The sequence below is a fragment of the Tenrec ecaudatus genome, chromosome 15 (assembly GCF_050624435.1).
Source record: "Tenrec ecaudatus isolate mTenEca1 chromosome 15, mTenEca1.hap1, whole genome shotgun sequence".
Taxonomy (NCBI): domain Eukaryota; kingdom Metazoa; phylum Chordata; class Mammalia; order Afrosoricida; family Tenrecidae; genus Tenrec; species Tenrec ecaudatus.
Genome location: NC_134544.1, coordinates 19,471,172 through 20,047,887, shown reverse-complemented (window position 1 = coordinate 20,047,887; position 576,716 = coordinate 19,471,172). Strand labels below are relative to the sequence as shown.

General features: G+C 44.8%; 2 protein-coding genes, 2 non-coding genes and 1 pseudogene across 5 annotated transcripts; 2 read left to right on the top strand and 3 right to left on the bottom strand.

Annotated features, from left to right (window-relative positions):
- Positions 1-109,739: 109,739 nt before the first annotated feature.
- Positions 109,740-139,134, bottom strand: TXNL1 (thioredoxin like 1). Its single transcript, XM_075532931.1, has 8 exons — positions 138,844-139,134; positions 128,286-128,382; positions 125,058-125,231; positions 122,072-122,194; positions 120,341-120,410; positions 118,182-118,354; positions 116,279-116,383; positions 109,740-109,895 (listed from the first exon to the last, which is right to left on the bottom strand). The coding sequence occupies exons 1-8, from the start codon at positions 138,939-138,941 to the stop codon at positions 109,866-109,868; spliced, it is 870 nt and encodes a 289-aa protein (XP_075389046.1). The 5' UTR covers positions 138,942-139,134; the 3' UTR covers positions 109,740-109,865.
- On the bottom strand, positions 127,099-127,224 carry LOC142428408 (small nucleolar RNA SNORA28). The gene has a single exon (XR_012780313.1). It is a non-coding gene; the product is annotated as a small nucleolar RNA SNORA28 (small nucleolar RNA).
- LOC142428028 (UPF0711 protein C18orf21 homolog pseudogene) lies at positions 129,120-132,383 on the top strand (annotated as a pseudogene).
- Positions 139,135-150,429: 11,295 nt separating the features above from the next.
- Positions 150,430-514,417, top strand: WDR7 (WD repeat domain 7). Of its 2 annotated transcripts, XM_075532929.1 has the most exons (27): positions 150,430-150,651; positions 171,807-171,978; positions 180,504-180,610; positions 182,382-182,460; positions 184,562-184,736; positions 191,654-191,730; positions 192,599-192,718; positions 194,429-194,574; positions 195,313-195,415; positions 200,748-200,886; positions 201,075-201,323; positions 202,029-202,249; positions 219,711-219,906; positions 227,340-227,554; positions 247,959-248,728; positions 250,691-250,779; positions 265,525-265,643; positions 267,620-267,743; positions 302,693-302,806; positions 361,490-361,711; positions 407,476-407,662; positions 417,800-417,917; positions 421,641-421,790; positions 422,327-422,409; positions 438,962-439,061; positions 501,449-501,553; positions 511,817-514,417. In XM_075532929.1, exons 2-27 carry the CDS (start codon positions 171,820-171,822, stop codon positions 512,018-512,020), a joined length of 4,371 nt encoding a protein of 1,456 aa, XP_075389044.1. In that variant the 5' UTR covers positions 150,430-150,651; positions 171,807-171,819; the 3' UTR covers positions 512,021-514,417. The 2 variants fall into 2 exon arrangements, with proteins under 2 accessions (XP_075389044.1, XP_075389045.1); XM_075532930.1 differs by lacking the exon at positions 150,430-150,651 and having other exon boundaries at positions 171,805-171,978.
- Positions 514,418-533,708: 19,291 nt separating this feature from the next.
- On the bottom strand, positions 533,709-533,845 carry LOC142428414 (small nucleolar RNA SNORA42/SNORA80 family). Its single transcript, XR_012780319.1, has one exon. It is a non-coding gene; the product is annotated as a small nucleolar RNA SNORA42/SNORA80 family (small nucleolar RNA).
- Positions 533,846-576,716: the final 42,871 nt, after the last annotated feature.

Sequence of the window (576,716 nt, the reverse complement as noted above, 5' to 3'; positions counted from 1 at the left end):
TGAATGTATAAAGCTGAGTGCCTTTGGGTGGGGGCTGGCTGGCAGAGTGAGGTGCCCTTTGGGCAGTTATCAGGACTAAAGAAGCTTTTTAACATGTCCCTAACAGAACAGAGGCCAAGGGGCCACGTGACAGAGGGGCTAAGGACCAGAGAAAGTCGTGCCTTCTAGTGGAGCTGAGAAGAGGTGCTCTTGCCTGAAAAACTGGTGTTTGGGGTCCTGAAATGTAACTGTTAACTTTCCCTAATAAATCCTCACACTTATGCGGGTTGTCTAAGTGTTGTATGGCCTCTTTGAAACAGATGGGCAAACCGAGCAGAGAGGTTGAGTGCTTCAGGAAGTTGGTGTCGGAATAGGACAAGGAAGGCGGGAGGCTGCAGACATGCCTGCCCTCTGCCTCATGGGAACAGACCTTGGGCTGATGAGTTTGATCTTTATGAAGTCAGAGGAGATTGGAGACTACCTCCACACTCTTTTGAGCTAAAAGAATTTTGTTAACACTTGTCTGAACAGGGCAAGAAGCCAAGGGGCACATGGATGAGAGGTGAGCCAGCAGCTTGGTTGAGAAGAGACTGTCCGGCCTAAGGAACTTTATCCTGAGCATTTCTGATCCTGAATTGAATCAAGTACTACCCTTCTAAGCCCCATCATCATGAGTATTGTGTGCAAGTTCTGCATAGCTGTTGTAACAGATTCTTCAACCTAGCAGAGAAGTAGAGGGTGCTGTGCTTGGTGTCTGAACGAAAGAAGATTGGACGGGAGGGGCATGCCTGACCTCCCCCTCCCAGGAATCAGCCTCTTGCTGCTGTTGAGTCTGGTTCCCTTTCCCCCTTGGTAGTGTCAGCGGAGGTCAGGTGTCACCCCCTCCACCCCCCACCCCCGCACCATTGTTGCAAAACTCCTGACCATGTTTTGTTCACAAGCCAAAAATGTCTGCAATCAAGAAACATCCGGTTGATTAGTCAGGAACTTGGGGGGATTCCAGGGAAAATGCTTTCCTCAGCTGACATTAGAGAGAGACTCAGGGTAGGAGAGGGGGAGCACTCTCAGGAACCCACGGAGGAGGGTGGGGTTCCCAAAAGATCGTATCGCTGTGTCCTGGACTTGCCTTGACTCTCAATAGAGAGCCTTCTCTGCTTCTTCCATCATGCGTTCTCGCCTTCTTAAATTATGAACACGCACATGAGCCCTGATCACTTTCCTCCTCCTGACAACCCCAAAGTACAGGTCAAAGTCTAGCCCCCTCTCCTAGACCTTCCCAAATGCTCAGAGGAAAAAACTAGGAGACCCACCCCAGGGAAGATCTGGGTGTGCATCTCCATCCTTGCAGCGTTAATGGGGCTTGACTGAGACCACTGTGATTTTAATACGTCGTATTGTTGTATCCTTACTGTATCTTTCCATAGAACATCTCAGAACAATTAGATTAATTAAATATCCACAGGGATTCAGGAAATGTTTTCTTTGCACACTTGGGGACTTGACCAGCTCCGTTCCTTAGCTTTTTGCAGCCTCTCTTAATGGCGGGAATCTCACTCCAAAGATGCCTTGAGAACTATTTCGGTCGGTCGTTAAGGAGGACACTTGTGTACCTTCAGACTTCTTGAGACTTAAAGTTGGCACGCGTAGCGGCTTCGGTGCCCAGGAAGCCTCGCGCGGCCTGAGTGGCAGTCTTTCAAGCTCCCTGGCTTATTGTCTGAGCATGCAAAGTAGAGCGTGGTCTTGGGGAGTAAAATACAGGTTAGAAAGGTTAGAAAAAGTCACTGAGCAATTTTTATTGTCTATGTTTCGTCAAGATACTGAAAGTTGGAAATTTCACCCCATGCTAATAATACAGTATTAGTTACACTTGACTGCTTTGCTGGAGCCAACCCAATCTCACTGCTGTTCGCTCCAGCCTACATCCCGCGATCGGCCAGCATTTTCCAGAAAACAAAAGGGGCCATAAGCTCCAGCATAGGCTGGTGTCAAGCCACAGGAGTTCCCGCAAAGACCACATATTATCGTGAGTGCCAAACATTCAAGAATTCTGCAGCATGACAAGCTCTAGGAGAGGAACTGTTAAATGCGACTCATTCCTCATTCTCTCTCTCTGTCTCTCTCTCCACGCTGTCAGCTGCAATAATAAACCAGCGCTGAACCAGAGGTCGGGAGCTGCAAATGGAGAGCCCGGGCCGTCCTTGGTTTCATTGCTCAGTCACTTGATGACCTTGGGTGAGGCACTTAATTCACTGAGGTGGCTCTGACCCCGGACACATGCTGTTCATCCCCTCTGGGAGTGTCGGCTTTGCGTGGCTCCCTGGAGGAGTCTTTGCAAGTTTGGAGAATTACAGGGCTCTGTTGGCAGCCTTGAGAGGCTAACTCTACTTGTCTGAGGACTTACAACATGTCTGCTAAGAGTATGGAGTCCGTACCAGACCGCAATCCCCCAAAAACCAGTTCCTACTCACAGCGACCTCGCGTGGCCAAGTAGAACAGCTCCCAGGGTTTTCGAAGGGGTGATCTTGATGGAAGGGGACTGCCATCACGCTCTCTCCTGGGGCAACACTGCGTTCTAGGCACCACCATCTGGGCCGACCGCTCAGTGCTTAACCCTGCACCCCAAGGGCTCCAGACCCCATGAGACCAACCCTTATTTTGCTCCCTAACAACTCTGTGACCATAGGCAAGTTATTCAAACGTCCTGTTTCACAATTTCTCCCAAGGTGGCATGATAATGGTAACACTGGTCTAGGGCCTAACCCCTAGAGCCATGAGTATTACCTGAGGGTAAGTCCAAAAGGATTGCTATTCAGACTCTGGTTGCTACACACGGGTGGATTCCCAACAAAGCCTGTTCAAACATGTCTCTGAAATTGGCAGGTGACTAAACCTGCCTCAGTCTTGTTAGGGGGTCTTGAAAAGAAGCTCCATTCAAAACAGACGAACGAGGGGATCTGCTGAGATGGTTGCCTACGAGGCAGAAAGGTCAGAGGTTATGGTGACTGTTTCTTGGAATTCTGAAGGGGTTAGTCTTCGTCTACCAGGGACACGGGACAAGCATGGAGGATTATTATAAAGATGTTTTCAGAACACGGAACACTGCATTGATGCAGAAAAGCCCAAGAACATTACACCAAGGAGTTTTCTTTATTCCCCCTCACCACAATGCCCAGGGCATCGAGAACATCACTGAGAAACCTTGCCCCATCTACCCGACAGTCTTGCCCTTGCCCTTCAGATTTCTCTTTGTTCCCAAATTTCAAAGCCTATTTAAATGGAACCTGGTATAGTCACGTGGGGTGGTAAAACTGCCCTGTTGATGTGGTCTTAATCAAAGGACTCGGGACTATTTGGGGAAAGTTTGCTGGTGGTGTTAGGTGCTGTCTGACAAAGAAGCTCAGAAACAGAGGTCTCATTTTAATATTCCAGAAATCTTGCTTAAGAATTAGTGGGTCTGGTTTTATTTCAAATGTTATAAAGTAGTGTAGTATTGCTTCGATTAGCTTGAAGTGTGCTTTAATCTCTTTTTAGGAAATAGCCTTTCATGAGCTGTATATGCGCCACGCACAAAACCATCATCTATACTTTAATACCAAGTTTTTGTTAAATAGGGTTGCTGACCACAAGGTCAGTGGTTAAAATCCACCAGCATGGGACCGAAACAAGTTGGGGGGATTTCTTCACCAACACGCTCTTTTCCAAGAACACGAGTCTCAACCAATGTTCAATATTGTCCCATCTTTAATGACCATCTGAAGATTGCACCTGAGCTCTAGATGTTGCCGATTGCTCAGACTCTTAAATGACTTTCTTGAAAAGACATTCTAAGATTGTGTAGTTCAGATGGACTGCTCCATAATTCCCCTTAACCTGACTGCTGGAGAGGTCCAAGATGGGGTCACTTATGCTAAACCCTAAATCGGGAAAACAAAGCCTATCTAGACTCTGTCTCCTGTAAATTCCTAACCTTCCCAGAAGCTAAAACCCAAGTGAATCAATAGACTCCCAGAAACCGAAACCTGAGTTCACCACCTAGAACTTACCTGTCCAGTTTCATTTCATTCAAAATGTCCCTTTCATCCCACATAAGGAAAGAAAATATTTATCAACCAATGTGAAATTTTCCCAGGATAATTTATGTTAAAAAATACAGATCCTATAGTGCCAATAATAAAAATTGATTGAAGTTTATTTAATATATAATTTACAAATTGGGGTGGCATTTCAACTAAGGACTCAAAAATATTCCGAAAAGGAGAAACCCTTCCAAAATGCTTACATTCCACCTCATCAATGTTGTCATGGTAACAAGGGTCAGAGCAGTGTTTTATCATAACAATTTACCCTACAACACAGCTTCAGTCAGACCCTAGCGTGTTTGCTTCCTCACACGGACTGACTTCTTCAAAAGAACACAATGCCCACGGCAAGATGATCTTACTAATTCGCAAGACTATTGTTTGACTTCAAAATGATATTTAGAAAAACAGTTGTTTTGAGGCTCAAGATTCAAAAGAATATCTCAGGACAAACAGTCTGGGTGACTCACCCCAATGACCCGGACCCCAGAAATCTAGATTCCAGAATAATTCAAATGGTTTTCCTATGCCGGGGTGTCTAGCCCACATGCCCCTTCCACTGGGTCCCCGCTTTGGAGCTTTCATCTGGCTGCCAGACTAGTCATCTCCCAAGTAATGAAAAGCAAATAAAGCTTATGAGTTAGTACACAAATTAAATGTGTAGAAATTAAAATTTTAATACTAGTTTCATTATCTTTCTTCTGGTAATTACATCTTTTTTTATTTTCTGGCTACATCCATCCTGCATTTTGTATCTGAACTGTTCAAAGATCTTTTGTAACTGTTCCAAATCACTGCTGAAAAAGTGGTGTTAGCCATTAGATAGAGCACACTCCTCTGAGACCATAACCAGGTTCCTTTTCCCTCCATGACCTCAACTTAATAAGCTTGTCAATAAATATTATGTTCTGGTGGCTAGTGATAACAAGTTGGGCTGAGACCCACAAGGTCAGGAGTTCAAAACCACTGAGCTTTCTACTCCCATAAACAGTTACAGTCAAAAATTCAAATGGGCAGTTCTACCTTGTCCTGCAGGGTGGTTCTCAGTCAGCATTGACTCCATGACAGAGAGCTTTTGAGTTTATATAACACAGAATTAGAATCGGGAATAGAAAGCAAGAGAAACTGAATTTATGAAATTGACTTGAGTTTTGGACACGGTAGTTAGTTCAATATTCGTGTCTAAGAATATCTTTTGTTAGCTCATTGGAGCATTTCCAATTCAGTGGTCTTAAATATAGCAAATCAAAATGCTACTTGGCCCTACACCATCCTCACAATCGTTGCTATGCCGACTTCCATGGCTGTAGCCCCAATATCAATCCATCCCACTGAGGGTCTTCCTCCTTTTTACTCATCTTCTGCTTTTCCATCTCTTCTCCAAGAATGGGTCCCTTCTAATAACATATCCAAAGCACATGAAACAAAGTCTTGTCAAATCCACTTCTAAAGAACATTCGGGCCTTCTCCTTCCCAGAAAAATGTGTTCATCCTTCTGATAGTCCGTAGTACCGTCATGATTGCTCGCCAACATCATGATTCAGCTACATCAATTCTTCAGTCTTCTTTATTCATTGTCCAGCTTTTGCATGTCTATGAGGAGATGAAAATGCTGTGGTTTGTATTGGATCAGGTATACCTCTGTCTCCAAAATGACATCTTTGATTTTTAATGCTTTAAATAAGTCTTTTGTAGCAAATTGACCCAATTTGGTTTCTTGACTACTGTTCCCATGGACAGACAACTTTAGTATTTTTTCCATGTCTAACGATGCGTATCACTGTAATTTTCCAGGGGTATGACTTGATGTGTTTTTTTTTTAAGGAAAAATTGGAAAGACTTGAAAGTTGAGTGGGTTTTTTGTTGTTTTTTTTAATCAGTTCATCCATTTGGATCATCTTTACTTTTCATGGTCATTGAGTAAATGTTGACTCACTGTGACCCTATAGGACAGGATAGGGGCCTGTGGGTTTCTGAGACTGTAACTCTTTACTTAAGTAGTAAACCTCATCTCTCTCCCCATGTGGTCTTGAACTGCTAACCTCATGATTAGCAGCTCAATGCATAACCCACTACATAAATTGGTGGAATAGTGATTCCCACAATGCTTTCAATTGGGCAGATCAACCTGACACATCAGTTCCTACAATGCAGGGATTCCTTCTAAGTCACCCAGCCCTAGCCTGAGCACACCTAGTAAAAGGAGTTCCCAATCTTCTGAAGAAAACCATTTCATTGATTTTTAAAAAAGCTTCTGTCCTTTGAAAGTTGTCCTTGTAATTAATCAAAATCTCCTTCTTTGAGACATCAATCTATTTGGTGCTCGTTGAAATTTCTATAGAGACACATAAGGCCTGTCATTTATCTTCTTCCTTGTCTAAAGGCAAATGGGGGTGCCTTTGGAGACAAAGCAGGTCAAGGATTGCCATAAACTAGATTTCCTCCAGCCCCTCAAATGAAGTCAAGTGTTACCAATTACATACCCGGACACCTTGGTGGGTGCCACAAACTCTCCAAATCAAGCCCTGATCCACGCAGAGTCTAAGCCACATAGAGTCTGGGATGTTAGCTCTGTGTTTCCAATTATATTTTTAGGTGCTCCTTTGATTAACAACAACGATAAAAAAGAGGGCCTCGTAGCCAGAATATCTGATTATTTCAAAACCATGAACACTAACGATAAAATGAGCCAGTGTCACGTGAGCCTTAGGTACCCTCTCTCCTGAGGATGCTCCAGAGTCTCCTTCTGTTCGGCATTGGAATGGTGCCACAGCTTGTCAGAGAAGTACTGGTTCGTACTACACGATGGCACCAAAATTATCCAGAGAATTCTTTTATGCCAGCACCCTTCGTCGGCTATCGAGGCATTTCAGAAAAAACCGCTGAAACATTAACACATCTTCCAGTGTCCTGCCTGTCATCCCCCTTCCTGAAGAAGAAAGAATCAATAGATGGACACTATGACCCGAAATAGATTCCCAAGCAGAGGGGACCAGCTGGGACCAGGATCTCCGTCTCTCTTTGTGGGGAGGGCAAAAGAGAAAGAAGTCCCCATGGCTTTTCCGGGTTCCTTTGCTGGGGAATAAAGAAAATCTTGCCACTTTCGTGATGTCAGATGTAAAAATAAAAAGCATAGAGGGGAAGAATGGGGCCATAAACTTGATACAACGCACTGCAGTAGAGTTTCAGCAGATAAACTATGGAGACAGTTTTGATGATGCTCTTGTCAGAAAACACATGGTACGATACACTGTATATGTGCCAGATAGCTTCTGCACTTTCAGAAATGTCATTTCTAAAAATGTCTATCCATTTGGAAAATAAGTATGCAATAAATCTGTAAATATTTATTATAAAAGCAATAAGAAAACAGTAAAGAATGAATGCAGCTTTCTGACAACACTGCATAAACTGTTAACAACAGGCCTTCGGAGATGGCAAAGCTGCTTCCAGATCAGAGGCCAGGGCCCAAATGTTGCAGTCCCGGGTCCATTATCGAAGCATCTTCAGTCCACCCTGCCACCACAGGAGGTCCCTCTTAGTAGAGATGCCACATGATAAGATGCGAAGGCATGTAAAACATACACATCTCGTATTTCAGAACCCATATGTCTTACTTGATCAATGAACCAAAATAACTATTCCTTGGAATCGACAAACTGGGAGAACTTACTGCTGTTCTTTTTTTGCTCTCAGACCCAGAGATGGCTAGATAGAGGAGGAGGAGGAAACCATCCTAGAAGAGAGACTGTTAACTTCTGCAGGGTTTGGGTCAGCCTGAGTCTGTTCTTGGAAAGCCTGTGCTTTGATTTGACTTTGCCTCCCTGGTTAATTTGACAACCCAATTCTCTTCAGATAGCTGTGGAAAGATGGTGGTAGGCAGGGGAATAGAGAGATGGACGACCAATGATCTTCTTTTTTCAGTTGGAAAGCCAATTTTCATGTTGGCTCACTTTTTCCAAATAACAGCCTTCTAGACAATTTAGTGTAACCCTTCTTAATCCACAGAATCAGAACATCTGCTCTAAATCGGAGATTTACAGAGAGAATTATACCTACTTCGTTGAGAGAGAGTTTGCCTCTGATGTCATTCTTGATTAGATGATTTTGGAATTTTGATTGCTTCATATTAGATCATTATGATTTCAAAATGCAGCTTGTAAATGTATGCAGTTCATCAAGGACTATAAATATAAATCTTCAACCACAGACTTCTCCTTTGCGTAGGCCCTCCTTGATCCACCCAGGTTACAGAGAAGCCAACAGAAACATCTTTCAAAGAAGGTGACAAACTTTTACATTTGAGACGCGCTTCAAACATCTGGTTGCAAATTCAGTGATTTGATCATCATGAGCTTTTAAAAATATTTTTATTATAAATTTAAATTAATAGCTACAGGGCAATAAAGCTAGATTCTTCAGAAACACAAACTGTTTACAACTACTCCATTTAGCAAACAATTACTGGGTAGCTTAATAAAATCCTTCTAAATTTTTCTACCTGGTTTTCGGGTTCTGTCTCTGTTTTTTATTATCTTCCAAAGGAAACTATCAATTTCTATTTAGAATTCCTTGTACCTCGGCAGGATTATGATCAAATATGATAAGCTAGGAGCAGAACATTACATTTATATTTTAATGTCTCTTTATAAGGAATTTCAAAGTTTCTAAATTAAGATTAGTTTTAATATCCTTGAAAAAGAAAGTTCCCTGGAATTTGACTTATTCCCTTCTTTATTTGAATCAACTTTAGTGGGCTTTTGCAATTGAGATTAGATATCCAATTAGGTCAACCCCCAGTATACAAACTTAAGACTCTATGATTCTACGTGTGTTATGTGAATTCTACTTGAAATCACCTCGCTGTAACCGTTTTTGCTGAAGACTTGGGATAAGAAAAATAAATAACAAGATGTGTATCAGAGAGCTGGTGGGTCAATTTGCAGAGGAAGGAGAAAGAAGCATCATTTATTTCGAAAAGGCTGCAGTTCAGCATGAAAACTAGCCTATCTGACACATAATTACGTGTCATGAGTTACAGTAGTAATTAAGTCTCTAGAACAGCAAGCTACCTTGAGAACCCCCCCAGGACTTCAGGTGGCTGGCTCCCAACTCCGCATCATCCAGTGCTTCACGGCGGATCATCCATCTCCATCATTTCTTTATTTATCACCATTCTAAGCCGGGGGACAACACTTGGCTCTAAATCACTCCCCCCACCCCCTTGCATGCCTACTAGCTTATCTTTCCATTTTCTAAATACTTTCTTCAGAAAGGAGGCTCTTACACCAGATGGTTTAAAACCAAGTATATTCATTTCCGCTGGCTGCCGTAACAAAGTATCACAAGGTAGGTGGCTTTAAACAACAGAAATTTATGGTGTTACGGCTCCCACGACTAATAGACCGAATTCTCCGTGTCAGCCATGTTCTCTGCAAAGGCTCCAAAGGGAAATACTTTCTGTCTCTCCAAGCTCCTGGTAGTCCCAGGAGTTCCTTAGCTTGCAACTACCGCGGAACCCTGTGGTCGCATAGCTGTCCTCCCTCTGCGCCTCTGGGTATCTCCTTTCTATTAGGACGCTCACCCTTTGCCATTGAGATGATTCCAACTCATAGGGACCATAAAGGACAGGATAAGACTGACTCGAGGGGTTCCCAAGTCTATAAATCTTTTTGGAAGCAGGCAGCCCCATCTTTCTCCTAAGGAGCAGCTAGAGTGTTAGAACTTCTGACCTTAGGATTGGCAACTGGATTAGGCCAGGTTGAGTAGAGAAACAAACTCATTGACACTCATATGTGTGTAAGAGAGAGCTTTATATAAAGCAGTCATCGTATATTGAGAAAACATCCCAGTCCAGTCCAGATCAAGTCCATAAGTCTGATAGTAGCCCTTGAGTCTGACTAGCCCATAAACTCCCCTTCAGACGTACACAGCACATGAAATGATGCCAAATGTAGGAAGATTGCAGACTGGTGGGTGAAAACTCTTGTGGATCCAGTGGCGGTGGAAGCATCACAGCATGAGTTCGGGTCGCCATGTGGCTCCTCTGACTCTCTGAGCGTGGCTCCTTAAGAGAAAGGTATAGCAGAGAGCGGGTGTATTCATCTGGGTTGACTAGAGAAAAAAATCCAGAGACACTCATATGTGTGTAAATAGAATTTTATATCAAAGAGTAACTGTATATTAAGAAAACATCCCAGTCCAGTCCAGATCAAGTCCATAAGTCCAATATTAGCCTAAATGTCTGATACCAGTCTATAAATTCCTCTTCAGACTCATGCAACACATGCAATGACACCAAATGAAGGAAGACCACAGGCCAGTAGGTGGAAACTCTTGTGGGTCCAGTGGTGGTGGAAGCATCTCAGCACTAACTTGGGTCTTCACATGGCTCCTCCGGATCTCTGGCTCTATCAGTGTTGCTCCATGTGACTTGTCTACCGAAAGTGAAGCAGAGAGAGAGCATGTGTCCTGCCTCTAGGGAGGAAGACAGGAGTTCCCAGAATCCTCAGGAGAAGGCCATACCCACACAGAGGCCTCATTGGCTATGATCTAATTGGCAGGCTAGACTCCACCCTTTCACTCAAGTTGACAGGAGATTATGTAACTGCCACCGAGTGTGTCCTTCCACCAGGGAGAAAGAGAGGAAACTCCCAGAATGCTCATGAAAAGGTCATGCCCACCAGGAGGCATCAAGGGGCTATAGCCTGAATAAGAGGCTAAATAAACTCCACCCCTTCACTCTCTTTATAAGGTGACATGAAATTGTGTCACTACCACAGCAACCCAAAGTTTAAACTACATGCCACCTTGATTCAGAGAGACCTGATGGTGACAGACTATTTCCAAACAAGATCACATTCACAGGTGCAGAGATCAGAACCTCGGCATCTCTTTTGAGGGGACACGATTCGATCCAGAACACTAAGCATCTTCATCATTGTCTTTTCTTTCTCTCCCCCCACCCCACCCCTACTTTCCAGGGCTCCCATTGGTTTCCCCATGGGAGGGGATCAGGTCCATCTGCTTTATATCACCATGTCGGTCAGTGCCAGCTATCCCCACTGCCTCCCATCCTCACCCGTGCATCTCCCATGGGCTGAGACACGCTGGCAATGATACCTCTTGCTCACTCATTCAGCAATGTTGATTGATGCTCCAACAGCTGAGGCATGTAGACAAATTTTCTGAGAAGGGTGAAAAGGGGAGAGAAAGAAGGAAGCCAAAGACTAAAATGAGAGCCATAACCCCAAAGGGAGATGCACTTTCTCAGGAACACCCATAAAGCCAGGCTGTTTGCTAGCTAGCTTCTTAGCCTCAGCATGGCCTTCTTTGAAGTCAGTAGCACTCCCCTCTCCCCTCAGTGGAATCCTATGGAAGCATCAAAGAGATGCCATGTTATGGAACTAGGAACTTCTTACGCACTTGCACAGTGGGAATATAAAAGGAAATCGGGGGAGGGAATTCTCACACCACATCCCTAGAGCCGTGTCTCTGTGCACCATGGGAAGGAGCCAATCAGTCCAGGTTGTGGCTGATGTGCCAGTTATTTGTACTCTAGGCCCCATTAACTTATACTAGCAATTTTGGAGAAGTAATTTCTGCTGCCAGATGGCAGCCCAGAAGTAACTTTCTTGATGAGCGAGGGGAGTTGCTCCTCACTTCTTTCCTTGACATCCACAGTGCAGCCCCCTCAACCTCGTCCCCACAGACAGGGATGGGGTGCTGAGACCCATTGTAGATCGTGATTTAATGACTCACCCCTCCGCATGACTTGTTTGTAAAGGTTACTCACAACAACTGAAGCAGCAGGGCCCCTAATTCTGGAGGGGTTATTTGTCCAAAAACGAGTCAAGATAATAAACCATCATTGGAGGAACACCTCCAGTTAGGTAGAAGGGCAGCAGACTGTGCGACCCGAAGGTGAGATTCAATCGAACGTTTCCAAATGGCCTTTGGAGTAATCTGACCCTCACAACACAATCAATTCGTGCTTTCTGCTAGTTAGTCAGGGGAGACCACAGGCCTATCTATCCACAACATTGCTGATCAGAATGATGCCCACACCTTCAGCCAAATCAATCATGAGCCCAACTCAGGATGTCTAGGGCCCCTTGGTGCTGTCAAGGATGGCAGGCAGTGAGACGGAAACTGCCCCAAACCCCTAATCCACACGAATCATCATTCATTCCCAACTTCAGAGTAAAATGGTAAAACATGCACACATCGTGGTCTTTAAAGGAGGCATGTCTTAACAAGGGTGTCACACTCTCTCTGTGGCAAAAAGTCTTGCCGTCATTGAAAGAAGCCTAGAAAGGCCTCATTGAGAAACAGGACTTGAGATGACTTTTTAAGCTGATATGAATAGGTGAGTAGAAGAGACCAGAGGATCAACGGGGAATCATATTCCCAGTAAAACATTCAGAAAACGATTGTAGGACAGGGACCGAATATTTACTCATATTTTATCTTTACCACATCTTTTTGGTAAATATTGTTCATCTCAGCTCATAGATAAGATTGGTACTCAGAACATACAGAGTTCATGTCATGAGCATTTTCACTTTGGGGTTCCCTACCTTAATTATTTGAGGGGCCCTCCCCAGGTGATTCTTGGTGCACCCCTTAAAGCAGTCTGACACTCACTTTTAAAGTCAAAGGGATAGACAGTCATTCCGTGAGACCTTCATTTCCTTTCAAATGACGGCGTCAAGTTCCTACTAAGGGTTCCACTAGCTTTAACAGCCTACGATGGAGGGCTTCCTGGTTTATAGAGGTTATTTAACATGCCTCCTCCAGATGCTAAAGGCCTATCACGAATGACATGATTCCAATTAAATAGATGTTACTGGCAGAATTCATATGTTGATCGATAAGTTAACTATTGGCCAACCTAAAGTAGAATTTCCAGCCTTAATGTCCAAGTGCTCTCTCTTTCCTACTACAAGTCAGGGCACACCTTCCCCAATGCCTTTCCTGATCATCAAGGCCAGAGGGTTCCCTCGAGCCCTCTCCTCAGCTCTGCTCCATCTCTGTCACTGAGCTCATTTTCCCAGGCCTTTCGCTTGGGGTCGAACCACAAACTTCTTGAACATAAGAATGATCCTTATTCATGTCTGTAGGTCCATAGATGGCAATGCTAGGTGCTCACGAAATGCAAGCTGAATGAAAACACAAATGAACGGACGGTGGCAAAAGACTAAGAACAAACAGAGAGGTCCTACCTATAACCTTATCTGAAAAAAAATTCCACTCTTGTGCTAAAAAGGGTGAAATCGTATCAGACGAAGACAAACGTCTAGGTCAGCAACCCTCAGAGATGCACATTACCCTCCCCCACCCACAAGAATGCACATGCAAAATGAAAACTATATGAAGTCAACGAACCAGAGACTCTAAAACTCTGAGTTGAAACCAAAGCAAGATCTGCCGATGCCAAGCAAGGAGTCCACTCGGGTCAAGTTTGGGCGTGGGGTCTATGTCTTAGAAGCTACATTGGTGTTCCACTATTCCACTTAGGAAAAACTGCAACTTTTTTTTCAATCTCAGTTTTTTCCTCTAGGGGTGTGAACAGATCACAAGAATCAGCTTCTATTTTTTCCCAACACATCTCTGACCCATGTATGTGCGTTTGTGAGTTAAATAAAATCAGAGAGAAAAAATAGCTACAACTCTAACAAAACTTATTTTGAAACAAAAATTATTCCATAGTTATCCCGACTACCACTCCTTTTCATTTGGGCAGATAATGAAAAACTATCTGGATTTTTAAAAGATAATAAAGGCAAAGTATTGAGCATTGCTGTTGCTACTGCCTACTACTGGGCAAAAAGCTAAAAGAAGCTTCCAGACTTCTACTCTTCCTCTCTCCCCCCCCCCCTTTCTCCTTTCTTCCATCCTAAGGAGCCATACTAACTAAACACAATTCATGGTTCTGAACCGGATCCTCTTGCTCCAGAGAATATTGGTGGAGCAACTGGTGGATCCTGATGAAGTGTAAGGATCCGATGCAAGTATTGAACCAGTGAACATTTCCTGATATTGGTGACTGGATTGTGGTTTGCTGGAGACCATAGTCTGGCAGAGGGCACTTTCCTGTGACAGGTGGGGGCCACTCTAGGGAGGTCAGCGCCAAGGGACCAGGAGTGCTGCACCCCCAAGTGTGGGAAGCCTCAGAGAATCTCTAGGGTCACCTGCTGCTGTTGCTCCTTTGTATATGGTGAACATCATTATTTTCAGATTTTAAAGAGCTGTGTTCATCATATGACGAACTTTTAATATTCGAATTATCTGAGAGAAAGCTGCCAAAGTGCTGCCCCATCACCTCCAAACCCTTGGGTATGTGCTAAGAGCCTGATTATGTTCTCTTTAAAAACAGGCTGAAGGCTTTGCCATCGACACCAGTCAACATGACCTTACTTGAAAACAGGGCGGCCTTTGTCGAGGTCATTTATTAACACAAGGTCATATCCAAGTAGGGTGTGTCTAATCCAGTATGAGCAGGGTCTCTGCCAACAGAGAAGAGATAGGCACAGAGGGAAGGTGGGCAGGTGAAGATGAGGCACAGATTCGGGTGAGGTTCCTGTAAGCCAAGGAATGCCAGAAATTGCCAAGAGTCACCACAAACTAGAAAGGGAGAGGAAGAACCCCCTCCCCAGACCTTCCGAAGAAGTGCGGTCCATCTGGCTCCTTGGTGTCAGACTTCTCGCCTCCAGAAACGCAAGGCACTTTGTTTCTGCTGTTTTAAGCCAGGACAGCCTTTGACATAATCATTCCTTCCCTGCCTCTTGGAATTAGAGGAAAGGTGTGCATCAGGTTGTATCCTCTTCCCATATTTATTCAATCTGTATCCTGAGCAAAAACATTAGAGAAGCTAGATTATATGAAGAAGAATTAAGCATCAGGATTGGAGGAAGGCTTATTAACAAGTTTCGATCTGCAGATGACACAACCTGACTTGCTGAAAGTGAGGGAGACTTGTTCCCTTCAATATGGATTACAACTCATTGTAACATTATGATGCATGGAAAAGAAGTTGTCGAGGATTTTATCTTGCTTGGATCCATAATCAATGCTCATGGAAGCAGCAGTCAAGAGGTCAAAAGATGTGTTACATTGGGTAAATCTGCTGCCCGAGGCCTCTTTAGAGTGTTGGAAAGCAAGGATGTTAATTTGAGGACTAAGGTGCTCCCAACCAAAGCCAGTGAATTTTCTATCACTTCATATGCTTATGAAAGTTGGACATTGGAAAAGAAAATCAACAAAGAATCAATGCAATTGAATAGTGATGCTTGACAGTCAGGGTGCAGTATAGCACCAATGAAACATACAACTTTCATCTAGTTCTTTAATGCTTCCTCCCCCCACTATCACGATCCCAATTCTACCTTACAAATCCAGCTAGAACAGAGGTTGTCCACTGGTACAGATAGAAGCTCAAAACACAGGAAATCCAGGTCAGATAAACCCCTCAGGACCAATACTGAGAGTAGCCATACCAGGAGGAGGAGGGAAAGGTGGTGGGGGAAAGGGGGAACCAATCACATATAACCCCCTCCCTGGGGATGGACAACAGAAAAGTGGTGAAGGGAGACATCGGTCAGTGTAAGACATGAAAAAATAATAATAATTTATAAATTATCAAGGGTTCATGAGAGAGGAGATGGGAGAGGGAGGAGAAACAATGAGGAGCTGATACCAAGGGCTCAAGTAGAAAGAAAATGCTTGGGAAATGATGCTGGCAACAAATGTACAAATGTGTCTGACACAAGGATGGATGGATGGAATGCGATACGAGTTGTACGTGCCCCCAATAAAATGATTAAAAATAATATTAATAAAATAATGAATAGTGGTGCTTGAGAAGAATATTGAGAATACCTTCTACTGCTTAGAGGATAAACTGATCTGTCTTGGAAGAAGTAAGACCAGAGTGATCCCTAGAGGCAAGGATGGCAAGGCTACAGCTTACATTTTTGGACAGGTTGTCAAGAGGGAACAGTCCCTGGAGAGAGGCATCATGCCTAGGAAAGTGGAGGGGCAGAGAAAAAGAGGAAGGCTCTCAATGAGATGGATTGACACCAGGCTTCAACAATCGGCTCAGGCATCGAAACAATTGTGAGTGGGTGCAGGCCCGTGAAGTGCTTCATTCTGTTGTGCATGGGGTTGCTTTGGGTCGGAATTGACTCGATGGTATCTAACAACAATAACACTGGGGTCTTTATTTGAATCCCAGAATCCATGAGAAACCAACTAATCTTCTCCAGTGACCACTGGACACTTCCTCATTCTCATGACCACTGTCGTACTTACACATAGTCATGCCTCTACCTCCAACTCCCCATGGTACTATCCTGTCACATTCCTAGATCTCTTCTGGCTTCTCCATTCTTCTCAGAAAACCCAGGGTGTCTGCCAAAATGACCCGATTGTGCCCTCCAGATACTTCTGAGTACCTCTAACACTCCCCACTTGGGAGATTCTCCCCCTAATTTCTGCCACTCCAACCCCTCCCCATCCTTCAAGACACATCTCCAGGGTCATGTCTTCTGTGACGCCTCCACTAACCTGCCCACCCTCCTCTGACTTCCATCGTTCTGATGCTATCTCATTTGGCTCTAAACACACAATTATGGCAACGTTCTCTAAACATCTTTCTCTCTTAACATCTGTGTCCCTCATTAGATAAACGGGTTTTAGAAAGCAAGGATCATTTCTCACATCGCTTTATTGCTTCCACCAAGCCTAGTACCAGCTCACTAAGAATGGGCTGATTCAGAGTCTCTCGCTCCCTCTCTGCACCTCTCCCTCAGATCGCAAACAGAAGTGGTCATCACTTACTGTGGGACACACACACATTCCAGCCAAACTGGAAATCAATACACACAATATTCTCCCTCCTATAGCTTCACACTGTGCCAAGTTGATCCAGCAAATCAGTTTCCCTCCTGTACTTATTAAATGAAGCAAAGGGTTGAAAAATTCTTCCCTAAAGAGCTCTGGTAGTTCCGTGGGCTACACTGTAAGGCCAGTGGTTCAAATCCAGCAGTTTCTCCATGGGAGAAAGAGAAAGTTGTCTATTTCTGTAAAGATGCAAAATCTTGGAAACCCAAAGGAGAAGTTTACTGTGCCCCCACAGGGTCACTCTGAGTGAGAACACACTCCCTGGCAGTGAGTTTCGTTTGGTTCTTTTTAGTATATGTGCTGTCAAAGCAAGCACTAATTTAGGTTTTATGATTCAGTGTGAACCCTGAGACAGCAAGTCGGAAGACGGATGGGGAAGATACAGAGAAATGGTCCTACAATAGTCACCGTCCCATATGTCCCTCTTCCAATGTGAGGTTGACAGTCTTCCTCTTGAGAAGTGTGTCTGGTCTTTTCTTCCTAGTGGAATTTGACTCCAGGGAAGGCTGCTTTGTGACCACAGGTGAGGTCACAGAAAACAATTCGACTTACACCTGGTTTTCATGTGACATTTACCCTTAGGGTCTTGAACAGTTGAGTAGCTATCCAATGGCCTTAGGTGACTAGCCTATGAGAAGAAAGCCCATGGAGCAGCCCTGAGACATGAAGAAGGAACTCCGCCTATCAACCCCACTGCCTCGGCTCCCACCACGCCTAACTGCGGCAAGATGTAAGGCCCCAAGCCAAACCACTCAGCCAAGTACCTCCCAGATTCTGGACCCACCGGATCCAGGAGCATCATAAAATGATTGTTGTTTGAAACCACAATGTCTGGGGGTAAATTGTTATGCAGCAATCAATTACCAGAACAAAACTATTCTGATTAAGTCTTTATGATGGCAATTCAACTTTGCGTCTTCCAAAAGCTAGTCCAAACAAGTTAAAGATAATTTCCTTTGGCGTGTCTATTGATTTTCTGCTCAGAGCCTTCTACATCTGAAAATGGCAGAATGCCTGGCTCAGACCCTGTGGATGCTGGATATGAACAGAGGGCAGCCCCTGCTCGCATGAGCTCTGCAAGCCATCTATCCACCTCACCCTCACTCTCGGAGACTTCCTAGCTCATCCACGTTTGCCTCAGTCTCTTCAATCAGAGACACAGAGAAGTTAAAAGATTAGAAACAGATTTTGATCTAAAGTGGTCTTTGGAACCTAAATCCTCTTTTTTTTTTAAGCAGCTCTGTAGACATATAATCTACATATTTGCAATGCACTTGATTTAAGTATACTCTCTCTGATATTTTAAAAAGTTTACAGAGTTGTGAAACTATCCCCATATTCCAATTTAAGAACCTTTGCAATTGCCCCCAAAAGAGTCCCCACTTAAGGTCTACTGCGTGACTAAAGGATGTGAATTAATCACTTCCTGTACAATGGCATGGGGGCCACATCTGACCTCCTCCAGCTTCCCTATCCCAGCAAGGCAGAATCAGGCATGGCTCCCTCCCCTCTCAGTCCTTCTTTCCCTATTCAGACACCAACCGTGTCTTCCAGGGCACTCAATAGACTGATTGAATGCTAGATTCAAGAATTCATTGCAATGGTCACCCCAAAGTCATAAGCAATAGTCACAATTATGGAGGTTGTTAAGGAAGCTCAGAGCCCTGTTGGCATAGTGGTTTAGCCTTGGACTGCTAACCTCAAGGTCAGTAGTTCAAAACCACCATCTGCTCCTATGGAGACCCATAAGGCTTTCTTTTTGTTTGCTTGTTTCCCCAGGTGGCTCCTCCAGTTCCAGGACTCTGGCTGTATCAGTGAAGCTCCACGTGGTTTCTCAGCAGGAAGATGAAGCACAGAGTGTCTCTTGCCTCCAGGGAGGAATCGACCTATAAGACTTTCTGCTCCCGTAAGCAATTGAAGAACAATTCAATCAACCCACAGGGGCAGAGTCAGAATTGACTTGATGGCAGTGAGTTTGGAAGTTCTGGAGGATTAGGAAGGCTAACAGGTTACCACAAATCAGGATCCAGGATCCATAAACAATAAAGCTACGGCCATTGGGCTACACTACCACCTCTTCTCAGTCTCTCCCTGGTCCTCAGCCTCTCAGACATGTAGTCCCGTGGCATCTGTCTGCCTCTCAGAACTGGGAAGCCAGCCTGCCTGTCTCTCTGTCTCAGTTACATAGTCTGGGCCAGATGAGAATGCACCCCATAGTCTCGGCACTGTTCTTCTGAGCGTCCCTGTCACAGTCTCTGGTGCAGCAGGTCTCAGTGCCTCTGCCACTTCACACAGAGATCTTGGATGTATGCTTCCTAGACTTTCTGTGCCCCAGATGACTCTTATACACCGAGGAATGGCTTTGACAGAGGTGTAGATTCTGTCTTTTAGTCAACCATACCCTTAAGGAAAATGAAGGAATGTCCCTGAAGTCCCTCACTGCCATTGAGTCAATGCTGACTCCTCATGAGCTCCTGTGGGTTTCTGAGGCTGTAACTGCTCATGGCGTTAGAAAGCTCAGTCTTTCACCTGTGGAGCTGCTGGTGGTTTCTAACTGCCAACCATGTGGATCACAGCCCTTCATGTAATCCCTTCACCACCAGGGCTGGTCACACCCTCTTGTAAAGTAGTCTTAAAGATGCTGCCAAGGGGTGGTGGTAGAGGGTGTGTGTGACTTGGTTCACACCCTCTTCTAAGGATAGGACTGAACCCTACCTTAATCCTGTACAGAAAGCCCCCTCCAAAGTGGGATCAGGATCATAGCCACAGGCACAGAGCCCAGGATTATAATACATCATCTAAGGAATTGTGGCTAGAGGGGCCATCTTCACTGGTGACGTCTTATCACTAAATCACACTGCCTTCTACACCAGGGCGGGAGACAGGGCATGTGGAGCCCTCACTGGCATAAAAAGCAGCTGGGAATGCTCAGAGTCTGTTGACAAGGTGTGGAGAGTAATAGGGAGTAGAAAGTGCTCAGACCCAGTAGCCAAATCGCTCCTCTTCTCAATACGGAAGTCCTAGAGAAACCGTCATCATCCCCCCGGGAATCACAAGCAGAAACATTCACCATTGCATCCATTGTAAAGAGGAACTCTGGAAACAACCCAAACATCTATCAATATATGTGGATAAGCAAGTCGTAGTACATTCATGTAACACAGCATAGGAAACAACCATTAAAGTGAATAAGCTATAATTAAAAGAATCAATATGAGTAAATCACAAAAACATAATGCCAAGTGAAGAAAGGAAGTTGTCAAATAATCTGTATAATAAAACACTCCTTATATCAAATTTTAAAGCCATGAGCAGCATAACACTAAAAAACAGTATTTTAAAAAATTATTTAAATAGCATGTTGTAGATAGGACCCATATTTAAATTTTATTTCTTTTGAATAATGTGAAGGAGATGTGATTTAGGAGGAAATTGGATAAAACCCACAGTTTCTAAGTCTGTAGTTGTCTCTGTTTGCGAGGAGTGGTGGTGGCGCCGTGGGTCGGGTAATCATGGGGCTGCTACCCAAAAGGCAAATTATTCAAACCAGCTGCTGCACATCAGGAAGAAAAGGCAGTCGGCATCCCCAAAAATGTGCAGCCTTGAAACTATGAAACAGTTCTACTCTGTCCTGTACGATCCCAGTGAGCTGGGGGGACCTACTCGACAGCCCTGGGTAGAGGTCTATGTTTTTGAGATATTGCATGATAATATTTTAAGATACGTGAGAAGAATGCTTCTTAAAATTAAAGGGAAAATCACCATCATGACCCCTCACTGAGTTCATTAGCTCTGAATTCAGTCTGTAAGCCTGTTTAACATGTTTATTCTATACTAGGCTAGGGCCATAGGGCACTGGGTGCTTTCTCCTGCCCTATTTCATGACATTCCCAGGTCAGCTCCCCAGGCTTCTCTGTGTAGGGGACATTTTCCTGCACACTGCACACCTCCACCCCTGCCTGCTGCTGCTCAGACTCATCCCCTCCGAGTCAGCTGCTTTCATTTGCAGAAAACAGACGATGTCTTTGTGTTTGAGCAACAGACAACTAGGACTGTTGGGCTCACAGAGACCATGAAGTTTGAGTCCTAATTGAAGGTGGCAGGAGCAAAACAGACAGCATTGACCCGGCCTTCTCAGATACCCTTGCATCTTGGAACGTAAGCATGCTAGAAAATAGGTCCTTGGTTGGAAGATGTTGCCAATTAAGGTAATGAAGTCACTGTAGCGTAGGGTGGGCCCTCATCCATTCTGAGGGACATCTTATAATAGAAAGGGACACAGAGACAGAGTCATACATGGGGAGGAGACACCAAGTGAAGAGACATCTACAAACCAACAAACACCAAGAGATACCTGGAACTACCAGAAGCTGGAAAGGACAGGAAGAAACTTCCCATTGCCCTAACAGAGATCAAGACCCCTGAATTTGCACTCCTCTTGCTGATGCAACAACGTGGTTGATTTGAGCAGCCTGCTCTAAGCGAGTCAGGGCGTGAGACAGGGGAAGAAGGAAAAGTGAGAGTATGGATTGAATACTGGTCTCCAAGGGGCAGAATGGATCTTGTCCGACAAAAATGCGCCTCCCTGAGCAGCAGGTCAGGGGTGTTTTATAGGCACCGTTTCAGGGGAGGACCTCTTGTGGAGCAATCTGGTTTGAGATAGGCCATCCGGGGCTCAGGTTGCTCTGTTTGGAGGGGCGTGTCCCCATTCACCTGCAGGCATCGTTATGGGGTTCTGTCCTTCAAATGGAGGTGGGTTGATTTCTAACTTCTTAAAAGAAGCAAGGATACCTGGTGCTGTTGTGGGGTCCTCACAGAGCTGCTAACCTCAAGGTGAGCAGTTTGAATCCACCAATTACTCCCATGATGATTCTGGTACTGTTCTGTTCTGTGCTGATGGGTCATGATGAGTCAGAATTGACCCGGTAGCAGTGAGGCCGGCTTTTCGGAAAGGGAAACAGAAAAGGTTTGTCAACTAATCATGAATTCTAACCGAATTGCAAACTGAAACAAAGGACAAAGTGCATGAAGCCTCAGCAAAACACCGGGGCCCCATGTGACATCATTCTATTCCAGCGTGGTGAAACAGCAGCTGTCTAGCTCTTCCCTTGGTGAAAAGCAAGGCGATACACAATAGGAGGGTGTCCAGCACCACACCGCATCACCAAAGAAAAGGAAGACACAGAATAGTGCTCAAACGTTACAGACAACATAGATTTGGGTTCATGAGGGAGGAGAGGCAGGGAGGGAGGGGAAAAATGAGGAGCAGATACCAAAGGCTCAAGTAGAAAGAAGACGTTTTGAGAATGATGATGGCAACAAATGTACAAATGTGCTTGACACAATGGATGGATGGGTGGATTATGATAAGAGTTGTACGAGCCCCCAATAAAATTACTTTTTACAAGGAAAAATAATAAATAAATAAGTACATACATACATAAAAGAAACCTTAATCTTATATTAGAGCCTAAATTCTGAGCCACTGGTTTGCAAAAGGGAATGAATGGCAGTGACAGCCCAAAATCCATTTGTAGAGTCCCCACCGAAATTAAACCTCCATTGCATGCTTTCTGAGAGTGGATGGCCTCCAGCCCTCTCTGGCCAGCCCAGGGAGAGACAGTCTCTCTCTTAGGGGCTGGTCTATGTGTATCCTTGATGGAGGTCACTATAATGGGGACAGTAGAGAGGGTCACATAGTCATGAGTTGTGCCCAGTCAGTTTGGCCCTGCCACTCAGACTGCCTTGGTTGGAAGACCCTGGACCAATCTAATGTCTATGTCTCTCATTCATATCCCAATGTATCCCACTTGTGTATTCCACCTGTAATTGTGGTGTATTGATCCACCACCAATTATGCTTTTGTCGCGATTTCCTTTGCCCTCCTATGCCCGTTTTTAAAGTTTTGTATCTCGAAAATCCCCTGGATGCTATTCCAACCTCATGTGTTCGTATCTTTGTCTTGTTGTCGCAGTTACATAATCTCCTGTCAACTTGAGTGAAGGGGTGGAGTCTAGCCTGTCAATCAGTGCACAGTTTGATGACCTCATTTGTAGGTGTGATGGAGATAAACAGCTCACTAGAGGCCAGACCCAGTCTCTCTGACTTCCCTTTCCTGATTTTGAGACACTCCGAGAGCTTGAGGAGACACGTGGAGATCCACTGCCACTGGATCCACAAGACCTTCTACCCACTGGCCTGTGATCTTCCTGCATTCAGCATCATTGCATGTGCTGCATGAGTCAAAAGAGGACTTTGTGGACCAGTATCAGACATAAGTAAGGTGACCAGACATCCCGCTTTTGGCGGGACAGTCCTGATTTTAACAATTTTTCCCGCATCCCCCGGCATTTTTTAAAAGTCCCGATTCTTTTGAAAGAATGCATGACAAGCTAGGGTATACAGTTTCCGGCTGCCAGGTGGCTATTTCGTCAAGATATGAGTTTTATCAATGGTTTCCCGCTAGTGCTCCAATGTTACCAATGTTAAAATCTGGTCACCTTAGACATAGCGGCTAATATTGGACTGATGGACTTGATCTGGTCTGGACTGGGTTGTCTTCTCAATATACAATTGCTCTTTTATAGAAAGGTCTTTCTTTCCTTTTGTCCACCATATTCTTTTTTATTCTGTGTTTGAAACCATTCATGAGAAACCATTAATACTTAAAATGCCTGACAATGGGAAGAAGCTGCTAGGGGAAATGGTGCTCTGTATATAATTTAGAGGCTGAGGACAGCGCAGGGCTGGCAGCGCTTCCTTCCGTTGTGCATAGGGTCGCTATGAGTCGAAGTCCACTTGATGATGGTATCAACAACCACAACAATATTAGACTCCTGGTGCCATAGAGTGTTACACATTGAGCTACGAACGACAAGGTGTGCAGTTTGAAGCCACCAGCTGCTCCACAGCAGGTCTTTCTTATACATATACGAGTGTCTATGAATTTGGTTCTCTAATCAAACATGACTAACACGGTTGTCTTCGTCTCTTTTAAGACTTAATAAATGTTCTCTTTAAATTCTATTCGGTATGGGGTCTCTTTTGTCCCCTAAAACCATCTACGAGTAGATACATAGAGCAACAAGCCAGATGAGCAGGTACCGGTAGATGAAAGCAAGAGCATGAATAGGTTAGGAGATGACTTTTCTATAAATGCATTGCTATGCACTCTAAACATATCCATGTTTATAATAGAGCAAACAAGCGGGGAGGGAGGTATATAAACATCTGCTGGGTTCATGGTTGTGCACTGGACTATAAAGAATAACACCCTCTGCAACCCACAAGAGCAGTTTTACCCTGTCCTATAGGGTCTCTATGAGTTGGAATGGACTCGATGGCAGTGACTATAGAGGATAGTCATAACCAAACACCTGGAGGTAATGAGTCATTGGACCTGGAGGCTTGGAACCATAGACTCGGGGACATCGAGACCAATTGGTGCAGCACAGTTCACAGAAACAAAAGGCTGTATCTTACTTTGGTCGGTAACAACCGGGGTCTTAAAAGTTTTCAAGTGGCCATCTAAGTCACAGCTATTGGCCTCTCCCTGTCCATCGCAAGTAAGAGTGAAGAAAATCAAAGAAGACAAATAGTCCTACCGACTAGTGGACCGCATGAACCCAGCTTGTATGACTCTGAAACCAGAAGAATTAGATGATGCCCCAGCTACCCCTGCAGTTGGATCTGTAAGCTTCGTGGGCAGAGTGGGAGAGAAAAAAATTTGCAACAAAACCAAAATCATCAAAAAGATCAAGCTTACTGGTCTCACAGAGACTAGTTGAACTTCCTATTGTATGGTTTTTAGTCACCCTTTAGTCCTGGAAGTGAACTTTCCCCCATAGGGTGGTTACGAACCCCAGGGAAGCATGCACTGCTTAATCTAGACCGCCTAGCTGTGGGAGACTAACTAAAACACCAGTTGTTCTTTACCACTTGGTTCCTACCCAGTTAAACACCCTTCCCGCATCTCTCCTCCCAAACTTCTACCGCACCTCACGATGGGCAACATTTCCTTGCAATCAAGAGCAGCTCGAATTCCCCTTGCGCTGCAAAGCCTTCCCAACCACCCCAACCCCAAGTCATACTAAACTCTGCTTTTGTTCGGTTTCTCGGGTTGGCAATACCTCGGTCCTTGGCATCGCAGGAGAAAGAAGTCATGCCGAAGCCTGGTTTGTGATCCAAGCGGGTTTTTATAAAGGACAGAAGCCGTTTCAGGCATTACAGTAAACTGAACACAAGTCAGAGAGAGAGAGACCACGGCCAGGCCACGCAGAGCTGAGGAGGAGCAGCTGGGAGAACAAGGTGCAGCTGGAAGAGAGCCAGGTGGGCTCCGGATTCTGGCTTTTCAGGGACATCCGCTGGGAGGCATGGTCCATGGTGCTGGTTGACTTTTGACCCTATTGGATGAATTAAGCCCACCTGGCCTATATGGGGCTAATTCAGGTGTACCGCCCACCTATGTATACCTCCCCTTTCTGACTCAGCACCTGAATTCGGAGCATGCCCAGTAGACAACCTGGTCCCTGTTCTGACTACCTAAAACTTTCATTTTGCCTGAACCTCTCTTGTGAGTCGAAATCATTTTTGCCTTCTATTAATGTTATTCCTTGCACATTAATCATCCTTCCCATTACACTGCACAAGGGCAAGAGGCAAACTCTTATTCATTTTTGAACCATTGGTACTTCCGAAGCATATAATAGATAATAACTGTTGGTTAAATGGATAAATATCTGCATCTTGACCTGGTGACTTCTCAGTCTGCTTCACTTGCACTTTAGGGGTGGTGAATGTTGACAGATTCCTCATGTAGGAATCAAGATAGCCCTTCGTTGGGTCTGCATGGAGAAATCCGGAGACGCAGGTGGCTTACAGATTGGTGAAAATATTCTGTTGACCAGTTGTGCGCAGAGCTGGCAGCACATTATAATCTCTTAAGGAACTTTGGGGGTCAAAACAACAGTATCCAGACCTCCTTCTCCTCCAAGGCATTCTGATACAGTTGGTCTGGGGAGGGGTTGGGTCTCAGAGATTCCAAAAGCTCTCAGAGAATTCTAATGTGCAGGGAGGACCGTGGCCCCGGCCCTGACACTGCACGTGCACGTCCTTTGAACATGCTGGACTGAGGTTTGGGCACACAGCTCTGAAAGGAAGCCCGAACAATGAGAGCACAGAGAATGTCAACCCTATTTGCATCAAAGACCACAAACTGCTTAAGCACCACCTTCCCAGAGGCTTTTATTCAAACGATGAACGAGCTCATTCCAAGCACATCTTATCTATTTGGTAAAGCGCTTACAGGAGTCTCTTAAATGCATAGGCTACTTCCACGTTTCCACTTCCCCTTGTCCTGTCAGCAGTTACTGCTTGAATTTGAAAGTCTTAAAACTCCTTTCCTTCAAAAATAGAAAGTCCCATAAACTATGTATCTACTTAAAGAATATGCATGCCGGACCATGTCCCCAGAGGTACCTGTGGACACAAAATATGTCCGGTGAAAAGAGTCGAATATAAAGTAGTACTAAATGCAACTCTGTGCAAAGTCATGCAAATATGAGGTGCTTTCATTTTGATGGGTCCCCCCGCCCCTTCAGTAAGATCCAACACACAGTGAAGATTCAAAATGGTCTTTAAAATGCTTTATCATTCAGATTTTTTCTGTCAGATTAATTTGCCAACTAATTGGGGCTCTTCAATCATATTTTTAAAAATCATGTTAGGCCAACAATCGAAAAGGATTGGATTTCATTTCATATGTAATTTTGTCAACTGGAACAGCATTGTAACTCCCTCATTGGCATCAAGCCCGTTTCGATTCTGACCCCTAACAACCATCGAGAACAGAGTAGAACTGTCCCTGTAGGCTTCCGAGCCTACAAGTAAGTCTTCACAGGATTAGAAAGCCTTGCCTTTCCACATTGGAGAGGCTGGTGATTTCGAACTGCTGACCTTGCAGCCCAAAGTGCAATTCACTATGCCACCTCACTGCCATCAAGTTGATGCCAACTCATAAGGATCCTAGAGGCAGTGGTTCTCGATCTTCCTCATGTTGCGGTGACACACACCCCCTCCCCAACCAACCATAAAATTATTTTCGTGGATACTTCCTAACTGTCATGTTGCTACTGTTATGAATCAGGCAACCCCTGTGAAAGGGTCATTTGACCTCCAAAGGGGTCGGGACCCACAAGTTGAGAACCGCTGCTATAGAGCAAGGTGAAACTGCCCCATTATCATTTCTGAGATGGTGACTCTGTGGGAGTATAAAGTCAGATCTTTCTCCCTGGGAGCAACTGGTGGTTTGGAACTGCTGACCTTGCAGTGAACAGCCCAACGCATCACCAGTATGCCACCAGGGCCCCTTACTCTGCCCAAATATAAGAAAACCTGCCAAGATCCTTAGTCCTGCCTCAACAGTATTGCCATGGAAATGAGACCAGAGCAGTGGGGAGGGGGGGGGGGTGTTTGTTTGTTTGTTTTTTAATCTTTTTATTAGGGGCTCATATAACTCTTATCACAATCTATATATACATCAATTATGTAAAGCACATGTGTACATTCATTGCCCTCATCATTCTCAAAACATCTGCTCTCCACTTAACTCCCAGGCATCAGCTCCTCATTTTTCCCCTCCCTCCCTGCTCCCTACTCCCTCATGAACCCTTGATAATTTATAAATTATTATTTTGTCATGTCTTACACTGCCCGACATCTCCCTTCACCCACTTTTCTGTTGTCCGTCCCCTGAGGAGAAGGTTATATGTAGATCCTTGTAATCGGTTCCAGAGCAGGGTGTTTATAACAATTTGTCCCCAAACACAAGTAGGTCTGCATTTGACTCTAATGTTTCCGGATATTGCAGCACCAATGTAATTCTTCTTGAGTCCACTGTCCATTTGGTATTCAAAAGATACCAAAGAGCTAAGGACCTCGTTGGGTTACTCCAACTGCATGGACCCCAAAAATCTGTATTCCAGGAGAATTCATGGGTGTTCAGGGACCGTTGTCATCAGCACTTTGAGGGGCTATCCAGCAACAACCAGCCTGTATTTGCATCGTAAATGAGTTTCTTTCTCAATTGATCTATTTTGGTGGTCTGCCAACTGTGGGCTCATTAAAGGTGTTCACTCGCTCACTGCCAGCTCCTCAATGCTGACTCATAGTGACAACCTCCTATGGGGTTTTGAGACTACCTGGTTGTGGGAGTAGAAAGCCCAGTCTTTCTCCCTCGGTGCAGCCGGTGATTTCGAACTGCTGACTGAGCAGCTCTTACCCACTACACCACCAGGACTCCAGTGACAAGATGCTCCTGTAGTTGCTTGCCCGCCCCTTCAGAACACAGGCTCTTCTTTCAGTGCCGTCTAGGTGACTCTGAGACCAGCTTCTGGCTGACTCATCCACTCTGGGAGTTAATTCCTTGAGAACTGAGCATTTGGTGTGAGGCCTGGTGATGCTGTGGGATACCCGTTGGACTGCTTCTCCGAGGGAAGAAGATGAGGGCTTTTGTTGTTGTTGTTTGTTTGATCAATCATTTTATTGGGGGGGGGGGGTTACAAAGCTTATGACAATCCATCATTTAGTTGTATTAAGCACACCTGTACATTTGTTACCATCGACGTTTCCAAAACATTGGCTTTCCACTTGAGCCTTTGGTATCAGCTCCTCTTTTGTTCTCCTCCCTCCTACCTTCGTGAATCCTTGAACAATGACATACAATTGTTATGTTGTGTCTTATACTGTCTGCTGTCCCCCTTCACCCACATTTCTGTTATTCGTCCCCTGTGGGGTGGGCTATAGATCCAACCTTGTGATGGGTTCCCCTTGCCCCCCTCTGCTCCCCCACCATCCCTGTACCTTCATGAGATCACTACTCCCACTACTGTTCCTGAGGGTTTTATCTGTCCTGAATTCCATGTGTCAAGAGCTCTTATCTGTACTGATGTGTGCTCTCCAGTCTAGCTGGGTTTGTAAGGTAGAGCTGGCTCATGGTAGTGGGGGGAGGAAGCATTCAGTATCCAGAGGAATGATGTGTGTTTCCTCCATGCTATGCTGAGCGCTGGCTGAATCACCCCTCCCTTGTAACTGCTCTGTGAGGGAATGACCAATTGTCTACAGATGGGCTTTGGGTCTCTACTCCAACCCTCCTCATTCACATCGATATAATTGTTTGGGATGTTATGATGCCTGATATCTAATACCTAATACAAAATGAGGGTTTTTGCACCAAGAAAGATGACTGTTTCAGAGACCTGGGGAAGCTGTTCCAGCTGCCTTAGAGATTGCTATGTGTCTCAGAATTGACTTAAAAGTGGTGGGTCAGCCCTAGTGGAGGGACATGAACTTTGTTGTGATGATCTGTTAAGTTTGAGAGCAATTTTCTTCGGCACACTATGTATCTTTTTTGCACCACTTTTATTTTATATCTATATGGGTAATCCCTGATTTACATCAAGGTCCCATTTGGATGTCACCATTATAAGTTAGTATTGGAAGAAATCAAAAACTAATTTTTTTAGTTTACACTAGTATTGTCTTTAGTAACATCTTTATTAGTTATATCTTTGTCTATTGGAGATGGAAAAATTACATGTAAGATATATTTTAATACAATCAGATCCCCCCAAAAAGTACGCATGCCCATAAAAAAAACCCACAATGTTGACGTTGTGTCCATTGGGGTCATGGCAATATGTTCTGGGTCACCTGCATGATCCCTGGCCTAAAGGTCAGGGACAGAGAGAGAGATGTCTGCAGGCTTGGCTGAGAAGAGATTGTGTTAGTCTGGGGACCTTAGAGAAACAAATCCACAGGAACTCATATGTATATAGAGAGGTTTATATAAAGGGTAAGTGCACATCAAGAAAACATCCCAACCCAGTGCTGCCCAAGCCCACAAGTCCAACATTAACCCATATGTCCAACACCAATCCACAAAGTCCTCCTCCATCTCACAAAACACACACAATGATGTCTACTGCAGGAGGAAAGCCAAATCAGTGAACCTGTAAGCATCTCAGTGCTGGCAGGGGTCTCCACACGGCTACTCCAGCACCCAGGGCTGCACTGAGATAGATCCATGGGGTTTCTCCTTGGGGATGTCTTGCAGGAAGTGAGCCTAGCCAGCCAAAGCAGGGAACTGACTAAGACAGCTGCACCCTGGTCCGACCATCAGAAAGTAAAGACACTTGAGAACTAGAAAAGCGAGGTTCATGGAGTCATTTATCTCTCTGCCCTTTAATTAACCCCACATGTGTTTATCGGCCTGGTTGGCACAATAAACTTTAACTCAGGCAGGGAGCTGCTAACAATTTGAGACAAATTCAAAAGAGGACATGGAGGAATATCTTTGCTGATCTTGGTGTTGGCGGAAAAGTATTTACCCATGTTTTATTGACTATACAGAGGCATTTGACTGTGTGGATTGTAACAGATTACAGATATCCTGATGAAGAATAGGATACCCAGAGCACTTCATTATGCTCAGGCGGAAGCTGTAAGCGGATCCAGAGGCAGGTGTGCTAACAGAACAAGGGAATACTACAAGTTTAAAATCAGGAACGATGTGTGTCACGGTTGTATCATCTCACCATACTGATTCAACCTGTATGCTGAGCAAACCATCCAAGAAGCTGGCTTCTATGAAGAAAAATCTGGCATCAGGATTGGAGGAAGGCTTATGAACAGCCTGCGGTGTGCAGAGAACACAACCCTGCTTGCTGAAAGTGAGGAGGGCTGGAAGCCCTTGCTGATGAAGATCAAAGATCACAGCCTTCAGTATGGACTGCAACTCAACTCAAGAAAACCATAGTCCTCCCCGCTGCACCAATAGGCAACATCATGATAAATGGGGAAAGACTGACGTTGCTCGGACCCACAATCAATGCTCAGGGAAAGGGTGGTCAAGAGAACATAAGAAGTATTGCATTGGGTAAATCTGCTGCACAAGACCTCGTTAAGGTACAGAAGAGCATGGATGTTACTTTGAGGACTAAGACACGCCTGACCCAAGGCATGGTATTTCTCCATTGCATCATATGCATGTGAAAATTGGACATTGAATAAGAGAGACTGGAGAAAAATTGATGCATTTGAAATATGGAAGTAGCAAAGAATATGGAAAGCTCCATGGACTGCCACAAGAAGAAACAAATCTATCGTAGAAAAATACAGTCAGAATGCTCCTTAGCAGTGAAGATAGCAAGACTTCATCCCTTCACGTACTTTAAGACATGCCGTCAATCCCTGAAGAAGGACATCACGCTTAGTAAGCTAGAAGGTCCGTGATAAAAACGGAAAACCCTCAGCCAGACAGATGGACACAGTGTCTGTGATGATGGGCTTAAAAACAGAAGCGCTTGCTAAGATGGCACAGGACCCCGCAATGTTTTGTGCTGGTGTACAAAATCAAAACTGACCGGACAGAGCCTAATAACAATGATAGACAGACACATAGCATGGCAGCAGTCTGCAAACTAATGACATCCACCTCATGGACAGTTTTTACATGCTCGTTCCTGGGATGTCAATTTGCCAGCACTTTGAAACAATTGAGCCAACCACTGTTTGCTATAAATTCTTTATTACAATCACCTTCCCTTGCTATTTGTGCAGTTTTTATAGTGTTGAAAAGGTCTTGAATCTGTTCTTGCACTAATGTGAGGCTAAATCAACACCATATGTACCTGTTCCAACTCATCTACAAAGTTTGTCTAAATTTTAAAGACAGGAAAATTTATCTTTTGCAACCCGAGGACTACCTGTATATGTATGTGTGTGTGTGTATATATATATATAAAACATGTTTATAGAAACATACACTCATGTGCATGCAAGGGGGTACCAAAGCAGAAAAAAGCTCCACTTGGTGGAACTTTCATCGTGCACAATTTTCCCTGCTAGGTGAGCATCCAGCAACTCGCTCTGAGTTAGTGCACCCAGTGGCATCGCCTGGGAAGGTTCTCTCTAGTCACAGTTAATTTTTTTGTAAAAGTAGTTTCATACGTGAACCTCGTTTTCGGTCATGGCTGATTTAAAAGAACAATGTGCAGCTGTGAAATTTCCTTTCCCGCTCAGGAAAAATGTCACAGAAACTGTTGTGATGCTGAATACAGCTTACATGGACAACACTATGGGAAAACTCAAGTGTCCGAGGGGCTCTATTGTTTCAAAAAAGGTGAAATGTAGATTGATGACACACCTCCTTCTGGACGTCCATCACCTACCTGAATGGGTGAAAATGTTGACTCATCGTGCATTTGGAGTTCATTCCACCAGGTCAGACTGTTAATCAAGTTTTCTATTTAGAGGATGTGAAAAGATTGTGAAACAGTGTGCTACAAAAAATATCTGATTTGGGGCAAATGGGCACCTGATTTTGCCAGCACGACGATGCACCTGCTCATTTAGCCTTCTCAGTACACCAGTTCTTAGCCCAAAAAACCCAGCAGGTCTCTCTTGCCCCGGGCACCTTACTTCCCTGACCTCACTCTGGGGACTTCTTTTGGTTTCCATGAATGAAGAGGGGCATGAAAGGACAGCCATTTGACCATGTAGAAGAGGTGAACCAAAAAAACCCGGGAGGTGCGTATATATAGGAGGTAACAGTGGTAGTCAACAAGGTCCTTGTTGAAGAGCTAGGCACTGAAAATCCTAGACAGAAAAATAAAAAATGGAAATAGATCTTACATGTGTGAGGGGAGTTACACACAGAAGCCCCTCAAACTCACTGCCAATCGAGTCTGTTCTGGCTCAGAGCAACCCTGTAGGACAGGGTAGCACTACCCCGTGTGGGTTTCCAAGACTGTCGCTTGTTACGGTAGTGGAGAGCCTCACCTATCTCCCTCAGAGCTGTTGCTTTCAAACGGCTGACCTTGCAGTTAGCAGCTGGACTCATCACCCTCTGCACCAACAAGGCTCCTTGTTTGTGGGTAGTGAGGAGAAAAACCTGACTTAGAACTAACTATAAGAGAACGATTAGAAAACAGCATTGTCAGAGAGAACTGGAGAGGGGATGAGGGGCCAGATGACAGAGTACTATAATGCACAGACAGAGAGCTTGAGAGTTGATGGGCTAGGGTGCAGCGAGTCATTGAGGTACCTGAACTGAGGCATGAGGTTGGTGGTCGGGCAGTGTGGGGATGTCCCTGACAGATGAGTCCAGGGTCCCAGGGTTTGAGGGGACGGTGACCAGCAATGGAGAAGGACAGCCCCTCTTTCTCCACGACCCTGGCAGTCAGTAGGCCCAGATGGCAACTCAGACTTCTTGATTCTTCATAGAAATAAATTGTAGCCGTTCAGAAGCCCAGAAAGTGTTACACTCCGCCCCGCCCCCCCCCCCCCCCCCCGCACATACACACACACTTTTCCTATAGACAGATGGTTCAGTGTCACGTGAGACAGAGGGAGCCTCAGAAAGAAATTTAAAATGGCCAATATTGAAATAGAACTTGGTTAGCTGATTAGTGGGTCCTCTTTGGGGTTAGCTGTTTTCTCCACAGAGGAAATAACCTGGCAATCCATCCGGTCTCTAAAGATGGCAGCCTGGGAAACTGAGGCTGCCCTGGGGCAGAGTCAACTAGACCATCCCTGACAAGGGCAGATGTGTGAACAATACTGGTCTACTCAGATCTTTGTAGGTTCAAGTCCCAGTTCTGCCACGTACTAGTAGGTGTGATTGGGAATGTTACTTAACCTCTGTGAGTCCCAATGGACTCAACCTATCATCTGGTGGGGAGAGTGACTCTCATATCATCCATAAGAAGTTGCATGAGAAAATGTGAGCCAAGAACCCCCCTTTCTCATGGAGTCCCAGATGCCACTTTCTAGTACACAATGCCATGATTTGGCCATGGCTCGGTCTACTCTAAGGGCACATGCCTCAGTGGATCACACGCCATGGCCTGCTCTGGGACAGCCCTGTGGTCAGCCCATCCCATTCTTCTGGGCACAGTGATTGGCTCAGGGATAAGCAGGTGGCCCAATTTGGAGCTAGGATCATAAGGCCCCAGATTTTGAGGCAACATGTTAGAAGAAAATCCATTTTCTCCCCCAGCAGAGCAAAATCTGGAGTGATGGTGGCCCTGAAGCCCGCCCGCTGAGTTCAAGAAAGAGGTGACCCTAGAGGAGGGCAGAAGGCGGAGACAGAAAGATACAGGCCTGTGGGATAAGCACAAAAGAACAAGCGCTCCGGGGGGATGGAGAGGGGGCTGAGGGCAGCTGCTATCACGGAAACCCAGAAGAAAGAACATGTTTTAAAACTGATTATGGTCACAATGATACAGCACTGCTTGGTGTGGTCGAACTATGGAATGTTATAGCTGTAAGATCGCACAATAAAATGATCTTTAAAAAGCCAAAATAAAACCAAAACTGTGTCTATTACTGAGGTTCTAAATAAGCCAGGACTGCAGCTAGACCACACGAGCCCTGGTGGCGAAGTGGTTGTATGTGAGGCTCCTAAGCGTAAGTCAGTTTGAAATGACTAGCCACTCCCAGGGCAGAAGTCAGGTCTCTCTACTGCCGCAAAGAGCAGAAACCCCCAGGGCGTTCTACCCTGTCCGATAGGCTCAGGATGCCTCAGCATCGACTCCACGTCAGCGAGTGCGTTGAGTGAGTAGCTAGAACTGTCTCTGGACTTTTCAGTCACTAATGTCCCATTTTTAGGCCAGTTTGGGTTGGGTGCTTGGACACTTGTAACTTGAGGACCCCCAAACAGATTCTTCTTTCCTATCTCCTGCCTCTCAATAAGTTTTCAAAATTAGGTTCTTCTGCTGGGAAAGAGAAGGAGCTTTTCGTTCTGTTGGGGGGGTTTTGGTTTTTTTTTAAGCTCCCCTCTCCCCAGCAACAAAACAACATACAGAACAGCTTCCCAAATCGCTCCAACGTCCCTTCCCAAACAAACACCTCCAGAGTCCACGGCTGAAACAAGTCCACCCAGAGTCCACCACCAGTCCCTGAGCCCTTGCTTCTTCTCCTCCTGGTCCTGGAACGGGCGACCACATTTCCCAGCGCTTTTCTCCTCACGTTTCTTCATGACATGTCCCCCGCTCAACCCACACACACCCCACCCCCTGCCCAGCCAGGGAAGGCCCCATGTGGACCTGGCTTCTAAGCACCAGCCTCCTCTTGGCAGCCTTTTCCAACTGTAGTCTATGGCCTCCGTTGCTTCCGCCATACGCTCCCTCTCCTCCTCCATATTTCAGGGCCGGAAGATGCTTGTGAAACATTTGCTCCCAACACCTACCAGTGAGTCTACTTTCATGACGGAAGGAGCTCTGTCTTGTGGTGAGATGGTTTCAGTCAACCTTGAATTTATAAATAGCTAACACTCCAATTGGTTATGAGCCTGGCAGAATGGGTAACATATGCATGCCCCCCCCACTTGAGTGGGCCCGGCTTATGCTATGTTGAGCAATTTTTTTCTTCCTGCAAAGGAATAAAAATTAAATTACAACAAAACTTCTTAATTCCCTAGTAGTCATCTCAGATGCTAGCTTTTAATCATGCACTCTATAAGTTTAATCAACATCCCTCTCTTATGAGGACAAATAGCAGCCTTCCCAAAGGAGCTGTAAAATACACACGCGTGTCCTCTGGTCGGCGACAGCCGACTGAGACTGCAGTCAGGGTGTGCGCTGCCCCTGGGCCTGAGATAAAAAGGAAAGGCCAAGTCAGGGAGAAAACTGTTGCTGAAAGAACTGACAGACATGTTCCCAATATTCTTTTCCTTTGACCTTCCTTAAAGAGAGCATGCGCCCTCTTGACAGTCCAGCAACCACGATGAAGCTGACCAAGCAAGTGCGCCCATCCACCTGCCTCGGTGACCTTCCAACAGACACGCGTGACATCTCCAAGAAGCAGCCCGGCTGCTGGGATCTCGTCCTTCCTCGCAGCCCCTCCCCACCAGGAAAAGACGACTTCGGAGAAAGAACTTGTGGATGATGGGCTGGATGATAGCAACTGGAAACACAGGGAATCCAGGACAGAGGACTCCTTCAGGACCAGTGGTGAGAGTAGCGATGCCTGGACTGTGGAGGGAACGTGGGGGTGAAAAGGGGAAGTCGATTACAAGAATCTACTTATGGCCTCCTCTCTGGGGGATGGACAGCAGAGAAGAGGGTGTGGGGGAGACGTCGGACAGTGTAACATATGACAAAATAATTTATGAATTATGAAGGGTTCATGAGGGAGGGGTCATGGGGAGGGAGGGGGGAAATGAGCAGCCGATATTAAGGGCTCAAGTAGAAGGCAAATGTTTTGAGAATGATGATGGCAACAGATGTACACATGTGTTTGACACAATGGATGGATGCATGGATTGTGATAAGAATTGTACAAGCCCCCAATAAAATGATTTTTTTAAGTGACTCCTGCAAAGACAGAATTGTTAAGCCCAAAGAAGGACCGAGAAGTTACTGGAAACCAACAGAGTGTTCACAGGGGCCTGGAGATATGCTACCTGCGGCCATCAAACCTTCAATGTCAAAAGTGGGGGAAGGTCAGCCCCAAGGGCCAAATCTTCCTTTTGACATGTTTTTTAAATTGCTTGACCTCATGTGCAGGCCATCTACCTGGTGTGAAGAGTTAAGCACTCAGCCTGAAGGGTAATAGGTGGAGTCTACCTAGTTGTAACTCAGAACAAGAGGCTAGCATCCATTTTCGAAGGGGGAAAAAAGTGAGTAAAAACCCAAATATCTACTCGGACACCCACGGAGGTGTTGTGAGCTGAAAGCAACTCCAGGGCACCTGGTTTAGCTTTTGTGGTGCTGGTGATGGTGGGGGTTTGTTACCTCATCCTCACAGAGAGCTTTCCACTCGCCCCAGCACTTTCCTAACTACCTGAAAGCTAATTACCTGAGTAAACGAAATGTGAAATGTCTGCCACCACCAGCTAGTTCACCACCGATTTAAGACCAGAGTCTAGTGTCCTGAGCTCTTTGGTCCATAAGCCTGCTGTCCCTAGAAGGTATTTGCAATGTCTCCAGAGATTGTCTTCAGTGAGGAGCGCTGAACCTCCGAGTATCTCTCTTTCACGGGGTCCTCAAGTTTGATTAGAACATGACAGGGAGAGAAATTGATCTCCTGGGAAGGCCACTGGCTCAGGAGTCAGAAGACCCAGTTCAATCATGGTTCTGTCGGGATGGTCAAGCATTGGCTCCTCTTTGCTCTGCTATGCTCGGTCTCCACATTGGGATTTTCCTTTCTCTTCTGTATCTCACGGGACTGGCCTCAGGACAACAGGCATAACCTTCGGAAGCAGCTGGAGAGTCAGAGCAAAGGGCAACCTTTGTATGTTAGAGCATAAAAATAAGATTCAAATATAATTACGTAGTAATAACTACTTGTGACGATAGTAACCATCTGTCCTTCGAGCGACATTTGTGGTTCCTATCTTTTTAATGCCAGCACCGACTTAAGAAGATGATCCAGCTTTTCCTAATTATTCTTAACTGGCCTTCTGGTTACTTCTGCTATCATTAGGATCACCTGCTTCGTTAATGGTTCCAACTTCAGAGGTATCACATGATTGCAAAATTTGGAAAACTGAAATATTTTCAGCAGCTTTACTCACTTTTCAATGTACGGACGCCCAAGTAACAAAATTACTGTTCAAACAATTCGCTTCTACAATAACCATATGTACTGAGACCCACTCACTGTGCAAGTGTGCCGGGCACTAACAATCATTGACTATCAATCTTTGGCCATATTTTTTAAAAGAAATAAATATAGGGAGTCTAAATTACACAGACCCCATCTGTGTTAGTCTGGATGGACTAGAGAAACAAATCCAGGGAGACTCATGTGTGTAAGAAAGAGCTTTATATACAAGAGCAATTGTCCATTAAGAAAACATCCCAGCCCAGTCCAGATCAAGTCGGTAAGTCTGATATTAGCCCGTATGCCAGAGACCAATGTATAAAGTCCTCTTCAGATTCATGAGACGCATGCAATGACTCCAATTGCAGGAAAATCACAGGCCATTGGGTGCAAAGTCGTGTGGATTCAGTGGTGGTAGAAGCATCTCAGTGCTGACAGGGGTCTCCACATGGCTCCCCCACCTCTGAGACTCTGGCTGCCATCAGCCTATCTCCATGTGGCTTATCACGGGACTGAGCTGAGAGAGAGTGTGTCTCCCACCTCCAAGGAGGAATACTGAAGTTCCCCAAATCCTCAGGAGAAGGCCATGCCCACACAGAAGCCTCAGAGGCTATGACCTGATTGACAGGCTAGACTCGACCCCTTCACTCTTAATTCTCTCACATTGGCAAACGAGTACATAATTATATTGTCTAAGAAAATAATCAGATGATATATAAGTGATATATAAGAAATGACCCAAAAGAACAAAACAGATTTCATTCTAGACTTCCCAACTTCTGTCATTTCTTTTTCCCCAGTTTGCACTTTGCTCTCCTTTCCCCATGCAGAGCCCTGGTTGACGTCCTGTGTTACTCTGCTCAGGAGGGTGTACCATGGTAGCACATGTTGGAGAGTCAAGTTGCATGAAAGCATCTTCCAGCTCTGCCTCTTGCTGTGGAAACTCCATCAAGTCGTACAACCTTTCCACCTCCTTCTCTTTGCCTACTTTTATTGTGGATTGAATCATGTCCCTTCAAAATGCGTGTTGTAATCCTAAATCTCTATGCCCCTGGGTACAGCCTTGTTTAGGGATAGGGCTTTCCTGATCACGTAAGGAGTCCAAATCAGTGTAGAGTATGTTTTCAGTCAATCACTTTTGAGATATAAATGATCTGATAAAACATTTTAGCTATATGTATGGATTGTGATGGGAGTTGTGTGAGCCCCTGACAGAATGTTTAAAAAATAAATAAATAAATATGTGTACAAAAAAAACCATTTTAGCTAATTCACAATAAAAATTTATATATGTATGTATATATATATATGCCATTTGAGGTAGTTAGTTTATTGTGCCAACCTGGCCAATAAATGCATGTGGGGTAAATTGAAGGGTGGAGGGATAAATGACTCAGTAAACCTTGCCTTTCTAGTTCTCAGGTATCTTGCTTTCTGATGATCGGACCAGGGTGCAGCCACCTTAGCCAGTTCTCTGCTTCAGCAGGCAAGGCTCACTTCCTACAAGACATCCCTGAGGAGAAGCCACACAAACCTACCACGATGCAGCCCTGGGTGCTGGAGCACCCGTGTGGAGACCCCTGCCAGCGCTGAGATGCTTACACATTCACTGACTTGGTTTTGCTCCTGCAGTAGGCATCATTGCATCTGTTTTGTGAGATGAAGGAAAACTTTGTGGATTGGTGTTGGACATATGGTTAATGGATTAATGTTGGACTTGTGGGCTTGGAAAGCACTGGGTTGGGATATTTCCTTGATGAACACTTAACCTTTATATAAAACTCTCTCTTATACAAGAGTTTCTGTGGATTGGTTTCTCCAAAGTACCCAGACTAATATACCATTAAACACCAAAATAGTTGGCAGTTGGACTCCATCTTTTGGAGGCCTGGAAGAAAGGCCGGGCAGATCTCAAGTGCATCACCCCGGGTTTGAATGAACTCCACAGGAGTAGATATTGTAGTTTTCAATGATCTTTTTTCCCGGGGTTTCAGGAGCCCATGTTGATAATTTTCTTCTTTCAGTTACCTCCCCCTGTATCCCTGTAATGTCACTACACTTTCTTTTTAATTTAACTCAAGGTTTGTATTTTTTTGTCCTATATGAAGTTCTTTGTGATCTAAACACCCACCTCAGTCCATCTTGGCAGAAATAGATACTCTCTTATGAGCAAACACTGGATTCCGTGACCCTCCTCTGCTCGGACACCTAGGTCACAACACATTGCACTTGCTAATGTCTGTCTTCATCATTAGCTTGTGATTTCTTTCAAGAGTGAAGTCTGTGTTCTCACAATCTTTGTGTGCACTCTGCCTTGGATGGTGACTGGCACATAACAGCTGCCCAAGAAGAAAAGAAAATTCGGTTGGTTGGTTGGTTTTCAAGCATATTCAGCACAGAGAAGCAAGCAGAGCAGACAGAGGGAAAGAAACACGCCTGTGAAGATCACCAAGAACTGACGAACAGGCACAGGATTATCCAAGTAGAAGCTGTGGGTTTGGAGGATGTTTTTGTTGTGCATAATTTTCCCACAGTTAGAAAAAAACAACTACAGGACTAATGAATACAAGGAAGAAGAAAGGGTTCTAGAATTTAACATGGTGACAATTGTACAACTCTTTTTGAAATAACTGAATCATTGAATTGTATGACATGTGGATGAAATGCTAATAAAACTGTTTTTGAAAAAAAACAAGTGAGGAACAGAAGCTGAAACGACCCAAGGACCATTCCCCAGAGCTGTCAGAGATGATCAATCTTCCCCTAAAAACTGAGCCCTAAATCTCACTTCGAGCCTGCTCACCTCTGAGAAAATCAACTTGTTGGCTACGATCATCCACACGTGTTCTTCCTGTTACCGCAGAATGAAGATGCTTAGGCAACCTCAAAGGATTGCTGTACATAAAACACGAAGTGCGGGTCACACTCCTGGCACAGAGCAAGGATCCGATCCCTTGTCATCGTTGTTGTGGGGCTGGTGGTAGTTTGTGCTTAGAGACTCCTCCCCAGTATCTGCTACTTCAGTCCCTCTCAGCTCCAGTGCCTGTGGTGCCTTGTTGCTTGTCTCTTTGCCTTATGAAATCCATGTTTCTTAGACCATTGGAAAGGTGGCTGAAGGGACATGGGGTGGCTCTTACGTCTGGAGACACAGGAAACAGGCAACGAAACTTTCTGTCGGAGACACAGGGAACGGATCATAGAGAAACCACATCTGCCAGGAGACTGAGGCAAACAGGCATGGCCCTGACCCCAGGCAGGATGGTCCAAAAGGTTCACGTACTACACTGCTGAGAAAGGTTGGGGATTCCAGGCTCCCAGAGACACCTTGCAGGAAAGGGAGGCCTGGCAGCCTGCTTGAAAAGTGCAGCCAGTGACCTCCTTGTGGAGCCCTGCTCTGCTCCCACAGACAGGCAGCGCCATCCCTCGGAGTCAGGTTGATGGATACTTGTAACTGGTAGCAGTCAGTCCGGAGTTGAATGGCAGCAGCAGCTGACCCTACCACCCCCCCCCCAACTTCTCAACTCCCACTTCACCCCACCGTGTGCTTCCCAGGCCCATTCTCACTTCTGAGGACCAGGACTGGACCCCACCTATCGCGCTACCTCATTGGCTTACCCTTCCTTGAGAAGAGCTTCTAATGCAGTGGTTCTCAACCTCCTAATGCCATGACCCTTTCAGTTCCTCATGTGGGTGTGACCCCCAGCCATGAAATTATTTCTGTTGCTGCTTCATAACTGATTTTGCTACTGTTATGAATTGTCATGTAAATATTGGATAGGCAGGATGTGTTTTCATTGTTACAAATTGAACATCATTAAAGTATAGCGATGAATCATGAAAACAATATGTAATTCTATATTGTGAAATATTTATTTCTTTTATTTTAATTGTTTTATTAGGGGCTCATACAACTCTTATCACAATCCATGCATACATCAATTGTGTAAAGCACATTTGTACATTCATTGCCCTCAGCATTCTCAAAACATTTGCTCTCCACTTAAACCTCTGGCATCGGATCCTCATTTTTTCTCCTCCTTCCCCGCTCCCCCCTCCCTCATGAACCCTTGATAATTTATAAATTATTATTTTGTCATATCTTGCCCTGTCCGACATCTTCCTTCACCCACTTTTCTGTTGTCCATCCCCCAGGGAGGAGGTCACATGTAGATCCTTGTTATCGGTTCCCCCTTTCCAACCCACCCTCCCTTTGCCCTCTCAGTATCGCCACTTACACACCGGTCCTGAAAGGATCATCAGCCTGGGATTCCCTGTGTTTCCAGTTCCTGTCTGTACCAGTGTACATCCTCTGGTCTAGCTGGACTTGCAAGGGAGAATTTGGATCATGATAGTGATGGTGGGAGGAAGCATTTAGGAACTAGAGGAAAGTTGTATTTTTCATCGCTGCTAATGACAAATAAGTAAAATTTTGTCTTGAAGCATGGTATAGCATGGGTAACAGTTTTCACGCCAAATACTCATCTCTGGGCATATCTGCATGTGGGCAGACCCGCCTGGAGACAGATAGAGGAGCGCTGTTTCGGTTCCCAAGACCATCGGAAATATGTGTTCTCCGATGGTCTTAGGCAGCCCCTGAGATGAGGCTCTCTAATCATAAGTCTGAACCCTGCATATATTATAACCTCTCTGTGAGTGAAGTTGCTTCTTACCCTGATATATGCTTCTAAAATCCACCACTTTATGGTGCACCCTCTTGGAAGACAGTTGGGCAGTTCCCCAGACATGACAGAGAATTACCAGATGACCCAACAATTCCGCAACTAGGTATAGAGTCAAAGGAATTGAATATAGGTATTGATCAACCAGTGTTCATAGCACCATTATTTGCAGTGGTCAAAAGACAGAAACACCAAGTGTGTATCATTAAAGGAATGGATTTTTTTCCTCCAAACCTTTTTATTGGGAAATAATACAGATGGCATATCATTCCATAGTTCAGCCACATCAAGCAATATTGTACAATTGCTACCACACTCGTTTCCAACATTCTCTTTCTTCTGGAACTCTTTCATGTCATCTCTGCTTTACCCCCCTCCCTCCCCCTAAGTGGATTTTTTTTAATGTGGTATGCACATACTATGGAATATTATAATGCTTCAAAAAGGAATAGAGTTCTGGTACCTGCTACTTTATGCCGATAAAGGACCAAGTGAACATTAGTCTTTATGACTCCAAGACCAGAAGAAATAGATGGTACCTGGCTATCATTACTAACTGCTCTCAAAAGATCTATTAGAAGGTCTTGGACCGACTGGGAGAAATTAAGTAAGCCTGACTAACGTGCGGAAACTATACGGTTCTCCCCTCCTGCATGAACTGAATTGTGGTTGACTCTTCTCTGAGACTGCAATGAAGAAAAAGCTATTTGCAAGACCAGTCACTGCGTATCAGTCTCCTTGACGCTGCTGCCAATGTTTTGCGTTGTCGATACCATGACTGGAACAACTGAAGCCTCGGGTCGCACAAATTTATTAAGGCTTGGACAATCTATTGTCGATCACCGAGAGCCGCCTGTTGTTTTCACAGGCCATACAGGACTGCGACACAGAGAATTTGTTGACACTAGCACTCCAGTCTTTAGTAGGTCTTTAATCAGGGCAGTAGTCTCCTCTTGTCCACCAGGTATGTATCCTACACTGTTTCAGATGAACAAACTGGGTGGGTTCGGGCCATCCTAACTGTTCCCATTTCGCATGTCCAATCAGTAAGAGCCTAAGGGTAGACTTACATGCCTCCCGGCTTACCTGGCTCCTGGCTCACCCTGGCCCAGCCTTCAGAGTTGGACTGAAGAGCATCCGCCACCACAGGAGACATGCGTTTGTAGGATGTTGCAGCGATTCACAGAACCCAGAAACGTGAGGAAATATATTGAAGGGAGGAGTTGGGGGAAATGGAGCTGAATAGCATGGGGAAGAGTTGGACATCATCCATCCCCAATTCCTTGGTACTAGGCTGATATTCATTCGTCTACAAGAGATTATTACCACACTACTCCACTGCTTATCTAACTGAATGCTTTCACTTTCAGTTTTCAATAAAGATAGAAAGAACATTCTTAAAGCACATTTGGTAGCACTTCCCTTTTTATATTTCTATTCTTAAACTATTCACAAATAGTCCTTTTTTAATTTATTCACTCAACAGCTATTTAAGGATCAAATATATTCCTTGCACTCTTCTACGAGCTAGGGACAGAGGAATGAGCCCATAAGTAAAATCCCCTGCCCTAATTCGAGATCGATACAGTCCATTTGGTGTCCTAGAGGTGCTGCTGGGTGCTAACCACAAGGCCAGTGGTTCAAATCCACCAATCTCTTTAAGGGAGATTTTTGAGGCTGGTTGCTCCCGTAAAGATTTACACCCTAGGAAAAATACTACAAGAAATAGGATCCGTATGAATCAGAATTGACTGATGCCAGTGGGTTTGTGGATTTACTTAAGTCCATTGGGATTTTTTTGTTTATTTGATTAAGTACCCAATTAAATTTTGTATTTTAACTTCCTGTTGTTTGGGGTGAAAGTTTACAGAGTAGACCTTTGATTTGCATTCAACCATTCATCTACATTTTGCTTCATCTCATTCATAGCAAGTCTATCAATGTGCCAGCACTTGCCCCACTTCCTCCTTGTGTTTCCCGTTTTCATTCCTCCTTCGTAATCCTTCTGAACTTGTCCTGAGGTAAATGCTGCCCTTTTGCCCTCAAGTGGTTGATTATTCTAACATCTGGTGACCCCCTCGTGTTCCTGTTCCCCTGTAGAACTTTCCACGATGTGGCTGAAGTTTGAGCTGTGGGACCAAATTCTATTTTCTGATCAAGGGTCCTCGTCTTATTCCACCACTCTGTTCCCTTCTTAAAGTCAAGCTGGATGCGTGAATTTTGTCCACTGCACAGATCAACAAAACAAACTTGATTCCAACTCATAGCGACCTGAGAGGACGGGAGAACTGGCCCCGTAAGCTTCTGAGACTGTAACTCTTTAGACTGTAACATCTTTCTCCCCTGGGAGCATCAGGTGGTTTCGAACTGCTGGCCTTGAAGCAAAGAGCCCAACACGTACCCCATGATGCCGCCAGGGCTCCTCTACTGCCCAGATGTCACTGGAAGCCCAGTGAAGTTGGAGTTTTACAAGAAAACCCTGCCACTGAGAGGACACTTTCTTTCAAAGTCCTTTCAAATGAAACTTGGTCCTGTATTTGTCTGCTTTCATTACTTCATGACTTCTGCCTGGAGGCTGCTACCTACAATGCCTTTTTCCTAAGAAGAAAGAGATTGGCTGACTGTAATTGGTGGTGATGGCTCACTCACCCTGCGCAGTCAGACTGCCCCTCCCCTCTGCTACTGCACTGCCCGGCAGAACTCGGCACTCTCCTCCAGCCTTTTCTTCAAAACTCCAGCCACAGGTCAAGCATAGCTTGCTTGACTACCAACCGCCTTTAAATGAAAGCCCCTGAAGACAAGATCGGGGAACTGGGGTTGAGGCACTTTGCATCCTCCGGGCAAGCACACCATCATGAGGCCCTGGTACAGACTCGGGATCCTCTTGCTAAATGAAAGAACAGGTGAATGGCCCATTCCAGCAGATCTGTCTACTCCTCAAAGCAAACCTAGTTATCAAGTGACATCGATGCAGAACTGGTCCTAAAGCTACCATCATACAGACTTACAATCACCCTTCAAAGATCTCCCAGGGCCTCCCATAAAGTTTTATGTTTATGTTTTGGTGTAAAAAACAAAAACAAAAATAACCCAGCTTGATAATATGAGGCTATACATTTATCATACATTAATAGCAGCTAGCACAGGACAGAATACGTGTGAAAATGGAGTTGTCCCATATATTAAAGAGATGGACAACCGATCCCAGATGGTTTGATTTGTGAAAAGTAAATATGATTCCACGGTGCCCTTGCAGTACTTTTTTTGAAAACGGAATTAAACATTGAGCTGCTGGTCAGAAGTTCAAACCCACCAGGTGCTCCTTGGGAGAAAGATGAGGCTCTCAACTCCCATATGGATTGTCAGCCTTGGAAACCTGAAGGGGCAGTTCTGCACTGCCCTTGGGCCACTGGAAGGATGGACATGATGGCCATGAGCTTGAGGTGGTCATCGATGATGTGACTTCAGAATGTTGGTAGAAAAATCCCACTATCTTTTCATTCCCTTTTCTCACAGACTCTGTTGGAGCCCCTTCATACATAGAAGAAGGCATGTTAACTCCTTTAAAGTGTACAATTCCGTGACCTTAACTACATTCACGTGTTGTGTGCATCCCCCCATCCCCATCCCCACCCCGCCACCTTGTGGCATCTTGACCTTACTTGGACAACACTTACCCACAGTGTTTTGTCAACATCAGCCTACATGTCTGTCAGCCCCCATTGACTTGGGAAAGGACCACATGTTCCCTTGGCCCTCAAGAACTTAGCACTATGCCTACATGAGCTCAGAAATGATCGTCAAAAACACCCTGAGTCCTCGCCGGGTGTCAGGCACTGTGCGGAGTGCTGGGGGACCAGAGTCCTTATTCGACAGGCAGCTCCATGGACTTACATCTGGCGACCCATGGAGTCTGTGACAAAGCCTGAATGCACGCATAGCTGCCCCTGCCGCCAAGCCCCGGGCTCCTGACCATTCTTCAAGTCTGCCTTTGTTAGCGTAAGAATTGGATTTCATGACCACTTAATGAGCATTTACTAATTCAAAATGATTTCACAGAGAGGCTGGGAGTGGGGACATGGCTCAGTAAATTGATAAGAAAGGCAATGGATTTGACGAATGGGGGAAACAGCCATTATTAAAGACCAAACAGACGTGAGACTAACAGCAACGAATATAATTCCTCATGAAGAATCAACAAACCCCATTGCCCACTCTCTTTTGGTACCCAGCTATGAGTTGCAGCAGAGGTATTGTGGGTAAAGGAACAAGCTCTGATAAAGCATCCATCCAAATGGATACAATACAGTATATCTGGAGTGGGCGGGTCTGTGCATTTCGAGTATGTCCCACCATACTAGAAAACAGACAGTAGTTAAAATCAACCCAAACAGAGAGACAAGCATCCAGATAGCTTGTGAAAGGAAGTGGAGGACCAGCCAGGGACTGAAGTCAGAACCCTGGGACCCACTCTGCCTCTAACATCCCCACCTCCATGACCTTGACCACATCCCTGAAGCTCAGGTTACCCATCTGTAAGCGTGGGATAAATTAAAAGATGCAGCATGGTTTGTCGACAGCCGGATGCTTTCTTTCTCATGTGCATCTCAAATGGTCCTATCAGGAGGCCATGGTCCCGGCGGCACACAGTGGAAGGCAGCCCAGCCCGCCTGCGTGAAATGTACGCAGGGGTAATTGAGTTTCCTCGGGATGAGACGTTGGCCAGGCGGCAGGCACAATTGCTAAGAGGGTGAAATGCAAGGCCTACTGCATTGTGTGAGCAAGCGAAAGCGAGGGTCCTTTGAAACCAGCCTTCATATCTGGCATGTGCATTTTCCCCATTAATTAAATAGATGTGCTATATAAAATATATATGGGATATTTTTCTCTGTGTGTGTATGTGTGTGTGCATGTGTGTCTATATATCATACCTCTTGGGTGTTCTGGTATAAGCAAAGTTTATAGCTTCTTGTATTTCATACTTTGTGCTTGGATGAATTGGCTGAACATAGAGAATGTTCAAAAAATGACTTCTCGGTCCACTTGAGAGGTGCCAGAGGCTCACACTTAGCCAGAGTGATGACGAGAATGCAGAAACTTGCTAAGAGCACTGGGTTGAAGAGCAGCTGGGGGAGAGAAGGGATACCTTAATCCCTGGGTCCAACTAAGGCTGTGTGAGTCCTTTGGGGGGGGGTGTCTATTTGTGTCTGCCCCTCCCCCACCTGCAGCCTCTGCCTGTGGCTTCCAGACTCCTTCTCAGAGTGACAGAAAATCAGAAAAGAGTCACTGGAAACCACATTGCTCAGTGTTGCTTCGAGTTAGTCGAGTTAGTCGTTGTGTCAACATTGAAGTGCAAACAAGAAGGTGAAAGTTCTAAACATCTGAGGATTGGGAGACTCAGAGAATGGGCTCCCTGTGCTGCGCTGGGTGCCATTAGCCCAGATCTGCTTTGCAAACATGGTAACAGGTGCACCAGGGCCTCACGCATCAGCAGAATGTGCTAGATGTTCATTGGCTCAACACTACCTCTTTCAGACAGCCTATAATCAGTTCCTCAAACTGGCAGGTATTTGAAAATGCATTGGCAGTCATGAATGTTTGTGACCCCAAAGCTTGGCTGAGTGGATTGATTGAATGTAAAAACTCTGTAGATAGCTCCTGATTGGTATCTGCACTCAGCCTCCGCCCCGTGATCCTATTGATCATTCATCCAGGTCCACCACTGCTTACTGAGCAAGCATGCTGTACTGTGCTCTGGGCCACCCCCAGCCAGCGTGGTCCATGCCCACCTCGTCGGAGAAATAGTCCACCAGCTAAACAAGTGCAGAAAAGCATAAGAAACAACAGGTCTTCTTTGGACAAACTGATGGGCATGCTACTTTCTACACCCAAACTGGACAACACCATGAAACGGATGCCAGCAGCGGGGCCTCCCAGAAAGTTCTCCATGGGGATACATTCCTATTCCACCACAGATCCACTATAGCTTTAAGTAAAATCACCTTTTCCACCTTCATTCTTTACCTGTATGAACCAGAGGCTCCATGTTGCCTATTTCATGTTCACTGACAAGTTACCCAGAGCAAAGTTCCCGGTGAGGAGGGGGCAGATCGTCTAGAAAACACAAATGAAAGACCTCTGCGAGGTAGATGAAGGCATCCTTATCTTTGTTAAAGGGTCAGAGATTCCAGAACATTCCATGCACTGTGAAAATGTAAAGGCTAGACTGCTGAGAAGAAAGGGCTTGCTATCAGAACAGAGAGTTTGTGGGAAAGCCTGGGCAAGGTTTCCAGAAGGAAGTGATCGCTAAGGTGAGGTTGACCAAAAATATGGACTTCCTGTCCATCTGTTTCGGGCTTCATGCTTCCTCTCACCACCACCACCACCAGCCTTTTATGTTTTAGGGGCCAGAAAAGAGCTGGCAGGGGTCAGAGACACCAAGAGGCAGATTGTGCTGGGACAGGGGGTCCCCCAGAGATATCCATCGACTCTAGGATCATCCTAGTCTCTCCTGTCCTAAGAGTGGAGTCACTGAAGTTCATAGTCTTTCTTCTAACCCAGGACCGCCAGCTACACGTGGGTTGGGAGAAGCCATTTTCCTTGACAAGAGTCCCTGTGACCTCACTGGGAATGTAGACCAATAAGGTTCAGTTCCCTTTATGGCCACCATGTGGTTACCTACACCTGGTTCACCCAACGGGCCCCCTTGTGGCTCCTCACCCTACAGTCCCACATCCCTCATGTGAGGCTACAGATGTGCGGTTCTATTTTAGATGGTACCCTGAGGAAGCAAGGGGCACCCACAGGCTTCACACCAAGTGGGTCAGTACCAGGACTTCAGTTGCTTCTGTCCACTGTTCTCAGAATTTGGATCAGAGTCTTGTGTCTACATAAGAATTCATTTTCATAAGAGTCATGTCTATGTAAGGATGGCCTGGGATCTTCTTAACATGTTGATACTGATTCAAGATATCTGGGGTAGAGATGCACATCCTCAGCAGGGAGTGAAAAACAAAGACCCACTGCCATTAAGTCCATTCTGACCCCATGGGACAATGTAGGACTGCCCCTTTGGGTTCTTGAGGCTGTAGATCTTTACAGGAGCAGACAACACAGCCTTGTCTTTCACCCGTGGAGCAGATTGGCAGAGCCAAACTGCTGATCTTGTGGCTAGCAGCTGAACGGATAACCCACTATAACTCTAGGAATCCAGGCGTATGGAGTGGGGGTGGGGAGGAACTCTCTTACTAACGAAAAGGGGAGTAGAAGGAGGACTTGAGGCCATCAAATGAACTGTTGAAGATCACATACCCAGCAAGAGGCAACCAAACTGGACCCCACATGTCTCTTACTTTGGTCTCAGAATTCCTGATCGTTAGCCAAACTAGAAAGTACTTGCATTAGGGAGGTGTTTGAAATGTGTACCTTCATAAGTTCTCAAACAAAATCATCTAAAGGTGTGTATTATGTGTACACGTATCCAGTGATTTGTTTATTCTTGTTGTTGTCAGGTGCCATGGAGTTGGCTCTGACTCATAGCAACCCTGTGCTCAACAGAACCAAACTGCCCGGTCCTGTATCATCCTCACAATGGTTATGATTTAGCGCATTGTTGTAGCCACTGTGTCAATCCATCTTCTCAAGGGACTTCTTTTTCTCTGTCCCTCTATTGACCAAGCATGATGTCTTCCTTCAGGGACTGGTCCCTCCTGTCAACGTATCCAAAGTACGTGAGACAAGGTCTCACCATCCTTGCCTCTAAGGAGCATTCTAGCGATACTTTTTCCAAGACTTCTTTTGGCAATCCACATACAGTTTCCACATGAGCACAATGAAGTGTCCTGGAATTCTCATTCGACTCCAGGCTATCTATAATTTGTTATGATCCACACACTCAAACGCCTTGGCATAGTCGGTGAAACCCAAGTAACCATCTCTCTGGTATTCTCTGCTTTGAATCAAGATCCATCTGATATCAGGAATGATACCCCTTGTTCCAAGCCCTCTTCCAAATCCAGACTGAACCTCTGGCAGCTCCTAGCAGTTGATACTGCTGCATCTGTTGTTGGATGATCTTCAGCAAATTTTACTTGCATGTAATATTAACTTGTTGATGTATCATTTAAGCATTCTATTGGGTCACTTTTCTTTGGGATAGTTACAAATATAGAGCTCTTCCAATCAGTTGGCCAAGGAGCTGTCTTCTAAATTTCCTGGCATAGATGAGTGAGTGCTTCCAGTGCTCCACCAGTTTATTGAAACATTTGAATTTCTATTCCATCTATTCCTGGGGCTGTGTTTTGGCTAATGCTTTCAATGCAGCTTGAACTTCTTCCTTCAATACCATTGGCTCTTATTCATGTGCTACATCTTAAAGTGGTTGAATATCCACTGGTTCTTTTTAATACAGTGATTCTGTGTGTTCTTTCCATCTCTTTTTAAATAATTTTATTTGGGGATGTTATAGCTCTTATAACAATCCATACATCAATTGTATCAAGCATATTTGAACTTATGCTGCCATCATCATTTTATTTTCTTTTTTAGCATTTAACCAATTTATTTCCATATTATTTGGCAATCAAGCTTTTAAACATTAAATGTGCTCTTTTACTTTTGTTTTTTTGTTTTTGTTTTTTTCAATCATTTTATTGGGGACTCTTACAGCTCTGATAGCAATCCATATTTTATTGGGGACTCTTACAGCTCCTGTAACAATCCATACACACATCCATTGTGTTAAGCACTTTTGTACATATTTTGCCATCATCATTTTCTAAACATTTACTTTTCTATTTGAGCTCTCGGTATCAGCTCCTCTTGTTTCCCTCCCTGTCCCCCTTCCCACCCTCATGACCCCTTAATAAATTATAAATTATTAATGCTTTCATATCTTACACCGACCGCTGTCTCCTTGCACCAATGTTTCTGTAGTTCATCCCATGGGGAGGGGGGAGGAAGCAGGGGGGGTATTATACATTGATCATTACAATATGGTCCCCCTTCCTCCCCTCCTTGCCCCACCTTCCCACTACTCTCCTGGTACTGCTACTCCCATATCTGTTCCTGAGAGGTTTATCTGCCCTGGATTCCATGTGTCGTGAGCTCTCATCTGTACCAGTGTACATGCTCCAGTCTAGGCAGAACTGAAAGACAGGACTGGGGTCATGATAATGGAGGGCAAGGAAGCATCAAGGAACCAGAATATTGTGTGTTTCATCGGAGCTACACTGCACCCTGGTTGACTCATCCCTTCCTTGTGATGCTTTGGTGAGATGTCCTATTGTCTACAGATGGGGCTTGGGTCTCTGCTCCAATTTCCCTCATTCTCAACAATATGTTTTCTTTGTTTATTTTGGGTCTTCTGGTGCCTGTTACCTGATTCCGTCGACACCTCATGATCTCACAGGATGCTGTGCTTCCTCCATGTGGGCTTGCTGCTTCTCTCCTAGAGGTCTGCTTGTTTAACTTCAAGCCTTTAAGACCCCAGATGCTATATATTTTGATAGCTGGGCACCATCAGCTTGCTTTACCACATTTGCTTATGCGCCCTTTTGTCTTCAGTGATCATGTCTGGAGGGTGAGCATCACAGAATGCCAGGTTGTTAGAACAGAGTGTTCTTGCATTGAGGGAGGGCTTAAGCAGAGACCCAAAGTCTGCCCACTTACTCAATGTATTGCCATATAAATATATGCATGTAGGCCAATACCTCCATTTTTATGAATTAATACATTTACATAACTGTGCACCTATGTTTATACCTCTATCCATAGCTTTGCTTCCTAGATGTTTTCCTCTGTTTCCTTTTACCTTCCTCCTGCCCCCACCAACATGCTTGCCCTTCTTCTGCCTCTTAGTACTTCCTCTACTCTAGATTGCAGTTGCTCTAACACCACCGGGATCTGTATGTCCTCCTCGTTGTTGCTTTTAATTCCCTAGTTGTTCCCCTATCTATGGCACTGTTTTCTCCCTGCTCCTTTCCCCGCATCCTCCCCTCACCCCCAGGTCCCTCTAGAACCATCAGTCCTATTGCTTTCTCCTTGGGCTTGCTTCCCATGCCTCTTTTATTATTATGAGACATTTTATTAGGAGCCATGTCTATTTTATATTGCTAGACAAAACAAAAGATTGATTAAAAAAGAAAAAACTAGCAAAAAAAAACCAGAAAATGAAAAAGCATACATAATTCCAGATCTACCTGCTGACCTTTATAACTATCTCCCCACCGATCCTGGGGGGTTCTGGGAACTGCCTCTCCTAGCCTGAAGTCTATTTTTGTGCACCTTCTTTTGATGCTTCTTGTATCTTTCAATATTTTGCTCATGAAATTCTTCCATATTGCAACTGGAAGGTTGAATTATATTTTTAGTTTTTTCCATTTAAGATATGCTGAAATGTGTTCTTGCTTTTTGGTTTTCTAACTGTAAGTCTTTGCATATTTCATTATGATATTTGACTTTGTCTTCTCAACCTGCCCTCTGAAATTTTTGGTTCTCTCTAAATAATAATAATTTATTAATAATTTAAAAATAAGCGCAATTTAATATTTTTCCAAATATTTGGAGGTGGAATGTGAGCTTTTTCACCCTCCTTCCAAAATATAGAAAGAAATAGAAGTTTAATACTTGCTTAATGTTCACTGAGAGTTCCACCCCTCATGCTTGGCATATCACGGACACTCAATCCATGTGTGCTGAATGAATACCGCATATTCTCGCGTATAAGCCGAGTTTCGTTCTGCCTTGTTTTTTATTACTATCATTTTATTGGGGACTCTTACAGCTCTTGTTACAATCTATACATTGATTGCATCTAGCATGTTTGTACATATGTTGCCTTCATTCATTTGCAGACATTTACTTTCTTTTGAGCCCATGGTATCAGCTCCTCAGTTTTCCCCCTTCCCTCCTCACCCACCTCCCGTACCCCATTGGTAGATTACAAATTGTTATTATTTTCATATCTTACACCATCTGCTGCCTCCCTTCCCCCCTGTGGTCTGTTGTTCTTTCCTGCTGGAGAGGGGTGTATGTTTACGTGTCGATTATTGTGATCGATTCCCCCTTTATCCCTACCTCTATGGTATTGCTATTCCCACTCCTGTTCCTGGATTGTGTGTGTCATCAGCACCCATCTCTTTTCTATACCTGTGTACATGTTTCTGTCGAGTCGGAATTGAGAAGCATTACTGGGGTCCTGATAGTGGGGGGTTGAGGAAGCCTCAAGGAACCAGAGGAACATAATGGGTTTCATTGATGTTTTACTGTATCGTGGTTGACTCATCCCTTCCCTGTGACCCCTCTGTGGTAGAATTGTTCTGTTGTCTACAGATGGGCTTTGGGTTACTGCTCTGCCCCCACCCCACCCCTCTCATTCTCCACAATATCTTTTTGTTTGTTTGTGTGTTTTGTGTCTTCTGATGCCTATTACCTGGTCCCAAGGACACCTCGTGATTCCACCAACGGTGTGCTTCTTCCATGGGGGCTGTTGCTTCTCTGCTGAATGACCATTTATTTAACTTCAAGGCTTTAAGACCCCAGATGCTATATCCTTTAATAGCCGGGCACCATCCACATTCTTCACCATATTTGTTTATGCACCAGTTTTGTCTTCAGCAATTGTGTCGGGAGAGCATCTCAGAATGCCTATTAGTTAGAGCAAGTGTTCTTGTATTGAGGGAGGGTGTGAGCAGAGGCTCAAAGTTCATCCACTATCTCAGTGTATTGCCAAATAAATATATGTACATAAGCCAATACCTCTATTTTTGTGGATTAATGTATTTATATATGTACACACCTATGCGTATACCTGTATCCATTGCTCTGCTTCCTAGGTCCTTCCTCTGTTTCCCTTTACCTTCCTTCTGCCCCACTGTCACTTTCTCCCCATTTCCTCCTCTTAGCTAGTTTGCTGTTGCTCTGACACCCACAGGATCTCTATCTCCTCCTTGTTGTTGACTCTAATACCCTAGTTACTCCCCTGTCTATGGCACTGCCTGCTCCCTGCACCCTCTGCCCTTACCCCCAAAGTTCACCCTGACTGTTGGTCCTGCTGTGTTCTCCTCAGGCTTGCTTCCCATGCCAATGACATACACCAAACAAAAAGAAAAAAAAGACTTAAAGAAGAAGGGGAGAGAAGAAAGAAAGAAAAGATTAAATAATAATTTTTAAAGGAGAAAACTATACATAATTCCAGGTCTGTTCACTGACCTTCAGGACTATATCCACTGGTTATGGAGGATCTTCTCCTTCCAGCTTGAAGTCCATTTTGTGGGCTCTATGGGGTCATCATAGCTTTGCTTTGCTTCAGTTTAAGCCAAGTTTTTCAGCACATTTTAAAAATTTTTTCCACTTATTTGACTCTTTCTTTATTACATTTTATTAGGGGCTCATACAACTCTTATCACAATCCATAGCTATACATACATCAATTGTATAAAGTATATCCGTACATTCTTTGCCCTAATCATCCTCAAAGCATTTGCTCGCCACTTAAGGCCTTTGCATAAGGTCCTCTTTTTTTCCCCCTCCCTCCCCACTCCCCACTCCCTCATGAGCCCTTGATAATTTATAGATTGTTATTTTGTCATATCTTGCCCTATCCGGAGTCTCTGCTCCCCCTCTTCTCTGCCATCCATCTCCCAGGGAGGAGGACACATGTGGATCCTTGTAATCAGTTCCCCCTTTCCAACCCACTCACCCTCTAATTTCCCAGTATCACCCCTCACACCCCTGGTCCTGAAGGTATCATCCACCCTGGATTCCCTGTGCCTCCAGCTCCCACATGCACCAGTGTACAACCTCTGCCCCATCCAGTCCTGCAAGGTAGAATTCGGATCATGGTAGTTGGGGGGAGGAAGCATCCAGGATCTGGGGGAAAGCTGTGTTCTTCATCGGTACTACCTCGCACCCTGACTGGACCCATTTCCTCTCCTAAACCCCTCTGTGAGGGGATCCCCAGTGGCCGACAAATGGGCTTTGGGTCTCCACTCTGCACTTCCCCGCTTCATTCAATATGGTATATATATATATATATATATATATATATATATATATATTGCATGATGCCTTATACCTGGTCCCTTTGGCACCTCGTGATCGCACAGGCTGGTGTGCTTCTTCCATGTGGGCTTTGTTGCTTCTGAGCTAGATGGCCGCTTGTTCACCTTCAATCCTTTAAGACCCCAGACACTATCTCTTTTGATAGCCGGGCACCATCAGCTTTCTTCGCCACATTTGCTTAGGCACCCGTTTGTCTTCGGTGATCGTATCATGAAGGTGTGCAGCCAATGATATGACTTTTTGTTCTTTGATGCCTGATATCTGATCCCTTTGGGACCACGTGATCACACAGGCTTTCAGCACATTTTTAATGCAGTTTTTGTGGTAAAAATATGTGCCTCAGCTGATAGTTGGGTTGGTTTATACTCGAGTATATACAGTATATCCACTAAACATGGCCCCTTCGTAACAAGACTAATATAGCTATTTTTGTCTGAAGTTTGGAGTGTTAGTTCCGGTAGACTAGAGAAACAATTCAAAGACATTCATATGTGTATAAGAGAGAGTTTTATATAAAGGGTAATTGTACATTAAGAAAACATCCCAACGCAGTTCAGCCCAAGCCCATAAATCTGATATTAGCCCATATGTCAAACAGCAATCTATAAAGTCCTCTTCAGACTCACGAAACACATGCAATGATGCTGAATACAGGACAATCACAGATCAGAGGATAGAAAGTCTTTGGATCCAGTGGCATTGTAAACATCTCTGCAGTCAATACAGAACATGCTAAATAAATAAAAAGTTATCTTGATTACTGGAAATTTAAACATAGGCTAAAGAATAAATTGATTTTTTACCTGTGAGCAATATTTGGTCTTTATGAACTAAACCAGTTTCTATCACACCAACTCATAGAGGCCTCCTGTGTGTGAGGAAAGCACTGTGCTCTGTGGGGTCTCTTGTTTCTTCGTTTGTTTGTCAGCATTAGCAAACAAGCACCGACTGTCTCACAGTCCAGGAGGCCAGAACGTAGGGTGCCAGCCCCGGCAGAAGATTTTTCTCTCTGTTGGCTCTCGGAAAAGGTCCTTTCAGCCTCTGTGGACCCAGGCTTCCTTGGAAATTTCTAGGGGTTTTGGGCATCAATCTTTTCTTAGGTCTAAAAGGTTCTCGGTGCAGGTGTCCCAGGTCCAAAAGATTTACTCTGTGCCCACCTCTTCTTTCTTGGTGGGAATGAGGTCCCTTTGACCACTGCTGGTTTGACTAATCTTTGACTAATCTTTTATATCTCTAAAGAGACTGACTCAAGAGACAAGCGAATCCTCTAGATTGTGTCCTGCTTCATTAGCATCACTACCACTAACCCCACCTCATTAGCATTGCAGAGGCTACAGTGTATATAACACATAGGATAATTACACTTGATCACCAAAGGGAGGGTAATTACATCATGATGAGGATCCTGGTCTAGCCAAGTTGACACCTAAATGGGGAAGAAGTAATTCAAGCTATAGCACCCATAGGGCTTTTCGGGGCTAAATTGTTAAAAGTACATCCCCATGTTTTCCTTCTAACATGACTCTGTGGGTACTCAAACCTAAAACCTTTGGTTAGCGGTATATTTGCCATTTGTCCCACCCAGGGACCCCGATTTATTTTTAGCTCCAGTCTGCAAGTTAAAACTTAGTGCACACATGGTGTGCTTGCTTGTGTGTGTGTGTGTGTGTGTGTAAACATGCATAGCTCTTACATTCATAACAGAGACATGCAAATGCAGAGTATTCTTTTTCATTCCCATGATCACTGAAGTACTACATCCTTGTGCAGCTACTATGATGAAATACACACACCCTAAAATGTGTGCTGCTTCTCAATAAAGCTCTAGAAACAGCGTGAAAAGTCACACAAGCTGATGAAGAGTGAGATAGTCCCGGTGTACTAGAGAAAAAATTTCATAGACACTCATATGGGTATAAGAAAGAGAATCTACATATAGCCTCCTCCCTGGGGGATGGACAGCAGAGAAGAGAGCAGTGGGAGATGTTGGACAGTGTAACATATGACAAAATAATAATTTATGAATTATGAAGGGTTCATGAGGTAGGGGGAAGTGGGGAGGGAGGGAGGAAATGAGCAGCTGATATTAAGGGCTCAAGTAGAAGGCAAATGTTTTGAGAATGATGATGGCAACAAATGTACAAATGTGCTTGACACAATGGATGGATGTATGGATGGTGATAAGAATTGGATGAGCCCCCAATAAAATGATTTTTTTAAAGGAATAAAGAGCTTTATATACAAGAGCAGTTGAATATTGAGAAAACATCCCAGCTCAGTCCAGATCAAGTTCATAAGTCTGATATTTCAGACTCACAGAACACATGCAATGACACCAAATGCAGGATGATCACAGGCCAGTGGGTGCAAAGTCTTGTGGACCCAGTGGTGGTAGAAGCATCTCAGTGATGGCAGGGGTCTCCACGTGGCTTCTTCAGTTCCCAGGGCACAGAGTTTATCAATGTAGTGCCATGTGTCTTGTCAGTAGAGACTCTCTCAGGGAGTGAGTAGAGAGTGTGTCTCCTGCCTCCAAGGAGGAAATACAGGAGTTCCCAGAATCCTCAAGAGAAGGCCATGCCCAAGTGTCAGCCAATGGAGATCCCCTCATAGAGGGGCTTAGGAGAGGAGATGGGTTAATTAGGGTGTGAGGTAGTATCGATGAAGAACACAGCTTTCCCCCAGATCCTGGATGCTTCCTCCCCCCAACTACCATGATCCGAATTCTACCTTGCAGGGCTGGATAGGACAGAGGCTGTACACTGGTACATAGGAGGGTTGGAGATACAGGGAATCCAGGGTGGATGATACCTCCAGGACCAAGGGAGTGAGGGACGATGCTGGGAGAGTGGAGGGTGAGTGGGTTGGAAAGGGGGAACTGATTACAAGGAGCCACATGTGACCTCTTCCCTGGGAGAGGGACAGCAGAGAAGGGGGGAAGGGAGACCCCGAATAGGGCAAGATATGACAAAATAACGAGGTATAAATTACCAAGGGCATATGAGGGAGGGGGGAAAAGGGAGGGAGGGGGGGAAAAAAAGGAGGACCTGATGCAAGGGGCTTAGGTGAAGAGCAAATGCCTTGAGAGTGATTGGGACAGGGAGTGTATGGGTGTGCTTTGTACAATTGATGTATGTATATGTATGGATTGTGGTAAGAGTTGTTGGAGTCCCTAATAAAATGTAAAAGAAGAAAAAAAAAAAAAGAAAATGATTAGGGCAAAATATGTACAGATGTGCTTTATACAATTGATGTATGTCTATGTATGGATTGTGATAAGTGTTGTATGAGCCCCTAATAAAATGTTTAAAAAAAAAAAAAAAAAAAAAAGAGAAGGCCATGCCCACACAGAGAACTCATTGGCTGTGGCTGGATTGACAGACTAGACTCCACCCCTTCACTCTTAATCCCAAATTGACACCAGATGATGTAACTACCACAAAGAGGAAGCTCCCTGCGCCTTGGAAAACCTGCCGCAACTGGGCTAGTAACTGCAAGCATGAGGTCATTCATAAAACTATCGTCCTGGGCTGATGCGTCCAACCCTCAGACAAGGAGACTGTGCTGGGTGTCTGCCCCTTCGCAGTTGAATGATCGACATCTCCCAGGTCTTCTGGCATTTGGGATGGAAAGCACAGAAGAAAAGGCTGCTCCTCAGGCCGGGGCTCCCTTGCCCCCAAACGTGAATCAGACCAAGTTTGTGTATGTGAGGTTTGCTTTTCTTCCATTGGCAGCTAAACCCCTGTCTTGGATTTGGGAGCCTGATGAAATGCGTCTCTGTAATGTTTTCCATTAGAAGCGTTCTTGCATGTGCCGCAACCAGGGAGAAACCCACCCTTAGAGTTAGAGCTCAGGTACTCCAGGGACGAGCGTGCTGAATGGGATAAGCTTGGAGGTTCCCAGAGTGAGCGGCAGTCCCTGCCACGCCCTGCTCTCCGAGGGCTGTGCTACTCTCACCAGTGCAAACAGCCTCCCCGTCTGCAAGCCCACTATTATCCCGTGCAAGGCCAGGTTCAGCAAGTTAACATTCCTAGAAGATCCGCATTCAGCGATTTCCTATTGAGCAACTTCAGTCTTCAAAGTTCGGTGTGATTACTTGCTGGAGTTTATAAAGAGAATTGATTTTCTCGAGCCCCATTAAAGGCGGCTGTGTGAGAGAGAAGACAAAGAGACCCCAATAAGCTAAAGAGCTTTTATGTGCATGTTGAAAACCTAAAGGGCAGTCCTGTCACCTGCCAGCCGATCCCTCTGAGGGGCAGGTGAATGCTTTTATTCCTGGCTGACAGGGAAGAAGCAGGCACAGAGAAGTTAAGAGCCTTGCCCAGGGCTGAACTGATGGTGGAGGTGGGTTTAAGAATGCCAGTCTCTGCGTCCCGTATTCCGTCCACCAGGCAGGTTACGTCCTCCTGAGACCATCATTGAGCTCCACAAAGGGTCAATGAGGAAACTGTATGTGCCTCTAGGTCTCCCTAGTCCATGCAAGCTCGAGCTCCCTTGGCAGAAGTTTCCGTGTAATCTTTTTTTGTTTTCTTTTTCTTTTTGGTATCACCTTTTTCTTTTCACAGAACCTAGGAAGAATCCTTATTAAACTTCCTGATGACTAGCAGCCCCCCAGGAGATCTGCCTCACTCTCCTTCCTGTACTCGGGAGCCCTGGTGGGGCATGGGCCAGACAGCTAACTGCAAGGTCAGCCCTTCCAACCCACCAATTGATCCTCAGGAATAACAAGACACTGTCTACTCTTGTCGAGATTTCCCGCCCCAGAAACCCTGCACAGGAGCTGGGATGGAGGCAATAACAATGGAGGGATTTGGTTTGGTTTGGTTCAGAGAAGCGGAACTCCCACAAGGCCGTTCATCTTTGTCCTTTCGGGGCACTGTGCCTCAAATGGAATTCAGGGCACACACCCTCAGCACCATTTCCCATGTTCCTTTCCCCCTTCATTTGGGGGACATGATAGCTGAAGAGACCAGTCCCTGGAGAAGGACATCATGCTTGGTGATGTAGAGGGGCAGCAAAAAAGAGGAAGATGGGTCGGCACTGTGGCTGCAACAAGAAACGCAGACATAATGATTATGAGGACAGCTCAGGACCGGGCGGTGTTTCTTTCTGTGTGCACAGGGTCTCTGCGAGCCAGAATCCGACAAGATCGCCCCTAACAGCAGCAACCATGTGTGCTTTTTCCAAAACTCCTCCCCCGTGTTAAGTTGGTCCTTCCATGTTTTCCTGATCCGCTCTGGACATCCTGGCCCCTGACATTCCTCGGCCCACTGTCCTCTCTCACACCACCTGCTTCAGACGGACGAGGCAGAGGGCCTACTCTGGGCACAGTTGTCAACCACGGCAAGTCCTGGCTTTCCTGGAGAGGTGACTCCCCACTTACAGGCTCTTTTTTACTAACCAACCCCCAAAGCTTGCACACTATTCCTGCTAAGATCTAAATAATAGACCACAGGAGAAAAGGTGCTCATACAAATTTCCATCTTGCAAGATCCAGAACTTTACACTCTAGAGAAGACATTATGCTAATTACATGCGAGATGTATGGTGGGAGAGGAAAATTTGGATGGGGTGCAGTGAAGGGTGGGGTGAAGGAGTTGTCAGAAGCCCTGACATCATCGTGGATGAGCAGTGCTAAACGTTCAGGGGGCTCACTGGTTAAAACACAGCGTGCTGGCCGGAGATTCTGATCCCATTGTCTGATGGTGGGGCCCAGTAATTAGCATATTTAGCAAGCTGCCAGGTGAGGGACCCTACTGGTTGGTGGGCCCTTCTTTGAGTAAAACTAGCATGAACCCTGCCTGTTCCGTCAACACGAGAGAGCTCCAGTAGGATCTGTCCGCACCCAGCACCACCTATCTTTCTACCCAAAGCCGTAGTGCTTCCAAAGGAGTCCTGGTGAGGTAGTGGGTGGCGAATTGGACTGCTAACAGCAAGACCAGCAGTTCAAAACCACCAGTCACTCTTTGGGAGAAATAGGACTTTCTGCCCCAGGAAAGATTTACAGCCTCAGAAATGCATCGAGGCAGTTCTAGTCTGCCCTAGAGGGCACTGTGAGTCCGAATGGATCTGACGGCAGGGAGTTTCCGGACCTCCAAGGAGGTGCCAGGCCCTGAGAGGAGCTGGGTGGTTGGAATTGGCATTGGCCATGTGGCCTTGTTTCGTGAGTCTTTCCAACCCACCTGCCCCCTTTCTATCCCCCAGCCTAAATGACAACGGCTGAGCTCGGGCACTTGATCAAGGACACCTTTATCAGGGTGTTGAGAGTTGAGAATTGTTAGCCAGCGCTCTAACGAACCTCAGCTGTCACAACGGAACACAAAGAGATGTCGCTGGGTACCCAGGGGCCAATCACCAGGGGTTTATAGATCAATAGCCACACCTTGAACTGCACTTGAAAGCAAACTGAAAGCCAGTGCGGGCCACACTGTGGAAAACCCAAGGTGTAAGCCATGATTTGCAAAATTTTTTTAATTCGAGTCAATAGGCAATGCCTCTTGCTTCCCCCAGCCCCCTCCTCCCCACCTCGCAGACCAGTGATTTTTCTTTCTTTCAGAAACTGCAGCTGTTGTTGAGGGGATTGGTACAGTAGTGGTCATCTGAAAACCTCTGCATTCACAAATACACACGAATCAGGACCAACGAACACTTTTATTGTTGGTCGCCATGGAGCCAGACCCTGGTGGCAGAGTGGTTATGTGTTGGGCTGCTAACCATAAGGTCAGTGGTTTGAAGCCACCAGCTGCTCCTCAGGAGAAAGAATGGGCTTTCTACTCCAGTAAAGAGTTATAGTCTTAGAAACCACAGGGTCAATGTGAGTCAATATTGATTTGATGGTAGTGTCAGTGAGTGAGTGAGTGAGTGAGTGAGTGAGTGAGTGAGTGAGTGAGTGAGTGAGTGAATGAGTGAATCACATTAAAACAAAATGCTACCAGGTCCTTCCCCACCCAGACAATTCAGAGCAGACCCATGAGCATCACGGATGCTGGCCTCCTCCACAGTCCAAAATCCAAGCTGACTTACAATCAGTCCTTGAACATCACAGGTTTGAACATCAAGGTTTGCCCAGTACTCAGATTGTTTTCCTGCTGCTATTGCAGTGAGCTCAAGCATCGCCAGTGAGCATCTGCTCAAAGCATCGTGTGACTCGCATGGCCTCTGTGTCACCAGTGCGTCTCTCCAGAAGCTTCAAGCCCCTAACCTCTCCCCCACAACCGCCCCCCCCACCCCAAGCCGGAGAGACACACTGCTCGCACGAAGACCATGAGCATCACTCAGGGGTTTGAGCAAATTCTCAAAACACGGGCACTAACCCCAACAGCAAAAGGTGGGGGAGGAGATCCCCACATAAGAGGCCAGTGTTATTATTCACATCCCTGTTATTCAAGGGTCAACTCAATGAAATGAATTCCTATGGGATCTATGACCACGTAGAAAATAGGTGAGTCAACTTTTATATCCCAAAACCTACATGGAGAAAACAGGTACCAAAATCTAACTATTTGTCAAAGTGGCAGTTAAGAATATTATTCAATGTATTATGAGCTCCCCTGACTTAACTCTAACCTGTCTAAGAACATTTAGTTCTTATGACATGGCCCTGCTCAATGCTCAACCTCGTGAGGAGATCACTGAAGCTATGTGTGCTATATCACTTTGCTATATGCTATATGCACATGCTATAGCAAAGGGTGGTGAAGAAACTAGATGATGCCCAGTTATCAGAAAGAACTGTGTCTTCAATCACTGAAGACAAAATTGGTGCATAAGCAAATGTGGTGAAGAAAGCTGATGGTGCCAGGCTATCAAAAGATATAGTGTCTGGGGTCTTAAAGTCTTGAAGATAAACAAGCAGCCACCTAGCTGAGAAGCAAAAAAGCCCACATGGAAGAAGCACACCAGCCTGTGTGATCATTAGGTGTCAATGGGATCAGGTGTCATGCTTTAAAGACCCAGAACAAAACAAAAAATATCAATGGGAATGAGGGGGAGGGCAGAGTGGAAACCCAAAGCTCATTAGTAAATTGGACACTCCCTGTCAGAAGGGCCACAAGGAAGAGACGAGCCAGTCAGGATAGTAAAGCATGATGCAGTAAAGCACCAACGAAAAACACAACCTTCCTCTCGTTCTTTAGTGCTTCCTCCCCGCCCCCACTATCATGACCCCAATTCTGTCTTACAAATCTGGCTAGACCAGAACATCTACTGGTACAGATAAGAGCTCACTACACAGGGAATCCAGAACAGGTAAACCCCTCAGGACCAATAAGGGGAGCAGCGATATTAGAAGGGTAAGGAAAGGGGGGGAGTAAGAGAGAACTGATCAAAATAATCTATGTATGACCCACTCCCAGGAAGATGGACAGCAGAAAAGTGGGTGAAGGGAGACACCAGTTGGTATAAGACATGAAAAAAAAGAATAATTTATAAATCATCAAGGGGACATGGGTGAGGGAGGGAAAAAAATTAGGAGCGGATACCAAAGGCTCAATAGGAAGAAAAATTTTTGAAAAAGATGATGACAACATACGTACAGATGTGTTTCACACAATGGATATGTGTAATGATTATGATAAGAACTGTAAGCGCACCCAATAAAATAAAATAATAATCGTGTCTCGGGTCTTGAAGGCAGCCATCTTGTAAGGCATCGCTCAGTCCACACTGTACACCAGCCTGTGTGCTCCAAGGATTCTAAATAATAAAATCCAAATCTGAAGGAGGCGGTGGTATTGGAGTTTCCATTGTGAACACCTGGTTTGCAGAAGTCTGTGGATGATCGTGGAAGCCCAACGTCCAATGGCAGGGTCGCTACATGGATGAAGCTTCCAGTGAACCCCTTCTGACCACAGTCCAGGTGGGGGATAACCTCGCTGTCAGAGCCCCGTCGTGTCAATTACGGCAGATGATGTTAGGTTAAGATGCGAGGCCTTAGCAGTTGGTCCTCTTCTGTTCCATTTTAAAGCTGTTTCCGTTTTTAATATTTTCAGCTTTCCTTTTGAGTGTTTCCTGTTTTTTCTAGTCATTGTCAGATGCTTGCTTTCGTGCTGCCTGTTTGTGCTTTGTATGATTTTATATATATGAAATCCAGGGTACAGAGCTCTAGGCAAAGTAACTAGATGGCTAATTGCCTAGAAACATGGCAGGGATGGGTGGGAGAAATGGGGAGCCAACAACAATGAGCAGGAGAAGAAAATGTTCTGAAATTGATTGTGGTGATGCTTGTACATATCTTCTTAATATGACTCAGTGATCAATTTGTATGCTATGTGAAGCATATGCCAGTAAAACTATTTTTTTAAATAGTTTTAAAACTTTTATAGAATATATCATGCCGCTTCCATTTAATAAGAGTATCTTCTTCATGAGAGAAAAGAAGAGAGATACAGGAATAACAGAGAGGAGCGAAAGGGAGACTACACAGGCTTCCCCTCCATCTCCACCTACAGAAAAATAAAGACCATATTGTGTACATTGTGCACAGTGACAAGGTGGAGATAAAGAGACTTATGTTAACCGTCTATAGTATATTCTAATGAGTCCAGGGGACACTGCGGGTTATAACACCGGGCTCCTAAAACACAAGGTCAGTGGTTCATATCCCCCAGCCGTTCTGTGTAATAAAGATGAGGCTGCCTGCACCTGTAAAGATTCAGTCTCAGAAATCCGAATGGAGATCGCTCTGAGTGAGAAACTGAGGCCATATCCACGGGAATAAAACATATCTAAATTAGTGGCCTGTCTCTCGAAAAGCCGGGGTGAGTATAGCAGGGTTTTTCCGATTCAGAAGAATATGGCTTCTCCCGGGTCCTCTCCTTCCAGCAGAAAACTTCCTCGGAAACTTGAAAGTCAAGGTGGACTCAAATTTCTATTTGAGGAACACATGCAGGCATGTGAATGCATTTAAACACCTTTATTACACTTCATTTTCCTCTTTTATTCAAACTGTGTCTGCTGTGGTTTCTACCTTCTCCATGTCAACTCGAGGGCAATCCTTTTCCAAGGCAGTGAAGAGCGCTTTAGATTAAGCAGGAGAGACTGCAGCCGTCATGGTGGTTTCCCAGCGGGGTCCTGACCACGGCAAGAAAGAGAAACGTGGCAGGCTGGCTTCTCTTCTTCAGCGCTGAAACGCAGTTTCTCACTGCCTCCGGGTTGATTCCGACTCCTAGCATCCCTATAGGACAGAGTAGAACGGTCCCTCCGAGTTTCTGAGGCTGGGTAGGTGCTTCAAAAGATGCCTACCCCAGAGCTGTATGACGCTCACCTTCCAAAACATGGGTGCTAGGTGCCAAAGGAACTGATGTAATTTTCTAAGGGTCGAAAATGACACCAATTTCTTTTAAATAAAATTTTCATATTTTGGGAAAATGAATATATTTTCCCCTTTTCCAAGACTTAATGTGTCTAAGGTAACAACAGTTAATAGAAGAATGTTCTAAAATTGATTGTGGTGATGATTGCACAAATCTTATTCATAGGATTGAACAGTTACGTTGAATTATATGTAAAGCATATCTCAATAAAACAATTCTTTATGTGTCCAAAAGAAACTGTCCTGGGCTACCACATTGAAACCTTTGGTGTAAGTCTGGGTAGATGAGAGAAGCTAATCCATGGACACACATATGTGTATAAGAAACAGATTTATATACAAGAGGAATTGAACATTGAGAAAACATCCCAACCCAGTCCAGTCCAAGGCCATAAATCCGATACTAGCGATACTAGACCATATTTCCAAAAATCAATCTATAAAGCCCTCTTCAGGCGCACAAAACACATGCAATGATTGAATGCAGAAGATCAGTCTTTGGATCCAGTGTCACTGGAAACCTCTCAGTGCTGGCAGTAGTCTCTGTGTGGCTTCTCCAGCTTCAGAGATCTTGTCTTCGGCAATATCTCCCAGGGAGTAGCAGAGAGAGAGAGGTGTCTTCTGCCTCCAAGAGGAAGTCCCAGATTTCCCAGAATTCTCAGGATATAGCCATGCCCACAGAGGTCTCATTGGCTATTTCCAGATTGACAGCCTAGACTCCACCCCTACACTCTTATTCCTTAAAGTGCCACCAGATTAGGTAACTACCACACCTCTCCAGAGTCTATTTCAATGAACAAATCAGGATCCAGCACACAAAGATCCCCCAGTGAAAGTTTCGTCTTCTTCTTCTTCATGACCGTCTCACTTAACAGTTATTCCTTTTGGGCAATGGGAAGTGGTTGTAGTTGTTACTGTTGTTATTGTTGTCATCCAGTTCGTTCTGACTTGTAGCATGGACCTACTACGGACGGCAGACCAAAACACCATCCTCACAATTGTTCTGATATTTGAGCCCATTGTTGCAGCCACAATGTCGATCCATCTTGTTGAGGGTCTTCCTCATTCTCGCTGCCCCTCCACTTTACCAAGCAGGATGTCCTTCTCCAGTGACTGGTCTCTCCTGAGAACATGTCCAAAGTACCTGAGATAAAGTCCTGCCATCCTTGCCTCTAAGGAACATTCTCACTTGCCTTTCCCAGAAACAGTCTTGCTGTGGTTTACTAACATTCAAGAAACAGAACCCTTGTAACTAAACAACTCTCTGAAGGCCCACTGTGCCCCTGGAAGAGCTATGCTAGGCACATTGGGAAGTTCTGACCCATTTAGAGAGGCAAGGCTAGCAGGCATGCAAAGGTGGAGAACTGTGGAAGATGGCGGAGCAAGGAGAATGAGTTGACTTTAACAACTGCTCCTTTGAGTGTCGACTCAAGTGGCATGGGCAGTAGTGGAAGCAGGGAGGTGGGGAGGAGGACATTGCAGTAAGATGGCTGATGAGCCTGCGTGGCCCCCATTCCCCACCTGACACCTGGGTCCCGATGAACCTCTGCTCAGAGAGTGGTGCTAACCAAGTCAAGGGCAAAGAATCTCATATCCTTCGGGCCCCTGGGCACCAGCCTGAGCTCCCAGCCCTACAAGGGTCCTCAGCTGGTTACTACATTTCAAACCCACTAGAGAAGCTCATCTGGAGGCCAGCCTAGATTGCCACACCAAGTGTCTTGGCTGTGGGCTGGGCTGGCATCGACTCAAAGCTGATCAGATTTGGGTTGATGCTACTACGCGGGTATCTTGATGATTTTCATGGAAGAAATAAATGGATAAGTCGAAACCAGTTTTGTAGGCCTAATCAAAGTGTGTGGACATGCAGGAGGGGCCATGGTGAATTGAATGAATCACAGGAACTCCCACAGGACATTCGGAGCCCTGGTGGCACAATGGGTCGGGGATTGGACTATTGACAACAAGGTCACCCGCTGCTCCACTGGGAGATGAGGAGGCTTTCTATTGCCATGGAAAAACTCACCGTCTTGAAAACCCACGGGCTCAGTTCTACTCTGTCCTCCAGGATTCTCAGAAGCCGGAATCAACTCGGTGGCAGTGAGTATCTAGAGTATTGCGGTACATGACGGCGGGGGTGAGGTCCTGTTTCACCTCAACTCGGACCCTTAGTTCTGAGTTCCTGGGAGGCAGACAAAGGCATACCCATGGGCCAGCACCAGCGGTGGGATTCAGCCAGCTCCCGCCATCGGCAGAACTGATACTTTCTTTAATCATTTTATTGGGGGCTCTTACAGCTCTTATAACATTCCATACATCAGTTACTTTTTTTTTCTTGAGTTCAGAGAGCCGGTCGTTAACATGTCACTTATAATCAGGGTTCTCTCTAAGGTGTGGAAATCACAAATTTATATTCCTTACTCTTTTTTAATGTTCATCTGCACAAAGCATATTCTAAGTGCCCGTAGTCATGTTCATTCTGCCCACAGGTATAGATTTAAAAGGAAAAACAAAACTAGACAGAATTGTGCTTGTAATAAAAACAAAGAATATTGCAAGTTCAGGATGCCAATCAAGAAGCAATAAGTAATCTAAATAATAGTTTTCTTGGTTTTTGTCAGGTGTTATTTCCTGTGTTTCCATTAATAGTCTAAAACTCTTTCACATAACATAATCTAGGTTTGTGTACCTCTTTTGTTTTTCCTACTTAAAGTACTGACTGTAGGAAATGACAAACTACTCTCCGGTAGATTTTTTTTTATATACATAAAATGGTCATTAGCACTGGGCCTCTACTCAAGTACTCCCTCAATGCAAGAATACTTTCTCCTATTAAATTGGCATTCTATGATGCTCACCCTCCCGACACAACTGCTGAAGACAAAGCGGGTGAATAAGCAAATGTGATGAAGAAAGCTGATGGTGCCCAGCTATCAAAAGAGATAGCGTCTGGGGTCTTAAAGGCTTGAAGATAAATAAACGGCCATTTAGCTCAGAAGCAGCAAAGTCCACATGGAAAAAGCACACCAGTCTGTGCAATCAGGAGGTGTCGAAGGGATCAGGTATAAGACATCATCAGAGCAAAAAAAATCTTACCACAGTGAATGAAGGAGGAAGTGCAGAGTGGAGATCCAAAGCCCATTTATCGGCCACTGGAGATCCCCTTGCAGAAGGGTCTAGGGGAGGAGATGAGTCGGTCAGGGTGTGGTGTAGCACCAAGAATACAGCTTTCCTCTAGTTCCTAAATGCTTCCCTCCCCCCCCACACACCCCAACTATCATGATCTGAATTCTACCTTGCAAGTCTGGCTAGATCAGAGGATGTACACTGGTGCAGATAGGAGCTAGAGGCACAGGGAATCCAGGGAGGATGATCCCTTCAGGACCAGGGGTACGAGGGGCGATACTGGGAGGATAGGGGGGAGAGGGGGTTGGAAAGAGGGAACTGATTACAAGGATCTACATGCAACCTCCTCCCTGGGGGATGGACAACAGAAAAGAGGGTGAAGGGAGACATCAGACAGGGAAAGATATGACAAAATAATAATCTATATATTACCAAGGGTTCATGACGGAGGGGGCAGTGAGGAGGGAGGGGAGGGGAAGAGGACCTGATGCCAAGGGCTTAAGTAGAGAGCAAATGCCTTGAAAATGATAAGGGCAGTGAATGTACAAATGTGCTTTACATAATCGATGTATGTATGGCTTGTGATAAGAGTTGTATGAACCCCTAATAAAATGTTTTTTAAAAAATAAAATAAAATGATCATTAGGGCAGTGAACTGGATTTTACATGACTTGACTCCACCCCTGGTCTGCCCAGACATCTCTCTGGGAGTCCCCCACGTTCCCCTGGGAAGGACTGGTCAGGGGAAGGAGCAGTGAGCTGCTGGTCAGAACCAGGCACTGTGGGCCTCGATTTCCACATCTGTAAAATGGAGCGATTGGATACCACTCCAACTCCAGGCCTCTCTGCGACTCTGGGTGGTCCGTATCCATGGGAAGTAGAGGAGAAAAAGGCTTTCATTTAAAAACGGGTCAAGAGTTCAGGGAAGCAGGCCAGCAATGCCCCCTTTCTGTCCACCCAGAATAGGTAAGGATGTGGAAACCCTTTCCACCCTTGGCAATGGGGGGGGGGAAGCTTAAGGCTACCTCACAGGCTCCCCCCAAAGGTGTTCCACCAAGCCTTGAGTCTGGAGAGCTGCTAGAGACGCGGGTCTTTCACGGCCTCTATTGGGGCTCTGTTGCTGTTGAGTCTATTGGGGTGCTATTGCTGTTGAGTGGGCTCTAGCCCAGGGCACCACGTGTGGCAGAGCCAAATGCTGCCCAGGCCCGCCCCACGCCTTGGCTTCAGGACTGTGTGCCTGTGGGAGCCATGGACGTCTTCCATCCTCAGGGGCTCCTCTCCTCCCGCCACAGCAGGCAATTACTTTCCACAGTGGCCCACAGGGGTTTCTTGGTTAATCTTCACAAGTCAACTGCCAGGCCTTTCTCCCTCGGCTGTCTTAATCTGGAAGCTGCCCACCTGAAACCTGTCCAGCATGGGTAACCCTACCATATTTGAAACACAGCTTCCAGTGTGAGTGCAACACGCAAGCCATCGATGCCCAGCAAAAGAACAGGAAGTGGTGGTGCATTTGAACAGACTTGAGCAAGTCCTGCCCCCAGCAACATTACAGGGTCATACAGGATACCTGAAATGTCTTGGGTGAACTCAAGTTAGATCTCAGCTATATTGGCCTCCAAGCAATGAGAATGAGGTAATAGTTTGCTTTTGTTTTGTTTTCTAGCTGCCGTCTGGAGCTTACATGATGTTCTTCAAGGCCAGCCATACTCTGGGGCTTATCATCTTGGCAGGGAAATAGACTGTGAAGAGGTCGCACAAGGACCTATTTCCTCCTGTGCAGGTCAGCTGAGGCCTTCCCAGCCCAGACTTGCTTTAGCTGGAGAATTGGTTCTCGAGCAAAATGCAACGCATTGGGGAGGTTGTGGCATTCCTCCCAAACTTAATTTTTAAGGGCTGAGTTGGAATCAGCCTTTGATGAGAAGAGCGGGGTGAATGTTGGGTGTGAGGAGAGGGACCCCTGAACTGGAGAGGATCTGGGGCCCTAGGGCTGGAAGCGCCAAAGTGGAATGGTCCCTTCTCTCACTTGTCTGGGGAGGAGCCCCACAAGCCAGCACGGCAGCCTCACTTCCCCAGGGTGACTTCCTTAGAAAGCCAGCATCTCTGGGTGCCTAGAACTCGGGTCTTTGGTCTGCAGTTTCCGAAGCACTCCTTCCTGAGCCGCTCTTGCTGTCTTCTCCGTTGAGGACCTCCACTGAGTGTCAATGCTTCAGATCCAGGTCACTTTTTGCAATAGTCCACAGTTGTGGAGAAAGGTGTCTGCCCCTTACCTGTGCTGGGAAATCCAGTATCCGTGTTTTTATGTCCTCCAGCACCCATTGAATTACAACTCATGGCTTATGAAGTGGGTGAATAATCTTTCAATATAAGCTCAGCTGCAAGTTATTTGACTGTGTTTAAGGCCTCCCACCCATCAATGTATGTGCTGGAATCTTTTTTTTATCATTTTATTAGATGTTCATACAACTCTTATCACAATCCATCCACACATCAATTGTATGATGCTCTGGACTCTTAAACCCTCTCTCCATCCTGGGGTGTGATCTCACTATGGAGTTGGGTTTTCTGTGTGTGCTGATGACCCCTGGGCACATCTCTACTCCACTGCCATAGAGTCACTGCGGACTCACAGCGACCCCATGAGACAGAGTAGAACCGCCGCTGAGCAATTCCAAGACTCGACTTCTTTCCTGGAGTGAAAAACTTGCCTGGCTTCTGCAGAGGGGCTGGTGGTTTCAAACTGCTGACCTGTCAAGCCAACCCACACACGTTTCAGATCAGAAGAGAGCAGATTAAGACAAAGAGGCAGAGAAGGAAGCAAAATCAGAGGAGCGATAAATGCCACGTCAGAAAAATCAAGTATCTAAAGAAACCGAAAGAGATTGTCCCCCCAGAGCTAACCCCCCACAATCCACACTCCGACCTTCAGACTGCTGAGATAATTACAGGGGTTCACTTTGAACCGCCCTACTTACCTAAGTCTGTTGCAGCACAAAGCCGCTCAGACCTCTCCCCCAACGCCCAGAGCCCTCCGGTGGTGTGTGAGGGTCTCCATCGCTGAATGGGGAGACCACCACTTGCTAAGGATCGCTCGAAGTGATGGGCACTTGTCTGTTCAGGGACGTTCTTCCTCCCTGTGGTTTAGACCATCTCTCTCTGACCGCCAGCCTGTGCGTTGGCATCTTCCAGAAACGCCTTAATGCGTGTGTCTCAACGTTCTCACCTGCTTATCAAGTTGGCTCTCCTCTTCTAAACACTTGATGAGGGCCTCTCAATGTCAACCACCAAACGTTCTCACCTGCTTCTCATGTCCTCCGTTTGTTTGTTTGTTTGTTTGTTTCTTCCACTGCCCTGTTGTGTGGGAATGCCTCTAACATCTTGAAGGGTGTGTGTTTGACAAGCCCGTGGCTAATTCAAAAGGAAGAGAAGACTGGGTACCCCCTCTGAGGACTTGGTAGCAGACTTGACCCCCACCCCCACCCCTGCTCTGACCATCCACCTGCAAGGTCACCATCCCAACACTCAGTACAGTTTCCCCAGCATTGGATAACTGGTCACATGTCCCGATAGTTTCCAATACCTTGCTTAAAATCAAGCCACAGTGAATATCGTCACAAAAATTAACTACAACATTCAGGAACACTTTGAAAGGTCCTGTGGCCAATTGCACTCGGGGAAGCTGACTACGGCATTTAGCTGGGCTCCTCCTGCCATCTAGTGGTACAATCTAGGAGCGCATCAGCTGGTCACTGCTCCCTGGCCCTTTAAAGTTTTGTCAATTCGCTCTCACTTTGAAACAATTGAACCAACCCCAGACTTGACAAATTCTTCATCACAATCACATTCACTTACTACACGTGCAGCTTGTAAATCAAGGGGGAAAGGCTTTGAGCCTTTTCCTGCGCTGATGTAAGGCTAAGTAGGAACCGTAGGCACCTGTACAGACTCACCTACAAATTTCACCTATAATGACTTATGACAGAGTTAAGAAACTATCTCGTTCAAAACCCCAGCCTCTAACAGCCACCGAGAAGGGGGTGAAAATCATCTTATTGAATGTTTTCTCTGGGAATATATTACATTGCAAAATTGTAGATTAAACGCTTGCTTTGGATCCATTATATTTATAGACGCATCTTTATTTTAAGCACCTTTGTACATTTTCTAACTGAGCTCACTTTGCAACCAATCAAGTCCATTTTCTCACAAAGGTCAGGGAGAAATGCCATCCCCACCCACCCCCTTTTAACAAAGGGGGACGATATGGGGGATGGAGGTCAATGACCATATTGTGACAAGAATGCATACTACAAAATCGTCTGCAGATCTATATTCCTCTTGGAAAGTGGATTTAAGAACTGGATGCCTGCGCCAGCTGAGTCATTTATAGCTAACCTTGACTGTATTGTTATTCACAATTAGAAGTAGATAGATTTCACAGGCGGAGAAACTGACAAGTGTTTAAGACTTCACACTTAGTTTTACAGGAAGAGACGAAGTTAATTAGAAGTGATTATACATATATTTTCTACCAGCGTCTGTCAGTTTGTCGTACTGTGGTGGCTTGTGTGTGGCAGGGAAGCAGGAAGCTCTGCCAACGGTGTTTCACATATCAGCAGGGTCATGCACGGTGGCCAGGCTTCAGCAGAGCTCCCAGACTCAGACAGACTGGGAGGAAGGACCTGCTGATCTACCTCTGAAAGCACTAACCAGTGCAAATGCACGCAAAAGGACAGAGTATTTCCCACAACCGTGCCAGGAGTGGAGGCACGCAGGACACTCACCACACGGCCGAGGAGGACCTGCCTCCTCAAGCCAGAGTCCACGGGGATGGTATCGATAGAGTGGAGCTTTGGAGACCTGCCGCTGCCGGGGTGGCACCACTCAGGGTGAGAAGAGACAGCTGCCACATCCATTAATCATCGAGATACGAACGTCCGGAGTACAAACCAAGGACAATGGAACGTCACTGGAAATGGACTACCTAGCAGTTGATAAACTCAACATCAGAGGGCTAAACTGGTAACACTAGGACAAACATTGCAGGTGGAAGAGAAGGACACGGCACTCATTGTCACAAAGGACACTTTAAGCTCTGTCTTGAAGTTAAAGGCTGTATGTGATAAGTCAATGCCCGTAGGTCTACATGGAAGACCAGGTAATATGACTGTTAATCAAATTTATCAACCATTGATGCTAAAGATACAAAAGCATAGATTTGTACCAGCTTCTGCAGTCTGAAAATGATCAAACATGCAATCAGAGTATCGATCATGACTGATAATTGTAATGCAAAATTTGGAAACAACGGAGGAAGATCAGTAGCTGGAAATATGACCCTGGCAACAGAAATTATGCTGAAGGGAGAATTGTGTCAGACCAGCGACTTGTTCACTTGAAACACCTTCTTTCAACAACAGAATTGAAGACTACACAGATGGAAGACACGAGAATCAAATGGATGACCTCTGTGGAAAGAGATGATGGAGAAGCTCAACATCGTCAGTCAAAACATGACCAGAGCCCGACTGCAGAACAATTGGCCTGCAGAACACAGGGAAATTATTCACATACACATTCAAGTAGAAGCTCAAGATATGAAAACAGGGCCAAAGTACAACTTCAAGTAGAACCCACCTGGATTTAGAGGCCATCTCACAAATGTATTTGATGCATCGGACACATATGCCCCCAAACCAGGTGAGTTGTGGGATGACATCACGGACATCATACATGAAAGAAATAAAAAGATAAAAAAGACAGAAAACACAAAAATAAGACCAAAATGGATGTCAGAAGAGACTCTGAAACTTGCTGTTGAGTGTAATAACTAAAATCCATAAAAAGAATTAATGACGTAAAAGAGATAAATAGCGAGGAGTCAACTAAGTCGACATGGAAGAAGCACACCAGCTTGTGTGAATCAAGGGTGACTGCACTACAGAGAACAGCACTGAAGATACAGCCTGGGGAGGGGTGTGTCTTCCCAGATCACATGGGAGCAAACTAAGAGGGAAAGAGAGAGAGTGGACCACTTCCTGGCCCACCAAGCCCCAAGGACAACACTACTGCTCAGAGCAGCCAAGCCACAGAGAGGACTGTAGGGCCGACCCCACCATGAGACACAACTTTCCCTCACTGACCCACAGCGCTGCAGGGGACAGCACTGGAGACAGTGTGGTAATTGTGCCCTGTCTGAAGACACACACACACACACACACACGGGAACAAAGCAAAGAACTCCCCAAGGAATCTGAAAAATATACTTCACACTCAGGAGACAGGACTTGGCACCTCATCAGACTAGATTTAAAAACACATAAGGATAAGAGACAGACCTAGAACTATTTATAGGCCCTTTTTTTCTGGTTTTCGTGTCTATCTATATAAGATGGACAAGATAAACAATCCCCAGGAAAAAGCAACAAAGCCAACAATTCTGGGGGAACAGGGGAGGGGGGGTGGTGGGGAAGGGAGGGGAAAGGCAACAAACCCAGGAACAAGGAAACAGCAAGAGCGCTAAAATGATGGCTAGCAGGGCATAGAATGCCAGGTGGGGTTTGATCAAGGGCAATGCAGCCGAGAGGAATTACTGAGAACCAAATGAAGGTCGAACATGATAGTAGGACAGGAAGAAAGTAAAAGGAAATAGAGGAAAGAACTAGGAGGCAAAGGCTTTTATAAAGGTCTAAATACAGGCATGTACATATGTAAATATATTTATGTATAATGATAGGGACATAGAACTATGTACATATATTTATATGTTAAGTATTAAGGTAGCAGATGGACATTGGACCTCTCTCTACTCAAGTGCTCCCTCAACACAGAACACTGTGTTCTAATAACCTGACATTCTGTGATGCTCACCTTCCCGACAGTATCTCTGAAGTCAAAAGGGGTACATAAGCAAGTGTGGTGAATAAAGCCAATGGTGCTCAGCTATTGGAAGATATGGTCTCTGGGGTCTTAAAGGCTTGAAGCTAAACAAGTGCTCATCTACCAGGGAAGCAACAAAGTCAACATGAAAGAAGCACAGCAGCCTGTGTGATCACCAGGTATCAACAGGATCAGGTATAGCACCTATGAAACATATAGCATTCCTCTAGTTCCTTAATGCTTCCTCACTCCCACCCGACCCCACTATCATGACCCCAGTTCTATCTTACAAACCCGGCTAGACCAAACCATGTACACTGGTACAGAGAAGAACTCAAAACACAGGAAACACAAGACATATAAACCCCTCAGGACCAATAATGAGAGTAGCGATACCAGGAGGGGAAGGGGAAGGTGGGGAGAGGTAGGGTGAATGGATTACAATGATCTAATATAACCCCCTCATAGGGGATGGACAACAGAAAAGTGGGTATAGGGAGACAGTGGTCAGTGTAAACATGAAAAAAATAATTTGCAACTTATCAAGGGTTTATGAGGAAGGGAAGATGGGGGAGCTGGGTGAAATGAACTGATACCAAGGGCTCAAGTAGACAGAAAAAAATTTGAAAATGATGATAGCAACATATGCACAAATGTGCTTGACACAATGGATGGATGTATGAATTGTGATAAGAGCTGTAAGAGCCCCCAATAAAATGATTTTTTTAAAGAGCTCTCAATACATAGAAGCCAGGACAGATAAACCCCTTAGGAACAGTAATAGGATTAATGATACCATAAGGGTAAGGGGACAGTGGGAATAGAAGGGAGAGAAAAACGGGGCCAACTGATCACGATGATCAAGGTGTAACCATGACCACTACCACCAACCCGAAGGGGATGAAGAACAGAAATGTGGGTGGGGGGATAAGCTATGAAAATAACAATGTATAACTTATCAGTGCGTCCCAAGGAAGGGCGGGTGGGGAAGGAGAGAAATAAAAAAGGAGCTGATACCAAGGGCTCACATAGAAAGAAAATGTTTTGAAAATGATGGCAACATATGTACTAATGTGCTTGATACAATTGATATATGGATTGTTATATGAGCTGTAAAAGGCCCCATAAAATGATTTATAATAAAGAAAAATTCAAATATGATGAGCTAAAATTATGAACACCCAATTGCTAGACGGCTATGGAGGACAGTGAGAGCCCCAAACCCATCTGCTGAGTAACGCATCTGAGGAGTAAGCCACTGTCAGACCTCCACTAGCCACAGGCAAGGGTCTTGAACAACCTTACAATCAGACAGAGATCATTTTCATCGTGCTTATACTAGATCGAACTTGATACTTGGTCAGCCGACCTCCCTATTGACCCATCCTGATTTCGTCCCAGGTGCAAGTATCTCTTGTGTGTTCCATGACAAAAATCTCATCCTTGGCTTTTTAAATGTTGAGAGTGGTCTTTTCTTTCTTGCTCATTATTTGTATGTTTATCTTTATGTTATTATTAATCCTTACCACTGTATTTGGATTGTGTTTTATTGTTTCTATTGGTTTTCCCAGTTTGTGAAGCACAGATGGAGTGGATGCGTAGAGGTAATAGCTGCTGCAAGGGTTTATAAGGGATGGGGTGTGGATACGGAGGGTAAGGGGATTTCAGGAGTAAACAGTGAAGGCAGGGGCAGGGAGGGGGCACAAGAACTGATTGTGATTACACACTCATTTTAAAGGCAGTTTAACCATGGGAGGGGGGAAGTGTTCTGAAATTGATTTGGGTCTTGATTGTACAATTCTTGATATGATTGAATGACTGAACTATTGAATTGTATGAATTGTGGGTTCGGTGCCAATAAGATATAATAAAAAAGAGAGGTAAACACAAGTTTTCAAAGGATGTCTAGAGAAGAAAAAAACATGTTTTTATAATGAAATGTACAGAGATATGGAGTTAGAACAACAAACGAGAGAAACATGCTAGGCATTTCTCATGCTGAAAAACTAAAGGAAACATCCAGCATCTGAGTTGAAATATTGAAGGATTCTATGGGCAAAACCGCTGTATAGCATCTTTGAAGGGTTAAAAAAGCAAATATGTCAAATTGAGGCCTAATGTGCATCTGGCAAAATCCATGGTATTTTCAATTGCATCATATGCATGTGAAGGCTTGACAATCAATATGGAAGTCTGAAAAGAAATTATGCACTTCAATTACATGCTAGTGAAGTATATTGAATATACCATGGACTGCCAGAAGAACAAATAAATCTGTCTTGGAAGAAGTACAACTGGACTGCTCCTGAGAAGCTAGGATGGCGAGATGTCATCTCGTGTATTTTGGACCAGAAAGGACCAGTCCCTGGAAAAGCCCCCAATGAGATGGGCTGACACCGCGGCTGCAACAGACTCAAGCTCAGCAAGGGTAGTCAGGTTGGCACAGGACCAGCAGCATTTTGTTCAGTATAACATTTCCAACGTTCCTTATAGCACGGCCCTACTCGATGCCCACCCCTCTGAAGAGATCCCTGAAGAAAGAGGTGCTATCGCAAAGCATAGTGGAGAACCAGACAGGGCCTGACTATTAGGAAGAAGCATGCCTAGGTTTTAAAGGCTTGTCTTCAAACAAGCAGCCATGTCCGTGAGACGACAACTCATGAAAGAAGTGCACCAGCCTCTGTGATCTAAGGGTTCTGAAGAATAAAACCCAAATCCTAGATATGTATGGATTATGATAAGGGCTGTAAGACGCCTCAATAAAATGATTTTTAAAACATCCAAATCCGCAGCAGAGAATGGTCACAGAGCTGGTTTGGAAGCCCGGCATCGATTTTCAGGGACCACGCCTAGATGAAGCTCTCGTGAGTGCCCTGTGACCACAGCGCAGGGCTGTGAAGAGCCATGCTGTCAGACAGAGAGCACTGCAAAGGCGGTTACGGCAGATGCAGTTAGGTTACCATGTAATACCTTATCTTTTGACTCGTATTTTCAAATAAGTCATTTTATTGGGGGCTTTTATAGTTCTTATAACAATCCATAAATCAAATCAAACACATTTGTGTATATGTTGTTATCATCATTTTCAAAACATTTTTTCTACTTGAGCCCATGATATCAGCTCCTCTTTTATCCCTCCCTCCCCAATACTCATGAACCCCTGATAAATTATAAATTATTACTATTCCATATCTTACACCATCTTCTGTTCCCATCACCCACATTTCTGCTGTTTGTCCCCTGGGGTGGGGTGGATGTTATATGTCGATCATTGCAATCAGTTCCCCTTTTCTCCTCCCACCCTCCCCATACACTGCTCCCATTATTGTTCCGGAGGGGTTTATCTGTCCTAGAGTCTCTGTGTTGAGAGCTCTTATCTTTACCAGTATACATGCTCTGGTCTAGCTGGAATTGTAAGATAGACCTGGGGTCGTGATAGTGGGGGTAGGGGGAAAGCATTAAAGAAATAGAAGAGTGTTGTATGTTTCCTGAGTGCAATACTGCACCCTTGCTGGCTCATCCTTCCTGTGACCCTTCTGTGAGTAGATGTCCAATTGTCTACAGACGGATTTTTGGTCTCCACTCTGGTCCCCCAATGTTTGCATTGATTGTTTGTTTTGGGTCTTCTGATGGTGATACCTGATCACACAGGCTGATGTGCTTCTTCCATGTGAGCTTCTTTGCTTCCCTGTTAGATGACCGCTTGTTTATCTTCAAGTCTTTAAGATCACAGATGCTATATCTTTTAATAGCCAAGCACCATCAGCTTACTTCACCACATTTGCTTATGCACCCATTTTGTCTTAAGCAATCATGTTGGGAAGGTGAGCATCATGGAATGTCAGGTTATTAGAACAAAGTGTTCTTGCATTGAGGGAGGACTTGAGTAGAGGCCCAATGTCTGTCTGCTACCTTGATATTTGGCATATAAATATATGTACATAGATCTATATCCCTATCATTCTATATAAATATATTTACATACGTATGTGCCTATATTTAAACGTCTATAAAAATCTTTTGCCTCCTAGTTCTTTCCTCTATTTCCTTTTACTTTCCTCCCACTATCATGTTTGACCTTCATTTGGTTCTCAGTAATTTCTCTTGGCTACATTGTACTTAATCAAATCCCACCAGGCCTCCTACACCCTTTTCATCATCAATTTTAGATCACTTGTTGTTCCTTGTCCCTGGGTTTGTTGCCCACCCGACCTCCCATGTCTCCCTGGAACTGTCAGTTCCATTGTTTTCTCCTGGGGATTGTTTATTCTGCCTATCTTATATAGACAGACATGAAAAATTTTTAAAGCCTACAAATAGTTCCAGGTCTGTCTGCTGATTCTTATTAATGTTTTCTGATAAAGTCTGATGAGGTACCAAACCCTGTTTCCCGAAGACTATTGGGATTCCTCAGGGACTTCATTGCTTTGCTCCCCTTGCTGCTCTGTTGCATTCCCTTTGTGTTTCACCCCGGTGTGTGTGTGTGTGTGTGTGTGTGTGTGTGTGTGTGTGTGTGTGTGTTTGGGTGGGGTGTTTGGAGGGGGGTATTTGGGGGGGGTGTTTGACCCATTTTAAGTTGTTCCAGTCTTTAATCTTTTCTGCTTTCTTTTTGTTTGAGGTTTTTAAAAAATATTTTTGTCTAGTCATTGTTGCTGGTATGTTTTCTTTCTTCTTGTTTGTGTTATTTGCATGGTTTCCTATATATGAAATGCAGGATAGATCTATAAACAGCATAACTAGATTGATCACTTCCTAGGGCACTGTAGGGGAGAATGAGGGGTAATAAGGAGCTAACAATAGGTAGGAGATGAAAATGCTCTGAAGTTGATTGTGGTGATCTTCTTGATATTATTGATTACATTGTATGATATCCAATAAAGCTGTTTAAGATGGTTATAGACTGACTGTAACAAAAAGGATTGGTTGATGTTCAACCACTTCAGTAAGGAGCAGATGATCAAAAATCAATGATGCTGGAGGAAGAAGTATGAGCTGCATTAAAGGTGTTGGTGAGGAAGTCCTGCCCCAGATGTTTGCAGAATACCAATTGAGATGTTTCAACAAACAGATGCAGTGCTGGGAGTGCAAGGTCGATTAGTGTGCATAATCCCCAAAGACAATGTTCTACACACCACTTTGGTGAGTAGAGAACAGGGTCTTAAAAACTTGTGTCCTAGAGAAAACTATTGGTCTCTCTTTCTCTAGAGCAAAGAAGAGTGAAGAACCAATTAGTCCAAAGGACAAATGGACCGCGCAAACCCCATTCTCTACGAAGACATTACATGGCTTCTCGAGGGTCGGGGCGGGAAAGAAAAGAAGGAAGCATGGATGAAATGACAGGAAAGGGAGGAAGTGGGAATGAGGTGGTTCCACTGTGGTGACTACAATCAACGAACTGCTGAATGCAAAACCAATTTGCTCTGCAGGCTTTTCATCCAAATCACACTTTTGAACGTCCACAAAGAAATTTGAAAGATAATTACCAGGCCAACAACTGGAAGAGATCCATATTTGTGCCCATTCCAAAGAAAAGTGATCTACCAAGATGCCAATATTAATGAGCAATATCATTAAAATCGCGTGGAAGTAAACTCATGATAAAGCTAGCTCAAAAACATTGGCCGCAGTATTTTGACAGGAAGCTGCCAGAAATTCAAGCTAGATTCAGAAGAGCACATGGAATAGACAGGGCAAACCACTGCTGATGTCAGACGGATCTTGGCTAAAAGTAGAGAGTGCCAGAATGATGTTTCATTCGCCGTGAAAAGGCATTTGATTGTGTGGATCCCAACAGATTATGCACAGGATTCCAAAGCACGGGAATTCTAGACCGTTTCACTGTGCTCGTGTGGAATGTGTACATGAATCAAGAGACACTTGTGCAAGCAGAACAAGGGCATCCTGCATGCTTTAAAATCAGGAAACGTGCATGTCCGGGTTGTCCTCTCAACAGACTTGTTCCATCTCTAGGCTGCGCACATCATCAGAGAAGCTGGATTACATGAAGAAGAATGCGGCATCCGGATTGGTGGAACCCTTATTGTCAGCCTTCGATATGCACATGACATGACTTTGCTTACAGAAAGTGAAGAGTGCTCAGAGCACATCCTCAGGAAGACTCACAACCAGAGTCCTCAGTGTGAATCACACCACAAAGAAAACAAAGCCCTCACAGCACTGTGATCTACGAGGGCAAGATGGACCTTTTCAAGAACTTCACTCCACGCGGATCCACAATGAACATCCTTGGCAGTAACAAACAAGAAATCAAACAAGAAATCAAACAATGTACTGCACTGGGGAGGTTTGCTGCAAAAGACCTCTTTAAGGGTTATTTTTTTAAGAAGAAAAGATAAACAATGTGACCCTGATGGCTGAAGTGTGCCAAAGTGGTTCAGAGCCGACCAATGGCTATTGAGTCGATTCTGGTGCCTAGAGACCCTGCAGGGCAGAGGAGATTTCCCTCCACAGCTTTTCCAAGGCTGCAAGCCTTTCCAGAAGCAGGCTGCCGCATCATGGTGGCTGGTGGGTTTGAACTGCAGCGTAGGGTAAACCATGGTACTTTCCCTTGCCCCCTACAACAAAGAAAGCTGGACAAGGAAGAAGTCAGACCGGAAAGAGTCGATGCCTTTGAATTACGTCATTGGCACAGAACACGCTATCCCACAGGCTGCCAGACGAACAAGCAAGTCTGTCTTGGAAGAAGTGCAGCCAGCATGCTCCTTAGAACTGAGGAAGGTGAGTCTTCAATTCCTGTGCTTTGGGCCTGTTATCAAGAAAGGCCAGCTGGCCGAGGACACCAAGCTTGGAAAAGTAAAAGTTCAGAGAAGAACAAAAAAGAGGGCTCTCAAGGAAATGAGTTGACCCAGCGGCTGCAATGAGGGGCTTAACCATGGCAGTGATTTCCAGGACGGCACGAGACCAGGCGGTGTCTGTGCTACTGGACATAGGGCCCCTGTGAATTAGAGCCAGCCCAAGTGTGTCTAACAACACACATCCACTGCACAGGCGTCTGTGTTCGTGCTGTTGCCTGCAGACACCACACTGGCCTTGGGAGGGTTGTTTGGGGGGGGGGGGGGGGAGTTGTTTTAAAAATAAACATAATCTCTTTTCCAGTGTGGCTGTAAGCCCAGTCAATCTAGAAAGCCCAACAGGGTTGAACAAGGTCATTTCTTGGCAGGGCTCCCACGCGGAGCAGGCAGTCATCTGGGGCCTCGGATGCTGGCCTTCTAATCCCTGCTCAGCACGACTCCGCTAGCAGGTGGGCCAGGTCGTGCCAGCGCCGATGCCCTGGAAGATTTGGGCTGTGAGGCAAGCCACACGCTATCATGGGCTGTGGCTCTCTACTTACAATGCTCCTCATCAAACGGAAGGCCAGCCTTTCCCTGTAACAAAGGCAAAGTGCCAAGCGCTGGCCCACTTTGGGGTTCTGGTGAACCGAAAGGTAATTGTGCAAAGATCTCTGTTCATGAACCTCAAAGTCAGGGAGAGGCTTTCCAGTTTGTGTGTTTGGTTGGTGTGGTTTATCTGGGGCGGGGGGGGGGGGGGAGGTTTTTTTTTAAGACCATACCCTAGGGAGGAGCCCTGGTGGTAGAGTGGTTATGTTTTGGGCTGCTGCCCTCAGTTTAAAGCTACCAGCCGCTTTGCAGGAGAAGATCAGGCTTTCCAATCTAGCAAATGGTTACAGTCTGGCAGACTTACAGGGGCAGGTCTACCCTTGACCTATAAGGTTTCTACCAGTGGGCATCTACTCGATGGCAATGAGTTTGGTTTGGGGTTCGGATTATGTCCCTGGGAGGGTCAAAAACCTCAGTTCTGGTGAGACATGAAGGGGTTCCCCATGAGGTGGAGGACGAACCACCTCTTCTTTTATATATACAACTATCAAGAAGAAATAGACTATACACTTAAAAATTACACTATAAACATGCACGTAGGAAAGTATATGGGAGGGCAAGTGGAAGGAAGCAGGGTAGAGATAAAGAGATGGGGGAGACTAGGTTTCTCTGTAGATCATGTTGTTTGGAAACTGCCTGTCATGTCCTCAGATATCTGTTGTACTTTTTAGACAATTTCAGTAATTTTACACATAAGAGGGTGGAACATGTGTGAGGCTGGATTGACTAGAAAAGAAATCCAGAGACACTCATATATATTTCAGAAAGACCTTTATATCAAAGAGTAATTTTATATCAAGAAAACATCCCAGCCCAGTCCAGAGCAAATCCATAAGTCTGATATTAGCACACAGATCTGATACTGATCCACAAATCTCTCTTCAGACTCATGAGGCCACATGCAATGATGCCGAATGCAGGAAGACATAGGCCAGTGGGTGAAAAGTCTAGTGGATCCAGTGGCAGTGGAAGCATCACAGGGCTGGTGCAGGTCTCTTCGTGGCTCAATAGGTCTTGTCAACAGGAAGATGAAGGGAGAAAGAGGAAGTTCCCAGAATCCTCATGAGAAGGCAACACCCACAAGGAGGCATCATCAGGCTGTGACCTGATTGACAGGCTAGACTTTACCCCTATGCTTATTTATTGACTTGACATGAAATTATGTAGCTACCACAGGAAATGTGAGTCCTCACCTTGCTTTGTGATAATGTCAATCTTGGGGTTCATGAGTATAAACAGAATGTAGCTAGGAAAACAATAGGAGACCCCAGAGAGTAATCAGACAGGTTGAGTACAGAAGCAAAGCAGTGCACTGTTTACCCCGAGCAATGATGTGCCACGTGGCCCAGAGTCTCCGGGCAGGAGTTAGCAAAGCCTGTCCCAGATCAAAAGTCTGTGAAGAGTGGAATCACTTTCACCGCACTAAAATCCATCTTCAACATCAAGTTAAAACCGAAAAAAGCCAGACCCACCCTCGTCAAGTCCGTTCTAGCTCACAGCAGTGCCACAGACTAGAACTGCTCCATCAGTTTCCCAGGCTGTCCATCTGTACAGATGCAAAATGCCTACATCTTTCTTCTGCAGAGCAGCTGGTGGGTTTGAACTGTTGACCTCTTGGTGAGTAGCCCAACCCTTAACCCACAGTGTGACTAGGGCTCCTTAGAAAACTGCCCAAATTGATTCCAAAAATGGCCCCTCTTACTTTACCGATTAGGCTGAATGGTCAGTTTGGTTCCTCCCCGACTTCCAGAGACAGTTTTGGTTTAAGGTCAGGGCAGTGGTTTCTCGTTGTGCCCGTCCAAGTGTTCCCTCTGTGGGATCAAAAGGGTTACAACACCTCGAAAGAGTAGATGCGACTGTCAGGGGCATTGCGCTCATTTGGAAATGGATAGTGAGAATGGTGATACTAGGTGAAGAATGTAAACACGTCATGAATTGATTGTATATGTAAGATTTGTTGAAACTGTGTCTGTGGCCGTGTATTATTTCACAAAAATATAGGCCAATTCTTAGAAAGGACAACACTACCGTCACAGAACCATGTGAGGAAGGAGTCAGCTGTTTGGAGACATAGACTATAAAGGAAATCGAACTTGGGCTAGACCTTAATACTTGGGTTCTGAATATTTATGAGCAAGATGACAAGTTAATGCCGTAAATTGACTTTTCCTGGGATGAAATCAGAAATGCGCCATCTAATGGCCATTAAAAAAATTGTGTGTGTGTGATACAGTTAATTGACTGAGAGGCACGCAACTTTGACTTTTATGTACCCTGCCTGAGAAGCAATAAACAGATCTTGGCCTCATGTATGGGGCCCTGAGCACTGCATGGCTAGGAGGGTGCCTCGAAGCCCTGAGGCCAACAGCCAGAAGGAGAATCCTCAGAAGCACTCGGAGGCAGCACAGTTAGAGAAGGCAAGGACGAAGAGAGAAACGTCAGGAAATAAGACACGTGCAAAAGAAGAGCTAATCGAATGGTAACAATAACCTGAAGGGAGAATTCGCGTAATAACTCACACTCAAACCTCACTGTGATCGAGCAGATGCCGACTCCCAGCCACCCCACAAGGCAGAGTGGAACCACCTCTGTGGGTTTCCAAGACTGTCACTCTTCATGGGAATAGAAGACCCCGTCTTTTTCCCATGGAGCAGCTGGTGGTTTCGAACCACTGACCTTACAGTTAGCGGATCAATACGTAACCACTACAATACCGGGGCTCCTCGTACATAATAAAGGGCCATAATAAAATGATTGCGATTGCATACATACAGAAAAGCACAACAAAGTACCAGACAACTAAAAAAAATAGAGACTGAAGTAAGAAATGTAAGGAAAGATATAAAAATAATTTGTAAATTGTCAAGGATTCATGAGGAGGGGAGGGTCGAGCAGGGAGGGGTAAAAAACAAAAAAGCTGACACCAGAGCTCAAGTAGAAAGAAAAGGTTTTGGAAATGATGATGGCAACATATGCATAAAAGTGCTTGATACAATTGATGTATGGATTGTTATAAGAGCTCTAAGAGGCACCTAATAAGGAGATTTATTAAAATTTAAAAAGAAAGCAAGATTATTGAACACACTAACCAAGTCAATAATTTCAAATCGGCCATCATAAGGCAAAAGAAAACAAATGTGTATTTTTTAAATGTCTAAAAAGGTTGTGATAGGAAGGTTTCTTGTGCCAGCCTGGCCAATACCAATAAGGGGGATTAATCAAGAGTTGTGTCAAGTGTCAACTTGAGACTATTAAGAGTGAAGGAGTGAAGTTCACCTTGTCCATCAGGTCCCAACTTGATGACCTCCTTTGGAGGTGTAACAGAGCTAAACAGCTCACTGGAGGCACCCTCTCTGCCTTGTATTCCTGTTGACAAGCCACGTGGAGCTATGTGATGGAGCCAGAGCCCTGGAGCTAGAGGAGTCCCATGGAGACCCACGCCAGCACTGAGATGCTTCCACCACTGCTGGGTCCACAAGACTTTCCACCCACTGGTCTGTGATCTTCCTGCATTCAGTGTCATTGCATGTGTTACATGAGTGTGAAGAGGAATTTACAGACTGGTATCAGACATTTACAGACTAGTATCAGACTGGACTGGGACGTTTTCTTAATTTTTAATAAATATAATAAAATTTATATAAAGTCTGTCTTACAAATGTAAGAGCATCCCTGGTTTGTTTCTCTAGTCAATCCAGGTAACACATTATAATATATTCATAGGATTAAGGTGTAGGTGTTACTTAACCACAATTGTCAAGCATAGAGCAACGTTGTATTCACTTATAGAATATTATGTTTAAATGAGGATGGTACATATTGAATTGTATGCTTTTTAGTTTCATCCTGTTAGGTACGGATAGGATTTTATTACTGTTTTGTTAAAAACTGTGTATCGCTAAAGAGTTGTGTGAATTGCTAAACCCCTAAGTCATTAGTTCAAACCCACCAGCTGCTCCGTGGAAGAAAGATGAGGCCATTTGCTCCTGTAGAGATTTTCAGCTTGGTGCCTGTGGAGGCTCACCGGGAGTTGGAACTGACTTTGGTGACAGCGGATTTGGTTTTGATTTAGGGGTAATAAGAAAAACTGCACAGACTTTCTTAGGGGTGTAAAAAGAATGTGAGAAGTTTGAGCGAAATAATTTGCTTCCTAAAATGTGAGAGATGTAGACAAGGCAATATTTCTAAAATTACTAAATTGAGTAATGTGGAGCTAAAGAGCAAGTCTCCAAGACTGCGGCCTTTACTCGCCCTCCAAGTCTGGAATTGAGCCCCCCCAACCCCTGGCCCCTGGGTCAAACAAAAGACAGGTCTATGTGCGACACAATACCACTAGCGAGGTGCTCACACCTTAGAAGCATCAACCATTTGCAGTCAAGGGGCAGCACTCGCCCACAGACAACATTCAGGAGGATTCTGCCAGACGGAGGAATGGGGTGAGAGACACAGGTGGTGGGATGGGCGGAAGTCCACTGGCGTGAGAGCCATCCATGAGATGGCATAAAATGTATATGACATGTTGACGGGAAGGCTGACGATCCACTCGGTAACGCTGCACCCGGTTCACAATCAAGAGTGGTTTTGTTTGTTTGTTTATTTATTAAATCCTCTAAACCGACAAACGTCTCAAAGCACAACATCATCAGTTTAAATTGTTGGAGTTTCTTACCTCCTTGCTCAATCAATTTGAAAGAAAATCAAATTTTCAAGAAAAGGTAGACATACACGTATGGGACTCCACATACATAGCATGCACGAACCCCCACCCCCCAGCCCCCATGGATGCCTTTTGTCTTTCATATAGGTTCTTTAGACGTGAACTGCATTCCTAGGCTTGGTCAATGAGCTCTCAGAATGTAGAGGGTGACTCCGAAGGTTGCTAACCACTGGGTCAGTAGTTCGATCACACCAGCCACTCCATGGGATCAAAATGAGGCTTTCTGCTCCCACCAGCTTTGCACCTGCAGAAACCCACAGGGGCAGTTCTACTCCGTCTTACAGGCTCTCTGTCAGTGAGAACCAACTTGATGGCAGTGAGTGACAGGTGAGTCCGGGGAATCCTTTCCAAAGTAAGGTGGGACCTCATGGCGTTGGACGGGCCGAGTTTGGATTTGCCCTGTAACACAAGGGGCTTCGGGACGATTTCACTAAAAGAGAAAAGGTGAGCTTCTTTGTTTTTGTTTTTAAGAAGAAGGAGAAGTAAAAACTAGTAGGTAATCTGATGCATTCATCTAAGATGTAAAAACTCAAGTGTTGGCTTTAAGACTGTTAATCAAAACCTTTAGCTAACACAAACAAAATCAGTCTGAACATTTTACCTGGCTGATTTTATCTTAATCTCCTATCACAAAATGTTAGGCATTTAAAAATTATGGCACTTAAAAAAATTATGGTACTTAACAGCAATATCTATGTTGGAGCTGCTAGGAAGAAATGCATACATTTTAGCCACAGCTAGTAATTTAATAAGTTGGGGAGGGTGTTGAGATTTTCAGATAGCAAACATCTGAGTATGGGGTTATTCCTGAGGGCAAAATGCTATAGTGTTATTTCATGGGGCTCCAGAGCCCATTTTAACTCAGCTCCTGAGTGTTCTAAAATCCTCTTGAGAGTTCCTTTTGGACATGACCCTCGAAGAGAGAAACTGGTGAGAATTCTTTTCAAAATAGTATTAACAGGAGACCATTTAAAGTCTCTGGAAGTGGTCCTAAGAGCATGTAGCAAAAGGAGAAATATTTATTCAAGGCGATCTATATCTCGGTAAGAACTGCAAGCGTCTGTGACATTTGAACCATGCACCCCCATCTTTTGCCTGCGTTCAGGTGAGGGGGTGGAAACTCCACCGGAGAGCTGTATGACCAAGCACATCGGACCCTCCCCTTCATTTCTCACTCTGGGGGTTGGCTTGCCAACAGGAAAGGGCATCAGCGTTCTTCAGCCTGCCTCCCAATTCCTGTGGCAGAGGCTAAATTCTGGGTCAAAAAAAAATAGTGGAGGCTCCCTTATTCCACGCAGCTCCCCCTTAAGAGAAGGAGGTTCTACTTTGGGTGTCCTGGACATAACACTGGAGGACCAAGGACGTTTGTTGGTTGAGAAGGGATTCAGTCCACTGTGTGCTTAGCTTCCACGGGGAGGTGACAATCGAGGAGGGCTGTGTCATTGTACGTATCCAAGCAATGCCTCGACGATATTTCCCAGGGAGAGAAGCCGGATGTGGAGCAGCGACCTCCAAGTCCTTTCCCAAAGGAACTGCATTCATTTACAACAGAACGTAAGTTCAAACTTAAGAGAACTATCGCGTGTCTGTCAAAAACCATGGAGTCATCAAGAAAAGATTAGATTGCTAGATTTACTCGAGGTGCGTGTTAAACTGCCGGCTAACTAGTTTGCTGGAGAGGAATGGGGTTCTCTGGTAACCTAGAAGACACCCAGGCCTGTTGATCTAGCCATCTCTCATCGAGGTATACACCCTACAAAAACAGAAAGCCTACAGGGGGTTATATGCAAGAATGTGCATGCTCACAATATAGTCAAGAAAGCCACGACTCAAATGCACCTCAACAACATAAAGACACATCCCGTGGATTCCGAGGGAAAAGGGAAATTTAGAAACATCAGCTCTCTGAAAAGTTTAACTTCTTTGAAAAGAAGAGGAGCTCTCGGGATGCTGTCAGGTAAGCTTTGGTCAGCCGTTCACACCCACCCACCAGCCGTTCTGTGGGAGAGAGGTAAGGTTGTCTACGCCTGTAAACATTTACAACCTCGACGCCCAGCCATTGCGGGGCGTCGGACTCCATGGCCATGCGTTTGGGGTTTAGGCAGAAAGAATCTAGCATGTTCTTAGACTTCTGTCGCTGTGATGAGACTGACATGCCCAGTGGAGCCTGTGGCTCTGAGGAGGAGGGTAAGAGACGCCTGGAAAAGAGCCACTGCATAGAGCACAGCCCCAGCCAACCACAGATGGGTGAACAGGGGGGTCAACATGAGGCGTCAAACCAGTTCATGGGACCCCGCCTGGATACAGGGGATCCTCGGGCAGCCTGCAGATAAATGCGCCAGCATCGGTGAGATGAACAGAAACACCAGCCGATCCACCACTCGTGCTCCATGCAGTTGAGAGTGTGTGGTTTTGTCATAAGCCAGGAACAAACCAACCTAGTAATTACCATGCAGTTATCTTTTACCTTGTTCGTCCACATGAACATCCCTACTTTCACAAGCACATGTTCCATGTGACTGAGAGAAAGAATAACTCTGGTCAGACATACAGGAGATTTTTATTAGGCTCTTTGGAAGGAACCTTTGACCCGACATCAAGTGAGGTCAGAAAAATAGCGTCCTCAAGCCCCTGTGAGTAGGCGTATTTAAGGGTTCCCACAGCGGATTCTGGGAGTTTCTGTCCTAGAATGCTATTTCCACCAGATGCAAGGGGTTCGGGGAAACCTCGTTCGCAGTGGTTTGTCAGGAGGGGGAGGCAGAGAGTGTTTAGGAAGGTGCTGATCCATTTCCACAGGAGGGCATCAGGGCTCAGTCTCTGAGGCAGCATTTCTGGAAATGAGCTGAAACGTTCTGTTAAGAGACAACATTTCGTCTCTAGCATCCTTGCTGCCTGAACTCTGGTGCCACTTAGTCACACAAAGGGACTCCTTTTACTCCAGTCTCTGGTCAAGCAGCAGCCATTTGTACCCCGCTGCCATTTGTACCCCGCTGCTCAATATTTCAGCAAACCTAAAGACTTGTGTGGGGTAAATTTGAAACATCTGTGTCATCTCCTTGACTCCTCTTCCGCGGGGTGGATACTTCCTGGAAACTAAATCAGGAAAAGGTTTTCGTGGAAAGTTTCTTGCAGAACTGCTGCCTGTGTAACTCAGGAGATTCCAAGGGTGGGGGCTGAGGGGATTGGCGACTGTGCCAGAGTCACTCTGATAAATAAAGGTGCTTGTTCACACTGTTGAAGACACTCAGAAAACCCCGGTCACTGACCAGCAGGAGACCCTTTGTGTGAAAATCAGCATCGTGCTAAAATACAGAGCTGATGAGTTGTTGGGGGTTGAATTGTGTGCACACCCACATGTGCCCTAACCCTACCTGTAAACGTTACTCTGAGAATGAATGCGGGGGTTCTTTCTTTGTGACAATGGGCAGGGTGAACCCTAAACCTCATCCTGTCTGAAGGATAGTGTAGAAAAAGGCTGGACAGGGGCGAGGGAGGGGGCAGAGCCCACTAGAGCTGATTGTGATGATGTGTTGTGTTAGACAGGGTTCTCTAGAGAAACAAAGCCAGGACACTGATAATTAGATAGATAGATAAATAACCTAAGAAATAAAGTCAATTGATCTGTAAAGCAGTACAAATGGCTCAGTGTAACTCACTCCTGTGAGACAGTTGTGAGACACTGGCAATCCCTCAAGTCTTGAGGGCTGCCGGGTAGTCCTCTGTAGAGCAATTCAGGTTATCTGGGCACAGGCAGCAAACAGCAAGGCAGGTCACCAACAGTCAGCCAGATGACAGGGTCTGACAGTCCCCAGCTCAAGAGATGTATATTCCAGTAGCGTGGCAAAGCAGATCTTGAAGGAACCTCAAGTTACAGCGAGACAGTCCACAGGTAGTGTAGAGTGCAAACAGAGGCACAGAACAAGCAAGGCAGACACACGCTGGTCCGGTGATCAAAGAGCAAGAGAGAGAGAGGCAAGGCTCACAGAGTCATTTATCTCTCCGCCCTTCAACTAATCCCACATGTGTGTATCAGCCATGTTGGCACAACAAACCGACCTATCACATGTGTATACAACTCTTTTTAGAGCAGTTTAACTATGGCAGTGTATACTATGTGAATATTTTATCAAGAAAAATACTGGGAAAAAGAAAGAAAGAAAGAAACCAAACTTGACCCATGATCACCATGGGTGAAAGATGAAGAGCATTTGCTTGGGGTGCATTGAGTTCATGTTAATGGCGAGGATTAACAATCATGGTTGTACACATGAAGAGTCTAATCAGTGGCACTGCATTATACCCCTAGAAGTTGTTGAATTGGCGAATGTTGTATTTTGTATATTTTTGCCAAAATTGAAAAAAATTACACGAATAACCGAGTACAGGGGAAAAGAAAATGTTCTAAAATTGATTGTGGCAAAGAGTGTACAACCCTTCTTGATAAGGTTAAACGATTGAATTGTATGATACGTGGACAAAGTGCCAACAAAATTGTTCAATAAGAAAAAGGCAGAACAGACATCGGTACGCATGGGGGAGGCACCCCATGCCACGGGAGCCTCTGCAAAGGCACAAGGAAGATGCCGCCTCCACAGGGGAGAAAGAATGCACACAGCTTAGCCCAGGATTTGGACTTTGAGCCTCCAAAGCTTTCTTGTCAATTTAAAATAAATGTCTGCCGTTTACTTGTCACACATTTCTAGAATTTGTGTTACCATAGCACTAGCGAACTAAGACCTCGACATTAAAAAAGAGAGAAAATAACCTTCCTAACGTATAGACACAACGGGCTGAATCAGCCATTTTCTCTCAATTTGAGAGTAAAGCTATGGAAGAATATTTATTGACAGAGGACTCAGCTAACTAGCATCTAGGAAAGAAAATGCTGTAGGGACCCAGCAGAATGCATCGGAGCTCAATATTCATTAACTCTTAGTCTGATAAACATGGAAGCAATAGTATTTTTTTTAATAGTGATTTCACTGGTCTCCCTGGTGACGCAGCACCAGGTGAGGTCCATTTGGAAACTAGAGTGGACATATGACAAGTTCAAGGAGGCCAATGAGAAAGTTCCAGTTCATTCCAAAAAGCCATTGTCTACTCCATCACTTCAGTGTTCCATGAAGGGCTTATCTTTCAGGAGATTACATCCAACCACATCTACAATGTGGTCACTGAGCAGCCAGCCAGAAGACAATGTAGAAAACTGGACTTATAATCAGTGCAAAGTCTCAGGAGGGCAAGATTGCTGTGTTCATTTCATTCACATGGAAAAGGAGAAGCCCCATACTTTCTTCATTGAAAAACTAGAGTCACTGTTACTGTGTGTGTGTTACTTATAAAAGTAAAATGCAAACAAAATGTCATGTACATTCATGTAAGATTCATCGAATAAAGATTAAACTTTTAAAATTCCTTACATCTGTCTTATGTCAAAGAACATTCTCCCTTAAGCTAAGGTATGCAAACATTAATTTGAGCATGCAAGCAGATTGAGTTCAATTTAAAGTCTATTTTTCTAATGAAATTTTTTAAGACACGGCAACATTTCAAATATGTTGTCAACATTACAAGACTGACGAACATTCTGAAGGACCCTTCAAATTGTAATCACTCCCTAATTTACTACTATATTAATTATATTGTATTTTAATGTGTTGTGTACATGCATGACTGTAGGCAGATTTGAATAACATTGGACTCACAACCTAGTAAGATAATTACTAATCTGTATTTCTTCAAATACATCTGAGTACCTGGGTAAGTGTGTTAGTCTGGGTACTTGAGAGAAACAAATCCACAGAAACTCATGCATAAGAGAGAGTTTCATATAAAGGTTAAGTGCATGTCAAGAAAACATCCCAACCCAGTGCTGCCCAAGCCCACAAGTCCAACATTAACCCATATGTCCAACACCAATCCACAAAGTCCTCCTCCATCTCACAAAACACACACTATGACGCCGACTGCAGAGGAAAGCCAAAGGGGTCTCCACACGGCTGCTTCAGCACCCAGGGCTGCATCAGGTAGGTCCACGCAGCTTCTCAGGGTCTAGGTCACCCCACTCTCGGTACCATAATGTATTAGTCTGGGTAATCAGGAACTCTCCCACCCGGAAACACAGCACGGATTACACTGAACTGGCAGTTGAGAATGCCCCCTGGCCATTTTGGGCTTCTCATGCCTTTGGATCAACAGGTCGGGAAGGGTGTCGCTGTACTGAGTGGTGTGATTGATCCCGATTACCCAGACTAATACAGTAAGGAAGACTGGTGTATACAGAGAATGGTACCCCTTGGTCAAATAAGTCAACTGCCTTTTTAATGATAAAGTTGGATGACCGACAAGCAGCTTGTTCCTGAAATGACTTATACTGAGAGCAACTGTCATAGGGCTCTCTGAAAAGCAAGTACTTGAATTAGGGTGTGGTAGTTAGATGCTTTTCTGTCAAATAGAAGCTCCCAACTAGGGGAGGAGTCAGACCTGTCAATCAGGTCACAGCCTGATGGTGCTTCCTTGGGGGTGTGGCCTTCTCATAAGGAGGATCCTAGGAACTTCCTTCCCTCTCAGCACTCTGCCTTCCTGCCTGCTAAGACTCTGCTGTGCCCCTGACCCTGATAGCTGCGGGGGATCAACCATGCTGCCACTGTCCTTGGATCCACAACATTCTGCACATTCGGGCAGTGATCTTCCTGCATGCTGCCGGGCAGTGATCTTCCTGCATGCTGCATCATTGCATGTGGCCACATGAGTCTGAAGAGGGACTTGTGGACTTGAGTTGGACTGGGTTGGGATGCTTTCTCGATGTATAATTATTTCTTGATATGAAGCTCTTTCTTACACTTATATGAGTGTCACTGGATTTGTTTCTCTAGTGAACTTGGCCTAACGTGCAGGGTTTTTAGCATTTCCCACATTTACGGGATTTCATATTTTGATTGGTAAGAGGAAGCTACAAGGCCATTGTATAACTTGTGAGGGAAGGGTTTAGAAATGCTAGGGTTTTTAAGAGAGAGGTGGGGAAAGGTAGAAACGAAGACAAACCTGTGAGCAGCTACCAGACTGAAATTAAAGTCAGATGAGGTCACATTTTGAGTGGACACCTCCCCAGATCTGCACAATTCTGTGCCTATACATGCATGTCCAGGGTTCTTCTATTGTCCTTTTTGAAACATAGTTTAAATACAAAGGAATCCTATAAACCAAAACTCCCTGCTGACATCAATTCAATTCTGATCCCTAGTGACCCTGTAGTCTGTGGTAGACAGAGTAGAACTTCCCAGTTTCTGAGATTGTAAATCCTTATGGGACAGTTAACCTCATCTTTCTCTTGCGGAGAGACTGATAGATTTGAACCACCGACCTGGTAGTTTGCAGCTCAATGTATAGCCCACTACACCACCCAGGATCCTTAAGAATTCCTATAGTCAAGGCCAAATTCAGCCACAAGCCCTCTAAAGCTGTCCATGGGTCTACTCCTTCAGGGAATGATGTGGTGAAGGAAATGAAGCCGCATCACTGCTGTCACTGTTCAGATTACAGGAGCTTACATGCTTCCAGGACTCCAGCGAAGCAATTCCTCCTTACAGCCTGCACAGAGCAGCTTTTATCTACTCTGGGCCTGCAAAATTAGAGAATGCATCGCTAATGAACCTGAATGATCCACCTAGGAATCTGGCCCAGGAATCATTTTTGATGAGTTAGAAATGTTTAATGGAAGAAAGATAGGACAAAAATGAATTGTGGCAGATAAAATATAGGAGATAAAGCTCCTGGCCACATGGAAAGACATATGTGTTTAATGTCACCTTCAAAACAGTATTTTATGTCCTCCATCATAGAACACTTGGAATCATTTCTTCTTGTTGTTTGTGCTGGTAATATACACATAGCATGTACACCAATCCAACCATTTCTACACATACAATTCAGGATGTCATTCTTCAAGATACGCCATTCTTCTCATTTTTCTGAAATTGTTCCTCCCTCATTAAGATAAACTCACCCCACTCCCCTGCCCCAAGCTTCCTATCTCATCTTTTTATTGGCCAATATCAGCCCACAAAGATAGTTCTTTAAAGAGCAAAATATTCAAAGCAGACTTTCTTTATTAATTGAAGTATTTGGTTCAAACAAGCGGAAGACCTCACTGCCACCCAATCAATTCTGAGTCACAACAACCCTACAGGACCGAGTGGAACTGGCTCCTGTGAGTTTCTGGGACTTTCTACTTGCTCCCGCAGACTGACGGGTGATTCCAAATTGCTGGCCTCTGAGCTAGCAGCCCAGAACCACATCACCAAGTCTCCTCATTCGAGAAAACAAGAATTCAGTCAATTCAGGAATTGACTGAATACCCATCGAAATGGTTCAACATACTAATGAAGCACTGGAAGCACTTGCTAGGTTATGCCAAGAAATTTGGAAAACAGGTGCCTGACTGGGGTAGTCATATAATTGTTAATTTGAGGAGTGGGCGTGTAGAGGTGGAGTCTAGACTGTCTATGAGGTTATAGTCAATGAGGCTTCTGTGTGGGGCTAGCCTTCCCCTAAGGATTCTGGGAATTCCGGTATTTCCTCCTTGGAGGTGGGAGACTATCTGCTTACACCCTAGGAGACATAGTAGCTGACCAGACACATGGACTGACCCTGATGCAGAGACCCCTGCCAGCGCTGAGATGTTTCCAATGACACTGGATCCAAAGACTTTCTACACACTGGCCTGCGATCTTCTACATTCGGCGTCATGGCATGTGTTTCATGAGTCTGAAGAGGACTCTACAGATTGGTATTGGACATATGGGCTAATATCGGACTTGTGGACTTGATCTGGACTTGGCTGGGATGTTTTCTCAATGTTCAATTGCTCCTGCATCTAAATCTTTTTCTTATACACATATGTAAGTCCATGGATTAGTTTCTCTAGTCTATCCAGACTAACATACTGACCAACTGACTACAAGAGATTCGAAAGAAAGGCAGCCCTATAGTTTTCAGAAATTATCGAACAATCACTACTGTCACATGCACGTGAAATTTTGCTGAAGATCATTCAATAGTTGCAGCAGTACACTGACAGAGAATTGCCGCAAGTGGAAGAGGTGGAAGTAGAACAAGGGATATCATTGCTGACATCAGATGGGCCTCAAAGCAGGGAATACCAGAAAAAGTTTACTTGTGTTTTATAGATTATGCAAAAACTACTGTGTAGCTTATAACCAACTATGGTTGACATTGAGAAGCATGGGAATTCTAGAACACTTCATTGTGCTCATGGGAACCTGTGCATGGAACAAGAAGCAGTCATTCAAACAGATCAAGGGTTAAAATCAGGAAAGGTATGTGTCAGGGTTGTATCCTTTCACCATACTTATCTAAATTGTATGCTGAACTAAGAGGTAGAGAGAGAGAGAGAGAGAGAGAGAGAGAGAGAGACCACATCTGGTCTACCAAGCCTCCATGAGGACATTCCTGTACCAAGAAGCCAATGCACAGCCAATGCACAGAGAGGACCGGGGGGAGGCCCTAGCACGGGAAACGATGTCCCCTCACTGGCCCACAGCACTATGGGGAATTGTGGGACACTGTCACTGAGGGGAATATGACCATGGCATTGTCCTGCTTTAAATGTCATTCCCACAGTTTCCCCCCTAACAGCTATGATGCCTTAAAGTAAGCACTTGGTTGATTCTGTCTCTCTGTAGATCTCCTCCCACTGAGGCACCCATCCCACCTCATCCCTTCCCCCAATGTAAGTATTGGGTTTCCTCACCTGCGAGCTCAGGGGGGTGATTCCCACCCACCTTGTCACATATGTACATAACTCCTGAATATGCATGATTAATGGCTACCTATAAAAGCTCCAAAACAATAAAGACGCTCCATTCCTCCAGGCTCCCCTTCTTCCCTCTCCCTCCTTCCCTCACCCCCTTGGTTCTCTCTCCTGCTCTCCTTCTGCTGAAGCTCCCTGTGGACCATCAAGAGAGGCTGAGGTAAGCATGCTACCAGGAAACGTGTCTGACTCCTTTATTTTACGCTCTCTCTCCTATCTCTCTTATTCTCTATCACTTTACTATAATCTTTATATATTATAGCCGTACAATTGCACCTGTGGGCCTGTGATGTCAAGGGCTGGCTCCCCTGAAAAGGGACAATATTGGGAGACACAGTCAGGAAATGAGAAGTAAATTTGGTCTGAGCCCCCTCCCCCCCCCCACACACATACACAGCGGGACGAATGACAATGGGAGCACAACAGAGCAGCAAGGGGCCAAAGTCACGAAGTCCCCAAGGAATCTCGAAAACAGACTTCTGATTCAGGAGCAATACTTGGTACCTCACTAGACCTGGTTGGGGGACAATTATAAAAGTCAGCAGATAGACCTGGAAATACTTATAGGCTTTAAAAAATTTTTAATGTCTATCTATATAAGATAGGAAGGATAAACAATCCCAAGGAGAAAACAATGGGATGATGGTTTGGGGGTGAAGGGGGTAGGGGAAGGCAGTGGGAGAGGAGGAGATGGGGGAAAGGAAGCGGGGAGCCAACAAACTCAGGGACAAGGGAACAACAAGGGATCTAAATTTGATGGCGAGGAGGATGTTGAATGCCTGGTGAGTTTTGATCAATTGAAATGCAGTCGCTGAGAGTAATTAGTGAGAACTGAATGAAGGGTAAACACGATAGTGGGGCAGGAGGAAAGTAAAAGAAATCAGAGAAAGACCTAGGAGGCAAAAGTCATATATAAAGGTAAGTACATATGTAAATATATTGATATACAAAGATAGGGTTATGATCTATGTACGTACAATTATACATGAAATTATTAAGGTAGCAGATGGACTTCAGGCCTCTACTTAAGTCTTCCTGAACACAAAGAACACTTTGTTCTAATAACCTGGCACTTTGTGATACTCACCTTCCCAAACACTCGCCAAAGATAAAATGGGTGTATTAGCAAATGTGGTGAAGAAAGCTGATGGTGCCCCACTATTAGAAGATATAGTGCTTGGGGTCTTAAAGGCTTGAAGTTAAATAAGCGGCCATATTGCAGGGAAGCAACAAAGTTCACATGGAAGAAGCACACCAGCCTATGTGATCTGGAGGTGTCGACAGGATCAGGTATCAGATCAAAAACAAACAATTGCATCAATGTGAAGGAGAGGGGTCAGAGTGGAGACCTAAAGCCCATCTGTAGACAAGTGGACATCCCTTCAAAGAAGGGTCTCATGGAAGGGATGATTCAGCCAGGGTGCAGAACAGAACCAATGAAACACACAACATTCCTCTGGTTCTTTAATGCTTCCTCCCACCCACTATATGACCCCAGTTTTAATTCAAAAATCCTGCTAGACTGGAATATGTACATTGAGGCAGATAAGAGCTCTCAGCACACAGAGGCCAGGACAGACGAATCCCTACAAAATAGTAATAGGAAGATCAATAAAATCAGGGCGGAGAAGGGGGAGGAAGGGGGAACTGATAGCAACGATGGATGTGTTACTCACCCACGCACCCTCTGAGGGGGACGAATAACAGAAATGTGGGTGAAGGGATACAGAGGAGGTATAAGATATGAAAAAATATATATATATAATTTATCAAGGGTTTACAAGGGAGATTGTGGGGGAGGGAAGGAAAAAGGAGCTGATACTAAGGGCTCAAGTAGAAAGATAATGTTTTTAAAATGATGATGGCAACAAATAGACAAATGTACTTGACATGATGGATGGATGTATGGATTGTGAAAGAGCTGTACGAGCCCCAATAAAATGATTAAAAAGAAAGCAATTATGGCAAATTATGTACAAATTTGCTTGATATAATTGATTTGTGGATTGTTATTTCTGTATTATAGTAGCTGTAAGAGCCCCCAATAAAATGATTTATTAAAATAAAAATAAAGTGCATGCTGAGCAAATAATTAGAGAAGCTGGATTATATACAGAGGGATGCTGCATCAAGATTGGAGGAAGGCTTCTAGCAACCTGCGATGTGCACATGGCACCACCTGGCTGGCTGAAAGTGAGGAAGACTAGAAGCACATGATGAAAGTCAAGGGTTGAAGCCTTTAATATGGATAACAATTCAATGTGAAGAAAACCCCCCCTCCTCAGTGAGCCAGCAGAAAGCATAATGATAAACTGAGAAAAGATGGAAGCTGTCAAAGATTTCATCTTGATTGGATCCACAGTCGATGCTCATAGAAGCAGCAGTCAGGAAATCAAAAGGCAGCGTGCATTGGGTAAATCTGTGCACAAGACCACTTTTAAGCGGGATGTCTAATGAAACCATGACCCTCTACCTCCCAAGGGATTTGGTTCTGCACAAGAAACCTCAGCAGGTACTCTTATTTCTCTTTCCCATTTTGTTTTGGTCATTGTTGTAATTATATCTCTCTCACATTTGGCAATGTGGCTTTTTACAGGTGTACAATGCATTAACAGCAATTAATGAGCTAGGTAACACTTACCTTAATCATTGAGATTTTTCAAATACCATAAAGGAAATTCAGTGTTCCATAACCAATAGCCTCCCCTTTCTCTCTCCTGTCCATCCCCCTGGAAGTCACAAATGTTGTTCTCTACACATCTGTTTGTACTTGTTTTTTCATATTTGTGAGGTCATACTATATGTATTTACCCTTCTGGGATTGACTTATGTCACTCAGCATGATGCTTTCAACATCCATTTGAAAACATCAAGATCCAAACGAAGTCATCAAGACCTCATTTCTCCTATTGGCTGAGTAGTACTCTTTGGTATGTATGTACCATATTTTGTTTATCCATTCATTAATGAGTATTTTGGTTATTTCTATTTTTTTGCTATTGTGAATAATTCTTTTTTTTTCTTAAATCACTTTATTTGAGGCTCATATAACTCTTAACACAATCCATCCACTCATCCATTGTGTCAAACACATTTGTACATTTGTTGCAATGATCATTCTCAAAACATTTGCTTTCTACTTGAGCCCTTGGTATCAACTCATTTTGCCCCTCCCTCCCCACTCCTCCTTTCTTCATGAACCCTTGATAATTTACAAATTATTATTATAATGTTATATCTTACACTGTCTGACGTTTCCCTTCACCCACTTTTCTGTTGTCCAGGAGAAGGTTATATGTAGATCCTTGTAATCGGCTCCTCCTTTCCTTCACCCTCCCAGTATCGCCACTCTCAGCACGGGTCCTGATGGAGTCATCTGTCTTGAATTCCCTGTATTTCCAGTTCCTATCTGTACCAGTGTACATCCTCTGGTCTAGCCAAATTTGTAAGGTAAAATTGGGATCATAATAGTGTGTGGGGGAGGAAGCATTTAGGAACTAGAGTAAAGTTGTATGTTTCATTGTTGCTACACTGCACCCTGTCTGGTTCGTTTCCTCCCTGTGACCCTTCTGTGACCGTTTCCTCCCTGTGACCCTTTATGTCCTGTTGCCTATAGATGGGTCTTGGATCCCCACTCCGCACCCCCCCTCATTCACAATGATTTGTTTTTCTTGTTCTCTGATGCCTGATATCTGATCCCTTTGACGCCTTGTGATCACACAGGCTGGTGTGCTTCTTCCATTGGTCTTTGTTGCTTCTGATTTCGATGGCTGCTTGTTTACCTTCAGGCCTTTGAGACCCCAGACGCCATATCTTTTGATAGCTGGGCACCATCAGCTTTCTTCACTGCATTTACTTATGCACCCGTTTGTCTTCAGCAGGCTATTGTGAATAATTCTGTAATGAACATTGGTGAACCCATATTTGCTTTAAAGGCTCTTGAGTATATTCCTAGAAACAGATGGTGGGTCACATGGTGGTTCTATATTTACCCTTTTATGAAGAACCACCACTGCTGTCCACAAAAGCTGTCTCATCAGCAATGGTTAAGGGCTCCAATTTCCCCACATTCTCACGGACATTTGTTATTTGCCTTCTCTTTTTGAATATTACCTATTGTGTTGCTCTTAGATGCTGTCAAGATGGCCTGACGCATAGTAACCCTGCCTACAACAGAATGAAGCACGGCCTGGTCCTGCACCATCCTCACGAATGTTACTAGACTGAGCTCGCTCTTGTAGTCACTGTGTCAATCCATCGTGTGGAGGGGTTTCCTCTTTGGGGCTGACCTTCTACCTTACCATGTATGATGGTTATTATCCCGTGATCTTCCTTATTCAATGTTCGATGACATCCTTGCTTTTCACCACTGTAGACGACTTCAATCCTTTCACCATTTACCAGGTTACCTATTGGTCCAGTTGTGAAGAGTTTGGTCTCTATACATTGTGTGGTGATCCATACTAAACAAAGGCTGCAATCCTTGATCTTCATCAGCAAGTGTTTCATTTGCAACAAGAAAAGGTTATGTCATCTGCATACCTCAGATTGTTAATAAGCCTCCCTCTAATCCTGATGCCACACTCTTCTTCATATAATCCAGCTTCTCTGACGATTTGTTCAGCACACAGATTGAATAAGTATGGTGAAGATATAATCCTGAGGAATACCTTTCTTAACTTTAAACCATGGGGTGTGCCTTTGTTCTGTTTGCACAACTGCCTCTCGACCCATGTACAGATTCTGCCTGAGCACAATTGGGTGTTCTAGATGTCCCGTTCTTCTCAAGGGTGCCTGTAGTTTGTTGTGGGCCACACAGCTGGTTCCTGAAAGCATATCCAACATGTGTGCGATGAAGTCTCATCATTTTCTTTTAAGGAGCATTCTGATTGTGCTTCTTCCAAGACAGATTCATTCATTTTCTGGCCACCCCATGGTAATATTCAATATTCTCCACTAGCATTATAATTCAAAAAGTATCCATTCTTCTTCAGCCTTCAGCATTCGTTGTCCGGTTTTTGCATGCGTGTGAGGCAATCGGAAATGCCAGGGCTGAAGCCAGTCACACCTTAGTTTTCAAAGAGGTTGTTTTTGTTTTTAAACACTGTAAATAGGTCTTTTGCAGCAGATTTTCCCCAATTCGTCATTTGATTTCTTGACTGCTATTTCCACGATTGATTGTGGATTCAAGTAAAATAACCTCCTTGGCAACCCCGATCTTTTCTCCATTCATCATGTTGCTTATTGGTTCAGTTGTGAGGGACGTTGTTTCATGTGGAGGCGTAATTGATACTGAGGCCTGTAGTCCTTGTTTTGTGCATTGCTTTTTATTTCCATAACAGTTTGACAAACAATTCACATACCACACAATCCAGTTGTTTAAGTAGATTTAAAAGACTTTGGCAACTGGATGAATGGTTTCTTGGGGTTATGGAAAGGGATGTTGAGGGGCAGGGGAGTTAATTACAATGTGCACAAGAAAGATGAAAAATGCTCTGAAATTGATTGTGATAATTGTATATTCTTATTTCTATGATTGAACTACTGAATTGTATGAGTTATATGCCAATAGAAGTAAGACTTGTGCAATTGGACTGCAGTCTTTGAGCTTCATCTGTAAGCACTTCAACTGCTCTTCCTTCCCAGCAAGCCAAGCCATGTCATCTGGATATTGAAGCTTGTTAATGAGTCTTCCTCCAATTCTGATGCCATTAGTCCATCTTCTCAGATTAACATAGATGAAATATGAAATGGTATATCTCATTGTGGTTTGGATTCGCATCTCTCAGCTAACACCATTGAGCATCTTCTCATGGATCTGGTTACCATTTTAATATACTCTTTGGCGAAAGTCTACTTAATCTCATATAGAAAAATATTGTCCTCAATCTTTAAGCTTTGATAATTGTCATGTAAACAAAGGTTTCTAAATTCCTTTGCCAGGATTTCAGAATTATTACATCTGCTGATGCTCTCCCCTTCGGCCAAAAGATTACCAATATAATCAATGGTTCTTATAATTAGGCATTAGGAAGATTGTTTTCACAATTTAATGGAATGCAAATTGCGTACCACAGCCAATGCTGACATTTCTGCAACATTTGCTACTGATGACTACTCCCTCTTGACTTCTTTATATCTATTTTTAACACCACCTCGTTCTTTCATCTGGTATTTGTTTACTATTCTGAGGACAAACAATATTTATTACTACTTTGGGGGGACCAACCTCCCCACAACTGAATGGGTCTAAAGGGGTGGTTGTGCAATTGAGGGGTAAAGTAAAGAGACATCCGACAAGATAGAGCATGCAAGGGCTCAGCTCCACAGCTACTTCAGGAACCAGGTTTGAGCAGAGTGCGTCAGCTTAATGCATTCTGATAGATTTATATAATCTCTGGTACACAGGCCACAGTAAGCACAGTAAGCACATGCATAACAAGAAAGGGTTGTATAAGAGTTATACATGTAACATGAGAGGGATGAGCTGGGGGCCTACACACAGTAGGCAGGGGAGACTCTAGGGGCATATACGTGATAGGAAGACACATAAGTAACAAGGTGGGCAAGGCTCTAGTGTCAATACGCAGCCTCACTGACCTGGCTTGACCTTAGGTGTCTTTTCACTCTTCTCCAGGGGAACAATCTATGATCTTTATCAAAAGGGAGTGGGCCCTACTTAGGGTGGGACAGACAATAGGGTCTGATTGCTTTTGATGGCAGACAACCTTCAGGCAGATAGCTTTCAAGCAGTTGACCTTCAAGTGTATATAGCCATGTGCTTACAAGTAGCACCTTAAAATTAGCATTATTATGGGGGACATCGTGGGGAATAACTTTTACTTAGCAGAATTTCAGTGGGACGCAATCCACAAATAGAAAGGTTCACTCCACTGGAGCCCTGGCCTCCCAGGCTCCTTAATGTATGAATGTTGAGAATTTGGCCTTCCCATTCATATACCTCTTTCAGTTTTCATCACCTAAATGACTCCCAGTTAACCACGTCCTTCCCAAAGCAGTAAAACCCTATTCCTGCCCATGTATCTACCAGACTCACCACCCATCTGTCAAGTTGTCATATAGTGATGACTTACATGTTATGGTGTTGGGAGCTATGTCACTCAATCCTGAAGTATCAGCAGGGTCACCAATGGTAGATTTCTGCAGCACTCCCAAACGGAGACAAATTAAGAAGACACGAGCAGCTTCTGAGTGTCAGCTCATGATAATTCTATGGCTCTATGGGGCAGTTGCACTTTCGCCCCTTTGGCTCTTAGAGCGGTTAGAAAAGGTGGCCAAACTGGGTGATGTTCACCGCCCCAACATGTCTGCTGAAAACAAACTGCGTGCACAAACAAATGTGACGAAGAAAGTAGATGGTGCCCAGCTCTTAAAAAAGTGTCTGGGGTCTTAAAAGCTTGAAGCCAAACAAGCGGCCATCTTGCAGAGAACTAACAAAGTTCAAATGGAAACCCAGAATCCCATCCATGGAAAATTGGATGTTGCTGTGAGTTGGGGCTGCACGGGGGAGATGCATCCAGGGGTCAGTTTAGCACCATGAAACACACAACACTCCTCTCATACTTTAATCCTTCCTCCCCTCACTATTACGATCTCATTCCCATCTCACAAATCCTGCTAGACCAGTGTACATACGGCAGTATAGACGAGAGCTTTCAATATACGGAATTCAGGAAATCAGTAATGGGAGTAGCGATTCCAGGATAGGGGAAGGGAAAGGAAGGGGAACAGATAGCAAACACAGCAGAATAACTCCCCTTGAGGGGGACGAACACCAGGATAGCTGGTGAAGGGGCAGAATGGATGATGTAAGATGTACAAATAATAACCATGCATAATATATGAAAGGTTTATAGAGGTGGCAGGGGAGGGAAGAGAGGGGGGATAGGAGCTATCAAAGGGCTCAAGAAGGTTTAGAAATTGTTGACACCAACAAGTGTACATATCCATTTGATATAATGGGCATATGGAGTGTTATATGTAAGAACCCTCAATAAAATGATTAAAGTGATATTTAATCAATTCAAACTAATTACTGAGGATGTTCAGGACAAAAATGGCTTGACCAACTTCCAGTGCATGATGGACTTTACTAGTGACAAGTGCGCCAGGATAAAAAATGGGAGACCAGGGCTGAAGTTCCATGTTGATGTCAAGACTACAGATGGTGGCTACTTCTCTGGGTTGGTCTTAATAAAAATGCACTGCTCAAGTTTGGTAGACCGCTTATGCTCAATGCCAACAGACCTGTCAAATCTGGGAAAGGTGATAGAAATCATGACCCAGGAGATGCAAATGACTTGGAAGTAGTCAATAAATTGATTCCAGACAGAACTAGGGAAGACATCGAAGAGGCCTGTGAATCTATTTATTATTTCCAAGATGTGTTTGTCAGGAAAGTAAACATGTTGAAGAAGCTCGTTTGAGTTGGGAAAACTCATGGCGCTTCAGGGTGATGATTCTGGAAAAGCTCCTGGAGACGGAACAGGTGCGGAAGTCAAACGAGTCGGCTGTTGCCAACCCCAAATGAGCTAAAAGCAGTGCCGTGAGGTGAAAGCAGAAACCAGTGCTTGTTCCAGTTAAAAAGCAAGGCTGCACTAATCTCCCTAACAAGCCTGAGGGAAGTGCTCCTATTTTTACACAGGAGAAAACTGATGTTCCAAAGGATGTTTGCTTGCTCAAAATGACAGCGCTAACAAGTGAACACCCATCAAAAAGATCCTGCTCTGGAGCAATATAACCCACCAGCGCTGTGCGTGGCTACACATACCAGCAAATCACGGCTTTTCACAACTCAGTCTAGCCTGGTCAGCTTAAAGCATTCCACAACTCATCTCTTTCCATACAGTTGAGCAAATGTTCCAGCACTTTTTAGGTCACCTAAGATCTAAACTTTGATCCTAGTTTTTTCTGTACATTGTTAGTGACATGTCCAAGTTCCAGTACACTGAGAGGCATGGTTATCTATCAAGGTATTAACCCTGCTTGGGTCATATTCTGCCCACTCATTCCTACATTGCTGAGGCATATAAAAAACTTAAGAGCTACAATAGAATAATTTGAATTAAAAACATGCTTAAAATGGCCTATTCTTACAAATTACTTTCAAGAAACTAAAAGCATGTTTAATTGGAGAAAATGTTCAGGATTTTAAAATTCCTTTACCTCACAGAAAATGCAGTATTACAAAAACAACACATAGGCTTGAAAGGCCAACATGCACAATGTCACCTCTCATATGTTCATTTTAAACGAACATGGTATTCCTTCAATCTATTTCTTGAGCTGGTCAATGGAAGTATTTTCAAGTTACTTGTATTGGTTACAAAGTGGGCTATCATCCGCATGGTCAGTGGTAAGAACACACTGGCAGCTCGTAGGGAGAAAGACTGGGCTTTCTACTCTGGTAAAGTTAAGTCTCAGAAACCCACAGGGGGTCGCTATGAGTCAGCATTGACGGGATGGTATTTTGTTTTTGAGAGGTATTTAAAAAAGAGAAAACACCTGACATTAGAAATGACTAACCCCAGAGAAGATACCTATAAAAAAAACACCAAAAAAACCTCACCCGGTTGAGATATCAATACAAGCAACATGTCCATTTCTTTAAAGCTTATTAAAGAAGTAAATAACGTGGAACAAACTGGTTTACCAAAAACCCCAGCATCCTCTTTCTCCCAAGGAGCAGCTGGTGGATTCAAAGTGCTGGCCTTGCAGCTAGCAGCCCAAATCGTAAAAAAAACAAACTCACTGCCATCAAGTTCATGCCAACTTAGTGTCATAATCAAATTACGGTGCATTCAGCACACAGGAAAGTACTGCAAATATACTCAAACCTTTAGGCTCACAAGGCAGGTTGCTTTAGACTCACATCAAATTGGCTGCCTCCAACATTGGTGAGATTGGAAGCCATTTGTAGCGAGATGGCAAAGAGGACCAAAGGAGATTTATAAATGTCTGCCAAGAAAAGACCTAGCAGCATTTGGGTTTCTAAAAAGAGTCCTGGTAGCACAGCGGTTATTCATTGGGTGCTAACCAAAAGGTCAGCAGTTCAAAACCAACAGAGCCCACGGGAGAAATCGTCTTTCTCCTCCTGTAAAATTAGTTTAAAAACCTCACAGGGTCCCTGAGTCAGCATTGAGCAGCTAGTAGTTTGTTTGTTGGGTTTTTGGTTGTGGGCACAAACTTGGCAAACTGGCGTCTGCCCTTACGCTGACAGCTTCACTACAGAAATACTTCCCACTATGGACAAGGCACTGCCATTCCACACTGGACAGGTGTCCTGATGTTAAGTATAATGAAAAGCATGCAAATCAAGGGGAACTCTGACAAAGCCAAATCCCTAGCTTTGGATTACTGGAAAGGGCTATATCGTAGATATGATATGGTTAAGGTAGCAAGGGTTACATTTTTAAATGCTCTTATTCATCTGGGAAAATTCAGTATGTTCTATAAAATACACACACTCTTTTAGGAGAAAACATCAGGATTTCAGTTTGGTATTTTAAATAATATCAATTATGCATGTTTATTTATATTAAAATTTCTCATCAGTGAAACATGTTAGAGTTACCTATAAACATTAATTTTTCACTATTTACAATTTGAATTATGGAATGTTTATATACTGCAATTGAATTATAGAAAAGTTACATGAACAATAGCAATCTGATGCCCAATCCTTTACAAAAACAAAATCACTCTCACTGGGTTTCAAATTGTCAAGTATAAATAGGATGAGGTCAGCAATACTTCAAATGAGGCACTTCCACAACCACCCCAAAAGGCTATTTACTGTACAAAACTGTAAAACAAAGCTTCTAGATCCATCTGATTGATTTCAGCAGTGATGAATCTGAGGGTCTATACAGGAATGTTGTAACACTTTTACTGTTTGTCCTTCTGCCACCACTTGGCCCAAGGCAATGTAAGTAGACAGTACCTAAGATAAAGACATCACTACAGAGGAGGTAAAAACGTGCTAACACACACACACACACACACACACACAAATGAAGTAGACATCATCTGAAGACACTTGGGTTTCAGAAAGTGACTACGACACTAATACTTGTGCATAATTTTTTCATTAACATGTCAAAGTACATTGGTCTCTCAAAGGCAAACTATTTACCAAAGTCCAAGACAAAAATTCCCCCAAACGGTATTATACTGCAGCATTTAATGAACAGAATCACAATTTATACAACCATACCATACGCTTTCAAACACTGAACTTTTAAAGTACTCAAGAAATTAAAAGAAAAAGAATCAAATTAACCAATGCTTTCCAGATTACAATAAAGAGCAGATGGTTTGGTTTGTCAGCCTTATTGCAAAAGACCTTGTAAACATATACATGTGGCCAATTCATTTTCAACCTTACATCATGTTCTCTTTGTATCTGCACTGCCTATTTTGGTAGTTAAGTTCACAAATTCTTGACTAAAGAATTATCCTTTTCACAATTTCTTTTCAGTTTTTAATTAGAAAAATGGCTGACTTTTTTTTTTTTAAGCATCGGAGAGGTTTTATTCAGAATATGTTGCTGAGAGAAAAGAAAAATGGGAGATGGTGGGGCACATCATCAAAATCATGTCTGCCTGGGCCCTGATGACTCAGATGTTTAAAGTTTGCTCAGAAATTAAAAACCATCATTTAAGAATCTATGGGAATAAAAAGAACTGCACCGTGTTATTTCCGGTCATTAGTAAGCTGGTAATTCTGATACCCAAACACCTAAACATCTTTTAATAAACTACAGAGCATTAGTGTTCATTTGAACATGGTCAGTTGTTCCAAGTCCATTTAGCCCAACCACTTACATTGAAGGCAGAGCTCATAATATTACATTTTAAAACTTTATTGTTTGGGAGGCCTGAGGCCTGATGGCTCCATGGACGTGCATATATGTACATATAAGCTCATGAGTGTTAAGTACTCCCCGCAGTCGGACCCTCTAAAAGGAGGGACAGGCTGTCCAGCCACACAGCCAGACCCAGAAGTCTCTTCCAAAACTCGAAGCTGACCAATTTTCTATAAACCCTAAAGAGAATATACTTATTTAAAATGACAAAAATTAAATGTGGCAAAGGTAGTGACTTTTATTTACAATTGCATGGATCAAGATTACAATAGAAACACCAGTGAAACCATCAGAACAAAAGCAATGATTTATTGGTAATGGCAATAAATGAAATTTTGACAGTCTCTGGCGAGAATCAAGCAATTATCCAGGAGCTGTAGATTGGACTGCAACATGGTCTTCCAGTGTCTTTTGTACTTTAGTGACTCTCTCCTTTTTTGCCAACTACCTAGAAAACAAAAATAACTTTATCTGTACAGAACATAGATTTATAAATGCAGGTTATTTTCAAAAACACCAATGCGGTAATCATTTTTCAAACCTTGTGTAATTTTTATTCCTGAATCTCTTTTTGCATGCAGTGTAGTTTCACTGTTGAAGCAAACTTTGCCCCCTTACCTCCCCAACCCCTGTCCCAACCTCAAGGAATTAAGAATAAAATACATGCACGCTAATTTTGGTTTCCCACACTGTCTTAAGTAATGCAATTTTTCAAACAGGGTTGACAGTTTAGAAAAGTTAATAAAAAAGATGCGGCTATTTAAGTTAAAAATCTTTGGCATTAGAAATCAAGTGTTGATCACAAAAATAATCAAATTAAAAGTATGTGTGTTAATTATGTATGTTTATTGTTCAGTGCTTGTTTAATTATGGAATAAAAACTGTGGACGTCATACGCATGTTTTGTGTTCAACAGGTTTCTAGACTTTTCCCTTAGGATGAAAACATACGATGAGACAGATCAAAGATGACTAATTTTTTCCTGGTTTCTTGTTTTTGAAACTTTTGGTAGGTACAAATGTAATATTACCAAAATGCAGACAACAACCAATTCAATCAATGATTCTAAAAAACTTTAGTATTCAAGGGCTCTAAAATATTTCCTAAAAAATTAAAACTGCTATAAATGTGATGATGTAGAAATGCAAATAACCCTGGTTTATACCAGTAAGTCTGTGGGAGGGTTCTTAAAAGTGTGTTCGAATCAAATAATTTACTTCAAACCTAGAGCCATCATTAAGAAATGCCTCTAAAGAATTCAGCTTCAAAGTATAATGTCTATTTGTTACTGAAAGATTGCTGTGTACACTTGTAAATGTAGCTTTTCAATTTTCAATTGATTCTGTTCCAAATGGTAGTGTTTGAACCCAGCAAAACTCATAAAGGTCATCAGTGTAAGCTTGGTTTAAAAGAGAACACAGCTGGGCCCGTCATCCAAAGGAGGGAGGACTCAAGACAACCCTTTTCACCGAACCCTCGGTCACACAGTGCGTGCAAGAAATGCTTTATGCCCCACTTCAAGGACAACGGCTTCTGTAGCCTTTAAGGATGTTTCTCTGTTCCAAGAAAACCATGTGGGAAAGCCCAGCAAGTCTGAAGGATGCCTAAGAGATCGTCTGCTCAAAAATGGGCACTGGCTATGAGTTAAGCAACTCGGGGGTGAAGTGATGGGAAAGAAGGCAGGTAGCCCCTTTTGTATCAGAAAGAAGTAGTGATCGTTATCTTGAGAACACACCAAAAACATGGAGCTATTAGATGAAGCAGAAGAAAACCAAAACCACTAATATTAAAATTAAACTTTTAGCACATGTGATACAGCAGAAAATACAAATCTGCATACTATTTCACAGGCTGATAACTCTCAATTTGCCGATGTGTACTCTCTGCAAAAAAGAAGAAATTCAGCATTCCGAAATAAATTTTCTCCCCCAACCATAAAGTTCTTTTATTTACTCTTAAATCTCTATATTGCCCCCTAGACAGTAAATTCCAGGTACATGAAAAAAAAAAACCAACTGAGTGTCAAAGGTAATTTATTCAGTGAACAATTCACTGCTCTTCTATGCCAACGGTAGGGGATACACCCACATCAGTCATTCAGACAGGCTTTGGAGCTCACATGCCAACGAGACAAGAAAACCCACACCCAGTGGTATTTTAATAGCTATAGTATAAAAGAATCTGATAAAATCATTCATACCCATTTTCCAGAATGAGTCTATAGAGCTTAAAATTAAACTTAAAGTTTAGATCAAATTAAAGCATCATCACACAACTTGCTCAATCTGAAAGCTATTTATAATGATGCAAGTTTTATAATATGCAAGTTTTATAATATCGACTTCCGAAAATGTAGTATAATATTAAATGAGACAGTAGAAAGGCAAAAACAAAATAAAAAAAGCTGGGTGAGCAACAAGGGATGGTGATGGAATCAAATAGTTGCAAGCCCGAAATGAAACGTAAAGGCCAACTGAGAAAGATGAGCAGGATGGGATCTGAAGAAAGAGGCGGTCGAGGCGCTAGAGGTAACAAGAATGCTGCTCCAGGTGGTAGAAGCTGTGGCGATCTTGCACCAACAATGGCGAGGACATGGGAAGGGTGAGAGCAGACAGGTGCGAGGTGAGCGGAGAAGCAAGGAGAGGAGTAGAGTGAGATAAGGTCAGTCTCTATTTTACTTCACTTTAAAAAGTCTTCTGTTTTTAGTTCATTTGAGTTGGATTAAAAAAGCTGAAAAATAAATAGACAGAAATGTTACAAACAGCTGATGTGGTGAATGGCCAGTTTAGAAACATCTCTATCACAGGGAGAAGAAAAATAGGAAACAAGAGACGGCTCTGTGCTTTTCACATGCACCGCATCTCCCGCGAAGCGGCAACCCTAACAGTTTTGCTCATTTAAAAACATATTTTAATACTTTTGTAAAGAAGCAATCCTTATAAACAGCACAACAAAGCCGAGAAAACATCTACTGCAATTAAGATGCAAGCATTCCATGCTGTAACAACAAAGCCACTCACAACACCTATGACCTAAGTGTGTCACCTGTGCAGGACGCCTTTCAGGACCTCCATGAGAGGTGGCCACATTATTCTAGTCCATCAATTCTTGTAAGTTCAGCCTTCTAAGTTGCAGCAACATGCAAGGTGGCCTAAGATTTCTATCTAAATCCAAGACTCATTAGCATTACTTTAGTTTCCGTCATCTCAGTGACATAAAGAGGTCAATGGCATTCTGAAAGCTGTAAGTATCTAGAAACAACTCACAAGAAAAATGCAAACTGAAACCAGTGCACATTGCATCTTTTGTTACCCTCAGTTACTATCAGAAGTGCTGCAGAATGGGGTCAAAGCTGTGTGAACATTCATCATTCTGATCCCCCCCGGCAATCCCTTTGGAAAGTACCACAGAAGAAAGCCAAGGGAAGGCAGCGCTCCACTGGGTGTGGCCTGAAGGAGCCCTGCACCTTTTCTTCAAAGCCCTGCTTCAGTTCCTCATCTCCATTTCACCTAGAGAGTCCCTCCCTTCTCCTATCAGAACTCAGTGTCACAGCTAAGTTCAAGGCCCTCTTCCTCTTCCAGTATTCTCATGACTTCTCAATCACTTCGGCAGAGAAGCAAAGGTTATGGGGCTGGGAAACAAGGCTGATTTGTGGAGGACTAGGCCCTGGAACTTGGTTTTGATTCATTTTCCACTTTCCATGTGCTTCTGCATTCTTCTTGAAGTACATAAGCTCCTTACACAGAGAGAATAAAATCATGAGAGAGCATGTTGGGCGTACCTAGCAGAGCACTCCAGGTTTAAGTGCCATACCTTCCCTAGACACCAAACTCAAGTGCAATGTTAAATAAATGTGGACCAAGCTGGACAGTTTCAGCTGAACGTAAACCCTGTGGATTTTCTATCGTATTTTTCCACCACTGAAGTTGCTGGCTCAGTATGATATAAAAACAGTGAGATTTTAGCTGAGGTTTGAGGCGTAAACCTCTAAAAAAGCGGTTTTCAACCTGTAGTCGTGACCCCTTTAGGGGTGAACAACCCCTTCACAGGGGTCGCCCGATTAACAACAGCAGCTAAATTACAGTGATGAAGTAGCAACGAAGATAATTTTATGGTTGGGGGCGGGGGGTGTCACCACAACATGAGGAACTGTATTAAAGGGTCCTGGCATGTGGAAGGTGGAGAACCACTTCTCAAAGACAATGAATGACTATCACCACAGGCAGCAAAAACCTCATTCAGAATCCTCTGAAAGGACATTACTATGGCTATACTTTAAGTTAACCAATTAAAATGATCAAACATTAAAAGTAAGTGGACCTAGCAGCTCAGGAGGAAGTGATCACTGGCAGCAGTTTGCCAGTGTGGCCCAGAGCCGTCTTGGGAAGTCTGTGAGGTCAAAGTCATCATCATCAGTCCTGTAAACTCTCAACCTAACTGCACAGCCATTTCCAGAGGCTAGGTAACATGGGTTATGTTATCAAAACTACTTCCATATAGACCCAGATAAGACAGTGTGAGAATTCTATTAAAGAAATATGCTTAAATTATAAAACAATGCTGATCTCACTAAATTTTTTTGGAGGGGATAGAATATGGCTCTTTTAAATTTCAAAGTGTTACTTATATTAACATGCAATGAGTTTTATTATTGATATTTGTAAATAATATTTTGTGCTTGCTTTAATTTCCAAAGGGATAAAAATGAGATGCAGTCAACACAAATATAAGATTTAGTAGTTTTGAGACCAAGAAGTTGGAGAACTGCTGCTCCACTCGTTAAAGTAGGATAGCAAAGTAGTACGGACCACATGGCTAACTTACAGGACAAACACAAACCTAGCACTTTGCTATGCTAAAAAAGCTCAAAACGGTTGCAGCTTCAAGGTCACAAAAACTGAAAGGATGGGAGGAGAAAGCTAAAAGCAGAAAGGGAAACAGAATCTTAGATGAAAATTAGAAATTTTTTACCAAATGATCACCTGGTATGAGAGGACAAAAGAATGGTGCTTACTTAGAGCAAGCTAGAAATCCAACAGCAGCAGCATACGTTGAGGTGAGGAGCAGGAAATCACAACAAAATTCACAGCCCAGCAAAGGGAACTTAGGAAATAATTACCGTATATGCTCGTGTAGAAGCTGAGTTTTTCAGCACAAAAAAATGTGCTGAAAAACGGAGGTTCGGCTTATACACGGGTCAGTGGTACCCCAGCGAAGTGTAACATCTCACAGATGATTGCCGTTCCTCCTCTGTTCATTCAAAGCCCGCTGACACTGCAGGGCTTTGAATGTTTGTTTGCTCACATCTAACCAATCAGAGCTGTCCTGTGACATGGACGGCTCCAATTCGCAGAAGCACCCGTAGTGATCCACTTACGCTGGCAGCTGAACTGGTAAGGATGTGGCTGCGCTCCGTCTCTCCCCTCTGGTCTCTGTGTTAATTCACATCCTGCATTTCCCACCCTAGGCTTATACTCGAGTCAATCAGTTTTTCTGGTTTCCCAGGTAATAATTAGGTGCCTCGGCTTATACTCGGGTCGGATTATATTTGAGTATATACGGTAAGTTAAAAACACAACTATGCAAAGTTAATGCAACATCAGAATGTCAAATGCCAACAAGCAAATCAACAGGCAACCAAGGTCTGTTGCTCACACGTTTTGCCAATGACATATTTTACATCATAAGAATGCAGATATTTCTTTCCTGCTTTTGACCTGTCATGATACATGCCAAAAAAAAATGTAACAGACATGATTATTTCTGCAGCTCCTAAAAGTGAATACGCTGTGAGACAGAAGAGCGGAAGATTGACCACCAAGATACTGGTTTGCAAAGCTGTCCGGTGTGAACAGTAGCAAACAACTGGCATGCAATTCCATAAGCTTTTCTGCACTCAAGTCAGTGATTTCAGTCGACACCGCCAGGGCAGTATGAGGTCTGCAGACACTCGGCAGCTCCAGCGCATGCCAGGCTGGGGCTGAAGCATTAGTTAGTGGGTGCTGCTTCTCCCCAGCACTGGGAGCCCTGGGGAAACTGCCATTCTCTTCGTTTTCAGTTCATCAGAACACTGAGATACTCCAAGGTCCCCGGTGCCAGCACACTACGCGTGAGCTGCTCACAACTGGTGTTCTGTGCTGTTAAGCTCTCCCCCTCATCTAAGTCCGGGGCCGCGTGCTTACGAGCAGCCCTTGGGAACTGTTGGGAACTGGGACCCAAGAACGAGATTAGACCCCACCATAAAATCACAAGCACCTATAAATCCCCTGTAAGTCTTTAGAATTTTCCTTCTTAAAAATCTATACATACACACATGCAAGTTTGGAAAGTTAGTAAACTAACATAGTAAAACTGAGCCCAAGACTTCCAATTAAAATTATTCAAGTCACTTAAAATGTTTTATTAGAAGACAATGGCAATCAAAATCTTAACATCAGCAAAGTTCTAAAACTCCACTTTTCAACAATTTTATTTATTGTGTTCCCATGAGGGGACGTCAACAGTTCATGGAAAATGCCATTATCTTTCAATTACATTTTTCCACAAACCCTTTGAAGCTCCCTCTCTTTTCTATTATACACTACTTTCTATAGCCAACTTAGGATTTCTACCTTTTAGATGCTATTAATTACTAGGCATGATATTAAAGATACTCATCATTATTACTAAAAACTAATACTCTTAGTTGAATATTTAAATGTAATTAGAAATTGCTGAGCTTAACCATGAAGAGTTCTTACAAAATTTCATTACATAATATGATTTTAGATCTTTAAAGTTAAAGAAAAAGACTGTTTTCAGCTCCTGTCAATATGATTTACACAAACTTACTCGTTTGAAGTCATTCATATTTGTTGCTTGGACTGGAGTACCAATAAAAGTAAAATATGAAATTTTTGTTGTTTCTTCTTCACCTTGATTGGACTGAACAAATATCTACACATTAAAAAGGGGGGGAAAAGAATTTTTACATTTAAAATTGCAATCCTTTGAACAAATTGGCTTCCACTCAACACTTTCTACACATTTTTGTGACATTGATTGTAATTGTTTCAGAGCACTCTCCCTTTCCCTTCCCAGTGTGAACTATCAGCAGCCAGTAGGCAATATTCAGATATATTTTGGGCAATTTTATAAAATGTACAGCTTATAACTATAGTAAGTGCTAATGCTGTATCCTAGAAAACAAAATGGTGCTGTTATTGTTGTTGGCTCCTATAGCTGGCTGCTACGCAGCTCGCGAGAACAAAACTGCTCCAAAGGGCTTTCAGGGCGTGACTTTCCGAAGAGACCACCAGGACATCTTCTAGATACCAGTGCATGGCTGGGAACCAGTGACCTTCTGGCTAGTGGTCCAGCCCTTCAGTTTTCCTCATCCAAGAATGTTTAAAAAGTAAATAGGGCTCGATGGAGAACTGTAACACCCCAATTCTGACATTACTCCTAACGGCTCAGAAATTCAGGCATGACGTTTTGAGACTCCTACCTAAGCACAGAACAACCATCAGCTCAGCTGTTGCTGAGGGCAAAGGGCTTATGGAATGCGCATTGGAAGAAGGTCATTTTAAATACCAGCTATGGCCACGTGACCACTTGAAGAAATGAGGACCATCATGGTTGAATATTTCCTCCTTGTATATGTGGACCAAATATTTTTTCTTTTGTTCACTTATGAAATACAATAAAATATAATGGGTTAAAAAAAAGTAAATAGGGCTTCACAAATGTATCATCACCACGTGACTGGGGATAAAGAATAAACCACAAATGTAGTCATTTACGTATACATGTTCTAGAACAAACTGTGAACAAATGTGGTTATATATATGTGGGTGTATGTGTCTATGAACTAGCACACAGACAGAACCCTAATGGCACATACAGTTAAGCACTCAGCTGCTAATCAAAAGGTTAGTCGTCTGAATCTACCTAAAGACTTTATAGGAGGGCAAACCTGGCAATTTGATTCTATAAAGGGTATACATAGCCATGGGGATGGTCTACTCTGCCACATGCAGTCAGTATGCATAGAAACTGATTCTACACCACCTACCAATACCAATACATACCTATGAGGGTATGTGTGCGATACACGCGCACACATGTATGCACATACACACGCTCACATATTTAAGGACAAAAACATTAACCTCTCTTTCTTCTTTAGGTTACATGGATAAATTACAAAGAAAATGTAATTAGTCCATCACATATTTTTACACACTTCAAACTGACTGGACAAATAACTGTTTTAAAGGCTTATTTATAATCAGTTTAGGATACTTCTGAGCAGTGGTTCTCAACCTTTCTAATGCTGCGACCCTTTACTACAGGTTCCTTATGTTGTGTTAACTCACCCAACCATAAAATTATTTTCATTGCTACTTTATAATTCTCATTTTGTTACTGTTATGAATCAGGTGACCCCTGTGAAACGGTCATTCCACTCCCAAAGGGGTCGCAACCCACAGGTCGAGAACCGCTGCTCTAGAAAGCCCTGGTTAGGCACTGGGCTAACCTCAAGGTCAGCAGTTTGAAACCACCAGATGCTCCACACGAGAAAGATGAGGTTTTCCTATTCCCACAGAGTTAGTCTTGGAAACCCACAGCGGGTGGGTTCTACCTTGTCACATAGTGTCACTATTAGAAGCACTACAATAACAGTGAGAGGATACTCAAGATAGTAGTGTCACCCCAAAGCCCTTTAAGTAGACCTGAATGAAATACTACTTACAGTTACACTGTTAACATTCTGAAACTTAACATAACGAAGTGGGACAATACCGTCTTCTTTAATATCATCCTCTGTTAGTTCCAGAGCTTGTGTCGGTTCACTTCTTTCTGCCTCCTCAAAATCCATGGATCGGGGTAGATTGATAAAAATTTTAACATATTTAGGACCCTGACCTATAAAATGGTAGAATAAGATGAAATACTAAAAACCACAAGCATGTAATATTTTGCTTTGTCACTGTATTTACACAATACACAAGCACTTACCGACATAGAAACGCAGAGTAATGCCACGGAACAATTAGAGCGCCCACTACTGCCCTCATTGATTAAGCTTTGAGCTGGTTCAACCCCTGATGAGTTTTCTTTTCTACCCCAGATGTATTTATTCAGAACATCTGCATTTTAACAAGAATTACCTGGGCCCTAGTTAATTCTAGGAAGCAAACATAATCTTGATTGTCAAACCAAAGACAACACACACAAAAGAAAACAGCAGGCCAGTCTCCTTTATGAATCTAGTTGCAAAAGCACTCAATATGACTTGTGAACAGAATCCAACAGCATATTAAGAGTCACACCGTGACCAAGTGGGTTTCCTCCAGGAGTACAGAATGGTTCAATGTTAGAAAAAACAATTAACATGATACACAATATCAAAAGAGCAAGGAAAAGGTTAAGTTTAACAAAAAAGCTATATTCATGAGAAGGAACAACTACAAAAAGGAGGGGAGAGCGGCTATACAAATGGAAGAATGTAGTCTTGTACACATAAAAACTGTTGAATTGGTGTATATTTTGTTATGTGTATTTGCAACAAAATTAACTACAAATAAACAAGGACCAAAGACAAGGATTGTAAAAAAAAAAAGAGAGAGAAAGAAAAGGATTATAAATAAACAAGCACACAGAGAAAAAGAACCACCTGGGGATCTTGTTACAAGGTAGATTCTGATTCAGTGTTACTCAGGTGGAAATGCAAATTCTCAGTGGGAGTAGATTGGAATTAACTGGCACAAAGACCCGATAAAAACGCACGCAAGGTGCGCCAAGTGTAGGACTTACAATAACAATTCAGTATTGTAATAGTCATTCTTCTTCTTTAAACAGACAAGTACTGGTACCTTCTAGACCTGCCAAGCACTATACGAAGTTCTACATTAACGGGAAACACAATGCAGTCATTGCCCTCAACTGCGAAAACTATACCAATGTCAATGTTCTACGAGTGGAGGTGCAGAGAAGGGATAGATATCCCAATATGTTTATATATTTGCCAGTATGTAGTTATTTCACAAGTAACATTTGAATTACACATTTTACAGTTGCTAAACATTGCTACATTATGTAGTTCAGGAGGAAAGCACTGTCAGTGACAGAATGCCAAATTCCATTTAAAAAAGTAAGACATACTTTGAGCAAGCCAACAGTTACCAAATGCTAGTCTCCTTAATTTCCGAGGACGATCAAGGATATAGATTTTGTCGATGACTAAGGAATATTACGAACTTAATAGTATTAATTAATTAATAAAGTAAACATTGATCCAATATCCATTTCTACAGTATTAGCTTTGGAAATAGTTCAGAAGATATAATTATGTAATTAAATATGTTCAATATATAAAAACTTTATAATAACAATGCCATCTAACAATTAAAGGACCCCCACTATTCTACTAATCAACGAGGAAAAAAACCTAATCCCTCAAAAAAAAAAAAACAACCTAACAGCAACAAAAAAAGTGGGTTCATGTGAACAAAGACGTTTTTTACCAAAAAGAGAAATTCCAAGTCTATGCAGTCATGCTTACAATATTACAATGTACACGGAAAGAAAGATGAAACAATTAATTGAGAAATAAAACGTTCAAGCCTCAGTTTCATCTATAATAGAAAAAAATCTGGAATCAATCTCTTAAAATATTCTGGAAATGGAAAAGAGAAAAAGTTCCCCCCTTTCTTGCTTTCACTCCTAATAATACCACATCATTTACCCATCTATTTATATCCTTGGCTTGTTCCAAAAACAATGGAAGATGTGATGATTTCACTCTTTCCCAAAATAAGGTCTATAGCTATCTCTATTTTTGAGAATGACTTAAATATGTGTCAACAGGTCTACAAAGCAGGAATTTAAAGAAAAACTGCCCTTACTCACCATTATCTGGCCCTTGAAATTTCATGGAATAAAGCTTAACAGGCTGATTGAATGCCACGGTAATAAGTAGCTGTAAAGAAAATGATTACATCATCATTTTTAAAAAGTTTCTTGGATACCGTGAGTGTTCACAATGTCTAAAAATAATTAAAATCAACAGAAGCTAAAGAAAAATCTATCTCCTCTAACAAAATAAATATAATATGGACAACTAGTTAGACTGAAAGCAGTTTGACTAGACTGACATTCTAGGACAATATATAACTTATATGAGAAGAAGGCAACACCAACACAAAGGTTTCATGGAGCATTTAAGAAAAATTACTAACAAATCATATGAAATTTCCTGCTTATAATTTCCCTACACACTTTAAGCATAACCATTTCTGTCTAGTTGCCTGGGACAGTAAGCAGTGGAGAGTTCAGAACAGAGGAGCGCATGCATGATTAAATGACCTCCGTGACCACTGTATCTTCTGCCACGAGACCAGAACGACACAGTGCCTGGTGATCACTATGGACCGCCTGATCAAAGACTCTTCACAAGAGTCTCAAGATCAAGAGAGAGAAAATTGCGGAACAGAACTTAAAATTCCCATGGACTCCAGGCACCCTGAGTCAGGGAGACTGGAAGGGTTCTGGAAACGACTACCCTGAGGTTATCTTTAAACCTTAAACCTAAAAGATCTCCTGAGGTCTTCTTTCAATCAAACAAGACTAGCTTAACTAGTCAAGGAACTGTCCGCCTGAGCGCTGTGCTCTTTTCAGAACTATCTATCTGGGATTAAAGTGACAGTGACAACTCAAAAGATCAGGTCGGAACCTAGAGGGGCAGCAACTGTATGTTAAGAAGGGAGGAGCAACTCAGGAAAGGAAGGCGAGAATGCTTATGCCACTCAAATCACAAGTCCAAAGCCACTCAATTGTACATGTAAGAAGTGCTGACATATTTTGCTGTGACTTTTCTCAAAAACAACAAAAAAGAAACTAGCTTCACATAGTTACTGTCAACCTATTTGGAAGTGAGGCGCTAGAAGATACAGAGTATCCATCTAATTTTTACCAAAGACAAACTCATCTAGGTGGCTGAAAAGCACAGAGGAAGGTAGGTCAAGAGAGAGCAGAAGAGCGGCTACAGGCTCATCTCAGCAGCCCAAACGCACGGCCACTCAGTCCATTCTGATGCACAGAGACCCTGTAGGACAGGGTAGAACTGCCGCTGTGAGTTCTGGAGGCTGTAAATCTTTGGAGGAGTAGAAGGCCTCGTCTTTCTCACTCAGAGCAGCTGGTGGTTTTGAACTACTAACCTAGGAGTTAGCTGTCCAGCAAATAATCCTCTCTGCTACCAAGTCTCCTTAAGCCAATCCAAGAGTTCTGCAATTCTCCCTACTGCAGTGAATGCAGATGGTCTACACCAAGAGTCTGCAAATTTTTGAGACAGAAGAGCCAATCCAGTCTTTCACAATAACATAAAAATTATTCAAGAGCCATATGTGTATTTTTATGGACAAATGAAATCACCATTATTAGAATGTCCGTTACACTTTTTCAATTCTATTGCAGAGTCACATATACATGCTGAAAGAGCCACACATGGAAATTGAAGATTATAAAAATGAAAGGAAGAGGTGGTAATCTGGAAAAGACACAAAAAAACAATGAAATGGGGCCATGACAAGGTTATGAGAACAGCAAGGTTATAAATCCTCCAAGCCAACATTAAGCAATTACCTGTTCATCGCAGTCGGATTCCAAAAATGACAAGTCTTTCCGTAAACAGTTGTCAAATCCATGTTCATCACTTTCATTAAGACACTCACAGCCAGCTTTGTTAATAAAGGGCATTAGATCCATCTGGGGGAGGGGGAAATCTCTGTCAAGACTTCTAGCAAGAATTTTGATTTGATACAAAATCTTTAAGTGTAGTTATCTCTAGAATAAGCAATTTAAAACAAAAATTCTATGCCTTTTAAAGGTTACTAACACATGTATAAAATTACTGCCATCTGAGTATCTAAGATCTATCACTCATTATTCAAGACAAACTAAACTTAATCCACTTGGTAAAGATATGAGAAACTGTTTCTTTGAAACTAAGAAAATAAAACATCAGTTCAAACTTCAAAAAATTTTGTTGTTGTCTAAGAAAACACGCAGGTTAAAATTTGTTGCCTCCAAAGAAAGTTTTCTTTCGCCCCTCTTAGTCAGACTTCGAACTTATTTTCACTCAAGTACATTTTACATTTAAGATGAGTAAAAAAGTAAGGACTTCATATATTAGTATGGTAACTTGCGAATGTACACCACCAGGGAGACATGTACCAATCCAGCTCCTTACAGTCCAACGCGTGGGCGCTCGTTTCATCTCTACCGCCTACCCTTCCCTCACACTTGCCCAGACTTCAGACATCTTTGCATTTCATTCATCAATATCTTAGAGCACATTCGAGAAATAAGGGCTTCTAAAAAGCAGATCCTCACATAATTATCAAAACTCAGTAATATGTGACATGTGACACACAGAGCCACAGGAATTTGTTCATAGTTTTTTTAAAACTATAATCTGGCCCTTGAATGGGTCTGAGGGACAGTGAACTGGCCCCCCGTTTAAAACGTTTGAGGACCCCTGGTCAACAGTAATGCCTCAAACCCATCCTGAAAGAGATACACGGGTCTCTTTTTAAATTAAAGTGGACTAAAGCTATTTGGTCTGAAGAATCTTTCTTTCTTTTTCAGTCCCTCTTTCTCTTCGTCCTTTCCTACCAGCCAGTAGTGCTACTAGCTGGGCGGGCCAGTACTCCACATACTGCACCGAGCACCATACCGTGAAGGAAGCTTTCCAGTCCAAGAAATCTATCTTTTTACTAAAAAATCATGACTACATTTTTATGATGACTACAGTTACACCTATTTAAGATACAGATTTCTATTCAGAGACTCTTGATCATGTTAAGCCTTTTCCTGCCAGTGTTGTAAAAACAATGATTTTCTTGAGAAAAAGTTAAGCAGTCCTAAGTGTTTAACCTTGCCAAAGCCCAAATGGGTAAAAACTTTTAATTCCTTGATCTGACACCTGATGGAAAAAAATGAAAATGTTTTAAAAACTTTTTCACATTTTATCATAATATTTGCATGAAAACTAAATATTTAGTTCTTAAATCTTCATTTTATCCTGCTCATTTCCTACCTGATGCCAAACCACTGCTCCCACACTTAGCTGATGTGTAAGGCAGTATCCCTGTGGCTAAGCAGCAGGACTGTTGCGCTCATAAGACTTTTTCATGCAAACGCCCTTAGTAATAAAGGAAAAAAAATACAAAGATGTAAACACAGCAGTTTACAAGTCAAATTATTTCCAAAATTTTCCAAAAGGTGTCACAACCCTGGCTCATCTAATACATTAATATTTCCTAACCAGATACTACAATTTCAAATTCTTATATAAAAGTGATATTTTCAAAATGAGGAGCTGATACCAAGGGCTCAAGTAGAAAGAAAATGTTTTGAGAACAATGATAGCAACAAATGTACAAACGTGCTTGACACAATGGATGTGTGTATAAATTGTGCTAAGAGTTGTAATAAGCCCTCGATAAAATGATTGATTAAAAGTTCTATTTTCAGTGAATTCTAATTGTACTTCCTTAACTTAAGGTTGGCACCCTGATGGAGTAATGAATTTCATGCTGGGCTGCTAACGTCAAGGTCAGCAGTTCGAACCCACTGTTAACTCCTTGGAATAAAGATAAGGGCCTCTGTTCCAATGAAGATTTGTAGCCTCAGAAAACCACAGAGGCAGTTCTAATTTGCCTTCTAGGGTGACTGTAAGTCAGAATTGATTTGATGGCTCTTAATTTTTTTTCAATGTCAGTATCACAGGCTACGGACACTTTCTGAGCCCTTTCAAAGAAAGAATCGCTCAGATTTATCTAGCGTTCTTTTTATTCAGCTTGTAAACCCATTGCACTTATCTGCTTAAATGTGTAAAGGAACTACAAATAGTTCCAGGAAACATTTCATTAGCATTTAATTCCATTTTTCCATGAACTTTCTAAATCCATCTCGTTTGTAATATAAGTGCTTTCATATATTAGCTTTACCTTTCTTGATTGAAGACACTAATTTTTAAAACTCCATATTTTGATCTGTGTATACAATAATCTTTTAAATAGAAAAGTCAAACTTATATTTAAAGATTTACCAATTTGTACAAACAAATCTGCTACAATGAAAAATTACTTATGAATTTTACTAAATGAGTTACATTATCAGGTATCCATATTCTGTAGCTTCAAAACCTATTCTTTAAATGTATCCTTAAAACTTAAAGTGAGAAAAATGTCCAAGGTACCATATATACTCCAGTATAAGCTGACCCGAATATCAGTCAAGGCACCTAATTTTACCCAAAAAACTGCATTAAAAATGTGCTGGAAAAAAAACTTGGCTTATACATGAGAATATGCAATATATTTATTCTTCAAGGGTAGAAGACAAGCATTTGTTAAATGCCTATAATAATACGTAAGATTTTTTTTCAATCAAGTAATCAACTAATGAACTTTATCAACTAATACATTGAAAATATGAACTAGTACAAGATCAAATAGGAGAACACAGCCCTGTGGTAGAAAGAGTGTTTTAGTAAGTACTGTTTTCCGAGAACAACGACAAAAGCAAACCCCCCTGCAATGATTCCAGTGATAAGCATACATACGTAGCCTTTCGGGATATCTGTGTCCTCGTTGCTTCCCGGGTCATTTTCTAAATGCTGCTTAATTTTTTCCTCTAAGCCCACAGCATCTGCTCCTTGATACTGATCAATTCTCACTTTGTTTCGGAAAAACAAAAACGTCGGTGTTGCAGATATATTGTTGGTGGCAGCTGTCCCCTAGACACGGCAGGTCAGACGGTGTTATAAATGAACACAGAGCGTGAACTCATTCTACATCTTTATGGAGGTGACATATGACAAGGAGGAACTACAAATATGAAACTCATCTATCCTAATTGTCATTCAGGAAGCGACAGGCCAATTCTAAGGGGTCCCCTTGGGCACAGCTACACCCGTCGCCCCCCACTCTTAAGAGCAGCCCTGCATTTTGATCAGCTCCAGTGTGTCTCCCAGTAGACCAATGTGCACATCATGTAGAAACTGTGCTTTACAACCCAAGACGGCACACTACTAAGTGTATGCCGTTTCTCAAAGGTAGCAACCGAGATGGGTACAGAGATCATCAGTAAAAATCACTGATGGGAAAGGTCAGATACCTCTAAAGGACAGGAGCAAATGTGCCCAAGAAAGGTCAAATCGCAACCCTCCATCCAATTCTACACTTACGGAAATGACGTCTGGCCCCCCACCCACCACATTCTAAGCACCTTTTTAACGTGTGGCACTAGGGCCGCAGTTTTACAAGGCTAACTACTGTGTGCAAGTTCGCCAGTGGGTTAGACTGAGATGCTAAGCACGGGCTACAGGGCCACACTGCCAGCCATTCCAATGAAGATGGGGTTTTCTACTCCTATAAAAATAGTTTCAGAAACCCACTGGGGAAGTTCTCGTCTTTTCCATAGGGTGGCTACCAGGCTGAAACAACTTGATAGCAGTGTGTTTAGGGATTAATATTTTATTGTTGTGGTTACCTTGGTTTAAGCATTTCATAACAATTATGAGATCATGAAGTAAATGTATACCCTTGCATATTCAAATATTATGAAAAAATATTTCACTGTATAAAGAAAGAAAGCATAACAACATGTAGGGATGCCTTTTCTCAGAACCCTTAAAAGTGAAAAAGCCTTTCCAGCCAAATTACAATGGGAGACACAAATCATGTATATCATTTAAAATGTTTTAGTAGCCATAAAAAGAAAAGATGCATGAAATCAATTTTAGTGTGTATCTTAACTCTATATATGTTAACTCAATATCCCTAAGAAATGATCATTTCTAGATATAATCAATATAAAATTAAGTATTTTCATCTCTTCCTTTGTAATGAGTTTTCAAACTGGGCCATATTTTACACTCAGAGCACACATCCAGCTTGGATTTGGTGCATTTCAAGTGCTCAGTAACCATGTGCTGGTAGTGGCCATGATACTGGGCAACAGGGCTCTACAAGAAAGCACTTTCAAGATCAGACACAACCAATAGTGAGATGTGCTAAATCTTTAACAGTAAATGTATAACACAAATATTACTCCAAATACTCACACTACTAACTGCAACCGATTTCCAGTATGTCTCGCATTCAGAAATGTAACTAACACAAAGCCTCACCATAGGGCGGGGACAGGGGAACTCCAAGCTGTTTCTTAGTCAGAACTTAAAGACTGTTTTATTAAAAGAAATCCTCCCCTCCATAAGATGTCCCCATTAATAACTGCCTCATCTCTACATGCCCATGACAGTGGAGTTCAGTCACAATAAATCAACATTTCCAAGTTTCTGTTAAGAATGCACCTTTGAAGACTACAAACTGATTTGTCCAAATTAGACTATGAGGGATAATTCCCTGCCAATGTCCCAGTAGAATACATAATCAAGATTTGACAATAAGTTTCAGACAGAACTGTCAGATATGAAATCAAGATGGGTGAATCTACAGACAATAATGGGATTAGTGGTTCCGCGGGGGTACGGCAGGGGAAGTTGTAGGGAAATAGGGAGCTAATAACAGTGATTACAAGAGCAAAAAAAATTCTAAATATTGATTATTGTGATGATTGTACAATTTCCCCCCTCCCAAATGCTTGTTCAAGTCTCTATAACGGCTAGTCTCACTGAGGAAAGAACACCGGACTAGGTGAGACTTTTTTGCTGTAGCAAGCGCAAATTGTGACAGACGGTTTGGATCATCTGCCACAGAGTGTTGCTTGCATTGTACAATTCTCAATATGATGGAGCCATTTAACTATAGTTTGTGAATTATATGCTAATTAGACTATTAAAAACAGAACTGTTAAGTAACCTGTTTAATAGCATTGTCTTAATTTTATGTCAAAAGGGCATTAATACAACAACAATCTGAAGCAATTAATCATCAACTATAGAAATGCCCTTCTACAGTGGCTCATGGCATTTATAATAAAATAATCACTTCAAAGCGCAGGGCAGTAAATTACATAATGCAGCTCTTCTGGCCAGAGTTTCTGTGACCCCCACCAAAGGGCCTTTCCCTGCATGGGGCAGAGTAAAGAGGAGGGGAAGCCATTGATAGGATTCCTCCATGATAAACAACAGGCTTCACTGGATTGCCATCCTGCTGGGTTTAAAATGAGCCCTCTGAAAAGGAGGAGGGGGGAATCTCACAACTAGGGATCTCACTTCCAGAAAGAGCCAGGAATGAAGTGTGTTCTCTGGACCCAAAGATCCCCTACAGAGCCAAACAGCTGGAGCCAAAAGACAGCTGTGTCATCAGAGGAGCAGCAGCAGAACCAGAAGGCAGAGCATGAGACAAGAGTGGAGGACCTCACAGCCCAGAGCGAGGAGAGCAGAATGTGTGGGGGCAGGAATCTGGCTTATGGAGTGGGGCATCTCTGGGCATTCAATTCAGGGCGTTGGGTTCACTGATTCACAGAACTTAAGCAAAATGCCTAACGAAGGGACGTCCTATGCTTGTGCGGTTTATCTCAGAGTTGCATGCCTTTGGGGCATTTATTAGGAATCCTCAAAGAACTTTGTAACATGTCCTGACTGAACAATGGTATATTTAGCATTTCTCACCTCATTGCAACCTATTAATTTCATTAATCATAAATACTGTCTGTGGTTCTGTGGGGCTACTGCAACACCTTATAGAATTTAGCGGAAAAGTAGAAAATGATGTTTGAGAGATACAAAGAATTAAGTGCTATGTGCATGAGATAAATCATGTTGATTCCACATTTCCAACTAATTTGTAAATAAATCAAAAGGAAAAAAGCCCTCACACCTTACCTGGCACTGATGTACGTCCACTTCCAAGAAAACGGCCTGTGGATACTTATTACTCATAGAACTGAATGCTGGAGCAATCCTTAAGCATGGTCCACACCTGTGAGAAAGGTAAGGCAAGGCACTTGGTAAGTAACCTGAGATTATACCAATTCATGCTCTGTACCACTGTTCAACTAAAGTACAAAATCAAACCTGATAAGCTTGGCATTAGACTATTTATCTATAGCTGTATAGATACATCGTCTTCATGATTACAACTTTCAGTTAAGTCTCAATATCTAATAGTGTTGAATCATCCAGCTTTGTTCTCACTGGCCTATTAAGGATGATCTAATGGAGGAATCTAAGATCCAAGCTTGTGGACTGGAAAACTCAGTATGATCAAGATAGTAATTTCCCCCAATTTGACCTTTAGAATCAATGTGAAATCTGTGCAGGTTTTCTTGTGGAAATCAACAAGTTTATTCTAAAATTTACAGGGAATGACAAAAATAATAAAGCCATTCGGAGGGTTATAATGGAACAAATTATATTGCTAGGTATCAAGAATAATTACACTTACTCCTCACTGCCTACTTATTATCTGACCTTTCACATTTACAATAGTAAAACTCTAGTTGTTGCACCAACAACTTACACCTAGCAGTAAGGCATCCTGAGGTCTGAGCAATGTTGGCTGGGAGGGTTAAAGTTGAGTCAACTTGGCTGGTCAAAGTTCTCAGTGACTTAGCAGTTATGTAATGATGCAGCCACTTTCCATTTTGTGGTCCTCCTCCATTTTTGCATAACACTGATTTTTTAAAAATATAAAACCCAGATCTTTGGAACCTAACCATGTCCCTGAGTCGAGTAGGTGAATTAGGTTTTACTAATTAGGAACATATTAACACAGCAAAACAGAAAAGCAAACTGACGAATTAAGAAGAGTCCAGATACATCAAGCTCATGTACTGGCGTATGACAAAGGTGACAAACCAGTGCAATGGGAAATGGGTGGTTCTTCAATAAAAAAGGCTAGGTCAACTTTACAATAAACCAATTCAAGATGTGTTGTTCTACATGTAAAACAATAAGGATATGAAGAGGAAGCTTCATAAAGTTCTTGGGGAAAAAAAGTTCTTGGGAAAAAGGAACTAACAGATAATGGGATTTTTTCACAAACTTTTTGAAGCCCCTCACATAGTGAATATTTTCAAAACACTGGAATAACCACAAGACACAACTGTATCAAAGGGGAAGAAAACAATCACTAAATTGCAATATACAAAGACCTGTTTCATCAAATGAGACCATTAAAACAAGTGCAGAGACACCAACTTACACAATGGGAAAATATATATATATAGTTGTAAAACATGACCCATAAAAAACACATCATCTTCAGTGCATAAACAACTCCTGAAATCAGAACAAGACTGACATGCAAAAGAAAAAAGAACCAATTCTTGAAGTCACTTAACAAATGAGATTATACAAAGTCAGTAAACACAAAAGATGTTCTGCATAATTAAATCATTGGGAACCAGGTGTATGCAAATTAAAACCAAGACTATCCAAAGAACTTAAAGAAGAAAGTATCAAGCCAAGATTGTGACTTGCAAATTAGTATAACCACATTAGGGGGAAAAAAGGAAACTGGTAGTCTCGCTAACAAAGGGAGACATACTATACTGCCTGCCCTCTAAGTCAGCACTGCATATTATATACTCTTGTATAAGCTGAGTTTTCCAGCACATTTTTAATGAAGTTTTTGTGGTAAAGTTAGGTGCCTCGGCTGATATTCGGGTTGGCTTATACTCGACTATATATGGTAAGTTAATTCCTGTGGTATGAACCCAACAGAAACATCTATACATGAGGGGTGCACAAACACACACATACATACAAAAATTGGAATTTTCTCCAAAGCTATATATTTAATTTTTTTTACAAAACAACCTTATCACCTTTAACGTACTCTCAATTACAATTAATACATTTGTCAAATTTGAGATTCTGTTCTTGGAAACATTTTTCAAAGTCTTCTGTTTGGATGGCTGATGTGAGCACCTCCCTTGTTTTTCTCTTCACCTCTTGGACATCATCAAATCACTGTCCTTTCACATCCCCTCTTCATTCGTGGAAACAAAAAGAAGCCACACAGAGCGAGGTCAGATGAGTAAGGTGCACGGGGCAAGAGAGGCATGCTGAATTTTTCCTAAAACCTGGCACGAGAAAGCTGCGTGAACAGGTGCATTGTCATGGTGGCAAAACCAGTCCCCCATGTGCCATAAATCAGGCCTTTTTTTGTCTCACACAGTTACCCAATCTTTTCAGAACCTCCAACTAGAAAGCTTGATTAACAGTCTGACCAGGTGGAACAAATTCCAAATGCACTATTGCCCTCTCATCCAAAAAAAATTATTTAAAAGCGTCATCTTGATCTTTGATTTCACCTGATGAGCTTTTAGGGGGCGAGGTGACAATGCCATTTCCACTGGCTTGATTGATGTTCGCTTCAAGGTCCTAAAAATAGCACCATGTCTTATCACCAGTAATGATCTTGGGAAAAAAGTCTGGGTCGCTTCGGAGGGTGGTGGTCTTTCAAACCATACCCTATTTCTAGTCAGAGCTTTTTCCTGGTCAGTCAGAACCCAAGGCACCAATTTCCAAGCAATCCTTCTCATTCATAAATCTTCCGTTAAAATTCGCTGAACCAAAGAGCTACAAAATAGTCCAGATAACTTCCCGATCAATGGTCCATTGTCGATCTTCAAGCACAAGTGCATGAATTTTGCTGACATTTTCATCCATTTGGGAAGTTGACAGACATCCAGAATCGGGTTTGTCATCAATCAATATTTCACCTTTTTTGAAGTGAGAAAACCACTCATACACTTGAGTTCTTTCCATAGCTGCCCTTGTAAACTGTTCAACATCACAAGTTTCTGTGGCATTTTACCCCCAGCAGTTCTCTTAAATCGGCTATCACAATACAGAGGACCATATGGCCAGCCCCACTATGAGACACAACATCCCTCACTGACCCACAGCTCTAGGGGGGGGGCCAACACTGAGACAGTTCAGGAACTGCACTAGATCTGACCCCACCACACCAAGGCTAAACACTAAGGGCATGCAATAGAACAGCACGGGGAGCAGAGCCAGGAAGTCCTGTGGGAAGACCAAAAACAAACTTTGAGGCCAGGGCATGGCACCTTATCAGATTCAACCAGAAAAAAAAAAGTTCATAGAAGTTCAAAAGAAAAGGATTTGTGAACACCAAACACAACTCCAAAATTATTTTTCTTTAAAACCTAATAAATCAGAAAACAATTTTAAAAATGGCTGTCACAAAAAACCAGGTTCAAACAAAGCTGCTTTTACAGAAAAATTCACTGTGAACAGAGATAATCTTCCCAGCAGCTCCACTGGATGTGTTAACTCAGAGCAAGTTACTGGATGTTCCCTTAGCGGGTGGTAGGGGGGGGGTGGGGGACAGATGCATATTACAAAAGCTCCACCAGGTGTGTCCTTTTCTCACCGACCATGATGACAGAGAAGTACTATCTTGGCCAAGCCTGCTATCTCCTATACTAAGAACCCTTTTGAAGAAACATGCCCATACTGTTTCCAGTTGCTGGTGTTGGATAAATAACTCAAGCCAAAGCCCAAACTGACACCCAAATACAGAAACTTCTGAATCGAGAAGCAAAAAGGCATACACTCATTTTTAAAGAACCAAATATTGTGAAAAAGTACAAAGGTGCCAAAAGTAAATTGTTGGTGACTTGTAAGACATGCAACAGAACAGTTAAAGATCAAGGTAAAAGTAGAAGTGTCTCTCCTCCCTACAGAGCAGTCTTGGCACTCTTCTGGCTAACCCCTCTGAGGACGCCAGGGAGGAGGGCTCTGAGTTCTGCGAACCACAATCATAAGGTGTCTAGTTCCAAGGGCAAGAGCCCTGCCTTGATCTTCACAACACCTACATCTGGACGGTCAACACCCACTTTCTCTTCCTCAAAAAGTACAAACAAAACAAAGAAACACCTTTCTCAACTAAAAATGTTGCTTAGTCAGCAGGAATCCCCAAACAGCCTAAAGGCAAACTTCCATTGATTCCTTGTCTCCTCTGTAAAGGATGGATCTTGAAAATAAGAAATGTCTACTGTAATTTCTGAAATTAAAACGAATCAGAAAGCAAGACCATTTGCTTAAAAAAAAAAAAGAAAAAGAAATGAATACAAGGTCCAAGAGCACACTCTTCCGTGGCATACTTCAGTGATTATGGGAAATACCTCAGTGGAACGACTCCCTGAATCCTGACGACTTCTGAAGGCGGTTTTCAATATCACAAATCACAGGAAAGGTCTTTCAAAGGAGTCAAGAGATACATGGACTTTAAAAGTTTCGTGATTTATGTCGTTTTCTTCCTAAGGAAATTGAGACCTTTATTTCTTGGGCATCAGTAACCTCCATGCTAATTCAAAAAGAGGACCAAGCATCTCCATCTCTATGTCCCCACAACCCCCTGAGTAGCTTAATCTGTAAAATCTCAATGTTGTTCCTATTTTGACAACAAAATAATTTGCTCTGATGATGACCTATTTCCATGTTAGAAAATCACATCAGCGCACAAGAGTAAAAGCTTCACTACCTTAAATTTTTCTGGAACAGATAAACCTTAAAAAAAAAAAAAAAGATAAGGTAGGGTTGTAGTCAATGTACCTTTTTAAAAGCACTTCAAATAAATTATTTAGATACTTTGCACTATTAAAAAAAACAAAACCTTTACCCAGGGGAGTTTTTATTTTTCTTTTGCGAGGGGGTACACCCTCAAATAAATTCACTTTGGGGCATTCACAAAAATATTGAGAGTAGCAATATTTCCAACTGTCAACACTTGGAAACTATGCCTGAATTCCTATCAGTAGAAGCGGTAACTAAATTTCAGTTAACCATACAATATGATACTATATAACACTAAGAATAATTGACATAAACCCTCCAGCAAAAAATATGGATGAATCTCACAAATAAAAATTAAGGAAAGATGTTCATCACAAGAATACACAATATTGAGCCAGGCAGTACTGGCTCTAGGAAAAAAAAAAAAAGAATACACAATATGGTATCACTTACTTGAAGTTCAAAAATAGATCAATTTTTTTTTTACATTCCAAATCAGGATAATGGTTCCTCTTGTGAGTTAATGACAGCAAGAAGGCCTGAGGAATATTTCTAGATGCTAGCAATGTTCCCTAGCTTGTCCAGAAGCTGATGATGGTATGCACTAAGTTGTACATTTATGGCGGTACACTACACATATTATCTCTCAATAAAAGTACAGGAATTAGACTGGAAAAGAGAATTCTAAAGCATGAAATGAAAACATCTTCCTCTCAAAATCAGGATAGTTTTCTTTCTAGTCTTAACATTTTTAATCAGCATTTTCATCCATAAGCCTCATCCCTAAAAGCTAAGGAAATAACTATTAAGTTCTTAAATATTAAACTTCTCAAAGTAGATTTTTGGATCTAACATTCCTTTAATCAGCCCGGACACAATCATAACGAAGCAAACATAGGTAGTCAATATCATAAGCATTGTGAGCATGACATAGGACCAGGCAGTTTCGCTTGGTTGTACATAAGGTCTCCATGAAACGGAACCAACTTGATGGCATCCAACACTTCTTATATGCTTAGTTTGTCCAAATATTTCTAGTTATTTGTAATCATTTTATTGGGGACTCATACAGCTCTTATCCCAATCCATACAAATATCTATTGTGTAAAGCACATTTGTTGCCCTCATCATTCTCAAAACATTTGCTCTCCATTTAATCCCTGGCACCAGAGTTCATTTTTCCCCCTCCCCCCTCTCATGAACCTTGATAATTTATAAATTATTATTGTCATATCTTACACTGTCTTACATCTGAGCTAGTGATCAATCACATCTGAGCTAGTGTATATTACTTATAACTGAACAAATTATATTGATAGTTTCCTTGCAAGTAACAGCTTATTTTCATAATTTAGCCTTACTGAGATACTTTGTCTGGAGTCCCTGGGTGGTGTAAATAATTCATGTGTTTGGAAGGGACCTGGCAATATATTTCAAAATGTATCACCCACTGAGAATCCTATGGGGCAGTTGTACTCTGACACTCTAGTCAAAATTAACTCAAGGGCAACAAGTTAGTTATACACCCACTACTGTGTAGTTGATTCTGATTAACAGAGATCTTATTAGACAGAATAGAATTGCTCCACAGGGTTTCTGAGCCTGGAAATCTCTTTTTAATTTCAATAATGTATTTTATTTCATGAAATACATTTGATGTATTACAATTTCAACATATTATGAGTATATAGTTTTGAATTATTCTATTTTACATATTTTTTGTACTCAGGAACTCAAAATTTAGTATTTTATTTTTCTGAGGCTATAAATCTTTATGGAAACAAACTGTCTCACTTTTCTTCCAAAGACTGGATGGTGTTCTTGAACCACTGACGTTCCAATTAGCAGCCCATATGCTTACCCCACTGAGCCACCAGGGCGGGCAGCATTGGGTGGTTCGTTAGTTTTAGTTCACCATTGTAGGTTAAACTTTAATCAAATGTCAAAAGTCACAGATCATAGGAGAGAAAATAAGCACATATTATACACTTTCACACTATAACTATTCAAATGAATTGGTCAGATATTTTAAATGAGCTGTTTGGCTTTTCTCACTCTGAAGTACAAGAGTAAATCTGTTCCTCAAAAACACAGAATTAACATATATGATCCAGCAATTCCATGCCACTGAAAGCAGAAATTCAAACAGGTTCTTGTACACCAGTTGATTCTTGTACTGCAGCATATTTGCAATAGCTAAAGGTGGGAGCAACCTGAGGAAGGAAGAGGTGCTGAAGAAAAGTGTGCTCTGGATCTAAAGCAGAGTGGCATTAACTCTAAGAGGGTTCTTACAAGACTGTCCCCAAGATGTGGAGGTGAAATATTGGATCCCCCTGCCATTGAAGTGTCTTTGATGACCCAGCAGAGTCTGAGGACTATACCATGTTGTTGTTTTGTTAGGTGCCATCGAGTTGGCCCCAACCCATAGCGACCCTATGCACAACAGAATGAAATCTGCACAGTCCTGTGCCACCCTCACAGTGCCTCTATGCCTGAGCCCATTGATGCAAGGACTGTGTCAGTCCAACTGCCTTTCCATTTTACCAACCATGATATCTTTCTCTAGGGCAGTGGTTCTCAACCTTCCTAATACCATGATCCTTTAATACTGGTTCCTCATGTTGAGGTGACCCTCCCCAACCATAGTTATTTTTGTTGCTTCTTCATAACTGTAATTCTGCTACTCTTATTAATTGGGTGACCCCTGTGAAAGGGTTGTTCGACCTCCAAAGGGGTTGAGACCTACAGGTTGAGAACCGCTGTTCTAGGGGCTGAGAGCCTGACAATATGTCCAAAGTATATAAGACGAGGTCTTGCCACCTTTGCTGCAAAGAAGCATTCTGACTTTACTTCTTCCAATATAAATCTATTTGTCTTTTTTAGCAGTACATGGCACTTTCAATATTCTCCAGCTCCACAATTCAAATGCATATCGTCTGTGGTCTTCCTTAGTCAAGTCCAACTTTCACATTCATATGACGCAGTGGAGAATACCATGGCTTGTGTCAGGCACACCTTGGTCTCAAAGAAACATCCTTGCTCTTCAATACTCTCAAGAGGTCTTGTGCAGCAGACCACTGGTCTATATTAATGAGGTGACTCGGGTGAGAGTCAATCAAGTCAAAAAGACCTCATTTTTCTATCAACCAGGCCTATGATATAAGGCCCCGAAAAGGATTTGGACATAATTGCTCCACTGTTGTACACAGGAGCACCCACTATGGAGAGGGATGCCGGTGTTAAGAGCTACTTCAGACCTGACCCATGCAGCTCATTTGTGGCCTTTACAATAAAACTGTACTAGTTAAATCCAGTGCCTTCCATGAGTCCTGTGAGTCATTTTATACTGTGGTAGTTACCTAATTTCAGATCAATTTGAAGATACATGAAAGTATAGGGGTGGAGTCCAACCTGTCAATCCTCAATCAGGTCACAGCCTGATGGTGTCTCTTGTGGGCATAGCCTTCATATAGGGAGCGTCCTGGAAACCCTGTCCACCTCTCTGACCTACACCTTCCTGCTGGCTGACCCTGATTGTGGCCAGAGCCATGGCCACTGACTCCACAGGACTTTGTATGCCCAGCCTGTGATGTTCCTGCATTCTGCATCATTGCCTGTGGCTGTGTGAGTCTGAAGAGGGACTTTGGGATTTGAGTTTGACTGGGCTGAGATGTTTTTTCAATATGTAATTACTTTTTGATATAAAGCTCTTTCTTACACACGAGTGTCCCTGGATTTGTTTCTCTAGTTAACTGGGCTTAACACATATATCATCAAACTCAAGGTAGTGGAAGCCTGAACAGGTCCATAGTGAGAGCAAATGAAACCCCTGAGCTTACAGGCAGCTTGTATCCTGAAGGAGTAGGAAACCCCCCAGATTTGTAGTCAGCACGTCAGAAGTGAGATAAACTCTGGGAACTCCCAAAGTAATGGCTGGCATTCAAAAGGGGTACTGGGAAAAGTAAATTTATAGCCAGCAGGTGAGATGTCATAGGAACTCCCAGGAGTGTTTTTAAATGGAAAATTCCTATAACTGCAAACCCTTTGCTTATGTGATATAAGATTTTATACAACTTTCATCCCATCAAACTGTGTTTTCAAAAATAACATGGCTCTTTACCCTTCCCATCTGCAGTTATGTTTATGCTTTAAAGACAAATCACTCAAGAAAGTTGCTTCCATAAGTAACCATGTTCCCCCCACTTTCCTTTCTTAAATCAAAGTATTTCCTACCCTACCACCCTCTCCTTTGCTAAGAAAAAGAGCATGAGTACCATTTAGGGGCACAATTGTAAAGGCTCCAGTTAACTAAAATTGGGAAAATGAACTAAAAGTGAGACTCCTTAGCAAAATCATCTCTTCCCTTTTCACTTTGGCTTAGGCACATAATTGGCTCAGGTATTCCCCTCTATGGAGTATATATTTACAAATAAAACCTCGTGCCATGAAGTGGTGTCCAACTTATAAGGACCCTGAAGGACAGAGCAGACCTGCCTTACTGGGTGTCCAAGGCTGGAATTTCCACAGAAGCAGATGGTCACTTCTTTCCCCCAAGGAACTGGCTGCTAAGTTCAAGCTGCCAACCTTTCAGTTCACACCAAGTGTTGACTCACCGCACCACTATCAGAGAGCTGGACACATCACAATCGAATCATTCCTACTCAAAGCAACCCTACACATGCTTTCCACGATTGCAATCTTTTTTGACACAGACCGCCTCCTCTTCGTCACTCAGAGCAGCTGGCCAGTTTGAACTGCCTCCCTTGCGGTCAGCACTCCAATGCTTACCTGATTGTGCCACCTGGGCCCCTTCAAGACATTACAAAACTGCTAAAGCTGGACAGTCAGACACAGGTAAAAGGTGTGGCCGGCATCTAACCAAAGAAAAGAGTGAGCAAGCAGAGAAAAAGGAACCTCAGTGTTCTCTGAACCCCGGATTCCTGGCTAAGAACTTCTTAGACCCAGGTGAAGACTGACACCAAGACACAAGGTGATCACCAAGGAGCCGCAGGCCCACAGATGTTGACAGGAGTCAGGGGCCTTCCCTGCAAGAAGTCAGACGGAGGAAATCCTTTCCCTAAAGCTGGCACCCTGAACTTGGCCTTCTTCTAAACTGGGAGAGAATGCATGTCTGTCTGTTAACGCCATCGACATGAGTGTTCTGTTAGAGGCGTACCATATAACTAAGGCAGACCCTGCCCACATCACCTTGACTGGGATGCATTAACTGCGTCTCCGACCAACCACAATTAGGTGAGTAGGGCAGTCCCATCTTAAGCGCCCGAAGGCTTCACAGAACTGATACACGAAATCACCGAGGTTGGTAAATTATGCATCTGGATGCCTGAGGAGCGCTGTTGCGCAATGGTTAAAGCTCCAACAGGTCGGCGATTCCACCCCACCGGTCACTCCAGGGGAAAGGGATGAGGCCGTTTGCACAGCCTTGGAAACCCGGTTTAGCGGTTCCACCCTGCGATCGGGTCGCTTTGAGTCGGAAATCAACTCCAAGGCAGGGGGTTTGGTTTGGGGTTTTCAGATGCAAGTGACAGCGAGCTCCCGGAAAAGCAGGGGCCTGACCGGATTAAGGGCGGCAAGGGAGAGTCTCTCAGGAAAGCACGGGGCGGGCCATCCCCCTGGGCAGAGCTCATCCGAGAATTCAGAGGGGACAAGCCGTGATCTCGGGCTAGAGATTGCGGCCGGCCAGGGACCCCTTAGTGCAAGAATTGGGGCGCTCATAGCGGAGATCCAACCCAGGGATCAGGGTACCGGGCTGCGGCCAGCCCGGACATTCCGGATGGGAGGAACCCCGCGAATAGGCGGGAGTGAAAGGAAACCGCGAACACACAGACAGACGGGCGGGCGGAACCACGGGGCTCGCGCCGGGCCTCACCCTCTCATCGTGAACTTGACCACCGCGAGTCTGGAGCCCGCGCCGCTCAGCTCCGGCTGAAAATCCGGGTCGCTCCCCACCGGCTTCACTCCCACCATCCTCACAGAAAGGCTGTCAGGGCAGGCGCGACGCCGCCGACTTCGAAACCGAAGGGGCAAAGATCCGGGAGAGCAAGGAGCGGACTCGAGGAGGCCGAGGCCTGGACTGAAGAGCGGCGACCGCGGCCTCTGCTCCCGGGGCTCTCAGTGCCTAGTCACGCCAGGGAGAGGAGCGGCCGAGGGGGCGGGAACCGGAGCAAGAAGGGGCGAGGCCAGGGCAGGGACGGCGTGCGGCACCCAGCAGCCACCGCGCGGCGGGGCCGACCGGGCGTGCGCGCCCTGACGTCATTTCCGCGCCGTCCGTTTCGGCCTCCGCCGTCCAATCCTAAAACGCGAGCCTTGGCCCCACCCTCTTCTGCAGAGCCTCCCGGCGCCGTGAGCGGCGCAAGCGCACGGGAGAAGACGGCGAGCGCATGGGCAGATTGCGGCCTCAAAAGTTGCATTCTTCTTCCACCTTCCCCGCGCTTGCGGGTGTATGTCTCGTTCTTTGGAATAGGGAGCCCTCCCATTTTCAAGCTCCAGCTTACTGCTTAAGATGTTCTCGACTTCTCCGGCCTTCCCCGACATGCTTTGAGCATAATCCTTTATGAGCCGAAATGCGGTTAGGTGACAAGACGTCCCGATTTTTAACAATTTTGTCCGGCGGCGTTTTAAAAAACTATTTGGCCAGGATATGAGTTTTATCAGTGGTGTCCCTCTGGTGTCCCGCTTTACCAATGTTAAAATCTGGTCACCTAATTTCTCACTTCATATGGGTGCTTTCCATGCAATCACTCAGTAAATACTGTGCACTTGAAAGACATACAATGATGAAGACACCCTCCCTACCTTTAGGAGGCTCACGGTATAATGACAAACCCAAACAATAGTCACAGTAAGAAACACATGGGTGGAGGTGGATGGGAGAGGCAAGAAAATGTGCTAAATGTGACTGGTACCAAATTCCATGAGTCAATTCCAACTCGTAGCGACCCTACATATTCTGAGACTAAAGCTTTAAGGGACCTGACACCCTCTTCTTTCTCCCAGCAAGCAGCTGGCGGGTTGGAGCTTGTGATTAGCAGCCCAATGTGTAGGAACCAGCTCCGTCGCCCAGGGCTCCTTAGATGTGACCACTGAATTAAATTCAAAGCCAATTAAAATTAGCCATATGGTAAGAGATAACCGGTATAGGAGGCAAAAGGGCCAGTCAAACCAAGCCCACTGCCTTGATTTAGATTCCGACTCCTATGGAGTAAGTGCGCAATGAAGGGTTGAGAGAGTTGACATTCAGCCGTTTCGGTTGTTGGAAACCACCAGGCACTTGGAAGAGAAGGCTTTCTGCTCTAGTGAAGAGTTACAATCTCAGAAACCCATAGGGGCAGTTCTCCTGGTCCCATGGGGTTACTATGTGTCAGAATCCACAGGATGGCAGTGAGTTTCCTTTGGTTTTGAGTGCCTTGCAAGGTAGAAGACAGTTACTGAGTCTGCTCTGTGTAGCACAACACAGCATTGTCCAGCCCTGGTCATTTTCACAGTAGTGATATGTGGAGTGCAATTGTGACTGCTGTCAATCCTCTCATTGATGGATTTCCCCCATGCTGGGTGACCATCACACAAGATACCCTTTCCTGATGGACACAGTAGGCACAAATGTTGGAAAGCCCCATACCTCTGCCCAGTAAGTGCTCAGAGACTCTAGCTCCCTGGGTCAGCAAAGCTAACTCCCCCTACAAGGCACCCCACTCCAGAAGCAAGCCTCCTGCCTGAAAGTACTCAGATTTCTCAGGCCATGGGACAGAAAGCAAAGCCCACTGCTCTACCTCATGCCCACCTCTTGCTTCAGCTGTGCCACAACTTTCTGTCTTCTGGATCGAGGACATTCAGCTGAGGAAGTCCTGTTCCACTCCTGACTCTTGTTTCTTATTTGTCCTAAGAAAGGACCTTTTGTCCTTTAGCAGCGCAAGGAGTAAGCTGTCAAGGGTCAACTCTCTCATGCCATCAAGGGGCACTTGCTCGCTAGGAATCGAAATCCAATTCATGGCAGTGGGTTTGGTTTGGTTGTTCCTTTTGTCCCTTTCTGCGTTTGGAGGCTACTCATTTTAAGCTTAACTGAATGGCAAAACTGACCAATCCCCAAGCCAAGATTCTATACACCTTATTTGCATGGCCCTACCCTTCATAAAAGTGCCATGAACCTTGTTCACTAAGTTGCACAAGCGTATTAAGGCCATTAGAAGAACAATGCTTGGTGTCAGATACAGGATAGTCAAGGAAAGTGACATCTTGCTTTATAAAGCTTTTAAGAGGTCTCTTTTGGCAGGTTTGCCCAGTGCAATATGTCATTTGGTCTCTTTAATTTTTAAAAAAGATTTCCCCATTAAAAATAGTCTTTTATCCATCTATTCTGTCATCTAATGAAATCAGAATCACTTGGATGAATGATAGCCAATGTGCATTGTCTATAGAATTTCCTGCATACCGTGCCCAATTCAATCTTTGCTTTGCCTTGTCTTACCATATGCATAGTCTGCTGGACCCTAACACATTTTGCCCACTCCCCTTAGTAAGTTGGAGCCCACGGGAGATCTATCCCAAAAAGAAAAAAGAATTGTCCTTCAAAACAAACACAACAATTTTATTGTGAACTAGATGAAAGTTTACAGAGCAGATCGTCAGTTTTACATTCAATAATTCACACGCATTTTGGCTTCATCTCATTCTTTGCAAGCCCCTCAATGTAACACCATTCATCCCACCTCCTTTCTGTGTTTCCGGCCTCCATTCATTCCTTTCTTCTAACCATTTGCTCCTGACCTTTCCTCCTGAGTGTCATCTGGTATGCCAGGCACTCATCTACCTTCCTAGTCTGAAAACATACCCTCAATTCCTCTAACCTGTAGGCCAATACCTTAACGGACTGATGTTTAGGAGATATGGTCATTTGGGGAATAGAGGCAGGATGGGGAGGCATCAGAATTCTGGGTTTACTATTGCATAATCAATGTCTGGACACTACCTTCAGGCCTTTCCTGGTCCCTCTAGCTGGCCTTTGCCAGCCAGGTACAGCCACCTTCCAGAACAACCTGCTTTTCAAAAGCTTGGCGTGTTTGCATCTTTGTGATCTAAACTCTTCATTCTGCAGTATTTGAAAATTTTGGTCTGGCGACAGTATCATCATCAGTAAGGACTCTTAGAAGCAGTAATCCAATGTATCCAAGAAGTATGTACTGAGCACAGGCAAGAGATTCCACTTGAGCTCATTTAAACAGAAAGGAATTTTTATGTAGGACAGTGGATAGGTGCTGGTTGGAAGAGGAGCCAAGGCTGCATGATTCACCAAACTAAAAACAACCCAAAAAACAACTCATCTCCGTCTAGTTGATTCTGATTCAATGCCCCTATAGGATAGGTTGAACTGCCCCTGTGGGTTTCCAAAGCTATAAATCTTTACAAGAGTAGAAAACCCCAACTTTTTCCTGCATAAAGTACTGACTTTGTGATTAGCAACAGGACACATATAGCCCACTACACCACCAGGGCTCCTTTGATGGCAGAGTATGAAGAAACAATAGAAATCTAAAGGGAAAGCACACCCTCCTTCACTAAAAAGAGGAATCCTAGTGGCACAGTGGTTAAAGCAATTAAAGTGGTATGTTAACCAAAAAGTCAGAGGTTATAATCAACCTGTCATTCAGTAGGAGAAAGATGTGGCAGTGAGCTTCCATAAAGATCTTTAGCCTTGGAGACCCTCTGAGGCAGTTCTATGCTGTCCTATAGGGTCATTGTGACTTGGAATCCCATGGGGACCAGTGGACTATGATACACAATGGGATATGATACAATACTAAAGAGTAAGGATGAATCTGAAAAACACCTCACAACATGGATGGGTCTGGAGGACACTGTGTTAGTCCAGATCGGCTAGAGAAACAGGTTCATTGATACTCATGTGTGTGTAAGAGAAAACTTTGTATCAAAGAACAATTGTATACTGAGAAAACATTCCAGCCAGTCCAAATCAAGCCCACAAGTCTGGTATTAGTCCATAGGTCTGATACTAGTCCATATATCTCTCTTCAGACTCACACAGCCGCAAGCAATGATGCAGAATACATGAAGATCACAGGCCAGTGGATGACGTCTTGTGGATTCAAGGGTGGTGGAAGCATCACAAAGCAGGCACAGGTCTCCGTGTAGCAGAGAAGGGAGTATGGCCCATCTCCAGGGAGAAAAGGAGGAAGTTCCCAGAGTCTTCATGAGGAGGGCCCACCCAAAGGAGGTATCATCAGCCTATGGCCTGATTGACAGGCTAGGCTCCACCCTACACTTATCAAGTTGACATGAGAATGATGTAACTAGCACAGACATCATGCTGAGTGAAATCAGTCAAACAGAAAAGGACAAATACTGTATGAGGTCACTATTATACAAAGAGTAGGTTTCAAGGAAAAGAACCATCTTTAGTGGTTGTAAAGAGGTGAGAGGGGCAGGAGGGGGTGGGTCAGTGGTTCGAAGGTTCCTTAAGGCTAACAGGTGAGGAGGAAGGAAATATACAATAAGGAGAGAGGAAAAGCTGGAGCCAAAGGAAGACACGCAGAATTTTGCAAGAGCTAAAGGCAATCGAGACAAACACAGTTAGATACACAATCCTGGAATAACGGTGATCTTCAAGTAGTTGTTTGGGTTGACATGCTGGATGAACAGGTGGTAGAGGGGGAGTGGGAGGATAGCCCCAGATATATGTAGATTTGAGAGAGAATATTTGTATATGCATATTTATGCTGGCTGCAAATATATGTATGAAATGTAAGGGAGCATACAGAAAGCTAAGTTAAGAAAATATCTTAGATTTAGGCAAACATTTCAAGAGAATGAGTTTCTGGGCCTAGGGTCCCAGGGCCCCAGTTTCAGGAACACTCGGGCCTACTGTCATGATATCGTCCCCAAACTCAATGTCCTACTTTGGTGAGTAGCAAGTGAGAACTTGCAAGCTTGTGGGCAGTCATCCAAGTTACAACTGTTGGTTTCTCCCTTTTATTTTAAATTTAAATTTTATTTTGTTGGGGGCTCTTTCAGCCCTTATCACAATCCATACATATATCCATTTTGCCAAACACATCTGTGCATATGCTGTCATCATTAAAAAAATCATTTTATTAGGGGCTCATACAACTCCTATCACAATCCATACATACATCAATTGTGTACAGCACATTTGTACATTCGTTGGCCTCATCATTCTCAAAACATTTTCTCTCCACCCAAGCCCCTGGCATCAGGTCCTCCCTCATTTTTCCCCTCCCTCCCTAATCCCCCTCCCTCATGAACTCTTGATAATTTATAAATTATTATTTTGTCATGTCTTGTTCTGTGGTTTCTCCCTTTTTAGAGGAAAAAATAGTGATGAAACTCAAAAGACACCTGGAAACAAGAAGAGCAGAGGCCAGGCTGAGGGCAGGGCCAGAGAGAGGTCTGTCTGTGGATACAGCTAATACGAAGCTGTCCTGATCAAAGAATTGCATCCTGAGTATTCCTGAACCCAAACCATAATCCATTGTTTCCCAAATAAGCCCTGTAATTATAAATATTGTCTGTGACTACTGTGTGGGCACTGAAATGTTACTGAACTAAGCAGAGAAGTAAAAAGCGCAGTGGAAGGAATAGTTGGTGTCAGAATTGGTAAAATGGTTGGAAGGTGGTGGCCTATCTGATCTCTCATAGGAATTAGCTTTGGGCTACTGATGGTCTCCTTTCCCCTTGTGAAGTTAGAAAAGGCCTCTTCCACACCATTTTTTATCCAGGGAGCCCTGGTATGCAGTGGCAATGTAATGGGCTACTAACCTTAGGGTCAGTAGTTCAAAACCACCAGACACTCCTCTGAAGAAAGACAGGGTTTTCTACTCCCGTTAAGAATTAGTCTCGGAAGCTCACAGGGGCAATCCTACCCTGTCCTACAGGGCTGCTGTGAATGGGCATCGCCCTGCTGACAGTGAGTCTGGGGTTTGGCTCTTTATGTTTTCACATAATACCATGCCGTAAAGAGAGCTCTTTCTGCTGCTGGTGTTGCAGTGGATAGATCTTACTAGGAAGAACAGATCACCCTGCTTGCCACAGCCCCCCCCCCCCCAAACTCCCAATTCAGTGACCCTGTACCCTGGAGGGCAGAGGAGAACTGCCCTATAGGTTTCTATGGCTATGATCTCTATAGGGGCAGACTGCCACAGCTTCCTCCTGTGAAGTGGCTGATGGGCTTGAACCACTGTGCCGTAAAAGCTCCTTCTGGAAGGACAAACAGGGAAAGATGAGACAAAGGTCTTAGCAGAGGCTTTCACAGTATTCAAAGCCCTACCTCAGGCATAAGGAGCTCTGAGGACAAGAGGGCCGGCTGCTAACAGAAAGGTTAGTGGCTGGGACCCTCCCAGAGGCGTGGTGGGAGAAAGATCTGGGCATTGGCTCCCATACAAATTAGATTAGGAAAGCCTGGGGCAGTTCAGTTCCACTGTGTCACATGGGTTGCCCTGAGTCAGAACCCAGTGGCTGGCCAGTAACATCATCATCATCACAGATACCCTCCCCCAACCCCAGGATGGAATCAAACACACAGATCCTCATCAGTTAGTCTATTCCGGAGCATCCGAATACCGCCAGTACACCCGAGGGCCAGGGATTGAAGAAATACAGTAATAAGAAAATACGTGGTTGTTGATTTCTGTGCAGTAAGGAAGTGGTTATCTGCAAGATGCTAAAAACTGAGTACTTCCCTCCAACATCATTCAGTCTTACAACTGCAAGGGAAGAGGAGGATCAGGCACTGCCACCAGTACAACTGCTTTTCACTCTGCGATGTGATGGTCATGTGTTATCTCCACAACGGGTGAGCAACTTGACCATGAGAACAAGGTCCTTACGAGTTTTGCATGCCCATCTGTTAACAATGGGCCCAACCCTAATGGATGCTGAAATGTTGCCACAATGACTCTTCTCATTGTGAAGAATTAAAGTTTAGGAACAAAAAACATATTTCATGAAGGTGCAAGTTAAGGCAAATACTACTCAGTACTGCGTGTTCCCTCACTGCAGGTTACGGTGGCAGGCATCAAATAAATCTAACCATAAATATTTCAGCCTGCACTTCTAGAAAGTTTCTTTAACTACAAAGCAAAATAAAACAAATCAATCCCCAAATACCAGTAGCACACTTAAGATGTTAATTATATCTTTTATGTAATTAACAATCCAGTGTTCATATTTTTCCATCATTCTAATTTACTGATTTGAATCAATATGAAAGCATGCGCAGTTACATAATCTCCTGTCACAGAGCAAAGGGGTGGAGTCTAGCCTGTCAATTGGGTTGCAGCTTGATGACCTCAGTTGGAGACACAAAGATAAATAGCTCACCGGAGGCCAGACCCTCTATCTCTCCTTTCCCTTTCCTGATGTTGAGACACTCAGAGTGCTGACGGAGATGTGCGGAGATGCGCGCAGCATGGAAATGCTTCCACTGCAACTGGATCCACAAGACCTTTAACCCACTGGCCTATCATCTTCCTACATTCAGCATCATTGCACGTGCTGAGTGAGTCTAAAGAGGAATTTATGAACTAGTATCAGACATATGGGCTAATATCGAACTGATGGACTTGACCTGGACTGGGTTGAGTTGTTTTCTCAATATAGAGTTGCTTTTTGATTTAAAGCTCTTTCTTATACACATATGAGTGGCTATGGATTTGTTTCTCAAGTCAACCCAGACCGACACAAAGTATATTCATTGTATTGGCTGATACATTTTCTAAGTCACTCTTTTTACAGCATAAACTTTATTAATCTTTATTTCTTTCCTCCAACTACTGTTGACTCTGCAACACAAAAAGACACCGGCCAAACTCGGACAAAGAGCCACTTTCTAGCTGAGAATCAGTCCCATTCCAATGCATGCTTATGATTATGCTTCAGAAAACTGATACATAATCATACTCCCCACAATGTATTTGCCTTGGTGACTTTAGTCCTGGCTTGCCTCCTTGCTTGATCAGTCAAAACAAAATCCTCCTTCATTTGACCTTGTCACTGCCTTTGTTTCATAAACAGTACCAAGCAAGACCTCGGTTGGTAACAGAATTATCAAAGCACCGGGTACTGTAGGTTAAGGGGGAGAAAAGACTCCAATTTAAATATATTTTATAGAGATCCATTGATTAGATCTTAAATAGGACAAAAACAAGATGATAAAGACGAATCACAGACGGAAAGACAATGATGGCGATAGTAGTATGCAAAGGATTCACAGCTACGTGGCTAAAGAAAGGTGTCTTAAAATCAGGATTGGTGGCAGATGAGATCATCAGTTGCAGGTGGGACTAGTGAAGCAGGTGTGACCATGGATCTATACACTGTTGTACACTAGAAATGATTACAAAATTGTTTCAGGGCCCCAGACTACCTTGGCTGGGGGGTACTTCATGACCATTTAGCCCTTGTACCCCAACTTCCATCAAAGAACTCAATGGAGACTGAATCTGTGGGCAGACTCCAAGTGGATTTAGGACCCCCACTCTGAACCATAGCTTCCCACAAACATAGCTGAGAACTAAAACTCTAATACATCACTTCCTCTGATTATGAATTTTATTAAAAATTCTTATCATATTGGGTTGGTGTACTTTTTTTCTGCATAGACTAGTTGACAGCTCCTTTAAATCGTCGCTTGTTTAGACAAGCTTTTAAGATCTCAGACACTATTCTTAAAAAAGGTTTTATTGGTATATAATTCATATAAAATACAATAGTTGAATCACACCAAGAAGAGTTGTATAATCATCACAATCAGTTTTAGAACTTTTTCATCATTCTTGTACTCATTTTTATTAGTTCCCCACTTCCCCACAACCTCCCCAAAGAACCACTAATCAGCTAGACTCGATAGATTTATCCTGAATTTTATAGAGAGGAAAACATTTAAAAACAAAACCTAACAACAACAAAGTAAAACTGAGAACCCCAATCAAAAAGAAAGCAGAAAATATTAAAAACCAGAACAGATTTACAATGGGTCAAACTGGAGAACAAATGACAAGGTGTTAAATTTTACCCTAACTGCATCTGTCATAACCCACTTTCCAGTGCACTCTGCAGGACAGCAAGGCTCTTCACAGCCCTGGTTCAAGGTCAGAGTGAATTCACCAGAGGCTTAATACAAGGGTATTTCCAATTCACTTTTTTTAAAAACCAGAAACAATTAAAAAATGGGTCAAAAGGAAGAACAAATGATACATGTTTTAACCTAACTATACCTGCCATAATCGATGTTACAAAGCTCTCTGTCTGATACGAGGTTATTCACATCCCTCAACTATGATCAGAGGGAATTCTCCGGAGGCTAATCCATATGTGGACCCTGCGAATTAATTTTGGGCTTCCAGTATCATCCATAGTCTTCTGCAAACAGACATTCACAATTTAAGCTTGATACTATTTCCTCCTTCAGATTTCGGTTTTATTATTTGCAATCCTTGGATCACACAGGGAGTGTGCTTTTTCCATGTGGAGTTAGTTGACACCTCACTTAGATGGTGGCTCGTTTGAAGAGAAGCCTTTAAGATTCAAGATGCTATTCCTGATAGCCAGGCACCATCTAGTTTCTTCACTACACTTTGCAGACACATCTTCAGTGATCTTCATGAGGGGGAACATCTACAGGGTCATGTCGTTAGAACTAATTGTTCTAGAGTGTAGCTACAATTAAGTGCAAGCCCCAAATCCAATCCTGTATCTCTGGTTCACCTTAGAGACATCATTGCCAGATGCTATTCTTTTTGAAAGCTGGGCACCATGTGATTTTTTCACCTTGCTTTGCTATAGCACCTAAATAGTCAATGATCACCTCATGAGGGTAAGTACAGAGTATGCTGATTTCCAGGTGGCCACTTGACTTCCCTCCTCAACAGTACAGTTTGGTTTTTCTACTTGCTGTGGCATCTCAGCTAGTGCTTATGAATAAACAGAAGCTGCAGTGCAGTGCTTGGATACTGGTGGGATTTGCAATGTGCTGGGTTAAGGCACTGAAGTGGCCAGGAAAGAGAAGGAGACGTTTGCCATTAGTAGGTACAGCAAATTGTTGACAAGAGTTCTTTGACCAAGCCAATTAGGACAGAAACTATCCTACCTGAAGGGGTACATTTTACACTGGTCTGGTTCCCTAATTCTGCTCCAGACTCAAGTGGCTCAACAGATTTTGCTAGTTAAGGTGTGGCTGGAAAACCAGCAGGAACAGCCACTGGCATTGCCTGGGGCTCTGTTACAAACCCTGATTCTCAGACCTCACCCCAGACCTACTGAAGCAGAAACTTTATCTTAACAAGATCTCCAGTAACTTTTGAGAGCTGAAATAGGACTTTCCTTGACCTATAAAAGCTATGTGGGCAAACCACCCTGAGTCATAGCGACTGCAAGCAGCGAAAACCGCCCTATAAGGTCGTCTAAGCTGAACTCTATGTGAGCAGATTGCCTGACTTCTCTCCTGCTCAGTGGTTGGGTGGATGCCTGGCTGGTGGTGGGTAGTCAGTCTACAAAGAGAGGGAAAGCCCCATAGAATGACTGTCTTTTTTTGTGTGTGTGTTTATTATCATTTTATTGGGAGCTCTTAAAGATAACATTCCATAGTTCAATCACATCAAGCTGTAATGTACAATTGCTACCACAGCCAGTTTCAAAACATTTTCTTACTTCTTGAACTCCCTGATATCAGCTCCCCTTTCTCCTCTCCCTCGCCCAGCCCACCAGGAACCCCTACTTAATTAGTTAGTGACAGCGCGGGCCATTTGTCACCAGCAATGACAGCACAGTTTTCCCTCTGGGCTATCATTTCTTCATTCAGCCAGCAAGTATTTCGTAAGTAAAGAACGTTGACGGAGCTTGGCCAACGTCTTAGACATCCATCAGCTTGGGGCTGCTTTGAAAATGGGGAAACTGAGAAGAGAGCGAAGAGAAGCAACTCGCCCCAGAGACACCATCGGCGAGCAGTGGAGGGACACGGATTTGAACCTACACCCTTGAAGGCGGAGCTCACACGGAGGCTGTTCCCGTCTCCGCTCTCCTGAGAGCTGCACCGGGTCAGGTCCGTCCAGCAATAGTCGGCGGGCGAGTTCTTCGGGCGACAGCCAGGGTGAGAGGTCAACCGAATCCACCCTCCAGACTTCCCAGGCTCCAGGACGCAGCCGTAGCGCCAGAAAAGGCGCGCGGCCGGGAAAGCCTCGTCTTACCGTCCCGTCCTTGGCCGCACGTCGGGTCTCCCAGCTGGGGCGCAGGACACGCGAGCCCAGAGCCGACTGCCCACAGCCAAGATGGCCGCCCCGCTCCCCGCCCCCGGTCGCCATGGCAACCAGGCCGGCGGCGTCGCGGCCGGCGTAGGCGGGGTCTTGGGAATCCGTGAGCAGTTCCCGCCCCCTCCTTTTTTGCGACACTTGCAGCGAAAGTCACGGCAGTTGAGGCTGGTGTCAGCTGACTTACTGCAGCAGTGGTGGCGGCTGCGAGAGCCTGGGCACCTTGCGGCGTCGCCCGCGGGGAGACGGCGGCCGGGCCGGGGTGGCGGGGTCCCCAAGGCTTCCCACCCGGACTTGCCCATCCCACATCCTCCTCGGATCCGCCCTTGCCTTGTCCTCCATCGCTGGGACGCTCGCGGGCGGACAGATTGACAGCATCGCGGCAGGAGATGAGGCTGTGACAGGTACGGGCGGCTGTCGAGCTCTCCCCGGGGAACTCTTGCGCGGACCGTGCCTGTACCACGGGGGTCAGGGGTCAGGGGTGAAGGGTCTTCAGCTCCGATCGGTTCCCAGAGCGCTGCTGCTCGCCGCCTCCGCCCCACCTTCGCGTGGGGGGTCCAGGCCCACCGCGCGGCGCCGGTGCCACGAACGCCCGGGGGTCCTGCGGGGGCTTCAGGGGCTCCTTTGCCTGGCGAGTGGCGTTTGCTTCCGTGACAGTGGCTTTGCTCTTGAGATGAGACTTCCTTGTCTTCAAGGACAGCCTAGACGGAGAGGTGGGAAGTGGAGATGGGTGGGTGGTTACTGACGGTGTTTGGGGCTTGGGTGGTGCTGGTTGTTTGTCGGAGTGCACGCCTTCTCCCTACCTGTTGGTGTTGCTCTTAGTTTGTCCTTGCCCAAAGGTGGAGGGTCACTGTGCTTGCCCGCGCAGAGACGTCTGTGAGTTTCACCTTTAAGATGTCACCTGCTAGTGCTCATCCTTTTGCTCTAGGAGTCTTGGTTGCGACGCCCATCACTTAATGCTTGGTCCCAGCGTTCCCAAACTGTTGGTTAGGAGTCAGCTCTACTCAGCCTTCGCTGAGGGAATTGCGCTTTCTCTTTTGGATTCGCTCCCTATGTCAGTGGAACGAACAACAGCAGAGCCTAACGTGGCTGCATGGTATTGATGCAACAGCTGATTTTAGCATCTCATCAGTGAAGCAAAAAGAGAGAGAGAGGAGAGAAGCTCCAAGTCTTAGGACTTTATGGACAAGACTGGGAAAGCCCAGGATTGCAAAAGTTGTCTGTTGTCTAAGGAATTCCCGAGTTTTTGACATATTATGACACATAGGAGGACCTAGTTTAGACCTGCTTCTTGCTTTATAAGCAAACTTGTGACCATATGGAGGGGGGTGGGGGAGAGGTTTACAAGTGTAAATCGTGTGGTGAAAATGGTGTTTTATTTTGAAGTGTCGACACCTCCTTGATGTCTTCCAACATAATGGGTAGTTCCAATTGGAAAAATGGATCAGTGAAATAGCTAGTAAGTGCTTCATTGTTAACTTCGATCGGAGATTGTGGCCGAGATGGTCATTTGTTTATTAGTGTATCTTCGTTTTCTCTATACTTTAGAGTCTATTAACAGCAAAACTAGGACTTATTCTATGTTTTATCCTATTGCGTCTTACAGCTAAATTTAAAATAAAAGCTTTGATGATTTATGGGTCAAAGAGCTTGGGCCTTGCCTTGCTTCTTAAGTATCATTGTGGGCATTTAGCATGAGCTCTGGGGCTAGTGAGTCTCATGTTTTAATTCCCCTTTATTCTGCCTTGAATATGAATTCTATTTGGAAATGAAAGAAAGTGGGGTGACCTATCTAGGTAACAATCTTAGTACTGAAAACCTTAAAAGTTATGAGCTGGTTTTATGCCTTTGAAATTAGAAGGATAGAATGACATTCAGCTTCAGTGGTGCGTTCTATGTTTGATGTGGGTCCTTAACCCACAGCTCTACTAGTTTGCTTCAGGGATTCTGTTAAAATTATTTAGTGATCATCATCTAGACTGTCCAAGCCCCTTACACTACCCCCTCTTGCCCCATGTACCACCTTTTATTTTCAATTCTCACTCAATTATCTTGCCTGTCTGCTTATATCTAACCTTTCTAGTAGGTCTGATGGACACCCTTATGTTATTAAATGTGTATCGTGAGTGCCCACATTTTAAATTTATCTAGATGGTATCATGCGATCTGTGTCTCAGGAAAGCACTTTCCCCTCTCCATACTGTATGTGAAAGACCTCTCTGCTTCTAACTGAATCGTGTTTCAAAGTGCATTAAATGACAGGTTATTGTCTCCTCTCTTCTTCGTGAACACCCACATCCCCTTGGCTGTTCTAGCACCACAGACAGGACTGGGGTCTCGGGCATGGTTTCTGGAGCAGAGGATATTCATCTATGGTACGGAAGCCAAGCCAGATTGTGCCATAAAACCAAAGTGCAATAGTCTGACCTGTGGGGAAGGTTTGGAGGGCGTCTGTTTTACAGTACCCTCAGCAGGGCTTGGCATAATCCAGCACCCCAGTTTCCCCAGACTAATAGATACATTGGGAAATCTCATTTTAAAATTACATTTCCCTGGGGTTTCTAATGCCGTTGACCTTTTTCTTGTTGTGCATCTTGCCTTTATTCTTTTGTAAAACTACTTCCATAAAATTGCCCATCCCTCTAGCCATTTTTATTTTGGGGGTCTCAGTCCTTTTCTTGATGATTTGCAGGAATTCCTTGCATTTCCTAGATATTAGTCCTTTAACCATTACTGGTACATCTTTGGCACTCAGTTGTCTGTAACGTTTGTGATATCCTTCATAGAAAGCAGCACTTTTGGTATAACCCAATTAATAGTGTATGTATGTATGTAAACATATGCAAATAATTATACATGTAATTACACACACACACACATATATTTCCTTTCTCTTAGAACCTGTGTTTTGGGAGTTTTGTTTAGGAAGGTTTTTTCCAATCTTATGATACAGTTACTCTCCTGTATTAGGCACTGTTAACTTTTCCTTTAAACGTATCGTCCCGTGCCTGTCTTTCTGTGTGCCAAAAAGTGCCGATCTCTTTGTAAGACTTTCCATATGGCGAGCCAGTTTTCCCGATGCCTTTGCCTTCCTTCCTGTGATGGATTGGTGCCACATTTATGTACACTAAATTCTCACATATACTTCAAGCAACCGACTTCCATTTTGTTCCTCTTGCTTATTTGGCCATTGTTACTCTGATCCCATGCTGTCTTATTACTCTGACTTTTTGAGTATGTTCGAGGAAACTTTCCAGTCTCCTCATTTATCTTGTTTTAACTTGATTTTGAAATCATTAAAGATTAACAAGAATTTGCTTAAATAGTATACTGCATCCCATTTCTCCTCATGGTTACATTTATATAACTTCTTTCAGTTTCCTTCAGTGGTTGTATTTTCTATACCCTATGTACTTGTGTATAAGCCAAGTTTTTTAGCACATTTTTAATGCAGTTTTTGGGGTAAAATTAGGTGCCTCGGCTGATATTTGGATCGGCTTATACACGAGAACATACAGTAATTATAGTACAGTATCAGCACCTAAAAACTGGCTTTGATTTATAAACTGTGTATACTCCTATGTCATTTTCCACATGTGGTGAGTTTTGTAAGCATTGTTGAAATCAATTCAGAGTGATTTAATTCCCACAAGGACCAGCTTGCTCTGCCCACCTCGCCCACCCTACCTCATCTCATCCCTGCCTCCTGGCAACCATTCATTGGTTTTCCATCTGTATAATCCTATCATTTCAAGAATTTACATATTAGAATCCAGTGTGCAACCTTTTGATATTGAAATTCATCCCTGTTGTTGGATGAGACAATTCTTGAGATTCAGCCAAATTGTTAGGCGCATCAATAGCTCGTTCTTTTTTTATGCCCAGACTCAGCAGTTGAAGGAAATCTGGCCTGTGCCCATTTTCAGTTGATAACGACTAAAGCTGCTATCAGCATTCTTGTACAATATATCTACACGGTGTATACATTTTCATAATTTTTTCTGGGATATATGCCCAGGAATGTGATTGCTGGTTGGCATGACACATGTATGTTTGATTTTAAAGAAATTGCCACATAGTCTTCCAGAGGGGCTGTGTACCACTTCATATCCCCACCAGCAGTGTCTAGCCATCCGTTTTCCTCTTCTTGCCAAAATTTGTATTGTCGTTGTTTGTGAAGGTGTTCTAGTACATGTTTAAGGAGCCCTGGTGGCTCAATAGTTAAGTGCTCCACAGTGAACCAAAAAGTTGGCAGTTCAAACCCAGCCAACAGCTCTGTGGGACAAAGATTTTGTTGATCATTTTCCGTGAAGATGATAGCCATGTAAGCCTCATGGGGCAGTTCACATAGGAGGGTCACTGAAGTCAAAATCAGTGAAACCAACCACCACAACAATGTATGTACACTCAAACCAAAAACTCCGGCATCGGGTCAATTACAACATATAGGACAGAGTAGAACTGCCCGTGTGAGTTTCCTGAGACTTTAGATACTCTCTTCTTTCTCCCATGGAGCCGTCGATGGGTTCAAACTACTGACCTTGTGGTTAGCAGTTACCACATCATCCTGTATGTCACCAGAGCCCCCGTCTATCCCAGTAATTTGTAACTGTTGCAGGTGTTGTGTGTGTTGATGATTTTCAGCTCATAGTGAGCATGTGGGACAGAGTAGGACTGTCTCAGAAGGTTGATGGGCAGAAACCTTTATGGGCGCAGACCTCCAGATCTTTTCCCCACTGAGCAGCTGGCAGGTTCGAATGGCTGACCTTTCAGTTAACAGAGGAGTACTTAGCCATTGTCGACACCGGGCTTCTTTGATGACGACTGTTGTTAACTGTCTAGGAGGACACATGCTCTCATCTGCTTTGCCCCTTTTCCAAGTTGACTTCGTGATTTCTAGATTTTTGTTCCTTTCTATGTATTCTAGGGCTTGGTTGAGTTTCTAAAAATAACCAAACTGGAATTTTGATTGACAAAGCATTTAATTTATACATTTATTTTGGAGACAACTAGCATCTTTATAGTATTAAGTCTTCTTATTGCAGAGCACAGGTTGGACTTCTATTTTTGAGTAGAATGAACTTTTTGTGGTTTCTCAAAAACAGGGTGGATGGGACTGAAACCCAAATGAAGACTGAGCATGATACCAGGACAACAGGAAAGTCAAAGGAAATAGAGGAAAGAGCTAGGAGGCAAAGGGCATTTATAGAGGTCTAAATAAAGGCATGTGCACATGTAAATATATTGATATATGAGGATGGGGGAAATAGATCTTTGTGCCTATATTTATAGGTTTAGTATTAAGGTAGCAGATAGACTTTGGGCCTCCCCTCAAGTATTCCCTCAATGCAAGAAGACATTGTTCTTATTAAACTGGTATTCTATGATGCTCACCTTCCCGACACAATCGATGAATACAAAGCAGGTGAATAAACAAATGTGGTGAAGAAAACTAATGGTGCCGGCTATCAAGAGATAGCGTCTGGGGTCTTAAAGGCTTGAAGGTAAACAAGCAGCCATGTAGTTCAGAAGCAACAAAGCCCACATGGAAGAAGCACACCAGCCTGTGTGATCACAAGATGCCGAAGGGATCAGTTACCAGGCATCAAAGAACAAAAAATCATTGTGTGCTCACCTCCATGATACAATTACTAAAGACAAATGGGTGCATAAGCAAATGTGGCGAAGAAAGCTGATGGTGCCCGGCTATCAAAAGTTATAGCATCTGGGGTCTTAAAGGCTTGAAGGTAAATAAGAGGCCATCTAGCTCAGAAGCAACAAAGTGCACATGGAGGAAGCGCACCAGCCTGTGTGATTACGTGGTGTCAAAGGTGTCAGGTATCAGGCATCATCAGAACAGAAAAATCACATCATTGTGAATGAGGGGGAGAGTGCGGAGTGGAGACCCAAAGCCCATTTGTAAGCCACTGGACATCCCCTTCAGAAGGGTCTCGGGGAGGAGATGAGCCAGACAGGGTGTGATGTAGCAGTGATGAAAAATACAACTTTCCTCTAGTTCCTAAATGCTTCCTCCCCTCCCCCTCCTCACTATCATGATCCCAATTCTATGTTACAAATCTGGCTAGACCAGAGGATGTACACATAGGAACTGGAAACACAGGGAATCCAGGGCAGATGATCCCTTCAGGACCAGTGTGTGAGTGGAGATACTGGGAGGGTGGATTGGAAAGGGGGAACTGATTACAAGGATCTACATATAACTTCCTTCGTGGGGGACAGAAAACAGAAAAGTGGGTGAAGGGAGATGTTGGACTGGGTAAGATATGACAAAATAATAATTTATAAATTAGCTAGGGTTTATGAGGGAGGGGGGAGCGGGGAGGGAGGGGGAAAAATGAGGATCTGATGCCAGGGGCTTAAGTTGAGAGTAAATGCTTTGAGAATGATGAGGGCAATGAATGTACAAATGTGCTTAAAAAAAAAAAAGCCACAGAGTGGCAGAATAGATTTTTTTTGTCCGGGTCAGTGAAAAAACGATCAGAGTAGTGGTATTTCACCTGCGGCCCGCATGACCAGCGGAACCCCGCCTGCCCCCCTCGCGGGAACACGGACGGACAATGCCGGGGGCCTCCCACTTACAGAATAGATTTTTTAAAAAAGAAGGATCCTCGTGGAGAGCAAATGTTTTGAGAATTATGAGGGTAACGAATGTACAAATGTACTTTATAAAATTCATGTATGTATGGATTGTGATAAGAGTTATATTTGCCTCAATGAAATGATTAAAAACAAAACAAAACAGGGTGGATGGAATATTATTTTAAAGTGGGATTATTGGTGATAGGAAAAATTACTAATAATTTTCATCTATTGATATTCTTATCTTTGACTCTTTGAGTTTTATTGGGCAGGTTGAAATTCACAACATGAATATTGAAATAATTTTTAGTGCTTTTAAACTTGGGCCTGAAAGCGGGCGGGGCCCCTATTGCTGGGTTTATCTGGTGCATTTCTCTGTTGCAGTGATGCTTGCTTGTTGGGACAGATGAACCTGGTGATTAGAGTATGGGTTAATGAGTTTTGGGGATTCTGTTCCCATTTTGCCCACTTACTTGCTATACTTTATTAAGAGCTAGCATTCTCCGGACAGCAGAAAAGTGGGTGAAGGGAGACAGAGATCGGTGTAAGACATAAAAATTATAAATTATAAAAAAATATAAATTATCAAGAGTTCATGAGGGAGAGAGGGTAGGGGAGTGGGGCTAAATAAGCTGATACCAAGGGTTCAAGCTGAAAACATGTTTTGAAAATGATGACGACAACAAATGTACAAATGTGCTGGACACAATGGACACATGTATTGATTGTGATGAGCTGTAAGAGCCTCCAATAAAATGATTTATAAAAAGCGTTAGCCTGGCACAATCACCAGGCAGTTCTACTCAGTCCTGGAGGGTTACTATGAGCCGACATCGACTCTGGCAGTGAGCATGGGCGTTGTTTGAAAATTAAAGACAGGTGCAGGGCTAGTCTGTGAGGTCCTTTAGAAGAGCGAATTGCTGGAAATTCATGGCTTTTAGTGCGTTCTCACTTTTTCAGATGATCAATGCTAACTTCTGCCCCTTAGCTTGCTAAAGCAAGTTACTAATGTGCGGCACGTGCCCTTGGAACGGTGATAGTTAATAAAGGAGTCAAACAGACATCTATTGAGAGTCCCTTACCTTCTGTTCCAGCTTTAAAGGCTGGGTTATTTTGCTATCTTCCTTATGGAGTCTTATTTTTTTTCTTTTAACATTTTTAATTTAAGCAATAAAAGCCACCATTAGTGAGAGCAAAGAATTCACACTAATAAAATGTCACTTTATTTCATTTTAAGACTCAGTTTCTGAGGAGCTGATGCCAGGGGCTTGGGTAGAGAGCAAATGTTCTGAGAATGATGAGGGCAATGAATGTACAAATGTGCTTTACAGAGTTGATGTATGTATGAATTATGATAAGAGTTGTATGAGACCCTTATGAAACAATTAAAAAATAATAACAAAAACCAAAGCCAAACAAAAAGACTCGGTTTCATGATTCATTCATAGGCTTCAGTGTGTACAGGAGCTCTTGAAGTCAACTCAGTCACCTTGTACGTCCTGATTTCTAAGGGATGCTTTTCTGTGCATATCTCACAGATAGAAGAAAAGAGGGTAGGAAAAGAGGGCAGGGGTAAAAACAATAAGAATATTAATAGGAGTTTGATTAAGGAGATGTGTATTAATAGTTGACATTATAGAAAAGTTGATAAGCATCTCTCCTGTGGTATCCAAAGCCCATAAAATCAAAATGTGCTTTAATTTGGTGATGGGGACAGCTTTTCAAACCAAAATCAAGCCCATTTTATTAATTTGTTCATCTATTCAATAAAGATCTGACCACTTCCTTTGTGGCAGGGAATCTACACACTGGAAATGTGAACAAACCAAGGCAAGAGCTTCACTTTCATGGGTCTTGGTGGGAGAGACAAGCAATAAGTAAGTAAATTGTAGAACCCATGGATTGGTAGTACTCTGGGAAAATAGAAGAAACTTCTGTTTGGGTGGCGAGTGGCTCATGGAAGTTACAATGGTCAGGAAAAACCTTACTGAGGAAGTGACATTTAGCAGGAAGCTGAAGTAGGTGAGGGAGTGGGTCTGAGGAAGTGTAGGGGGACATGTGTGTGGGGTGAGAACCTGCTTGGCTGTCACTGAGTTGGCGGAAAAGAATAAGCCAAGGAGTGAAGAAAAACCCTGGCCTTGTAGGGTTAACCAACTGTGAAGTGTGAGAGGGCATGATTGGAGTAGCCGCGGGAAACGATGACATTGTTTTCCTTAAGTAGCAACACTGCCTGCTCTGTGGAGACAGCATGTCATAAAGGAGTGTGGTAGCAGGTGCTGGCGACTCAGAGTGAGCTAGTAGTGAAGGGGCATTGGAGACTGATTCGATTCTGCATATGCTTGGAAAGTACAGCAGATAGGGTTTGCAGTTGTATTGGGACGTGTGCGTGAGAGAGAGAGAGAGAGAGAGAGAGAGAGAGAGAGAGAGAGAGAGAGAGAGAGAGAGAGAGAGAAGCCGAAGGGGATTCTAGTGTTCGGGCGTGTGAAATGGTAAGGATGGAGTTGCCTCACCGAGATGGAGAAGACTGTAGAATGGGCAGCTCCAGAAGAGAGAAGCTCAGTCCCTCACTTTTGTGTATGTCACATTTGAGAAGCTTCCAAGAGATTTAGAGGGAATTGTTGAGAAAGAGCTGGATATGGGAGTTTGGAGTTGGTATTTAGATAGCATTTAAAGCTGTGAGCTTGAAGTGATCATTGAGGGAGAGTGTTGGCAGAGAAGAGACGTCCAAAGACAGCTCAAGGGATGCCAACATTTGAAGGTCAGAAATGAAGAACGAACAGAGATGACGAAGATGAGGTAACCAGAGAGGTAGAAGGGAAATTAGCTGTGTGTAAAGACTTGGAAGTCAAGCGATGGAGGGTTTCAAGGAAGTGGAAGTCTGAACTATGTCAAATACAGGAAGTTGAGGACCAAGACTTGGCATTGGATTTAGCAATGGGGAGGTCACTGGTGACCCCTCTCAGGAACATTTTTTTGGTGATAAGCAGAGTAGAAGCACTTCCTTATCGCCTATAAGGAAGAGGATAATGTTATAAATAAGAACATTCTGACTTGGAGATGCTAGATGCTTCTTAGAGTTATAGCTGATAAGTTGGGAAAACAAGCATCTTCTGTAGGAAATTTGACTTTCAAAGACTATCTAACACACCTTACTAATATCTAGGATAGTGTGACAATTCAGCTTCCACTTTGGGAAAATGGGATTACCTCTTGTCTTTGTTGTAGTTCACATAATCTTCTATCACTTTGAGGGTTTTAAGAGTGAAGGGGTGGGTCTGGCTTGTCAATCAGGTCACCACCTGATGATGCCTCCCTGTGGGCATGACTTTCTCATGAGGGTTCTGGGAACTTCCTCTCTCTTCCACTCTCAAAGAGCTGGAGAAGCCACATGGAGACCTGCGCCAGCACTGAGATGCTTCCTCCGCCATTGCATCTACAAGACTTTGCACCCACTGGCCTGTGATCTTCTTGCATTTTGCGTCATTGCGTGTGGTTGCATGAGTCTGAAGAGGGATTTCTGGACTAGTATTCGATTTATGAACTAGTATTGGACTTGTAGGCTAATATCAGATTTATGGACTTGATCTGGAATGGGATGGGATGTTTCTCAGTATACAGTTGCACTTTTATATAAAGCCCTGTCTTACACATATGAGTGTCTCTGGATTTGTTTCTCTAGTCAACTCTGTCTAACACAGGTGCTCTTTCCTTGGCCCCTGATTCATGGCATCTTTTGGGTAGTGTAATACAATTTATGTAAAATTAGAGACGGTGCTCAGTGGGTGTTTTGGATGATAATGTGAGGATGAAGGAGCAACGATGGGCAACATCACAGCTGTTCACAGCTGAGGAGAAAGGGGAGGGTTGGGATAAAATTGAAGGTGGTGCTGCCAGATGCCTTCTATTGTCTGTCGAAGGTGGATGGATACCCTTTTGGCTGTGTGGCTCTTGAAATTGAGATAGGTTGGTGATTTGGTGATGGATAGGACATAGGAATAATTCAGTCATCCTAATGGTTGTTGCAGAAATTTTAAACATGATTCATAATGCCACCAAATCTATGAATCACTTTGAAAATGGTGATTTAATTTTGACCAGCTAGCTAGCTCTGCAGTTCTTCAGAACCTGACTCTAGTGTGCTCGGGGCTGTCAGAGCACACGAAAGCAGTGTTGTTTCCCCTTACCATCTGCTGATTCCACATGTCCTTTGAAAGTGAACCATCATAGCGACATTCCAAGTGCTAGGTTTATTGGTAGTATATTTCGTGCCATCCAAGTAAGAAAGTACAATCTCGCGTGTTCTGAACGTTATCTCCAAGTAAGAAAGTACAATCTTGTGTGTTCTAAATGTTATCTCCTTCCGAATTCTTCAATTCCAGAAAGCCTTTGTTCTGAGGAAGTAATTCAGTGATTTCTTCCATGAGTTAAATGGCCAAGCTATATTTCATTGCAGTATAATAAACAGACTCTTGATTATCTGCTTCATTTCTACCAAGCCTACAATTGACAGCTATCACTCTCCTCCTCTGTGATCACAGATATGTCATTTTACCTGTTATTAATCAAGTCCTGGGCAGAAAGGGAAGGGGGAAAAAGTAGAAGAAAATTCAAAACCACGGAGAAGACCAGATTTTCTGGTCTGGTGAGACTAGTGGTGCTGTAGTGGGTCACACATCGGGCTGCTCAATCTTAGTGATCGCTTTCTCCAGCATACCTGACAGTGAACTTGGCTTGCATATACGCTCTTGACACATGATGTAGGAATAACAACCATTGAGATTTTGAAGGAACCTTTCAACCCTTTTCTCTCTTTTAGAAAAAATTGCAGTTGCAGTGAAGGCAAGTGAGATGAGCTATGAAAGGTTTCATCTCTAGCTCTCCCGTCCCCAGGGGGGCAGCTAAAGTCACCTGTGTTCATGTGCTCACTCTTGTGCGAGAATTTGACTTTGTTTTTGTCTTCAAGTCTCAGCGGCCCTGTTCCCTAGGGCACAGGAAGGGCAGAGACGAGAAGACCTCCTCTCCTGGGAAGATGCTTGTGTACCTGGGGTAGAAGTGCATCGTACTTTTGTATTTGAGCGTTAGATGTAGATAAGCAATGTGGAAGAACTTGCATTGATTGGGCACTAGAATTTTCACACACGATCCTCATAGTTTGATGGTTGTTTTAAACATGTGAGGGGTACCAAAAAGAAAAAACAGAAAACAAGCTTCCCTGGGCAGAGCTTCCACAGTAGTGTGCATGTCCCCCTGCCTGGTGAACATCAAGCGGCTCACTCTGAGTTAGCACACTCAGTGGCATCATCTCGGAAGGTTCTCTCTGGTCGCAGTGCATTTTTTTTTGTAAAAGTAGTTTCCCTTGAACCTCGTTTTTTTTTTTTGTGTGTGTGTGTGTGATGGCTGATTTAAGAGAGCAGTGTGCAGCTATGAAATTTTGTTTCCCACTCAGGCAAATGCCACAGACACTGCTGTGACGTTGAAGGCAGCTTACAAGGACAGCACTATGGGGAAAACTCAAGTGTATTGAGTGGTTTTCATGTTTCAAAAAAGGTGAGCTGTTGATTGATGACAAACTTTGTTCTGGATGTCCGTCAACATCCCAAACGGACAGAATATTGACAAAATTCATGCACTAGTGCTGGAAGACCTTCTGATGGGCCGTTGAAGAGATGGGGATGTTATCTTGCTATCCTGGAGCTCCATTCAGTGAATTTTAATGGAACATTTGGGAATGAGAAGAGTCACTGCAAAATGTTTCTGACTGACCATGAAAAAAAGCCGTGCTTTGAAAGAACAGCTCTGAAGCTACCTAAACGTTTTTTCCAAGGTCATTACTGGTGAGGACACATGGTGGTATTCTTACAACCTGGAAAGCTACGTCAATCAAGCTAGTGAAAGACATCATCACCTCGTCCCTCCCCCCCAAAGCTGGTCAAGCAAAATCAAAGATCAAGATGGTTCTCCCTCTCTCTCTCTTTTTTTTTCCTTGTGTGAGGGAATAGTGCATTCGGAGTTTGTTACACTGGTCAGAAGTCAAGCTTTCTATTTAGAGGTTCTGAAAAGATTGCGTAACAGTGTGCTACAAAAAAGGCCTGATATGTGGCAGACGGGGCTCTGGTTTTGCCACCACAACAGTGCACCTGCTCACACAGCCATCTCAGTGCGCCAGTTTTTTGACAAAAAACCCAGCATGCCTCTCTTGCCCCATGCTTGTAATCACCTGACCTCGCTTCGTGAAATTTCTTTTTGTTTCCGTGAATGCAGAGGGACATGCAAGGACAAGGATTTGATGACACAGAAGAGGTGAAGACAAAAACGAGGGAGGTGCTGTCAGCCATCCAAACAGATGAGTTTGAAAAATGTTTCCAAGAGTGGAAACACAGATTTGACAGTGTGTTAAGTTTAATGGAGAGTACTTTGAACGTGATAAGGTTGTTTTTTTTAATTTTAAATATATAGCTTTGTTAGAAAATCTGCTTTTTGGAGAGGGGTACCTCTCATTCACTCTGCGCGCTGAACAGATAATTTGAGACACGGCTGTATGAAGAGAGAGAGTGGTGAGGATGAGCGGTGCAAACCAGCACCCATATAAGACTGTAGGAACTGAGTGGTGTCTGGCTGTTCTCGGAAAGGCTGGCAGTTCTGACCCCCCTGCAGCTCCATGGCAGAAAAGACATGGAAATAGATACTTTCCTTGAAGAATGGATTAAGTTAGAATTGCATGTTAAACACTTAGTTCGCCCCTTGGCACGTAGTGAAGACTTGGTACATGCTAATAATTGCTCCTTTCTATTTCTTCACTCAACAGATACACACTGACCCTATTGGGGACATAGTGCTTTACTTGTTGAGCTGCTAACCATAAGGTTAAGAGTTCAATCCTCCAGCTTCTCCAATTGAAGAAAATGAGGCTTTCTACTCCACTCAAGAGTTACAATCTCGGAAACCCACTGGGCCAGTTCTACCTTGACTCCATGGCAGTGAGGTGTTTGCTGTTGTTGTTGTTAGCTGCCCATCAGCAGCTTGGGTAATAGATCAGTCCTTCATCCTGAAGGAGGCCTTGGTCCATCAGAGCATCCATCTCACTCACCACTGTGTTTCATCTGTATCCATTACACTCTCCAGCATCTCTCACCCACAACATGTGCCCCTGAACACAGGAACGCGTGCTTCCACAAACCTTCTAGTAATATGTTTCAGTAAAATATTGATTCACCGGGAAGCCTGGGGAAGGAAGCTTTCTGGTGAATGGCATTTGGTGGTAAACAAAGGCGATGGAGAATAGTGAGGAGGGAAATTTCACTAGGAATCAGGAGCTCTGGGATCAGTATGCTTCCACCTCAAGTGAGAAGCTAACACAGTGGTTCTCAACCTTCCTAATGCCGCCACCCTTTCATACAGTTCCTCGTGTGTGGTGACCCCCAGACATAACATTATTTTTGTGGTTACTTCATCACTGTCATTTTGCTACTGTTATGAATCAGGTGACTCCTGTGAAAGGGTTGTTCTACCCCCAAAGGAGTTGCGACCCACAGGTTGAGAACCGCTGGGCTAACAGCACCTCCAAATAGTAGTCCTCAAGTTGGCAAAGCGCTATACCTCTTTCCATTTCTAGATTAGGAAATCAGATGATTTCTTTCCAATTCTGAACGTTTTCAACTGCTTAAGTATAAAACCAAAGCAAAACAGCAGTCGGCAGACTCAAGCACATACTTGCTGGTTGCTTGCTTTACCGAGTTCACCAAGGGATCATTGTATTTTTGCCGTTAGAATGGAACACTTTTTGTCAAGTTCTCTGGTGCTGTTGTTTTTTGTTCTGAGCTTTTATATTTTTGAAGCCAGATGATAACTCTCTTTCTCATTTAGATTCTCACGTTTGTGTTCTCCTTCGTCCCACTCTTGTCTCCTTCCTCTTTCCTAATCATTTGGTTTGGAAAGCAATCCGTGCCTGGCTTTCTATATTTTATCAGACACCACGATTTATAGTGCGTCCTTTGTTATGTCTGGTATTTTCCTTTAGCTGTCAAAATTCTCATCCTTTTTGCTAAGGTTCTTATCACGCTGTGTCCAGGCTCCCTGCAGCAGCATTGTGTTCGGTGGGTTCCCTGACTGCATTTGTATCCCTCTGTGCTAATCCAGCTTTTGCACTCGGGTTTTTCACGTACTTTGACCTTATTGCCTATTTGTTTAGCCAGCTGCTTATTGAAGCAGTAAGCCTTTTTACATCTGACCCAGCTCAAAGCCAGTGTGAATCTTCCCAGCGACTTCTGCCTTCCCCAAACCTGTAGTTTCTCAGGTCTCGTTAAGTGTGGAATACTTTGCCTCACATTTTAGAGCCCGCATCTATCGATGACTTGTTTTGGCACCAGGATCGTAATATGGGGACTTCTTTTTCAGGTGGAGAGCTTTTAGTGTTTCGGTGCGTTTCTTTTCCTGTATCCTTAGAGGACCCTGTGTAGAACTGACATAACAACTCAGGTTGCATCCTTGCTAACTCACAGTGTTGAACATCAAGTTCTCTTGTATCTCATATTAACTCGCATCGCCATTGTATTATTGCCGTCCTCACACCTACTAGAACCACCTCCCTTCATCACGTTTTTACTAAGGGCATCTTCCGTGGCAGACTCTGTGCTCAGCATCATGTGGTTGTAAATGCACAGATAGGTTCCTGGTCTTCGATGCTTAAAGAGCCGGAGGGGAGACAGCATTAGGCAAAGCAGCTCAGGAATAAGTAATGATCGCTTCTGGGCCTTTTGGCTAAGATCAAGTGTAGAAATAAGTAATGAGTGATTCAGTAAGGTTAGCCCTCATTATTGGCCGGCCACCTGTGGCATTGTAATAGCCTCAGTTGTCTTCAAGCACATCACATATTGCAGCAAAATTGATCTTTCTGAAAAGCAAATTCAGGTTTTAAAACAACTTGTCTTGTATCCCACTGCTGCTAGGCTAAAGTACAGACTCTTTAAAATGGTTTTTACCAAGCCCATGTTGTCTTCATCATTCTGCATGCCTGCCTACTGAGTAGAAAGAACTAGACCTCTTACTTCTGGGCCTTTGAACAGTTGGTTTCCTGGGCCTTGCCCTTGGCTAATTCCTACCGAGTCTTACTCATCTTTTTCTTTTCAATAAGTCTTTTTAAACCCTTTGAAGTATGAGGGGGCTTCACTAAGGTTGTGGGGAAAGGTCTTTATTTTTTAATTCTGTTTTTTCACGAACTTTCAAAGTGTCCTTGGATAGGTTAAGGGATCCACCCTTTGCATCCCGTAAGTTTTGGAACTTTTATGTCACACTCAGTGCATGTAGAAATCTACTGTATATACTCTAATATAAGCCGACCAGAGTATAAGCAGAGGAACCTAATATTACCTGGGAAACCAGAAAAACTGATTGACTCGAGTATAAGCCTAGGGTGAAAAATGCAGAAGCTGTTGGTGAGTTTCAATAATCAAAACAAATGAAAATAAAATTACTAAAAATTGAGACATCAGTGGGGTAATGCATTTAAATATTTATTTAAATAGAAACATAAAAGGACAACAGATCATTTAACATTAGTAAACTAGCACAGTAAGTGGAAAGTAGGTTCTACAAAAAGAATAAAGTATCAACAATGATAACTTAAGAGTACTTTTCCCTGAGCTCAGTCAGCAACCAAGCTAAAATGTAGAGTTAAAATCCTTCAAAACTGGATTACTCCTCATCATCTGTATCCCAGTGCAGAGCTTCAGCTGGTGTGAAGTCATCGTAGACGCTGTCCTCACTGAGATCGCCATCATCACCATCACTGCTGTCATTTTCATACAAAGCGCAGTCTTCACTGCCATCCATAGCATTGCTAATACTACATTTCTGGAAGGCACGTTGCAGCCATGTGTCTGGAATGTCTTCCCATGCATCTCGAACCCACTTTGCTATTAACTCTATGTCAGGCTTCATGAGATTTCCTCCTTTTGTTAGTTGGGCTTGACCAGATGACTTCCATTCATACCACATCCTTCACACACGGTCTTTAAAAGGCTTATTCAAAGATACACGTCATAGGATGGCTCTGATTGATTAGATGTGAGTAAACAAACACTCAAAGCCCTGCAGTGTCAGCGGGGCTTTGAACGAACAGCAGAGAAACGGCAATCACCCCATTACTTTAGGGGCATGGGGGGGAGGCACAACGAGGTGTAGTTACACCTCGCTGGGTTACCACTGACCCGTGTATAAGCCGAACCCCAGTTTTCGGCTTATACACGAGTATATACGGTGAGATATGGAATAGTTACTGGCTTTTACTAGTGGTCTCACTAACAGCCTCTCAAGTGGCAAGCCAGAAAATATAGCCTAGAACTTATGGTATTGGAATCTAGCCCTTTATCATTTTTAGTAGCTATAAATGTCATTTTTAAAGCTTTAAAACAAATCGTGATTTTTTTAAGGTGCAGGGTTACAGAGCAGAACATCACTTTTACATTCAGCAGTTTATACACATTTTCTTTCAGCGCCTACATTTCAACCTCCTCAGTGTACCGTAACTTCCTCTCAGTGTTGCTGGTCTGCATTCCCTTGGTTTCCTAACCTTTGGCCCTTTGCTTGATGCTACCTTTGAAAAATCTTAAATGGTTGATTATTCTAACGGGTGAGTTCGTTCCATAGATGTAATATTAATATAAATGAAGTGTTCTATGATTTTTCTTTCTTTTTTAAAGTATTTCATTTTAGAAAAATCGCAACTACAACAGTCTTAAAACACACCTATTTATTAGGAGAGGAGATGGGTCAGTCAGGGTGCGATGTAGTACCGATGAAGAACACAGCTTTCCCCCAGATCCTGGATGCTTCCTCCCCCCAACTACCATGATCCGAATTCTACCTTGCAGGGCTGGATAGGGCAGAGGTTGTACACTGGTACATATGAGGGCTGGAGGCACAGGGAATCCAGGGTGGATGATACCTTCAGGACCAAGAGTGTGAGGGGAGATGCTGGGAGAGTGGAGGGTGAGTGGGTTGGAAAGGAGGAACTGATTACAAGGATCCACATGTGACCTCTTCCCTGGGAGAGGGACAGCAGAGAAGGGGGGAAGGGAGACTCCGGATAGGGCAAGATATGACAAAATAACGATGTATAAATTACCAAGGGCACATGAGAGAGGGGGAGCGGGGAGGGAGGGGAAAAAAAAAAAGAGGACCTGATGCAAGGGGCTTAAGTGGAGAGCAAATGCTTTGAGAATGATTGGGGCAGGGAATGTATGGATGTGCTTTATACAGTTGATGTATGTATATGTATGGATTGTGATAAGAGTTGTATGAGTCCCTAATAAAATATAAAAAAAGAAAAGAGGAGAAAAAAAAAGAAAATGATGAGGGCAAAGAATGTACAGATGTACTTTATACAATTGATGTATGTATATGTATAAGAGTTGTATGAGCCCCTAATAAAATGTTTTAAAAAAACATACCTATTTAAAAGTTTCCTCCAAAATTCCTCTACTAGATAGTTGAATCATATCAGTATTATTCTTTGTTATGATACCTTGGTACCAACCATGGCATAGGAACAAACGAGAAATTCTGCTCTAAAATGTGCACTAATTGTTGCTTTTATGATATCTGTATTCATTTCCTTGGGCCGCTGTAGCAAAATACCACAAACCTGGTGGTTTAGGAATTTATTCTGGAGGCCAAATGTCTAAAGTCTAGGTGTTGGCAGGGAGGGGCTCTGCTCCCTCTGTTGGCTCTAGCAGGAATCCTTCCTTGCCCCTCGTGTCTTCTGGTGGTTGCTGGTAGTCCTCGTTGTTTCTTGATTTGTAGTTTGTCATTCCAGGTTCTCCTTCTGTCTTTGTGTGACCTTTCCTATGTCTCCACCCCATCCCTATGTCCACATCTCCTCTTTTCTTTAGAAAGACCAGAGTCTTTGGATTTTATCCCTAAGTGATGTGACCTCAATTTAGCTTGATTTCATCAGCAAAGATCCTGTTCCCAAATAAAATAATCTCCCAAGACTTGCTTTTAGTTGCCAGTGGGTTGCTTTTGAACCATAGCGACCCTGTGTCCCCTGGAAAGAAACCCTGCCTGGCCCTGTACCACCCCCACAGCTGTTGCTACGTTTGAGCTCATTGTCCAGCCACCGTGGCCATCCATCTTGTCTTCCACATTTCACCGACCCACTGCTGTACCAAACACGAAGTCCTTCTCCAGGCTCTAGACGTTCCTGAAAACACATCCAAGGTACTTAGGACAAAGTCCTGCCATCCTCCCTTATGAGGAGCATTCTGGCTGTACTTTTTCCAAGACGGACTCATTTCTTCTTCTGGCAGCCCATGGTATCTTTAATTGTCTTAATCAATACTTTAATGCAAAGGCTTCAATTCTTCTGTTTTTGTCCACCTTATTCATTATCCAGCTTTTACATACACGTGATGACTTATTTCCTTGGCAATACAGCTCAACCCATTACAAGATCAGAATTTATTTTGAAATCTGTTTTAGTATTGGAACAGGCAGTTTGCCGTATTCTTTCTCATAAAGTCATGCAGGATTGAATTGTCATATTCAGATGATAGAATTGTGTTTGACAAGCGTATGCAGCAGCAATTTCATATTGTGGCAGATAGTCAATGAAAAATATTAGCCTTTTGAAAAGGCAAAACTTATTAAAGTTTAAGTGACAGACAGTACTGGAAGAAGCCAGAAAATAAGGGTGCAGGAGTGCCTGCCAAGTGCTGGGAATTGTACTGTGTGCATTGCACCTATGGTCTTGGCCATCTTTTTGACCACTTTCTGAGAGGACAGTGATCATTCACCTTCCACTGACAGGGCACCCGGGCTTAGAATGCTAACAATGTCAGGGTCACAGAGAATGACCAGAGTTTGAATACACATCTTCTGATTGCAAGGGCAGTGCTCTTTCCAGTATTGTTTGTGCTATTGTTGTCGACAGGAACTGGGTCTTCTTCTTTGTATACGGCTGAGAAGTAGGTATAACAGAGAAGCACATGATATTTAATCAAAAGAGCTGGCTTAATTTCCATCTCTCAGATTCCTGCTGTATGTGTTTTGTCTTGGCTTTTACTTAAAATGATTCAGAAATAAATGTATAAATACCTCTTTTGATCAGAACACTAAGCCTCAGAAGCGAGATAGGATTAAGGACTGCACAGCCAGTGGCTAAACAAAAAGTATGATCTAGAACTCCTATTGGATCCAGTACTTTGCCATTTAAAAACCTTTTGAGTTGCCAATTTATAAATGTAATTTCAAGCCAAGTTTTGATAGAAACGGAATGTTCCTTAGCTTCTCTTGATTGCAGAAGCATCTAATCTTAGAAGAAGCACAGCGGTCCTCAGACATAACTATTTATAAGATTTCTCCAAAACTTGAAAGATAGCGTTCCCCATAACTGGTTATAAATGATGACTACATTGTGTCCAGTATTTGGGATTGTCAGAGACGCAGTATTCCCATGGCTTCATGCCAGGTGGTACTGCACAGGGTTCTCGAGTCACTCGCTCATCATTTTTGCCTTCGACCTTCTCCACGGCAGTTTGTTTTATTTACTTTGACCCCCAGCAACCATGTTCTGCCGGTTGTTTCATTTCCATTTAATAGAAATCTTCTTTTGAAGGGACTATATTTCATTTCCTTCTTGCACTAGGTGACAGTATTGGAAAATGAAGACTAGATTAATAACTGATAAGCAGGCCAGTTGGACTATGATGGTTGAAAAGTTACGTGCCCTGGATTCATGTCCCTTCTCTGCCACTCTCCAAAAGGAGAAAATGTCCTGGTGGTGTCAATTTGACATGTCTTGGTGCGTCCATTGTTCATTCAATGTATAGAATTTCATTCTTGAATTACTGTCATCTGTCTAGGTAAATGGCTATGTCCTGGCTCATTTGCCTATTTTTGTTGTTTTCATCAGTTGGTTGGAACTCGGCCTTTCTGACAAATTCAGTAGGAATCTTGGCTAATCACGCCTAAAAGTATCTGAGTATGCCAGAGTATTGTACTATCCTCGGCTTCGCCATCCTTTATCTCACTCATATTTTTTTTTGTACTTTTTTAAAGTGTCACCTTAACTAGGTTTAAAGGTATTCAAGGAAAACAAATGCTTTCAGGCAATTTGATGTTTCATGGCCTGAGATTATAGTATCTGGCTTGCCTCTGTTTCTCAGTACAAAACAATTTCCGGATAGCTTGTTCATCTACTGAACAGAAGATTCCTTGAGGTAGAAATGTTTTTATTTTGTCATAACAAAAATGCCACAAATGGGTGGCTTCAATGACCAGAATCGATATTGTCTCTGCTTTGGAGGCTAGAAGGTCTAATCAATGGATTGACACTATGAGACGGTCCTCATGGCTTGTTTTGACTATTCGTTTTGAGAAGAGAGAGAGAGGTGAGTGTGTGTGAGTATAATGATTAGGAGAATTACTGGCTTTTAATTTGTTCTTCATAATTATCATCTTATCGTGGTCGTACAGCCTTTGTGCACGGAACGCTCTGTGGCCAGTTTCCATATCCGACCTGCTTTTTCTGTGGAGGCAGTGGGTTTGGGGTTGAAAGATCAGGATTTGCATGTGGGCGCCATCACGGTCCCAGTGCAGACGGTACTTACTTCTAGGTTTCTCTCGTGCCAACTTCCAAAGACTATTATGAGAGCCATAATGAAATCGAATATATAAAATGGCTTTCAACTGTTAACTACCAAGGAGCTATAGGTGCTGAGTCCACTAGTTCTCACTGGCTAACTTAAAGCATTGTGACCTCCTAGAGATCGCCTAGGCCTCTGTTTGAAGGCGTCCTTGGATAAGTCAGTTGCGTTTGGGAATAATAAACATGTCAATTACTGTTCTACTACCAGGAACACATGCTCCCTTTCGAATCATACAAGTTGACCTCATCATAAAAATGTGTAATGTGTTTTCAAAAGCAATATTGTAATATCTGACATTGTTCTTATATTTTCAGGGTTGGCAACACCATGGCGGGAAACAGCCTCGTCCTACCCATCGTTCTTTGGGGACGAAAAGCGCCAACACACTGTATTTCAGCTGTGCTTTTAACAGATGATGGAGCCACCGTCATCACAGGATGCCATGATGGGCAGATATGTCTCTGGGATGTTTCACCAGACTTGGAAGTGAGTATGCCCCATGCAGGAGCTCAGGTGGCACAGTGGTTGTGCATTGGGCTAGATCTACAAGGTCAGCAGTTTGAAACCACCAGCCTCTCTGATGGAGGAAGTTGGGGCTCTCTACTCTCGTAAAGAGTTACCATCTCAGAAACTCCTAGGGCGGTTCTACCCCGTCCTATAGAGTTAGGATGGCAGTGAGCTTGGTTTTGAGTGTTTGGATGCTTCTTTTACATATTAAACATAAGAAGCAATTTATCAGAAAAGAGCACAGTCCAAGACGAACAATGGGGCTCACAATATTACTTCAGAGATATATTTGATTAAGATTGGCATTGGTATTATCTGCTTGATCACTTACATTATTCATGAAAACTGACTTATGCTGATTTTAACTATTTTAAACTATACTGCTAAATCTAAGTGACTTAATGTTTATTACATTTAAGATGTTTCAAAAGAGATTGACAAATAGCCCACTTAAAAAGTGGGGAAGGCCTTGAATTAGTATGTCTCCAGAGAAGACCTCCAAATGCCAACAAGCTTGTGAGAAGATGCTCACGGTTGTTAGTAATTGTTATTCTGAGCAGCCATCCAATCCACCCCAGCTCATGGGAACTCAAGCACGACAGAATACAACACCGTCTACTCCTGTAATCGTCACGGACGTGATTGGTAGTGCATCAGAGGACTGAAATCCAGGCAGTTTTTGTTGGCTGGTGTTGAGCTGGTTTGGCCTCTTAGCACCGTGGAAGCCACACTGACACAGGAAAAGTGGCTCTGCACGAGGAGCATTGGTTGGGAATAGACTGCAGAGCTGCTGAGTGGAAGGCAGGAATTCTACCACTGGTCCACAAATTCCCTGTTTTTATGCACTAAGGAAATGCACACCAGGACCACAAACAGTGATGCTGTCGTCTCATACCAAGTTGATGGCTTTGGGAGGAAAAGAGAAAATTACCTGTTGGGCAGGGTGTGGAAAAATTGGAAATCCTCATACGTTGTTGGTTGGAAGGTAAAATGGCGTAGCTGCTATGAGAAACTGATCATTCCTTAAAATAATCAAAGGGTTGAGTGTAGACCCAACCATTCTACTCATTGGTATACGTCCACCGGACTGAAAGCAGAGACTCCCCTTGCAGTAGTGTTCACGAATGCATTTGCCACCATTCCTTTCGGTGGTGCTGTGCTCCCAGCCCTCTCAGTAGACAGAGCTTGGAAAACATGAATGAGGACATACACCATAAACCACCCTCGCGTGCACACACACACACACACACACACTCACACCCCACCACACCCAAACCTCCAAGGTCAGTGTAACACCAATCACAGGATTTCTTCTTCTGTCTCCCGGTCTCTGAAAAACTCCCCTCAGGAGTTTATCCGTAGAAGGGAAGAGAGAAAATGAGGTGGTAGTGGACAGGGAATTGGGAGTCAAGGAAGTTAATTTTATTAACTTCTCTTTTTGGTAACAGCTGTCTTTAAATATCATTCACACTTTGAGGACAATTATCAGTTCCCTCCTATGCACACTAGCCCTGGACAATGAGTACGAAAGATGCGAAGCATTTCAATGACGGTGCTGGTGAAGATTGGCAGTTCTGTGGACTGCTGGAAGAGCCCACCAATGTGTCTGGCACGAAGAACAGCCAGAATACTCCTTAGAAGCGAGGATGATGAAACTTGCTTCACGTACTGTAGACATGCCCAGTCCCTGGTGAGGAACATCATGCTTGGTGAAGTAGAGGAACAGGGTCAAAGAAGAAGACCCTCAATGAGATGGACTGATACAGTGAACTCATCGACAGTAGTGATGGAGAGATGGTACAGGTCCCGGCAGCGTTTCCGTCTGTACGAAGGGTTGCAACGAATCCAAGTTGATGGCTCCTAGCAACAGCCCCCGCCGATTTGGCTGATGGAGGGATACAGTTCAAGAGGGAACACTGACAGAGTGCGATCCTGATCTCAGCCCAGTGGTGACGGTAGAAGGGACCGGCATCCTTGCCCTTCACCATAACTGGAATGGCAGTGTAGGCCTTTCCTCGATGCCCTTGATCAGGTGGAGCGCTTCACCTCTGATTTCAGCGTGTAGAGAGTTTTTCCAGGAAAGGTTTTTGAGCTTTGTAAAAGACGTTTTCCTACATCTTTAAAGACATTCACCTGCTTTTCCTCCCTGCTTCCCTTAATGGGGAATTCTGTTGTCTAGTGAATGCTAAATTACCCTTGCCTTTTCCAGATAAGTCCCCCACGTGGCCATGGTGTAGCATGATCAGTTAAATATTGCTGAATTCTTTTGGTTAACGTGTGAGTAGAGATGGAGTGTTGATGAGGCAGCTCAGTCTGTGAAATTTGAATTGTTCAATGTGCTCTTCAAGCCAGGTCTCTGAGGCCCGTCAGATGCGATTGTTCTGTTTCTAAGTTTATGGAAGAAACGTAAGGAACTGACCGAGAGGGTTGTCCAGTGGAAGGGTGTTGACCTTTTTCCTGGGTAGGTCTGATAGGAAGGCGGGGTAGATATTGATGGGATTCGCCTGTGAGTAATTGTGAACAAGATTCCCAACATGCCATCTCTTTTTTTCTCTCTTCAGGGCTTTTATGTATTTATTAAAGTGAGATGAACCCAGCATTCACTCTGGTTTCTCTCTCTCTCTCTTTTAATCATTTTATTGGGGGCTCATATAAGTCTTATCACAATCCATCCATCCATCCACCCATTGTGTCAAGCACATTTGTACATGTGTTGCCATCATCGTTTTCAAAGCATTTTCTTTCTTCTTGAGCCCTTTGTGTCAGCTCCTCATTTTTCCCCCACCCTCACGTTCCCTCCCTCATGAACCCTTGATAATGTATAAATTATCATTATTTTTCATGTCTTGCACTGTCCAGTGTCTTCCTTCACCTCCTTGTCTGATGTCCATCCCCCTGGGAGGGGGTTATAGGTTGGTCATTGTGATGGTTCCCCTTTCTCCCCCACCTTCCCCTGCCCCTCCTGGTACGGCTGCTCTCAATATTGGTCCCGAGGGGTTTATCTGTTGTCCTGTGTTCTCTTTGTTTCCATCTCTTATCTGTACCTATCTCTGGTCTAGCCAGAATTTTAAGGTAGACAGGGTCATTTTAGTAGTGGGGGGAAGCATTAAAGAACCAGAGGAAAGCTGTATGTTTCATCGATGCTATACTGCACCCTGACTGGCCCATCCTCTCCCCACGACCCTTCTGTAAGGGGATGTCCAAATGCTTGCAGATTGGCTTTGGGCCTCTACTCTGTACTTTGCCCCTTCCCCCATTCACATTATGATTTTTTTTGCTCTGGGTCCCAAAATGCCATCTTGTGGGAAGCAGGAAGCGGGATCTCATTACCAGAGAGAGCCAGGAGTAGAGCATGTCCTTTGGACCGGAGATACCTGTGCAGTGAACCTCCTGGATCCAGAGGAACAGCAGCGGAAACAGGAGCCAGACCATGAAACAGAACAGTAAACTTCCCAGCCCCAGGAGCAAGTAAAGCCATGTGCTTCTGTGCAGGAGACTGGCTTGCGGCATGGGGTGCCTCTGGGCACTCAGTTGGGGAGTCTAGGTTTGCTGACCCACAGAAGTAGAACTGAGTGCCTTCAGGTAGAGGCTCAGTGGAGTGGGGTGCTTCTGGGCACTTAATTTAGGGAGCTGGATGTGCTGAGCCTCAGATTTGAGCTGACTGCATTCAGGGTGGAGTACCGTTAGCAGACCTGAAAGCGCTCTGTAACGTGTCCTGATAAACTTTACCCTGGGCATTCCTCACGAGCATCAATAAAGCCTTTCATCATGGAGTTTGTCTGAGTTCTGTGCAGCCATTGCAGTGGATACTAGAACCTTGAGATAAAGCCGAGAACGCTAGTAGAAATAGCACAAAGTTTGTTTTTAAAAAAATCATTGTGTTGGAGGCTTTTACAGCTCTTATAAACAACCCACACATCAATTGTGTTCATCACATTTGTGCATATGTTGCCATTACCATTTTCAAAGCATTTTCTTTCTACTTGAGCTCATGATATCAGCTCTTCTTTTTCCCCTCCCTCTCATCCTTCCACCCTCTTGAACCCTTGATAAATATAAATTATTATTATTTTCATATCTCGCATCATCTGCTGTCTCTATTTTCCCGTTTCTATTGTTCATATCCCTTGGTAGGGTTGTAATCAGTTCCTCCTTTCTCCCTGCCTTCCCCCACCTCCCCTGCACACTCATGGTATCACTGTTCCCATTACTGTGCCTGAAGGGTTAGCTCTCCTAGATTGTGCGTGTGGAGAGCTCTTATCTGTATCAACATTACATGCCTGTCTAGCTGGATTTCTTAGGTAGCACTGCGGTCATGTTAGTGGGATGGGGAGGAAGCATTAAAGAATTAGAGCAATATTGTGTGTTTCGTCGGTGCTATTTTTCACCCTGGCTGACTCCTCCTTTCCTGTGACCCTTCTGTGAGGGGATGTCCAGTTGTCTATCGATGGGCTTTGGGTCTCCATTCTGACGCCCCTCGTTTGCATCAATATGATTGCTTGGTTTGGATCTTCTGATACCTGGACCTGTCGACACCTCATGATCACACAGGCTGTGTGCTTCTTCCATGTGGGCTTTGTTGCTTCCCTTCTAGATGGCTGCTTGTTTAACTTCAAGCCTTTAAGACCCCAGACACTATCTCTTCTAATAACCAGGCACCATCAGCTTTCTTCACCACACTTGTTTATATACCCATGTTGTCTTCTGTGATCGTGCTGGGAAGGTGAGCATCACAGAATGCCAGGTTATTAGAACAAAGTGTTCTTGCATTGAGGGAGGACTTGAGTAGGGGCCCAATGTCTGTCTGCTACCTTAATACTTAACACATAAATATATGTACATAGGTTTATATCTCTGTTGTTATATAGTAATATATTTGCATGTATACATGCCTATATTTATACCTATCTAAATGTCTTTTCCCTCCAAATTCTTTTCTTTATTTCCTTTTGCTTTCCTCCTGCCCCGCTATCATGTTCGAGCTTCATTTGGCTCTCCATACTTCCTCTCGGCTTCAGTGCACTTGATCAAACCCCACCGGGCACTCTACGCCCTCCTCCTCATTCTAGCTTTCGTTTTGTTCCCTTGTCCCTGGGTTTGTTGGCTCCCCCCTCCCTCCCTTTCCTGTGCCTCCTCTCCCATGTTCTCCCTGAAACCTTTAGTCCCGTTGTTTTCTCCTCCAGATTGTTTTTGCTGCCGATCTTATAGAGATAGACATAGTAGCTTGCTGTTTTTGGTTACCTGTTTGTCTGGTTTTGTTATCTGGGTAATGCTGATTGCATGCACTGAATTGGAATGTTATCTCTTGCCCTCAATTTACTGAAAGAGTATGTGTGTGATTGGAACTTTCCTTAAATGTTTGCTGCTGGAATTTTCCAATGAAAACATCTGAGCCTTGAGGTTTCTTTGTGGGAAGATTTAAAAAAATTTTTTGTGTGTGTGGGAAGATTTTATATTGCATATTCAGTTATTTAAAATATATACTGCTATTCAGATTTCCTCGCTTTTTTCCCTGTCAGTTTTTAAAAAAAAAATCAAATAGTGTCCTCTTTGTCTTTCAGAGAATTTTCTCAAATCTAAGTCTGGGATTGGTTGTATGTGCACTTCTTGAGTTAGAATCAACTCGACGGGACTATGTTTGGTTTTAGTTGATTTTGAGTTCAGTACGGTTTTTATGTGTACAAACATTTACAAACACAACAAAACCCAAAATTCCAACAAGGACAAATTTGTAACAGAGCTCATTATATGTGGGCCCGAAAGTCCTTTGTAGAAAAGGTTTGCCAATCGCATTTAGGCATGAAATTGCTATCACAATCCCTTATTATTTTAATGTCTGTAGATGTGTAGAGCTTTGCTTATGTAGGAATTAATAATTTGTATCTAGTGTTTCTTTTGGTCCATCTAGTTAGTGGCTTATCAGTTTTATTGATCATTTTAAAGACCAGCTTTGCTGTCATTGGCTTTTTCTCTTGTACGTGTGTTTGCCTTGGCATGGATTTGGACCCTTCCTTCCTTCCTCCCTCCCTCCCTCCCTTTCTCCCAGTCTCCCCCTCTCTTCCCTCCTCCATTCCACCTTGTTTTGTGTTTAATTTGCTTTTCCATTTTTTAAGGCTCTATCTTAAATTGGAGCCTTAGATCCCTGATCTTTATTTTCTAATGGAAGAATTAATTTAAGTGACTTTCCAAAATTTGAGATAATGTGTTTTCGTTTTCACTCAGTTCAAACACTTCCTAAATGTCCTTTGTGATTTCTTGAAGACATTTAGAAGAGTGTTACTTCATTCTCAGACATGTTTGGGGATTCCCCAGCAATCTCTCCTCTACTGTATTCTATTTAGATTTCCCTGTGGGTGGAGAAAGTGCTCTGTAGGATTTCCGTCCTTTTTAAATGTGTTGAGACTGGTTTTATGACTGAGCATACAGCCTTTCTTGGTTAAAGGTCTGTGTACACTTTTAAAGAATGTGTATTCTGTCATCATGTTAATTTGGCCATGTTGGTTTATAGTGTTGAGGTGGCTGTATTTTTAAAAATTCCCTCCCTTTATCCTTTCTCCTTCCCACCCTCGTGCTTTGAAAAAAATTTGATTGTTCTGTTTTTAAGTTTATTGAAGAAATAAAGGAATTGACCAAGAGGTTTTTTTTTAGTGGAAGACTGCTGAAAGTGTTTGAATATAAGAGAAAAGTTGTATGTAAGAGAAATTGCTCTAGGCCGATTCTAGCTATGAACAGTGAGTAGAGTGTCTGAAAAAACCAGCCTCCAACAACAGAAGAGCCAGAAGGTGCAAATGTGTGGCACTAATATATAAAGATTACAGCAAAGTCATAGAGGATAAAGTCATAGAGGATAAGAAAGATAGGGGAGTGAGCGTAAAATGAAGGAGTCAGACACATCTTATGGTAGCAAGTTCACCTTAGCTCCCCTTGATGGACCATGTGGAACTGGGAGAAGTAAGAGAGAACCTTTACTCGCTTGGTAGCCATAAAATATGCATATTCATAGTTATATGCATCAAAAGGTAGTGGTAACTACATTAGGTGTCCTGTGCTCACAGGTAAGGAAACCTGCATTGGGGGAAGGTCCGAGGGGGTTGGGTGTGACGGCAGGAGGAGAGAGCCAAAGGATAATGTCTGCTTCTACAGGGAGGCAGAATCAACCATGTGGTCGCTTTAAGGCAGTGTAGCTGTTAGAGGAGAATTTGTGGGAATAGTACTTAAAGCAGCACAATGTACTTAGACTTTACCTCTAACTTATCCAAGGGAGGCTTTCCGATTGTGGAATGCCAGCTTTCCAGATGCCCTGTTATAAGTTAGGGACTGTAGTCCGCGTCATATTCCCTCAGTGTGAGTTTCCCATAGTAGAGCTTTCTTTTAGTCACAGTGTGCAAAAGGTGGCCAAGGTGCATTCGATTTTGAGTAATTTTTCATGCATCATTCACCAGAACCAAGCCCAGAGCTGCCCTGGCGTCGGTTCTGGCTCCGAGCAGCCCTGTTGGCAGGACAGAGCTGCTGCGTGGGCTCTGACACACTCTCTTCCCAGGAGCCGTTGAATTCTTATTTGAACACTTTTGTTTTCAAAATAAACTGTTGGTGAAATGTATACCATGAAGCATACAAGGACACACTAAAGTTAGTGGTCATATTCTGTGTATTCTGCTGAGTTTGGGATCTGTAGTACTTGAGTTCTCCCTTTGTCTTTAGTATTTCTGTTGTAAATATTGTGTATATTAAATTTTCATGAATTGAAACATACAGCTTTGGTAATCTAGGTCAGGTATAAAGTAGGTGAATTTAGGCTGTAAGTGCCTTCAATTGTAGAATTTTTAAACCCAAAACACTCACTGCTATCAAGTTGATTACGATCCATCATGTCCCCAAAGGACACTGGAACTGCCCCTGTGGGTCCTCCAGACTGTGGCTCTGTATGGGTGGAGAAAGCCTGTCTTCCTCTCGTGGAGCAGCCGGGAACCGACTGAGCTGCTGAGCGTGGAGTTAGCAGCCCAATGCATAACCACGATGCCCCCAAGTCTCCGTTTTGGAATAGTGGGTATGGGTATGAAGTCATCCTTCCTGTGAGGAAGTTTGCCCTTAGTTCGCTGGTCTGTGAGGGCCATCCCTAGTTTCTGACGGGAGATCATAGAGGGTATTGCTTAGTTAAGATGTAGGTGAGGCCAGTAGCACTGTGCTTTACACACAGATTCTAACGGCTTACCTGGTTCCTCTCTAGACTGCACCTCAGTGTTGAAGGCTGCTTGTTTTGGCTTGTGGTGCCGTCGTGTTCTCTGCGCCTGGGCAGGCTCACCACTTGAGTGTTCAGTTTCTGTCTCACAACCATCTGGCAGGGTGATTGCGAGTCCTAAGTGCGCTGACCCTTCACTGGTGCTGCTCTTCGCTTTTGGTATTTGCATCTGCACGTTATATTTGATGTGTAACAGGGTTTCTAGTTAAAAGGTTATTTATTATTATTTTTCAATGGTGCTTACACAACATCTCTGCATTTCTAGGTTAATCCCAGGGCTCTGCTGTTTGGTCACACCGCGTCAATCACTTGTTTGTCGAAAGCTTGTGCCTCCAGCGACAAACAGTATATTGTGAGTGCATCTGAAAGTGGGTAAGTGTTACTCCTTTCACACTGCGCCCCCCTCCCCAAGCCTCTGTCGCAAACCGTACCAACACTTTATATTTTTTCTTTCTCCCTAAAGAAAAGTGGTTGTATTTTTCCTACTTAAGCTACTAAATTGACCAGTGTAAAGAATAGAGATTAAATCCTAGAAGGTGTCTGAAGAGAAGTGATTTTGAAAGGAAAAATAAAGCTGCTCTTTCATTATATAAATCATGCAAAAAAAAAAAAAACAAACAAGTGACAGGCCGAGGAAACATGAGAGGAATTGGTAGGGAAACCTAACTTACAAAAAAAAAGAGCAAACAACATTTTATTGTGAATTAGGTGAAGGTTTGTAGAGCAGATCATCAGCTTTATATTCAACAACTGATCCACATTATATTTCAACTCCTCCATTGCAGTCCCTTCAACTAAATCTCTCTTACCCCACTTCCCATATTTCCTGTTTCTAGTCCTACTTCTTTCTTTCTTTAAAAAAAATCATTTTATTGGGGGCTTGTATAACTCTTATTATAATCCATCGAGCCTTTGTGTCAAGCACATTTGTACATTTGTTGCCATCAGCATTCTCAAACCTTTTTCTTTCTACTGGAGCCCTTGATATCAGCTCCTCATTTTGTCTACTTATTTCTTAACCTTCTGAACTTTGTCCCTCGGTAAATGCTACCTTTTTGATATTAACTCCAAATCAGGCTTGCTGCCAATGAGCCTTTTCCAACTCACAGTGACCTGTAGGACAGGGTAGAACTGCCCTCATGGGTTTCCTATAACTGTAACTCTTTATGGGAGTAGACAGCCTCATCTCTCTCCTTTGGGCCGGCTGGTGGTTTTATACTTCTGACCTTGAGGTTAGCAACCAAAAGCGTAACCCACTGTGCCACCCAGACTACTTTAACACTGGAGTTAAAAACGACGACACTGGAGTAAGGTTAGTTCTAGGCCTGAAGGGTGATGAAGGGCCAGAGACTTAGGGTTCCACTAACCTGATATCTTTGATGATTTTGAGTTTTGTTCCATGTTTTTCCTTTCAGTTTATTTACTAATCGCTGCTAGTTTAATGATCAGCCATTTGCTGAACCCAACAGCAGCTCTGCAGAAGAAAAGACCTGGCAATATGTGGTCATTGAGATTTGAGCCCGGGAACCCTGTCGGGAAACTGTGCTCTGTCACATAGGGCTGCTATGAGTTGGAATGGAACCCACAACAAAAGCAGTCTGTAAAGTTAGCCTGTGGGAATTATAGAGGTCCGCCTGGGCTTAGAAGATGGTTCATTACACAATCTATTACAGAAGAACATTGAGAAGGCTGAAGAGCACTGGATCAGGAGTCCTCATTCTCTGCCCTCCCCACATTATGTGGATTAAAAAAACACTTCATATAACTCTTTTCAGCAACAAGAGGGGGCATCAGTACGAATATAGTACCTTCTTGTCAATTAAAGGACAGTTCATATTAGATGAATATAAAGGGGTTGAGTGCCTTGTAAAAAGTTGTTTCACTCCATATCAGACATGGAAATTGACCTCCTAAAATCTTTAATGATATGAGGATTATTACTTTTTATTAGGAATTGTAAGCCTACCAGAGTCTCAGAGAGAATGAGTCTGGGTGGAGGGGGCATGAAGATGGTGGGTGGGAGATTGGAAATGTTGACAAACAGCAGTAGTGAGTACTTAACTTGAGCCATGGCACAAAGTTGAACCTCCCTTTAAAAAATCAGATTTAAGGTGAACTATTACACGTTGTGTCTGTCTTATAGAGAGATGTGCCTTTGGGACGTGAATGACGGCAGATGTATTGAATTCACAAAGTTGGCTTGCACACATACCGGCATACAGGTTAGTATCTAGTTTGGTAAATGTTCAGGTCAGCACAACTTATTACCGTAATATAATAATCTAGAAATAACAATACATTTTTAAGAGTGAGCCTGTAAGTTTATATGAAAAATGGCTAGGGCGGGATAGCAGGAAAAGAAGACAAGCCCTGGAGGTTGGGAAGGACTCCCCATAAGATGGTACAGTGGTGAAGGTCACAGAGGGAAGGAGAACAGTTCGAGAGCGGGTGGGTTGGCCAGTGGCCACCTCTGCGCCTGCTGGCCGCCAGACACGGGGCCCCTTGACTCCTGGATAAGTGCTGTAGGTTCTCAAGAATAGGATTCTCTGTGATCAAAGCCTTTGTAGAGCTCTATGAGTTAGGATGGACTCGCAGCAGTGGGTTTGGCTTGAATCTGAACGCCTTCATTGGCAGTGACTGTCAACTGACCTGTTTTGGGTTCGCGTCATTTCCATTAGTTGCACGGTTAGTCTAGCCCTTAAGTATTGTATGATCCCATGCAGAGTGTACACAGGAATTTGGAGGTTCTGGGTTACATTCCTTGTATTCTTTCACAATTTTTTATAATTGTCACATTTTTTGTTCAATTTACTGAATATTTACCCTGGGAAAATAACGCAAAATAAGATTTTGTTCTCAATCGTAAAGGAAAGGGAGAAAAATGCACATTCATTGAGCCCTTAGGTATTTATATGTATAGATGTTTATTTTTAAAACTTATTTTGTGTTGTTGGGAATATTCACAGCAAAACAGACCAATTCAACAATTTCTATAAAAACAACTTAATGACATTGATGACATCCTTTGAATGTACAATGGTTCTCATGCTGCTCTTCTGACTTTTTTCCCCTTGAACACAGATTTGTAGCCCTCTAAGTACCCTATGAAATCTTTTCACTTGCTCTTGTCAACTTGATCCAATGTAGTTAGAACTTGAAGAGAGCACATTGGTGAAGGCAGATACGCTCTACTAGTTAAACTGAACTACGATGATTTTAGATGACTTCACAGGCTGTTGTTGGTTTAAGGCTTAAGCATTCTCATAGGACCATAGTTTCAGGGATTCACATTTATGGGCATTACTTACCTGGCGTTTCATTTACCATGCTACACTTCAACAAATTAAGTAGCGATATATGATTTTACATGTACATAGAAGCAGAAATCCAGAGTAATTGAGCCATTTGCCAGATTTTATGGTGTGTCATTCCTGATGTGAGGACCACACATTATGTTCGTCCAGCTCTAGGGACGGTGTTCTTTTCTGTTATAGCATACTGTCATCTTGAAACCAAACCATTTGTAAGATGGTGGTTAGTAAGTCGGGTCTTTTGTGACTGTATTTTTTGCCCCGACCAAAGTTTACCAAACTATAATCACAACCACAACGACACCAATAACAAACAAACTAGTTGTTGTCAGTGGATTCTTTTCACAGAGTAGTAATGATAAATCTATGCTCACTATTCCTAGTCATTGAAAGTTCTTGTGTTTGTGACCCACTGGAGTAGCCTTTTGCCCTAATTTGAGAAGCAGAATTTTTCCAGGTTTTGTTTCTTTTTGTCCAGTCCTGTTTGTGTTGCTAGAGGGGGTTACCGAGAAAATGTAAGCATGGATTCAACCCCAAATTAGTTCCAAAGGGATGATAAAATGTTAGGAAAAGAATAATTTTTTGCAGATATTTTGAAATGTGCAGAATTAACTTGCTTTTTAATGTGTGTCTACATGCACATGTACATACCACGTGTGCCAAATCGTAAAAACCAGGTACCACCCCCAGTGCCATGGCATTGATTTGACTTAGCGTGACCTTATGGAGCAGAGAAGAACTGCTCCGTAGGGTTTCTGAGGGTGTACACACCTGTATGGGAGCAGTCTGATCCACCTTTTTCCCTTGGAGCAGACAATGGTTCGAACAGCTGACCTTTAAAGCAGCCCCGTGCTTAGCCTTCTGGCCACCATGTCCTCTTTCAAACAACATCTGTCTAAAGAACTTGAACATTTCAGAAAATATCCTAATGCATGTGATGAGTGCGTTTATATCAAGCAGCAAAATGAAAAGAGAACATTGAAAAATCTTTTTCCTTTTGACATGACTTTAGTTCTACCAGTTCTCCATTGGAAATCAGCGAGAAGGGAGGCTCTTATGCCATGGGCATTACCCTGAAATCCTCGTGGTGGATGCCACCAGCCTGGAGGTGCTGTATTCCTTAGTATCAAAGATCTCCCCAGACTGGATCAGCTCCATGAGCATTATCCGATCGCACCGAACACAAGGTTAGTGGGTTACAATTTTTGGAAACTTCAGCACATTGACTTACTGTTTACTTTATTTTTAACCCTATAGTTTATCGCCAGTTAATATTTCATTTATAATGTTCTGCTTACAGAAATAACTATTCCAATACTTTATGATCTGAAATGAAAAGGTATGGTCTTTCTCCTCATTCATGAAGTAGCTTTTGATTGAAGTACGACTTAAAACTGTTGGAGATCTTCTTTCAGCAGCGTCAGTCTGGGGCTGGCTGTCTGGAGTGGAGGAAGAGTATATTGTCCCTTGGAGGGATGGCGGAGCTGCAGTTTCTTCTGGGTTTCTGTAGCCCAATTTTGTTTCTTGGAAAGGTTTATACTTCTGTTTCATATAGTAGTAATGGCAAGGGTGGTGTGACATTGTGGGAATTGTAATTAATTACATGAAACACAATGTGCATGGGTTATTGATCGGAAAATGGATTTGCTCTGTAAACCTTCAACCAATTCACAATGCATTAAAAAAAAGCACCCAAAAAAACCAAAGCCAAAGAAAAGCATTGGCGAATCTTGCTCTCTGAGCAAGATTTCCAAACTATATCAGTCCCAGACTAATGAGTTGAGTTAGATCATAGGTAGGGTGTCAAAAAGTTTGTGGAGAACTTGGCTTATCTGGACTTATTCGATTTCTTCTTGAAGATCCTTCATATTTTTATTTATTTTTTGATCCTTCATATTTCTATAACAAAACTGCTATGTGTGCGCGCATGCGCACAAATGTACTCAAAAAGTCTAGAAAAATATTATTAACAATCTCTGGGGGGAAAAACAGGAGGTGATGATACAGTTTAAGTTTAATGAAAGTTCCTAGTAAGCGCCCCATCCATAACTGATGCTCAATAAACATGAGTATTCTGTCTTCGTATCTATGGGAAACCTTCAACAATAGCTATGAGCGTAAAGTCAAATTCCTTTGGAAAGTGATTGATGATGAGTATCAGTGTATATATTCTTTAAAAAATCATTTTATTAGGGGAATGTATATATTCTTATAAACCACTGTAGGAACATTATCTCTTCACTGCCACCCCAGCCCCCTCCATATACGCCCTCTATAAAGTCTAACCTCCCCTACTCACCAGTTCTTGAGGATGTATAGTATTGGGCATCATGTTACTAAGCATTTTCATCTGTTACCATTCTCACAGTGCCCAGTGGAACAGGCACTGTTGCAGTCTATCCTTTTGTTGAGCAGGCCGACGCTTATCAAGGGTGGTCTTTGCCAAGATCACAGAGCTGCCGTGTGACTGACAGGTGGCCATTTGGACTCCAGACTGTGCTGTCCACTGCGTTGCACTGCCGCCCCAGTGCCCTGCTTCAGTTGGACGGGAGCTTTCCGGCGCTGCGTTTTCAGCTTGGCAGCCAGCAAAGAGCTATTCATCCAGTAGCCATTTGGCAGGTTTTTTTGTCGAATGCCTATTCCCTTCTTGGTGCAGGGGATTGACCTACTTAGGAGGCTGGAATCCTGGTAGGGGAGACTGCTCTGTGAAGCATGACAGTAGAGCGAATACAAGATGGCGATACTGTGCAAAGAGGACGGAAGTAGGGCAGTGAAGGTGCTGGGGCACCTGTGACAGGCCGCCCAGATGCGATGAAACCTCATCTAGTATTTGGAAGATGAGGAGGCATTAGTCTTGCAGACATGGGAAAAGGATGTTTCTGGCAGAGAGAACAGTCAGTACAAAGGTGCAGAAACATTAAAACTAGTCTGGGCATGTGTGGGAAACCGTGCATGATCTTTTTCTGGGATAAGATGTATTAAGGGAGGATTTGCGTCTGGCGTTGGTGGCAGAAGCTGGATCATGAAGGAGCTTACCTGTCCGCTGGGAACTCAGATTTCACCTTGAGATTGAGGCTTTGCAGATTTTATTTATTTACTTTTTTGTTTTCTATTGGCTTTAAAAAAATCATTTTATTGGGGGCTTGTACAACGCTTATCACAATCCATATATACATCCATTGTGTCAAGCACATTTGCTGCCCTCATCATTCTCAAAACATCTGCTTTTCACTTGAGGCCCTGGTATCAGCAACTCATTTTTTCCCATCTCTTCCCCGTTCCCCCCTCCTTCATGAACCCTTGATAATTTACAAGTCATTACTGTCCAATGTCTTCCTTCACCCACTTTTCTGTTGTCTGACCAACAGAGAGGAGGTTATATGTAGATCCTTGTAATTGATTCCCCCTTTCTACTCCACCCTCCCTCCACCCTACGGGTATCACCACTCTCACCACTGGTCCTGAGGGGATCTTCTGTCCTGGGTTCCCTGTGTTTCCAGTTCCTATCTGTACCAATATGAATTCTCTGGTCTAGCCGGATTTGTAAATTAGAATTGGGATCATGATAGTTCGGGGGAGGAAGCATTTAAAAACGAAAGGAAAGTTGTATGTTTCATCGTTGCTACACTGCGCCCTGACCAGCTCGTCTCCTCCTTGCGACCCTTCTGTAAGGAGATATCCAGTTGCCCACACATGGCCTTTGGGTCCCCACTCTGCACTCCCTCTCATTCACGATGATGTGATTTTTGTTCCTTGATGCTTGATAGCTGATCCCTTTGACACCTCACGATCACATAGACTGGAGTGCTGCTTCTATGCAGATTTTATTGTGAAGGTCCAGCTCATAATGATTTCAGACTTTGCCGAACATGCAACCCGTGCTGCAACAATTCAGCTCTGCTGTTAGTGCAAACGCAGTGCTACATAACGTGTCTGCGAAATAGCCCTGCTCTCCTCTAGTAACTCGTTCCTGAGGGCTGCAAACAGTTAACTTGCTGCTAACCAAAAGATTGGAAGTTCAAGTCCACCAGGAGTGTCTCAGAAGAAAGGTCTGGCCATCCATTTCTGAAAACTCAGCCACTGGAAACCTTGTGCAGCCCAGCTCTACCAGGACACCCCACGAGTCAGAATTGATTCAACAGCAACTGGTCTTGTCTTTTTTTTTCCCCCTAATCATTTTTTTGAGGACTCTTGCAGCTCTTATCACAATCCATACATCTATCCATGCCAAGCACATTTGTACTTAGGTTGCCGTCTTCATTTTCAAAACATTTTCTTTCTACTTGACCCCTTGGTATTAGCTTCTCATTTTTCCCTCTCCCTCCCTAATAACCCTTGATAATTTATATATTTTTTTCATGTCTTACACTGACTGCTGTCTCCATTCCCCCACTTTTCTGTTGCTCATCCCCCTGGAAGAGGGTTATATGTCAGTCATTGTGACCGGTCCCTCCCTTCTTCCCTCACCTAACCCCTTCCCCTCCTGGTATCATTACGCTCATTGTTGGTCCTGGGGTTTTAGCTTGGTCTTGGGTCCCCTGTGTTGCGAGAGCTCTCATCTGTACCAATGTACATGCTCTGGTCTAGCTGGTTTGTAAGGTAGAATTGGGGTCATGATGGGCAGGGCAGTGGCGGGGAAGCAATAAAGAAATAGACCAGTGGTTCTTAACCTGCGTGTCACGACCCCTTTGAGGGTCGAACGACCCTTTCACAGGGGTTGTCTAAGACCATCGGAAAACACATATTTCTGAAGGTTGGGGTCACCATAATATGAGGAACTGTATTAAAGGGTCATGGCATTAGGAAGGTTGAGAACCACTGAACTAGAAGAATGTTGTGTCCATGCTAGACTGCACCCTGACCGACTCATCTCTTCCTTGTGACCCTTCTGTGGGGGGATGTCCAATTGATTACAGATGGGCTTGGGTTCTCCACTCTGCCCCCCCCTCTCATTCACATCGATAGGATTTTTTGTTCTGCGTTTTTGATGCCTGAAACCTGATCCCATCAACACCACATGATCACACAGGCTGGTGTGCTTCTTCCATGTGGGCTTTGTTGTTTCTCAGCTAGATGGCTTCTTGTTTACCTTCAAACCTTTACGATTCCAGGTGCTCTATCTTTTGATAGCCGGGCACCATCAGCTTTCTTCACCACATTTACTTATGCACCTATTTTGTCTTCTGACATCCTTCAGGGAAGGTGAGCATCACGGAATGCCGGGTTATTAGAACAAAGCCTTCTTGAATTGAGAGAGAGCTTGAGTAGAGGCCCAATGTTCGTCTGCTTCCTTAATACTTAACATATAAATGTATGTACATAGATCTGTCTCTGTTGTTATACATAACTTTGTTTACATTTGTATATGCCTGTATTTAAACCTCTGCAAATATTCTTCGCCCCTATTTCTTTCCTCTATTGCCTTTTCCTTCCCTCTTGTCATACTATCATGTTCCGCCTTCACTCAGGTTTCAGTAATTCCTCTCGGCTACATTGCACATGATCAAGCCCCACCAGGCATCCTAGCTTTCCTCGCCATTGATTTTTAGATCACTTGTTGTTCGTTTGTCCCTGCGCTTGTAGACACCCACCTTCCTTTCCCCTGCCTCCCACTCTCCCAGGTCCCTGGAAAGGTTGTTTTCTCCTCTGGATTGTTTATCCTGCCTATCTTATTTAGATAGACATGCAAAAACAATAATTAGCATGAAAAAGAAAGCAAAAACAAAACAACTAAAGAAAACAAAAAATAAAACAACAACTCCAAAAAAAGAAAAGCGTATGAACAGCTCCAGGTCTGCTTGTTGACCCTTATGAGTGTTTTCTGGTGGAGTCTGATGGGGCGCCACACAGTGGCCCCAAACTCAATTTTTGCTTTTCCTTGGGACTTCTTTGCTTTGCTCCCCTTGCTGCTCTGTTGCAACTGATGTTTTCATAAAACTTTATTTATAAAACCAGCCAGTGGGCTGGATTTGGCCGTGGACTGTATGCAGCCTGCTGACTCCTGCTGTAGGTGATAGTTAGTCTCTGGATAAAAGTCCATGAAGGGACTTTGGCGACATTGTTGGGAATGGTTTCGATGGGAGCAGACGAGTGAGGGAGGATCTTACCATAGTATCTCAGCTGAGAGAGATGGGGAAGGTCTCCACTTAGCAGCGACTTTGGAAATGGATTTAATGGACTTAACAATTCCCAGGAGTGGTCTTCAGAGTATTTGTGGTTTGTTAATAGGTGTTAGTGCAAAGACAGGTTCTATGGTCAGGCATGTTTGGGAGATGTTTGGCAACATGGTCTTGAACTGACTTCTCCAGTGTGGGGCTTTCTCAGATGGTGTTCAGAGACATGTTAGAGAATGAGTGCTGTAAAAACTATAAACAGTCACAACAGGGAATTCATTATTAGTCTGCTCACCTCTAGTTATTGTTGTAAGCAGTGTCTTCTTGAAAATGTACTGTATTTGTGATGAAGCAGTTTGTAGCAGTTGAAATATTACACTTTCTCTGTATTCAGGATGTATGAGTATAGCCATGGTCTGGTGGTACAAACAGAATGAAATGCTATTTTAATAGAAAATTTTGTGTGCTCTCTGTCATTCTAAATCTAGTTAGATACTAATGTTGCACTAAACAACCAAACAAGCAAACAAAACCCCATATGCCACTGTGTAAATTCAGACTCATAGGGACCCAACGGGACAGGCAGAGCTGTTCCTGTGGGGCTGTAACTCTTTACAGGAGGAGAAAACTTCATCTTTCTCCTGCAGAGCTGCGGGTGGTTTTGAACTGCCAACCCAGTGGTTAGCTGACCAACTCATAACCCATGCACACATCTGTGTTTTTTAATACATTTATTATATCCTGCATTTTTCATCTGCATTTTCTGTGCACTTAGCATAATCTTGTGTGTGGATATTTGAGAATTTCATATATATTGATATAATGCAATTTTGCTGTCTTGGACAATACTTGTGAGTAATTATAGTTTCTTTGTTCAGGAATCATGGGAAATATGGTAATCAGTATATCCCAGTGTCTTATGATGCCTAGGGAATTATGCAATATGATAAACTTTTTACCTAAAACCAACAAACAATTCTTTCTAATAACTAATTTTTGTTGAATACTTAATGTGTGCCAAGCGCTGCACCTGTGGTACTTCTTAATTCTCAAAGTAACTCATTAAGGTAGGCATACATTTGCTACATTTATGCTTGCTAGCAGACAAGCAAATTAGGTTTAAGATAAACGAGTTAAAACTTGTCAGAGGAGCCCAGGTCGTGCAGTGCTTTAAGCACTGTTCTGCTAAGCACACATTTACGTTTAAGCCACCAGCTGCTTTGCAGGACAAGATAAGGCTATCTGGCCCCATGGTCAGAAGTCCTCAGACTTTTCTACTCTGCCCTGCTGGGATGCTGTGAGTCACAAGTCACTTGCGGCAAGTGGTTTGGGTTTTGTTGAGGTGGGATGAGTTGGGGTGGTGGAATTGAGTTGTCCACAGATGATTGGCTAATTAGTGAAGTCATTTTTACCACATTCCTGTGCCGCTGGGAAGTTTGCTGTTTGAGTGCTTTTGAATGTTCCCGCTCTCCACATTCCTGCATGTTCCTTCCCCAAAGCTTGAAGCTGGTGTGTTGAGATTTCACATCCCGGGGCGGTGTCCTGTTGCAGTCTGGGGTGGGTGTCATGCTCGCGCAGCGCGGTGTGGGCGGGCGTGTGGACCTGGAGGAAACAAAGTGATCACTCCTGATCTAGAATTGAAGGTGGTCCGAAGAATGAAGGAAAGTTTTTTTGCCTTAAACGTTTTATTGGCATGTAATTACCAGAACCTCAATTCAACGAGTTCAGCCACCTCAAGGAAGGAAAGTTTTTGTTAGCTTAGTAATCCAGGGCAGGATTTAGTGATGCAAAAGTCCACAAACACTCAAGTGGCTCCTGGAACGACCTCACTTTCAAAAATCGGAATCCAGTGATTTCCTAAAAGGCAAGGTTCTGTTCTGTCTACTGTCCACAGCATGCTGTTGTTTTCAGTTCACTGAAGTGGACCGCCTCGCTATGTGGAGTGGCAGCATGTCAGCCTTGTAACCGGCTGCTTGTTCCCTTCTGTCTAGAGGACACGGTGGTGGCTCTCTCCGTGACCGGCATCTTGAAGGTGTGGATCGTGACGTCCGAGTTCAGTGGCTTGCAGGTGAGGCACTTTTGTCTGCTTTGGTTCATGTTGTCTTGGCCTTCAGTAATGAAACGCCCTCATTCTCCAACTCACCCCCTAAAAACAAATGTTGGGGAAGAACAAGCTGTTCTTTCGGATAGCCTTGGTGGTGGAGTGAAGAAGACACCCAGCCCTCTGCCCTTGATGGTAGACACCTGTTCCATGTCAGGAGAAACAGACTGCAGGAGACACGAAGGAGGACACCTCTAGGGCCTGGAGTCTCCCTCCATTGCTTCTGCTCGAGCTGGGACATTCAGCTCTGGGAAAGTATCAGGCCAAACAAACTGCCCCCAAAGTAGAGGAAGCCGTTTGTGCCTCGGCCTCAGTTCTGTAGGCACGAATTCTTTGTTACTTTTACTACGAAGGCATTTATCAAGAAGGACAGATCCATTTTGGGCTGCATTGGTAACTGAGTTCATCAGGCAGGGAATGTGTAGGCATTGAATCTGGGAGGCACTAGATGAAGTCATCAATTACTGAAAGTGGAGGAAGAAGCGGGAAGAACAAAACCTGAAAGAAGATACTTGAGTGACTGCAGACATTCGTACCCCCAGGCGTTGCTTATGTCCTCGCCCGCGTGACAAGAGTCTCAGAGTGTTGGCCTTGAATAGCTTGTGGCAAGCACCTTTGTGCCCCGCTGTCTGTAGAGTGCATTCTTGATGGTTTTTATATTTCACTTCTCTGTGAGGTGACTTCTTTAGAGTTGACTAGATGGCAGCCCGTTTGGCTGGATCTGAACTACTGAACAAAGCAAGTGATGCCCTTATTTCATCTCTCCTTCCTTGTGTGGTTCTTTTAATTGACAACCAGAGCATCCCCACAGCCTTCCAAATCTTCTCTCTTTCAGGACACGGAGCCCATATTTGAGGAGGAATCCAAACCAATTTATTGTCAGAATTGCCAGAGCATTTCCTTTTGCGCGTTCACACAGAGGTCACTGTTGGTTGTGTGCTCCAAGTACTGGCGGGTAAGGGAACTTCTTCCTACTGCAGCGTGGCTTTGCTGGCCTCCCGAAGGTACCCCCGAGGAAAAGCAGGGTGCGCAAGTACTCAGCCCTTTGGGATCCTTAGCAGGCATTCAAAATGGCCTCTCTCTGTAAATGAAACCCAGAACAGGCGCATCCATAGAGACAGCTTGGGGGGGTGCCAGGGGCGGTTGGGGCGAGGCGAGGAGAGGAGTTAGTGAGCACAAGTGAAGAAAAGTCCTAAAATGGTAGGGTGATCGCACAATCCTTTGTTAATGTGTGCGAACCCTCAGATGTTGTCGCATGGGAATCATGTCAATAAAACTCAAAACAACAAAACAGAGCTTCAGCCACTGCAGTTGTGCATAAGGGGTACAGACAGTAATCATAATTTATTATTTAGTTACATATAACGCAGGACAATCAATTGGGAAGTTTATCAAAAGAATAAACTATTTCATCTGGTGTATACTAAAGTCAGTAGCCTTTTAAGGGAAAGATCTGTTGACCAAACGAAAATTAAAGCGCTGCTTCTTTCTTTCCCCTTACATTGTTTTTTAAACAGTGGAGGAAGGAGTTGGGATTCGGCTGTCCGTCATTTTGTTCTGTTTTGTTTTATTCACTTTGTGACTCTTGCTCTTCTGGTCTGACATTTCACTTTTCTCCTAGCCCTTTAGTCATGACTTGGCAAGGCAGGGGAGGCAGAGCGTGAGGTTTTTGCAGGTAGAACACATCTTTGTCGGGCCTCACTGTCTCTGAACGACCCCAGGTGGTGCCCTCCACTATTAACTGAAAGGTGGGCAGCTCAAAACCATCTAGTGAATCCTGGGGGAAGACTGTCCACCTGCGTCTCTCCGGGCAGTTCTCCTCTGCTGCAGGGGCTTGGTGGGAGTCAGCATCAACTGGACAGCGCCTCACAGCAGCACTAACACCCTCACTGCCGTCCATTGGCTCCTGGCTTCCTTGAGTCAGGGTACAATCGTCCTCTGTTACTTCAGAGCTAATGCCTCAATGTTTCCATAGTCAGCAGACACGGAGCACTTGTTCTGAGGCTAGCACGTTTCTCAAGGGTTGTGCGTGTGTGTGTGTGTGTGTGTGATTTCTTCTTCTCCTCGATTCCCCAGCGATTCGTTTTCTAAAAGTGCCCAACAAATTATCCTCAAACTTAGCAGCTTAAAGCCACTGGTGCTCATTATCTCCCACCTTCTGTGAGTCAGGAGTCTGGACATGGCCCATCAGGGTGCTCTGACTCGGGATTGCTCACAGGTTGCCGTCAAGGTGTCGGCTGGGACTGTGATCTCAAGTGGATTCCCGTCGGCTCTTGCTCCTGATATGAAAATCATATAAAGACTGCAGTCTGCATAGGGCTCCACTTGTCCCAGTCTGCTGCCTGACCTCCAGGGGGACTGCATATAACCAGGGGCCTGAGCATGCTCCCCTCTGGAAGGCCACTCTGCCCCCACAACTCACTGACAAAGTGAGCCTGTGGACTCTAAAGGGCTGACCTTGCTCAAAGCAGCTTCATTTCCAGAGGGGTTTTGTTTTGTTTTTAAGTTGGATTGTCATTGTTTAAGGGAGGCTTCAGAAAGTCTGTGGGAAAATGGCTTGAAGAGATAATGTGATTTTTTTTCCCCCATGAACCTTTAGGAGCCTGTTTGTACCTTAAAATAAACCCCAATCACATGGAATGGTTGGTTCTGCCTTATTCTGTAGGTGTTTGATGCTGGAGACTACTCTCTGTTGTGCTCGGGTCCCAGTGAGAATGGACAGACATGGACTGGAGGTGACTTTGTCTCTGCAGATAAAGTCATCATTTGGACTGAACATGGACAGAGTTATATTTACAAACTGCCTGCCAGGTATTCATTCAACAATAAGTTAGCACTTAATTAAAAGTCACACACTCCGAATTTGGGTTATAACCCAACAATATGGGAATGTGTATAACAGGGATCTCAAACTTTTTAAACAGGGGCCAGTTCACTGTCCCTCAGACCCGTTGGAGGGCCGGACTATAGGTTAAAAAAAACCCCTATGAACAAATTCCTATGCACATTGCACATATCTTGTTTTGAAGTAAAAAAACAAACGGGGCAAAACACCCGGTGGGCCGCATGGGGCCTGCGGGCCACAGTCTGAGGACCCTGATGTATAATATATTTAGTGTAAGTAACATCTTAAGTTAGACCTATAATTCCTGCTTAGCTTATAATTATAGAAACTAGCTAGATTTTTATTTTGCATGGGATATTGTAAAAAGAAGGGAAAAAAAGAAGTCCTGGTAGCACAGTGGTTAGGTGCTTGCCTATCAGCCAAAAGGTCAGCACTCAAACCCAGGAGCAGCTTGGAGGGAGAAAACTGTCGTGGTCTGCCTCCATGAAGAGTATGGCCTTGGAAATACTCTGGGACAGTTCTTCCCTGTCCTGTTGGCTTGTTTTCAAAGATACTTTAATAGCAATTAGTTAATTTAATGGCTTCATTAAATTATAATTTAAAAATTTCCTTTTGTTTATTGTCTATACAAACTTGGCACATAGGATATGATAAAACATGTAATGTCAGTTTTGAAATGAATGCTTTATTTTTTTCATTTTCAGTTGCCTTCCAGCTAGTGATTCATTCCGCAGTGATGTGGGGAAAGCAGTCGAAAATTTAATTCCTCCTGTACAACATAGCCTCCTGGATCGAACAGATAAAGAGGTAAAATTCCTCAGGTATCATTTGCCATTGATAAAAAACTCAGAAACCAAACTCATTGCCATTGAGTCGCTGCTGACTCATACCGATCCTCTAGGGCAGGATCGAACTGCCCCTTTGGGTTTACAATTGATAGTTGTGTTGACAATTTCCACAGCTATAATTATTGGTGTCTTTTTTGGTAGGTCAGTATTTGAAAGATTTAGTACAACTAAAGCCCTTGTTAGATGTTGCAAGTACTAACATGATCACCCTTAAAAGCACAATTTGGAAGTTTGAGCATTTCTTTTTCTATATAAATGACTATAATACAGTAATTTTTCTTTCTCGAAGAATACAAGTGATTGTATGCTGATTATACATTAGGACCAACGTGGTAACATTCTTATTGATAAAAGTAAACCTATTTACACTATCATATGATTATAAATATAGTGACCGGGTTTTAGAAGAGCAAAAATAATAGGTGTAACGATACTGATTAGTAACAGTTTTGTACTTGAAACAGCAGAATCTTTTTAAAGAACATGTAGACAACTCAAGTACTCCCTCAACTCAAGAACACTGTTCTAATAATCCGGGATTCTGAGATGCTCACCTTCTTGACACGATTGCTGAAGACAAAGTGGGTGCATAAGCAAATGTGAAGAAAGCTGATCAAAAGGCTGGCAAAAGATAAAGCATCTGGGGACTTAAGGGCTTGAAGGTAAACAAGCAGCCATCTAGCTGGAAGCAACAAAGCCCACATGGAAGAAGCACACCAGCCTGTGTGATCATGTGGCGTTGATGGGATCAGGTTTCAGGCATCAAAAACGCTGGAAAAAAAATCATAATGTGAATGGTGAGGGTAGGGAGTGCGGAGTGGAGGCCTAAAGCCAATCTGTAAACAATTGGATATCTCCTTACAGAAGTTGTGGGGAGAAGATGGGCCAGTCAGGGTGCAGTGTGGCAATGATGACACATACAGCTTTCCTCTGGTTCTTTAGTGCATCTTTTCCCTCACTATCATGACCCCAATTCTACCTTACAAATCCGGCTAGACCAGAGCATGGACACGGGTACAGATAAGAGCTGGAAACACAGGGAACATAGAACAGATAAAGCCCTCGGCACCAATATTGAGAGTAGTCATAGCAGGAGGGGCAGGGGAAGGTGGGGGGAGAAAAGGGAAACCATCACAATGACCTACCTATAACCCCCTCCCAGGGGGATGGACATCAGACAAGGAGGTAAAGGAAGACACCGGACAGTGCAAGACATGAAAAAATAATGATAATTTATAAATTATCAAGGGTTCATGAGGGAGGGAACGTGAGGGTGGGGGAAAAAATGAGGAGCTGATACCAAGGGCTCACGTAGAAAGAAAATGCTTTGAAAACGATGACGGCAACATACGTACAAATTTGCTTGACACAATGGATGTATGTATGGATTGTGATAAGAATTGTATGAGCCCCCAATAGAATGACTTACAAAAAATTAAAGGACATGTAGACAGACGTAAATCAGTAGATATTCTGAATGAAGAATAAGATAATTATTTCTGTCTATAATAAGAAGTTAATTATGATTTCCTAAAATCTTCATGGCCACTTAATATCCAAAAACAGCAACACTTAATATTCAGTTTTCAACTTTGTGTTATCTGACAGTGAGAACATCTGATATTAGAAGTACAATGTAATGATGAAAGAAGTCTAGGTATTTCAACCTGATTCTTCTGAAAATTTGATCTCAGCTCTATGTAGAGGAAAGGAACAGGGAGGGATTTCCTCCCCAAGTATATTTTAAATATTCAAAAAATTTTAAAAATCTGTGTACAGTTAAGATCTTCAGTAATATGTTCATTACTCTCAGCGTAGACTCCTACTAGTTATCCTCCAACCTAGACAATCACTTGTGAAACTAAGAGATATTGGCTTGCATGACGAACATGCTTATACTGTTTCTGTAAAGGTTTTTCACTTAACATAAAACGTGCTTATGATGATTCCGTAGGAGAAAATTATGAACATGTGATTAGAAAAATGATGCTCTAAACTTGGCCAAATTCTGTTCAAATGTTGGGTGGAAGGTAGGACTTTTTTTGTGTATAAATTTTAATATATCATTTTATTGGGTGCTCTTACAGCTCTTAGAACAATCCATACATCATTTGTGTCAAGCACATTTGTACATATGTTGCTATCATTTCCAAAACATTTTCTTTCTACTTGAGCCCTTGGTATCAGCTCATCCTCCCCGCCCCCTTCCTCCCGCATGAACCCTTGGTAATTTATGAATTTTTTTTTTCATGTCTTACACCAACCGCTGTCTCCCTTCACCCACTTTTCTGTTATCCCCCTCCCTGGGAGGGGGTTATATGTCAATCATTGTGATGTCCTCCCCCTACTCCCTCCACCTTCCCCTGACCCTCATGATGTCACTACTCCCAGTATTGTTCCTGAGGGGTTTATCTGTCCTGGATTCCGTGAGCTGAGAGCTCCAGTGTACATGCTCTGGTCTAGCCAGACTGGTAAGGTGGAACTGGAATCATGTTAGTTGGTGGGGGTGGGGGGGGGGAAGCAGTAAAGAACTAGAGGCAGGTTGTGTGTTCCATGGATGCTATATTGCACCCTGGCTGGCTCATCCCTTCTTGTGACCCTTCTATGAGGGGATGTCCAATTGTCTACAGATGGGCTTTGGCTCTCCAGTCCAACCCCCCTCTTTCGCATCAAAATGGTTGTTTGTTTTGGGTCTTCTGATGCCTGATAAAAGGTCGGTAGGACTTGTAATGGAAGAACTTGCATGTCTGACTGAGGAGACTAAGCTAGATCTTAAAGGAGTAATTGCAAGAGGAAAGGGCTGGCTTTCAACATGCACTGTGCAAAAGGAGCACAACAGAAAGGTTTGCACAGTGGTGTTGTAAGAACTAAGGACATGTGTCCTACATTGTTCCCCAAGGATATGGCTGCACACTCCTTGTTAAAGAGCTAAAGTCTGTGACTGATGGATGTAACCAAGTACCAAGCAGAAAACCTATCAGCTCACACCAAAGGGGACAGAAAGGAACGAACAATGTCTGCTCTGGGAATTCTACACACACCATCAAGACAAAGGAGCGATGGATCTCTCGTCCTCCTTAGAAGAAAAGACCCCTACCTGGAGTGGCATGGAGGTCAGCAGAATTAGTGGAAACAGAGCTACCTCAGTCTAAAAGGTTGGGGCTCTGGCCTCAGGGAACCCAAAGGCGGGGCCTCAGTCCTGTAGGTTTCCAGGAGTCAGATTTCCACCATCTTGGTTCTAGCCTATGTGGCCGACATTCACGTTGGCCAAGAGGCTGGATGGGGCCTCTGGTCAACGTGGAGGGTTTAGGTTAGAGCTGACATGCCCCCAAGACGGGACAGTGGTGCCTGCCGGGGATGAGAGAGTTGGTTCACTATTCCAGTGAACTAGCAGAATGGAACTGCATGCAACCAAGAAAGCAGAGATGCTGTTCCAGTGGACCTGGAATGTGGAGCTGAAAGCCAGGGCTCAGGTGCTTCTACCCAGAATCCAGAGAGTAGAATCTGCAGGGTAGAGCCATTGCCTCGATGAAGGGCTGGGAGAACATAGGGTTATTTTCAAGGCCCGAGAACTAGTGTCCTTTTTCTGCTGGGCCTTCGACTTGCCTGGTGCCTTTGATTCCTTCTGTTTTCCCATTTCTAGTGGAAATGTCTCCCGTGTGCCTGTCCTGCCATTGGACTTTGGAAACAGGTAACTTGTAGTCCAGATGTCACAGGCTCACAGATAAAGAGGCATTTTTCCCCAGGGTAAAATATGCTTAAAGTCTTACATTAGATTTAGATATGTCAGAAGACAACCTTTGGACTTGGAGACCATGTGATGTGTTTTACATATGGGAAGAATACGCATTTTGGTGAGCAAGAGGCGGATCGTCATCTGTTGAATTGTATCGCCACAAAACTTGTAAATCCAAACCTCTATGCCTGTAGTTATAATCCCATTTGGTGATCGGTAATTTTGTTATGCTAATGAGACTGGGTTACTAAAGGGTGTGTTTTTGACCAATCTCCTTTGAGATGTCAAAGAGATGAAACTAGCAAGCAAGTTACCAGAGCTGAGGAATGAGAAACGCTGAGGCATGTGAGGATTGTGCGGGAGCAGAGGCTGGGATGGTAAGACCTCCTTTCAGAGCTGACCGAGAAAGCCCTCCCTTCAAACTGGCAGCCTGAACGTGGGCTTCTAGTCTCCAGCACCAACTAACTAAGTGAAGCAGCCGTGAGGTAAAATGACATATTGCATCGGGCAAGTCAGCTTTAAAATTTCTCTTTCACTTGTTTCAAAAAGCAGAGATGTCACTTTGTGGACTAAGGTGTGCCAGACTCCAGCTATGATATTTTCAGTTGCCTCAAAGGCAGGTGACAGGTGGGCGATGAATAAGGAAGACGGAGAACTGACTGGTGCTTTTGAGTATTTCCTCTTACCTGCTTTATTTAACTCTTGCAAACTTCCCAGGATCTTCCCCTACCTTTGAGTTTTGATGTTGGCAAAGAATTTTGACTATACCATGAACTGCCAAAGAATGAACGGATATGTCTTCGAGGGAAAACGCCAGCATATTAGCAGGAAGGGTGATGGGACTTTGGGTGACCCAGTTTGTACACAGTATCAGGAGCGACCAGTCCGTGGAAAAGGACGCCGTGTCTGGCAAAGCAGGGGGTCAGTGTGACAGAGTGAGACCCTCAGCGACATGAAGTGGCAAGGGGGTTGCCACATTGTCCTGAGACAGCTACGATGGCAAAGATGGCACTGGGTCCAGACAATGCTTCATTCTTTTGTACAGAGTTACTCTGAGCCGGAACTTTGTACCAACGCATTGTCCCTTTGTACCATCAATAGTAGTAACAAGCAGCATCAGTAGCAACAAAAAGTAAGACTGGGCAAAAATATTGTGTTTTTTTTCCTTTTGACCTTTTAATGAATAAAAAATGGCATTGTATTAATTATTCAGTAGGTGATTAAATAAATTGCACTGTTGTAGTGGGCAGTCACATTTCACTGAGCAGAGTAAAACAGTAACTCCTGCTTTTAGGTAAGGACTGTAAACAGTAGTTTCTAACCCTTGACTATTTGCAGTAAACTGGATTTGAGTATTAGTTGACATGTATGTTAATGCTTAGTGTTATATTAATATACTGAATACTCATGCTTTTCTCTTTTTACTCATATTTTTTTTCACCCCTAGCATGGAAGCAAACGAATATTTTGATTTGAAAATAGTTACTAATGTGTGAAATACTCTGGCGAAGAAGAGCAAAACATATTTAAACCTTTTTTTTTCTTTTTTTGGCAGTTACTAATTTGTCCTCCTGTTACTCGGTTTTTCTATGGATGCAAAGAATACTTCCATAAACTCTTAATCCAGGGTGATTCTTCTGGAAGATTGAATATTTGGAATATATCGGACACCCTGGAGAAACAGGAAGGCGAAGGTAATGGGAAAGTCATGCATTACCATTTCTGAATTCTTTTCATTTGACATCTTAGATGCCGGCAGTTGAGTAACAAAGTTCATAATGCATGCATAGAGGTTCCTTCCCGAAGCAGACTTACTTCAATGGCTTTCCTTCTTTTAACATGGACCGATGTTTTTCTTTCATATGGAACGGAACCGCTGCAGGCCTGGAGATGACAACATCTGTTAGTTTGCAAGAGGCGTTTGATAAACTGCACCCTTGTCCTGCTGGGATTATAGATCAGCTCAGTGTGATTCCCAATAGCAACGAACCTCTGAAAGTCACGGCAAGTGTGTATATCCCTGCACACGGACGACTCGTTTGTGGTCGTGAAGATGGCAGCATAATAATTGTACCTGCCACGCAGACAGCCATCGTGCAGCTGCTCCAGGGGGAACACATGCTCCGGAGAGGTACGCTACCTTCTGGAACGGCATCTGCGAGCTCCCGAGGCGTGACTGTGAAAAGGCGAATATAGCGCACGAGCAGGTGTAGTTGTTACCATGTCGCACTGTTGTGAGTCAGATGTGTGACGGCGAACTACTCAAAGGCTGTTATTGACATTAACAAATGCTCGCTATTAACTACTGTCTAAACGAGGGACTCGTGTCATCTCTGATATGTGCTACTCGTTCAATATTTTGGTTAGTTTTCTAGTTTACTAAATAATTAATCAGCAGTATCAATAGTCTTCTAGAACAGTACTGTGTAACAGTGATATAATGCAAGTTATATATCAAATAAGCATATTAAGGAGGTGGTATGAAACACGAAATTAATTTTAAGTAAGCCAATATAGACAAACTATTATTTAAAATTATAATCATAAAAACACTTTAATGAGATAATTTATGTTATATTATTTGCCCAAAGGCTTCAGCATCTCATGTATATATTTACAGCGCATCTCAATCAGGAATTACCACATTTCGAATTCTTCATGGTCTCATGTGGCTAGTGGCTACCGTATTAGAGAGAACAGTTCTAGAAGAGAAAATGAGATGGCTTTTCTGTGATAATGTAATAGATTGCTTTTCTGACAATTGATCGTTATTTTGACTTGTTGGGACTACGTAAGACTTCCTTTTTCCCATTTTAAACCCCCACTCCCTTTACAGGTTGGCCACCTCACAGAACGCTCCGTGGTCATCGGAGCAGAGTCACCTGCTTGCTGTACCCTCATCAGGTCTCGCCACGTTATGATCAAAGATACCTCATCTCTGGCGGCGTGGACTTTTCGGTCATCATTTGGGACATATTTTCTGGAGAAATGAAACATATCTTCTGTGTCCATGGTGGCGAGATTACGCAACTTCTCGTTCCACCTGAAAACTGTAGTGTAAGTAGATTATCAAAGGTGACTTTTCGCTGTTGAGTTGAGTTCTCCTGCTGTGACGTGTGTAAGGAGAACCTGGTGTGACACAGAAAATGTGTCAGAACATGAAACCCTTTCAGTTTTAACACGAAAATTGAGAGTAGCATGTATTTTAAGTCAGACTATGATGGCTTACTGATGGGCGCATAAGAACCGAAGAGGACCATACTGGACAGTGTGGCCGGTGCCGGAAGCAGGTGTGGTTAGTTGTCTTCTATTGAATGCATTCCTGTTGCTTATTTTTAAATTAACTTATACACCTCTGGCGATGTTCTAACGTCACCTTGTAATTTCACGTTCATCTGAGCAAAAGGGGACACGTGTTTGGTGGGGCAGGCACATGCTTCTACAGCCCGTCTTAGTCGTAGAGTGCACCCTTGCAGGCACGCCGACATAGGCAAGAAGCGTAGTCGTGTGTGAGAGGGTAACAACTCATGATCACCGTCCTCCTCTTGTTCGGATCCTTCCACTTCCCCAAACATGCTGTCGCTTTCAAAGGACTGTCTCCTGGTCACCTATCCAAAGTAGAGGAGATCAAGTCTCACCATCGCCCTCGCCTCTCAGGAGCGTTCTGGCTGTGCCTCTTCCGAACCATCTGTTTGTTCTCCTGGCAGTCCCTGGTACTCTCGATGTCCTTACTGCACTAGGGGAGGCTACAAGTGTGCGAGGTGCCAAGGCGCCTGAGGAAGAGGCGTCTCGGGAAGGAAGGCAGACCCGAGATGTCTCTGGAGAGCTCCTTAGCCGGAGCCATCAGCATGACGTGCCCACTGATGAAGGATCTGACACCATCGCGCCCATGTCTCCGCCAGTGCACTTCCTGCTTGCCTATCAGCCTTCTTTCACTATAGCTCCCGGCAGAGAAAGGCTCACCGTTCAAGACCCAGGAGCCGCGTTCTCTGCTTCACATACCTAGCTTACTGCCTGAGAAAGAAGCCAGACTGAGAAAATGATTTTGAAGTATCATGTTTTTGTTCTTTTTCTCAAATTTTTTCAGTACATCAAATTTGTTTGCTTTATAGCCATGAACATTCAGAAATAAATAACAATCTGCAAGTGATCTAATGGACTGCTGTTCTTCAACTAATGAAGAGCACAGCCATCTGCCAGGGGCTCTCCACATTTCCTCAGTTGATTTGTCAGTTGCAGCCAGGGGCTGGCTGAGTTCACACAGGGACCATCTCTCTCTGTGTGTGTGTGTGTGTACGTACTTTAGCACGGTGTGATTATAGGTATATTTATATGTAGGAAAATGGAACTCGAAATCAAAGGACCAAATTCAGATTGTAGGTAAGGAATGAGTATGGCAGGGAAAGAAATCAAACGTGACTGTTTTTTAAGTCTGATGCTTGATTGGTTTATTTACTTTTACTAAGTAAGTATGTGACATAGTAGTTACGCATTGGGCTGCTCCCTGCTAGGCCAGCAGTGAAACCACCAGCTGCTCTAGGGGGAATGAGGACACTTTCTAATTACGGGCGATTCTACCCTGTCCTACAGGGTTTACTGTATAGACTTGTGGATAAGCTGTGTTGCCCAGCACCTTTTTTTTTTTTTCACAAGAGAAAAGCTTGTAGTTAGTTCAGGGATCGTTTGCTGGCCCTTAGGAGCGTTTTCCAGTCCAGTCTGTTGGGGCACCACGCCCTGGCCCCAAAGTCCACTTTCAGCATTCCCTGGGGACCTTGCCACTCCATTCCCTTGCTGTTCCGCTGCACTCCCCTAGTGCTTTGCCTCCGTGTGGTGGGATCAGGTCAGGTGCAATTCCCACACTGTGTCTCCGGTACTGTCCCCTGTATCACCCTTAGTCACTGAGGGGCATCATTTCTCATAGTGGGGCCAGCCATGTTGTTCTCTCTGTAGACTGGCTGCTCTACTCAGGAACATCCTCCTCACGGCCTGGTGGGCCAGGCTGTGCTCCACTCTCTCCTCCTGCCCCTTCATCTGCTCCCGTGAGCTCTGATCAGATATGTCCATCTCCCGGAGCTGCAGAGTCAATGTCGTCCTTTGGAACAAATTCTTTTTGGGGGAGGGGCAGGAATCCACTTAATTTATGGTGCTGGGGCCAGCCTCCCAGACCTTTCCACTGGTTCCCTACTCCACGCCGGGATATTGCATTCACACCTTGCGGCACTGGGTTGAAGTCTGGTCCCACTTTCCCTGTGGAGATATAAACAATACCCTCCCCTTGGGTGGATTAATGCCCCATGCCCCCACTACCCTTTTCTTCCTTATATTCATCCTTTTGTTTTCCTTTCCCAGCACCTTTTTTATGCAGTATTTGTGGTAAAATTAGGTGCCCCGGCTGGTAGTTGGGTTGGCTTATACTCAAGTATATACGGTACATGGAGTCAGAGCTTGCTCATTGGCAGTGAGTGAGAGAAATATGTATTTAATACTTATTTCTCATTTGGGTGGATAATTAAATGATCACAGCTAACCTTACTGTTGCTAGAACTTTATTCAGAACAGGAAATTTGGGAAATGTTTTAAAATATTTATCAGTTAAAATTGGTACTTGATTATATTGGTTTGCATAATTATTGTACCAACTCTATATTTCTGAGTGTGAGCATCTAGGGTAAATTCCTTAATATATTTAAAATTATTCCCAAACCAAAGCAACCCCACTGACGTTGAGTCTATCCTGACTCAAGGGCTTCTGAGGCTGTAAATCTTTTTTTTCTGTTATTGTGTAAATTATTTTTACATTTTATTAGGGGCTCATACAACTCTCATCACAATCCATACATATACATACATCAATTGTATAAAGCACATCCATACATTCTTTGCCCTAATCATCCTCAAAGCATTTGCTCTCCACCCAAGCCCCCTGCATCAGGTCCTCTTTTTTTCCCCCCTCCCTCCCCGCTCCCCTCTCCCTCATGAGCCCTTGGTAATTTATAGATAGTTATTTTGTCATATCTTGCCCTATCCGGAGTCTCCCTTCCCCCCCTTCTCTGCCGTCCATCTCCAGGGAGGAGGTCACATGTGGATCCTTGTAATCAGTTCCCCCTTTCCAACCCACTCACCCTCCACTCTCCCAGTATCGCCCCTCACACCCGTGGTCCTGAAGGTATCATCCACCCTGGATTCCCTGTGCCTCCAGCTCCCATATGCACCAGTGTACAACCTCTGCCCTATCCAGCCCTGCAAGGTAGATTTCGGATCATGGTAGTTGGGGGAAGGAAGCATCCAGGATCTGGGGGAAAGCTGTGTTCTTCATCAGTACTACCTCGCACCCTGACTGACCCATCTCCTCTCCTAAACCCCTCTGTGAGGGGATCTCCATTGGCCGACAAATGGGCTTTGGGTCTCCACTCTGCACTTCCCCCTTCATTCACTATGGTACACACACACACACACACACACATTGCATGATGCCTTATACCTGGTCCATTTGGCATCTCGTGATCGCACAGGCTGGTGTGCTTCTTCCATGTGGGCTTTGTTGCTTCTGAGCTAGATGGCCGCTTGCTCACCTGAGGCTGTAAATCTTTATGGGAGCAGACAGCTCATCTCTATCCCCCGGAGTGCTGGTGGATGTCAGCTGCTGACTTTGCAGTCAGCAGACCGACACTTCTTGACATTGACACCGGGGCTCTTAAATAAATGATTTCATTCCACTGTTGTGTCTTATTTTTTAAAATTTTTTGCATCTTATTAAAACTTTATTATCCCAAAATCTCATAGGTGTGATTCAGAACTCTCCAGAAGAGGGCAGCATGGGCTTGTGAGACCAGGATGCCAGGCATTCTTACCTAGGCATTCTCGCTGGTGTCTTACTTGAGAATGTTCAATCCCATGAGCCTGTGCATCAGCGGCCCTGGTGGCGCAGTGGCTGTGTCCTCAGCTGCTCACGGAGAGGCCAGCAGCTTCTGTAAAGGTGACAGAGACCCCCGAAGGCCTTCTTACTCTTGACTCGGAATCCACTAGAGAGCTAGGTTTTATTTGCTCCTTGTTCTGAAATCCTATTTATAATCTGCATTTGATCCCAGGGAATTTCAAAAAGTTCATGGGAAAATGCCATTATCATTAATTCCATTTTTCCAGGAATTTTTTTAGTAAAAAAATTTAAATCATTTTATTAGGGGCACATACAACTCTTATCACAATCCATACATACATCAATTGTGTAAAGCACATTTGTACATTCATTACCCTCATCATTCTCAAAACATTTGCTCTCTACAGAAGCCCTGGCATCAGCTCCTCATTCTCCCCCTTTCCGCCCGCTCCCCCCCTCGTGGAACTTTTTGAAACCCGTAGAGGTGACTTACCCTTCACTGTTGGTCACAGCGATGGGCAAATGGGGCTTCCTTTGGACTGCAGTGTGCTTTTATTCAGAGAAGACCTCAGAACGTTTGCCTTCTGAATTAGCTGTTACCTCCTCATTTGGTAGCTGGATTGCTGTTATTAATTTAATATGATACTTACCTTTAAAACCCAATGCTTCTAATTACTGAGAGGGAGACAGGACTTTCTATTTCCATTAAGGTTTACAACCTCGGACACTCAGAGGCAGTTCTACTCTGTCCCATAAGCTGCCCATGAATCGGCACTGACTGTGGCAGTGAGTTTTTTTTTTTTAAAGATTGTAATTTATATTAAGGGTTCATGAGGGAGGGAGGAACGGGGAGGGAGGGGGAGGGGAAAAAGGAAAATGAGCTGATTCCAGGAACCCAAGCAGAAGGCGAATTTTGAGAATGATGAGGGCAACGAATGTATAAGGGTGCTTTATTCAATTGATATATGTATGGATTGTGATGAGTTGTATGAGCCTCAATAAAATGATTAAAAAAAGAAGATTATAATTTATGGCATAGCCTCTGAGGATGTGGTAATACAAATATATAAAAACAAGAAGTGGAACTGGCAATTTCTCTCTAAACTCTGCCATACTATAAATCATATTTTATAACATTCTTTTGTTCCCATAACACTTGTCTCTTAGATTTTCCATTTTTGCATACTCAGCACTATCTTTTAAAAGTTAATTTTAATTTTAAAAATTACATAATAGTTATGGAAAATTAGGCCATTATCTAAAAGAATAATTCTTATGTCACTAAGTTTACATTATAATTTTAATGATCTATAATTCATTAATGAGTCAGAATTGACTGGATAGAAATGAATATGGAAAGTCTTACAATACTGATTAAAAATACTTAAAGTTTTTCCTTTATTAATATTGGAGGCCAAAATTGGTGTAGCTAAATCTTTGCATACTCGATTATTTCTCAGCATAAATTCTTATATACACAATTGCTGTGTAGCATACGAGAGGGTTTCAAAAAGTTCATGGGGAAGCTCTATTATATTTAAATTAGATTTGTCTTGGAAGTTTTTGAAGCTGCCTCCCATCTGAATACAGTAATCTTTTGATTCTTGCTAGCAGTCTGTAAGACTGGTGAGTAGCAGCTTTGAAAGCACCAATGATCATTTCAATGTTATATTGGTCATGAATTAATTAGATTCTTCTTAACTCTGTTTTCTAAATTTTTACTATCCTATTGATGTTTTATTCAAGGTAAAAAATCATTTTTTTCTTTCCACAGATACTATCTATATATCCAGCTCTTATCTTACACTATTTCTCTTGGGTACAATGCTGAACAAAATCCCTGATATTCCAATCTTCCGACTGGCCTTTATCATAGTGATGCGAAAAGTTGCTTATTTATTCCAGCTCTGCCGTTGTCAGGAGTGTTTTATATTTAGAAATTGCTTTGGGAGGGCCCTCTTAGGTCATGTTCTTAGTAATATGGACGGCTCCGTCGGCGGTGACGCTTCATTGTAGGAATGGCTGGAAGTGAGCAGGTGCTGACCAGCGTGAATGAAGGTGCTGATCACACTGGCTGATGCATTGCCCTGTGCCCCCAGGGCTGTGTTTATACTATAGGTCTACAAGGGGAGTCACAAAGTATGTGCAAAATGGAATGAAAAGGAATTAGAATTTTTTCCACAAGTTTTGTAGGCTTCTTGTACTATTGGTGTATGTTGCATCTTCATTTAGTTTTATATCAAATATTTCCCCAAATTGTTATAAATGTTTATGAAAGTAATTAATAATCATTGTATAATATTGCATTGTATAAGCATGCCACATTTACTTGGTCATTCTACTTTCGCGTCTTTATATCATATGTTGTCAAACTGTTTTCCTATCACCCCATTTTCGGTGGGGAAGGGGAGTACTCAACCACTTGGTGGTGTTTGTATAGCCCAGAGCCCAGGTAAAGTGTAGGTTATCTGCTTTCATAGCCCCTTTGAATGATCCAGCATCCCCCGCAGATGGTATTACCCATGTTGGGAAATCCTGACTTACACTGTGCCTAGTTTCCACTGTTGCAATTAATACAATATTAAATATCTGCAAGAACTTTCTTTTATCTAACATTATTTCTTCTGAATAGAGTCTGCGGATACATTTTTGGCTAGAAACCTAGAATTTGCCTGTCATAGGTTCTGATCAATTTTAAGGCTGTGGAAGCTTATCACCAAATTACTTCCTTCTCTCTGTGTCTATTTCAAAGAGCCTTGCTGGGGCCATCACTTACGTGTGGGGCTACTAACCAGAAGCCTTTCGGAACCACTGCTGCTCCTTGGGGGAAAGATGAGGCTTTCTCCTCGCGAAGAGCTCTAGTCGCAAACCCACAGGGCGGGCCTTCCTCTGTGGGCTGTACGCTTGCTGTGCATTGGAATTGACACAATGGCAGTGAGTTCGGTTTGGGGCGTTTGGGGCCTATTTCACTGTAACTCAACAGCAGAAAATGTGATTTAATTTCCTGATTTCCGTGGCTCAGTTTGTGAGATTTGTAAAATGCTGTCAGTGAAAGTATCTGCCGCAAAGCATTACTATGGAACCCTGGTGAATTACTGACAAGCATTTAAAGTTGAACCAAGCAAAGTGAGAAACGAGAAATGTCTGTTTACGATGATAGTTTTCAGATGCTTTAAATAGTTTAAAATAATTTCTTGTTTGAACGTGGATTTCTGTGATTATTAGAGGAGGATTTTAGTTATATTTTCTTTTGAGTTTTTTTCTTATTCATCCATTTTGTGTTGGCGATATTAGTGTTGGCATGTGCTTTTAACTTAATTGAAGTATCGAACATTTGTAGCTTTCGTGGTTGCAAATTTTTTCTGATTCAATTACTTTTGAATTATTTAACCTGCAGATAATTTAATTTTGTATTTAATATTACATACCTTTTATTCTATATAGCTTCTTTATCATTTTAAAATGTCATCATCTTAGAAATTTGAAATTTTATTAAAAATAATAGCCAGGTTCAAAGCAGACATTTAACACTTTAACATAGATTTGTTTGGTGAGGAAAGAATAAAAATGAGCTAGCCTTTAACCCAAGAATGATATCAATGCCATTTATTAACTATTTTTAACTGATAGTCAATATCTTCCTAATTTTATATTAAATTCTTCATGTTTATTTGCTGTGTTACTAAATAATTGAAGGAATTGAAGAAAGATGGGGTTCTTGTTAGCTCTCTTTTCCCATTGTTATCCTTTACTTATAATAAGTGAAGAAAGACAGTAGCATCAGTTCCTAAAAGTATTATTTGTATAACTTAATTCCTTAATTTGATGGGTAGGCATGTTTTGGGCTGGAACACACATTCCTATTTTCCTAAAGAGCCACTGGAGAAACCAGACCTTGGTTCCGTCTCAGAAGAGTAAGATACTGGTTCCTGAAACTGTTTTCCTTTGGGTTCTAATTTTGTGAAAGTCAAGAAATAAAATGACCATTTGTAGACTCTAATTTCCCCTCAGCTGGAATATTTAAAAATGATGAATGATGCATCTTAGCTGCACATTTATGTTCCGTAGAAAAGAGTTCTGGGAAGTACAAGAAATAATGATTAATAGAATAGTGGGATTGATCTATGAGCGGACGAAGCTGGTCGTTTACAGCTTGTCTAGTGGCGGGCACGCATAACAGGCTAGAGGATAGAGTAATGTAGTAGAGATTATGCAGACAGAGGAAAAATTATTTGGGACAAATAAGGGATTGGCATGAAAAAATAAATATAGTTTAATCAAGCATTTCATTAGTAGAAGTATTTTATACACACACACACACACACACACACACACACACGTAAGTATTATTTACCTTGGGAATTGTTGGAAAATGGAATCATCTCCCCAGAGAGCTAGTAGATGGGATAAACTGTCTCTAATTTCTGTAATTCATGACAGATGCTCAAGAACAGGTTACATAAGAGGTTTCTGGGAATGGTTTAAAGTGAAGTCTTGTAAAATGTGTAAGGTCAGACTGGATGACCTAGGTGGTATATTCTGACTCTGTCAGATCCTATGATAGCTTGTGACATCCTTCGCTTCAGCGCTAATGTAGTCGGAGAATTATTTACTGGCAGTTCTCTGAGACTTTACTTGGTTCAGGGTCAGAATTCTTTGATAAATAATAAGCAGCCTTGGAAATATACTTGTTTCTGGTTCAGTGGCATCCCTGTCTCTTTTTTCCCAGCTGTCTCAATTTTTTTATGAAAGAGTTTTAATTTGATTAGATATTTCGCTGCTTATTAGCCTTTGTTTTTCATTAGCACTTGATGTCTTTGGTGCATATTGCTTCTGCAGCAGAATTAATACAGAGTTTGGATTCTGCATTTGAATAATTTTGTCTGTAAAAGATTGAGTATGTGGTGAAGATGCTGGATCCATACTGTACAGGTGTATATAACAGTACTTTCATAATAAAAATATTACATAGGGAACATGTGCTGTAGGACCCTTTTGTAATACCAGCGGTGTGTTACAGTCTTCAAGGCAGTCAAGGCAGGGTCACTCACAGTGGGATAGGTGAGGCTGGTGCTTGAGGTATAAGAAGACAGTATGAGAGCTTCTAGTCACCTTGACTTTTTATCTTCAGAAATCGTGCTTTCTGGACAAGCAGTAGAGGGAGGGCACTGGCATCCTCACACGTTCTCCGTGTCGGAAGGACACATATTGTTTGGGGTTGAGCCAAGCAAGCAGGGTGAAAGTGTTGTTCACCCCTGCTGTGCTTCCAGTGAAGATGGGTTGACGTAAGGGTGCTGCAGATTATTTGGTGTGATCTTTAACCCAAGCCATCTCAACATGTGCAGAGAAAATATTGGTGGGAGATCTTCCTAATGAAAGATAACAATTCAACATCAGCCATATTCCGAGATCCCCCCAAAAAAAAAGATTATTGAATAAATCTTGCAAGGGGGCAGGCTAAAGACTTGAAAATTAGATGAAATGTGTATTTACATTGACTATCATTAATGATAAACTCCTCATAAGGATATGGGCCTTAAGGTATTGGCTGATGCTGACATGAAATTCCACGTTCTGATTATGAATGGAGTTTGCAGCTGTTGCTTTTCATTTGAGTCGTGCTATTTTGAGTCGTAAAATGAGAAGCAGCAGCTGCGAGCCTCCATTAATAATTGGAGAGTGTAATATACCAAGGATAAATCTGGGGGAATTGGAAGTTGTCAAAAACAAAATAGGTTGTATAAAGATCAATATATAAGGAATTGGTGCGCTGAAGTGGACTGGTTCTGACCATCTTGAATCTGATAATTACATGACCTACTATGCTAGGAGTGGCAAAAACGAACGACATACCTAATGGAATACTACGCATCATTAAAGAAGAGTGATGAAACTGGGAGAAACCTCATGAAATGAATACATTTTCTGAGTGAAGTTAGGCAAATGCAAAAGGACAAATATTGGATACGACCACTATTGTATGAGAAAGATGCATCAAGAAACCTTCTTCACACCGAATGAAACACACCTTGAAGGTTACCAGGGGTGGGAGGGACGAGAGGGAAAGGGAAGCAGTGAGCTAGAGGGTACACAGGTGTTAACTTGGATGAAAGGGACAATAATGTACTGTAAAAGAGAGATGGGACACAGAGGTGAGGAGGAAACAGTTGGCCACTGAGAGGTTTGATGAGCTGTTTAATGACAATCTGATCTCTAACCTTCAACCTAATTGACAAAGAGTTTTGGTTTTCAAAAAGGGACTAGTATTGTATCCATCACCCAAAAGACCATTTCCAGGTTTATCCTGAAGGACAGAGCCGTCAGTGACAAGAAAACCCCATGTCTACAAAGAGGATCAGCTAATATAACTATAATTTAGGTACCAACCACTACAGCAAAAATGAAGAAATTGAAGAGAAAACATGCAATCAAGATGCATTGATAATTAATGGTGGTTGGAAAATAAGACCTTGGTGATAGAAATTGTCAAGGGCTCATGAAGGAGGGGGAAAAAAAGAGGACCTGATGCAAAGGGCTTAAGTGGAGAGCAAATACTTCGAAAATGATTAGGGCAAAGAATGTACAGATGTGCTTTATACAATTGATGCGTGTCTATGTATGGATTGTGATAAGAGTTGTATGAGCCCCTAATAAAAAATAAGAAAAAAGGGAAAAGGATGAGCTTGTTTGCTCCCACAAATACTGGCAGCCTCAGAAACCTTACAGGGCGGCTGGAATTGACTGAATGATGGTGTTTTTGACTTTGGCTTATGAATACATACTTTGACTGTTCAGCTTTTGGGACTGGGCAGGGGAAATAAGGGGAAAGGATTGCACATAAAGTCTGAAATCTTAAACATAACAACCAAGAAAACCTTGGGGCGCAGCTCTCTTCTGAAATGCATGGATCATCGTGAGCTGAGTGGTAGGGTTTATCACAGGATTTTGCCTGCTATGAAGTGACTTGGGAGAGGGTCTAAGGAAGAGCCCTTTGTGGTGCATTCGAGGCTGTAAAGAGGCATGGGTCATTCTATGATTGGGCATTTTAATAAATTCAGTTTGGAAAAAGAAATGATGCCAGAGATTGCATAATGGAATTTTGCAAGACCAATTACTCATTGGACATGTATTTCCTAACAACATAAATGGCAACTATATATGCAGACTTTGCCAAATGGAATGCACAGAAATTAAATAGATGACATCTGTAGAAAAAGAGTATGGAAAGATATCATCAGTTGGAATAAGGCCAGGGGTGGACTACAAAAGTTGCTCATATACGAGTTCAAGTTGAAGCAGAAGAAAATTAAAACAGGTTTATGGAGAACCAACATACACCCTTGAGTACATACTACCTGAATTTAGAGACTTTATCAAGACTAGGTTTAACACTTTCAAGACAAATGATAGAAGATGATATGAATGGTAAGATGACATCAAGGACATTGTGTACGAAGAAAGCAAAAGGTTGTTTAAGAGACCAACAAGAAAGAAATGGTTGTCAGAGAGACTCTAAGGTGTATTCTTGAATGTCGCATAACTAAAGCAAACGGAAGAAATGAAGTAAAAACGTTGAGCATAAGATAGTAAAGGCAACTGGAGAAGACAAACTAAAATATCATCGTGAAATGTTCCAGAAGTTGGAGTTAGAAAACTGACAGGTAAGAAAATACTTGGCATTTCTCAAGCAGGAAGTGTTGAAGAGAACATTTACGCCTGGAAGCAAAAAAAGCAAGCCTCGGGTTGTAATATAGGAGGATTCTGTGGGCAAAATATCAAACTGTTAGGAAACATCCAAAGAACGTGGAGGTGGTGATGATTGTACAACTGTTCTTGATATGATTGAACTATTGAATTATCTGATATAGGAATTACATGCCAATAAAACTGTTAGGGGGGAAAAGCAAAAAAAAAAAAAAAAAAGAAATGATGCATACAGTTGTACCAAAGGGTTGAAGCATTTCAGGGGGTATATGGTATCGAAGGAAGAAGTCCAATCTCCACTGAAGATACTGGCTAAAAACAAGGCTCCGGGAGTTGATGGAATACCCATTGAGATGCTTCTACAAATGGTTGGAATGCTTGAAGTGCTCACTCACCTATCCCAAGAAATTTGGAAGGTGGCTGTCTGGCCCATTTGCTGGAAGGGGTCCGTACTGGGGCCCTTAGCAAAGAAAGGTGATCTAACTATGTTGATAATGGAAGAGTATCACTCATGTCGCACATGAGATAATTTCAAAAATGTTTACAGAGCACACCGACAGAGAACTGCCAGACATTCGAGTCAGATTCAGAAGAGGCACATTATTGCTCACATTAGATCAATTGACTGAAAACAGAGAATACCATAAAGATGTTTGCCTGTGTTTCATTGTCCAAAGGGATCCAACTGTCGGTATCATAGCAAGGTATGGATAAGTTGTGAAGAATGGGAATTTTCAGAACAATTGTGCTCAGTAAGGGCTTGCAGTCCTCTTGGCTTTCAACAAAGCAAGGTTGTATCGTCTGTCTGTTGCAGGTTGTTAGTGGGTCTTCCTCCAATCCTGATGCTATATTCTTCTTCATATACTCTCCAGCTCTCGGATTATTTACTCAACATACCGATTGAATAAACACGAGAAAAGGATAAAATCCTGACACACCCCTTTCTCGATTTTAAACCATTCACTGTCCCCTTCCCTTTGCACAGCTGTGACACAGTCTGTGTGCAGGTTCTACCCGAGCTCGGTTATGACACATCCACTGTCACAGGGCCGCACGGTGGGAGTTGACTCAGTGGCAATACTAGAAGGAATGAACAGATCTGTTTCAGAAATCCAACCAAGATGCTCATTAGAAGCAAGGATGGGGAGACTGCCTCACATCCTTTGAACATGGTATCAGGAGCGATCCGTCCGCAGAGGACAGAACATGCTTCCTTAAGCAGAGAGTGAGGGGCAAAAAGGGTGACCTTCCATGAGCTCAGACACGCCTGAGACTGGGGTGGCACAGAAGAAGACAGTTGTTTATGTCAGCCGACACAGTGTTGCTGTGAGCTGGCGCCAAGTTGATGACACCTAGCAACAAGAAGAAGATGAAGTGATTTAATATTGGTGAGATGTTTCAGAAAATATTTTATCTAATCTTATCTTTGTTTCATCTTTGAGTCAGTCTTTTAAATATTAACATTTCTATGTAAGTTGTTTTCTGTTTGTCAGAGACCTCTTTATTTCTATGTAAGTTTTTTTAATGAGCATGTTTTATTAGCACAACAGTTCACCTATATAATCCGTAAATATCCCTGTAGTGAGAGAACATTTCAGATCTTTTTAGCAAATTGGTGTGGGATCAAAACAATCTGGCACATCTGTCACTGGGAACACAATAAGGTTCACGTTTTTGAGTAGCTGTATTACTATTTTAACCCTGCAGTTAAAATGCATATATTATCTTGTTCTAATGGTAGAGCACCCTTGGTGTTAAATCACGTTGGGGTGACTTTCTTCACGCCGAAGTGAAAGAAAGCGGAGTCAGACGGAGTTAATCAAGTGTAGAACGAATACATGTGCAGTCGGTGTTCAATAACCAAGCTCTCTGCAATTCAATAATAAATGGATTGTGCTGTTGCAACGCATTCATGGGAAGCTGTGTCTCAATCTGAAAGGAACATGAATTATAAAATATGCTCTAAGAGGTATTTGATCATTTTGAGGACAGATGCGAGGAACGCAAGTTAATTGTATCTTAGCAAATCTTTTAAATGCTTTCATTGGACAAATGCTGAGAAGTATTTACCACGACTCATTATTCGAATTAAAATTAATACCAGAGTGGCGCTTGAAAGTGGTCTTTTCCCCTTTTACACGCAAATAGGCTAAACATTTGCTTTGTTTATACCATTAATTTGTTTCCACACAGACTGCAAAGGTAACCATCAACTCAGAATTAATTAGTAGAGTCAAAATTAATGAGGTTTTACCGTATTGGGCCATTTTCACTCGAGGCCAGTTTTCATATGAGTCAGACTCGCATTTTCTTCAAAGAAGAAAAATTAGATTTATTTAAATCCATATTTAAAAAGCAGAGAGCCCTCTTTCCTTAGGAGTTAAGCACCTCTAATAACAGTGCTTTCTGGGGCTTGTTAGCATCGATTTTTGTTGTTGTGGTGGTGTTCACTCTGGATTGTTGTGGCTGTTCCCAGGCTGTTGCTCATGACAGGAAAACTCCAGCTAGCTCTTCAGGTGCTTCCTGCCGCTTGCAGGCTCGGCATATTCGCTGTAGACTCAAACTTTCGTCCGCCAGCATCACTATGCTACTCTATGTAAGAGATATAAAACTATCTTCAAAACTTATTGAAATTGACATGTATCAAGAGGAAATGCATCTTGTGGAAACAAAAAAAACTAGAGTGTTTGGAATCATAGCTGCTTGTTTATTGTTCCTTCGGAAAAAGACCCACTTCTCAAGCAGTCTAGCTTCCTATTCTGTGTTTGCTCCCCCTCACACCTCCACCATATGCCCTTAGATTGTTAAATAAGTATAGCGATATCATGTACAAGTGTCTCAGTTTCTTTGTGAGGATGGACTACATTTTCCTGATTCCTGAGAATGCCCCGTGATTATGTGTGGGGGATGGGCGAAGTGTTCTAGCAGTGACATTGCCCACGGGGAGCAAGTAGTCCCACAGCTTCAGTCCTACGAATGGTCACGCCTGTGTCATTTGCTTAATGAGTCAGTCTTTGCTAGTCATGGGCCTTAGCAAGGAGATATTGGCAGAGAGAGGGGGGGCCGTGGCTAGTGGGGGTCAGTAGCTTTGTATCCCCTCCAATGTTGAGATCAGCCAACACATGATAATTCTAGGCTCACTTAATATAGTGAAAAAATCCTGGAGGAAGCACACATTGGCTCGTGCGTCTCTCGTGCACCTTTAAGGAAGGACTGGGAACGCTCGTGCGTGACTGCAGCCTTGGGGCCAGCACATAGGCCACTGAAGGGCAGGCTACTGAGAAATCATTTTCTGAAAAAGATTGAAAAACAACACAACGTCTCATTGTGAGCCAGGTGAAGGTTTACAGGGCACAGCAATTTTCCATAAAATAATTCCATACATATTTTGCTTCGTTGTATTGATTGGTTGCAATTCCCACAAATAAAGATCACTTCTCCCAATTTCCGAACCTTTCTGAACATTGTCCTTTCCATAAGGTTTTGGAGAGCGTGTGAGTCCGAGAAGCAGTGTCAAAAGCAGTGGCAGGTGTGGCTGAGCAGCGTGCGGTGGGCGTGAAGGATGCACAGAGATGAGGGGGGCTCTGGAGGAATCGCTCTCCCTAGTTCTACAAAGGGAAAAGGGCTCCTTTATTTTCTCTGAAAGAAATAAATACAGTGACCACACTTTTTGGCAGATGTTGCGAAATAGAAACAGTAGTTCACCATTCCTATTGTGGCTACCACCCCATTTGACAGTATATTGGATACCTTTGATACCTAGAAACCCAGTATTATGATAACCCCTGGAAATAGACCCATTGTATTGGGCTATGTGTTGTCATGAGCTAGCAATGAGTGTCTGGTGAAACTGAGAAATATGATAGTAGTGTAAAATAATTGAAAATAAAGGCATCATGGTGCATATACTTAGCCCGTTTTGCTTTAACATTGCCTAGATTTAAACGATTGCTTGTAACTTACCACTATTATGATTTCTTAGGTATCAAGCTAAGTTTTGTTCTAGAAGTCAACTGCCCTTCAAACTTTAATATATTTCCATAAGTAAGAAGTCTCATTTGCAATTTCAGTTGCGTGCTTACCAGGGGAAATTAAGTCAGCTTAATACAAACATGTTTAAAATTTTAAGATAGTTTAATAAAGGCTTATGATGTCTTTTTGGACTTAGTTCATGTACCTTTCAAAACTAGTAAACACTTGCTATGCTGATTAAAATGCTGAAATTATTATACAGCAAAAAGTATCCAGAAAGCTAACAAGAGTTAATAAAACACCTGAGTCTAAGAACAAACCCAAACTCCACGCTTTTAAATTGATTCCAACTCATAGCAATACGGTTTCTGAGTCTGGGAGTTAGGGCAGCTGACAACCTCATCTTTCTCCCTTGGAGTAGCGGTGCTTTTGAAAGACTGACCTTAGTTGAGGTTACCAGGCCAATGCTTCCAGCAGAGTGCCACCCGAGGGCCGCTCTTAAGAACAAAGCAACCAGTTAAAAATTGCAATATTCTTTGTTTTGTTCCATCCTGCCATATTCACAATTGAGCTTAGGTTATTTAGAAAATAAAAAATTATTTAGGTTATTTAAAATAAAATAGAATTAAAGCTAAGTCAGGGTTATTTAAAAAAGTGACAGAGGAAAGGGAAGAGGACACGCAGAGCTCCCACTCAGGAATTCCCTGCCAGATTCCACAGGCCCACGGATGGGAAATTGGAAATGCCCCTGTTTCTCAATAGCCCCATCGTGTGCAGCAGCTTTTCCCACAGCGTGGTCCGCTGGGAGGGCTAGAGCATTTCTCCTGGAGAGAGGAGGCGGCTCGTTGTGCGCATCAAGGCTCTGGGCAATGCTCGGGTTAAGAGCAACTGTAGCAGCAGTAATTGTCAAAGGCTGGTGGGCTGTTGTTCACCCAGATTTCCATTCAGGAACAGATACTGTTATTTAGCCCAAAACAGTCCCTTCACTTCCGGGGCCCAATAGGATGAGATTGGTGATGGGTCTCTTTGGATTCCGCACAACCAGTGGGGTATGCGTGTAACGATCCCGCACAACCAGTGGGGTATGCGTGTAATGTAACCCGCGGTCAAGAGCTGCCCTATGGACAGCCGTGCATTTCAGATAGCTGCGTTCATAGGGTTTCCCGCAGTAATCAAAGGCAGTCCCTAAGAAGCTTTACATCTGCTTCAAATTCTCTTGCCAAAAATGCAGTGCTCTGATTTTCTAGAGAGTGGGCTGAGTTCTCTCTTGCTAATGAACCTCTTTCTTGTGTCTTTGCTCTACGATTTCCACCTTATTTTTTCTAAAGAGGGGGCGACAACTCGCGGCAAAAGGAAATGCACAGCAGAGGGTTTAATTGGCTACTGTGTGGTGCACCTGGCGGTGTGTCAGGCAGGCACCGAGAGGGCACAGGGAAGCTGCCCCAGACAATGCGAACTGGCTGGGGCTTCTGAGAAATGGTGGTGGCGGAGGGCTCACCAGGGTATTGTGTTTGAGCATAGAGGCAGGGAAGAGCCAGAGTCTAGGTGACGGGGCCTCAAACAGAAGGAGGCCGCTCTCCTGGCAAACAAAGGGAAGTTCACACAGCTCAAAGAGAACACATCATAACAGATCAATTTCCCCGCGTGGCCAGCTCAGATACAGCCATCATTTCAGGAAGGTCATCCTCAAATTGGAGAAGCCAATTTCCCAACACTTCCTTTCCATGTGGGGTCCAGGATTAATTCTCTCTCCATCCATCCATTGATTTAGGTATTGTTGGGATTGCCCTGGGTGTTTTGTGCATAATAGGAAGAAATATGAATATGTTTCAACACAACCTAACATTCTGAATGATGTCAATGGGGACCGAATGCGTAATCGATTTTGGCGTAAGGCATGCAGGACAGGACTCGCGTTCTTGTGGCTTTAATCTCAATGCGATGAAGGTTTGTTCTTCTTTTCAGGCCAGAGTGCAGCACTGCATCTGTTCGGTAGCCAGTGACCACTCCGTAGGGCTCCTCAGCCTGCGAGAGAAAAAATGTATCATGCTGGCGTCGCGGCACCTTTTCCCTATCCAAGTAATCAAGTGGCGGCCTCCTGATGACTACCTGGTCGTAGGGTGTTCAGACGGCTCTGTGTACGTCTGGCAGATGGACACTGGTAAGTACAAGTGCAGGAAAAAGAGGAGCCGAGGGGGGTATTCAGTTTCTTAGAAACTTAGACTATATGAAGCAGGCTTTAAAATGTTCAAGGAAAAATGGAATTAAAAGATAAATTATTTCCATGGGAACACACACACATGCACCCCCCCATCCCACCACCTGAAGTGTCAGTACTGATTTTCTCTAAAAGTGGTAATCTGCTCTGTAAGCTTTCACCCAATTTACTAATAAAAGGTAACTTAAAATTCCCCTATCATTATCAACAAAGAGCTATTTCATGTTTAAGTGCCCTCTTATTTGTGTTGGTAGGCCAAATACCGTATGTACTCATGCAGAAACCAAGTTTCTCAGCACATTTCCATGCAGTTTTTGTGGTGAGATGAGGCGCCTCGGCTGCTCTTTGGGAGACAGCTTGTACTCGAGGGTATGCAGTGCTCATAGAGCAGTTGTTCCCCCTGTAAGGGTCTGCAATTGGAGACCCTATACAAATGAGGACCAAACTGAAAACCGAAACCACGGTTTTCAAGTGAATGCTGATTCCTAGTGACCCTTTCAGGCCAGAGTAGAGCTGCTTGCTAGGGTATCCATGCCTGTAAATCTTTGCGGGAATAGAGAGCCTCATTCCCACCGCCCCTAACGCCCAGTTAAAGTGTTTGTATTGCTAACCTAATACCAGCCCAGTGCCAGACCCATCCCACCGCCAGGGCCTTTTCCGATGAGGACAGACATGACAGAAAACCGAGCCTTAGCCGTGACAGAAGCAGAAGCAATCATGAGTAAAGTGAGCGTCATTATCGTCTTAGCTTCATAGACAGTGGATCAGAGAAAAGCCTCCTTCATTGAAATAGCAGAAAAGCAATACTGGACAGTTCCTTGTAGGATGTGATTGAAATAAAGGTTCACGTTCTGGGTAGAATTCTCCTGCGCAGCAGCTGGTGGTTTCTAACGATTAACCTTGATAATAGTTAGCAGCCCGTAACCCTCGGCCCCACTGGGACTCCTGGTTGGTAGTAGTAGACAGTCTTAGAAGAGTGTGTCCACCTGGAAGCGTGTCAGACATTCTGTTTCTGTACTTTCTCTTGCCTGATTGCAAAAGAGATTCTTCTTTTTTGCTTAAGAATGTTAAAGCACAGAAGTATTAGAAGAGAACGAAAAATTAACATATCCAACGGTAAGTACTAAAGTCGGGCCATATTTTTTTGTGGACTTGTTTCTGGTTATTTTTGAAATTTTATTTGTAAATTGGGTGCAGGTTTACAGAGCAGATTACCACTTTTTTTTTTTTAAGCAAAAAGGAAGAAACTTATTGGAGCCTATACAGGAAACCCTAGAGGGGCCCAGCGTACCCTACTGTGTAGGCACAGGGTCACACCATTCACTGTACCCCCATATCCCAGAGGGACTCCCCTTGAGCCGAGCCCCAAAGCCCCAGGACTGGCTGGGGGTGGGGACATCAGATTACCACTTTTCCATCAACATTTTACATAGGCATTTAGTCCCATCTCATTGACACCAATCCCTTACATCACATATCTCATTTCCTCTGCCTTTTAAAAAGCATAAATTACTGCCAGAGCCAGGTGCAGTTTTGCACATGCTTTAGTGTTCATTGATATGCTTGCCCCTCTCCTGAGGGACAGATCACAGTCGTTGTGACTCTGTGTGCTGATTTGCACCACCATCAAACTGAACATCATGTGTTCTGGCCTAGACACGGGAGGCAGACTGCTTGGTTCAAATCTCTTCTCCAACTCGTTGAACGTACACTTTTCTCATCTGTAAAATGAGACTCTATTTCATTTTACAGCTTCTATTTCATAGCTTTACTGGGAAAATCAAATCAGTGTGTATTACTCTGGTGGGCGGTAAGCATAATTTTGTGTGTGTACACATTACATGTATGAGTGTGTCTACTTGAATTTATGTTAACTATTATTATTTAGTAGGTACATTGTTTGACTTGTTATTTTCTTGAGTTTTAAGAGTACCTACAATTAGAAACATATTCTTTGTTAATTAGTGTCAAAGAAAAAATGTCCTCCTTGAGACATTGTACTTAAAATACTATAAATTTAAATCAATGCTTGCAATTGACATTTCTTTAGTAGAAAAGTATGGTAAGATTTTCCAGGACCTGTTTAAATCAAATAAGACGGAGTAGAGTATCATTTTACTGTGTTTCTCAGATATGTAAATATATGAAATCCTTTACAAATGAGACCTTACTGAAAAACATTCCTTTTCCAGTAATTTTCCTAGAAGGAAATGACAAATAGCCCCTGGCTGTAGGGGTACTGGAGGGTGTTCTTCTTCTAAGCAGTCTACTGGTCTAGTAATTAAGCCCAGAAGCACAATATGTAATATTGAAAATTCCCAGTTATCTTTTGACCTTTAAGAGGATTTGGGTAAACAATCAGTCAATACGACAGTCTTACATCGAGATAAAAATAGAGAAGCAGAATTTATTCTGGATTTCCACCATAATAGCAGGTATGCATTCCCTTTTCCTGCTTGTTGTCCAGGCTTTAGCTAGTGATATAAAGGTCCCTGGGGAGGCAGTAAGTAAGGCACATCCTGAAGGTATTGGCATTATTTATTTATTAAATTTATTTATTTATCAAATAAATAAAAAATGAAGCGAGATAAATCAGATTCAGACAAGGCTTGATGTATGAAATGTATTTAAACTCTGAGAAGAAATTCTATCCTTAGTGCCCCGGGAATGTGTTTTTACAAGTGGGGCATATTACACTAATACTGTTCGTGCATATTGGGCACTTTTTTATGTTTATGATTCTTGTGTATCTAGCTTAATCGCACTTACTCTTGTCCTTCTATACCCTGTACATTTCCCTTTTTTTGGTCTCTCAAACAGGTAATTTTTATTTTCAGTGTGTAGCTCAATGATTTTGAAGCCAGTAACATGAAATATAACATGATGAAGAAGGTCAAGGAATCTGATATGGCTTTTTTTAAATTGTGAACTTCTCTATCATGTGAAATCAAAGCTTCTCCAGAAGAAGGCTAGCTAAAAGGGGGGAGATGTGGAACAAAGTTTCAAATATTCATAGAATCTAGACTTTCTGGAGCCATGGAGGCTGGATGAACCCCTGAAACTATGGCCCTGAGAAAATAACTCAAAAATATTCCTTAAATCTTCTTTAAGCAGTCATGTAGCTTCACAGTAAAGAATGTCTGCCTTGAACATACTGCTCTTTTAAGAAGTAACTCTAGGGAACCCAATTGACAACATCACCTTGAAAGGCGAGGTAGGACCCTGAGGGGCAGCACGTTAATGGAGGCAGAGTGGCTGGGAAAGGAGGGTGAGAAGGGTTGGACAGCTAAAGGGGGCTATTAGTGTCGCTGAATTAGTACTATAGGAACTCCAGATTGGCGGGTGTTCTGCTGTGTGTATTCTCAACAACAGGAAAAGTAAAATCAGTCGTACATTCTAAAAAGAGAGAAGTGGAAATGCCATGTGATAAGAGCCATGGAGCTCGATGGCCGGCTGGAGGTGGCCGATGGGGTCCACCCAGAGGTGCCCTGGGACACAGGCCTGAAAGGACCACAGCGGGAACAGCCCCCGGTAGCAGTTTCACCCTATGCACACGGACAGCTTTTGCAAGGAGCTGTGGACGTGCTTTTGGGATCAGCTGTCTCATTGTTCTTTTTTTTTTTTTTTTCACAAGAGAAAAGCTTGTAGTTAGTTCAGGGATCGTTTGCCGGCCCTTAGGAGCGTTTTCCAGTCCAGTCTGTTGGGGCAGCACGCCCTGGCCCCAAAGTCCACTTTCAGCATTCCCTGGGGACCTTGCCACTCCATTCCCTTGCTGTTCCGCTGCACTCCCCCAGTGCTTTGCCTCGGTGTGGTGGGATCAGGCCAGGTTGTCTCATTGTTCTTCACACTTGATGTTCCCAGTAGTCTCGAAGTGGTGTCCCCACAGGCCTCTGGGAAATAATGGTGTGCTTTAAATTATGTCTTAGTTACAAACCATTCTTCTCATCTACCATTACCAAGCTTACACACATTGCTGCCTGTCATTTTTTGCAGTGTTTTGCTATGTGGCACAGATGACTTGTTGCTTATGTGGTCAAGCTGCACCTCTAGTAGGGACAGTTGTTAAATCTTGCACAACTGCAAATGCCACTGAACATTGGCCAAAATGTAATAGAAGTAGATTTTCAAAGTTTTGTTAATGTACTTGGTCCTGTTTCTTCCCCTCCTCCCCCTACATTGCTAAAATACCATATTTACGTGAGTATAAGCTGAGTTTTTTCAGCACATGTTTTAATGCTGAAAAAGCCCCCCAGTTTTTTTAATACTTTATTGGGGGCTCTTACATCTCTTATCACAATCCATACATCCTCCAGGGTGTCAAGCACATTTGCACATATGCTACCGTCATCATTTTCAAAGCATTCTCTTCCCACTTGAGCCCCTGATATCCACTCCCCATCTCTTCCCCCTCCCACCCCCCAGTTTTTTGCGGTAAAATAAGGTGCCCAGGCTTATACTCGAGTATATACGGCACATCTATTTTTGTATTTACTTCATGAGGTGTGCACTAAAACCATAGTTTTAATTTCATTATCTAATAAAATATAGCAAGGAATTAGCAAATATTTATATGTTGGAAAATAGATGTAGAATGTGAACAACTAGACACAAAGGTGTGGTGTGTGCTCGCCTCGTCCTTGCTGAGTGCAGTTTGCCTGGGATCTAAGCAGACAGTGTTCATATAAGGCCTTAGTTATGTATTGTTTTTGGTTAAAACTAACTTAAAAAAGGAAGCATTTTGTTACTTTTTGTTTGTTTCTTAAACCCTTATTTAAATGAAATTGGGGACGGAGTTTGTAGTTTTTTTTGTTGACTGAAAATGTACTCAATCGAACATATACCAATTCAATAATTTCTCCATCTGCACTTCAACACACTGCTGTGTAACTATCCACTCGACCATTTTCTGCATCTTTAACCTGTATTAACGTAAGCTCACTATCCTTCCTGTAAGCTTCCTGACTAGCCTTTCAAGTAATTGTCAGTTTTACCCCATAGAGGCAAAACCCAAACCCCACTGCCTGAGAGTTGACTCACAGTGACTCTGTCGTGTTTCCAAGGCTGTAAATCTTGGCAGGAGCAGCCTGCCTCATCTTCTCCTTCTGTACTTGCTGCACAGATGGTTCTTTCATAAAGCACAGTGCTCAGGGAAGGCATTCTTAACCAAGCCAGCTAAACTAATGCTTGTCTTATTTAAGGCTTAATGAGCATTTCAGGGCAATAGTTCTTGCAGGTTCATCTAGCCTCAGTGCCTCCAGAAATTTAATGATTTCATATTTATTGGAATTATTGTTTTCTTGTAACTAAGATTATCAAAGAGATTCCAGAGTTGATGCTTTGGTTCAGTCAACTATTGATTAGTCCAAGATTCTAGTGATAACGATTTTTCTCCATATTTGACTCTGCTGGCATTAATTAATACAGCAGAGATTTTATTGTACTTGTCTGTTCCACAATAAGTTGCCATCAATCATGTGGTCTCCTTTTCTATGTTGTCTGTGTCTTTGCTTTTCTTTCTGTTTTTAAAATGCAATGGAAGAGGCGGGCACTAAGAATGGGAGAGTTAGAAAAGCCTGGTGAACACCAGAGAGAAGCAGAGTTTCCTGATCTCCTCCAGAGTTTCACAGGAGAGGTTGCTGGAGTGGAGCGAGGACTGTGCCCCGCCCCCTCTGCAGTTGATGCTCCAGTTCTGTTCGTTAGTTCTCCCCTCCTTTCTCTCTTCCCAGGGTACCTTTCTCGTTGATGCCCACATTCCCCTCACGCGCCTGCTCGATTTCTCTTCTCAGCCATTCCGTGCCAGTTTAATTGTACTAGGCAAAGCCTCAACGTACCACTGGGCTAACTTTTAACCATCTGTAAGTAATGGTGGTTCAGACCAGGTTCTCTGTGAGCGGTACCTTCCTCCCGCCTGGTTTCCCTCCTCCTCTCTTTTGCACCAACCAGTGCTCTCATCCCGCATCTCTGAATCCCTCTCTGTGCCTTTACGGCGTTCTTCTCGTGCTCTGTTTTCACTCAATTGGAACATCATTTTTATTCTTCCTGTTTATTGGTTCAACTAATCTATTATGTTTGAGGTACAATAATAAGCACAGAATTTCATGTATTACTTCGTGTAGTTACTATTTCCATTGATTTCTTTGCTTTGTATTTGTTGATCCAGATTTCCATTTGGAATCATTTTCTTTTTGCTTAAAGCACTTCCTATAATATTTTTGTTTTGTGAGTCTTGCTGCTGAATTCCTTCAGCTTTTTTATATGTGTGAAAAACTGTCCCACCTTCATTTTAAAGAAAAATTTTTTCTGGGTGTAGAATACTAGATTGAGACAGGGTGTTTTTTTTTTTCCTTTCAGTACCTCATTATTTTCTCTCGTTGCTTTTGATGAGAAAGTTGCTTGTCTTTGTTCTTCTGGATTATAATGTATCTGTTTTCTCTGACTGCTTTGAGATTTTCTCTTTATCACTGGTTTTGAGCAATCTGATTGCAATTTTCTTCCTCTTTCGTTTGCTGAAGGTTTATTGAACATCTCGCATCAAGAGACTGATAATTTTCACCAAATTTGGAAAGCGTTTGCCTAGTAGGACTCATATTTATTTAACAGGGTCTTCTCTCCTCCCTTCAGACCTGTTCTTTTGGGGGCTGTAAGTACATGACTGTGTCACTTGAGCTTGTCACTGATGCTCTTTTCACTTGGAAACATTACTTTGTGTGTTTAATCTATCGTAGCTTTTGTTGCTCTATCTTCATGGATCCCAGTCTTCTACATGGTCTAATGGACATCGTTTCATCTCTAAAAGTTCTGTTTTGGACTTTTGTTTATCTTCCACACCTCTAGTCAAACGTTTGACCATCTGAATCAAAATGATCATGTTAAATGCCTTGATTTGTGAATTTTCACCCCTGTGCCAGTTTTTGGTTGGTATTGACTGTTAGGATTTTCTTCTTGTAATCAGTAATATATTCTTGCTGCTTGGCATACTTTGATATGTCTTTGAATTTAATTTTGTTTGGTTGTTGGATATTTAACGTTATAAATCTTACTGAGCTTTGTTATGGCAGGTCACTGAGTTACTTGGAAACTGGTCCTTTTGGGTCTAGCTTCCAGCCCTTGGCAGGTGGGGCTCGAGCGCTGTTAAGTTTGAGGCTGGTTATTCTCTGCTGCTGAGGTAAGCTCTTCCTGAGCACTTTACTTTTGACCTGTGAATTGGTTTCAGTCTGACTAGTGGGAGTGGGCACTATTCACGGCCCCGTGAGAGTCCAGCCACTGTCCCTTCAAGCCTTTCCAGGTGTGGTGTCTGGGACCAGCGCTCTGTTTTCCCAAACAACGGTTTCAAGTGTTACAATGCTGTGTCACATTTGGGCCAACGTGTCTTCCAGGTGCGTTGGATCGCTGTGTGATGGGGATAACCGCAGTGGAGATCCTGAATGCTTGTGATGAAACCGTCCCTGCAGCAGTTGATTCCCTCAGCCATCCTGCAGTCAACCTAAAGCAAGCCATGACAAGACGCAGTCTGGCTGCTCTTAAGAATATGGCCCATCATAAGCTGCAAACCCTTGCAACTAACCTTTTGGCGTCCGAGGCATCTGACAAAGTAAGTTTCTTGTCTGCGCTCACAATATGGAGAGCTCCCTTTGACTCTGTCCAAGAACACAGCCTTAGAATGTCTCAGGGAATAAAGTTTGGGAGACGACACCAGTGAAAATTAATCTTCTGATTTACATTGTTTTAGAATATATCAAATATTTGATCCTTTTAAAGGTTAATTATTCTTTATGTTTTAAATATTTTGATATTTAAAATGATTTAAAGTGATTTCTCCTGATTTAAGTGATTTCAGTTTCTGAAATTAAAGCCAACATTTCATGTATTGTGTCTTTGACTGACTTTCTACCAGTCTGCTTCTTGAAGAGCACTAGCTAATGTCCAATAGTTTTAAAAAAATGAATTTAGGTGCAATAAAGATGCTACCTGTGACTGATCATCTGATTTCGAATTAGATTCTGGATTTACTAAGGGATTGATGGCAATGTTTGAGAAGAGCATGGTGGGGTTACATGTGCTGAGACCTTCTGGGAGACTTTCCGACCACCCTTATGATCGAGGTTACTTCTGTTACAGAGTATTTGTTGCAGTGCATTGCCACTGAAGTGATTCTGGTTCATGGTGACTCCTTGCATTCGCGGTAGGGCTTTAAAGGCTGTGACCCTTTGGAAACAGATTGCCAGAAGTTTCTTTCAAGGTGCTTCTCGTGCATTCCCACTGCCAGCCTCTCCGCTGGTCGTTGAGTGCTTCCCCGTTTATGCCCCCAGGTGGGGCCTTGTAACGGAAGATCCTCATAGGAGCACACTCAGCGGAACCAAACAAACCACTCTCATTTCCAACACATAGTAACCCTGTGATGTCCATGGCTGTGAGTCTTGAGGGGAGACGAGAGCCTCGTCTTCATCTCGTTGAGCAGGTGGTAGTTTTGAATTGCTGACCTGGCCATTAACAGCCTAATTTGTACCCAACAGTAAAAGAAGAGCAAATGGAGTCCCCGTTCATTGCCTGGCTATTTGTCTTTAGTGTTGGCAAGGCTAGTGCCAAGAGTTGGAGTAGACTGGACAGCAGCTGCAAACAACAGCAACAAAGCCCTGAGTTGGCATGCGGTATTTTGTGTTAGGTCGATGCAAGAAGCCTGGGTGGCATGATAGGTTGCTCTGCGCATGGGGCTGCTAACCCCGAGGTCTGCAGTTCAAGCTTAGCAGCAGCTCTGCTGGAGGAAGATAAGGCTTTCAGCTCCCATGAAGAGTTAATAGCATGAAACCCAAAGGGTCCTGTAGGGTCACTATAAGTTGCCAGTGATTTGATGGCAATGAATTTGAGTTTTTGTGAATGATACGTTTATATCCATTTGGCTCTGGTAATTGATAAATAAAAAGATAAAATCTCAATATTTGATCAGAATCAGTCCGTAACATTTCTAGTTCCACCTAAGAATTCATTAAAGTCTCTAATGGGTATTTACTCTCTTTTATTCCTGATTTGTATTTTCTGAATGATTATACATAGGAATAAAAGCCAAAGGAGTTGATAGGCTCACCTACAAAATTGAAAATTAGCCCTTGAATGAGACAGTGCTGAACACATGCACAGGCAGGTATAAGCAGTTGACAGACTCACATCACCCTTTAATCATTGAGTATTTCCCTGAGATGGAAATGTTCAATTACAGGTTTCATGGTTTGAAATTGTGCGATTTTTTTTCCTTTTCTTTCTCATTCCTTCTTTGCTGCAAACGTTTTTTTTTTTTTCTTTTTTTTTAACAAACTTTTGAGGGACGCGGAAATCACATGGCAAATGTATTTTCCATGCCTCTGATTTCTCTCCAGGGGCCACACAGGCATCTCCAGGAGCCCCGTGCTCACAACACATTGTGTGGCATCATACATGTACTATCTGAGCTGATGTATCAACCGTCTATTGAAAGGCAAGCCCAGCTAGCATACGACTCCCACATACATTCTTTTTCTTGTTGGTACCTCATAGAAGTCCAACTCTGGAAGCAACAATTATGTATCTGGAAAATTAAAGAAAAATGAGTAGTACAGTAACATTTATGAATGTCTGTGGTAAGTGGTCATGGTCCATTATGCGATTTTTACAATCTTGTTTGTCCCTGTTTTAATAGCGCATTTTATGGTGCAATTAGCGATAAAAGCACCCGATATCAGAGACACCACACTTACGTATTGTAAAAGATATTGCTTGTGAACCTCCTCAGTCGGTAGCAGTGGTAATTGTTGCCTGGCCTACAAGGAAAACAATTACAGAAGCGGGAACAGGCTTAGGGAGCTGAGGCTGCAGGAGGGTAATCACTTTATGAAAAATGTATGTTGGCTGGACCATTAGGGCTTTCTCTAACTAGGTTCTCATGCTGACTGTGAGGCTCCTCTGAGGGGCTATGTAAATAGCGGTCCTTTGGCTCTCTAGCCTCAGGAGAAATAAAACCCCACCCACAGTTACAGCAAAACCCAACAAAACCAGAACCCCTAACAGCTCTCTGGGTGGTACAAAGCTTGCTCTGGAGAGTGTAATCATCTTTAAAGGAGATTTGGGAAAAAAAACATTTTGTTTAGTAACTAGTCTTTTGTTTCTATCATTTGCATGAGGGGAGGCGGTCCCTAAAAAAACCAGAAAAAATTTTTTTCTTCAAAGCTATCTTTTAAAATTATTTTATAAAACAGCCTTATCAGTTCAAAGTTCTCTCCATTACACATAATACAAGTTTGTCAAATCTGCAATTCCATTCTTGGAAATATTTTTCAAACTCATCAGTTTGGATGGCTGACAGCACCTCCCTCATTTTTTTCTTCATCTCTTCTGCATCCTCAAATCACTGTCCTTTCATGTCCCTTTTCATTTTCGGAAAGAAAAAGAAGTCATGCAGAGCGAGGTCAGGTGGGTCAGGTGCATAGGCTAAAAGCGTCACTCTGAGATGGCTGCGCGAGCAGATGTGTTGTCCTGGTGGCAAAACCAGTCCCGCGTCTGCCACAAACCAGGCCTTCTTTGTTGCACACTGTTACACAGTCTTTTCAGAACCTCTAAATAGAATTAACAGTCTGACCTGGTGGAACGAACTCCAAATGCACTAGCCCCCTCTCAGCAAAATAACAAATGAGCACAATCTTGATCTTTGATTTCACTTGAGGAGCCTTTTTTGGGCGAAGTGACAATTGCGCCTTCTACTAGCTTGACTGGTATTTACTTGCGGGGTCGTGAGAATAGTCCACGCACTTTTTCCTGGCCAGTCAGGACCCGAGGCACACGTTTTGCAGCCACTCTTCTCGTTCCCATGTCTCCCATTAAAATGTGCTGAACTAAGCTCCAAGACAGTCCAGATAACTTCCCCGTCTCCTCAGTGGTCCGTTATCAGTCTTCAAGCACAAGTACATGAATTTTGTTGGCATTTTCGTCCACTTAGAATGTTGACAGCTGTCCAGAACAAGGTTTGTCATCCATTGACATTCACTTTTTTTTGAAATGAGAAGCCCACTCATATGCTTGAGTTTTCCTCACAGTGCTGTCCTTGTAAGCTGTGTTCAACACCACAACAGTTTCTGCGGCATTTTTCCCAAGTGGGAAACAAAATTTCACAGCTTCATGCTGTTCTATTAAATCGGCTATCACAAAAAGTGAGGTTTGAACAAAAATTGCTTTTACGAAAAATTTCACTGCGACCAGAGAGAACCTTCCCAGAAGACGCCACTGGGTGCACTGACTCAGAGCATGTTGCTTGATGCTCACCTAGCAGAAAAATAATACATACTCCTATGAAAGCTCCCCCAGCAGAGCTTCTTGCTGTTTTTATTGGGGTGGGGGGATACCCTCTCGTATATAGGACCCTTAGAAAGTTGAGTCACGCAATGACTTGTGGGAAGTATATGGGAACCTGACAGAGGATTAGGCAGTGGACATGAAGAAGAGGGCATGGGGGTCATAAGGTGTTGTTGTGTAGGTTGACTAAATTAGATTTGACAAAATATTTGGACAAGAGCCAAAGGAAGAATGGGGCGCTCATAATGGAATTGAGCAAGGTGTGGGCTAGACATGGAGGCTGGTTATGGCATTGGCTTCTTCTCGAGAGCAGCCGAGGTGGGGCACTTACAGGCTGAGCTAGGACCCACAAAGGAGCGGTGTGCAGGTGAGGGTAGAGATGGAAGTGTCCTTGTGTGTCCAAGTCTGTGGTAGAGGACAAGACTCGTTTGGGATGCTTGCTGTTACCATGTGTATTTAGATACAATCACTTCCTCACATCCCACTGCCAGTGGGTTACACCTGTCCACACCTTTGGCAAATGATGAGCCTCAAGGAGAGTAGATTAGACCACGGATTGGCACTGGATTGTTTTCCTTATGCCAGCAAACCCTGTTGTGAGGTGCCAGCAAATCAGTTTTCCCCCCTCGTAGTGACCCATGTGTCAGAGCAGAAATGCCCCTTACCAGGTTGTCATCTTTATGGGAATGGACTGCCAGGGCTTGCTCTCAAAGGTGCTGGGTGGGCTCAAACCACCAACCTTTTGGTTAGCATCTCAGCACTTTGCGCGTTGTCCCTCCCCACGCAGCCCCCGACCCCTGGGATCTATTCAGTAGGCCCTTGGTGTGTGATATTTCTGATCGGGACCTTTGTATCTGAGGTCTGGTTGTGCTAATCAGAAGCAGCCTAGTTTTGTTGAAATTGAAGAGGTAGAAGAAACAACAGTGATGAGGATGATTTATCTTTTGCCTTACATTTCTCTCTCTTTGTCTAATTAGTCAAAAGCCTGAAAGAAAAAAAAAGAGAGAGTTAGATTTGCAAAGGTCAGTAGCTTTGTATTCTGTGTAACGAGGCAGGAGGATGGGGTTTTGCCAAGTACCGCCTACTAAGAACATACTCTGCTTTTCGCTTGTAGGATTCACTCTGTACAAAGATTGTGTACTGACTGAATTGACTTTATGATGCTCCGTGAAAAGGGCACTGTGAGGTACAGACAAGGACAGGCCAAAAGACACTGTGCTCTGGATGCCAGGGGAACGGGGTTGGTCTGTAGAAGGATTCCCACGACATGCTTGACCTTTGAAGAATCAATTAAACTTGCTTTAACATTCCCCTCCCACCCCCCTCCAGCCTTCCAGAATATTTTAATAGAACATATAAATATGTAGATGGTGTATTTATTATTTAGCTATAGATATGTATGCATGCCGCTCCCAGGTGCTTCAGACGGTAACTGGGTGTGGAGATTCCCTCTTGTGCGCATTGTTGGCCGGCCGTTACTAAGTGAAGTGGAGCCCGGCTGCCTTGTGCAGTCTGAAGAAAGCAAGGGTCAGTGAGAAGCATGTGTGCTGAAATCAGCCCTGACCGCCGTGGCACCTTCCAGGCCCAGAGGGCTGTGGAGAGATTTTAGAAGGAATGCTATTTCGATAGTAGGAGAATGGTGGTTTGCTAATACACAGGGTACGCTACAGACTGTGTAACCTACAGGCCTTTTGACATACATTTATGTCTGTTTCTGACCTAAGAATGAGTATGAGGACTGAAAGAGGAATGTTTTCAGAACCGCAGTAATCCTTCTTGGGATTTCGATTGCTTTCTGAATTCTTAAACTGGGAACAGCAATCAGGTAATGAGTACTGGTGTCTTCAGGTTGGTACTCGCTGCAGTCTCTGAAAGAGGTAGCATATAATTCACACGTTTTCCTTGTAAAAGTTTTAGTTGGACGTTTTTAAAAGTTTAACTTTGGGTTGGGAAGCATTATGTTTTCCTAGCTTTTGAATAGCGAGATATAAAATCAAATACCAAACTCACTGCCATCCAATTCCGACTCAGGGTGACCCTGCAGCGCAGAGTAGAATTGCCTTTTTGGTTTCCAAGGCTGTGAATCTTTATAGGAACCGAAAGCCTCGTCTTTTTCCCGTGGAGCAGCTGGTGGGTTTGACCTGCTTACCTTGTGGTTAGCAGCCCAGTAGCAGAACTCCGTCAGTAGGGCAGAGTGAATGTTAGCGTTACTCTTTTCCAGTCACTCCGCGTGCACATTACTTATTTTCCTGTGTTCCAGAACTAATTGTGGACTCATCGCCTTCCATATGAACTTTACTAGATTCCCCCCTGATTTGTAGCTCTGGCGTGTTTTCCTGTCCACTGCTCCGTTTTCTAGCTGCTGCTGTCCAAGCTTTCGGTGCTGTTCGCTGGCATTTTCTCTGAGAATGCCGGTGGCGTTTGGTTGGAGCACTCCCGTCTTAGCCTTCAGATCCGCGTGACTCGGGCACTTCCCTTTCTCTTCTCCCCGCGCCCCTCGCTCAGAGGACGCAGCCAGTGTTACGTCACGTTCCCTTCCATATTGTTGTTGATCATACTTCACTTCCGCAAGCATTCTTTTAGTCTTTGTCCTAGAGATTGTAATAATGCACCCCCAATTTACTACAGCCTCAGACAGTACCATACATTACTTTTGTAATTTCTCTGATGACACTAAAGCCATAGAACACTGTTAAATCCATTGACTCCTCTGCCCTTGGTATTTTAGTTGCCCTGTAATTATCTACGTATTTTATACCCGTAAGACATTATTATTGCCCTGTACAGTCAATAGATATCCTATTTAGCCTTTATGTTGCTGTTTATGTCTCCCTATGCTTTTGTCTGCCTCTCAAGAGGCAAATGGAAGATTTGAACTGCTGACCTTGCTGGTAGCAACTCCACCCCTAACCCACTACATCAGGAGGACAGCCTTTTCTTCTGTTGTACGTAGGGTTGCAATGAGGTGGAACTGACCTGAATGTCACCATCGCCCCTGTCTGGTTCCCTGTCCTTCTGCCTGAAGAAGTGTTCCTGATTTGCTTAGGGAACACCTGGTGACAGTGAATTCTCTTAAGTTTTCAGTTGTCTGAAATCCTTCTTTGTTCCCTCCTGATTTTAAAGAACATTTTTGCTAATTACAGATTTCTAGGATGAGGATAATTCCCCCTACCCTTTTATTTAGTTGTTTCACTATTTTATATTGTTCCCAAGTTTTTTTGGCATATAATTTCACATATCATACAATTCAGTGGTTCACTCGCTTTCAGAAGAGTTGTATCACTGGCACCACAATCCGTTTCAGAACATCTGTTCATTCTTGTAGTCATTGTTATTAGTGCCCCATCACCTCCCAACCCTATTCTATTTTTAAAAATTGTTTTATTGGGGTTCATACAACTCTTATCACAATCCATACATATGTCAATTGTGTAATGCACACCTATACATTCGTTGCCCTCATCATTCTCAAAACATTTGCTTTCTGCTTGGGCTCTTGGAATCAGCTCCTCGTTTTTCTTTTTCCCTCCTTCCTCCCTGCTCTCCGCTCCCTCATGAACCCTTGATAATTTATAAGTTATTATTTTATCATATCTTATACTGCCTGACATTTCCCTTCACCCACTTTTCTGTTGTTCGTCCCCCAGGGAGGAGGTTATATGTAGATTCTTGTACTCGGTTCCCCCTTTCTACCCCACCTTCCCTCCACCCTCTCAGTATCGCCACTCTCAGCACTAGTCCAGAGGGGTTCATCTGCCCTGGATTCCCCCTTTTATTTTTTTAAAGTAATCAGTCATCTCTTTTATTGATGCCCCCTTGATGGTAGTTTACCTTTAATAAAAAACAAAACATTTTTTCTACTGCTTTCAACTGTTTCTCTTTCTTCATTCCTTTGTGTCACTTAAGTATGATAAAGGTGTGTCAAGGTGTATGTGGGGCAGGTTGTGGGTGTGGGTGTCCTGCTTGGGCTTTCCAGAGATTCTTGAACCTCCAGATTTGGTCTCATCACCACTGCCATCGAACCAGTTCTGACTCGTAGCAGCCCTGTGTGGACTCTTCCGAGACTAAGTCTTCACGGAAGCAAGCTAGCAAGAAGCCCGAGGAATGGCTTGTGAGGTTGAACCCCCTGCCTTGCATCTAGCAACCCACCTGACTCTTAACGGAGGCCCCACCAGGGCTCCGAATTAGTTGAGAGAAACTCTTGATCGTGCCGTTTTCAAAGGGCATGCTGCCCCGTTCTTCTCAGTTTGCTTTCTGGAACTCCGATGACTTGTGTTAGACCACAGGTAGAACCGCCTTCAAAGTAACTATGTCCACAGTTAGTATGGTCTTTCCTTCTCTTATGTTTCAGTTAGTGTGTTTGTAGTTTTCCACTTCACCGAGAAACCCTAGTGGTCTGCTGGTTATGCTTTGGGCTGCTAACCGCAAGGTCAGCAGTTGGAAACCACTAGCCACTCTGTGGGAGAAAGATGAGGTTTCCTACTCCCGTATGGAGCTACCATCCCCAAAAGAAAAAGAAAGACGAGTTATAATCAACAAAACTAGAAAAGAGTTGCGATCTAGAAACCCCCAGGAGGGTAGCTGTGTCTTGCCATTGACTAGATGGCTGTGAGTTTTGGAGAACGGTGTCACATTCTGTGAACTAACACCGAGCTTTCCAGGTTCGCTGCAGCACCACGGTTTGCTCTGTTCACTGGCTTGTGGTGTATGGTGTCGTGTTTCTTGTCGCCTCTCTCCTGTTCGGCCCTGCCATATTCGTCACTCTCCTCTGTGATGGCACGGGCGCTCGTTGCCAGGGTTTTTCATGTATTTACTTAGTTGTAAATACTCCCTCGTTCTTCTCCTTTTTCTGTGACCACGTTCCCCCGCACCCCAAATCGCTCTCCCTCCTCTTCTGGTAGGTTTTTAGACTGACCCAAGGAGAAGGAGCCTGATTTCTCGTGGAATTAAAACCTTCTTTTCTTCTCTCCCTCTTGTTCCTCTTCAGTCGTTCCGTGTGGTGCTCCTTCCATTCCAGGGGAGACTTCAGTTCCAAAGTGCCGTGCGTGGTCTTTTATTTCAAATTCCTTGTTGGATTCTGTCCCATGCCTCTTGAGGGTTTTCTGCTTCCCATTACGTTATCCTTTCGTGTTAAGGAGAATTTGAAAGTCCTGCTGCGTGTTTTGAAATAGTGTGCTCATTTTGATGTGATTTTTGAGCGTGACTTTGTTTTCTTTTTCCTAGTTCTTATCCTCTTTGATCTGTTAGTAATTTGAAATGGGATTTGGCCATAACAGTATTTTTTGACTGCTCATTTTTTTTTGGTGACATGATTTTTCCTAGATTTGTGTTTTTAATGATTCACTCAGGTCAGCGTTTCTGCGTTCCCAGAGCTCTTCCTCTGTGGGCGGCATGTGCTGGGGAATCTGACTGCCTGCTTTCTGAGATTCCCGGCACCATTCCCCTTCCTCCCAGCAGTGCCTGTCAATGTCGACGACAGTCTTAGCCACTTCTCCTCAGGGTGGGCCCTTTCCCAGAATGTTGCCCCCATGCATCCAGGTTCTGAGCGCCAGCCCCGCCCAGCGGCTCACTGTGGGCTCCTCTCCTCACCTGCCAGGCCCAGCACTTGTTTTCCAAAAGGCTCACGAGTTTTCTGGTAAATATCTGCTAGCTGGTTTGGGGTTTTCCTGTTAAATCTGTCAGAGAGAGACCTTCCTGCCTCCCTTTCCTTGCCATAGAAAGGCCCGACAGCAGGCAGATCCCCCAGTTAGTGTCCTTGAAGCCATCTACTTGGACATGGGAATTCGCAGGAATCTGTACGGTGGCGCCTTGTGCTGTAAACAGTGCCGTCAGTGGTTTGGGCTTGGTTAGCTAAGTGTTCTGTCTCTTATGCGAAGATTTGGGAAGACCCGAGAACTAAGCAGCCAGGACTCCACATATTCTTGACTTGAGGTGTAGCATCCAGTGCAGTGATTGAGTTCAGGGAAAATTGCATCTGCATTCCTTTCCCTTCTCTGAAGTGTCGACTGTTTGAGGAGGGTGAAGCGCAATTTGAACCACCTCTTTCCCTCTCCCCCCACCAGCGTCAAACACCAGTGGGGTCTGGACTGACAGATCAGAAGGCTTTCTAACTCTGTGTGTAGGTAGGTCTTTGGCCTACTGACAGGTAAGAGGTGGCCCTCGTCTACACTCGAGGGTGAGCAATGACAGACTGATTGCTACCATTGCGCTGTTTTCTGTCAGTGAAAGGGCAGTGCTGCCCTGTCCTCTAGGGTCCCCTGAGTCAGCGTCGACCTGATGACGGGAGGTTTGAGCGGCCTTGATGAGCACGGTACCATTTAGCTCATTAAGGATCTCGCTCAGCTAGCTAAAATTTTATACATATTAATTGTCATTTTTTATCGTTCTCTCCTCTTCAGGATATTTGAATTAATGATGGGATATGTGTTGGTTGTTGTAGAACATCACCAAATAATAAACTACACTCCCTGAAACTTAGCACACCCCCCTAGCTGTGGTTCAGTGTTTCCCAGAGTGGGAGATACTGCCCCCTCGGGGAGCGCTGGAACGATCTGGGTGTGTGTGTGTGTGTTTGTGTCTCTACTTTCTCCTGGCTTATAGGCTAGAGTGCAAAACCTTTGAATTGCCAGAGGTACTACCTTGTCCTGTGATGCCTTCATTCAGTTTGCAATGGCGTCCGTTTCCTCGGAAGTGCGTTAACAAGCGCACACTACTTCTGAAAAGAAACCCAGAGTGCTGTGGAACGTCTGTGTGGGGCTCTCACCATCTCCAGAACAAACCGAACAGCAGACTGCACTGCTAACCACAAGGTCAGCAATTCAGACCCACCAGCCACTCGGAGGGAGAAAGACGAGGCTGTGTGCTTTTGGAAAGACTTGCCGTCTCCTAACCCTCGGCGGGGTCACTGAGTCTGTCTGAGTGGCCTCGGCGGCGGTGGCAGAGGGTTTGCTTTGGGTTTTGAGAAATTAGAGACTCGAGGCAGATTAAACCTACTGACCTCTTCTCAGCAGCCACTTCTTCCCAGCTCTGGTGTGTGATACTTCATATCGACCTCTTTCTGAGAACGTTAAAGGTATTGCGAAGACGTGCTAGAAGTATAAAGATTTGTGGCTAACTATTAATATTTTAGTACTTTTGGAGGAGAAATAATTTCTTCTAATATGCTTGGAAAAGCTCCTCTTTAGTAGACCGTAGAAAAGATTTTCTAACTTCTTGACTTTTAATAGCCCCGGTTTGAAAATAATTGAATCAGTCTAGTTCAGTAAACAATTATTGACTAGTAGGTATTATTTTAGGCCCTGAAAAGCCAAAAAAGGGTAAGACCTGATCTTAACCCTCAAGATGTAAAGATAGCTCAAGGGCAGTAAGTGGGCCAAGAAATGCAAAATGCACCACAAAGACCTGTCCTGGACCGAGGTGATGAGGACTGGCTTTTTGGCGGAGAGGCGCTCGTACCCGAACACTGCGGCACGAGCAGAGAGTAGCAGGTGACCTGTGGCGGCGGTCATGGAGTGCGTTCTAGGAGAGGCTGGCCCAAGCACAGAGGGGCATGGGCTCACCATGGTATGTTTGTTCAGCATGGCTGGAGGAGCCTCTGGAAGACAGGCCGTGGGGAAAAATGAGGGTCAACCTTGTGTATCACATGAAGATGCTCAAACTATCTCTTAGTTCAGTGGTTTTCACACTTATTTTGATTTTTAAAAAGTAGCATTAGAAGCCTTTTCTCAAAGAAAAGTGTGGAGGAATCTTCCTCGGATGAGGGGGGGGATGGAGAAGGGGGTGCTAGCGGCCACTTTTGCATCTCTTCTTCATCTCCTCACTGGCCTTCCTCAGACTGCGGCTACTCTTTCTCCGGAGTCCAGGTAGCTCTGGAGCCGGCTGGAACCCCATTGTGTGGGCACGGAGGAGTCCTGGAACGTTTCCAGATGCTGAGTGGCAGGGCCATGGGCGTTTCGGAGGGGAGGGTTTGGTGACTATGTCCAAAGTGGGTTCAGGAGGCGAGGACAAGGGATCTGGTCACAGCATCACGAGGCCTGCACCCAGCCATGGGAGCAGGGAGGGCGCGTCGGCCCCAGGCTTGCTGGTGAGTTGTGTTCTGCAGGGCCCGTTGATTGATGAGGGGTGGGCAGGAAGGAGCATTGACTCCCAGGTTTTCTGACTGGATGATGAATAGAAAGTGGCTCTCTAGGATGGGCTATCCAGCATGCGAGCAGGTTTTGTGGGGGATGATGATGATGACTTTCTGTGTATGGGCTAAGTGCGAGGTTCCTATGGGACATCTGGATGGGAGATGCCTGCCAGGCCGTTCACTTTCAGGGTGTGAAACTTAAGGGAGGCCTTTGGTGATGGATATGCACATTGTGGCATCTCCACCTGCAGATGGGACTTACAGCCCCGCGGGTGGATGAGGTCATCCAGAGATAGTAAGTGGGCCGAGACAGGCTCTAGGGGATACCAACTTTAAGTGGAAGAGAAGAGCCCTTTGGGGCAGCGATGGTGTGAGGACCGCAGGATGTGCTGCCCTGCAAGCAAAGGGGACCGAGAGTGTGAGTTGTGTCAGCTGCAGTAGGTGTTGGGGATGAGAAGGACTGGGATGGGCTTACCAGTGAGGCCATTGAGCTTTCCTTTTCAAGACTGCTGCCCATGGTGTTGCGGACACGGTTGGTTTGAGGTGGGCGGAAGACAATGAGAAGGGAGGAAGTAGAAAGAGCGGGGGAGGGAGATCGGGTTTTGAAGACGATTGAGAACATCTGAGGTTGAGGCTAAAGACCTAGTGGAGAGGGAAGGTTCTCGATCGGGACAGGCCGCGAGTCCAGGAGGAAACTTGCTCAGCCAGCAGGTGAGAGATGTGCAGAGTCCAAAGCTGTTGGAAGGTGTTGGCTTTGACCTGGAGAAGAAAAGCCCTATTTTGTGAGACTGCAGGGAGAGAGCGGGGTGGGGGGCACTGAGAAGAGGACATCTTGAATGCTGTGGGGCTCTCCTGGGGGCAGGGAGACTGTTGACAGAGAGTGAGTGCAGGGCCACCCAAGGAGGGGAACCGCTGGGAGAGGAGCATCTTAGAAAGGAGTGGGAGGGGCACAGTAGGTGCTAAGACCAAATAAAAGGACCAACTGTGAATGTGTAGAAGCATCAGGCTGCCATTAGCTCGAGGAAAGGGGCAGGAACAAAGACAAGGTAGAAGCTATCCTGGTGCCACGGATCCAGTCACGTCACACACCATTGACGTGGCTGGTGAAAGTGGAGAGGAGGCTGTGAGGTAGCCCCGGGAGGGCCCCTGTGACCTCCTTTCTTGGCGATGCTGAAGACCCCGAGCACTTTGCCAGTTTTCTCTCCATCCCAGTGGGTGCAGAATGCTGCGCTAAGAGTGGAGTGTCTGCCGTCTGGCAGGCAAGATTGGGAGAAGGGATTGGGTATGTGATTTAACAGTAAGGCCAGTCATGTGTTTTTCTAGTGTTGGGAAAATATGATTTCCAACTCTGATTGATGCAGATGGCTGACTCATAAAGGATGAAACAAATGGTGGTGGTGTGAAGTGCCCCTCCCTCCAACAGAAGCAAACACTGCCCCCTCCTGCCCCGTCCTCACCACTGTCCCTGTACACGCGCTCATTGCTGCAGGCTCTGTGCCCACCCATCTTGTTCAGGCCCTTCCTCTTCTTTGCCGCCCCGCTAATTTACCCAGCATGATGTCCTTTTCCCAGGGACTGGCCTCTCCGAGTAACATGTCCAAACCAAGTATGTGAGATGAAGTCCTGCTATCCTTGCTTCTACGGAATATTCTGGCTGCTTCTCCCAAGACAGATCTGTTTGTTCTTTAGACCGTTCATGGAACTTTCAATATTCTTCTTCAGTACCCTCATTCAAATGTAGATCAAGTGAGTAGAGGTTTATGTATTTAAAAGAAAGCATAGCATCCACTGAAAGCCAGTACTCAGGATGCCTGCTGTGGAAGCCTCTTGCGTTTGTGAAGAGGTGACATGCTCATGTGCAGTCGAATCTGTGTTCCAGCACTCTCCATGTCATGGGAGTGGCCATCTCGTTGGAATACTGCTAAAAGTCTACAGAAATGTCTAGTCACATCCGAGCTTAACATTATAAGCAGTAAAATACCTGAATTGCTCTGATAGCATCCTTAGCAGATGTAATCGTAGGAACTCGTTTTTGTTACTAAATGACCCATGTTCTGTGCTGTCACTTATCCTCCTACTTTCAGTCTGCTGGCCCACCAAATACAGACCATGCATGAAACCAATGGCCCTCTCGCGTGGCCAAGTCTTGTAGGATGGTGGCTGTGAATCAAGGCCGCGCCAGGGACAGTGCTTTGAGGTTTTTCTGGTTTTCACACGTGAAACTCAGGAGATGATTTATATGGCATGGTATTGCAGGGTCTAAAATTAGCCTGGGATGGAATGATATTAGTCATCTCGAGGGAACACGCTATTGCATTATCTGAGGATAGGAATACATAGGGCAGGAAATGATTGCGGCTGGAATTCTGGTCACTATATTCAGTAGGCCTTCACCTTCCACATCTGCACACACACTTTCTTACCTTGACATGGGCTGTTCCCCTCACTGTCCATCCTCTCTGCAAGTCGATCAGCCACTCTCTCTCCCTCTCCAGAAAAGCCTTCCCAACAATCCTCGAGGCAGCCCATCTCCTGAGGGCCCCTCCCACTGTGTGTGTGCCCCGAGTACTAGCACGCTCACCCCAGGGACTGCACACATTCTTGTAGGAACTCCTCCCAAACCAGAAACCACACCCACTACCAGAGAGTCCATTGTGGCTCATACACAAAACAATTAGAATTCTGCCATCGAGTTGATTCTGGCTCATAGAGACCCTATAGGGCAGTTATAGGACAGAGTAGAACTGCCCCTGTGGGTTTCTGAGACTGTAACTCTTTATGGGAATAGAAAGCCTCATCTTTCTCCCTTGGAGCAGCTGATGGTTTTGAACTGCTGACCTCTTGGTTAACAGCCCAACTCATAACTCATTATGCTACCAAAACCCCAAACCAAACTCATTGCCATTGAGTTGCTTTTGACTCATAGTGACCCTTTATAGGGCATCTGAGACTAAACTTCCGTAAACTTTTGCGCTGCCAGGCCCTGTGCCATCCTCACAACTTTTGCTCATATTTTCCCTATTTGGAGGCTAGTAGATGTGATGCTGGGGCTATTAACTGGTCTTTATAATTGAGGAGTGCGAATGGCCCTGGCTTCTAGCGCTCGCTGTCTTGTTATTTTAATAACTTAGTCTTTGGGGAAGCATTAAAAAATCAACCTAGTTTGTCCTGCTGTATGAGAACTTATATTACTCTTCGAATAGCCTCATAGTTTGATATTATTTGATATAATTTCCAAATATTATGATCTAGTAAGCCATGGCATATAGAAATATCTTGAGAAAATATAAATATCTTTATTCTCACTACCACAAAGTCGATTCCAACTCACAGCGACACTCTAGGACAGAGACGAACGGCCTCTGTAGGTGTTCACGACTGCCCATCTTTACGGGCGTAGACACCTTGCCTTCCTCCTGAGAGTGGTTTTGAATTGCTGACCGTGCAGTTAGCAAGCTAACGTGTAAACTCACAGGGCTCCATTACTTTCTTTCCACCGAAGGGGCAAGAGCTAAGCTTTTCTATTTAATACTTACACATTTATATTATTGGATTAACTTGCATTTAATTTATAAGAATTGAATTACAATATGGAATCAAACATTAAAACGCACCCAAAAGGTTAAATGCCTCTTTTTGGCTTATGCTTATTAATTTGTGTGCTAATGAAAACAAATGAAAGGAGGTGAAATAGCATCAACTCTAATAAGCATGTTGTAATTCATACCTTCTAATAAACGTCTCATCCTACCCAAAGTCAAATATTTAATACACGGAGAGCAGTACACTGTGCAATTCAGCTTAAATGGAGTCTCTGAAAAAGAACTCTCCTCTCAGCCTCCCTGTTAGCTGTCAGTAGCAGCGATGTAGCAGCAGAGGGCACCAGAGATCTATGCCATCCCAGTGCAGTGCACTCCTGCCCCTCGCCTGTGGCTGTTTCCAGCATCTTTGACTCAGGCTTTACACTCTGCCTCTGCTTCCCTCTTTCCCTCCCCGCCCCCACCCCCACCCATTAAAATCCTTACCATTGAGAGCGCTGTGGAGACTTTTAATAGTGTTGCATTTAGCTAATTTTGCCGTAGTTTGAAAGCACATCAAAGCCACTGGCCTTCTGGTGTGCCGTCGTCACACATCAGTATTTCAAATTCTTTGGGGGAACTTTATTCCATAAAAATACCTTTTCTAAAATCAAGAGTAAAATTCTTGTTCTTTTTAATTTGTCACTTCTACCAGTATATTTAGAATAACACAATGTAAATATGTATATTTTGTCAGGTAATGGATTTTTCCAATATTCCTTTTTCTTCCCCTGAATTTGAGGACTTCGTGTTGGCGTTTGTAGGAGCGTGTGCTGTGCATGGATGTGTCCAGTGTGCTTGATCTGTGTATGGTATTTCTTTGCCTTATGCATGATACCGTTGATCTGATTTATGTATCTACATTTTTAAATCATCCATTCCTCTGTCTGCACTGTAGCATCGAAGTCAGCCCCTCTCCACGATGCACATCGGCATAAATTAGCAATGTCTTAGTAGAGCTATGACTACTGATACAAAACAGAATCTAGGATTTGTCGTAGGGTCGACCTTAGAATCTGCTAGGAGCCGGAGGTTGCACTCAGTACTCTTCCAGGAAAAGTCAGAGATGTCCTTTCCGTGATGAGCAAGCAATTTGATAGTGTTTTCCTAGTCTGCCTTTTAGGACCAGGTCAGTTTTCTGACTTAGATTTTTAAAAGGCTAAATCTGTATTTTTCCCTCGGAGGGAAAATATGAAGTTACAATAGGTTTAATATTTACAACAGAAATGCCAAATATCTGTCCTACTAGCCATCTGGGGCACTGTGGTGGCTCCGTGGTTTAGCAGTTGCGTGCTAATGGAGAGGACGGCGATGTGAACCCACCATCCCACCAGGCACTCTGTGGGCGAAGGGAGTGGCCGCTGGCTCCGTGAAGATGCCGGCAGTGGGACTGATATGGGGCGGTTCTGCTTGGTCGCGTGGCCTGCCGTGAGTTGGAGTAGACTTGATGGCAATGGTTTTGTTGTTGACTTCACGCCAGTTTTTCAGGTGTGTGAATATGGACATATTTTGCGCTGACCAAACTGACCAATTTTTCTTTGAGTGTTACCAGCCAACCTGAGACCCTTTTCTTGTGTGTTGTTGTTAGGTGCTGTTGCGTTGGTTCTGAATCATAGCCCTGCCCCACCCCACACAGCGCACAGAACGTTTACCTCCTGGCTCTGCGCCCTTTCGCGGTGGGGGCTGTGCCTGAACCCGTGGTGGTAGCACTGTGTCAGTCCACTTCACAGAGGGCCTTCCTCTTGCTCGCTGCCCCGCTGCCTCACCAAGTGTAATGTCCTTTTCCAGGACTGGTCTCTCCTGACAACCTTTCCCAAGTGTGTGAGAGAAGCATTCTGGCTGTACTTCCTATAAGACACATCTGTGTGTTCCTCTGACAGTTCATGGTACTTTCCATTTGTCTTCTCTAGCACCACATTTCAAATGGCTTGATTCTTCTTTAGTCTTCCTTATTCAAGGTCCAACTTTCACGTGCACATGAGATACATCTGTCATTTATATATGTCTTATAATTAAGCTTTCTTTAGTGCCCTTTCAGTGGAGCTCTGGTGGAGTCATGGGCTAAGCATTGGGCTCCTAACCTCAAGGCTGGCAGCTCAAAGCCACCATCCACTCCGCAGGAGAGAGGGCCTGCTGCCGTCAAGATGGGCAGTCTCAGAAATCGTGGGAAGTTCTGCTTGTCCTACAGGATCACTATGGGGCAAATTGATGTGATGGTATTGAGCCTGTTGTCTTTTCTTTTTTTCTTCTTTCAAATAAGTCTTTACATTATTGCTTTCAGGATTTAAGGACGATTTTATTTTCTCCCAGACATCTTGCACACACTTGTCACTGCACAAATATTTGCAGAATTGAATTTAATCTTTCTCCGTGATATTGTAAAAGTGAGTCTGTGAGCACAACTCTCAGATGGTCTTAAAAGGTGGCTGAGCAAGCACGCTTCTGCGAAATAACTTCCTGGAGTCAGTTGCCGGTATTTGAAATTGCTAAGAAGAGAACATGGTATGAGTGTGGTTTTTTACTCTAAATATGTATCCTTTTTGATTAAGTCATGAGATCCTGGGAACTTGATAGATTCCACTCCTGCACCCCCTACCCCCCCACCCAACCGGCCCATTTTGCTGTGGTTATTCTTAAAGGTAGCACACAAAACTATCCAACATGCCAGGGACTCGTTTCCCCCTGTCCCCTTGGTTCGTTGGAGTATTTTGTAAAACAGCGAGAACGTGGTGGTCTAGCGGGTAAACGAGCACTCACTTCTCTGTGTGTGTAGCTGACACCTGACTGTCACAACTCCGCTGCAGGCTTCTAGTTTGCACTAAGAGGTCTTGGCCAGCGGTTGCAGGGCGCGTGCAGAGCGTGTGGTGACATCAGATTATATCATAGCGCATCTCTTGATCTTGGGATGACTCTTTCTGAGGACTCTGTCCTCAGTCTCCCCTGTCCTTTTCTCACCTGTCTGTTATGGTGGGGTTGTCTGGGGTTTTTTCAGCCCGTGGATGGTTGCTGGTTCGTTTTTGCTGCCGTGACATAAAGGGAGTTGCCCGCAGTCCCATCCAGCTCTCCTGGGACTAGACCCTAGACAACCTCTCCATCGTCCGGCACGCGGGCTGTCAGCTGGCACACCTCTGGCAGGGCAGACAGCTCTGGCAGATCTGGGGGTGCTCAAAGGGGCACACCTGTGGGCGACCTCAGAGGAGAGGACTGAAAAGTCCGCACGTGTCCCCACTCCAGCCTGCTTTCTTTCTTGCCGTTCTTACCATTTCAATAGTCCCCCTGCCCCCCCCCCCCCACAAAGGTCTGAGGTTGCATTCTTTACACCCTCTGAGAGAATCCTGTAGCTCTTTACTGGAAAAGCAGTATCCGTGGAAGCCTGGCGGGGAGCTCTTCCTTTACCTCATGTTGGCATTAACGCTTCCCTCACGCCCCATGTCAGACCTGCCTGCCTGTTCCTGATACGAGGTAACACTCCACCTTAGGCTGGGCCGACCCCAGCCCTGATGGCCGGTGGGTGCCATATTAGGTGGATCTCTCAGGTGAAGGTCGTACCGTCTCCTTTATCTCCCCAGTCTGCCTCACTGTCAGGGCCCTGTCTCATACCGCACCCTCGATGTTCGCAGTCACTGTCTCACTCAGTTCTAGTTTCAGGACTAAAGCAGCCACATCTTACTCATGTTTACAGCTTCCGTGTTTTCCACAAACACCAGGCACAATGAGTAGGCGAGTATAGGAGGAATGAATTAAACACAGGCACCCGAGAGAATTGGTGTGTGTGTGTGTGTGTGTGTGTGTGTGTTCTCATCCAGTGCAGTGTGAATCTGTCGTGCTGTATGTGCATCTTCGGCTTTCTATCTGTACCACAAAAGCCGCCTGTTTTCTGCCTCCTGCACACGTCGTTCCTTCGGCCCAGGGCATGTGTATGTGTTCTGTGGCTGTGTGTGCTAGCAGCGTGACGTCGCTCACACCTGTGTCACAGTGCATACGGACTGTGTATGCTCAAGTGAAACCTGAGTTTTTGCAGCACATTTCTATTTATTTATTTATTTATTTTTAATTTTTTTAAACCAAATCCACTGTCATTAAGTTGGTGCCAACTAATAGTCAGTCTTTCTCTTGAGGAGCAGTTGGTGGTTTAGAACTGCTGACCCTATGGGTGGCAGCCCAGTGCCTGACCACGAGGCCACCAGGGCTCTCTGTAGCACATTTTTAATGCATTTTTTGTGGTAAAATTAGGTGCCTCACCTGATATTCGGGTTGACTTATACTCAAGATATATGGTATATAACAATTTAATTTGTGGCATGTGATGGGTTCATTATATACTATAAATTAAGTATTTATAAGATATTTGCTGTGGATTATATATTTTATTTTATATATAATATATCATATATATTATATATAATATATAATATATCATAGCCATGTGGTATAATTGGCATCTGTAATATGTGTATATATATTTAAGTATATACATAGACATACACATATGTTTGTACGCATACATACCTATAGGCAATATATGTTTGTATAGGTGTGTATATATACAGGAGCCTTGGTGGCATGGTGGTTATGTGTTGGGCTGCGATCTGAAAGGTCTGCAGTTCGAAACCGCCAACTGTCCAAGGAGGACAAAAGCGCTGTGAACAGTTAGTCTCTGAAACCCACAGGGATATTTCTATCTTGTCCTATAGTGTTGCTGTGAGTTGACATCAAGCCGATAACAGTGAAAGGAGAGTACGTATATGCATAGATACATGTACCTACACATATACACACACAAGCACATATATGTGTCTGTACATGTGTATATATAAATACACACATAGATGTGCATAATACTTTTAGTGATAAAGATCCCTTACAGTACAGCTGAGAAGTCATTGTAATTGCTTTAGCTATTTGTTGCTTATTATTGAATGTATGACATTAAAAGTTTTCATTGTAACCACTTTTAAATCTATTTATTGCAGGGGAATTTGCCTAAATATTCCCATAATTCCCTGATGGTCCAAGCAATAAAGACCAACCTAACCGACCCGGATGTCCACGTGCTGTTCTTCGATGTGGAGGCGTTGATTACTCAGCTCCTAACCGAAGAAGCCTCCAGGCCCGATACTGCCCTGATCTCCCCCGAGAATTTACAGAAAGCCTCTGGCAGTTCAGACAAAGGGGGCTCCTTTCTCACGGGGAAGCGAGCCGCAGTCCTCTTCCAGCAAGTGAAAGAGACCATCAAGGAGAACATCAAGGAGCATCTTCTGGACGACGACGAGGATGATGAAGAGCTCCTGAGGCAGAGACGGGAAGAAAGTGATCCTGAGTATAGGTCCAGCAAGTCGAAGCCACTGACCCTGTTGGAATATAACTTGACAATGGACACTGCCAAGCTGTTCATGTCCTGCCTTCACGCCTGGGGGCTCAATGAAGTCCTGGACGACATCTGCCTGGACCGCCTTGGCATGCTGAAACCCCACTGCACGGTCTCCTTTGGGCTCTTGTCCAGAGGCGGACACATGTCACTGATGCTCCCTGGTTATAATCAAGTGGCCTGCACTCTGGGCCCCGGGGAAGCAGATGCAGGCAGGAAGCTGCTAGCCACTGAAGGACTAGGAAAGGGAACCTACGGAGTGTCCCGAGCTGTCACCACACAGCACCTCCTATCTATCATCTCTCTGGCAAATACTCTAATGAGCATGACCAATGCCACCTTTATTGGGGATCATATGAAGAAGGGCCCCACCAGGTATGATGGCGATATCAGTTTGATCTCCTACATGAGAGAGAGGAGAGAGAGAAAAGAGAGGGACAGCAAAGAAACCAGTTTCGTCTTGTCGCTGTTTAATGTGTGTGTCTGTACTGAGCTTGTATTTGAGGTCGTCTTAGTGTTTACCATTTTACGTTTTCATACCTATTTGAGTCTCCAGTATAATAAGCAACTTAAAAGAGAATCAGTTACACCTTTCTGCCTATATTCAGACATGCTTAATAATGGTTTTTTGTTGGTGGTGTTTTGCTTTGTTTTTAATGTTTGGAATGAGAAGAGCCCTAGTTCAACTTTAACAAGTGAACTAGGCCTTGAGTAAGTGTTTGCTTCAAGTTGTATCTACTTAGAGTTTCCCCTCACACCCTCTCTAGGAACGTGCATTTGGGGAGAGTGTTTTCCTTCCTTGTGACCCTTGACGTATATGCAGTAATTGACTGATAAAAAGGACAGTTAGAATCTTCGAGTGGGGCGGCCAATGGCCTTCTCCCAAACCGAAGCCAAGGCATTGGTTGTCGAGGGGCTCCACCTCACAGTGCCCTCTTGTGCTGCTAGATGGAGCTGTACTCCTTGGGTTCGTCATGGGAGCATAGTCCTTTAGAGAGCATAGTCTCAGACCTTTCTGTGGATGCCCCTCGGTGGGTTTAAAGCAACAATTTTTCAATTAGTAGCCACATGCTCAACTATTTGGACCACTCAGAATTCTTAGCTTGAATTGCAGTTCTTCCCAAGTCGCAAAGACACCTTTAGCCCCAATTCTATTATAGTCTATGGTGAATTGACTGTACCGAGGATTTTTAAAATCTGGCAAGAACTTACATATTAGCACAAGCTTTGGACATGACTCTGTTCTGAGGACTTTACCCCTATTTAATGCTCTTAACTCTGTAATAAAGCCCAACTGCCCAGCCCACTGCCATAGCATCGAAGCTGACTCATAATGAGCTCAACAGGGTGCAACTGAGCTAGAAGGGTCCCCGAGGCTATGCATTTTTTATGGGAGCAGACTGCCCCATCTTTGTCCTGAGGAGCAGCTGGTAGATTTGAGCCATTGACCTTTTGCATAGCAACGAACTAACTCACTACCATTGACTCGATGCCAACTGGCAGGAACCCTAAAAGTCAATGCTTAATTCCCCGTGCTCCCAGGCTCCTTGAACCCTCTTCGGTAGCTACTTTTATTCTTTTCTTACAGATGAGAAAACCGAGGCACAGAGAGGTGAAATACCTTACAGAGCTAGTCAGTGGTAGAACCAGAATTCAAATCAAGACTGCTGACCTCTGCAGGGCCTAGTGTGCTGAATCACTAATGCTTCGCTGCCTGTGTACCATTTCTTACTACCTTATCTAAGGTCATAAAAAGTCCCTGGGGGCCACGGACTTTAACCGCTTCAACCCTAGCTGGTGGTTGGTGGATAGGAAGCCTCCAGAGGCATCCCAGAAGGCAGGCCTGGCGATGGTGGACCAAAGGTCCCAGCCTCGGAAGCCCAATGGAGCACGGTGCTGCTCTGCATCCAGGGTCTCCAGGAGTCGGAATCGCTTCCACATCTAGGGCTGATTGCTGTCCAGGTCAATGCATCGACTCATTAGTTTGCAGACCAATGAAATGGGAAGACTCAGCTCAGACCACGTATGTTCAAGAATGAAAGACCAGTTAGGATACTGCTCTGTCAACGATAGAACTTTGACGTGCTCGTAAATATTTCTTAAACTCGACTCAAACATAAACTGTACGTATAGAACTTTTACTTGCTTGCCATTTACTTACTCTGCTACAGTTTTCTAGGGGAAGCATATATATGTAAAACAAGAGTAAAAACCATCTTTTTGGAATGTTAAATTGAAGATATTCTGGTTTTGTGTTTTTACAATTCACTTGGAGCTAGGAAATCGAATATGAAAATGTACATACACTTGTCTCTCTCCCTCTCTTTTTATTTAAAGGCCACCTAGACCAAGCACCCCAGACCTTTCTAAAGCAAGGAGTTCCCCTCCGACTTCCAGTAACATTGTGCAAGGACAGATTAAACAAGGTAAAATGAAATCTTATTGCATAATTGACATGGCATTTCAGTTGTAGCTGATGTATAATCATAATATTTTGTTTGTCTTATACTGTTAAAAGAGAGAAAAGTTGTTATATGCCAGATGTAAATGTGGATAATTAAGATGTCAGTTAAGAACAAATCAGATTTATTTAGAAATTGATAAATGAGCATGTTTCACATAATTTTATTATGCTTCCTTTGACCTAATTTTTGTACATTAGGGGCACCTTTACTTGGCAACACTAGCGACTTAATTGTGTATTTTAAAATGATACCTGTTTTGAATGACATTTAGGGATGCTGGAATTCATAATACCATGCTTTCACTAATCTGCCATTTTCTGATAGTTTATATATTACAATAGCTGTCCATTGACTTGCTGGTGGAAATATTTGTCTTAGCGTTTCTTTTTATTTAAATCACTCTCTACCTAGTGACCTCCGGGTCAGAATTGACTCAATGGCACTGAGAGCAAGTAGTCATCCCTAGCTTCCGCCTAGGGCACTGTTTCAGCAGGGCGTCGGAGAGAAGGAAGGCAGTTCTTTTCAGATAGGAAGCGTTGCTTGGACGGATTTTAGCACTGACAAGTGAGCTAGTCTAGTGAGTGGAGCTCGTCTCTGCTGGCAGGGCTGCCCGTGTAGCCTGGAGTTAGAGCTTGCCCACCCAGTGCGGGCCGAGGGAACTACAGCAAGCAGAAGAGGGGATTGTGAAGGGTCTGCTTCAAAATGGTGGCTTCCTAGAGTTTCTTTTTCCTCATTTATGCTTTTGTTTGTTTGTTTTTGACTTTTCGTTTTAAAGCATCTAAGTGTCATTCTGCAAAGTTTGTCAGATAAACAATAGTCCCCCTACTTGAGGGCTACAAAATTCTCTCGCAGGAGAAATGCTTTTATTTCCTTAGCTGACGATTGGATACTTCTGGTGTATTCTTACGGATCTGCTTGATTTTTTGTGTTGACTTCTTAATCTAGAAGAGGGTGCCCTGGTCCTCGCCCCCTTCTCTGCTGTTCCCACCCTCCACTTCAATCCCTACGTTTCTCATCTCCTCCTTCTCATCAAGGTCCATGCGACACCTACGTTGCTACCCTAGTTTGTAACAAACATGTGTCTGCATGTCACTAAATTGGCTTCAGTCTAGTGGATGCTGCCAAGCTTTCATTCCCTGTGAATGACTGGTGCTCACCCACCGCGGTGACTGAATGACTCCCGTGGACAAGATTGACATCCCTAAGTGTTGGCTACCACAGGGAACAAATGGGAGCACTTCTGCATCAAACAGTGAGATAGCCTAGCCAGCACCTTAAGCGTTTTTCACTCTAGCCATTTCCATGTCATTTATTACTTTTTTCCCCTCTGGCTTCTTTTTAATATATGTATATATATTCTATAGCCATGGTTTCTAGCATTTGATCATGAAGTATCTTGGTGTACTTAGGTTTCTTGTGGTTGGAGTTCTTTGAACTTCTTAGACCTATTGATTGATAGTGTTCATTAATTTTTGAAAAAATGTAATCATTATTTCTTCAAATATTCTTTTTCTTGAAAGTCAGCCCTCGACACAAGAGTTTGTCAAAATAAAAAAAGAAAAAAATATTCTTTATACCCTCCCCTCCTGTTGTTGTTGTTAGGTCCCACAGAGTCAGTTCTGACTCATGATAACGTTGTCCTGCCTGAATGAAACTGTTGGGTCCTGCCCCATTCTCAAAATTGCTACTGTGTGGGAGTCACTGTGTCAGACGGTCTCAGTGAGGGTCTTCCAACTCTCCTCTGACCTTTGATTCTACCAAACAGGATGCCCTTCTCCAGGGACTGGTCCAAAGTCTGTGCGACGAAGTCTGGCGGTCCTCACGCTAAGGAGCTGTGCTTCCTCTCAGACAGATGTGTGCACTCTTGTGGACATCCCTGGCACACTCGCTGGTCTTTCTCTTGGTTTTGGACGCCTCTGCTGGGCTTCCTCTCAGACAGATGTGTGCACTCTTGTGGACATCCCTGGCACACTCGCTGGTCTTTCTCTTGGTTTTGGACGCCTCTGCTGGGCTTCCTCTCAGACAGATGTGTGCACTCTTGTGGACATCCCTGGCACACTCGCTGGTCTTTCTCTTGGTTTTGGACGCCTCTGCTGGGCTTCCTCTCAGACAGATGTGTGCACTCTTGTGGACATCCCTGGCATACTCGCTGGTCTTTCTCTTGGTTTTGGACGCCTCTGCTGGGCTTCCTTCATGCTCATTCGTTTTCACTTGTCGTTTTTAATCTGCCACTTCCTCCGTCCATTCTATTTTTCGTCTCAGAAGTTCGTAAGAGTTTACATCTGCAGAAATTTGATTTGGGTCTTTTTGTTTTGTTTTTTAACTGGCTCCTGGGTATGCTCTTTTTTAAAAAAAATCATTTTATTGGGGCTCGTACAGCTCTTATCACAATCCATCCATCCGTCCACCCATTGTGTCAAGCGCGTTTGTACGTGTGTTGCCCTCATTCTCAGAACATTTGCTGTCTGCTGGGGCCCTTGGCATCAGCTCCCCGGGTCTTTCCTCTGTCCCCCATGTCTCTGCGTCTTGACTCTGTGCAACCCTTCTCGGTCCTCGTCTGGAACTGCAGTGTCTCTGTCAGTGCCGTGCGGGCTTGGGGTGATTTGATTATTTTCCTCACTGTGCCTTAGGCTCGCCTGCTCTTTGCTTGTCGTCCCATCTTTGATTAGATGGCAGACCTTTGAATTGTACCTTGATCGTCATGGGCACTTTTGCGTTCGTGGAAATCTTCTCTTGAGTTTTGTTGTAAGTGCTTTACCTAGTGGCCCATGGATTGCGAGGTTTTCCAGTCTTGCTGATGGAAACAGGCCCCATTTCTTACCTTCAGCTAATTCTTGCCCCAGCCTTTGGTAATTTCCTCCACAGCCGTGCTGGTCTGTACTCAGCTGAATACCTTCAGCAGGTCCCCAAAGGCTTCACTTTTTCAACACTCTCCTCTCTGTCCAATCGGGTCTAACTGCTTTGGGTTGCTTGGCCCCTTGATGCTGTAATTTAGCTGAGAAACTCCCTCCAGACACGAAACTGTGACAATCACAGGACTCCCCTTGGTTGTTTGCCGTGACTTCATCTTTCTTTGCCTAATCCAGTAACTTGAAAATGATTGTTTTACTGATTTTGCCTTTTTGGTTGTTGTTGGTTTTTTAAATCATTTGTTTGGGGCTCTTACAGCTCTTTATAACAATCCATACATCAGTTGTATCAAGCACACTTGTATGGATGTTGCCATCATCATTTTCTTTTTAATTAAATTACATTAATTAATTTTTTTGCCATCATCATTTTCAAAACATTTTCTTTCTACTTGAGCCCTTGGCATCAGCTCCTCTTTACCCACTCCCTCCTCCGGTGTTTTGGTTGTTCTAAGCGCCTCTGTCGATCTCCTCCTGCTACTCCATCTTGGCCAAGTAGAAGTAAATCTTACTTTACTTTAAAACTGTTCTCAATCTAGCTTTTGTCCACAAAGTGACCATCCTTTGGGTTACACGTTTTTAGCATATTTCGATGGTTTCAGGGACAAACGGGAATAGGCTCACATGAGCAAGTGGCTCGCCTAACATATGGTTAGTTATGGTGATTTGTTGAGACACAGCCAGCATCTGTTAACTAAATCCCTTGCTTTTTCTCTAATTATATCCATACAAATTTGTAATGCCTGAACATACCTTCCAGGAGAGGCCTTGCAAGTCAGCACACACCGCTCGTCTCTTTGTTAGTTTGAAACCTCACTTACACCGGCTCCTCTGAGGAGTATTGCTCGGCGTGGTGGTGATCCGCACCGTTATCAGCTTCCCTGTGGGATCCCAGGAGACACACGCATGTACGATTGGGTCAGCGTCCTGGATCAGTACATCGTCTACCTCTAAGGACAGTGGTGGTCGTTTTGCTCTTTGGTCAAGTGCGAGAGTGTCAGAGTTGGACTGTTTTAATATGCCTTCTCTCAGAAAAGCCCTGAGTTTAGAGAGTAGTGAGGAAGGCACGGAGAATTGAGGGAGTGGGGGGAAAGAGAGAGAGACTGAGAGCACACGTATGTGTGAATATGTATATGAATTCTAAATAGAAAAGCTTCTATCACTCACTGCCACTGAGTCGACGCCAACTCTCAGGGACCCGGCAGGGCAGGTAGGACTCTGAAACTGTCACCGTTGACAGCAATAGAGTCCCGCTTTCTCCCTTGAAACGGCTGGTGGTTTCAGCCGTGGACCTTGTGGTAAACCAGCACGTAACCACGATGCCACGAGAGCGCCTTAGAATCACATATGCATATGCTGTATGTATTTTGACTTAAAAAAGCCAACTGTATGGCATTTGTTTAAGGCAACAGGCTTAGGAATTAACAGTTACCGTTTAGTTACAACAGATACTTGTCTATTATCCGTGCATACGAAGCGCCTCAATCTCAGCTGAGAGTGAGTAACATATGTTAGGATAACATTATGAGTCCACTTTCTATTTGAATATTGAAATCAATATGGGGTGTAATTATTTCTTCAACAAGAAAATGTTAAGTACTTTTTGTCTCTAAGCGCTCTGGGGGCCTAGAAGGGTTAGTGTGATGTGTACTTTCTTCAATAATTTATATATGCATGTATGTCTAGTAGATAATACATGCGCATAAGAGAATGCATGAACATAAATAGTCCGTTTAGGGTGGGAAGTGCTAAGGGCTGCTGACAGAGCTGATTCAACCACTGAGGGCACTAAACAAGCACTATTGCTGTTACGTGATGTTGAGTCACTTTCAGCTCACGGAGACCCAGTGCGACCGAGCGTAGCCGTTGTGTGCGCTCATCTCTCTGGGACCAGGTCACTTGCCGTTCTCTCCTGCAGAGCTTCTAGGTGGGTTTGGAGCCTCTAAGTAGATTTGAACCACCAACCAGTTGGCTTGTAGGGAAGTGCTTAAATTAACGTTTGCCCAGCAGGGGGCTGGCTCCTCCAAGTAGTGTATAGAGCATTATATACATTCATGTTTATGCTCTAACTTCTTTTGCATTGTTTTCTTTGACACATTTTCCCTTTTCCTGATCTTTTCTTCTCCCGACTCCCACTGCAGTGAAAATTGACTTGGAATCCATTCAAGTTGGACTACAAACATGAATGTGCTCTTTCCCGATAAACTGTCAGTTATAGGTTGGTTAATACTTGTTCAGCTGCAAAGTAATCTATATGGAGTAAAGACTTTAGCTAGAGATCGGACCTTTGGACATTTGAGTGTTTAGCTTATGTAATTTTCCATAAACAACATCAGAGCCTTTTATTGAAAAATAATTTCTTCGTAAAAGGTTTATTGTATTTAATGGTGGATTCTTTAATTCCGTGTTTGTAGATAATTTACATTTACTGTCAGTTATGTAATTTGGGGGATAGAGACATTTATTTATTCACTGCTTGCATTTGCAGTTTATGAAACATCTCACTTGAGAAAGGAATCAGAAATGGCAGCCAGAGTTTTGTTTGTGGTCACAGAGCCGGAAGTCTACCAATGGCTTCGGCACTTCCACGTTCTGACGTACTGTCTAGATTTGGTCAATCATTTCGTGGCATAATCCTTTGGTTTGTGCCTCTAGTGCCTACTTTGATTTGGACCATGTTTTAAATGTCTCTTTGGCTGTATCTTTACCTAGTGTTAGATATACAGTCAAATCTAAGCCAATTAAAGATTATTTTGTAATTTCTTTTTTCTAGGAGAGTTTCGATCTAGTTATTTAAACTAGTCTGAGGTAATCATTATTAGTTTATCTCAGGAATGATTTCTATTGTTTTATCTCAGGAATCATTTATGTAAATAGTCTAATAGTTTCTCACTACTCTTTTTAGGATCTATAACAACAAACATGTCTTAACCTGGAATCTACATGTCAGCTCCATGTATAGATCTGAGGACCCGTTACACTTTTCTTTGTTTGAATTTATGGGCTTTTTTTTCTTTTTAAGTTTGCCTACAACCCATCACCCGAGCCCTGGCACGTGCTGGACTGCTACCTGGCTGCAGGCTCTGTAGTTTGAAGCCATCAGCTGCCTGCAAGAGAAGGAGTTAGTCTCGGTCGTCCGCAGGGGTAGTTCTGCTTTGTCCTGCAGCCTGGCTGTGAGCCAGAATCGACTTGAGGGCATTGAGTTTGGTTTTGTAACTCATCCGTTTTGGGAGCTCAGAGAGTGGGGGCAAGTTTACTGTTTGGTTGACTGATTTATCACAAGTACTCACAACAGTGGCCCAGAAGTAGAAGGAGCTCTGTAAATATTAACTGGATGGATGGACCTACAGTGAGCCTCTCTTGATGCTATCGCTGAGACTATACCAGTTGACTAAACGGATCCCTGCTCTCACAGAATTTATGTCCTAGTGGAGGAGATCTGAAGAGGGCACTTTACTACTCAATACGGTGAGAGCAGGGCCTGTGCCTTTGTGTATTTTTTGAAGAGCCTTCATGCACCTAATTTAAGGCGTCCTGGTGGCAACGTGGGTCACGAGATGAGCTGCTAACTCGGAGGTTAGCAGTTGGGAACCACCAGCTCTTCCTTGGAGGAAGATGAGGGTTTCTGTTTCTGGGGTACAGTCTGGGAACGGACAGGGGCAACTCTCCCCTGTCACCATGATTCTGAAGCGACTCGATGGCAACAAGCTTGGTGTTCCGATTTATGCCCAGTTCAGTTTGTGTATGTAGGACATGTATTGTCTGTTATTGGTTCTTGGACACAGGGAAGCTAATTCACTTACTTTAGCTGTTGGGAGAGAAGATCCTGGTGGTGTACATGGTTAAGGCCTCAACTGCTTGCTGGAAGGTTGTTGGTTCCAATACACCAAGCAGCCCTGGGAAGAGGGGCCTCACAAGGGGCTGCTGACAGGTCCCAGTCTGGGAAGCCCTGGGAGCCTGCTCTCTTGCGCTCCAGGCCACAGCAACTCAACAGCAACTCACAACAACAACGATGGAGGGAACCTTTGACCGAAGTTGATTTGGGTTTTTTATCCCCACTCTGGCTGGAGAAAGGATAAAAACTGTGGTCGCATTTGTACCTAATCCAATCCTGATATAATCCAGCGTTTCCCTATTTTTCCACCATCGTCTGCAGTTACATCGTCGATGCTGCCGCCGTGCAGTTTGTCTGTTTATCAGAATGCCATCCTGCACGGTCTGGTCCGGCCTGCCTCAGTTGTCTAGAACGTTGGACTGCCCGTTGTCATTGGCTCTCTTTTCTCGTGTTTTAGTAATACCTTTTATCTCCAGTCATGTTTGCCAGCACATTTTAAATGGGTTAGATATTGTTCCACATGTAATGAAAGGGCCTGGGTTATTAATGACTCTTTCACGTAATACGACTTTTTATATTTTGTAGCTAATGCATCAAGGATTTTACTAGCATGTACCATTCACATTTCTCTCTATTTTCCTCTTATTCCCCACAACAACTCATCTTAACAAGTTTAACTAAATCACTCAGAAACGCGGCAGTGACCTATGCAGGAATTTGTTAATGACATGCATTGTGTTAGCAAATATATATTACGAAGTTCTACCAAACTCCACATTTGTGTGAGTAGTGGATTTGAAATTGACACAATAATTTTGGTTGTTGTTGTTTTTGGTTGTTGTCCTTTTGGTTACTCAATTTCCAAGTCAAAATATATGAACATGTTATTGATATGGCATATGTTTATTTTTTTCTATGTTGTTTCTTCCAACGTTACTTCCAACTTTAGCAATTTTATTTGTTATCTTTACCTTCGTTATAGTTGTAGTCCAGGAATAAAAATATCTTTGGACTTCTGAACAGCAGTCCTGAGCCAGAGGCCCCTGGAGTAGCTCCTGAAAACCACTGAGGGGAGAGGGTCGTTTTCATTTTAGAGTTCTTAAGGCAAGCTGTCAATCAAGTAAAAAGGCACAGTAAAAAGATACTAAGTGTCGGTTCAAAGGGACAAAAACACTTGGAAACAGAAAGTGATAGTGGTTGTATTCCATGGTGAACATACTATCATTGCACTGTACACAGAAAAAATGGTTGACATGACAAATGTTTAACCATGTGTATATACACATATCTTATACATCTTACCACATTTGTTAAAAGGCAGAGTACGGATATTCTCAAGCTTGTAAGATGCTGAAAAATTACGATTTTGAAAACACTACATTGTGTAATTTTTTTCATGAAGACACTAAAAGATACCCTTCATCAAAGTGAGGAGCAAACCAAGAGGAAACACAGAACAGGACACTGGGCAGCTCAGCTCCCTGCAGAGCACACTGGGTGGGGTTTGCAGGCAGGTGGTGGAGGGAGGTCTCTGGGTGGCAGCCATGCACATAGGGGTAGGGGTGAGGTGGCTTCCAGAGAGGTGTTTCGAGGAAACAGGAAGCTGGCTTGAGGAAATCATCCAGAGGCTGTGGAAGGACTTACGAAGAAGAAGAATGTACATGGGGAGTGGCAGGTTTTTTAAAAAATCGTTTTTAAATTCAGAAAAAACCCCCCACAAGTTGTCTAAGTGATTTCAGTAAGCCACTTGGGTCAACACTGAACAGAATTTTTAGGGAGAAAATATTAACATTTTATGTTGATATAAAAAGTACGATATAACTTTTGAAAAGTTGGTGGTAAGGGAAAGCTTGATTATGGGCAATGGTGGTTGTTGGAAGCTACACTGTTATCTCCCACAGTATTGGTAGAGACCAGGAGCTGACCTCTAAATGTGCTAAATCATCTTAGGATATTCTTAAGAGCTTATTAATAATGTGGTAGTAACTGTTAGAAGAAAGAACTAACATTTGTTTTATTTTGAAAGAGGTTGCCCTCAGCACCCAGAGGTGGGCCTGGGGATGAGGAAACCATGCTGGAGCACGGGCTTTGCTGTGCTGTTGGGAGTTACGAGTCCGTGTGCGTGTACTGTTGCCCTGTGGAATGTGGGTTCCACTGGTGGTGGATGAGCTGTGCTTCTATTGGCCACTATAAAGTATTCTGAATTAAAATAGAAAGCTGTCTTGCATAGGAGCCCACACAGTCTGTCAGGCATATCTTGTAGATGGATAGAAGGGTTTCGTTTCTCCAAAGCCCACATGGAAGAAGCACAGCAGCCTGTGTGATCACGAGGTGCCAAAGGGATCAGTTATCAAGCATCAAAGAACAAAAAAATCGTATCATTGTGTACTCACCTCCATGATAAGATCGCTGAAGACAAATGGGTGCATAAGCAAATATGGCGAAGAAAGCGGATGGTGCCCGGCTGTCAAAAGATATAGTGTCTGGGGTCTTAAAGGCTTGAAGCAAGGGGCCATCTAACTTAGAAGCAACAAAGCCCACATGGAAGCACACCAGCCAGTGCGATCACGAGGTGTCGAAGGGATCAGGGATCAGGCATCATCAGAACAAAAAATCTTATAGTGAATGAGGTGGGTAGTGTGGGGTGGAGGCCCAAAGCCCATTTGTAGGCCACTGGACTTCCCCTTACAGAAGGCTCTCGGGGAGGAGATGAGCCAGGCAGGGTGCGATGTAGCAACCATGAAAAATACAACTTTCCTCTAGTTCCTAAATGCTTCCTCCCTGCCCCTCCTTCCTCCCTATCATGATCCGAATTCTACCTTGCAAGTCTGGCTAGATCAGAGGATGTACACTGGTACAGATAGGAACTGGAAACACAAGGAATCCAGGGCAGATGATCCCTTCAGGACCAGCGGTGTGAGTGGCCATACTGGGAGGGTAGAGGGACTGTGGGTGGGAAATGGGGAATAGACTACAAGGATCTACATGTGACCTCCTCCCTGGGGGACGGACAACAGAAAAGTGGGTGAAGGGAGACATTGGACAGGATAAAAAATGACAAAATTATCAAGGGTTCATGAGCAAGGGGTGAGCGGGGAGGGAAGGGAAAAAATGAGCTGATGCCAAGGGCTTAAGTGGAGAGCAAATGTCTTGAGAATGATGAGGGCAATGAATGTACAAATGTGCTTTATACAATTGATATATGTATGGATTGTGATAAGAGTTGTATGAGCCCCTAGTAAGATGATTTTTTTAAAAGGGTTTCATTTCTCAAATAGATATAAGACCCAGCATAAAGGCAGTTTTGTCTTTATCCGCAATCAGTGCAATGGTGCTACCCGACTACATTGTCCTAGGGAGCCACTAGCTCAGTATTTTTGGTGGCATGAAAACGTATTCCTCATCACCAATGCCTACCAGCTTTTTCATGGGTAGGGGAGTATGTTCATATTATAGTCCTGCAATAACTAGATTTGTAATTAATGGTGCATGTGATGTGAGACAGAAAGTGAAAATTAGATCACTCACTGGAATGTAGAAACGTGATGTTTCTTGCAGGCTGACTTGAGTATGGAGGTGTTAGATCCTGTGATGGAGTCCAGTGGGAGCAGCTCTGTGCCTGTGTAACACTAGAAATGCTTGTGATTTTTCTAGGAACCAGACACAGGGTCTTTGTAAGGAAGCAAACGCAATGTCTGCAGATTCAAGTGTCGGGTTTGTAAGATGCGCTTCTTCCTGTTGGTGGGACTGGATTTTCCCTATGGTTACTTTTGAGTTCTTCTGTTTGCCTCACACGTGCCTGATTGACATTATGACGCCTTCGTGTGGAAATTATGAAAAAGTTGCTTTCATGCAGCTGGCCTATGGTGACAAAAGGCCTTCCCGGCATGAAAACCAAACACATCATTCGGGAGACAAAGCTTAATCTGTTTGGAGTCCAAGCCTATTGCTGCTCAATGTCAGAAGAAAGGAGGGGGATTAATTTGAAGATGCTTGTGCATGACATATGGTAATTTCTCCATAGGAAGGAAGTGTCAAATGGTGACCCCTAAATCTTCACATTGACCTCCAGTTGTAGAATGTGTGTGCCATACGGCCCTTTTGCCTTTTCATATGATAATTCAAGCTGAAACATTTTCTTGGCAACATAACTTTTTTTTTTTATTTGGGGGTGGGATGGGTTTGGTGCATTTGTTTGATAAGAAGTAGATGATGTTTAGGATAGAAAGCAGTTGCAGCAGAAAAATATATGTTTGTGAATTCCAAAGAATGACGCTACCAATGGTAACGATTCTTCTAATGAGAGCTGAGCAAACAATATCTGTTCTTGACAAATGGGTATATTTCCATATTCTTGATAAGCTGGTATATTTTAAATGTACTTTTTATAAAATGAATGGGGGAACTCGAAATCCTTTCTGCAGATACCTCAAGTTTATTTGCACAGAATGTTGGAAAATAATTTTTTTTAAAAGAAAATAATTTTTAAAAACACAACTGACCAGGTGAAAGCCTACACAAACCTGTTAAAGGATGAATTAAAAAAAAAAATCAAGTTACACTTTGCTAATTCTTAATCACGTGCATTGTCGTATTTTTCTTCCCACTTGATTTTCTTAAGTTATGTTCTGCCCCAGTCATAATGTAATTCAGTGATCATATTAAATAGATTTGGGCTTCAGGGAAAATTTGAAACTCTGTTTTAATTGCTATTCACTAAAGTATGTCATTTCCTGGCCATAGTCTCAGCCTCCAATGAGAAACACCCTTTTCCAGTTCTACATTCCCTCTACTTTGCCAGTTTGGTTTTTAGTCCTCACTAATACTGAGCTTTTTTTCAGAAACTGCTGTGCCTCAATTCTCTCCTCTTTCTCTCTCCTCTTTTTCCTCTGCAAGTCGCTGCACCTGTCGTTTCCACTCGGTCTGATGCCGGCCACTCTGGCTCTGCCCCTGCTCCTACTCCTGCTTTCCATTCCTGTTTCTTAGTAAATGAAGGTATTCTCTCTCAACTTTCTAACAACTCTCTTTCAATCTGTGCTTGATTCGAATGTGACAGAGTCTTTTTACCTGACTTATACATTCATCTGCTTGGTTCTATTTAGGATCCTAAAGGGCCCCATTCTGTAACTTTTTTGCGCATGTTGATGAGAAGGGGCAGTTAGACAAGGTCATGGTAGAAGGCGTGCTTCCTACCGTCCAGAGCACTGGTCGAAAGGCTTAGATGCTCCTTCGTGGGGTGACGCAGTTCCCACCAGGGGGGGGGGGGTTTGCAGGATGATGCTCACCACGGCATCGCAGGCGTTAGAACCGTGGAGTCTAATTTACGTGTGTCGCTTGAGACATACACACCCTGCTCTCTTTACACACCTTTGAGTCTCACTGCACGGGGGACACTGAGAACCCTTTTTGGTGCACACCGTAAAGACCATCAGATTGATGGCTGGCACCAGTGGTCCTATTCCACTGGGAATCCACATATTTATCCTCCCGGCTGTGGCAGTTCCTTTTGTAAAATATACTGAAGCTGCCTTCCCACCCATGTGGAATTATGGGAATGGCACAGAAAGATGTTTGTGCAGGTCTAAGAATATGTACGGGGTCTCAAAGCTATTCCCCAAGAGGAATCCCACAGTAGTTATATGGCTGGAAAGCTTCGTGGACCCAGTGAGGTTCGAATCTATCTAGTCTCTGTCTTCATTGCCTTCTCAGTCGCCACACGTTTGCTCATGTAAAAGGGATGGCATTTCCAAACTCACATGATCCAGCACGACCGACTCCTCACTGGAACGTCAGGTCGACAGTCCATTGGAATGGAAGGTGCGGCCCTGTCTCCGTGAGGGACAGAGTTGGCAGGTTCCGCTCCTTTGGAAAGAACCCTGAGGAACGTTAAGATGCACCTTCAGTGTCTCCTTTCCCTACTTAGGCCTGAACTAGGTTTGTACGATGAGATTGAACCTCAGAAAGCACCTAAGGGTGCTTTTGTGAAGCTAATATTAAAGACAGTCATTTGTTAATTTCCAAATAAGTTATTAGGCTCTGGGCCTTAATGAGAATCATTGTTTGAAATTCAGCTCTTGAAGGGGAAGATAGTATTTCTACAAGAGGGAGAAGAAAAAGAGGGGTGTGGATAAGGTAGGGTAAGCTCTTGGGAAGTTTGATAAGTAGCTTAAGTTGTTGAATACAAAATTATCTTAAATGTAACCCCCCCCACCTGCTTCATAATAAAAAGAATTTCTAAAACTTTCATAAATATATTTCATTATCTTATGAGATATTAAGATATTTTATAAAATTACTAAATTAAGAAAAATTAATTGAATTTATGTGTAAAGGCCTCCGTTGAAGACAAATTCTAAATTTGAAATGTGTGCACTGAAAGGATACATTTCTTGGCAGGTAATTTGTCTGTCTATCTGTCTACCTGTCTGCCTGTCTCCTTTTCTTTTAAAAAACCCTAAGGCACATTTTGAGGTGAGTTTTTGGGGGACCAGGGGGGTAGGGTTTTTTTTAAAGACGTTTTAGAAGATTGTGGTTTAGATTATTTCCAAACATTGGCTTTTTAAAATTGTGAAACCACAGATAAATCACCCAGTGGTGGTAGTAGAAATGTTTGAGTTCATTCTTGATTACTGTCCTTTAAACGCTATCCCCAGGAATTTATGGTAATTATTGTGGCTTTAGAAGCCCTTCTTGCCTATCAGGTCTCACATTTGGCTGCTGACTACAAGGTCAGCAGTTCGATTCTAGCCTGTGGCTTGTGATCCTTAATTTTGTGTGCCACTGTGCTATTTTCTTAAAGGCTATTTCTTGGTTCTAGGTTTAATACACATTTTGGGTAATAATCTCAGGGAGTGGTCCTCAGTTCGCAGTTTATCTGTCCTTTTATTTTTTTTAATAAGAAATTGAGTTCTCTCTATTTTTCTCTGACTCTATTTGGGACCAACAGTTGTGAACACAGAATGGTCTCTGGTGTGTGCCAGGCACCATTTGCTCTTGCAGTCTCAGGGTGGATGAGGCGGTGACTGGTGGCGGTGTAGCTCAGTTGATCTTTCTCATCGCAACCCCACCGACAGGATGCAACATTGCCCAGGCCAGCACCCTCCGTAGAATGAGTGCTGTGCTTGAACCGATGGCACAGACTTACTGTAGACTGACGAAGCCCCGGATGCTCCTCACTTCACCAGAAGGGAGCCCAGGCATGATCATTGTGTATTGTGTCACGCGTTAGCCGAGTTGTCCCAGGAGGGCTATGCCCATAGATTTTACAACCCTGAAAACAGAGTTTGGAAGTTGTTTGGTTATGTTTGAGGATATGCTTGCACCTGCATGTTTGTGTTTGTACATCTTTGAGTCAGATTCGGCTTGAGTCAGATGACAGTGAGGGTTTTTAAAAAACTGTCTATAGATGGCCATCCGCACTTCTGTACACATCTGTGCCAACTGTATACCGGTTTGCATGTGATCCATAGATGCCCAGATGCTCGTTTAAATTTGGTTGTACTCTGCTCACTCCATCCACCCTTGGTGCCCCTTTTCCCATCACCAAAATATTTATAACCGATCTTTCCTGTGTAAAGTGCACTTTCTCACGCCAGCCCTACTATGTGCTCATTTCTGTTTTCCCTTTCTTGATCTATGTTTTTGTTGTTGTTTTTAAGAAGGGATCTTTAGAAAGAGGTTTTCTGAAATCTGTTAGGTAGAAATGGATTTTTGTTAGCTTTAAGACTGAGGGTTCCTCTAGGGATCGGCTGCATGACTTGGGTGAACACTTTTAGTGTAATTCTTTGTGCAAAATGCCTAATGATAAATTAAAATTTCATATAACATAATATAGTGGATCTACCATTCCCCCACTCCCCTGTGGGTATACTACATTAAACAAAACAAAAAAAAAACCCTTGAATTAGGGAATGCCAAAATGTTTGCAGTATTTGAACTATATTATTTGTCTTTTGGTAACAGGATGGAGTCAGTTGGCTGCTATGCACTGTGTTATGCTGCCGGACCTGCTGGGATTGGAGAAATTCAGGCCTCCACTTCTAGAGATGCTGGCTCGGAGATGGCAAGACCGATGTTTAGAGGTAATGGCAAGTTGCAATAGAGAACAAAAGTATTCAAATGTACATTCTTAAAGTTTCAGATGAAATGCAAATTTCAGATAAGCCTGGTTAGTTTCATCTAATTAAACTAGCATCTGTTCACTGCATGGCAGAAAATATGGATTAGTGTTTCTTTTGTAGGCAGCGATACCTTGGCAGGCTCATCTACGTTTCTTTCTTACGTTGATCCAGTGGAGCTGGTTCTTAAGTATTTGTTTCTGTGCACACAGCACACATGCTTGTACCCACATGGATTCACACGTACCTCTACCCATCTCCTCCCCACCATCACACAAGCAGGTGTGATCATGTCAGTCAAATTCTAAGGGAATATGGCAAGCACTGTGCTGTAGTAGAAGGAGGAGGCCTTTGAGTTTAGCAGAGACCTGGGTTGAAATATCAGTTCCACCAATGATTAACTCTCTGGGCCTTCACAATTTACTTTGCCTCTTTGAGGCTCATTTGTAAAGCAGGGATAATCATATATTCCTCACGGGATTGCTTTCTGAATCAAATAAGACAATGCAAGTAAAACAGTAAGACGGAGCCTAGCGTGTGGCAGGAGCTCAGTCACTGGTAGCTCTTATTTTGTGTTAAACTCTTTATGCGGTACTCAGTATTGCTGGGAATATAATGCCCAGGGACACGGAAATATCAAGATTTTCCTTAGGATAGCTCCTGACCTAAATGGTATATATATTTATGCCATTTAAGGTTTTTAAATTTACCAAACACAAATGTTCCTTATTTTGGTAAATTATAAAAATAACATCTGTAATGACACCTTCCCTAGTCTCTTTTACCTTAATTGCAAGTAAAATTGAGCATTCTAATATTTTGTAGTTTTGCATTGGAAAATATTTTATGCACCCCCCAAAATCTGTTGTAATTAAACAGCTTTTTACTCAACCTTGTGCTCAGCTTTCATTGGAAAAATAGTTAATAAAATGATCAGTCCATCACTCGATTACAAACTGGCTTCTTTTATCTCATGCCTCTGACACACACAAAAAATCAAATAAACCTGTAAAATATAAATCGTATGTCCATATTGAAAGAAAAGTGGTTGTAATTTATAATTTTTTTCTCTCTTTAAAAAAGATTTTGTCATTCATTACATATAAATATGTTAATTTGTTGAAAACAGATTACCTAAGCAACTGTTAGGTATGCATATGTAAAACTGTGGACCATCTGTTGAGCATATATCATTTTAATGTTTCACTAGATAAGGCTAGAATGTGTACTAGATAAAAAATTCACCAGACATGGGTAAAAGAGAAAGCAAGTCGTGTAGTTCCAACAATGGTTTGACCAGATTGTTTATGTGGAAATTTAAAAGAAAAAAAAACTTTATTAAAGTACAAGAATGTCTTAAAAGCTTTGGAAAATGAACTTTCAAGCAGAGATCTGATTGACTTTTCAAATAGTTGTGTCCAAAGGAGTTAAAATGTTTTTCTGCGTACATGAACTAAAATGTTTCTGATGCTTTTCTGTTGTCCAGTTTGTCCCACTTGCCCAGCGGACAGTCCCTGGGGTGCACGCTTCTGACATGCGCACAGCACTCATACAGCTTCTCCGTTAAAAATCCCAGGGTTTCCTGGTGCTTTGTAACAGCAAATGTGTGCTAGTTTGAGATAGAGCATCAAACCTTTGTTATCACCGTATCATTACACCAAAGACGTTTAAGTATCTCCAAGTGTTTCTTTTGGGTTTTTGGTTCACAGAATAAAAGATGCACTATACAGTAGCATTAAATAAGAACCATTCTTAACTGTTCCTTCTTGTACACATTTCATCTTAAACACAGACTTAGAAACAGAACCTGTTCACAACAAAATGGTGCTTCTTCATGTACTGGGTTTTATTCCTTCGCGACTTCCAGATTTCTGGTACCCACCCGGTGCCTCAGAACGATGTGCCTCCTTTGCTTACATCTGGCTCTGTTGCCCTCTTAGGTCAGGGAAGCTGCACAGGCCCTGCTTCTAGCAGAACTGAGAAGAATTGAGCAAGTGGGACGGAAGGAAACCATCGATGCCTGGGCTCCCTATTTACCTCAGTATATGGACCATGTCATATCACGTAAGCTTTCCCATGCTTCCCTGCAGAGCACTGTTGGCAGAGCATGAGGTCAGGCAGTCCCCGACTTAAGATGATGGGATTTCATTCTGATGACTCTATTGCCAACTGATTCTGATATAACACATCTTTTTTTTTTTTGGTGGTTGTTAGGAATTTTCTTAGTATCTTTATAATGCTGAAGTTTGTGTTCATGGGGGATTAGAAGCAATATAAACTTAGAGTATGGGATCAGGTATAAGGCATCATCAGAAAAAAAATCTTACCATAGTGAATGAGGGGGGAAATGCAGAGTGGAGACCCAAAGCCCATTTGTCAGCCTCTGGAGATCCCCTCCCAGAGGGGCCTAGGAGAGGAGATGAGTCAGTTGGGGTGCGATGTAGCACCAATGAAGAATAGAGCTTTCCTCCAGTTCCTAAATGCTTCCTCCCCACCAACCACCATGATCCGAATTCTACCTTGCAAGTCTGGATAGAGCAGAGGATATACACTGGTGCAGGTAGGAGCTGGAGGCACAGGGAATCCAGGGTGGATGATCCCTTCAGGACCAGGGGTGTGAGGGGCGATACTGGGAGAGTAGAGGGTGAGTGGATTGGGAAGAGGGAACCGATTACAAGGATCTACATATGACCTCCTCCCTGGGGGACGGACAACAGAAAAGGGGGTGAAGGGTGACATCAGACAGGGCAAGATATGACAAAATAATTTTAAATTATCAAGGGCTCTTGAGGGAGTGGGGAGCGGGGAGGGAGGGGAAAAAAGAGGACTTGATGCAAAGGGCTTAAGTGGAGAGCAAATGCTTTGAAAATGATTAGGGCAAAGAATGTACAGATGTGCTTTACACAACTGATGTATATATGGATTGTGGTAAGAGTTGTATGAGTCTCCAATAAAATGTTTAAAAAAAAGAAAATAAAAAAAGCCTTCATAATAAAAAGTTTTTTAAAAACTTAGAGTATGATGACATCCGCAGACTGTATACTGCAACATTGGAGGTAGTCCATACGACATTTGAAAAGGATGGTTGGCAGTGTGGTTTGTTGTGCCCAGGAGACGTCTAAAGCTGAGGACTAACTGGAGCTGACCTTATTGTGTCAACAACGATCCTCCAGTTGTTCTTGTTCACTTCTGAATCCCTACAGCTGACTGACTGATAAGGAACCAAAAGTCATTTAGTTGCATAATATCCACTAACAGATTTATAAAACAAACTCCTAAATCCCCTACCGTCTTTACCACTAGCTGCTGTTTCTGCCCGCTGCACTGTATACTAATGGTGTTCACATGTCAAATACTGAGCTGAGGAAACGCCAGTGTAAACACGCTGGCACATTAAAAGCGTTGCCACCAGTGCTCCAGTGTATACATGCATGCGTTTATTGCAAACAAAGCATGCCCCTGTGCTCAGGGGAAGGCTGCTGACAGGTTTTCTCAGTAACACACTGGTCTTAGCCTCGTTAGGTTGCCTGCAACGAAGATCCAATCCAAACAGTGGCTTCTGACTTAGGGACCTGTCATGTTTAAGGCAGAAAGGGTTTTCATGATCATTTCTTTGGGATTCTAAAGGGATAGTTTTAATAGATTTTAATAGATTTTCTTGAATGACACTGGATGAAGAACCTTTAAGAAAACTAAACTTCATTGGTGAGGAAAAGGCCAGAAAAGCCATACCGAGGGATTGTTTTTCCCACACAACAATTCATCTTCCCCCTTCTTGGAGATGAGCAAAGGCTGTCCCAGAAGAATTTCATTGGGAAACCTTCCACCTTCCACCCAGAGCCCTCGTCTGGCCCCTTCAGATTTCTTACTGTTCCCCAAACTCAGAAAATATTTAAAAGGAACACAATTTGAATTTCTCAAATGCCAAGACTGACATTTTGATGTGATATAAATGACAGAACAAAGAAGTTTTGGGGGAACAATTAGAGATATGGAAATACCCACTTTAAGAGCATGTAGACCTACATAGAAGCTATGTCAAGAAACAGTGGCTTCACCTTTTGAAATTATTCAGTAACCAAAGGCTCCATGATCTTGTAGCTGTAACATTTGACTTATCCTTATATAAGGCCAATCATCTTCCAGTAGAAGTTGTGAATTACTAAATCTTGAAAAATACAGATCTCGTAGAGTCAGATTAGTGTCCTACTGAAAAAAAAGGAAAATTAGCAAGGGTTTTGATTGACAGACCTTTCAAAATAATAATTTTTAATAGATTGGAAAATACCTTGGGGAACATTGTTTTGCAAAAATGGCATCCTTTGCAATCATGCTTTAAGTGAAACATTCATTGAAAGAAAGTTATATTGTTATCTATCTATCTCTATCTATATAAGATAAAGCATACATGACCCATAGTTCATTTGATTCATTCTTTGTTTGCCAGCAACAATAAAGAATTCTTCTAGGAGGCAAAGGGCAGTGAAAGAAGTCTAAATAAAGGCATATACATATTTAAATATTTTTTTTATATATGATGAGGGGGAAATGGATCTATGTGCATATATTTACAGGTTTAGTATTAAGGGACCAGATGGACATTAGGTCTCCATTTGAGTACTCCCTCAATGCAAGAATGCTTTGTTCTATTAAACTGGCATTCCATGGTGCTCACCTTCCCGACATGATCATTTAGGACAAAGCAGGTGCATAAGCAAATGTGGTGAAGAAAGCTGATGGTGCCCGGCCACCAAAAGATACAGTGTCTAGGGTCTTAAAGACTTGAAGGTAAACAAACATCCATCTAGCTCAGAACCAACAAATCCCACATGGAAGAAGCACACCAGCCTGTGTGATCACAAGGTGTCTAAGGGATCAGGTACCAGGCATCAAAGAACAAAAGCAAATCATTGTGAATGAGGCGGAGTGCAGACTGGGAACCCAAGACTCAATCTGTAGGCCACTGGACATCCCCTTACAGAAGGATCTCGGGGAGGAGACAAGCAAGTCAGGGTGTGATGTAGCAACAATGAAACATACAACTTTCCTCTAGTTCCTAAATGCTTCCTCCTCATCCACTATCATGATCCCAGTTCTACCTTATAAATCTGGCTAGATCAGAGGATGTACACTGGTACAGATAGCAACTGGAAACACAGGGAATCCAGGACAGATGATCCCTTCAGGACCAGTGGTGAGAGTGGCAATACCGGGAGGGCAGAGGGAGGGTGGGGTAGAAAGAGGAAACCGATGACAATGATCTATGTATAACCTCCTCCCTGGGGGATGGACAACAGAAAATTGGGTGAATGAAGATGCCGGACAGTGTAAGATATGACAAAATAATAATTTATAAATTATCATGGGTTCATGAGGGAGGGGGAGCGGAGAAGGGGAGGGGAAAATGAGCTGATACCAAGGGCTCAAGTAGAAAGCAAATGTTTTGAGAATGATGATGGCAACATATGTACAAATGTGCTTGACACGATGGATGGATGGATGGATTGTGATAAGAGCTGTTCGAGCCCCCAATAAAATGATTCAATAAAAAGATTTCTTAATTATTTTTGGTTAAATTTTGTTGAAACTGTTGTCCTAGGTTTTATTTTAAATGAGCTCTTGGCAATACCTGGTAACGAGGTACTCAGTACATGTGTTAGGGCAAGCAGTCTATGTTACACGTGACAGAAAGTGAAAGGCCCGCCCTCAGGAAGGACTAGCTAGGTGACTGTCGGCAATGCTCTAACTCCGCCAGTCACAAGAATGGGAGTTCCAGGAGAAGTAATCGCCCTCATGTGCAACCTGAATATGCATCCAGAGACAGCTGTGCAAACAGAACCGGGGGGCGTTGCATGGTTTTAAATCGGGAAAGGTGTGTGTTAGAACTGTATCCCCTCACTATACATATTTCTTTTGTTTGCTGAGCAAATAAGTAGAGAAGCTGGACTACACGAAGAAGAACATGGCATCAGGATTGGCTCGTCAGCAACTTGCTGTGTACAGGCGGCACAACGTAGCTTGCTGAGCGTGAAGAGGACTTGAAGCACTTGCTGATGAAGATCAAAATTTGCAACCTTCAGTATGGATTACAACTCAGTGGAACGAAAACCCAAATCTCACAACTGGGTCCATAGGTAACATCATTATAAATGGAGAAAATATCGAAATTGTCAAGGATTTTGCCTTGTTTGGATCCACAGTCAATGCTCATGGAGGTGGCAGCCAAGAGATCAAACGATGCCTTGCACCGGGTAAATCTGCTGATGAAAAAAAAAAAGCAAGAATGTCACTTTAAGGCTTAAGGTGCACCTAACCCAAGTCATGGTATTTTCAGTTGCTTCCTGTGCATATGAAATGTGGACATTGAATAAGGAAAACTGCAGAAAAATGGATTCTTATGATTTGTGGCGCTGGCAAAGAATATTAAAAGTACCACGGATGGCCAAAAGAACAAACAAATCTTATTGCAGTTGTTAATACTGCCTGCTTTTCTCTGAGTGGGATTTTCACCTGAAGTTAGAGAGGAGCTCAAGAATAGATTTGATTCCCTGTGCACGAATGATCGAAGACCAGATGAACTGAGGGATGACATTCAGGACATGACACACGAAGGAAGCAAAGGTTGTTAAAAGGCAGGAAAGAAAGAAAAGACCAAAGCGCATGTCAGAAGAGACCCCGAGTTTTGCTCTTGAACATAGACTAGCCAAAGTATGTGGAAGAAACGTTAAAGTAAAAGAGACGAGCAGAGATCTCAATGGGCAACTCAAGATGACAAAGATGACTGGAGTGAAAAAATCTAAAGCAAAGAACCTACGCGGTAGTCCTGAAGCATAAACAAACCAACAGAGGAACACTGGAAGACTCAGGTTTCAGTCGGGAACGATGCAGGAATCCTCAAGTGAAGTTGGAGGGAGGAGTACTCAGAAAGGATTGGTGGGTGTTCAGCCATTTCAGGTGGTAGCATACAGTCAGGAACCAATGGTATCGAATAAAGAAATCCAGGCTATACCAAAGGTGGAAAACAAGACCCAAGGAATTGATGGAATAACAATGTCTGCTTCTTTCACGTAAGCTTTGTTGCTTCCCTTCTAAATGGCCACTTGTTTCACTTTGAGCCATTAAGATCCCAGATGCTATAGTTTCTGATAGCCGGGCACCATCAGCTTTCTTCACCATGTTTGCTTATGCACCAATTTGTTTTTAGCGACCGTGTCTGGAAGGTGAGCATCAAAGAGCGCCAGGTTATTAGAACAAAGTGTTCTTCTGTTTAGGGAGGCCTTGAGTAGAGACCCAAAGTCCCTATTAGTTAACATATAAATATATGTACGTTGACCTATATCCCTATCATTATAAATTAATATATTTACATATTTCCATGCCTATACTGCTATAAACAACTTTTGCCTCCTAGTTCTTTCCTCTATTTCCTTTCACCTTCCTCCTGTCCCACTATCATGCTCACCTTCCAGTCAGCTCTCAGTAATTCCTCTCAGATACATTGCACTTCATCAAACCCCACCAGGCATTCTACGCTCTCCTCGCCATCAATTTTAGATTTCTTGTTCCCTTGTCACAGGGTTTGTTGGCTCCCCACCCCCTCCTCTCTCATATCCTCTTGAACCGCCAGTCCCATAATTTTCTCTCCTCAGATTGTTTATCCTGCCTATCTTAGCTAATTAGACAGAGGGAGAAAGAAAAGAAGCAAAACAAAACAAACAAACAAAAATCCTATAAACAGTCCAGGTCTATCTGCTGACCCTTATGACTGTTTTCCGGTTGCCTAGCCCTGTGCCTAGCCCTGTCCTCCGAGTCAGGGCTCTGTCTTGTCTAGGGATTTCGTGGCTTTGCTCCCCTTGCTGCCCTGTTGCGCTCACTTTGTGTTTCGCCCTACTGTGTGGGAGGCAGACTGAGCACACTTTTCTCACAGTGTCTCCAGTGCTGTCCCTCGCAGTGTTGTGGGTCAGTGTGGGAACGTCATGTTCCATGGTGGGGCCAGCCCTACTGTCCTCTTTGTGCATTGGCTGCTCAGAGCCAGGATGTTAACCTCGGGGCTTGGTGGGCCATGATGAAGTCCACTCTCTTTCCCTCTTAGTTTGTACCTGTGTGGTCTGGACCGACCCACCACTCTCCCAAGCTATTTCTTCAGTGCTGTCCTCTGTATTACATTTCCTGGGAGTCAACAAAGCTCAGCTTGGGTCCGGCCCCGTCATCCTCTCTGTTAGTTCGCTGCTGCATGCCAGTATGTTGCCCTCAAGACTTGGCACTCCGGGATGGGGTCTGGTCCCTCTCTCCCTTTCCTGTGGAGACATAGACAATATCTTACTGGGGGTGGATTAGTGCCCTGTTCCTCCACCACCCTCTCCCCCTCCCTTCTCTTTTCCCCTCCTTGAAGGTCATTTTCACTCATTGGTTACAGATGGCCAATGAAGGGAGAAGGGAACCACCAAGTAGTAGTTGGGGGTTGCTATGGCCGCTTGGAAAGAGGCTCTATTCACAATTGGAGTGGGTGCCATTTTCCTTTTTCCTGCAAGAAGAGGATGAGTGAGATTCCAGGTAAAGGCATAATGTAACCACCAATGTCCCCCTGCGGCAATGAAGTCATTCCGTATGTTCTTGTACTTGCTCACAGTGCTGCGGTCTAGTGAAGGCCCCGAGAGGAGGCCATGTGAGCAGGACAGTGGTCGGAAGGAGCACTTATTGATCCTTACTCTGTGTCCTAGCTTAGACTGATCACATGGCCTGCATTATATAATCACAACAACCCTGTGAAATAGGCAATAAGATCACCCCCTCTTTTTGGAATATGAGGTAACCAAGACCAAGAAAGATGACAAACTTTCTGAAGCTTCCTCAGTTACTAAATGACTGACTGTGAGACTGTTGCTTTAACCACGACTTAGTCCGTCTTGCATTCTTGACTCCGAGACGGGGGCAGGGAAGGGGGTAGGGATACAAGCAGATACTTGTCTTTATTGGCACGGTCTTCAAACAGAGCCCTTTCCAGCCACATAAAATGTAACATCAACACAGTGAACAGAGAACCAGCTTAGAAAATGTGTCTCTGATAAGGTCCCATTGTAGTTTGAATTCTCTTAAGTCAGCTTGTGTTCTTAGGTCTCAACTTTTCCGTTAGGTAATTAAAGACTTTGATATTTAGTTAGAGTATCACGGCGGACTTTGTAAATTAACTGAAGAGTGGTTCCTTAAAAATCTTCATGCTGTCACTCCCTGCTATTGTATTTTCCTAGAAGAGAATCAGAGAGCAAACCTGAATTCTCCATGTCACTAAACCATCACACACTACCGACCCCTGATGTAATCGTATCCATCTCGTCCAGAGTCCTCACCCTGACGGAGAGTAAAATTAGTTTTGGTTTGTGTTAGTGGGCGCTTTCTAATTTCATAAAAGGATGTCAAGCCAAAGGAGCGGGGCTTCTGAACGTGTGAAAGAGAAGAAAACAGACAACAACTGAGGAGTGACCACACAGGGCTGTTGAACAGATTTGCTGTCCAAAGGGGTCAAAGGTTATGGAGCCAGCTGGTGGACCAGCCACACCTGCCATCCACGTGCTTGTAGTAAAATCGCCTCTGCCATTGTCATTCATGTTTGAGGAGCTGATTATCGTAGCTAGTTGTGGCACAAAGCGTCGTTTTATTTTTTTTTCTTTTAAAGGGTCATTTTAAAACCTACTTGAGTGTAGGAAGCTTTTATATCACTGAAGCAGACAAAATACAGTCTACCGGGGAGTTTTGTATCACTCCTCAGACATTGTCTCACAATTGCATCATTCCAGGCATTAAAAATGCCCAGTCTTTGTCTAAGCACTTGGATGGACAGTTCTTAACCTAGGACTAAGCTTTGTGCTAGGAGACTGTTTGTTTTGTCTGAAATTTAGAAAAATAGCAACCTTCCCAGAAGCACTGTTATAATGGAGGATGGCCTGTGTGAGCCCTTCGCCTTGGAGGAGCTTTGGAGTCTGCGGCTTAGAGCGGGTAGGGGATGTCCCTGGGTTCAAGGTCAGCGAGTGGGTGAGCTTTGCCAGAAGTGGGGACTCCAGTGCTTTCCTTAGGTCCGCGGCTCCCATTTCCCAGTGGGCCTGAGGTGGAACCCAGAAGATCCCAGCACCATGAAAAACCACGGCCAGAACTCTTCTTCCACCCAGTCTCGTTCCTGATGCGTAGTCTCTCTCTGACTTCCCGTTGCCAACTCACAATTGGGCAGGCTGGTTATTATGATTAATTAGAGGGTGGGTTCTGAGAGAAAGAAGACCGTGTTTCGGGGGGTGGGGGAGCGGAATGGGATTGACCAGGAAAGAGGAGTTCGGGAACGGTTTCCTCCTTTCCCCTTTATCCACATCCACCTTTGCCAGGGCTTCTTGCCTGCAGCTGTTCTGTGTCATCCTGCTGAAGGAGTAAGAGCCACAGGGTCCTCCTTCTCTCCCCCAGGGTGGCCACACTGTGCCCCACATGACACTACCCCCTGCTTCCATGTTGCCTGCCTCGGTCCCGGGCTTTTTGAGAGGGTTCACTGAGGGACGGTGTGCGCATCATGCCACACAGCGCAGAGGCCACCGTCAGCGTGGGGGCCTGGCCCTCTCCTGTCCTGTGCTCACGTCTACAGTTTCTATCTGCTCATCACCACAAGCCTCACTTGAATGTCTGTTGTCCAAGGCTCTGGGAGTAGACAGGACATGGCTGGGGAGGAAAAAGAACCAAAAGCCATCTTTCACTGAAAAGCCAGTGCACACGTTTTCATGGTGGCCAAGTCCTCAGTGAGTGATGGCCGAAGCTTGCCTTAGGGAGTGGAGCTCTGTCCTGAAACCATTAGCCAGCATGGTTTTATCCCTTCTCAATGCAGCCAGTCTGCAAAGTTTTGGTGCCTAATTTCTGAGAGAAGTTTGCTAAGTTAGGGCATTGTGGTTCCTGTTCTGGGGGACCTGGCCTTGTATTAACAAGGTGCTGCATACAATCCTGTTTTTAAACTCATTTTATTGGGGGCTCTTACAGCTCTCAGAACAATCCATATTTCAATTGTATTAATCACCTCTGTGCATATGTTTTCATCATCATCATTTTCAAAGCATTTCGTTTCTACTTGAGCCCTTGATATCAGCTCCTCTTTTTTCCCTCCCTCCCCCATCCTGCCACCCTCATGAACCCTTGATAAGTTATAAATTATTGTTATTTTCATATCTTGCTCTGTCCGCTCTCTACCGTCACCCACATTTCTGTTGTTTGTTCTCCCAACGCATGGGGAGGGGGGTTATATGTCAATCATTGCGATGGTCCCCCCTTTCCTCCCCTTCCTACTCCCCCCTCATTCCCCCTACCCTCATGGTATTGCTGCCCCCATTATTGTTTTTGAGGGGTTAATCTGTCCTGGATTCCGTGTGCTGAGAGCTCTTTTATGTACCAGTGTACATGCTCCAGTCCAGCTGGGTTTGTAAGACAGAACTGGGGTTGTGATAGTGTGTGTGTCTGTGTGTGTGGACCATTAATGAACTAGAGGAATGTTGTGTGTTTTGTCAGTGCTATCCTGCACCCTGCCTGGCTCATCTCTTCCTTGAGACCCTTCTGTGAGGGGATGTCCAATTGTCTACAGATGGGCTTTGGGTCTGCACTCGGACCCCCTCGTTGTCATTGATTGATGATTTGTTGGGGTCTCTGGTTGCATACATGCTCGGAATGTTGTTGCTAGGTGCCATTCAGTTGACTGTGCCTCCCAGAGACCCTTGTTCAACACAGCAGAGCGCCGCCTGGTCCGCACATCCTCAGTCATTCTGCGGAGCCCTTTGGTGCAATCACCGTCTTGTGGAGGGCTTTCTTCTTTTCCACTTTAGTGAGCTCGATGTCTTTCTCTAGGGGGCTGGTTCTCCCTGATGACATGTCCAAAGTATGTGAGGCGACGTCTCCCCGTCCTTGCTTCTAAGGAGCATGCTGATTAGACTCCTTCCAGGACACATTTGTTCCTTTTCCAGTCTGTGATCTATTCAGTATTCTTCTCCAACACAATAATTCGAGGGCAGTCATCCTTCCTCGGCCTTCCTTCTTCACTCTCTAACGTTCACGTGCACGAGGCTGTTGAAAGGACCCTGGCTTGGGGTGCCTGCCCCTTGGTCCTGCACACGACACCCTTGCTCGTCAGCACTTCAGAGAAGTCTGGAGCCGCAGATCTGCCCCCTGCGTTGTCATTTGATTTCTGGACTAATGCTTCCACAGGGACAGCTGTGGATCCCAGTTAAATGAACTGCTGGTCAACTCCGTTCTTCTCTCCCAGTTATCAGGGGTCCGTCCAATTGTCAGTGTTTCTGTTTCTTTATGTTGAGGTTTGATTCATTCCGAAGGCCCTATTCTCTGATCTTCGTCGGCAGCTGCTTCAGAGCTGCTTTACTTTGTGCAAAGCAAGGTTGTGTCGTCTGCGTCTTGCGCATTGTTAACGAGTCTCTTTCCGATGGGGTGCGCAGTCTTCTTTAGATAGTCCAGTGGGTCACATTCATTGTCCAGCCCCTAGATTGGGGAAGTCTGGGGAAAGGAGAGAGCTCTCACACACAGGCTTCCTTTTTGGAAACCCAGCAGCAGGGCCCCCTCGAACGACTGGCGTATGCTCAGATTCTGCATAAACATCGTGGCGTGCTCTGGAATTCCCTCCTTTTTTTGCAGTGCTGTGCACAGTTTGTTATGACTCGCAGCATCAGATGCCTCTGCATAGTCGGTAAGACACTGGTACACATCTTTCTGGTACTCTGCTTTTATCCGACACCAACATTCCACATCCTCCTTGGAATCCCGCTTGAAATTCTGGCAGTTCCCTGCCGACGTACTTGCAGTGCTGAGATATAATTATTGTAAATGTTTTCTGAGTCGCTATTCCTCAGCATGTATTCGTTATCATTTTTATGTTCCCAAGCACTTAAAAAAAAGTACTATTGATTATTCTTACCAAAGCGGGATTAAAGTCTCCTTTGTGAAGTACTTGTCTTACAATTTAGATGACGCTAAAATGTTTTAAGTTGTCACAGGTTAATTTTGAAGGGAGGTGTTTTGTGGAACCTGATTTTATATTTTGCTATTGGTGACATTCTGTGTGCAGCATTTTAATATTGACTTCTTTATGAGGTCAAGCACTGCTAGTTTATGAAATATGCCCACACTTGCCCTTCCTTCCAGGCGGTGATGGCCCTGAGGTAAATGCTGATGGTTCCTGATTTCCTTTGGCCTGAGAGGCAGGATGACCTTCCAGGCCTCGAGGTCACGGGTGTAATTATTTCTCACACATTGTATTCTGCTGGCTCACCGTGGCTCATCTCCTTTGGTTTTCAGAAACATTAAACACATGAAAGTCCCTGCTGTTCTATAAATCAACACTTTTTCCAAAGCGGGTGCGGGTATAATTTTATGCAGTTATGGCCGATGTATTAATTTGCAAATTTATCACATCAGCTATTGATAGAAGGATGTGTAACGCATCGTGTTTAATACATATTGATGTCATCAGAAAGCACAACCCTTTGTTCTTATCGAGTCCCTGCCTTTTGTGTTCAGGTTACGGGGTTAGGCTCGTCTGTTTATCCCCCTTGGAAACTGCATGGGATTTCTTTGTTCAGTGAGGGTTCGGGGTTGACTGTCCCCCTCCACACTGTAGTGTCGGTGCTAAACCTGGACCTGGAGTCGCCTTTCTCCTGATGACAGAGTAATGGTCACTCCGGGCACAAACGTGGATGGACCACCAGCTTATCAGAAGGTAAGGTGGAACTCGTGTTAGACGGGAAGGAGCAGAGCATGTGATTGTACCTGGTAAAAACCATTTAAATATTCTTGCATCCTTTGGTCTGCGGCTCTTTTCAGGGTTGGTCGATGGGGAGGACGAGGGGGAAAGAACAGGAAGGGCTTCTGATGAATAGAATTTCAAGTTGTCTCCCTGCCAAAGGCCCTGCCTCCTTCTGTTTTCTTGCAACCTGCTCGCTGGCTCTGTCTTGGGCCTCAGAAGGCCGTCCTCCTCGCAGTCGTTTCTGGGATAACTGAGGGTTGTGTCTGAATGGGGCTCAGATGAAGGGCGAAGAAAATCACATGTGACAATATGTACTTTAAGATGGAATTACACGGAGCTCTCTGGCTTTTCCGTCTTCTCGGTGACCAGGGCGGCTGTTCCGCCCCGCGCTGGCTGACCCTGTGCTGCTGAAGTGTGTGGTCCCGTGGAATATCTGAAACGGAAGGCTCGCAGCCTGGCTGCGTCCTGCAGTCCATGTTTTCTTCCTCAGGAAGAAGAATGCCCGTTCCTCCCTTTCTTACTAGCTACTCATGGTCGCCCATGTTCATGGCTGTCGGGCTGGTTTTGTCTCAGCCTATGTAGTGCCTGCCTTGGTTTCTAATGCTCTGTTTCTGATATTCTGGGTCTGCAGAATCGACTTGACTCAGTTTACTCATGTTAACTACAAAATGAGCGTAAATTGGCAAAGAAACAGAAGCCTCTGGCGAAAGACTCCGTGGGCGTTAGTGGCCAGGTGTCAGTGCTGTCCCCTTGCCTGCTCTTCTGTTGCTGGTCAGCTGGCTCTTGCTCTGTTCCTTTGTTGCATCCTGGGTGCCCTTTCCTGTGGGAACCGGAATAGTCTTGGTAAAACCGGAGAGAAAAAGAAATGTCGGAAGCACCGACAGCCTACAGGAGCCCTGCTGTTGATGCCGGTCTTATGAACCATCTGAAGTTGGAGGACGAGGCTGCCTCAGCACTAACTCTCACGGTTGCCTTAGAAGGTTCACCAAACTATTTGGAAACGGTTTTGCATTGTGATCAGAAAGGGAGCGGATTGAATTAGGACCGAGAGACATAGGCAGAAGCTACATCTGTGTAACTCTGGGAATTTCTAACGTGAGGCGAAAAAGGTTTGTCTCAGACAAACGATATTATGCAAAGCACATTGTGTCTGCGCTGTATCTCTTTGCAGGGCTTCTTGGGGACCGAAGAGATTTGCTCCTCTTTTTTCTCCCAGACTGTCAGAGTCATGGAGCTTAATTTTAAGCACTCTAGACTGATCATGTACTTAACAGCATTAAACTGTGCTACTTATCTGTACTCGGCCACTAACCTAATGGAATAACAATGAAATTCCTTCTTCATCGGTCACAGCCATCTAAAGAAAAATCCTTTACTTTCATGGGCTTTGCCTTCTCGGAGGTGATATTTAATATTCTTGTAATTTTTCTTCTTATATTCTCCCTACAAGTCTTAGAAATCAATTAGTAAAGCGGTAAGTGAAAAATGAATGCAGGACTAGATGGGTTGGTTAAGAAGACTTTGCTAGCAAGTCATAAGCAGGGGCCCTTATGACTTACCACGTGATGCTTGGTGAGGGACTCCTAGTGAAGAGCCCTGGAGAAGTGGCCATATGATTGTGCTGTCAACAGCCTGCTTGCAGGGTGTCAGTAGGAGTCCCAGGACAGCCCCCCACTTGGGGAACAAAGCGTGGAGTGGAGCCTGAGGAAATAAAACAGTGAGCTCTTTGTGTAGCGCCGAGGACCTGGGGGTTCCACTCCTAGCTGCTTCTCCCTTAGGAAGATTGACAATCAGCTGACGGGGTCGCAAGACTTTCTAGAGCTGAGACTGGAATCATTTGACTTTTTTTCATTTCTCTTTCTTTGTCTCTTTCCTAAGACTCATCCTTCCGCCTCCCTTGAAGCACAGACAGTTGTCACTTCTCCCAGAGCTGTAGTTGGTGGCGAGGCCCCTAGGAGGCGTGACTGGCTTGCTCTGAGGGGTCTGTGCGCTTAAACCGGCTACCTTAAGAAAACGCAGGGAAGCCTCTGTCAACCTGTAACACGTACGGGTGTGTATTTTAAAATGGTGTTCAAATGGAAATGCGTGGTAGACCTTTAGCTGAGGTTCTGGTGGCCTTTGTTATTATAAATGACCCAGTACTCGTTGCTATGAAGAGTTTGATATTGATTTGTGCCATTAGTCTCTTGCTGACTTGCTGAAGAACAAAAATTTATAATGCTAATGGAAATAAAGTACTTCACAAACACTGCAAATGAATACGGGAATGCGTCTTTGTAAGAATACAGTGTTTGGTATGCTTTTAAATACAATTTTTCTTGATTCTACTGCAGAAAGTTCCAGTTCAGGTATGTAGTGTCCTGTCCGACCTGTGTTTGGAGAGCACACATTGGAGGTGATAACCTGGGGACATTTTAAACCTTACACACTGACAATGCATAAATCCAATTTTGATTTGGCTGTGAAAAAAATTATGCTTTTATTCCATTTCTTATTTCATTGCCTCTATGTTGATTGGCTGTTAGACATATTTGCATTGTTTTAATGTTTACTGGAAAGCTTCATGATGGTGTGCATATGACAGGCTAGATCTAATAATTTGGAAGGACAACGGCAACTGCAAGAAAATAAAATACAGCTATTTGCTTGCATCATACCTTCATTGAAGTAGCTCTGGTAGCTTTTGTTCTAGTGTTTTTAAATATTGTCCTAAAGATTTATTACGTCCACTACCTACTTTTATAACGTGGATTTTGATACAAATATGTGTTTTAATATTTATAAGTGGTTTCATCGTGCATGACATCTGCAGACTTGCTTAATATTTTAGCCCCGCTAGTACACAAACATAAAGAAAAACATTTTTTGTTCTATTGGTTGGAGCGCCTGAATTGACCCCAGCAAGATTGAGATTGATCTGGCTCCTTTCAGCCTGTTAAATGCCAATCCAGTCAGCTGTAACAGTGCTTAGTATTTTCGTAATTTTTTCCTGTACATATTTTCTGTATTGTTTGAAAATAAAATTTACCCACCACTGGAGGAGAGTTTCCTTGCTTGCTTTCGATGCAGACTGCCCCCACTGCCTCTTTTACTGCGTGTTCTTGAACATGGCTTCTGTAGTGCAATCCAGGGGCAGTCACAGCTCCTGAGTGGAAGAGAGTGGGGGACAGCCCCATGTTGGGAATGGCATTGGAAGAAGAGGGATGCTTCCTAGCTCCTGAGTCATCCTGCTGATTGTGGGACATGCTCACAGTGCCTCCCTGTCATCATCATATCGGGGAGAGGTTAGGGACAGGGATGTGGAGTGGCTTGTTTTTTAGGTATCTCAGGCTTGAAGTGAAGAAGGCTGTTTCCTTCCTCCTGCCTCTCGTGGACTGTGAGCTCTTATTTGGCTGTTCTTCTTGTTCTTTTATTTGTTTGCTTCCCCCCTGGTCCAAGGATCAGACTTCCCCCCTGGTACAAGGGTCCTGGTACAAGGATCAGCCAATAATAAACACTCCGTTCAGAGGAGCTAAACTAGCAATGAATGACTTGAGTACTAGGTGATGGGTGGAGGTGGGGTGGGGGTCCTAGATATTTGTTGTCTTAATCTAAAAAGTCCTGATGCTTTCAATAAAATATTTATTTACCATTAAAAGTGACTTCAGAATCTCATAGGTAACCTATTTTTGAGGTATACTTGGGATTCTGAGAGCAACCAAGCTCTTCGTACTAGACATGAACGGGACACCTGGACCCAAGCCTCTTCATTCTACTTCCCCTTGTGGAGATGGGACCCTGAAGGGGTTAATCACAAAAGATGGGTCTCTTCAACCAGAGATCTGGGTTCATTAATTTTAGAGTTTGCAAATCAGAGGAAAGTCTTGTTTTTCCCCCCTAGTATCTTTCAGAGGCTGCATGTGACTTGATGTGCTGGATCTGAGCATTGGTTGGGGAGTCGCGTGGGAAGCAGTCCGTCAGAAGATGTGGCAGCTTGTCCTGCTTCATGTGAATGAACTGTAACCCGAGGTGCAGCACTTCCTCGTCTCTACCACAGTTTCTTTTGGTAGAAAGTGAGGGCTGAACAAGTCTGTGTTTGTACAAACATTTAGGTAATAACCTCGTGTGCAAAACCAGAGTTTCAATGTAAGTAACAGATTAAAGGTATTGTGTTTGTAGGCACTTTATAGCTTTACTTTTAGAGAAAACAATGCTTCTTTCTTGTGCACAAAACCCTTAGACCAGCGGTTCTCAATTTGTGGGTCGTGACTCCTTTGGGGGTCAAACAACCTTTTCACAGTGGTTGCTTGATTCAAAACAGTAGCAAAATGACAGTTATGAAGTTGCAACGAAAATACTTTTATGGTTGGGGGTCACCACCACATGAGGAACTGGATGAAAGGGTCGCGGCACGAGGAAAGTTGAGAACCACTGCCTTAGACTCTTCTTTTTTCTTTAGCAGTTCTGTCTAGCACAATTAAAAATTACCGAATGGTCTATTCTGTAAATAGGCCTTCTTACCCTAACAAATAACTCCCATGCTCCATCTTTCTCATGCATATAACACACACACACACACACACACACACACACACACCCCTTGTGCTACAGGGGTGCAGGTCAGAGTTAGAAAGAGTGAATATAAACTTTCCATTCAGTAGGCCGATGACTAAAATGTGTGATCATGCAGGACAAGTTGTGGTTTCCCCTATAACTCTTATGGTTCTGTATGACAACCTGGGAAATAGGTATATTTTATTTCTCTAGAGATGACTGTGTTCTCAAGAGTAGGTAGCTCCTCAGGCTGCACATGAGCAGAGTGCTATCCCAGCATGTACTCTCAGTGGATTGTCTGAAATTTGTTGTCTGCTGCAAGCACAGAAGCAATTGTGAAAATACTGCATTGGTGGTTGGTATACTGTTATTTAAAATGGGCTAACTTTTCAGAGACAGTTTTTCAACTGTCTGGTTTTGAAACTTACTTGTTCTTATGAAACTAGAAATGTATAATGACATCCATTCAGTCATCTTTTAATAGCCATGATCTATCTGCTTGTGGGACATCTATAGGAATCACCTTCTGTCTCTCTGACTTAATGAATCATCATTGGATGAGGCTAAAGCTGTTACTGTGGACAGCCCCCACCCCCAGTAAGTGCAGTAATGTGTCTGTGGCATGTGCTATGTGGAGAGGGTATCAACATTTGGACATTTTCATAAAGCATGTTACTTGGGTTTTGATGATGATTTTTCTTTCACACTAAATATGTAAAGACTCGCTCACAAGAGAGTTTGTGTGAGAATGAATGTTCAGCTGAGGATCTCTGTGCATACCCACTTCCTCTTTCGGTCCTTGGCTGCCCAGACCCATGGCCCTGTGGTATGCATGGCATGATCAGGGTGAGCAACCCAAGAGTCCATGCTGGGTATTTGCCACCACACTCAGGGGAGGGGAGCATTGATGGGTTAGATGTTTGGCTTTTGTCTAAAGCATTTTAAAAAGGCGTCTAACAAACGCAGGCTAACCTCCCTCTTTCAGTTATGCGAGCCACCTGGTCAGCAGGGATTGGTGAAGAGGAAGGGAGTTGGAGAGAAAATACATCAAATAGGGCCTATTTCAAAGGAATTACATGAACATTTCGTACTAATCAGAAAATCTTTTCTCTTACATCTCTTGGAGTTCCAGTATAGCACTCTCGGGATCGTTTGTTAGATGGGCGGCTTACATGCCAAACATAACTCTGTGGAACAGTATTGGATAAAAGCTATGTTTTCTTTTTTAATTAAAAAAACCAAGTTTTTAGTTTGGAATATCTCAAACATACAAAAAGAATACTGCAGCAGTTACTAGCTCATGACCCAGTCTTGTTTCATCTATATCCCCCCTCCTCGCCTCACCTCCCCTCCCCTCCCCTCCCCTCCCCTCTCCTCCCCTCTGCTCCCCTCTCCTCCCCTCTCCTCTCCTCCTCCATTATTTTGAAGTAATTCTCAGCAACAATGGACTTTATAAATATTTAAATTTTCTCCTAAATGATAAAAATTGAATATCATTGTAATGCCTATAAAATTCAATTGTATTCATGAGTACTATCTGATAACCTCATTGTTTATATTGTTCGAGTCATCTAAGAATAGTTCTTTATACTTTTTGAAAATTCAACTTAGAATTCAAATAAAAGGCCATGTTTTACAGCTAGTTGACATGGCTCTTGTATCTCTTTAAATGTGTGGGATCTCCATCTATTATCTACTTGAACTCTCCCACTCAGTCATATATCTGCTTATCCATCCATCCATGTGTCCGTTCGTCCATCCATCTAGTCATTCTTCCCATCCATCCACTCACTCGTCTATCATCTCTTTAAATGCTTCTGCGCTCTTCTCTCCCATTCCTTCTCTCTCTCTTTCACTGTGGAAGAATTGAGCAGGTCTGTGCTGTGATAACCTCTGCCCTCCATCGTATCAGAGTGGCAGATCCGGATCCCATAATTCTGTTGTACCTTATTCATTTATTAGTTGGAATGCCTCGCTACAATTTTCTTCCTCAAAAACGATGTGCTGCCCTGAGCTGCAGATCAGGAAGGATAGGAGAAACCCATGCATGGGGTGGTGATTTTTCTTTCCTCTTGAGAGCACCGAAACACATTACAGTTTTCCTCTTTCTCAGTGTTCACTTTGTGCCGTCCTTGCTCAGTGGAACTGTGCTCATCGGCTGGCACTGGAATCCTCTTGCTGACCAGGTGTTCTCCACTGTGCGTGTCCTGTCCTGACTCAGACCTGCACCAGCTCGTGGCTCTTCTGAGCGGCCAGGGCTCTTTTTCCCACGTCACTGAATGCCATAGGGCTTCCCTGCTCTCTGGTTTTCTGTTGCTGGTAGTTTGGGGCAGATGCAAACAAACACACTGTCATTTGGGTCATAAAGCATATATAATACTCTGGATTTATATTCGAACATTCCCTTACCTTTGATGTTAGGTGCTGTTGAGTCGGTTTCCCTGCTCTCGTCTGAGTTTATGCTCTGGCCCGCTTGCTGTCAAAGTGTAAGGAATCCGTAGTATTTAGTCATTTATCTCCTTTCCTTAAACACCTGCGCACTATTCACACTTAGAGTTTCCGAGTCAACCGATAGGTAGCCCTGAGACCCTTTCCTGCGGCTTTAAGCTGAGTTGCAAGGAGAGCTGTCTCCCAGGGGGTTATATCACCCCGCTTTAGTGCAAAAGGAGGCCCATCACCTGTGGAGTGCGTGACCAGGTGCCCACGCAGCCCCTGAAGGTGATCATGATGCAGAATTTGTTGTGATTAGGGGGTGGTTTGATCCTGTCAAAGAGAGCCCAGGTTTATATAATGTCAAAAGGCATTGATTAGGACACTTGTTGAAGATAAGGTGGTTCACACCCAAATAAGAGAGATTACACCCCAAACTCACTGCCAGCAAGTTGCTTCGGACTCCAGGTGATCCTCTACCGGGGTTGCTGTGGCTATGGACCTTGACCGGAGCAGACAGCCTCCTCTTTCTCCAGAGGAGCTGCTGCTGGGTTTGAAATGCTGGCCTTACGATGAACAGCCCAACACTTAGTCAGCACCGCCAGGGCTATGAGGACCAGAAGGGTCATCTGATCGGTCCCCCGGACATTATTTTCAAGATGTGTTTTAAATGAGAAAGCCATTTGAATTTTTACACTTACTTCAAACCTATCATCTTTGCCTGTTTTTTCCCCCCAGTTTCTCTCTGATTTTAATATGGTCTCTATGAATAGATCTCACTTCTTCTCCTAACTTGCAGAGGATAGCTTCGAGAATCGTCCGACAAGAGCTGGGCTCTTGAGACTGACACAGTGATTAAGAGGGTAACATTTTTTTCAACGTTCCTTATGTAAAAAGTCACCGGTTTCCTTTTTCTTTTGTGCATTTAGGATTTTCAGGTGCTTTGTAGAGAGTTTCTGTAACAAATGAGTTGTATAATTTGCCTTTTTGATCAGTAATAAGAATCTGTGAAATAAATATCGCCCTAGGGCACATTATGCCATAGCTTCATTCATGACCACTGTGTGTTTGCATGTGGAACTGCCTCTGGGAAAGAATAAGCGACTTAAACAACACTTCACGTTTTCATATATGATGTTATGTTAAGTCTGTCCGCCCTTCGACAGGACTGAACCAACACATTCCTCAGGGGCTGTACCTCCTCTTCCTCTCCCTCACTGAAGAGCTACTCAATGACAGTACACACTGCAGAGTCTAATGGCGCACAGGCAACTGTGGGCAGTCTTGGCTCTTGTCTTCGTGGAGTTCAGTCTGTTAGGTGGCCAGGTAATGAAAGGGGCAGTAAAGCAGTATGATCCAAGTGACTGTGGAGAGAGTGCAGCCCTAGGAGACGTGGCCCCCTGGCCAAGGGAAATGGTCTTTATTCAGCTGGAAAACAGTCCTAGAACTCGGAAATGACAGTGACGTAATAAGACTTAATTTGTCATGAGTCTGCATTTCCTTTTCCTGATTTTCCTACCTTATTCACACAGCTCCTTTCGGCTTTGTTTCTTCATTTGTGGAATGGGGATAATGAGACATGTTCATTTTCTGGTTCCACAGTGCAGTACCTCTGCTGTCTTAGTGGGCTTCCTGCTCATCCTTTATTCGTTTTATAACATCATCCCCAAGTTAATTCATTAGACAGCTCTGCCAGAGGCCACGGTGGGTGCTTTTCACTCCTCGTTAACCGAACTTTCCGTCCTCATCACCATCATTGGCTAGCTCTGAGCCTGGTCTTGAGATGGAGGTGGGGGAGTCACTCAGTGAGGTGCATAAGTACAACGCAGTGCTGTACAGACACATAGTGCTCACGATGGGGCGTGGATGTCTGCATCTTCGGCAGCTTGAAGCCGTTGTGCCATGTTTCCAGGGGGAGTAAACCTATTGCATGCTTCCTTAGCGTCCTCTGGGGCTTCGTCCCATTTTATGCCTGTCTTCACCTTTCAGTGTGTAATGCGCATCTACATTGTGAGACAGAACACACGTTTCCTAGTGATAATGAAGCCACAGGGTCTACACTGAAAGAAGAGCATATTGTAAGTACTGCACACAGATCTCCTTGAGATCTAGGTCCAGGCCCTTAGTTTTGTCCCCAAATGACCCAGCACCAAGTGCTTCCCACTGCTATTGAGTTGTTTTCAAATCGTAGAGCACAACTGCTTCCTAAGATGCCCGAGGCTTTACGCTTCGTGGAAGCAGACAGCCCAATTTTTCGTTCGTGGGGCAGCTGGTGGGTTTGAACTGCTAACCTTTCAGACGGTAGCCCAATGTTTAACCCACTTTGCAACCAGGGCTCTTTGCCAAGCTCTTAGTAGGCGCTCAATTAACCATCCCGGACTTCTCAGTGATAGGGGAGTTACTCTTTCAAGTTAAGAATTTTCTAGATAAGAGAATGATTGATGCAATTGTGTTGCTCAAGCGCACGTCAGATATCTGAGGGCTGAGTTTATTAATTGCTTGCTTTAATGGAGCAGTTGGTACAAATGTCTATTTTTAAAAATAGCTTAATGCTGACAGACATTAAGGAATCCCATTGTCACCCTGGGACATATGAGGAAATTCAAAAAGTTCTTGGAAAAATTGCATTATCGTTTACTGTAATTCCATTTTTTTCACAGACTTTTTGAAGCCCTCATTGTATAAATAAATACATACTAGTGATGGAAACACATCTTCTAAATGTCTGCATTTATACTTTCTGGCTTCTGCTGCCCTTGGACTAGTTACTTACCTTTCTTAATCTGTTTCATCATCTCAGTTGCTTATAGATGGAAACAGTGTTAATCACTGAAGTAGCTTATACAAAACATCAAGCAGGTACAATGAAAGATGGGACTGACCAAACTCCCTCCCATTAATGACAATATTTACACTGAGACTAGCCACTAAAGAATTGTAAGGAGCAGTATTTTAAAAAATAGGGCAGCATTGCCATAGAAACTTATATTGTTAGACATTTTAATGGACATTACCTAAGACTTGCAAATTGACAAATCACGTAAATTTAAAAAATTTACTTGATTTAGATTTCACTTGAATTAGATTGGTGTATTTGGGAAATAATGAGTAAATTATCTCTCTAGTCTGGTATAGTTTTGAATTAAGCAATTTAAAATATGGATGTGTTAGGACAACGAATTCAATGTATTAGAAAAAATTTGTAAAACATCCAGGACATCAGTATATAATGCAGATGGATTAAAGGTACTTATTAATCATTTTTAAAGAAAAGTGTGTTAATCTGGTAGGCTTGAGAAACAAATTCATAGACGTGTGTGTATAAGAGTTTTATATACAAGAGCAGTTGAATATTGAGAAGCATCCCAGCCCAGCCCAGATCAAGTCCGTAAGTCTATTATTAGCCCCTATGTCCAATACCACTCGATAACATCCTCTTCAGACTCACAAAACACATGCAATGATGCCAAATGCAGGAAGATCACAGGCCAGTGGGTGGGAAGTCTTGTGGATCCAGTGGCGTTGTACATATCTCAGCGCAGACAGGGACCTCCACGCGGCTCCTCCAGCTCAGGGCTCTAGCATAGTTCCATCTGTCTTGTCAGCTGCAGTGTCTCCAAGGGAGTGAGTGAGTGCCCCGCCCCTATCTCCTTAGTGCCTCCAATTGAGGTCATCAAGCTGCGACCTTATTAACAGGTAAACTCACCCCTTCACTCGTAAGTCTGAAATTGATACCATTATGTAATTACCACAAAATGGGTGTTCATTTGGCAAGTGTATTTAAGTTCCCACGTTAGTCTAAAGCTTGCTTTTCAGGTACTTTAAAAGCAAAATAAAATGTGATTGACTTACATTAATTTGTTTCACTTCACATGTTAAGATTGGCATGCGAATTTTCTTATAGAGCTTTGGAGGTTTCCCCATTAGCAGATCTTTCTGGGGGGAAAAAAATCACAAAACTTTATTTTGATGGGCAAAAATTTTATCTGAAGCTAAAAAGATGGAAATTGTAGTATAGGGTTGCATGTTCAGCACTCTACAACATTAATAAAAGCAGTTCTAAAAATATATACTTTGTCTACCCGGTAATTCTGCTCCTCGATATTGCCTGTAAGAAATGGAAACATAAGTCCACTTAAAGGCTTTTGCAGTTTTGTTTATAGCTGCAAGACTTGCAATAGCCAAAACATGGGGACAACAGAGATGTTCAGCGTTTGGCTGGATAAAAAGTTGTGATATTCATCTGATGGCAACTAAAAGGAATGGACAACTGGGAAAACAACAGGAAGCTGGACACTAAAAAGTAGAGTTCTATGCCAAATTTTACAATAAGCAATGAGGGCAATAGACCTGAGGTCATGGCGTTTTTCTAAGGTAGAGATGGGGCGTAAGAGGTATGGGTTACCAGGGGTCTTTCTAGTGTGATGGAAACAGTCTGAGTTGTGATTTGCCAGTCAATTTACTAGTGCTCATCAGGCCTGAGCACCTCACCTTGAAAAGGAGCCTAAGCCAGAGCCTTTAACTTACTGTCCAATGTTAAGCTGGAGAAAGATTTTCCAGGAAATAAGACAGACATGGTGACTTTGGGGCACCCACACCAGGAATTGTCATATTCTTAATTTTTCTCTTTATCTCCAAACACAGACTTCTGTGTTTTTAATACAATTAATATCGATAGAAGATAATCAGGATAGCAAGTTTACATTATGAGCAGCTGAGACTTTTTACTCCCATTGAGATTTAGCCTTAGAAACCCACAGGGGCAGTTGTAGTCTGTTCTGTAGGATTACTCTGAGTCAGAATGGACTCAGTGACAGTGAGATAGATAGATAGATAGATAGATAGATAGATAGATAGATAGATAGATGAATCATTTTAGACCCTGTTTTTTTTTAAAGCTTAGGTCATTACAGCCATGTTGCAGGGTGCACAGAATCTTTGGATTGTTATGTCTTAGTGTCAGCCTCTGCGTGTGCTACAGCATAAGGTATTAACAGTAGGTTGCATAGTATTCCCTTGTCATCGGGCATCGTATGTTTCCCTTTTTCTATTAAGTACCGTGAAAATGGGTGTTTAATTTTATAAGGAGTTCACGGGTTGTTTTTTGCTTTGTTTTTCTCTGTAGAACAAAAATTAAATGGTTAGGAATTCCTGAACTATTCTGACAATAAATAAAAGTGATAAGGTGATCCATACTCCTCCCCATGCCTCAGATAGTGTAATGTTTGTTTGTTGACTTTCACTGCCTAGTAACCAGTCCTCATGTCCTGGCTGTAGCCACCAGCTGCGAGCCTCCTCGCCCCCATCGCCAGCACTGGAGCCAGGTGCTTTGAAGAAAATTCCAGGGAGAAAGGCACCTGGCTCCAGTGCCTAAGATGGGGGCAAGGAGGCTCACAGGTGGGTAGTTACGACCATGAGAATGAGAGAGGTGGTACTTATGCAGTGAAAGTCACCGTTTTACGGTCTGCGGTCTGGGGAGGAATATGGATCGCTTTATCACTTTGATTTCTCTTGTCAGAATAGTTCAGGAATTCCCAACCATTTAATTTTTGTTCCGGAAAAAAACCAAACCAAACCTATGGACTCCCTTTAAATTAAACCTCCATCTCACTGTGCTATTTTGAGGTGCCATCCAGTAGTCCGTTTAACCCACATGACAGCAGGGAACACCGCCCTGCCCCGCCCCACCGTCACCATTGTGCCTGTGCTTGAGCCCATGGTGGCCCCGGGGGTCCGTCCGTCCATCTCGTGGAGGGTTCTCCTATAACAGGGAAAAGAACATGCACACTGCCTGATAATAAGCGCGTCGTATTCAGCCCCGCGTTAATACGTTATGCTGTAGCATGTGCAGTGGCTGACATTAGAATATAATAATTCAGAGATTCTGTGGACCATGCAAAATGGCTGTAACAAGCTAAGTTTTAAAAAGCAGGGTCCAAAATATGGTACATTTACCTATCTAATCTGTCTGCCTATTTACCTATCTGCCAACCTACTTCTGTCTGTCTCACTGCCATAGATTGGATCAGTTCTGACTCATAGAGACCCTATAGCACAGGGAACTGCCTGCATGGGTTTCTGTGGTTGTAGCTTTATGGGAGTCGAAAGCTTCATCTCTCTCCCAGGAAGCGGCTGATGCTCCCTCTAGATGGGAGCCTTGGTGATGTAGTGGCTTAGGAAGTGATTGTGCACTTACTGCAACGTCAGCAGTTTGAAATGACCAGTTGCATCTCCTCAGGAGAACGAGGCGGCTTTCTACTCCAGCAAAGAGTTACAGTTTTGTAAAATCATGGGCAAGTCTCCTCTGTCCTTTAGGGTGGTGACTCGATGGCAGTTGGTTTGTTGCTGTCCATCAGGCTGTGGTAAAGGCCCATATAGCCTTCCAAGCCCAACTCAAACTTCTTCTTGTACTGACCTTTTCTTTGACTGGAGTTCTCTTCCCTCACCATCCTGAGCAGAGTTCATTGTTCACTGGGTTTGCTCCGCAAGTCTGCATTCTCCACGTAGCTGTGAGGCTGTGTAGAAGTCCTGGTGATACAGCAATTTGGTGCTCAGCCAGTGTCCTAAGGTTGGTGGTATGAACCCACCTTTGGGCGCCATGGGAGAGAGAAAGGTCGACTTCCATAAGGACTGCAGCCAAGGAAGTCCTACGGGGGAAGTGCGCTTCTGCCACCAGGACCCGGCCTGAGTCACCCATCATGCAAGAGCACCACCAACCATCCAAGTAGTTAATGAATACACTCATGCCTCGGCTTCTCCTCTGTGAACTTGAAAAGAGTTCGTGACTTTCCCCCTCTTACACTGTTGTGTTGTTGCTTTTTAAAATAACGGTAGTTCATTGTTTTTCACGTGACAGTTTGTAAAGGGTGTGCCTGTGTGCGCGCTTGGATCCGGAGAGTTCTGGATGTGGTGGAGGTGAAGAGCGGCCAGGCTCCCTTTCCTACCTCTGGCACTTCCAGAGAATGCCCCGCGGGCTCCAGTCCACGCCGATTCAAAAGTGCTCGTCTCACCCCTGTCTTCATTCTTGTCTCTCCAAGGGTTTCTTCACATTCCTCCAAAAGAGAGCTTTCTAAAACACCATTCAAATCAAGTGATTTCCCCAACTCAGATCTCCTTATTGACTTAATTTCACAACAGGAGCTCAGTAGAAGGTCAAGGCGATGTCTTTGTCACTTGTTTTTCCAATTATCTGCTCTAAATCCTGTCACATCATAGCCTGACTTCTCTGTAAATATTTAAGGTAATGAAGGAGCTTTGCATAGTGTCTCTGCTGGTCTGGTTGCTTTGCTTGTTACCCATACCGGAGAATCCCGCCCCTCTCCTTCAGGCTCAGGAAGATTCTAGCTTTCCGTATAAAGCACTCCCAGTTCACCGGCCTACATCAGTTTCTGTGTCTTTAAATTCCAACACAATTTTTTATGTTCTGAGCAGTGACAGCATATTTAGTGTACTGTAGGTATAGAGTAAATGGTATTGGTTACTATGTGGCAGTGTAACATCTTCCTGGATAATTTTAGCCCTCCTTCAAAAAAATTTTTTTTAGGAAAATCCATAGATGGCTTCTTGGGAGACCGTGCCCTGAGCAGCCCCGAGCAGCCCCGAGTAGCCCCAGGGCCCACAGTTGTGCTCATCATGTGGCATCCTGAGTCAGGCAGAAGTTGAAATCTTAACTCAGACCTTGGATGTGGTGGTGCGTGAAGCCAGATCGGCTTTTCCTCTCAACCCATTGCAGGTTGCACAATAAATCCTCGCTTTATTTGTGTCTTATGAAACCAAAATTGGTGTCGAGTCAGCTCTGGGCCTGCAAATCAGACAGAAGTCTGTGAAAAAGTGCATGCAATGAATTAAAAGTATTAGATGAGTTTTCTTTTTTTTTACCATGTGTCATTTCAGGCCCTTTTTAGGAGAAAGGAGTAATAAAGCTTTATAGTCTCCCATTAATATTCTGTAGGTTTAGGCCACCGCCTGGCTGGGTCCTCTGTTCTTTCTCTATTTCACAGTAGCTCGGTTCCCTTCAGTAGAGTCTTTAATCACATGGTATAGAAGCAGCTTACTATTAAAATAATAAGAATCAAGCGCTAGTTAGGATAAAGCATGCTATTTCGTTAAAAACAAAGATGACTTTTTTTTTTACAATAAAATGAAGGTTTCTTTAAAAAATAAAGAGGAATAAGGCTTCCTTTCATGAGAGGCTCACGAAACTCTGAAGACGTCTCCAGGCAGGAAGACATTTGGTTTCTTTAGAATCCTGTTTTTCTTTCTCCCATTGCTCCGCAGCCTTTCACAGCCTGCCTGGTCTCAGGTGAACGGAACAGATCTCTTTCCTAATCGGGGACAGCAAAGCCCCACCTTGTCTTACAGGTGGACTGTGCCACCAGCCACCCGCCACCCTGTTGCAGTTCCCCTTTCTGACGGTATCCCAGAAGGAAAAATGGATACTGTGTCTTTAATGGAAAGCCAGAGGTGATCTGGCTCTGGCCTTTGTGTGTATGTGCTGATGTGGAGGGAGGCAGCCAGACAGGCAATGTGTGCAGAGAGACTCGGGAAGCGGCTGCGGATCGATAGGAGTGGTGTGAAGTGAATTAATGTGCGGCAGGCAGTCTGTCTGTCATGAGCATCTCGGTGAATGTGGGCCATGCTGGTCAGTCACTGCAGAGATCGGCCTCCAATAAATGCAAGCCTTCTGCCCGAAAAGAAGCTATCGCGAGCCTCACACTGCCTCCTCCTGCTTGTGAAGCCTCGCTTGATGCAGGCCTCAGGTGCATTGCAAATGGTCTCCTCGCCCCTGTGTTGGTTGGACCACTGGAAATCTCCAGTGGGGAGCAAGTGATGAGACAGGACTTACCTCCGTCTTTCCATCTCGGGGGAGATCCCTGTTACCTTTTACTAATGAATATAAACACATTGGCATAGTCTTCTTTTATAGTCTTTCATTCATGTATTCATCCTCTTCAGCCCACAGCAGTATTACTGTTTATTGCCTCCATCGAATCTTCCGTCAAGCAGTAAAATGATCAGGATCCGGAAGGTTGTCCTCTCTTGGTGCTGCTTCGAGGGCTGCCTTTTAAAAGCTACGGCTTCAGTTCTGGTATTTAATCTTGGCTTTTTAAGTTCACCACAGCACAGAAGACAATGCCTTCCCATTTACCATTGCTCAGATGGCATTAGTCAGTAGGGATAAGATGGCGACGGAGAGAGGCCATTTGCAGGCTTTAGAAGGGAAGTTTACAACGATGTAGCTTATAGTGCTGGTGGGGAGGGGCAAGCACAGTTTGATTTTACTGATTTGGAAAACAGCATTTTGTTCTGTGCACCATCCACCTCCCTCCTAAAGTGATTAAAACTGTTGCATATGAAGGGGAAAGTTCCGTATATCAAGAACTCGGTCCATGAAGAGTGACCTCAGTATTGAGAAATGTGAGTGGCAGGGAGATCAATACTCCCCTCCCCCTTTTCTCCCTCTGCTGCTCGTCACTACACCCCTCCACCCTCTTGCTTTTACGTCCAAACATAGACCCCCTTTCTGCTCCTTGCCATCGAGCCCCGTATCCTCACCTCTTCCAGGGCGCAGACAGAAAGCTGCCTGAATGTTGGCACCACTCATGGCCCCCTCCCTCCCGTTCATCTCTGCGAAACCCTGCTTGCTCCTGCAGCTTCCTTCCCCTGGCCTGTGTGTTCCAGCCCCCGCAGCATTTTCCCATTGCTCCACCCTGGGCCTCCGCTTGAGCAGCCAGGACATCCAGTCAGTGATTGATTCCCCCCTGCAAAGTGGCCAAAGCAAGTGAGTTAGACAACACTCTGTTGTCCCCCATAACGGTTTTCCTGGATTCCTTTCTCAAGAGTCCATCTCCCCACCTTTCTTCCCAGACATCTTAGGCTGTTGGCTCTGCTGATGCCCATCCAACACGGGTGCTGACACTGCTGGTATTTGAAATGTCCTTGTGACATAAGGAAGCTTCAAAAAGCTCATGGAAAAATGGAGTTGAAAGATGCGGGAACTTGTCCATCACTGTTTGAAACCCGCTTGTAGCTTCTAGGATCGCAGCAGTATGCCAGCCACCACAGTCTTGGCACACTGCCAGAGTAGAACCCCACTGATGGGGCATGCTATGAGGATGCTGACCCGGCCTCAGTGGAGCACCCAAGCTCAGACAGACTTGGAAGAAAGGCCTGGCTATCTGCTTTAAAAAGCAACCGTTGAAAACTCCACGGACCATATGATTTTAATTTGCAACTGATTCCAAGGCTGAGACAGGACCCAGCACTGTTTCGTTACATTATATAAGGACCACTGCCCATCAGGGATGGCAGCCAACATCAAGAACACCGCCCCCCTTTTTTTGTGTGTGAGAAGTTTGGGCGTGGGGACTCACAGGTACTTTCAGTGTCTTCTTGATGTTGTTAGGCGCCATCAAGTCGCTTTGACTCAGAGCCACCCTCTGCAACAGAACGCAGCACCGCCCAGTCCCATGCCATCACATAATGCTCTTAGGCTGCAGCCACTGGACTTTCCATTAATGTGTTACATGAGTAATCTCTTTCCCCCAAACACACAGTGTTTTGTTCTAACATATTTAAATCACATCCTTTGTGTCATGGCATTGAAGGTTTTTAATTCTACCGAAGATGTCTTTATTGAACCTTTTTGAGGTGCCCATCACGCTACTAGTTTAAAATTACGAGGAAACCTAAAACCCAAACGCACCCGACCCAGGACCCGCTCACGGTGCCTCTGTACGGTTTGCCAGGCTGCGCGCACATCTTCGTCCGGGCAGAAGGGCAACCCCATCTTTCTCTGTGGAGTGGCTGGCGGGTTGCAGCTGCTGCGTCACCAGCGCTCCTAATTCGGATGCAGAGTGCACTACGTCTTGTTAGATTTTATGATACGCTTTGACATATCATCAAGTAAATACCACCATGTAACTCGTTTTTATGCTCTTGATGGTCAGTACACAAGAAATGGAAGTCCGCATTCATGTCCCCAGGACTATTTCCTCTTCTCTGGCCGTGAGGAAGATCTTTGTCCTTCCCCTTTCATGTGAAGTAGGTGAAGGGGAACAGCCGGTCATCAGGGGTACGTTGAACAGTCCGTGCACAAGGTTTCTCAGCTCATCCATTGCAGGCCCTTGTGTGCCGGCACTGTTCCCACCTGCTCCTCCTGCTTCCTCCTCCCTTTGTTCCTCCTGTGAGCCTCTGACCTTTGTTGTTGGGTCAGTGCTGTCCTTCTGATCTCAAGTGGTTAATGAGTCTCCCGCAGAGGTCAATTCAGTTCCAGACCTGTGTTGAAGGTCATTGTTTCCAAGGTCCCACCTGTGACTATCTGACCAGTCAGCCTGGTCTCTTTTATAGAAAATTTCATACTATAGAAAGGTGTTTTGTTTGTTTTTTTAAATGCCAGGAAGAAAGTCAGACTTTTTCTCCTTTGGCATATTCTGTTTCTTTGAAAACAGTATTGTGTTCACAGTTCTTATTAGTTATGATGATGTTATGGTATCGTTTTTTAAAGAGGCTTACAAGGTTATAAGACATGCATATTAAAACTCACCCTGTTTAGTAAGCAGCTCTATGATTCTGGTGTCCGCCTTCACAACACAATACAGATTATTATCTTCTCTTCCCTCGTGGCAGTCAATCTTTTACCAACCCCTAGCTCCCGGCTAGCACTGCTTTGGGGTCTGCCCCTATAGCTTTGCCTTTCCTAGGCTGTCTACTGTAGAGTCTACGTGTTATCTTGAGGTAACATGTAGCCAAATACTATGAGCCTAGAGATAACCAACTTATGGCATCAATTGAAGACACACACACACACACACACAGTGTGTAGAAGAGTTCAGTAATGACTTAGCTGAATTTAAAATAACTGTATTGTTCAAAAGTTGAAGTTCAGAACCCCATTCATTATTTCCTTAGGATAAAGCAGTTAAACATTAGTTTCCAGTGATCCACACCATCTCAATGTGAGAGTTGAGTGCAGTACATTGGTCTTTCCAGTCTCATGGCCTTTTCTGTCTTCTAGCAAAGTTAGGTAGGATTCTCAGGTCAGTTACCATTCCAACTCAGCCTTTTGACTGGGTTGGGATATGTAGCTGATCCTCAATTCAGTCCTGGTTCTTGAGTCCAGTAGCTGTGTATTTTGAGCAGTCACTTAATCTGTTTGACCAACTGGGGTAAATGTGCCTGGTTTTGTAAACTTTATTGTTTGCAGACTCTCTGATTTTATGGAAGTGGAAAATAAATCACTTGTGTCTTAATGTGCTTTCCCTGTCTATGTTATTATTTACAAAAATACCCAAGATCAAGGGAGGAACAAGATTGGGAGAGTTCACCCATTTATATTTTGATTCAGTAATATGAAATAATGTCCTTTGATTTTTGTACTTACAAAGCAAATCTCTATTTAGAAATGGCCTGTCTACCTTCTTCTACTTTGTGGTGGCTTTACGCCCTGCTATCTTTAATTAAGTGATTAGCTGGGTGACATTTCTTCTAGTAAGGTCTCTACTTTAAAATTGTATTTTGTAAATGTAATAATTAAAAATACTTTAAAAAGCATTTTATTGACATATACTTCATAAATCACACAATTAAATCATCCAGTCTTTAAGATTTGTACACTCATCACCACAATAATCTCAGAACATTTTCTTTCACACTCTACATGTTTAGCTCTCCATTTCCCCATCCTCCTCTGCCATGCCCGTGGGCAATTATCACTCCAGTCGCTATCTCTACAGAACTGCCTATCATTGATTTCACACACAGAAAATCATACAAAACACAAACAGGAAGCAAGCAAACAAATAAAACCAACCACAACGACTAGACAGAATGTAGGAAAAACTCAATTGAAAAGAAAGCAGACAATGTCAAAAGTGAAACAACTATGAAATAAGGTGTTACATTTTAACCTCGCTGCATCTGCCGTTAAATGTACGATGCTGTATGTATAATAGCAAGACTCATCACATCCCTCCTCTATGGCTCGAGGGGGTTCACAGGAGGCTCAATCTGGGTGGGGATCCTGCAAATGGGTCTGGGGCTTCCACCATCATCCAATCCTTCTTCAAACCCGTGTTCACAATTTAAGCTCTGATACCATTCCCTCCTCTGGATTTTGGTTTTGTTGTTTACAATCCTTGGATCACACAGGCTGGTGTATTTGTTCCATGTAGACTTAGGTGGCTGCTGTTTTAAGACAAGCCTTTTAAGCTCCAGCTAATATTCTTTCTGATACCTGGGCATCATCTGGTTTCACCATCACACTTTGGTATGGCGCCCATATCTTCATTGATCTTGTCATGAGGGCAAGCATCGAGCAGGGCCAGGACATAAGAGCTAATTGCTCATTGATTAGGGCCAGAACTTAAGTGCAAGCCCCAAATCCATTCACATATCTTAAGTTTGCATATGTCTCTGGCTTCCTTTAGATACATCCTTACCATTTTATTATAGAGAACATTAGAAATGATTCCACTGAGGCATAAGGTAATTCTTTAATTTAGCCAGTAGTATAGAATTTAAAACACAATTGAGAAAAGGAAATTTTACAAGCCGAGGCCTGCTTCAGACTGGAATACATGAATTGTCGACTTGTAAGTGACTGGACACCACCCAGTGGAGGTTGGTGATTGGGCATAACTTTCAATAATGTCCATAAAGGTGGACCCGTTCCCGCCAGATTAATGTCATGAGAGCATTAAAGTAGTAAATATACGGTGGTTCTGGGCTTCCAGATACTGGGCACCCTCAAAGCAAGAGCTCCAGACTAAAGTCCATTCGTAAAGTCTATACGATTGTCAGTTCGTAACTGGGACATTAGTCATCTGCTGCTGCTCGCACTGGGCAGTCCCGCCGTCAGTCGATGGAGTATGCCTGTTCTTTAAACCTGCTACAGGTGGGTTTGAGGTCAAGCCTAGGTCACCAGGGGCTGGGTAGAAACGTGTCCAATTAGGAACATAATAGTGGGCTTGTTCTCCCCTTGTGTTCTATATAAGTATTGTGAAGTGTTTGCTACCAGCAGAAATGTGATTGCCTTCCCCAAGACATACATACCCCCCCTCCTCATCTTCACTCGAATTTCCAACAAGGTTCGCTTATCCCTCTCTCCGAGTGTCTGTGGACTTGGGTGACCGTGAGCACATTGTTGGATGGCAGCCACTGAATGGTCTTCTTCTCTCCACATCTTGAAAAACATGCCCACCTGAGGTGAGGTCTCCTCTGTCGAAGTGATTAAGTACAAACACGTTTGTAAAGGGATGCATTGTTATTTTGCATTCTACATAGAGCATTGGTTTAGCAACGCCTTATTGATAGATGGATTTGGGGTGGGGCCACTCTGAACAGGTGCTCGTAGTAAGTTGGTGCCTTTTCTCCCCAGGTTGCAATCATTAGGACTTGGAGACTGCCTACTCGTAGGTCTAGTTTGAAATCACTAATGGTGGCTTCACTACTAAAATCCTTCGCTTTCTCTGTTGCTAATCCTGAAGCAGCACGATTGAGTTGGACACAGAAGCGTTTGCGTTCATATATCCTGGGATTTCAGACATTTGGGGGGGCTACCGTGTGTCATAGAGTAGCCAGCCTGTGAGCGTAGTTAGGGCCATGACCTTTCAGTAGGGCTTTGGTCATTGCTGAGCACAAACCATTGTCACCACTGGGGAAAGTGAAATGCCATTATTTGGTATCTGTCGGGGATTGGATCCAGGACCCCTGGGGATACCCAAATCCACACATGCTCAAGCCCCTTTTATAAAATAGTGTACTGTACACATATTGCGGGGGCAGTGAATCATTTACCATGGCTCTGTAGTCAGTCTCTTAACTTCGACCCAGGGTGTAAATCCCAATTTTGTCTCTTTTCTTCCCATCTCCGATTTATAACTCCCACCAAAGGAAATTTGCCTGCATGGGGAGGGAAGAGACAAGTAGGACTCACTGCGAGAAATTACCAATAGGCGTGCCCTCCTGCTGCATATAAAATGAGCCCTCTGAGACGCAGCCATCTCATTACAAGTAAGAGCCAGCAGTGCGTACTCTGGCCCTGAGATCCCTGCTCAGAGACCGTCTTCAAGCCCAGAAATGCAGTGTCAGGGCAGCAGCAGAACCAGGAGCCAGAAGGTGAAACAGTGGTGGACTTCTCAACCCAGGGAGCACGTAAGCTGAGTGCTTTTGTGGGGGAGGCTAGTTGCAGAGGAGTGGGGTGCCTCTGGGTACCTAATTGTGGGTGTTGGGCTTGCTGACCTGCTGAGCTTGAACTAGAATGCCCGCAGGTTGAGCCTCACAGGTGAGTGGTATGCCCCTTTGGGCATTAATTAGCAGACCTGGAAGATCTTTGTAACAGATCCTTATAACTCGACCCTGAGTTTACACACTGGCACTGGCATTACAACTTGTTGGCTTCCTTAATAAACCCATGAATCATGAAGTTTGTCTGTGAGCCTAGTGTAGCTATTGCAGTGGCTATTAGAACCACTTGAGATGAAGTAGAGAAGTAAAATTGAAAACATTGAGACAGCATACATATAACGCATGCACATCCTCCTGTATTCTTTTTAATTTTCTTCCTGCATTTAAGTCACCTCTAGAATATTTACCAGACTGAAAGATAATTCAAATTATCTGTGAATAGAACTCTGCTCCTTACTTTCTGAAGAATTTCTTTGACCATTTAATTGCTCCCCTCAAAAGAATGTTTGTATCCAAAATTGAGCCTGCAGATTCGAATGGGCGGTCAGAAAGCAGATTCACATACATCAAGTTCTCATGTGGAATTGTTTGATCCCCTGATCTAGTCAATGGCTGCTTTTAAGGAGGGTCTTCCAGTAGGGTGGCTATCTGACTTCAGATCTAATCCTCTCCTAGAGGAAGGTACTGAACTGTTTCAGGCACTATATTCAAGGTCTCTTCCTTCCACCCGGTGTGTAAATCCCACTTTTGTCTCCATTCTTCCAATCTCCAATTTATAAACAAACTACTATTCAAACGTAATTTTACAGCAGTTCACTCACGAATCCTGCTTTCTGTCTACATCAGCTAAAATAACTCACAAAAACATGGAAGCTCAGTAAAAATGTGCTTCAGTATCCTTTTGTTTTTCCAGGTCATGTTTAGAAGGAAATCATCTGTAGCCATTAAAAATATGATTATTTTTCAAAAGAGTACATGTTAATATTCATGAAATACTAAAGAATTTGTATCCAATAAGTAAATTCTAGCATTAAAGACTTGGGTCTATTTTCCTGAGCCTTTAAAAAGTGAACCCTGTGTTTTCCATTTGTTTTAGCTGGAGTCACAGCAGAAGCCATTCAGACCACCGCTGCTGCTCCCGACACCTCAGGGACAGAGACCAAGGTCCAGGAGGAAGAGCATGACCTTGTGGACGATGACATCACAACTGGTAAGGAGCGACAAACCTCCTTACTAGACTCTAGGAATAAATGTGCTGAGGGGAAGGATTGGAAATGTATTGATGGCATGTTCAGTTTTAGGAGACTCTTCTCTGTCCTTTGTGATCGTCAGCTGGAACCACGTGGAACAATGTGCCTACTAGCTATGCACTTGATTTTTGGCCGACCTTCTGATTTAGAGGGCAGTTCATGACAACAGCCTGGGGACATGTAAAAGAGTTTACACACAGTATTTGTGGAGGATTTTCCAAGTACAGAGCAAACTGAAGCATACTAAAACTGTCATAGCCAAAACCAAGCTCGCAGCTATCGAGGCGGTGCTGACTCACAGGGCCTCCCAGCGGGTTTCCGAGCCTGTAACTGGTAGAGCCCCATCTTTCTCCCTCAGTGCTGCTGCTGGTTTCGAATCGCAGCCCATGGGGATTGTGGCCTGATGAGTAACACCTATGCCACCGGGGCTCCAAAGGTGTAATAACAGTATATGTGACAGAGGCTATAAAAGGAAACTTAAATATCCCATACCTTTAACTTAGAATTATATGCTGCCTTATAAAATTATTTGAATTGCCTATTGGATATTCATATTTGTATCGAGCATATACATTAGCATGAAGTAATCCTATATATATATTTGCACTGTATATCAAGTATGCTTATATAGTACATATAAAGCCAAGTATGTTTATTTACATGAAGTAAACTACAGTAGGAGTCCTGGTGGGGTTGGGGCTATGCATTGGACTGCGATCTGCATGATTGGCAGTTTGAAACCATCATCAGCTCCGAGGGAGAAAGACTGGGCTTTGTATTCCCACAAGCAGTTATAGTCTCAGTAACCACACGGAATCGCTATGAGTCAGCATTGAACTGGATGGCAATGAGGTTGGTGTATTTTTTTGTTTTTGAAACTATAGATACATACACAATATATGTGTATTTCAGCTTTTATAATTTATAGAAAGTTTATCAGTTGCAATTACTTGATATCCAAAGGCAAATTCTTTGAATGCAGGGGATAAAAAGTAACTAATGTACCTATTTTTCTTGATACTAAGATTTACAAACTTACATCTGGCAGAAATGGTTAAAATGTAAATGCAATCATGTAATTATAATGAAGCCAAAAATATTAGCTTACAAATAGTACTTTCAGAAGATACTTGCCAAGAAAAGGTTAAAAGGACAAAGGAGCAATTAAAGGAAAGTTTTCTCTGTCGTGGGTGTTTTTTTTAAGCTCTACATAAATGCTACATAGATTCTCCCATGCATGTGTGTGTGAAAATTGAAAACTGAGAGTTCCAGTTTTTCATATGCTGTTGTTAGCTGAGGGAGCCCTGGTGGCGTGTGGGTTTCCCATTAGGCTGCACCCACAGAACCGATCTGAATCCGCCAGCTGCTCCTTGGGCCCAGGATAGGCTTTCTGTGCTCATCAAGTGTTACCGTCTCCGAACTCACAGAAGCGTTCTGCTCTGTCCTGTAAAATACCAAGTGCACTGCCATCGGGTCGATGCTGACTCACAGCTACCCGGCAGGGCCGGGTAGACCTGTCCCTGTGGGTTTCTGGGACCGGCCAGAAGCGGAGCAGCTGGTGGCATTCCAGATAGCAGCCCAGTGGATAGGGTCACGCACTGGAAGGTCGCTTTGAGTCGGAATGGACTCAGTGGCCGTGAGCTTGTGTTTTTGTTTTGTTTTTTTAATTGTTTCGTGTTAGCTCCAGCTGAGTTGGTTCGTGGTCACCCCATACTGTCCGCAATGTATATGCCTTCATTTTAAGACTGGAGAGAACTGAAACCATTGTCTCCAAATGCAAAGACATGATAATCTGTGTATATGGATGGAGCCTGTTGAGTCACCTGTACTGGCTGACTCATTCCCACCTGGTATCATCAGCCCAGGTCAGCTGAGCATCACGTCAAACTGTCGCCACCGAATGCCTTTAACATTTTCCACTGTGGAAAGACCTGAGGGACCGTCTTTTGCTCCTGGACACTTGCAAAGGCTGTATCGCACACCCAGTGCAGATTGCATTGCACTCTGCAAAAGACAAAGCAGTGGGAACATCAGAGGTCGCCAGAGGGCTAAGGAGAAGGATGGGAAAAATGTTTCAGGCAGTGAAGTTACTCTGTATGGTATTGTAATGTCAGACTCGACTGGCGACACCATGCATGCAAATAAGCAGCTGTCCAAGGTGGGCGCCTTTGTTTCCCAGTAGAAGGGAGAGATGGTGGCGGGGGCTACCTGTTACTTTTTCATTCTAGTGTATGCGTTCCTGGGTGAGAAAACAGCTGCCCAACTCAAGCCCACATCTTTTCAGAAACTTCAGCCTTTCTGAAAGTCATCTAGCCCTTCATAATTCGGGAAATTGTTTCAGTGGCTATATTTCACTTGTGGATTTTTTTACAGGTACTCCTTCTCTTATTCTACTTCATTGCTGTCCTTTTACTGTTATAAATGTTTGTTTGGTTTTCATTCCCCTTGTCAGGTTTAAATGCCTTTTCTATAAAAAGTAAATTGTTTCATTCACAGGGGGAAAAAAAGGCGCTTCTTCTTGAGTTTCAAATCAAGTAGAGTAGCTCACATGGCCTCTGGAAGAAAGGGTGGGCTCGTGTGCCCTCGAGTAAGCAAGCATTCTCAAAGCAGGACATTGAACGTTAGCAATTGTGTGCTTCCAGTCTGAGAGAGCACTGCTGGGTTAGTCCGGTGCACTCCACAATCCACGAGGCTAGACCGTGCGAGGCCAGGGTGGAGAAGAGTGCAGTAATGCGACATAAACGAGATTTAATCTGTAAGAATGTGGTTAAACGTGTGACGAATGTCTCTGACCAGTTGAGTTATTCTTTCATGCCACGGCACGCCAGGCAGGGCAGGGCAATATCCTGCCGGTGTAAATAACCAAAAAAAGGCTTCCTTCGCATGTTGCCAAAGCAGCTTGCATGCTGTAGTCTGTGGCTTGTCTAGGGTGTCTTTCGTGTGTGTGTGTGTGTGTGTGTGTGTGTGTGTGTGTGTGTCTGTCTGTCTGTGTGTGACTGTGGCTTGCTTTGGGTGCCTTTCGGGTGTGTGACTTGATTAAGCGGTGGTATGGATTTTTGTGCATGTTTAGAAGAAAACCATATTTCGTCTCATTGACTAGAGTCCTGTATAAATTGCATTAGGAGAACTACGGTGGCTGCATTGGGAGAAACCTGTTTCACGCACAGCAATCTCATGCGGGGTGCGCACACTGCCACCTGGGGACATTGGCCCATTGGCTCGGAGAGAAACCTGGTGTGTCCTTTTGTGAGATACCGAAACAAAGAATTGCCCCCTTCAGCATTTCTATAAAGCAACTAGAGATTCCACCGCAACAGAAACGTACCTGCTCTTGTGAGCCCGTATTTGGAAGCTGTGGTTAGGCTAATGTGCATAATTGCGTGCGCGGTTTATTTGCTAGTAATCAAGAACTTGATGCTTTGAACCGCTCTGACCAAGAGCACATTTAAAGGTGACATGCAGTGGAGGTCTTAGTGTGTGTATAGAGGCAGGATGATCCTCTGATCCTTTCTGGAATTTTCCTCTTGGTTGGGAATGAATGAGCTCTGAATGTTTGCCTTAGGACACCTGAAGCGGAGCCTCCCAGTCTTTGTTAGTATTGGTCTTAAAAGGTAAAGAACTATGATGCATAAATGTTGGTGATGATCAATTGGAACTAATTGAATTTATTTGCAATGAATAGTCTTAACGGGAAGAGAACAGCTGGAAAAATGGGGAGAAAAAAATTGAGTCTTGATTGAGACAATTTAAACCTTCACCTTGTCATTTAGAAAATATGCCGCAGCCTCGTTCTCTCTTCTTAGAGCGAATCTCTATTGATCGGCTCTACAGAGTAAAGCCGGTCTGCTTTGGCCAACCTGCACACTCCGCTTTTGCTTAGCATTCTATCTTAAGGTCCACATTCTTTCTGTGGGTCCCACCTTTTAAATTATAGATCATCATCAGCGTTGAGATTTGGTGGAATTCATTTTGGTATGTATAAAAATACTAAAACTTGTGTTCCACATTTTTAAAAGAAAATGGGAGAGTGCAAATGGGAAATATGCTTTTTTTTTTTTAGCAGGTTTGCCTCAGATTTTACAACGTTCTGTATGTTTGAAATCTGTCTCTTCACCAACCATGTTTGTGTGCTTTTTTGAAGTAAAAATGACAGCATTGTGTTCCTAGGTTATTAATTTCAGAATCAAAAGATTGCTACTTTATGCCTGTTTGTTTGCTTTTGCATAAATACTTTTATTTTTATCACTGCAATTTAAATCATGTCAATATGTAACCAATATAAACAATATGCCATTTTCATCAGGACACTAAGTTATCTTCACAGAGTAAATCTTAACTAAAGATAGGCATAAAGCACATCAATTTTCAGTAGGTCTTATTTTTTAAATGAGACCTTTGGGGTAGTTTAATTTTTCTTCGAGTAGTGCCTTTTTTTTTTTTTTTTTGCATTCTCGGTGGGGTGAAGAAAGCTGATGGTGCCTGGCTGTCAAAATATATAGAATCTGGGGTCCTATAGGCTGGAAGATAAACAAGGGGCCATCTAACCGAGAAACAACAAAGCCCACATGGAAGCACACCAGCCTGTGAGTTCACAGGGTGTTGAAGGGATTAGGTATCAGGCATCAAAGACCAAAAAATAAAAAATAAATAAAAATCACAGCATTGTGAATGAGGAGTGCGGAGTGGGGGACCCAGGTCCCATCTGTGGGAAATTGGACATCCCCTTGCAGAAGGCCTGCTGGGAGGAGACAGCCAGTCAAGGTGCAATGTAGCAACGGTGAAATATACAATTTTCCTCTAGTTCTTGAATGCTTCCTCTCCTCCACTATCATGATCCCAATTCTACCTTACATATCTGCCTGGACCAGAGGATATACACTGGCACAGATAGGAACTGGGAATACAGGGAATCCAGGACAGATGAGCCCCTCAGGATCAGTGGTGAGAGTGGCGATATCGGGAGGGTAGAGAGAGGGTGAGGGAGAAAGGGGGAACATATTACAATGTCTACATATAACCTCCTCCCTTGGGGATGGACAGCGGAGAAGTGGGTGAGAGGAGACGTCAGATGGTGTAAGATATGACAAAAGAATAATTTATAAATTATTAAGGGTTAAAGAGGGAGGGAGGGAGGGAGGAAATGAGCTGATACCAAGGGCTCAAATAGAAAGCAGGTGTTTTGAGAATGATGATGGCAACATATGTACAAATGTGCTTGACACAATTGATGTATGTATGGATTGTGATAAGAGTTGTATGAGCCCCTAATAAAATGATATATATAAAAGATTTCCCACCGCAGCCCCCATGCTACATTTTAAAGCAACCTTGCCATGCTTGCAGGTTACAAGGACTTTGGGAAGGGTTTCCTTCACAGATCTGTATGGGCCCTTTAAGAAGATCACTTCTGAGTGTCAGACTGCAGTGCTCCTGCCTCTGGTTCAATATGGCAAGGACACAACCTGACCATGTTACTGTGATCAAGGGTCAGAAGTCACTGCCATGGTCACAAGGAGACAGCTAGACACTGCATCAGCAGTGCAGTTGACAGAGCCTACAACTTACAACAAAGACCGTGATGATAGCCGGGCCAGAAGGGATATGTTATTGACTGTACTTGGTTTACTTTCGGAGATATGGTTTTGTAAAATTGTAACTACCTTTTAATTAGTAATCCAGAGGTAAGCATTCCTCTACCTCTTGTCGATGAATAGATGCTCAGAATGCACGCATCTCACTGGCGCCACACACTCAGCGCTGACGGAACTAGCCTGGCCACGTTCTCTCTCATTCTCGGGTCCCCTCGGAGACATGTGTCTTTAATGGAATCTTTGCAGCTGGGGACTTTTCCTGATGTCCACGTTGTAGACTTCGGGAAAGCATACTATGGATACTGTGTAAGGTGCACTTCTCCAGGTGTACCTTTGCATTTTCTTGGATTGTGGAATCCTACAGTTTCTTATAGGAGGACCTACTGTATCTCAAGTTCTTACTTTACAATCTAGCCCATTCATAATCTTTCTTAGAGAACACACACAGCTGATAACCAGGGTCACAGGACACCTTTGACCTCTCAAGTAGAATCTGCAAAGCCAGATTTCACATGAGGAAATCTAGCGGTGACTACAGTACTAGGCACATCATCATGAATAGCATACAGTCTTTGTTTTTAGTATTTATCCAACAAATATATATCCAGGGCTCTCATGGCCAGCAGGGTTTTCAGTGTTTGGGGTCTGCCAGTGAAGAAAACAGAGCTTTGTCACATGGAGCAAGTCCAGCGGTAAGAGAGGAGGCATTAATGTTAATAATAAATACCTAGTGTGTTGGAAGATGAATCCTAGGAATAAAGAAAAACAAGAGAAGGGCAAGAGGAATCGAACTGGTTTTGTGCTAAGCACGTTGCACTTGGCTAGAACAAAATTTCTATGAGGTTGGTACTAGTTTTTCCAAATACTTAGACAAGGAGATGGCTTTAAGAGGTAGCTTGCGCAGGGCCAATCACATACACCGGCAGGCCGGTCTGATTTCAAAGCCTGTGCGGTGGCAAGCAGCACCCTTCCCTGCCCCGCATTTTCAGTCCAACTCTGTGAGTTTGGGAAGATTTCTTTTCAGCCTGAAAAGTGAAATGACTTCACCACCCACCTGCATGTCTGGAGATACTGGGTAATTACTTTGATGGCACACTCATTCTCAAAAATGCAAGCGTATTATCTTTGTCTCCTTTAAAAAAAAATCAAATTTCCTTTTTGTGCTTTCCATTTCCAGCCATTATTTTGGGCGACAGTCATGTAAGGCTCTAAGTATAAATATTTTTCATTACTAAACAGTTACTTCATTGCACCTGTGTAAAAATGCAATGTCCATTGTTCTGTCTAGCTTTTTGAAGTCATCAATATAAAGCTGACACCTTAGCATATATTCATGTACTAAGCTGAATAAGGACTTCTAGTCTGAGACTAAATATTGATTTGTGCCTTTTACCACTTCCCGAAGACCCGATTCCTAAGATGTTGTTTATATATTTATTCTGACTGAAAGATAAGAAATTTAACCTGTTAACGTGCACATACACTCCCAAGAACCAATTCCAAGGCTTTACAGCATTATGTGCACAGAAATCAGTGTTTTATTTTGGGCACTGGACTTGGCCCCTCTGCCCTGGGCCTTCTCCTCGTTCAGCTTAGCACCGTGACGAGCTGAGGAACGCTAGATCTCTGTGCATTCTCCGTCACTCGTTCCAGATTGCCCGCGCTGCCCTTGCTTTTGACTACAGAACTATGCAAAATGGGGAGGGGGTTCCTTTGGTGAGGCTCTCAGATAATCAATTCATAAAGCTGGTTTACTTCCCCTTCAGTTTGTATGCAAACAGGAAGAAAAATCTTTCATTGCACTATCTGAGTCGAATGAATACTTGATTCAAAGTAACTTGCCTTCCTTTACTTTCTATGTCAGAGAAGCAAATGTAAATAAAAACACGTCTTGATTAATGATTTTTAGTGCTTGGCTTCGGTTTGTTGATAAGGATGTGAAGTTGAGGTTTCTAAATCAGGTGTCTGAGAGGTTTTGCCATCAATATCACAAGACATCAAAAGTGGTAGACTCCATTCATTTTTTGCCTCAGGGTGATTTTGCTTGCTCTTTCATATGATTCTAAGGATCCCTGACGGGCTAATGACCCCCTGCTCCCCATCTTGAACCTAGGCTTCTCTAAGGAGTGGTGAGAGTATATATTCTCCTTTGGTCTGAGTGTCCCATAGCTGCTTGAAAATCGGTTCCAAAGTGAGTTCACGTCCTCTTCCTTCAAGTTGCCTCCGCTTATAGGCATATCTCGGGTAAAAGCATCACTGTGGTATTGTTAGTGTCTGAACGTCTCCAATTAGAAACCAAGTAGCAATCCTGCTTTCCCACTTCCCACCAGGTTCTGCATGCAGCTGGTACCGATTCTTGTTATATAGGGCCTCTACCTTATCTTTCAGTGGTTTTCCTCTTTTCCTTTCCCAAGCAAACTAGCGAGGTCCAGACTTGGATTTTTCTCTGCTCCGGAATGTACAATCATTGCATTTTCCTGCGTGCCTAAAAGCAAGTACAGGTGACCATAAAGAGCCCGTACATTGCATTTGAATGTTCAGCTACTCCTCTGAAGAATTTTGGAAGCTTAATATTGATGTCTTATGACCAATGAAGAGGTTGTTTCTTTAAATGAATTAATCTCATCAGACGTGCTATAACATAAAACGACTTTATGCCACTGTCACGCTGGCACTAAATCTTTTATAATGTTGTTTCCCAATCACTAGGCCTTTATTGTATTTTTTAAGGTAAATATAGGCTATTTGCTTATAAATCATTTGTAGAGAGTTGGCCAGATAGAGTAGTTGTCATCATCTTAGCACATTCATTTCAAATGGACATATTTAAAAGGAGGGGCTTGAAATGCCCCTCTTAACAACTTTCTAGCCTGCTTATTGAGTGCTTTAAAGAGGGGCAGGGTGACCCTAGGCCCTTTTTGATCCGCACAGCTCATGGCAGTAAGTCCCCCCACTCTGAACTCAAAGGAGGCACAGAACTTGCCACAAAAGCCCCTGCACAATGGAAATGACCGAGGTAGAGCAAATTCCTGTGATCTGTCCCCACCTCTTATCTGTTCAGCGGAAGTGCTTTGTTACCAGCTTATTGTAGGGAGAAAAAACACCTGACCTCTTCAGTGGGAAAGATCCACCGTGGCTCCTTGGATGTTCTTTGTTTTCAGTGAGCGTGGAGTCCGTTCTGGCTCACAGCGATGCTGCGCACAACAGGAGGAAAGGCTGCCTGGTCTTGGGCTCTCGCAGTTGTCCTGATGCTTGAGTGTATGTTGCAGCCACTGTGACAGTTGACCTCATTGAGCGCCTTCCTCTTTTTTTTGTTGCCCCTCCACTTTAGGGACCTACCCTCCTCATTCAGGCTTCTGAAGCAGTAAGATGAAGTCTCGCCATCCTTGCTTCTAACAAGCACTCTGGTTGTGCTTCCAAGACAGCTCTGTTTGTCCTTTTGGCACTCCATGTTACCTAAAACACTTCTACTTCAAATTTTCATATCTCAAAACTCGCTGCCCCAGCGTCGATCTGACTCGCAGCACCTCAGAAGGACAGGGTAGCGCCCTCAGTGTGGGTTTCCCAGACACGTCACTCGTCGAGTGTAGCAGCGACCTGAGGAGCTGACCTGTCTGTGAGCAGCCCCTGCATGACCCACTGTGGCACCAGGCTCCTCTCCTAACATCGAAATACAGAAATGCAGAAAAATCGAGAAAATGTGAAGACCTTGCCATTTTCTTTTATCGATAAACATAGCTTGAGATGTGAAAGTGACCTACATTTTTAGGTAAAGATAGAATTATCTTCGTAGAAAATTACACGAGTACACTAAAGCATATAGAGCACATTAGTTAGCAAGAGTAAGGTTTGATTTTCAGATTAATACTGTATCGGGCTTCAAAAATACTGTGGGTGTACTTCATTATCCTTTCTTTGTTTTTCAAAGACTTTGAAGCTCCTTTAAATGTTTTCTGTTTGTGGGACTTAGACTAATTGGCAAAAGCAGATTTCTTTAGTTGGGTCAGAGTGATGGGCAGTGTTTGGGGTGGGGTGGGGTTAAGGAGGGCGAACCAGTAACCTTCAGGATGGAATCCGTTTGTCTGTCTGTGTGAGCTTGGTGCCCATACCTCATGGGCAGGAGTGGATTGCATTAGATTGCGGCACACTGTATATGACACGGATTGCCCTGACAGTTGATCTCAGACTCACACACAAGTAATGACAACAAAGCCCCATAATTCAGATTTTATGTCGCACCTGTGAGCGATTGCAGTTCCTTGTGCACACCATTGGTAAAGGGGAAAGGCAGGTTTTCAATGGATGTGCAGGAGCTGAAGAATTCTTCTTGATATTTTATAGTGATCTACAGCACCGAGTAGATAATTAAATGGACTAACATCCTTGAATTTCTCTCTGAATTCTCTGTCAGTCATAAAGGCTTTTCTGTTTCCATCAAGCTCTCCCATAAGAAGGAAGTTGCCATCTAATCCTTGAGGGTAAGCAGTCAGGAAACCGCCCTGGTGAGAGCCGGGGAGTGGTCCTGCCTCAGGAGCAGCATAAAGACGAAGCCAAGAGTATTGCCTCTTAGTTTTAAGAGCTACTTCCCCTCTGTAAACATGGGTGAATTAATTGAAGCCAGCCCACCCTGCCTGTATTCAGGGAAACTGAACCAGTTAGCTATGGTTTTCTTTTTCGGGGAGCCGGTGTATACATTTTCTGTGGTGGTTGGCGATGCTTGAGAGAAACCTCATGAATGTTCAGTTGGAGCCCCTGCACGGTGCAGAAGGTTAACGTGTTTGTTTGCTAACCAACGAATTGGAGATTTGAGTCTACCAAAGGCATCCCAAATGAGAGACCTGCTGGTCTGCTTCTGAAAATTCCAGAGAAGCTCTTTCATGTATATCCCTGACGCACGTAAAGCAAGCTCACTGCCATAGAGTTAGCTGTGATCCATCGCGACCGTAAAGGACAGGGTAGAGCCTGCTGCCCCTGTGGCTTTTCGAGACTGTCACTTTATTAAAAAAAATTTTAATAAATCATTTTATTGGGACTCATACAACTCTTCTCACAATCCATACATTCTTCAATTGAGTAAAGCACATTTGTACATTCGTTGCCCTCATAATTCTCAAAATTCGCCTTCCACTTGGGTTCCTGGAATCAGCTCGTTTTCCTTTTTTCCCTCCCCCTCCCTCATGAACCCTTAATAATTTATAAATTATTAGTGTATCTTACATTGTCCGGCATCTCTCCTCCCCCTCCTTCCTGCTGCCCATCCCCCAGAGAGGAGGCTGTCACTTTTATGGGAGCGGAAAGCGTCCCCTTTATCCACGATAAGTTAGAATCATCGCGGCAGCAGCGAGCTCTGGTTCTGAGCACGGCTGGAGGCTGACTCACTCGCTGCTAACTGGAATAGACGTGATGCGCTCACGGACACATGGCTGGTGTGCTTAGTTGGCAAACTTGTGTTTAACTATATTCCTGGGAGTTTAACAAATCCATGTCACTGAGACACAACCCCTCTGTTCCGGTTCATATGAGAGTAGAAACAGATTTCCTAGACATGGAGAAAGGTCGAAGCAGATTCAAAACAACTGGTAAAACCTGGTCTGAATTAGTAAGAGGGTTTTTTAAAAGATCATACGTAGCCAGGCGCTACATATCTCATAACTAGCGCTCACATTTCCTACCCTCCTCGTTCTCTGGGGGGCCGTGCACGTACGTGATCCCTGACCATGCCACGCCGGCGTTCTCATCTGGAGTGTGAGCATAAGACTGTGAGGATTAAATGATGCGGGAGAGGCCTACACTCTTCTAGCCGAGGAGCTGGCACATAGAACGCACTCAGTAAATGCTCTGCTCCTCCATGCCGCCTCACCACCAGCACCCTGCAGTGATTCCTTTTAACAAGTGGAATAAACCACCTGTATGCCGGCTTTTCGGTACAACTTGATGGTGCTTACTCCATGTGGTTGACCATTTCTTCTAGGTATTGCTTACAGTATTGGTTTGCCAGACAAATGTATACTTTCTAGATAAATCGACTGCATACAAACTTCTGTATATATATATGTATATATATATGTGTGTATATATATATGTGTATGTATATATATATATATATAAACTGGAGCCTGAAGTACCGATGAATTGCATTTTCTGAAATACTTTAAAGAATTGGTTTCTAGGCACCACATTTACGGTCCGACCCAGAAGGGGATTGTGTGACCTGGAAGTAAGGACCTTTCCAGTTGCTGATCCAGAGTGAATTCACATAAGGAGATGCTTGTGCTGGTCAGTGGGGATCTGTAAAGAATGGGAAGCAGAGAATGGATAACTTTTTTGAAGAGTCTAGTTAGTGGCCACTTCAGAGGCCCTGGTTGACTGAGCAAAAGATAGCTTTTGTCCCTGGAGAAAGACACTTTAAATGGCAGTACCGTCTGAAATAAGGTGTGCCTGACCCAGGCCAGAGTATTTCAATCACCTAATAAGCAAGGGAAGGCTGGACCATGAGTAAGGAAGACCGAAGAATTCATGCATTTGAATTTTGGTTTGGACAAAGGCTATTGAAAGTCCTGTGGATGCAAGGGCTCATGAGGGTGGGATTATGTGGGTGTTTGTGCGGGGTCTTGGTGGTGGGGAGCTGATACCTAGGGCTCAAGTAGAAAGTAAATGTTTAGAAAATGATGATGGCAACATATGTACAAGTATGCTGGGTACAATTGATGTATGGATTGTTATAAGAGCTGCATGTGTCCCCAATAAAATGATCTTTTTAAAAAAACAAAAAACTGAACTGCCAGAAGAGCAAACAAACCTGTTATGGAAGAAGTACAGCCAGAATGCTCCTTATATACTTGAGTATTTAAGTTTACCACAAAAATTACATTAAAAATGTGCTGTAAAACTTGGCTTATACTCGAGTCTATGTGGTACTTGGAAGAGTTATCAGGAGAGATGATTCCCTGATGAGTGCTTTGTGCTTGGTAAGGCAGAGGGGCGGGGTCAGTGAAAAAGTGGAGCCGCCGGGAGATGATTGACAGATTTGGGAGGATGGCACAGTACCCGGCAGCGTTGCATCGTGCCATGCATAGGGACACTGTAGATTAGCATTGACTCAGTAGCACTCTAAAAACCGGGCAACAACCAAAAAGGGTAACGTCAGCCCCTGGCCACATGATCATGAATGATGTTGCCTCGGAAGAACCAGACCACTCTTACCGCAGCGTTCTTATTAGCTGCAGTTTTTTTTTTTCCTCGTGATCGCACTGGCTGGTGTGCTTCTTCCATGTGGGCTTTTTTGCTTCTGAGCTAGATGGCCGCTTGTTCACCTTCAAGCCTTTAAGACCCCAGACACTATCTCTTTTGATAGCCGGGCACCATCAGCTTTCTTCACCACATTTGCTTATGCACCCATTTGTCTTCAGCGATCCTATCATGGAGGTGTGCAGTCAATGATATGATTTTTTGTTCTTTGATGCCTGGTAACTGATCCCTTCGGGACCACTCGATCACACAGGCTGGTGTGTTCTTCCATGTGGGCTTTTTTGCTTCTGAGCTAGATGGCCGCTTGTTTTATCAAAGCTGCAGTTTTATGAGTGCGTGTTCACAATTGAACCAGGGAACGCATAGTCAAAGGTGACTGTCGGAGGTGGCGCCCGTGGGGTCACCAAGTCCTATGCAGAGTGCTTGGAGACCCCAGAGGGTGTCTTCCTCCCTCCCTCCTTCCTGTTCCTCACTGTGCTCCAGGCTAGGGCAAGACAAAACTCCACTCGATATCGGGGAAAGGGAGCTTAAGGGGGGGAAGTCAAAAGGATTGCTACTGGGTTCCGGTTCATCCGTGTACCGGTTTATGGCAAGAACAATGTGTGAGCATGTCTGCGATCCGTGGGTGGCTGCAACCAGGCCCTAGTAATCGGTGCCTCTCAGCTTCCCCCTCGTCCTTCGGCCCCCCCTCCAGTCCGTGGCTTCTGAGGAGCTCTTCTGGGTCAGTTCAATACAAGGCTGAGAGGTCAGCTCGGAAGGTCACGGCAGCTGCTTTGGGGGGACTGCTGAAGATAAATCTTGATAAACTTTACTAGGACACAAGAAGATCACTGAGGCAAGAAGTTGTAAGCAATTGGAAATGGCACTGAAGGGGAAAAGGCTGGGGAAATTGCACGGAGGAGCCTTTTCTCTCATGATGGCGCGCCTGCATGTTCTCCGCATGCTCAAGAGGAACCAGGGCTGCCTTGGGAGTTCACTGTGAAACCTTGGGTGTAAACCGGGGGGTGTCCTGGTGGTGTAATGGTTATGTGTTGGGCTGCAGTCCGCAAGGTTGCCTGTTTGAAACCACAAGCAGCTCTGCGGGAGGAAGACTGGTCTTTCTATTCCACACACTGACAGTCTCGGAAACCCACAGGTGTCAGCATGGACGCAATGGTGGCAAGTTTGAGTTTTGGGTTTGGTGTAAGTCGAGTGCCGGATACTTTGGGGAAGGGTTTAGAAAGGTGGAAATGTCACTTTCGGAAGTGAATAGACCTAGGTGGGGGATATATTAAACAATAGCTTCATATTTTGTCAATAGCAGTTTATACAATTTTATAGCAATTCTTCTCGATTTATCTTTGTAAGTTAAAAAGGATGGGGCACATAACTGCCACCCCCGCCCCCAGAGGGACAAACAGAAACGGGGGGTGGGGGAGACAGTGGTGGGTTTAAGATATGAAAATAATAATTTATCATTTATCAAGGGGTCACAAGAGGAAATGGTGAGGGAGAAGAGCGGATACACACAACTCAATAGAAAGTAAATGTTTAGAAAATTATGGCAACATATGCACAAGTATTCTTGATACAATTGATATATGGATTGTTATTGGAGCTTTAAGAGCCCCAATAAAATGATCTTTTAATAATAAAGCGTGCACACACACACAAGGACAGGATAGCTATTAAAAATGACATTTGAGAAGAAGAGAGAAGGGAACTTAGATATTTCAAGTTCATTTCCCTCTATCTAGATATGTATTCAGGGTAACGAGAATTTGCTGTTTGATACCAGACACTGCTGATTTGGGGGGAAAATGGAAAATTAAAATGCCAGGGGCCTTCAAAAGTTCATGGGAAAAATGTTATCTTTAGTTCTTTTGAAAACTTTTTGAAGCTCACAGATCAGTGGGTGGCTGCAACCAGGTCTTTATTTTTGGACATGTCTATTTTTTAAAATGGGATCTAAAAACAAAAATCTATAAATTGCTCTAGCATAATACCTAGCTATACCCCAAGCTCGCACCAGATTTGCAAACACTTCTGAATGAGACATGAGAATCCGTGCAGGTCCCACACACTTGAGTTTTATCAGTGTTTCACTTGTGCTGATTTTGCTACCACGTGTCACCTAAACCGTTTTGGTGTAAGATGTGTGCAATTCATCCTAAAATGACGTTTATCGCCTTCCGTGGTTTTCCCTTGCTGCGACCTCCAATAGAGTGTGAGGTCATTCTCCTGTTTGGGCTCTTCTCCCGATGAATTTGGGACTTAGATTAACTTGGTGAATCCCTGTGCTGCTGCGTTACTTACACAAGCATTGTTGTTGGTGTCCTCCTCCTCTCAAGGCTGACGGGGGGTTGGGGGGGGGGTTGGGGGGGTTGCGAGGAAGACTTCTGAAAATAAAGGAAACCACAGTAATGCAGCGCAGACCCAGCAGGACAATAGCCAACCGTGCCCATGATAATAACTGGCTGCTCCCCTGTTAAATCTCCTGACATCAGTAAATACCACACCAGGCGGCTTCTCTTCAGCGCTTGAGAGACTAAGGGGTCTGCCTTCCATAACTATGCACGTCCAGTGAGCGAGTGGCCCTCCGTGGGCCTAGGCTGAAGCACAGCACCCTTGGCACCGTTCCGTGTGCAGAGCATGGTGCAAAAGTCCCATTATCTCTTCATTCCATTTTTCCAGACTTTTTGAAGCTCCTAAAATGCTAACCCAGTCTTGAGAATGCCATATAGCACAACTATATAGAAGTGTGATGTTGCAGGGTCTTTGCTAAATGGCTTATTCGAGTCGAAGATACTGCCCACACTCAAGGGGACATGATTATTTATGGGTCACGCTAGGCACACACACCCCCCACCTCCACCCCTATGCCATGGAATGGTTCTGTCATTTCCTTCCTGTTTGCCTTGTTGGGTGTTGACGGCATCCGTGTCGTTTCTTTGCCCTTAAACAGCTTCTGATAGGCCCTAATTGCTAGACTCTCTTCTCCCGGTTATGTGCACACACTCCAGTTTGCCAGTGATAGTTGCTCTGATCTTGTCGCCGAGACTGACCACACAGCCATTTGCAGACCAGTGCAAAGCCCATTGGACCTCTGGTCTCCTTGGTCTGCATACTTTCCCAAATCCCATTGTTTTCTATCAGGAAGCATCCCATGATTTTGACTGCTCTGAAATGTTATCACCTGACCTGTCAGTTCTTATACGAAGTGCTGTTCGTTCAGGTCTCCCTTTTCTGCCATCAGTGTATTAGCTACTCCTTCCCAGCTCTGTGTCCTGAGTGTGATGAGCCAGTCCTACGCATAGTCATGTGTTCGTCAGTTGCACACCAGGCCCTGTGGTCACCCCTGCAGCATGTGGGTAGAGAGCCACCCGCACATCACTCACTGGCTCCCGTAGTTAACTCAGTAGAAACAAACCTTGTTTTGCAGTTTCACACAGCTCAGAAATTTCCATCCTCCCAATAATCCTGCAGGAACCTTCTTCAAATGCCCTGTTGAACCAAGAATAGATTGCATGTATGAACCATCTAGTCTGACAAAGGGTTTAAATTTGTGGTTATCTTTAAGGCAGATAGCCCGCCTATTGCCATCAAGTTGCTCCCCTCTCATAGCAACCCGATGCAGCATGTCTGAGACTTCACCCTTTATTGGAGCACGCAGCCTCCACTTCCTGCCCTGGAATCCCCGCCACAGTTACCATCCCAGTATGGTACGCACAGTGCTGCTGGGCCTAAGTACAGTCAGGTAAGGGGGCTTGAAAGCTGCTTGAAATCCATTGAGTCGCAGCAAAAATTGGAGGTATTTTTCTAATTAACCAACAACAAGTATAATTTTCAGGGGTCCCCTGGAGAGGGCTGCTGACAGGATGCTTGTCACATGATGAGGGAACCAGCTTCTGTCCATAGGTGTTGGGGCGTCAAGCACATTTCAGAATGTGGCAGCCTCCTTCTCACTAGGCATGCATGATTTTCATGACACCTTTATTGATAACGTATTTATAAAAATGGGCTTTCGATTTCAAGCTTACGTCTATGTTACTGTTTTTAAGGGCACTAGTTAAGCAGTGATTTCAATACTCGGCTGCTAAGTTAAAGGTCATCCAACTGGCCATTGGCAGTGGGAGAAAGAAGGACAGCAAGCTGTGAGGCACTTCTCCTGGGTTGCCCTCAACTGGAATGGACTGGGGATCATGGGTTTGGTTAGGGGTTTTGTTTTTTACTATTTTGAACGTGGCACAGAGCCAAAACCTGTTGCCCTCAATGTGATTCCAGTTTGTAAAACTCAAAGTGAGCCCACTGTTAAGTCAATTCTGCCTCATAACATGAACCTTACGTATTCATTTGTCACATTCTTTTAAAATGCCGCTTAAAAAAAGAAAGTTTGGGGTCAAAAACTAAGAATCCAGCCCTCTCAGGTCTTAGAGTTCTGATCCTTTTTGGTATTTATGTTTTTGGTATTAAATTTTGGTCAGTGAAGCAAAGGAGTCTGTCATACTGGTCTGCATTCTATGAAAATAACTTTTTAAAAATGAGATACTTGGTAAGCATCGAGGATTCAAGTTTAAATGAAAAGAAAATGCAGAGACCAACTGAAGGCTTTGTGGAGGCATACAGCCTATACAGAGCCTTTTAGTGCGCTACTCGGTCCAGACGTAACAGATTTCCCTTTAGTCTCGTCCAACTGCAGTTGGTTCCTTTTGAAGGAAAGGCAACAGGTGCAGTTAGTCCCTTTCCGCTCTGGCCAAGATGCACCTACATTTTGATGGAGTGAAAATGTGCAACAAATGGAACCATCTGCCACTCTCCACCAAGGAGCCCCTGACCCCTGGTGGGGACAAAGGGGGTGCCCAGTGTGTGTCTCCGCCCCTGGACTGGACTCCTGCTGTTGGGCCTCATTTCTGAGGGTTAGGCAGACTGTCAGCATACATTTTGGGGTGGGAGACCCTTTTCAGCCAGTCATACAGGGATCAAAGAAGCATTTAATTTGCATTTAATCACTTCTTGAAGTGCCGTCCACCACATCCAGCGATAGCTATTGTATAAAAAGCAACCACAAAAGTAGCTTTTTTGAAACCTGCTTCAGATGTTGTCTCCCTCTCTCCTGCCATCTTCTGCACAAAATCATAATTACCAGAAGCTGAGATGAGCAGAAAGGATTATTTCATTTCATTACTGATACTTTATCATTTTTATTTCATTGAAATTTCTCCAATACTTTCAAGCCCATTTATGGAAATTTTTGTTGACTCATAATCTCAAATGAAAATAATTTGTCATTTCCTTTAAGACTATTTTTAATTAGAACTTTGATAGGAGCATAATCGTCGTGTATTCATTTGGGTGATGGGGCGGGGGGTCAGGACATACCGTTGAGTGGTTTTTTTCTAAGTTGTTAAGTTGTAGTGCAAGGTGACAGGTCGGAGCTGAGACTGGAGAACATCTGCCGCACCACAAACGCCCGTGTGTCATTTGCCAGGTTTATGAGCTGACATCTGTGTGAATGGCAGATGTCAGTGCAGCTAAGGTACAATCGAATTTGGGAGTGGCCTTGCAAAGGAGGCTCAAGGCTTATTAATCAGTAGCACTTAAAAACCAAGCGCAATGGTCGCCATTGACGTAACTAATTCATTCCTCAGCTGAGAGGCTGTGGTGCACACAACCAGTTACTCTTTGGATCATGGGCTTCCTGGGTGTGACCTGGAAAGTGATCTTAAAAATTAGTCATCGTGACCATTTTGCTAGCTATTGTGACAAGTTGGGGATGGGGGAGTTTATTGATTAGCAAAGGCTGACATTTCAAAATGGCCATGTAGAAAACTGCTATTGGCTTCATTAATGTTTCTCATCAGCTGGAATCACCAGCAAAATTTAAGTAAAAATGTCACAAGTAGAATCTGTTTATCAATTTTCTACTGTAAAATTTCCAACCAGTTTTATAACCTCCAGTTTTGATTTGTGTGTGAAAAGTGCCACCTATAAATAGTTCAAGAATTAGATTTACGCTTTAAAGGCTTCATATTTGTGTGTGCGTGTGTGTGTGTGAAATTTCACAGGACAAAATTCCAAAAAGAATCACTTGTTTGTAATCGAGACATTAAGAGTTGATATGGCTAAACTTCAGCATAAAATGGAATTTAAGTTCCTAGTCAGAGTTCTGAGAGATGGAAACATTTCCATTTTAATAATCAACATGATAAACAGAATTACAAACACGAGTGATGATGAACAAGAGTCCTGGATTTGTATCAGTGAAAATTGAACTCAGCAAGCCCTTAGAATGAAACCAAAGCAAACTCTATATCATCATCCAACTTATGAGAACTTCCCCTCTGAGTTTCGAAGACTTTGACCCTCGGATCTTTCAGCTAACGGCCCACTAAGTCAGCAGGGCTCCTGAAAGTGAACCGAAAGGCAAGCAAGGGGGCTGAGTCAACCAGGGCGCAGTCCAGCACTGAGGAGACACACAGTAGTCCTCCGGTTCCTTGAGGCTTCCTCACCCCCCACTATCATGACCCCAGCCCTGCCTTCCACTGCAGGCTAGACCGGAGCTCGTACAGATAAGAGCTCAGGACACACAGAATCCAGGAACAGAAGTAGGAGTTTCAATACCAGGAGGGTAGGGGGAAGGTGGGGAGAGGAAGGGGGAACCAATAGAAATGATGGACACATCACAACCACGACTACCACCACCACCCACCCACCCCCGGGGAATGTACAACAGAAACCGTTGGGGAAAGGAGAGCGATAGGTGTAAAATTTGAAAATAATTTATAGCTTATTGAGGGGTCAGGGGGTGGGAATGGGTAGGGAGAGGAAAAAAGAGCAGATACCAAGGGCTCGAGTAGAAAGTAATGATGGCAAGCATATATATACATATATACTTGCTATAATTTACTTATGGGTTGTTATAAAAGCTGTAAGAACCCCCAATAAAATGATCTTTTAAAATAAAAAATGATCTTTTAAATTTAAAAAAAAAGTTCCATATGTTTAAAAATGTGATTTCAGGATGATATTTTATTTGATTAAACTATTAAATATTTCACCTATTTTAAAAGAAAACAATAACCCCAAGGCAGATTCGCTGCCATCACGTTGATTCCTTGTAGGGAAGGGCACAAGTTCTCCTGTGAGTTTCCAAGGTAATCTTTACAGGAGCAGAAAGCCTCCCTTTTTCTCCTTTGGAGAAGCTGGTGGTTTTGAACTGCTGGCCTATAGGTTAGCAGACCAACATATAAATTTCTGTCACTCAATTTTCCTTTGCTTGCCTTTTACCTACACCCGAGAGTTCTTGGATTTCTCTAAGTTCTCGGGTGCATTCTCCTAAAGTAGGGCACATAGCTCAGAGAGTAAGTTCAGCTCCTCCGCTGTTTAGGGCACAGTATAGACTGGTGGTGTCAAACCAGACTTGCTACCTTTGAATGATTACCTGGAATGAGGAAGTTAATTCCTTAATATTTTGAATACCCATTGATTACAATGATAGGTTTTAATGACTAATTTCTACCCTATCTACATTTGTGTGTGGTATATTTTTGTCCTGCAGCATTGTATCAAAATTGTGCCCTCATAGCAGAAAGCTTTTGAAAAGTGTTTACTGTGAAACTTTGGCACACTAATTTCAATAGGCATATCTTAAAAAGAGATGCCGAATGTGGCTGAGAACTCATTGGAATGGGATTCATTCAAAGAAAGCCTGAGTGGCATTCCTATACTATGCTATGCAAAGCGACATAAGTCAATTGTGGCATGAGATGCTTGACATATGAGGGGGTACCCCAAAATGGAGTTTTTTTTCAAAGCTATGTATTTTATTTATTTATTTTTTAACACCAAATCACCTTATCGCGTTCAAAGTACTTTGCATTACACTTAACTCATTTGTCAAATCTGCGATTCCATTCTTGGAAACGTTTTTCAAACTCATCTGTTTGAATGGCTGACAGCACCTCCCTCATTTTTTGGTTCACCTCTTCTTTGTCGTCACATCACTGTCCTGCCGTGTCCCTCGTCATTTGCAGAAACAAGTTGCATGGAGCCAGCTTAGGTGAGTAAGGCGCGTGGGACAAGAGAGACATGCTGTGCTTTGCCCAAAACCGACGCACAGAGATGGCCGAGTAAGGAGGTGCATTGTTGTGGTGGCAAAACCAGTCCCCTTGTTTGCCACAAATCAGGCCTGTTACCCACTCTCTTCAGAACCTCTAAATAGAAAGCTTGGTTAACAGTCTGACCTGGTGAAACAAACTTCAAATGCACTATCCGCCTCACATCAAAACCAAATGAGCACCATCTTCATCTTTGATTTTACTAGACGAGCTTCTTTTGGGTGACGTGGAGATGGCATCTTCCAGTGGCTTGACTGACGTTTGCTTTCAGGGTCAGAACAATAGCCCCATGTTTCATCACCAGTAAAGACCTTAGAAAAACACTTCTGAACTGTTCTTTCAAAGCATGGCATATTCCATTCAACGCTTTTCCTGGTGAGTCAGAACCCGAAGCACACATTTCACAGTGACCCTTCTCATTCCCAAATCTGTTAAAATTCACTGAATTGAGCTTCAGGATAACTTCCCCATCTCTTGAATGGTCCACTGTCAGTCTTTGAGCACGAAGTTGACGTGCCCAGAACGAGATTTGTCATCAATCAACAGTTCACCTTTTTTAAAAAAAAAATCATTTTATTAGGGGCTCATACAACTATCAAAATCCATACATTCATCAATTGTGTAAAGCACATTTGTACATTCATTGCCCTCATCCTTCTCCAAACTTACAAAGACACTCTTAAATGTACACCTGTTTTGCCTTTAGCCCTGTCCTTATAAGCTGGGTTCAACATCACAACAGTTTCTGCAGCATTTTTCCTGAGCAGGAAACGAAATATCATAGCCACACACTGTACTCTTAAATCGACCATCACAAAAAAAGGGGTTCAAGGAAAACTGCTTTTATGAAAAAATTCACTGTGACCAGAGAGACACTACTGGGCGGGTGCACTAAGCGAGTTTCTCGATGCTCACCTAGTGGGAAAAATGTGTAATCGGAAAGTTCTGCCCAGCAGAGGGTTTTTTTTCTCATTTTTTGTGGGGGAGGGGTGGGCTGGGGGGGGTGTGCTTAGTCTGTAGAACAACATAATTTAGATATCATTTTAGTGGTTTAAGTTGTCAGCCTTGACATTTTTGTTTCATAGATACCAGGGCTAAATACAAAGGATATAAATACTTCATGAAATATTTCAAAGCTGGGCTTGCATTACTCTCAAACAGGCAGTGTATATGTTTATTTTAAAGGTTATAGGTTTCTCTGTAGTTGGCATACGTGTGTTTACATATACACCTCAACTTCTTGACCATTCACCATTTAGGCAAAGCTGTAGTCACAAAAAGTTTCCAGCTTGATCCCACACAAATTATTTTTATTAAGGCGATTTTCTGGCACACTAAAAAAAAAGTACAGTGCACATTCTTTACTGATTCCCTAGCTACAGTCATTCCTGCTTTATTCTCTACCCCCTCACTGGATCATTTCCAAGCAAATGCCAGATTTTCCATCATATTAGTAAGGGAGGGACTTTGATTCATTTATGGGGAAGTCCCATTAGCTTTCATTCCATTTTCCAATCAACACCCTGAAGCCTCTTGTATGTCCTTCAGTCTGCCTATCTTACTGACAATGACTCTGAACTATAATCTGATTGTTTAAAATGATTGTTACCTTATTACTTTGTCATTCAATCGGCCAATTCCACATTGGTCAAGTGGTAATATTCTAGGCTCTTCTGTACCTGACACTCTTATTAGAGATGACAATTAACAGTAGAAAGCAGGAAGCTGTTGTACTTAGCCATTTGCCCTCTGTGGCCGGCAAACTATTATGGCTTATGATTGATTGGATGTAATTGGTGTGGTTATGGTGCAGTGAAATGTTTTTAAAGGATGGAATGAGCATGTGGAATTATAAACCTGAAGGGATTTATGGCAAAGAAGATGTGCCCCGTGGAGTCGAGAGGGAGAAAGTCACCCTAAGACAGACAGGAGAAGATGGAGAGAGATCTCAAGAAGGAGGCCTGGTGGCACAGTGGTTAGCTGCTAACCTGGAAAAGATAGCTAGTTCGGACCTGCCAGTGGCTCTGTGGCAGTCCACTTCTGTAAAGATTGCCCGGCTCGAGCTGCCAGGTCAGTGTCAACTCATAGCAAGTCTGTGCACAACAGAACGAAACACTGCCCAGTAACTGCGAGGGTTGAGCCCCTTGTCACAGACAGTGTGAGTCTGTGTCCTCGAGCGTCTTCCTTTCCCTGCCCTTCGACGTTAGCAAGCATGAGGTCCTTTTCCAGGGACGGATCTCTCCTCACAGGGTGTCCGAAGCGTGTGAGGCCAACTCTTGGCCCTCCTTGCATTCTGGATGTACAGTGTACACCTTGTAAGAAAGATTTGTTCTTTCGACTGGCTGTGGTACTTCGAATGTTCACCAGCACCGCAATGCGAAAGCATTGCTTTCGAGGGATAAGCAGGTCTGCAATGCGTTAGCAGAAAGAGAATCTCCAGTGACATTGGCTTAGCATCTAACAAATAAGAATTTATTATTATGTAGTCATTAACCAAATCGTTCATATTTAAATACTAAAATGTTGAATACTCACCTTCTAGTCGTTAGGACTCGCAGTTAGGCAAGGGTTGGTCCTACTCAGTGCTTATTATTTCTCATGGAGCAAGTATTTTTCCTCTCCACCTAATCTTCCCCGGCCCGTGGCTGGACATCCCCTGTGGCCTCGTCCTTTTCATTTGCACATCTAACTGAGGGCTCTCTCGGCGGGAACTTAGAGTGGGCACAAGACGATGGAGGGGGGCTCCTGTCCTAGGTAGTTACAACTTAGTACGTGGAGACTATGAGTTAGGGAGAAAAGACACTTTATTGTAGCCTATTCAGAGTCCAATTATGCTAGCGAGAATCGGCACCAGTGAAAAGAACATTTCTCTGTACAATGTTCATTTTTACTTAATCCACTATTTACCGCCACCACTGCTCTTTCCCCCTGGTTATTAACTTCGTCTCAAGCATTCAGTCCATTTCTTCGTGGTTGGGAGTAATTTCACTGCAGGCTCTAGAGTGGAGCCTGTGAGAAGATTGGCTGCTGGAATTGGTGGACCAAGGACCTGGCACCCTGCCTTTCAGTGTTTTGCTCATATTTTCTCTTAAATACACTTAGAGGGTGGCCAGCGCCAAACGCAAATATGAAATGCCTAAGCTGCCATAGAAATAGTTAATATTTGAGAATAACTCTAAATGTTTTTATGTAGCATTTGATTTGCTTATATGGCTGTAGCTTTATAGCTATGCTGTTACAAAATTTTGGAGACGGGAGAAAGGTTGCAGGGTAGTGATGTGTTTATGTTCTGCTTGAAATCTACAAATGTTTCTTTCATTCAAAAAAGAAAAAAGAGTTAACTGCCGCCACCTCTGGTCTACTTGGAATTTGAACTATTGTTCTAAAATCATCAATAAAAACCTGTTGCTATGGGCAACCACTAGTTTTGATTTGGTGGACTCATTCTATTACCTGTAGACTTATCATTTGTTTTGTCGACTGCATAGAAATGCCAGAGCAATGTATCGCCTGGCTCCACCCGCTTTAACTTTTAAAATGATGTCACAGTATGTGCCATATTTTGATACCTGCTATTTTTGTTTTCATTTGGCATCATTGTAGAAAGATGCATATGTGTTGCTGTGTGTAGCTATAGTGCAGTCATTTTTACTTATGTAGAAAACTCACTATTCTGTTGATGAATGTTTGGGTTACTTCTGAATTCATGCATGCAGTTTTATTTGACATGTGCACCTAAGACTGAAATTGCTCTTGGTATTTGCAAATAGACTGAAACCCTATCTAAAGTGTATATGATATTCTGTTGCTCTACATCTTTTCTAACACTTTTTAAAAATCGTTTTACTGTGGGGTCATACAACTCTTATCACAATCCATACATATATCCATTGCACATGTGTTGCCATCATCATTCTCAAAACATTTTCTTTCTACTTGAATCCTTGGTATCAGCTCCTCAATTTTCCCCTCCATCCCTGCCCCCTCTCCTTCATGAGCCCTTGATAATTTATAAATTTTAAAAAACATTTTATTAGGGACTCATACAACTCTTTTCACAATCCATACATACGTCAATTGTATAAAGCACATCTGTACATTCTTTGCCCTAATCATTTTCAAAGCATTTGCTCACCACTTACGCCCTTTGCATCAAGTCGATAATTTATAAATTATTGGGTTTCTTTTCATGTCTTTTTTAATCATTCTGTTAGGGGCCCACACAACTCCTATCACAATCCACACATTTGTTTTCATATCTTAACACTGTCTGATGTCTCCCTTCACCCAGTTTTCTCTTGTCTGTTCCCCAGGGAGGAGGTTATATATAGATCCTTGTAATTGGTTCCCACTTTTTGCCCCCACCTTCCCTCCACCCTCCCAGTATCGACACTCTCACCACTGGTCCTGAAGGGATCATCTCTCCTGAATTCCCTGTGTTTCCAGGTCCTATCTGTCCCAGTGTATATCCTTTGGTCCTAGCTGGATTTGTAAGGTAGAATTGGGATCATGGGAGTGGGGGTGGGGGGAGGAAGCATTTGAGAACCAGAAGAAAGTTGTATGTTTTATCGTTGCTACCCTGCACCCTGATCGGCTCGTTTCCTCCCCGCGACCCCAACACTTGTCATTTTAAGTGTTGCACCTTGAAAGGGGATTTCGTGTTGGGCCCTCTCCCCACCCCTGTTCACTGAGTTTGAGCTTGTCTCCTTTCCTCTTTATGAAATGGCCTGTTTGAGTCTTTTTGCCACCCCTGTGTCCCCCCCCCCTCCACAATTGGCTGGTTCCTTTTCTAATTGTAGATGCTCCTCATATGCAGAACACTAATATTCTTAACAGTTATTTGTGTGACAAACTTTTCCCTTAGTTTGTATCTTAAATTTTCATTTTGAAAGGTGCTTTGGATATAAAGAACTTAATTTTTATGTAGCTTATCATCTTTCCTCTCATGGATGGTGGATTTAGGACCTTGTTCTAGAAATTCCTTCCCATGTTATCTATAAAAACGCAACCACAGCGATGCCGAGTGACAGCCCCCTCACTGCGTGTCACAGACGGCATCCTTCTGGAACCGGTGCTCTTTCCTTGCTCCCGGGAGCAGCTCCCAGCTGGACACTGAACTCCACGAGTCCGCCCTTGGCTGCCACTGCGTCAATGCTGACTCTTAGTGACCCCTGCGGGTTTCCTGGACTGTAATGGTGTACAGGATAGAAAACCCAGTCTTTCTCCAAGGGATCTTCTAGTGGTATTGAACTGCCAACTATCCGGCTCACAGCCCAACTCATAATCCCTAAGCCACTAGGGCTCCTAAAAATCCACTAAATCTCCTTATTATGATCTAATTGTTTTTACTATTTTGCTGTTGACATACAGGTATTTAATCTACCTGTAGTTGAGCTTTCTGCATGGAATAAGTTGAAATTTATTCACAAAAATGACTTTCTTTTCCTTTTTTTGATCTATGTTTTAATACCAGTTCTGCAGTCATGTAAATCATGTTTTAAAGTCCTATTGGATTTTTAAAAATCATTTTAGGGGGGCTTTTATCACAATCCATACATATATCCATTGTGCCAAGCACATTTGTACATAATATTGCCATCATCATTTTAAAAAACATTTTCTTTTTTTTAAATCATTTTATTGGGGCTCATACAACTCTTATCAGAATCCACACATACGTCACTTGTGTAAAGCACACTTATACATTCGTTGCCCCCATCATTCTCAAAACTCGCTCTCCGCTTGGGCTCCTGGAATCAGCTCCTTCCCCCCTCCCCCGCCTCCCTCCCTGCTTCCCCCTTCCCCATGAACCCTTGATAATTTATAAATTATTATTTTATCATATCTTGTCAAAATATTTTCTTTCTGCTTGAGCCCTTGGTATCAGCGCCTCATTTTTCCCCTCCCTTCCCCACTCTCCTTCCCTCATGAACCCTTGATAATTTATAAATTATTCTTTTTGTCATATCTTACATCATTTGCTGTCTCCCTTCACCCACTTTTCTGTTGTCCATCCCTCAGGGAGGGGGTTATATGTCAATTGTGATCGGTTCCCCCTTACTCCCCACCACCTTCCCTTACCCTTCTAGTATTACTACTCTCATTATTAGTCTTGAGGGGTTTATCTGTTCTGGATTTCCGATCTTGTGAGCTCTTACCTGTACCAGTGTACATGTTCTGGTCTAGGCCAATTTATAAGGTAGAATTGGGATCATGATAGTGGTGGGGAGGAAGCATTAAAGAACTAGAGGAAAATTGTGTTTCGTTGGTGCTACACTGCATCCTGACTGGCTTGTCTCTTCCTGTGAACCTTCTGAAAGGGGATGTCCAGTTGTCTACAGGTGGGCGTTGGTCTCCACTCTGCCCTCTCCCTTATTCACCTTGATAAGATTTTGTTTTGTTTTGGGTCTTTGATCACACAAGCTGGTGTGCTTCTTTCATGTGGGCTTTGTTGCTTCTCAGCTAGATGGCTACTCTTTATCTTCAAGCCTTTAAGACCCCTCTCTTTTGATTGCCGGACACCATTAGCTTTCTTCACCACATTTGCTTATGCACCCGCTTTGTCTTCAGAAAGCGTGTCAGGAAAGGTTAGCATCATACTACTAGGTTATTAGAACAAAGTGTTCTTGCATTGAGGGAGTACTTGAGTGGAGGCCCAATGAAAATGATTGTTTTTCATGATATATATGTATCTGAACTGTTTATGACACTAACTTGTAAATCTATAACTGCACTAATGCTATGCTGTTTTAATTACTGTTGCTTTATAATTAGTTTTAATGTCCAGTGTGACTCATCTTCACACGTTCCTTTTCCTCCTAAATGTCTTGGCTATTCTTGGGCCTTTGGTCTTCCATAATACACTTGCAGTCAGCTTAATTATTCACCAGAAGCTTTTGCCTCTCTGCTCCACAGCTCCTGTTAAACTTGTGAAATGAGAGCCTAGCAGTATGTTCTTCGCAAGTAAATACTCTCCAAAGTGAGGGACAGTCTGAGCCATTCATGATTAGGTCCCGACCTCAGTTACATCACTAGGGGAAAGCATTCTAGAACTCCTGGGAGAAGATTGGGGAGAGGATCTGTCAGGCAGGAAGCCAGCGGAGCTTAGCACAATCTCTTAGGGAAATTAATGATGGGGTGAAAAGCACTCCCTGGCCCTCAGTGAATTTCTAAACTCTGCACATTGAGTGGACCAGTCAGTGTGCCCTAACAGGAGGTCTTCTCTGACAGATGTGTCCTTGTGTATAGTTTCTCTACCAAAGAAATCCCCTTTCTTCATCTTCCTGAAGATCCAGTAGTTTCAGACATCCTTTAAGATCTCAAGAAGACCAACTCAACCTTATTTAAGGAAAAGACACAGTCTGTACTTCCAGGCTATGATGAAATTACTAATATTTCCCATACTTGATGTCATTTAATAAGGTGTTGACATTACTGACTTTCCAATAAGCAAAGAAGAGTTAACTGTCATTTTACATTCTTCTTCCTTCATTTTCCTTCTATAAAAATTTTAGTAGAGATTAGAGACCACGCAGCTATCCTCAAATTTTAACTAATGACTCCCCTTTGTTTTATATAATTATTATCAAATTATATCATCATAAGTGATATCATTTTAATATTTATATAATCTTTATAAATAGAAGGACAAAGCTGTGTAACGTGAGGGAGGTGTCTGCTTTTCTCCTAGTGACTTTTCTGCCATCTTAAGCTAGCCCCCGTGGCTCGCAGTGCGCACAGTGCCTCACTAGGAACAAGACTCGAGCTTTGTGAACAGGGTTAGCCCTCTAGTACTGGAATCTTCTTCTGGGCCAACATAGAGCGGTAGTAATTATCTTCCTTTGAGCAACAATGGAAAGTACCAGCTAATAGTTTCAGACTTGGTAATTTTCATGCAGAAAATAGAATCTTTTTTTAAAAAAATACTCTCATCGGGAGCTCTTACACCTCTTATCACATCCATACATTCCTCCAGTGTGTCAAGCACATTTGCACATATGCTGCCATCATTTTCAAAGCGTTCTCTTCCCGCTTGAGCTCCTGATGTCAGCTCCCCATTTCTTCCCACTCCCTCCTTCCCTCCCTGCCACCTGCCCTCACGAACCCTTGATAAGTTATAGATTATTTTTCCTATATCTTACATTGTCCTCCATCGCCCCTCACCCACTTTTTTCCCCTGTTATTCTTCCCCCTGGGAAACGGTTCTAGATTGATCCTTGTGATTGATTCAGGAAATAAAATCTTTAAGTGGACCAGGAACGTATTGGTCACATGAAGCTTCATACACATACTCATCCATATACAAAGTCACAGCGTGAAATCTTAGACACACACTAACACACATGTATACATCTGTTGCGTGGGACATCCTCGAACAAGCTCTTGTCATGTAAGAGGTAAAACTAGGAAATACTGATTTATAGTGCAGCCTGATAGCGCACAGTAAGGCTTTGTGCTAAGCACGCTGGGAGGATAGACGATGGGCCAGGCCACACACACGGTCTTTGTGGTGCACTTAGAGGTTGTCAGGTGAAGAAAGCAGGGAGGAGGAACTTCCTCTGCTCCATACAGTGTCGCTTCCATCTCTGTCCTAAAGCACAGCGTGTACTTAGGTTTTCCCACACTTCTCTGTTCAGCTCTTGTCTCTGGCTAGCTCTTTTCTCGGTCAGCTCCCAGCCTGTTTCACCTGAACATAAAGGACTGCCAGCTTTTTATCTATCGGCTGAGCTACAGGCTTTTATTTTGGGCTGCTGGATAGTTGTTAGTTACTTCCAATCCAGTTACGTTTAAACTGAACTGCTTTTCATTAATCGTGCTACTCACCCATTCCCCAAACATTAGGATGACGTTCAATTCAACAAACAAGATGTAAAACTACCGGGAAAATTGTTTACTTGTGTTTTATTGACTATGCAAATCACTGGATGGACTATATGGATCAAAGGAATTATTGCTGAGAAGAGAACGCTAGAACACTCCATTGTGCTTGCAAAGAACTGGTACATGGCCCAAGAGGCAGTCTTTCAGACAGAAGAATGGGGGATAGTGTTCACTGTTAAACCAGGGGGTGCGTCGGCGTTCTCCCCATCCTAATCAGCCTGGATGCTGAGAATGCCATCCCAGAAGCTCAGCCATACGAAGAACTCTGCATCGGGATGAGAGGGAGACTCGTTAGCAGCCTTTGATGGGCCGGATGACTCGACCTTGCTTGGCGGAAGCTAGGAGAACGCGAAGCCCTTACTGATGAGAGTCAGAAGACTACAGCCTTGAGTGTGGACTGCACACAACCTAAACCAAACATCTTCACTACTGGACCAATAAGCAGTATTCGACACATTGAGAGGGGAAAATGGATGTTATTATAGATTCCATTTTACTTTCTTCCACAGTCAGCTCCCCTGGAAGCAGCGGTGAAGAAATCAGTGATCTATTGCATTTGGCAAGTGTGCAAAAAGACCTCTTTAAAGCATTCAGAAGGAAAGATGTCACAGTGCAGGCTAAGGCATACCTGACCCAACCCATGGTATTTTCTGTTTCCTCCTTTGCATGTGAAAAGGTAAAAAATGAATTGGGAAGATGGAAGCATAATTGAAGCATTTTGAATTATGGTGTTGGTGAAAGTGTCATTGAATGTACCATGGACTTCCAGAAGAATGGACACCTTGAGTGAGAAAAAGTAGAGCCAGAACACTCCCGAGAAGCCAGGATGGTAGGACTGACTGCCTGTCCTGTACCGTGAACCTGTTACCAGGAGGTCCCATTGTCACCAGTCCTTAGAGCAGAACACCCAGAGGTCAGTGAAGAAGACCACTGTATGAATGCAGTGAATTTGGTACTGTGGCTGCAACAGGTGTGAGGATGGTGCAGGGCTGTTTCATTCTGTTTTACGTCAGGTCACTCGGTGCTGGGGCGGACTTGGCAGTACCCGTTAACAGTGATGTGTGCTCCCTCATAGTTATCGACTCTCATTTCTCCCCTTTCAATGCAGTTACCAGGTGCGTCTTTCTGCTCACCATGTGATTCAAAGTTTTTCATGTTTCCCCCCATTGTTTTCATATTTGCCCGGTATTCATGACGTCAGTGTTCTAAACCTACTTCACCACTGTAGCCTTTGAGTGGCTATCGAGTCAGCTCTGACTCATGGTGGCCTGGCGTGTGGTGGAGTGAAGTGCCGTTCTCGTGCATCTTCACGATTGCTGCTCGGAGCCCACTGTTGGGGGCTGTTGTCAGACCACATGCCCCTTTCTATCCACTGGCCTTTCTTGAAGATTTGCCTAGAGTGAGTCAGAATTTCACCATGCTCGCTCCTAAGGACGTTTCTGATTGAAATTCAATTGTTTTTCTTACTGTCTTATGCCACCAGGTGAATGCCAGCGCATCGCTGCCCTGCAGGATCGAGTAGAACCTCCTGTGGGGTCCTCACGGAGGTTTCTTTATAGGAGCAGGGCTGCTGGGTTTAAGCTGCGGATCGTGTGGTTGGCAGTCCAATACTTAACCCAGTGCGTAACCACGGGCTGCTTAAATGTTGCTGCAGCAAGTATTGAATTTATGTTTGCTTTCCTGCTTGGGCTCTGAAACCTTGGACGGAATGCCTGGCTGGACCTGATTTGTATAGGTTCTTTAAAGTTACATAGCATCGACGCTAGAGCCATTCTCCCTGGGTTCTCATCTCGGCTCTGTCACTTAGTAGCTGTGAGACTCGGGCACACTACTCAGCCACGGTGCCTCAGTGAGGTTCCTTCTGTCTGATAGTGTTGTGGAAAGTTGATTGTTTCCTGCCTTGTTTCTTTTTTTTTAGCATTATTGCACCTTGTAATTTGCATTTGTGTGTTTGCCTTCCTTCCCTGAATGTGAATTTCGGGAGAGTGGAAACCGTGTCTGTCTTGCTCCCTATCACTTCCCCTTCCCAGTTTGAAAGAGTCTTGGCATGAGTAAAAGTACACAAATACAGGAGGAGATGAGCACTGGTCACATTGTTTTGTGGTCATCGAACACAAAGACGTGTTTTGTTGTTGAGAAAAATAGCCTTTCTTTGTCTGGGATGTACGAAGTTTTATCCTGGGAAGTCTGGCTCTGAGACTTAGGGTAATCTGCTTCCTTCCTGTGTTTCCCTAGGAAGCGGTGTAGGCACCCTCTACTTTAATGTCTTTATATTTATGGTTTTAATCACATCGATTTTTGTGAGGTTAACTAGTAAATGATCCTAAGATATTTTGTGAATATAAATGCAAGAAGAGTATTTTATGGTGATGGATGAGAGAAGAGGGAAGGAGAAAAGATTCCATTGACTTTCAGCCTGTGCATGTGCTGGGGTTCCTGGAATGATGGGAGTCAGTACTGACTGCGAGCCCATCGCGCCTGCGGACTGGAAGCACAGACGGCTGAGCCCACGCTTCCAAGAAGACGTACGAGGTGGCTGCAAGGGGCACTGCGCCTGACCTGTGTTCTGTCACAATTCTTAGAACCAATAATGCTTTATAATCAGTAATCTCCAGATGGCTTCTCTATGTAAATCAACACAAGTGTATGGATCAATACATTTACTGTTGGGAAAAATGTATTCAAATGCGTGTAAAATTGTTAAAAAGAACCATAGCTCATTCCCACAGAAGCAAACTGTTTCGGCTTTACCCAACCCCTAAATTTGATCTACGTTAACATCTGTTTACAGAATCGGAGCACCGCCCCCCCCCCCCACAACCTAATGTTTCAGTGCTCGCTTCTAATAAAAAAATCAATATACGCATCCAGCATTCATGAGTAACCCTATAATAAGCCCAAGTACATGCAGTTGGGAAAAAAATTTTTTTTTTTTCAGGAAAAAGCTGATTAGGATAGTGGCTAACCACAGTCTTTTTGTGGCATCGGGGGTGGGGGGGATATAGATGTTATGTGATATTAGGAATATAATCCTCTTAATTGATTGTGCTGTTTTTCGAGAAATCATTAGTCTTAGTTTAAAAAATCTTTATTAAATTGATATGTTTAGTGCTCTTCCCCTTTCCACAATTAATGATACAATTAATCCAAGGCATTCTAAATGAAGATGTTTTCTAATCTGTTGTGCCTCTGTTCTGTAATTCATTTTCAGACTCTTTATCCAGTGAAATTTTATAATACGAGCATGTCTAAAGAAGCATATACAGTCTATATCATCAAATTTATATTCATTGACACAGGCACATATTTTATTATTTAGAATGTTCCTTTGTTTAAAGTGTATCTTAGAACTCTGATTTCTCCATTGTATGTTGATTACTTTGTTTCTGATAGTTTTCCATTTCACAATTTTTTTTTCATAAAAATACTGAAATATGCCTATTATTTCTTTATAACTTGGCAAATGCAGTATCAATTTCTTATGCAAAATAGTGCAAGTCCAAGAACACATTACTCACTCTCTTACTCATCTTTGATGGTTGCACTTTGATAAATAAATAGATCATCTCAGATTCAATAGGCCAATTGCAGCATCTAATAGCTATTCAGAGGCAATTAAACTGCCTTTTTTCATGCCGGCATGTGAGCTGCCCTTTCACAACCTTCAACTTGATTCGTGGTGATTCAAAATTAACTTAAAAGTCTTGTTTGCTGACAGCTTAAAGCTTAATTGACTGAAAGCCAAATAGAGTGTGTTCTGTATTCAGCACCAAGGCTATTGATGAAGCCGAGTGTAAATTGCGCATGGTGAAAGACAGCGATTGGGCCGCCTGTTCTTGTATTAGTCCGCAACTTAGCTTGGCCGCACAGTCAGAATGGCTTTGTGGAGTCTTTTATCACACCAGGTTAACTCTCGCTGGAGTTCTTCCAGCGGCAGAGCTCCTACGATGCTGTGGGGCCTGCGATAATTCTGTTACTTATTTGTGGCTCCATTTTTCCCCTTCTTTAATAAAGTATTCACCTTTCATCTCTGGGCATAATTGTTTGTAGCATATTTCAAAAGCCTACCAAATTCTGTATTTGTCATTCTACAAATGAGCATGGGGTTTAAGCTGAGGGGCTTTGGACAAAGATTTTAAGAGAGCAAGTACTATACTATTGATTTGTCTTGTATGAAAATGAAATCTAGCCGTTTTAGGCATTTAATTAGGATAAGCAATGCATGCTTAAGAGCCTGGCATGTAGTGTAATCCTTGCTAAACGCTAACAATTAGACTATCTGACTCTTTCAGTAGTTTTACACAAAAGGTTAGTTAAGTGATTATTGGAGAGAAATGTGCATTTCTTTTTCTAAATTGATGTCTAAGGAATAGATAAATGGATTTGTGTATGCAAGTATATTCTATAAAAGGTCAGTTCTGCCTTTTTCCAAATAAGAGTAATCTGATTCCACTGTATAGAAAGTAGAAGGAAATGCATATATAAAGATATATTTACAAAGAAAGATAAACCCAAAAATGTAGCTAAAACAATTCTCAGAAGCACTTTAATATTGTTAGCAATTAGTTTTACATATCATGAAACTCTGCATAGTTTATTATCTAATGTGAAGATTTTGATCTGATAATTGAAATACTTATAAAATATAAATGGACCATGTAGTGTGCTATATGAATAAATTTCATAAGATTGCTTGTGATTTTCACCTTTTAAAATTATCTCTACAGATAGTGTTATTTAGATCTATTTGTGATTAGCCTCCCTTCTATATTTTTAATCTTAATTGTATACAATCAAGTCTTAAGTTTAGCAACTAGCTTTAAGAAATATTTTCCCATTTATCCAGTATTTCTATATGAAATTATTATTTGATGTGATAGACTTAATTTCCTATTTTATAGCTTTGCTTTAAGATACCTTAACAGTTAGGACATGAAAATGATAGATATAAATTCAAATCCATTTTTTAAAATAGTGAATTTGATCATGCTTTATTGATGCAAATTTTAGATTTTATTTTAGCATTGAAAACATGTTTTGCATCTCAAATAACTACATGCAGAAAATGTAATTTTTAGGTTATTTTGTTTGTTAGTATATGAGTGAGAATGTGATATCACTTTATCCCTTATTGATATTCTGGTAAACCATGGCTATCTAATTTTACCTGCCTTCCAATTGATTTCCAATAAGAACCCAGTCTACTCATAAAGAATCAAGATAAGTTGCAACTCAGTTTCAAAATGACTATAATTGAAAATTGTGTGTTACCCCTATATACTCTTCAATAAAATAGTAATCATGCTTCAAAACGTAAAATCCAGAATACCAGTTTTTATTGAGATTTCACCTATACCCAGTGAGATTTGAGAGTTAAAGAATGAATTGCTTTTATTGATCATGTTTTTGTATTAACAGTTAATCTAACATATCTTTAAAGGCATAAAATTTTAAAAAATATTTTCTTTTTCATAACACGATTGTTTAGTCTGTACAACCATATTATCAGAACATCACAAACAAAATCCCATTTCTTCCCCCTTAAGAAAAAATAGGTTACATTTCATTTGAAGAATTAAGAAAATCTTTTTAAATTAAACAATTGCAGTAGAGAAGACTTATTTAGGAATGATGTTATAAATATATAAAAGAGACTAGCAAGAAGGTCCAATTTTTGAAAGAGTTGAAAACTCTATACTAGATTGCTGATGTAGACGAAACCGTGAGCATTTGCATCAGATGCTGAAAGAGTTTCTCTCTGCACGGGAAGGCCAGAATCGGGTTCAGTGGACGTAATTTATAAATGATATATTTAAAAATACATGCACTGCATTTTCTAGAGAAAATTTTCAGTTGTGAAACTTTTTTTCATTTATTAAAAACCCATAGTTTGCACAGAAGTAAATGAGTTTTGTTTTATCGTTGTCTTTTTTACTCTGAAGACTGTCTTTGTAATGACTGGACTGTTATTTCGACGTCATTCACTATTAGACCAGTTCAATGTAAATAGTGATAGACCTTAATATAAATCGTGATAGACCTTAGCAAGTTATTTTTTTAAGACATTGTAAGCATCACAGAAGGGGAAATTTGACTATTAAGAGATGTCTGTGAAAAAAAAAGTTGTCTGTAAAGGAATTTGCTTCCTTAAATTCTGAGCTTTAACTAAATGTTTTACAAAATGATGCTACATTTACCTAACTATTCAAGTAATATTTTACTTGCTTGTAACAGCAGTCTCATGTTGCAGATATTGATTTTTTTAAAGTCATAAATTGAATGGATTGATAATTAGAATACAATAGAAAATTACTGAATGTTACAGGTCATAGCCACACAGTGAGTTTAGAATTTTAAATTACCTGTTAGCTAAACAAACAAACAAACAAAGAACCAAAAAAATCCTTTTATGTTTAAGGACCTAAATATTCCTGGGAAAATTTCAGTGTAATCCAGTTAAAGAAAATGTTCATATAATATCACGGCACTCATTTAGGTTCAAATCTATATTAAGTAAATTGAAAGTGGTAAGTTGTAAAACTGTAAATGAGATCATAAGTACCAGGCCATTTATTTTTATTTGAGCTTTTAAAAATGAGGAACAAATTGATGTCTTTCAGAGATGACATTTTCATTAATATTAGTTTGAAATTGAGAGGATTGTGTAATAGCATATAAAAAGTAGGTTCTTATAAGTGCAGAGAGTGTTACCTTGACCGTCGGAATTATTCATGTGCTCCAATAATATCACTAAATAAAGATCATTCTATATTAACTTTTTGGGTAATAGAAGATAACGGTGTCTTCGTTGTCTGTCTCTGCTGCATGATGGCTAAAGTAAGGCAGGGCCCATAGTAATAGATATTCTGCAATAAACATCAAATTTGAAATAGAGTTATGAATAAAGGAAGGGTTATGTTGAAATGCATTCAAGATCAGAGGTAATCCAAGATTATCTCCAAGAGAATTTTGTGGTTACATTCATTTTCTTTAACTTCGATAAGTTTTGCAATCTTTGATCCTGAATATTAAAATTAGGCAAAGACGCTGGAGTTGTATTTGGCTAGGTCAGATAGAGTTAATTGTTCATCTGTGAGGTGGTGGTGAGTTATTCAAACTGGTCTGACCATTATGACATTGACATCCTTTTTACCTACTCATTTGTATACATTGCACTCGAATTCGGTGATTATTATGGTGTGATACTTTGGGCTCTTTTGTTTGTTTGTTTACACAGTGAGGCATGGTTAAACAGTGGTTGAAGCATCCCTAAGTGCTAATGAGTACTTACTTGGTAGTCTATCCTAATGCTTTAGTGGATGCTGAACAAGTTTAGATGTTAAGCTTTTTAGGAAGAGTGAATGATGGCTAATGATTATTTAATGACAGATCTCGGGACTGAAAGGCATTTAGCACTCAAAGTAGACTGCAAAGCCTATTTCTCAACGCGTCAGACAGGTTGATTTGGTCTCACCTTGACTAGCACAGTGCTGTATTGATTTCATTGGTGCGGATTTAAACACACCATCGGCTTAGAATAGCACTCGTGCGCAGCAGAAAACGACTGCTGAACCCTTGTGCGGGCTCGTGGCCAGTCTCTGACTCGACGGCGTGCACCTCGGAAAGCATCAGGAACCTCTGCCACCCTATTTGGTATTCAGTAAATGCATTTGAAATTACCTGTGCATGGGAGCTCACAGGCGACGGTCACTTACAGGGAGGTTTATGTAGATGTGTTAATATTTGAAATTCAATTAGAATATCGAGTTGGAAGGAAATTGTCTTTTCTGGAAACTCTTGATGTCGCAATTGGACGACATACTGATTTTATCACCCTGTTAAAGGATGATATTTAATTATTTAGTCTCTGAGTGGAAACACTGGTTATGGGCTTTGCTTTGTGTCGTTTCCAAGATTCCATATCAAATGATTTAGTCTAGTTACTATCAACTATATAATACCTCCTTGATAGAATAACTTCCAGTTTTTCTAACTTTTTATGTGCAATTCAGTAGAAAATATATATATATTAACTAAATTATTAGAGACTAAAACTTATTTAAAATATTTCAAGTTATAAAATTTGCTCACTTTTCCAGGAAGCATACACAATTATATAGTATTCAAAAGATAGCTAATGGATAATTATCTTGGAATCAGGTGCCAGTAGCAGCAGTGTTTATGCAGTAAGCGCTGACTTCCTAGATGAGAGAAGATGCAAATGCACGCAGCGCTAGAGCCGTGGGTACCTACTCTTCCGGTGCCCTGCACCTCTCACCTGCCCACCGAACATCCTTGATATCACATTCCTCAGCTTCAAATATGGGTGTTGGTTTGCTTATAATGCGATGATCCTCATTTCCTTAAATAGCTTGGAGAAACAAGTGTTTGATCTTGGACTAGGAGCCCTGGCAGTCCAGTGGTTAAGCACCTGGCTGCTAGCCAGAGGTGAGCAGTTTGAATTCACCAGCCCCTCTGCAGGAGAAAGACGGGGCTGTCTATTTCTTAGGAAAACCCTCTGAGGCAGCTCTCTGCCCCACAGGGTTGCTGTACGTCGGAATTTTCAAGGGTTTTTGTTTTGTTGTAATTGTATGCTTTGGAGGTGGTTGTTTTTTTTTTAATGCAGTCTGTTTGCAGTTTCTTTTATATCCTTAATGGTAGTTAACTTTTTTGTAAAATCATTTGAAAAGTGAGCGCGGTGACTGTAGTCACGATCAGCTCATTAGAACAAGCACAGTGTAGTCGATGCTGTGTAGCATTAACATGTGTTAAAGAAGCATTAGTGTTCTTTAATTATTTAAAAGATGGACTCCAGGCTTTGTGGGTGTATATGTATGCGATTATTTGTTAAATGGGGGAAACCATCCTAAATGTATTTAGAGGGACTGTTTATTTTTCTTATGTATATATTATTATTTCTAGAAATTGAACAATTAAAGTATTAAAACTTTAGACAATCACTTCTTTCCTTTTTGCTAATAAAGAGAAACAAGTTATATTTGAGCAAGCTACCGTATTCATTAAATTCTGTGGATCCTGTCATCTGTCCATGTTAGGAATTTTTACTAGATTTTATGACCCCTCCCCCGCAAAAAAATCTCTGTGGCATATATCAGTCATCAACACATACATGTTCTGTCTAGGTTTGGAAGCATATCAAATTTAACAATCCAATGTAATGAAAGATAAAGGTGACAATGCTACTTCTTCACAGCTGCCAAGTAACTTGATTCAAATTCGTCAGATGTGGCAGAAACATATAAAGTAGTGCAGAAGAGTGTGACACAGGTTACAGACTTGAGTGCCTCACCAGACACACAGATCGTCCAACATATCAGAATTGTCTCTAAGCATCCATTTCAGGAGCAGTAGCTTTTCCAAGGTCACAGCCAGAGAAATTGGCAAGTCCGATGTCCATTCTCTGTAGGCGTATGTACTAGAGCCTTCTCTGGCTATGTACTAGAAGGGCTGTGGGAAAACTCAAGATCCACAGGCCACTTTGGCTCTGATATGTGCAAGACAAGCAACGCAGTTCCAAACTCCTAATAGAATTATTTACCAGAGAGTTCTATAAAGCTATTATTGGAGAGAGATTCATATTACATGCTCATAGGCATCTGTGCTTATTTGAGATGGCAGACAGTGAAAGAAGCCATAAAAGCAGAAAAAATGTCGGCAAAAGACATTTGTCAAACAACAGCTGGAGCACCTTGAGAGGCTGCTGCCTCTGTCGTGAAGGGAGAGATGTCAAATAATTTAACGTCCTCTCTCTTCTTCTGAAAGGGACACTTCATCCACTTCTAAAGAAGCTTCAACTGAGAAAAGTCCAAACACCTCCAGAGCAGGAATGAAAAGATATGGTTATCTAATGGCAACTCACACTGTTTCTTAAAGCTTTCTGAAAGGACACAGGTACAAGGATTTTGAAACTTCACCGGGCATGAAAATGCATTCAATTAGTTGGAGATACTTGATCCAAAGAGGAGAGCAGGAGGGAAAACTGGTCACATAATTCTAATGGGAGCATCATGGAAACATGTAGTAGAATACAACTTTGGATACTGCGACATATTACGTACATGCACGCATCTCATTCGACATATTACGTACATGCACACATCTCATTCGACACATTACATACATGCACACATCACATTCGACACATTACGTACATGCACACATCTCATTCGACATATTACGTACACGCACACATCTCATTCGACATATTACGTACATGCACACATCTCATTCGACATATTACGTACACGCACGCATCTCATTCGACATATTACGTACATGCACGCATCTCATTCGACATATTACATACTTGCACACATCTCATTCGACATATTACGTACATGCACACATCACATTCGACATATTACGTACATGCACGCATCTCATTCGACATATTACGTACATGCACGCATCACATTCGACATATTACGTACATGCACGCATCTCATTCGACATATTACGTACATGCACACATCACATTCGACATATTACGTACATGCACACATCACATTCGACATATTACGTACATGCACGCATCTCATTCGACATATTACGTACATGCACGCATCTCATTCGACATATTACGTACTTGCACACATCTCATTCGACATATTACGTACATGCACACATCACATTCGACATATTACGTACATGCACGCATCTCATTCGACATATTACGTACACGCACGCATCTCATTCGACATATTACGTACATGCACGCATCTCATTCGACATATTACGTACATGCACACATCACATTCGACATATTACGTACATGCACACATCTCATTCGACATATTACGTACATGCACACATCTCATTCGACATATTACATACATGCACGCATCTCATTCGACATATTACGTACATGCACGCATCACATTCGACATATTACGTACATGCACGCATCTCATTCGACATATTACGTACATGCACATATCATATTCGACATATTACGTACATGCACACATCACATTCGACATATTACGTACATGCACACATCACATTCGACATATTACGTACATGCACACATCTCATTCGACATATTACGTACATGCACGCATCTCATTCGACATATTACGTACATGCACACATCTCATTCCTCTTGGATGCTGTCAGAGTACTCTCTGTAGGTTGATCACTCAACACTTACTGCCATGGAATGGATGCCAACTTGAACCAATCCTGTCGGACAGGGGAGGATACTGCCCCCGTGAGTTTCTGAGATTGTGATTATTTATAGGAGTTAGAAGTAAAGATTCTCATCTGGTGGTTTCAAACTGCTAACCTTGGAGGTTAGCGGCCCCACAAATATCCGCTATGCCAAGAGTATGGGGCTGATCATTAGCATAGACTTAGTAGTTTGAGTTTGTATTTTATTTTACCAACAGCTTTTTAAACTTTAAGGCTTACTTGTTCGTTTACCTTATTTGCCTCGTTCATTGCCTATGCATATGATTATTAAAGGAAGAGTTGGTTGTCTTTGATCTTTTTATTTCACCTGTAAGTATCTACACAGATACTTAGTAGTGTTTTGGGATTGTGCCCTATGCTACATGATCTCAAAATCTGCTGACTCATAAGATCCCCCATTTTCCCACTTCCCTAGCTGTTCCCCCACCCCGCCCCTGTAAACTCATGGATCTCTGCTTGCATTCACTGAGTGATGGCTGTTGTACGTGACCTTGGGCTGAGCCTCATCATCCGGTCGTTTCTCAGCTCTGCTAGCACAATGAAGGTCTGGCCATGGATTCCTATGATACTGGTGTTACCTCATTGATTCCCAAGGTATTATGTCACTTCGTTATTTCAGGTGAGAATCTTCACTTGCAGTGAAGAAGGAGGGCGATTAAAAAAAACCCAAAAATGAAATAAAGATAATTCTTCAAAGTTAGAAGGCGATATTAAAGTAGTCTAAGAAAATCAAAGCTAGAAATGCCTTAGAAGTCCCTTATTCCCAAGTAAACGACAAAACAGAGATAACGTTCCATCACATGTTGGTCATTGGCTTCATCACGATGACCTGATGCACACTATCCAGAGACAGGACTACTACACGTATTTCTTGTAAAGAAGCAGATGTACTTGCTCCCTCCTGAGCAGTAGAGTGAAGCAGTTAGCGCTTTTGATCTGCCCTCTGTCACTGAGTGGGTAGCAATAATTACCTAGGTGAAAATATTTTGAAGTGAATCCAATAACTGATTTGGCATTTTATGAATAAAAATGACCGCAGGTGTAAGAGTTTGTTTCTCTCAGTGCTGAGAGTGCACAGGTACAAAGTCTTCATAGATTGTATTCTAACAAACACGCCACCGAATGTTACGTCTCCTGTGTTCGATTTGGTCTTTCAAAACAAGCCTGCCACGTCTGTTCCAGGATTTTGACGGTCACATCTCCTTACAGGAGCTGCGTTTTCCTAAGCAGTATCCTGATAGTAAAGCGTGTGAGAAGAATGTATCTACAAGAATGCTTTGCTGTGCTTTTAGATGTACACGGCACTCCACAGACGCTAGCGACTGGGTTTCTGAAACACTTCTTGCCATATGAAAAATCTAATGATCTAATGTTAATGTCTTGTGCAGACTTTACAACTTGGCACGCATCTCAGATTCATCTCTGAAAAGAACTGAATCTTTGGAAAGATGGCTATTGCCTGAGAGCCGTGCGATTGCCCAGTAAGCAAGATCAGCATGGCTGACGTGAGCTGACTAATCACTAGTTGCACAGTTCCACATGCTTTATGGTGAAGCCCACAGGAAATTGTTGGCTACCAATTAGTACAAGTAAGCCTTGTTTTGACTGGTTGGTTTTACTGCATCCCTCTCAACTCAACTGCCACCAAGTTGATTCTGACTCGTAGCAACCCTATCATTGGAGAGGCTAGAACTGCCCGTGGAGTTGTCCAGACTATAACTGTTCTTAGGAGTGAAAGGGCCTCATATTTCTACCACAGAGCAGCTGGTGGTTTTGATCTGCTGGCCTTGAGGTTATCAGCCATTCTTCTCGGGGTGTAAGTTTTAAAAGTTTTGATGCTGTAGGTAGGTGCTGTGGGGCTGGGAGAGACATGTTAGCTTAGTCTAGAAGCAGAATCTTTAATCTGGTAAAAATATATGAAGTTTTCCTCTATATTAAGATACTTAAAAATCTCATTTCTCCTCCTCCCCCTCAAAACTGAGTTGAGAATGTTTTTATACTACAAAAGGAAATATAAGGTAATGTGGAGCGTGAAAAATGGATATACACACAGTATATGTCTGAAGAATATGAAAGTATGACATTATCTAGAAAACGTGCATATTGCTCTCAGAGTTTATGGTTTCTAATGATCAAAACAATTGACGCGTTCCCAGAGTCGTGGACATATAAAATTTCCTTTGGAGAAGGAGAATCTTTTTGGAGTGTTGGTGTAACTTGTTTTATGTGATTCCGTGGGAAATAGATTGAGAGTGTATTGTCAAAGGTACTCGCTCGCTTAACACTGTGCAAGAGGCATCTTTTCCAGATGGCTCAATCAGCAGCAGAAAGACACATGGTGTATCTGCAGAACCCATGGTGTTCCAGAAGGGGGCTGTCTTGCGTACACACAAATGAACCGCCTGTGTGTGGATTTCAGTTTCCCAAAGGGCAGAGGGTTGTGAGGCTCCTTCCACAGTCTCTGCAGCAGCAGCAGCAGCCGCAGGCAGGAAAAGGCTTTTGGGGGCCTAGGAGCAAATTGCATATGCTCTGTCAGGAGGTGCGAAGAAAATGCTGGCCAGTTGTTGCAGAGCAGGTTACAGACGTGCCTGACAGGAGCACTCCTGTGCTGCTTAGTGAGAGGGGATGCTGAGAACGAGCATGCACACCCATCTTTGGTAACGATGCGAAGGTCTGCAGAGAAGTGTTGAGTGCTCCGCGATGCGACGGGCATCTCTCATCAGCCCGTCCTTCCCCGGGAGATAGAGAGCACCGAGATGCAGGACGTGTGCGTGCTAGGTGTTAGTTACTACTGGTGCACAGGTAGAAATCGGCATGTTGCCCATTTCCCCAGTCGGTCAAGATTTACTTATCAAATATCTAAATTATGCCAACAACTAAGATCGCCTGTGAGATTCACACGAGAGCGCTTGACATAGTGAAAGGAACTTGCTGTATATATACACGAGTAGAAGCCGAGTTTGTCCACCACATTTTTTTAATTTCCCTTTAAAAAATCATTTTATTAGTCCAGCATATTTTTAATGCAGTTCTTGTGATAAAATTAGGTGCCTCGGCTGATAATCGGTTAGGCTTATACTCGAGTATATATGGTAGTTGGATATATTTACAATGACAAAAACCATCAAATGTTCCAAGAGCTTTAGAGACTGGCTCACTACCAGGAAAGCAAGATCTTCGGGTCCTGTTTTGTCCCACAGGTTGTCAGCACCCTGTTCTGTCTGTGTTCCCATTCAACAATTTTGAGGAAGAATTGGAGTATCCTGGAGAACTGAAATTTAACTTGTAGAGTACCGTAGCATTTTAGGCTCATAAACCCAGATTGTTTTAAAAAGTCATATAGTTTTTTCATTTGTTCACTTTTAAGATTTTCAAATCTTAAAATCTCCATTGATATAATCTTGTTGAAACTACTGTTATTTTGTGTCTGATAAAATTTGATGTCTTATGGCTTTGTTTTATTAGTCTTAACTAACAGATAACAAGTAGGTAGGGCAAATATTTGGGTTAAACAGTTTATTCACTGTGGAAACTAGTGGCAGCTAGCCTTGCCTCGCTGCCTTTCTGCAATATGGTAACCTGTCCTCAGACATCTAACACATAGTTCTGTCTTACAGAAGTGGAATATTTTGGTACTTAAAATGAGAATATTGTGTCCATTGTGCTGGGTCTACAGTTTAATACACACACACACACAGACACATATACAGACACGTGTGCATGTTTAGTAGAGAGGTAAAGTTAGCATATTGGGTCAGCATCCTATGATTATTAAAGAGCACATACTGAAATTACCTTGTTAATATTAGGTGGTGAAGTACATCAATTTAGATAAATCAGGACATTTAAGTTCGTCATTAAAATACATTTACAAAATAATTGGAGCTTGTTTTTAGAAGACTTCTAGTTCACTTTAATATTCAGTTTATGATCAGGAGTGTATTAAAATATTTTTATTGGACAAATTTCACTGTCTTTTCTAAGCTCATCTTTCATCAGTATACATTTATATTTTTTCATTGTAATTGCTGAAAGTACCACAGGACCTTTAAAATATTCTGGGAAGAAACCTTAATAGTGTCAGGGATTCAATTGTCTCTTCCGCCTCTTCTTCCCTCCCCCCCCCAAATATGAAGGGGTTTCAACAAGTTCGAGACAGTGGCCTTTTTTAATCCCATGCACTTTCTGAAGCCCTCTGGTACTGTACTGGAAGAAAGGAGCTTTGGTGGAGTAGTGGTCATGCACTGGGCTGCCATCTGCAAGGAAGGTCAGCAGTTCGAAACCACAGCTGTTCTATGGGAGAAAGAGCTCGCCACTCCTGTCAAGGCCTGCAGTCTCAGAAACCCACAGAGGCAGTTTTGTCCTGTCCTGTAGGGTCACAATAAGTCAGCATCTACTCAAAGTGAGTTTGTTTGTTTTTTACTGGATAGGTCATGATTTTCAGTGGTCTGACAGTTATAGGATGTAATCATTTCCCCCTTCTCCCCACCATGATATGATAAGAGCACATCAGTTGTAAGGAGATTGGAGTAGATTAGAAACATACTTACTCAGATAATAGCCCAAATTTGATGGAAGGGGGAGTTTTGTTGGAGTGTGTACTGTCTTATGATAGATAAAAAGGAGAGAAGCAAGACTAGACAGAGGGACTATCACCAAGAGCCTAAATCAGATGAGTCCTTTCTACCCGGGGCCTCGGGGTTGAGAACCTTTTAGACCAGGAGAAGACTGATGTCAAGACGCATGTTTCCCAGGAAACACCAGGCTCATAGTTGTTGAAAGAAGAGCAGATAGACAGAAAGCCATCCCTCTAGAACTGGTATCCTGAATTTCAACTTCTAGCCTCCAAAACTGTGACAGAATAAAACTCTGTTATAGCCATCCACTACTGTAATTTCTGTTATGGTTCCACTAGATAAGGTCACTGTCAGTTGGGATTGACAATGGTTTAGGGTAAAGATAAGACGAAATCTAGTACCAGGAGTGGGATGCAGCTCTAACTGATACCTCACATGTGGAGTGTAGGATTAGAATTATGGAAAGTGTAGAAGCTGTAAGAATTTGAAGGCACCTGATCGTAATTAAAGAGAAACTGTGGAAGCAGTCCCAGGAGACCAGCATGGAGTTGCGCTAGAGCCAACCCATGGAATGAGAGGACTGTGTGCTTTGGGGTGTGAGGCTTGCTGGAGGGAGTGGATTGCCTCAAGGCACCTGTCATCCCAAAGAGTGAGAGAGTTGAGAACCTTCTGGGCCAGGCTTACCTGTGGACAGGGTGCCTCCAGGAACTTCTGAGCAGAACTAAAGATCTTTGTAACACCAGCCTTCTGGATGGCCCAAGGTGCTGAAGACCTGATTGGCCAAAAAGCCAGGAAGAGCAGAGTCTGATCTCCAAAAGATGGTGGGCCCTTAGATGTTGGGAAACAAGAACCTTGCCTCAGGACCCACAGAGAAACCCATCCCATCCTCTAGAGTTGGCTTCCTGAATTTTGGGCCTCCTAAACTGGGAGAGAAACTTTATTTAAGGCAGCCACCTGTGCTATTTGTTATAGCACACTGGATCAGTAAGTGATTAAAAAAAATCTTTGTTTAATCCATATTATTGTAACTAATCTTAATAAGCTGCATTTCACTTTCTGCAAGATCTTGCCAACCAAAAATCAAAGTTGCTGCCATAGAATAAGTTTTGACTCATAACAACCCCACAAAGCAGACTAGAACCGTCCTTGTGGGTTTCTGAGACTGTAACTTTGACAGGTATAGAAAGCCTTCCGCTTTCTCCCTGCAACTTGCCCTTTATCGTTCATAAATAACTTTCAAGATGATGATTCATTTGTAAAATATGTGCATTATTAAACAAAAATTATTTGCTCTGCTAGGCAGCACACATAAAAACTCATTTCTAGATACATTAAATTCTAAGATTACTATTGGAAGAATAAAGAACAACATTTAAAACTTCATTTTAATTTATCATGATCAAATAGCTATGAATTTCCAAAGTGATATATTAGGGTATACTGAAATTTATGTTAAATTCAGAAAATATTCATATCATCTTGAATATTAGTTAGACCATATTGCGCCAGAAATTTCTGGCTTAAAATTAGTGTGCTACAGCCCATCTAAATGTACTGTGTATTTTTTTTTTGAGATGGGGTGTGATATGCTTTATATTTCGTTCAGGCTAAGCTACGCCACACTGTTCTTAAAATATAGTCTCAGAGTGGTAAATTGGTGGTATCTACTTATCTAAGGTTTTAATGCCTACAATAACAGAGCGCCATCAATACGTGGCTAATAGCAGATATAAAGTGTATCCACTGGTTGTCCATCTCTCATAAAACCGCCTTTAGCTTTAATTCAAATCCATTGATTCCTATTCCAGTTAAGACTGAAGAACTTAATATGTCTTTTAATCCCTTTATTGTTAGCTCAGATAAAATTAATTTTACCCTAGAACTGCACAGAGCCAATTAACATGATCTTTGGAGTTATTTAGTAAAGTGCTTCAAACTGTTAAATATTTCTTGACCTCTTCGTTGCAGTCTCTGACTGCTTTGTAAATGCAGTAATCAATATCTCCCAGCCTTTAAATAGCTTAAACTTCTCAAATATTTTACCGGAGTCCTCGTTAAGCAGTAACTAACGTGTTTACTCCGTTCGTGTACATCCAGAGTCAATTATGCTAAATCTAAAGACAATTATGTACTTTTGAGGAACACTGTATGAATGAAATGGCTGCTTTAATGAAATCAAAGGGTCATATTTTGTTGAAAGCAACCTCGTAATGAAGAGACTTCTTTCTCACACAGAACATGAATGCTGTTTGCGACTGAACACGTAGACCGTTTATGCCCCGTACCGTTTCAGGCAGCTTCTGTTTTCCACACAGGGCTAGTTGAAGGTATTAATTTTCTTACTGTGATAGGGTGATCAACCGTCCTGTCAGGAAAATGGATCTCCATGTCACCCGTTAGCATGATTAAATGGAGGCATGTCTCTGTGAAAAAAAACACCAAATTTTCATGAGACAAATGAAACTGGGGCAAGGTCTACTTTTACAGAATTATTTCATTTTTAATATCTCAAAATATCTCCCCATTTGTGCCTCAGTGCATCTGGCAGGATACACAGCAGCTAATTGTGTCTTCTATTATTGAGAACACACAGGCAAAACCGATCACTGAACGGTGCTTCCAAATGTGAGGAATTAGAGGCTTAAGGCTTAGGGCTGGCGCTGAGAGGGGCTGTGTGCACTGGGCATCGGCACCTTCGGCAATCACTCATCAGTCAGTGTCTCTTTCAGTGGATCCCTTTCTTGCTCCTACCGCTTTCCTTGTTAACAAAGAGTGATCATCTTTTCAGATCCCTGGACTGATTAAAACAACAACGACAATAAACTACAAGCCTCCAGAATTTCAGCTTTAGTCATATTTCGAGCCAGTAGGGCAGTGTCTGGATGAGTGTACGCTCATGCCCAACCTGAATTTACACCAAGCGATGTTCTTGACAGCTAATTAAGATTTCATATTTGGCCACTTAGCCGAGGGCACCTGATAGGATTCCTCCTAGTAATTAAGGGATAAAATTTACAAATGGCTGTCTTAGAGAACATCACTAAAACTTGTGTAAAGTCTTAATTTCGTAGGGTGTGGGGTTAAGACAAGAGTGAGGTAATTAAACAAAAGGGACCCAGGGAAGGTGGGGACAAGGGGGTGGAGGTGGAGCTCTCCAAATGCCCCCGTTGTTTAATTTCCTTCGGAAGCCGCCCTTGTGTGCTTCTGCGCCCCTCCCCCACTCCCTGCCTTGGCCATTGCTGGCTGAGCGGCTGGGGTCAATGCCTTGCCTATTGATCAGTATCCCTGCAGTCCCTTGCTCCAGCAGCTGCTTCATTGGCTGCTTTCAGGGCCTGCTTCAGTACATTAGAATAGAAATCCATAACCAGAGCTGTGCTCATCCAAGCAGGGGAAGAAACTAAATTAAATGGTATAAAACAATCTTGGATCAGGAGTTTGTGCCAATTCATCTTGATCTAAGATGTCACACCGGGCTCTCTGCCTGAGCACCTGGGCTAGAGGCAGCCATAGTGAAAATAGATGGAGCCGCAATCATTCATTTGTCAGCAAAGGAGCAAGGCAGCGGTTAGCAATTCCCTTCTGCAGAGGTCAGCTGACAGAACAATCAGTGCAACTGCGGAATAGAGCTTTCCTTTGAACTATTGTTAGGGAGCATGCTGTTGCTGAGACGCGGGGGAGGGGAGGCTGGCTTGGCTTCCTGTTTGGAGACTACTGGGTAAAGAGTAAAACCTTCCCCCTGAATTGGTGCAGATGCTCAGGGCTCTGGTCCCTCCTGTTACTTGGTCCTCTACACAAATACTTTTGTTTATAAATGCATCGAGAGTGAAAGAGAGAGAGAGAGAGAATGAATCAAACTGTTAACTATCACTTTCTCCAAGGTAGGATCCAGCTTCATCCTCCTAATCACAAAGGTTGGGATTACTGATTTCTTTCCCCACATCTTGGGATGATTAAGGTTTTAGGGTTTTCCTCTCTGTTTAGTTGCTCTTTCTATCCCAGATCAACTTTATGCTTTGAATCTATGATAGCATTCCAAACTAATACTTCTTAAAATTTGCTCTTTCTCCTAAAACACTTGAAATTTTACACGAAGAGAGAATACTGGGGCATCAGTTTAGATGCTTTCTCGATACTAATTACATCCATAAGCACATTTAATCTTGGATAATTTTAAGAAATAGAACTCATCAGATTTTATCGTCAAGCTATCATTTGGTAACAGTGGAGGAGCATCTGTACAAAGTAGCCTGCTTTCTTTGTAAAATACTATCTGAAATTAAACAGATTAGAAAAATGGATGATAACTGAAATTCTACATGAAGAATTAGAATTATTTGGGGGTAACTTTGTCCTTTCTGGACTCTTGGTAGATTTTTGTCTGCCATACACTACTTAAAAGCTAATGGAAATTTTTTAGAACTTTTTGCCAAAAAATCAACAAATCCTAAAAAAAAAACAACAAATAATTTTATCACGGTTGTACTACAAATTTCCTTGGAATCCAAGTAAACCATAACCATTTCTTGATATTATTTTTCTACGTTAAAATCTTTTTTCCCCTTAAGTTTAATGCCACTGTCTTACTCAATTGCTTCTTACCATCTCTGGCATTCTTTATAATAGCCTGCCATTTCTGTTTCTGAGATTCAACCAGATCTTGACCCAGATCTGGAATCTTTAAACCTAGCTAAATAATTGAATGCAAAGTATCTGGTAAAATGCGATGTGTTCCAGGGTTGTTTCTTTCAGCTTCTTGAAAAGGACACAGTCTCTCTCTCTCTCTCTCTCTCTCTCTCTCTCTCTCTCTCTCTCTCTCTCTCTCTCTCTCTCTCTCTCTCTGTGTGTGTGTGTGTGTGTGTGTGTGTGTGTGTGTGTGTGTGTGAGAGAGAGAGAGAGAGAGAGATGGGGGAGTGGAGGAGTGAGGAAGCAGGATACTGTTATTTTGGTCAATATGGATTTTTTTCAAGGATTCACAGTATTTACAGCTCTTCATTCTCTGCATCTTCCTGCTTAACATCCAAAGACGAAATCAATCTTCATCTCTCACTTTAGTTGCTGCAGTATTGTACTAAATGATTGCTCCGCTTCCTCTGTCTACTGTATCCACCTGTCCCACTGTGCTCAGCGCTTTCTTAGTCCACTGCCTAGAGCCGATCTTTGGTATCCTCCCATTGTCCTCAGGATAAAAATGAAAACAGGAGTCTCATTTTCCACTGCTTTTCTCTTAGCCATGGAGTCCCTGCCAAATCTTAAAACACACTTGCATGAGTTGATTCTGATTCAGGGTGGCCCCCGTATGTTAGAGGCGAGCTGTCCCACAGGGTCTTCTTGACTTTAATCTTTATGGAGGCAGTTAGCCAGGCCTTTCTCTCAGGGTACTGCTTGGGGGTGGGGCAAGGGGGGTGTTGAAATTGTCAATGTGAATATAACTAGTAAGTTTGATCGTGTTTAGTGGTCTTAAATAGTCTATCCAGAAAGTTCTCATGGCTTCTATACTCTATCCAGTTCGGGCTCCTTTTTAATGGCCTTTAAGATCCGTGAGGGCAAAGACGGTGCTTCTCTCACCCCAATGGATATTAAACAGAATGCAGAAAAAACCCATCCCGGACACAGGGACACAGTGGTGGCACCAGTTGGCTCAAACATAAGGACAGTGGTGACGATGACACGGGACTGGGTTTTGTCCCATCTTATTGGATGTAGAGGTCGCTCTGGGTCAGAATCAACTCTCAATGGCACTAACAATAGCATCAGGATGCCAGGCGTACGCGACACCTTCCGTTCTTAAATGGCGAACCACCGAGTGGCTGACAGTGAACTGCTACCGCCACCAGTTGTACTTCGTATCTCCTAACTGATCCCTTGCACATTGCCAATTGTTGTATCTCCTAATCCATCTTCCATCGCACTGCCGTCAAGTCAATGCCGACTCATAGCAGGCCTGTAGGACAAGCTGGAACCGGCTGGTCCGTTTCCGACAGCATAGCTGTTAGCAGGAGGAGAAAACCCTGTCTTTCTCCCAAGGAGAGGCGGTAGATTCAAACTGCCGACCTTGCGGATCACAGCCCAGCGAGCCTCCACTATGCCACCAGGGCGCCTCCCCTCCCATACTGCCGCGTAGAATGCATTCTAGCAGGGAATGAGACTGATGCCACCATCTTAAGCCAGATTATTCAGTGTCTTTTGTTTCTTTTCGTTCCATAAACCAAAGTTAAAGTTGAATTTTAAGCACACCTTAGCAGGCTGCCCATTGTGTGATGCCATTTTAGCCTCTCTGCTGGTCACTTTTCATTTTTCTGCCATGAGTTATAGGGAGTGATAAAACATGAACAAAGCCAGGAAACACAGTACAACAAAGCACAGGGATTCAGAGGTGTTTTCATAGGCATATACTCGTGTACACGCCGGGGTTTTTAGCCCATTTTTAATTTAGTTTTTGTGGTAAAATTAGGGGCCTCAGCTGATATTCAGGTCGGCTTATACTCGAGTATATACGGTAGTTGGTATTCTGAGCTCTGCAGGCCATCTGTTTTGTTGATCTAATCAATATATAGAACAGAGAACTGAAAGAGTGCAGAGAAGCTGATGGATTAATATTGGAAAGAGGAGAAAGCTGACTTCTAATCATGATGATTCCAGAAGTTTACCTTGTAACACTTTCAGGTCAAATACAAAATAGCTGTGATTGATAAAATATACAAATAGAAAACGAAAGAGACAAAGGACTCAAAAGACTTGTCTGTGGGGCAGTAATGGAATAGCGGAAACCCTGGGCTGCTTCCTGAGGCAAGCCGTACTTAAAATAGTGCCATTAACAAAAGCTCGTAGCTAGGAGCTAAACTATGACTTCAGTTTCTAGAACAATTTTAGGATCTTGCTACCCATAGTAAAACTTAAGCTTTATTAAGAGAGAGCATAAAAATGGCGATTGGTATATCTGGAATAATTAACAGTAGCCATTCCTGTCAAGCCAATTCCAACTCAACAATTCTATAGCATAGAACTACCCCATCAAATTACTCAGAATATAATATTTATGTTAGCAGATTGTCTCATCTTTCTCCCACAGAATCAGGGTTGGCTCTGTCATAGTGTAGCACCAGCCTTCTGTTCAAAGTGAAAAGAAAGAATTGTATTGGAAGAGAGATTTGTGGGTCAGGAGGCACCCAGGCAGGGCACGTTCGTATTACAGATTTCAAGAGGAACAGCAGTTTGGGGAGGTGCATGTTCACAGGCATTAGGGGCTGCATGACAGTGCTATACACTATCTGTTCTGTTTTCTCATCTTCAGGAATTTCTTGATCTTGCAAGAAACTCTTCTTGGAGCAGATTACACAAACACTGCTAAAAAACATCTTCCATCCAACAGTTTCTCACATAAGCTAAAGTCCTGACTCTCCTTTTAGGGTCACACCAGTGAACCATTTGTAAGAAATTGAATTGCCTTAGAGTAGCAAGAACAGGGATTTTTTTTTTAAAGGCCAAACTATAGTTAGAACATGGAATGAAATGGAGTAAACATGGTTTTTAAATGGAGTTCAGTTTATCATTGGGGAAGCCATTTGAGTCATGCCAAGTGCCTCGGTTTTGAGCTTTGTTGACTCCTTCTGCCCTTTGGATCAAGCCACGGCCAGGGGTGCAGCTCGCCCACCCACACAGGAGTCAGGCCATGTTCTGCACGGATTTCTTATTTCCGCGCAACAAGACGGTCAGTTTGAACTCTGAAGGTCAACATGGCAGCTCTTACTAGAGGTGGCCCACCACCGTCTGGTGTTCACCTGCTATTGCGCGGACTTCTCTTCAGCACAAGGTGGTTCTCTTCAGGTAGGGTGTTGCAAACAGCATCATGTTAGAGGAACAGATTGGCTTTCCAAAAATGTTCAGTGTCAAAACTAAATTTAATCCTCCTTAGCAAAATGTTTTTTTCCCTATACATGTGATTCATTGCATGGCTACATGCCTTGAGGGTTGGCTGTGGCAGTAAGCTCAATGCATGCTCCATGTATAAGCTCTGTGGTGACCCTGATGAAAAGGAAGAGGCGAGCTCGTAGGAGAAAGTGCACTGCATATCTCTGATCCTATGGGGTGACCAGCTGAAATGACTGAAAAGAATGTACTAGTCTACTTTTCTGTGCACCGCAAGAGGTATGGACAGAAAGCACTCCTGGTTGAGCTAGAAAGAGAAACCAAGGACTATTATTTCAACAAAGGGATTTAAGGGCTTCTGTTAAGCTGCCTTGCCATCAGCAATATTAGGAATTTGGGGCATGATGGCAGATCCAGTATGAGTAGTTTTTCTATTCCAATTGTAATATGTTGTAAGTAGGAACAACTAGTCCCACTCAGATCTGTCAGCAATGGAATTACCTCAGAGTACAAATTCCCTTTTCTGTAGAGAGATGAGTTTCAAGTCACTGTTTCCTAGTAAGTGCCATGGTGTGCGTGGACGGTCACAGAAACTTCAAGCACCTGAGGTGCGTTAAGCGAATATCGTACAAGGTGAAGATCCACTGTAGGGTGACTCCTTGGACTTTTCCTCTGAGTAAGCAGATCCCCCGTGTGCAAAGACACACCCAAAGGGGCACACAGCAGACCTGCCCCAGGGTAAGTATTAGGCTGGCTGACTCTCTCAAGCCCATCCACAGTGGATAATAACTCAAATTCTAGGGGATCTGAGAGTGGGGCAACAACCAGATTTTGTCATCTTAAAACGTGATCTGCTACTGTAGAATATCAAGCATTTCTAACAAGGAGTTCACAAGGTGTGCAATGAATAAAAGTCGAGCCAAGTCCAAAAAACTTGAAACAGGGAGCTGTGATGAGACAGACATCATTGAATGACCCATGTGAATGGTTCTTAAAGACCAACAGTAAAATGGGTGTGGTTTTTATCATCTAAGATGGCTCAGCATGGCCCTGTGTAGATGAGACGAATGATACACTCACTCAACATTCAAATTTCTGGCACTGCCCATTGGTTGAATTAATTTTAAAAACTTTTCTTCTAAACACCAGCAATGGTTATAATGAACATAAATAGAATACTAATTAAGATTTCAGAATGGAAGATAGGTTAATTAGAAATGATGAGTCTAATAAATGTGCTTCAAAGGCTGATTACTAGAGATTGTACAATAATTTTTAATGTGTTAAAGCTCACTAGGTTAAAGTTAAAGGTAATAATTTGATTATTACCCAGATCATTAAGAAATAATCCCATCTTCAATAAAAGTATTTAATAAAAAAGGAAAAAGAAAAACACAAGACTGTATGTTGTTTATAAGATAACTGCTTTAAATATGAAACCTAGATTAAAAGTAAAGAAATGGCAAAATAAAAATATAAAAAATAATTCCAAAAATGTGCAAAAATAGTCACAGCAGTCATCGTGCCAGTCACTCAATAACAGCAGTTACATTCAATCAGATTTCACAATCTTGTAATGGGTTAACTGCCTCTGAAGTTGCTAGTCTCTGCTTGCTGGGGCGTTTCAGCCTGAATCTCAGATTTCTGGAAGGCTGACAAGTTCAGTAGGTGCTGTAACTTTCTTTAACTGTGGCAAACGAACCCAGCGGTTATTTCATTCTAGTTTCAGGGCACAAGGATTAGTTATTTATAATTAATTAAATCCCCCTTTCCACAGGGTTCTAAAACCCCTTTAGTTGATGACTTTTCCAATAAACATAATCTCCTGGGGTAACATTACGGAAAGAAGGACAACCAATTCCCCCTCCCCCCCCAACGTGTCTTTAATTTGTGAAGGCTGAGAGAATTTTACCTTCTCTAGAAACTCTGCTCATTGGCTTCCTCGGGTGGTGCCCTCTGCTGGGCAGTCTTTTCTCCAGGTGGCACTCCCAGTCAGCCCGGCCTTTGTAGGCTTTTGAGTTGTGTTCTACATTGTTCTCCCTCTCTATCCAGATGCCCGTCAGCCGTGGGAGCCAGGCCCCATCTACTCCCTCGGGTCTCAAGACAGTAGAAAGAGGTTGGTGTGGTCACTTCGTCCTTTGGACTAATTATTTCCATGTGCCTATAATTGTCTTCATTCTTCAGTTTTCCCCTATCTAGAGAGGACAGTGGTACCACCTTAGCCCCATACAAACTTTCAAAGACCCCAGTCTCTACACACAAAAGTGGACCAGACATTCTTTTAAGAAGTGATCCCTCCTACAAGCTGACCTCTTGAACCTTGCTCCATTTATGGCAGATTATAGGCAAGTGAAATGTTAGCATAGTGGGGGCTATACTCACCTCATAATTGAGCAGTTTGAATCCACCAGCCACTCCTTGCGTGAAGAAGAGGCTTTCTGCTCCTGTAACGATTTACAGCCTCAGAAAACCAAGAGGGCAGTTCCACTCTGTTCTGTATGGCTGCTACGACTTGGAACTTGACTCTGTGGCAGTGAAGTGTTGTTCTCCTTCCCCCACCCCCAACCTGGAATTGTCTCTCTAGAGCCGGAGGAACGCAGTTCTTAAGGGCCAAGCTAGAGTTGGACGCAAAATGTGGTTCACATTAGATCTCAGGCAGCCGTCTGAGACATACCAAATGGTATGGCTTGCTCTTACGGTTCGCTTATTCAGTTCAAATCACCAGCCTATTGATCAGCAACTTAGTGCTTGCTGAACGACTCGGCCCCCACGATGTCTGTTAGCCTTGACACCTAGACCATCAAGTCGATTCTCACTTACAGTGACTTTATTTAGAGTTTCTGAAAATGGACATCTGTGAAAGCAGAAAGCCTCATCATTCTTCTTTGGTATAGCTGGTGGGTTTGAACTCACAACGTGTGCTGAGCAGCCCAACATCTGATCCACTGTGCCACCAGGACTCCTTGTTTATCATGATAGGAAATAATAAAAATAAATGAGTTGTGTTCTACCTGAAAACCAAGAAGCAAAAGAGAGAGGTGGAAGGAAGAAGAAAACCTAAAAGTAGAATGAAGAAGTAATAACAATAACAGAAATCGTTGATGGTAGAAAGACTCCTATCTGTAAATTTTCTTAATATATTGTGAAATATCAGGCAAAGCTGATCAATAATGGAAGAAAACAAAGGGAATGAGGTCAAGACAGAATCCACAGTGGGCTTCAATTGCATCCACATTACCATTTTTTTTAAAAAACTCTGAAGCGCATGGGGAAAATAAGTAAGCTTTGTGAAGTTGGCTAGTTGTGTATCTACATGTCGTGATAGTCTTTGTATAGTCATAATATTGCATAATAATCAACAATAAAACACAGGATTCACTACTTAGAGAATGAAATGGAAAGGTTGGAGCCAAGGACCAAATCTAGGTAGAGTTTGGGTCAGTGACAGATTGGAAACTTATAAGTACAGAGTTGTGCGTTAGCAGTGTCACTTTGCCCATCACTCTTTCTTATGATACTCGAAGTGAGTTGATTCTTCACTTTGTGGTTAGCACGCACAAGAAGTCTCTGTGACACTATACTGAGCTTTGTGTCATACAAGTGCATCCAGGATCTGATAGATTGTCTGCATTTGGACCCCTCTAGACAAAATGCTCACCCTTCCTTGTTGCCCTCCTCCTCTATGGGCTGGCAGCCTCCTGTGTAGCCGGGGGCATGCGTCAGTCCAGCACGTCCATCTTGGTGAGCAATTTCTCCTTTTGTCATGCACTTCTGAGCTTCTTAATCTTACTGTCGACTCCCTGGTCCAAAGTAGAGACTGAGTAAATAGTTAATAAATTAATGGACAAATTATTAAATGATTGAAAGACATTTATATAGTTTTAAAGCAACTGTAATGAGATGACTTCCATATCATTAAATGAACCACCTCACTGTTATTAACCTTCTTAGCATGTACAGTGGATAATTCTTAAAATTCGTGAAGTTGTACAATAATTTTATTTCTGTAATTATAACTGCTCTATACTTTCATAACATTTTTTATCTCCCAAGAATCCTAATGTCAGTTAGCATTCCCTGCCCATTTTTATTGCTCTCATCTCTAGGCAACCACTAACCGACTTTCTCTAAGGAGTTGCCTGCCCTGGTGATATCCTGCATGGGACTCATACACTATGATTTTTGTGTGTGGCCAACATCTTTCCCTGTGTGTGTTTGAGGTCATCCATATTGTAACATTGTAGTAACAGTTTCTTTCTTTCATGGCTATCCCATTGTGGAGATGTCCCACATTCGTTTATTTATGAATTGGACATTTGAGTTGTTGCTGGGTGTTCTGGCTATTAAGTAAAATACCATGCACATTCAAGTGTAAGTTTGGTGTATGGCTGTTCCACCTAGGAGTACAATTTCTTGATCATCTATTATCCCAAGTAACTGCCTCATTGTGCATTCCTGCCAGCAATGAATGTTCCACTTTCTCTACGTCTTCAGTACCACTCATGATGTTCTGCCCTGTGATTATAGTCGTTCTAAGGCATGTGAAGTGACCGTATTTGCATTTCCCTAATGACTAATGATGTTGAGGATCTTTTCATGTGCTTGTAGGCTGTTCCTTTATCTTTGAAAAAAATGTATATTCAAATCATGTGCCTTTTTTAATGTAAGAATTATAGGAATTATTATTGGGCTGTAAGTGTTCTTTATATATTCTTGATATCGTCATTTCTTAGTTCTGTGATTGACAATATTTCACTGTAGGGTGTCTTCTTATTTTCTTGATCTGTGGTTTAAAGTACAAAGGTTTTTAATATTGGTGAAAACCAGTTTGTGCATTTTTTATGTTGGTAATCCTTTTGGCATACTGTTTAAGAAATCATTGCCTAACCTAAGGTTATGAGATTTATACCTGTTTTCTTCTAAGCGATCTATAACTTGCATATAGGTCTCTTAGAAGAAGAGATCTATATGCAAGTTATAGATCTGTGGTTCCGTTTAAATCCATCTTTGTGCATAGTGTGATGTGGAGGACCAATTTATCTCTTCTGAAATTGGATAACCAGTTGACCCAGCACCGTTTGTTGAAGACTCCAGAATGATAAATCTTCAATGTGTTTCTAACTATATGGCTTTTTGTCTCGATAGTCTTCTAATTTACATTCTTATGTTTTCAGCTTGCCTGTCAAGTGCTCCACAAATGAAAAAAGTTTCCACATCATATGAGGAAAGACGGAAGCAAGCCACCGCTATCGTTTTACTGGGTGTCATCGGCGCTGAGTTCGGCGCTGAAATTGAACCGCCTAAGCTGTTGAGCAGACCTCGAAGCTCTAGTCAGATCCCCGAGGGCTTCGGGCTGACGAGCGGTGGATCCAACTACTCACTGGCCAGACACACGTGTACGTTTTTACATTGCTAATGCTGATTTATTGCTGTATGGTACAGATTCAATCAGAAAAATCTCAATATCCTGGGCCTATTCTAAAGTATAGCTCGCCTACAATGTAGAAATGAAGTTAGGCAAAACAAGCTGTATAACTCACTGCTTTTGTCTGTAGTTATTCAAATCTGCTTTGAAAGGGTAAAGCAGGGTTTTTTTTATAGATTTCTTTTCTTAAAATAACACTTGTCTGAGCTTTCTGACTTAATATTTTGTCATGATTCTAACCAAAACTTGGGAAGGGTGAAACTTCAAAATAATGGTGTGCACACACACTGCCACTCTACGCTTGGCTTGAGCGTAGTAGGGGAGGCAGTTTTATAAGGACTTCTTCTGGTGCTTCAGTGTGAAAACACCTTTATATAAGAGTCTCCGTGTTTCTGCCACGTGGTAAAATCACTTTGAGCAGATTCCCGTTATTTTATGAGCTGCATATAAGTTGTCTTTGTAGAACTATCTATTCTTTTGGGACTTTGAAACCAAGAAAATAGACATATACTTGCGTGCTCCTTTGTTAGTTAGGACAGCTTATAAAGCTCCATTAGATTTCGTTCACATGCTTTTGTTGTAAAACCCACAGTTTTAGGGACTTTTATGATTAAAATCCTCAGATTTAGCTGCCACTTCTATAACTTTCTTCTTAAGACTGTTAATTCAGCACATACTTCCTGAGGCCAACTGTCTCTTGCTCTTCACGTGACACTGAGAATCCGAGAGTAATGATACTCTATTGAATCCATTTCAGAGAACACAGCCATAAAATAGCTGCCTCTTGAGATCACCGCGTTCTAAGTTCTTTCACGCACACTAGTCTTCATCCTGAGCACTCTGCAGTGTGTGTGTGGGGGGGGGGGGGCTCTGTCATTACTTTGTACACACACAGGTGAGTGGGCACCAGAAGAAGGTGGCTGCTTTGTCTCAGCCTAGTCTGTTGGTTCCAGAGCCCGTTCCTTTAACCATGATGTAAACCGCTACACGTCCAGTGGCTCCCAGCAGAGACGTAGAGATATCCGACGTGCGCTACCACTTCGTAAGATAAGAAGCACTTTCTCTTCTATCCCTGCCCGTCATCTTTAAGGATCCCTAGTGGCTCAGTGTTTAAAGCACTAGACCCCTACCCAGTAGTTGGCAGTCTGAGCACACTGGACGACGTGCGGGAGAAAGGTGTGGGGCAGTCTGTGTCCGTAAAGAGGGGCAGTCTGGGACCCTGTGGGCACAGACATTCTCCTCTGGCTTTTAAAAAAAAAAAACAAACATTTTATTAGGGGCCCATACAACTCTTATCACAATCCACACATATACATACATCAATTGTATAAAGCACATCCGTACATTCTTTGCCCTAATCACTCTCAAAGCATTTGCTCTCCACTTAAGCCCTTTGCATCAGGTCCTCTTTTTTTTTCCCCCCCACCCTCCCTTCTCTGGCTTTAGCTTGAGTTTGGTGTGCTTGCTCGCCAAACTGAAAGGAAGACATCTTTAAAGAGTGACAAATCCTGAACTTGACCTGGAAATCTATGTCCTTTTCCCTTTCCAGTTTCCCGTCAGACACGCCTGCTTTCCCGCCCCTGCAGAGCACCACATGTGCTGGCCCTGCCTTTTCAGTCCACTGGTTTATCTTTTCTCACATCCTGTCCTTGCTATGTCCTGCTTTCCATTCCCCAAAACGCTCCTCAAATTCCACACCATTCTTCAAAGGCTCTCAGAGGAGGCCACCTATGTCATCCTAGAAAGAGCCAGGCCATTGCATGCAGACAGCCTGACGCAGAATCTTGCCACCCAGCGATTGGAAGTTAATGACATTTTGCCATGATTCTATCTGGTCGGTGCTCAGATTTTGCCCACCATCTCCTTTATTCCGTATCAAGAACTATCTCTTCACATATATTTTTTTGTTGACAATAAAAACTTGGTTTTTTTGGACAACAAAAACTTTTTAGTAGTCTTAACATATCCAAAAGAGAGTTTTGAGAATATTTTGAATACTGGTGTTTAAAAATAAAATTGCTGGGTAGCTCTTTTAAATGTATTCAATAAAATATGTGCTATAACTATGTGAAACCCAACATAATTTATTAACAGAACCCATGACCAAGCTTTTCTTTAAAAGTCAGACATCTTATACCCCGGTTATTTTCCTCAAAGAGGAGATTTCTGCTTTTACGTTTTAGAGAAAAGACTTCATTTGCAAATTGAGATTCTGAAAATCAATTCCATTAAAATAACCTGTGTCTTAAAGCTATTTGTGTTTTTACAACTATCTGTTCTTTGGAAAGCTTTAATGTGTCCACTTTCTGGGGCAATGACTTTTTGAAGACTACTGAGTTAGTCCAACATATTTTGTATAACTTTTCAATAGTATTCTTTATATTTTGAAAGTCCTCAAAGATCTGAGGATTTTTTAAAGTATTATTGGGTTTTTAAAAATCATTTTATTGGGGGCTCATATAACATCATAATCCATACATCCATCCGTTGTGTCAAGCACATTTGTACATTTGTTGCCACCATCATTCTCAAAACATTTTCATTCTACTTGAGCCCTTGGTATCAGCTCCTCACTTTTTCCCCTTCCTCCCCACTCCTCCCTCCCTCATGAACCCTTGATAATTTACACAATATTATTATTACTTTGTCATGTCTTACGCTGTGTAACATTTCCCTTCACCCACTTTTCTGTTGTCTGTCCACCAGGGAGGGGTTTGCATGTAGATCCTGGTGATCGGTTCCCTCTTTCTAACCCACCCTCCCAGTATCGCCACTCTCACCCCTGTCCTGAAGGGATCATCTGTCCTGGAATCCTGTGTTTCCAGTTCCTATCTGTACCAGTGTACATCCTCTGGTCTAGCCAGATTTGTAAGGTAGAATTTGGATCATGATAATGGGGGGGAGGAAGCATTAAAGAACTAGAGGAAAGTTGTATGTTTCATCATTGCTATACTGCACCCTGACTGGCTCGTCTCCTCCCCATGACCTTTCTTTAGGGGATGTCCAGTTGCCTACAGATGGGCTTTGGGTCCACACTCCACACTACCCCTCATTCACAATGATACGATCATTTGTTCTTTGATGCCTGATACCGGATCCCATTGACACCTTGTGATCACACAGGCCAATGTGCTTCTTCCATGTGAGCTTTGTTGCTTCTCAGCTAGATAGCTGATTGTTTATCTTGAAGCCTTTAAGACCCCGGACGCTATATCTTCTGATAGCCAGGCACCATCAGCTTTCCACATTTGCGCATGCACCCGCTTTGTTTTCAGCGATTGTGTCAAGAAGGTGAGCATCATGGAATTCCAATTTAATAGAATAAAGTGTTCTTGCATTGAGGGAGTACTTGAGTAGAGGCCCAATATCCACCTGCTACCTTAATACTAAACTTATAAATATATGCACATATATCTATTTCCTTGTCATCATATATAAATATATTTACATATGCACATGCCTGTATTTAGACCTCACTAAATGTTCCTTGCCTCTTAGTTCTTTCCTCTATTTCCTTTTACTCTCCTCTTGTCCCACTATCATGCTCAGCCTTCATTTGGGCTTCAGTAATTCCTCTTGGTCCCCTTGCCCTTGATCAAGCCCTACCAGGCCTCCTATACCCTCCTGGCCACCGATTTTGGATCACTTGTTCCCTTGTCCCTGGGTTTGTTAACACCCACTTCCTTTCCCCTGTGTCCCCCTTTCTCAGAACCATTGGTCCCATTGTTTTCTCTTCCAAATTATTTATCCAGAGATAATAATATGCATAAAAACAAGACAAAGCAACAAAAGAAAACAGCAATGACAAAAGCCTGTAAATAATTCAAGGTCTGTTTGTTGACCCTTAGGAGTGTTTTCCGGTTGAGTCTGATGGAGTGCCAGGCCTTGGCCCCAAAGTCTATTCTTGGTATTCCCTCAGGACTTCCTTGCTCCCTGTCCTGTTCTGTTGCACACCCTTAGTTTTTTCCTCAGTGTGGTGGGGTCAGATTGGACGCAATTCACATACTGTGTCTCCAGTGTTGTGCCCCATAGCACTATGGGTCAGTGAGTGACATCGTGTCTTGTAGTAAGGCCGGCCCTATGGTCCTTTCTGTGCTTTGGGTGCTCTGAGCGGGAATATCGTCCTCTAAGCTTAGTGGGCCAGGATGTGCTCCACTCTCTCTTCCTCCCCCTTCATTTGCTCCCATATGCTCTGATCAAACATGACCCTCTCCCCGAGCTGTAGCTTCAGTGCTGTCCGCTGAAGTAAGTTCTTCTGGGGGGAGGGGTGGCTGTCCAAGTACTTGGGATTGGGGCCAGCCCCTCAGACCTCTACTGGTTCCCTGCTTCATGCAGGTATGTTGCATTCACGTCTTGGAGCACTGGGTTGAAATCTGGTCCCTCTTTCCCCGTGGAGACATAAGCAATACCCTTCCCTTACATGGGTTAGTGCCCTGTTCCCCCGTTACCCATTTCTTCTCCCCCCTCCCTTCCTTTTTACTTGGCTACCATGTGTGTCCTTGGATTTGGTCCAGCCCCTGCCATACTACCTGGACCTCACCCCAGGAGTGTGTGTATACAGTAGCGTTTTCCATATGCCCCTTTTGCATTTTTTTAATAAGCTTAGCTCTAAGGGGGTTTGGTTGGTAGATTTGCCCAGTACTGGGCTTTGCAAAATCTTTCTTGTGTGAATTGAGGCACCCTGATCTCATGTATATTCTCTCTTTAAATATTGTTAGTACGCTCTTGGTTGGATGTATGGGTTCATTTTCATCAGCCATGCATAAGATTAGCCGGTTATATTGTTAATAAGCTAAAAGCTACCCTCTAGTATTGTTGTGTTTGTGTGGCATTTCCACGCCATTCCCCGTGCCGTTGCTGTAGGGTTGATTCTGACTCAGAGGCCATATAGAACGGAGCTGACCTGTGCCTCGTGCTTCCCAGGCGTCCCAGTTTTCAGAAGCAGATCCCCACTTCTTTCTCCCACAGAGTAACTGGTAAGTTCAAACAGCTAACTTTCAGGCTGCGTTTGAACACTTAACCCACTGCACCACCAGGGCTCCTTTAGAATGCGTTACGACTATGAAATGTTTACTCGCTATAGCATCCTTGTGAAAGATAATTATGCTCATTTGGAGATAAGGCCATTAAGATACTGTATTTGATTAACTTTACCTGCTAATATAGCTAGAGGGGTAGATAAAGTTGCAGCCTTCCTCATAAAGCCATTTTGTGAAATCTTATAAGGTACTTACGTGAGATCTCACTTATCCACAGAAGCAGAAGGTCAAATGACACAGATGCCTAATTCAAACGCTAGGCTTGTTTTTCTTATACATTTTAATGAATCTTTTGAGGACGTTGCCCTTTTCCTAATATTCCAAACCCTCATGTTAGAGACAAGATTAGAGGACCCTGGAGATTGGACCCTTGCGTGTGCTAAGTGTCCCTGTGCATCAGTTTCCTCTCACATAACATACACGGTGGGGACAGGTTCAGTAAGAAACCCTGGCAATATAACAGGTTAAGTACTGGTCTGCGTGCTGCAAAGGCCGCATTTCAATCCCACCAGCTGCTGCACAAGAGAAAGATGAGGCTTTCTGGTTCTGTCGACCCTGTGTAGGGTGACTCTGAGTCGGAATTGACTCATGGGCTTTTGGGGGGTGCTCTAGATCCAACCAGTCGTTTTACCTCTGCAGCAAAATAGAAAGCTTCCTTGTCCCTTGCTCCCCACCATCCTATTCTGCGCCCCACAGAGCGTTGCTGCCGCCCCATTTCACACCGAGTCACCTCTGGTAGGTGCCCTCACTTTGTTCCAGTCACACAGGCATCGGGATAGTGTGATGTTGGGAAGACCACCTTTCAGGTCATTGGGTTCATTTTTTCATTTGGCCTCATCATCTCATTTGGAACAGCAGAATTCAGCTGACATGTCCTAGGTTAACCCTGTCGAGTTCTAATTCGCCTTTTTCCTTCGGGCAAGTGTTGGTCATTATTTCCGTTGGTCACAGATTCAGCCAGATTTGCGTCCAGGAGTACCCTCTGGAATAGTGCCTTCAGGGGATCGAAGGTTAGGATCGAGCAGGGAACATGGTTTTGTGTTTCCATTGCATGAAAGCCTGAGTTGGTATCCTTGGGAGACACTGGAGTTGGGTGGTCCTTCAGAATTGTCCTAGATTCTAGCTTTGGGCTCAGCCACTGTGTCCCCATGTTGTTCAGCCATTGGGAGGTGGGGGGCGCTACCCTGATAATGGGCTGTCACTGGGTTAAGGCAGCATTCTCAATCCTAAGCAAAGCCCAGAGTGTTCCTCAGCAAACTCAGCTGAGACCTGGAGCTGCTAACATCCCAGGCGTGGTGAGGATAAGCACTCAGTGCTGCTTGGGCAGCGGCAGCAGCTCAACCTCAGGACTTCCACTGTAACATAGGCGTGTCCCAGTCAACCAGCTTGTGTCCCAGACCCCGCTCCCATCACAGCAGAAATGGAGAAAGTGATTACCATGTCCTGAATACCCATCTTACCTAACCCATCGATATTTCTTGTTACCCTAGAGTTAGATATTTTTATCCAACACCTAGTATAATCTAGGGTTAATTATCGAGCATGATTGTGCCATCTTATCTAATCAGATAAGTTTTAGTCCTATTCTCATTTGTCAGATGAGGAAACTGAAGCTGTACCGAGTACCAAGCACATGCGTGAACCATTTGTGAAGTTGATCTTCATTTGTAGTACCAATAAACTGCAGGCACAGGTTAAACGCTTTGTTTGATTATACTTTGAGGAAGTACCCAGCCTGGATAAGCTCACAATTCTAACTCAGTTTATTCATGCCAAGCTCCCAAACCACCCCTGCCCCTTTATGTTCTAAACAGCAAAATTCAGAACGAGAGTGTGGAGCAAGATGGGAAGGGGAGTGGACTCTCTTTATTCCCATCCCCAGCACCTTAACCACTGAACAATGAAGAAAAACAGGAACAGAATAAGACACCACAATTCCAGGTGGTGGATGAGTTGTTAGAGAGTGGGGTAAGGCCAGGAGCCAGGGAGAGGAGGAGCAGAGATGGCCTCCCAGAAGCAGGGAGAAGCTACCCACTAATATTGAGTGCGTACACTCATTGCAGTCATTAGGGACTGGGCTGGGCAGTACTGCAAACTTGGAATTCCGAAAAGGAACTAATCTGAGGGAGATGACAGTCCAATATATAAGGCATTGCAAAGTGGCCATGGGAGTTTGAACGTCCCACGGTGGGAGTGGGTGCAAAGAGAGATGGTGGCCCTCTCTGTAAGGATGCTGCTGATTTTGACTGAGCCTGAGATGAACGGGCACCAGGCCAGGGAGGAGAACTGCAAAGGGAGCAGGGTGAGGGGAGTACTGGGGATCCGTGTGCAATCCAGAAGGTAACTACTAGCTCCCTGCCCATATGTGGGCATCATGGAAGAGCCTGTGCAGGGGTGCCCATGAGAGAAAGGCGAAGAGAACCACCCACCTTCCCGCCAAGGAAGTGGAGCCCTACCGCACATAGGTCGACACCTGTAACCAGTTAGACTTCACCCTTCCTCAGCTTGCATATTGGATCACGTAGCTCAAACATCCATCACTTGAACTCCTGAAAAAAAACAAAAGACTAGAAGACCCTCCACTCCTGAGTCAGTTCTGACTTACAGATGCTGTGAGGTCAAGTGCCTTTCAAGATTGTGAGTCTGCTGGAGGTGGGCTGTCAAATCTTTCTATCACAGTGGCTGGTGGGTGTGCGCTCGTCTGTCAGTGGACAGTTGGCCACTAGGGTGCTTTTATGATTTGATGATTCGGTATGATGTCAGCTTGGGCGGGCCAGTATTCTCCCATGCTTTGATCCAGCATAGTAGTCAACTCCATGATGGGATCTCCTGGGAAGCAACCACACAGTGGTGGGAAGAAGTGACAACCTGATTAATCTGGTCATAGCCATCACATGACTGAGGGACTTTTCATTCAGAGAGTAGACTACTCCTAGTCTAAATGGACAGTGTGTGGATTTGGATCCTGGATCTGGTTCTTCAACCCTGTTACATCACTTGCCAATCCCAGGGACCATTAGCAGACTGCCTGCCGGTCCATCTCAGAGTCAGCCAGCTACGCATCCACCAGCCGGTGGTCTTCCTTCCACTGCTTCCTATTGGTGAGCTCCTGTAGCCACAGGAAGTAGAAGGCTTCATGTGACATCAGAGCCCTTAACTTGAATCAGACTGGATTTATCCAGTTCTACAACAATGTGATCTGTTTCTTGATATCCATCTTTCTATATACACACTCAATTGTCTCAGGTTTTGCTTCTCTAGAGAAGCCTAACCCAGGTTCCAATCAGAAAAATTTCTTACAAAAACCAGAATATAGAATTTAAAGTTAAAAGACCTAAGTTCAACAACAAAAGAAGTAAAACATAAAAACACAAAAAAGCAAGCAAAATACAAAGGAAATTTTCTCTTATATAGAGGCCAAACTAACGGAATGAATAGATATTTATCAAAGTTTGGTGTCAAATATGTTTAAAGAAAACTGAAATTGCACACACACACAAATTGAACAAAATGACTCAAAAAGGAAATTGAAACATAAACACCTTAAAACATAATAAAAAATACCACCACCGAAAAACAGAACTACTGGACATGAATAAGGCCAACTGAATTAGAATGGGAAAAGAAACAATAGAACTGAATAGGCAGAAAAAGAAATTAGAAGACAAAAATAAATTAGCTCAAAGGACAAAGAAAATCCAACAAGTTCTAATGGTGATATGGGATTAAATAAGAAACCCAACATTAGAAGTGTAATCCCAGAGTACCATGACAGCAAAAGCTCAAATCAATATTCCAAAAGATAATCAGAATCTCCAAAACCTGAACAGAGTACCAAGCCTGCAAATACAGGTAACTTTAAGTCCATTAGAAGCCCTGGTGGTGTAGTAGTTATGCATTGGGCTGCAATGGTTGGCAGTTTGAAACCACCAGTAGTTCTTTGGGAGACATGGGGGGGGGGTGTTCTACTCCTATAAACAGTCTTGGAAACCCACAGGGGCTCCCTATGAATCATTATTGACTCAGTGGCAGTGAGAATTTAGAGAAGTTAGCTTTTCCACTCATCTATAAAATGATACTTATATCTACCTCGTAGCCCTATAACGCCTGAATTTTTAATTTAAGGGAAAAAATTTTGGTTTTATTCTTTACTTTATTGCCATCAATATATATTAATATATACATTTAATTAAATGTTATGAAAATGTCGCACTCAGCCTTATAGGGTTAAGGTTCTTGGAGAAAAAATTTTTAATTACTTCCTGTGGGAGTTACATAATCTGTTGTCAGTTTGAGAGTATTAACGGTGAAGGGGTGGAGTTTGGCCTGTCAATCAGGTCGCAGCTTGATGACCTCATTTGGAGGCGCTAAGGAGATCAAAAGCTCACTGGAGTTGGGACACTCGCTCACTCCCTGCTGAACATTCCTGTTGACAAGACACAGGGAGCTATGCTGGATAGAGCCTAGGAGCTGGAGGAGCCATGTGGAGACCCACGCCAGTGCTAGTGCTTCCACTGCCACTGGATCCACAAGACTTTCCACCCACTGGCCTGAGATCTTCCTGCATTTGGTGGCATTACATGTGTTGCGTGAGTCTGATGACTTAAGGACTTGATCTGGACTGGGCTGGGATGTTCTCTTAATATACAATTACTCTTTTTTGTTTAAATCATATTATTGTGGGCTTGTCCAACTCTTACCACAATCCATACACACATCCATTGTATGTCAAGTACATTTGTTCCCCTCATCATTCTCAAAACATTTGCTTTCTGCTTGAGCCCTTGATATCAGCGCCCCATTTTCCTTTCCCTCCCCACTCTCCCCTCTCTCCCTCATGAATCCATGATAATTTATAACTTATTATTATTTTGTCATATCTTATACTGTGCGATGTCTCCTTCCACCCATTTTTATGTTGTCCGTCCCCCAGGGAGGAGGTTATATGTAGATCCTTATAATCAGTTTCCCCTTTCTATCCCACCTTCCCTTCACCCTTCGGTAATGCCACTCTCACCACTGGTCCTGAAGGGATCATCAGTCCTGGATTCCCCGTGTTTCCAGTTCCTATCTGTACCAGTGTACATGCTCTGGTCTAGTTGGATTTGTAAGGAAGAATTAGGATCATGATAGTGGGCGAGAGGAAAATTAAGTTTCATCATTGTTACACTGCACCCTGACTGGCTCGTCTCCTCCGTGCAACCGTTCTGTAAGGGGATATCCAGTTGCCTGCAGGTGGGCTTTGGGTCCCCAATCTGCATTCCCCCTCATTCACAATGATAGGACTTTTTTTTTCTTTGATACCTGATACCTTCGACACTTCGGGGTCACACAGGCTGGTGTGCTTCTTCCATGTGGGCTTGTTTACCTTCAAGCCTTTAAGGCCCCACACGCTATCTCTTTTGATAGCAGGCACTATCAGCTTTCTTCACCACATTTGCCTGTGCACACATTTGTCCTCAGCGATCGTGTAGGAAGGTGAGCATCGTGAAATGCCATACAATTACTCTTTTACATAAAGATCTTTTTAAAAAAATTTATAAAGCTCTTTCTAACACATATGTGAGTGTCTGGATTTTTTTTTATAGTCTACCAAGACTAACACACCTCCTTTGTATGGGATTTGCATCCATAATGTGTTTTTCTTTCTAAACGCCATTATGCCTTTTTCTGCAAATCATACTGATTGCCACTGTCTATAGTAAAAGCACATTTATTCCTAGAAGGCTTAGATAAAAATATTTTTCTTTAACCATATTAGATATAAGCTTAAATGCTAAATATTTTTATTTGCTTTTATCTAAATTTTTCAGTAGGACATTCCTCCCTCCCCCATTTTACATGTAAATACTGAGTTCAGATCAAATGGAAAATTTAATTACACATTTCACTACTAAATCTGTGTATAATAGCTTCACCATTTTTAACTGAGTTCTGACACCTGCAATATAAACTCTATCTTCATGATGTCCCACAAAGCTGAAAGTATTTCCAGTCTGGATATTTGCAGGCGAAGTTTGTCAACCCATAAGAAAAACCTGTCGGCCTTCTTTGCCATTTAACATATAACAGGGCTCTGGGGTGACTCAGAAAAGCAGTATCTGAATACTGCTCTGTGGTAGTTTGGGGTTATATCCTTATGATTTTAAGTAGCACCAAGTCTTTTTTAGCCAAATTTTGGTCTAGGATGTGTTGCAGCAGTGATGTAAGTTTCTTTCTACTAACCATGTAGTAGAGAATGAGAGGTCTTCCAAAAGTTCACATAAAACATGTGTTATGAAAAACAAGACGTGAATTTCAATTTTTTTAGCACCAAAATAAACGCATACTAGCTTGCTATCCCGTGTCTGAACTGCATCTAGTTTGAGACACTGAGAAGGATAAGACTTTAGTTCCAAAAGAGCCCCTATGAGAGCAGCACGAGTTCCATAGAACTTTCACAGCACGTGTCCAATACATGGAGCCTAAGTGGGAGAATGACAAAATCAGCGTTGCTTTATGAAAAGGTTATAAGGGACAGCGGTTCAAAGAAATCAACGATTTACAAATAACTTGTGTTAAAAAGGGACAAGACTGTGCTGATTAAATCTACAACTGCAAATCATCCACATCAATTAGTAAGGAATCGATCTGTGCGCTTTTTGAAAAGGACAGCAGATTAACAGCTGAAACAATAGCCAACATCATGGGCATTTCAGTTGGATTGGCTAAAACAAATCTGACTGAAAAATTAAAGGCAAGGAAATTTTCTCTTCGATGGAAGACAGAACTGTTGTGTCCAGATCAGCTGCAGAAGGGCAGACTTTGGGATTGAAATTTCAAACAAGTGATACCAAAACCCTGAGGCATTTCTTGGAAGAGTTGTTGTAGGAGTTGAAACAGGGCCTTCCCAGCAGATCCTGAAGACAATCAAAATCAAAGCAAGGGCCACCAAGAGGTGGGGGTGCTCCAACAGACAGACAGGGACCAGTCAAGAACAAGGTCACAGCACCGGGTTGTATTGTTTTCAGACGCTCCAGGCATCTTGCGTGTTGGTTTAGTAGAGAGCCACTTACAGTAACATTTCCTTACAAGAGTGTTTTGAGAGAGCCCCAACTTTAGTAGAAAGTGGGCAGGAAAGCTTCACTAGAGAGTCCTTCTCAAGCATGACAATGTTCTTGTTTGTTCCCCTCATCAAGCCAGGGCACCTTTGTGAGAGGGCCAATGGGAAATCTTTTAAGCGTTCATCTTACATCTTGATTTGACTTTTTCTAACAATTTTGGTCCAAATTTTAAAAATTGGTTAATGTAAAAAGTCCAGGACCATCAGTATGTTTAGGGATGGATCTAAATGGCCATTCATTGTTGACAAAGGCGTCTTGACCTTGATCAAGCTTAAAGTTTATGGCTCTTAATTGCCTTTTTTTTTTTTCATAAACCTGTTGAAGTCCCCTTAATTTACTTGACTTGGTTTTCAATTTTAGAGAAACTTTCAATTTCCTTAGTGCCTTATACTGGCTGCCTGGATTGGAGATTCCGTGATAAATTTTAGCATTACCTTGCCAAGAACTTTTGGTTTTGTTCAAGACCTTTCTAGCTCTGCTTCTTCAATAATCTTGCTCTGATGTTTTCTGACAGCTCCGCAGAACGATTCCATCTCATTTGTGTACCGTAATATATGTATGCTCTAGAATTCCCATAGTGAACCTACTGTGTTTTTATAAATTTTAGCAGTTTCATATCAGAAAGGGACAATGGGTAACATCTACTTGAATCTCTTCAAGAGCTGCAGAACTTTCAATGTTTCTCTTGAAAGTGGCTACAGATACTTTGTGGATTTGTTTGATGCCCTGCCATGCCTTTTAGAAGCCACACTTTTGTAAAACCACTGGATGGTAGAGTATTTTACTTCTTTATAGTTTGGCTGCGTGGTGATCCAGACAGATAGTGTTGAACCACCCCGTTCACCTGGTAGATGCCGGGGGTGCAGCGCTGTTAGGCACAGTCTGAAAGCAATAAATGCAGAGCTGCTTCCTTTTACATTTTAAACCATCTGCAGAGCCCCGAGGCTCCATGGAGATGGTTCAGTGACTACTTGAGACCTAACACTACTTCAAGTACAAGTACACAGCAGATTTCTGTGTGATGTAGAAATTGAAGTCTGGTGTCACATTGTATCTATGGAAAGAAACTATTTGAAAGGAGCTAGACTTTTTAAAAAGATATAGAAACCTATCATTCAAAACTCAATGATAATTAAAATTGTTTTATAAAAATTTTGGTGATTTTTCTTTTTTTATTATTCTGAATTGGTAGTATCTACATGGCCAGATTGGTTGTCCACTCAACAATTCTTAAACATTTTGTTTCATCTCGTTGATTGCTATTTCCACAGTGAAACATCACATCTTACTTCTTCCCTATGTTCATTCCTTCTTTTACTAAGTGCTCCAACCTTGGTCCTTGGGTAAATATTGCCCTTTGGATCGCAAACGGATGGTGGTCCTAGGTGTGTATACCTCTCTAGTGTTACTGTACCCCTTTTAGACCTAGCTTTCGTTTGGCTGAGAATTGATTCTTGGAGTAAGTTCATTTTTCGACCTGAAATGTTATACTGGGGAGGCCATGGTTTTAGGTTCCACCTGGCTCTAACCAGTATGCCTGCATTTTTGTTCTTGTAATCAAGACATTTTTAATCTTTCCAACTAAATCTGTTTTATTTCAGCTAATTTCAGTCTGATGACCATGCTTTCTTTCCACGTATACTTAGTCATTCCTAATGCTTGTCTTTCTCTTATACAACCACGAGAAAGTCCTATGATTCTAATAAATTCCACTTTATCTTACCATCTGCCATCTACCTTATTTGACTGGCTTATTTTCTCATGGGGTAACTGCCAAGCCTTCCTGCTTCTACATCGTACATTTGTCCTCTACAGCGCATTTTCAGCACCGCTGCCATGCGGTGGTTCGTGTAGAAACCGAAGTCAAATCACAGCGCTCACTGACTTTTAAAAGCTTGCAGCAGTTCAAGAGCCAAGACCTTACACAATGTCCTAAAAGGCACTCCCTGAGACGACATTTCTGTCCCCACCTTGCTTGATCCATTGACTCTGGTTCTTTCTCAAGCCCTCCAGGGCTGCCTCCTGCTAGAATGTCCTTCCCACACCACCAGCGTGGCTCTCCCCTGACATTCTGTCAGGCCTAGGCTTGCATTTCATTTGTTCAGTAGGAGCGATCCAGACGACTTCTTCCCTCAGTTTACTGCCTTCCCCAGGAGCCCACAGCCCTGTATCCTAGTCTACGTGTTGTTCATCCTGCGCCTGGCCTGCTGATAGCCTGTGTGTTTATAGAGCATATCTACATACGGAATATTCACAGCAGCTAAGCTTCACACATGATCCTGAATGATTCTTGGTCTGTGTGTCCCAAGTATGTACAACAGTGGCACACAAAATTAATATTAATGTATAATTTTTTCTAAAGCATTAATAATACAACATCGCTTTTGTGGAGATTTTCATGTTCACTGGGACTTTTTCCTTTAACTTTTTTTTTAATTTAGATAATTTTATTGGGACTCATACAACTCTTATCACAATTTATACATATATCTTTTGTGTAAAGCACACTTATATATTTGTTGCCCTCATCTTTCTCAAAGTTTGCCTTCTGCTTGGGTTCCTGGAATCAGCTCATTTTCCTTTTTTCCCTACCCCCCTCCCCGCTCTTCCTCCCTCATGAACCAACCCTTAATAATTTATAAATTATTATTTTATCATATCTTACATTGCCTGGCATCTCCCTTCACCCACTTTCCTGTTGCCCATCCCCCAGAGAGGAGGTTATATGTAGCTCACAGAGATAACTTTTGAGAGAACTTTGCTAGCATATTTTAAAATATATATTATTTGTTCACCTGGAGACTTGTGATATGATTCATTTTCCAATATAGAAAAAAGCATCCAACTGGTTAAAAGTATGATTATAGGAAGGGATTATCCCCTCCCCCCCCCCAAAATAGCACAACAACCACATCCAAGAAACCCAGAAAACTCTGCTGGGTGGAGCTTGTGTAGTACACATGTTTCCCGCCAGATGAGCATCAAGCAACTTGCTCTGAGTTAATGCACTGCACCCAGTGGCATCGCCTGAGAAGGTTCTCTCTGGTCACAGTGAATTTTTTCCTAAAAGCAGTTTTCGCATTATCCTCGCTTTTTGTGATGGCCAATTTCAGAGAACAGCATGGGACTGTGAATTTTTGTTTCCTGCTTGGGAAAGATGCCACAGAAACTGTTCTGTTACTGAACATAGCTTACAAGGACAGCCCTATGGGAAAACCTTATGTATGAATGGCTTTCTCATTTCAAAAGAGGTGAAGTGTTGATTGATGACAAACCTTGTTTCGGTTGTCCGCAAACTTCCCAAATTTTCACAAAATTTGTGCATATTGTGCTTGAAGACCAATGATGGACTTCCTCATTGAAGAGATGGAGAAGTTATCTGGAGTATCTTAGAGCTCGTTTCAATGAATTTGAACAGAAGATTTGGGAATGTGAGGGGTCGCTGCAAACTGTGTGCCTGGCCTTTTGACTGCCCGGGAAATAGGGAATCGAATGGAAACATGCCATGCTTTGAAAGAATAGCTTCGAAGTCACCCAGACATATTTTTCCAAAGTCATTCCTAGTGACAAGACATAGTGCTAATCTTATGACCCTGAAATCAAACAATAAGCAAGTTTGTGGAAGACACCCAAAAATAGCTCATCAAATGAAATCAAAGATCAAGACGATACTCATTTGTTTTTGTGATGTGAGGGGAATAGTGCAATTGGAGTTCATTCCACCAAGTCAGACTGTTATTCAAGTTTTCTATTTTGAGCTTCTGAAAAGATTGTATAACAGTGTGCAACAAAAAAGGCCTGATTTGTGGCAAGCGGGGGACTTGTTTTGCCACTGGGACAATGCTGTTCACGTAGCCATCTCGGTGTGCCAGTTTTTGGCAAAAAAAAAAACAACAAAAAAACAGCCTGCCTCTCTTTTCCCACATACCTTACTCACTTGATATCACTCTGTGCGGCTTCTTTTTGTTTCCACAAATGCAGAGGGATGTGAAGAATAGCAATTTGACAATGTGGAAGAAGGGAAGAAGAAAATAAGGAAGGTGTTGTAAGCCATCCAAAAAGATGAGTTTGAAAAATCTTTCCAAGAATGGAACCTCAGATTTGACAAGTGTATCAAGTATAATGGAGTGTTCTTTGAAGGTGATAGGGTTATTTTGTTTAAAAAAATTTTTAATATAGCTTTGACCAAAAAAAAAAATCTGTTTTGGTGGGTAACCCCTTCATATAATTATTTCAAGAGAAGTAAAAATGACAGTTGTGAAATTCAGATAAGGATTTGTGGTAAACAGTGGGTAGAAACAAATTAATTAAAATGCGGAATAATATTAAGCAGAATCAAAAAACCACATCGTCCTTAATTGAGCCACATTAGATGCATTCTAACGAGGATGTGGCTGCCTTCACTTATTTTTAGCACGAGAGTGTTAGCTAATGCAGTCAACCAAGGAACAAGAGCTATAAATACAGGAATGGTCATAATGTGTACTTGGAACTGCAAAGGATATAGTAAGATAAATATCCAGAAATTTATGGTTTTTATAGTAGATTTTTAAAAAGTAGATAAAAGTGTCTTTTTGTTTTTTAACTTTTATTGGGGGCTTGTACAACTCTTACCACAATCCATCCATCCATCCATTCTGTCAAGCACATCTGTACATTGGTTGCCATTATCATTCTCAAAACATTTTCTTTCTGCTTGAGCCCTTCATATCAGCTCATTTCCCCCTCCCCCACCCTCATGAACCCTTGATAATTTATAAATTATTATTATTTTTATCATGTCTTACACTTCACCCACTTTTCTGTTGTCTGCCCACCAGGGAGTAGGTTATAGGTAGATTATATGTAGCTGTACCAGTGTACATCCTCTGGTCTAGCCAGATTTGTAAGGTAAGAATGGGATCATGATGGGGGGGGGGATTAAAAAACTAGAGGAAAGTTGTACGTTTCATCGGCGCTATACTGCACCCTGACTGGCTCATCTCCTCCCTGCGACCCTTCTGTAAGGGGATGTCCAGTTTCCTTCAGATGGACTTTGGGTCCCCACTCCATACTCCCCTTCATTCACAATGAATTGATTTTTTGTTCTTTGATGCCTGATACCTGATCCCACTGATACCTCATGATCACACAGGCTGGTGTGCTTCTTCCATGTGAGCTTTGTTGCTTCTCAGCTAGATAGCTGCTTGTTTTTCTTGAAACCTTTAAGACCCCGGACGCTATATCTTTTAATAGCCAGGCACCATCAGCTTTCCACATTTGCTTATGTACCCACTTTGTCTTCAGTGATTGTGTTGGGAAGGTGAGCATCAAGGAATGCCAAGTTAATAGAACAAAGTGTTCTTGCATTGAGGGAGTACTTGAGTAGAGGAGCAATGTCCATCTGCAACCTTAATACTAAACCTCTAAATATATGTACATAGATCTATTTCCCCATTCTCATATATAAATATATTTACATATATACATGCCTGTATTTAGACCTCACTAAATGTCCCTTGTCTCCTAGTTCTTTCCTCTATTTCCTTTTGCTTTCCTCTTGCCCCACTATCATGTTCAGCCTTCATTTGGGTTTCAGTAATTCCTGTCGGTTACATTGCCCTTGATCAAGCCCTACCAGGCCTCCTATATATTCCCTGCCATCGTTTTTAGATCACTTGTTTTTCCCTATCCCTGGGTTTGTTAACACCCACTTCCTTTCCCCTGCTTCCCTCTCTCCCATGTCCCCTGGAACCATTGGTCCTGTTGTTTTCTCCTCCAGATTGTTTATCCTACCTATCTTATCTACATAGAACTGCAGAGATAATACTATGCACAAAAAAATAAGACAGAGCAAAACACAACAACAACAAAACATCCGACACACCTAAAAAAGCCTATAAATAGTTTAATGTCTGTTGTTTTCCAGTTGAGTCTGATGGGGTGCCACACCCTAGCCTCAAAGTCTATTTTTTATATTCCCTGGGGACTTCATTGTTCTGCTCCCCTTGCTGTTCTGTTGCACACCCTTAGTGTTTCCCTTCACTGTGACGGGGTCAGATTGGGTGTCTCCAGTGTTGTACCTCGTCGCCATATGGCCCTCTCTGTGCTTTGGCTGCTCTGAACAGGAATATGTCCTCAGGGCTTGGTGGGCCAGGATGTGCTCCACTCTCTCTCCCTCCCCCTTCATTTGCTCCTGTGTGCTCTGATCAGACATGTCCTCCCTGAAATATAGCATCAGTGCTGTCCTCTAAGGTAAATTCTTCTGTGGGGAGGGGAGGCTATCCAAGTAGTTGGGATTGGAGACCTCTCTACTGTAATTCTTGAAGGGACCTGAGTGAGACAAAATTTTAATGGACTGGGCTGTTAATGGAAAGGTTGGGAGGTTCAAGTCCATCTATAGACACCGTGGAAGAAAGGCCTCTGTAAAAACAACCACTGAAAATCCTACGGGGACACCATGAACTGGAGTTGATTTCTTGAAAACCAATGGTCTTGGTCCAGAAGCAGTAGGTGCCAAAGAGCCTCTACTAGCCTTGGGATGAGGAAAAGTAGCAACCAAAGGGAGGAAGGAGAGGTAAGACTAAGGTTTGACCTCTTCAAGAGGAACACAGTGAGCACAGGAGTACCCAGCCTGTGAGTATAAGTAATACTTACCCAGAGGGTGCAAGTTGAACAGGCAGCACTTGCCCGAGCAGGTGGGCAGGTTGAAACTGGTGAGCTCCTCTGGAGGCTTCAGGAGGGATAGAGAGTCCACAGAAGCCCAGTGCACCGTGGCTGGAAGCTTGGGCTGTCCAGAACTATGTGGGAGGTCAGTGTCTCTGTGACCTTTTGACCTGGCCTGGTATCCTCTATTGACAAAGCTGAGCGTTTGCCCAGCTGACAAGGCAGATGTTTACAGGGTCCATCTCTAGTAGTAAAAACCAGGAGGAGAGAAAAGGGATGGATGACTGGTCTACAGGGAGTAATTTATAGTTATAATCATAAGATATCGTCTCATAAATTATACCTTCCGGGTCACCAAAATTCTATGCTCTAGTTCTGTGGTTCTCAACCTTCCTAATACTGTGACCCTTTCATACATGTCCTCATGTTGTGGTGACCCCCCAACCATAAAATTATTTTTGTTGCTAATTCATAATTGTCATTTTGCTACTGTTATGAATTGGGCGACCCTGTGAAAGGGTCATTCGACCCGCCAAGGGGTTGTGACCCACAGGTTGAGCACCGCTGCTCTAGTTGATCTTTTATAGTGAGCTTGTTAGGTTCCTGGATTGGGATACCCCGGTTCTTGCTTAACGATACTGAAAGAACTCATATGGGCACAAGCACGCTTGTGATCCAAGTGACTTTCATGAGGAATAGGAAGGTTTGGGTTCCTAAAAGATTCCAAAAGCACACACTGTTTCCGGAAAGCATACAAGGCTGCGTGGAAACCACACAGGGGTTCACAGCTGGAGAGCATACAGGGACAGGAGCCCAAACCCATGTTTGCGGAACCATGGAATCCCAGGGCCCAAGAGACAGGGTGCTAGGCTGGGCACCTGTTCTAATCCCCTCCTGCCACACTGGTCGGTGGGTGCATGGCTCAGGGCATTGGATGGTCAGGGCACTGGATGATCCTTCTGGCTGATCTTGGGCCCACCTGTGCGATGTCATGTGGCTGGACCCAATGTGTTTGCCCAGCTGGGCTTCCCACAAGGGTCTGACTCCGTTTGGATCTCCTATAGGGATCTAACAGGTGCCTGATTTCTTTCCAACCTTTCTGTCGTGGCCCTATGCAGGCACTGGGGAGGCAACTTCCCTTTTTCCCTAATCTAGCGACTGGTCAAGCTGATTATGTTCTCCATAAATATTTTTGAACCATGTTGTACTGGTGTTAGAACAATTGCCAGCTCTATGAAGAAATTGCTACTGGTTCTGTTCCTTCTTTGTGAGAAGCACTCTTCACAGTGGCTATTTAGATGTCTGGGTATTATGTATGAACCAAAGGAATAGGTTTCAAGCAGAGCATGGGCCAGAACCCAAAGGGGGCGGGGCATGCACCTTGCCTGTGTGTGGTAAGTACAACTAACTCTATTTTGCATTTTCAGATAAATGAATGATGGTTGGCCACTTGGACCCTCACATTTGCATGTCAATGGCCTACTAAGGTCCCATCCCTTACCTGCTACTTCCCAGGGATAGTGGTGATAAGGAATAATTAATGATTGGTTAACAAGATCAGATCTTTGATTATAATGTACAATAGATGTACAAATTCTATATTTAACTTTTATTTGCCTTTTAATTGGTATGGATTTCTGTGCCTATGACTAGCTACTTTATCAGACTGAAGAAATGGTTCCTACAATCTCTTATCCTGCGTCCCAGTGGACATTGCGACATATTTTCTCCAAAATAGAAAAGGCAGGCCCGTTCCATTATATGTTGTGAAATGTTACAGTGCCATCCATTTTAGCGGTGGTTGTCGGCTCGTTGGGGCAGCGTCCTGGGAGTTCAGGAAGACTGAAAATGTCACGCAGAGGATTTACTAGTGTTTTTGTGTTGAACGGTTTGAAGGGCGAACACTATTGGCAGACGGTGAATTCTTCAGACTCTTAAGCACTAGAAAAGGATTTCAGGCCATGGGCAGGTAATGTATTAAGCCCATGCTCATTTAAAATTCTACTTTGTCTGACTGACCGTCACGTTAGAGAGCAGTCTGCTCAGAATGTCTCCAGTGTCAGCTTCCATGACCTCCCTGAGCTTCAGGCAGCAATTGGCTTGAGTGGAGCAGGCCACTCCGTTTCTGGGAAGAGCCGCGCTCTGGGCAGGCACACAAGTCCTAAAATATTGATGTGGCCACTCCTTAAGGGTAGCAGCATGTAGAGTGATGTACAGTGTGTCGGCCAAGCTGTTTTCACTGCCCAGAAATCATATGCTGAACCTGTAGCTTGTCAATCAAGGCAATGTGGAATAGCTGCAGAGTATAGTGGATATTTATTATGATTATGTAATAACTTTATTCCACGATTTTGAAAAATGCTTAACAAAGACCCAAAAGTTACTGCCTTCCGTACTCTAGAACCACCCTAAATCAGTCCTGTACCCATTTCATCCCTGTGGGCACAGGTGGAAGCTCACCGTAATCAATCCGCTCACATGAATGACTGTGATGTGACGAAGTGGTGGGGACCGTGCATCAAGTACGCAACTGTGCTAAGTGGAGCTGCCGTTTGGGGAGGTCAGATGGCCAAAGATGAGCAATTCCCCATAGGGATCCCCTTATGGGAATTGCTTAAGAGTGAAGAATCAGCCATGTTAGGGTTTAGAAGAGCATTGGGTTATTAAAGCCAAAGTAATGGCAAGTGGCCAAGGGCAGAGGAGAGCGACGCTGAAGGGAAATGAAAGCTGTGCATGGTTTACCACCCAAGTCCTTTCTGAAGTGGACTAAGTGCGTAAGGGAAGTGGGGTCCTCGTTGCTGTATTGCCCCAAAACACGGCAGCCAGCAGTTGCTTCTTCCTCATGGAATTGTGTTGAACTTTAAAGTGGCACACATCCCTGAAGATGAGTTCTTTCAGATTTGTTCACGTGGTCGCCTTCAAGCGCTTTGCTGCCTTTCTGTTTTGTGATCTTTCAGGATCGTGGCGGTGCCTCACGTCAGGGCCCAGAGAGGTTCTGAGGTTGCTTTCCACAACCTGCACCACAAGATGCCACGGCAAAGTGTCGTGAGCTGTACATTCTCTTCTGGTGTGCCTTTCTTTGTATGTCGATACTTCTTTCAAAATAGTGTCTCGCTGAGGTTTTCACTTCTGTGAATGTACTGTCGATACTCTGGTATTTCTCGTGGTCTTCATTGTTGTGGTACGAGACCCTTCTTCCTTTGAGAATTGAGATACGAGTAGTTCAGCATTCGCTAATAAAACAGTGGCCAACGGACATGAGGGGGCCTGAAAAAGTAAGTTCATGGGAAGACAGACTAAAAGACAAGGGCATTCTTCCATGAACTTTTTGAAGGCCTCTTGCACTTGCTTTTCTGTTCTTACCAGAAGTTGGATCTGGCTTATTCTGTGGGCCCCAAGGCAGCAGGTAGGTTTGGTGGCACCTTGCTGTCAGAAATGAAGCTGTCCGAAAATGCTGAGGACATCCGCCTTTGTCAGTCTGCCGTGGGCCCGTATGCCTACACGACAGCGTGCCATCCGGAGAATTCCTCCCCACTGAGGCGCGCGGCTTTGTATCAGATACAGCTGGCTGCCGTGGAATCCTACAGCTACCGTGGAGGAGCCTCGAACCTGCTGCTCCTCCGTTTCCTGGACTGTAAATCTTTGAGAGCAGACAGCCCCGTCTCTCGCTGTCAAGCAACGGTTCAGTTTGAGCCTCCAAGCTTGTGGTTAGCAGCTCACCACTCTGCCGGGGCTCCTTTTGTAAAGGGTATGGGCTGATAAATCTGCAGAAACCCTTTATCGTGAGTCGGGAAATGCTTGCACTAAGTGAACCCAGATCTCCCCCACAGAAGCTGGGGCCTGCCAGTGAACCACCGCTGCCCTTTCTGAAAAAATAGTGTCGTTGGAAAATGACCGCCAGCCCTCTGCTCACAGTTGACAGGAAATTCAGGGCTCGGAGTGACGTTGGCAGTGTTTATCGCAGGGAGATCACTGCCAGCAGCCAGACATTTTTTGACACTGTGGGACAAAGTTTCCATTTTGAGCATGTAGTCATGCGTTGGGGGCAGTCAACATCAGCCAACAACAAACGGGACAAAGAACTGATTTTCTCCAGTCAGAGAAAGAAGTGTACAGCGTAAGATGAAGAGCTGCAGGAAACATTTGGGATGCAATTAGCAGATGGAAAAGTAAAATGCATGAAGAAAATATTAAAAGAGGGGGGGGAAGGATCGAATAGACTGGGGAGGAGGAAAAACATGAAATGTGAGCACTCGCTGTTGGATGATATTGAGGATTAATTTTATTCAGGTGGGGTAATAGTATTGGAATTATTTTCTAAGTTTCACTCATATACTAAAATATAATTATCTAGCTGAGTTGTTTTTTTTTTCCAAATTGAGGTGGTAAGCAATGTGATGCTGATGTGGGCTGGGTATTCTCTGACCACCCCTGGCTTCACAGGAGCAAGAGAAACGGCCTCAGCTGTCCAAGCCTGATGTCCAAGGCTGAAGTGGAGGACATGCCTCTTCTTCCCACCTTACCAATTCTCACACACCCTGCCCTCCCACGGCACATGCTACTTCTCAGCAGGGTTTGCGAATTCATTGCAATGGCCACACAACTTGGAGGCCATGCTCATGATGGTTTTATTAGGGGAGTCAACAGATGACAAAACAGGAACAGAAATACTCAGGACCCTTCCTGGACCAGCAAAGCCTCTTCCCAGCCCTGCCTGCCTACCAGTAAGCCTCTCTGGCCCTTAAGCTCTCAGTGATGAGACCGTTGGCCTCTTCCCTGCTTGGGCGATGTTACAGAACTCTTCAGGACTGCTGGTCAGTGCCCAAAGGACACTCCACTAGAACTTCCAGCCCAACAACACGGTGCATCCGCAAACCTAGCTTCCCAATTAGTGCCTGCACACCACCACCGCCCTGCTCTGCCAGAAGGCACTCAGCTTTACTTGCTCTGCTGCCTGGGAAGCCCACTGCCCGGCTGACTGGGTCTGCTGCTGGCACTCCTCTGCTGCTCCGGTGTTGCAGCTTCCTGTCCCTGGATTGAGGTGGTACAGCGCTCAGGGATCGCAGATCCAGAGGATGTGCACCACCCTCAATCTCTCTCTCTCTTTAAATTCCTCCCCACCCACCCCAACCCTGCATTCCCTCCTCACACTATTGAGGTGATTCATTTTAAACCCAGCAGAATGGCAGAGTTGACCAATCCCTATGTTGAATTCCAAGTTCTGACAACCACAGGTAGTCCTGTTAAGTCACTGATAGCTGAATCCTAGAATTCCATCTGCATCTTTTACCACCTGCTATAATCCAGACCCACCGGGGGGAAGTCGCCTGGGGAGAGTCTCAAAGATGACGTTGGAAGAGCGTATTAAACGGTTCATGTGCTGCCAAGGTGCCAGGGGAATGATTTGGAACATCCGAAACACGATCAATGATGATGTAAAAATTGTTGAAACCAGGTAATGCTGGCAGCAAGGTAAGGGTGGGTGTGCATGGCATAGACAGAATATGTCTGTGTGCTAGATCTCTCTGGAGTCAGGGTAATTAAAATGTCAAATGTGATGCTATTTTGTACAAACAGCTAAAAGAGATGCGTGTGGAAAGCATGGATTTGCAGCGTGTGGAGTCTCTCTCCCTGATCTCACTGTATTGTCTCTGTTGAAAGCTTGGCACATTTGGCATAGAACTGGTACTATTTTGGGTTTAGAAGGAAGCAGTCTTCTCTATTATGGGTGGAGAGTGTTTTTCCTTATGCATGAGTGTGTCTTACTGCTGAAGCTGGAGAAGGAAAGGCGACGTGGGTGTTTTTTCCAGGTTTCACGTGTTACAGCAAAAAAAAAAAAATATTGCGACCCCCTCTATTGCCAAGAACAATGCAATAGCCAACTATTATTTTTCAAAAGAAAGCTCTGCAAGCTATTGACAGAATCTCCATTCAGTGGGCATTGTACACTGTCAGTCACAAAATGTGAAACAATGACCAGCGTGTGCATATGGAGCAGTTTGCCTATATATCTTTGCCCCGTAACCAGAGACATCGAACAATGGCTCAGGGGTCATAACTCTGACCCTCATTTATTATGGAGCCTTTTATTAGTGGAGGGAATGCTTCTAAAATATGTGGGTAAAATGTATAGAGCAGAACATTTGCCATTTTAACCATTTTGAGGTGTACCATTGAGTGACATGAATTACACTCATCATCTGAAACCATCCAGTCTCAGATGTTTTCCATCACCCCAAACAGAAACCGGCACCCCTTTAAGCAGTAAAGAATCCCCCCTTTTTCCTTCCTGATGGTAATCATGAGTACACTTTGGTGTCTCGCTATTTGAGTCTTCTAGATATTTCATAAAAATAGGATATTTGTTCATGTCTGGTTTCTATCACTGGGCATGTTTTCCAGGTGCATCCCTGTCATAGCACATATCTGAACTTTGTTTCTGTGGCAGGATATTTCATTCTATATATCATGTTTGCTTCCCTTCATCTGTTGATGGGCATCAGTGTCTGAAACAGGAGACCTGCCTCCCGAATCTGCTCGTGCCCTTGCCCTTTAAAGTCGCCCATGTAACATCTCTGAGCCTCAGTGTTCTGTTCTGCATCATGAGACAGTTGGACCATTCTAGTTCCTGACTCCTATAGAGATGTGTTGTGGAAAGCTTTGTGCTCTTTGTTTTTTGTTGTACATGTGGATGGTGTGATATGTAGAACTAGAATTTTTGACCCTATCAGTAAGCATAGCATTTGTTTCTGAGAGTGGTTGGGGGGAGATGGGGGGTAGAGGTGTGTTTTCTCATCTTCCTGCCTCTGTACACTACAGTTGCGAATACATGCAACTCCCTTTTGATCTAGCTAGATTCTCTCCATAAATTGAAGCAGGTCTGATCTTAAGCTCGTTTACTGCCCCAGAACAGAATTGATCTGGCTTTCACTTTTGATTCAGCCTCGGAAGATTCCGGGAGGAAGAAAACAGCAGCAGTGCTGACTCGATTGGACTAAGCTGGGGTTAACAGGAGGGTGGAAAACCAGTTACCATAATCGCTTTCTCTTCCCATCTGATCTCCATATTTAGTGCATGTACTTCGTTCACGTAGAGAGAGTCTCTGTGGCCATATTCAGGGAGCCCTACCCAGTAGACTTTTCGTCATTCATCCGTCTCGGAATGAGTCTCAGCACCTGCTTGGTTGTCATGAACTCAATTGACAGTTTCTGGAATTAGCAAGCAAGAACAATATATTTCATTTGCAATGTTAAACATCAGATCTCTTTTGCAGATACCTTAAGTGTGGGGTGTGTTCTAGGCTGTTACCTTTAAAGAGGAACCCTGGTGGCCTAGTGGGTTACCCAGTGGTCAGCGGTTCAAAACTGCCTGCCACTTTGCAAGAGAAAGATGAGGCTTTCAACGCCTGTAACGAGGGAACAGTCTCGGTAACCCACAGGAGCAGATCTTCTCTGTCCTGTAGGGTTGCTATGAGTCTGCATCAGCTCGATGGCAATGGAGGTTACCTTTAAATTGATCTTGTGCATGATATAGAATAGAACAAAAGGCTCCAAGTAAAGAAAATCTTGTTCTGCTCTTATTGAGCATGGTCTAGAGTAAGTGACCTGAGGAAAACGGCTTCTCAGAAACCAGATCTTCACAATTGCCACTAATGTCATGTTGCTCACAGAGCTGTGTTCAGGACTAAATCACATACCTCAGATAAAGCACCTAACCAGTGCCTGCCACCTGCCAGGCAGTCGACAAACTGTCTCCCTTCTCCTTTCTCTCCCCTCCCCTTGACTCATTTGGGTGTTTTTCATCCAATTTGATAAAGTGCTTTAAACTCTGTATTAGAAAAGCACATAGTCCAAGAAGTTTTTCTCTTTTAAGAAGTTCATTTTTCAAGCCTCACCGTAATATCCATTGTTGGGAGTTGAATCAAGATCTGACTCTCTCGCTCTCTACCATTCTCCATGGACTTTCCATCATGGAAGACAGAAGGGTAGATTGAGCCTCTGAAGTGGTGGGGCGAGGGGAGGACGTGGAGGAGACATGGGGTGGGAAGCACATCTAAATTGCCGGTAGGGCTTTCCAACATCATACTCGCGTCCTCGCCAAAACTCTCTCCCATGGAGTTGATTCCAGCTCACTGCAGTCCTGGAGGGCAGGGCAGGACTTCCCCTTGGGGTTTTCAAGACTTACATCTTTAATGGCATAGATAGCACACACCCCCCTCTTTCTTGTGGAGTGCTTGGTGCGTTCTTTTCATGGCATTGTACTCCTCCCAAATGTGTGCATCTTCATCCTGCCATATTACTGTGGTAATGGCGTCATATTTTTCAAGTATGTTAGAGAGAAAGTTGAGCACTGTTACTCTATGATATTAAATTATTATTATTTGGACATTTTCATATGTTTTGGATATACCATATATACTTGAGTATAAGCCAACCCGAATATAAGCCGAGGCATCTAATTTTACCACAAAACTGCATAAAATGCTGAAAAACTTGGCTTATACTTGAGAATATATGATTAAGGAGTATTATCTACTTTTTCATGTTATGTCTAGCTGTGACAGTGGGCTAGTAGAAAAATATAAATACCCTTTCATTACTGTATTAAAAATGAAAAATATTCTGCCATACTGTTTAATCTAAATTGGATTACAAAGAATAATGAGAATTAAACTATAATGAGACTTTTGAGACTATATAAGAATTTTTATAGCTAGTAAAGATGTATTTGAGGGGAAATTGTAGAGAATATTATACTGTACAGTAGCCAATCAGGTATAAGGAGCTAATTGCTTTCTGTCCCTTTAGAAATTACTCAGCTTGAAAAAGATAGCACATATTGATTTACTGTATCGTAAATGTCCCATTGTCTCGCCTCCTCTAGCACCCAAATGTATCCACACAAACACACACACGTGGCAGTAGCGCCAGGCAACTACACAGCTAACCTCTGCCACAATCAAGCAGGGGAAGGGTGGAATAAGTGCCTTTATTTGAAAATAGGAGATGGCATAAAATTATTCAAACACAGAATGGTTGTGTAGTGTTACCTTCAATGCATGACAGGTTTACTTTTCAGTTAAAAAACAAAGACATTTCCAAAGGGGGAAAATAATGCTTCCTGATAATACAATAAAAATGGCATTTTAATATTTAAAAATCTGCTTATGTGCCTTCAGAGGCAATGTCAAAGCTGAGCATATCTTTGAAAGTTTTTCTTGTCAATCAGCATGAAGATTGTACAAATTGTGCTCTGGCATTTTACTTTTATTTCAGAAATGACCTATAAATCTGGAGAGTTTTTATGCATGTAATTTGCTTTGTTTCTCCAGTAAATATAGCTTTTGTCCTGCCAACAAAACGTTTTCTAGAAACATCTGTTTGCTTTTTCCTCTCACTGTAGACTCGGTTCTAGTTTAGGTGGAGCTACAGCTCGACAGCACAATTAGCAACAGGGTTCACAGGAAACAACCCACAGGGCTAGCTGCTCTGTGGGGGACCTGTAATTCCCGGGTAACCCTGGAGTTCAGACTCGTAATGCAGCGTGCGTTTGTTTCTGGGCTGGCGTAGATGTAAATCGCTATCTGTGATTGCGAATCATCGTGATCCTGGCTGCTTCTGTGGCTCAGAGGCTTTATCTTGAGAGGACCAAGGCATATGTATTTATAGACGAGAGAATCATTTGTGACTGAGTGATTTTTTTAAAAATTCTTTTGTCACAGTATACATTAATGTGAAGGGCCTCCAGAAAAACTGGTGGGAAAAATGGAGTGGGAAGCTACTGGAATTTTCCCACAAACTTATATACGTATTTATTTGCTCCTTCTGTGGGTTCAGCACTGCCACTCACTCGGGCTTGCTGCGCGTAGTAAGGCGTGGGGCTCCACAGACACCCGCATGCACGCCTTCGCTCAGAGTGCTCCGAGCAGACTTGGCCTTGCCAGCGGGCTCGCATTAGCATGGTGCTGCTCCACTGGTACGTAATGGACGGACGCACAGGTTAAGAGCCAGGGTCGCCTCCGCTCCAATCAGCGCGGCTTTTCTAGGGCTAATTACCTCTTTCCTGCGCTGACTCTAATGTGACATGTTTATTGCCTTAACTAACAACTCATTAGCTTAGTTGATGTTTTTGTCAATATTAATTCGTTCATTTAAGCCAAGTCAAAGCTTAAACAAAGATGTCCAGACTGAGAAACGGGCAGCAGAGTGACTTTTGTCTGCTCATCTTTTTTCCTCTTACTCAACTTCACTAAAATGCTTGTGTCGGAAGGAAGCGCTTGGAGGGCTCTTGTTGAGAAGGCTGGGCTTGGTCCATGTGCCAGCAGGAGAAACAGTTCTGGGTGGGTTTGTTGAGCAGCTACCCTGGTGTCCGTATCCCGGCCCTTAGTAGGTAGTGTCCACTAAGGGCACGTCATTCCTAGACTGACTGTGTAACCATCGTAAAGTGTTAACAGCAGTTTCTTGTTCCACCTGCACCGTGCGTGTTAGAGCGCCTTTGACGGGATTTTCAGATTCTACCTATAGACTGGCTCCGTGACTTGCCACATACTGGTGGCAAACTCAAGCAATCCATGTGGCTGGTTTTTCACATGAGGCTATGGTGGAATTGTAATTAAATATTTTACTTTGGGGGTTTTGGGCCATCCTTTGGGTTGGTTTGAGTGCTGGTTAAAAGAGCCTCGGTGACATAGTGGGTTACACCCTGGGCTACTGACCTCGAGGTTGGTGGTTCAAATCCTACCAGCTGTTCCTCAGGAGAAACATAAGGCTGTGTGCGCCCATAAAGACTTCTAGCCTTGGAAATCCAGAGGAGCAGTTCTACTCTGTTGTCCTACGGGGTCGCTAGGAGTCAGAATTGACTCAGTGGCATTGAGTTTAGATGGTTTTGGTAGCTTATAGGTTGGGCCAGCGGTTCAAACCACCATCCATCCCTGGGACAAAGACGAGACTTTGTATGCCCATAAAGCTTTACAGCCTCAAAAACGCAAAGGGGCAGTTGTGATCTATAGGGTTGCTATGAGTCAGACTCTACTCGATGGTAGTGGGTTAGTGGTCCTTCAAGGCTGCTTTGTGTGTGTGTGTGTGTGTGTGTGTATGTGTGTGTGTTGTATACTTTCTAATACTTAAGTACTGAGAGTCTTAAAGAAGTGCAAACAGATCAAACAAGTGGACATGACCCTGTCATTGAGAAGTAGGTTGATGACTTCAGAGAGTTACATCAGCAGCATCACCACTCCATTTGGCAGGTCCCCTCTCCCAGCATACTTAGTGATGTACAGGCAGTCAGAAAGACTAATGTGCCTTCCCACATGAGTGAAGCTGAACATCTTGAGAGTTGTCACGGGAAAGGCCAGCAGACATCTGCTTTGGAGGCCAAGACATGCCCTGATGGGTTGGTGACATCAACTGATTTATCTTTAGTGAAAAATAATACAAGTTACCCTAACCCGAGCTATTCACTTCTATATCAACTACTCATTGCCCACCTATAGAAAGTTACATAGGCTCCAAATTAGTGTTGCACATCAGAAAAGTCTCTGGGTACTGCAGACCTGAGAAGCACTAGAGGACTGCCCGAAAGGTTGGCAGTTTGAACCCTTCCAGAGGTGACTCGGAAGACAAGCCTGGCAATCTGTGTCCCCAAGGTCATAGCCTCAGAAACTGCATGGCACGGTTCCACTCTGTTCTACTCTACCCGGGGACACTAAGAGTCAGAATCAACTGGACGGCAACTAACAGCAAGTCACATGAAATCGCTGTCCCAGGAGATGAAAATAATGTCAGTCCATGTAATACCGTATGTTCTGTACTAAATTATCTAGCTATACTGAGCACATCTGCCTTCTCAACTACCGCTCTTTCCTGGATTAAACTTTCATTCCACTTTTTCAGTGGGTGATGTGATGAAGTGAAATTGCTGAATATGGCTCTACTGTCCGTAGTTGGGCAGGTGATTGGGTGGGACCATGCACATAGGACATAAACACTAATCGAGGAGAGGAATCGATTTTGCTCCTCCACTCACTTTATAAGTGAGCCATTTCAGAAGAGGGAGAGAGAATCCTTCCACTGTCAAAGAAAAGGCATCCATGGACAAGATCCCTATCTGAAGTGACAGAGCCACCAGGAGCTGCAACACCAAGACCATGAGACAGAAGAGAGGAACAGCACTGAGACCATGAGGCAAAGCAGCATGTGAGCTTCCCCAGTGTCAGAATCCAAGGGGCCATGTGGGTGAAAGCCCAAAGACCAACCTGCCAGTATGGTTGAGAAATGCTGTGGACAAAAGACTGTATCTTTACCGTTTGGCAACTTGCTATCATCCTTAAAAAGAGCCATTATCACGAGTGTTTGTGAGTTCTCTGTGGCCACTGCAAGTTACCATACCAGGAGAGCATAGGAGTGCTGTTGGAAGGGTGGCTGGTGTCCGATTCAGAAGGATACAGGGTGGAGACATAGCTGACCTCTGCCTGTGACAGCCAGCCTTGGGCTCGTGTGTGCAGGTGGATTATCCTTCTCCTTTGAGTCGCTAAAGGATGTCAGACATGGCCCCACTCGGTTTCTTTGTGTTACCCGTGGCTTAGGTATTGCCACAGCCAAAATGCAACTCCCCGCCCTCCCCTCAGTCACCTGGCACCCGTGCTAAAACCTGAAACTCACCCTCTCCTGCCTTTCTCAGGCGACTTCAGTATTCCCCTTCTGTCCAACCTGTGAAAGTCCTGTGGTACCTCCTCTCATTCCCTCAACATCACATCCAGCGCCAGAGTTAAATGCCGCTGTGTTGTCTGTAGGTGACTTCCCAGTGCCTACTCCAGTCCTGCATTCCCCACTGATTTCTAGACTCGTCTCTAATGACTCACTTGTCATCTACCCTTAGATGTTTCGTATGTACCTCGAGCTTAAAATGCACAAAGCGTTGCTTGGGACTGCTGTCCCTACAAACAGACAGTCAGAAGCTCAGCCCTCCCGCTTAACTCTCGATGTTCCCGTGGGGAATTGCCATCCCGTCCACCTCGTTGGTCTCCTCAACATTCTTGGAACCACCTTTAGTTCCTCTGTCTTGCACTATTCCTACCTGGTCTGTTCCAAGAAGAAGGGGCGGGGGATCAGAATTCACACCCTTCTTTCTTTCTTAATTAAAAGATCATTTTATTGGGTACTCATACAACTCTTGTTCAAATCCATGTATCGCTTGCATCAGACGAATTTATCCATATGTTGCCTTTATTCTTTTCTAGACATTTACTTCTATTGAGCCCTTGGTATCAGCTCCTCTCCCCGCTCCCCCCACCACTCTTTGATAGATTATAAGTTGTTATTATTTTCATATCACATCTACCTCAGTCTCCCTTTCCCCTTGTTTTCTGTTGTTCCCCCTGCAGAGGGGTTGTGGTTATGTGTTGATCATTGCGATCGGTTCCCTCTTTATTCCTTCCTCTCCCTCTCTTACCCCGACCCTTCTGGTATCGCTCTTCCCTTCTCTGTTCCTGGATTCTGTGTGTCGTGATCTCCCATCTCTTATCTATACTGTGTGCATGTTCCAGTCGAGTCTGAACTGAGAAGCAGCACTGGGGCATAGTAGTGGGGGGTGAGGAAGCCTCAAGGAACCAGGGCAATGTAGTGTGTTTTATGGATGTTTTACTGCACCCTGGTGACTCATCCTTCCCCTCTGATCCATCTTTGGGGGTACATATGTAAATACATTAATCCACAAAAATAGAGATATTGGTCTATGTACATATATGTGTATGGCAATACACTGAGATAGTGGATGGACTTTAGACCTCTGCTCACACCCTCCCTCAATACAAGAACACTTGTTCTAACAAATTGGCAGTCTTAGATGTTGACTCTCCCAACACAATTGCTGAAGAAAAAACGAGTGCATAAACAAATGTGGTGAAGGAGGTAAATGGTGCCCAGCTATTAAAAGATACAGTGTCTGGGGTCTTAAAGGCTTGAAGTTACACAAGCCGCCATTTAGCAGTGAAGCAACAAGTCCACATGGAAGAAGCACACCGCTGCAATCATGAGGTGTCCTTGGGATCGGGTAATAGGCATCAGAAGACACATAACAAACAAACAAAAGCTATTGTTGAGAACAAAGGGGATTGGAGCAGAGATCCAAAGCCCATCTGTAAACAACAGACCTCACTCTCTCCCTCTCTCCGTCCCTCCCTCCAGTTTAAGCCATCTTGTACCACAGCAGCCCCTCCCACTGGGCTTCCCTCATTTCACTGCCCCCAGCCCCCCCCCAGGCTGCACTGAGCACAGCACTTGGCGTCACTGTGTCTAACATTTGAAGTAGCTGTGTGTCCCAGTAGCTTCTTATAAAGCATCGAGATTAAAACCCAAGTTTGAAATCGACCCATTCCTTGGCACTCCCTTGGACATTATGCCCTCTGCTCTCCCCGTGTTTTCTTCTGTCCCACACTGGACATCTCACTGTCCAGCTGTTCCCCTGCCACAGGGCTTTTTTTGCTTCCCGCACCCTAGGCCCCGTCTCCCACTGATGTCCCACATCTCTTTGTGGTGCTCTAATCTCAGCCAGATCCCTGTCCTACCTGCCAGTTTCTAGCCTCTTATTCTGCTGTCTTTTCTTTCATAGTACCTGGGACTACCTGACACAACTGTGCCCATTTAGCTTTTATGTCCCAGCTAAGAATGTAAATAAACCTCCGAAGAACACAGACTTTGCTGACCTGTACTTAAAAGAGTGCCTGAGACCCAGCAGGCAGCCAGGAATGGTTTAGGGCAGGGAAGTGTAAACCTCTCCCAATCTAATGCCAGTTAGCATCACATGCTGCACCTAAAGAGAAGCAGTCCCAGCCAACACATTAGGGATGAGTTAATTAAATGTCTGACCACTATGGCCTGTGAATGATGTTATAAGTTTTCTAATTGGCCCTCAAGCAGAAAAAGGATCCTCACCTCTGGCTGAGGGAAGACAAGAAGCACTCATCGCGTAGAAGCCAGCGCTCCAACTTGAACTGTGACTCTCCACTGTTCTCCTGGTTCCCCCCTCCATTGTCCAACTCTTCTCTCGCCTTCTGTCTTTCATCCATGCCATTGGGCAGTTCTTTGTCACGGGGATATGGAAAAGTTTGGTTTGTCGAAGTCAACGTTTTGTAGGTGAATGGATTTTCCTCTCTCCTCTTTTCTCTCTCTCTCTCTCTCTCTCTCTCTCTCTCTCTCTCTCTCTCTCTCTCTCTCTCTCTCTCTCTCTCTCTCTCTCCCCTTTTGACCTTCATAAACGCCTACTCCTTTTAGATATTTATTCCTTACCTAAAGACTAGTCAACAATCATTGCTTTTTCATCTTCCCTCATTAAATCAGCATGATGGCACTGTAACAACAGCAAAGGCATTGAGTAATATGGTTTCTCTGTTGTTGTTTTTTTTTAAAATCATTTTATTGGGGGCTCATACAACTCATCACAATCCATACATACTTCTATTGTGTCGAGCACATTTGTACATTTGTTGGCAATGTCTTTCTTTTTTTTGTTTTTTTTATTTTAACAATTTATTGGGGCTCATACAATTCTTTTCACAGTTCATACATATACATACATCAATTTCTCTGTTGTTAATGGAAGATCTGATCCTCTTCATTTTCATCTGCTATGAAGGAAACTTTAAACGCCCAAAGCACAGTGAGGTTTATTGTTACAGTATGATAAAATGGATTAATTTGCAACTAGATGCTTAGGTGGATGGATGGACACGTGGCCAGACAGACAGTTGTATTGCAGGGGGTTAGGGGGGGTGGTGTGATTGATGATAGGGATAGCTGACATTGAATAGATTTGAACTCAGAGATGTTATGTGCAGTAGAATGAAACAGTGCCTGTTACCGTGTCATCCTCACAAACTGCCATGTTCACGTCTACAACTGAGGCCTTGCTGCAAACCCATCTCATGAGAGAGCCTCCCTCACACTCATTGGTCCACGGCTTCCCAAGCATGCTGTCGTCTTCCCATGACTGGCGTCTGATGGTGTGTCCAAAGCAAGCCACTCAGACAACCTGTTGTAATTCATAAGTTTTATCTCTGGTAGCGCAGTAATTAAAGCACTTGACTGCTAAGCAGAAGATCAGAGGTTCCGCTCCCCCAGTTTCTCCACGAGACAGTGATGTGACGGTGTAGTTGTGTAAAGATCTACAGCCCTGGAAAGGAACCCCAGGGGCCAGTTCTCCGTCCTTGAGGGTGGCTTTGAGTCAATTGACTCCAGAGCAGTGGGCTTGGTTTCAGGTTTTTCACTTTGGGGAGTCAATCGTCGCAGGCCTTTCTTTATCGAGGCTGGTATAGTCACGAAGCTCTCCTAAAACCTGCCCAGCTTGTCATTTGCGATGTCACTGGCATAAATTCCAGCACAGGCCAGGCCATTGCAGTAGAACAAACCGAGACAGCGGTGGTAGTTGACCCTCAAGAGCAATACTACATGTTGAGTGAAGTAGAGTCTGGTCTTATATTCTAAGTATAGAACAGGAAATATGTAATGCCTTTGAATTAGGACTGGGTTGATTAAACTGCTACTAGGCTAATGCAGTTTCAGATTTCTTTGTTAAATTAACTGCACAATTAAAGTTATTTTATGCATCTTACTAAAGAAAAATATGACTCACTTTTATGTTGTGAAAGATTTAAAATATATAAAAGCGATGTTTTTAAAATTACCTTCATATAAAACACAAAAATGTTTGTTGATCATTCTAAATCTATGGGTAATGCACACCATATTGAGATGTATTTTAATCAAATCAAGCACCGATATAAAGCAGAGTGTAGCATTCCAAATGGCAGTCAGCCATCTTTGGTCTTTGATGGACATTAGCAAGTGGGAAAAGGCTTCATTTACTTGCTTACACTTTAAAATAAGTGGCCAATCATTATTAATTCATTTTGCAATCATTGTAATGGCATAAATCATCTTAAATTCATTTGGTCTAAAGTGCATATACTTTGGTCTCCCACAGGCATTTCCTTGTAATTGAGCTATTAATTAATGTATTTTTTTAATATGACCTTCTCCCCCTTCTTTACTATTCATAGCCAAGAATGGCTAGTGATCATTTCTTTATTCATAATTTTCTTTTAAGTTTGAGGAACAAGTTTGTCCCAACCAGACCTGTTGACTGACTTATGCGGGATCAGCTTCTAAACCAGAGGTTCCCAAAGTGGGCGAGTCCACACCATGGCAGCCGCTGGAGCAATCAAGGGGGGCTGCGAAAGCAGATGCTTATACCTTATCCCGAATTATAGGGTATAACACAGGTTTTTAACTGTCGGCATAACACTGTGAGTTTTTTTTTCCTTCCTGAGAAAAGGGGTGATTGGCCAAATAAGTTTGGGATCCTGTGGTCTAAAGCAATGGTCATACCAGTTACCTCCCAGCAAGACAACTGCATTCATCACAAATGATCTCCAAGGCCTCTGAACATTTCTCTGGAATGGTTTTTCAATTATTTGGAAGGAAAACTGTACCCTTTCTTGTTATAAGTCTGAGCCAGGGGGGTGTCGAAGGTTACTTGTTGGGGTGCGAACCACATGTTCAGCAGTTCAAAACCACCAGCGACTCATCAAGAGAAAGCTGAGATGTTCTGCTCCTATAATGAGGGCAGTCTTGGAAATCCTCAGGGGACAGTTCCACTCTGCTGGAGGGTTGCTCCGAGTCAGAATCGACTTGATGGCTGTGCGCTGTTACATGAGACGAGCTCTGGTTTCTATTGTAACTTGATTCTTGCAGTGCTGCTCTGTGGCTGCTGGGTTTCGGTAAGCATCAGCCATCCTAAGCCCCGAGCTCCCTTGCATTCAACACTACATACACCCATTCCCTACTTGAGATCCCTCTTCTTTCAAGCACCGAACTATTAGTACACATTCTCCATCAGCCTCTGCATGATCCAGCTGTGTGCATCTGTTAGGGATGCTGTGGCAGCCACAGCTGGCTCCAGAAACTACCCGTGTGGGCTCACCACCTGCTTCTCTGAAGCCTGAGACTTCAAAATGAGGATGAGGGAACTTAGGGAGAGAGCAGGGAGAGGGGAGAAACAGAAGGTCAGAACAAAAATGTCATTGATTTTGCAACTTTTCAAATGGTCCTCTCCTAGCTAGTGCTATTTCTGCACAAATAGAAACTAGGTTAGAAAACACTACATGACCCATATTTATGCCTCAGTAAGATCTATGGTAGTATAAAAATAAAAGTTTGCGACAACTCTGAGGTCCTGTTAGCATTTAGACCTGGCAGTTGTAAGTGGGGTGTGTATGATTTAAATGGAATAATCTGGATTTTATTTGAGGTGGCATGGCGGATACAAAGTGCTACTATCAGGGCAGTTCCTACCCTTATAACACATTCTCTCTCTCTCTCTCTCTCTCTCTCTCTCTCTCTCTCTCCCAACTGAAAGCAACCCTTTAGGACAGCATAACACTGTAGGGTTTCTGAGGTTATACATCTTTACTGAAGCAAGCAGCCGCCTCTTTCTTCCATGAAGCATTTGGCAGATAGGAACTGCTGACCTTGAGGTTAGCAGCCTGATGTGTAGCCCACTGTACCAGGGGACTCCTTAGGATCCTTCCATAGCGTCTGTAGGCTGACCTATGGAAATCTTGGTACAGTCTTTGTTCCCTATCTCACGTTGATTTATTTTTTACCCCTGTGAGTTAGGTGAATTCGTAGAGAGCATACATAGAACATTTCATACACATTTTCTTTCAACTCATCCGTTGCTTTCCCTCCAGGTACCATCCGTTTTCCTGCTTCCTCCCTGTCTGTGTTTTCTGTTTCCATTCCTCTTCTTCTCTTAACCTTTTGAACTTCATCCTGGAGTGCATGCTGCCTTTTGTAATCTCACAGGGTTGGTTACTCTGATACTTGCTTAGATAGTCAAGTCTGATCTTCGCAGGGCTCTACCACGGCCGTGGCTGACCCCGGCAGGGCCTGTCTGATCTGAGGGCCTCAGTAAACCATCTAATTGGTATACTGGTGTTAGGCAGTGTGTTCAGAGGGCAGGGACTTAATCAATGCAAGCTTATGGCCCACAGGACTGTGAACTCCTCCTTCATGGCGAAGAATTGCTATAGTTGACTCCCGTCATGAACGGCGCTTGCCTATACCTGCCCCCTTAAGATAGGCACACACCGAGCCATTCATCGTGGCACACATGCAGTCCCAGGCATCTAAGGGCACCACAGCTGTCACTACTCAGTCTCGGTGACTGAGCCCTACTCGTCCCTCTAAGGAGACGGGAGATGCTGACTGCTTAGAGGAGTCCCCACCTAGTCAGTATGCTGGAATCTCCACCACTGGAACTGGGCACATTGTCTGGCAACCAAGAATGGCATCCAGAAGAGGAATATATAGGAGGAAAAAATATCTTTACAGACTATCTGCTGTCCACAGAAGACACAACCTTGTTTGCTGAAAGCAAAAGGCACCGACGAAGATCAAAGACCACAGCCTTCCATGTGGATTACACTACACCAAGCACCGCACCGACCGGGCCCGCACTACTGGGCCCTTGAACGGTATGGCGAGCAGAGAGAATAGTGGCGTCATCTGGGCTTTCATTTCACTTGGATCCACAGCAAACACTGATGGAAGCAGCAGTCAAGAAATCAAGCGAACGTGTCGCATTGTGCAAATCTGATGCAAAAGACCTCTCTGACGTGTTCTTACAAGGCAGATACCACTCTGGGAAATAGGGCCCTGACCCAAGCAGTGGTGCTTTCAAGCTGTTCGTCTGCACGGGAAGCTGGGCAACAAATAAAGGCGCTCTAGGAATCGATGCAGTTGACTTGTGGTGGTGGAAAACACTGAGCGTGCCGTAGACTGCCAGAAGAACTAGCAGGTCGGTCTTGAGAGAATCCGGCCAGAATGCTCTGTAGAAGGGAGAACCGTGAGACTTGGCCTCATGAATTTTAGACATGTTACTAAGAGAAGGTAAACTCTAGAACAGTGGTTCTCAAACTGTGGGTCGTGACCCCACTGGGGGGTCAAACGACCCTTTCACAGGGGTCGCCCGGTTCATAGCAGTAGCACAATGACAGTGATGAAGTAGAAACAAAGATAATGTTGTGGTTGATCACCACCACATGAGGAACTGTATTAAAGGGCCCGGCATAGGGAAGGTGGAGAACCACTGCTCTAGAAGAAGGACGTCATGTTTGGTAAAGTTAGAGGCTCGGTGAATAAAAGGAGGCTCTTTCACCAGACGGGTTGACAGTGGCTTCAACAATGGGCAGGTGCAGACATAACCATTTTGAGGACCCAGGACTAGGCAGTGTTTCGTTTTATTGTACATAGGTTGCCATGAGTGGAGGCCAACTCAAAAGCATGCAACAGTCTTTCATAGTTTATAAAGTGTTTGCATATGATAACCGTCAATAAATGTTGTTCAGTGACACTGAGTGGGTTCCTGACTCACGATGACCCACAGAGCAAAACACTGCCTGTACCCGCACCGTTGCACAATTGCTGCTGTGTCTGAGCCCCTTGTTGCAGCTACTATGTCAGTCCATCTTGTGATGGCCTCCCTCCTTTTCATTGTTCCTCTACTTTATCAAGCATGACATCCTCTTCCAGGAAATGGCCTCACCTGATAACATATCCCAAGTACATGACACCAAGTGTCACATCCTTGCCTCAAAGAGGCACTCCAGTTATACTTTTTCCAAGATAGACTTGTGTTTTTCTGGCAGTCCATGGCACTTTCAGTGTTCGTCACCACACCATAACTGAATGCATTGATTCTTCAGTCTCCTTATTCAGTGTCCAACTTTCACCTGCGCATGAGACAATGATGAAAATACTGTGGAAATGCCATGGTTTGAGTTAGGCACCACTTAGTCTTTAAAGTAACATTACTTTCTTATTTTAAAATCATTTTATTAGGGGCTCATACAACTCATCAATTGTGTAAAGCACATTTGTACATCCATTGCCCTCATCATTCTCAAAACATTTGCTCGCCACTTAAGCCCCTGGCATCAGGTCCTAATTTTTCCCCTCCCTCCCCAATCCCCCCTCCTACATGAACCCTTGATAATTTATAAATTATTATTTTGTCATATTTTGCCCTGTTTGACGTCTCCCTTCACCCACTTTTCTATTGTCCGTCCCCCAGAGAGGAGGTCACAGGTAATTGGTTCCCCCTTTCCAACCCACCCTCCCTCTATGCACCCAGTATCCCCAATCACACCGCTGGTCCTGAAGGGATCATTCGCCCTTGATTCCCTGTGTTTCCAGTTCCTATCTGTACCAGTGTACATCCTCTGGGCTAGCCAGACTTGCAAGGAAGAATTCGGATCATGATAGCGGGGGGCGGGGAGGAAGCATTTAAGAACTAGAGGAAAGTTGTCTTTTACATTGTTGCTTCATCACACCCTGACTGGCTTGTCTCCTTCCTGAGACCCCTCTGCTAGGGACCTCTAGTGTCCTACAAATGGGCTCTGGGTCTCCACTCTGCACTCCCCCGCCTCATACACTATGATAAAATTTTTCTTCTGATGATGCCTGCTACCTGATCCCTTTGACACCTCGTGATCGCACAGGCTGGTGTGCTTATTCCATGTGGGCTTTGTTGCTTCTGAGCTAGATGGCCACTTGTTTACCTTCAAGCCTTTAAGACCCCAGACACTATCTTTTGATAGCCGGGCACCATCAGCTTTCTTCGCCACATTTGCTTATTTACCCGCTTTCTCCAGCGGTTGTGTGAGGAAGGTGAGCATCAGAGAACAACATTACTTTTCAACACTGTAATGAGGTTTTGTGCAGCAGTTACCCCATGCAATGCATCATTTGATCTCCAATAAATGTTTAGTAATAAAACTTAGTAACATGTCCTATTTTGTTGAATATAGAATGCCTTATTAAACTTGTTGAGCCTATGTTTTGTGTTACATGCTCCAGAAAAAAACGAGCAGGTAATGGCATTAAAGAGAGAAAATTGTGTGTGTGTGTGTGTGTGTGTGTGTGTGTGTGTGAGAGAGAGAGAGAGAGAGAGAGAGAGAGAGAGAGAGAGAGAGAGAGAGAGAGCGCTTATATATTAAATCTTTTAAAAGAGTTAGCCTCCATGACCACTCAGATTTTTAAAAAAGTGACATTTCTGCGTTGGTCAGTTTGATTGGACAAGATTCATTTGGACAGATTAACAAGTTTGCCACAGTGTAATCGTGTCAGCATTTTAAGCACACCTTGCATAGGCTTTATTTTATTCTCTGTGTCGATCCTCGACCTTGCCTCATTTGCAGTGTTTTGCTAACAGCAGCGTAAATGCTTTCTTTCAGGTTTGCTCTGTCACCCTGTTAAAACCAAAAAAACGGTGATTGAAGTTGGGACACAGATGTTTAAGATGCTTGAGATAAAAATGACATTCAAATGTGAGCCATTGTTATTGCTCTTGGCTCCTTAACAACCAAATTCGTGTTCGAGGCCAGAGGGCCACCTTAATGGTGACACCCCCAAAGTGGGATCTTGGAGCTTTCTGCATTTTAAAGGATTTTCTTTTGTTTGATTTGTTCTCTAGTGTTGTGAGCCTACTGACAGGACAGACAGGGCATTTGTACATTTTGGCTAGAGCCAGTGGGGTATTGGGTTCTGTACACTAAATGATCACAATAAAAGCCACCAAGTATCCTGTTCTATTCAACTGTCTCCCAGAGAAGGAAGCCCAAATCTTGGATAACTTGGAGTCAGTCGCAGGCTGGCGAGCACAATGCCGAATTCCCCAGGGTTACCAGTAAAGTCAGGAGCCACGTGGCTTTCTCCATTAAGAGCCTGTAACGGAACTAACTTCTTTGTTGTAACACAGATCATAGGAGACGTTGTCTTCTCCTTCCTCGGGGCAGTGTGTGCTATTCATAGGTCATTGCACGTCCACCTTGTGGATGAACAGCACCGGGAGCGCCCTGCCCTGTTACCATGAGCCCTCCGTCAGCACCCTCTTCACAGTCCCACGCGTCTTTCTCAAAGTGCACACTCACCCGGAAAAGGAAGGTGTAGCCTCAAAAGAAGCAATTCTTTAAGCTGTGTACATGCGTCTTTATGGAAAAAGACTTATGATGGTATTTTTAAATTTATCCTTTCACCTTAGACCCATGGGCTCTTGGCGCGGGGCCAGCAGAAATCTGTAGCAGGCTCTGAGAAGTTCCTGATGTGTGTGTAAAAATACTGAGTTTGCTGGGCACACAGCTAGTTAAAGTGGTGTTCAGAATTTACCAAAGCAGCACTGATGTTATTAAGTACTTCCTGTATATGTAGCACTGTGCTAAGCCTAATGCCTAACGTGAAAGTTTTTTTTTTAATTTATTTTTAAATCCCTGTGGTCCACACCAGCCCCAGGCCAGTTCCCGTTAGGCAGAAGCCGGGCATGCCGCCGCCCTCCAGTCCTTTACCCTATTCTGACACAGCCATCCCTCTCCGATAGTTTGTCTCCTGGGTTCAATATGGATTATTGAACTAATCCATTGCAATAGATTGTTGAACCTGGCAGAAATGGATTATTGGCAAGGTTTAAAGAAAGAAAAGAATGTTTGAAAGCAAGTAAGATTAACTTAAGACTGTAGAATAAATATCTAAAGGTGTTATACCATTGCTGATTAAATTAAATGTATGAATAGTGATTGATGTGTTTTTAAAAGGAATCTCATTCTAAGGCAAGCAGGAAAGTTGTGGCAGAGACTTTAGCTACTGGCCCAACAGCCAATGTCCCCTTCCATGAAAACAGGGCTTCACTTCTGTTGAAAATGGCAGGCACTCAGCTGGAAAACAGTTACAGTTCCGCCTGAAAGCCAAGGGAATTGTGTTGCGATGCAACCAGAGTTTAAACGGGACCCTGACTGAGCTGGCACACACACCCCCTTTGCCTTTCCATCTGCTCTGGGAGGCAGATGGAACGATGGCTGCGGCGTTAGCCATGTTGTGACCCTGCAACAACTAGGGTAAGGTGACCAGATCTTAATATTGGTAAAGCGGGACACCATTGATAAAACTCATATCCTGGCTAAATAGCCACACGGCAGCCGAAAACCATATAGCCTAGCTTGTCGTGCATTCGTTCCAAAAATTGGGACTTTTTAAAAACGCCACAGGATGCGGGAAAAATTGTTAAAAATCAGGACTGTCCCGCCAAAAGCAGGACGTCTGATCACCTTAAACTAAGAGAAAAGCAGATTGCGGCGACTGGTGGAGCCACCTCCAGTTGCTGCTGAACGTGTCACTGTGTGTGAGAAAGATGAGCCGTGGAGCACGTGCAACCTCGTTAACTGCAGCCGAAACGACCGTGCAGTTCTCAGAGGAGGGGTGGTTGGACCGGAGAGATGGTCAAGGGAGGATACGGTTTAGAAGCAGTAGTTGAGTAGCGTGTCGTGAATAAAATGAGAGTTGGAGAGGTACAAGTGGTGTCCAGAGCTGTGTACTGTGCCTCTAAGGTGCGGTAAAAGCCCGCCCCTACTGGCCGCAGAGGCCGAGACCCCTTAGCCAGACCTGTGGGAGTTAGCCACTTCCCTTCTTAAGGGTCATGGTTTCTCATCCAAAGCCTAGGAATAGGCGAGATGTTTCTAAAGTATTTTAAATCAAAAGTTCCTGTGGTTCTAACGGTAGAATTACTCGGTCTTGTCCCTTTCTGATCCTCAGACAACTTGAGTATTGATCCTTCGACAGTGAAAAGCTGACCAGACCCCTCCTTTGCTCAGCACCGACCAACGCCTTCGTGTGGCATCTGAAGCCCTTCATAGTCTGGCTGTGAGCACCTCTCTAGTCTGATCTTTCACTCGTCCATGTGGTCGCCTGCCCACCTTTTCTGCCTGGGCCATACCTCCTGGAAACATGGGAGATTTTCTAGCCACTCTCCTCTCGTTTGCCCAATCCGACTTTTCATAGGTGTATTGGAATGGAGACTCCCTGCTGAGGACGTCTTCTCCCACCCCACAGCGTGCAGCTAGGCGGCCCTGCGGGTACCCCCTTGTTGTTGTCAGCTGGCACCCACTTACAGCAGCTCCATGGGACGGAGGAGAGCAGCTCTGTGGGGTCTTCTCACCTGTAATCATTGGGCAAGCTAACCACCAGATCTTTCTCCCACAGGGACACCAGGTGCGAGCCTCTGGGTCAGCAGCCACCTGCTTTGCCATTGGGCCGCCAGAGCTCCGTTGTGAAACGCTACTCATATGTTCAGATTCTTGGTTACATACCTATCTTTTGAAGTCAAAGGGATTTCCATAGGAATGGAATTGAAACTTACTCCTTGGTTTCCCCAGCCCATTGTATTGTACAGTCCCTGACCTATAATGCTATTCAATATATAGGTGTTGCATGAATCTTTGGACGGATAGGTTGGGACAAAAATGTGGAAGGCCTTAAATAAACGACAGGCCAGTTCAATAAACTTCATAGTTCTGTCCCTGGAAAGCCTGGTGGGATTGGGGCACATCATGATGGTGGATGGCGACCTCATTCAGGGGGCAGTCCCACAGCCTTGCTTTTCCTTCTCCTCTGTACGCTGTGGCCAGGGGCCCTGCCCAAACATGTATCTGATTGTTGTACTCCCCCTCCCTTGTCTCCTCTCCTAAAAGGACGGCTACACTCCTGAACACAGTTGGCAGTGACCCTGACGCCTCTTTCCTCTTCTCTTGCACCTCAGCCAGCTGCCAGAGCTCTCAGCCTTCTCGGTGTTCCGTGATCTCTCTGGGCGTTCTCCTGCACTGTTCTCTCCTGTCTCTCCTCCTGGCTAACTTCCACTCATCCTTCAGGTCGCAGCTTGAATACCATCACCCCTGGGACGAGCGCATCCTCCCTCCCTTCCCCTGGGCCAGGGTGAGCGAGGTCCCCTGGGGTTCCCACAGCCGTCGCCCTGAACGCTGCCCCTCACTGATTGCCCTCACGCTCCAGGGGGAGACCGTGCTTCCAGAGTGTGCTTGTGTAATGACCTGCTTCTCCTCCTGTCCAAGGAGTTTTGAGGTCTCAGTGTTTTAATTAATTGTATCTTGCTCATGTTTCTTTATATAAAAATGTGTGAGGATTGCACAGGTTTCCATCATTTGCTTGTGCCACATCGGCCAGTCATCAATTGAATATGTGCACCTGTTTGCTTTTACAAATGAGGGTATGTGGGTACATCTGGGCACGGGGATCATTTTCTAAAGTTTGGCCCACTTCCTTAAGATGGTTTCCTCGGAAGAGAATTGCCAATCAAGACATATGAAGTCTGACGGGCGTTTGCTTTGTTGCTGTTAACTACCACCAAGTTTGCCCTGGACTCATGGCCACTGCCCCCCCAGGGGAGCGAAATGCTGCCGGGTCATCGTCAGACTGAATGGAACTGCTGTGACCTGCAGGATTGTTACTGGCTGGTGTGTTTGTTCCTTTGGCATGCATTGCCAGGCCTTTTTCCTACTCTGTTTGATTCTCGAAGTTCTGCCGATGGCTGGCCACTGCGGGACAGCCTGCTGGTATTTGAAGTACCAGGCGCATAGCTTCCAGTGTCGTAACCCACATGTCACCCCCGTATGAAACCTAGCCTCTGGGGAGTGGCATAGAGATGAGGGGACTTTAAAAAATTCATGGGAAAATAGAATGAAAAGATAGTGGAATTCTTCCATGTTTGTTTTAAGGCCCCCTCGGGTATTTCTAGATGGTTAGTATGTTAATAATACTCTAGAATATGACAAACTATTGCAATTATATATGTGTGGATTGTGATAAGAGTTGTATGAGCCCCTAATTAAATGTTTAAAAAAAACTATTGCAACTGAACTTCTGTCATGGAAGTCTTTCTGTGAGTAAACAAACGAAACCAAGCAAGAGCTCTTTTGTAGTCTCACAATTCTAACCGTTTTTCTGTTAAAAAGAAAAAGAATCAATAGGCTTGTATTTTGAAAATGTGTCAAAGAAAACAATCCCAAAGTAAAGTATGTAACTCTCTTGCCCGTGTTTATTTTGCCGTTTTAGGCAAAGCACTGACATTTCTGCTGCTGCAGCCCCCGAGTCCCAAACTCCCCCCGCACAGCACCATCCGGAGGACTGCTATTGACCTCATCGGCCGAGGCTTCACCGTGTGGGAACCGTACATGGACGTGTCTGCTGTGCTGATGGGGCTGCTCGAGCTGTGCGCCGATGCCGAGAGACAGCTGGCCAAGTAGGTGCTCGCTTCCCCTGCTGGCTCGGAGGGCCGAGGAGGGGCAGTGATCGAAGGCGCTTTCTAAGCCAACCTGGGGTTTGGGTGACGGACAGTGCAAAGGAACCGTGTTTTGTGACATGAATGCAATTGGAACTATTGTCCCAGTGCACGAGTCCTCTGTGTTTCCCCCTCAAAAGCTACAAAAAGTCAGACCCCAAACCCCCTGCATCAAGTGGATTCCCTCCCTCAGGACAGACTGAACATGCTCAGGTGAGTCTGAGGCTGTCGGTCTGCGCGGGAGCAGGTGATCGCCTCCTCCTCCCAGGAAGTGGCGAATGGTTTTGAACTGCTCACCTTCTGTGATGGTTTTCAAATTGTGTACGTGGAGAGAGGGGAACCAACAGTGGTCTGCAACAATGAGCTCTCAAGCCTATCAGTGGTCGCCATGCAACATTTTGTTCATAAAGTCACCAGGACTCATAATTGACTTGAGGACAACTAACAAAATTTATATAAATGTATAAGGTAAGTGGAAAAACCACTGGTAGGGTTCCAGGTCACACCTGCACACGTGATTGTAAACACCGTGTGTTTATACTTATGTCTGCTCAGTGGATGACTAGACAGGTTCTCTCAGCAGCATATTGTCAGCTTCTCGTTAGGGCGTCTTCAAATGAAAGTCCAGTCGAAGCAGGAGCGTCTGAGGAGGTCTGCCGGGCAGTTAAACTCCAGGCAGACAGGTTGGCTCAGAAGTACACGGGACTGTTTTTGCACATGGCCCAAAGTGGCCGTAATCTCGGTAGATTTTCCTGACGGACACAAGGTGATTGTGGAAGCTTACTAGGAAGAAGTTTTAAGAAAACGGAAAGTTATTGGTGAGAAAAAGGCCAGGACAATGGCAGTAAGGAATTTTTCCCCATGAGGACAGTGTACTCACTGGTTGTCCTGGGTTTGCAAGAGCTGCGCTCCAAGAATTGCGGTGCATGCCTCATCCCATCCGCCCATAGCCCTGGCCTTGTCCCTTCAGACTTCTGTTTCTTCCCCAAACGCAGCCTTGAACAGGAATGGCTTGAGGATGGCAAGACTGCTGCTCTGTCCTGGTGTGAATCGAAGAGTGTGGTTTAGGGAATGATCGGAGCGCTGGAAATACCGTCTGCTGAAGTATCTATGCCTCAGTGAAGGTTATGTTGACAAACAATGAGTTCGCCTTTTGATATTTGTGTGTGTGTATATGGTTTTGTGATAATACTTTTTAACTTTGTGGTTTCTGTGAAAATTGATGATAAGGAAGTTGATGTCAATTGATAAAAATATTCAGTGCTTGTTTTTAAAAAAAAGGTTTGCAAGTAGGGGCATGGCCAATGCTTCCTAAGATTTCTGCGACTATATATCTGTACAGGAACAGAAAGCTTCCTCTTGCTCCCGTGGGACAGGAAGTGGGGGGGAACTGATGACCCCTGTGGTGAGCAGTCCAGTCCATCGTCCACTGTATCACCAGGACCCCTCAACTAGGCTGGTGGGTAGGAATTCCTGAGCTGGCCCATGCTGCTTCTCTTGATGGACACGTTAGCATCTCGTAGGTTGTCTCCGTGATATGAGGCATTTCCCTCATAGGCGTGGTCACCGAGGGAGCGAGCGCTCTCTGAGTTCCTTTATGTGGTTGCCTTTCTCACATCCCCAAGAGTCTTGGGGGCAGAGTGAGTTAGGAGTGAGGCTGCTAACTGCAAGGTTGGTTGGGTGGAAACCATCAGCCGCTCAGTGGGAGAAAGATGAGGCTTTCTGCTCTTGTAAAGAAGCCCAAAGGGGCAGCTAGCTGTACCCTGGACTGTCGGGCCAGAGCGAGTCAGAATTACCCAATGGCAGTGAGTGTGGGCTCGGTGTCTCTTGCCATAGCTCTCTTATATTCCAGAATGCTTAGGGTCAAGGGCGCATTGGCTGTGGCATGCAGGCTGCTCTGTGCTGAGGAAACAGAGACCAGACAGGCAGTTGAAAGCTAGCCTGAAATGTTGTGGCTTTGTGTACACACCATGAGCATTGTGAGATTAGATTCTAGGGTTTATAGATGAGGGAAAGTATTCATTTCAAATTTACGTACCCCTCCCCCATAACCTCTTCCTGTCAGTAGACAATGCTTCCTACCTTCTAGCTGTCTTCCTAGCTGTGGGCCCTTCAGCAAATTACACCCCCTCTCTGCCTCAGTTCCGACAGTAGGTTGGGGCTAGTGGAGACGCCTACCTCCTAAGATTGCCCAGCCAGCCCCAGTTGATAGCAGCCCTGTGTACAGCAGGTAGAGACAGTGCACAGCTTAGCTACTGTGTAATACATCCCCTTGAGGATCTTCTTTTTGCTGATCCTCTCTTGTAACAAGTGTGATGCCCTTCAGGGACTGGGCCCTTCTGAAAGCACGTCCAAAGGGCAGGAGATGTAGTCTTGCTAGGCTTGCTTCTTGCAAGCGCTCTAGCTGTATTCACGGCCATTGAGTCCATGGCGGCTCACACTGACTCCGAGGGACAGGGTGGCTCTACTCTTGTGAGTTTCCATCGAGTGCGCCCTGTGGTTCTCCTGAGAAGCTGCTGGTTTCCAACTGCTCCCCTTGCGAATGGCCCTTGAAGGCGTAGTAACCAGGTCTCTGTGCTGGCTGGACTTCTTCCAAACCGCTGTCGCTGGTTCCTCTGGCTGACCATGGCATGTCCATTATTCTTTCCCAGCTCCACACAGAACTCCAAAATGTCAGTTTTTCTCCGATCTTCCTTATTCTCTGTCCAGTATTTGCTCGCATATGAGGTAAGGACAATCTTATCTATGGCTTGGGTCAGGTGCACCTTAGTCCTCAGAGTGACATCTTTGCTTTTTAACATTTGAAAGACATCTTTGTCAGCAGGTTTTTCTAGCGCAACACGTCTTTTGGTTTCTTGACTGCTGCTTTAACGGACATTTATTGTGGATCCGCATCAAATGCAAGCCTTTTAAGTTAGAAGAGACCTTAGAGCATGTAAGGGGGTGCGTAGATGCCACCCATAGGTGGTGGTGTGAGGAGTGACACATTTCAGCATGCCGGTATTGAACGGATGAAAACACGCCCAACTCTAGAATGAACATTTGGCATAGTGTGGTAGCCAGCATAGCTTTGGGGTCTGGGAAGTAGCAGGATTCCCAGTTGGCTGAAAGGATGGGCCTGGGGCCATTGTGTTCATGCCAGTCGTAAGAGGCACAAGTCGAGAGCTGTCCCCCCTAGGGAATCCCACAGCCTCCCTGGTATGACTTGTTCCCGATCGTTCAAATGTTGCTCTGACCTAATCTTACAGCATCTTTCCAAATCTGCCCTGCACACAATTTCCACAATGTGCATGTGTTTGTTTCCTGGAGGAAGTGGTGGTGGGGCTGGAACAGGCAGGCATAATGAGGCGCGCCGGCCTCATCTGCGTGTGCGCTGTCCACAGATGCGCGGGGCGCTTTCTCAGTGGGTAATTTCAATCTTGCTCTCACATCCTTTTCTGTCACGAAGATTAGTAGGACTCCCTGCACACAGCTCTGAATAAATGAATGTATCAGCATGTAGCCTTGAGGAGTCCAATGTAATTTTCATCGTGATAAATTGTATAATAAGCAAGAAAATGTTTGCTTATTAATCTATAACAAGATTTAGATTGAAAATGGCCTGTTACACCCATGACACACTGGCGTGGGCTGCTGGCTGGGTGAGGTGGTACCCAGGGTGGGGGTCCTGTCATGCCACGGGGTGTTAGGTGTGCCCTGTCACGTGGCTCCTTGATGCTCCTGCGTGCTGACTGGGTTTGGCTGCCACACCTTCTTCTGGGTCATCCAGTGTGCGTCCCTCAGAGGCACCTGTATGTCAACGCTTGTGACGTAACGATTTCAGTCCTCACTTGCCTTTATTATTTCATTTTAGGCCCATTGTTTTAAGTTGATAGCAGAGTCGTGAAGAGGGCCACCCAGCTCAGGTCTGCTGCTGACCTCTAAACTTAAGACATCAAACCCAACTGCCTTTCATCACTAGTGACTCATAGCGACCTTGTGGGACAAAGTAGAGCCATCCCCATAGAATCTCTGAAGCTGTTAATCCTCAGCTTTTGCCCCCACAGAGTGACTGGTGGATTTGAACTACCAACCTTGTGGTTTCCAGTCCGATGCTTAACCACTGGGCTACCAGAGCATCAGCATCTGGAGGGCACATGTTACAGTAGAGTGTCTCATCCAATGTCTCCAGTGTCCTGTTAAGTAAAGTAAGGCTGAGGGAGCAAACATCTTCTCCAGGCTCCTATGACTGCTATGATCACCAGGCTGTCACTCAGGTTTACACACACACACACACACACAAACACACACAAACACAAACACACACGCACCCCTACCTCACTTCCCTGTGCCATGTGGGTATGTGATAGGTGAGTCCTAGGTAGACTCTCATTTTCAATTCCTCTCTCCTTCTAACCCTTCTGAACTTGATCCTTGACTCAGTGCTGCCCTTTTGAGTTTAAATGGCTAGATTATTCTAAGGTGTGTGTGCGCCTCCCTAGGGTTACTGCTCCCTTTACAGACCTGTTGTTATTTGGCTGAAAAGTGCTCTTTGGGAGTGAATTCAGTTCCAGACTGGAAGGGTGGCTAAGGATCATATATAGACTCAGGCTCCATGCGTCTCTGACCAGCAAGCCTGGTCTCTTTGATGACTTGAAGTCTTGCCCACGTTTCTCGCCCACTCTATCCAGGCTAGGCTAGAGTTCGCCCTTAGACAGCAGCTGGTAGTGGCAGCCAGGTGTTCACATGGCCCATTAGATCAGCATGGTTGTCTACCTACTGATGAAATGTGAAAACCATAGAATAGCTTACCTTATAGAGGAACAGACGATTTCCTTTGGAAAGCTAAATCACCACGCCTCTTTGATTGTCTGTGGTTTTGATTCTGTTTTCCTGATTACCTTCCGGTTTTCGGGGCCCGCACCCCAAAGGCAAACACAACAGTCTGGTCTATCCAGAGATGGTGCTCATCCCTCACCGCACCCGGCGTGGCTGAGGGCCGTCACTGGTTCCAGAAAGCTTACTGCTTCTCTGGGCTGTCCAGAGGTCACCACAGAGAGATGGGAAGCATAGTCACTGGGCAGCCACCATGTCCTGATGGTGTCCACATAGGCCCCATCCACTAGGAGTGCTCTGGTGGAACTGCATGCAACTGGAGAGAGTTGACACTGTGAACTCAACCCCGAGCATATTGTTAGGATCTGGGGGAACCCTGGTGGCACGGTGATCACGCACTGAGCTGAGATCCACAGGCCGGCTCTTGGAATCCACCAGTGGCTCCTTCGCAGAAAGATGCAGCTTTCTCCTTCCCTAAACACACCGGGCCAGTGTGTCCTGTCCTGTAGGGCGAGGGGTTTGTTTTGGGGAGTGGGTAGGAGAGTGAGACCTAGCCTTCACAAAAACCAGGAAGCTTTAGGGTTCTCTGTTTGGGCTTTGTTTCCTGTTAACATAAACTTTGTTTTTGGTAGAAAACTTAAAATTCCAGGAAGCCACCAAGTCATGTCAGTGTAATATTATTCTCTGTAAATGTGTATAACATGCAGTCCTAGATCTAAAAGACACCCACTCGGAGGAGGAATTGCTTCTTTTGAGTTTATGAAGTGAGGGGCCAACGGGACAGAGGAATTGAAGAGTCCCCGTTAGTTAAAGGTGATCATGAAAGCACCTATTTCACCAGGAAGCGGTGCCCAGAATTCCCAGATTTTGTATCATTAGCCGTTGTCGAGGGCAGGGGGAGTTCTCAATGCCCTGTGACTGCTGACCAAGATCTGGGGGCTATGAGAGGAAGTTCAAATCCCTCCCTCCGTCCCCCACTACCAGTATCCATTTGTAGTGTTCTTTCCACCAAAGTGCTGCTACATGTTTCTTTTGAAATGCCTCCACTTCCACGGAGGAGCCCTGGTGGCCTAGTGCTTACACATTGGGCTACTAAACACAAGGTTAGCTGTTTGAAACCACCAGCTGCTCTGTGAGAGAAAGTGAGGCTATTCCCATAAAGAATTACAATCTCAGAAACTGACCAGGGCCAGTTCTACTCTGCCCTGTAGGGTCTCTGAGTTGGAATCGACTTGATGGCAAACTCGATGCATTTGGGTTACTTCCATGGAGTAAGGGGTGAGACAGGACCATATGCAGTCATGTGGAGACTGCGCTCAGCCAAGGTGTGAGCAATCAGTGTCTGAGATCTATCATCGCTCATGCTTCATATTGGCTATGCCACCGGAAGTGCTGAGTAAGGTAGACGGTGTGCCATGTCGTGGTGTAAAGACTCATGGAAGCCTTCCTAACAAACCGTGTGCGTAGCAGCCAGATTGGTGGCCTCAGGTGGAGAGTGAGGTCCCTGGTGACGTCCAGGTGCCACCATAAGGAGGGTCCCTCTCCCTTCCATCCAGGCCTTTTCTGTCCAGTTAGAGACCCACTCTAGAGATGCGACTCTGTCTGTGGGGACCACCCGATTAATTACTCTGACTTCATGGCCCAGTCAAGTGGCCAGTGTAAGGGATTCTTTTTTTAAATTTAACTTTCCCTGATGAATTTACCAGATGAGGCTCCTTTACTGCCTAACTGGTGAGCTGCCTCTATGCTGAAGGGCTGTGCTGGGCACTCATGCAGGACCCGCTGGCATCAGAGGCAGCCGTCCCCTCTCCATCCAATCTGTGCCAAATGGCCACAGCCGGGCACGGTGGCACGGGCCTGGCAGCGCCAGCTTGGCAGTCCTTCCCACACCGCTTCAGCAGCTGCAGAATGCCATGCAGAGAAACGAAGGGACCGAGCAGAGGGCTCCAGGGGGAGGCATGGGGGAGAACGCTGAAATTCACAGAAAGACTCGCCTGGCCTCCGGAGCATAGGTGTTCTAAAACACCTGGCGATTCAAATGAGTGAAGCAGGTGCAGGGGTACAGCACGGGGCATTTTTCAGTCAGAACCCTATTTGTTGACATTTTAATGGTGGACATGTGACCTTGTCAAATTCCACCGATCGCCCCCAAAGAGCCACACTCCTTGCCGCTGTGCCGATGCTGACTGACGAGTTAAGTTACAGAGCAGACGCGGGAGAAGCCCCAGGTTGGTTTGAAAATCATGGGATTGGATTGCCAGAGCTTTCTTCTGATTTGCTACAGGACTGTGCGTCTTGGGGTTTCCGTACCTGTAATCTTTGCCAGCAGTGAAAAAGAGGAAGACCGCACAGAGATGGATTGACACAGTAGCTGCAGTCATGAGTTCAAAGAAAATCATGGCGCGGGATGGCACAGGATCAGGCAGGTTGTCGTTTTGTGGCACCCAGGTCGGCACCCAAAAGCACTCTTTATGGGCGAGGATCACCAGGTCTTTTTTTAACAGGCTAGCACTTAACCATTGTGCCATCAAGCTCCATAGTGCTGCAGCTTATCCTTAGAAACTTCTTTTAGGGTGAAGGCTAACCCATCGTCTGTCTTCTCGGTTTAGCCACAGTACCAATTGATTACAGCGGTTACCCACCGTCACCCTCCTCCTTCCCTCTCTTCTGTTCACAGGCTGCCTATTCTGTATGAGCGGGCCCCAGAAGTCTGTGGGGGAGATTCGTCTTTTCATCCCATTTGTCGGAGAACGTGGTGAAGCTTCTGTAGGACATGGCAGAGCTTCCTTGTTCTCCCCACCCAGCTCTCTAGACCCCTCATTTGTAAGAAACCAGCACCAATGACCTTGCAGGGCATCCTGGGGTAGGAGCAGGACAGAAGTAGCTCAGCAGAGCGTGGCATCCAGCCTTGGGTTCTCTGTCCAGTCAGGGCGACCTTGGGCAATAGGCCTTTCCCTGCATGACTGCTTGGCAGAAATGCTGCCCAGGGAAGGGGTGGGTATGTGTGCCAACTCCCAACATTCCATGATCTTATTGAACCAACAGATTTGATTGAGGGATTTTGCTTTTCTCCCCCAGACTTATCCAATTAAAATACCAACCTTGTTTGTTTTAGCCTCTCACTATTATCAACACCCATTTATCCACATTGGTGACAGAAAGGAAGCATCACTGAGAAGTTCATGGGGCTAGGGAAAATTATTTTCAAAACTTGATTTAAAGTATGAATCAGAAGACTTGACCAAGTGGATGGACACAGTAGCTGACACATACCAGCGGTGAAGCTACTTCGGGACCAGACAGGGTTTGTGCTGTGGTGTGGAGGGTTTGCTAGGAGTCACACCAGTGCTGGGGCACTCCGCAACCACAACGTGCAGTCCGAACTTCACCGTGTTTATCAGGTCACCCGCCCCAGCACCACTGTACTGCTGTGCTCCCACTGCGGAGGGCAGGCAGCACCCGTGTCCCCTGGGGCAGACCCCTGCGATTCAGTTACTAGGGGGTTGCAGATCGCAGCTTGTAAGATTCCGTCCTCCAAGTGCCTGCCTTGTGACCTCCCTGCAGGCGGGAAGGAAAGAGACCCTTTCTGTTAGTGGCCAAAGAGGCATGCGGCAGTTGCTGTCGCCAAGACGTTAGAAGCAGACATTTATAAGCAGTTTACCTCTCCTAAGCTATGATGAAAAGCGATATAATGCATATTGCTTTCATCAGAAAGCTGGAATGATGATTGCTAGCTCAGTTAGAGAAACCAGCTTTTGTTTTGTTTGATTTCATTTTGTAAACATATTCCGGTTCACAAAGGACATGTCACGGACTCCAGGAAGCCTTGGCATAACTTCAGTCCATTTATTAGGGGCCATTGAGACAGCTCCAACACATGGTGACCGGTACACAGCAGAACAAACACTGCCAGGCTCGGCACCATCCACTCATGGTTACGTTTGAAAGTAACCATGAAAGTCCATCTCATTGAAAGTTGTGTGTGTGTGTGTGTGTGGTGTGTGTGTGTGTGTGTGTGTGTGTGTATGTGTGTGTGTGTGTTCCTGCATTTTACCAAGCATGGTGTTTTCTACGGACTGGTCTCTCCTGCTCACATGTCCAAAGTGTGTGAGAGGGCATTTTGCCATTTTTACTTCATATGTACATTTAAAGTGACAAAATCATTTAGACAGATTTAGGCCATAATCAGATGTAAGGGTAACTAAACACACCTTCCGTGCACTTACCGAGCGGGCTCACGTGCCACCCTGTAATGAAAATCTCAGTGCCTTTGCCAGTGCTGCCCACATAGAATGGAGCTAAGCGACAGAAGATGGATCATTTTTATATATTAGCAGTGACATAGGAATATGACATCACCGCCTTGTGAAGGAGCCCTGGAGTCCCTATTGTGTGAACTGTGAACTGCTAACCAAAAGGTCAGCAGTTCAAACCCACCAGCCACTTTGTGGGAGAAAAATGTGCCTATCTGCTGCTGTCAAGATTGGTGGCCTCAAAAACCTTGTGCACTGAGTCACCGGGAGTTGGAATCAGCTCAGTGGCAGTAGGTTTACCCTCGACCCCTTGTGATCTCATTGTTTGGGAAGTTTTATTGCACCATGTACCTAATTATATACATAGTCGGAATGATGTCATACATGTGTACTTTTTTTTTTTAGTTGACACTAAATAACGCCTGGCAGAGCCTGGTGATGAGTACATTGGCTTTAAGAACCCTGAGTCGAGGGCGCACCAGCAGTGACGGGGTATTTCAAACAAAAAGTAATAGGTGAACTAAAAATAGTGATAGCATTCTCACAATTTTGAATTTTATGGACAGAAATGTGCTTCTAAGCACCCCTCCCCACACACATGTGCTTTCTTTCATGTATAGGACCTGAAACACAGCCTTGTAAATATGTCCTTCTAGGCAAGTTTTTATCTTTCACTTACTTTCTTTTGGAAAAACTTTGAAAATACCCAGTACAAGCCATATCCTGGTTTATGCTGAGCTTCGTAATAAGTATTCCAAGCTGGTTCTTGATAATTTGTTAACAAGGCCTTTTTAACACTTTGGACAGGTGCACATACTGTTTCCAATCTTCACGGTTAATTATTCGATTTTGTATTTGATGCCAGAACACCCTGACTCCTAATCACTGCTCATTGTTGCAAGTCCATTATATTCTAACTGTGTGAGTGCTCCCATTGACCTTGAACTGACATTATAAGCTGTGTCTAATCTTTTCAGTCTATATTTCTAATGCTGCTTTTCTCTCTCCCTTTTTTCTGATCCCTGTTTAGCATCACAACAGGGCTTCCTCTGAGCCCAGCAGCTGACTCGGCCCGATCAGCGAGGCACGCCCTCTCCCTCATTGCCACCGCCAGGCCACCCGCCTTCATCACCACCATAGCCAAAGAGGTGAGCGGACGCTCCGGCATGCTCCAGCGGGCTCACCGCCGCACAGCCCTTCCAGCTGGTCTAGAACAATGCAGTTCTTCAGTGATTATGCGCCCGCGTGTGCATACCCACTAAGTTTCACAGTGGGGAATTCTTTACATGTGCTTTTAAAATTTCTCTACCGATCATGTACATGGGAGAAAGATGGGGCTTTCTACTCCCATGAAGAGTTCGTCTCAGAAACTCAGTGGGGGTAGTTCCACCCTGGCCTATGGACCCAAAGGCAGTGAGTTTTGAGTTTATAACATGCATATTATAGCACGTGGTTGCCATTGGATACCATTGGCACTCTCCGCCCCATCCTTCAACCAAACGAAACGCAAGCCTGGCCCTGCACCGTGCTCACGGGTGTTGCTGTGTTTGAGCTCATGGGGCAGCCATTGTGTCCATGCATCCCGTCCAGGGGCTGCCTCTCTCTTGCTGACCCGGTTTCACTCGGCATGATGTCCTTCCCCAGCGTTTCCATCGTACCTGAGACAGCCTCACCACCCTCGCTTCTTAGGAGTGTTCTGCCTCTGGTCCTTACAGTAGGGATGTGGCCATGCTGTGGAAAGCCCCTGGTACATTCCGAATTCTTTGCCAGTAGCACAGGGCAAAGGCATCACTTTGCAGTCGAGTTGACCCTGTTTCCAGCCTTCACATGCTTATGAAGTGGTTGAAAGTGCCGTGGCTCGGACAGCCACACCTTAGCCCTCATTCTTGCTCCCCACGCCCACCCCCATATCATAGTCACATATTACACACGTCCATGGTTAAATTGCTTTTATCAAGTGTACATCATCACAATTGGTTCTAGTGCTTCCTTCCCCCTCCTGCATTCATTGTTTGCTCCCCAAATTCCCTTACCCTCCCTGCCCCCCTCCCCCGCCCGCCGCACACTCCCGATAAACCATTGCCTCGGTTATTGTGTGTGTGTGTGTCCGCCCCGTCTGTGCTTCACAGACTGGGAAACCCGCCAAACAATAAGAAACAAATACAAAATGGCAAGAAGAACATAATACAAAGGCATCTTTGCTTTCTAAAGTAAGTTCTTTCGCAGAGAATTTGCCCGATGCAGATATTTATTTCTCAATTACTGTTCCATGGATGTCGATTTCAGATCAGAGTAAAATGAAATCCTGGACAGTGTTCATCTTTTCTCTATTTACCACAATGTTGCTTACTGACCCAGTTAGGATTTTTTTCTTTTTGTGAAGCTGGAACCCTACCGAAGGCTGTCGTGATTGATCTTAATCAGTAAATGCTTCGGGTTCTCTTCAATGGAAGGAAATGAGATTGTATAATCTGCACAGCACAGTTTGTAGACAAGCCTCCCTCCCATCTTGCTGCAGCGTGTTCCTCCCTGTAGGCTGACTTCGTGGATCATTTGCTCAGCAAACAGAATCCAGAAATAAGGCGAAGGGCTACGAACTAGATGCCCACCTTTCCTGGAGTACCCCTTGTCTTGTTTTATACTCTTTTTTAGTCTGGGCTCAGGTTCTACAGGAGCACAATTAAGTATGCTCAAATTCTCACTCTTCAGAATGTAATTCATACTTTCTTTTTTTTAAAATCATTTTATTAGAGACTCATATAACTCATCACAATCCATACATACATCAACTATGTAAAGCACATTTGTACATTCATTGCCCTCATCATTCTCAAAACATTTGCTCTCCATGTAAGCCCCTGGCTTCAGCTCCTCATTTTTCCCCCCTCTGTCCCCGCTCCCCCCTCCCTCATGAACCCTTGATAATTTTTAAATTATTATTTTGTCATATTTTACACTGTCTGATGTCTCCCTTCACCCACTTTTCTGTTGTCCGTCCCCCAGGGAGGAGGTTATATGTAGATCCTTGTAATTGGTTCCCCCTCTCTACCCACCCTCCCTCCATCCTCCCAGTATTGCCACTCTCACCACTGGTCAATCTATACTTTCTTAAGACCCACACAGACAAACACCTTTGCTTGGTCAGTAAAACCATGGGAAACATCTTCCTTGATATGCACTCTCAGCCAAACTCCATCTATCATATGTGTTATTGCTAACACTTTGCCAGTTCAAGATTTCTCCCGGATTTCATTGGGTGATACCTGAGTACATCAGTCCTGTGCAGCCATCAGCAACACCCATTTTCAAATTTTTCATCCCCATCAGCACTCTGTGCTTTGGGTGCTCATATAGGCTCTCCAAGTTAACTCATTTACTTGAGTAAATATTTGGTGATAATTTTTCCCTGTTAAGGGTATGCAACTGAAAATATACAAAAAACATTCACATTTTACAAGTCGAGTATCTACCTGTAATAGACTCTAACCTAATCGCATACCAGCCCTTCAACTATAAACAAAAATATTACTCATAAACTTGCTAATTGTTTTCCCTATTACATGGCACCATTATAGACTTGAGTGCCAGTTGATCCCCACACTCTGCATGTCTCACTAATTGCCCACATCTAACGGAAAACCTAGTGAAACGCAGTGAACCAACTACAGGAGCCTTGCAGGTCTTCACAGAGGGGGACATGGCCAGGGTGTTAAGCCTGCAGAGTTTCATGAGGCCCTCTCCCTCTGCATGAAAAATGTGCAGGCCCCCCTCGCTGAGTTGTTTCTCCTGGAGCCGTGTTGAATCTTTAAAATATGAGGTAAATACCCTCCGAGTCTGCCTGGATAACCTCAAGCCTGTTGGGCCTTTGTCCAGCCCAGAGTCATTCTTAACAGGTGTGCAACTGATGTTTGTGACCTGAAGGTACTAGAAGGAGGGAGGTCCGAATAGCAGTTCACATGTCAAAGGAGACAGTGAATTTGAATTCATAACTAAGACAGATTTGTAGAAATATCGACGTGGCTGCTTGTCCAATGGTGTAGAGATTTATCGTGAGATTTGACTGCATATAGAACCCATATATGTAGCTATGATCTTTATGTTTTGGAGTACCCTATATTTTTTATTTGCATTTGTATATGGTACTTGGGTGTCTAAATGAATAGTTTTATTAGCCAGTGGAAATTTTTAACTTTTTGTCCCGTCAGTGGGAGATGCACAGATCATAAGTAATCTGACATATATTGAGTAGCTTCCCATCACATCAGTGTGACCACATGGTCAAGTCCTACAAATGCCAGGCATTAATTCAGCTTCCTTTTAAAGGGCTTAAGCAATTATGGTTGTGAGTTTACTTTGTGCCACGTACATTTGAGTGTTTCTGGTTTTGTTTTTTAAGTAAATGTTAGAATAGTCCTCCTTTGGGTTTTGTCTACCCATTGCCTCGAATCAACTCTGACTCATACTGACCCTTTGGAGAATTTTATTGGGCAGTGCTTATTGAGTTATGATCTAAATATATTCTTTATGCAATCAAAAGTATTTCCTGACTCAACCTAGGAGGCTTCTTTTTGTTGACTTTTTAATTTTAATTCATGCATCAACCCCAAACCAAACCCACTGCCGCCACCAACTCTATTCCGAGCAGCTCTGTGGAGGGCTTCTGAAACTATGAAGCTCGAGCACAGACAGCCTCCTACACAGAAGGGTGGTGGGCTTGAACTGCCAACCTTGCATTTAACAATTCCCCACTAAACCCATTGCACACTCAGGGCTTCTCGTTTTATAGCTGGCAAATATAAGAGACCAGTAGCTGGAAATGTAAACCTCTTCTCGATGTCCACCTCACCTGCAGTGTGGGAATGTTTTTCTAGGTGCACAGACACACTGCTCTTGCCGCCAATGCCCAGTCGCAGCAGAGCATCCACACCACCACTCTGGCTCGAGCGAAAGGGGAGATTCTGAGAGTCATTGAAATTCTTATTGAAAAGATGCCCGCAGATGTGGTGGATCTCCTCGTGGAGGTGAGGCCATCTGTTTTCAGTGTTGCTTCAATAGGCTTGCCTATACCGGTTTGTAAGGTGAACTGGCATGCGTGTTTCTTGTGCGTCTGAAGGAGGGACTGAGGGAAGGGAGGACGCGAGAGGGAGGGAGTGAATGTGTATGAGTGAGTAGCAATAAAAACGAATAATCTTTTCTCTCAAAATATCCTCAAAGTTCAAAATGCCTGCTATGTCCCTGCACTATCCACAAGCAATTGGTTTATGTGGGCATAATTTTTAAAGAATAATTTTATGCTTAAATATGTGCTGCCAATATGGTACATAAATATGAATTACCTTTAAAGCAAGTAATTCTGTCTTCTTACTTTACCGTACCATATCATAAATTTTGTTACTTAAAAGGATAGTCTATGGTATATAAGATGCTTTTACATTTTGTTGTGTGTGAAAGTTAGTATTAGAACAACACTGTCTAGACTTGTCCTGGGCACAGGAGGCGTGCATTTCAGAGAAATGTGTATATGATGGTTGTTTTGACCGTGTCGTCTCTGTGAAAGGTCATGGACATCATCATGTACTGCCTTGAAGGATCTCTGGTCAAAAAGAAAGGCCTTCAGGAGTGCTTCCCAGCCATCTGCAGGTAAAGAAGTCCCCGCCCACCCCCAGCTACTTTAAAAAGTCTCTCTCTCTCTGCCTGTGGTTAGCTACTTGTCTTACTCAATTACTATTCCTTACTATTTCAATTATTTGTTAGTTTTTGCCTGCATCCTGGCTAAAGCCATTTAGACATCTTAGAGTAAAAGGCATACTAGGCACCTGTTTACAATTGGGTCATGATAACATTTTGCTTAACACTTAAAATAAATGGATGAGAGATAGCAAATTCCTAGTTGGTAGTGGAAGTTTCTAACTTAGCGGAGAAGAGGAACTTGTCACCAAGAGTAACCTTTGCGCACCTTTTCTCCAGTCTGAGTTTAAAAAAAAAAAAAGGAAGTCACTGTATGTTTTCTGCTCTACTGAATATTGAGATGTTCCTTATGTGTAAACATGGGGGGAAAAAAGAGTAGTCAGTCAAACATTTTATAACCAGTGTAGTATAGTGGGATCACTGATGGGGTCGTGGGTTACTTGGGTTGGTAACCAGAAGTTCGGCAGTTTGAAAGCATACTATTGCTTGGGAGAAAGATGAAGCTTTCTATTCTTGTAAAAATTACCCAAAGGGGCAGCCCCCACCCACCCCAAAGTAGTTCACAGTTCACTGCTCTCACCGTTTTTCGTTTGAGGCACATTGTGATTGAAAGAATTTTCCTCTTCCTTGTAGTTCAGAAGGAACCCTGGTGGGTGGGTGATGGCTATGCATTGGGCTGCCATCCACAAGATCGGCGGGTCAGAACCTCCCAAGAAGTTCCAGTTTCTGAAACCCACAGGGGCAGTTCTCCCCTGCCCTGGAGGCTCGGCGTGACTCTGTGGCAGTGTGTGTTTATCGACAGACATGATGTTTAAGAGTGTTTCAGTGGAAACACGGCAGGCATTTTCTCACGGTCGCATAGCATGCAGACGAGGTTCTGGTTTGAGAGTTTTTGGACTCTCGGGCACATGTTGTTGAGGAGGCCCTCAACAGAACATGAACCCAGGTACGTCCAGGGCTTGTTCTGACTGAGATCCGAGGAGACAGTTCACTAGAAAGGTGACGTGTAAAAGCGTGTCCCGTCTGGAGTGCCTGGCCCCTGTCAGGTACTCTGGGAAGCAGGAACCATTTCCCTCTGGTGCACGGGCAAATCCCTGCCGCCTCCAACGACGCCTGTCACGTAGAGACGTTCAAAGAATATTGCATGAGTGAATGATCCGTCCACTAAAAGAATGATGTGCCCGCCAGTAGCTTCAACTTCTTCCTAAACATTTAAAAAGCGTTCTAAAAACCTGAAACAAGCATCAGTTCTGGATTTCTGACCTTACTCCATGTTGTTCTAGTGGAGATGGTAGAACAACGGAGAGGTGTTCTAAGATCTTTACTCCAGGTTCATGGCCCCTGAGGGCTGTTCCTGGACATTCCCCTTCTGACTGCCCGGCCACCACACTGGGAAGGAGCATCACTGATTTCCCTGGGGTGTCCCACCGGAAGCTTGAGAACAATCTCCTGCTCTAGCCAGGCTCTGTGGGTTCCTGAGGACTCCTGTGTTTCTTTGTTAAATAAACCTGGGGATTCTAAGGACGCGGCTGAGGGTGTTCCCACAAGACAGACCGTCCACGGTGCACTACTCGTTTGGAAAGAGTTGCCCGTAGCCGGCACTGCAGAAGGCCTGCCGAGACTGCAGCTCCAACCACCGCTCAGTAGTTGGCCCTTCTCAAGCGCACCTGAGAGAGTTGAACACGTAGACTTAGTGCAAAAGACATGCAGCGCATTGATTTCGATGTCTTCTCACCTATATTCCCAAATTAAGAGAGACTGCCAAGAGAGCTGTGGGCTTAGACATGCTGGCTAGGCTCCGAGCACCTGCCCAATGTCCTCTTCAGTGTCGCCCTGCAGGCTGCCTTGCGGGCCTTCCAGGTGAGGTTCCGGGAAACCCTCCCGCACATTTCCTCCAGGGCCGCCTCCTGGACTTTCGGTGTCTTCTCCAGGAAGGGCCCACCCAGACATTTCTTTCAGACCTCACCGGCAGGCATCATTTGTCTGTTTAGTCCTAAGAACTAGCCACTGCGTGGGTTCAATCCTCCCCTCTTTGGCTAAGCCAGTTCCATCCAGTCCATTCCAACTCAGTGACCCTATCGGACAGAAAGGGACCCCAGAGGATGGCTGAGCTGTAAAATCTTTACAAACACTGACTACCTGCCTGCCTTATCTTTCTTCTGTGGAGCAGCTGCAGGTGGGAACAGCCCGCTTCCTGGTCAGCAGCCCAGCGTTGAACCCGTGGGGCCACCCAGGTGCCTGTGGCCACCAGAGAGCCCAAAGCCAAATTCCCTGCTTCCCTTCCGTATGATGTAGCTGTGTTTCTCATGCTCCTTGCATCATTTTCCTCTGTTACATGTCAGGTCATCATGAGTTGGGGCCAATTCACTAGCTGCTAGCAAAACTGTAATACACACATACAACGTCTATTGAATTTCAGAAGCTGCGGAAGCAAACCAGTCACTGTAGCATAATAGCCGCTGTGCTTATTTTCTAAAAACACAGCGACTTCTTTCTCTCCAGTGAAATGCTGGAGATCTCCCTGGAGTGTCGTTCGTGTCTGTAGGTATTGTCCTCATAATACCCTCAGGAAAAGATTTTAAATTCACATAATTTTAGTTGCTGTATAGCAACCTGTATAACCGTAGATTTAAATATGTCCCGATACTTTACTTTTTAGTTCCAGGAGTAGTATTAATAATATAGTGGCATCCATTAATAATACAAGGAAGTTGCTGAGATTTCAATGCCCTTGAAAGAATAGAGCGCGGCACACACATCTTTCAAAAACAGTTATCCAAAATAGTATCCAAAACAGTATCCGGCTTTTAACAAAGGAGGGCCTATTCAGAAATGCAGCTGGGGGTCCTGTAGGACACACATAGGTGAGCAGCAAGACTCTCGCCGCTGCCTTCGTTTTGTTTCCGCGTACACAGAGGATGAGGTGCACTAAGTTAACATTTAAAGAGTGAATCCCTCCAGATTCTTACCCGTCTCATTGGAATTTGCTTCGCTTTGCCTTCATCGGTCTCCTAGGTGATCTTAAAGAAAAAAAAGATCATTGAGCCCTCTAGATAACTGTCGGAGGCAGAAGTACAGAGCGTTCTGAGTAATTTACATTTAATTGCCTGGAATATAAATGCGACAGCATCCTCAGTTAAAAATACCCTAGCCTCTCAGAAAGTAGAACGAACTCCTTTCAAGGCTTACGAGGATAAACATCCCTGAAGTTTCCTCCGAGTTCATGGTGAAAATTTAGTTGGCCACCCCTCCGCTGTGCACTGGAACATCCTTGTGAAGTCTCTCCATTCAGCCGAGTGGTCCACATGGAGCCGGCCCTGCTCGATATAGTCTGGTGATGGCCCTTTGTGTCGGCCGTGATGCCAACACGTTGTGCCCCTGTATGTGATGCAGTAGTCTAACGCATGAAACTGGACACCAGTCATTTTGATGTACTCTGTGCAGACGTTACTGCTAGGAGCAATGTCCACACACGTACTGGAAGGGTGGTTTATTCAGATTGCAGGAGCAAGCAGCTTCACTGTTCTGAGCTCCCCCTGTCAGCACTGCGGTGGTCGCCTCTCTTCCTGAGGAATGAGAGCAGCACCCATACCGACAAAGGACTCGGGATTTCTAAAATGAAGTTGTAAGTTGATGGAACTAAAACCAGACTGATTGCCATTGAGTCGATTCTGATTCATAACAACCCTTAGAGGGCAGAAAAGAGCTGCCCCTGTGAGTTTCCGAGACTGAGACTCTTTACAGGAGTAAGAAGCCGCTCTTTCTCCCAGGGGGCAGCTGGTGGTTTCGAACTGCTGGCTTTGCGGTGACCAGCCCACTGCACAGCAGATGCTCCTTGTAAGTTGATAGAAACACGTAAATTCATTTTAGATTTAGGGGCTTTCAGGTTTGATTGTTTTTTATTAATCATTTTATTGGGGGGCTCTTACCGATCTTATAATCCAGAATTCAACTGCATTAAGCACACTTACACATATGTTGCCATCACCATTTCCAAAACATTTTCTTTCTACTTGAGCCCTTGGTATCAGCTCCTCATTTATCCCCTCTTTCCTCCCACCCTCGTGAATCAATTATATTTTATCATTGTTACTTCGCATCATACTATCAATTGTCTCCCTTCACCCACATTTCTACTATTTCTCCTCCTTGGGGCTGAGGTTATAGATCCAACTGTGTGATCAGTTTCTCCCCCCCCCCAAACCACCCCCATCGTGGTATTGCTATGCCTACTGCTTTCATTTTTTTTACTTGTGTTTTATTTTTGGTTTTATTATATTAATCATTTTATTGGGTTCGTATAACTCTTATCACAATCCATACATACATCCACTGTGTCAAGCACATTTGTACATTTGCTGCCATCATCATTCTCAAAACATTTGCTTTCTATTTGAGGTCTTGGTATCAGCTCCTCAATTTTTCTCCTCCCTCCCCACTCTCCCTTCCCTTATGCACCTTGATAATTTATAAATTATTATTTTGTCATATCTTACATTGTCTGACATCTCCCTTTACCCACTTTTCTGTTGTCCCCAGGGAGGAAGTTATATGATAGGAACTGGAGACAAAGGGAGGGTGGGACAGAAAGAGGGAACCGGGTTCATTATTTTTTAATAGCAAAAACTAGATGGACCTCTAAATGTGATTTTTGGCTTAATTACCTCCCTAAAACTGAAAACCAAATTGACTGTGAGCACGTCGATTCTGTCTCATAGCTACCTTCTAGGACAGGGCAGAACAGCCCTTGTGGGGTTCTGGGGCCGTCACTCTTTATGGGAGTCAAAAGCCTTGGCCCTTGACCTCTTACCAAGCAACTGGTGGCTTCTAACTGCTGACCTTGCTGTTAGTAGCCCAACGTGTAACCACTACGCCACCAGGGCTCCTCAGTTACCTCCCTAGGGGGAGATAGTTTGCTTCCATTTCCTTCCTAGTGCCATACAGCAGCCTCGGAAATCCGGGGAACAGTTTTACCCCGCCCTCTAGGACTGACAGGGGCCAGAATCGGCCCCAAGATCGTGGGAATAGCAGCTTCCTCCTCTGCCTGGAAACTCCCAGATAGGTCTTATTTCTCTCGTGCATCTTGATTCTCCTGCTGCTGCTGCCTGCTGTAGTCACGCAGGCGCTTGCTCGCATCGCCCCCATCTGGATACGATAGATGGATGGAAACCCTCCCCGAGCCGCGCCTTCCTCGCAGCCCTGGCATGCTCGACGCCGTTGCAGTCACCTACCTGTCCATCCCTTCTCATCGAGGGGCTTCCTCGTGGGAGCTGACCCACTAGTTGGCCACACCTTCCCTTAAGCTGAGGCGACTTATTGGAAGTATAATTAAGGGTGGCTTAATTTCTATGCCTTTTAAAGACTTGTCAAGTAAATAAATCCACAGATTCAAAATAAGTCTTTCCTTGGGCTCTGTCCCAATTTTCAGTCTAGAAAATAGGAGTACTCGCTGGAGGCACTCGATGGCTGGGCTTGACTAATGACCCCTGCCGGCCTGCCGTGCGCATGGTCCTTAATTCCCACCTAACAAATGGCACCGGGTCTTTGACTGAAGCAGTGTCCTTGACGCACGATGTTTCAGAACTGCAAGTTATAGAATTTCAAGTCCGAAAGGGGCTTGATGTCATGCATTCCCACCTCCAGTCCTGTCTGTGTTCTATCAACTGGCCAGCTGGAGCCCCGCTGTGCTCGGCCCACCTCACCCCTGTGCACTTGTGCAGAAGCTGTGCGTGCCGTGCCCCTCCCTAGGGGATGAGGCGCACTGGGATGCTCCGGGCCTCTGCCACTCTGTAGCCCCTTCTCCCACTTCCGCCCCGCCCCCCCTGGAAGCATGCTCTCCCATCTCCCCTGTGAAACCCTTCCTTCCTCTGCATCTCCTCTGCCTTCTGCTCAGGGTCCTGCTCCCTCTGCCCCAGACAAAAGGCCATTTGTCACTTCTCAGGCCCTTTCTGGTAATGCAGTGTCAGCTTGGCCCCCCTTTCCTAACCCCGCCCCCGCTTTCTCCTTCCTTGTGCATTTGTGTTAATAACTTTTCAATGAGTGTTTATAGCCTTTTCAGATAACACACGTCTTCTTTTTTTTTTCTTTTTCTTTTTTTTCTTTTAACAATTTATTGGGGCTCATACAATTCTTTTCACAGTTCATACATATACATACATCAATTGTATAAAGCACATCTGTACAGTCTTTGCCCTAATCATTTTTTCTCTTTTCTTCTTTTACATTTTATTATGGACTCATACAACTCTTACCACAATCCATACATATACATACATCAATTGTATAAAGCACATCCATACATTCCCTGCCCCAGTCATCAAGGCATTTGCTCTCCACTTTAGCCCCACACGTCTTCTTAACCACACCAAAATGCAGCATGTGGTAGCTGGTACAGCTTTGTTGTGAGGTGAATCTGCAATCTTAGAGTACCCTAAACATTAGACTATATAATTGTAACTCTTTGCTGTATCTTGTACTTTGAGAGAGGCTTTCACCCATGCATGACTCTGTAACATTTAGTCACTGATCTTGAGAAAAATCAATTCCCTTCATATATTTTCACAGTGTAATCTTCAAGATAAAAACAAAATGGCATCTACGATGATGGCTGTTGATCTCATTAGAAAAGCCAATGAGTATACGGATTTCCAAAATTCTAATTTGAACTTGAAAGCTTGAATTTTATTATCGACAGCAAATTCTGCCAGTGCTTTTCCTCAAAGTGACAGGCTCGCTTTCATTTTGATGAAGGTCATTTTCATGAGGCGCCTTGCCAAATTCCCAAGTTAATTGCAAGAACTGTTGTTATGCTGTCAACCACACTTTTCCAGTGGGACGTGGCCAGTTCATTCAGGGATCGACGCGAGGGAGCTGATTGTTCTCACTGCTTCATCAGGACATTGTTAAGCACCATGGATGTGTTTGCTTTTTTGCCAGTGTCAGTGCACGGCACTGATGAATTTAGAAACCACTCACTATGATGAGGGAGTCTAAAAAAGTTCATGGAAAAATGGCATTCAAAGAGCATGGAATCTCTCCTCGAGCTCGGAAGTCCCCGTGTGCGTTATGATGTCACTTCCTTTGATGTGGACTCAGGTGCCCGCAGGTATATCCATCATTACTCTTCACCATCAGTGCAAATTGGCACGATGAAAAGGTCAAATAACAGTCAACATTTTTATGAAAATAGTTTTACTCTCATTGACCTCCTGGAGGAACAGAAGGGCCCCCAAGGAGCCTGTGAAAATGTTTTTCTTCTTTGTTAAAACTCTTCTGGCGTGTGCCTTAGGAGCCCTGGTGTGCACTGGTTACGTATTGGGCTGCTTGCAGTAAGGTCAGCAGTTCAAAACCACCAGCTTCTCTGCAGGAGAAAGACGAGGCTTTCTCCTCCTGTAAGGAGTTACAGTCCCGGAACCCCACAGAGGCAGTTCTACCCTGTCTTAAAAGGTTGCTGTGAATCAGAAATGACTCGATGGCAGTTACTGTGATTTTGTGTTTTAATTTACTGTCGGCCTCATTCCCATATCCAACAGCCTCTGCCTTTCTTAGGATCCAGCACCTGGTGTGCCACCTCAGGCATGTCGGTAGTCTTCGCGTTTTTCCTCCGTGAAATGAGGGCTTTCTCGTGGAGCTTATGGTAAGCTTCAACTCTATCCATGCTTTAAAAAGTGAGAAGCCACTTATCAGAGAGAGACCCCGGCCCCAAAGCGTACATTGTTTCCACAGGCACCGCCAACGCCGAGTGAATGAAACCCTCTATTCCACGCTATGTAGACTCTCACAAGTGAGTCACTGCTTCATTTCTCACATTGCCCTGTGTTTCATGTTTCCTGTTCCTCTGCCGAGACTATTCGGAAGGCACTCTCAGGCAGCCCTGCACAGGACGCCGCAGCCTCGTTAAGCTCAGTCTCGTGGGCTTCTCGGTAGCTTTTCAACAGACAGAACGCGTGGTCAGGCAGGACCGAACATGCAAGGAATCAGCATATAAGCCCCTCTCATATGCTGCAATTGGGTACATTTTAGTCATAGTGTGGTAGGATTTATGTGACGGGAAGATTTCGTATGGTTTTGCTGGTTGAGCTGATTCCTTTAGTTGACCTTTGTTCTAGGGCATTTTCAGATGTTTTTCCATAAAGATGTGCTTTCTATTCAGAAAGGTTCACTCACTTGTGTTCTCTAAGTAAATAGATATCTTACAAACAGTTTTCATTAAAGTACATTAAAACGGTGGTCTACCGTGCAGTCTTTTGAAAGATGGAGCTCTGTCCCTTTCCGTGCAAAGTGTGCAGTGTGGAGTCTGTTCCTGGCGCGGAGGAGTTGGTTCAAACTCACGGCAAACCCTGTGGGACAGTAGGAACGGCCCCTGAGGTTTCCGAGACTAGTCTTTGTGGGAGCAGACAACCTCCTCTTTCTCCCAGGGAGCTGCCGGTGGGTTGGGACCCCTGACAATTTGGTTAGCACCCACCACTTAACTGGCTGTGCCATCAGGGCACCCACTGGAAAAGCGTGGAGGTACAGTTTAAAGTGCACCTCATAGCGTGACAGAAGTGACGCATGAAGACCTGCGCACACACGGCCCTGTGCCTGTTGGAAGGACGTGCGCAGCCAACGGGCCCTTGGTGGAAGGTACCGGGCAGAGGGAGGCAGCGCCGGGGCTCAAGGAGACGGTTCATCTCACAGGTGCCTCTCCCCCAGTACTCCCCATGTTGTGTTTTCTTTTTTTTTTTTCTTTTTTTTTATTATTTTAACAATTTATTGGGGCTCATACAATTCTTTTCACAGTTCATACATATACATACATCAATTGTATAAAGCACATCTGTACAGTCTTTGCCCATGTTGCGTTTTCACGCGGAGAGTGCGTGGCTTTCAACTTACAAATATGGTGGAATAATTCAAATGAGGAAACGAAGTGGATGAGGAGGAAGATCGTACGCTCCATGAGGCAGAACTCATGTAAGTGGAGGTGGCGTGGCTGGGGCAAGCTTTCCTGGGCACTTTGAGAGGGAATTTAAGTTGTCGAATTCAAAATGGAGTCTCCAATATGTAAACCCCACCCAACTTACAATTTAAAAAGAATTTTTTAAGTAATCCTTCAGAAAACATTAATACTAACCCAAATAAACTTTTAAAAATTCAATGTGAAATAACGATTTAAACTTTAGAGCAGAGCAGAGAAAGACAATCTCTAGACAGAAAAGTGAAAGGTCTGTATTTTCCGAGATAATTCACTTTTTCTTAAGCGTTGCTATGATGTAGACAGACTGATTGATTTTCCTTTGCAAGGGAAAAGCCGAATCAACGTAGCTCATCCTAAGTGGGCACTGAGCACCCAGTGAGGAGTGCACGGTGTCTACCTGAGTGCAGGCATGAGCTCATTTTCTGAAAAAACTTCTTCTGACCTGTGGTTTGGTTTTTTTAATCCAATATGGTGATAACACTAATGGGATTTAAACCAGCTTCTACCCCAATTCCAGTAAAATTCCGTAGTTACCATTGTACAGTATACTTTTGAGAATAAAGATAGATGTTGCTCACGGACTTGTATGAACGAAATTCATCTAAAACCTTTCTAGTCATTTTTCCACTCCCCAAAATATCCCAGGGGCCTGGTGGAGGAGTGGGCTGTGCATTGAGCTGCTGACCACAAGGTCATGGGTTCAAACCCACTAGCTGCTTTGCAGGAGAAGGCTGAGACTGTCTGTTCCTGTAAAGATTTAAAGTTTCAAAAGCCCAACGGAGCAGTCCTACTCTGTCCTGTCGGGTCCCGCTGGGCTGGCGTTGACTGGATGGTAGTAGGAAAGTGAGGGGACACTTTGCACAGTTGGCTTGCTGTTGGTCTTAGAGTTCTTTATTAGAAAACCACCACCACCGAGTTCTAGAACGGAGCATCTAGCAGTAAAATAGCCAAACAGATGCACTTAAAAGATGCGATATAAATTAAGAAAAATAACACTATCAGTTTGTAGCGTTGCTATGAGTCGGAATTGGCGGTGAGTTTGGTGTGGTGACTACTGACACGGTAGCTTATATGTTGGGCTACTGACTGTAAGGTCAGCAGTTCGAGCCCACCAGCTGCTCTCGGGAAAAAATGTGAAGTTTTCTCTTCTGTAAAGATGCAAACCCTGTGAAACCCACCGCGCAGCTGTGCTCTGCCTTGTGGAACCATGGTCAGAAACTTGATGGCAGTTAGTAAAATAGGAGGCTTGATAACACCTGATCAAGCACTCTTTAAAGGCAAGTAGGCACTAGCGCCCCAGTGGGGGAGTGAGTTACACATTGGTCCGAGACCACCAGCTGCTGCTTGGGAGAAAGACAGCTCTCTCCCGTCAACAGTGTCAAACTCACAGGGCAGTTCTGCCCTGTCCTGTCGGTCATAGGAGTCGGAATCAACTAGATGGCAGTGATATTTTGAGGTCAGTCTTGAACAATGGCTTGAACAATGGGCTCAAACATAATACTTGTGAGGATGGCCCAGGACCAGGAGGTGTTGGATCCTGTTGTACATCAGGTCACTATGAGTCAGTATTGGACAGAACCAACTCTACACCTACAGCAGCACCATCCAACTTTAAAGTGGGCATGTGCTTTGACCCAGCACCTTGCTTTGGGTGATCTGTCCTACCAGAACACCCACCTAAACGTACAAGGATCCATGCACGAGAGTGCCCACCAGAAAAGGGGGTGGTTGAACAAGGGAACATGCTTCCCAAAGTGTGTATTGGTATGAGATGCTGTTCTGTGAGATATTGGTGTGTGTGGGGGGTGGTCAGGGGGGAGTAAAGTATGAAGTAATACAGGCACTGTGGTGGCAATTTTGCATTAGAGTTAGAAACAGCTCTCAGAAAGCCCACCTGGAGCTAGCAATCCTTAGCCTTGCTGACAGAGGGGTGTGAGAGGACGGGTGCTTCCGGCTGAAGGTACATCAGATGGCCGCCGAGTCACTGATCAGTACATGACTTACAAAAGAAGAAAGATTTTGAAACACTTAAAAGTGCAATGATTAGAATTTCTAAAAGCAACTCTACATAAGCTCATAACACGTTGGATGACTTATGACAGCATATTTACAAATACTCAGGATAGGGTTTGATCATAGGAATCTGTAAATATTACCTCTAAGTGGTTAGTGACTCATACATGCACATGTGGTTCTGCCTCGGTGACCCCATGGACACCGGAGTGCAACCCTGCCTGGCTCTGGTTCCTAAGTGTGAGCGGGAGCACACTTACCTGTTTGTGGGTATTTTAAGGTAGTTGTCCTCCACACCATTTTTTACATACATGGCGTTCATGCCTAGCTGGAGGCTGGATTAAGCTAAGACTGTGTCTTAAGGTATTTGAATGCTCAAGGATTCCATCTCCTGGAGTAGGGTAGCATCCTAAGGCCGTGGCACCTTGCCAAATTTATAGTCTACAGCAAAGGATTCCAAACTTACTTGGCCAGCCACCCCCTTTTAAAAAAATGTTAACTGGTGGCCCCTGCCCTGCCAGTTAACAACTTAAGTACCGTCGTGTCCATAGTGAAGTATAGACATCTGCTCTCACGCCCCCTTGGATGGTTCTGGTTAGTGCCTCCCAGGGTGTGGGCATTGCCCACTTTGGGAAATGCTATTCTAGGACATGATTCTAGAGGTCCCTGGCTTTCTTCCAAATCATATTGCTGCTGAGAATTGCACGTTTCCTTCTCGTTTCTTATCCACATTTTAAATTTCACACAAGTTTTCTTTTGTCTGGTTTTCATAAAAGATAAAGCCCATCAATTGAGACCTATTAAACCCAGAGCCATCGAGTTAATCCCAGTGGATAGCCTCTGAAACAGGAGTGCTGAGACTATAAATCTTTATATGGGACCAGCTAGCTCGATCTTTGCCCCACAGAGTGGCTGGTAAGTTTGGATCGTTGATCTTGCAATTAGCAGCCCAGCCTTTATTCCACAGTGCCACCAGGGCTCCACCAGTTGCAGGAAGACTAAATAAAGAGTCTTTAAACCAAGTTAATGAGCTAGAGGTCCTGTCTTCCCAGCTAGACACACTGACAAGCATAATGTTCAGGGCCAGTGAGTCCTTAGTTAACAATTGTGTTTGAAACCCTAAACCACTCCCTTGTGGAATATTCCGGGTAACTCCTGAACACTTGAAGTAAAAAAATACAGGTGAGAAGAAATGGAGCATCTCCTACCCGTTCCCAATAATCACTTGTCGTGTTTAATAGCAAACTGTTATTTACTAGGGAGAAAGACGGGGCTTTCGACTCTTAAAAAGAGTTAGTTTGTCTTGGAAATTCCTGGGGCGGTTCTTTCCAGGCTGTAGGATTGCTGAGCCCACATCAACTCGATGGCAGTGAGTTTTATGAGTTGGTAAGGAGCCTTGGTAGTGCCGGGGTCAGACTCCTTCACAGTGCACCATTGAAGGCCCACCAGTTTGCTTCTCCAGAGAAAGACTTTTACAGCCTCGGAGCCCCAGAAGTAACAGTTCTGCTCTGCCCATGGTGTCACTAAGAGCTGGAATTGACGCAGTGGCAGTGAGGTGCTGATGGATGTTGGTGAGTGCTCCCTAAAGCAGGATCCCACACTTGGCATCGTGCAGCATCCTCCTCCAGCTCGCGTGCACAGCCTGGTCTCTTGCTCTTGGAAACACATTTGAGAAATGGTCAAGGGACAGCATGCTAGTTTTGGGTTGATGTGTTTTTTTGCCCAACTTTTAAGACAGGTTTTTGTTTGTTTCATGGCTCATCTCCATTATTGAGGCCCTATAAAATATTTATTCTTTGAAAATCCATATTCAGCAGCATTTCTGTACTCATCACTGAAGGAAAAGTACAGTGTTTTAAACTTCTTGCCCTCTGCTATTTGGGTCTGTAGTTATGGATTTATGCATTCTGCTGAGGTTTTGTGCTAAGCAGTAAGAATAAAGCAGTGAATAAGACAAAGTCCCCCATGGAGGAAAATACCAATTAATTTTAAAATATACATATATAGTCTGTACTATCTTAGTAGTCAAGAGGAGAGTAAAGGAAAATAAAATAGGATAATGAGCGGAAGAGTAATGATTGTTGAGTCACTGCAATTAAGGTGACCCATAAAGGCCTCTGTCAAGAAGCCCGGTTGACAACAGTGGGTTACCCATTTTGTTGCTATCCTCGAGTTCAGACGTTCGAAATCACCAGCCATTCAGCAGGAGAAAGATGAGGCTTTCCGCTCTTGTAAAGATTTACTGTCTTGGAAACTCGGAGGCAATTGTACCCTGTCCTGTAGGGTGGCTGAGTTGGAATCAACCCCGTGGCAGTGAGTGTTCTCATGGTAGCCTTGGAACAGAGGCCTGCCTGTGGGTGTGCGCCCTGTAGGAAATCCGTGGCAAGTGAAATCTCCCTCTAATGAGGTGTTCTGGGCACACGTAGGAGAGCAGTCCGAGAGCAAGGTGACCAGGAGTGGGGACGTGCAGCCTGAGCAATAGTGGGCCCGGATCCTGGAGCGGCCTTCAGGGACAGCTGTGAGAGGAAGGGGAGCTAACTGACGGCAGCATGTGGACATGTCACTGACTCTCACTCTGGGGTGATGGCAGCCCCGGCATGAGATACGTATTTATATCACAGCCTGCTTCCGCTTTGTTCTCCTGGACAACAAAGTTACAGGCATGGTCGACATGTGCTCTCGGACATTGCCAGGTTCTTGCCCAAGAAATGCTGCACAGGTGACAGGTAAATGCAACAAAGTGTTGAAGCCTGAGATACTATTTCCAGAAGGCTCGTCATACATGATCCTTATAACTCTTACACACACACACACACACACTATTTAAAGCCACAGTGGGCTATCACCTCCAATCACTTGATACCTTGGAGAGTAGCACCAAGTATGTGCTGCTTATTGTCCTTATTCTTAAGCCTCCAGGTGGGGAAGTGGGCCCAGGAGAAGAGCGGTCTAGGGGTCTGGTGGGCTCTGGACAGGAGATCAGGGGATGCTCAGCCGACAGTGGTACCCTGCAGCCAGTCCCCATAGAGTCTACTAGTGAAGTGACAGCAAAATCCTCCCCGTCCCGCCCCGCCCCGCCCCGCCCTCGTCTAGGAGGCCTCTGAGGGAGGAATGAGAAGTTCAGCACGAACCCCCGCTCCCTCCCGATATAAACATGCCACAGTCCTCGGCTGTCCAGAGTTCCTGAAGCTCTTGTTTATAAGTATTAGTCTAGCAGAAAATGACAAAGATGAAAAATGGCAGACCTGTAATATATGTCCTTTCAGGCAGACTAAAGATTTGATACCAAGAATAGATTTGATCTTTCTTCCCATAAATAATGGTATTGGTAGATGATATAGAAGGATGAGGTTGATCTCCAAAGTCTAGAAAATGGGACACGTAATACATAACCTTTTACCACTGTTTTATTTTAAAGGGTTTTTTTTGGTGGGGGGGGGGCGCTATCGATGCATTAAAAAAATATATATATATATATATAAATGTTTGAAGTATAGCTATTAAGTCCTTGTAAAGTTTAGTATGAGATAAAAAAAGACCTCTGGAAATTTTATTTTTCTATGATCATTACTCATCACACAATAAGTATGTGTTGTGTGTGTCAGGTCCTATATAGCTGTGTTACTGTAATAAGATTTAAATGCTGTATGTGCTGTAGCTACAAGTATAAACATAGCTATACTTGTACTTAGACTCTGGAAATTCATGGAAAACCCTAATATGCAATTGAGAGGAAGCGGAGGCTCTCTGCTACTGCTGGACAGAGGGCCAAAGCTTTGGACCCTCCACAAGGTCACTCTGAGTTCCAGTCAACTCCACAGCGATGGGTTGAAATGCTCAGTATTAAATGCTTTTCAACTCTCTACATTGTTAGTTTCAAGTATGTTAAATGTAGAATGTAGACTTCCCCTTTCCACCAAGTTGGAATGGACTTCAAGGCCATGAGTTGGGTTGGGCACTGAGGTGTAGAGTAAGAGAGAGAAACATGGAGAAGTTAACTGCTTGCTAAAAACCCTTACTTCCTAAGGGAGGTGTCCTGTGTCTCATGACTGCTCTGTACCCTTCCTTCCTCCAACCAGTATTCTCGTGCGAAAGGGAGACTGAAGCGTAGCAGCATCTAGCAGGACATTTCCGCACGGGCTCTTCCGCGTGTTGAAAAAGCATTCATCTGTCGGGCAAGTGGAAGGGGTTGGAGACTGGGGAAGGTTTAGGGTCAGGACAGAATGGTTTATGTTTCATGGTCGTAACAAAGACAATGGAAAACAGTGGTGTGTGTTCTGAATTGGTCAAGTGTGTGTTGGCGCCATCACATCTAACAATAACTTGCTTTTGTCAAGTCGCTGACATTGATTGACATCCCTTCTCTCTCGCCTCACTCTTTCTTACCAGAAATTCAGAAGGGCCTTCCCAGGGCCCAATAGATGTTCTCTGTACTACCTTTAAAGGCATTTTTCTAGCTTTTTAAAAAATCATCTTTAGCATTACCTGTGAGCCCCCTCCCCATTTTTAAAAAGTAGTAACAAAAAGTTAGGCTCCCCGTGTGAAATCCGAAGGGAGAAGCCAAGGTCGCCATAGCATGTCGTGCAGGCTGCCTGTGCCTCTGGGCAGTGGGCACAAACCATCACAGTAGGACTAAGACATGGGCAGGGACACTTGAAGCTCGGGTGGTGATGTAAAATCATACGTGTTTACCCGTCTACTAGCTATACGGGTACCCTCCCACATCCCAGCCATATCGTTTTAAAATCAGTGTGACAACACTCAAATCAGGAATTCAGACACTTAATCCAGTCGTGAAAACTGAAAACAAGGGGAGCTAATTTTGTAAACAAATATCTTCACCTTCAAACCATTCTCCTTAAATCTTAATTTTATGTAATGCACCCTAAGCACCAAACACGCTTATTAAAACTGCTTATCATCATGGCAGTCATTTAGATTAACTGGTAAATGTAAGGAATTAGCGGGATAGCTTATTTTCTAGTGGCTAACTTTCTGGTTTCTTTCTTAATTATGGATATGAAATTAAGCATAAAATTTATGTGACAGTTTTATGACTGTTCTACTAGAAAGTGTATTTAATTTCTTAATAGTACAGTAAGGCAGGAGATCATAATTAGATGGGCGATCTGGGCGCTTTTGTCTTTTTCGCTTCTGCTCAAGTTGAAATTGCGCGGTCTTTGCAGTAATGAAGCTGAGCGCCCTCACAGCCAACCCTTTGGTATTTGGTCTTTCTCATTTCAAGACCTCAAAGAACGCTAGCCATTAGGAAGTGTGTTTTCTATTGAAAACAATTGTCAAAAGACCTAAATGGTACATTAAAATAGTTTTTCTTTCCATTAATTCTAAGAATTACCAAAAATGAAACCTTTTTAAAAAACTTGTAATATGTTTGCTGCCAATTTAGTCATTGAAAAATTTCCCAGAGCTGCCTTTACACTGTGAAAGGTGCTGTGACCCCCACCACCACCACCACCACCACATCTCCCCATGCGTCATCTCACCTACTTTGTGTTAAACTGTTCCATGCAGGTTCTACATGGTCAGCTATTATGAGCGGAATCACAGAATCGCGGTTGGAGCTCGCCATGGTTCAGTGGCCCTGTACGACATCCGGACTGGAAAATGCCAGGTAAATAAATCATTGTGACTTCCACTCCATAAAGGGGGGAAGTTCCTGAAAGGAGAGAGAGACCTAGCACGTCACCACTTGACACGCTGAGCTGCTGGGACATTGTGGACGATGCTAAAGGGATCAATAGTTTAATGAAGGACTGGGAGACTCTGGAGCCCCCTCGCGTCTCTATTCCCTGCGACTGGAGCGCTGGCCCGGATTGGTTAATAACAGCCCGGAGTGAGGGTATTCTGTGTACAAACTGCTTTACATACACCCACCCTGTTTTAAAGCAAAATGCTTACATGTTTTGGTTCCACGTTTTCCGCATGAAGTTCGAGGATACATTTTGATGAGTGGAAATTGGTTTTCTAACTACTGATTCAAGTGAAATGCTTGTAGACCGTCATCTAGCCAGGTCTCATCAGCAAAGAAGAGATCTTCACAGTAGCGTTTATGGTGGCGCCCCAAAAAGAAATTAGTGTTCCACTTGCAGTAAGAACCCCTCTAAAAATGCCAACCGTGCTTTCCTCACTGATTCACAAAACCGCCAGTTACCTATAGACGGGGTAAGTCTTATCCCTCCTCTAGAGCTGGACATGGAAACTTAGAGACTTGCCATCTGTTTCCCAACCTCATGCTGCTAGTTGGTAGCAAACCTAAAACTAGGCCCTGCTGTGATCATGGAAACTTGATAATGCTCCTGGGTAAGTGCCTCCAAGTCATGACTTCCTGTGTCTTATTGTAGCAGGTTAATATGTGCAGCTATATTATTGTGAAAGGACATGAAGAAATGGCTACGTGTGCCAACTCTCGTAGATTGAATAAGTATGGATTTTCCTAAAGCTTTCCTGCCCTCTCTGCATGAAAGAGTTCAAAGAGCTGGTGACAGCGGTTGGGGCTGAAAAGTTCCGGGTCGGACAAGGTGAGGGGCAGCGTGAGAAAGGCCCGCATGCCTCCAAGGGCAGGGCTTCCCAGAGCCGTGGCCTGGGAGTGCACATCTCCCAGGGGCAGAGCGTGCACCATTGGCCACCTGTATTTAACTACTGGAGTTTGTTTGTGCGTGTGATTTTATTTAAGACGTTAACTGTTCCGTTGCTCTGAACTCCCAGCAATGAAACCACTGTGAATACTCATTTAAAAATTAACTTGCATGCTGTTTGTAACATTCTCTCATAAGAGAGACAGCATTTTCATAATCTTTTGTCAGCACAGTGTACAAAGATTTGGGGCACATGACTACTAGCAGGCTTGAAGGACATGAACCACAAACACCTTGAAGGAAAAACAGGCAGGCAGAAGAGAGAGGAGGAGCAGAGGGAGGGAGGGAAAGAAGAAACCAAAGGCTTTTACAGATTCTTTAAGTTAAAAAAAAAAGACTACCTTCTCAGACAAGACACCCAGAGAGCCGGGAGGCATTCATCAGCACAGTAAGAGAAACAGTAGCCATTAAGAATTCACGAGAAGTGCCATGCTGGACCTAAGTATGCACTTCTGTCCATTGTTCTCTCTTTGCACTGAGAGCCCTGGTGGTGCAGTGGGTCATGTGTCGGGTGCTAACTAACCACAGGGTCAGCAGTTGGAAGCCACCAACTCTCAAGGGAGTCAGATGGGACTTTCTGTTCCCATAAGGATTTATAGCATTGGAACCCAGAGGGGCAGTTCTCCTCTGTCCCATAGGGTCTCTGTGAGTCAGGGGCTTCTGTGAAGCATCTTCACACTGTGTATAAAACAGTGTTTTGAACACCTTATTTCTTGTTCATGGACTTTCTTGGGATACACTTATCAATCAGACATTCTTAACACAAACTTGTCATTCGTGAGCCATTTGAGTTTCTGTACAAGGTTCAGTACCGATAGACATGTTAGTGTCCCAGTGCCTCTTCTACCCGAGCTGCTTACTTTTGCACCACAAAAGTGTCAACCCCTAGCTTCCCGTTCTATGCGACAGGGAGGGCCACCTGCTCTCTCTTCATTCAGAATGTCAAAACAAATCTAAATCTCCATAGTCCACCCTTTTTTTTAAGGATCATTTTATTGGGGGCTCGTACATCAATCCATGCATCAATTGTGTCAAGTATATTTGTATGTATGTTGCCAACATTTTTTTCTGAACATTGACATTCTATCTGAGCCCTTGGTATCACCTCCTCTTTTTACCTTCCCTTTCCCCCTCCCACTCTCATGACCCCTTGATAAATTATAAATTACTATTTTCATATTTGACACCAACCACTCTCTCCCACTCCCCCTAGGTTTCTTCCTCCCTCCTCTCCCCACCTTCCCCCTACTCTCCTGGAACGTAACTCCCATTTCTTTTCCAGAGGGGTTTATCTGGCCTGGATTTCGTGTGTCATGATCTATTATCTGTACTTGTGCACTTGCTCCAGCCTAGCCCGCAGTGGAAGGCAGGGCTGGGGTCATGATAGTGGGGGGTGAGGAAGCCTCAAGGAACCAGAGGAATATTGTGTGTTTCATTGGTGCTGTACTGCGCCCTGATTGATCCTTCCCTTCCTTGTGACGCTTCTGGGAGGGGATATCCCATTTTCTACAGATGGGTTGGGGGTCTCTGCCCCGACCTCCCTCGTTCACAACAATATCCACAATCCATCTTGGGCTGCTTTTGCCTCAGTTGTCAGTTGTATTCGGTGACAGTGAACTCTGAAGGGGCCCTTGGACACAGCAGAATGGCATGCCACCTGGCCTTGTCCCTCTGCGTCCCTTGGTCTGCTGCAGCCACTGCATGGGGACTCCTCTTCAAGCCCGGCATTGGACAATAGGCTATTGTGATCCATCGGGTTTCCATTGGCTAATTTTTCATTTAGTTTTTAGAAATTTTAACAGTTTTATTGACATTCAATTATATATCACACAGTTCAGTAATCTAACCATATTAAAAAGACTTGTGTAATCATCACCACAATCAATTTTAGAACATTTCTTCTTTCTTGTACTCATTATTACCTCTCCATTTACCTCCATCCTCTCCTGCCATAACCCCAAGAAACTAGTAACCTAGTTTCTGCCTCCATAGATTTGCTTATCCTAGATTTCAGACAGAGAAAAAACATTTTAAAAAGCAAAAACAAACTTAACAATAACAAACTAGAAAAACCTCGGTTGAAAAGATAGCAGAAAATAACAAAACTAGAACAAATTTAAAATGGGTCAAAAGGAGGACCCAATGATAAGGTGCTAACTTCTAACCTAACAACATCTGCAATAATCCACTTTCCAATCAGATTCTGCCTGATAACAAGGCTGTTCACATCTCTAGTCATGGGTCTGAAGGGATTCCCTGGAGACTTCACCAGGTAGGGAATCCTGCAAATGGATTTTGGACTTTCCCTGTCATCCATAGCCTTCTGCAAGTGGGGTACTCATCATTTAATCTCAAGTTCCATTCCCTCCTCCAGTCATGGATTTTATTTACAGACCTTGTATCACACAGGCTGGGCTGAATCTTCTGTGTGGGCTGTGAATGGCGTTCGGGGGTCGGATAAGCAGCATACGACCATGCCTCGCATGAAGACCTTCTGCTGATTCTATTTTTGATTTCTAATTTTATAGCTTTGTGGCTTGAGAAGCTTGATTGTAGGATCTGTTTTTTTGCACTTGTTGAGGCATGATTGATGGCTGAGTATGTGGTCTAATCTTGAGAATGTTCCATCTGTGTCAGAGAAGAACGTGTACTGTGTTCTTGTTGGGTGGAGTGTTCTGCATGTGCCAACAACAAAGTTGTTTTTTCTGTTTGTGTTATTGAGCTCGGTGTCTTTCTTGAATACTTTTTGTTGTTGATGTTCTGTGTTTCCTTGAGAGTGGTGTATTAAAGGAGCTTTCATTAAATGCATATGTGTTTATTATCGTTATGGCTTCCTGAGTTATTATTCCTTTATCATTTTGTAGTGTCTGCTCTTATCTCTTGTTACAGTGTTTGCTTTGAAGCCTATCTTCTAGGAAATTAATATTATCCATGCTTTCTTTTGGTTGCTGTTTTTTTGGTATGCTTTTGTCCAGACTCTGATTTTTAGTCTGTTGATGTAATTGTTTGTGAGATGTGTTTCTTGGAGGCAGCGTATTGATAGATTTTATTCCTGCTAATCTGTCTCTTTATTGGTACATTTAGTCCATTACCATCCAGATTATTGATAGGTACTTATTTGTAACCATCATTTGCTTTCTGTATGTGTGTGTGTGTGTGTGTCGTTTGTATGTATGTTGTCTTTCTTTATTCTTCCTGTGTTGTTTCCTTGTTTTGGGAGTTGCTCTCTGTGTGTTGGTTTTTGTGAGGGATTGTCTTGTATGTTGGTTTCAGGTTGGTGTGTTGTTGGGTTTTGGGCCATACTACTTCATTGAGTACTTTTTGTAGTGGTGACCTTGTTGTGAATTTTTTTAGTTTCTCCTTGTCTGGGAAGACTTTTATTTCTCCATCATATTTGAGTGATAATTTTGCTAGGTACACGATTCTAGGTTGACAGGGGTTTTTTGTTTTCCCCTCCAGTAATCTGTGTCCAGCACTCCTTTGTCTTCATGACTGCATGGTTTCTGCTGAGCAATCAGGTTATTCTGTTTGCTTGCCCTTTTATGTAATTGATCCTTCTTTCTCTGGCTGCTTTTAGAATTTTTTCCTTGTCGTTGATGTTAGGCATCTTGACCACCATATGCCAGGGAGTTTCACTTTGGGGATGATCCTGGCTGGGGTTCCTTTGGCTTCCTGAATAGTTACCTTTCACTCCTGTAGACATTGAGCAATGTTTTCTTGTAGAAGCTCTTGGACTATTCTCCATGTAGATTTTTTTCTTCTTCCTGTTCTGGAATCCCTATAATACGAAGGTTGTTCCTTTTTCTTGTGTCCCACGTTGTTCTCAAGCTTTTCTCAGTCTCCTTTTTTGTTCTTTTTAAGGCTGGAATCTATACCTTTGTCTTCTGACTCACTGATTCAGACTTCCATCTCTTCAATTGTATTTCTCTCTGTTCTTTTATAGCATTGTGCTATTCCTTTATAGTGTTGTTTAATTCTACTCTTGTAGTTGATTTGTGAAACCTCTTTAGAGTTTTACTAGTGGTATTGCTAGCTTTTCTATTTCACTTTTCTCTCCGACTCCTCTTTCAACTGTTGCACAAGTTCAGTCATCATTCTTTTAAGTTCTATCTCTGGCACATCCATAGCCTATTCAGTGTTAGGCATTACATTCAGCTATCTGTTTCTGTTTCTTAGTTTTATGTGCACCGATAGCTTCTGTTGTTTCCTTGACATCGTGGAGTCACTGTTAGGGTGTTAGGGAGGTGGTGTTATTTGGGGGTGGTTAACTCTGTTAGGTGTTGCAATAGATCTGTAGTGGACTGTTTATATAAAGTACTGGGTGGGGGGGCGGGGGGAGGTGTTATATTAGGTGTTAGGGGAGAGAACCAGAAAGTGGGAGAGAGGAAGGAACAATAGGCCCCCAAAAATGTAGTGTTATTTGGTAGATTAAAGGAATGGAAATTAGATTTTTTTAAATGCTTGTTTGCAAAGATGGAGGAATGGGTACTAATATTTGATAGAAAAAATATTTTAGGAAATGTAAGAATATCAGCTCTTGGTTTTATAAGGATGAAAAGGAAAGAAAAGGTTTGACAAGAAAAGAGAAACCAAAAGGTTAATAGCGCTATGAAATAAAACTACATATTTAAAGAAAGGAAAACTTAAAGCAAAGTTTTACAAGTAATACTAGGAAAAATAATACTAGAGAAAGATACAGGGCAGCTGTTAACGTATGTTTGATTGGTCTCTAAGCTTTGCCCCGGAGCTTTGTCTATGTTGTGGGTATTAACTTCTGGGTTGATGGTTGGTGTGTTAAGACACTAGAAAACAAATTAAATTGAGAGTGAAAAAGTAAAGCTATATATGTATGTATGTGTTCCCCCGCCCTCCTCTGCTCCCCCACTCCCTGTCCTTATATACACCTACAAATGAGGAAGTCCTGATTGAGGGTGAATGACAAGAATAGTGCTCAACTTTGTTTTAAGAGGAGTAGGGTATAGGAGTGATAGAACACAGCAACAATAACACCAGCCAAAAGAGCAGCTGGACCCCACACCTTAGTGTGTGTGTGTGGGGGGGGGGATATAGAATCAGGACTGTGTGAAGCAGCAGGCATCTTTTAAGCAGTTGGGGACAGTGTCTCTTAGTATGATGTATTACTACCGTGTGCTATTGTAGGGTGTCAGAGTAGGGTTGAAGCTAAGGCTAGGGGAATCATTTTGGTGTTTGGTATGGCCGCGAGTCCTATATTCTTATGATTTATGTTAATTATCTTCAGAGAACAGACCTCTGGCAAATCAGGTCAAAGAGGTTGGGTTCGCTCTTTCAGATGCTGGGAGTGACCAAGTGGAAGTAGGGCAAGGGGTCTATACCTACCATCTACTTAGGTGGCCTAGGATGGTGGGATAAAGCAGTGACCTACTCAGTAAAGCAAATGGCTTATGTGATTGGCTTGGGGTGCTGGCCAGGGCCTAGGGTCATAGGACAGCTTAGTACAGTGGTTCACAATCTTCCCAATGCTGCAACCCTTTCATACAGTTCCTCATGTTGTGGTGACTCCCCAGCCATAAAATTATTTTCGTTGCTACTTAATCACTGTAATTTTGCTACTGTTATGGATTGGGTGACCTCTGTGAAGGGTTGTGACCCATAGGTTTTGAATCATTGGCTTAGTAGTTAGCTAGGTACGTGCCTGATGAGCAGCCTCTGAGTGCCTAGGCTTCCAGTCTGTCTCAAGTCTAACCCCCTGGTGTTGCAGTTTCTACTCGTTTTATTATGCTAATACTTTGCTGATGGACCTGGTGTGTGTTGGCTGCCACCCACAGAAGTTGAAAAGGAGAGAGAGAGTTGGAGGAGGGGGGAAGGCCTTCAAATGAGCTGCACCTCAGGGAAACTGAGTTAGTTTTGCTGATTTCGGCTGGAGTTCCCTGGGCTTGTGTGAAGAGTCGGTCTAGTCCCTATTTATTTGGGCTCTTTTGGATGATTGGGGTGACCAAGTGGGCGTGGATGAATGGGTCTCTACTTGCCACCACCTAGTTAGGCTAGGGGGTAGATATATAAAGCCTATGAGAGGGCAGGTTGCTCTTGCAGTTTCTTTTTGTGTTGTTACGCTAATACTTTGTTAGTGGACGAGGTGCGTGTTGGGTGCTACCCAGAGAACATTTTTAAAAATACAAAAAATTATAAATGGCTGTGTTTTTGGGGGTGTTTGAAAATTGGGGGCTATGCCAAACTGCACTTCAGGAAAGGGAGATTAATGTTGTTCAGTGGAGCTGGCACTCCCTGGACCTGTATTTACTGTTTATGCCCACTCCAGGCTGCCAAGTAGATCCGTCCCCATGCGGCTCAGTAGGCTGTGGGAACTCAGCTCAGTAGGCTGTGGGGAGTCAAGCCTGTGGGTGTCTACTGGATTTCTCGGCCTGGACAGAAAGCCAGAGCGATTTATACTTTTATCCTCCCCAGGCTGGTCCTACAGAACTAGGTCCCTGCAGCTCTGCTGCCTCTGCTCAGCCAGGTGAGTGCCCGGGGCCGACAAGAGAAGGGAGTCTTAGCAGCAGATGGTGCTGCTCTTTAATTTTAGTAAATTTGTGTCTACTTTATGCTGATAATCCTGAGGACTGGAGTGTAGGATACCCCGCTCGTGGCTCCCGTGTGCTGTGCTCTGTGGAGTCCCTCCAGTGTGTGTGACTCGGTTGCCATCTTCCACTCACATTGGCTAATTTTTAACCAGGCCTTTCTTCACGCATCTGTAGAGCCCAGAAGATCTGCTGAAACCCCCCATGCACCATGGGTGATCCTGCTGTTACTTCCAACCAGTAAGGCCAAAGCTTTCGGCATCATAGCAATACCCAGCTAATGTAGGACGGCAGACTAACACGTGGTGTAGGGTCAATGTTGTGTGCTGCTTTGAAATAAGCTCACAGCTGAAACAGATTGTGTGCGTTTTGTTGGATTCCGAAACAGTCAGTGTTTCTAGAAGAGAAGTCGGAGCACCATTTTGAACTAGGAATGCAGTAAAGTACCCCTTCAAGACTCTCTCGGACTCTGTCCCATTTTCTAGCATGAGCAAAGACATGAATATGTGACATTTAAAATATAGAAGAGATCGTCAACTCATATGATGGCACAGGTAGCCCCTCAAAGCTGAAGCCCCACTCCTCTGTGGGGAGCACTCTGGTGGAAAAGTGAGAGCAGCACTGCCCTGAGTCTTTGGAGCGAAAATATGATATGTGGGAAATGAAAACAAAATATGCCTTAATTATACATATGTATTTGTAATGTGAGTAGAGTGATACTTTTCATGTCAGAGTTTTCATGCCTAGTGACTTTCTCTAGAGAGAATGGACTGTCTCTTCCACAGTAGCCTAGGGAAGGCTTCTGCCCCGCTTCGTGAGGAGTGAACCTGTATTTCTGTGTGAGGCGTGGCCCAGCTTGCCCTAAGCTAGATGATGGAGGGGAAGTGGAAGCAGAGATTGATTACATGTATAAAACTGGTGACTGTGTGTAGTTGGAAAACCCTGAGACAGCAAGAGGGAAATTCTGGAATGCTGACTTTCCTAGGGAAGGCAATGAGCTTGCCTTTGAGCGCCTTTGAAGCTCCTGCTCTCTGTGTGGGGCTGGATGATTTGGCCTCTGACCTTCAGATGCAGCCCTATGAGGAGACAGGAGAAAGTGGGCTACTGTGTTCACCCCCGTGTGTCTTGGGTCCTAACCTTTGGAGTGGCCTCCAGTCTCCTTGGTGCCAGCGCAGCAGTGTTGGTACGAAGGCAACCCAGAACTCCTCCCAAATCTATCCCCACCCGTCTCCAAGTGCTGCCTACCTTCTCCTTGCCTGGCTTATCTCTATTCTGTAGCCAGCAAGGCCTCACCAGCTGGTTCAGCCATGCTGCTGTCCGAACGCAAACATCTGCCACGCATCATCCTAAACCAAGCAGCAGAGCCGCACATTTCCCAAAGTGGGCGTGGAATATTGTCTCAGTGCCTTCCTTCCTAGCAGGTCTTCCCTCTTCCCCGCTTTCCCTCAACTGTGAAGTCATGCTAAGCACTCTGTACCGGCTCGTTGGAAACATCAGGAAAAGAGATGTCATTTAGTATGCTCTAGGTTTATGAAGTCTGGAACTTTCTAATTGGGAGAGGGTGTGATATTAGGGACCTATACCAGGAAAACATATTTATGAATTTCATGGTGAATACACTTTTAAAGACTTCTTCAATTTTTGTTGTTGTTGTTCCGTCTGTAGTGACTATTCTCCCTGCCTTCCCCTTGCGTGGTATGTGCTGAGTGGTTGACCGTGACCCTCTGCTATGAGCCCCCTGCTCCCCCCTCTACAGAGCAACGGAAACCACTCACACATCACAGGACCCCTTTCCAAACCACGTTAGCTGGGGATCCTTGGACTCAATGTCTCAGTGGAGAAGAACTGAGGCCCCATTTTCTCGAACGCTCTCGCTCCTGGTCTTTCACAGCGTGATCACTGCTGTTGGTGTCTTCCTGCTTTACCTGGAACCAGCTTTCTTAATTTGGTCCGTTGTACCCTGGTGTTAGTTCTCATCACCCAAGCACTCGGAGTACAAATTTCGTTTCTCATCTTTGGCTGCGAATCCATACATTCTTCATGACTCCAATTCCTCTCTGAATAGCGAGATAAATCAGAGTCTATCACCAGGCCTCTCTTAAATTCTAGTCCCATGACTTACAATTATCTGGTAGACATTTCAGTTTGGGCATTGTGCCAAGGTCTCTTATTCAACATGTTGGAAGAAAATCTCCAGCCCCTAATCCCTACCAGCATCCTTTCCTGTTCTACCTGGTTTCTGTCAATAAGACACTGTTCAGACAGCTGGTTCTTCGACCGGACACCATAGGTTCAGATCCTTGCTCCACTTGCTTTTGCCTCTGATTCCTAGGGTGAAGTCATGAGCTCTCTGGGCCTCGGTGTCTTATCTGTAAAATGGAGGCGATAGCTATGACAAGGTGCACAAACATTAAAAGAATACACGTGTGGAAAACTAGTGTTAGCTAGTAGCAGGTGCTCAAAAAATGTTTTCTACCATTCTTATTATTTAATCACAGCTTAATTAAAACAAAACCAGTCACCTTCATCCTGCTCCAGATATGTTATTGTTTTTCCTTGCACTATTTAAATCACATCAATCTTGTAACTAGAAAGAATAAAATATCATCAATAAATTTCAAGATTATATTTAACTGATTTGTCCTTTTATCTGTTTTTAATAACTGTTTCCTCACCCCCACAGTATTGATCTGTATACTGATATTTTATCAGTGAGTTTTGAAAGAATTATGAATATCACTCAATATGTTAGAATCTTTCTGAATAAAGTCGTTAAAAACAGATTTTCAAATCCATTCTCCTCAACTGCCAGCCTTATATGTCAGTTCGGGGGCCCATCTGTTTGTAGGGTTTTTGACAATCTTACATTACACTTGGGCCAGTAGGCTTGTCCTGAGTACTTTGTCACTATGTCCTTGTCCACATCTGAAGCCCCATACACCAGACCACCGCCATCAGGTCGTTCCGGCCCTTCTGACCTCGGAAGGTCTCTGAGCCTGCAGAGCTCCCCGGGAACAGGCAGCCTCGCGTTTCTCCCACGGAGCAGCGGGGTGAACTTCCACCACTGCTAGGAATGTCACATGCTCCTCAATCTTTGTGTACTTACAGGTAGAGATTGTCCCTCATTTTCGAGTTCATTTCAGAATCTTAAAAATCTCACATTCTGATTTTAGCACATTGTCTGAAAATCTATACAGGACTTCCAGTGACCGCTTTGCACAGCTGGACTTGAGTTACCACAGCTCTGTGGCCACTCACACAGTTTCTCAGTGTGCTGCGCGGTGCGGCTTTTCTCGTCTTCCTGTGCGCGGCTTGGAACAATCTCCTTGAGTCGGTTTTTCACCCCTTTGATAGTATTTATTTGCTGTTTTTGCCTGTCCCTTATCAGGGGAAAAATCCACATCCATGAAACAATAGATGATTTGTCTTCAGTTTTTCCTGAAAAGAGCATTTAGATCTCAGATGAGATGTTGGCTCTGAAGTGAGATAAATTGGTAGGAAGTATTAGCTGCATCACTTCTTATTAATCTGTGGCATGGAGGTGACGCCGCAGTGGGTTAGGCGAATGGTCGAGGAGTGCCCATCCTGCATCGTTCTGCCTAGGAGCCCTGGTGGCACACTGGTTAAGCACTTGGCCAGGGACTGAGCAGTCAGGGGTTTGCACTCAGACTTGCGGGGGAGAAAAGACCTGGCAGGCTGCGCTCATCGAAATGGCAGCCTAGGCAACCGTCCTGGGGAGTCCCCCTGTCTTAGAGGGTCCCCGTGTCACAGTCACCTCTGGGGAGCAAAGGGCAGTCCTCGCTGCGATGGTACTCTCGCCATTTCAGTGAAGAAGCCACCACTCAGTGGAAGTACTTGGAGGTCGATGGAAAGTACTTCTTGTGTAGGTGGTTCAGTCCACTGTTACCCAGGCAGACACACACAGGCTTCATGGGCTACTGACTAAGCTGGCAGAGCCCAGACAGGCCCGAGAGGCAAGGCTGCAGGCCTCTCATGCAGTCTGTCGGCCATCATGCAATGAGACCACAGGGAGGGGCTGAGACCACAGGGAGGGGCTCCGACAACAGGGTCGAGGTGACGCGAGACTCATGAGCAGTGGCCACTCTGAGTCAGGGTTAGTTGGGATTCACGTTTCTGTGGAAGAAGACGAAGCCATTGCTTTTAAATGTCATTTGTTTTTGATGAATGTACAGTTCAGAGCATATGCCAATTCAGTAGCTTCTGTACGTACAATTCATCTCGGGGTTCAGCAGCACACTGCCATGCTCACCCTTCTTTACTGCTCTCCCTGTCACTGTGGCCCCTGATCCGCTCGGATCCAGCCAGTCCCTGCGAGCTGAACGCTCAAGGCGGTCTGTCTAGTGTGAAGAGACCCTCGAGCTACCTCGTTCTGCCCTCATGGCCCACACACTTGGCAGTTCCGGCAGGGAAGAACTAAAAACAGCTCTGTCCACCTGTGTGTAGGGGCAGCCAAAGTGTTTTTAGATTAAAAAGAAAAATCCTGACTTGGACATGTACCCACTTCGGCTGACCGTCCTCCTGAAGACTCTTGCAGGGACACCAGTCTTATTACCAGCTGCTTCCATCCATCTTCCTCTGCTGAGTGGCGGGGGACTGGTATGGCTCAAGCAAGACACCAAGAATCTACAGACATCAGACCAACATACAAAGAGATGTTAAAACGTTCGTGGAGAAATGCCATGGTCTTTAATTCCATTTCTCCACAAGCTTTTTGAAGCCCCCTTGGAAGTGACATAGAATCATAACCAGCTGTCAAATAATAGGATGTTACATGTATTCAGGGCTTTACAGTCTGCAGCAGTGGTTCTCAACCTGTGGGTCGCGACCCCTTTGGCGGTCAAATGACCCTTTCACAGGGGTTGCCTGACTCATAACAGTAGCAAAATTACATTGATGAAGTAGCAATGAAAATAATTTTGTGGTTGGGGGGTGGGGTCACCACAACACGAGGAACTGTATGAAAGGGTTGCGGCATTAGGGAAGTTGAGAACCACTGCTCTCAAGGAATCCCTGAGGGCACTGTGGTTACACATTTGGTGGTTCAAAACCACCCCCACCCACCCAGCTGCTCCGTGGGAGAAAGAAAGCTGTGACTGTCTGCTTCTGTACCCATCACCGCCTTGGAGACCCCGGCCGGCTGTGCTACTCTGTCCTATAGGGTCCGTAAGTCAGAGTGAGCGCAATGGCAATGGGATAATTACGGGGCCACTTCATGCTCAGCACAGCCTCAAGAAACGTTAACTATTCTCGTGGACATTTTACGGCTCAACCGCTCGGGGGTGTTAGGCAACCGTGCTTGCGAACCCAGTGTACTTGCTCCAAAGCCGGGAGCAAATGTACCCATGTGTAGCACTGGCCTCTATCAGAACCTGCAGAAATGTCTCCCTGATGTCTGTGGACGGCTCGTTTTTCAGCCAGGTTCACAAGAGCCTTATGGCAGCGACTGCACAAATGCTCCATGAGAAAAGTAAGTCACTCCACCAAGTAGGGACACCCTTTAGCTTTGGCAAATGCTACATCGACCACGCAGAGCCCGCATAGTGGGTGACGAGCTGGGCTGCCAGTCCTCAGGTCAGCAGTTCAAAACCACCAGCCGCTCTGCTCAGCAGGAAAAAGAGTTAGTGTTGGAAACACAAGGGCTGCCCTCGCCTGTCCGATGAAGTCACCGTGAGTTGGCATTGACTTGATGGCAGCAAGTTGCATGAGAAGTTGTCCGCATGTACTTAGTAAATAAAGTTGGATTGCTAACAACATGTTAATGAGCAGCTGAATGCTGATATGTCCTGTTTTATGAAAGGAATAGTTTCAGGGATGGAAGGGAACCTGGCAAGATAGGAGATTTAAAGCATTTCCATGAAAATAAACCAGTGTGATTTTCTGCACTGCATCTAATTATGGCAAGTGCTCCCTGGCTGGCCGCATCAAAAGAAAGCTAATCTTTGTGAGTAAGCAGAAATGTCAGCAAGCATGCCGTGTTCAGAGAGGTTTGGACAACAGTGTATTTTCTCCAAAACTAACATTTTACCCCGAGAGAGAGAACCAGTAGGCCTTAGGGATTTTGTAGACACAGTAAGATTGATGTTTCTTTAAGGCCAAGTTTTGACGCCTGGGACATCGTTTTCACCCCACCGAAGGCTATAATGCGTATACATCACGGGCACTGTCGCGGTGATTGCAGAAATGGCAGTGAGACTTGACTACCATACTTAGAGTAAAATGGCGCCGCGGCGCCATTAAACCTCATCTAACTTCACAAGCTGGAGCATCATTACCAAAGTTGATTCCTTTCAGGCAGAGGTGAGACATAACCCCCTCTCTCCAACCGTTATACCCCTTCTTGCTCCAGCCTGCCTTCCCATAGCACACAGTTTCTGTGCTGGGTTCGGCCATTCATTTCCATGGTCACACACAGCTCACAGACCTTACTCGCTGGAAGGGAAATAACAGCACTCAACAACGCAGGATCAGGAATCACTCAGGATACAGTTCTTCCATCAGGACAGCTCCTCAGCCAGACCCAATGTCAGGCTTCTTCACCCTTGAGGATGCACCATTACCCTACTTGAATGAGCATTACAAAGCTCTTTCACGCCTTCAGTAAGTGCCTGGGAGTGTCCCACTCGATCAGTAAGCCACACGTGAAGGCACTCAGCTCTCTGTGGGTTAAGTCTAACTCTGCCAACAAGTGTCTGGAGCTACCCCATCGACCTGCAAGTCCTCAGCTCACTTTGCGGATTGGCAAGCACACTGTAACCCCTTGCTCTGGGTGCTGGGAAGCCCACTGACCAGGCTCCTGTTTCTTCTGCCACCCCTTCTCTTCACCGCCCACCATCTCTGGCGCTAGAGTTCTTCATTTCTGTCTCTGGGGCCTGGTGCTTCTCAGTGCAGTGTCCCTGAGTCTGAAGGACATACTCCACTCCCATCTCTTTCTGGTGGTAGCAAGGCCCCCATTTCTGCCTCTGGAATGAATGGCTCCTTTTAAATCTAGCTGAGCCGCCAAACTGACCAGTCCACTCATTAGAGGACCATGGGCCTTACTTGCATTATTAACAAGCTCTCTAAAGGAAAGATGAACAGCATCAAAAACCTCATGTAAGGTGGGAGTTGACTTCCTAGCCATGGCTGGGTAGGTTCCCAGTCATTTGGTGGGAGTTAGAAGACCCACGAAGGGCCAGCTCACAGCTGCCCGTGGTGCTTTAGCCAGCCCAGGACATGCTGGGTATTTCATCCCTGCTCTCACAGCAGCTGGTGGTGTGGTAAATGCTCCCCATGGTATGCTGGAGCACCCCCAGAAATCCGACATCAGGACCTGCAATGAGATGAATGTCGCTAAAGACAATGGCTCCCTGACAAGGTGCTGAATGTGCCTAACAAGCTTCCCATTTGCACAGTGAGACGCTATTAAGAGAAGAACCATTAGGAAGAGAGACAAATATCCAGAATAGTACTTGATTAGATCGTCGTTTCGTTCTGAAGGATTCAACAAATTTTAATTTAAAACTTTTTAAATTGTTAAGTTAAAAATGTTAACTGTGTAGAATGTGTAATCTGCGTGGAAGAGTATTTCTTAGAGGATCTTTAGTCTGTCGCCCTCCCTCAGTCTGGCTTGTAGCTCCTTAGATGCCAGCAGGGCAGTAGGCACGTTTTTAATATCCAGAAAGAGGATTCAGTCTTTACTGATGTCAGTAATTGTGAATAAATGAGGCGAGTTCTACTTCTAAAGCCTGTTTTTACGAGCATTGCAACATCTTTGCAGAAGCCCTGGGTACACTAGAATCCATTCTTAGTCTCCAAGTTTACATTGTTTCATCGACATTCCTCACTGTTACTCAGTCTCCCTCCTAGCCATTCTTTTTGCATCCATGTGAAAGTATCAATATCCAGCAATACATATCCCTGTGTGTGTGTGTGTGTGTGTGTGCGCGTGTGTGTGCGTGTGTGTGCGTGTGTGTAGAGCGAGAGTACTCATGCATCTGTTCTAGAATACAGGAAAATTATAGCAAAGTCACAGTGTGTCAAATTCCATCTGGATTTGCTGCCTTGGATTCATTGTATGACACCTCTAACGTAAACATAGGACACTTTGTGTAATAAGGCCTGCCATATTGTAGACACTCAATAAATATGAAGTTCCCTAACTGCCATCCAGTTGATTCTAGCTCATCGCCACCCTATAGGACAGTAGAACTGCCCCTCTGGGTTTCCAAGACACTATTTACAGGGACAGCTAAACTGCCCTTTCCCCTGCAACCCGGTGCCTAACCCCCACACCACCAGACCTCAGAGTGAAGCGTAGATCTTTAAAGCACACAAGGAGGATACGCGTTTCTGGTTCATGGTAGGCTCTAAAGAGACGGTAGTGGTGATTTAAGGAAGCCAGTCATGATTTGGCAGCTCCTGTCTCAGCTGCAGCTCCCAACGAAGCCCCATGTATATAGTGATGCAGGCCGCCTGCACTTGTGACAGAGAGTCACTCAGGTCCAGCACAGTCAGACACAGGTGTTGTTCAGTTCATCAGACATGTTATTCAAGTAGAGAATCAGGAAATTTCATACATCTTAGGCATTTCATTTACATTTCAACCTCATAAATAGACTTCTATTTCCCAACTCTTATGTGAAAAGCCAAGACCTTTGCTTGCTCTGGGCCCATTGGTTACCATTCCGAATCATTTTTCCTTTGAACCCTATCCGTTTCTGCGTGGGTTCTGAGGCGCAGTTAAGGGAACCTTTGTTGTAATCTCCCTCCCGGGCACGGATCCTCCGAGCTCCCCACGTCTCCGGAGGCACGGAGGGGAATGGCTGGCTCACCCTCCTGTGTATTTCCGTAGGTAGGCTGTGCCACCAAAGTGCTAGTGCGTTTCTGACTTCAATTTCTATTTCTGATCACATGGAAGCTTAAGTATTGATTTTTTTATTACTTGAAATTTCAGCTAAAAGTACTTAAATTTCTGAGTAAGCTCAACTGTTCAGCTAATGAGCTACACTCATTAACCCAAGTGAGTTTCAAGGCGTGAGACTGTGAGCACATGGCCAGGCCCCCGGAAGCCTGCAGAAAGGGAATGACTAGGTCCTCTGGCAGGTGAAGTGAACTGATGTGCTTCAGGTATGTTCGACAGTTACCTTGCAGGGCTCTGCAAGTGGTGGCTCGATTGGAAGTCACCTGATGGGTCAGGCAATTTGGAGGTTCTGAATTTGAAAAGGGACTTCTGTATTGGTCTGAGGTCACTCTTAACCAATAAGAAGCATTTTCAAATGTTACCTTCAGTGGTTCAGCCTTTGCTCTTTACTCAGATAGCGGCCGGGACCTTGGAGTGGGGTAGTAGACAGGGTAGGAGATCCTATTCTCCTCCTTTGCCCACTGGGAGGCCTTGCGCTGATCCTTTGACCACTCTGCCAGGGAGCACCTGCCTCTGATTACCTGACCGTGCGTCTCCCCACCCCACCCCCAACGACCAGGTGATCTGTGCCCCTCAGAGTTCAGTGTGAGGCAGCGACGCTTCACACAGAGTCATGGGTGCTTTTTAAACAATTTCCATCCCTTCCGAATACTTAGCTACTTCACCAGTCCTGCTGCTCATGAATTTCTCTCATTATTTAGAATACTTACAAATGCAGAGAAAACATCACTTAAAAACAGAGTTTCCATTCAGAGGAATAGCCGAAAGAGGAGAACACTACAGTTGAAATATAATGGCCAAATTCAGAGCCTCTTTTTTGGAGGGACAGGGGCCCCTTTTAGTCTCAAACAGGGGCAGCTCCCACAGACCTCTGACTGTAGGAGTGCAGTCACCTTCCCGGCATGCGGCGTGCTACTGTGTTGCTGACATCTATGGAAATACGTTGTCAGCGGTGAATTAAAACGCACAGTTGTAAATCTACAAAGATACAGCTATAACTCTCACAGATTTATGAGGTATAGACAGGTGTATCAAGCCTCTGGAATTACTGCCTCTGCTATAGCCAAAGGTTACAGGTGAAGGGAGCGCCTTACACGCCATTATACATACACAGCAGTTTGTCATTCACTGATAGTGGTCTGAATTTAAAACGGGAGCATGTGGACAATCCACCTAGCACATTCTAATCAGCCAAGCTCAACAAGAATGATAGAATCCAAGAAAGAGCACCAAATGAGTGAGAAGACTCTACCCATTGACTGTTATGAACTCTGACTTTTTAAAAACTATGATTACCATGTCCTTAGCCCATTCCAGTAGATGATCGCATAGACATGCAAGCTGAACAGGCAAGGGAGAGAGAATGTGTGTCTAGCCACAAACACAGAGATAGATAGATAGACAGAGGCATGTACGAACCCTGGGGGCATAGTGGTTATGCATTGGGCCACTAATGCAAGGTCGGCAGTTCAAAACCACTGAGGGCTCCGCGGGAGGAAAGGTGAGATTTCTTGCTCCCGTGAAGAGTTGTCTCAGAACTCACAGGCTTCTTCCCTGCTCTGTAGGGTCGCTATGAGTTGGAACCCATTGGATTCCAGTGAGTGTAAGGTTCTTACCTGTATATATGTGTTTGCTGCAAATATATTCACAAAAGTAGTAGCGCATCCAAGAAACAAAGTTATGAAAGACTTAACCAAGTACTTGCGGGAATGAGGGGCTAGGTCTAGAGCAGTGGTTCTCAACCATACTAATGCCATGACCCTTTAATACAGTTCCTCATGTTGTGGTGACCCCCCCCCCCCAACCATAAAGTTATTTTCATTGCTTCTTCATAACTGTCATTTTGCTATTTTTTTGAATCGGGCGACTCCTGTGAAAGAGTCGTTCGACCCCCCCAAGGGGTCATGCCCCACAAGTTGAAAACTGCTGGTCTAGAGGGTCAGGGCCACAGTCTTGGGGGCACCAAGGTCAATTGTTCTACCATAGTACATATATGAAGACAGTGCCCTACACCCAACTTTGTTCAGTAGTGACTGGGCCTTATAAGCTCATAATCAATCATGCCAGGGGAAACTATTGGTCTCTCCCCATGTGGAGGAAAGGAGTGATGAAAATCAAAAGATATGTGGGAACAATTAGCCCAGTGGGTGAATGGACCACGTCATCAGTCTCCAGAGACCAGAAGCACTAGATGGTGCCGGACTACCATTACAATACCATTACCAAAAAGGATCGCATTAAGTTTGAATAGAGTCGGAGGAAAATGAACAAAATTCAGAATCACAAGAGACCAGGATTATTGGTCAGATAGAAGCTGGCTCTCCCAAGCCTGTGGCCCCTGTCATCCTTTAGTTCTGGAACTGACCTCACCTTTGTCTAAGAATACTCAGCTCTGCAGGGATGGAGGAGGGATGGAAAGAGAAAAATACTCGGATCGGAGGCACTGCAGGTTGTTGACGGATGAGTCAAAACCAAGCATGTATGGATTGTTGAATGTAAAATCCAGCTACATAAGCCTTCGCCTAATTCACACGCACACACACACACACACACAGTTTTAAAAACACAGGAATATCATCCTAATACACCCAACACATCCTGCGTGGTTTTTGTGAGGCACCGTTTATGTATTTTTTCACGCCTGAGTTCTTATCAGGAACAAAACTGTTACTTGTAGGCTGAAAGATAATCTCACCCAACATCCTTTTTTTTTTTTTTGGCAAGAGAAGAAACTGAGGCCCAGAAAGGTGAGGTACATTTGAAAAGTGTGTGAAAGTTGTGCAAAGGGATCATTATTGTAATCAGAGACAGGGTGGCGGGTGTGCCCAGAGCATTTCTCTGTGACCTGGTATTCCTTCCACAGCCGGCCACTGGGCATTGTCACTTCCTATTGTTCTCTGTAAACTTGGCAACATATCATAGCCCCCTACAGGGAATTTCACTGTCGGCTCTTCCCACCCTCACACCCTCTGAATTAAAATCTCTACTTCTTTAATAGAGTGCCCTATGGTAACCCTAAAGCAGTGGTTCTCAACCTGTGGGTCGAGACCCCTTTGGGGGTTGAACAACCCCTTCACAGGGGTCGCCCAATTCATAACAGTAGCAAAATTACAGTTATGAAGTAGCAATGAAAATAATTTTATGGTTCGGGGGGGTGGCACCATAACATGCGGAGCTGTTTTAGAGGGTCGCAGCATTGGGAAGAATGAGAACCACTGATCTAAGGCTATGACCGGAGTTTAGAAATTCTCAATTTGTTGAATAAAATTACCGCAACTTGAGAGGACCAAATAATGGATGTTTGCAAATGACTGAGTGGTCAGAGATCTGTGGAATCTAAGGCCAGCACTTGGGAAAGGGACCCCTCTCTCTATGGAATACTCACTGGCTATTTAGGTCGGAACCCTAGCTTTTTACATTGGGATTTTCCTGCCTGCCTCCCAGCCAGCGCTCTGAACCACAGCTGTCCAAGGGCCTCCATTTCTCCCCCCAGCCCCTATTTGATGCTGTTTAGCTCTTCAAATTACAGTAGGAGAGACTGTCAGATAAAATCACTATCAGAAAATGTGCTTACAGTGGTCACCAGTATCTTGTGAACCCCTTGAAGCTTCGTCCCTAATTGGGAGTTTTCGTCCAACCTCCCAGATACAGCACCGGGTCCGGGGTTTTCTGTCTCTGGGTGTCGTCTCTTAGAAACTGATCGGCTCTGTTCTCCTGCCGCAGCATTTGCTCCATTCACTGATGGGTTGAGCATCTACTGTGCGCTGAGGACCAGCTATGGTGCTAAACCCCTGCTGAATCACGCCTCTTCATTCACTAGTCACCAGGAAGCCCGTGGTCTTAGCTGCCTTGCTTTTTCCAAGTTGTGAATCCTGTGAAATTGCCATTTTCATATTTGGGGAGGGCATTAAGCCTGGTAATACCTTTATATTAGGAAGATAATGTCCCAAGAAGATCTTATAGTAGAGCAATAAGAGACGTGTCCCTGTCTGACCGCCAGGTCATTTACACCCTAAGGTCACCTCTTCCCACAGGATGATGGCCAGTGCTCTACAGCGAATGGTAAGATGGAGTCTAGAATCCTTGGAGAGTGCTTTTCAGGCTTTAGGTTATGAGGAGACGTGGAAGAGATGGGGTTTAGTATAAAGAGGTACCTGAGGATGTCTCTCCTGGGACCCACTGCTTCCTGTGAAGATCTGTGACTAGCCCCTAGGTAGGCCTCATGCACCAGAAGCCCTGTCGGGCCCTCTGTAGGTCTAAGACCTAATCAAATGTGATTTTCCAGTAGTGGGCTTACTCCTCCCATTCACTGCGGATGCACCATGTGAGGCGCCCTGTGCCAGGCACCAGGATAGATCCATGCTCGCCACCCTGAGGCGTCTTGTAGGAGAGTTGAGCAAGTTCTCACCCCAGTGAAGACATGGTTGCAAGCTGTGCGAAACACGGACCCACACAGCATGGGGAAAGAGTGGAAAACAAGGAGACCTGGAAAGGAAATCGGCCGGCTGTGCTGAAAAAGTGGCACTCAAAGTCAAAACTGTGTCTGCTGAGTCTGTAACCGAGGCCTGGGGAAAGTTCCAGGTAGACAGAAAGCAGGTGTTGAGGCCCCAAGGCAAGAGAGCAGTTGGGGTGTTGAACACAGTGGGAGGACAGAGGGCTGGGGACCGCTGGACAGACAGCTGGGGCTGGTCACAGAGTTCCTTACTAGGTCATGAGGAAAGATTGTGGGCACTGCCCTAGACACAGTGGGAAACTCCCAACGGGTCTAAGCAAGTGGCCTGATCTGATTTACCTTTTTAAAAAGGTGGTCCCTGTTGCTGGGTCCGGGGCTCGATGACAGCAGGACAGAGGAGACCTGTCTCAGACTGTGTGAGAGAGTCAGCTGTCGAGATGACAATGGGGTAGACAGACACGGACACAGTGATGAGGGAAAGAAATGGACCAATATGATTTAAATCTTACATGGGTTAAACTTGTGACTGCCCTCCGTCGGTAATACAGAGAAGGTGAGATGCTGAGGGTGCTCCTCAGGTCTTTGATCTGAGCCACTGAACTGCCGTGGAGCCTTGGGAGCAGAACAGAATGTGGGTGAAGGAAGGAGGGGTCCAAAATGACTCGTTCAGTTTGGGATGTTCACTTTCACACGGAGATGGCAAATACCTAGTTGTCCATAGGGCCCCAGGGCACTGAGAGTGGGTAGGGGCTCGCGGTCCACACTTAGACATTGTTAGCATGTGGCTCTAGGTCTTTTGAGCCATGATAGTGGATACGTCTGGCGTAAGAAGAGGCAAAGCAAGGAGAAAGCTCCCCAAAGTTTCAACATTGAGAGATGCGATGGGTCTAGAAGGAACTGGAAAATGAATGACTTGAGAGTATGAAGAAAACCAGAAGATGGGGCACCGACGCCAGTGGGGGAATGCTCCATGGAGGAAATGCTGTTATATGGTCAAGTGAAATCCAAATCAAGAGGATTCTAGCAGGCCCTGGGTGCAAAAACAGTGCAGTGGTTGAGTGGAAGCCCAGTAAGAAAGGAGTGGATGGGAAGGAAAGTTGTGTAGGCTATTTTTGTCGTGAAAGAAGAGCATGCCAAAAGGAAATCTGACCTTGAGGGAGCTTCATTTTTTAAGATGTTCACTTGCGAACTTGCCTCAGAATATAGACTCGTTCCTGGATGGCCTACTGAACTGTAGACCAAAGTCTAGCCATGCATGGTGGGAGAGGTTTTAAAACAGGTGTGTTGTTAGGGTCCATTGAGTGTGTTCCGACTCACAGTGACACCCACCCCATGTACAGCAGAATGAAAACATAGACCTGTCCAGCACCGTCCTTACTTGGGTCCCTCCATCTTGCCAAGGGCCTTCCTCCTTGTCACTGCCCCTCCACTTTACCATGCATGATGTCCTTCTCCAGGGACTGGCCTCTTCTGACAACATTTTTGGTTTGGGTTATGGAAGACATCATTTTGGGTTTGTCAGGAAGGATCCACTATCACAGGTTGCCTGTATACTGCTGTATGCTAATACTATTATCCTGAACTATCAATATCAATCCAAAGAACTGAAGTGGCACTGAGGTATATGCTGATGAGAGCAATGAAGAGACCCTGGGACAGGTCATTGGAACCACAGACCACGATAAATAGCGTATTCTGACTTTCATAGGGCCCTTTTAAATGTGATGGCTTACAAAAGCACTTGGCTCCAGAGAGCTCGCAAAAGAAGTCACTCAGTCGTCCAATTGTAGGCTTGAGTGGTGTGTCCCCTGCCCGCCCCAAAGGTGGGGCATTATTTGCCTCATGGCAAAGGCATTCTTTTCGTATGAAGCAGGAGGGGTCACCTCGCTGCCCTCCACTCGCGTCTGACTTACAGAGACCTTAGGACAGTAGAACAGCCCCTGTACGTTTCCGAGGCTGTAGCACTTTATAGGAGCAGAAAGCCTCCTCTTTTTTCCCACTGAGCAGCTGGTGGTTTTGAACAGCTGACTTTGTGGTTAGCAGCCACATGCGCCCCTTAATTTTCTCCAGGCAAGGAAGATAATGGATTTCTGGACTTCCGTTCAAATGCAAGTGGGCATCAAGAGGGTGAGCTATGCCCATGTGGGTATCTCCCTCAGAGGGAGTGTCTCTCTGGGTTTTGCCTTTTCCATAAAGCAGATGGAGAGTTGTTTACAGCAGGCTTTGTCTGGCATCAGCATTGATTTTAAATCACCTGGATTGATCATGTGGTTATAGGACTTAAAAAAAAATCCCACCAAACACCAAAGCCTCTAAGCATAATTGGAATTGAGGGGTTTTTAATCGGCTGGCGTTCATAGAAGCACATTCTACATTTTCCAGCCTGGTTGGGTGGGAAAACACCCCACGCCAGCACATTGCATCTGGGGTTTTGTAGATGCTCCGTGAGCACACCAAGATGATCCTCAGCTTCAATAGGCAGATGCAACTGAAGTCTGTATCTGGCTTGGAGGGTTGCACTGCCAGGCAGCTTCCTCAGCCAATGAGAGGGAACTATGCAAATTAGCCAGCTGCCCTGGCACACAGTCCTCAGTTGCAGGTCAACAGCAGGTTTTGGGCAAGCTGATCTCATCCAGATTTGACCACAAGATGGAAGGTTGAAAATGAAATAGGTCCACACACATTCTCAACAATAAGTAGATGGGAACGACAAGGGGTTCCTCCAGCAAACTGCCTTGAAAAAGACTTTCTGTGTCCATCCTCAGCAGCATGGGAATCTGAGCTCTCATATTTGAGGACAAAACTGTCCCAATCTTCCACTAATTGCTATCACCTTCGTCCGCCATCCATTCTGAGCTGGGTGTCTTTCTTTTCTTTTCTTTTTTTTTTATAACATTTTATTAGGGCCTCATACAACTCATCACAATCCATCCATATACATACATCAATTGTATAAAGCACATCCGTACATTCTTTGCCCTAATCATTTAAGCATTTGCTCTCCACTTAAGCCCTTTGCATCAGGTCCTCTTTTCTTTCTCCCCTCCCTCCCCGTTTTCCCTCCCTCATGAGCCCTCAATAATTTATAGATTGTTATTTTGTCATATCTTGCCCTATCCGGAGTCTCCCTTCCCCCTCTTCTCTGCCCTCCGTGTCCCAGGGAGGAGGTGGGTGTCTTTCTTTAAGGCAAGTCTCGTTCTGAGTTTGGCTGCGTGCGGTGTGTCCCATTTTGCTTGTCATGCTGACTAATTAATAGAACTTTTCAGAAACAGAAGCCTGCTTTTAACCAGACTGCAGCACGCATCTGGTTACGCAAGCAGAGTTCCGAGCGGAGTTTACTTTTGTAAAGAACAGTGCCTCCAATTCTCCACACATACACACAGAGTAACTGCCAGGCTCTTGCTAGTAGAGCTAGTGGTCTCGACCAAGAGTTGTTTTGGGGGACCTTTGTGCATTCAGATTCTTTTGAGTTGGAAAACCTGCTCCCAGAGTCATGGTAATTGTGGAGCTCTTAGCAGGAGAAGCACCTTATGAAATGTAGGTGAAGAAAAACAAGGTCGTCTTATTATCACTAAGCAGAACAAACAGATAAAATTCCTTTAAAATGCAACTAAGATCCTAGAAGAGTGTAGTGTTTGGTTTCCTAAATGCACTGCAGTGCCATTTCACATTTTCGCTTAACTGCTGTCGCGATTTGCTTTCTAATATTCTTTGGATGTGAAAGCAATGGGGGGGGGGTGTCATTACATCTTCCATGTAATGTTGTATGGAAGGAGCGACACAGCATCACAAGCTGGAGCAGCACAGGTTTTCATGCTCCCCTGTTGTCTTCGCTGCTGTGGGTGTGGGGAGCAATGGGAAAAATAGCAACTAAACCTGGAAATATTTTCCTTCCCACCCAGCACAGTCTTCATGTCCTAGGAGAGAGGGCTTTCCATGATAGCTGAGAAATAACATCTAATGATTCACAGGATGATGGATGCGATGAATCATCTTTTTCTTGAGAAATAATAAATCAACGTATTCCTGCCCATAAAATGATTCCTGAAAAAATGTGAACTTTTCGCGTCATATCTTTAATGAGGTGTCAGATGAAGATACTGTCACCCAGGTGTCACCCTCAGAGCCAGCAGAAGACATACGAGAGCGTATGTCCCTTTCCTGGAAAACAAGCAATGCGATCCAAGTCTAACACAGGTTCCTGAGCTGCATATGGTTTCACTTCCTGTTTACAGTTTCACTTCCTGTTTATTCTTCTGATGCCTGGCCTGGTCTGCTTGAACATTAGTGATACCAGGCCCCAGAGTTAGGAAAGTAAAACCTCTCTCCCAAGAGAATTTTGGTGCTCACAAGAATTGGGGTTAAGCATGTTTTTTTAGGATTATCAGTGTAACCACTCCTCAGGCTATTTCTTGCCACTTTAGTGTGTCATGATTCTGCCCTGGTCTGTACTTCAGAAGCATCTTTGTCTGTTGGCCAGGCTGCCTCAGTCTGGGTTCATGTTGACACAGGCTTGCTGTTGAGTTCCATTTGGACTTTTCGGCAGCCGACTTGAGTGGTGAATTTGCGAGGCCGTTAAAGGGTTAGTTGATGGGAGTTGCGCAGCAAATGGGGGGTGTTTTTCCTCAGGTGGCCCCAGTGTATTGTGGGAAGCGGGCAGGGCAGTGTCCTCCCCCTGGCTGTATTGATTTGCCCTTCAGCTGTGCGCAGTGCAGAGCGAACCTGGGCCATGTTGATTATCTGCACAGTGTCTCTGGGAGCGGTATTGACCCATTGCTGCTGACTGCCTGTGGCTCTTGATTTTTCACACCGTCTCCATGACACTCATAATAAAACATACTATCTTATTGCTCCTCAGCTCTGAGAGCCAGCGGAGCCCGCCTTAGAATGCCACACTGTTCCTGGACAACATTTATTGTGTGGGGTAAAGTGTTGTACCAATTTTAGGATTCTGTCCTGTGCTGTTTTAATAGCTACCTACCTCTCTAGTAAGATCTCTCTCACACACACACACACACACACACACACGATTGCATTTTTATTGTCTCCACACACACACCGATGCCAGCCTCACCTATAGCAGCAGCATGACATTTTGTATTGCTGGCATGGAATCATGGTAAAACCCCAGACTAACAAAAAGGAAATCCTCTATTAGCATTAAGCTCAACCTGTGGTAGGCGTGATCACGTTTCTTCTCGAGGGCAGATTGTGAAAGGTGGCCCAGGATTGTCCCTGCGCTCTGTCACCGGAGTGTTGATGCAGCCAGTCATGTCTGTTAGCGGCTTCTGATTTGCTATTGTCCGAATTTATTCCAGAATACACGTTGGCTGCAGATGGTATGTCACGTGTTAGGAAATGAGGTGAACTATTTCTTAGTGACATTGACAGATTGGGTGGGTTTTTCTTTTTCCCCTATTTAAACTGTAATTAGTGGGAAATGGGGACGGAGGAGGAATTGTTTTGTTTCTCAGTATATGTTTTTTGTTTTCCCATCAGAGATTCCATATATTTTACCAGCAGAGTCTTGCCGTTATTGCGTCCCATGTGTTTCCAGGACCCCAGATGCCTTCTTTCCGTTATAAGCTCATGGTGCTCGGCTGCATCGCATTTCTAAAGCAGCCTGGCGATCCTGAGAGATGGCTGTGATTTGGTTGGTAGAGAGACTGTGACATGTACATTTCCTAGATGTGCTTTAAACATTTAAACCTATGCCCCCCCCCCACTACTGGGACCTCTGGTGGTGCAGTGGTAAAGTACTTAGCTGCCAACCACAAATTCTGAGGTTCAAACCCACCAGCCACTCAATTTGTGGAAGGAAGGTGAGGCAGACTGGTTCCAGAAAGATTTACAGCTGTGGAAGCCCCCGGGCCAGTTCTACTCTCGCATCCATTGTCACTGCGTGTTGGAGTCCAAGGCACGGCAGTAGGATACTGATATTGTATGTCCAAAGTAATATAGCTCAAAGAGGGGCAATTTATTCCCACCAGAAATCTATGGATATTTTGATAGAAAAATAGAGTTTTCATTAGTCCAAACACAATATAACCATTAGTTTTTACTGAAACATTCCTGTTTATGAAACAAAAACAAACACACTGCCATTGAATTGATTCCAACACATAGCAACCCTGTAGAACAGAATAAAACTCTCCTTTTGGGTTTCCAAGACTGCGGATCGTTTTCTTTCTCTGTTTCTTTCCTTGTTGACTCCCCTGTGTGCCATGGAACTGCTGATGGGTGTGCATGGCTGGCCTGCTGGTGAGCTGTCCCTGTCAGAACAAACATGGTGTAACGCTCAGATTTTCAAGAAATTCAGACTTCAAGAATCTTAATAAAGCTAATTTTCTAGATTTCAGGGTACATTCCAATCATGAAAGATACGAGCTCAGGTCTGTTTCAGAGCAATTGGTCATAACGCCAATGACAAAGATAGTGGAAGCGTCCATAGCTCATCACGCGCAAATGTGTTGAAGACTAAAGATTTGTATTGGCGACCTTTGCCGCTGTAGAGGAGCAGAAGCGGAAAGAATCTTGCCTTTAAACCGACGCATTATCAAACTGTTATCAGACTATTATCAAACTATTATCAAACCAACAAGAGGCCCTATTAATTGTGTGAAGTCACAGTGCCTTCCGTGTGTGGCAGATTTTACTTTTCTTTTTCATAACTTTGACAGGGCAGACTTTGAGGGTCCATGGTTGATGAAATAGACAGTGAACATATATGTATGAATCTGTCATAAAACAAGCGTGGCGATTCCAGCCTTTAGCAGCCGGAGCTTTGAGAGAAGGGTGTGTGCTGCCTAGACCCCTCTGCGAAGGGACTTCGGGAAGACCCTTGTATAAGACAGACCTCTGGAAACAAAGCCCCAAGCCCAGTGGCCTCTACCTTGAATCTAGCTGACCCTCTGATTTGCTCCCCATTTGTCTCCATCTAGAGCCCAGTGACAGGAAGATCACAGGAAGATCACTTCCCATCTCTCCACATGAGCCCAGTGCTTTTACATTTAAAAACAAAATTGAACTCACAACCTCACTCTGCACGCCCGACATGGATGTTTTAGGGGTACACCCAACAGGGTGGCGGCAATCCTGCCCTCGGACCCCACTTCTCCAGAGAGGCCTCTTTCCACTCGAGATGCTGAGGCGCAGGCCCAGATCAGAAGCACTTGGGGAAAGAACCAGATGGACTTTTGCCCCCTGTTATGCAGACAGCGTTTTTTGCCAGCCGCCCTGGACGTCCTTGGCTTGGACACCCGCAGTGGGTGCAGTGTTGAACTCTCTGTGCCCGAGTGCGGTGCCCAGGTTGCCCTAAGCGGCGCTCACGGCTGTTTGGAGCCTCCTACCTGGGGGGTTGGGTTCCACTGAAGCCTAGGTAGCTCTGTGAGGCTTTGGACATTCACAAGCGCTTTCAAGTGGGTTCTGGGCTTCCTACAACTGAGTCATGGTTATCAGGTATTGCAAAGCTTAAGCCTTATCATCTGCACCAAAAAGAGAAAGGTGGGAGGACAGGGAAGGAAAAAAAAAGGAAAAGGTTGAGGTTTCATCAAAAACTTCCATCTTCACAACCTTTCGACCACAATTTGATGATGATTATTGATTATTTCGCAGCCTTTCACTCAGGCTCTGGCACTGCGGCCAGCCCTGATATACAGATAGGGCTGCAGTCCGGCTAAAATAAGACTCCATCGTGATAATGGACTGAGATGAGATACTGCTATTTGATAACGATAATTGATGTTTCACAGTGAATTGGAAAGCAGCTCCGTGTCTGGGCTGGAGTCTGTCCACAAATATGGCAGCTGTTTATAAAAATAGAACAAAAGAACTCGAATATGAGGGCCTGACTTTTGAGAGCAGGAGATGTTATGGTGTGTGTGCGTGTGTGTGTGTGTGTGTGTGTGTGTGTGTGATGGTTTTAAGGTCTGATAAAAAATACGAAGGGGAATGTCACGTTATTTTTCATCTTTGCTTTCAGGTTAGTTTGTTAAAATCTTACATGGCCTGGGTGTTATTGATCCGCTCCCTTCCAGACTTAATACCTAAATCCTATGTTTGGATTATGATGAATCACTGCCGTGCATAAGCTGGGCATCTCAGGTCAGAGTTAAATTTTGTGTTATTCATTTCTGGAGCATTTTACATACTGTATGGAGCCACAATTTAAATTATTGATCACAAATAGAATGTCCCCTGGCAATTGCAATTCAAATAGTCTGCGAATGCGGATTCGGGTAGTGCTCGGTTACTGTGAACCGGTTCCTCTCACAGTCCTCCATAGCCGGCAGATGTGTGCGTGTGTGTGCACCGTGTTGCTTCAGCCACCAAGTTTAAGTTGATTAAGGTATCATTCATCTTATGCACTGTTCATCCAACTTCTTTTAGTCTTATCACCTTCGTAACCCCTAATTAAGCAATAAGGCTTGACAGGGAGTATGGTTATCATGAGATAATGACACCCCAAGTGTGTTGTGAGGCACAAGGTTCAGCTGAGTGCTTTCAGCCTCTGGAGGGGTGATTATCCTGTGATAAACATGCCACGCTGCCGTGCCCTGAGACCATGCTTGCATGCATATGTGCACGCACACGCCACTGCAGGCGGGCGGGAGGGTGGACGAAGGGAAGCCTGCCAGCCCACCATCTTGCCCACCCCACAGTTACTGCTTCAAAGTCTGAACTGACCCAGCAAGCTTTTCTGGTTTTATTGTTTAAATGTCTCTCCGTTGAACATTTCTGGGGAGCGGGAACATATTTTACATTTTTTAAGGTAAAATTTCCTCAGAAGAAAATGTGTATTTTTTGTCGTCAGACGTTTTGGCAGCGAGTGGGAGGCGACTCCTCCAGTGCAGAGCTGAAGACAAGCATTGGTCCTTTGGACGCGCAGAAGCAAGCACATACTTCCAGGCAAGGGAAGAAAGTGCTATAGGCAATACTAATTGGGTTTTTGGCTTGGGAAATCGCCTTGACTGTATCCCTTGCAACTGTCGGTTAAAATTAGACCAATGGTTAGGGGTGGAGCAAATATTACCCTGCTAATTACTTTTAGTTGGTCACACATGTTGGGAATTGTTGGTATTTTAGAGAAAAAGCCTTCTTAGTACCTTATGTTTGTTCTAATTTGGTATTAAAAAAGATGAGACGTATCTTTAGCAATTTGAGCCTGCTTGTTAAAAGAAAATTAAAAAAGCAAAACTACCTTTTAGATAATATGTTTCTCAGGAGTTTGTAAGAATGTTATTGAAACAAAAACAGAAAGAACCCGTGGCAGTACTCTGGCTCGCTGTTAATTCAGTGCTTCCCACGGGGATTTCTTTCCGCCATTGCCAGCTCAGTCAGCTGTATCTGGGCACCCCTGCTTGGTGGCCACTGGGCACATGTGGCTCAAGAGAAAGGAACTGAGTTAGTAAATGTTTTCATTTCAATGGATTGTTATACACAGAGCTGATTGTACTTCATGGTTACCACCTTGATTCCAGAACTCACTGCCATCGACGACCTCGGAGCGCGATGGTGGCACGTCTGACTCCCAGACGGACTGCCGTGTGTTGATGCCAACTCACAGAGACCATGTAGGACAGGGCAGACCGGCCCCTGTGGGTTTCCAACACTGGAACCCTCGATGGAAGTAGCAAACCCTGTCTTCTCCCATGGGAAGACCAGCGGCTTCAAACTGCTGGCCTTGCGGTTAGCAGCCCAACACACACCCACATCGCCATGGGCATCTGAGAACCCTGACTCGTAGAGTCCTCGTGAGAAAAAGGAAATCCTTCTCAGTTCATCTTTTCTGTGCTCCACTGGCAGATTACTGAGGGAGGGCATGACTTTGCGAGAGGATTTTCCCAGTAATTAGTCCATCCTGATTTTTCTTTTGATGAAAGTGCCTATTACTTTTATAAAGATTTTAGATTCTTCTAACCAGAACTGATGTTCTGTCTCTAGTTTATATTTAGTTGATCTTTTCACATAGGTCTTTATTTAATACCTGTTGAAACTATGAATCTACTTAGGAAGTTAAAGTAATGGCCTTTGTAAAAAGTCAGGTCACGGTTTCTACAGAACCATCCTGTGTTGGTTGTGAGAGGTGGGAGGGAGAGAGGAGATCACCAATTTAAAGGTGGTCTCAGATTAACTTGTATGAAGGGGAAAGGCAGAAAAAGTATGTGTTGTAAAAAAAAAAGTGAAAATTCGAACCCTCAAAAAAGTACACTATAATGAGACAGACACCATCTCACTCATTAAGGAAAAAAATGCTCGTGATCAAAAACACGCAAAGCAAAAGACTCGGTGAGTGCTGGTGAGGTTGTAAGGAGACTGGACCTCTCACACACTGCTGGTGGTGCTTTCTGTGCTGTCAGATCAGCTCTGTCTCCGCGATCCGTGAACAGCAGAAGGAGACACTGCCGGGTCTGCCCACCTCCCTCCTCGTCATTGCTCAGTTTGAGCCCAGTGTGGCTGCCGTTAGGTCGTCCATCTTTTTTTTGTTTTTAACGTTTTATTGGGGACTCATAAAACTCTTATCACAATCCACACATATACATACATCAGTTGTATAAAGCACATCTGTACATTCTTTGCCCTCATCATTTTCAAAGCATTTGCTCTCCACTTAAGCCCTTGGCATCAGGTCCTCTTTTTACCCTCCCTCCCCACTGCCCCCTCCCTCATGAGCCCTTGATAATTTATAAATTATTATTTTGTCATATCTTGCCCTATCCGGCATCTCCCTTCACCCCCTTTTCTGTTGTCCGTCCCCCAGGGAGGAAGTCACATGTAGATCCTTGTAATCGGTTCCCCCTTTCCAACTCACTCACCCTCTACCCTCCCAGTATCACCCCTCACACCCCTGGTCCTGAAGGTATCATCCATCCTGGATTCCCTGTGCCTCCAGCTCCTATCTGCACCAGTGTACAACCTCTGCTCTATCCAGACTTGCAAGGTAGAATTCGGATCATGATAGTGGCAGGGAGGAAGAATTTAGGAACTGGAGGAAAGCTGTATTCTTCATCGGTGCTACGTTGCACCCTGACTGACTCATCTCCTCCTCTAGACCCCTCTGTGAGGGGATCTGCAGTGGCCGACAAATGGGCTTTGGGTCTCCACTCTGCACTTCCCTCTTCATTCACTATGGTAAGATTTTTGTTTTTGATGATGCCTTATACCTGATCCCTTCGACACCTCGTGATCGCACAGGCTGGTGTGCTTCTTCCATGTGGGCTTTGTTGATTCTGAGCTAGATGGCCGCTTGTTCACCTTCAAGCCTTTAAGACCCCAGACACTATCTCTTTTGATAGCTGGGCACCATCAGCTTTCTTCCCCACATTTGTTATGCACCCATTTGTCTTCAGCGATCCTATCATGGAGGTGTGCAGCCAATGATATGATTTTTTGTTCTTTGATGCCTGATAACTGATCCCTTTGGAACCACTCGATCACACAGGCTGGTGTGTTCTTCCATGTGGACTTTGTTGCTTCTGAGCTAGATGGCCGCTTGTTTATCTTCAAGCCTTTAAGACCCCAGATGCTATCTCTTTTGATAGCCAGGCACCACCAGCTTTCTTCACCACATTTACTTGTTGACCCACTTTGGCTTCAGCAGTTGTGTCAGGAGAGTGAGCATCATAGAGTTCCAATTTAATAAAAGAAAGTATTCATGCATTGAGGGAGTATTTGAGTAGAGGCCCAAGGTCCTTCTGCCACCTTAATACTTAACCTATAAATATAGACACATAGCATAGATATGCTTTTTTTTATAGTCACCAGAGGTCACTTTACAGAAAGGAGACACTTCTTTTTGCTTCTTAATTGACTATTTTGGGTGATGAGAAATGCATTGCCAAATATGGGTGATGTTTGCACTAATTGGCCAGTGTAAATGAAGACACAAGAAAAAGGGAATTTTGGTAAATGCTATAAGATAATATAAGTCTGCAGCAACTCATAATAACTACAAAAGATGTGCATGGTTGCATAGGTAGAAATATGTGCATATATTAGTATAGGAAGGCATAGGCGAATGCCTGCATATGCATGTGTAGATGTAGCTTTAGGCATATGTATGAACATGTTTGAGCTGCAGATACACACATTTATATAGTCAATAGAACATATAGGGCATGCATCTATGGGAGACTCACTAGATACCGAAATAGCTTGCAGGATGGATTCACTGGGTTAAAAGGTTTAGGACCATAGTCTCTTGGGATAGCTCGGTCAGCTTGGCATAGCACAATCATAAATATGTTCTACACCCACTTTGGCGAGCAGCGTCTGGTGTCTTAAAAGCTTGCAGCTGGCTGTGATGCAATGATTGGCCTTGGCTCGTCTAGAGCGAGAGAATGGAGGGAACCAAAGGTTCTGAGGAGAGGAAGCCACAGGACCATTGAGGATACGAACCCAGCCTCTTCTAAACCAAGATCAGACAACTAAATGGTGCTCAGCTACCACTACTGACCGTAGTGGCCAGGGACACGTCAGTGCCAAGGTCTCAGATAGAATGGGAGGACAAAAGTAGGACAACATTTAAATCCCTAAACCGTGAGGATCTCTCCAACACTAGTTACTAGGTGTCCTCAAGCCAGTGACACTAGTTTTCAAACCCCGAACATCTGTAGGTGCCCTTTAGGGGGCAAACCAGTCCAAACCAAACCCCCTGCCATCAGGTTGAGGCCCACTCACCGTGACCCCATCCAGAGTCTCCAAGAGTGGAAGTCCTTAGTGAGCAGACAGTCTCAGCTTTCTCTCAAGGGACGGCTTGTGAGTTTGAACTGTCAACCTTGCAGTTAGCAGTCCAACGTAAAGATAAAATGTAAATTCAGTGCCTGCCTTTAAGTGGAAAGTGAACATCCTTTTAAAGCATAAACCTAACTAATTATTATTGCTTTTGTTATAGTGTGTGGTTGGCTTTTGGGAGAGAAAAAAAAAAAAGATTCAACCAAGCCAGGCAGAAAACTAGCCAGGTTGCCAGTTTCGAAGTGTTACTGAGAACAGAAGTGCCAGTGCCCTGCTTTGATGTGGGTGTCCAAGCCCCACACCAGGGGAGAGAAGGAAGGAAGGGGGGTTGGCGTCTTGCACCCGTGTCTCATGGCGGACTCCTAGGAGATGTAGAAGGATGTCCAGATGATCCGTGCCTTTCAAAGTAGACAGCGATTTTTATTATGCATGTACAACTTGCCTGATGTTGAATGCTCTCCATTTCTCTTTCTAATTAAGCATATTAATCAATTAAAACAGAAGGCATGAGGCCTGGTCACTGTAAAGTAACCTCAAGCTCCTGCTGTTTGATTTTATAAAGCACTCATAATGAAAAAGAATAATTCAACTAATCAAATAACAACTTCCGTTTTCCCTTCCCTAGCTTGATTAAGGCAGCCACTGTCGGTAATCACGCCGTCAAAGAACCCACTTGAGCTCCATGTGTGTCAGTTACCACCGTGCGGCCATGGAAGCACCACAGGCCTGCACCACGGACTGGCCTGTCATCTTTGTGGGGCTACCAAAGGTGACAGTGAAGCATCAGGAGGCTTATAGTATAAGGGTGGTCTCTAAGGTACTATCCCCCGCACCACTACCCCAATTTCAAGACGAATAGACACCAATGGCAGCCATGTGGCAGCAGAAAGACCTACCCTTCTCATTAAGCCTCCTCAGTCGGGCATCTCTCCTGTTAGTGGTGCCTCAGACCGTCTCACACACACACACACACACACACACACACACACACACACGAGTCGATCATCGTTGAGGATGTGTGCTGGCCATACCTGGTTAACGGAAACTGCTCAGTGGCGCCCCCTTCAAGTTGTGTCCTAGGCTGTTGCCAGACCTGCCTTAGTCCACAGCCACTGGGCATTTCCGGATTAAACTGTCCGTGGGAAGAGGGGCGGAGTACCTGTGTATAGACCTGGTGTCTCCCGATGGTTTCTTAAACTGAGGGAAATCAAAAATGATAGAATTAATGTGTCCAGCCTGAATCCAGATGTGGGCTTGTGTGGGGCCTTTACACACAGCACTGATCTCAAAGCGGGAGATTTTTGTGTGCTAATTTTAACATTTCGTTTGAATTTCATCCAAATGGAGAAAATGATAACACTTTTATGTGGCACACGACCTGTTGAACAGCTTACCACATGATCAGTAGTTTGAATTTAGCTTCAGCAGCTGCTCCTGGTAAAACACATGAGGCTTTCTGCTTCCATAAAGATGTATCACCTCAGAAATCCAAAGGGCCAGGTCTACTCGATCCTATTCAGTGCTGATGAGTCAGGAGAGACTCAGTGGCAGTAAGCTGAGAAGAATATTTGCATGCCAGTAGCTAACTCTGAATATCCTAATTGCAAGTACAAATTGAAGTGTAAAGTCGGGGCCTTGCAGAACACAGGATGGTCAAGTGGGACTCTTCCAAGGGCTAACAGGTAGCACCGGCTATGAACAGTTACGTAACGTAATACGAAGGTAGTTACATGAAGACATGGTGGGCCAGGCTTTTCCTCACGACGTTCTCTCTGGCTTTCCTGTCCTGTGGCTTCTTCAGGCCAACCCACCCGGCCCCAATACATCTATGGACCAGAAGTTCAGGAAAGGGTTGATCAAGGGCATCTATGGCATGTACTTGAGGAAAATTGTTATTGAGTGCACATTGACAACTCTGGTTCAATGCTTGCCTGTCACTTGGGACTTGATGGAGGAAATGGTGGAAATGTTCGCTAAGCTAAGCTGTTTGGAGTCTGCGTTCCATGCAGCCTTTTCTCCTGATCCCAACCACAAGCTCGCTCACCACCAGAGGACTTCAGAAGACTTGTGGAGAAATTCCCATGTCATTAACTCCGTTTCGCACAAACCTGTTGAACCCCCTCATACAATGCTTAGTCGTACATACATAGCAAATAGATTGAAGATCTAAATCAGTGGTTCTCAACCAGTGGGTCGCAACCTCTTTAGAGAGGGTCAGACGACCCTTTCACAGGGGTCACCCAATGCATAACAGTAGCCAAATTACAGTGATGAAGTAGCAACAAAAATAATGTTATGGTTGGGGGGTCACCACAACATGAGGAACTGGATGAAAGGGTCACGGCATTAGTAAGGTTGAAAACCACAGATCTAGATGAGCTGATGGAAAGATACTTGGTAGACTGATAAATTGATTTCCCACGAGGGGGAGAAGAAAGCCCCCTTTGTTGTACATGGAAATACTCCTGTCATCTGAGTGTAAAGAAGCCAGTGACACTGTCGGCGTCTCTCGGGTGGGAACCGCAAAGCCAGTAGATCAACTCTCCGGCTGCTGCTGTTTGAGAGAAAGATGGGGACCCGACGTCCAGGATCACTGAGTCAGGGGCGATGCCATGGCAGTGGCCGCATGGCCCTGGAGCTTAAGAGTCAGATCGCAAGAGTTTGGATTCCCAAAGAGAGATGATTTTTGTTTTATTTACCACTTCAATTTTCTACATAATACTTAGCTCCTATCCAAGAAAAGTTTGGCATAAATACCAAGGTCGACATAATCAATTTTGGGTGTGGGGTTTTGTTTGTGTGCCGGGATTGCCATTCGCTGTACTGAAAATGGGATACCACTGACCACTGAAGCCACGTGACTCGGGAACCACAGCTTTAAATGTCTAATATGGTAAAAAATGTGACGTCGTGTCTGGGAAGTAGGCTCTTGAAACATTGACTTTGTATCCAAGGCAGACGTGTGTCTAGTTCACCCCTCCTCCCTGGGTCACCCTGCGCAGTGCTCAGCCAGGAGCACGCGGAGCAGTACTTCTGTCACGGGAACTGCTGCTTGGGTGGGTGGGGGCGGTGGGGCTGGGGCGCCAAGCTATGTATTTTTACCCTTAGCCGTAATTTATAGGAAAGCCTTTCAGAAGAACAGCTTTTTCCTGTAAAGTCATCAGTCATTTCCAGGATAATCTTCAGATTCCTGGATCCATGCCTGTCAGGGATCAGGCCCTTGAGTCAGTGTCAGTCAATTGTGTGGCAATTGCTTTGGGAGACAGACCGTTGCTAGCTGGCATATCCCTTAGGTTAGACCACTTTATTAATTAAAATGAATCACTTAGGACTGGTGACCCGTTACTATTTAAAGGAGCATTTTCCCTGTGCTCTACATGTGTCAGACATACCCCGTTGACATCAACGGACTATTGGAGCGCATTCTCTGTGAACTTCGTTATGTCAGCTGACCTTGGTGGGGCCCCCTGAGACGGTGGGTCTCAGTCTGCAGGCTCAGTGACTTGTTCAAGGTGTTTGGGTCTGTCTAAAAAGTTTCCATAACGTTATCCCCTGTATGCTCTGCCACATTCATGGGTATAGAGACATATATGGAAATGGATATATATTGCATATGGATAGGTAGATATATTCCTGGGTATATGCCCTTTCGTTCATCTATAACCATTGCCATTAATCAACAGTATCTTTATAAATCTGATCTTTGCTTGTCTTTATGAGCTAAAATTGCATCTGTTTGATATCACATCAGCAAATTAAGCATGACAAATGTATATAATGTTTTATGAATGATAGATGTTTCTCTCACACACACATGCAACCTTGGAAGTGCAGTTTGTTGTAGCTCATGTACCTTTTATATGTGAGGGACTACCTGTAGTCTGTTCATTCTTTTACCATTAAATGTGGTTTCTCATTGTGAGGAGTAAACATTTGTTCAGTTAAGTCCTGGGAATTTTTCTCCATTTTTGCATGTTCTCTCCCAAAGTTTCCCCAAGTAATAACAATTGTTAACTCGTGTCACTGGCTGTGCACGTCTTCATCGCCCAGAGGATTCATGGGTAAAGTAGGCTCTGTGGGCACATGTGCTGCCCGAACCTCTTTACAGGGCTGAAGGACAAGTATGTCACTGTGAGGACTGAAGAATGCCCAGCACAGCCATGGTATTTTCCGCCCCCCCCCCCATGCATGTGAAATTTGGATGGTGCATATGAAAGACTGCAGATGAATCCGTGCGTTTATATGATGGTTCTGGTGAGGAATATTGAAAGTACCATGGACTGCCAGAAAACCAAACCTATCTGTCTTGTGAAAGAAGCACGATCACACGCTCCGTAGAAGGGCGTCTGGTGAGAGTCCAACTCACATACATGGGATATCCTATCAGGAAAGACCACTCCCTGGAAACAGACATGCCTGGGCAGAGTGGCAGTGAGACAAAGGGGAAGCCCCTCAACGAGATGCACTGACACAGTGGCTGCAACAATGGGCGCAAACATAACAATTGTGAGGATGGCACGGGGTCAGGCAGTTTTTTGCTCTGTTGTGCATAGGGTCACTAGGAGACAGACCTGACCTGATGGCATCTAACAACAGCAATGACGTAGAGGCAGAATGGGTTACATATTGAGCTGCCAACCCCAAGGTCAGCAGTTTGGATCCACCAGCCACCAGGAGGGAACGAGATCAGGGTTTCTGTTCTCACGAAGATTTATAGCCTCTGAAACCCAGTATAGGTTCACTGTGAGTTGGAATCGACCGGCTTGCAGTTGGTTTGGGTTGGGTTATGATTTAAGAATAAGAATCGACAAGGCTTTCAGCACCTCTGTCGGTAGGCTATCTGTCTATCAGCCATACCACATACTGAGCCTGGGTTTTACAAAATCCAATTGCATGGTACTCTAACACATATTAAATCTTTCAAATCCTATAACAGCATAGCCGCCTCTTCATTCACCAAAGTTCTAGGAGTGTAGTGGGGAGGGCGGAGAGGGGTACCTAACTGACCACATGCCGAACAAGCACCTGACCATCTGTTTTATTGTGTGTGTGCTGAATCAATTTGTTGAATCAATTAATACATTACTAGCTACTCCCTTGGAACTTTCCACTGTGCCTGTCTGTGGAGGAAAAGGAAAGCATTAGGAAAGGACTGGATATTGCCTGGTGACTGGTGGGATCCTCGTGAAAGCAAAGGATGTGCACGCAGTTTTATACTGGAATTTTTCCTGAGTGGGCGTTTGGAAGCTTGTTTCATTGTTTTATTTATATTTGATTTACCAGAAGGAACCCCACAAACCCAAAGACAAATGGGAGGAGATGCCCAGTACAATGTCAGGACAATTGCTGATGGTCTCGGAGGTTTGGAAAGACGTGAATGAAACCTCTGCCCCAGGATCACATGCTGTCTCCATCAGCAGAGATGCTTCTGAATCCCAACAGTGGGACAGTGATTTTCTTTTCCTGGGTTTGAACACACTGGCTTCTGAGCCTATGAAAAGTGCTCCCCCCAACTAATCTCACGACTAGACATCAGCTCCTTGAATATCACAAGTGCCCGTTTCCCTCCCTGTTCCTAGCATTCCCTTGAAGGCTACCTTAGCCTTATCAGCAGCTCATCAAGCGCACATTGACTTGAAGTTGTTTAAACTAGACTATGAGAAGCAAAAACGATCTCGTTTTGAAAGGTGGGTGGGTGTTTTGGGGACCGAGGCTGACCAACAGCCAGGACCTCATTCTTCTGCACTAGAGCTAACAGCAGGAAAGGCGTGTCTTAAAAGTGGGTTCCAACACAACAGGTTCTTCCCGTCCACAGCAAACAGCCCTCTCTGAGAGCCCAGCTCTCTTCTCTGGCCCGTCACTCACTGAGGGTCTGTGTCTGAACGTGCCGTCTCCTCCGTGAACTCACGGAGCTTCTCTTCTCTTGTCCCTTCCCTCCTCACTCGTTCTCCCTCCAAGCTCTTAAAGCATAGTCTTTGAGACCAGAAAGTGTAAGAGTTCTCTCAGGTGGGAGTTAAGGAAACTGGAATCCATCTGGATGGTCCCTACTTGCTGAAGGTCCCCTTACTCCCACCTCCTGTTTGTAGCAAACACCAGGCTGGCTCACATCATCAACCCCCTGAGGGAGTACACATCAGAAGATTCCTCTCCCAAGCCATAGTCCTGGGTCAGACCCGAGTCTGGATCCGAAGGACTGTCTCCCCTGGTGGTCCCTCCAAGTGGAGACCAGACCCCAGGGCAAGCACTCAGAGCTTCTGCACCTATGGGGATTGGCCACTGCCTGCATTGACTCTTGATCATCTCAAACCCAAGGTCTTGAAGTGAGACCAGCAGTGTTTACCGAGAAGTTATCTGTGAGCCTCCCTACCCTCGTCCATTTATACTTGTGCTGCTTATGTGTTTGGGCATATAGATTGCCTACAGATCTGATCTTACTCTCAAGAAGCTAGTAGCCATCTGTCTGCTCTTTTCCTAAAGGCGGATCACTGCTCTCTTACTGTTCTTGTTGTTTCCAGATGAACCTAAATAAATGGAGAAGTTAGAGTCCACTTAAACCTGAATATCTGGTGTAGGTACTAATAGAGGAAGGGGGGGAAGGGGGTAAGACTTATTTTAGATTCTGAGGCTTACTTGTAGGTTAAAAGTTACTGAAACTCTGAAAAAAAATGTAATTTTCAGATAAAAAGCTAAATACCATTCTGACCAAAATTACCAGAGAGATTTCAGCGTCCTTAATTCTAGAATGTTAAAATTAACATTAGTTTGGACAAATAGCTGCAAACAAGAAAATGGAAGGTTGGATACCATAACATAATAATAACCACTTGATAAACCAAGAAATCATGGGAAATTAGATGGTGCCTGGGAACAACTCTGCTCTCACTTCAGCATTGGGGCAGTGGGCTCCATGGGGAACAGGACCCCTTCAGTACAATGAGGAAGGAGTCCCAGTGGCCCTGGGCAGCATGCCTGCCTGAGGCCTGAGTCTGCCCAGAAGTGCCTCAGCAGAAAGGCTTGGCGATCTCCTCTGGATAAACCTGCCCTTTAAAAGCCCCGGGGAACATAGTTCTGTTCGATCGCAGATAGGGGTCACCGTGAGCCCAAATTGACTCTGTGGCCACCAGTGGTGATAGGAATGGAAAGCGAGCCACCTTTGCTAATAGAAGAGGTACTTGTGCCCACGGGCCTGGCTTCTGTGCAGTCTTCTTCGTTCTCCTTAGCCTGCAGCGGCATATAAGCACCCAACTTATTTTGATTATTAAATAATTTAAAGCATCTCTGAAGAAGGGAAACCAGCGTGTGCTGGTCTATACTATGTGCCTTCAACAGCTTTAGAAGGGGGAGAGGGGATCAAGGAAACCACCAGTCTTCACCTTAGTCAGAGAGAAAGAGACACATTTCTTAACCAGAAGCAACGCCATTGAATGTAGTGAAAGAGAATTTTTTAAGTCTTAATTCCCTGAGTGTTTTTGAAAAATTGTGACTTACTCCAGACAATTATTATTTTAACGCAGATTTAAAACAAGCCTGGGTAAACACTGAATCGTTCAGAGAAAGGAAAGCGATTACTTTTGAGACCCAGTATATACCCTTCTCTGTGGTGTCCGGCAGAGTGTTTTCCGGTCTGATTTGATCAATAATCTCATCATCATGGCAGATGTAGAAAATGATGTGTTGGATCACCCTTGTCAGCATCTGAGGCGAAGCCAAAGTGTGTGCTGGAAGAACAGCCTCCATCCTGGCGTCTCCCTGGGGGCAGGACAGAATGGCGGTCACCCTCCCCTTTGTAAGGTGCGGTTGGAGGGATGAAACGGGAGGGTACACTTCAGGCCATTTCACTGGACGCCTGGGAGGGACTGCTGCAGGAAGCGTGTTGAACCCCGCCCCCAGGTGATTTCACTGCCTGGGGGAAAAGCCGCTGGGACCCAGGCAGCCAGAGAGATGGTGGGACAAGGTGCTTTGTGGAGCTTCTTGAAAATGAACAAACAGAACCCAAACTTTAAAGATCATTCCACTTGTAGAAATGCCCACCTTCATTAGCCTTGGTAACCTGGACAGATCTCTAGATGCCTGCATTTTTAGAGAAAAATAAAAATAGGAGTGTTAGCGAATGAGTTAGTTGCTGCTGGCCAGATCAAAGCACACTGCCATCACAGTGACGTGTGTGACAGTAGAGCTGCCGCATAGCGCCCCCGAGGCTGTACGGCGTTACTGAAGTGCACAGCCTCCTGGTCCTCCCACTGAGCACTGGTAGATTCAAACCTGCAAGCTTCTGGTAGCAGGACGATATTTAACCACTGTGCCAATAGGGCTCCTTGTGCCTGCTGGCCACTAGCCACCATGGCCATCCAGTCGCTGGCCTCAGAACACAGGGTTTCTGAGGCTGTGAGTGTCGATGGGAGCAGCCAGCCTAATCTTGGTTGCAGCTGGAGGCTGACAGCAGCGTGATAATACCGTGTGTACAGCCAGAGCCAAACGAAGTGGGGGTGATAATCATTCTCATTTTCTGTTAGTTTGTTAGTTAGTTTGCTTATTTGTTTGTCTTCTTGTTTCCAATGATGAGTCCCCTAGTTGTGTGTGTGTGCTCGCGTGCACACATATGCATTTCTTTGAAACCGACTTTTATCCTGGCTCTCATGGGGAAGCCGTCGTCCTGGTCGTCGCTATGGGAAGGATGAAAGGCGAGGGTAAAGCCGCCCTGCACTTCACTGTGGCTTCCTTGCATTCTCTGGAAAGCAAAGGCAAAGGTGCAAAAGCAAATCAGGTGTGTGTCCACTTGTACATCAGGGGCCTTCTAACACACAAGTTGAGGCCACCTGGTGAAGCAACAGCATATGGGAAAGCTCCGATAGGTCCTCTGTCCGCCAGGCCTATCAGAGATGGGGTATAAACTGCAGGTTGCTGCAGAGTGGTCCATGCTCCTGAGCCTCTTGCACTGGGCATCGTGAAGGCCAAGGCCAAGTGCTGCTGTCTCCCTGCACGTGTATCTGCCCCTGCGTCTGTAGGCCTAGCCCCCATTCTTTATACATTCTTTTTAATAAAAGCACCTCAGTGTAGAATTTCTTAAAACATGGCAGCGAGGACACGCTTCATAGCTTTATATGAGACAGGATGCGCTAGGAAAACGAGTGTAGGGAAATTGTTGAATTCTATCCACCAACTTGAAACCAGCAACCTTCGTGGCCTTGAATTGATCATTTAACTTCCACGTATCTTTCCTGTACTGTTTGTTTTCTAACGTTTCCTACATAGAAGGTATCTTACATGGATTTTCATGTTATTTAAAGGACCCTCTAAGGAAATGAGCTGTATTCTACTTCTAATATGAGAAACGTTTAACTTTTCAGATAGATTAAATATTTGGGAAAGTGTAGACTTTATCATTGATGTTTCTGGGTTCTTCCCTAGTACATTAAATCACTTGCCGCCAACGACTTGCCAGCCTAGTACCAGTGCGAGAGAACCCTAGTGGCATAGTGGGTCACATGCTAGGTGCCGACCATAAGGTCAGCGGTTCTAAACCGTAGCCACTCGGAGAAAAATGCATTCTACCCTAGAGACAGCCTGGGAAATCCACAGGGGCAGTTCTACCCTGTCCTCTAAGGTCACTGTGAGTCGGAATTGACTTGATGGCATTGAATTTTGATCGAAGTACCAATATGAATAGCTTGTCACATGGATGTTATAATTTCATGATTTCCAATATCTGAGGTTGTCCTCCGCGTGAAAAAGAGAGCATGTACCAGAATATCGAGTCAGTCTGGTAGAAGGGTTCCCTATGCCGGGAACCGTCTCAACATAAGAAGAATCGGGAGTGTTAAGTATTTACAGATCCATACATGTATTTGGAGATGCCGTATGGGACCGCTCAAAGACAATGCGTATGAACTAGACTCTTGACAGGATAGCCCCGTGATGTTTGTTTTTTAGAGCATTGAGTATTAAAAAGACCATGGACTGCCAGAAAAACAAACTAACCTGTCTTGGAAGAAGTACAGCCAGAATGTTCTTTACTTGGTCGTGTACTTGGGACTTGTTGTCAGGAGAGACCTTCACAAAGTAGAGGTGTAGCAAAAGTGAGGAAGGCCCTCAACAAGCTGGATGGACACAGGGCCTGCACCAGTGGGCTCAAACCGAAGGACGGTTGCGAGGCTGGTGTAGGACCGCCCGGGCGCGTTCATTCCGCTGTGGGGACGGGCGCTCTGAGTCAGAATCGGCCCACAGAAGCTAGCAACCAGAAAGAGCTGTGTTGGGACTTACTTGAACCAACTAGAATTGCCTTCATAGTTTTAGAGGAATTTGTTCATTGGCCAAGGAGAGGAGCTTTATTGAACTGTGTCCTAGATCTATTTTCCATATCCAATTTTACCAATCCTATATTATTTAATTTCCTGTTTTTCTTAATAAAGATGGGTATGAATTAAGGATGATGCAAACATATTAATTTTTCTCCCTTTACTCATTTTTTCCCTCTTGATGTTCCTTTGCTGGGTGTTGCTTTAATTATATGCGTCCTCTTCTGTGGGTGGTTTATTTTTCCTAACGGGCGAACTCATTTTCTTCTGTGGTGGTTTTATAGTCTCACTTTCTGGAAGAAGCCGTGCTATGGAGACTTGGCAGCTGAAGCGACAGCGCTTTTCTTCTCTGTAGCCCCTGTATTCCCGAGAGTCCGAGGAGAAGCCCAGGGGGAGCAGCGACACACACACACACACACACACACACACACACACACACACACGCGCGCGCGCGCAAAGTGTGTGAATTTATTATTTTCTTGCAGCTTTATTGTTCTGGGAGAAAAAACACCCAAACATTTTCTTCATGTAAAAGGTGCATTTTCAATCCCAGCACTTCACTGTTTGTTAAATATGGATCTCCATAAATTGCTGGGTTCGAATCTTTGACAGACGGAAGCTTATGTTGGTAGATCCTGCATTTTTTAAATGCATTTTACACACCCTTCTCTTTTGAATTGAATATGAATGCACAGTAAGACGGGCAACTTTAGGTTTGGCACTCTGAAAACAACAAAGTTAGGACTGGTTTGAAGCAGCTCTGCTGAATCCATAGCCGGTATTATGAATTGGGCACAAATATATAGCTTATTGTCAACGGAGAAATGTTCCTATCACATATAATAGTCTCCCGGAGTAGAACAAACAGGAATTCAAGGAAAAGAGCATTTCTAGCTGGCTTCTTACAGGAAAGGTATCCGTACTGAGAAATGGTAGACTGTGGTCAAGGGTCCCCAGGGGAATGAATGGTTGGAGCATCTCCTATGAGACCCGATGGAGAATGAGTAAATGTATTCTGGGAGTCAGCCCTCCCTCCTGCTCTGAGCCATTAGCCTTCTGCTTGTCCACGTCTCAGAACTTCCAGCCAGGAGCAACAAAAGCATCCATAACTACACAGCAAACACACACCCTCACACATCCAACATACCCATCCTCCCATACATATCTTAGTGGCTTTGGTGAGGTGCGGTTTTACAATGATTCACTTCACCCTTTGTAAGCGCAGGGTTGTATATGTGTAGGCAGATGAGGACAGTCTGGAGCCATGCCACACTCTAGACATGACTGTGTCTGTACCTCACAGTGCAGGCACTGACTCCGGGAGACCTTCAACCTGCTTTCTGCCCCACCACTTGGCCTTATTCAGAAGTTCAGATAAGGGGAATCATTTCGTATACGGGGAATTAGTTCAGATAAGGGAAATCATTTAGTATTTCAGTTTGGAGGTCTTATTTTTGGGGGGATGGCCTATGCACACACATGTGTATGCATTTTAAAATTTCATTTTATCTTCCTCACCAGAATTTTCCACCTGTTTACTTATTAATAACAAATATCAGCCTTCTGCATAGAGAAGCACACATTGGAACCTTAACTAGAAGCTGGCCCCCTAGAAGCTGCACCAGAAATTGTGTAGCCAATTTGCGGAAAGGAAAATCCAAAGACAACAGTGATTGGAAAAAGTCATTGCCTAGGGAGTTGCTCTATACGCCTGGTGGCTTACTGAGATTTTCATGCCCATTGTCACTTAGGTGGCTCCTAGTGTTTAATTTTTTTAATTGGACAGGATCTTTTCCCCACTGCTTTGTGATACTCGCACATGTTGGTCGTAAGTGTCCCGTGAGCGGTTGTGTGCAAGATTCGACGCCACTGGATCAGAAAAACTCTCTGTAGAAGGAAGGCGGCCCTGGGTAAGCGTCGGACATTCCCCTGTAGCGTTGGCCTGGGTGCCGGCCACTGCTGAGTCAGTTCTGGCTCGTGGGCACACGTCCTGCCCAGCAGTGCACTTTCTCAGTGAATGTACATTTGTTTTGCATCTTGAAAAGTAAAAAGTAAACTACATCAAGACTCCTTATCATCAAAATACAGAACCGGAGCTAGTTGTTCCTATAAGGAGATAATAGCTGGCTCTTTTAAAGCATGTCTGTCCAAGAACGCCTCTAAATCGAGCGTTTATTTGCTCCCTACACCTCAACTGACTTGAAAATATAGATTGCATCAGCTAGAAGGTGTGCCGTTGCATGCAAGACCTCTTCTATGTTTCTGCACCACTTCTTAGCACGCGGGGCAGAGACAGAGGAAGTACCCTCACTTGCCAGCTGTCGTGTTTGGTGATGGAATATGTAGAAGACGCAACATGGGGGAATGCCCTGCGACGCTTGAGTGGCGGCAGCTGTCATCTCATTTTTTTTCTGGATTAAGTTTGGCCAAGAAAGAAACTGCCTCATTTTCTAGTTGTCATTTGCCCAGGAAGTAAAAGCAAATTGTGATGAGGGCCTCTCAGCAGGAGAGGCCCCCTAACAAATGAGAGGCATATATTGACTGGCAGTCAGCGTGCCATTTCAGTGATAAATGTATTTCTGTGCACTGCTGTTCAAGGTCACTCGCTGTTGTCATTGTGTGTGCAGCCATCAAAAGTCACGCGCTTCCCATTCTCAGCCACTGTGCACGCTGGTGCACGGATGCTTCCTGTGGACACACAGCCATCCCTCTGTTTGAGCGCTCCAGGAGATCAGCATGCCGCCGCCGGAGGGTGGTTTCAGCTGGTCACTGTGGTTGAAAACTGACCAGAAATCAAAGAAAACATCATATTGTGAGACTCTGATGTTTCCACGGCCTGTCAGCATAGATGGACTTGCGGTTCACAGAAGCCAAACTCGAAGGCAAGGGAACCTCGCTAACCAACCATTGTGCATTTGGTGGTTCGTGTAGAATGTACTACTCAACCCAAACTGTTTTCAAGCCTTCTAGCATATATGTGATAAAGGATGTTACGGGAAACATACTGAAAAGAACAAAACACAGACTCAAGTGCCATGTAGTCCGTTCTGACGCCTCTCGACCCTGTGGGACAGAGGAGAGCTGCCCAGTGGTCTGAGACTGCTGATGTCTGTGGGAGCAGAAAGCCTCTGCTTTCTCCTGAGGAGTGGCTGCTGGGTTTGAACTACTGATCTTACGGTTAACAGCCCCAAATCTAACCCATTAAGGCACTAGGCCTAGAGGCCTCCAAAAAAACTAGCTATTTAGGTCTGTTAGACTCTAAAGGAAGTGTTTTCAGTAGAGCTTTTTCCAATGTCTTAGTTATACTTTAATATTCAGAGAGCAAACAATCCAGTTGTTTGCCATTCTGTACAATTGTTGACGTGTCGTTCCCTGAAAGTCTCCAAACCCTATTGTTACTCAGCTTTAACGTTTCCATGCACTATAAAATGCATAGGTATATGGATTTAATATTTAATGACGGTGTTTGAAAAGTTCCATCTCAGGGCAGCGCGATAGCTTTGGTCATGGATGTCATCCAGCAAAATTGTGAACAACATGGTCATCATTGGGCGTAAGTCTGCTCCCAGTCTGTGCTCACCGGAAAGCCCAACCCCCTTCTCAGCGTGTCTCAGCTCAGTCTCCAGCCAGCACCGCCCTGCTCCCCACGTCACCCCGTGTCCTCTAACTCCTTCCTGTTCTGAACGCTGTTACTCCGGGTTTCCAACAAAGGCCCCTCTCTCTTCCCCTAGGCCTTTGGCCGTCTTTCTGCATGCAACACATCTTAGGTCTCCTCTCTCCTAGCTGACCCCAAGAGACATCATAAGCACAGTCAGACTCTCACACCCAGGAAACCTCTGGTTGCCTTCTGCACTAGCCCCATCATTTCATTTCTACCAGGGAGTGATGGAGGGGACAGTGCCTAGTGTCTCCCCAATTTCAGCAGAGAGATTCTGACGAAGCCTACATCTGGATGCTCAAAACAGACAGTCGGACCCATTCCTCTGCCATCCACACATCCCCCTCATGGTCCCAGTAAAATATCGACGCTCCCTACCCCACTGCCCTTTGGAGATGTTAGTAACTATAAGTTTCTGGTGTCTACAGTGGATAATTAACTTCCTAGTGTCTGACTTGGACCTTGAAGTGCTTTATCCCATAGAAAGTGATATAAATAGTGCTTAGGAGAGCAAGCTGGTACTGTAAATTCTAAGAACATGACGGATTCTATAGACTTTCGGAAACTGGCTTGGAATTCTCACAACTCTTGGCGGCGACATCATTTCCGTGGATAAATGTGGTCCGTGTTCCAAACACCTCAACTGCAAACCAGCTGGCGGGTCTGTTGCTTGATGAGTTCTCTATCTGGAGACTTGGCGCAGCGTCGGTAGAAACTGCCACGAGCATGCCTGGATTGCCTGCGGCATCACAGGGCGTGACTGCCGGTCGTTGGGAATATTCAGAACTAGAAATAGAAGAGTCTCTTCTATTGACTGCACAGTGACCAAGAAACTGAACACCCAGAAGCGCTGCACTTCCCTCGCTCCATGCTGTGCGCACAGGGATGTCTCCAGGCAGGCCAGCAGGACGCTGGGTTCTAGCTTTTTTGTCTAAAACGGTATGTTTGAAGCAGAATTCTCGGTCCATGTTCAGCTTGCCGAGGCGGAGCCCCACGCTCATCACTGGGGGAAGATGAAGCTCGCTACTCCTGTAAAGAGGTAACTGTCTGAGCAACCCACTAGTTCTAATCTGCTCTGCAGGGTTGCCGCGGGTCAGAATGGGCCAATGGCGGTGAGCCCATTGGAACCCCTCTCCCCCCCACAGACCCAAAGAGCTACTGGCCGATTTGCTTTGTGGTTCCTTCGGAGTTCTTGGGTGAATCACAGTTGTCAAGTCCTGAACCTAAACCAGCATAAATTATAAATCCCTACATGCAAGAACTGTACAGCGCTATAGCAGGTCTAGTGGGCAAGGCGTTACTAAATCCTAATGGGCTGTTAAATGACAGTGTTTACCATAAGAGCCGGTTATTACAGCAGTACCCAAAAGCCTCCGCCGCCGTGGTGTACTGTGTTGAAGAAACCCACTCCTGGCCTTCTGCTGGTGTGCAAATGTAGTCCCTACCATTTGTTAGCTAGAGAGCGGCTACACGCGTTAAATTATATGTGTGTGTGTGTGTGTGTGTGTGTGTGCGTATATGTGATTTTATGTATCTGTAAAAGCAGGCGCACACTTTTGAGGTGGTTTACTAACGGTGCACAGGTTTAATTTGAACATGTTAAGAACTGTTACCTTAACGGGGAGGAGAGCACACACACACAGTGATCAAGGCAGAGGAAGACATGGATGAAGCCTGAGCGTCAGAAGCAACAAAGCCTGACGCGATTGGATCCCCCTTCTTGCAGTCACCGGGATAACACTCATCTGCACATGAATACACAGACATGCGAGCGGACAGCTATGGGAACAGGAATGGAAACACACACACAGACACACCGGATATTACAGGTGTGATTCTTCTTATCCCTGCACAGAGTTTTCCTAAAAATTAAAAACAGTACCGAACAATGAAAAAATTGTCCATACTCGGTAGAACTGACTTTTTGAAAGACAAGCTAATGACAAGTCTCCAAACCATTTCCAAGAGAAGTTAATGGCCAGCCTGGAATGACCAGTGGCGCATGGTCAGTTCTAAGGGGTGGTTTTTGATGAGCAGGAGTAGCTGGGTAGAAATTCCAGTGTTAGGGTAAAAATTCAAAACCCACTGTTGTCCAGTCCATTCCAACTCCTGCTGACCCTGCCAGTGACAGTGGCGCTCCTCCCCCGGCTGTCCTGGGCGGGAGCTTATGAAGGCAGAGTGCCAGCAGTGGGTTTACGTAGACAGACTTCAGCTAGTCTAACGCAAAACGTTTCCACCACGAGGGGCCTAGGTTTTGTGTTAGCACTTAATTAAGCAATTTAAAATTATGATTACAAGTACTGGTAATCATACATTGCCTTTGTGTGTGTGCCACGGCATGTATTTCCCAAAAGATCCCCAAATGAAAAGCATCAGTTTAAAATTGTATTTGTTAATATAAAGTTCCTGTCTGCGAGGGGGCTTCCAAAGTCTTGGGAAAATTCTGTCTTTCCTTTCTACATGGCACAAGCTTCCTGTCACCCCCTCGTAGGACACAGTAAGCCTTCAGGACTCTCCAGACGGCCTTCTCATATGCTTTCTTTTTTTAAAAAAAAACAAAAAAACGACGGTATTTGGGAGTGTTTTCAGTAAAGATTGACGGGCAGTTCACGGTTCGGGGAATTCAGTCATCTCTGCACAGACTGTTGAGTCATGGCTGGCATTCCTCCCCTTTGTGACCATGCGCATCATTTGTGTTCTGGTCGTTCCATTTTCATTATTCTAATTTCCCTGACCCCTTACTGCTCATCTTTGTTTTAAAGTAATTGCTGATGGCTTGGTCTTGTGGAGGTGATTTTTATTTTTTCAATCAGATCACAAGCCGCTTGGGGATTCCTTAGTTTTGAGAGCATATTATCATTTAGCTAAAAGGTGATCCTAGGGCGGGGTGGAGAGTTCAGGTCATTCTGGCTCCAGGTTTAAAGACTGTTTCCGGTGATAGTCTGGGGCATCCTCCAGTCCCATCCAGCCCAGACAGTGTGGGTTACTCCAAGAATTGGAGGTTCTATTCCACGTCACACGCTTCCTTTAAAAGAAGACTAGTGTGTCAAATGGATAGCTGTTGGTTGAGTCTTATCTCTGAAGTGAGTAAAGTAAGTCCACCTCAGAGTGATGCTTCTCCTCCCATCTGTAGGAAGGCAGAGAGAGGCATCTGAAGGCACGTCTGTGGGCTACGGACAGGATAGCAATTACAGAAGATTACTAACTAAGTGTGGTCGCAGTTATAACCCAGCAAAATGCTTCAAAGGATTCCTGTTTGCTTGGGAAGAACATGAATGAAAACATCAAAGCCGTTTGTTTCCCTTAAGGATTGTAGTTATTTGGATAGCTTGTCAGTGGTGGTGATGCAGCAAGTGGGCTAGTGTTATTGATTTCCACCTTGTGTTACCCAAACATTTTTCATTGACAAATATTAATTGCTTATTAAGTGCTAAAGAGTTTGATGGTCCAAATATTGAATTTTATAATGAATTGGCCTTTTAGTTTTGCTTATCATTAGACAATATGATTGCATTAGAGATACAAAGGCTTCAGCCAGCATATCTCCCACATTAAGAACATTACGCAGTTATTCCGACAGAGCTTCATTTCAGTGATGGGCTATTCATTTTTCTTTGCATCTAGGCAAAATTTCTTTGGAAAACTGGGTAGTGGTCATTTAGGAACATACCAAGTGATTTTAGTTAGTCGCCAAAGTATCTAGGATATCGCCCATTGATTTAATTTTTAAATCCAGTAGATTAGTAAGATGTGTATCAGAATCAAACTGATCATGGTCATTAATATTTTTGTAATCATTAATGTAGTTAGATGATTTTTCTTGTAATTTGAAGAAGCTTTATAACAAATCGAGCAGTCAAATATATCTTTGTGAATATATGTACATATCCATGTGTGTGTGTGTATGTGTGTGTGTGTGTGTGTAAAGGGAAAGAGAGAGCATCCAAGTCTGAGCCTGACGCCCTGACTGAATTAAAACCAGATACCCATTGCCATCTTGTTGATTGGGACTCATAGTGACCCTCTAGATCAGTGGTTCTCAACCTTGCTCATGCCGCCACCCTTTCACACAGTTCCTCATATTGCGGTGGCCCCCTAACCATAACATTATTTTTGTTACTACTTCATCACTATCATTTTGTTACTCTTATGAATTGGGCGACCCCTGTGAAAGGGTCGTTCGACCCCCAAAGGGCAGTGACCCACAGGCTGAGAACGCTGCTCTAGATGGCTTTTGAGACTATTAAGTGTTTACAGGAACAGACAGCCTCGTTTTTCTCCTGCACAGTAGCTGGGTGTGAACCTCTGCTCTTGCAGTTAGCAGTCCAATGCTTACCTGACAGTGTCACCCAGGCTCCTGGTAGTGTAGCACAATGGTTAGTGTTCTCCAGTAGTAACCGAAAGGTTGGAGGTTTGAGTCTACCTAGAGCGGCTCTTTGGAAGAAAGGCTTGGCCATCTACGTCTGACAAACCAGCCTTGAAAGCCCCGTTGAGCACAGGCACCACAGACACACACACATCACACACAGGACCACTGGCTGGTGCCAAGATATGCATAGTCACACACATACACACACACACACACACACACACACACACACACACACACACGAAAGGCCTCAATAGGATCATGGGAAATAGAATCAGACAACAGAATATATCTAATAGATATGGGAGCGTTGATAGCAGAGTACTTACTAGTTGGGCTGTTAACCTAAGGGTCAGCAGTTCAAAACTACCAGCTACTCCACGGAGAAAGATGCTCTCTACTCTCTTAAAGAGTGATATATTTATATGTGTGTGTATATATATATATATCTACACAAATACACACAGTACATACCCAAATATATGCACCTTCCTTTTAATTACTTTCTGTTAACCTGTAATAGTACGTCATTTTATAAATTACACTGGACAATGTCTTCAGTATTCTAATCTGTTGGTAACTAATGAAATTTAAGCAAAGTAAAAACTAGAGAAATTGAACTTTTTTTGAAAGTTGTCTAGTATTGTTAATTTGAAGTCATAAACTTAATTCACATTTAAGTATGTATTTTTGCTCCTAGAAATGTGGCTTCTTTGTAATTTCCTGTTCTCTAAGTCAAATAGTAAAGGGTTATTTAAAAATTAAAATATCACAATGTTCCAAAGCAGTTGGTTAGGTATTACCTATAGGGATGCACCACAAAATCCTTCCTGAAAAAGTGAAGTGACGTGGACACTAAAACAATTTGGAAGACTTTTATTTAAAAAGAAAGGAATAGCTATAAACAGATTTTAAATTTACCAGTTCACCTCCTTTCATCCTTACCTGCTGGTCCCTTCACTGGCAGGGATTAAATCTCATCTCTGTCCTACATCATCAGCACCATGCCAATAACATAAGAACCTCGCAGTAAACATTTTTAAGTATATGTGTCCTGAGCTAGGCAGGCAGATATCCTGAATTTGAAAACAAACTGAGGCTCAGAAACCTTTAGTGACTTGCCCAATCATCAAACCAAGAGCAAATTGTAATTCTCTAGGTGAGCGTGCGGTGCCCCAGGGGCACCGTGGTTGGAGCAGTCAGCTGCTATCACAAGAAAGCCGATGGTTCAAGCCCACCAGCTGCTCTCTGAGACAAACAGCCTTGGAGATTCCATGGAGCGGTTCTTCTCCGTCCTGCAGCCTTGCTGGGCATCAAAGTGGAATCAGCCCAACAGCAGTGGGTTTGGTTTGGGTTGTAAGGTGACGGTGATCACAGACGCAGCTAGAAGTGGCTCAGGAGGGACCGCCAGGATCACCGTTATTTTGCTGAAGGTTTCTCCATGCTGATTGCTCTAGTCCACCAGCAGTATTTTCTTGTACTGTTTATCAATAGTATTTAAAAGAATTTTGAAGATGACTTCAAAGGTAGAAGGGCAATTTTCACATGTTTATGCTTTGACATGTTTTGAACATAACTGATAACATGGACCTCGTGCTTTAGAACATTAAGTGGAATAATGCTCCAGGTGAAGTGGATTTCCTTTTTTAGTAAGCTGCAGAGGTAGAAGAAAATCTACCCATAAGAAGTATAGGCTTCTTCCATTGTGTGGTGCATTAATGAAGATGCTAATAATCAGTTCTCCGACGTAAGCCTGTGTGCCCAGAGCTGGCGGCGTACACGTCCTGGTCAAGTAGGGTTGTTGTGCAGTGGACTCCAGGGCACCCCCAGCAGCAACCTGCAGCCACCTCAGTTTTCTTGAACACTTTCAGGTCATTTCCTTTTGGGCCCGGCTATTAAAACCTTCTGAAATGTTTTGTTTTAAAACATCTTGGCATCCGTGCTCGCTCTATGAGGTGATGTTTGTGCCATGGGCACTAAACCAGGCAATGTGGCGGTGGAGACGTGGGGGGGGCGGGGAAAGTGTGAAGGCCAGGCCCACCTACCCTAGCCAATGATCTTCTTCTGTTCACCTCACCCGGAGCCAGAACCCGTGGAAATGCAGAGTTCCAGGCCAGGTGCCTTTGATTAGAACTGCAGAGGCTGTTGGCCTCAGCTAGCAGGGCCTGTTATGTAAGGCGGCGGCGGGACTGGGAGAGGATGCAGGTGGAAAGTGTAAAATTAGATTGTTCTCGCACGGCAGTGTTGCTTTGAGCAATTTCCTCTGTCTTTTGGGGAAAAGCATGGAATCGTTTTATGGCACACCCATTTTCTTAGGACTCGTTGGCATATTTAGCAACAGGGTTTTAGTGACCTGAGTTTACACAACACCAAGCGATGTTCATTTTAACACTGTAGCACAGTGATTCTGCACTGACTGCAGCTTGAACCCACCGGCTGCTCCGCAGGAGAAAGATGTGGAAGCCTGCTTTCAGAGAATTACCCCCCGAAACCGCCACCATCGATCCGATTCGCACACATGTTCGCGCTGTGGGACAGGGTAGGGCTACCCCATGGGGCTTCCAAGACTGAAAAGAATAGAGCCCTGCAAGCCTATGGGACAGCCCTATCCTGTCCTGTAGGTGTATTCTGAATGGGACCTGACTCATTGGCAATGAGATTACATGGGTTTTAATAGATCTTATATTAGAACCACTGAAAAGAACATTATGTATTTGCTAGTTACACTCTAATTGTGTAATTATTTCATACCAGCAATGTAAGTACTGACAACATTCATCAAATGAATGCCCCTTTTGTTTGTCATTTAAATCATACTACCATCCAGTGTTTGAGGAAACTATCAGTAATATTCATTCTCTACCTGTTTTCTAAATATTGAATCATATAAAAATGCTATGGTTTGAATCTTTAATTAGCTTTTCTACTTATGTTACCGTTTGGGGTGTAAAAGCCCCTTCACAAACTAACAAGGTGCTGCCATTCTGCTGGGGAGTCTTTGGTGTTAACCACACTGCACGGTGACCTGGAAGGTTGTGATGTTGGGGTTAGGAGCAAAACTTATCCGAGCAAGCTTCTGTGCAATTGATCATCTCAGTTTGCAGAGAAAGGACCTATCAGTTAGGATGGCTCAGTTGGATGTTCTGTAGGTAGATGCCTCGTCCTGAGAAGATTTGCTCCTCTCCCTGGTGACACAGGGAAAGATGAGGCAGTCTGTGTGTTTGATGAGCTCCTGATAACTCGCAGCCAGAAAAGGATGGTGGAAGCTTAGACACAGGAGGGAATGGGGGGCAATGTACTCTTTGAATCTGGAAGGTTCTCATCTGAAGCAATGGGGAAGATGCTCTTGAAGCCAGTGCAAACTCTGTACAGAAGTGGAATTTAGGGTGACCACAAAATTAATGGGAAACAGTTGTCTTAGATTTCCCCCCTTCATTTGTGGATCTTCGTTTTTGAAATCAAATTCATAATTTATTATCAATATTGGTGAATACATACAGCTCAGTGTCTTAAAAATCTGGAACTACCTCTGATGCCAAAGTAACAACAGTTAATCAGTCTTGAGCCTGTATGCTCTTACTACTTCTGGGTAAGGGTGTTGTATGTGTGTGTGCTCATGTGTGTAAATTCCGCACAGATGAAATTTCACCCGCTGTGGTGGGTGTCATCAGGATTGCCAATGTGTGAATACTGGAAAGCTCCTCTAGTTGGCAAGATGCCCTAATTTGTCCCCACATGACATGTAAGTAACTTTCAATGACAGAAACAAACAATAAACACTGGCTTATTTTTAAGGAATAGAGAGTCTGCTTACTGGAAGCACTATATCTTATGATAAATTTTAAGCTGGCCTAGTTTATTATATTTATCATGAAATCTATTTTCCATTAAGATGTTAAAATGATACCAGATCTGCTTGTTTCCCCTCCGGATGTATATCTTTTCATTTGTGTGGCAATAGAAAATAATTCAGCGAATAGATGCAGTGCTGTTGGATTGGAAAATCTCTCTAACAGGCTGGCTCTGTAGCATAGAACGGGGATAAGAAAATATAGCGATCACCAGCTCATTTCCAACCCTCCACTCTGGGCCCAGGATCACTGTAACCTGCCCGAGGGCAGCCTTGGACTGGGCTGTTTGGAGTCTGGGAGGTGGCCCAGCCAACAAGAGCCCTGGGTAAAATTCCTTTGGGTTGGTACTTTCAGTTTCTGTCTGCCGTGTCCCCAGTGAGGGAGAGCAGCCCCCTCAACACAGGCATTTCCCACTCATCTGCAGGCTGGAGGAATGGACTGGGGCCAAGCCTGGCAATAACCCTCCATGTGCTCATGACCTGGCACGCCAGGAAGCACGCATGCCCAGGCAGAGCATCCTGGTGCTGTAAGCAGGGGTGGTCTCTCTTGGGGCACAGGTAAGAACCAGGAAGGGGAACTACCGAGTGGGGATGAGGGTTTGTAGTTTCTCACCCCGGCGGCGTTCTGTGAGGTGGTACCGAGGAATGGCAGCGAGCACAGCTCCTGGAGCCAGACAGTCTGGGTTCGAATCCCCTCCCAGTACCTCAGGACCATCATCTGTAAGCTGAGGGGCCATAGAATTATTCAAGTTGGAAAATGAGTCCTGAAAGGAAAGGTTGTAGTTACTGAGATTTTTTTTTTTAATACTGAACATAGAAAATAAATAAATAGCAAAGCATCAAGTTGCTTAATAGTTCCCAAGACTGTAAAAAAGCGCCCCCTCCTCCCCCAAGAGAGACTTGTTCTCCGTCTCTGCTGAGGCCAGCAGTACAGAGTGGAGAAATTCCCTGACAGCAACTTGAACCCTTGAGGAAGAGGGGGGTGGGGTGTTGAACTCTTCTCTGGAAATAGTTGAAAACAATAGATTTTCCTCCCTCTGGCCTCCTTTCAGGCAGCCCTGTCCACCAACAGAAAAGACCACGTGACTTTTCTGTGCACCTGGGGGCCTCACCTGGCCTGCGGGAGCTGGCCCAAACAGGGCTGCCCAGGGCCTACTGCCAGTGCCGTTCAGTTTCACCGGCCACCAAAGCCAGCATGACCGTGTGCTGGTGTCAAATGGCGTCGCTCCCTGTCCAGATGATTTGCTGAATCTGCAGTTTGTCCCCGTGAGTGGGTGAACCTTCAATAGCTGACGAAATGTTCACATCTAGGTTGTTTATTTTTGTTTGTGTTCTTAAAACAAATTAATTCTTAAACTCTGTGGAAATGGCACTCTGTCTTCCCTCTTCACCCCTCCCCTTCCCCCTGTCTCTCCCTTCATCCCTCCCCTGTCCTCCCCCCACTCCCCTCTCCCAGCCTCACAGCCGCACCAACCCAAGAGCCCTCGCCTCCCTGCCAGTTGGCCATGAAATAGGGGCCTCCTGGAAACTGGGGAGTGGGAAAGAAGCTAGTGTGTGTGGCCAGTGCCTGAGACACAGGGAAGACAGCCTGCAGCTCCGGATGTTGACATCAGTAGGAGGCCATTGGTGGCTGGGTGGGTCTTTGGTGTTTCTTCGGTCTCGGTCCTCACTTCCTGAGCCCCTGGTTGAAGCAAATGGCTAAGCGTTGACTACTGCCAAAGGTTGGCCATGCACACCCTCTCAGAGGTGTCTCACAAAGGCCTGGAAGCCACGCTCATTAGAAATACAACAGAGCCCAGTTCTGCCACGTCACAATCTAAGGCACCTGGGTTCCTAGGCTCTGCCTTCATTTCCCAGGTCCACCCTTCCCTGCACATGAGAGTAGAGCTTCAACCACTTCCCAGCCTCCATCCACAAAAGGACTGGGGCACAGGCTGGCCCACGCACAGGGCACCTGTCACATGGTGCTCTTGAACCACACATGCCTGCTCCCAGCACCTCCTTCGGAAACGGCCTCTGCTACGGAATCACTGGGTTTTCCGGCACAGCAGAGGTTCCGGGCAGACACATTGGGGACCTATCAGGTGCCCCTCAAACTGCAGTTGCCTGTCTCAATCCGAACCAACCATGTGGATTCCCCCAGAAAGCCAACTACCAGGGGAACCCTGTCTCAGCCCCTAAATATTTGCCAGCACCAAGGTCTATTTCAGCACACACACCCCTCCGCCTCACAGACCCCCAGTTCATTTTAGTAAAGACTGCATACTCATGTTTTATGAAGCTCCACTCCCAGGTGATGTTGATTTTCAAGGTAGGAAAATGTTCTGTTGGGTTCTTTACCCTCTTTTAAAAAAAAGTGATGAGACCTGCAAATAAAAACAAATACAAAATGTTCTTTTGCTCTTGTTCCCCCTCTGAAGATGTGTAGGCGTGCCGTATTTTTTTAGGGTATTTTTTGGGGGGTGGGTGGAATTCAAGGTTGGGATTGTCATCTGGAAGCTGAATGGCAAGGACCCAGGAAGAGGCGGCGCTTTGTGAGGAGAATGCCCTCCTACAGACTGGCTTCCATGACCACTGAGCAAACCCTTCTCGCCCCTCTCTGTTCCACAGGCTTCACTCTGCTGCTTGGCAGACAGAGCGCCCCCAACAAGCCTGCGCATAGTGACAGCGTCGGCTCCTTCCGTGGCTCTCTGGGACCAGGCAGCAGGGTCCCCTGCCAGGGGGATTGCAAGATTCCCCTCCATTGTTCATAGCACGTCCTGAATTAGATTGATTTCTTTATATTCCATCCCTATCATTTCAAGGCAGCAATTTCATTTGGAGGGGGCGGATAGAACAAGACAGGATGCTCATTTGCATATCAAAAGCCCACCAAACTACTCTTTTTTTGGAAACCTGTTGTTTGGGAACTGGAAAATGCTCTTTCCCTTGTAGCATGGTCCCATCACAAAGTACTTTCAAGCCCGTTCAGGTGCTGCCTGCCCTGATCTCACAAGTTCTGAACAAAAGGCGGGGCGGAGATGTGCATGACCCTGGGGCTGGAGCTCCCCTGCAAGAGATCTCCAGCGGTTCTCCTCCCTGAACCGCCTAGGACATCTGGTGGGGGGGGGGGGCTTCGTCGCTCCCCACAAACCAACTCCTTGCCACCGAGCCCATTTCCAGTGTGCACAGGCACCCTCAAGGACAAAGGGGCGTACTGAGGCTGTAAATCTGTACCGGACCAGAGAACCTCCTTTTCTCTTGTGAAGCAGCTGGTGGTTTTGATCTGCTGACCTTGCGTTTAGCAGCCCAGGGCACGACCCCGTATGCTACCAAGGCTCCCTCGGCTTCTCTCTGGGTTGCTATAAAAGACAGCCCCGTGGGGCACTTACTAGTAGTGCACACACTGTACGCTGTGTGCCTCTTCTGATGTAAATTGTAGTTCTCTTGCGCCCAAACGGATGTTCATGAACTAACAGGATTAAACTCAGCCTTTGCTGGGATCCCAGCAATGAACAGAGCCGTCATTTGGAGAATGAGAATGAAGTATGTAGTACTAGACACATAGACTGAGCCTCCGTTTAGATCTGAAAGTACTGACCGTCAAGCAAACATATGCGCCGTTACATAGTAATTCTTGTTACGTGGTAACAGAAAACAAGGCATGATGATGACGATTTGGGTAGATTAGCATAAGAAATTCTAGCAAGAACTTATTTCCCAGGATCTTCTCAGTGAGTTATGCACTGGGCTGCTAACAACGAGGCCTGCAGTTGGCACCAGCCCCCTGCTCTTTGGGAGAGACACAGAAAGATGAGACAGTCTGTCGAGAGTTACAGCACCAGAAACCCACAGGGGCAATTCTACCCTGTGCTGTAAGGACACTGAGTCAGGACTGACTCGCTGGAAGTGAGTTTGCTTTCAGAGCCACTAGATAACCTAATGAACGCTGTCTTCAGGTAACACCGAAATATTGCTGACGCTGGTGTTCTAAGTGGTCGCCCTCCATGGATGATGAAGGTCTCAGATGAAATTCGAATAGACCGATGGCTCCTCCAAAGAAGCAGATGCACAGAGCATCCCGGGCCGTGAGGACTAACTTGGGAGGCTTCTCACGAGAGTACAGGGACGTACATGTCTGCCTTTACACATCCTTTACACATGGCAGCTTAAAGACATCACTGTTGATTATTATCGACGTGCCTGGTGGCTGCTGAGACGGTGCGCCTCTCTGTTTGGAAATCTAGAGACTCAAAACCCAGAAGGCAGATCAAGTCCTTCTACACAGGTTTGGACCATAGGGCGTTCAAGAAGGACCAGTCTTCCTTTAAAAGGGCCTTGCGTCTGGCCCCTCTTGGGAGGGATTCTGGGATCCCTGAGCATGCAAGGAAGTGATTTTTGGGCAGAATGAAGCCCAAACAAGGGTCCTGGCAGAAGTGGCCACCTCCACTCAGCCCTGCCTGATACCGCCATACAACAGGAAAGGCTTGGCTTGGCTTCCAGTCTTCTGAGCAGATGCCGGAAACCTTGATGCTGTGTGCACTCTGCTCGCTGAGGCCGCCGTGCGGAGCAGACCTTTCATCTGCAAGCTCCTTTGAAAGGCCAGGCTTTGCTGATAACCAGCTCAATAACCATAAAGTAACCTCAGATCAGCTCAGGAGCCAGCAGCACGTCAGATTTGCAGCGTAGCGGAACTTTTACTTAAAGAAAAAAGTCCCTTCCCAATGAGCTTACTTAGTGGACCCTGGAGGTGGAAATAACCAGTTTTTCCCATGTCATCATTGGCTCTCCTCCCTTCCCCTGCACACCCCCCCCCCCCCACCAGGGTGGTGAGCTACAGTAATTCTCACTCTGGTATAAATGGTGTTAAGCTGATGGTCTGGGAATAATTATGAAGCATGTTCACTCCGCTGTTTAAGTTAGCACCACATTATCGGGCCAGCACCATGGAGAGTTACCGCGTCTGGTTAATACACTGTCACCATCTGAAATTCGTGTGATGTCCCTGGGCAGCCCTTAGCTAGCCAATGCCGATGCTGGTATAGGCGGCCAGGGCCTTTCCCCTCTGTGCCTTCTCGCTTCTCCATTAAACAATGTGCTCAAGCTACATGCTTGCTTAGATTTATCTGGTCATCAATTTAGTAAATTCTTAAGTATTTTCACATTTAATATTTGAGGGAGCTTCAAAGAATTCATAGAAACATTTCAATATAGTTTGAGTTGACCCCCCCCCAAAGCCTTTTGAAGCCCCTTCATCTTTATGTATTACCTGATTTAAGCTTCACAAAGTCCCATGAGGCAGGTTTTATCACCATCATCATCTTCACCATCCCTGCTCCATAGCCTGGATGTTCTGAGACTAACTAGCACAGAGGTTCAGTCACCTGCCCAAGGCACACGGTCAGTAGAAAGAAGAGGACCCCGGGGCGGGGCAGGGGAGGGGCTGGTTATGCGTTGGGCTGCAATCCGCAAGGTCAGCAGTTTGAAACCACCGCCCAACCCTGACCCTCAGGGGAAAGATGAGCTTGCTACTTCCGTCTTTCCCACTAGCAAACACTGTATAAGCTGGACTGAAGATTGTTTAATGTTCAGTTGGTCTTTAATAATTGAGTGGATGGTGATTAATACAATGTTCTGTTAATTCTCTGACTATCAGCATAAGCCTTGAGTCTAATTTTTAATTAGTAAAGGCCTTTTAGCAAAGATCTAGCCTAAAGTCCAGTGTCCTTTTCTTATCCATGGTTAAATCAACGACAGCTATTTGACAAAGGCTCAACGTGATCCTGGCTAACTTGCTTTTAATAGTAGTTGATTTACATGTGTCTGCGCCTCCAACACACATGCAGGGGTGTTTGCTAGTGGCGGCTGCCTGTGCTCAGACAGCGTTTAGGTGTGGAACAAAGCCTAAACCATGGAAATTGGAAGGATCAAGGAGCTGGCATTAGCACCTTGAGCTCCTTCCAGAATGTTGTGACACAGCTTTAGTTGTCTTTCATTGAGAGAGGCCAGCTTCCTGGATAGAATTGGTGTCCATTTTTTGCCTTCCTCATGAACTGTAAGATTCTTTCCTGTAGTGGACATGGAGCCTGGGTGGTGTAGTGGTTGCACATTGGGCTGGGATCTGCAGGGTCCGCAGTTCAAAGCCACCAGCCACTCTGGGGGAGAAAACCAGGGCCTTCTACTCCCATAGTGACTCTCAAAAAACAAACAAACAAACAAAAAAAGAGTTACTCTTAGAAACTCACAGGAGCAATTCCACCCTGTCCTATAGGGGTGCTATGAGCCGGCCTTGGCTCCGTGGCTGTGGGTTTCCTTTGGGTTTGTTAAAGTGGACGTAAGGGGATGTTCATTGGCTGCACCAGGGACAGACTGAAACCCATTGATATATCGGTGAGAGAACTTTGACTGCTTTTCCTATTTTTCTATCCTGATTTTATAAGCAAAATGTAATAAAGACTAGAACAGCATCTAATATCTGTGAAATGATGTCTTAGACATGCATGCTTTTGGTGTGCACACATTAAATAAGGACTTCTGGGTTTTATTTCAGACAATTCATGGACACAAGGGACCGATCACAGCGGTGGCTTTTGCTCCTGATGGACGATATCTTGCCACCTATTCCAACACCGACAGCCACATTTCTTTCTGGCAGGTAAGCGAAGGCATTTCATGACGTGCTTTAGGTGCGAGTTGACTCTATCCCACTGAGCTCCTGCCCCCCGCCTCCTACCCCCGCCCTCCTGCCATCTCCTCTCCTTCCCTGCCTGCCACAAACATCCAGTACTAGGCATTGACTAGCATGCAGGGCGCCAGGGGACACCGTTTGCAATCTGCACAGGGCCCCTTCTGGGCCATTGCAGTGCGAGAGGGGAGCCTGAGAAAAAGCAGCCTGGGCAGGCTGCCAGGAGCTGAGGAAGGGGAAGAGGAGGAACAGCAGGTAGGAGGATTCAGAAGTCAGCACGGGCGTGGTGTGCGGCCCATCTGGGCAGAAGTGAAGTGGTGGTCAGGCAGGGAGCGTGTCAGAGCCCCGATGCAGTCTCAGGTCTGCCGCTCTGACCCTTCATAGGATGAAGGGAAAACAGTGAGGACTGTCCCTCTGTTCGTATTATCGCTGTGCGGTTTGGATCCTGGACTCCCCACAGAACACTCCCTAAAGAATCCGACCACCATTGGCTGGCAATTCATGGCAGTGTCCACATTTCATTTTGAGTAAAATAAATACTGATTTTGAGCTGTTCATTTTTATAACATCTGATTTCATTCTCATCAGGAAATTTCCATTGCATTTTTACCCCCTCACATCTTTTTAACTAACTTACTCCTTTGGTCCTGAGAAGGAGCCCTGTTGGTGCAGCAGGTTAAGCTCTGGGCTACCAACTGGGGAGTAGGTATAGCTGCCTCATCAGCCCCTCACTCCACAGTGGAAAGATCTACAGCCTCAGGCACCTTCCAGAGCACACTTACTCGATCTGGTAGGCCTAGGAGTCAGAATCTACTCCACAGCAGTGGGTTGTGTTCTTCCTGGTAAGTGTTGTCCTTCCCGCCTCCCCCATCCCCACGCAAATTAAGATTGTGTTGTTACCTTCAAGGTCCGAATCTATTTTATGAGCTTGGGTCTTATTGCTTTGAGGGCTTAAAAAGTTTAAGCAAGGCTTCAGTACAACTTGATGCTGGTTTGAAGAAATCAATAGCTAATAAGATGTAAAATGGATACAATAAATTGCTTAATTAACAACATGCTATTAAAGCACGACAACTTCCAAATCTGTCACGGACTTTTTCTACTCTCCGTCTGACTTCATTGTCCTGTCTGTTTTCTCATTATGCTTCATCTGGAACATATCTGCAGCATCTTAACTAGCTCACATTGTCTCCCGTCCTCCGTGGTCTCACCTGGGCTTCATCTTCCCTAGTGCGTCCTTCCCCAGGACTCTGACTTTCGAGGGCAGAAGCCCCAGAATGAGCCCATTAGCTGTCCATGAAGTGGGCCCTTAGAGCAAATGTTCCCTTAAAGCGTCTACCTGCCAACGCTTGCTTCTGCTTAGCCTGACGTGGTGGCCTCTGTTATAGCAGCTTGTTCTCTGAGGTGAACCTTTTCCTATTATATGTTCTCATCCGTTCTTGAGGCGCATCTGTGTGAAGTTCCATTCAGTCTGCGTTTACCAAGTGTCAAGGGCAGTGGGAGTCCACGGGGGACCGGGGCTCGATTCCCAGCCCGTACACCGAGCGCACCCACCAGCTGCCCATCAGTGGTGGTTCATACGTTGCCGTGATGCTGAGCAGGCTTCCGGTGGAGCTTTAGGACTACGGTGGACCACGGAGAACGACCTGGTGATCTTGCTCTGAAACTCAGCCGGCAACAAGACCCTGTGGGTCCCGGTACTTCTGTCCCGAAGTGGTCGTGGCGCAGGACAAGGCACCGTGGGGTCACCGTTACCTGGGTCTCCTCAGAGGCAAGCCCCAGTCCTAAGCGCTGGCCTTCCCTGGAGAGGGCTGGACATCGTAAGTCAGGGGTCCCCTGCTTCTCATGGGGTTTGTGTTCGAGCCCGGCTTTCTCCTTTTGAGTCTCCTCACGCTTGTCCAACTTGTTCCGACTATGAAGGCTCATGTGAAGGAGTTTAGCAGTTGGAAGACTTTTCCAGGATCCCCTAAGAGGTGAGCTTGGTTTATAAAACATAGAAGCACACCCACGCGGAACGTGCTTCTCAGCAGGAGACCACGTGGGCCACAATTGCCCAAGGACCAAGAAAATGTTCAAAGGAAAATAGCCGAGCACGGAAACAAACTCGAAGGCACCTTTGCCTTTCTCTGCTCTTTAACCACACTGCTTCACAAACCCATGACTCGGGAGATGGTGTTTTGAACCCACGGACACACGTGGAGACATGATTTATTGGGGGTGGGGGCCGGTTTAGGTTAGGGCTCTTCTCTGTGCAGACAAGGTTGTGCACAAACCTCTTCCTTGGTCTCTTGAGTAATTATCCAACCAGTATTTCTCATTAGCACTCATTGCTCAGCCAACCTCTTAATAGTCGGTTGCTCTAGTAAGGTTGTGTGTTAGTAAGACTTCATTAAGTCTTCCAAATCTATTCCAGTGCGCTTCCTGGAATCCCGTGTACTTGTTACCGTACATCACGAGACGCGACCGTCGGCCTCCACGTCCATTGGACGAGCTCACGATGCAAGGCAGTGGCAGTCCTTTCCATACAGCTTTCTGGATCTGCTGCTGCTGCTGCTTTTAACCTTTATTTAAAGATCACTTTATCGGGGGCTCGTACAACTCTCGTTACAGTCCATGCATTGATTGGATCAGGCATAGTTGTGCTTCTGTCGCCATCATTCTTTTCTATACTCTTACATTCTTTTGTTGTTGTTTTATAAATCATTTTATGTGGGGCTCACACAGCCCTTATCACAATCATACCTACATCCACTGCGTCAAGCATATTAGTACATTTTTGACATCATTTCTAAAACATTTTCCATTGAGCCCTTGGTATCAGCTCCTCTTTTTTCCCCTCCCCCTCTTGTGACCCCTTGATAGATTATAAATTATTATTTTCATATCTCACACCGACCACTGTCTCCCTTCCTCCATGGATTCTGTTGGTCTTCCATCTAGAGGGGGGTTTGTGGTTATGTGTCAATCATTACAATTGGCTCCCCCTTCCTCTCCACCTCTCCCTCCTTTCCCCCAACCTTCTGGTATTGCTATTCCCATTCCTGTGCCTGATTCCATGTGTCGTGAGCACTTATCTGTACCTGTGTACATGCTCTGGTCTACTCCGAAGTGAGGCAGCACTGGGGTCATGACAGTGGGGGTGAGGAAGCCTTGAGGAACCAGAGGAGTATTGTGTGCTTCATCGGTGCTATGCTGTGCCCTGGTTGACTCTTCCCTTCCCCGTGACCCCTCTGTGGGAGGATGTTCCATTGTCTGCAGATGGGCGTTGGGTCTCTGCTCCGACCCCACTTGTTCTCAACACTATGTTTTTGTTTATTATGGGTCTTCTGATGCCTGTTACCCGGTCCTGATGACACCTCATGATCATACCGGCTGGTGTGCTTCTTCCATGTGGGCTTGTTGCTTCTCTGCTGGATGGCTGCTTGTTTAATTTCAAGCCTTTAAGACCCCAGACGCTATCTCTTTTCATAGCCAGGCACCATCCGTTTTCTTCACCATATTTTCTTATGTACCCATTTTGTCTTCAGAGATTGTGCTAGGATGGTGAGCATCACAGCATGCCAGTGTATTAGAACAAAGTGTTCTTGTATTGAGAGAGGGTATGAGCAGATGCTGAAGTTCCGGATCGTCTTAACTTCAAGTAAAAGACTGCTGTGCCTCTGGGAGGGGATTCATTGCATTTCGTGTGATGTCTCCACCACTTGTCTGTCAGTTTGCCCTACTGTAGTGGCCTGTGTGTTTCTGTGATGCTGGAAGCTCTGTCATTGGTGTTTCAAAGGCCAGCAGAGCAGATTTTGGTGGCGCTTCCAGACTAAATAGATTATGAAGAAGGAATCAACTGCCCAGTGCAAGGGAAGGAGCAGCCGGAACCCTTATGTTAAGCACACCATTGCCACACTGTCAGATGGCTCTGGGCCTTCCACTGAAGAACGTCAAGACTAAGGCGGGGTCGTTTTGGCATGCGGAGAGGGGGCCGCATTTCAAATTCTGACATTGGTTTTAGAGTCAATGAAGACTGGTGTTGACTGAGTGGCACTGATGTACTCGCCCGGAACACCCATGTGTGTGGAAAACACAAGGTGCCCTGCGGAGTACCTGGGTTTGTGGACTTCAGTGCTGCAGCTGATAGGTGACCTCTGGGAGAGACTTCAGTTCCAGGTGAGAGGGAGCTTTTAGGGAGGTAGTCTGAGAGGTTCCTCCAGTCTCCACCAGGCTCACCAGGATTTGCTTATTGTTCTACATTTTCCTCCCGTTCTCACTGGGCCCTTCTGTCGTGCCTCCTGATAGAGTGGTCACTAGTGGTAGCCAGCACCGTCCCGTCCTTCTGGTCTCAGTAGAGGAGGGTTTGTGGGGGCCGTCAGTCCTGTGGATTCATTGCTTCCTTAGTTTTTGGGTTCCCTCTCCTTTACTCCAGATGGAACAAAACCCAAAGTTGTACCTTTTCCGATGGCTGCTCACAAGCTTTTAAGGCCCCCATTGCACTTCCCCAAACTAGGATAGAGAACATTTTGAACTGTTGGGCCAATTGGCCTAGATGTCTCTTGAGATGTAGCCTTAGAGCTCAGAAATTCAGTCTCATTAGGTGTCTGGACAGGTCTCAGCGTTTCCATCACTGTGCCTCCATGAGCTCAGCTACCTCTGTATTGATGAGTATCCATGCAGCACATAGACACAGACGCCTCCATCTGCTCCTGCACACATGCCCACCTGCCCTCCCACCTCCCTACTTACGTAACCGCTCTCCAGTGTTTATGGCTGTTACTCTTGCTGCAGAACTGTGCCTGTCATGTAACACGGACCCTGGTTGTCCTTTATTCTTACCTACCTGGCTGTGTCTTCATTCCCGGGGTCATATCATATTTTGCCTTTCCTTCACCAGAGGGGACACATGCCCACCATCTAGTGTGAGTCTTATCTCCCATCGTGGGCACACACCAAAGTGTGTGGCATTCTATGTGTCTACCTGTTCTTGATATTCATTAACAGTAATACCATCCAATATTCACCTTTGGCGATCAACTTATTTCAGTTACCAAAGCATCCTCCACATTCCCCCATGTTATAGGAAGTTTTGTGGATTCCTCATTATTCTTTATCTTTGTATAATCCGGACCACATTCCGATGCATTCGCCCACTGATGGACACTCAAGTGATTTCTGGCATTTTGCTATTGTCCGGTACGTTGCAGTGAGCATGAGCGGGCATGTGTCTGCTCCCGCCGCTGCTCTGATCTCCCTAGGATAGAGACCTGGGACTGAGGGTCTGGGGCCTTGTGGTATTTCTACTTTTATCTTCTAAAAGAAGGGCCATGCCAAGTTCCACAGTGGTTCTGCCGTTGGACAGCCTTCTGATCTCCCCACAACCACACCAACATTTGTTTTTCTCATCAGTGTTGTTTTTGAGGGGGCTGGGGGGGGGTGCTGTCCCACCGTCACTTAGATCTGGGTCTCTGATGGTTAATGGTCACGAGCATCTCTTCATGTGCTAATTAGCCGCCTGGGTATCTTCTTTGGCGAAGTGTCTGCTCATCTTGCTCAGTTTTGATCGGACAGCTTGTCTTGTTGGTGAAGTATTAGCTATCTGTATATTTTAGCAGCGATGAGCCCCTTGTCACAAAAATCTGATCCAGTCTGTAGGGTTTTTTTTCCACTTTTGAAGAATACTTGGGTGTTGAGTGGAGTTGCTTAGCAGCCGTTCGCACACTTCCATTCTCTCCAACATCTCCTTTCCTTCCGCGTGGGTATCTCCTTTTAGTGTGCCCAGTGAGCAAGGGGAGTTGGTGATGAGGTGGGTTGCATCCACAGGTCTCACCCCACCCCTCCATCAGATAAATCTATCTCTTCCGAAATACTAACAACAAATTGTGTTAGTCTGGGTTGACTAGAGAAGCAAGTTCATAGACACTCGTGTAAGAAGGAGCTTTATAGACAGGGCAGTTGAATATGGAGAAAACATCCCAACCCCATCCGGATCAAGTCCATAAGTCCGATAGTAGCCCATACATCTGATACCAATCTATAAAGCCCTATTGAGACTCACGAAACACATGCAATGATGCCAAATGCAGGAGGATCACAGGCCAGTGGGTGAAAGCATCTCAGCGCGGGCAGAGGTCTCCACGGGACTCCTCTGGCTCCAGAGCTCCAGCGTACTTAACTCCTTGTGTCTTGTCAGCAGGGGATATCTCGCAGGGAGTGAGCGAGCGTCCCAACTCCGACAAACTATCTCCTTAGCACCTCCAAATGAGGTCATCAAGCTGGGTGCAACCTGATTCACGGACTAAACTCCACCCCTTCACTCTTACGTCTCAAATTGACAACAGATTATGTTCCGTACATACTTGTGTATAAGCTGAGTTTTTCAGCACGTTTTAATGCAGTTTTGTGGTAAAATTAGGTGCCTTGGCTGATATTCGGGTCGGCTTATACTGGAGTATATAAGGTAGCTACCACATAAATTGAGGAAGGTAATGGTTTTATTTATGGGTATGCTATTATAAATATAGTGCTGTAAAAATGACCTGGAGGTGGTATTTGACCACATCTGGCTTCACAAGGGGAGAGGAGAAACAAACTCAACATCAGGCCAAGGCCAGTTCTTCCTATGATGCAGAGGCCAGACATGGCCCCACCCTCTCTTTGCCAATTCTGATACCAGCCATCCCTCTCAAGTCATTGTGTACTTCTCTGCTGGTTTGATCATCTGTTGCAGTGGCCACACGGAACCCCAGACCATATGCATGGTGATGGCGTCAGCAGGCTGCAATTCTGGATCAGACATGTGAGAGATACAGCTCTCTGACCGGGAGTGCCTCTTCTCAGCCACACAGCCCTTGGCCTCTGCCCCAGTCAATGTTAATGCTGCTCATACATTCAGTGGGCGCTCCACTCAGCAGTAAGCTTCAGCCCGAGGCATTTGGCTTTAGCTGTGGGTGTCAGCAATCCTAGCTCCCTGGACAAATGCCCAGGAGGTGCACCCCAAGTGAGCCTCCTGCCCCTCCTGCCTGCAGGCACTCAGCTTCCTTGTCCCACTGACCTTTGAGGAGAAGCCCGCCAGTCTGCTCTTGCTCTTGGTGCTGCTGCTTCTCCCGGCCTCTGCCCTGGCCTCACAGCTCTGTGTCCTGCATCCAGGAGGCTCAGGGTAGGGGGCTCAGGGTACAGTGTGGGCTCTGCTGCTGGCTCTTCTTTCGTGGATGGTAGGGAGTTCTTGATTCTGAAGCAGCTCCCTTTCAACCTCATGGGGTGGCAAAGCAGACCTGTCGGCATGTTGGAGTTCCACATACCCTATTTACATGATCCCACCCCTCTCCGTGCCATGAACTCTATGTACATCACTAGCCAGACATCCAGTCCCCTTGGTGGCCCACAGACACCTCGCATTTGCGTAGTCCTACCCAGTCGTGTGGTGGGAGTTACAAAGACTATCTGGCCATTTAAAGAAAATACATGAAAGTGATGCCGGCCTGTAGACAGGAGCCTGAAGAGCACCCCCAGGGCCCGAATGGAAAGGCAGACAGTGCAGCTGCCAGTGAACGGGAGCCATTACGGGTAGTCCCTTATGGCTGTGTCTCCGTGTGTGTGAGATGTATGCAGGAACGGAAGCGTCTTGTTAACAGTGGTGGTCTCTGCTCTGGGCAGTGAGATTTCCGGGGATTTTTGCTCCCCTTCCCCATTTGAATTTTCTCCAGTAAGCTTTTATCATCTGTGTGAGCAGAAAGAACGCTTCTGCAGCCCCAACCAGAGCTCCAGGTAGTTTCACGTCTCCAGGCCTCACGGTCCCTCACGGGGGCACAGTTTGTCCCCGGAGCTGGTCCAGCATACCTTCATGCCCTGGGACACCGCCACTCTTTCCACAAGAATTCTTTGAGCGCACTGGGGAAATGGATCCTGACCTTTGCTACTTCCGTTCATCCCTGATTGGAAGAGGCTACAGGCTAGTCCCTGAGGACCTGACGGTCATTAGTAAGGGGGTCATTTCATTCCAGCTGTGTTCTCCTCTGGACCGCCTAGCACTTCACGGAGCTCTCTTCGGGGCAGGGGTGCAGCGCTGTTGGATCTTCCCAAAGGCATTTGTCAAAGGAGGGAGGACGGCTGCAGAGGTGGCTTTGTTTGATGGTTGGTTTGCTTGCTCTCGCGCCATCTCCAGCACTGCCACGAGGTGTTCTCTCCCTGGTCGCCTTTCTCTGAGCCCACCTGCCCTGGGCGTGAAGACGTACAGATATGGACGTGTCCGAGCAGATGGAATGCCCCTAGCATTTGGAGCCACCAACAGAAGTCAAGTTTTGTACATATTGTCTAAGGAAATCCCTAAAGAATGAGACATACTTTATAGTTATTTATCAACTGAGAGAGTAGATTTAAAATAAGCCTAGCCTGCCTGTTCACATTAACTAGCAATTTTCTGGCTCGTTTGGAGCCAGTGTGCCCAAGGACAAAATTATGGTGGCCTCTCGCTCTTTGTAGAAGCGAGAATGATCAGAAACCCATCTCCCCGTTATGTGCCGTTAAGCGCTCTGAAAACCTCCAGAGAGCAGCCCGGCATTGATGGGTGGATTTCTCCCTCTCCTCTCCTCTCCTCTCCTCTCCTCTCCTCTCCTCTCCTCTCCTCTCCTCTCCTCTCCCCTCCCCTCCCCTCCCCTCCCCTCCCCTCCCCTCCCCTCCTCTTTTCTGGAGTTTGGAGGGCAGGGTGGGAAGGAAGGAAAGAGGGATAACTGTCACGTCCTGCTCGGTTTCCAGTGTGTGATGAACTTTGGCGGAAAGAGTTAACTAGAACCACGCATTTGGTTTTAAAATGTGACCTCGTACACTAGTGATTTTTTTTCACCTCTGTGTTGTGTTCGGCACTATTATTAATGCAGGAAAATCAGTAACATTAGTCATCTTAAAAGGGTTATTACTCAGGATGATTTAAATTGTGGAAATGTCAGCGAGGCTGCACACGGCCTGCTAGAGATGCCATGATTCACGCCTGCTGACACCCTCCCGCTGCCGAGAAGGCCCGGCTGATGGGCCGAGCTGATCCGCATGCCAGGTGTGAGAGCAGCGCCCGGCCTTCTGTGACGTCTAGAGTTTGCCAAGGTCTCGGGTGCCGGCCACCACTGGCCATGAGGTCACAATCTACATGCTCCCATCTTGCCTGGCAGAGCGGGGTTTTTACCGGAGAAGACAACTGGAGATGAACAGGAGCACCCAGGAAAAATATTATTTCCGAGATTCCGGGTTCGTTTCCAGTACGCACCCCACACCATTTATCACGGCGCAGGGGAGGCTTCCGGGAAACCACGCGAAGTGCAATTCACAACAGAAAGGTTCATCAGATGGCGTCCAAGATTCAATCCCCTGACCCGAATGGTCCACGGGCCCTAACTGGCAAGTCACTGTTCTTAAGGGACCACATGAGGGTGGGAGGGACTTGGCCAGATGCAAATACCAGCTCAAAAGAGATCACTGTCAGTAAGTGCTCAAAGTGGACGGAATTTGCCAGAAGGAGCCAAGGGGAGGGTGGAAATGCACTTGCTCCTGCTTCCCTGCAGAGACACGCGCTCCTGCGGCGCCTGGCTAGCTAAAGGAGGGGAGGCGTGAAGGGGTTTTGCTCAGTGCCCACTGTTGCCCAGTCCCTTTGGATTTGGTCCTGCCATTCAACTCCTCTGGTATCACTTGGCTCTGCTGTGGTCAGCCTGTCCACACCTCGAATTTCTCTGTGTGTGTGTGTGTGTGTGTGTGTGTCTGCGTGAGTGTGCACGCATCCCAGGCAGACATGCGGGAACAAGTTCAAGGACACCCTGGGGTGCCCTTTGTGGTGCTTGTGAGCACCTGGGGAGCTGCCTCTGGTCCATGGTGACCGCATGCACAGTGGATCAAAGCCCTGCGCGGTTCAGCACCATCTCCATGGTGGCTGCAGCTCCGTGGATCTGCGTTGGCTAGTGCTGGGAAGTAGATCGCCAGGCCTTTCCTCCAGAGCACACAGACTCACTGTCACGGAGTCGATGCCGACTCGCAGTGACGCTATAGGGCAGGGTATAACTGCCCCTGTGGGTTTCCGAGACTCGCTCTTTGCCGGAGTGGAGAGCCCTTCTGCGAAGCAATGCTCTGCCGGTTAGAAACGAGCTCCTTGCCGAGTCTGAGTAAGCTCTTAGTTACGTCTGAATCTCCTCCTGGAGGAGATGGGGACTGTCCATCAGTGTGTGTCCCCTAAACTCATCAGTGTTCATGTGTCGCCCTGTCTCCCTCCAGATGAACACCTCACTCCTGGGAAGCATCGGCATGCTGAACTCGGCCCCTCAGCTGCGCTGTATCAAAACCTACCAGGTGCCCCCCGTGCAGCCTGCCTCCCCCGGCTCCCACAACTCGCTCCGCCTGGCCCGCCTCATCTGGACCTCCAACCGCAACGTCATCCTGATGGCCCATGACGGCAAGGAGCACCGCTTCGTGGTCTGAGGCCCCGTCCTGCACAGCGTGCCCCTGCCCACACGGGCGTCATAGGGCAGGCCCGTCCGCAGCACCTCTGCACGGTTCTGGGCAGACCCGGCTTGCCACTCATTGACTAGAGCATGTGCACAGCGCCACCAGACATGGCCGCCCCGTCACTGCGTGGGTTTCCCACCCCGTGTAGGTAGGGCAAGGCGGTGGTTGGTTCCCATTGTTGGGCGCCACAGAAGCCTGGCAATCAGTCAACACTGTGATTGCAATCCCAACCCAGGTCAGCGGTTTCAGGGACACCCCTCCACTGAAATACCTGGAACTGCCCTCTTGACATTGGGTTTAGAGGTATAGTGGCCGTCAGAATTACCGAAATTCTTTCTCTAGGTTACCTGAAATGTACTATTGTTTACCAAGAAAGTTCTGTGTTTACATGCTTCTGGTTTTCTTTCTCTTTCTCTCAGACTCCCTCCCTTCTTTGCCTTCTTGCCCTCCTCCCTACCTCCATTTGTCTGTCCATCGATCCGTCCATCCTTCTTATGTGGATCAATGGAATTCCACGTGTTTGCTTTCTCTCTTCCCCTCCAGTGATCGCTTGGAAAATCATCTCATTTCCTAGAGTTGAGCCACAGCTTTCAGAACATCCAAGCTGTGTGAGCTTCCTGAGAGAGTAGCAGAGAGCAATGCTTGCCCTGCAGAGTGCCCTGCAGAGTGCCGACAACCCAGCCACCTCCAGGCTCGTGACTTGCGGAAGTGGTCTCACATTCAGATCCTCACTGCTTATGATCTAGAGGTTAACCAGGCAGTGGAACCAATCTCTTAAGGAACTCACTCTTGTGAGAAAGAAGTAAGGTTGGGAGCAGTTGGTTTGGTTTAATGTAGACCCTACCTGACTCTTTCCTCGGAAGCTTCCTGAAGCTGCAAGCACCGTGTGGGTGGCGGATGCCCTCATCATGGCATCATCACAGGCCAGCCTTCAAGCTCCCTGCGGTCCGTTCAAGGAAAGCGAAGAGGTCATCTCTCTCCAACAGGGCCCCTAGAAAGTTAGCTCCAGGACCCTCTGTAGACCCCGGGAGTCGGTAGTGGAACAAGCATTGCATTGGGCGTCCCTGTTTCCTCCGCGTGGCGCTGTCATCACATACTTTGTATGAATTAGTCCTAACAAACTTTAATCTGTACATAATTTGGGGGTTGGCTGTTGGAGTACAATGGTCTCTTAAAGAGAAGAGATAATTTCTTAAGGTTCAGCGAAGACCAGGCCAGGTCTACAGGGGAACCCAGAGTGGGAGCTGTTCATGTACAAAGTCAGGACGTAGGTGATGCGCAGCTGCCAGGCCGGGAGCCTCCTGCTGTGGATTCCTAAGGAAGGTAGGAGGCAGTGAGGACCGCGGGAACGCCCTTTAGGTGCTGCTGTGACGTGCGCTGTGCCTCCATGACAGCTGTGCACCGTCCCTTTGTGTAGACGCTGGCCGTGTGCTCAGAAGTGACTATGCCCCATGCATGCACATTGTATGTATAAAGATGGTGTATGTACCTTCCAGGGACGAAGGGACACCCGTCTCTTGTCAACCTTGTTTGGTAACCATGCTCTTGCATCCAGTAGACAGCAACGTGTGGTAAAGTGGAGGTGCATTTTGCTTTTTTTGGTGGGAGAGGGAGCTCCCCAAGTCTTTTCTGTACCCAGCACCCGTTTACTTCATGAACCTAACAGAGAATTAATTTATTCCTGACTACACAGCTGTTGTGGAGTGACGGGTAGAAGTGTACCTTCTTTGGGGGGAATTTTTTTTCTTTCATTTTATCAGGAAAATGACTCCCGGGACCAGAGGCAGGGCCCCACACATGCGCGTGTGGCTGCCCCGTGGACATGGCAGCAAAGCCGTGTGGCCAGATGCGGGGGCAGCCAGTGGCGAAAGCAGGCCCGCCTTTCACCCTCTGCTGCACACACAGGTGCCTCACTGTGTGGGTACCACCCGGAGGTGGGGGTGAGCCCCAGCTGTGATACCGGCACCTCTAACTGCTCCACCAACAGTTGCATTCTTGTTACTACAAACCTCTTTGAGGCTCTTTGGGGAGCGGGAGCCCCAGCCCCAGCCCCAACCCACCCCCAGCGTGGACCGCTCGCCCTGACGTGCACCCTCTATCTTGTGGCCCAGTAGAGGCTTTTAGTGTTCTATTGATTTTGTTGGCACTGTATTTGGACTTGTCCTTGTAAATGTAGAGACCTACGTGGCTTCATGGGTAATTTACAAGCAAAAGATGACATGGCGTGACACGTGTATGGCAATGTTGTCGTGATGGAAGTCCCTGTGTACAGCGAGCAAATTATTAACATGCCTCTCCAGACTTCCTGAGGATTCCTCTCCATAGAGTCTCCCCGTCGCCGTGTGTAAAATAAAAACAAATTGTACCCGAGATTGTGGTCTTCCCTCTTGATTGCATTTTCTGCTGTTCACTCTTCTCCATCACCTGGTGGAGCTCCAAAGCGCTTCCTCTCCTCCCTCTGGTTACTCGTCCTGGAGTCAGAAGCCGCCCTCCTGCAGGGCTCACGCTCAGAGAACCTGCCAGAGAGACTGCCTGCCAGGAACCCACCAGCCCCCTCTACGGCCCGGGCACAGAACTGTTGCCCGAGCTGCTCCTAGAGAGACTGCTACTTTTATCTTGTCAGCCTCGATGGCACAGGCCGGCTGCCCCCGGGGAGCTGGGTGAGATCATTCCCTCGCTGCTTTTCATCCCCCCCTCCCCAGGTTTGGAGTTGGATGTGGGTTCCCTGAGGTAAAGGGTGGAATGGGTCTTCAGGAAAAGCAAAAACAAAACAGGTCACCTTTGCTCACAGGATTGTGTGCACGTGGGCAATGTCCTCCTTTTCTTTGCACCTCCAGAGACGGGGGCAGCCTGAGTAGAGGCAGCCGCTGGATGCAGACGGCTGGGCCCCTCGGGTGCCCAGGGAGTCGGTCCAGCCGCTGTGGTCACGTCAGGCACTGACTTCAGCGTGTCCTTCTAGGGGAAGAGGGCCAGCCCCTGTGTTGTATGATTGGTGAGCACGTAAACGGAGCAAATGTGGAAAGGGCATGACATTAATAGGAAGGTAAAGCCAAGCAGTGCCGGGTGAACTTTCACCTCTCACCCCGTCGGCTGACTGACGGAGCCGAGTGAGGAAGAAAAATCAATACTTTGGAGCCAGGAGGGAAATATTTCCAACGTCTAACTAGAGAATGTATTTTGACAAGGCCAAGATAATCCACGCTGCGCAGGAGAAAGAAAAGAAGGCTCATTTTTAAAACGTGACACTTCAAGGTGTTTCTGTGCAGTGGCTTAGAGACCGTCAATATACACAAATACCAAAGGTCACAACAGAGAAGCCAGCAGAATTTCAACAATTAGATGCTTCCTCCTCTGGGCTGTTTACAAACTTAAAAAAAAAATGATGAAGATTTGTGCTTGTCATTTTCCTTTAAATGAACTCAGCTCACGATGGTGTATTTGGGCTCATCCCTGCTTTTAATCAAGCCTTAACAAGGGCATCCTTGTGAATGTTGAGAGGCGGCGAGGGGCTGGCGGCTTTGGGGCTCCTGGATGGTCTTTTGAGTGATTGTATCGCACTGGGCTAAGATCTCTGCGTTTTGTTTGGGGTTCACGTTTCTCCTGCCACGGTGGCATCGTAAAGCACAGCCCCTCCTTCCCATTTCATTCACGTCTTTGCATCAGCACCTCAGTCCTGTATCTTTGGAACTCGGATGGCTTCTAGTTTCCATCGCCCCTGTAAGCAAATTACTCATGAGAGGAGTCTAATTAGTGCCCTTCTAAGCGAAAGGCTTAAGCAATGCGCTCCATTCTCACCAGCAAGATTAGGTCCATTCATTCTGCAGACAGATGCTTCCGTCAAGCAGGTATAGATTATTTTCGTTCCCACCGATAAGACAGCCAAGAAGTCGAACAGTGCCCAACCTTCCCGCCAAGCCAGAGGACAAAGGGATCCGGAGTACTCTGCGGATCGAAAGCCCCCAACTCGAGTGCTTGCTCATGGCCATCAGTAAGCTGGCTCTAAACATCCACATGCCTGGGATTATTAAAACAACAGGGGAAAAGGCATCCTCAAGTTGTATAGCCTCTTGTTTTGGGAGGGGGGTGGTTGGGGGGCCATCCATACCCATCATCTCTGAGGAAGTAGATCTGTTGGAGATTTTAAGTCTCTTTTCATCTCAATAGGAAAACGGGCAGTCAAGACGCCGCTGCCGTGCTCTGAGATGGCCCAGGGAAGACCAAGAGTTGAGTACACCCTGGTTTGTAGGAAGTGGCCAGTCTATTGTGTGGATCTGTTCCGCCCAGGAGATTGTGAATGTATATACTTGGGAGACTGGCACATGGGTAGCAGGCAGTGTGGTACACGGCACCTGCAATGACTCCATTCCTTGGGAAACATTGTGGGCTTTCTGTTTTGCCTTCTCTCTGGACCCCAGTGATACGTATGGACCGTGTATCTGGTGGAGACCCTTATGGTACGAACCTGTTTGCCATGTTGCTGGTCCTTGCCATCTTGGTTTTTCTGCAAAAGTTGTAGACATGGGGGAAATGGCCAAATATATGCCAGTGGATATGAGTGGTTTTTGAAATTTCGACTCATCCTTATGAGAGGGCGTAAATGATCTCTCTAAAACGTGAGTCCTTCCCACTAGCATCTGGGGTGACTTGAGTTGTTTGTAGATGTCTCTTCCAAACACACATCCAGCAAGGTTAAACAGGCCCTGTGGAACAGTAGAACGTGGATTTCATCATGTCCCCAAAGCAAAAGAGGAGGGGTAGGTTCTGTTGTTCTGACAGGTGTTGGGACGACTTGGTGCTTGTTTACCCCGCATGACCTGAAGATTGACCGGGCCGGCAACTCTCTTAGGAAAACGGAATCCACAGTAAAGAAATGTAGCCAACGAGCATTCATCGAATGCCAGTGTGTGCGAGGCCCGAGTTGAAGTCTCTTCCTGCTGCTGCTGGTGCTGAGCCCAGTTGTGATGTCGCCGAGAGAACACAGTAGAATAGCAGGGGCTAAGCAGACGTGGGGCAGGAGCAATGAGAACCTGGGCTGATGAATGCGGCCGGGCTCATGTCCTAGCAGGCTTCACGGAGCGGCGGTTGTCAGGTAGGAGATGGTGGAATCTCACATTTTTACATGATCTGAATGGATGTAGGGACTGCAGACTGACAACCTCGGGGCCTGGCTGAGGCAGGCCCTCAACCACCCAGATGCCTGTGGCCTTGAAGCTTCTCAGAGCAAGGCAAAAAGACGACTGTGACGAAGGACGTGTAAGCTCCATCAGGCAAGAGGCCAAAGACTTCTCTCGTCAGGCTTTCACTAGTTGTCCAGACTTGTTTTCTTAAAAGTTCTGTTTGCTTTAAAATTAAGTGATGCACGCTCTATACCCTGAACTCCAGTGTCTAGCCAGCATGGCCCGTCAGATGCCCGCCCCAGTGCACTGCCCAGCACGCGAAAATGGAGGCACTTATTGCCCCCACCTACTCGGCAGCCTGCTGCCTGACATTGCCTGGTAGGAGATTGCTTCAGAGCAAACAGGAGAGCAGGGTTGCCCCAGGCCCCGATCCCTGTGCTGACCCCAACCACATCCAGTGATGGACACCTTTGAAGGCCATCAAAGCTCCAGAGCCTCCTTCCCATCCCTCCCCCTGGCCCCGTGGGGTCAGCTGAAGCCTGCGTTGCAGCTGCATTGCCTTGAACGCCTCCCTCTGCCCCATGCTCACTGCCGGACTCCCTGCAGAGGATCTGCTACCCCTAAGAACTAACTCAAGCCAAACCCACTGCCACCCAATTGACTTCTGTCCCCCAGTGCCTCTAGAGGACAGAGTAGCAGTGCCCCCACGGGGTCTCCAAGGCCGTAAGTCTTCATAGGACCCGGCAGCCCCATTTTGTCCCAGAGAATTCTGGTGGTTTGCCACCAAGGACCTTTCAGTTAGGGGTTGAGTGCTTTAACCAGGTTGCCACCAGGTTTCCTTGATCGTGACAGCACCGTGTAAGCTTCCTACATGCAGTGCACTCTTGTAGCCTGCCCCCGGGGAGCCCTGCCACTGACCCTGGGCACCAGGAACGAGCCCAGAAAAGCAGATTCTAGCAGCAGAGGGAGCTGGGTCTCCCTCTGACCTTGGGCAGCAGGCATCCCATCGTGGTGGCAGGTTCAGGGCCAGCAGGAGGGGCGTGATGGTGACAAATGGCAGTGACAGACAGGTGGAAGGGAGGCACTGGAGAGTGAGAGTATCAGGCCGGCACAAAGCGAGGGGCCACGGGAACTAGAAGGACAATGGGATTGCATGGCTGTGTCTGGGTCCCCTGGAAAAAGACAATGAGAAGCGGAGGTGATTAATCACCCATTACAGGCTAGCTCTGAAAGCCAGAGAGACTTCTTGGCAGCATCTATCGAAAGCCTCATCGCCTGCCCCTGAAACCACGTTGAGCGCTGAACGAAGGACTTAATTCTAACAGAGGGAAAGGTCCAGGGGACCTTGAACTCAGCCTCTGCAGGGCTGCTGCACTTCCCTCTACAAGGCTTGACTGGGAAGGGCTAGGACTCAGGTCAGTGAACACCTGGAATGCGCAGATCCCGTGACCTGCTCTGAGCCTGCATAAGGACCGACTCGACCCTCTTGAAAGTGAGTATGCACCCCTTCTCTTGGGGGGGTGACTATGGCCTCGCTCCAGCAGAACAATGCATTCTCATCACCCCCTCCCCTCCTCATCTGCCCAGTTCAGTAGGAATAAGTCCCAATACAACCTGGCAGCCAAAGTGCCAAGCCTGCCGAGAGGAAAATGACTCCATCCAGGAAAGATGTGAGACCTAGCTAACATGGACCCACAGGCACTGGGAAAGTTAGAGGGCTGAATCTTAAGGGTGCTCGGGCCAAGAGAGACCGTATGAACTTAGACTGCAGAGAGCTCCTTGATAACAGGATTCAACACCCAAGCAAGGGCCCAGGGAGATGGCTGGCAGCAAGCAGCTCCCCTCGGAGAGAAGGAGGTTCAAGCTCCAGGAAAAGGCCGAGCAGAGGTGCCATGTCGGATGGCAGAAGACCCAGCAACCCAGAGTGACAAGCCAGCTGGAGTAGCTGCCCTACGTCCGGCCTGGAAATCCACCAGATGACTGGAGAAAGGCAGGGTGGTAGCATCTGGTCCCCAAACCAATATGAAGGTGGCATCCTCATCACAGGCCAGGGTGAGGATAAGAGAGACTGTCCCAGAAGGGGGCTTCTGGGAACGATGGGGTGATAGGACCCTGGGGTGCTAGTTCCATTGATCACAATGAGCAGCAAGGTTGGAGTGGTAGCCAGAGGGGGCCTGACTTGTCAAGATCTCTTTGGTGATGATAAATAACACCTGCCATCCCTTGGGGCAAGATCCGAGGGCCAACAGTGTATACAACCAGAAGAAACTCAGGATGGATGGTGAGAGGCTGGCGGCAGCCACCCCAATAACTAAGCAAAACCGCTCAGCTGCTTGGTAGACAGGAAGGGCCCAGTTAGCAGGAGGATCTCGGGGACACCCGTGGGTAAGGGTCCGCACCCGCTCCCTAGCGAGCACCTAGAAGCAATGTTAGCAGTGGCGCCTGCCAAGAAAGGGGAGACTTCCGAGTGGACAGCAGAGGAGTGGTGTCCACGGGCCAACAACAGGGATTGTCGTCTGTCCCACTCCCATTTCTTTTACAGGTGTCTCGGAATCCTAGATGAGCTACTTCCACACTTTAAAGCAGGTGGATCAGAGGGAGGCAGGGGGTAAGCTGTCGTGGATGCTGTGGTGTGCACGAATTCCTCCAGGTGCTGGGTTGGCTGGTACCCACACCTCTCAGCCGGGGGTTGAAGAAAACCATTTCCTCAAGGCCACGCCCTCTTTCCCCAGTGACTAGTCAGTCACGAGGCTACACAGACTCAACTGCATTCATTGAGGTTCTTCATCCTGAAGCCCACTGGTCTTTCCTCAGTGGTGGGGCTCCCCGCCCCAGCTCCCAGTGGGCTTGGCCAACACCTTTGTCGTTGCATCTGCCCTAGAGCCCTGCCATCCTTGCCGCCTTCCCACAAGGGCTGCTCCCTAAAGCACTTCCCAAGAAGCCCTCGTCCTCATGCTGCATCTCCTTCCCACAAAATGAGCCCTGTGAGGGCCAGGCTCAAACCTGCCGCCACCACCCAAGAACGGAGTCACTCTCAGTGACAAATCTCCTGCTGCCCCAGTTTCCTCATCTGTAAGATGTGGGACATCATCACGCCTACCTCCTTCTCACAGGGATTAAAAAATGTTGAGGAAGGCAGGGCCTAGACTTAACAGTGTCTGGTGCCGAGTCAATAAAATACATGGTCCCTTATTATCCTTGTGAGGTCTCCTTACGAAATCTGTCCAGTCTGCTTCTGAGTGACAGGAAAATAGGCTGTCTCATTACATTTTTCCCTCTGTTTTTCATTCCTTTCTTCAGCCCAGATCACAGCGTCTACTTCACAAAAGCGAGGTGGAAAGGAACAGGTATTTCTGAGAATTCTTCTTGTACCCAACACTGTATTTGGTACATTCATTATTCTGTTGAATCCTTAATCCTGAAGGCCATGAATTATTATCTCCTTTTCACAGACGAAAAAAATTGCAGGTCACATAAGATAAATGATCAAGACTGCACAGCTAATAAAGGGCAAATCCAATATTTGGATCCTGGATGCTCTGCTGCCAAGGCCAAGGTCCTCTGTGTCCTCCCACAATCTCCACACACACACACACACACACACACACACACACACACACACACACGGGCGAGCGCAGCAGGAGGCAACCCCCTGTGGTCTCTTAGAAACAAGGGACAGACCAGTGTCCCACTACGCCCTTCTGACTTGATGGCCGGCGTGCCAGATTTGAAAAGGTCTGGAGTTCTCTGACTCTCACATGTGAGGAATAGCACTATTTGACCGCGAAACAGTTGTGTTTACATAGATGAGCTTTAAATTGGAATGCCCTCCAAGGAGTGATTTTAGTACAACTTGGGGAGCTGCTTTTGTTGTTCCTCTCCTCTGATTTGGGTTTCTTTGGGGAACTAGAATTTGGTTTAGCGAAACCAGTCCTCAGTTCCCATTAGGTACTGCTAACTGGCCCACCTCTATCCTGGGCTGCACGGGGTTTCTTGTTCCCCTGGCCTCTCCTGGCCCCAGTGCTTCTGGGGCTGCTTCCTTAGGATGCTCACTCTCATACTGACTCAATAAAGAACGGAGGAGATAGAAATTCTGGTCTCATAGCTCAAGAGTCCCTGTCATGTACAAAACATGCTCTAGAAATTCATGGACTTTGTCACGTGTACTCTGGACACACTATCAAGAGAGACTGATCCCTGGACATCATGCTTGGCAGAGGGTCAGGGAAGAAGGAAGGCCTGACGAAGATGGATTGACACAGGTTCAAACATAACAACTGTGAGGACGGCGCAGCCCTGGGCAGGATTTTGTTCTGTTGTAGCTCGGGTCACTGTGAGTCAGAACTGACCCAGTGACACCCTTCCACAACCAAGAAGTTAAGAGCTAAAAGTGGATCAGAGTTTATAGGGCTCACCTCCCAGAGGACTTGAACATACATCTAGACCATAGGTTCCCAATTTTATTTGGCATTCCCCATACCCGTTACAGATTAAAGAAAAAAATGTTCAGCACTGTGCCCCCACGCTCATCCCGGGAAATTACAAATGTTTGTTCAATAGCCCATGATCCAAGATAAAGTGTAGGCATCTGCTTTGGCAGCCCTCCCAGATTGTTCCGTGCCCACCAGGGGGCGGTGTTGCCCACTTTGGGATACACTGGTCTGCATAGAACTATTACAGAACTTAATCTCTTCACTTGTCCAGCATTCGCCAAGAAAAACTCATAACAGACTATTCCAATTGCTTCCTACACATTGCATTTATGAAACCTTAGCTTCCCATCCTAGAGGATCTCCATCCTGGAAATATCGGGCTCTATTGGAGCGAAAAAGGACACACACATAGGCCCACACATGGTAAACAAAGTTAACTTTGCTAACAAGTCAAGTGGCCTGATTTGAGGGACTAGGTGGACTTTGGATTTTTATTGAAAGAACATGCATTCTTCTACCTACATCCTCTATACCCCTGACACTTAGCATTGTGCCTGTTATTTCCAAACCATGTAGGGAAGGGAACATATGAGGCTTCTAGAAAACATTAGTAAGTGATGAACTGCAATTTAACCTTTCACCTTGGCTCTGGTTTCCTTAACAGCTGGACCAGAGGTGGATCGTTGTTGCTAGTTACTATTTCAACCAGCCCTGACTCATGACAGCCCCACAGACCATAGAATGGAGTGCGACCAGATCCAACACCACCTTCGTGATCATTGGTCTGCTCAGGTCCGTTGTTGCTTCTGCTGTGGTGTTTGAGTGCCTCTTATCCCAGAGCCTCATCTTCTAGCACGACACGGACCATGTTCTGTTGTTACCCTTAGTGTTCTCATTGGTTAACTCTCAGAAGAAGATGATGAAGTCTTCCTTTCTGGTCTTAGTCTGGAAGCTCTGCTAAACCCATCCACCATGTGTGTGACCCCTTTTGTTATTTGAAACAGTGGTATCCCAGCAACACACAAGCCACCCCAGCACAACACACTGACAAACTGGTAGTGGAAAGGTGCCTTAAATAGCCCTAATCACCTCATACAGAGAGGACCTGCCCTGGGCTTATAGAAAGGTAAACTTCCCATCTCCATATTCTGAGTGACATTGCTATATCCTGGATCCTTAGATACAAGTAGCTGAAGGAAGAAGTACCATTATACTTGAGTATAAGCCAACCCGAATATCAACCAAGGCACTTAATTTTACCACAAAACCGCATTAAAAGTGTATGGGAAAACTCAGATTAAACACAAGTGTATACAGTAACCTATATTCAGACTGTGGCAGGCACTTGTACAGAACTTCACTGAAGCCTCTCAAAAACATTACAGATTAGACATGACAGTCTACGTTCTATAGTTAGAAAAGAGAGACACTGAGAAGTCAAGTAACTGGCCTAAGGTCACACAGCTCATTAAGTGCCGGAAGGTGGCCTTTAAGTCCAGAGCGCTCTTTCCTCTCCATTCAGACATCAGCAAAACCAGTCCTACAGAAGTTCAACAGGAGACATGCTTTGTTCTCATATTGATTGCATAGAAAAGCAAGGAGTTCAAAATTTGATCTTTATTTACTTATTCCATAATCACTTATTGAGTGCCTATTATTTTCCAAGGATTTCTAGAGAGGACTAAATTGATACAGCCCAGGCACACACATCCTGTATGCTTCTCCAACGCTATCCAGCTAATGGCGCTTTTGTGAAACCCATCGTACGTTTAGGCATGGACACATGGACACATGGACACGTACACACACCACCCCTTCCTCCTGGGCTCTGGGTGGTCTCCCTAGGTCAACCAGGCTTCCTTCTGCTTTCTTAGGTTCCCAGCCCCCGGAGCCCCATCAATCCCTGACCTCTTCTCTCCAGAGTGTTCAGTTCTAGTATGTGTGAACAGTCTGACTGGTGCAATGGACACTCAGGGGAGGAGGGGCAGGAGAAAGGAAACGCGTGTGAAGCAGTCATGTGAACGTATTCAGTCAGTTGCGTGCTGTGAAATTTCAACTCATCCGTTCATTTGTCCATTTGTGTGTCTACAGCTGGGAGAAAGATAAGGCTTTCTACTCCCACAAAGAATCACATCCTCGGAAACACGCAAGGGCAGTTCTATCCTACCCTACGGGGCGCTGTGAGTCAGAATTGACGCGAGGGCAGTGAGAATTTTCTCGTGCTTGCTTTCAGGTGTAGGATCTAGGAGAGTCTAACAGTCTCCTTTCAGGTTGAACATTCTGCCCTTTTTCTCCAAACTTTCATGGGGACACCTTCCCATAGACGCGATAAAGGGATACCACCGGAGTCGGGGACCATAGGGACGCCTTAAGAGTATTCTTACCACACTGGGAGAACACATTAGGGGCTGTTGCAGAATCCAGATGTTGATCACTGGGCTGGTCACATGGAGACAGGAGGGTAAACAGACACATTCACCGTACGTTTGAAGGGAGAATAGACATTGCTCGTGGATGGGTTGGATTGTGCTGAAAGGAAGAAGAAAACCAAAGATTACTCCAGGGTTTCTAACTCGAGTAACTAAGAGGCTGGTGGTGTGAAGTCATGCAAGGGACTGAAGAAGTTGAGAAACTCCCCAAGACAAGTGTGCATTGAAATGAAGAGTTCTGCTTTGACTGTTGTGAATGTGAGATTCTTGAGGGATTCGCAAGTGGAATATCAAGTGCATTAATAGCATGGAGTTTTCTAAGATTTATGGAAAACTATAATATGTTAACAAGAAAAATACAAATAACCCAATTTAAAAAAGGAGCACAAGGCATGAATGGACAGTTTACCAAAGACAATATTCAGGTGGCCAACAACCCCTTGAAGAAATGTTCATTAGCAATAAGAGAAGTACAGATTAAAACAACAATGAGATACCACCTCACACTGACACTTTTAGAAAAATGTCGATGAAAGACAAGATCATGGTGGAGAAGGTGTGGAGAGATGAGAACACTTTCCCATTGCTGAGGGCCTGCGGAGTAGTGTCACCGCCATGGAAAGCAGTGTGGCCCTTCCCAAAGTAAATGCAAATACAAATGCCTTATGATCCAGCATTCTCTCTCCTGGGTGTGTACACTAAAGATATAAAGAATACAATGCAAACAGGCATCTACACAGCTATGCTTATTGCATCAATCTCCACAATAGCAAAACTATGGAAACAACCAAAAACTCTTATAGAGGAATGGATCAACAAACACTGGTAAGTCCATACAAGGGAATATTCAGCATCAATAAAAAACACAAAGGCATGGGCAAAACTAGAGAAGGTTATGCTTAGCGAATTTCGTCAACCTTACTGTGGTAGTTATGTAATCTTGTTTCAAGGGTATTAAGAGGGAGGGGGTGGAGTCAAACCTGTCAATCAGGTCACAGCCTGATGATGCCTCCATGTGGGCGTGGCCTCTCCAAGAGGATTCTGTGAACTTCCTCTCTCTGCCTTGTCTTCCTGTTGACAAGCCACATGGAGACTTGCTGAGATCTGGGAGAACCTCTCTCTCTCTCTCTCTCTCTCTCTCTCTCTCTCTCTACTTGACCTTCCTGTTGACGAGCCATGTGGAGCCACGCTGAAACCTGGGAGAGCTCTGGAGACGCTTTCACCACCACTGGAGCCAGAGGACTTTCCACCCACTGGCCTTGTGATCTTCCTGTAGTTTTCACTCATTATATGTGCTGTGTGAGTCTGAAGCAGAATTTGTGATTTGGTATTGGACTTATCACACTTAACAGACTGGACTGGGATGTTTTCTTAATATACAATTGCTCTGTGATATAAAGCTCTTTCTTACACATATATGAGTGTCTCTGAATTTGTTTCTCTCGTCAACCCAGACTAACACACTTCTAAAGATAAATAGTTAATAACACCATTATTATAACAAAAAGTAAAAAAAAAAAACTTGGTTTAGGCACCAAAAGATGAGACTGGGAGGCCAGGAAGAGAGAGAGGAACTGGAGAGGGGAAGGGTAGGATCCTGAGGAAGGAGGGAGGGAGGATCAGGGTCTCAGAAACCCTCAGGGCAGTTCCACCCTGTCCTGTGGGGTCACTGTCAGTTGGCATCAACTCGATGGCAGTGAGTCTTAGTTACTTCTAGGGATTGACTTATGTCCCCTCAAAACGTGTTATGAATGTTTCTTCTGAGGTCTGCTCACATCTGGGAACAGAGTTGTCTGTGCTGTGTTCATGAGTCCGTGTGAGTCGAGGGTGCGTCTTGAGTACCTGCCTGCTGAAATATTAGGAGACCAGACAAGACACAGAGATGCGGGGAAAGGCTGCAGCCCAAGATCACCAAGGAGCCCAGGAGGAGAAGCTGGAGAGACCAGGACACACCCCCGCCCCGCCCGCCCCCTCCCACCCAGCAGCGCCCTGGATTCAGCCATCGCGCCTCCCACCCTGTGAGAAAATAAAACTGTTTCATCAAACCACCCCCTGGTGCTATGGTCCATCCGAGCAGCCCCCGAGAATGGAGACAGTCACTTAGGGCCACTTAGATAGGAAGATCCCAAACCAAACTCGCTGCCATGGAGACGCATAGCACCCCTGTACAAGCGATCTTCTGTGAAGACCCGGGAGAAGGTCCCTCTGTAGGACTTCCAAGGACCTCCCCCAAAAAACAAACCCCAAAACATTGCCACCAAGAAGATTCTGACTCCTTGCGACCCTATAGGACAGGGCAGAACCGTCTTTGTGGGTTTCTGAGTCCAAGTCTTTACGGAAGGAACAGCTCGATTTTCTCCTGTGTAATGGCTGGTGGGTTTGTGCAATGGACCTTGCTGTTAGCAATCCCCGTACCCACTATGCCCCCAAGGCAGGCATTCTTAGGAATTTCCTTGGAAAGAACCTGCTGGGGCCATGGTTGGTCCCACACAACACTGAGGGTGGGGAGCTCGAGTCCCCTGGAGTAGGATTAGTATTCGGGCTATTTCCAGAGAGAGGCGTGTGAGCCTCTTTGGGTCTCAGTGTCTTACAACATAAAGTTGGAATCATGAAAGTGCCCTTGTTGTGACTAGCAAATAATGTTTACAAACGCCCGGCCCAGCTCCTGGCACCCAGGTGGCCGGAGCTACACACACACACCCTGTGCACATGTACTCGGACTGCAGGGCTCCTGCGATCTGACCTCATAGTTCTAGGGCAACTTCGGAAGGAAGGCCTCTGAAAAATGGTGGCATGATCTGGCTCTATTTCTGATCTGGCTATCATTTTTGCATTTGGAAATTCATTAAGAATTCACTTTGATGAATCCCAAATGCATGCACCATGAAAAACAATTAGCATTAATAGTGTAAAAGAAGGCGATCAATAAATAGATTCATTTTTAAACTGTAATCATTTATTTGCTCCCTGGCTTTTGGGAAAGACTGCATCTCCGGTCAGTGCAGCAGCATTAGTTCTTGGAATGGCAGTGATTTGTGCAAGGAGGTTGATGTCCCTCTGTCTGTCCACGGGGCCCGCTGAGGGTCTGCAACACCAACGACCAATCTGCCAGCAGCCAGACGGGCAGGACGGAGCCCCGTGTCGCGGGCGCCACTTGTCCGTGTGCTGGGCATTCCCCATCCGTACCCCTTTCCCAATTGCTATTCAGCGGTTGGTCCAAAAGAACCAGGCCAGCAGGCAGGGGGTATCTGACCGTCAACAGGACCGGGACCAGGAGAGGACAGAGTAGCTGAAGAAGAGCCTTCCAGGGAGGCTCAAGGACGCAGCCTGGTGCTGCCCCAGAGCAGGCAGGCGACGGGGGGGGGGGGGGGGGGGGGGGGGGATCTGGGAGAAAAAGTAGGAGGGGGTTCAAGATGGGAGGCAGAGAAGGGCCAGTGAAATGAGAGGATCCTTCGGTATAATGAGGAAAGAGAAAATAGTGAAGACCATTCACCCCTCCCCAAGGGCTGGCTACGATACTATGACCTCAAATTCTCCTTTCCGTCTGCTACAAATGAAAACCGAAAATCCCTTTGTACAGAAATAGCCGGGGCAGCTGCTCGGAGCTGGAGGAAGCAAAGGTTTGCTCACCACGCAGGGGCCACTAGTTGCCACCTGATCAATTCCAACTCACAATGACCCTGGGGTTTCAGAGTGGAAGGAAGCGCCATGCGGTTTGTCATGGCTGACTTGGGGGTCAGTGGGTCACTGACCCCCTTCTTCTGGGTGCCCCCCGATCTTTCTGTTGGCAGCTGAGTGTGATCATGGCTTCCATCCCCACACTGGGGAGGCCGAGGAGAAGGAGGGACAGAGGGAGACAGCAGCCCTGCTCTACCGCACCCGCTTTGGGATGTCGTGGGCAGCAGTGCACCGGGAGGCCATTTGACAGGCTGCTGGGCCGAGGGACGGCAGGACTGAGAGCAGCCTGGTTTGGTTTTCAGCTGGAAGTGGGCAGCAGCCGTCACCCTGCCCGGCAGCCTGAGAGCTGGGTCTGACCACAGATTCCATTTGAAGGGGCTCGTCATCTTTGACCTTTGAGACCTCTGGGGCCACTGGTCATCTATCTTGGAGCCGCTGACCAGCAACCTCTGGGCTATTTTTATGGCCAGCAAACATGGCCCATTGATTGAATTGATTGAAACCTGCATCTGTTTGGTGAGGAAAGCACGCTGGCCTCACCGCCTGGAATGTGCAGCTTCGTGTTCTGTTACTGACCTCTCCCCTCCCTCGCCTCACCTCCCCTCCCCTCTCTGCCTTTCCCCTCTCCCCTCCCTTCCCTCCTCTTGCCTCTCCTTTCTCCTCTCTCTCCCTTCTTTCTTCTTCCTCACCTCTTCCCAGCCCTGGCACTGAAAGGTATGTTTGTTATCAGGGCACCCATGCCAGACCCATTGGCCCAGAAACCCAGTCAGTGTCTGTCTGTCTTTGTCTCTTTCTATCTCTCTCTCTTACACACACACACACACACACACACACACACACACACACACACTCAAGAATATTTCTATCTCTCTCTCTTACACACACACACACACACACACACACACACACACACACACACACACACCCAAGAATATAGGCATGCCGATGCGCCCACATCCTGGCATCTCCCGCCCCAGAGGCCCAGGCATGGTGCTCATTTCCCAGTCAGAATGTAAAGGGGCCGCCAAGGGAACCCAGTTGAGAACAGCAGCCCCCATCGCACTCCGTACACCCATAGGTGACATGCCAGACAGGGAGCTTGAAATTGGCAAACAAAAGCCCGGGTCAGGTGATGTTGCAGTGTGTCAGCTTGGCACAGCCGCACAGCATGCCCCATCATTCCCTCCCTGCACGTTGACGGTGAAGCTGGGGCGAGCTGCCTTAGGCAGAAGGGTATCCCTGTGGCAGGCCAGCCTGTTGGTGCTGGAAAGTGACAGGCTCTTGGAGCAGCTATGGGGCATCCCTTCTGGCAGTCTAGCAGTGGGGCTCAGCCAGATGTTCTGTGTGCTGCTCCTGAGCAAGCCAGAGCATCCCTTCCTGCAGGGAGACCCGGCCACAGGGCAGCAAGGCCATGTCTGTCTGTCCCAGAGTGTTTACTGTGGGCCCTGCCGTTCCTGTCCCTCCCCACCATGTGCCAGCATCCCTGCTCCTTTCTGTCCATAGGTGCCACAGCGCCCCCCAGCCCCGCCTCGGTGGTCGCATCCCAGAGTGCCCACACACGTTACCAGGGGTCCCCAGCCAGAGCACATTGCCCTGCTGAGAATGGAGGTTCTGACCTGCTGCTGGCCCTGGGCAGAGGGCACCGCCCCAGGCATGCACTTGCCCCACACCAGCTGTAGGGGCCTTGGCAAGTCCTTTGGCATCTCTGCACCTGCTCACTCCCTGAACCTGAGGATAAATGAGTGCCCCCTCAAGGCCCTTGGAATCACGGGGTGATCATCACGCCAAAGTGCCAGCAAGTCCAATGCCTCACGTGGAAGGCTTTGCTGTGGACGGATGGGAGTTGTGTGGCCTGGGGTCTGAGTGCAGAGTGGGCGCAGCATGCCTGTCCTGCATCGCCCAGACTGGCGATCTGAGCCAGGTCCTGTGTTTCCTGAAGCTCTGAAAGTCAATGACATTGATTCACCCGTGACCTTTGGCAGCAGGGCTGTCACCGAGAGGCAGTCTCAAGAGGACTACAACGTGCCTGGAGCCTTGCAGAGACCCGGCTTCCAGCCATGCACTGGCCAGGCCAGTCCAGTGGCTCTGGAGGGGCCTGGAAATCTGCAGCCCCCCAGCACTGATTCAGGGGCATCAGCACCCAACCTGTCAGAGCTTTCCAATCTCAGCCCTCCATGTGGCAGGGGTGCCTATAGCACCCCTGCACCCTCTGCAAGTCCTCCCTGCACACCTGCGTTTGCCCAGCAGGTGGCACCCCATGGGGTGAGCAATCTCCCCAGCAGGCCAGTCACCGCCACTTCTCCCAAGGGACCAGTGAGCACCTGGGTGGACACCTTCCTCCCATCCCAGGTAGACAACCCCAACCACTGCCCCTGGACCCTGGCTGGGCCCCTCAAGGTCGCTGTGGGACCTCAAAGCAGGTCCTTGTTGCTAGGTTGTGAGAATGCAGAGCTGATGTGTGCACAGGCGCTGATGCAATATTCTGAGAGCATGCACATGGCATTTGGAAGCCATTGAGCCTGAGAGGTCCCGGAGTTGAGCCCATCGCTCTCACTGATGGTGGCCTCAGGAGCCCCATTGTCACGGCCCTCGTCATGTTCACAAAACAGACTTTCTAGGGGCCGTACTTCGAGCACATTAGGTCTTGAATCCATTCTGTAAATAAGGACGAAGTCTAGAAACTTGTAAGCAATCGCTATGCTTCCTCCAAGCCCCAGTTGTGTGGCGGGTCCTCCCAGCAGCGTTCACCCCTGAGAAGCCACTCTGCCGGGGAGGGGCGGGGTGGGGGCAGAAGTCAGACCTCCTTCACAAGAGGAGGGAGGGAAATCGCCATCAGCTTCAGTCTGAGGCCATATCTTCTGAGATAGAGGTCAGACACGCCTCCACCTTCCAACCTTGTAACTCGTTCTGACACCAACTGTCCCTCCCAAGGCACTCACCACTTCTCTGCTGAGTCCGATACTGTATCGGAACCAACATACAGAGTGAAAGACAGAGCTCACAGGGAGAGCCTTTCTGAGGAAAGTTGTCGTTGTGGCTGTCCAGTCAGTTCTGATGAGGGAACAACACTGCCTGCCAGCCCTCCACCATGCTCACGCTGTTCTTCTGCTTCAGCGCGTTGTTGCAGCCACTCTGCGAGTCCGTCTTGTTTGCCGTCCCTCCACTGGACCAAGTGTGACGTCCTTCTCCAGAGACAGGTCTCTCCTGATTCCATGTCCAAAGTCTGTGAGACAAAATCTTACCGTCGTTTCTTCGAAGGAACACCGTGGTTGTGACTTTCCCAAGAGCTATCTGCTTGTTCTTCGGGCAGGCCATGGCATTTACAGCATCCTTCATCCACGCCACGGTTCAAATGCATCACATGTCTCTTGTTTTCCTTCTTCGGTGTCGACCTTCACATGCACAGGAGGCGGCTGGAAAGGCCATGACTCGAGTCAGATGCGCCTTATTCCTGAAAGTAGCATCAGTACTTTTCAACTCTTCACAGCGGTCTTGCGCAACAGACTGAGCCAATGAACGCACCGCTTGAGCTCTTGATTGCTGCTTCCGTGAGCGTTGATGGTGGGCCCAAGCAAGATGAAATCCTTGACAACATCAATCTTCCTCCATTTATCATGATGTTACCTATTGGTTCCGTTATGAGGATTTTTGCTCTCTTGACATTGAGTTGTAATCCATGTCGAAGGCTGCAACCCTTTGACAGATTTAGGGCCATTAACAGGGTACAGTTAAGCGTCAGAAATGCTCGGGATACAGTTCTGAGATAGCAAGACTGAATAATCCCTACATTCGAGTTTTATATAGTATCCTAGAACCCTACCCCAAAGTACAATGTACCTTATTTACAATCCAGTCCCTTTGGTGGGCCACAAACATTCCACATTTGCATAATCCTGTCATTTGGTGGAAGTCCAAAGACTATTTAGCTAGGAGGGTCACATCAAGTAATTCACTTCGCTGCATATCAATAATCAGCAAATATGATTTGGTATTAGAGAGTATGCTGGAGACCCCACAATGGAATTTACTCTTGTAAATACCTTTTCTTAAAAACATAAACAGCAACTATATATGTGGGATTAATAGGAATCAAATTGATGATGTCTGTGAAAAGAGAAAATAGAGAAGCTCTTAATTATCATGGACTCCAGACTTGTTGGAACCACAAAGGTAGATGAGGCCCTGACACTATTGCTTTGAGACCATTTTATAACCTCAACCCAAAATATCACTGAAAGTCTTCTTAAAACTAGCAATTATTCAGCTTAACCATATATCATCACATACTGAACACTAATGACAAGATCGGGTGAATTATGGGGTGTGTGATGATATACAGGTAAATTCTATTCTGCATTTCCCTCTTTCACACAGGACTCATCTGAAGAATCTTTGATAAAAATGTTCAGTAATATTTGAGAGGCACCATCTAGCTCTTCTGGTCTCAGGGAGGTAATTAGCCATAGGTCCCATCCTTTATCCACTATTGCCCCAGGAGACTAGAGGCCGATTGTTGTGTCCGAATGACTGCTGGAGACTTTGTAAGGCCTGAGGCAGAAGGAGAAGCAAAGGTACTACACAGGTTATGAGGTCAGGGCTCTAAAGCTCCAAACCAAGAAAGCGAATGTGATGAGATTTGCTTATATATCATGAGCCTCGGCAGCTACTCTATTTTTGGTCCTTTTGTAAGTCTATCACATCACTTTTTGCCAATCCAACTTTTTATAGCTGTATAGCTTATGGATGCCAATTACAAAAAGTGTCTGTTCAACCCTACCATCAATCAATGCAATATTCTCATCACCACTTATTATCCCCCTCCTGCCAGCCCCCTTCCTTCTGCCCCTAGTAACCACTAAGAAATTTTGGTCTCTGAACATTTATCTTGTCTTTTTTTAAATCATTTTATTAGGGGCTCATACAACTCTTATCACAATCCATACATTATCAATTGTGTAAAGCACATCTGTACATTCATTGCCCTCATCATTCTCAAAATATTTGCTCTCCACTTAAGCCCCAGGCATCAGCCCCTCATTTTCTCCTCCCTCCCTGCTTCCCCTTCCCTCATGGATCCTTGATAATTTATAAATTTATTACTTTGTCATATCTTGCCCTGTCTGATGTCTCCCTTCACCCACTTTTCTGTTGTCCGTCCCCCAGGGAGGAGGTCACATGTAGATCCTTGTAATCAGTTCCCTTTTTCCAACCCACTCTCCTTCTACCCTCCCAGTATCGCCACTCATACCACTGGTCCTGAAGGGATCATTCACCCTGGATTTCCTGTGTTTCCAGTTGCTATCTGTACCAGTGTACATCATCTGATCTAGCCAGACTTGCAAGGTAGAATTCGGATCATGATAGTTGGTGGGGGGGTGGGGGTGGGGGTGGGGAAGACGCATTTAAGAACTAGAGGAAAGTTGTGTTTTTCATTGTTGCTACATCGCACCTTGACTGGCTCATCTCCTCCCCTAGACCCCTCTGCAAGGGGATCTCCAGTGGCCGACAAACGGGCTTCTCATTTATATAAAAAGACAAGATAAAGCCCATTTATCTTGTCTCTTTATATAAATGAGATCACACAATAGTTGTTTTCTTGTGATTGACTTATTTCACTAAGCCTAATGTCTAGAGTCTGTCAGCCCCATCCACATCGTAGTGTGAATCAGGAGTCTACTTCTTCTAGTGGCCAAGAAGGATTCCACTGAATGTATGAGCCACATGGTTAAAGATGGTCTCAGGACACCAATGTCAGGGGCTCATCTACCTTCACGGTGAAAATTTGTTCATCCATCATTATTGATGGGCAGTGTCACTTTCGATCATTGTGAACAGCACTGCAGTGAACACCGCTGCACAAGTCTCTGCTTGAGCCTCTGTTGTCAAGTTAGAGGAGTGTCCATCGAGGCATGGGATTGCAAGGTCACATGGTAGTTTTATCTATCTATCTATCTATCTATCTATCTATCTATCTATCTATCTATCTATCTATCTATCTATTCCCCACTGTGCAACCCGTTTCAGTGCCCGAAGCCCATGGACAAGGCCAGGCAATGGTTCAGGGTTACAGTTTTCTCTGGCATGGGACACTATGAGAGGCCCATAGGGACAAGCCTGCCATACATAAATCCAAACCCATGCATTTATTTTTAGTTTTTATGCCTTTTTTAAAGGGACTGTCATCCTGTTTCCCACAGTATCTGTACCATTTTCCATTTCTATCACTATGGGTAAGGAATATAATTTCCCCACATTGCTTTATATATGTTCATTATAAGATATATATATATATATAAAACCTTGACCATCCTAGTGGGAGTTAAATGATATCTCATTGTGGTTTTGATATTCATCTTTCTAATGACCAGTGATGTTGAGTATATTTCTATGTATGTGGTGATCATTTGAATGCCTTCTTAGGTACAATGGCTCTTCATCCTTTACCTGCTTTGTGATTGGGCTATTTCCCTTTTTGTTGGCAAATTGTCAAAGATATGTATACACACACACACACACACATACACAGATTTTGGTAGTTATATAATCTGGTGTCAATTTGAGAGGATTATGAGTGAAGGGGTGGGGTTTAGCCTGTCAATCAAGATATAACCAATGAGGCCTCTCTGTGAGCATGCCTTTTCCTGGGAATTCTGGGAACTCCTGGATGTCCTCCTTGGAGGCAGGAGAGATTCTCTCTCTGCTCACTTCCTGCGAGACATCCCTGAGGATAAGCCACATGGACCTACCCTGCTGCAGCCCTGGAAACTGGAGGAGCCACGTGGAGACCCCTGTCAGCGCTGAGATGCTTCTATTGTCACTGACTTTGCACCCACTGGCCTGTGATCTTTCTGCATTTGGCGTCATTGCATGTGTTTCGTGAGTCTGATGAGGAATTTATAGATTGTATCAGACATATGGGCTAATATCGGACTTATGGACTTGATCTGGACTGGGTTGGGATATTTTCTCAATAATCAATTGCTCTTGCATATAAACCTCTTTCTTACATACATGTGTGTCCAAGAATTTGTTTCTCTAGTCTACCCAGACTAACACAGGTATATACACACGTACATACACATATCACCACACATACACACGTTATTGGCTTCCAAAGGGTATCCCTTCCAAAGATATTCTCCCAGTAAGTAGCTTAGTAGCTTGTCTTTTTTGTTGTTGTTGGCAACGTCTTGTGGTGAATGGGAGGTTTGACTTTTAGAAGTCCCACTTACGTTTTCTCTTTGTGCTTGTAATGTTAGAGATCCACTGTCGTGAGCTAGGCTTAAGAGGGCCGCCCCTCCATTGCCTTCTAATAGTTTTATGGTTTCAGATCACACATTTAGTTCAATAATCTATTTTAAATTTGTTGGTGTGCATCCAATTTTCCTGGTGTCATTAATTGAAGAGACTCGTATTTCCCCATCAAATGGACTTAGCACCATTGCTCAAAATGAGTTGACCATAAATATATGGGTTTATTTCTGGACTCCTCTTTACTCTCTATCATACGTTTATAAGTTATCTAACCTGACTTCATACATAATACAGATCAATATAACAGTCTCCATGTAGTATAAGGAACCCAGAGAAGAGTGGAATATCTCAATAAGTAAATACAGTGACAAGTTACCACTGTGCTCTAAGACAATCACCGTGCGTGCCACAGTAACAGTGCAGACTGACAGAAATAGGTTGACCGGGGTGTAGTACAGCACCAATAAAACACACAATTTTCCTCTGGTTCCTTTGGGCTCCCTCACCCCCCACTATCATGACCCCAGTCCTGCCTCTCACTGTGGGCTAGGGGCGAATCGTGTGCACAGATGCAGATGAGAGATAAGAACTCACGGCACATGGAATCCAGGAACAGAAATGGGAGTAGGGATATCAGGGGGGTAGGGGCAAGGTGGAGAGAGGAGGGGAGGAGGGGAGGAAGGGGTAACTGATCGCAGTGATTTACATGTAACCACACGCACCCCCATCCCAGGAGTATGAACAAAAGAAACCCTGGGGGATGGGAGACTGACTGGTCATTGTAAGATATGAAAATAATGATATGTCAAGGGGTCACGAGGCTGGGAGGCAGGGAAAAAAGAGGAGCTGATACCAAAGGCTCAAATAGAATGTAAAAGTCTAGAAAAGAATGATGGCAACATATATACAAATATGCTCAATACAGTTGATGTATGGATTGATATAAAGTCTATAAGAACCCTAATAAAATGATTTTTTAATTAAATATATATATTATATATGTTGACTGGGTGACTTATGTGTCATAAGTAATGTGGATGTTGATTGTAGTTTTCTGAAATGGCAATCGTTCCTGGCAACATCACTCTTGCCTCTTTGGGGACCTTTTAACCCAGGTTCCTGTCCGATGGGGTGAGAGCCATGGTGCTTCTTCCCGGAGGGACCATTCCAGGGCAGCAGAGGATGGAAAGCAATGCAAGGCGATGCATTCCCAGACCACCCACAGCCTTCATGACCACACAGGATGCCTTGGGCCAGGCTGTGTGAGGGAATCTGAGCTGTTGGCACAGGGAAAAGGAAGGGGGTGGGAATCACAATTCCCGTTGGCCACCGTTTGTCCCAAAGGCTAATGGATGCCGCTGTCCTTCCAGGGTAGGTCATCTGGCCCTTCAGGAAGCCGGGGTGCAGCCCTCACCACACCCCTGCCCTGCAGAGTGTCACCTTTTATCTGCACCTAGAAAGCGAAGCAGGGCCCAGACTTGATTGGGGCCATGTGGTTTCTTGGTCTTGGCAGGTGGTGGAACCGGGAGTCGGTAAAAGATGCCGAGGGCCTAGAGGCCAAGGCAGGCAAGAGAATCGGAGGTGGTGAGGAAGCGATCTCTGCTACAGGAGTCCTGGTGGCCTAGGGTGTGGGGTAGTGGGCTGTGACTCACAGAGGTAGCAGTTTGAACCCACCAGCTGCTCCGCAGGAGAAAGAGGAGGCTTTCTGCTCTTGTAAAGATTGACAGCCTTCAAAGCCCCGTGGGCCAGTTCTGCCCTGCCTGCAGGATCGCCGTAAGTCACAGTGACTTTGGTCTTGGGCGTGTGAGACAACAACTCTTGGGAGTTTCGATAGATGTTAAAACCTCGGAGATTTTAATTTTATATATAAAAAGGAGGTACCGTTTTAGACTCAAATCATTACAAAGTCACTCCCCCAGGCCCCCAACCCTAAAGATGCCTGCTGGGACATTTTAAAGATATACAGGGTACAGGGCAATGGTTTGTGGCACGGGGCCAGCCCCAGCAAAATGATAACTAAGGTTTGCAAGTGCCAGGCATTGTCCTCGGGCCCTGTAGAGATGAATCCACTGTACACTCACAACCTGCTCAGGAGGTGGGTCTAATGACTGTGCCGGTGCACAAGGAGATGAAGGCGACAAGGTCAGCGGAGTGACACAGCCAGGAAGAGGCAGACCCGGACTTGGAGCCCAAAGGTCTCAATCTTGAGACCTCAGCCCTCATCCGCCACCCACCCGTCATGTCCCTGCCAACCACTGTGACAAAACTCTCCCCCAAACCTCAAACACACGGGTGCAATGAATTCTCCCTGAATGACGGTGCTGTCCCGGGATACATAGCTCAGGGGGTGGTCACTGGGCTGAGCACACAAACCTCGGCCAAGATCAGTGGGGAGGCAGGAGCATGGGGCAGGAAGGCCCCAGAGGAGAGGGATGGGTGACTTAAGAAGGGAAGTAGAAGCATCCTTATGCACTCCATTGAATGATGCATCTTGGCGGCCAGACAGGCTGTAGTGGCTGGAGACTGTCAACAGTGGCACTGTCATCGCTCAGGTCCGGGGGGCGGGGGAGGGGGGGAGCAAAACCCGAACCAGCCTTCTGCTTCTGCCTCCTCACAGCTCACTTGCTGCTCTTCATGGCTCAAGCCAGCCAGGTGTCACCAGGCCCACACAGTCCCCTGGCATGCCACTTGGTTCCCATCTGAGATTCTCATTCCAAGGGCCGCTTTGAAGCCCACTCACTGCTACTGCCTGGGGCCTGTGGCTGAGCAGAGCCAAAGGGACCCTCCCTCAGCCTGTCGCAGGACCTCCTGATCCCCTGGTGCTGGTCTCAATCTGCTAAGCCGCTATGATTAAGGGGTTCAAACGGGGGTGGGGGCAGGTCTGTGGATGGGCTTTTGAATCTGAAGCCATGATGCGGCCTCCAGTGCCAGGGGAGAAGAGCTCAGCTTTGTTCTGGGGCCAAAGCTGCCTAGAGATCTCAGCTGAGGCGACATCTGACACTGCCAAGGTCTCATGCCAGTGATAAAGACAACGGCACGAATAAGAAGGCCCAATGCTTCCGCAACCCCAGCTGTGGCCCGGTGCACCGTCCTAAATCCTACGGGCATCAGACGTCCCCTGCTTCATTTGACCTTCCACTTACCTAGGAAGAAGTACGGCCAGAGGGCTCCGTGGAGGCAGGACGGTGAGACTCCAGCTTACATCCTTTGGGTGTGTTGTCAGGAGAGACCGGTCCCTGGAGAAGGACATCATGTTTGCTGAAGAAGTGGGACCGTGAACAAGGGGCAGGCCCTGCAGGAGCTGGATGGACATGGTGGCTGGAACCATGGGCTCAAGTGTGGGAGCGGTGGTGGGATGACTTAGGACAGGACAGGTCTTGTCAGTAGAGAGTCTCTCAGGGAGTGAGAGTGTGTCCCACCTCCAGCGAGCTATTTATCTCCTTAACGCCTCCAAATGAGGTCATCAAGCAGCGAACTGATTGATAGCCTAGACTCCACCCCTCCACTAATAGGTATCAAATTGGCCACAGATGATGTAGCAACCACATGGCCCAATGCATAACCACTATGCCACTATGGCATCTCAAAGCAGGGAGCATCGAATCAGGGAGCTTCTGCCCATGTCGACAGCCACGGTGCCTTCTGAGTTGAGCCGCCTGCCCAGGAACGTGGGATCTGTGCATCTCCGGGTTGGGAGCAAGCATTACTGAAGGACCCTGGACTTGCTCTTCCCATTGACCGCAGCCTGGGTCCCAGCATTTCAGCGCTGAGGGGATTCACCTGCATTTCCTCCTCATCAGCATGCAGTGCTAGATTTCTCGCCATCTGTGAGGGAGACCCGGATTCCATTCCTAGGCAGCCACCATCTGTGCCTGGACACCTGTGTGTTGCTGTGATACCAAGTGAGCTTCCATGGAGCTTCCAGCCAAGGACGGACTAGGAAGAAAGCCCTGGTATCTACCTCTGAAAATCGGCTCATGAAAGCCATGCAGGCTGCACAGCCTCTTCCCATCACGTGTGGGGAAGCCACGGGCACAGGGCCAACTTGACTGTGGCTAACACCACAGATGACCTTGCCCCTGGCTGCCTGTCGCCTCCTTCCACTGAACTCTGGTCCTTTGCTTTGGACCTCCTTGGATTGCTCTGTCCTTGGCTTCCCCTCTCCACCATGCTCCGGGCCCTGAATAACAGACCCCTCAGCCTGCCACCCTCTTCCTGGATGCTGAATCGACAAGGCCAGCAGGGCCATGGGGGCCAGCACGTAGCCCCAAGAAGTATTGGCCCCTCCATTAGAATGAAGGACTTTGTGACTCCATGGCAGACTCAAAGATGCATTTATCCTCTAGTCTAAAGCAAGACAAGCAGCGGGGTAGAGGGTCAGAAGAAAAAAAAATTTTAAGTGTGCAACAATAACAACAACAATAAATCCAAATAAGGCAGATTTCCTTTTGGGAATCTAAGTCCTGGGCTTGGAGGGTTGGTCAAGGCTTCGTCTGGGCCCTGGGGGCGGAGCGCTCCTGGAGCCTCGCAGAGCCTTTGACCCTGCAGCGCTGTCTGGTGCTGCCAGGCGTCCTGTGAGCCCCGGCCGGCCGGCGGGCCCTTTGTGCATACTCCAGTGGGCACAGTGGGCAGCCTGCTCCGGGACCGGCCTCACAGATCACCGGCAGGCGGGCCCCGGGCAGCAGATGGTAGCGCTTAGAGCTAACGGGCCCTCGGGTACTTTGAACATCTTGAAAAGATTTCTTTAGAAGTTAAAACTTGGCTTGGGAGTGACAATATGGTTCAGTGTGTGACTTTGAAAAGGCCCCAGGGTGGGCTGCGGGGCAGGCTGTTTCAGCTTTCCGCTGCCTCAACGAGCCGGCTCTCTGAGCAAGTACGGCTTTTCACGTGTGCCCCAGAGGGCCCTGGGTGGGGAAAGCTGGGGAGCCTCCATCTCCTGGGCCGCAGGTGTGGGCTGTGCTGCTGGTGCCCATGGCCTGGGGTCAGGCTCACCCAGCTTGGTCAGGGGTCGGGCACACACAGGCTAGTGTTTGGATCCCAACCCTTTCAAAGGCCCCAGCCAGGACCAAGTGCAACTTCTGAACCCCTGGAGCTAGGGGCTCCCTTATGATCCCCTTCGCATCCTCACCCCGGGAGGGCTGTGTCTAAGGGGGGATCTCTGTGCTCAGTTACCAGCCTCCCTCCCTGATGTTTTCCAGGAGAGACCCGTCCTGCAGGGCCAGCTTCTGCGGGAGAGAGGTGGGCCAAGAGGACAGTGCCCCGCCCTGAGGCCCAGGAGCCACGGTGGTGCTGGGAACCCTGGCAGCCTCAAGCAATCTCCATTGACCATTCATGAGATGTCAGGTGGTCTCCAGATGGGAGCCCAGCAGTATTGATTTTTCACTAGCCTGCTAAAATGGAAAGGAACAGGGGGGGGAGGGGGCGGGAATCCAACAACCCTCCTTGAAAGCACCGGGTGAAGCTTTGTTTCCCAAACGAGGCTTCCCAGGTGCCAGGTATGGGCAGTAGAGGTGCGTGTAAACGACCAGGGCTGGCAGACGTGGGAGAGACAATAAAGCATTGGAGCCCTTGACTTCCAGAGGAGGAGGGCTGGCACTTAGGCCTGGGGGGTCCCAGAGGAAGGAGAGATGGAAGCATGGAGGGAGAGGCAAGGGGCACGCAAGCAGCAACCCCTCCCTCCCTGTCTCCCTCCCTCCCTTCCAGCAGCCTCTTTGACAAGATCAGATGTGGATACAAAGAAATGTATGGAATCACTGACAAAGTGCCCAGTTCCCGGGTAAGCCCCCACAGGGGCTGCCTTCTGGGAGAGCCCCACCCCCGGTCCTGGCTCCTCCTCGGGCCAGACCTGGAACAGGGACTGGACGTGCCCTCTGGGGAGGCAGCTGGGGCAGAAGGGCCCTTGCAGCCCTGCCCTGGCTCCTTGTTTAGCTGGAGTTTCGGCCCTTTCTGTTTCCCTGTGGGCTCCTGCCAGCCCAGGAAGGGCTGCTGCTCCCGGGTCTGGGCCGCCTCCAGCAACGTGGCTGCCTGAGGTTTGTATGTGATGTATGTGTGGTGTGGATAGGTGGTGTGGGCTGAGTGTGGTGTGTATGTGACATATGTGTGATACTTGTGTGTGATGTGTGTTTGGTTTGTATATCTATGTCGTCTGGGCTGTCTGTGGTGTTTGTGTGTGATGTCTGTTTGCTGTGTGTATATGTAGTGTGGGCCACCTGGGGGGGGTGCGTGTGGCGTATGTGTATTTGGTGTGTACATGTAGTGTGATAGATGGATGCTGCGTGTGTATGCGTTTAGTATGTGTGCACTCTGTGTGGTGTTTTGTAGGATGTGGACATGTGTAATGTATATGTATATGTAATATAGGCTGTGTCTTGTGGTTTTGATGTATGATGTGTGTTTGGTGTGTGAGTACTCGTATATGTATGTGGTGTGGTGTGTACTGTGTATGGGGTATGTGGGGCATGTGGGTGTGCAGGACGTGTGTGGTGGGGTGGGGTAGGTGGGTATGCAACACCTGTGCGGGTGGTGTGTGGGGGGTGGGGATGGGATGGTGGGTGCTGTCTGCCTGCTGGGTTGGGTTGAGAACATGATTTCGCCCATGCTGGCTTCCTTCCTTCTGACTTGCAGAGTGGCACTGTGGCCTTGGAGAAAAGGTATTGATTTATCGACCCCTTTGAAATGAAAAGGGCCAGGAGCTGGGAGCCAGCAGTTCGGGGGTCTGGCTAGTAGCTACTGAGCAGAGGAAGCACTGTGCTGGGCACGATGGGGACGCGAGACCAATGGTCCAATTCCTGCCCAGGCTGCCGCCCTCCCGCCTCCAGCTGAGGGCCCAGACACTACAGAAGCTCAGAGGTGGACAGGGCCTCCTGTGGGGTCCCTTCGCTCAGAGTGCTTAGCTTATAGGCAAGGAAGTGGAGTCTGTGAATTGAGCTGGCTCCTGCCGGGTCGCCTGGAACTGGGCGTGGTGGCCAGCTAGACAACTTGGAGAAGGTAAAGGCCACTCTCAGGTCAGTCCAACCTCAGAGTTTCTCTGCTAGCTCAGTGGAAGGGACCTTGGACAGTTCTTCCAGTCCCTAGGGGCTGGGGCTGGGGCAGCCTTGGACCAGCCCGACCTGACGGTTGTAGTCATGAGCTTCCTCCAGCAGTAACTAGGACCCAGGCACTTTATTTATTTATTGTTGATTTAATAAATCATTTTATTGGGGCTCATACAACTCTTACCACAACCATACATACATCAATTGAGTAAAGCACCCTTATACATTCGTTGCCCTCGTCATTCTCAAAGTTTGCCTTCCACTTGGGTTCCTGGAATCAGCTCGTTTTCCTTTTACCCAGGTACTTTGTGAGGGACCTGCAGTCACCTTCTAGTTCAGCTAGAAGAGCATCGTGGGACAGGTGCGCTCATTATCCACGGTGGCCTCAGAGAGGTGAAGTCACTGGTTGGCGACACTCAGCGAGTGAGGGGTGCTGGCATTCAGTATAGTTCCAGAGTAGTGAAAGGCAGCCACCTGCACTGAGCTCAGGTCTGTGGGTGCCACACCCTTAGAGAGGATTGTGATCCATAACAGAGGTAGCGACGGAAGCCACTCACTGGCTCCTTTGAGGTTTCCTTAGACCAAGTGTGTCCCAGCTCCCTTTAGAAGGCTGAGGTGGAGTTGTTGGACAAGGCTCTTCTCATAGACTGAGGAGCCGCGGTGACACAGTGGCTATCCATTGGGCTTTTAACTGCAAAGTCAGTGGTTCAAAACCACCAGCTGCTTCTCGAGAGAAAGATGGGGCTTTCTACTCCCACAAAGAGTGACAGTCTCCGAAATCCATAGGCGCAGCTCTACCCTGTCCTATAGGGTCTCTATGAGTTGGCATTGACTCAACCGTGGTGAGTCTGATTCCGTTTTCAATAGACTAACCCTGTTCCCCGCCCCACGGCTGACTGTGGCGGGTTGCATGTTGCTGTGATGCTGGAAGCTATGACTCTGGTATTTCCCAGCCAGCAGGGTCACCCACGACTGCCAGATTCCAGCAGAGATCTTCCAGAGCAGGAAGAAACGTCTGGGCATCTATTTCCGAAGATTAGCCCATGACCGCCAGGTGAATCGCAATAAAACATGGAGCCACATACTCTGGGAAGATGAAGGAGCATGCTGGTGATTGCAAAGATGGCGTATCATCAGGAAAGAGGCTGCCGCATGAGCCAGTGTCGACTCACAGTTGATGGCCCCCAAGACCCTGTCTCATTGCCGGTGGACGTCTTGAAAAACCTCATGGTCACGTGGGGGAGGGGAGCTGAAATCGAGCCTGCGGTGTGACAGGATCTACCAATACAGAATGCAGAACTGTGGCAGTATTGTGGTTTGGGGGAATCCACCCTCCACCCCCTAGAAAGACAAGTGGTTTTTAAATCACTCTTGCATATTTTCATTTTAGAAATAGACAGTGAGCCCTCCCTGCCCGTCATCTGTGCCTTGCCCACGATTTCGAGCTGACGTTCAAATTCTTTCCTTTTTGGTAATGTCTTCCGGTGGCCAGCTATCCCGGTGACCAGTCAGGAGGACCCAAGCAACCCAAGCCGATGCTCCCCTTGGCTCAGCAGTCTACCAGTTATGGAAAATTCCACTCTCTTCTCAGTGCATTTCTCCCCTTTGTGTGTCAGCACTTGGGAGAGCAGAGGGGAGAGGTTCTTCATGAAGAAGCACAAGGCCAGGGTCCGGCTTGGGGTCGGGCAGGCTGATTGTCTGTGGCAATGTCTTCAAAAGCAGCCGCATCGGGCCACATAGAAAGATGTACATGTGATCGACCTATAAAGGGGTTTCCAAAGTTTGTGGGAGAATGCTGGGGCAGGGGGGATCCCATCCCATGCACTATTTTATAATATGCTATGAAATATTTCCTTTCAATGCACCCGGGAGAGCACAGAAAGTCTGCTGGCACATCTTGTGGTTCAAACCCACCGGCCAGTCCTTGCAAGACAGATGAGGTAATCTGTGCCCATAACAATTTACAGCCACTAAACCCTCCACGGGCTGCTCTCAGTCAGCATCCACTCAGGGCACTGGGTTTGTGTAGGCTATCTTTAGATTTTTCAGACCAGCGACTGAGCCTCTTTATAATACACATGACTGTTATTCATTTCCCGGTGACCAGGGTTGGTTACGTGTGCAATTCAGCAGCGAACTCACTTTTGCAAAACTGACCAAGCTAGACGGACCAGAGAACTATGGTTTCATCAAGATTTTTTTTTTGCTAATGATTTGCTAATGATTTCATGTTCTTCTTTCTACAGATTCCATTGTTTCCAAACTGTGAACGAAAAATGAGGTTGTGCTCTCAAAAAGCAAAAGCTTGTGGAAAGATGGAACAGAAAGATAATGGAATTTTTTAAGCCCCTCACATAGATGGCACACACACACACACAGACACACACACACACACCTATGTCACATGTATACCCCATGCCATCAAGTCTACTTTAATTCATTGCAACCAGCCCCGTAGGACAGGGTAGAGCCGCCCCTGTGGGTTTCTGAGGCTGTAACTCGTTAGCAGAGTAGACAGCTTCCTTTTTACCCCTTGGAATTAGCGGCTCGATGTATCTCTCCCAAGGCCACCAGGGTTCCGTATGTCATATGATTACGTACACACGCTCACACATATTTATACCTATGCATGCATACCTATATCTGTATCTACAAAGGGGCCTCCAAAAGTGTATGGAAGATTAGAATAGAAAGATAATAGTTTTTCCACAAATTTTTGAAGCCCCCTCATATATACGAGGGGGTACCCCCCAAAGTGTGCATTTTTCAAGCTAGGTAAGCAGCAAGCAACCGACTTTGAGGTCCTGGCGCCACCTGGGAAGTTCCCTCAAACCTCGTTTTCTGTGATGGCTGATTTGAGAGAACAGCGTGCAGTTGTGAAATTTTGTTTTCTGCTCAGAACAAATGCTGCAGAAACCGATGTGATGTTGAACACAGCTTACAAGGACAGCGCTATGGGAAAAACTCAAGTGTACAAGTGGTTTTCTCATTCCAAAAAAGGTGAGATGTCGATGGATGATAAACTTCATTCTGAACGTCCATCAACTTCTGGAATGGACTAAATGTTGACAAAATTCATGCACTTGTGCTTGAAGACCAAAGACAGTTCAGCGAATTGTAATGGAAGATTTGGGAGTGAGAAGGCTCACTGGGAAATGTGTGCCTTGAGTTCTGACTGACCAGGAAAAAGAGCTTTAAGTGCAAACATGCCGTGCTTTGAAAGAACAGGTCTGAAGCAGCTCAGACTCTTCCCCCAAGGTCACTACTGGTGAGGAGACATGGGCTATTCTTCTGATCCTGTAAACAAACATCAATCAAGCCAGTGGAAGATGCCGTTGTCACCTCACCCCCCAAAAAACTCGTCAAGTGAAATAAAGAATCAAGACGATGCTCCTTTGTTCTTGTGATGTGAGGGGAATAGTGTCTTTGGAGTTTGTTTCACCAGGTCAGACTGTTACAGAGCGTTCTATGTAGAGCTGCTGAACAGATTTCATACCGTGAGCCAGTTTGGGGCAAAAACCAGCATGCCTCTCTTGCCCCACGCACCTTACTCTGCGCGACTTCTTTTTGTTTCCGTGAATGAAGAGGGACACGAAAGGATAGCAATTTGATGACATAGAAGAGGTGAAGTACCAAGCGAGGGAGGTGCTGTCAGCCATCCAAACAGGTGTATTTGAAAAGTGTTTCCAAGATTCGACACGTATTAAGTGTAATGGAGAGTACTTTGAAAGTGATGAGGTTGTTTTGTAAAAAAATTTTTAAAAAAGGAAATACATAGCTTTGGGGTGAAAAAAAATCCATTTTAAAATTTGGGGTACCTCCTCGTATGTCATAGAAATGGTCTATCCTATATCTATGTATACTGGTTGCTATCAACGTCTCCATATGTATATTTTGAGGGGCTTCAAAAAGTTCGGGGAAGCATCCCACTGTCTTCTCCTTTCGTTTTTCCACGCACTTTCTGAAGCCTTTTTGTGTGTCTGCACTGAGGGCACAGGGGAAAGGCCAAGGTAGCTTCCGGCAGGCAGGGCAGTGTCCCTCAGACTTCATGTTGAGGAAGAGTTATGGAGGTGCTGGAGATGTCAAGGGCAGCTTCTCCTAGGCTGCTCTCTCCGCACCTCCCCCCAGCCCCTCTAATGAGGTTCTTTGGTTTGCCCCCCCCCCACCGTAACCAAGGTAACCACGGCCTAAGCGCAAAGGGCAGCTCTTGGTCACTATCTCCAGCAAAATAACGATGCCCAGCAAGGGGTTAAACTTGGAGGGGACCCTGGTGACCAGATTCCGGCTCAGAGGAGGAGCTGCTGTGGCTGAGTGACAGCTGAGGTGGCTGCCAGTGTCACCAGGAGACAGAAGAGGGTCCAGCAAGGTGGAGAGATTTTTATCACTTGCATGAATACTTCAGATCACAGGCATTAGCTCCCAGGCTTTGTTTAGCCATTGATGCCGGAGCAATTGGGTTTGTTCATTGATTTACATGAATGCATGTTGTAGCTGCTTCTCAGCATACCTCATTTGTGTCAGGAGGTGCTTTTGTTGCTGGGAACACTGTAGGGAACCTGGGAGGATAGACATGGCACCAGAAGGCACTGCCCCACCACACCCCTGCTGATCAATCCCAGTGGAATGATAAGCAGACTCCCCCATGCTGGGAGACCGGCTGATGGCAGGCAGTGGATGGTTTTCCTGTCCTGACGTCAGTCTCGCCTCAGCCTGAAGCTTGGGTGCCACCAAGTCCCATTTGACTCATCACAAGCCCCCGCGTCTGCGCATAGAACTGCACACTAGGACTTCCTTGATAGTGATCTCTGCCAAAGCAGACCACCCCGTCCTCCACCTGCACGGTGGACCCTGCAGGGTGTTGGTTCAGACCCCACCCTTTCGGTTCGCTAAGCACTTAATCATTGTGCCACCCCATGTGCTCAGGCTAAACCCCAAAAGCCAAAATCACAGCCATCAAGTCCATGCCGACTCAGAGTGACCCTAGAGCCCGGAGTAGAACTGCCCCTGGGTTTCTGAGACTGTCACTGTCACTGGAGCCGAAAGGCCGTTCTTCCTCCCTCTAATTGGCTGGTGGAACGCTCAGGTCAGGGAGGGTTTCCAAATCTTGGCACGGTCGACATCTTGGACCAGAACTTTTCCGGTGGCGCCGTCCCCTGCAGGATGCTGCATTCCTAGGGTCAGCAGCCCCGCCCCTGGTGATGGCCACAGACGTGGCCGAGTTTCCCCTGGGCAGACGCCGCCAATGTGGTTGGAGTGCCTCTGGCTCAGGGCATCCAGGCTCCAACAGACCCAGGCTGGCTGTAAAACCCCACGCCACTGGAGACGGCTTGATGGCAGTGCGTTTGAGGTTTGTGTTTTGAGTAACACGAAGGTGTTGCAGCGGCAGGGTGGGGAGAGGATCACGCTGGGGCAGAATCACCCGCTAAGGATTATAAACAAATCTCTCATGAGGGAAACTATAAAACTAGCCACCCTGGACTGCCAGAGCCGTAGATTGGGTTTGAACTCTCAACCTTTGGGCTAGCCATTAGGCACCTAGCCATTTGCACCACCAAAGCCCTAATATGTGCAGTGTTTCATCTTGTTTAGAGAGGTCCTTTTCTTCTTCTCATTGGCCCATGAGGAAATCAAGGTGAAGACCCACCGTGGGCATGAGCAGTTGGGATGGGGCAACATTGAGATTCTTGCAGGTAAAGGGACGGTCAGGGACCCTGTGTATTGGTGCAGAGAGCTTCCAGTGGCAGGTATTTCAGAAGTAGTTGTCAGGCCTTTCTTCTGAGGACCCCCTGGGTGGGTTCCAGTTGCCAGCCTACTGGTTAGCAGCTGGGTGTGGTTGCTGGTACGGCCAGGGACGCCCTCCTGAGGACCCCTGTTCTGCAGCATCTGCAGTCCGGCACTGGCTGACCTCTTGGTGACAAGGCTCGGCGAGCACAATGCCCACAAGGACTGTGTTTCAGTGGGGCTGTGGATCAGGAGGATTGAGACACTAGGAAATTCCAGCAAGTGCCCGGCACTGCCCAGCGGGCTTCAGCCTTTCTCCTCTGGCCTGGCTGCCCCTCATCCCATCATAGATGCAGACTAGCCTTGCTCAGACCCTCCCCCACAAGAGGCTTGTTTACCAAACAAAGCCCTTGCACCAAGGAGCCCTGGCCTGGAGCAGAGCAAGGTGGAAGGGCAGGGGTCAAGAAGCAGGGGTCAAAAGGCTGAGCCCCAGGGGAGGAGTGGAGATTAAACACCCTCCTTTTCAAATCGGGAGGTTTGGATAATTAATTGGTCCCCAAATAGGAAAGCTTTAAATGGTTGTTTCAAGGCACAGCCTCCATTCTGGCCTCCTGGCTGGTGCCGGGGGCACCCCACACTGCCACCCAGCCAGGGGCCAATCCAGCCTCACCACCCAGAGGTCAGGCAGGACTTGGCTATCCCCTCCGCCTCCTCTCCTTTCTCCTCCCCCACACAGAGCTACCCCCTGGTGAGAAGGGGGAGAGAGGGCCCAGGGGGGCTGGTAGGTCCTCTGGATGGATGCAGCCCAAGAAGCAGCCCAGGGCCCATTTTCTCACCCACTCTGGGGGCTCTGCTCTCCAGAGCCAGAAATGCCTGACCCCTAGCCCCCCACACTTGCCCCCGACCGCCTACCTCCAGTTGCCTATCTCAGGGTGATTCCCTAGGCCTGGCTGATTAGCTTTCCCACTACCCACCACAAGGAAACAGCAATTTGCACCTTAATGCCTTTCAAAAGTCAGCTTTCCCCCTGTGACCAACATGAACACACACACACACACACACACACCAAGCCTGCTGGTCACCACGGCCCCATTTCACAGGGGCTTCTCGGCTCTAGGAGCTCTAGGGGCTCAGTGGTGATGCGCATGTTGCTGGGGTGTGAATCATAAGCTTAGCAGTTTGAAATCACCAGCGGCTCCCATGAAGAGTTACAGTCTTGGCAACTCACAGGGGCAGTTCTACTCCGGGGCAGTATGGCATGGTGGGTCTGCGTTGGGCTGGTAAGCACAAGGCTAGCAGTTCAAACCCATCAGCACTCCATAGGAGACAGAGGAGGTACTCTATTCTCGTAAACTCGGGAACTCACAGGGCTGGAATTGACTGGGGGGCAGGAAGGTTTGGGTCGCTGTTATTCTCAGTGATGCAGGTAACACAGTGAACCCAGGGTCGCTGGGGGTCCGCCCACGGGTCCCAGGGGCTTCAGAAACATCCCCAATACAATCTCCATGAATTGCAACCGAATTGCGCCATGAGATGGGCAGGCACCCCACTGACCGCGCAGAGGGTGTCGGGTCGGCCGTGGCTTGTTCTGTCTCACATGCAGTAATGGTCCTGGGATTGTGTGAGGTGGAGGGACCCCTCTGCTCGCCCCTCCTGATACCCTGCTGGGTCCTAGACTGTCCCAGAGACTGGAGTGGTGGTGGTAGGGGGTGTTTGCAGTGTGGAGGTCATCTGAGTGTGAAGGAGCCTGGCCCAGGGGAGCAGCCCCTGAGGAGAACCCAAGGGGCTGAGGCAAGACTTAGCTGATGGGCAGGAGCTCAAGGAGCCCAGAGAGAGGGGATGCTGACCCCTGAGACAGCAATGCTCGGTCTGCAGGTGGGGTCAAGATGGCGGGCCCAAGGAACTAGGAGGACCCTGAGTCGCTGAGTGCCCTGGGAAAAAAGCGGCTCTTAGGCCTGCCTGTCTTCTTCCCCGAGAGAATCAATCACAGGGCCCTGCCTTTGTGTGATGGTCTTGCTGGACAGTACATTTAAGGAATTAAGTTTGCTGAAGTCCTGTAAGTCATTATTCTACCCATCTCCCCACCCCCTCCCAAACCAACCCCCTACTGAAATAGCAAGGCTTGTGTCTATGTGAAGAGAGGGGTGAACATGGTAGGGCGGGTGGTCCCTGGGCCCCTCTGTGTTCCCTCTTCCAGCTGCCCCTCTCAGGCCTTGGTTGTCTCTGGGTCTCCCTGTAGCGGTGATGGAGGACCAGTTGTGTGGACCTCTCAGGCCCCAGGAGTGGGGGGAGGGGCCTTCCCAGATGGCAGGGAGGTGGAGCGGCAGGGCTGGGGGGCAGTGGATGGTGTAACCAGAGTGGTGGAGGTGGGATGAGGCCCCACAGAAAGTCCCTGTTTCTGTCTCCAACCCTGTTGACAGGGATGACACTTGGGAGCGGCCTAGGGCTTGTGAGGTGGCCCTGGGGGGTGGGGGTGGGGGGTGGGAGAGCCACAGAGCTGGGTCCTTTCCTGTGAGGATTTGTGCCCGGTTCCTCTGCCCCAACAAGGCCCACTGCTCAGGTATTTCAGAACCATCTGCCACCCCTCCCCTCTCTTCACATACCCCAACACGTGACACGGTCAGCCCGAGCGGCTGCAGCCAGACCAACCTGATTGATTCACAGCTGTTGATGGGTTTAATGTCCCTTCTCCCTGAGCGCCCATCTCAGCGGCAGAGGTGCTACATTACCTCCGAGCCGGGCCACTGGCCACTGACACCGCGCCCCCAAGGATGCTTGGGGAGGTTACAGGTGCAACAAGCAAAATGAAAATCCATAGTTTTTTAAACCTTTATGAATTGAGAATGTGAACCTGGAAAATGGATCTGGAGTTGCTAATGGACAATCGGCGTGAGCAGCCCATCCATCCAGCAGGCTGAGGGACTATGGGTTCTCATGCCTCCTGAGATGCTAGCCCCCTGCTCCTGCCACCCCTCGGATCAGGAGAGCAGCTGCAGGCATGGGAAAGGGGTTCAGGGCCTGGCTGCTGGAGCCCCCAGCACAGGCTGCCTGAGGATGGTGCTGGCGGGAGGTGGTGGCCGAGACCCAGACCCAGTGGGCTTCCCAGATGGCTTCCAACAAAGGACTGTCAGTGGAGGAAACAGAGACCCTTTCTCCATCCACACCCCCAGAGCCAGCCCTTCTCAGACAGACCTCCTCTGTGACCAGGAGACAATATTGCAGTAGTCATCTGACTATGGTGGCAGCCACCTGGTCGCAGTCATCCTTCCATATGGGAGTACACTCCCCCTGAGACTTCTGGCCTGCTAGCTTGCCATGTCCTCTGCTATCCTAGGAGACCCTCCCATCTCCCAGAAGCCTTTTCTGCCAACTAGAAACATTCATGGCATCTAGGCTGCTTGGTTTTCTCTGTAGCAGTGGTCACAGTCACAATGACTGGGTCTTTTCCTTACTGGTTGCTTGAATATCTGACCTCCTCCACACTGGGCTGTAAACTCCCAAAAGACGGGACTAGTATCTGCTTTGTTATGAAAAGGACTTGGCACATAACCCCAAGCCTGATGCCACCGAGTTGATTCCAACTCATAGAGACTCTGGTAGATTGGGTTTTCTAGAGAAGCAAGACCAGTGATGCTTAAACGTGTTTATACACACAGAGATTTCTATCGAGAAAGGGCTCACACAGCTGTAGAACTAGGTAAGTTCAAGTTCAGCTTTTGACCTGGGGAAGGCAATGAACAGAAAGCGGGGTGGCAAACCAGAGATTCGGGGGGCAGGCGCAGGCTGGTGGATGCACAGGTAATATGATTGAATGAATCCACCCTTGGTAGTCTGCTCTCAGCTCCTGGGAGGGGCAAGAGAGGAACAGTAGATCAATGAACTCAGCTCCACCAGAAGATAAAGGGCCAGGGGAGGGAGAGAAAAGAGAGGAGCTGAGGCCAAGGGCTCAAATAGAAAGTTTAGAAAATGATGATGGCAACTTTTGTACAAAAGGTGAAGGGCCTAAGAGAATTTGACTCTGGTTGGTACCTCTTGTACAAAAGGCTATACTCCCAAGGAAGTGCCATTAGGCTGCAAACTGATAGGCTGAGCGCTTACCAGGTGTGTCTAGTTGATATAACCCTAGCCATCACAGAGACCATATAGGAAAGAGTAGAATCGCCTCACAGGGTTTCTAAGGCTGTATGCTTTCATGGAAGCAGATGGCCACACCTCTCTTCTCCTTCGTGGCTGGGCTAGTGGATTTGAACCAGCAACCTTTAGGTCATCAGCTGAGATATTAACCACTGTACCACCAGGGCTCCTACACGTGGCCACGTGCTGTTGCTGTTAGGTGCTGTCGAGTCAGTTCCGACTGAGTGACCCTGTGGACAACAGAACCAACAACCGCCATCCTCATGATCAATCTTGTGCTTGAGCCCCGGGTGGCCGCCACTGGATCAATCCATCTTGTTGAGGGTCTTCCTCTTCTTTTTCTGCCCTCTACTTCTGATACCCTTCTCCAGGGACTGGTTCCTCTTGATAATAGTACATCCAAAGTACATGAGACATTGTGTTAGTCTGGGTTGACTAGAGAAACAAACCCAGAGACACTCGTGTGTAAGAGAGAACTTGATATGAAAGAGCAATCGTATATTGAGAAAACATTCCAGACCAGTCCAGGTCAAGTCCAGAATGCCAGTATTAGCCCATATGTCTGATACTAGTCCATAAATTCTTCTTTAGACTCACACAGCACATGCAGTGATGCTGAAAGCAGGAAGATCAAAGGCTGGTGAGAAAAAAGGTCTCGTGGATCCAGTGGCAGTGGAAGCATCTCAATGCTGATGTGAGTCTTCCCGTGGGTCCTCCAGCTCTCTGAGTGTCTCAATAGCAGGAAAGGGAAGGCACAGAGAGAGAGTGGGTCTGGCTTCCAATCTCCATGTCCATCTTATCTCCATCACACCTCCAAATGAGGACATCAAGCTGTGACCTGATTGACAGGCTAAACTCCACCCCTTCACTCTTAATACCCTTGTTGACAGGAGATTATGCAACTATCACAGATGTCATATCATTTTCACTTCTAAGGAGCATCCCATCTTTACTTCTTCCAAAACAGATGTATTTGTTCTTCTGACCATCGAAGATGTATGTAAGACTCTTCTCCAACATGGTTCCAAGCCTTTGGGGTTCTTTCTTCATTTCTTCTTTGGGCTTCTTCATTCATTGTCCAACCTGCAGATGTGGTTGTTGAAAGTAGCAAGACTGGGCCAGGGGCACTTTAGTCTCTTGAGTGACCTCTTAACTTTGTAACACTATAGAGAGGCCTTTAGTAAAAATTATCTGGTGAGTGATCAAATCGACATTCTGGAAGTGTGAGACCCCTTCTCCTTCTGTCTCCTGCACCTCCATCTCCACCTCTAAGAGGGGCCTGGTCCCATGTAATGGCTCCCACAGTAGCTAACATGAGCTATCCGACCCTTCTGCCCCGCTGCCTCTCTGATCCCCATTGTACAGCCACAGAGCCAGCACCAAAGACCCACAGGCTCAGGGCCAGCAGCGCATGCCTTCTAAGTGTTAGACTTGGTTTGGGGTCTTTGCCCCCTTCTCTCTTTGTTACAAAAATAAAAGGTTAGGACCATGGGAGGCTTTGGAGATGGCAAGTCCCTCTCAGGGCACCATTGTCATGAATGAAGTGAGAACCCAGCTGATGGATGAAGACGTCTGGTCAACGGCACCGAGGCAAAGGAGTCCTGGCAGGTGGTTTTTCTCAGTCGTCCCCTCCCCACCCTCCTGTCCAACCCGGAGCCTCTGTTCTCTCATGAGGTTTCTGCTGGCCTTGAACTACATAGTATTTCAAGATTCCACCAGCAGGAACGAGATCCATGGCGTCAGACTCAGCTATGTGTGCAGGAGCACACCCGGAAGCCCTCAACAGATGGTGTGAAGATTCAAAATGGGACCTTGTGCCTCATGGACCAAGAACACACTGACGTGGAATTTCCTTCCTCTTAATTCTGCACACACAGCTGCTCACCAAAGGATCGGTGGTTCAAAGCCACCCGGTCATGCCAAAGGAAAAAAGATCTGGTTATCTGCTTCCCTGAAAAGCAAACTCACTGCCACTGAGTCAATCCTGACTGGTGGTGACCCTATAGGACAGATAGACCTGCATTATAGGGTTTCCAAGTCTGTGGTCCTTATGGGAGCAGGCTGTCATATCGTTCCCCCAAGGAGGGGTTAGTGAGTTCAAACCAGCCACCTTTGGTTAGCAACCAACTACTGCGCAGGCCCAGAGCATCCAATCGGAGTAGTTTTCCTATCTCACCCCCAAGTCACAGGAATTGAAAGGGCCTGGATGGCAGCCAACAACATCAGTCATACGAATGGTTCATGGGGTCATTTTCTCTCTTTTCTGTGTCGGCTGTTGCGCAGTGCCACCGAGTCAGCCCTGGCATGGTTCTGTGCCATCCTCACAGGGTTGAAGCAGGTCTAAAGGGCCATGGTTCTGGGAGTCGCACAGTCTCTTTGGTGCCAGGAATCCTGGTCCTGTTTATGATTTTGAGTTTTGTTTCGTATTTTTCTCACACTCTATCCAGGACCTCCTATTGTGCTCCCTGTCAGAACAGTGATAGCCGGGCACCATCTAGTTCTTCTGGTCTCAAGGTCATGGAACCCAGGGTTCCTGTAGTCCATCGCTTTTTGTTTTATTTTGATAATTGTGTGTCCACATGTCTGTGATCTTATTCCCTTTTGTTTGCTTCATACAGGGAGGGGAGTGATCATTAGTTGCACCTTTGGTGGTAAGGCTATTTTCAAAGATAGTCTTATTGAAGTGTAATTTTTATAAGATAACTTCATCCATTCCAAATGTCTAAAACAATGACCTATAGTATATTCACGGAGGTGTGTATACATGAACTACCACAATTGATTTTGCAATATTTTCACTACACACAGGATGCTCACCCACCCATACCTCGTCAACCCTTGGCAGCTCTAGGTAATCTTTCTGTCTCTATGGACTTGCCTACTCTTGGACTTTTTAATAAATAGAATTCGATAATATGTGGGCTTTTTTAAACTGAAGTTTTCTCGTTACTATGTTGTGCTACTCCAAGTAGACTAGAGACGCAAATTCATTGATACTCATATAAGAGTGTAAGAGAGAACTTTATATCAAATAGCAATTGTATATTAAGAAACATGCCAGCCCAGTCCAGATCAAGTCCTCAAGTCTGATCCTAGTCTATAAAGTCCTCTTCTGACTCATGCAGCCATGCAATGATGCTGAATGCAGGAATACCACAGACCAGTGGGTGGAAAGTCTCGTGGATCCAGTGGTGGTAGAAGCATCTCAGCATAGGCAGGGCTCCTCCAGCTCCAGGGCTCTGGCTTCAACAGTGTGTCTCATGTGGCTTGTCAACAGGAACGTCGAGCAGAGAGCGTGTGTCCTGCCTCCAGGGAGGAAGACCAGAGTTCCCAGCATCCTCTAAAGAAGGCCATGCCCACAGAAAGGCATTATTGGCTGTGAGCTGATTGACAGGTTAGACTCCACCCCTTCACTCAAGTTATGTAATTGCCCCATATGTTTTCATGGTTCATTCATGTTGTAGCATGTAACAGAACTGGATTTCCTTTCATGGCAGCATAATGTTCCATTGTATGAATACAGACCACATTTTAATTTGTCCAAAACCTAGGAATGTGAGTGAAGAGGGAAAAGACTGTAACAATGGAAGAAGAGAAAAGTCAGATATCTCAAGGCCAATCTGGGTCCTCTGGTCGTAGACTGACATGAGAGGATTCTAGCCTGGAAATGATTCCTGGGAAATTAAGAGGAAGCAGTAAGATCAGTCTCGTTGGTAAGGTGACGATCAGAAAGGAGACATAGGGCTTTGTTTAAGGCCATGTGGTATAAAATATCATTAATGTTGCTTATTTGTGGAGATAGTGTTTTAATGGTGGTCATTAATAGTCTTAGGACCATACAATTCACTACAATTAAGACTTCCTCCCGCCCTGCCACCAGACCCCGATGCAGAAGGAAATGTGCTAGGGGGCCACTGAGACCACAGCTGGAAGACTGAAGAAAAGGCAAATTCAGTCTTTGCACCGATGTGATGACTCCCATAGCTGGCCTATTTCTTGCTGTTGTGACACACTGGCAAAGCCCATCGGGCTTTCTTTGGCATGCGCCAATGGACTTAGTGGGCCTGGAGAAGTCCAGCAAGAACAGCCACACACCAGTCACCCCAACACGGGAGCAAGCACAAGGAGTCCGCAGCGCCAAGGCAGGTCTTGACTCGAGATGCTTGTCTGTGAGAAAGTGCTTCTCGCTGTGGGCCCTCGAGGTGTTGTGCTGGCTTGTTACCAGCATAGACGAGCCTTGGTGGTGCAGTGGTTACGAGTTGGGCTGCTAACTGCCAGGTCAGCAGTTCGAAACCCCCAGCTGCTCCGCAGGAGAAATGTGGGGGCTTTCTACTCCCATAAAGAGTCACTGTCTGGAAACCCACAAGGGCAGTTCTACCCAGTCCTATAGGGCCGCTGGGAGTCAGCATCGACTCAGTGGCAGTGAGTTGGTTTTGGTTTGTTACCCGCACAGAACAGAGACAGACTCGGAGCCTTTAAAGAAAATCATTCCTAAATTTATCGAGTCACTCCTAATTTTACTTGTAAATCTGACTTTCACATTCTCCTCACCTCCTACCACCATCCCCGGGTCCTGATATTCTCAGAACTCCTCTTAGCATCTGCTTCCTCGTGTGTCCCCTCCATGCATCTTTTTCTTTTCTTTTCTTTTTTTTACATTTTATTAGGGGCTCATACAACTCTTATCACAATCTACACATATACATATATCAATTGTATAAAGCACATCCTTACATTCTTTGCCCTAATCACTCTCAAAGCATTTGCTCTCCACTTAAGCCCTCTGCATCAGGTCCTCTTTTTTTTTCCCTCCCTCCCCTTTCCCCCCTCCCTCATGAGCCCTTGATAATTTATAGATTGTTTTTTGTCATATCCTGCCCTATCCTGAGTCTCCCTTCCCCCCCCTTCTCTGCTGTCCCTCTCCCAGGGAGGAAGTCACATGTGGATCCTTGTAATCAGTTCCCCCTTTCCAACCCACTCACCCTCCACTCTCCCAGCATCGCCCCTCACACCCTTGGTCCTGAAGGTATCATCCACCCTGGATTCCCTGTGCCTCCAGCCCTCATATGCACCAGTGTACAGTCTCTGCCCTATCCAGCCCTGCAAGGTAGAATTCGGATCATGGTAGTTGGGGGAAGGAAGCATCCAGGATCTGGGGGAAAGCTGTGTCCTTCATCGGTACTACCTCGCACCCTGATTGACCCATCTCCTCTCTTCTGCTAACAGTCCACTGCACTGATTTCCCCTCCCAATGTCGCATTCCTCCATGAGCAAGTGAGAACTCGGGAGCAAGTCCATGCGGACCGAGGACACTAGTGCTCCGAGTTCTCACCTGAAGACCGAGGCCTGGGGTGATTGAATGAGCTTGAAGATGGGGCAACAACGGACGGCTTTCATTCCCATCCCCTCCACGCTGCTCATAGCATGGCCTCTCCCTGTGGCAGGTCAATCCTTTGCCTGAATTAGATATACAGGAGAAGTTCTGGATGATTATTTTCATTTCAGTTGTTTATAAGGAATGCCCAGGAGAGAGCAGGGAACACAGAAGAGCAGGGGGATGTGTGCCTCACTGCCACACCAACCCGGGTCCTCCGGCAGTTTTTAGGAACGTACCAGCGAACAGCATGTCTGCAGGACAGTCCAGAATCCCTGCAGTTGGTGGTGGCTGACTCGTGGCAGAGTGGTTATTTCCAGAAGAGAGCCTTGAAGGAGAGAGGAAACACAAGGCACAGGCAGAGCAGACGGACAAGGAGAGATGGAGACAGAAGGGGCTGTCTGAGAGCTGTGGAGTGAGGACATCATCCTTCGGTGCCTCTGATTCTCAGGCCAGCCTCTCCCGCCCCGAGTAGCCTGCTTCCCACCCACGCGGGGCAGCACCTTGGTTATGGCTGGTGACACCCTAGACAACTGACTTATTGTTCCTCAATATTTTGCTTGGGGACTCTAAGAAAGGCAGGACTCAATCCTACCGGCCGGGCCATTGTCCACCTGCTCAGGGAGAGAACCGGGAAGCCTGCAGAATAAATTCAGCAGGATTTGAATGAATTCAACAGACTTTCTAGGAAGATCTCGCCTCTCAATGGTTTCTCCACACCTCCTTAGCTACCCCCTCCTCCTGAAGGCAGTATAATTTCAGAGTTGTCGGGATTAGTCTTTGATTCTGAGTACCACTGGGGAGACCCTCCAGGGACAGGGACTGAACTTGGACACCTCACATGTGCAGGACGAGGTGTTTGTCATCAAACCCATGGCCAAATCACACTGGCCCCAAACAGTGGAACAGCCCCAGCGTGTTTCTGAAAAATCTTTACAGAAGCAGGTCACCCTGTCTTCCTCCAGTGGGGCAGCTAGTGGATTTGAACTGCCAACCTTTCAATTAGCAGCCTAACGTTGAACCCACTGTGCCACCAGGGCTTCTCGTTTTTATCATTACTTGCTGTCAGGAGCCCTGGTGGTGTAGTGGTTACGAGCTGGGCTGCAAACCGAAGGTGCAAGGTTAGAAACCACCAGCCACTCTGAGGGAGAAAGATGGGGCTTTCTATGCCCGTAAAGAGTTACAGTCTCAGAAACACACAAGAGGAGCGGTTCTACCCTGTCCTCTAGGATGGCTATGAGTTGGCATCAACTGGATGGCAGCGGGTTTATTCATTTGTTATGTACAATATAGCACCCGGGGCCTGGGCCATCTTCATACTAGTTCACATTCTCGGGTCAGGGGACAACCTGTAGTAGTTACATAACCTGTCGTCAGTTTGAGATTTAAGAGTGAAGGGGTGGCATTATCCTGTCAATCAGGTCGCACCTTGATGACCTCCTTTTAGAGGCACTAAAGAGATAAATAACTCACTGGAGGCGGGACACACAGACACTCCCTGGGGGACATTGCAGCTGACAAGACACATGGAGCTACGCCAGTGCCCTGAGCTGGAGGAGCCACATGGAGACCCCTGCCAGCACTGAGATGCCTCTACCGCCACTGGATCCACAAGACTTTCCACCCACTGGCCTGTGATCCTCCTTCATTCACTGTCGTTGTATGTGTTTTTTGTGAGTCTGAAGAGGACTTTATGGACTGGTATTGGACATATGGACTAATAGTGACATATGGACTTGATCTGGACTGGGTGGGATGTTTTTCAATATTCAATTGCTCTGGTCCATAAAACTCTTTCTTACACACATGAGTGTCTGTGAATTTGTTTTTCTACTCCACTTGGACTAACACACACAAAATACACACTGTGTATTTCGAGTCTCTTCTAACCTCGGGGCTTGTCTTCCTGCATCAGCAGGACGGTATCCTGTTGTCGTCCATTAGGCTTTCCTTGGAGGAGTTTCAGAAGTCGGTCAGCAGCCTTTCTTCCTAGCCCGTCTGGGTGTGGAAGCTCTGCTGAAAGCTGTCCACGATCCTGCTGGCATTTGAAATATGAGTGGCCACGTTTCCAGCGTCACAGCAGAACTCAAGCCGCCCCAGTAGGACAAACAGACAGGTGGTAGCGCATAGTAAGAGCTAATTCTAGACCGTGAGCAAAATGCTTCCAGGAGTCAGAAAATGCAAGAAATGCATTTCGGAGCGAAGTTGAAGCCCGTGTCACTTCATCCTTCACTTGGATTTTTTTTTCTTTCTATCATCAGTGTTTTCTTTACGTGTGTTTTGTCAAGCAAAGATGCTGTCTACCCGCTCCCAGCTTCTCACTCTAGCTTTCTCTCTGGAGGCAGAGAAATGCCTCCAGGGATGAACTTCTCAGGAGATAATGGAAGCACTCTGGGCTCCTTCACATTTCACTGCTCCGGGCGGTGATGATGGTGAGGGGTGGGCTGAGTGTGAACGCTCTCGGGGGAACAGCCTTCCCCCCACCCCAACTACTCGGAAGTGGGAAAGTGAGCCGGAGGAGACCAGTGGGGGAAAGGGAAGGATGTGGAGGAAGGGCCCATGGGAGAAAGCTGGCCCCACGTCCCCCTGCAAGGTTATAGAGAGAAAGGTCGCCTCCATCTTTTTGCTGGAGGAGGCAGGGAAGGAGTAGGAGGTCTGGTTCATGCAAGCTCAAGTGGCCAAAAGGCTAGTTAGGGGGCCATGGGAAGTTGTTTTATTGTGTGTGTGTGCAAAATTTTGTTGATTTATTCTTTCATCAGTGAGTAGTATTTTCATTTTTTTAACCCATTTAACAACCATATACCAGCGGAGTGACTATTATATGGCATGTAGAATATCTATATTATTATCTATTTGACTTTGAAAATGATTAGGGCAAAGAATGCACAGATGTGCTTTATACAATTGATGTATGTATATGTATGGATTGTGATGAGTTGTATGAGTCCCTAATAAAATGTTTTAAAAAAAGAAAATAGGGAAGTTTTTTATGATCTTGAGTTTTGTTCCACATTTTTCGCTCCCTCTGTCCAGCGCCTTCCCTTAGGAGCCCATTCAGAGAGGTTGCTGTTTGGTAGCCAGACACCACTGAGTTCTGGTCTCAGGGTCATAGCGGCTGAGGTCTTAAAGTTGGCAGACGCGAACCTCAATTTACCCCCACACATTCACTTGGGGAGACGGTACAAAGCTCTGTTGGTGCTGAAAAATGCCCAATGGCACTTCAGTCTTCAAGCCAGCCTCTTGCCCAGAGGCACCTATTCAGCAGGCCAGGAATGCCAACTGCTCTGTCTCATGATTCGGTACTGTGAGAAGTCCTCCCGTCTGTGAAATCTTGACTCCACAGTGGGACTTTCATAATCAGGTCTGAGCTTCAGGGAGTGCGGCGCACCATCTTTACTAAAAAGGAAATTCACTTGGGAATTCACAGGACTGGAGGCTTCTGGTTCCTTTCAAGACTGCAGGGTTGGCCATATAGCTTGGCGCTTTTAAGTGCTCTTAAGTTACAGCTTGACTGGATGCAACTCTGTCTGGCTGTGTAAATGCTGCTTATATAATTCCTTTGTGAGGAAGGAGGGCGACCAATATTCATTATTATTATTACTGTTATTTGCTTCTAGCTGGCTCTTATGGAGATTTTGAGAAATTCAGGCAAAGTTCCAGAGCAACACCCTTATGTAATCACTGAGAAACGCTCCCCTGAAGGGACTTACAGGGCAGACACATGTGGCATGTGAAAGTTGCACATGGGTTCAAGGTCCCACGGAGGAGTAGAGATCTTGACTTCCTTTCTTTCCTATTCCTAATTCCAGCACCATGTCTGGCACTTAAGCTGTTCATAGTGAATAGATGAGGAACTCGTGTCCTCTGGGATTCTCTAGAGAAACAGAACCAACAGGCTCTACAAAATAGAAAACAGAAAGGCGGATGAAGGAAGACATCAGTCAGTGTAAGAAATGAAAAAATAATAATTTAGAAATTACCAAGGGTTCATGAGGAAGGGAGGGTGGGGGAGGGAGGGGGAGAAAATAAGAAGCTGATGAAACCAAGGGCTCAAGAAAAAGAAAATGTTTTGAAAATGACGATGGCAACAAATGTACAAATGTGCTTGACACAATGGATCTGTGCATGGATTGTGTTAAGAGCTGTATGAGTCCCCAATAAAATGATTTTTTTTAAAAAGGAGTCTTCAATAAATTTGAGGAGAAATGGAATGAAGAGACAATAGGATTTGTCCATGAACTTTTTGAAGCCATCTTATTTTGAGGGAATTATTTTAAGGCATTGGCTCACACCATGCAGGAAAGAAGGCTGCAGGCCACCAACAGGCCAGGCAAAACGATGTGCTGCGGCCCCAGGGAGCCAGGAACTCATCTCCACTCCAAAGACAAGTGGGCACAGATGCAGAAGTGGCCACGACTCCGGGCAGATCCCAGGGCTTGTCCTCGTCTAGACTAGACATACGGAAAACGTGTCCTTCCTAAGAACCATCCCTCTGGTATTAAAGAGGCCCACCCCACCCAGGGGCCCATCAGTGCTGCCTGTGTTCATGGCCTGGGTCCCGGTCCTCCGGGGCCAAGGAAGGGATCGGTTTGGGTGACATTGCTGGGTCATTCTGCCCAGGCAGCTCGAGGTGAGCAGGGTTGAGGGGAGATGCTAGGACCTAAGTTCTCTCACCTCCCACCACCCTAGATTCTGCCCTAGCAGGAGATGCTCCCAGTGCCCAACGGTGGGCAAAGGAGTGGACGAATGAGTGACGCTGTCACCCAGACCCAGCTCACTGCCATTGAGTGGATTCTGACTCATGGTGACCCTGAAGTCAGAGGAGAGCTGCCCCTGTGGTTTTCTGAGACTACAACTCAGCTTTCTCCTGTGGAACAGCCACCCAACACTTAACCCACGATGCCACCGGAGATCCTGACGATGCCACACGAAAGGAACAGGCCTGTCTAGAGGACAGGTGGGGAGAAAACCAGGTGCTGTGGAGCGGACGGCAACTCAGGGCGGCCTTGGGAGGGTGCCAGGGGGCCGTGTGCCACCACGGGGCTTTCAATGCTGACATTCTGGCAGCAGGTTGCCAGCCTTTCTGAATGTCCTTGGTGAACTTGAACCTCCAATCTTTCAGTTAGCAACCAAGTGCCGTCCATTCACACCCCTCCAGGACTCGCGGCTGAGAAGAAGGGGTTGAAAAAAAAAAATCAAGCCTTGCCTCCAACAAGGCGACAACAGCATTCAAACCAGTGCGCACAAGGGACACAAACTCTTCCACGCAGGTGTGCACGTGACCGCCACACACATCCACGCTGCAGATTGCTTGCGGGCAGAATTTGCACAGCTGTGGGGATGCGCTGCAGCCAAGGGGGTCTGGGTGTGCCCCTTTCCGACCTGGGTCAGGGAGCCCAGCCACTTGCATGGGGAAGAGATGGCATGGGACGCTGCTAATTAACAAATTGGTGATGGCAAGATGAAGCACAGCTCGCCACGCCATAACCGGCAGTGGGAGAGGGAGGAGGGGTGGGACGGGGAGGGCGGGGCAAAGAAGAGAGGAGAGAGAAAGGGACAGAGAGAAAACCCATGTTGGAGTGAAGAGGCTCTGTCTCACCCCCAATGCCCCAAGGAGAAGGGCTTGCGGGTCTCTGTGTCCGGAGCGACAGTGCTGTGGGAGCCTGCTATCTTCCCATCCGACCCTCCCTTCTCCACACCCCTAGTATGCTCTATCGATTTCTCTAGCCGTCGCAAAGCCTCGGGCACTTCTCAGAATCCCCAGCCCCTAGGGAGCTCTTGGCCGTGCTCCTGGGCGGGAGCAGGAATGTGGTCCCAGCAGCATCTGCAGCAGGAGGGGACCCCGGGGCTCAGCATCACACTTCCATGGTCCCCCTTCCTCCGGGGAGGCCCACAGAGTGGAAGGCCAGGCTCTGTCCTTGTGACCACTGCGGTTCCTATACCACCTCATGCCCACTACCACCGTCTCATGGCTCCTCCCCTGCTTCCACCCAATTCCAAGGTTCAGCCATCTCTTACTTCAGGCACACCTCTCCTCCTGCCTGGCCTCCACGCACCACCGCCAGCTCCCCTACCCTGAGAACAGAGGCATGCCCCCCACCTCCCCCGAGCTGTCAGGTCATGGCCAAACCCTTCCCACATCTCGTCCCGGCATGGCCACTCCAATAGGATTTGTGTGGTCTCATCAAGAAGCACCTTGTGATTGTGTCCCTCCTGGACCTCTGGAGGTCTTGGGATCCAGAGAAGGCCCTTTGCTAGGGGCTCCAGTTCTTACTTCTGAAGACCCCAATCAGGGACTCCGAAGTCTGCCTCCCCAACCTTGAATCCCAAAATGAGAACACTGGAAGTCTGGCTGAAAGGGCACTGCCCTGGGGGTCAGGGGCTGGGGTCTCAGGGCAGCTGGTGCAATTAACTGACTGTGTGGCCTTGGGCAAGCTCTCCGACGATTCTGAGAAAGGAGGGGAGCAGAGCTCTCGGTCCTTCCTGCCCCCACATTGATGATTCCGAAAGCGGCCGAGTCCCTAGCAATCGAGCTTAGCAAGATCTAATTTTGATATTTGCTGACCAGCTGAATTTCCAGGGGGAAACCAATTAGCCCTTCTCGATATTTCTTCCTCCATCTGTAATTTTGGCACTGGGGGAACATTAAATGTTGAGATACTCAACTTCAAGCATCTCTTTCTAAAAGTGCAAAGTGGCATTTTCTTGACAAATAAGGTCAGGGAGGTCAGAGCAGTGCGGTGACCCCTGTGGAACGGACAAAGCTCTCAGATAACCGTAATCCCCGGCACTTCCGCCAGCAGACATGCTGCTCAATGCCATGCGCAGCCCAGGATCGGGAAACTCATCCCCGCTCAGCCTTCGCCATCTCTGGGAAGTTTCCAGGGGTTGCCCAAATGGGGCCGACCTTTCAGATGGCCACTGAGAACCATATGCGCTGAAAAAGAAAAACCGAGTCTGAGAAGACCCCATCTGCTCCCCCTGCTTTGCAAAGATGCCAGGCTTCAGTAGGAGGTGGAATCTGAGCTTGGGTTTCCTGCAGAGAGCAAAGGCACCAGGCGGGATATTGATGCTAAGAAGTCAGACAGTGGGAAACAAGAGGGAATGGTTCATAGGGGGAAGAGAGCCTGGCAGCAGTGATAAGAGGAGGAACAAAACCCAACGCATGGGCTTTTCAAGCCAAAGAAAAATCATTTTGTGGGCTCGAATGAATTGAGGGCGGGCCCCTGCTTTGACCTTCAGCCCGACACCTTGCGGATGGCTCTGGGGCCTGGGTTGTTCTAAGGAAGACCTTTGCCCTGGTGGAGGCAGCCCTGCACCTTGGATGAACTGTTAGAACATAATACAAATGCTGAAAACCCAGCCTGCAGGAGCTGGTCCTTTCCCACATCCTTCTACTCACGCTCGGGGCTCCTAGCTTTGTCCCTGGGATACCTAGAGGCCAGAGCAAGGCCCTGCAGGAATTGACAACGTCAGTGTGGTCCAGAGGCCAAGCAGTCAAAATTAGGGAAGGTGCTCTTTGCCTCTCCCTCTCTTTCCTGAACCCGTGTCTGACCGCCACCCGTGTGTTTTGTGATAGCGGTCTCTACTTTTATGCTCGCTACATTTGTCAATTTGTTGCGCTGCACGGTGGCTTACAGGCTGCTGTGGTGTGCCACATTCAATGACATCACTTAGACGGAACACTGACGACACAGTGACACCGTGGAAATGGGAATACATGAGTTGGTGTTTGTGGGGTTTGTTTTTTAAAACCTTTTCCTGGAGAGCCACTTGCTAAACACCAGCACACCACTGAGGACTACCCGTTTGATTTGACCCTTTCCTGAGAGTGGAAGAAGCATGAACAAAGGGTTAACACACAATTTTTTCAAAATGCAATGATCTATATTTGCTTTTTTTAATACAAAAATATTTGCTGCTTACAAAACACCTTCAGAGAGCGCGAGCGAGAGAAAGCCTTGCTAATTTTAGTCTACTTTTAAAAATCTCATACCTAACATTCCTTGTATTTTTTTCAGAAAAATTATTATGTATAGGGACAATTTGCTGGTGGTTCTTGAAGGACAAGCCAGGTTCACACCGCGTCTCGCTCCAGTGGGTGATGCCTCAACTCCTCCATGTGGGATTGCTTGAGGTCTTTAGTTTTTTCGTTTTTAGTACTTATCGCCACGGGATTAGGTACTTTGTCTAAGTTCTATATCTTCATTGAAGTTCCAATACAGCAACGTCCACCCGGAGAATCTCTTGTTACTCTCTATAGCACTAACAGAGGGTGCTGATAGGGATATGTCTGCTTGAAGTAACTATGTAGGGAAATCTGTAATTTCTACTGCCGCTTTGCCTTCCTTTGCTTGTCAACAGAGTTCACCAGAAAGAACCGGTGTGTCATAGAAGATGCCGTAGGTGAACCCCCTCTGACCACAGTTGAGGGAGATGAGCTTTATTGTCCTTGTACACTTGATTATGACAGATCGGGCTCCGTCCAAAGGCAGTATCAGTTGATCTCCCTTTGGGCCCATTGAAGAGCTGTTTTGGGGTAGTACCCGTGGATGAAGCCTCCATTGAGGGCCCTCTGACCACAGACCAGGGCTGTGACGGGCCTTGCTGTCATGCAGAGTGTTTTCGAAAGTGGATTATTGCAAACGGCTAGGTTAAAATGTAACAGCATTTGATCTCCCTATTGATCCATTTAAAATTTGTTCTAGTTTTTAATATTTTCTGCTTTCTTTTGGAGGGTTTTCTCTGTTTTACTTTGTTAATTGTTGTTGTTTTCTTTTGTATGTTTTTCTGTATTTGAAATCCAGGATAGGTAAATCTATAGAGACAGTAACTGGATTAATGTTTCTTGGGGATCTAATAGGGGAGGTTTGGGGGAGGGGTAGATGGAGAGCTAACAGCAATGGGTACACAAAAGAAGAAAATGTTCAAAATTGATTGTGGTAATGGTTGTGCAACTTTTCTTGATCTGATTGAATTTTACGATATGTTGATTATGTGCCAATAAAACTGTTAGAGAGAAAGGAAGGAAGGAAAGGAGAAAGAGAGATCGAGAGAGCAAGAAAGGAATCAGGTGTGTTTGGCAATTCCTTAATACCAGTCCCAAGCACACTGTATTGGCACTGCTGTTGCTAACGTCAGCACCCTGGACAGCAACGGCAAAATCCATAACGTGGCTGTAATTAGAAGAGCCAAAAATACCGTCAAGGATGTGGCCTTGACTGTGTGCTGAAAATGAGGAGACACTGATGAATCCACAATGAGATAAGAAGGGAGTTAATATTAGGTGAAAAGCGTCTTGGGGGAACAGAGGTAAAGACTTGTCTGCTGTCCCTAAGGCAGTCACTCCTTGGGAGACAAATGTGACCCTCGGCGTCTGTAAGGATTTATGGCCCTGGGAATCTCATGGTGTAGTTCTACTCTGTTCTACAGGGCTACTATCAGTGTAATTGACAGGACTGCAATGTTCTAGTGTTTAGTCTGGTCTAGTCCTGTTTTGGTTTGCTAGATGATGCACCCAGAATTCGAAAGTCAGGGTCAGAAACTAGAAAGGGTGAGTGTGGGTGAAAGTGAGACCATGACCTTATCCAACAGTGCAAGAAGGCCCTGAGTCAAACCCAAGATGAAGAGTTGATGTTTCTTGGTAAAAGGGAAGGTCAAACTGTAAAATAAGTGGCCAGGAAACAGCTTATCCATGGGATGCGAGAGGACAAATGTGAGGACGAAAGAGGCAATTATAGCACAGAGACAGAGAGCCTCGTCAGAAGGTACAGAGTTGAGTGAGTTAGTGTACTGTGCCAACCTGGCTGATAAACACATGTGGGGTGAATTGAAGGGCAGATAGATAAATGGCTCAGTGAGCCCTGCCTTTCTAGTTCTCAGGTCTCTTGCTTTGTTTGGTGGGACCAGGGTGCAGCTGCCTTAGCCAGTCTCCTGCTTTAGCTGGCAAAGCTCACTTCCTGCAGGACATCCCTGAGGAGAAACCACATGGACCTACCCTGATGCAGCCCTGGGTGCTGGAGCAGCCGTGTGGAGACCCCTGCCAGCGCTGAGATGCTTACACATTCACTGACTTGGCTTTCCTCCTGAAGTTGGCATCATTGCATCTGTTATGTGAGATGGAGGAGGACTTTGTGGATTGGTGTTGAACATATGGGTTAATGTTGGGCTTGTGGGCTTGGGCAGCACTGGTTTGGGATGTTTTCTTGATGTGCACTTAAGCTTTATATAAAACTCTCTTATGCATGAGTTTCTGTGGATTTGTTTCTCTAAAGTACACGGACTAATATAAGAGTCGTGAGCATAGCAGCAGGTGGGTCTTTACCTACCACTGCCCCAAACTTGCTGAGTGACCTTCTCATCTGTGCAATGAGAACACTGAAGTGTATGATCACTCTCATCCCCCAGAGCGCTCACCCTCTGGAACATGTCCTACCTGGGAAATTTCTCAGGTGTCCTTGGAAGAAGTGGAGTGAATACTGATAGGTATATAATTTAACGGGGCAGAAGTTAAAATGAGGTTCAATGAAACTTTGACTTCCACACTTTGATGAGACAGTACATTACGATAAAAAGAAAAAACTTTCAAAATGCAAAACACTAACATCCCAAAAGGGACCAAGCCTCCTAACCCAGTGCTACCCCAGACTGACTATTCACCAAGTGAACTCAAGCGGAGACATACTGAGACTCAACTGTTACCATTATTTGGGGGCTTCATCATCACTTAATTGCCAAAGTTTAAATAAAAATTGACCTAGGTCTAGGGAGGAAGAACAAACACCCTCTAAAATAAAGCCTCCTCTTGCCATACACACACCTGAGTGAGCATGGAGAAAATATGTCTAAGAGGAACAGCCTCAAAGAGAAATGAGAGCTTCATCAAACCCAAGTGAAGAAAATTGGACCGTTGCTTATCAGATATAATGAAAACTGAGCTTGAAGTTCATAAAACTTAGTAGAGTTTATATAATTGATATTAAACAAGATCATTTAGGGAAGAAAGGAATGATCGAGACTTCTGCTCTTCCTTTTAAGAAGCTCGTTGAACTACCTGTGAGCGAGGAGATGGAGCTGAAGACCACACGCGGTGATGTTTGCAGGACAGGGACAGATGGCGGATATGAGATGCTCATGCCTGCAGGTGTGATCCAAGTGCTCTCCTGAACCACGAGCAGACAGTTAAAGGGCTTCTGGGGAGAAACCAAGGACACCACTTACGGCACAGCAACGTGCAGGTCCAGTAGGTCAGTTCTTGAAGAAGAGTTCCATGGTGTCACCAAGAGAGGGACATGTGTCTGGAGCATAATCGTATGATCCCAGGTGCCTTGCTGGGGAGTACTTATTTAAACAAATACACTCCGAAGCAGTGTGTCCAGGGGTCACCTCCTTTGCTTGTATAATCCACAGGTGGCTTCCTTGAGCATGCAGAAATTCAGAATGCATCATTCCTACCATTGTCACCGCCCCATCTCTAGTCCTGAAACACCTGCACCCACTGCTCTCCATTCCCCCTCTTTCAAAGGACGTCAGTCCAGCCTGGGTGGGACCCAACTCCTGTTATATGACCAGCAAGGAGAAACGACCCTGTCTCAGAGATTTCCAGCCCCTACAGAAGCTGACTTTAAATCGCCATGCAAATAGGAATGCTCAGAGCATCAGCCCCAGCTGAGGGCACAGTCTTGACAGTGCCTGTCACCTGGGAGTTTCCGTGAGGCAGCTGTACCATCTTTCACAAGCGCAGAAGAATTACTGACAAATGGCTGATGCCAGTTAGTTGCTATCCCATGTTAGCACCGGTCCAAATCACCAGCAGCCCTGCCATCGCTTCAGATGGTACATCCTTCCCGAGTCTCCCTCTTTCATATATTTCCTGACTAGGAAATGAAACTTGGAGGAAATTTTGGGAGAGTAGAATTGTTGCTAGAAAAATGGTAAAGATGGCCTTAGAGGCTTGAAGATAAACAAGCGGCCATCTAGCTAGATGGAAGGAGCACACCAGTCTGTGTGATCACGAGGTGTTGATGGGATCAGTTATCAGGCATCAAAGATCCAGAACAAAAAATCATATCAATGTGAATGAGGGGGAGTGTAGAGTGGAGACCCTAAGCCCATCTGTAGACAATTGGACATCCCCTTACAGAAGGGTCACAAGGAAGAGATGAGCCGGTCAGGGTACAGTACAGTTCCGTTGAAACATACAACTTTTCTCTAGTTCTTTGATGCTTCCTCCCAACCCCCACCCCACTATCATGACCGCAATTTTACCTTACAAATCCGGCTAGACCAGAGCATGTACACAGATAGAGATAAGAGCTGGAAACAGGGCATCCAGGACAGATAACCCCTCAGGGCCAATAATGAGATTAGCAATACCAGGAGGGGAAAGGGAAGGTGTGGGGAGAAAGGGGGAACCGATCACAATGATCTACATATAACCTCCTCCCAGGAAGACGGACAACAGAAAAGTAGGTGAAGGGAGACAGTGGTCAGTGTAAGACATGAAAAACAAATGATAAATTATCAAGGGCTCATGAGGGAGGGGAGAGGGGGAGGGGGGAAGGGAGAAGCTGATATCAAGGGCTCAAGTAGAAAGAAAATATTTTGAAAATGATGATAGCAACATATGTACAAATGTGCTTGACACAATGGATGGATGGATTGTGATAAGAGCTATAAGAGCCCCCAGTAAAGTGATTTAAAAACAACAACCTCAAGATAAAGACCTAAATACATTCAAAAGAAAAATGGAACGAATGCTGTAACACAGCTGGACTGAACATTCCTATTGTTTTCATTACTTGCCCCCAAGTCTTCACCGGATGCCCCAGCACCTCGCAGCCCTGAGTACAGCAGAGGCAAACCCTGACCAGGCCTGCCCCAGGCTCACCGTGGTCACGCGGGAGCCTGTTCCCATTTTAACTCTCAGCTCATGAAGGCCCAAGTCTTCCAGCTGTTCAGAAAAAATACTCAAGGTCTGGAGTAAAAAAAAACCTTCCCAGAAGACCCCTGTGTTCCTCTGGGTAGAGTAGAGAAATAAGATTCAAACACTCATATTTTATGAGTGCTTTATATAAAGGGTTATTGTACAGTAAGCATCCCAACCCAGTCCAGTCCAAGCCCATATGTCTGACACCGATCTACAAAGTCCTCCTCAAACTCACAAAACACACGCAAGGACGCCGACTGCAGGAGGAAAGATGAGTCAGTGAGCATTTAGAGAACTAGCAAAGGCGGCCTCCCACCTTCAGAGAGCAAGAGACCAGACAGGCGAGGCTCGCCGAGTCATTTATCCCTCTGCCCTTCAATGCATCCTAGATGTGTTCATCGTCCAGGTTGGCACAATAAACCTTAACTATCACACACCCCCTGATTAACCCAATCCAGCCACATACTGGGGGTGGGGGGAACGGGACAGTTCAGCATTTCGTCATGTTTCATGGTCAGTCAGTCCCCGGTAGGGCCAAAGTTTCAGCACTCTGCCGGTAAATGGAAGGGAAGAAGTCGGAGTGCACCCAGAAGTGACTCAGCAGAAAAACCTGGCGATCCCCACGGAGCACAGCTCTGCCCTGGCACCCGCGGCTCAGAACTGAGTTGGTGGCAACTGGTCTGGGACAAGTCGACTTGCACACGCCTCTCTCTGGCCTTTCTCTCCCTTTTATGCTCTCCCTCACCCCTCTGCTGCCACCCGATCTCCTCCACTGGCGCACAAGGGCAGAGGACACGCATCCTACGCTTTCTGCCACTTAGCCGAGCACTTTGCCCCCAAGAGACACTTGGTCAATGTAGGATATCGGTTCCTTTGTCTTCTGAGCCTACGCAGCAGGCATTGTCTGGCCAGCGATGTCCTTCTGTCTCGTGTTCACGCAGTTTCCCTGGGAACACCAGCTATCTCTTTCCCCTGACTTCTACTGCACCTTTTGCACGTACCTGAGTCATTAAGCAGGCGCTGATGAGCAGGTGCCAGTGCACTGGACGACCCAGCTGAAGTTTTGTCCGTCGTTTGCCGGCCGTGGTTACAAAGGCCAAGTGACACGAAGCGTGTGCAGCAGAGAAGGATGAATTTGTTTTTTCCCCCTGAAATATGGCGTTCGCAACGGGGTCCACCGAGAGGCTGCAGTGGTGGAAAGAGGCGAAGGGGAGGGAAAGGAAATCAGACATTATTGATGCCAGGGAGTAAAGCACTTTGTCTAATGACAGGCATGCTAGGGTGTCAATTGGCACAGGGCTTTTTGGTGACTCAGAGGATGAAGGAAGAGCCACAATTCAAAAGCTGCCAAAAACACACAAAAAAGAGCCCAAACCCATAACATATCCGTCATCAGCTTTAATAAGATGCAAACAGCCTTGTCTGGTAGTGGACAGCTGGGTTGTGAGTCAAGTCATCATCGTCCAGGACAACTGGATTGATTGGTTGGAATCCTCATTTTGCTTCTAATGTAAGTGGAACAGAAGAGGCGCTTGTCTTTTTTTTTCTTTTCTGCAAGGGACCATGATATGCTGGGCGGTAGTCAACCTTTGGGGGCTTAAGCGAAACCTAACTGTGGGATTTCGCTGGGGGCTGGGCACGGATCTTTCTGATCTGGTAAACCACTTAACTGATGCATGCTACGGTGTGAATGACTTCAGAAATCTATGGCAGACAGCTGACTGTGTAGCAACCAGCTCTCTGGGAGAAAAGAAACCCTAATTTGTTGCATTTCCCGATTCCCAGGCAGTAAAGACACCCCGTGATGGTTGATTTCAACAGGAGCTCACTGAATGTGGAGTCGACAAGGGGTGTGCACAATCGGCCCGCATGTGTGGGACCCGCACTTCCAGCGTCCTCTGTCAGCAATGCCAATGTGTCCCCACAGCTGAGTCTCCTTGCAGGAAAGGGAGAGAAATGCCATCTGGATCCCCCAGATCATTTTGAGGACAGATGAGTGGGCCTGGACACCCACTGGCCTGGGTCAAACTGCTTTAAGTAGGATGGATCTGATCCTTTATAACTTAACCAAGACACTTACAAGATTGAAATGAAATGTTATTCGTAACAGGACAACAAGGACTGTGCTCAACAAACCAGGGCACAGTAGTCACCCTTCTTGAAAGCAAACTGTGAAACTAATAGGAAGCAAATTTTGTACACAACTGAGACTCCCCACCATTGTCTCAGTTCCAATGGACAATGCTTGGTTCTCTGCGCCATATGACTGGGGCTAGTCGGCCTGGGGGACTGTCCTAGTTCCCTAGAGTGGCCAGAGAAATATGCCACTTGCTTGGTGTCTTAAAGAACTGCCATTTCTTTGCTGTGAGTTCCAAAGTTAGGTCATCAGCCCTAGAGAAAGCTCCTTCCTTCTTTCTCTTAGTTCTGTGCCCTGGACACTTCTGGACATTCCTTGACTTAGTGATGGATCAGCACATAGTGTCTCCTTTTCCCTGTCTGCCCTTCTCTTTTATAGATCACCGCCCCAAAAGGACGAGGACTTGGTCCCCCTCTCGTCTGGTGTGACTTCATTATCTGAACAGATCTCATCTGTGTGGCACATTTTGTGTCAACTTCTCTGGGTCAGGATTCTCATTGGTTTCACAGCAGAGGCCTCCCCCATGGTGTGACCTAACATAGTGTAATCAACTCCATCATGAGATCTGCAGTCAGCAGCCCAGCAAGAGTAGGAAGATTAGGGTGGAGTCCATCCTCTTACTAGGGCACAGCATGATGACGTTTCTTCTGGGGTGTGGTCTACTTCAGTCTTGATCGTGGACATCTACCAGTAGATGCTGTGGAGAACGTCTTCATTTCTCGCTGATCTGGATGGTGCAGCAGCCTCATTGCCATGTGGTTCTTGGGTCTTGAGCCTTGAGCCTGTCATGTTGCCTGCTCACCCGGGGACCCATCAGATCTAATATCTGTACTGCCAATCCGGGACTCATCAACCACTACATCCAGCAGCCATGGTCTTCCTGCTTTCTGGTTCATCGGCTACATACGTCAAGAAGAGCCTTCAGCCTAACAGACTTGAACCAGACTGAATTTACCCTTGTCTGCAACTGTGTGAGCCACTTCCTTGAAATGAATTTCTTTCTTTCTTTAGTTACTCAGTTCTCACTGCCATTGAGTCGATGATGACTCACATGGACTCTCTAGGACAGGATAGAGCTGCCCCTGTGGGTTTCTGAGACTGTAACTCTTCACCGGAGTAGAAAGTCTCATTTTCCTCCTGTGGAGCAGCTGGTGGTTTCTAACTGCTGGCTTTGTGGCTAACAGCCCGATGTGTAACCACTACAATGTTGTATTTACCTATGTATATCTACCTATATGTCTTCACTCTATCTATAACTATCTATCTACAACCTCTCTCTCTCACTGGTTTTGATTCTCTAGAATACTCAGATTACTGTGACTTGCAAGCCAAAAAAACCCCCAACAAACAAACAAAACAAAACTCTGTTTCCCCAAACAAGTTCACATTCACGGTACTCGCAGAGAGGTAAAACCTCAGCATAGCTCTTTGTGTGGCACAGTTCAGTCTATGACAGGGGGGCAAGGCCTACATGGTTCATGAAGCTGCGCAGCTTAAAATCCTTCATGCCACTCACCACAAACACACCTCCCTGTCCAAGTGACTGTGCGAGCAGCTAGGTGCTGCTATTTTAAAATGTAAGTGTGAACTCCATGTCCTTTTTTAAAACGTATAATTAAAAAAGATATTGCTTCAAAGAATCAGCAGATGAATTATTGTGATGAAAAAAAATCCTCAGTGCAACTTCCCGGCCTTTCCTCGCCAATGCAGTTTTCGACTTTCCTAGCATGTCCTCATTCTAAGCCTTTGGGAGCGTCCCGAATCCTTCAAGAAAATCTGTCAAGATGACCCCTTGGGCTCCCTACACACAGTGGCCACAGTGTTCTGAGCTGACCTCTCTGCTTTGGATTTCACTGGCCCCGTAGATCCCCTGGGGAGTCAGCTTGGATGGAGCTTTAGGCCCCTCGTGAAGCTCAGACTGCATTCCTGGGAGAACTTGTCGTCATCAGGCGTGGCCAAAAGCATTTTGTTTGGAATAAACTCAAATGTGCTCCTACTGGATACCTGGTAGCGATGTTTTTTGAGTCATTCTTGTGCACATGTGTACACATACATATGCATGCATATATGTTAACCAAAGAACATGTGTAGGTATGCATTCGATGTAAGCCAAAAATAGCTCAGTAAACAACTCTACACTACTCTCAATATGTCCTGGTCTTGCTCGTGTTTGTGTGCAGACACAGTTATCACTGGAATTATAATCAGTGTGCTAGTCTGGTACTTTAGAGAAACAAATCCACAGAAACTCATGCATAAGAGAGAGTTTTATATAAAGGTTAAGTGCATCAAGAAATCATCCCAACCCAGTGCTGCCCAAGCCCACAAGTCCAACATTAACCCATATGTCCAACATCAATCCACAAAGTCCTCCTCCATCTCACAAAACCGATGCAATGATGCCGACGGCAGGAGGAAAACCGAGTCAGTGAATGTGTAAGCACCTCAGCGCTGGCAGGGGTCTCCACATGGCTGCTCCAGCACCCAGGGCTGCATCAGGGTAGGTCCATGTGGCTTCTTCTCAGGGATATCTTGCAGGAAGTGAGCCTTGCCAGCTAAAGCAGGGAACTGGCTAAGGCAGCTGCACCCTGGTCCCACCATCACAAAGCAAGAGACCTGAGAACTAGAAAGGCGAGGCTCACTGAGCCTCATTTATCCCTCTGCCCTTCAATTCACTCCACATGTGTTTATCGGCCAGGTTGGCCCAATAAACTAACTAAATCAGTATGGACAAACTCTCACGTATTCTGCGTCTTCCCATTTAATATTACTCCGTACACTCATTTCCATATATTGACACAATCCACATGCTTGTCATTTTTTATGGCAACCTAGTACTCCTTCATGCTGACATGCTCTAGTTTTGCATCCTGTTCGCCAGAGACAAACGCCCTGCTTCCTGCAGGCTCGTTGTCATGACAGCAGGTAGAGCAGAGAGATCTGCCAGCCATCAGAGCTGGGGGAGGAGTGGAGAGAATCAATGCTGATCCGTAACTGGAGCTTTTTGTCTGGGAAGCACATCGCTGATGGGGTCCTGAGACAATGCTAGAACTTTCCCAAAACCTGGGGGGCCGGCGGGGGCGGGGCAACTCACCAGTCCTCAGTTTCTCTAAAATCCCAGACACTGAAAGAGGCTGTCAGTAAGCACAGTTAGCAAAGCGGCAACTAACATTCATCTTCATACAGGTGTCAGCGTACCTTCTGCCTAATGCCTGAGAAGCATGTTTTTAACCCCTCACTGTCGAGTCGATTTCTACTTATAGTGACTCTCTGGGACAGAATCGAACCACTACTCCACAACGTTCCTGATATTGGGAACCTTTACCAGAGCAGAGCGCCTCATCTTTCTCTCTTAGAGCAGCTGGTGGGTTTGAACCATCAACCTTGAGGTGAGCAGTCCAATGCTTATTCATAACACCATAGCTATTGCAAGTATAAAGCATCATGATAAAGTCTCTCAAACCTTCCATGGTTACTGAGGGGCATCTCACTGCTTCCATGGTTCCTCCAAGACAAGAGCAACTGGAAGATAGGGAATTCCACTTTGGAAGTTCAAGGTTGTGGGAGGAGGGCTTGGCCCTCGGACCAGACTTGAGCATTCACGTCGTCTTCATTCAGAGTTCCGATCTGGAGTGGACTATTGCTTTGGATGAGGGTTGCTTCCTGCCTGTGGCAATCAGTAAACAGTAGAAAGGAAGACGCTTACACTCAAGCCTGGCTTTCTGCCTTGAACCTAAGGCTGAGTTCATGACATTTGCGTCTCTTCTTGTTGGGGTTAAAGTTCCATCTTTTGTGTTGAGAACTTGCTAGTTGAAGGGTGGTTGGACTAGAGAGTGTGGTTTGGCTTACATCATAGTGTTAACTGTTCACCAGTCACTGTGTTTGCACTTGATACATATTAACCCATTTAGGCCTCTTAGAAATTGTACGAGGCATGCACTTCTGGGTCCTCATTTGATTGATGGGGAAACTGAAGCACATAGAGGCTAAGAAATTTGCCAAGGTCACAAAATTAGCATGAGACAGAGCACGGATTTAGGGGCGATGCTTACATGAACAGACGCTCCTAACAAAATCCCATCCTTTATCCAGAGGTGGGCCTAGCTCCTGCTACCCTCAGCCCCTTCCCGCCCCACGCCAGAGCAGACCAACTTCAGGCCCGGAGGAAGAGCCACAGACAGGGTGCGCTGCCTGCATCCATCTGAGCTCAGCCTTGTGGGCTCACAATAGAACACAGCTAAAATGATTAACCCCAATTTCGCCTCTAATTTCCTTCCTAAATAGATTTTTTCCCCTGCTGATGAAATCTGTCTCAATTTGGGGGTGGGCAGTGGGTAGATAGGGGAGTCTGGAATGGTTTAGAATCAGAAGGTCTCACACATGTCTGCACAGACACATGTAGGGCAGATGTACTCTCCAAATACAATGGG

Bases quoted from the DNA above. Each gene is read 5' to 3' on its own strand.
- TXNL1 (XM_075532931.1), bottom strand. From the start codon at position 138,941: ATGGTGGGAGTGAAGCCGGTGGGGAGCGACCCGGATTTTCAGCCGGAG. The intron at 125,232-128,285 runs GTAAGGTGTGAG...TGCCGTGTCTAG, and splicing joins TGGACGTACATCAGTGCCAG to GGGACAGCTGCCACCAACAA. The intron at 109,896-116,278 runs GTAAGTTTGTGT...TTTGTTTTCTAG, and splicing joins ATATGAATGACTTCAAACGA to GTAGTTGGCAAAAAAGGAGA.
- WDR7 (XM_075532929.1), top strand. From the start codon at position 171,820: ATGGCGGGAAACAGCCTCGTCCTACCCATCGTTCTTTGGGGACGAAAA. The intron at 200,887-201,074 runs GTAATGGGAAAG...GAACCGCTGCAG, and splicing joins GGAGAAACAGGAAGGCGAAG to GCCTGGAGATGACAACATCT. The intron at 302,807-361,489 runs GTAAGGAGCGAC...TTATGTTTTCAG, and splicing joins GGACGATGACATCACAACTG to CTTGCCTGTCAAGTGCTCCA.